The 410,000-nt window shown below is 44.4% G+C and overlaps 5 protein-coding genes across 20 annotated transcripts in view; all 5 read left to right on the top strand.

Moving 5' to 3' along the window:
* The window catches only part of LOC137351567 (CTD small phosphatase-like protein 2-B), a 42,255-nt gene extending 36,183 nt beyond the window's left edge, over positions 1-6,072 (top strand). For 5 of the 6 annotated variants that reach the window (XM_068016111.1, XM_068016106.1, XM_068016108.1 and 2 more), the window contains one exon: positions 56-377. In XM_068016111.1, coding sequence (XP_067872212.1) covers positions 56-106 — 51 coding nt within the window. In that variant the 3' untranslated portion in view covers positions 107-377. Of the gene's footprint in view, positions 1-55; positions 378-5,540 lie in introns of those variants that run through there. The other variant, XM_068016110.1, reaches the window with a different exon arrangement.
* cers1 (ceramide synthase 1) lies at positions 5,385-51,784 on the top strand. Of its 2 annotated transcripts, XM_068016113.1 has the most exons (8): positions 5,385-5,499; positions 6,106-6,367; positions 19,828-19,987; positions 29,510-29,690; positions 37,414-37,575; positions 40,291-40,438; positions 45,481-45,626; positions 47,532-51,784. In XM_068016113.1, the coding sequence occupies exons 2-8, from the start codon at positions 6,119-6,121 to the stop codon at positions 47,572-47,574; spliced, it is 1,089 nt and encodes a 362-aa protein (XP_067872214.1). In that variant the 5' UTR covers positions 5,385-5,499; positions 6,106-6,118; the 3' UTR covers positions 47,575-51,784. The 2 variants fall into 2 exon arrangements, with proteins under 2 accessions (XP_067872214.1, XP_067872213.1); XM_068016112.1 differs by lacking the exon at positions 5,385-5,499 and having other exon boundaries at positions 6,103-6,367.
* Positions 51,785-59,722: 7,938 nt separating this feature from the next.
* use1 (unconventional SNARE in the ER 1 homolog (S. cerevisiae)) lies at positions 59,723-82,872 on the top strand. 2 transcript variants are annotated; one of them, XM_068016104.1, is made up of 8 exons: positions 59,723-59,837; positions 64,993-65,042; positions 66,318-66,396; positions 67,139-67,291; positions 68,558-68,576; positions 73,725-73,755; positions 75,799-75,958; positions 77,772-82,872. In XM_068016104.1, the coding sequence occupies exons 1-8, from the start codon at positions 59,736-59,738 to the stop codon at positions 77,952-77,954; spliced, it is 777 nt and encodes a 258-aa protein (XP_067872205.1). In that variant the 5' UTR covers positions 59,723-59,735; the 3' UTR covers positions 77,955-82,872. The 2 variants fall into 2 exon arrangements, with proteins under 2 accessions (XP_067872205.1, XP_067872206.1); XM_068016105.1 differs by having other exon boundaries at positions 59,747-59,837; positions 64,948-65,042.
* A 27,237-nt stretch (positions 82,873-110,109) lies between these two features.
* LOC137351565 (insulin receptor-like) lies at positions 110,110-355,454 on the top strand. 2 transcript variants are annotated; one of them, XM_068016101.1, is made up of 22 exons: positions 110,110-111,436; positions 144,591-145,139; positions 265,233-265,554; positions 281,241-281,383; positions 286,846-286,990; positions 288,083-288,297; positions 295,998-296,124; positions 297,750-297,994; positions 299,390-299,557; positions 301,700-301,901; positions 304,956-304,991; positions 315,282-315,556; positions 317,719-317,858; positions 319,153-319,318; positions 331,239-331,335; positions 333,426-333,493; positions 338,587-338,816; positions 341,519-341,629; positions 345,465-345,624; positions 347,261-347,390; positions 348,637-348,771; positions 349,960-355,454. In XM_068016101.1, exons 1-22 carry the CDS (start codon positions 111,361-111,363, stop codon positions 350,318-350,320), a joined length of 4,101 nt encoding a protein of 1,366 aa, XP_067872202.1. In that variant the 5' UTR covers positions 110,110-111,360; the 3' UTR covers positions 350,321-355,454. The 2 variants fall into 2 exon arrangements, with proteins under 2 accessions (XP_067872202.1, XP_067872203.1); XM_068016102.1 differs by lacking the exon at positions 304,956-304,991.
* Positions 355,455-381,075: 25,621 nt separating this feature from the next.
* Positions 381,076-410,000, top strand: part of arhgef18b (rho/rac guanine nucleotide exchange factor (GEF) 18b) — a 232,652-nt gene continuing 203,727 nt past the window's right edge. For 6 of the 8 annotated variants that reach the window (XM_068016097.1, XM_068016096.1, XM_068016095.1 and 3 more), the window contains exon 1: positions 403,861-404,087. In XM_068016097.1, coding sequence (XP_067872198.1) covers positions 404,012-404,087 — 76 coding nt within the window. In that variant the 5' untranslated portion in view covers positions 403,861-404,011. Of the gene's footprint in view, positions 381,305-403,860; positions 404,088-410,000 lie in introns of those variants that run through there. The other 2 variants (XM_068016099.1, XM_068016098.1) reach the window with 2 other exon arrangements.

Here is a 410,000-nt window from a genome sequence, read left to right as displayed (position 1 = left end):
CACAGTCTTTTTTTTTCTCTGTGGTTGTGAAAAACATAAATTATCCTATTTGTAGGATGATGTCCGGCCTGCGATTCGGAGGACCTATCCATTGGACAGGCTGTGAATGGAGTCCCAAAGCTGTGTTATGAGTTGCTTGCCAAGGAGCCAGGATTGAATGGGAGGTGGTTTTCAATAACTTGCTCCCCTTCCCCACATCCCACAATTTATATAATGAATACCATCGATAATGTGTTGTTTTACGGCCCAAATATTTTATAGCTGTGTACAACATGTAACTAAACTACTCAGCTCCATTAGTTGAGTCATGATCACCTCTGTCTTGTTTTATTAACTTGTTAAATCATTTTATTCATTTACAAATAAAAGATACCACATTAATGGCCACTGTGATAGTGTTGATGTTTAGTAGATTTCTAAATGTTAGATTTAAATCTGAAAATGGGTTGGTTTAGATAATGGAATGTTTGAATAATTGAGGGCGCCTTCCTCTTGACCCATACCGTTGATTATAACCAAACCTCCAATTGCTATAGAACGTGAGGAGAATGTGTTTATCGATTAAGTTCCGGTTTCGAGTGGGGAGGTCAGATGTACAAAGAGCTAGTTTTGTGTCGGACTCTGAAACTGTTATTGTGCTTGAGCAGAATTTCTTGAACAGATTCCAACTCTCCATGATGGAATCTGTGCACCCAGGTTCCCTCTAGTCCTGATATAATAGATCCTTGATGGCAAGGACATTAAAGTCTATCGAATCAAGGCAATGTAGATGGAGCTAAGACGCAGCTCAGCCAAGATCTATCTGAATGTTGCAACAAGCTCAGTGGCTGAAGGGCCTACTCCAGTTCCTGTGAAACCACTGAGTGAGCTTGGGCTGGTATCCCTGACGACACACCACCATTTCCTTACACACCAAATATGCAGTGGTATAAATACTATTGTCACAGCAAATAACCAATCACACAGAAGCATAATATTTGCCACATCAAAACAATCCTTTGCATAGAATTATGACGCTCAATGCTGGACTGGGACATTGAAATTATTGGCATCAATCACTTGGAAGGAGCCCTGGGGAGGGCAGGGAAAGCAGCACCACAAGAACTGCCACTTAAAGGAAGGAGATGGCAGTCATTGGGTTTGCTTCTTATGTTATGCTACATTTCGGGTGGCAGGGCTGGTACTGACGTACTTAGACCTTGCCATATCTGTTTGCCAACCAGAGCCAACCTTCTCTCAGCCTTGCAACAAGCATTGACAATTAAAAGGGTTTGTCAATCCCATTCGAATGTAGATCAAAAAATGAAATCGGCCTCATTTGTTTGCAATGCTTCAATCTGTTTCTGCAAGCTCCTCGCTTGGTGTGTCATATACCCTTCGGACCTCCTCACCAGTGCTCAGATGACAAACAAGAATATTAAACCAATATAACATTGCTATATCTGTTTGGAGGAAAATAAAATTTTCATGGCTGTTTTTTTTGTTCAAAATGCTACAGGGGATTAAGGTTTGATAGCAAAGTAACACCACAGCATTTGGGAACATCACAAATGAAATAGTTAGTAATTTTAGATGAAGATTTTACACTATTAGCAAGTTTTAAATGCCTGCATTTTGTACCTCCACTTGAAATAACTCGTGGAATTATGGATCCTTACAGGACCGAGGGAGGCCATTTGGCCTGTCCTGCCTGTGTCAGCTCTTGGAGAAAATTGTCCAATTTAGTCCCACACCCCTGCCATAACCCTTCAAATTACAGTAAAAGCTTTGTTATCCAACATGTGCCGGATAATCAAAAATTATGGTTAATCAAGAGTTGTACTTACTAAGGCGGGCGGAGATCCAACACTTCGTTCTCAAATTATTGCCGGAAGACCAGGGTCCAGCATTGGGAAAGCCAAATTTTTAAATTTTCCCTTAATCCTTCAGGGTCGGAGTACCATTTTAACTGTAGTTTACGTGAGAGTCAGCCCTTTCCATCAAAGCCTGACTAACTAACGCTGAGAACAATCAACTGCACTTGGAAAAGCTTGGCCCACGAGAGCTTTGGGAGATTTTGGAAATTACACATAATAGAGCTTGGTAAAGTGCTGGAATACAAAGCTTTTACTGTAGTCCTTTTCCAATACATGCCCAATCTGATCCTGCCATATTTTCAGGCAGTGTGTTCCAGATCACAATTACCCTCTCTGAGGAAAAAAAGTGTCTCCTCATTTTCCCTCTAATTCTTTTGCCAATTGTTTTATACCGATGACCTTTAGTTACTGACTCACTTGCAATGGGAAACCATGAAAACCCCTCATAATTTTGACTTCAATTAGGTCTCCCCTTAACCTTCTCTGCTATAAAAACAATTGCAGCTTCTACAATCTCTCCAGATAACTGAAGACCCTCATCCCTGGTATTATCTTGGTTAACTCCTCTGTACCCTTTCCAAGGCTCTCGATCTTGTTTATACTCTGTGGCCAGTGCCCCTCTGAACATTCCTTTCTCATTCTCTTGAGATGCACACTGTATCTTACAAGCTGTTCCACCCTAGAAGGATATGGAGATGGGGTTTGACAAAATAAGGAGAGGAAGCTTGCGTGGAGCATAAATGTTGAAATGGAGACTCATTATACCACCAACTATTTTAATTTTCCTCCTCCCCCTTGACCTCTAAATGTTGCTTTCCTTCTGTGTTTCCTTGATTATGTAATCTTCAGGCTTTTGCAAGTCAACCTTGGCATCCCCTGAACAGTACTCCCTGATTTGATTTTTTTTTTTGCTCATTTTAACCTTGGTGCCAAATACTGAGAGCCAGTTCCTTACCTTTCTTAAAAAAAACGTTGTGTGCATGTTTGGAATTGTGTCTGTCCCCGGGTTTAATCACACCTTCTAATCCGGAACATCATTAACAGCAGAAGTCTCTGTAGAAACCCAATGGAGTACCTTAAGAACTTGCATTATATGTAGCACTTAGGTTGTCCTCCAGATGGCCAAAGTATTTTACAACAGATGGATTACTTCTGAAGTGCTGTCAGATGGCAGCCAATTTTTGAGCACAACAAATGAGGGAATGACTGGATAATCTTGCCAAGGTTTCTTTGACAGCACCTCCCAAACCTGTGACCTCGACCACCAGGAAGGACAGTAGGTGTATGGGAATACCACTACCTGCAAGTTCCCCTCCACGTCACACACCATCCTGACTTGGAACTATATCACCATTCCTTCATTGTTACTCAGTTCAACATCCTGGAACTCCCTTCCTAACAGTACTGTGGGAGTTATTTCACCACACGACCTGCAGTGGTTCAAGAAGACAGCTCACCAGCACTTTCTCGAGGGCAATTAGGGATGGGCAATAAATGCTGGCCTAGCCAGTGACACCCACATACTGTGACTGAACTAAAAACAAAATTAGCGTTATTTGAGGGATAAATGTTGGTCAGGACACTGGGAGACCCTCCAGCTCTTCACTGGGTACATTTGCTCTGCAACCAGACAATGCCTCAGTTTAACATCTCATCTGAAAGACAGCACCTCTGACAATGCAGCACTCCCACATGACTGTATTAAAGTATTAGCTAGATTACAGGCGTAGGTTCTATAGTGGAAATTGAACCTCATAATCTTCTCCTTTAGAGTTGAGAGTAAGCAACTGAGCCAAGCTTGCCCAAGGAGGGCAAATTAACTCTGTTAAAATAGTATCAGTGATTCTTAACAGTTCCTCAGAAATCCACACCATTGCATGGCCCATCATTTAACTTGGTAAAGTGACCTGGACGGTTGCTGTGGGAAATGACAGTAATGGATTTTCTTTTAAAAGGAGTAGATGCTTCAATTAAGAGTAGTTATTACAAAGGGTAACTTACAGTTTGATGATGTCCAGATGGCACCAATTCATGCTACACTGACAGAAAGATATGCAGTGAGGCCAAGACACTGCAACGCATGTGACCCATCAATGTACAGCCCTTACAAGTCACCCCGCAGTTCCAGTACAAAGGTTGCCCTGAATTGCAATGTAACTTACTAAATTTTTGTAACATGAGACTGTGTCACACCTCGTTTTCATCCCTCAAACAGGAATTTTGCAGCTTGATCCTGACCAATTCATAGAATTACATAGAAATTACAGCATAGATACAGGCCATTCGGCCCAATGTTTATGCCCCACATGAGCTTCTTCCCCTCTCCATATCCTTCTATTCCTTTCTCCCTAGTGTACTTATATGGTTTCCCCTTAAATGCATCTACACTATTCACCTCAACCACTCCCTGTGGTTGCAAGTTCCACATTCTCACCACTCTCTGGGTAAAGAAGTTTCTCTGGAATTCCCTGTTGGATTAATGAGTGACTATCCAGTTCTGGACTCCCCATATCTTCTCTACGTCTACTCTATCAAACCTCTCCATAATTTTAAAGACTTCTATCATGTCACCTTTCCGTCTTTTCCAGAAAAAGCCCCAGCCTGTTCAGTCTTTCCTGATAGCTGTACCCTCTCAGCCGGTATCATCCTTGTAAATCTTTTTCACTTCCTCCAGTGCTTCTGTATCTGTTTTGTAATATGGAGACCAGAACTGTGCACAGTACTCTAAGTGTGGTCTAAGTAAAGTTCTAAATAAATTGAATATTTTCTACTTTTAAATTATATTCCTCTGGAAATGCGCCCCTGTGCTTTGTTTATGGCTTTGTTAACCTACTTACAAGCATTTCTTTTCTCGTCCCACTCCAGAGATTTGAGTCCAAAAATCTAAGACAATGTCCAGTGCAGTATAAAGACAGCACTGCACTGTTGGAGGCACCATTATTTGATGTTAAACCAAGACCCCATCTACTCTCACAGTGTGGTAAAGATCCCACTACACTATTCTGAAGAGCAGTGGAGTTCGCTCTGGTGTCCTGGCCAATATTTTTCCCTCAATCAACATCACCAAAAACAGATTATCGGATCATTATCACATTGCTGTTTGTGGGAGCTTGCTGTGCGCAAACTGACTGCCATATTTCCTCCAACAGTGACTACATTTAAAATAGTACTTCATTGGCTGTGAAGCACTTTGGGACGTCTAGGGGTTGTGAAAGGCGCTGTCTAAACGCAAGTCTTTTATTTCAACATCCAAGCATTAGAGGTTTTCCTATCGCTTATAATCCCATCTCCTGACCTGCTCCAGGAAAGCAGCAAGTTGATAGAGAGCTCGGTGGGGGGGCAGTTGAAAATCCCCAAATACCGTGCACATCGCACAGTGCATATATAAATATTATATGGCTGTTTGCTTAAGTGATCGTAACTGTGGGAGTGGGCGGGGATAAAGAAGGGTCATGTGAAGGGAATGGTGAGAGATCTTTAAGGGCTGTCAATTGAACAGTCGTATGGCTTGTGCTGTCTTGGGGCTCGCTGTATATCTTTCCGTTTCTGTGGACGGGTCTTGGAGCCATCTGGACGAGACCAGACTGGAAAGGGGGAGTCATTCTGCTTCTTGTTTCTGTGTTGTGGGAGTGGTAAAAGAAACGTGAGTAGCCTGTCAAATCTGGAGCTTTGTTTGTATTTCAGATGTGCTGATACATTGCAGCAACCGGCAGAAAACAAGGAGCTGGAGGGAGAGGGGTTTAAACCCCGGGGCTTTGCAAGTGAAACTGACCCAGGAGCGGGTGAAATTGACGAGACAAGGGGGCGAGAATCCAAGCGCAGAACTAACTGGGCCTGGGAACCGAGCAACATCTGAACAGAAATCTTCTGTCTAAAAGACCAAGGCGATTACATTCATTCTTCATGAATAATTCATAAGCCAGGGATTTCTCAACCGTTGCACGTTATTTGAGTCGATTTCGTTTTGTAAAGCGGGCGAGTACGAGACTTCGAATGGTTTTGTATCGAGATGTAGACTTGATTCATTAAACAATTAACGCGGAGCAATAAATTGCAACATTCCTGGGAGATACTTTGTATCCAGTAAAAACATAAGCACATTGTTTAAAGCTGGAAGATCAGATACATTGTTTCCTTTCCAACCCAGGGGAAAGTATCTCCCTGCTTGACTCTGTTTTGTTTATTTAGGGTTTTACAGCGGAGTGTTTTTTTCTCTAATTTCTGGATTAATATTTTTTAATCGATTGAGGAATTGGCGTTAAATGGAGGCTGGCGATCGGAAGCCGGCTGTTGGAATGGTGCAGCCCATGCCTGGATATGGCGAGGTGCTGGTGAGGAGCTTCTCGTGTATGAACACTGCGATCTTGGAGTGCAGGGACTGCGGATTTGAGCTCTCTAAACGGACCCTGCTGGAAAACGCCTCCCTCACCGCTACCGAGGGGCTTTTGTTCCTGGTTTGCGCTGTGGGATGGACCCTGCTACGGAAAACTGCTTCACGCTACCTGTTCCAGGTCAGTCAGTGAGTGTTTGTGCCCCTTATTGTATTTGTTGAGCATGTGTGTTTTAACCTTTTAAAAAAAAAGGGCTGTCCTGAACATATATTAAAACGGAGTAACTATTAAAACACATTCTCATTTCTCTCCTCTCTCATCTTCCCACGCACCTCTCCTCACACCCCTCTAATCTATATATGGATATACAGTCTATTTAATTTCGTTATCTATATAAAATGTGATATATATGATGTATATCAGTTATTTTACCTACACTGTGAATCAATATATTTATAATGTATAATCTGACCGATAATGTAACAAACGGAGGCTTTATTTGACTGATGCTGGTGCGCTATTTATGTACAATGGAATACATTACCAGAGCAGGCACTGAATATATTGGGCGGATTTCAGTCTGTTGGGCTAAAATGGGCCTCTTGGATTGAGATTCTCTCATTACTTTGTTTCTGATGTGCTCTTGTGCATCTCATTCTTTGAAATAGAGCTCCATGTGTTAAAATGGGGTCTTCCATAATACAACTCTCCTCTGATGATTGGGACTCCCAGTTTCTGTACCTTCTAATATGCTGTGGCCAATTAGATCGGGTAATGGCTCATAATATTTAGTAGGTAGGTGATTGACCTTAAATGGCAGAGATTCCGGTCACGTCCACCTCAGGACATTTGCCCCAATGAGCACCCCTATGATCCCTTCAAACTGCAGAAGACAGGTTGTTGCAGACTGTGTCGGGTTCTGTATCCACAGTGGGCTTTGTAACTATACTTTACAATGAGCAGGGAAAAGAAGGTGGGACTGGCATATGCTGGATAGAATAGCAGAGAATTGGATTTGCAATGTTCACAAAGTGAACTTTTCTTTTTGTGTGGTTTATGATGCTTTTTGAACCTCTTGATCTATATAGTGCCATGACATATTGAAACATCTCCGAGCATGTCACACAATGTGCAGTGACTCTTGTTACATCAACAAATATGGCAGCCATTCTGCTCCAGCAACCACCCATAAACAGCGGTGAGATGAAAGGCCAGTTCAGCTTGTTTTTGTATATGATGCTTGAGCGAAGAATGTTGGCCAGGACACTGGGAGAGCTCTCGGCTCCTATTCACATAGTAGTCATGATAATGTTACCCTCCACCTGAAGCAAGAGAACAGGCAGATAGGGCCTGGATTTACTGTCTCGCCTGAAGGACAGCACCCCAACAAAAAGTAACCACTTCATTTTCTGATGAGTTTTCTCCACTCTTGGCCTGACAGCTATGAGTCACTGGTTGACTTGTAACAGCAGCCAACATCTTACCCAAGTGGCCCCTTCATGGCCCATGGTGAATGGAAGTAGGATATTAGACTGTGGAGGGCAACGTGATAAAACCCAATTTTGTTCCCAGCTAATGTCCATAATTGGCCAGTTACCAGCCAGTGGAATGGGAAGCTTGGATGATTCCCCCATATCACTAATATTCAAATGGATTGTCTGGTCATCGTCTATAGGCTGTGGGATCTTGCTGTGTGCATATTGGCTGCTGTATTTTCCAACATCACAACAGTGACTGCACTTCAATAATAATTTCATTGGCTGTAAAGTGCTTTGGGATGTCCAGAGATTGTGAAAGGCACTATATAAATGCAAATCTCTCACTCTTTTTTTTTCTTTCTTTTCTTTCACATGCACTCTCTCTCTCCTCCTTTTGCGCTCTCTTTCTCCCTTAACCTTCTCTGCTCCACTCAAAAAAAGCCTTAAATCCTCAAATCTATCATTCACTGCTGTGAGGCCCACCCACCACCAGTGCCTGGTGCTGTCCTAGTTTCTGTTTTTCTGTTCTAAAATCACGATAGCAGACACCACTCCAGGCTACAACATTTACACGATTCCCATGAGAGCTGTTGTCAGGCTGTAGAATAGCACTATGCTGGCATTGCGGGAGAATTAGAATATTAAGACAAAAAAGATTAAGAGGCAATCTGATAGAGGTATTCTAAATTTTGAAAGCTTTTGATCTGATAAGCTATTTCCACTGGTTGGTGAGTTGGTAACTAGCATTATATAGAATTTGTAACATACTACAACAACCACTTGTATTTATATAGCACCTTCATCATGATGAAACGCCCCAAACCCTAACCCAAAGTGGCATTATAAAACAAAATATGACACAAAGCCACATAAGGAGATATTGGGGCAGGTGATAAAAAGCTTGGTTAAAGAGGTAAGTTTTAAGGAGCATCTTAAAGGAGGAGAGAGAGGCGGAGAGTTGCAGGGAGGGAATTCCAGAATTCCAGAACCAGGCAGCTGAAGGCACAGCCGCCAATGGTGGAGCGATTAAAATCAGCGATGTTCAAGAGGCCAGAATTAGAGGAGCGCAGAGATCTCGGACGGTTATGGGGCTGGAGGAGATTAGAGATAGGGAGAGATGAAGCCATGGAGAGATTTGAAAACAAGGATGAAAGTTTTCAAATTGAAGCATTGTTTTGCTGGGTGCCAGTGTAGGTCAGCAAGTTGAGGGATTATGGGTGAACAGCATTTGGTGCGAGTTAAGACACGGGCAGCAGAGTTTTGGATGACCAAGTTTACAAAGGTTAGAATGTGGGAGACTGGCCAGGATTTTGTTAGAATAGTAAAGTCTGGAGGGTTTCAGCGGCAAATGTTCTGAGGCAGGGGCGGAGATGGGCGATGTTACAAAAGGTCGAAACAGGTGGTCTTAGTACGGATACGTGGTTGAAAGCTCATATTGAAGTCAAATATGACACTGAGATTGCTAACAGTCTGGTTCAGCCTCAGACAGTGGCCAAGGAGAGGGATGGAGATGATGGCTAGGGAGCGGAGTTTCCATTGGAGACCAAAGACAATGGCTTCAGTCTTCCCAATATTTAATTGGGAAGTACTGGATGTCAGATAAGCAGTCTGACAATTAGAGACAATGGAGGAGTTGAGTGTAGAAACAGGTCCTTCAGCCCAACTGGACCATGCTAGAGTTTATGCTCCACATGAGCCTTCCCCCACCATATTTCATTTTCCTACCTTATCCTTCTGTTCTTTTCTCCCTCATGTACTTACGTAGCTTCCCCTTAAATATGACGATGCAGATGTTTGACAGTCAGAGCATCCAATTAGAGGGAATAAATTTAAGGTCATCGTGAAATAAGCAAAGGGAAAGGTTACAAGATGATTTTTTTTTTAACCCTGAGCATTGTTGGAGTTTTGAACATGACCAGAAACAGTGATGGAAGCAGAATTGATAATAAGTGAAATTGAGAAATCTGTGAAAAAGAGGGCTATTTCAAAGATCCGGCACAGACACAATGGGCAGTAACCTTTTTCTAAGAAAAACAATTCCTCTTTGGGTAAGAAACCCCTTTTATTGAGTTGTTGACCATCAGCAGTAAGTCACTGAGGTTACATCAACAGCTCATCTCTCTCTCCTGAGACAGCTACCACCGGAAAGGACAGAGCAGCAATATTGTGGGAACACCGTTTCCTCTAAATTCCCCTCAATGTTACACGCCATACCAATTTGGGATTATGTTTGGTGACACCCCTTCATCTTTACTGGGTCAGTATCCTGGAATTATCTACCTAATTGTAATGATATGACTATGAAGACTGCAGAGGTTCAAGAAGATGGCCCACCACATTCTCCTGCTAGGGACAGGAATAAATATGGCCTCAGCAGTGTTACCCACATCCTGTGAAATAAAAGAGAGACTTGCATTAATATAACACCTTTCATGACCTCAAGACATCCCAAAGCGCTTTACAACCAATGAAGTACTTCTGAGGAGGTAGTTAGTGTTATAACATAGGAAACGTGACAGCCAAGTTGCAGCCCAAGCATGGACCATTTTAGTAAGAAATATAAATGCAAGTTCTCGTGCCTTTCACAACCTCTGCCAACGAAGCCCTTTTTAAAAAAAATGTAGTCACTTTTGTAATGTAGGAAAGCAGTCCATGTAGAAATGCAGCAAGACCTGGACAATATCCAGGCTTGGGCTGATAAGTGGCAAGTAAAATTTGCACCACACATGTGCCAGGCAATGACCATCTCCAACAAGAGAGAATCTAACCATCTCCCCTTGACATTCAACGGCATTTCGATCACTGAATCCCCCGCTATCAACATCCTGGTGATTACCATTGACCAGAAACTGAACTGGAGTTGCCATATAAATACCGTGGCTACAAGAGCAGGTCAGAGGCTAGGAATCCTGTGGCGAGTAACTCATCTCCTGACTCCCCAAAGCCTGTCCACCATCTACAAGGCACAAGTCAGCAGTGTGATGGAATACTCTCCACTTGCCTGGATGGGTGCAGCTCCGACAACACTCCAGAAGCTCGACACCATCCAGGACAAAGCAGCCCGCTTGATTGGCACCCCATCCTAAAACATTCACTCCCTCCACCACCGATGCACAGTGGCAGCAGTGTGTACCATCTACAAGATGCACTGCAGCAATGCACCAAGGCTCCTTTGACAGCACCTTCCAAACCCGCGACCTCTAGCAACTAGAAGGACAAGGGCAGCAAATACATGGAAACGGGACTTGGAACTGTATCGCCATTCCTTCACTGTCGCTGGGTCAAAATCCTGGAACTCCCTTCCTAACAGAACTGTGGGTGTACCTACCCCACATGGACTGTAGCGGTTCAAGTAGGCAGCTCACCACCATCTTCTCAAGGGCAATTAGAGATGGGCATTAAATGCTGGCCTAGCCAGGGATGCCCATATGCCATGAGTGAATTAAAAAAAATACAGCAGCCAATGTGCACACAGCAAGCTCCCACAAACAGCAGTGTGATAATGACCAGATAATCTATTTTAGTGATATCAATTGAGGGACAAAAACATTGGCCTGGTCACTGAGGCAAATGTCCCTGCACTTCTTTTGAATAGTGCTATGGAATCTTCTACACCCACCTGAGAGGGCAGGCAGGGCCTCTGTTTAACAGATCATTTGAGATATGGCACCTCAGACAGTGCAGCACTCCCTCAGTACTGCACCAGAGTGCCAGCCTAGATTTTGTGCTCTTGTGGGGCTTGAACCCACAACCTTTTGACTCCAAGGTGAGTTTTCTTCTTTGTTGATCACTGAGCTATGGCTAACATGATGAAACAATAAATAAAAAACTGGAAATGAAAGTAATGAGTCAACTTGCTGAATGCTGGTACAAAACAAATATCACAAATGGAAAAGAAAAGGCCAGGATTGAACAGGATGAAGGAGACAAACTGAAAATCACAGCAATGAAATGAAGAGAACTTTAGGGTTGGAGAGAATGAAACCAGCCAGATGGCCTGTTAATGTGAGTTATTTATCCTTCTATCGTCCAGCAAGCTGGGAATCTGTTATTGTCTGGCTGTGTGCAATAAACACGTGAGAAGCAAGTTTTCTGGGGTTATTCTGATCCTCTTTAGAAGTGGTTGCCTGGGCAAATTGTATGATTTGTGCTTAATCCATATTTGGTCATCGCTGGAAATTGCGGGACATTCTCACCGCGGTTAGGGATGGGCAATAAATACTGGCCTAGCCAGCAAAGCCCACATCCCATCAACAAATTAAAAAAAAGTTTATAGATGGTGTCAGTGTTTATTGTCCATCCTAAGTTGCCCCATGAGAAGATGGTGGTGAGCTGCCTTCTTGAACCACTGCAGTCCATGTGGTGTAGGGACGACCACAGTGCTATTAGGAAGGGAGTTCCAGGGTTTTGACCCAGCGACAGTGAAGGAACGGCGATATAGTTCCAAGTCAGGATGGTGTGTGGCTTGGAGGGGAACATTGGAGGTGGTGGTATTCCCATGCATTTGCTGCCCTTGTCCTTCTAAGTGGAAGGTGCTGTCAAAGAAACATAGGCAAGTTACTACAGCATATCCTGTAGATGGTACACACTGCAGCCACTGTGCGCTAGTGGTGGAGGGGTAGGGTGTTGAAGGTGGTGCTGAGCAAGTGGACTGCTTTGTTCTGGATGGTGTCAAGTTTCTTGAGTGTTGTTGCAGCAGTAAACTCTGGGACTGTAAAGAAATTCATTGAGCAAATGGCAGGATTAGAATACTGTTAAATACACAGAGGCAAACTTTCCTGCCCTCCGCTCCCATGTAACAGTGGAGATTTATCCAATCCAAGGGTTCCGATTACCACCCCCACTGAGATCTCAGACACCCTGAATTTTCTTGTCTTGTTCCTGATTTTGGCCAAATCTACTGCGTCCACACCCTATTCAGTTCTGTCCCTGACTCGAGGTTTTTGTGTTGGGTTTGGATCCACCTCAGCAGAAAGTGCCTTATGTCTGTGCCCATAACCTATGCCGAGCAAGTGTTTGGCTAGGGCAAGCAATAATGACAGGAGGAATCAATAGTTTACTCTATTCCCCTTAGAATTGAACAGCACAGAAGGAGGCTGTTGGGTCCATCATGCCTGTGCTGGCTCTTTGAAAGTGCAATCCAATTAGCCTCACTCCCCTGTTCTTGCCCCATAGCCGTACACACTTTTCCAAACCCCTTTTGAATGTCACAATTGAATCTGCTTCCACTTCCTTTACCAGGCAGTGCATTCCAGATTATAACAGCTTGCTGAGTTAAAAAAAAATTCTCCTCACCTCCGCTCTGATACTTTTGCCAATTACCTTAAATCTGTTTCCTCTGCTTGCTGATTGTAAATCCTTAAAACTGGATTTGTGATAGTTGGGCTGTACATTTTGAATTTAGTTTTTATATTCTACCAGTCAAGCTGCTGTAGTTTTGCACACAAGGAGTGAAGGTCAAGTGTAGTCTTCAGGTAAAAGTGGGTTAGACCGAAGGGGATAACTGGACCAGGGTTTGTCGATGTAATCTGTAAACAAGACCTCTGACTGGAAGCAAAGAAGTAGAGGTGTCTTTGCATTATAAGCTGAAGAGCTGGGAGATGCTCTACTCATGCTATAGTGCCACTACTGGTGGGAGGGTATAATTACAGCATGACAAGTTTACATAGGCATTTTACATTATAAATCCCTATGTCCACATTTATAATGATAATTAACCCAAAAGCATGACAAAAAAGTAGAAGTGCATGGAGACATAAGATTATTAATATATAATTGATATTTTCAATGTCTGCCTGTATGTTGAGTTCAAGTGTCTGGATTGGGGCTTAACCCATGTTCTTCTGACTTGAAGGTGAAAGTGCTCACCTGAGCCAAGGCTGACATCCAAGGTAGTATTTACATTGTTGCTACTCCTGTGGGCCATGGATAAAGCAAACTGTAGAGGTGGACGTTGGTACCCTTAGAGTAGCAGCATGTTTGAGGTTGGCTTTGTCAGGAGCACCTGAGGTAAAAGTGCCAAGAAGCTACAATAGAGGAACTCCTGCAATTTACAGTTCCCACTTGTAAGTATAAAACTGTAACATCGGATTATATTTGAGGTAAAGTTACCTGTATCCCTGTTCTCATTTATAATAAATACCAGATCATTAATTTTATTCCCTTTTTAAAATAGTTCTTTTTCCTGTAAAGCAGTCAGTGCCTTTCATGTAGAGACTTCTGATGGTGTTTCAAGTTGAAAGGGATACCTCATGGGATAGGATGAAAGGTATTCCAATCCGCTGATGGGGCCTGGAGATATGTTGGATCACATCACCGATCCGGCAGCGCTTTCTAGGTTCTGCAGTCTTGGTTACTCAAGTCTGTAAATAAAGGGTACTTTGTAGAGGTAGCAGGATAGTGTACAGTGAATGGAGAGGGTATTGCAAAGAGGAAGTGTATTACATTACATGTAGAATGGTGTATAATAGTTATAGGGGATCTGTTTAGCACAGAAAATGGCATATAATTGGACACAGGATATGCATAGAAGTGAATGGTGTATACTTTACTGCAGTATTGAGGAAGTGCTGCACTGTTGGAGGTGCCATCTTTTGGCTGAGATGTTAACCGAAGCACTGTCTGCTCTCTCAGGTGGACGTATAAGATCTCATGGCCACTATTTCAAAGATCAGCAGTGGAGTTCTTCCTGGTATCCAGGCCAATATTTAAGCCTCAATCAACATCACTGAAACAGATTATCTAGTCATTTAGCACAGTGCTGTTTGTGGGATCTTGCTGTGTGTAAATTGGCTGCTGCGTTTCCATCAAAAATAGTTCATTGACTGTAAAGCATTTTGGGAGGTCCTGAGAGATGCAATATAAATGCAAGTCTTTTTTCTTCTTAATGAGTTGAGTCAGCTCTTTAAAACACTAAAGATTTCAGTAAGGTTTACAGCTACTATCTCAGAAGGTTAGTAAGAAATGATTCCATTGCAAAGTGATTTTCCCATCTCTAGTTGCCCGGGGAAGGCAGTGGTGATGGGCCACCTTCTTGAACCTTTTGCAGTAATCATGGCGATGGTGCTTTGTCGGGAGTTCCAAGACTGGGACTCAGCACAAACGAAGGATGGGCCCTGCCATTATTTATCTTGTTATTGTGTTTGTAGCATAGGTCTTGCAACTGGGAGGCTTCTCAGGCAACCTCAGAGTCAGCTACATGCTGTGGAACTGCAGTCACATGTAGACCAGGCCAATTAGGGGGCCTTGGTTTAACGTCTCATCTGAACATTGGCACTTCTGCCACTACAGCACACCCTCGGCACTGCACAGAAGTGCCAACCTTGATTATGCGCTCAAGTCTCTGGAGTGGGGCTTGGACCCCTCAACCTTATGACTCACAGGCGAGAATGCTACCAAACAAACCAAGGTGAGAGGGTGACTGTTCAAAATATTTAGGCTAGTAATTATTTTTAATTTTAAACAATTCCGTGCTCACTCACTAATCCGGTCTTTACGGTGTGGTATAAAAAGATATGCAGTCACGGTGCTTGTATAATTTTTCCCACTTGCTGTCAGTGGTGACACATTACATTCCTTAACAGCACCCGGAATGGTACAATGGATGCACGTAACCTCTGAGCTATCATTACCAGCCAGTCAGGCCAGGCATAAGCAGGAATCTAGTCAGAGGAACCAGCAGCATATAGAATCGTACTGAGCCAGGGGAGTGTTGCAAGGCAGTTCAGATAACATCACAAGTCCTAATATGAGAAGGTTGGGCATTTAACTCCCAGTGCCCCCTCTCTTCCCCTTTCTTTCCACGCGTATACTTTCTCTCCTCAGGGCTCAGACTATTGCCGGGGGTGTAATTTCACAGGCATTGCCCATCCTCCAGAGCCTCAACAAAGTGAGCCAATGTGCATCCAGATGTTGGGTGTTGGCAGGCTATTCAACTGTGGGGGCCTTCAACTTTCCAGCAGGAGTTGGTATTCAGCTAGCAGATCCTTATTTTAATTTCACATGCTTTTCTCTCCCCTCTACATTTTTAAAAAAACCCGGAGACAGTGTGGGAAATCTAATACTTGCATTGGAGGCAGTACAGTGAAGGTTCACTAGATTGCTCCCTGGGATGCGAGGCTGAGTAACTTGGGTCTATATTCTCTGGAGTTTAGAAGTGAACTCATTGAAACTTACAGCATTGTGAAGGGGCTTGACAGGGTAAACAGGCAGGTGGTTTCCGCTGGCTGGGGAATCTAAAACATGGGGGCATAGTCTCAGGACAAGGGGCCAATCAATTAGGACTGAGATGAGGAGAAATTTCTTCACTCAATTCTGGGTACTGCCTGTGTGGAGTTTGCAAGTTCTCCCTGTGTCTGCGTGGGTTTTCTCCGGATGCTCCGGTTTCCTCCCACAGCCAAAGACTTGCAGGTTGATAGGTAAATTGGCCATTATAAATTGCCCCTAGTATAGGTAGGTGGTAGGGGAATATAGGAACAGGTGAGGATGCGGTAGGAATATGGGATTAGTGTAGGATTAGTATAAATGGGTGGTTAATGGTTGGCGCAGACTCGGTGGGCCGAAGGGCCTGTTTCAGTGCTGTATCTCTAATTCAAATCAAAATCAAAGGGTTGTGAATTTTGGAATTCTCTACCCCAGAGAGTTGTGGATGCTCCATCATTGAATATATTTAAGACTGGGATAGACAGATTTTTGATCTCTCAGGGAATCAAGGGATATGGGGAGTGGGAGGGAAAGTGGAGTTGAATCCCAAGATCAGCCATGATCGTATTGGATGGCAGGGAAGGCTCAATGGGCCATGTGGTCTACTCCTGCTCCTATATCTTATTTTCTTAATCAAAACCTCAACCCAAACAATAATGGGGGTTCTGTCTGTCTCTCAAGGCTGCCTTCTAGTGATGAAATGAGGAACAGCAACAATGGCAGCCTTAGGCTGCCCTGCACCCACCTTTCAATTGGAACAAGTGAAAAAGAAAGATTTGCATTTATATAGCACCTTTCACAACCACATCTCAAAGTACTTTATAGTTAATGAAGTACTTCTGAAGTGCAGTTACTTCTGTAATGTAGGAAACACAGCAGCCAATTTGTGCACAGCAAGCTCCCACAAACAGACTTGTGATAACCAGATAATCTGTTTCTGTGATGGTGGTTTGAGGGACACTGGGAATAACACCCCAAATCTTCTTTGAAATAGTGCCATCTAAGAGGGCCTCAGTTTAATGTCTTATCTGAAAGACAGCACCTCTGACAGTGCAGTACTCCCTCAGGGTATCAGCCTTGATTTTTTTTCCTTTTGTGTTCAAGTTCTGGAGTGGGACTTGAACCCACAATCGTCTGACTCAGAGGTGAGAGCATTACCCACTGAGCCACAGCTGACACTCTCTGGTAAACAGTGGGGAAATAGAAGAGTGAGGATAAAAATGATGGAGCTGTATAAAACTCTAGTTAGGAGTACTGTGTACAGTTCTGGTCGCCACACTATAGGAAGGATGTGATTGCACTGGAGAGGGTGCAGAGGAGATTCACCAGGATGTTGCCTGGGCTGGAGCATTTCAGCTATGAAGAGAGACTGAAAAGGCTATGGTTGTTTTCCTTAGAGCAGAGAAGGCTGAGGGGGGACCTGATTGAGGTAAACAAAATTATGAGGGGCATTGATAGGTTAGATAGGAAGAAACTTTTTCCCTTAGCGGAGGGGTCAATAACCAGGGGGCATAGATTTAAGGTAAGGGGCAGGAGGTTTAGAGTGGATTTGAGGGAAAAAATTTTCACTGAGGGTGGTTGGAATCTGGAACACACTGCCTGAAGGGTTGGTAGAGGCAGGAACCCTCACAACATTTAAGAAGTATTTAGATGAACACTTGAAATGCCATAACATACAAGACTATGGGCCAAGTGCTGGAAAATGGGATTAGAATAGATAGGTGCTTGATGGTCGGCACAGACATGATGGGCCGAAGGGCTTGTTTCTGTGCTGTATAATTCTATGACTCTAAGAAGTGGTCAGATGAAATAGACCCACAGCATCTGGACGCACATTGGTAAAATGACCACTTTGTCAAGCCACCGGAGGATGGACAATGGCTGTGAAACTACACTCCCAGCATGACTGAGTCTTCAGGAGAGAAAATACATGCTTGTACTGTTTAATTTTATCCTTGTCTTGCAAAAGGAAGGTAAAATTTGGATACAATTTATCATATAAAGTTTCCAAAATAAAGGTAAAACCTGGATATTATTCCTGGTAGATGTGCACCCAGGCCAGGCCAGGCTAGGCTGGGTCAGGAAGGTGCCCAGTTGGAACCCCAGATTGTGCTAAATTTGCTGATCTCAGTCGGGGCAGAGATAGTGGGACTTTGTTCCTCCTCAGTACTTGAAAGGCACTGAGGAGAATTAATCAACCAGTGTTCCCACTCCTGATCCAGTAGAGCCCTGCTGCTGTGGAATGTGCGCTCAGTTGTGATGCCCCCACAGTCGAATAGTCTGCTGGCATTTAACTGCCTATGGTCACCCATGAAGAATGGTAGTTGGGGGTGAAGTTAGGGTGTGGGAGGAGGTTTGGTGAGGTGGTGCAGTCACCCTTGGAACCCATTAGGACTTGACGTCCTCCAAGGAAGTGGGGAGAAAAATCCTCCAGTTTCTGTCGCGTTTTGTTGTGTGGGAGGACTGGATCTGCGTCAGCTCGATAAGAATTTCATTTATTCCCACTCCCCCTCACGCCCTGTTAAATGTTTCCTCCTCTGCATTTGTCACATGCTTTAAATATTTAATTTGACCTTTTATGAAACTGGGTTCAGTCTTTGATATCGTAAAAAAAAATTAAACCATTTACCAAACATTATATCCTCATCAAAATTGTCAGGATTTTACTGAATAAATCCACCCTGGAATACATAATTAATATTTCATCAGGATAAATACTTGAAAGGGGAAAAAAATTCTGGCCTGTGGAGACTGAGCTGGTGAGTGAAACTAATTGGACAGCTCTTTCAAAGAACCAGCACAGACATGAGGGGCTGAATGGCCTTCTGTTGTACTGTTACCTCTGGTGTCCCCCAAGGATATTTCCATGGCCCCGTCCTATTTCTTGTCTACATGCTACCCTTCAGCGCCATCGTTCAAAAGCACAGCATCAGTTTCCACACGTACGCTGACAACTGCCATATCTACCTCACCACCATCTCTCCCGACCCCGCCACTGTCTCCAAGTTGATGTGAGCAGAAATTTCCTCCTAAATAAATATTGGGAAGGACGAAGCCATTGTAGTTGATCCACATCACAAACTCCGTTCTTGAGCCATCAACTCCAATCCTCTCCCTGACAACTGTCTGTGGCTGAAACAGACTGTTTGCGATCTTGGTTTCATATTTGACCTCGAGATGAGCTTCTGACCACATATCCACACCTTCAATTAGACTTCCTATTTTCACCTCCCCAATTCTGCCCATACCTCAGTTCATTTACTGCTCTGCCTCTGTATACATTTTCAAGTGGGGAAGAGACTCCGCTTGACTTCACGATCCCAACATGCCCCTGGTCATCCTCTCCAGTTGTACACTTCGTAATCTTAAACTCATCCAAAACTCGGCTGCCTGTGTCCTAACTTGCAGCAAGGCCTGTTCATCCATCATCGCTGTGCTCGCTGACCCACATTGGCTCCTGGTTAAGCAATGCCTCTTTTTTTGTAAAACTCTCCTCCTAGTTTTCAAATCCCTCCGGGGCCTGACCCCTCCCTGGCTCTGTAATCTCCGCCAGCCCCACAGCACTCCCCAAGGCAACCACCTGCTCTTGCAAGCCTGTGAAGCAGGTTTTCTGCCTGAAAGGCCTCCAGCTTGTTAGTCAGGCTGCCTTTGGGTGGAAATGAGACAAAAAAATTAAAAGGAGCAAATTGCAAACTGCAAGACATTCGGGAAACCCTATTCTTCTGGGTTTCCCATCCTTGTAATGCTCGACCCCACCGCCCTCCAGGCTAAATCCTGGCTGATGTGTACATTTCAAGTGAGAGACTTGGGCTTGCCAGTGATGCCTCCCGTGGTCAATTAGCCCACCAATGCTCACTGTTGATGTTCACTAAGAAAGTATTACTATTTGACCAATGCCTGAAGTTAGCAATCTGCTCTGACCAGGGGTGGTGACGTTTGCCATTTCTCTCTCTCTTTCAGCCATTAGCCCATTGGTGTGACCTGCAGCCCAGGGATGCAGCCAAAATGCCGGAAAGTGCTTGGAAGCTGATGTTCTACGCGGCCTCCTGGTCCTACAGCACTTATCTGCTCTTCCTCACGGACTATCCTTTCTTCCATGACCCGCCATCTGTTTTTCACGGTACAGTAAGCAGTTAAACTGTCTTTAGTCGTATCATAACTAATGCACTAGTTTTTTTTTTTAACACATTCCGCTGCTTATGGTCAGGCTGGTCAGTCCCGGAGAATGGAATGATTTGAATATCCAGTGTCAGCGTCAAGAACTTCCAGGTCAAGTGTAGCCCAGTCAGAAGCACAGTAAAGTTTTCTCTCCACTCTGGCTCAACAATACTAATTAAAGCAGTTGAAATGAATATTAAAGAGCTGGAGAGTGAGATCTTTCCCCTGGTGGGGGAGTCTAGAACTAGGGGGCACAGTTTCAAAATAAGGGGTCTCCCATTTAAGATGGAGATGAGGAGGAATTTCTTTTCCTGAGGGTCATTAATCTTTGGAATTCTCTTCCCCAGAGAGCAGTGGAGGCTGTGTCATTGAATGTATTCAAGGCTGAGTTAGACAGAGTTTTGATCTACAAGGGAGGTGAGGGTTTTGGGGGGGGGCCATGAGGAAAGTGGAGTTAAGGCCGCAATCAGATCAGCTGTGAGCTTATTGAATGGCGGAGCTGACAGTATTTCTTTGCTGATGAGCGGTTGGGAAGTGTTGATGTCCAAAGGGACCTGGGCGTCTTTTTTCATGAGTCACTGAAAGCTAACATGCTGGTGCAGCGAGTAATTAGGAAGGCAAATGGTATGTTGGTCTTCATTTGCTAGGGGATTTGAGTACAAGAGTAAAGATGTATTGCTTCAATTGTATAGACCCTTGGTGAGACTACACCTGGAGTATTGTGTACAGTTTGGTCTCCTCATTTCGAAGAATGAGAGGTGATCTCATTGAAAATTACAAAATTCTGACGGGGCGTGACAGGGTAGATGTAGATAGGATGTTTCCCTTGGCTGGTGAGTCGAGAACCAGGAGACATAATCTCAGAATAAGGGCCAGGCCGTTTAAGACTGAGATTAGGAGGAAGTTCTTCACAGAGTTCGTCTAATCTTTGGATTTCTCTACCCCAGCGGGCTGTGGAAGCTCAATCATTGAGCACACTCAAGACAGAAATGGATAGATATCTGGAGACTAATGACATCAAATGATATGGGGATAGCACAGGAAAGTGGCGTTGAGGTAGAGGATGAGCCATGATCCAATTGAATGGTGGAGCAGGCTCGATGGGCTGAATGGCCTACTCCTGCTCCTATTTCTTCTGATTTTATGTCTTGAAGAGATAGCTGTTCCATCCCTACTACCGTCCAAGATCTCTGCGTTGCTCTGATTCCGGCTTCTTGCACACCCCTGATTTCCTTCACTCTGGTGGCTGTGCTTCCAGCTGTCTTGGCCCTAGAGTCTTGACTTGGCTCCCTAAGCCCCTCCGCCTCTCTACCTCTCTCTGCTCCTCCTCAAAACCTACCTCTTTGACCAAATGTTGCTCACCTGCCCTAATATCTCCTTATGTGGCTCAGTGTTAAATTGTTTTAATCATGCTCTTGTGAAGCACCTTTTGAGAAGTTTTTACTCCATTAAAAATGCTATATGAAGTTAAGCTGTTGCAGAATGCAAAGGATCAAACATGATGGGAAAGCACATATTGTTAGAAGAAAATATCTAGAGTAAGTATAAGCTTGCCATCAGTTGGTCGTTTTGGTAAGTTAGCTTGTCTCAGTTAGCAGAATTCTTCTCTCAGAGGCAGAAGGTTGTGAGGTTAAGCCCCAATCCTGGATGCGGGCAGATACATTAGGTTAATGCTCTCATGCAGATATAGGGGTAGTACTTCAGAAGAGACATCAAGCCATGAATGTGTGTGTTAAGGACCCCAATACACTACATAAAGAGCAGAAAGTTCTCCCCAGTGTCCTGGCCAAAATCCCTCCCTTAAGCAACACTACTCACAAAAATTAGATTAATTGGTCATTCATCTCACTGCGGTTTGTGGGATCTTGCTGTGTGCAAAGTGTCTGTCATGTTTGCCCACATTGTAAATCCCTGCACTTAAAAATAATTCATGATCTTTTGTGTGATATTAGTGATGTAAAGGTACTATATAAATACCAATATTTTAAATCGTTCAGTCTTGTAATATGCCTCCAATCCCTCCCCCTGTCCCCAGAGCTTGTTGGGAAGTCAAATGCTTTCAGCACCCAATTAATGAATCATTGTGTACTGCCAGTGAAGAGTTTTTCTCTTGTAGATCTGTTTGTTGCTAAAACAGATATTTATGTCTTATCAAATGAGCTGTTGCGGAGGGTTTAATTTTGTTAGTGTTGGCAGCATTGTAGGCAGAACTGAGTTCTATACAAGTCCTTGGAACAATGAACGTTGTATTGGCAAACCGTACAAGAGAGATGCAAACGTGACCCTGAAAGACCTTCACCAATCACAGACAGCGAGCTCTCCTCATCCCTTAACGCAAGAATCTGCTGGAAGAGCCACTCAGTGCCTGGAAACAATTCTCATGTGTACTGTTACACCATTTGATCAAAGTGCTGACTGGTCCAAGCTGGGGAGGGAAGAAATTAAAGGTACAATCGTCTTACAGGGAAACAGAGGGATGTGAAAGACTTTATATTCCTCTGACTGGTCCTGAAAACTAATGACCCAAAATCATCCATTCCCTCAAATATATATCCACGCACCCAGACCAATCAGTTTCACCTTCCCGAACCCACGACCTCCACTACCTAGAAGGATAAGGGGAACAGGTGTATGGGAACATCACCACCTCTAAGTCACACACCATCCTGACTTGGACATATCGCTGTACCTTCTTCGTCGCTGAGTCAAAATCCTTGAACTCCCTACCTAGTACTCACATAGTGCTGCTATCATACAGACTGCATCATCACAAGGGCAATTAGGGATGGGTAATAAATGCCAGCTTTCCCAGTGACGCCTGCATTCCTAGAATGACTTATTTAAAAACATGTTCAGTACTCTCTGTGTAACATCATTGAATGTATACTGTCTCTTTACAAATAATCTGGTCATTATCATATTGTGGGAGCTTGCTGTGCACAAATTGGCTGCTGCATTTCCTACATTACAACAGTGACTACACTTCAAAAGTACCTAATTGGCTGTGAAGCGCTTTGGGGCAGCCTGAGATCATCGAAGGCACTATATAAACGTAAGTCTTTCATTCACAATGCAGCGACGGATTTCCTATTGAAGAAGATCACTGTGTTGTGTATGCTTGACCAACGATTGCCAAGTTTCGTTTCAAGATGAAGGTGACACTTTAACTTTGTAATGGCTGAAGGATCTGCAGTGCGAGGAGTCCAGCAGTGTCGATTTCCTATAATCCGAGCTACAGCCTAATCTCGGTGCAGTGTCCCAACCCTGAAGTCTTCTATCTTTTAAAATGTGTGTTTGCCTGGGGACACAGTGCCTCAGTGTTTTGCATCGCCAGGGGTAAAATGTGGGGTTCGAGCCTCCAAGTCACCCTACAGTGAGTTCCTGATCTCTGGAGAGGGGTGAGGGCAGCGTTAGAGAGGGATTCTCTCACACATACATTTTTCAGGAGAGATCACTGCATAGCGACTGGGTGCAAGAATCTGGGAAGATTTTCCCTCCTGTGCCCAGACTAGTTGTGCTGAGGCGAATTTGAGCTAACTCAGCAGAGACAGGGGCTCAAACTTTCAAGGTCCCTGCTTTGAGGCTGAGCTGTAGCCAGATGAACCAATGGGGGGGAAGATGTTCTGACAATATAGAGCAAAGTAGGAGGCCATTCGGCCCAGCATGCCTGTGCCAGCGCTTTGAAAAGAGCTATCCAATTAGTCCCACTCTCCGCTTTCCCTAAAGCCCTGCAATTTTTTCCTTTTCAAGCATTTATCCAATTCTCTTTTGAAAGTTATTATTTAATTTGCGTCTGCCATCCTTTCAAGCCGTGTATTCTAGATCATAAAAGCAAAATACTGCAGATGCTGGAAATCTGAAATAAAAACAGAAGGTGCTGGAAATACTCAGCAGGTCAGGCAGCATCTATGGAGAGAGAAGCAGAGTTAATGTTTCAGGTCTGTGACCTTTCATCGCAACTGGCAAAAGTTAGAAAAGTATTAGGTTTTAAGCAAGTGAAGCGGGGTTGTGGGGAGGGTGGGTTTGGTGGGGAAGAGAACAAAAGGGAAGATGCGTGATAGGGCAGATGGCAGGAGAGATTAAATAACAAAATTGTCCTGGGACAAAGGCAAAGAGTGTGTTAATGCTTGTGGTGAAAGACAAAGCATTCGTCCAGAGAGAGTGTTAATGGCAGAATAATGAGCAGCTCTGTCCACATGAAAAACAGGCACATGGTTAAAAAAAAAGAAAAATATTTTTAAAAAGGCCAGTCATGCTCTGAAGTTATTGAACTCAATGTTCAGTCCACAAGGCTGTAGAGTGCCTAATCGAAAGATCAGGTGCTGTTCCTCGAGCTTGCGTTGATGTTCACAGGAACACTGCAACAGGCCAAGGACAGAAATGTGGACATGAGAGCAGGGTGAGGTGTTGAAATGGCAAGAAACTGGAAGCTCGCGGTCATGCTTGGGGAGTGAGCAGAGGTGTTCCGCAAAGTGATCACCCAATCTACGTTTGTAGATGTAGAGGAACCCGCATTGTGAGCAGTGAATACAGTATACTAAATTGAAGGAAATACAAGTAAAACACTGCTTCACCTGGAAGGAGTGTTTGGGGCTTTGGATGGTGAGGAGAGAGGAGGTAAAAGGGCAGGTATTACACCTCCTGCGGTTGCATGGGAATGGGACAAGTTGTCGGGGGTGAGAGAGTGGACCACTCGCGGAGGGAACGATCCCTTCGGAATGCTGACTGGGAGGGGAAGAGAAGATGTGTTTGTTGGTGGCATCACGCTGGAGGTGGCAGAAATGGCAGAGGATGATCCTTTGGATGTGGAGGCTGGTGGGGTGGAAAGTGAGGACAAGGGGAACCCTGTCGCGGTTCTGGGAGGGAGGGGAAGGGGTGAGGGCAGAAGTGCAGGAAATGGGTGGGACACGGTTGAGGGCCCAGTCAACTACACTGGGGGGAATCCTCGGTTGTGGAAAAAGGAAGACACTGGGCGGCACAGTGGCGCAGTGGTTAGCACCGCAGCCTCACAGCTCCAGGGACCCGGGTTCGATTCCAGGTACTGCCTGTGTGGAGTTTGCAAGTTCTCCCTGTGTCTGCGTGGGTTTTCTCCGGGTGCTCCGGTTTCCTCCCACAAGCCAAAAGACTTGCAGGTTGATAGGTAAATTGGCCATTATAAATTGTCACTAGTGTAGGTAGGTGGTAGGGAAATATTGGGACAGGTGGGGATGTTTGGTAGGAATATGGGATTAGCGTAGGGTTAGTATAAATGGGTGGTTGATGTTCGGCACAGACTCGGTGGGCCGAAGGGCCTGTTTCAGTGCTGTATCTCTAATCTAATCTAATCTAATATCAGAAGCGATGTTGAGGAAGGTTGCATCATCAGAGCAAATGCGTTGGAGACGGAGAAACAGAGATGGAATGGAGTCCTTACAGGAAACAGGGTGTAAGGAAGTGTAGTCAAGGTACCCCTGGGAGTCGATGGGCTTATAATGAATATTAGTAGACAGCCTATCCCCAGAGATGGAAACAGAGAAGTCGAGGAAGGGAAGGGAAGTGTCGGAGATGGACCATGTAAAGTGAGAGAAGGGTGGAAATTGGAAGCAAAGTTGATAAAGTTTTCCAGTTTGGGGTGAGAGAAGAAAATGGTACCGATGCAGTCATCAATGTACCGGAAAAAGAGGCGAGGAATGGGGCCTGAGTAGGACTGGAACAAGGAATGTTTGACATATCCCACAAAAAGACAGGCATAACTAGGACCCATGCGGGTACCCGTAACAACACCTTTTACTTGAAGGAAGTGTGTGGAGTTGAAGGAGAAGTTGTTCAATGTGAGAACAAGTTCAGCCAGGCGGAGGATGGGGACTGGTTGGGCTTCTGTTCAAGGAAGAAGTGGAGAGCCCTCAAACCATCCTGGTGGGGGATGGAGGTGTAGAGAGATTGGACGTCCATTGTGAAGAGGAGACGGTTAGGGCCAGGAAACTGGAAATTGTCAAAATGACATAGGGCGTCAGAAGAGTCACGAATGTAGGTGGGAAGAGGCTGGACCAGGGGAGAAAAGATAGAGTCAAGATAGGAAAAAATAAGTTCAGTGGAGCAGGAACAGGCATTCCAGATCATAACAACTTGCTACACTTAAAAAAAATTCTCCCCTCTGATTCTTTTATCAATTATCTTACATCTATGTCCTCTGATTACTGACCCTCCTGCCAGTGGAAACAGTTTCTCCCTATCTAGTCTTTATCAAAATAACTTTATATCTCTTGAAATATTAAAAATAAATACACAGGAAAAGTTCTGATAATGTCATGAGTGTATGCTTTCAAAGCATTAAGTAGAATATGTAATATGAAAACAAATCAATATAAATTGCAATTTGTGGCTTAAATATCAAATGATTGCATCTAAAAATAATTTAATCAAGTGAGCCTTTCAAGCCCTGAAACCTGAGCAATAGATTTGTACTGTATTTCAGATACTGCGGCAATGCTGCATCATTAGACTCGCCAAATATGAATGACTGTTATGGCAAGGAAGGATTCTCTGCTGGAAGGATCTGTGGTGGAGCCAAGTTGAGCAGTTTCTCTCTCTGCCAATTCCACCAGTCGTAGTTTAACTGAATTCGGCACGTGCAGCAGCAGATATCAGCAAAATCTTATGGAACATAAGACATAGGAACAGGAGTGGTCCATATGGCCCCTCGAACTTGCTGCTCCATTCAATAAGATCATGGCTGATCTACCTCAACTCTACTTTCCCGCTTTATTCCCCTATCCCTCAATGTCCAAAATTCTATCGATCTCCATCTTGAATGTACACAATGACTGAGCATTCACAAACCTCTGAGGGAAGAAATTTCTCCTAATCTCAGTCCTAAATGGCCGACCTCCTGTCCTGAGACTGTGACCCCCAGGTCTGGACTCTCCAGCCAGGGGGAAACAGCCTCTCAGCATCTACCCTGTAAAGCCCACTTAGGAATTTCTTATGTTTCAATGAGATAGACCCATTCTACTAAATCTCTCCTCATAAGACAGCCCTCTCATCCCAGGAATCAATCCCGTGAAACCTTGTTGTAGGTGCATTGTTCTTATGGTCAAGTCTTTATTTTCTCGTCACCCTCCACCCACCTCCACCACTCTCTCTTTCTCTAATATATTTGTGAAAACCTTTGCTGTTAGCTTTGATAGCCCTTGCAATTTTTTTCCATATTCTCGTTTTGCACCTCATCACTTTCTTCATATCCTTTTTTTTTTTTACAGCCCTCCCCAGTTCTCTGGATTTCCACTTTTCCTTCTCTTTGTGTAAGCCGTAAGGTTTTATCACAAGCATATCTCTCTGTCAGCTGTAGTTCGCTGGGTAGCACTTGCTCCTCTAAGTTAGAAAGTCATGGGTTCAAGCCCCACTCGAGAGGCTTTTGAGCACCGGGGTTGACACTCCAGTGCACTGCTGAGGGAGTGCTGCACTGTCAAAGGTGCCATTTATTGGATGAAATGTTAAACTGAGGCACTTTCTGTCCCTGCAGGTAGATATGAATGATCCCATATCAATCCTTTGAAGAAAAGCAGGGGAGTTATCCCTGCTGTCCTGGCCAATATTTATCCCTCAACCAACATCACGAAAACCGATTATCACACATTGCTGTTTGTGGGGCCTTGCTGTGCACAAATTGGCAGCCACGTTTCCTACATTACAGCAGTGACTACATTTTAGTAGTACTCCGTTGGCTACAAAATGCTTTGGGACATCGTGAGGTCATGAAAGGTGCTATAGAAATGCAACAGGGAGTGTGGAACACTTGAACTAACCTACAGGTTCCACAGAAAAAGACGAACCCATCGCAAAAGAATTGGCCCGAATTTAATTTAAATTTAGAGATACAGCATTGAAACAGGCCCTTCGGCCCACCGAGTCTGTGCCGACCATTAACCACCCATTTATACTAATCCTACACTAATCCCATATTCCTACCACATCCCCACCTGTCCCTATATTTCCCTACCACCTACCTATACTGGGGGCAATTTATAATGGCCAATTTACCTATCAACCTGCAAGTCTTTTGGCTGTGGGAGGAAACCGGAGCACGTGGAGGAAACCCACGCAGACACAGGGAGAACTTGCAAACTCCACACAGGCTGTACCCAGAATTGAACCCAGGTCGCTGGAGCTGTGAGGCTGCGGTGCTAACCACTGCGCCACTGTGCCGCCCTATTGAATTCCTCAATTAAATCTTTTTTTTTGGTCTATTTTCTCCACTGATCCTTTCTTGAAGGTGTAAGCTGTCACTGTGGTACAGAGGAAAAGGAAGGGGGAGAAAAGTTAAACATGAGATTAAATGTGAGTGAAATGATCTAAATTGTACTAAAAGGAAAAACAGGAGATGATGAGACATCGAGATGAAGCACAACAAAAGAAATGCAAATCATGAGAGAGAGGGAAGGGGTGTAAGTCAAATTGTAAATAGGAAGAGGAGAACTGGCAAAACATAACATGGTTCAGTGGTCCAAAAGATCAACACCAGGAGCACAGATTTCCCCCAAAGCACAGTGTTCAAAGGAGAGTTCTTTCAAAGACCATCCACCTTCCCTCACCAATACTGACCCCATCCTGAATTGTACAACAGTTTCTTATTGTATCTTCTCATCTATAGTAAGAATCAATCTGTGCCAGCGACCTGTGTGCATGTGGGTTGTGCACACACACGCACAGGTCATGTACTGTACATGTGGGTGTATGTGAGAATGTGCAGACGTGGGCATGTTTGTGGCTGTGCTTTTTCTTCTCTTTCCGCCTCCCCTCCCCTCACTTTGGTTCTGATCCTATTTAAATTCTTCATTTCTCACTTTTCCAGTCCTGTTAAAGGGTTACATCAGAAACCTTAACTCATCGCCCATTTTTGTCCACTGATGTTGTCTGACCTACTCTGTGTTTCCAGCATTTTCTGTTTTTGTTTCAGAATGTCACATGACGTTATATGAAATTGGGGAACAAGCTGTTAAACAGCAGTGAGCACCTCCTCTTGGTGTGGTCCTGTCTTGCACTGTAACGAAGGGTATATTTTACAATCAGTGAAATTCAAATACAAATATTTCATGCATTCATACTCAGAGTTTAGACAGACACTAACCCTCATAGAGGAATACAGGACAAGGATGATACCAGAGATTCAGTGGTAGAAATAGATGCCATAAGAACTTTCAAAAGGCAATTGGATATGTACCTGAAGATGACTAATTTACAGGGTTTTGGGGAAAAAGCTAGGGTGTGGTACAGCTCTTTCAAAAAAAGTTCAATGCCTTAAACGTACCTGAACTTTGGCAGTTGGAAAATATGCCCTTATGTGCCCTGAGCCATGGTATCATCCCAGTGAACCTTGTGTCATGATTATTACATAAACCCACTCTCTGGTGTGACAGATCAGTTGGAAATGAGAGAAAATGATTGTGCTTCTTCGGAAAGTACTCTGTACATGTCAAAGGAGTTAACTATCACGCTCGTCTTTCAGAGTGGAGAGCAACAATGGACGTCCCTGAAGACATAGCAATCGCTTACCTGGCTCAGTGCAGTTTCTATGGACACGCGATCTATGCCACTGTCTACATGGATGCCTGGAGGAAGGACTCTGTCGTGATGTTGGTCCATCATGTGATAACATTGGCTCTTATCGCCTTCTCCTATGCCTTCAGGTGAGTGAGTGACTGTGTGTGTGACTGTGTGTGTGACTGTGTGTGTGACTGTGTGTGTGACTGTGTGTGTGTGTGTGTGTGTGCGTGTGTGTGCGCGCATTATGGTTGTGAACTCTAGTTGGATGTAATCACATGACCAGCCTATGGTCAAATGCCCTTTTTCCTTCCATCTCCAACATTTTAATAACTGATAAACTGAAGTGTTTAAAGAAAATGGAAAAAACATACTTTTTCTTCAATTCTCGCCTGATTTTTCTCCCAGAGTTTGCTTGCAACAGTGTCCTGGAGGTTAATCTTCAATTCTTGGAGAGTCTAGGGCAATCCTGGAGTGTTGGCACCTCCTAGCGACTGTTAAAAGAGGGACTCAAATAATTACAGGACTCTTGAACCACCATCAAGAATGGGAGAGGCTTCATTGGAGAGAGCGGGGAGAGCAGGGAGAGGCTTCATTGGAGAGAGCAGGGAGAGCAGGGAGAGGCTTCATTGGAGAGAGCGGAGAGAGCAGGGAGAGGCTTCATTGGAGAGAGCAGGGAGAGCAGGCAGAGGCTTCATTGGAGAGAGCGGAGAGAGCAGGCAGAGGCTTCATTGGAGAGAGCGGAGAGAGCAGGGAGAGGCTTCATTGCAGAGAGCGGAGAGAGCAGGCAGAGGCTTCATTGGAGAGAGCAGGGAGAGCAGGGAGAGGCTTCATTGGAGAGAGCGGAGAGAGCAGGGAGAGGCTTCATTGGAGAGAGCGGGGAGAGCAGGGAGAGGCTTCATTGGAGAGAGCAGGGAGAGCTGGGAGAGGCTTCATTGGAGAGAGCGGGGAAGGCTTCATTGGAGATGGGGAGAGAGCAGGGAGAGCTGGGAGAGGCTTCATTGGAGAGAGCTGGGAGAGGCTTCATTGGAGAGAGCTGGGAGAGGCTTCATTGGAGAGAGCAGGGAAAGGCTTCATTGGAGAGAGCAGGGAGAGGCTTCATTGGAGAGAGCAGGGAGAGGCTTCATTGGAGAGAGCGGGGAGAGCAGGGAGAGGCTTCATTGGAGAGAGCGGGGAGAGCAGGGAGAGGCTTCATTGGAGAGAGCGGAGAGAGCAGGGAGAGGCTTCATTGGAGAGAGCAGGGAGAGGCTTCATTGGAGAGAGCGGAGAGAGCAGGGAGAGGCTTGATTGGAGAGAGCAGGGAGAGGCTTGATTGGAGAGAGCAGGGAGAGGCTTCATTGGAGAGAGCAGGGAGAGCAGAGAGAGCAGGGAGAGGCTTCATTGGAGAGAGCAGGGAGAGCAGAGAGAGCAGGGAGAGGCTTCATTGGAGAGAGTAGGGAGAGCAGGGAGATGCTTCATTGGAGAGAGCAGGAGAGCAGGGAGAGGCTTCACTGGAGAGAGCAGGGAGAGGCTTCACTGGAGAGAACAGGGAGAGGCTTCACTGGAGAGAGCAGGGAAAGGCTTCACTGGAGAGAGTGGGGAGAGCAGGGAGAGGCTTCACTGGAGAGAGTGGGAGAGCGCGGAGAGGCTTCATTGGAGAGAGCGGGGAGAGTAGGGAGAGGCTTCATTGGAGAGAGCGGGGAGAGCAGGGAGAGGCTTCACTGGAGAGAGCAGGGAGAGCAGGGAGAGGCTTCATTGGAGAGAGCGGAGAGAGCAGGGAGAGGCTTCATTGGAGAGAGTGGGGAGAGCAGGGAGAGGCTTCATTGGAGAGAGCGGGGAGAGGCTTCATTGGAGAGAGCGGAGAGAGCAGGCAGAGGCTTCATTGGAGAGAGCGGGGAGAGGCTTCACTGGAGAGAGCAGGGAGAGGCTTCACTGGAGAGAGCAGGGAGAGGCTTCACTGGAGAGAGCAGGGAAAGGCTTCACTGGAGAGAGTGGGGAGAGCAGGGAGAGGCTTCACTGGAGAGAGTGGGAGAGCGCGGAGAGGCTTCATTGAAGAGAGCAGGGGGAGGCTTCATTGGGGAGAGCGGGGAGAGGCTTCATTGGAGAGAGCGGGGAGAGTAGGGAGAGGCTTCATTGGAGAGAGCGGGGAGAGCAGGGAGAGGCTTCATTGGAGAGAGCAGGGAGAGCAGGGAGAGGCTTCATTGGAGAGAGCGGAGAGAGCAGGGAGAGGCTTCATTGGAGAGAGTGGGGAGAGCAGGGAGAGGCTTCATCGGAGAGAGCGGGGAGAGCAGGGAGAGGCTTCATTGGAGAGAGCGGGGAGAGCTGGGAGAAGCTTCATTGGAGAGAGCAGGGAGAGGCTTCATTGGAGAGAGCGGAGAGAGGCTTCATTGAAGAGAGCGGGGAGAGGCTTCATTGAAGAGAGCGGGGAGAGGCTTCATTGAAGAGAGCGGGGAGAGGCTTCATTGAAGAGAGCAGGGAGAGGCTTCATTGAAGAGAGCAGGGAGAGGCTTCATTGAAGAGACCGAGGGGAGGCTTCATTGAAGAGAGCGGGGAGAGGCTTCATTGAAGAGAGCGAGGAGAGGCTTCATTGAAGAGAGTGAGGAGAGGCTTCATTGAGGAGAGCAGGGAGAGACTTCATTGAGGAGAGCGGGGAGAGACTTCATTGATGAGAGCGGGGAGAGGCTTCATTGAAGAGAGTGAGGAGAGGCTTCATTGAAGAGAGCGGGGAGAGGCTTCATTGAAGAGAGCGGGGAGAGGCTTCATTGAAGAGAGCGGGGAGAGGCTTCATTGAAGAGAGCGGGGAGAGGCTTCATTGAGGAGAGCAGGGAGAGGCTTCATTGAAGAGAGTGAGGAGAGGCTTCATTGAAGAGAGTGAGGAGAGGTTTCATTGAAGAGAGCAGGAAGAGGCTAGCCTCCAGCCTATCCAATATCCGATCCAGTTCAGTGGAATGAGCCCTTCAAAGAAAATCCAGTGTGACATCACAGGCAAGCAGGTAGGTGATTGGCTTGGGAAGAAGCTACCCTGTTTGGTGAGTTTCTGGTGAATGATTAAGGTCCATTCTCATCCTAATGTTTAAAATAGTAAAGGAACTAGTGGTAAGCTTAATAAAATATATAAAAAATAAAAATAAAATTAGTAATTGAATAAAATAATTAAGTAGTTAATTAAAACACATTAAGGATGGCAGGACAGGTGATGTGTCACAGCTGCAGCATGTGGGAGCTCCTGGATCCCAATGTGATCCAGGGCAAACACGTCTGCAGTAAGTGTTTGCGGCTCGAAGAGCTTCGGCTCAGAGTCATTGAACTGGAGTCCGAGCTGCAGACACTGCGACACATCAGGGAGGGGGAAAGTTACCTGGACACTTTGTACCAGGAGGCGGTCACACCCCTTAGGATAGGATCTTCTGATTTGGTCAGTGATTAGGGACAGGAGAGTGTGGCTGCAACTGAGGCAGGTAAGGGGACCCAGAGGACAGGAGTGCAGGAGCCTCAGCCTTTGTGATTGTCCAACAGGTTTGAGGTTCTTTCAACTTGTTTGGATGAGAGTGGGGGCTGCAGAGTGGATGAGCAACCTGACCATGGCACCATGGTACAGGAAGCCATTCAAGTGGAGGGAGAAAAATGGAATGTCGTGGTAGTAGGGGACAGTATAGTTAAGGGGATTGACACTATTCTCTGCATCAAAGAGCGAGAGTCCAGACGGCTGTGTTGCCTGCCCAGTGCCAGGGTTCAGGACATCTGCTCAGGGCTGGACAGGAACCTACAGTGGGAGGGGGAGGATCCAGTCGTTGTGGTCCATGTAGGTACCAACGACATAGGCAGGACAAGGAAAGAGGTTCTGCATAGTCAATGTGAGGAACTAGGTGCCAAATTAAGAAGCAGAACCTCAAAGGTAATAATCTCTGGATTATTACCTGAGCCATGTGAAAATTAGCATAGGGCAAATAAGATTAGAGAAATTAATGCGTGGCTCCAAGACTGGTGTGGTAGAAGTGGGTTCCGGGTTGTGGGGCACTGGCATCCGTACTGGGGAAAGTGGTGGCTGTACCATTGGGACGGTCTACACCTGAATCGTGCTGGGGCCGGTGTTCTAGCAACCTGCATAACTAGGGAAATAGAGAGAGTTTTAAACTGAATAGTGGGGGCAAGGGATCAAATTTGGGAAGAGATGGTAAATCAAGGAGTAGAGACAAGACAAGAGAGAAAGGTACTAATATGGAAAATGGTAAACAGACTGTGACAGGAAGGGACAGAGTGTACAAATCTAAGAGTAAATCAACAGATAAGGCTAGAGGTTACAAAAATAATAAAAGGACAAAACTGAAGGCTCTGTAGCTGAATGCACGTAGCATTCAAAACAAATCAAATGAACTGAGAGTGCCAATAAAAATAAATAAGTACAAACTGATAGCCATTACAGAGACATGGTTGCAGGATGACGTAGATTGGGATCTGAATATTGAAGAGTATTTGGCATTTAGGAAGAATAGGAAGCTAGGAAAAGATGGAGGGGTAGCTCTGTTAATTAATGATGGTATTAGCGCATTAGAGAGGGATGACCCAAGTTCAGAAAATCAGGATGTAGAAGCAGTTTGGGTAGAGATGAGAAATCATAAAGACAAGAAGTCACTTGTGGGAGTGGTGTACAGGCCACCTAACATTAACCACACTGTAGGACAGGGTATAAAGGAAGAAATAATGGCAGCTTGTCAGAAAGGTACAGCAATAATTATGGGGGATTTTAACCTACATATAGACTGGAAAAATCAGATGGGCAGAGGTAGCCTAGATGAGGAGTACATAGAATGTTTTCAGGATAATTTCTTGGAACAGTACGTTCTGGAGCCAACCAGAGAGCAGGCTATACTAGACCTGGTATTGTGAAACGAGATAGATAATTAATGACCTCATAGTTAAGGCACCTCTAGACAGCAATCATAATATGATTGAATTTTACATTCAGTTTGAGGGTGAGAAGAGTGGGTCCAAGACCTGTATTTTAAACTTAAATAAGGGCAATTATGAGGGCATGAAAGCAGAGCTAGCTAAAGTGAACTGGCAAATTAGGTTAAGGGATAGGTCAATAGAGGTGCAGTGGCAAAAAATTGCAAAAGATAAAAGCTCATGGTGTAGGGGGTAACATATTGGCATGGAGAAAAGATTGGCTAGCTAACAGGAAACAGCGAGTAGGCATAAATGGGTCATTTTCTAGTTGGCAGGATGTAATGAGTGGTGTGCCACAGGAATCTGTGCTGGTGCCTCGACTTTTTACATTTTATGTAAATGACTTGGATGAAGGGACGGAAGGTATGATTGCTAAATTTGCTGATGACACAAAAATAGGTAGGAAAGAAGGTTGTGAAGAGGACATAAGGAGGCTCCAAAGGGATATAGACAGGTTAAGTGAGTGGGCAAAAATTTGGCAGATGGAGTATAATGTGGGAAAATGCAAAATTGTCCATTTTGGCAGGAAGAATGACAAAGAAGCATATTATCTAAATGGTGAGAGATTGTGGAGCTCTGTGATGCAGAGGGATCTGGGTGTCCTAGTGCATGAATCGCAAAAGGTTGGCATGCAGGTACTGCAAGTAATTAGGAAAGCTAATCGAATGCTATCATTTATCACGAGGGGAATTGAATACAAAAGTAGGGCGGCACAGTGGTTAGCACCGCAGCCTCACAGCTTCAGCGACCCGGGTTCGGTTCTGGGTGCTGCCTGTGTAGAGTTTGCAAGTTCTCGCTGTGACTGTGTGAGTTTCTGCTGGGTGCTCTGGTTTCCTCCCACAGCCAAAGACATGCAGGTTTATAGGTAAATTGCCCCCAGTGTAGGTAGGAGAATAGTGGGGATGTGGTAGGGAATATGGGATAAATGTAGGATTAGTATAAATGGGTGGTTGATGGTCAGCATAGACTCGGTGGGCTGAATGGCCTGTTTCAGTGCTGTATCTCTCTATGCTTCAGCTGTACAGGGCATTGGTGAGACCACATCTGGAGTATGGTATTGGTCTCCTTATTTTGGGAAGGATGTAAATGCGTTGGAAGCAGTTCAGAGAAGGTTTACTAAACTGATACCTGGAATGGGTGGGCTATCTTATGAGGAAAGATTGAACAGGCTAGGCTTGTATTCGCTGGAATTTAGCAGAGTAAGAGGCGACTTGATTGAAACATATAAGATCCTGAGCGGTCTTGACAAGGTGGAGGTGGAAAGGATGTTTCCCCTTGTGGGAGAATCTAGAACCAGGTGTCACTGTTTAAAAATAAGGGGTCACTCATTTAAGACAGTGATGAGGAGAAATTTTTTCTCTCAGAGGGTTGTAAGTCTTTGGAATTCTCTTCCTCAAAAGGCAGTGGAAGCAGAGTCTTTGAATATGTTTAAGGCAGCGATATATAGATTCTTGATAAACAAGGGGGTGGCAGGTTATCGGGGGTAGGTGGTAATGTGGAGAAATCAGTTCAGCCATGAACTTATTGAATGGCGGAGCAGGCTCGAGGGGCTGAGTGGCCTACTCCTGCTCCTAATTTGTATGTTCGTATATTGGAGTGTTTGCAGAAGACAACATGTTTATCTGTAAAGTGGGTGTTGTCCCGCACCCCCTAAAAACCTTCCCTCTGTTTACAAGTACAAAATATTTAAGAGTCGTCACCACACCTAATCCAGGATGAGAAAAGAGACTTAGGCCTCTTCCAATGGTGATATGGGTAAAGGTAAGGAGCAGGAATGGCCCGAACTGCCCCAGAGCCTAATCTGCCAATCAGTAAGGCCTTGGTTGATTTGATCTCAACTCCATATTCCCACCCAATCCCCATAACCCTTGATCCCCTTGAGTCCAAAAATCTATCAGTCTCAGTCCTGAATATTCTCTGGCTGAGCATCTCACAGCCCTCTTGAGTAAAGAATTATGAAGATTTATAACCCTCATCTTAATCTTAAATGATCAATCCCTTCTCCTGAGAATATGCCCCCCAATTTTAGACTCTCCAGCCAGAGGAAACAACCTCTTAGCATCTACCTAGTCAGGCCCCCTCAGAATCTTTTATGTTTCAATGAGATCGCCTCTCATTCTTTTCAATTCCAGAGAGAACAGGACTTGGCATCTTGTGGTTCGATAGGTACCAAGCTAAAGAGAACAGGGAAATCCCAACTGACTTCAGCCTAGACAAGGATGAGGAATGGCCCATTTACCCATCAAGTCTGTTCCTTTCACACACCATGTGCAATTTCTTCCACATCTCTCTTACGGGATCCTAGTGACATCAGGAGGTTCAAACCAGTGAGGGGGAAAAAAAGATTCTCATTTATAAAACGTCTTTCACAACCTCGGGATGTGGAAGAGGGACTGAAAAGAATGGTGGGTTTTGAAGTGTTCGATTTGCAATAATCTTCAGGTGTTTCCCCATCTTTTCAGATTCCCTTTTCAACCTGCGATTTGTTTCCTTCTTTATCCTTTTTACAAATCAAACACCCATTGTTATAACATCAGCATTTACGATTGTGCAATCTTAATAGAATTGGGGGTAGGGCATCTCTACAGCTCTGTTAATAAATATACTGCTCTGTTTGGAACTGAACCTTAGAGAACAGGATGGTTTCAGGATAACAGTTAGGAGCGCTGTTAACCTCAGTGAAACGTGATTAGACAGGGTTTCTACTCATTTATGGGATGTGAGCATCACTGGCAAGAACAGCATTAATGGCCCTTGAGGTGGTGAGGGTGCCCCACCTTCTTGAACTGCTGCAGTCTGTGATTACCTGGTGACTTCTGTTGGAAAAGGTGAGGACAGGATTGGGATTGACGCTGCTTGTAGTCCAGAATGTTTTACCATTGCTAATGACTAAATTGGCAAAGTACCACAGCAGCTGAACAGTTTTTTTTTATTCCTTTGCAGGTATCACAATGTCGGAATCTTGGTTCTTTTCCTGCATGACGTAAATGATATTTTGCTGGAATTCACCAAACTCAATGTTTACTTCAAAAACAGAGCTGGTGTGCGCCACAGACTAAACGATGTCGTTTCCAATCTTGGATGTTGCACCTTTGCTATAAGCTGGTAAGTGTCTGCGCTCACTTAATGCCTTATTAATGCAGCCCAGCAGATGCACAGTCCGATTGCGATTGGTCATTATCCATGATGAGTTGCCCTGTCTCTTCAGCAGTGCTTTGGACCAACACTCCCACCGCTGCTCAGTGTTCTTTTCTCCTTTATGAAGTATCTTGGGATGTTCACCCTGTTAGACGTGCTATATAAATGCAAGTTAGTGAGGGACTGTGTGTTGTGGAGGAGCAGAGGGAGTTAAGTGTCCATGTTCACAGATCTAGTGTGCAGGTACAAGAAATAATCAGAAAGACCAACAAAATGTTGGCTCTTATCTCAAGGGGTCTGGATTACAAAGGGGATGAAGTGATGCTTCAGTTGTATCTTGATCAGGCCCCATCTAGAGTAATGACTTCAGTTTTGGACACCATACCTCAGGAAGGATATATATTGGCCTTGGAGTGGGTGCAAGACAGTTTCGTCAGATGATACCAGGGCTTAAAGGGTTAAATTATGAGGCAAGGTTGCATCAACTTTTTGTATTTCCTTCAGTGTAGAAGATTGAGTAGTGATGTTATCGAGATGTTTAAAATGATCAAGATTTGATGGAGAAACTGTTCCTGCTGATTGTGGGGGCGGGGGAGAAGTCCAGAACAATAGGACATGATCTTCAAATGAGGTCATTTAGGAGTGAAATCGGGTGGCATTTTTTTCATGCAAAGGTTTCTGCCAATTGAAAGTTTCAATGCTGAGCTCGACAGATTGTCATTAGGTGAGGGTATCAAGGAAAGTGGAACAATGGCAGGTAAATGGAGTTGTGGTACAGAGTAGCTGTGATCTAATTGAATAGTGGAACAAGTGAAATGGCCTGCTCTTTGTTGCTAATGTAAGTTGTCCCAGTGTGGGAATCTCCCACAAAAAGGAGTTTGTCAGTAGTTAGTAAGTGGTCGATTGAATATCAATTGGGGATTATTTGTATTTAGGTGGTGGTCATTTAAAGGTGGGACTCACCTGTGCTCATTATTTTTAGATATATTTTAAAGAGGGGTTGTTCGTTGGAGATGCATGATATGCAATGTGTATCTCTGCCAATTAAAGCTTACAAATATAGAAAGGCTAAGCTCCAGGGTTCTATCCGACACCATCTGGCTATCTTGAGTTCTAACAATTTGGGTGCCCCTGTCCTTTAGGTAATCGAAATTCATTTCAGTTACTTTGAGGTGAAAATTAACATCAAATCACCACAGGAGTATTTTGTGCCTTTTGCATGCCAGGCAAGTCATCTAAGAAAAGTTCCAGCAAATGTGTAATCAACAACAACAACTTATATTTTTATATAGTGCCTTTAATATAATAAAACGTCCCAGGTTTTTCACAGGAGCATTAAAAACAAAATATGACACCGAGGCACAGGAGATATTAGGTCAGAAGACCAAAAACTTGGTCAAAGGGATAGATTTTAGGGAGTGTCTTAAAGGAGGAAAGCAAGGCGGAGAGGTGTAGGGAGGGTGTTCCAGAGCTTGGGGCCTAGACAAATGAAGGTGTAGCCAGCAACGCTGGAGCGATTTAAAATCAGGGATGCTCAAGAGGCCAGAATTAGAGGAGCGCTGATATTTCGGAGGGTTGAGGGGCTAGAGGAGATTACACAGATAGGGAGGGCAAATCTGCCTTTTTTCACTTGCTCCATCTGATCGATGAGCCCATTCTGTAAGTTCCACTACCAGCCCTCAGTACCTAACTTGCCTTTAGACAGCCCTTCTCACTGAACAGAAATATCTCACAACGTGGAAAGTGGACCTTGAGAAGGAAACAGAGGTTTGTTCACCACCTGGCCTCTACAACCTCTTACAGCCCTTACTAAGGTCATGCTCATTGGCCTTCCAACCCTGGCCTCCTATGCATCTCCCTCAGTTTCCCCCTTGTCCCTTGTTGAGGGCAGTGTTTCCTGCCTTCTCAATCCTATTCCCTCAAACATTTCCCCTTGTTATCTCTCAACACATACAAAGCCTCCTTAGGAGCTCTCTTCAGCTGTGCTTTCAGTCATCCCCTCATATTGCTCAGCGTCTGTTTCTATTCTGTTTTGTAGCTTGGGCCAGCTACTATATTTAAGGGCAATATGTAAATAAAAGTGCTTGGAAATAGCACATTAATGGGCATCTCAAAGGTCAATGGGAGAAAGAGAAAGAAATATTTGAAACGGTAAATATTGCTATGTAAGGAAGAAAGGATTTGCATTGATGTAGTATCTTTCACATCACAAAATGCTTCACAGTTAGTAATCTGTCTTTTGGATGAGATGTTAAACTGAGGCCCTGTCTGCCCTCTCCAGTGTACGTTAAAGATCCCAGGGCACTATTGGAGGATGAGCAGGACGGTTTTCCTTGGTGTCCTGGCCAATATTTATCCCTCAACCAACGCCATTAAAACTAATTATCTGGTTGTTATTTTTAATCACTGTGGGATCTTGCTGTGCTCAAATGGGCTGCTGCATTTCCTTCATTGCAACAGTGACTGCACTTCATAAAGCACCCCTTTGACTGTAAAGCACTTTGGGATGTCCTGAGGTTGTGAAAGGCAAACTCATCACGACATGAGCAAATTATGCATTTTCTCTGGTATTTGCTATTCTAGAGTTGAGCATCATGGCTCAGGATGTTGAGGGAGCCTCAAGATTATAATGAGTACCATGAATTTTCTTCTCTGCAATGGTCTCCCTCTTTTTTTTCATAGGTTCTGGTTCCGACTTTACTGGTTCCCCCTCAAGGTGCTGTATGCTACCTGTTATTCCAGTCTCCAGTCTGTTCCCAACATTCCTTTTTACTTTTTCTTCAACACTCTGCTGCTTACCCTCACTCTGATGAATATCTATTGGTTTCTGGTGAGTAATCCCAGTCAGGGGGCCTCTTCCCCATCTTCCTTTCATCGTTTTCCTTCAACCTCCCCCAGTACGATTGCGGTGTAGACTCAGGGTGGGGGGGATGTTCGGGGATGATGCATTTTGTTGGTGTGTGTTGGACCGAGAATGAGAGAGCACGGATTTAAAGTGATTGGCAAAAGAAGCAAAAGCGACACGAGGAAAAACATCTTCACGCAGCAAGTGGTTGGGATCTGGAATGCGCTGCCTGAGAGTGGGGTGGAGGCAGGTTCAATCGAGACATTCAGAAGGGAATTAGACTGTTATCTGAAAAGGAAGACTGAGCAGGGTTACGGGGAGAAGGTGGGGGAATGGCATAAGACGAATTGCTCATTCGGAGAGCCGGTGCAGACATGATGGGCCGAATGGCCTCCTTCTGCACTATAACGATTCTGTGTTGGTGGGGGGAGGAATGAGAGTGGAGAAAGAGTTGGTTTTTATAACTGTGGTAAGAATCTCCTGGAGATTCCATTGAACTTGCAGCACAGAAACAAGCCACGCTAGTGTTTATGCTGCACATGAGCATCTTCCCACTCTACTTCATCTCGCCCAATCAGCATAACCTTTTATTCCTTACTCCATATGTTTATCTAGCTTCCCCTTAAATGCATCTATTCTATGGCAATCCAAACTTACTGTTGCAGCTAGCTGTCTGAATTTGGTAGCTTGTCAAACATATATTTATTGTGGATTGCTTTTGGTCTCCATAATCCCTCCACAGATACAACTGGTGGTTTTAACATTTAACATGTTGAAATTCAGTTATCCAGTGGGCATCTTGTGGTTTAAAATAGGCAGCCTTTTTTTGGGGGGGGGGGCTGTTTCCTCCCAGTTTATGTTGACATCTTTCCCATGTATACATCCATGGTCAGCAGTCCATCGTCCGAGCAGCCATTAGTTGCGTGTGAGCCCTCACAATGAGGGTTGGCAGACTGTTCAATCACCGTATGCATCACATCCCAGCCTGGTCCTGTCCTCAGTGTGATTCACCCCCATCAACAGTGTTGAGGACAAGTGTAGCTCTGCCACTATCGCAACCACTGGAACCTGCTGTCATAGCAAGAGCTTGGGAATCAGCCCTTGGATCTTCCTGGTCTGCACAGCTCAGCTACACACTGGAGGAACTCACTGAGCTATTGGCGGTGGGGGGTCCTTTTTCCTTTCATTTTTCAGCAGTTTTACAGGTTCTTGACTTTTTTGGATGTGTAATGGGAAACAATTCCATTTAAAATTTTTTAAAATGATTTTTTCATGGGATCTGGACATCGCTGGCAAGGTCATCATTTATTGCCTATCCCTAATTGCCCTGGAGAAGGTGGTGGTGAGCTGACTTCTTGAACAGCTACAGTCCATCTGATGTAAAACATAGAAACATAGAAAATAGGAGCAGGAGTAGGCCATTCGGCCCTTTGGGCCTGCTCCGCCATTCAAAAAAGATCATAGCTGATCGTCTAATTCCGTACCCTATTCCCGCTTTCTCCCCATATCCTTGAACCTTTTGGCATTAAGAAATATATCTAGGTACACCAACAGTGCTGTTCGGAAGGGAGTTCCAGGTTTTTGACCCAGCAACAATGAAGGAATGGCGATGTAGGTCCAAGTCAGGATGGTGTGTGACTTGGAGGGGAACTTGCAGGTGGTGGTGTTCCCATGCATTTGCTGCCCTTGTCCTTCTAGTTGGTCGAGGTCGCGGGTTTGGAAGGTGCTGTCGAAGGAGGCTTGGTGAGTTGCTGCAGTGCATCTTGTAGATGGTACACACTGCTGCCACTGTGCATCGGTGGTGGAGGGAGTGAATGTTTTAGGATGGGGTGCCAATCAAGCGGGCTGCTTTGTCCTGGCTGGTGTCGAGCTTCCTGAGTATTGTTGGAGCTGCACTCATCCAGGCAAGTGGAGAGTATTCCATCACACTCCTGACTTGTGCCTTGTAGATGGTGGACAGGCTTTGGGCAGTCAGGAGGTGATATACCCGCTGCAGAATTCCCAGCCTCTGACCTGTTCTTGTAGTCACTGTATTTATATGGCTGGTCCTGTTAAGTTTCTGGTCAATGGTAATCCCCAGGATTCAGTGATGGTAATGCCGTTGAATGTCAAAGGGAAGATGGTTAGATTCTCTCTTGTTCGAGATGGTCCATTGCCTGGCACTTGTGTGTCCCTTGCATGTGTCATGTAACCCAGTGTTGTCTGATAGAAATTACTGACTAACCACAGGTGTTGCTACAGTGACACTGTTTTAACCTCACGCACTCAATTTAGTAGAACACACTTTACACATACACACAATACAGGTGAATATTTACTTAACACACCTACTGCCCCTCAGTAACCAAGGAGATAAAGCACTCGCAATGATCAAAAGACACTCGCGCACTTTGGTTTTTAGTCTTACCATTTTACTAACAAATGCACAAAATGATTAAAGTTTACTTGGGTATGCTGTGCAAATATCAGTATTGAGATTACATGACCAATGATGGTGTCCAATACTCAGCTTTCAGCTACATCTGGATTCCCAATTAAGCACACGTGGCCAACATATTGGACAGCACTGGTGCAACCGAGTTATTCCCCAAGACGCATAACCCAACTTATTGTCCCTCCACTTCACTCCAAGCTGACATGGCAATAGAACTACCTTCCGTGTCAGTCAGTGGAATCTCAGTTCAATTTTTGCCCTCACCCAATTTTTTGCTGGCTTCTCCCCATCTCTAATAAAGGAGTTGAAACTTGCCAAGGTTCGCTGTTAGTCCTCTGGTCCCTCACTCATTTGGGAAAAGTAGCAAGAGTGTTGGTGTCCATGAGACTAACCCAATGAAAGTCAATGTAGATAGTGGGATACATAGTATTTACAGCACAGAAACAGGCTAGTCAACCCAAATGGTCCATGCGAGCCTCCTCTCACTCTACTTCACCTCACCTTGTCAACATGTCCTTCTTTTCCTTTCTCTGTCATGTACTTATCTAGCTTCCCCTCAAACGCTTCTGTGCTAATTGCCTCATCTTCAGAGAGGAGGGGGAAGAAAGGAGATAAGTTTGCAGGAGTGTGATTTTGAGCTGAAATTAAATATAAATGCAAAGCTGAAGGATGGTCTATGATCCATTTAGTTGAGGGTCACACTCCCAACCAATGACTTGCCCAATGCTCACTCGTAAAATTGCTACAATACAAAGCGATGGGACGTAGACCTGCGAGTCCTCCACACGATCAACTACTGGTTCCTGTCACATCACATCCCATAACAAGAAACACAGAACTGTGGGACCTATCGTTACATTTTAATGGTGTCCTTTTACTTAGACTAGGAGTCACAGTCTCAGAATAAGAGGTTGGCCAAGTAAGACTGAGATGAGAAGAAATTTATTCACTCTAAAGGTCGTGAACCTTTGGAATTCTTTACCCCAGAGGGCTGTAGATGCTTAGTTGCTGAGGGTATTTAAGTCAGAGATCAATAGATTTTAGATACTTGGGAGTCCAGGCATAGGGGCAGCACAGTGGCGCAGTGGTTAGCACTGCAGCCTCACAGCTCCAGCAACCCACGTTCGGTTCTGAGTACTGCCTGTGCAGAGTTTGCAAGTTCTCCCTGTGACCGCGTGGGTTTCCTCCGGGTGCTCCGGTTTCTTCCCACAGCTAAAGACTTACAGGTTGATAGGTAAATTGGCCATTGTAAGTTGCCCCTCGTGTAGGTAGGTGGTAGGAGAATTGAAGGAAGGTGGGGATGTTGTAGGGAATATGGGATTAATGTAGGATTTAGTATAAATGGGTGGTTGATGGTCAGCACAGATGCGGTGTATCTCTATATGAGGAAAGATCAGCCAAGCTCTCATTGAGTGGTAGAGCAGGCTGAAGGGAAAATGGTCCACTCCTGCTCCTATTTCTTATGTTAAGCTGGGATGAAGGTGATGTAAGGTAAAGGCGACACAGTAACACTGAACTCCAGCTTGGTCAAAACCTTCACAGCTGAACAGACTGTGATCGGAAGCCAAAAGGCATATGGAGTCTTCCTGAAAGATCAGAGATGGCCCCTGTCTGTATGAGACGTGACACTGGTCTGCAGGACCAGCACTAGTGGAGTGCAGCTTGCTAATATCAGCTTGTCTGAACTCTCCCATTTAAAAATGGGAAGTAAGTTAAAATATTAGCTGTAATACATCAGAATTTAGGGACATAAGAAATAGGAGCAGGAGAAGGCCATTTGGCCTGTCGAGCCTGTTCCGCCATTCAAACAGATCATGACTGATCATCTAGATTTAGATTTAGAGATACAGCACTGAAACAGGCCCTTCGGCCCACCGAGTCTGTGCCGACCATTAACCACCCATTTATACTAATCCTATACTAATCCCATATTCCTACCACATCCTCACCTGTCCCTATATTCCCCTACCACCTACCTATACTAGGGGCAATTTATAATGGACAATTTACCTATCAACCTGCAAGTCTTTTGGAGGTGGGAGGAAACCGGAGCACCCGGAGGAAACCCATGCAGACACAGGCAGTACCCAGAATTGAACCCGGGTCGCTGGAGCTGTGAGGCTGCGGTGCTAACCACTGCGCCACTGTGCCGCCCCACCCCATTTTTCCCCACTATCCCCATATCCCTTGATGTCATTAGTATCCAGAAATCTATCGATTTCTGTCTTGAACATGCTCAATGATTGAACTTCCACAGCCCTCTGGGGTAGAGAATTCCACAGATTCACCACCCTCTGAGTAAAGAAATTCCTCCTCATCTCCGTCTTAAATGGCCTGCCCCTTATTCTGAGACTGTGTCCCCTGGTTCTAGACTCACCAGTCAGAGGAAAAATCCTATCTACATCTACTCTGTCACACCCTGTAAAAATGTTATAAGTTTCAGTTTGTTCTTTTTTTTTCCCATTTGGTGGCCCAGCCCTAGTTTCCAATGGGTTGGAGGGGAAATAGGGGAAAAGAAAACAAACAAGCTGAGAGTTCTAGTCCCTCTGAAACCCTGGCAACCAGCTGTGACCTGTGATTCCTTCTCTTCCAGTATATCATCCTACTTGTGGTGAAGGTCCTGACTGGTCAGGTTATGGAGGTGAATGATGTCCGAGAGTATGACATTGAGGACAGTTGCAGTCCGGTGGTGCGCAAGACATACCATCATCTTCATCTGAAGAACTCCTCCAAAGACAGGTATGAGATTCAATGAATTATTGGGTGGATGGAGCAGGAAAATTGCAGGGAAAATTGCAAAATACAATGGTAGAGGCATAGAGTATAAAAGCAAGGAAGTTATAAAACAGGCCCCAGCCAGTGTATTGTGTTCAATTCTGAGCGCCACACTTTAGGAAGGATGTCAAGGCCTTGGAGAGGGTGCGGAGGAGATTTACTAGAATGTTCCAGGGATGAGGAACTTCAGTTATGTGGAGATACTGGAGAAGCTGGGATGGTGCTCCTTCGTGCAGAGAAGGTTAAGAGGAGATTTGGCAGAGGTGTTTAAATTCATGAAGGGTTTAGATAGAGTAAATAAAGAGGAACTGTTTCCAGTGCCAGAGGACACAGATTTAAGGTGATTGGCGAAAGAAACCGAGATAAGATGAGGGGAAAATTGTTTACATAGCAAGTTGTTATGAACGGGAATGCTCTGCCTGAAAGCATGGTGGGAGCAGATTCAACTTTCCAAAGGAACTAATTAAATATGTGAAGGAGAAATTTTTTCAGGGCTATGGGGAAAGAGCAAGGAATTGGGACTAATTGGATAGCTCTTTCAAACAGCCAGCAACAAACACAATGGGCCGAATGGCCTCTTGTAAGATTTTATGATTCTAAGTAGCACTACAGATGTATTATTTTGGGGAGATTGAGAAGCTAAAGTGAAGGACCAAGGCCTATAAGATCAGGGATACACAACCAAGGCTGAAGGGAGCAGGAGATGATGTTAGGGGGCTGACCCTACATTTCACAAGGTCAGCCAGTTATAGGAGGAAGAGGAGACAGAAGGCAGGAAAGAGTTCAGCAGTACAGAGGTCCTGGGAAAGAATGGACTGGGACAAGAGATGGTGCGTTGAGTCTCATCAACACAGTGAGGGTTTCATGGAGATTCAATGGGGTTGGGGTGCAGCAGCTGTGGCTCAGTTGATAGCACTCTCGCCTCTGAGTCACAAGGTTTCGGGTTTAATCCCATTCCAGGACTTCAGTACAAAAAGCAAGACTGATGCTCTACTGCAGTACTGGGGGAGTGCTATTCTGTCAGAGGTGCTGTTTTTCAAATGAGACATTAAACCGAAGCCCTGTCTGCCCTCAGCACTATTTCAATAAAGAGCAGGGGAGTTATCCTCGGTGTCCTGACCAATATTTATCCCTCAATCAACATCACATTGCGGTTTGTGGGAGCTTGCTGTGCACTAATTGGACTGTGCTCCCACCTGGAGAATCACAACAGATGAGCAGTAGATGTAAAGCCAAAGAGCAAGGTGCCACGTTTCCTACATTACAACAGTGACTACATTTCAAAAGTACTTCATTCGTGGTAAAGCGCTTTGAGGCGTCTGGTGTTCATGAAAAGCGTTAAGTAAAAGCGAGTATTTCTTTTCAGATGAGCCATGATCGAACTGGATGGCAGAATAGGCTGGAGGGGCTGAACGGCCTGCTCCTGTTCCGATTTTCTGATTTATCAATGCAATTATAGCCCATCACTGTTAAACCGGGTCAGACGTACCCCACATCATGAGGTCCCGATCGTGAGCAGTCCGACAGTCAGCCAGTAATGGAGAGAAGGCACTTTTTCACAAGGATGGAAAAGGGGGAAATAAATGAGGCCTAGACAACTTGGGCTGCTCTTGTAATTCCACAAGCATTTAAAGTAGCCAACAAGCCTGTCCTCTTGATAGATTTCAGCCCCTCGGGCCTGCTCCGCCCTTCAACAAGATCATGGATCATCTTTACCTCAACTCCATTTACCCACCTTGGCTCCATATCGCTCAGTACAAAAAATCTACCAAACTCGATTCTGAAATCTCCGGACGTCCTATCCCTTGCTCCTCTTGTTAGAGTGTCTAGTCACCACTGATCTGTCTCCTGGTTTATTCTCATTTTCAGAGTGCGCCAGAGGAACGGAATCATTGTGCACAAATATCTATAATAGAGCATGAGGACGTCACGATACCACCGTGTTTACAAGGACCTTTGAATCTGGATTCAGTCTGAATTAAGGACTGACTCTGTGATTCTGACTTGTCTGGAACTTCCTCGATTTGGAATTGAAACCGCAAATGGGAAAAATTCTACTAGTAGAGCAGCTGTTGTTTCGATGTCTGATTTTGTTTTTTCTCCTCTCCCACCGCACCCCACCCACCTCACCCCCCTCCCCGGTCCCCCACCACCTCGGGGCCCCTTTGGAAGCTGCTGTGTTCACCTCTCCCTCTCTCTCTCTTTCATCATTTTTTTAGTGTGAACCGTTTCCTTGTGTTTTTGCAAGGCCTGCATGGTTAGCAGAATTCCCTCATCTAAACATATGCGTCGCTATGAAGGCCGCACTGAGCTCTTGGGCCTTGTACCTAGATTTCCATGTTACTCTTCCGGAGACCGCCTGCCTCCGATGGGATCAGGAGCTTCCCCAGTACTGTTTGTAATGTATCTGCTGCCATGGACGCTGATTAGTAAGAACCTGGGAATGGTCCTCCTGCCCTTGCATTGCTGACCCTGCACCTGAAGGGGATGGTCCCAGGTCCGTTCCCTGTCTTGAGATCAGCTCATCTTGGCCCAGATGTTGGCAAGCAGAGTGGGATTAGGAATTCTTAACAGGCGCTGGACACCAGAAATATTAGCAGGAATCACTGCACATCCTGCACAACCCTTTCCTCTACCCCTCCATTGACACAACCCTCTAGTAAAATGCATAAAGGCCTGTAATACACTGCATTAATAATACAGCAAATCCCATCACTATTTACTATGCTTAACTGAAAGTACCCTGCCCTCATCCTGGCCTGGGTGGGGGACCCATATTTGGCTGAGGCCTTCAAGTCACAAGGCCTATGGGCTCAAAGAGGTCATAGGGCCCTGGGCTAAAGAGAAGGGGCAAACTCATTGAGAGTTAATTCTTGGTAGTATCTCAAGTACTGGCAAAAGCTACAAGCAGCAAGCCTCGATCTCGGACGGGCCAATGACGGCATATTATGGGGGCACCTGCAAAAAAGAGAGCAACGAAAGCTACTTCCTAACCCTGACAAACTCTGATCTGAGATGGGTGTTGTATTATTTTGATGGGTAACGTTTTGCTCCATACACAGTGAGCTGTGATTCATTGCTTCCCCTTGACCCCCACCTTCTGATTGTCCGGTCTGCTTCATCTCAAAGCACAGGGCAAACTCAGTTTGGGTGACGTTTGGAATATAGGAATGGAACGAGGCCATTCAGCCCCTCAAGCCTGTTCCGCCATTCAGTGAGATCATAGCTGATCTGTATCTTAACTCCCACCTCGGTTTCATATCCCTTAATACCCTTGCCTAACAAAAATCTATCTGTCTCAGCTTATAAGTTTTCAACTGACCTCCACAATATTTTTTGGGGGGATGGAGGCAAGTAGATTAGAGTTCCAGATTTCTGCTTGCCTTTGAAGAAAATTAGGATTCTACAATTACTGTCCATGCCACGGGGCTAGAAAAGAGAACATCCAAGGTTCTGGCTTGCGATCACTATCCATTGACCCTATTGACGTGCGCATATATGTGTACGGATATCACCCAAAGATAGGATCAAGCTCAACTGTGATATCTCCACCACTGATTAACCTTCCAGAACCATCCACCACTCAGACTTCTGTAGGAACTATGGATATTTGAGTGAAGGACTGGAGGGTGACTCGTAACTTGTAAAGAAAGAAAAAAGGCAACATTTTCAGGAGAGGAAAAAGAGCATGAAATAGGAGCAGGAGTAGGCCATTCAGCCCATTGAGCCTGCTCCACTATTCAATAAGATCATTACTGATCTTCTACATCAAATCTCCGCTCAATCCTCGTATCGCTCGATTCCCTTAGTGCCCAAAAAATCCATCGACTTCTGTCTTGAATATACTCAAAAACTGAGCATCCACCACTCTTGGGGTAGAGAAAGGGGGAAATTAAATCCCATAAATCACAACCTCCCATTATCTAATTACCCATTGTCCTAATCAAACATTTGTTCAACAGAGGAGATCTGTTGAGGAGGAGGAGAGGTATCAGGCATCAAGTGGGGGTCTCTTGGAGAACAAAGACTAACTCCTTCTGCTTGAGTTTGACTGTCATGAAAATGAATCAATCCTCTCTGATGCTTGATGCTGTTAAACATAGTGAGGGAGGGAGCAAGATAGCAATGCCAGTACTTTCTGGTCAGATGAAATCAACGTGTGGTAAGTGTGAACCTTGGGAATCCCGCCACTTAAAAATATAGTTCCTGCTCGCCAACGTTAAACAGTTACTGCCAGCTCCCCCAATGGGTTTCATGGTAAAGGCACCACCCAGGATACCCATAAGCCATTAAAAAACAGAGGTTCTCTGGATCGGTCCCCGGTCTAAGTGGAAATGGTTGGTCTTAGCCAGCTGGGAGACTGAAATTGATCTCTTGGGCGAAGACTGGAAAAGTCAGTCGGTGATTCTGCTCATGATCATTGTGGAGGAAAGTGTGGGGAAAAAACCTTGCACATCCGTGGTTCTCTGATACACTGAGTTACATGGCTGCTAGTCTCTTATCCACATCTTCCAAACTGAGGAAACCTTTCTGAAGTTTTTTAAAAATTTGTTTGTGGAATGTGGGCATCGCTGCCTAGGCCAGCATTTGTTGCCCATCCCTAATTGCCCTTGAACTGAGTGGCTTGTTAGGCCATTTCAGAGGGCATTTAAGAGTCAACCACATTGTTTAAAAACATGGCCAGGTACTGAAGGGATAATGGCACCAAGTTGCCTGAGGATTTTGGCTGATCACAAACCCTTAGCTTTTTCCATTTGATGTAAAATTATAACAGTAAACCAAGTGATAATGAGGAATACAGCAGACTGTTCAGAAATAAGAGTGTCCTGCTTGAACTGGGGGTGAGGTGGGACATTTGCTGATCTCACCTGGGCTTGGGAGGAAGGTATCGCCGAAGAGGAGGAAGGAAAGAAAAGTTAATAGATGGATCGATTCTCTTGAGCATCTTCCAGAGTTGGATCAAGAACAGCATTGGCTGATGTCTGATGGCCTGTATTTTGAGCCAGCTGTGGTTGGGGCGGAGGCGATGAAACATTTTTTATTTCTTGCTCACAATTCAGGTTCAATTTTGCACAAGGTTAATTATCTCATCTTCCACTAAAGTTTCCCTGTTTCTTCTTTATTCGTTTTGAGGACAGGAATATTTTCTGCACTGACACTCTGAAAATGTTCTAGTGATTGTCCAATGTTTTAATGTTGGTCCCGACAGCGGCGTTTATCTTTTTAGGCAGTAGAATCTTCATTAATCATCCCTTCCCTTCCTCTCCATTGGATAATGAGACTAATAGTTTTCTTTTAATAAGCTCTAGTTGTCTTGAATCCCACTGTCTTTTCTGACTCAAAGCCCAATTTCTGTGAAATATTTGATGGATTCCCTTACGTATCCTATTTTTTGCTTATTCACAGGGAGGCTCCAAAGCAATTAAGCCACAAGTGACTTGCTTGTTACTGAGCCTATGTCACAACAAGTTGTTATATGATGGAATTGGGAGGTTTGGTCTTCCTTTCCTGTCCAATCTCTCCCCAAGGCATTGGCCCAATCTGGGTTATAGTACAAACGCTAGACAATCTCTGGGTCTTCTCTCCAACAACCACTTCACAAATGAACTGGAAAGAGACTGGGCAGCAATCAGGAATGAGAGGCTTGGCTGCTTCCGTCCTTCTGCCAAACCCATCCCTAAGGTGTCTTGAGGTCAATTGTAGCGCCCAGCCATCTGCCCGAGCTGAATTCATGCCAAGCCAACAAAGCAGGGTTTGAAGCTGAGTTCTTTCTTGTCCGTATAACTCAAGCTCCCTTATCAGGAGAGCTAGAAGGCATTCTATTTGAATTGGTTGATTGAGTTCAAAAATCAGACAGTAACTTGGAGACACATATGCACTGGATACATTTAGCATAATCTTCATGTTATGTGATCAGCTCCACTTTGAGGCAGCAGTTCATGTGATGCTCATGCCCTTCTGTGTGTATCCCCAATAGATAATCCTGCCCTGCCACCACATCACCGTGACTAGACATCAAGGTTTGATCTCAATGATTTGACTCTTGTCATTTTTGTGCCAACTGTCTTGCCTGTTTCTGCATGTCTTCCTGATCGACAGTAGACCACTGCAACCGTATGATACTGGGCCATAAATACTTTGTAAAAAAAAATAAAAATAAGAAATGTTAACAGCTGTGTTTTTTTTTCTTTTTTAAATTTGCAATCAATGTGCAGATACCTGACAAGTAGGTATTTAAAGGTAATGGTAGTTTTGTGGATAATGGAGAGGAAGTACTAAACCCTATAATTAATCTCGACTTATTTATTGCTAATTGTCTATTGCAAGCCAGAAAAAAGGTAATTACAGAAAAGTGCAAGTGTTAATGAACACTTACTAGTCCCAGCATGGAGCCATTTTGAAATAAAGGAAAATGTTTCAAGTATCTTTACCCTTTGTCATCCGCGAAAGGTCACTCTGGATGATAGATCTGTGTTTCCAATCCCTGCAGTGACTCATTGAAGGGCAGTTCTGCATTTTTTTGAAACTCTCTCAACCTTCATTGGAGATTGCAGTAAAACTGGGTCAAGCTGGAGACAAAGGCAGACTTCCAGTGGTAAGAATCATACCTGACCCAAGGGAAGATGGTCATGTCTGTCAGAGTCAATCATTGCAGCCAGAATTCCGCAGAGAAATAACCTCAGCCTGACAATCTTCAACTGCTTTATTGATGACCTTCCTTCCATTGTAAGGTCAAGGGGTTGACCTGCTCAATCTGTTCACCTTCACTTACAACTCTTCCAATAATGATACAGTCTAAACCAACCTACGTCAGGAGCTGAACAACATTCAGGCTTGGCAAGACAAGTGCCAGGTAACATTTGTGTCACAAAAACTATCACCAATAAGACACTAGCACTAATAGTTGCTCATCTCACTTGCTGTTTGTGGGATCTTGCTATGTGCAAATTGGCTGCTATTGTTTCCCACATAACAATAGTGACTGCACTTAAAAACAGTAATTTGTTGATAAAGTGCTTTTGGGATGTCTGAAGGATCCTAAACTGATGTCAAATTGTCGTTTGGGTAAAGCATTCATAAGATCATAAGAACTAGGAGCAGGAGTAGGCCGTCCGGCCCCTCGAGCCTGCTCCGCCATTCAATAAGATCATGGCTGATCTTTTCGTGGACTTAGATCCAGTTACCCGCGCTCTCACCGTATCCCTTAATTCCTTTATTGTTCAAAAAGATATCTACCTTAGCTTTAAAAACGTTTACTGAAGAAGCGTCAACTACTTCACTGGGCAAGGAATTCCATAGATTAACAACCCTCTGGGTGAAGAAGTTCCTTCTTAATTCAGTCCTAAATCTGCTCCCTCTAATCTTGAGGCTATGCCCTCTTGTCCTAGCTTCACCTGCCAGTGGAAACATCCTCTCTACTTGTATCTTATCTATTCCCTTCATGATTTTATATGTTTCTATAAGATCCCCCCTCATTCTTCTGAATTCCAATGAATATAATCCCAATCTACTCAGTCTCTCCTCATAAGCCAACCCCCTCAACTCCAGAATCAACCTAGTGAACCTCCTCTGCACCCTCTCCAGTGCCAGTACATCCTTTCTCAAGTAAGGAGATCAAAACTGCACACAGTACTCCAGGTGCGGCCTCACCAGTACCTTATACAGCTGCAACATAACCTCTCTGCTTTTAAACTCAATCCCTTTAGCAATGAAGGACAAAATTCCATTTGCCTTCCTAATTACTTGCTGTACCTGCAGACCAACCTTCTGCGATTCATGCACAAGGACACCCAGGTCCCTCTGCATAGCAGCATGCTGCAACTTTTTACCATTCAAGTAATAATCCTTTTTACTGTTACTCCTACCGAAATGAATGACTTCACATTTATTAACATTGTATTCCATCTGCCAGACCTTTGCCCACTCATTCAATGTATCTCTGTTCCTCTGCAAAGTTTCACAGTCATCTGCACACTTTGCTCTGCCACTCATCTTAGTGTCATCTGCAAACTTTGACACCCTACACGTGGTCCCCAACTCCAAATCATCTATATAAATTGTAAATAATTGCGGTCCCAACACCGATCCCTGAGGCACACCACTAGTGACTGATTGCCAACCAGAATAGCACTCATTTATCCCCACTCTCTGCCTCCTGTTAGTCAACCAATCCTCTATCCATGCTAATACTTTACCCCTAACGCCATGCATCCTTATCTTATGCAGCAGCCTCTTGTGCGGCACCTTGTCGAAGGCCTTTTGGAAATCTAGGTACACCACATCCACTGGGTCCCCATTGTCCACCTTGCTCGTAATGTCATCATAGAATTCCAAAAGATTTGTCAAGCATGACCTGCCCTTCATGAACCCATGCTGCGTCTGCCCAACGGGACAATTTCTATCGAGATGCCCTGCTATTTCTTCCTTGATAATAGACTCAAGCATCTTCCCCACTACAGAGGTTAAGCTAACTGGTCTATAATTCCCCATCTTTTGTCTACCTCCCTTTTTAAACAGTGGCGTCACATCTGCTGTTTTCCAATCTGCTGGGACTACCCCAGAGTCCAGCGAATTTTGGAAAATTACCGCCAGTGCACCTGCTATTTCTCCTGCCATCTCTTTTAGTACCCTGGGATGCATTCCATCAGGGCCAGGAGACTTATCAATCCTTAGCTCCATTAGCTTGCCCAACACTACCTCTTCCGTAATAATGATTGTTTCCAGGTCCTCACCTACGTTCGTCTCTTTGTCAATTACTGGCATGTTATTAATGTCCTCCACTGTGAAGACCGATACAAAATACCTGTTCAATGCCTCGGCCATTTCATCATATCCCATAACTAAATTCCCCTTCTCATCCTCTAAAGGACCAACGTTTACTTTAGCCACTCTTTTTCGTTTTATATATTTATAGAAACTTTTGCTATCAGTCTTTATATTCTGGGCTAGTTTTTTCTCATGTTCTATCTTACTTTTCTTTATAGCTCTTTTTGTGGCTTTCTGTTGACCTTTAAAGTTTTCCCAATCTTTTAGTTTCATGCTGTTTTTGGCCACTTTGTATGCCTTCTCTTTCAATTTGATAGCCTCCCTTATTTCCTTAGACACCCATGGCAGATTACCCCTTTTCTTCCAGTCCTTCCTTTTCACTGGAATATACTTTTGCTGAGCACTTTGAAAAATTGCTTTGAAAGTCCTCCACTGCTCGTCAACTGTCCCACCATAAAATCTTTGTTTCCAGTCTACTTTAGCCAAGGCCTCCCTCATTCTATTGTAGTCCCCCTTGTTCAAGCGCAGGACCCTGGTATTGGATTTTATCTTCACACTCTCCATCTGTATTTTAAATTCAACCATACTGTGATCACTCCTTCCAAGAGGATCCCTAACTATGAGGTCATTAATTATTCCTGTCTCATTACACAGGACTAGATCTAGGATAGCTTGCTCCCTCGTCGGTTCCATTACATACTGTTCAAGAAAACTATCACGGATACACTCAACTAACTCCTCCTCAAGGCTACCCTGACTGAGCTGGTTCGACCAATCTACATGTAGATTAAAATCCCCCATGATAATTGCCATACCATTTTTACAGGCATTAGTTATTTCTTTGTTTATTGCCCGCCCCAATGTGATATTATTTGGTGGCCTATAGACTACACCTATCAATGACTTTTTCTTCTTAGAGTTTCTAATTTCCACCCAAATGGATTCAACCTCATTCTCCATAGAACCTATATCATCTCTCAGCACCGCCCTGATGTCGTCCTTGAATATCAGAGCTACACCACCTCCCTTACCTTCCTGTCTGTCCTTCCGAATAGTCTGGTACCCCTGGATATTTAACTCCCAGTCGTGACCAACCTGTAACCATGTCTCCGTAATGGCTACCAAATCATATTCATTCGCGATGATTTGTGCCATTAACTCATCAACCTTGTTACGAATGCTACGAGCATTCAGGTAAAGTGCCTTTATGCTTTCTTACCCTCATGATTTCCAACATCTCTAATAATAACTCCTGAGTTATCCTTCCTTTCTGCTTCTTTCATAGTCTGCCTTGAACTTAAACCCTCCTGCACACATGTTAACCTGCTGCTTACCTTTTTATTTACCATCATACTCCCTGTCGTTTTCCCTTTCCCTTCCCCCCGAGTCACTAGTTTAAAGTCCTGGAGACCACCCTATTTATCCGTTTCGCTAGAACACTGGTACCAGATACGTTCAGGTGGAGACCGTCCCATCAGTACAGATCCCCCCGGTTCCAAAACTGATGCCAATGCCCCATGAAATTGAACCCCTCTTTCCCACTCCACTCCCTTAGCCACGTGTTTACTTCCCTAATATTCTTATCCCTAAGCCAATTTGCACGTGGCTCGGGCAGTAATCCGGAGATTATGACCCTCGAGGACCTGTTCCTTAATTTCGTTCCTAGTGCTTTATAATCCCCAAACAGGTCCTCCATCCTAGCCTTGACTATGTTGTTAGTCCCAACGTGGACCACAACAACTGGATCCTCCCGCTCCAATATCCTTTCAAGCCGGTCAGAGATGTCCTGCACCCTGGCACCGGGCAGGCAACACACCATGCGGGACTCCTGATCCAGCTTGCAAAGGATACTATCTATCCCCCTAATTATAGAATCCCCTATAACTACCACTTGTCTTTTTGCTCCCCCCTCTTGAATGGCCTTCTGCACCATGGTGCCATGGTCAGTTGGCTCATCCTCCCCGCAGCCCTTTTCCTCATCCACACAGGGAGCAAGTATCTCGTACCTGTTGGATAAGGTCAAAGGCTGAGGCTCCTCCACTCCTGAACTCAGGATCCCCCTACCTGCCTCACTTGCAATCACACCCTGTTGTCCCTGATCACTAACTGAATTTGAATTACTTAATCTACCAGGTGTGACTGCCTCCTGAAACAAAACGTCCAGGTAACTCTCCCCCTCCCGGATGTGCCACAGTTTTTGAAGCTCAGATTCCAGATCATCAACTCTGAGCCGGAGTTCTTCCAGCAACCAACACTTGCTGCAGATGTGGTCCCTGCCGTTCACAATGGGGTCAGCCAGCTCCCACATCATACAGCTACAGCACATCACCTGCCCAGCCATCTCTACTTAGTTAATTACTTTATTACTTTATATAAATTTATGAGTTAAATACTTTCTGATACTTCTCTGCTATGGTCTTTTTCAAATAACCAATTAATAGATAAATCAAAAAAAGAAAGTAAAAAAAAGAAAGTAAATTTTTAACCAATCACACGATACAGAAGAAATAAAAAAGCTTACCTTATCAACACACCAGAGTTCTTTTTTTTTGGTTAGAGGAGGAGGGCGGGTGGGAGACACTACATGTGTAGTGTCTCGGGTTCAGCCACTGCCCAAATATATAGGTTTTTACTTACCCAGCAGTCCCCTGGTCCGCCGAAACAAAAGGTAATTCATGGGTTTTGGCGCGTTTTTGTTTTGAAACCTCTGGTCCTGCTGCTCCTCGGGCTGCTCTGGCTCCTCTCTCTCTCTCTCTCTCTCACGGGTTTTGGTGAGTGAGGATGACGTTTTATGGCCAGTTTTCATTGCAGGTCTTCAGAGAAATAATGATTTTCTGGTTATTTAAGATTGCACAAGACAAGGACAACAATTGAACCAATATGACTCTTGTAGATACTGTCATTGCGATAGAGATCACACAATGTTCTTGAAGAAAACATTCACCTAGGAGGGAGTGCAGCATAGATTTAACAGAATGATACCTGGACTCCAAGGGTTAAATTATGAGGAGAAATTACACAAATTTAGGGTTGTATTCCCTGGAATTCAGAAGGTTAAAGGGTGACTTGATCAAAATTTACAAGATATAAAGGGGAACAGATTAGTTAGATAGAAACTATTTCTGCGGTTGGGGAGTCTAGGACTAAGGGGCGTGGCCTAAACATTAGAGCCAGACCTTTCAGGAGTGAAACTAGGTAACACTACGTGCAAAGTTTGGAACACTTCCAGAAATGGAAATTGATGCGAGGTAAATTGTTAACTTTACATCTAAGATTGATAGATTTTTGTTAACTAAAGTTATTAAGGGATATAGGGCAAAGGTGGGTATATGGAATTAGGTCACAGCTCAGCTATGATCTCATTGAATGGCAGAACAGGCTCGCGTGGTTAAATGGCCTTTTTTCAATTCAATTATGCACGAACTGTGACCATGTGACAAGGCTAGCGTTTATTACCCATCTGTAATTGCATTTGCGAAGGTGGTGGTGAGCTGCCTTCTTGAACCACTGCAGTTCATGTGGTGTTGATACATCCACAGTGCTACTCCTGTTCCTATAGTCCTATGACTCTTCTACTGTGCAGAGAAGAAGGAAAAGTCTGAAAATTTCTTAATTCTCAGCAGTTTTCTGTCATCCAGGGCCTTGCTCCTCCCTCTATATGTTCCTACAACCCTCTGAGATCTCTACGCTCTTCCAATTCTGGCAGTTTGCACATCCCCAATTGTCACTAGTCCACAATTGGTGGCCCTGGCTTCGGCTGCCTAGATCTTCAGCTCTGGAATTCCCTCCCTAAACCTCTTTGCCTCTCCACCTCTCCTTTAAGACCCTCCTTCAAATTTACCTCTTTGATTAAGCTTTTGGTCACCCACCCTAACATCTCCTTATGTGGCTTGGTGTTAAATTTTATTCAATAAAGTTCCTGTGAAGTGCTTTGGGAAGTTTTACTACATCAAAGGCTCTATATAAATGCATGCTGTTGACCTGTCCCTAAGCAATTCACTCTTTAATGGTCCAAGATCCTGTGGGCACCTGAGCATCTTAAGCCATGACTGTGAACATCAGCAGATGATTTGACCTCATGGGAGAATCTTAGTTGAGACTGATCCTGTTTTCATCTGGTGCCAATGTACATAATGACTAGTTGAGACAACCATGGCTCATTTGCCTCTCCCTAATTAGGGCTAGTTGTAGTGCCCCTCTTGTTGCCCTAGTAGAGGTCAGCATAATATAAGATATTCAGAGGGTTAGATAGGGTGGATAGTGAGCGTCTTTTTCATCGGATGGTGATGGCAAACACGAGGGGACATAGCTTTAAGTTGAGGGGTGATAGATATAGGACAGATGTCAGAGGTAGTTTCTTTACTCGGAGAGTAGTAGGGGCGTGGAACGCCCTGCCTGCAGCAGTAGTAGATTCGCCAACTTTAAGGGCATTTAAGTGGTCATTGGATAGACATAGGGATGAAAATGGAATAGTGTAGGTCAGATGGTTTCACAGGTCGGCGCAACATCGAGGGCCGAAGGGCCTGTACTGCGCTGTAATGTTCTAATTCTAATAATTCAGCACAGACTAGTAATGGAACTAGGAGCCCTTTCTGATCTGGGTCAGCTCCATTGTTGAACTAGGGTTGCAAACTTTGGTTGAATGTTTTCCTGGAGGTTTCATCGTGTGACTTTTAGTTTTTGATTACCCCACTCTCACTTTTCCACCACTGGTTACCCAACATGTTCATCCCCAGAGTGCACCGCCTTCCTATGCCAATTTGAAAACCGATTGGATGATTCTTGACTGCCCATCTTCAATATTTTTAATTACATACACAAAAGTGTGTGATGAAAATGAAAAAAAGACTTTAAAAAAAAAAATCATCCTAAACTTTCTGTCCTGGGTGGCTCACAGCAGTGCCCTGGAGAATAATCTTCAATTCCTGGAGATTCCAGGACAATCCTGGAGAATTGACAATCCCTATGCTGAACATTTTCCTGCTGTTAAGGAGCTCCCAGGAATATTTTTAACATGAAGAACAATTAATGATAATGTAGAACATTATTTTTGTGAACTTAATGAAATAGATGAGCGTTTTGATTTTCAAATGCACTTAAAAGTAAATATTCACAGATTTTAAGGTAACAGGCGCGCTTAGACCCTAGGTGGCGCTGTTTGCTTTATAGAGGTCTTACAGAGTGAGGCCCATCTTGCTGCTCCTCGGGCTCTCTTTGTTTTTTTTTTGTGCCCAGAGTAAAAATGGCGCCTGCAGCCTCCGGAAGTGACGTTGAGGAAGTTGCGTTCAGGAAGTTGCGGCCGCAAAGATGGCAACCTCCAGGCTGGAGAAGAATTTCTTGCGGCTCTTGGTGAGATGCGAGTCGATGGCGGCGGAAAAGAGGGAAGAGAAGGACTGGCGGCTGGATAAGGTATCCGGGAGAGGGAGATAGTGGGAGCGCTGAGGCTGGCTGGAGATGGAGGCCAAATATTGGGCCTGAAGCAGGGGCCACGTCACAGGGGGTTGTTATGGAGCTGCTGCAGAACACTTTCTACAGCTTCTCATCAGAAACACCCTGTAATAATATCGTTTCAAATGTTGCATTGAGTGGGCATTTTCTTTCCCCAAGCCTTTATCCTGTTGTCATTATATTCATATATGTCTCATTTCAATTTTGCTATGTCAACTGTCACAGTGTATTACAGGCTCTGGGCCACAAGATGGCTCTGTGGAGTGGGTATTAGAATTTCCTATCATGAATTGGGTTGCCGCCTCTTGTTCAGTGCAAACTCGGGCAGGTCAACAGGTTATTTTTAATTCATTCATGGGATACAAGCGTCACTGGCAAGGCCAGCATTTATTACTCACCTAATTGCCCTTAAGAAGGTGGTGGTGAGTCACCTTGAACTGCTTAAATCTGTCTGCTGTAGGTACACCTAGTGTGCTGTTTGGGAGGGAGTGCCAGGATTTTGACCCAGTGAATGGAAAGGAATGGCGATATCTTTCCAAGCCAAGATGGTGTGTGACTTGGAGGGGAACTTGCAGGTGGTGGTATTTCAATTCGTCTACTGCCTTTGTTCTTCCAGATGGTAGAGGTTGCGTGTTTGGAAGTTGTTGTCGAAGGAGCCTTGGTGAGTTGCTGCTGTACATCTTGTAGACTGTACACACTGCTGCCACTGTACGTCGGTGGTGGGGGTAGTGAATGTTGAAGGTAGTCGTTTAGTAGTACAGAACTTGAGTATTGCTGAAAATAGAGACATGTTATCAAAGCTTTTCGTTTTGCACTCATCAGGACAATCTGCAAGAATAACCAATGTAAGGGAAAACAACAACTTGTACTGCATGAGAAGAGAGTGCTGATTGGTTGGCAAGTGAACTCTGATTGGTAGAGGCTTTGCCATGGAGAATGCACCAGTTTACAGTGAACGCATTGTAGGTTGGTCCAAAAGGTTCGAACACAGGGGATCCAGGGTGAGCTAGCCAATTGGATACAAAATTGGCTTGGTGATAGGAGGAAGAGGGTGGTGGTGGAGGGTTGTTTTTCAGATTGGAGGCTGGTGACCAGTGGTGTGCCGCAGGGATCGGTGCTGGGCCCTCTGTTTGTCATATATATTGATGACTTGGATGAGAATGTAGGGGGCATGATTAGTAAGTTTGCCGATGACACCAAAATTGGTGGTATAGTGGACAGTGAAGAAGGTTGTCTAAGGTTACAACAGGATATAGATCAACTGGGAAAGTGGACAAGGGATTGGCAAATGGAATTTAATGCAGACAAGTGCAAAGTGATGCATTTTGGGAAGTTAAACCAGCGCAGGACATATGCAGTGAATGGCAGGGCCCTGGGGAGAGTTGAGCAGAGACACCTTGGGGTGCAAGTACATAGTTCCCTGAAAGTGGCAACACAGGTAGACAGGGTGGTGAAGAAGGCGTATGGCATGCTTGCCTTCATCAGCCGAGGCATTGAGTACAAGAGTTGGGATGTCATGTTACAGTTGTACATAATGTTGGTTAGGCCGCACTTGGAGTACTGTGTGCAGTTCTGGTTGCCATACGACAGGAAAGATGCGATTAAGCTAGAGAGGGTGCAGAAAAGATCCACAAGGATGTTACCTGATTTGGAGGGCTTGAGTTATAAAGAGAGATTGGATAGGCTGGGTCTGTTTTCCTTGGCACGAAGGAGGCTGAGATGGGACATGATAGAGGTATATAAAATTATGAGGCATTGATAGGGTAGATAGCCAGAGTCTGTTTCCCATGGTAGGGGTGACTAAAACTAGAGGGCATAGATTTAAGGTGAGAGGGAGGAGGTTTGAAGGGGATCAAAGGGGTAAATTTTTCACACAAAGAATAGTGGGTATCTGGAATGAGCTGCCAGAGGATGTGGTGGAGGCAGGGACAGTAGCAACATTTAAGAGGCATCTGGACAGGTACTTGAATGAGCAAGGCATAGAGGGATATGCAATTAATGCAGGCAGATGGGATTAGTATAGATAGGCATTATGGTCAGCATGGGTGCGGTGGGCCGAAGGGCCTGTTTCTATGCTGTATGACTCTGACAGTTAGCTGTCAAGCTTTGTTTGAAATTTAAACCAGGCAGCTTGACTCTGATTGCTCAAGGCATTGCTCTGAGGAATGAACCAGCGAATGGCTGTCCCTTATTTTGTTTAGCTGAAACGGACGCAATGTTTGTACGTGTTCTTTCTGTCTGCAAAGAACAGGGCCCTGTGTATTAATACCTGTAGCTTCCAGTACATGCAAATGTACCACACTGCGAGCTCTACTGACAATCTTAAATTGGTTGTCAGTGTAATTCTTAGCACACTGAGGATTATTTAGCAAATGTTGTCCAATCGCAGAATCACATCTAATGTTGGACACTGCATTTTACAAGCATGGGCTGGTTGGGTACGGCCTGTACCTCGCCTGTTGCGAACAGCAGAAGGGACATGTTGTTTGACACGATCCACCAGTCTTTGGGACGTACGGTCTATATACCTAGCATCATACTGGCATTGAAATTCATATATCGCATTACTCATTTGTGTGATAGGCAGGATGTCTTTTTGGCTTGACAGCAGAATCCTGTTAGTGGCGAACGCCACACGTGTTGCTACTGCATAGTAACAATGTGAAACAGCGAGCTTTACCTGTTGCTCAAAATTTTGAAATACTTTTACCCTTCCAGGGTAATTTGAGATAGACTGGGCACTTTCCAGGGCTGAAAATGACAACCTGAGGCCAGTTCATAAGTTTGCGAGATATACAGCGAGACATGATCTGATCAGGGTCTCCATTGTCATGCAGGATGCCTTTGATTTGCCCTGTTGCAGCATCAAGCTTGCAAGGTGAGCAAATGGCTCGGGCCTTATTTACGAGGTTGCCGATAAGGTCAATCTTATAGCGTGTGGAATGTGTAAGAATCCCAACACATGTATTGACCAGTGAAGGTAGGTATGCAGTAGACTGTAGTAGAGAACCTGTTAGCAGATTTCTCAACTAGTACGTCAAGGAAAGGGAGCTCATTTGACTGATCTATTTGAAAGGTGAATTTGAGTGCAGAATGGAGCCCATTAAGACGTCCAGGAAAATTATTGCATGCAGCTGCAGATTCAAATATAGCAAAAGTATCATCTACATATCGGAAATATGCAAGAGGTAGGAGGGGCCCCATCCTGCACTCAAATTCACCTTTGAAATGGAGCAGTCAAATGAGCACCTTTCCTTTGTGCTAGATGTGACAGCTTGGTTAGAGAGGTTTGTGGTTAGAGTTCCAAAGTTTGCTTTGTTGATGAAAATTCATTGAAGACCTTGCTAACTAATGTCCCACAGCACAAGAGATTGAAACATAGAAAAAGTTATGGCAGAGAAGGAGGCCATTCGGTCCATCATGTAAAAGAATTATCCAGCCTAATCCCACCTTCTAGCACTTGGCCCGTAGCCCGGTACGTTACGGCACCTCAAGTGCAAGTACAAGTAGTTTTTAAATACGATGAGGGTTTCTACTTCTAATCCCCTTTCAGGCAGTGAATTCCAGACCCCCACACCCTCTGGGTGAAAAAAATTACCCCTCAGTTCTTCTGTAATCATTCTACCAGTTACTTTAAATCTCTGCTCCCTGGTTATTGACTTTTCTGCAAACAGAAACTGGAAGTGGGAGAAACATGGATTTCCAACTTGGTAGGCTGCACTCGTTGAGACGTTATGTTCCACTGGTTAACAATGGTGGATGCCCTGATCCTTCAAGGATTTTGTGTACTCGTTCTCGAAATACTTCTTGTGCATAGCGTTTGGCTGCATATAAAGTAACATGACCACAAGCAGCCCTGGCTAGCTTCAAGAAGGAGAGAGTGTTCGGGGAATGTGGGGGAACTGTCTGCAGTGCCCGCAGATAATCAGTGTTGTCTACCCCATGTTGATTTTCAGTGGGTTGGGCCATCCTAGCTTGGCTGGGGAGCTGACCATTAAATTTAGAATTTTATTCAATGCTTTTTGACCAGGAACCTTGAATTCCTTAGCTGGTGGGGTAGTAACGTGATCTGACAGATGCAGGTTAGTAGCAAAAAAGGTATTGTTTCACCTCCACAACCTATCTGGGGCAGGTGTTAAATAGAATCTGAGGGGAACTTGCTGCGATTAATTGAAGTTAAGAAAGTAGCTTGTGCTAATGGAAAAAATGTGAGTCAACAGACACTCTGGGGCACTGGAATTGAGAGGAAGAGATTTTACACTGTGGAGTGACATTCCCCAACCACTCCCCATCCCCCCACAAAGTAGCTACTGAAGCCTTCCTGTCGTGCCCTGATGTATGGTCTTGCTGTAGGTTTTTCTCCTAGGTGATGGGGACAATTTGTATCTCCCTATTGAGCAGATTATCCAAGGTGAACATGCTGTAAATGTCAGTCCTGGCTCAGTGGTGCAGCTCTTGCCTCTGAATCAGGAGGTTCAAGTCCCATTCTAGCCTCTGGAGCATAAACTAGGCTGGTGCTTCGTGCATCATTGAAAGAGCATTACACTGTGAAGGTGTCTTTCGGATAAGACGTTAAAACCGAGGCCCTGTCTACCTGTCCAGGTGGGTGTAGAAGATCCCTGGTACTATTTGGCGAAGAACATGGAAGTTCTCTGTGTCCGAGTCAAGCAGCACCACCAACAATAGACTAGCTGGCCATTCATCTCATTTACTGTTGTGGGATCTTTCTTTGTCCAAATTGTTGCTGTGTTTCCTCCGTGCCAACAGTGATTGGACTTCAGCAGTAATTCATTGGTTGTGAAATGCCTTGGGGTGTCCTGAGGAAGTGATTATAATGCTGGATAAAGAGTCACCACTGGCATCCTTTACCCACTTGCTGCATAACATCAGTCACCCTGCAGCCAGGGGTCCTGTTCATCTATTGCCAGGATTTTTAATGCATCACTTGTTGTGACTCCATCTTGTTGCACGCTTATTGTTCCCCTGAAGACTAATTTCGTGAGAGTCTGTGTTGTGCTGAAAAGTAGAAGCAAAACCTTGAATGAAACCAGCTTAAAATGATGTTTTTCAGTGAAGTTGCATGCTGCTAATGGCTGCTCTTTGTGGTTTACTCCAGTACGTCGGAGCTCTTCAGGAAATGCTGGTTGAATTGAAGAAGCACATCAGGTAAGGGAATTCTTTGGCAATTTGTTTCATCTGCCTGCAGGTTAAAAAAATTGAAATAAGAAGTAAAAATTGATTGCATTCTCACCTCTTGGGTCGTAAGATTCCAGTTTCAAGTCCCGCTCCGGAATTTCAGCAAAAAATCCAAGGCTGACGTTCCAGTATGGCAGTGAGGGAGTGCTGCACTGTCGGAGAAGCTGTCTTTTGGATGAGACATTAAAGCGAGGTTCTGTCTGCCCCCTCGGGTGGATGTAAAAGAGTGCATGGCGCTCTTTCAAAGAAGAGCAGGGGCATTATCCCTGGTCCTGACCAATATTCATCCCTCAATCAACATCACTAAAACAGATTATCTGGTCATTATCACATTGCTGTTTGTGGGAGCTTACTGTGCGCAATTTAGTCGCTGCGTTTCCTACATTACAACAGTGACTACACTTCAGAAGTACTTAATTGACTGTAAAGCATTTTGAGACGTCTGGAGGTTGCGAAAGGCACTATATAAATGGAAGTCTGTCTTTTTATTTAATAAGACAGTTCTCCCTCCCTTAGATTGGACTGCAGTGAAACAGTACAGTAATCAGGTTGGCTCAGTACTTAGATCAGGAATTCTGCGTCACCAGAGTGAGTGGAAACTCACTCCCTGGAATCTTACACTAACTTTTGGAGTGATATTTGGGTGAACAGGTGCCCTCATCCATATCTGATTTTGTTATCTCTAGAATTAACGATTCCAACATACTCCTGGTCGGCCTCCCATCTTCCACCCTCTAAACCTGAGCTCATCAAAAATTGTACTGTCCATGTCCTAACTCGCATCAAATCCCATTCACCCATCACCCCTACGTTGGCCCTTGGTCTGGCAAAGCCTCAAATTTAAAATTGTCATCCCTGTTTCCAAATCTCTCCATGGTCTTGCCCTTCCCTATCTCTGTAACCTCCTCCAGCCCTACAACCCTCCAAGATCTCTGCACTCCCCCCAATTCTGGCCTGTTGCACATTCCTGATTTTAATTGCTCCACCAATGGCAGGCGTGCCTTCAGTTGCCTAAACCCAAATCCCTTGAATTACCTCCTCAACCTCTCCTCCTTTAAGACGCTGTTGAAAACTTATCTCTTTGATCAAGCTTTTAGTCATCTCCTTATGTCAATATCTCCTTATGTGGCTCGGTGTTATGCTTCTGTGAAGCACCTTGGGATGTTTTACTATGTTAAAGGCATTATATAAATGCAAGTTGTTGGGCTGTGACTCTAATGATGTTTCCTTTTCTTTTCCTTGCAGCAAACCTGCCCCTGAGCTTCTAAATGAATATACCCGCAAAGTTGAATTCATGAAAGGGCTTTTGGAGGCTGAGAAACTGGTAGGGGCGATCTGTTTGTCATTTCTAATTTATACTTCTGGTACTTTCTCCCCTGGGGTGCAATAAGTAGATGTCTCCTATCACCCTGTTTATTCAAAGGAAGAGATGGCTACACGTACAGGTTGTGAGAGAGCTATACACAATATTTTATATCTGGTATGACAGACTGAGTTCTTCTAGCGATTCTACTGCAGTGCCACTGGTTTCATGTCCTGGGAGTGGGGCCACCTGCTGAAAGTAGTATTTACAGAGAGGATAACGAGGGAAGAAGTGTACAGAGCTGCCTTCTGGCAAATTCAAATGGTTCTTAATCAAAAAAAAAGTTAGAGATGTTAAACTGAGGCTCCATGTTATATTCCAGAAAACCAGTTGGTGAAGGATAGTACTGGAGCCAATCTTTACTCAGTCTAACGTTTATTTACAGAGTGAAACATTTCAAGCATACCTCTCCTAACTCAACCACACCACAGTTTCATAAGTGTCTCTGAAATGAAACTCTTTGCTCTCCACCTGTATACAATTAAGCACAATTGATATACAATTAACAGTCCATCTGCCTTCTTGGGTGGATGTAAAGGATCCCCTAGCATTATTTCGAAGAAGGACAAAGGAATTCTCACTGGTGTCCTGGCCAGTAGTTATCCCTCCAAGAACGTACTGTACAATTTGCAATTCCTCACTCCTATTCCTGGTTAATGGGTGCTGGATTCTGTTGATTAACTTTTCACTCTTTGGTTTCCAGCCTAACCCTACAGAGAAGGCTCTGGCCAATCAGTTTTTGGCTCCTGGGAGGACATCAACAACTGGAAAGGAGAGGATCTCAGCCACTAAAACAGTCCACCTCCAGACAAAAGCCAGATACACACGGGAAATGAGGGGTGAGCTCCTCGGCATGGTGAGTGCTCCAGCTTTAATGTACCAGTGGTTTGATACAGCCATGTTTAGAGTTGTCAGTTTTGATTGGGATGCATTTCTAGAGGTTTGCATCACCATGGCCTCCTAACTGCCTGACTAACTAAAATAAGGCTCTTTTTAAAAAAAAAACTCATACTTTTAAAATTTGTAGTAAACAAATGTGTTGAAAAAATGTGTGCGCGTTTTACATTTTTTCATAGCCCTGTGATTATTCTCCCAGTACTGCTCATAGCAGTGTCCTGGAGATTAATCTTTAATTCCTGGAGACTCCAGGGCAATCCTAGAAAGTTGGTAACCCGAGTCACCTCCTTTTCCATGGGTCTTGTATCCAGTTAGCAACTCTGATATTTTTATTTGCAAACTTTCACTTGTCAAGACGAGGGATGTTAGTACTACACACTTTGAACTCTGTGGCGCTGAGCTCAATAAATCTGGGATCTGGAGCAAAGGCGAGTAAAAGGAATTATGAGACAGATCAGCAATGATCTAATTGAATAGTGGCACAAATTCAAGGCTCTGAACAGTCTGCTCCAGTTCCCAAGAGAGTTTGTTGCAGATGCAATGTGTCTGTCACAACACAGTTAGTTGCAGGGTAAATCTCCCTTTACTTTCTGCCAACCTCAGACTCTGACTGTATGTGCAACACTTTTCTGTTTCCAATACCAGCTGTCCTGGGGCATATTTGAGTGATGTTAATAACTTGGTGTCAATTGCAGCCCTATTGCTAAGTTTATATCTCGCTGCTTGTCCCAAGCTGCAGCCATTCATTTTTTTTTTTCATTCGTGTCATCGCAATCGACTGCTCTTCATCTGTGGGATTCTGTGTTAGCTGAGGAACCCTCTATCTTCACATGTGTGTCAGCCACCCACTCACTCGTGAGGAGGTAGTCAACCGAGACCAACCAGCCCTCTGCAGGGAGGAGGATTGAACTGTTCCCCACAGGGCAGGATGGCTAAGCATTTAGGGGGCAACGGACAGCAATATTAATCCAAGCCATTCTAATACATTGCTTGTTGACCAGTTCTACTTCATCCCTCAGTCAGGAAAAGCGCCTAGTGCAGTCTTTTTGAACACAGCAAGATCCCAACAATGGTAATGAGCCAGTAGCCAATGAATTTTTTTTGTGTTGGATATTGACTGTATATAGGTGTGATGTTTCCTGTTTCTGTTCTGTGCAGAAATGAGTCAACAAAATAGAATCGCAAATGCCACCCTTAATTTATTCCTTTTTTCCTTGTTTTCCAGCCATCCCTGTCTTCCGATGGTGAGTAAATGCCGAATCCAAATCCTTGCCTGCTTGCTGATCAGTTTAACCTTTTTAATTTCCTTCTGATCTCAAAGCATTGTCACTAGATTGGCAAATAAATGCTGGGTACTTTAGGGGATTTTTAAGTTTGACGAAAATGTTGCCTTCTTAATCCTCGTTGCCGTGGGGATACAGTGGTCTGGCAGCTATGTTAGTGGGATAGAAGTGGAGGGCCTGTGCAAACAATCCTCAAGAACATGAGTTCAAATCGGACCATGGTCACTTTTAGTTCAGATTGCAAAATATATATACAAAAATCTGGAAATAAAAGGCTGGGATCAGTAAATGTAATCATGAAGCTGTCAGATTGACATAAAAAAGGCAACTGGTTCACAAATGGCATTTTGTTTTAGGAAAGGAAATCTGCCATCTTTACTCGGAGTGGACTATTTGACTCCAGTCACACACCTGTGTGGATTCGACTCTTAGCTGCCCTGTAAAGTGACAGAGTGAGCATTGTGGAAGAGCAACTAGGGATGGGCAATAATGCCAACTGTGTCCACATCCTGGGAATGAACTTAAAAAAAAAAAATCAATCAGATCCTACCAGTGTGTTGGCAATTGAGTAAAGCCCATTGAAACCCAGTTTCCCCCACCTCCACTGCCCACGCTTCACTTGTGTTGACTCATTACAGTAGCTAATTTATTTTGTGGGGAGGGGGCAGAAGCAGAATGAAGGGGGAAGAGAAATTGGCACACAAGTGTCTAAGTCAAACTGATCACATTGGTAGAATAAGAAGCAGCAGTCATACCCTTAGTGCGATCCCCTCTCTTGTGTCATTCCTAAGACAGTATGAGTTAATTGAGAGTCTGGTGTTTATATAGCACCTTATGTCATTGCAAAAGTGCTTCATGTTGTAGTGAATTACTTTGCAGCACAGTGACTATAATGTAGGCAAGCATGGCAGCCATTTTGAGCATGGCAAGATCCCATCTATTTTAATGAGTTGTATGACCAATTAATCTCTTTTTTTGCTTGATCTTCATTGAGGGAGGGATATTGGCTCAGCCACCAGGAAGAGTTCCTGCTCTTGGTCAGACAGCACCCCTGAGATCTTTTAATGTTGACTTGAGCAGGCCTCCATTTAACATTTTTTTCTCATTCATGGGATGTGGGTGTTGCTGGCTAGGCCAACATTTATTGCCCATCCCTAATTGTCCTTGAGAAGGTGGTGGTGAGCTGCCGCCTTGAACCGCTGCAGTCCATGTGAGGTAGGTACACCCACAGTGCTGTTAGGAAGGGAGTTCCAGGATTTTGACCCAGTGACAGTGAAGGAACGGTGATATAGTTCCAAGTCAGGATGGTGTGTGACTTGGAGGTGTACCCATGCACCTGCTGCCCTTGTCCTTCTGGATGGTAGAGGTCGCGGGTTGGAAGGTGCTGTCAAAGTAGCCTTGTTGCGTTGCTGCAATGCATCTTGTAGATGGTGCACACTGCTGCCACTGTGTGCCGGTGGTGGAGGGAGTGAATGTGTAGATGGGGTGCCAATCAAATGGGCTGCTTTGTCCTAGATGGTGCCGAGCTTCCTGAGTGTTGTTGGAGCTGCATCCATCCAGGCAAGTGGAGAGGATTCCATCACACACCTTACTTGTGCCTTGTAAATGGTGGACAGGCACTGGGGAGTCAGGAGGTGAGTTACTCACCACAGAATTCCCAGCCTGACGTGTTGTTGTAGCCACAGTATTTATGTGGCTGGTGCAGTTCAGTTTCTGGTCAATGGCAACTCTCCAGGATGTTGATAATTGAGGATTCAGCAATGGTAATGCCATTGAACATTTAAGGAAAGATGGTTAGATTCTCTCTTGTTTGAGATGGTCATTGCCTGGCACTTGTATGGCACGAATGTTACTTGCCACTTACCAGCCTAAGCCTGGATATTGTCCAGGTCTTGCTGCGTCTGGACACAGACTGCTTCATTATCTGAGGAGTCGTGAATGGTGCTGAGCATTGTTGCAATGAACATGCAATCATCAGCGAACATCCCCATTTTTGACCTTATGATGGAGGGAAGGTCTTGATGAAGCAGCTGAAGATGGTTGGGCCTAGGACACTACCCTGAGGAACTCCTGGGACTGAGATGATTGACCTCCAACAACCACAACCATCTTGATCTTGTTCTGATGAAGGGTCGCTGACCTTAAACGTTGACGCTGCCAGACCTGCTGAGTATTTCCAGCATTTCTTGTTTTTTATTTCAGGTTGCCAGCATCTGCAGTATTTTGCTTTTATCATATAACCGCAACCATCTTCCTTTGTGCGAGGTATGACTCCACCAGCAAAGAGTTTTCCCCCTGATTCCCATTGACTCCAGTTTTTCTAGGGGTCCTTGATGCCATACTCTGTCAAATGCTGCCTTGATGTCAAGGGCAGTCACTCTCACCTCACCTCTGGAGTTCAGCTCTTTTGTCCCTGTTTGGACAAATGCTATAATGAGGTCAGGAGCTGAGTGGCCCTGGCAGAACCCAAACTGAGCGTCACTGAGCAGGTTATTGCTGAGCAAGTGCTGCTTGATTGCACTGTCGACGACCCATTCCATCACTTTGCTGATGATCAGGAGTAGACTGATGGGGCGGTAATTGGCCAGGTTGGATTTGTCCTGCTTTTTGTATGCAGGACATACCTGGGCCATTTTCCACATTGCCGGGTAGATGCCAGTGTTGTAGCTGTACTAGAACCGCTTGGATAGGGGCACAGCTAGTTCTGGAGCATAAGTCTTCAGTACTATTGCCAGAATGTCGTCAGGACCCATAGCCTTTGCAGTATCCAGTGCCATCAGTTGTTTCTTGATATCACATCACATGAAGTGAATCGGTTTGGCTGGGGACTTCAGGAGGAGGCCAAGGTGGATCTTCCACTCAGTAGTTCTTGCTGAAGATGGATGCGAATGCTAAAGCCTTGTCTTTTACACTGATGGGCTGGGCTTCCCCATCGTTGTGGATGGCAATATTTGTGGAGCCTCCTCCTGCTCCTGTTAGTTGTTCAATTGTCCACCCACATTCACGACTGGATGTGGCAGGACTGCAGAACTTAGATCTGATCTGTTGGTTGTGGGATCGCTTAGCACTGTCTATTGCATGCTGTTTCCTCTGTTTGTCATGCAAGTAGTCCTGTGTTGTAGCTTCAACAGGCTGACACATCATCTTTACGTGTGCCTGGTGCTCCTGGCATGCCCTGCTACACTCTTCTTTGAACCAGGCTTGGTCCCCCGACTTGATGGTAATGGTAGAGTGGGGGATATGCCGGGCCACGAGGTTACAGATTGTGGTTGAATACAATTCTGCTGCTGTTGATGACCCACCGCGCCTCGTGGATGCCCAGTTTTGAGTTGCTAGATCTGTTTGAAATCTATCCTGTTTAGCACAGTGGTAGTGCCACACAACACTATGTGGGTACCCTCAATGTGAAGACAAGAGTTTGTCTCCACAAGAACTACGCAGTGGTCACTCCTACCAATACTGTCATGGACAGATGCATCTGCGACAGGTAGATTGGTGAGGATGCAGGTTTTCCCCTCTTGTTGGTTCCCTCACCACCTGCCGCAGACCCAGTCTAGCAGCTCTGTCCTTTAGGACTCAGCCAGCTTGTTCAGTAGTGGTGCTACCGAACCACTCTTGGTGATGGACATTGAAGTTCCCCACCCAGAGTACATTCTGTGCCTTCACTACCCTTAGTGCTTCTTCCATGTTGGTTTTCATCATAAAGAAGCACTGATTCACCAGCTGGGGTGGCAGGTGGTAATCAGCAGGACGTTTCCTTGCCCATGTTTGACCTGATGCCACGAGACTTCATGGGATCCGGAGTCAATGTTGAGAACTCCCTCCCGACTGTGTAGCACTGTGCTGTCACCTCTGGTGGGTCTGTCCTGCCAGTGGGACAGGACATAGCCAGGAATGGTGATAGTGGAGTCTGGGACTTTGTAGGGTATGATTCTGTGAGTATGACTGTGTCAGGCAGTTGCTCGACTGGTCTTTGGGACAGCTCTCCTAATTTTGACACAAGCCCCCCCCGATGTTAGTAATGAGGACTTAGCAAGGTCGACAGGGCTTGGGTTTGCTGTTGTCGTTTCCAGTGCCTAGATCGATGCCGGGTAGTCCGTCTGGTTTCATTCCTTTTCTTACACTCTATAGCTCAACTAAGTGACTTGCTCGGCCATTTCAGAGAGTGTTTTCAGAGACAACCACATCGCTGTGGGTCTGGAATCACTTGTAGACCAGACCATGTAAGCTAGATCAGGTAAGGACGGCAGATTTCCTTCCCTAAAGGAACATTAGTGAACCAGATGGATTTTATAACAATTGACAATGGTTTCATGGTGACCATTTGACTAGCTTTTAATTGAATTCAAATTTCACCATCTGCCATGGTGGGATTCGAACCCCTGTCCTCAGAGCATTAGCCTGGGCCTCTGGATTACGCATCCAGTGATATTGCTACTATGCCACCGCCTCCCCATCTGACTTGAAAGGTGGCATCTTCAGCAATGCTTACAGTCCCTCCGTGTCCCGTCTCTTGTTTTTTGTCCCATTTCCATCTTCTTTTGCCTCACACCATCATCCCTTTTGTCATTTAATCATTTCTGCCTTCCACCCAATCAGACCTTCCCTTTTGTTCTTTTCCTCCCCTTCACCCTTTTCCTGCCTCTGTATTTTGTGTAAAAACCTGTTGCATCACTAACTTTTTCCAGTTCTGATGAAAGATCATTGACCTGAAATGTTAACTCTGTTTCTCTCTCCACAGATGCTGTCAGACCTGCTGAGTGTCTCCAGCATTATTGCCTTGCTCAGTACTAACTCGCTTGAGCAACGCAAATATATCCACTGATCGTTTGTCTCATTGTTCTTTTTTTATTGCGGGATCTTCCAATGTGCAAAATGACTTCTGCAATTTTCTTCCACAAATTCACCTTGAAGCAATTTTAGACATTTCTGAGCTTGATATGTTGAAATGGAAGTATTTGCTATCGATTAAAAACTTGATTCTTTTTCCCTTTTTAAGCAGTGGATGAGGGCACCTAATAAAATAACTGTTCTGTGTAAGAAAATTCATCAGTCAGGAGGCAAGGTGGATTTTTTAAAAAACAACTTTGTCTTAATTTGTTTTTTTAGGTTCTGAAATTATTGAATTGAGAAAACGAAGGTGAGGATGTTGTATTTTTTTGTAAGTTTATGAATATCCTTAACAGTCTGTCTTGCAGTCATGATGTTTCCTGGTTTCCCCAGCACGGCTAATTCCTGACTGGAATTTAAGCAGGAAATGTGGCCGCTGAGCTCCAGTGGATAGTAGTGCACTGTGTAGGAGGGTGGTGCAGTTATCCTCCTTCACTTTCACAAGCATACCTGAGCTGAGCTTCCAACTCCATATCCCTTCCACCTCCCGGGATGTCGAATGTCTTTACCCTGCCTCAGCCCATCTGCTGCTGAAAGCCTCATCCATGGCTTTATTACCTCCAGTTCCCCTGTCTGTCCCCCACCCCCACTGTAACCTTGAGCTCATCCGAAGCTCTGCTGCCAGTATCCTAGCTTACACCAAGTGCTGTTTGCCCATTGCCCCTGTGCTCACTGATCTACATTGGCTCCCATTCCAGCCATGCCTCCATTTTAAAATTCTCATCTTGGTGTTCAAATGCTTCTTGGGCCTTGCCCCTCCCTATCTCTGTAACCACCTACAGCCCTCCAATATCTCTGCACTCTCCAATTCTGACCTCTCGCTCATCCTGATTTTCATTGCTCCACCATTGGTGCCATGCCTTCAGTTGCCTGAGGCCTAAACTCTGGAATTCCCTCCTGTACCTCTCTTCCTTTTAAGACGCTCTTTAAAATCTACTTTTTGACCAAACTTTTGGTTACCTTTTGCTTCTATCTGTTTCGGTGGCTCAGTGTTGAATTTTGTCTAAATGCTTGTGTGAAGTATCTTGGGATATTTTGCTAGATTAAAGGTGCTACATAAATAAAAGTGTTATTGTAGCCTCCCCAACCCCCACCTTTATGCAAGGAAGTCCTGCCTAGCGCTAGCAGTGACACTGATGCTCTGGTTTGTAAAGCAAATGTATTAGAAGTGAGTGGAAGAGCCAACAAGCAGATGTCTGGTGCTGTCTGCCAGTAATGTGTCTCTTGTAAATATTAATGCAGAAAGATTAAAGTTTATGGAGCGGTAATTTGCAGCTAATCACGATGGAGGTATGTGGCCAATTTACGTTTTTAAAAAAAACACTAATGTTACTGCAGGGACGCTTATTACTTGCAAATTAAATGTCTTGTCTGCAGTTGTAATGGACACATTAATCTGTGAGCAGCCCCATTAAAATAGCAAGCACAGGAATTTCACATGAACATGTGTTTGCATTTTCACTGTGTAATGTTACTGTCAGCCATAGTTCAGTGGCTAGCAGTCTTACCTCTGAGTCAAAAGATTATGGGTTCAAGTCCTACTCCAGAGTCCTGAGCACACAATCTAGTTACAGTACTGAGGGAGTGCCGCACTGTCGGTGGTGCCATCTTTCAGATGCAGCATTAAGCAGAGGCCCCGTTTGCCCCCTCAGGTGCAAAAGAAAAAATCCCATGGCTGCAGTTTGAAGAACAGGGGCAGTTATCCTCAGTGTATTGGTCAACATTTACTCCTCAATGGACCTCGCTTTTTAAAATAAAATAATTATCTGGTCATCAACACATTGTTTGTGGGAGCTTGCTGTGCACAAATTGGCAGCTGTGTTTCCTACATTACAACAGTGACTACACTTCAAACAAGAAGTACTTCATTGGCAGTTAAGTGCTATTTGGAAGTCGTGAAAGGTGTTCGAGAACTTCCAAACCTGTTTGTGAAGAAGATACCGAGACCAGGCTGTTTAGGTAGCGATTGTTTATTGCTTGCCACTCCGAACAACACGCAGCCAGTGCTGGCTGGCCTTTGAATACAATTAACTAATCAACACCTGTTTACCCTATTACCTTGAACTACCAGATATTTATCATCCATTAACAGGACTTTAGACCCTAATAAAAGGCGCTATGTAAATGTAAGTCTGTCTTTTTTTCCTGTGTGCAGCAGCAATTAAAACTCTAAAGTTATTAGATAAACTGGAATGAATCTGACTACATTTTAATTGTAATGCTTTAGATCACATACGCATGCATTTTCTTTTTTTTTTGTAAATGTTATCCTCCTCCCCCCTTTTTTTCCCAGCGGACTGGCAGATGAGAAACAATCTGCCACCGAATTGGACGCCGTGCTTCACCGTCACCACAACATGCAGGAACGGCTTGCTGAGGAGATGCTGAGCCTGGCCCGTAACCTGAAGAACAACACGCTGGCAGCTCAGAGCGTCATCAAACAGGACAACCAGGTAGGGACCATGCCCCGGGGTGGGACAGTGGCACTGGATGAGGCGCTGGCTGCATCGTCACCACAGCTGAGGTTCCTCCAGTGGGGCAATACTGCATCAGAGATCCCTATCTCAATCCCCGCTGAGTTAGCAGATTTCAGCTGGGGCATTTAAGGGGAAACTAGGTAAGCATACAGTGATAAAAGAGTCGAAGGGTATCTTGAATACTCAGTGAGCTGGGAATTCCAAAGATTCACAACCTTCTGAAGAAATTTCTCCTCATTTCAATGCTGAATAATTAACCCCTTATCCTGAGACTATGCCCCCTAGTTCTAGACTCTGCAGCCAGGGAAAGAGCCTCTCTGCATCTACCCTGTCAAGACTTCTTAAATGTTATACATTTCAATGAAATCATATCTCATTCTTGTAAACTGCAGAGAATATAGGCCCATTCTACTCGATCTCTCTCTATATTTAAACTATAAAGACTTTTTTTTTAATGAATGTCGTTGGGAGTAAGCCACTTACTGCACTCCTTCTCCGTGTCCTTTTAACTTGGCTAAGATAAAGAAAAATAACACCAGGAACAACCAGTTATTGATGGGGTAAGAAAACAACAATTGGTCTTTTTTTGTACTGGAGCAGGGAAGATTTGGCAGGGCTGGTGGGAGGAATTTAATTGGTTTTAAAATTGAGGGAGTTAGTAGTGAAAGATCCTTTCCTCTGGCTGATGAATCAGTAGCAGTGGGTGCAGATTAAGGATTCTCAATAGAAGGATGAATGAAGGAAGTTAGAAGGAATAGTTCCACATGTTGGAATGTGAAATGCTTTACCTCAAGACCTATTGAGGCCGAGGCAATGTCATCATTTTAAAGGGAAACTGTATACATCCTTTGAAAGGAATGTAAAAGGATAAGAGGGGAAAAGGAAGGAAAATGGGATCTGAGTAGATGGTTCCAGTTTGAAGAGCTAGCACTGGAACATTGGGCCAAATGGTCTATACTGTAAATTCTATGATTTTAAAGAATTTAAACGTTATAGTTGGGCTGAAACATTAAAAAGAACTGCTGATTATTCAGTGCTGTATTCTTCACATAATAAAATACTAATCTGGTATTGAATCACTCCCCTCAAATTATTTTCTCAGGGATGGGACACTGAATTACTTTAAGTGGGATTATAAAATTGCTGTTGCTAAAAGAATTTGCACCAGAAATGAATTCTGCACCCTTTATGTTGGAGCTTGTTGCCTCTTTTTTTAAAAAGAAAATATTTTAATTCTCTTGCCCTCCCCCTCATGCTTGGCTGCTTGAGTCGTAAAGGGAGAGAGGGAGCCTCACAAGACGTGCACTATCTAAACAACTAGTTACCTCCCGAGCAGGGCTGCCCTCGTGACTCACTTAGTCATTGCATTGTCCCATGGATTGGAAAACAGGGGTGGAAATCCATCAACTGAGTCAGTCCAGTTGGTAGTCCCGGATGGGGGAAGCTGCAAGGGTCATATCGCACCCCTGGGTTGGGGACGTGAAAGTTCGTGGAACAGACTTGCCGGAGTTGGTGTGAGGGCATAATCAGACTCGGCTGTGAGGCCTCTTGCAGTTGAACAGCTGGCTGATGCTGATTGTTGCATGGGCATGCTGCTGCAAAGAATGGCTGGTAGCCATTGCCGCTGAGCCCCAGCGTGAACTAGCAGCATCATCAGGGTGTGGGGCGGGGGGGGGTTTGCGTTGAGGGGAGGGGAGGGTGAAGACTAGAGTGGTTGGGATGGGAGCGGAGGCGAAGAATTACTTTAACCAATAAAATTCACTGCCGCGCCTGTGTTGTTTGTGCGCAGACACTGACCCATTCACTGCGGATGGCGGATCAGAACTTTGAGAAGCTGAAGGTAGAGTCGGAGCGTCTAGAGCAACACACAAAGAAATCGGTCAACTGGCTGCTGTGGCTGATGCTGGTCGTGGTGTGTTTTACCTTCATCAGTATGATCCTCTTCATCCGTATCTTTCCCAAGCTGAGGTGACCGGAGAGTCACTGTTCCCCCACCAACCCCCCACATCCACCTCTGGACTGCACCATATATACACACACAACATTGAGGGGGGTTAGAATGGCTTTCAGCCCATGGAAGTTCCTCTCCTGTCTGGATTTAAAAAGGGCCGTGAACTCGTGTCGCTGCTGCATTGCAACAGGCTTGAGCGGAGAGGCAGAATGCAGGTAGCAGTGTGTGATCTCCTAAATCCGCTGGATGTAGGTGTCTCTCAACAAGAGAAGGATTTAGACCCAAAGGCTAACCAGTAATTTAAATGTACTGACATCTATTTACAAGATTCCCAAACTGCTAACTTTCCCCTTTGCCTGGCCTGATCTAGTGAATGATGGACCTTTATTTGATATTTGCTGCTAACTTTGCACTAATATGTTTTCAAAAATTATTAAAACATTTATGAATCTGCAACACAAATCCATGTAACAGCTGTTCAAATGGATGTGGTTAGTTTAAAGGTCTATTTTATGATTCAGAAGAACAACTTTCATTTCTGTAGCGCCTTTAACATAGTAAAGCATCCCTTGGTGCTTCACCGGAGCATCATCAAACAGGGTTTGCCACTGAGCCAAGTAAAGAAATGAGTCCAGGTGACCAAAGGCTTGGTCAAGGAGATAGGTTCTAAGGAGGGTTTTAAAGGAGGAGAGAGAGGTAGAGAAGGTTAGGGAGGGAATCCCAGAGCTTGGGGCCCAGGCAGCTGAAGGAGTAACTGAAAAATGGCAGAGCTATGCAAATAGGGGATGCATAAGATGCCAGAATTGGAGGAGTGCAGCGATCTCAGAAGAGATTGCAGAGTTGGGGAGGGGCAAGGCAATGGAGGGATTTGAACACAAGGATGGGTGTCACTTGTAGGCTATCCACAGGGAGGACAAGAGTTACCAAGCCAGTCTTTTCTGGGTGCAGGCACTACCATAGTTTGGAGACCTGGACAGCCCCAGGTTCAGCCTCTCGGCGTGGGGTTGGTTGTCTGGTAGCACCAGGAGCTGCTACAATTGGTACAAGTGGGTTAGAGCGAGGAAAATCGGCCAGGGTCCCTGCTCCTGATTGGTTTCTGGTGACCCATGCTGGAAAGTGTGTGTATGTGTTGCATGAGGACAGGATATGGTTTGGCTGTGACGACTGCCACAGTTGAATAGCCTGTTGCCACTCGGCTGTCTAGGCTGGCAGCTGAATAATGGCCACTCTGGTGCAATGCAGGAGGGCTGCTAGCCGTGAAGTTGTACCCCAGCGTGTAGCAGAACCTTTTGGAAAGAGGGGGAGAAAACTCTGAAAAAGGCCCAGTTACTAGTGTGGATGAAAAGTTATAAAACAATATGAATTATTTTAACTGTTCTCTGAATTTCCAATTTGCCTTGTGTGAAATATTTCAGCAGGTTGTAAATTCCATCTGGATGTCACTGTGGTATCATTCTCTGTCTGAATTTTTTTTTGCTCTTTAAAAGTTGCCTGCCCAGTTTGTTGTAACCTTTGCTCATCCTGCAATGTGCAGTCAATTGATGCCACAGTTTTTATCTGTGAGAACGTTGAAAATATACTCTTCAGAAAGTGTGACCTCCTTTGGTAATTAAACCTAATTGTGTAAACTCAGTCAATTAATGAGCCTGTTTTCTCCTGGCAGTTTTTAACCATTTAGCTTTCACTCAGCATTGAAGGTCTCTTCATCTCAACTAAATGCTGAAAAGTGGAATTAATTAGTATTTAGGACAGGTGGCACTTTTAAATTTCAGGATCTGAGGCAAGGTTTGAAAAAACAATTCTGTGCTTTAGAGCTGCAGTGCTGTAAATGTCCACCAGATGCCAGCAGTCAGCCAGCTGGTCAAGATGCAGCCAGAGCAGAAGATTAGTTTGATCAGCTGGAGAATGCTGGAGTCAAACATTTATCGTGATTTACTTTGCTCTTTCACAAAGCTGAGTGAGCTGCTGTGCACCCTCAGAAATTTGTGTTTATTTCACAATTTATCAAAGTTCTTTTGTATTTCTGTAATTTTAAATGAACTTCCATCAGTTTGGTTACACGTGAGAATCTACCACAGACTACTTCAGAGAGCATTAAGAGTTTTGTTGGCCGCATTTCTCTTCTAACTTTGAAAATGGAAGGCACTGAAGAGGTAATAGAGGTAGGATTGTCCCCCCCACCCACCTCTGGCATTGTCCTGGAGATTCCAGGAATTGAAGATTAATCTCCTGGACTCTGCCACGAGCAATTAGGGGAGAAAAATCAAAAGGGTGTTTTTGTTTAATTCATTTTCTTTGAGCAGTTTTGCTTACTAGTTGTATGAAGATAGTAGTTGGGAGAAAATGACTAAGCAGCACAGGAACAGGAGGAGGCCATATGGCCCCCTCGGGCCTGTTCCGCCATTCAATGAAATTGTGTCTGATCTGTGATCTAACAATATATATGCCCTTGCCACATATCCCTCAATACCTCTGGATAATGAAAATCTATTAATATTCGGTTTAAAATTAACAATTGATCCAGCAGCATTTGCCATTTGCAGAAGAGAGTTCCAAACTTTCACCAGCCTCCAATTGAGCTACCAACTGGCTCTCAGAAGGTGGTGACTCTCTGAGGATGGAGATGTTGGATGACCATTAGTGGGAGTGTTGGTGAGGCAGAACTTCAGTTCACGAAATGTCCAGGAATACATTCAACCTGTGTTGGGAACCCTAAATGGAGGAGTGGAGAAAACCTATGTGTTTGGGAGGGGGGGGAGGGGTGGTATTTGATTGGTAACCGTTCCGATATAATTGTAAAGTCACGTCTTTATTTTGCCTCCTTTCTTACAGGAATGCTGTCTTTAGGGTCCCTGAGAAACCTATGGGGTTGCTGATCCTGTATTCTTGTGTTGTTCATCAAAAGTGGGCCCCACGCATCAGTTTCTTTGTTAAAACTTACCTTTGCTCAAACATTGGGAATTGGCATTCCTTGCATTGCTGCAGCTGGCAAGTTTATAGTTGTGGTCTTTAAGCCAAGCCTCTACTCCTAGGGAGCTACGGGGTTTTGCAGAGTGGCCATATTGGTGGGTAGTTTTCATTTAAGTAAACCCTAAAACACTTGTCTCAGAAGCTAGTGAATTAAAACCATAAGTTTTTGTGTCTGTTTTATTTTCCACCCCACAGTTACCCTGTGGCAACTACTTGGTGTCAGCTGTGGCTCAGAGAGTAGCATTCTTGCCCCCAAATTGGAATGTTGTGGATTCAAGTCTCACTCCAGATATCTGACTCAAAAACTAAACTTGAATCTTCCAGCGCTCTCCTGTGTGAGTGCTGCACTCACACATCAAAGGTGTTGTCTTTCGGATAAGAGGTTAACCCGTGGCCCCATTTGCCTCCCCAGATGGACACGAAAGATCCAGTGGTGGTATTTTGAAGAGCAGGGAAGCTCACCTTCAGGAGAAAAACTGATTATCTGGTCATTTAATTCCAGAGATAGCAATGGCCACCTCAACCCCAGAAAAAACCACTACTTCCTTGGAACTGTTGCCCGTTCAACCAGTGAAGGCAAATTGATCAAAAATGAAAACCTGCATGAACCATGTGCATCAGTCTTTGATCTCATTGAATGAAGGAGCAGGCTTGAAGGGCCAAATGATCTGCTCCTGCTCCTATTTCTTATGTTCTTGTGTAATCACAAGGATGGGGATGGTTGAGAGAGGCTTTTTAGTTCCTGCAAAATTGTAAACTTTCTATGGTTTCCCCATCATAACCCCCAACTGGATCTTAAAATGTTTTACATCTACTACACTTTATAATGCTATTTCTTGGGTCAGTTGCCCTTTGTGTGAAATACTTGCTGAGGCCAGTCCCAAATTTGCCTTTCACCTGTTAGAACTTGTGCTGCTGTTGTAGATGAGTTTGGAGGAATGCAAGATTTTATGATTCTGCTCTTGCTTTGTCCCCACTGTTTTTTTTTTCCACTGTGCGCTTACTGTCCTAGTTCTTAGCCTCTCAGTCCTACTCTCAGCCTCTCCACCTTTCCCAATCGCTTGCTTTCTTTCAGATTGGCATCTGTCTTTTCTCAGCCTCTGTGGAGTGTTATTTAAATGCAAGTCTCTCACTCTCTGTAAACGTGAGCTCATCCAAAACTCTCCTGCCCTTATCCTAACTCGCACCAAGTCCTGATTACCCGTCACCCCTGTGCTCACTGGCTCCCAGTCTGGCAAGCCTCAATTTAAAAAAAAAAAATTTCCATGCTCATTTAAAAATCCCTTTATGGCCTGCTCCACCCCATCTCTGTTACCATCTTTATCCGTGCAACCCTGAGATCTCTGCGTTCCTCTAATTCCGGCCTCCTGCGCATCCCTGATTTTAATCGCTCCCCCATTGGTAGCCGTACCTTCAGCTGCCTTGGCCCTAAACACTGAATTCCCTCCCTAAACCTCTGCCTTTCTACCCCTCTCTCCTCCGCCAAGACACACCAAACTTTGTGTCACCTGCCTTAATATCTCCTTATGTGGCTCAGTGCCAAAATTTGATTTATGATGTTTTTGAGAAGCACCTGGGATGTTTTACTACGTTGAAGGGTATGTATAAATGTTTGTTATTGGGAGTTATAGCCCTCCTGAGGAGGCTTTCTCCTGTCTTTCCACACTGCTATTCTAGAATATTACATCTGCTGATGTGTTCCTGGTTCTTAATTGACAGTGAAAACTAGACTGACTGATTTCTTATTGAAGTCGTTGATATGCATTTGTGGCTGCGCCACCTTCAATGCATCGACCATGCTGTGCTGTCTGATATTATAGCCACAGGCCATTTGGCTAATTGCATTTCCAAGTAGTGAATAAAAAATGAGTAATGGACACAGGCGTTGGGCCTGCAACCCGAGTATTAGTATTTGCATGGCATATGCATGTGATCTTTAACCTGTTTTGTGCATTTGTTGATAAAATGGTCAGATGAAAAGCAGAGTGTGTGTGTTTTTTGATCCTTGTGAGTGCTGTACATTCCTTGGTTACTGACTGGCGTTAGATGTTCGTAGAATAGTAGAGCACAAAAAGAAGCCATTTGGCCCATCGGGTATGTGCCAGCTCTTACGAAGAGCAATTCATGTTAGTCCCAACCCTTTCTCCGGATCCCTGAAATTTTTCCTCCTTTTAAATATTTATCTAATTCCTCTTTTGAAAGCTAATATTGAATCTGTTTCTACCCTCTCAGGCAGTGCATTCCAAATCCTGACCGGTGAGAAGTAAATATACACTTGTGAAATGCGCTTACCTGTCGTGTGTAAGGCATTTTCTGCTAAAGTGAGTGCATCTGGCTGAAACAGTGTGGCTCAAAAGTTATTTCTGTTGGAGATTTAATATTGGCTTGTGATACCATAGATGGCCTTAGGATGGCGACAGAGCTTCAAGCCTGCAAGGCAATGCACTTGCTGGGCTGGATTTTAAAGCCCCCCCTGTCGGGACTGTTGGTGGTGGGGGGGGGGGAATGAAGATCGATGTGACAGAGGCCCGCCACCGACCCCGACAGCAGCGAGGCCTTGTGGCGGCCGTCCCACTGCTCGGCGACAGGACCCCCCCCCCCCCTCCCCCCCATTTCAATATGTAAACTAATTTACATGCCTGATTTAATGAAGGTCCCGTCACCTCCTTAACCACTGCACCGATCTTCATTCGGACGGCCAACAATGCTGTGCCTTCGAATCCCCGTTTGGGGAAACGTGGTGCGACACCTGTGGGGCGAGGGGAGGGGGATTTTTTTTCTCTATGCGGGAGCAGGGTAACAACAATGCGGATTGATCGGGGTCGGTGATGGGAAGGGGTAAAGGGCAAAGTTGCTGAACTTTGCGGGGGTGGAAAGTTCAAATTCGCAATATTTGAATGCGGGGTGGGGTGGTGGGAAGGGCACGAATGTTTGGAAATGCCATGGTGTTTGGGGGGGGGGGGGAGGAGAATGCAGTTAAAGATCATTTAATTCTGTTTTGTGGAAATTTAATTTACCTGGCCCTTTAAATTTTAAATGCCTATTGAGGGCTGTAAGTCCTTCCTACGATGGCTCACCTGCCCCCTCCATGTCATTGCGAGGGGGGGGGGGGTGGGTCAGGCGCCGTGGCCATGCAAACGACCGCTGCGTTTAAAATCGTGGCAGCTCCGTAACGCGGTGCCCGTGCGTGAAGGTCACTTTTTTTTTACGTCCGACGCTTCATCTCTTAACAATTTGTGTTTTCTTTCACGCTTTGCTATTGACGGTAAACATTTGATAATGTTCCCGATTAGGACCCTTTTAAAAAGGCAAACGCTCGCATATGATCCATGACAAATTAGCTGCTAAATACATTGAATCACATAACACAGGAGGGCATTCACCACATCGTAAAGGGGAGATTTAATTGAAGTGTTCAAAATTATGAAGGGTTTTGATGAGGGTAACCTCGGAAGAAACTGTTTTCACCAGCAGGAATGTCAGTAACTAGAGGAAACAGATTTAATACAACTAGCAAAAGAACCAGAAGAGAGAGGAGGAAAATTTTTTCGGGCAGCAAGTTATGGTGATCTGGAATACACCGATGAAAAGGCAGTGGGAACAGATTCAATAGTAATTTTCAAAGGGGAGTTGGATAAATAGTTGAAGAGGAGAATGTGCAGGGTTCCAGGGAAAGAGCAGTGGCAGTGGGACGAATTGGATTGCTCTTTCAAAGAGCCAGCACCAGCAGAATGGACTGAATGGGCTCCTGCTGTTCTGTATCATTCTCTCATTCTAAAAATGTTCTTCTGCTATCAGACTGTCTGAAGGTTTGTGAAGGGAGGGCTGCTTGGGAAACGAGAAAAACTTCCCAGTCCTTTTATCTTCTCGGAATTTTCCCCAGCATTTTTTTTTACTTTAGCCTCCCTGAGGAAATGAATTAAACCGCGGAGAGCTTGCAGCAGTGCAGACAGTATGGGAGCCATTGGCAAGCAGATGTTTCAAGGACCATACAGCTTCCTTCCTCTCTGATATCCCTCCTTCACCCGTGGTGACCTCTCCCGAATGAAGCAGCCAATTTATTGCCAACTAGTGTTTCAGTGCTGAATTATGGGCTCTTCTGCACAAACTTATATTTCTCTTTTGACCCTTAAAAGTGCTCAGAAGGAAAGAGGCTGCCGTTTTAGATAGGTGCAAACCGGGGGGTCGCACCCGCGTCAGACGGTTGTGGACTCGAGTCCTGCTCCAGAGACTGAAGTTCAAACTCTGAGCGAGTACTGTACTGCCGGAGAGACAACAAACCTAAGTCCCGCCTGCCTTCTCCGGTTGATGTAAAAGATTCCGTAGCACTATTTTGAAGAGGAGCAGGGGTGTTCGCCCCAGTATCCTGGCCACTATTTATCCCCTGACCAAAGTCAATAGAGGGTCTTCGCTGAATAATGACCGAGAGAATGGAATGGCTTCTACGGTGAGTGGTTCATCTCTACACCTGACTCCGTAAAGCCTTTCCACCACCTACAATCATAAATTAGGAGTCTCCACTTACGCTGAAAAAGCTCAACATCATCCAGGACAAAACAGCCTGCTTCATTGGCACCCCATCCACCAACGTAAACATTCACTCCCTCCACTACTGGCGCACCGTGGCTGCAGTATGTACCATCTACAGGATGCACTTCAACAACTTGCCAAATCTCCTTTGATTGTACCTCCTAAACCGTGACTTCTAACACCAAGAAAGACAAGGGTAGCAGGTACTGCCACCTTCAAGTTCTCCTCCAAGTTATGCACCATCCTGATTTGAAAATATCTTATTGTTCCTTTATCATCACTGGGTCAAACTCCTGAAGCTCACTCCCCAACAGCACTGTGGGTGTACATGCACCACATGGACTGCAGCGGTTCAAGATGGCGACTCACCACCTTCTCAAGGTCAACAAGGGATGGGCAATAAATGCCAGCCTTGCCAACGACACACATCCTAAGATAGAACTTTTAAGAAATGTAGGACCTCAAAAACTGTCACCGCTAAGATCAGATAACTCAGCACAGACCAGGATCTAACCGTGGACCTCTAGTCTAAATGGTCCAGTTGCACATCAGGTGGTGTATTTACCCATTAAGCCATTTCATTGAGTTAGAACCATTCTGACTGAATGTGGGAAAGGGTTTCACACAAGTCCGGCCCCCAGCTGAAAGATTGTGTCCAATTCTGGGCACCATTGCCTTAGGAAGGACGTGAAGGTTTTGGAGCGGGTACAGAGGAGATTTACTAGATGGGATGAGGATTACAGTTGTGTGGCGAGACTGGAGAAATTGGGATTGTTCTCTTTAGAGCAGAGACTAATTGGAGATTTTACAGAGGTATTTAAAATCATGAAAGGTTTAGGTAGAGTCAGTTAAGAGAAACTGTTTGGCAATGGCTGAAGGGTCAATACCCAGAGGACACAGATTCAAAGTGATTGGCAAAAGAACCAGAAGTGACATGGGAAATGATTTTTATGCAATGAGTGGGTAGGAGTTGGAATGCAACAACAACGTGCATTTATATTGCGCTCTTAATGTAGTAAAACATCCCAAGGCTCTTCACAGGAGCTTTATCAAAACAAATTTGACACCGAGTCACATGAGGAGATGTTAGGACAGGTGACCAAAAAGCTTGGTCAAGGAGGAAAGAGGGGTGGAGAGGTTTAGGGATGGAATTCCAGAGCTTAGTGCCTCAGCAACAGAAGGCACAGTCACCAACGGTGGAGCGATTAAAATCAGGGATGCTCAAGTGTCCAGAATTAGAGGAGCGCAGAGTTCTCAGAGGGTTGCGGGGCTGGAGGGTGTGTCTGATAGGGTGGTGGATACATATTCAAGAGTAGCCTTTGAAAAGGAATTGGATAAATACGTGAAGGAGAAAACAATTGCATGGATCTGGGGAAAGAGCCGGGGAGTGGGGCTGATGTTCAAAAGAGCAGGTGCTGTTTCAATGGCTGCCTCCTGTGTTGGACTATTCTCTGATTCTGAGATAAATGCTGGAGAAAGTTTTGGCCAGAACTATTTTTAATGAGAGCATTTTCTTGTTCCTTTTCATTACTGTGAAGTTAATGTCTCCGTACATTTCCTGCACTTCCCCAGAACAACACGTACAACACAGTTACAGGAAATCTAATCGCCTTTTGTGTACGTAAAGGATATGCGTTGAGGAGCAGCGGTTTATAGAAAATGGAGAGGCACGACACCATTAAGTCAGGAGTAATGCCAGTGGGATTCAGCAGCGGGTGGATACGATGAGGCATGGAGGGTGTGTGAGAGTTTCCGCTATCCATCAAGATGACATTTCCAGAGGATGGAGTATGTGTGCCAATAGCAGGAACTCTCCGGTCAGTTAGAGGAACATAGGAACAAGTGGGGATCGTTCAGTCACTGAGTCTGTTCCGCTGTTCAATTAGATCGTGCGTATCAACTCCATTTTACCCACCTTGGTTTTTTTTAATATTATTCATTCCTGGGATGTGGGTGTCACTGGCCAGGCCAGCATTTATTGCCCATCCCTAATTGCCCTTGAGAAGGTGGTGTTGAGCTGCGTTCTTGAACCGCTGCAGTCCATGTGGGGTAGGTACACCCACAGTGCTGTTAGGAAGGGAGTTCCAGGATTTTGACCCAGGGACAGTGAAGGAACGGCAATAATAGTTCCAAGTCAGGATGCTGTGTGACTTGGAGGGGAACTTGCAGGTGGTGGTGTTCACATGTATTTGCTGCCCTTGTCCTTCTAGGTGGTAACGGTCATGAGTTTGGAAGGTGCTGTCTAAGGAGCCTTGGTGCGTTTCTGCAGTGCATCTTGTAGATGATACACAATGCTGCCACTGTGCATCGGTGGCAGAGGGAGTGAATGTTTGTGGATGGGGTGCCAATCAAGTACGCTGCTTTGTCCTGGATGGTTTCGAGCTTCTTGAGTGTTGTTGGAGTTGCACCCATCCAGGCAAGTGGGGAGTATTCCATCACACTGCTGACTTGTGCCTTGTAGATGGTGGACAGGCTTTGGGGAGTCAGGAGGTGAGTTACTCACTGCAGGATTTCTAGCCTCTGACCTGCTCTTGTAGCCACGGTATTTATATGGCTACTCCTGTTCAGTTTCTGATCAATGGTAACCCCCAGGATATTGATAGCGGGGGATTCAGCGATGGTAATGCCATTGAATGTCAAGGGGAGATGGTTATATTCTCTCTTGTTGGAGATGGTTGTTGCCTGACACTTGTGTGGTGTGAATGTTACTTGCCACTTATCAGCCCAAGCCTGGATATTGTCCAGATCTTGCTGCATTTCTACATGGACTGCTTCAGTATCTGAGGAGTCGCAAATGGTGCTGAACGTTGTACAATTATTAGCAAACACATCCCTACTTCTGACCTTTTGATTGAAGGAAGGTCATTGATGAAGCAGCTGAAGATGGTTGGGCCTAGGACACTACCCTGAGGAACTCCTGCAGTGATGTCCTGGAGCTCAGATAATTGACCTCCAACAACACAACCATCTTCCTTTGTGCTAGGCATGACTCCAACCAGCGGAGAGTTTTCCCCCTGACTCCCGTTGACTCCAGTTTTGCTAGGGCTCCTTGATGCCATACTCAGTCAAATGCTGCCTTGATGTCAAGGGCAGTCACTCTCACCTGACCTCTAGAATTCAGCTCTTTTGGCCCTGTTTGGACCAAGGCTGTAATGAGGTCAGGAGCTGAGTGGCCCTGGCGAAACCCAAACTGAGCATCAGTAAGCAGGTTATTCCTCAGCAAGTGCTGTTTGATAGCACTGTCGACAACACCTTCCATCATTTTACTGATGATTGCGAGTAGACTGATGGGGCGGTAATTGGCCAGGTTGGATTTGTCCTGCTTTCTATGTACAAGACCTACCTGGGCAATTTTCCACATTGCCAGGTAGATGCCAGTGCTGTAGCTGTACTGGAACAGCTCGGATGGGGATGTGGCATGTTCGGGATCACAGGTTCAGTACTATCGCTGGAATATTGTCAGGGCACATAGCCTTTGCAGTATCCAGTCCCATCCGTCGTTTCTTGATATCACGTGGAGTGAATCGAATTGGCTGAAGACTGGCATGTGTGATGCTGGGGACTTCAGGAGGAGGCCAAGATGGATCGTCCACTCAGCACTTCTGGCTGAAGATTGTTGCAAATGCTTCAACCTTAGCTTATGCACTGATGTGCTGGGCTCCCCCATCATTGAGGACGGGAATATTTGTGGAGCCACCTCCTCCTGTTAGTTGTTTAATTGTCCACCACCATTCACGACTGGACGTGGCAGGACTGCAGAGCTTAGATCTGATCCGTTGGTTGTGGGATCGTTTAGCTCTGTCTATCGCATGCTGCTTACGCTGTTTGTCACGCAGATAGTCCCACATCTCAGGATAGTCTTACCCAACAGAAATTTATCAACCTCAGTTTTGACATTTTTGAATTGTCCCCCAGCATCAGCAGCTTTTTCAGGGAGAGGGTTCCTGATTACCATTACTTCTTGTGTGGTGAAGGTAAGAAACTAGCCATTGGATTGAATGACAAGCTTCACGTTCCCATAGAGAGAGCAAATCATTCTTAGAAATCTTATCAAACAGGAAGCCAACATGCCTGAGTTGGCTCTTTGATAGGGCTATCCAATTAATCCCACTACCCTACCCTTTCCCCTGCAATTTCTTCCTTTTCAAGTATCTATCCAATTCCCTTTTGAAAGTTACTATTGAATCTGTTTCCACCACCCTTTCAGACAGTGCATTCCAGATCACAACAACTCGCTGTGTTGGAAAATAATTCTCCTCATCTCCAATTTGCCAATTATCTGAAATCTGGGTCCTCTGGTTACTGACTCTTCTGCCTGTAGATAGAAAGACGTACATTTATATAGCACCTTTCAGAATGTCAGGATGTCTGCTTTACAGCCAATGAAGTGCTTTTTGAAGTGTAATCACTGCTGTAGTGTAGGAAACACAGAAGCCAATTTGCTCACAGCAAGCTCCCACAAAGAGCAATGGTTACAATGACCAGATACTCTATTGTAGTGATGTTGGTTGAGAGATAAATATTGGCCAGGACACCAGGAAGAAATCCCTCACTCTTCTTTGGAATAATGCCATTTTTTTTTTGTCCACCTGCAAGGGCAGATGGGGCCTCAGTTTAACGTCTCACCCAAAAGACAGCACCTCCAACAGTGCAGCATTCCATTGGGGGCGTCAACCTAGATTTTTGTTCTCAAGTCTTGGGAGTGGACTTAAACCTATAACTTTCTGACTCCGAGGTGACGGTGTTACCCCCCTGAGTCACAGCGGACACATCTCTCCCTCTTTACTCTATCACAGCCTTTCATTGCCTTGTCTTTACCTAACGGAAAAATGAGGGAGATCAGCATTCCTAATTCACCAACTGAGAGGCAGAAAGGAATCTCTGACAGAGGGGTCTCATCAACAGCAATTTGCAGAGCAAACGGAGCAGATGGGTCCCATAAATGGTTTTTAATCTTCCATTCTGAGATACCCCAAGGACATCTGCCTATTTTATAAATGTGTAATCTCACCACTACCTCTTTCCATCGCTTTGCCTGGTCCTTGTAGTTTTTGATTTGCAACTACAGCCTTGACCTGTGTGCTGTTCTTTTAATGAGCACAGCTCCTCATCTCATTGTCAATCTCCCTCTTGATGTTGCAGTCACTGCAGCTCTTCCTGCAGAACATACTTGACTTGCTGCCTGTAATCCCACAAGACCAGCCCCCCTCCCCACGTCATCCTCGCAACAGGCTCATCATTTCCAAAAGACACCCAGCTCCCCCACTGTCCTCCTGAACATCAACCTTTCAAGGTCCGTGGTCTACGTGCAGATTCTTTAGCCTCTGTTATTCTAGCAGGGAAGGTCGACTCTGCTCAATTCATGAAGATTTTTATTTAATCCCTGCTCCCGTTTTCTCCTCCACTGAAGGTGCTGACTCTTACTGGGATTTAATTCCGCAAACGCTGACTGAAGTTCAGTTCCACAGATGTTAGGGATTCTCCTGCAGCTGACAAAACCAACATCACTAAAAATAGATAATCTGGTCATTATCACATTGCTGTTTGTGGGAGCTTTCTGTGCACAAATTGGCTGCCGTGTTTCCTACATTACAACAGTGACTATACTTAAGAAAGTATATTTCATTGGCTGTAAAGCGCTTTGGGATGTCCTGAGGTTGTGAAAGGTGCAATATAAATGCAAGTACTTGCTTTAAACTAAAACTTGATTACTCTACAGAGAGCTGGCAAGGACTTGATGGGCCAAATGGCCTCCTTTAGTTCCATAATGACTCTAAAATGGAGATTGTGCTTGTCCATCCCATATGCACACTATAAGTGAGAACCAGCGACCCCCAAACAGTCAGTAAGAACAATATGGTCAGTTCACTATATCCTTTTGCATTGAGACGAGCTTAAGCAAATCAGTAGCTACACATTGTATACAATAAGCACATTGGCAGTAACGTATTCCCGAAAAAGTGAATCATGTTTTAGCCAGCGAACACCAATGTTGTGTGACATGCTTCTGGTGCGCTGTTCACCTCCAATACCCTTCAGAAATAATTCCCTAAATCCCATCCCTCTGGACACAGTCCAGTTTTGGATGAGAGGAGGGGGGTGAAATCTGTAATCGTATTTGCCAGCCATTTCTTCCACAGTTCAGTTGGGCATTGTACGAAAAGGCTTGCACGCTCCCAACATGACATAGAGCAAAAATACCTGTGACAGCACCGAGGAGTCTCTAAACCTTCCTACAGGTTGGTAGTTGCATGGGGCCTGGGTTACCGATGTGCTGTCAAGTCGTTCATTTCAAGACTTTCTGTCCAGGATTCCACTTGGATGGTTTTCCTAAACTCTGGCACAGGCCTGTGCACTGAAACTGGGATTGTGCATGTGAAACTTAGATAACAAGATATAAACTCGTCAAAAGATTAATGAGATCTGGTCCAAGTGGTTTAACAGTATTGGGGAGGCGGTGGTGTAGTGGTATTGTCACTGGGCTAGTAACCCAGAGACCCAGGGTATTGCTCTGGGGACATGGGTTCAAATCCCACCACAGTAGAAGGTGGAATTTGAATTCAATTAATAAATCTGGAATTAAAAAGCTAGTCTACTGGTGATTATGAAACCATTGTCGATTGTTGTAAAAACCCATCTGATTCACTCATGTCCTTTAGGGAAGGAAATCTGCTGTCCTCACTTGGTCTGGCCTACATGTGACTCCAGACCCACAGCAATGTGGTTGACTCTTACATGCCCTCTGAAATGGCCTAGCAAGCCACTCAGTTGTATCTAACTGCTAGCACTGTGGGTGTACCTACCCCACATGGACTACAGCGGTTCAAGAAGGCAGCTCACCACCACCTTCTCAAGGGCAATTAGGGATGGGCATAGGCGATGTCCACATCGAATGAATCAAAAAAAAATGTATCTGACACTCAAATCTACCCTTTGACTCAGCGGCAGAAGGTGTACGCTTAAAACCTCCCCCAGACAATCCTGGCAGATGGCAACCAGGGCTCCAGCTCAGAATTCTGGTTGATGTCCAACAAGATACTTGGGTCTGGTGGATTGTGGGAGCCCATAAAACTCTCCTGCCATACAGGGCTAACCATACACGGATGGAGTTTTACTTTTATTCATTCATGGGATGTGGGTGTTGCTGGCATAGCTGGCATTTATTGTCCATCCCTAATTGCCCTTGAGAAGGTGGGAGTGAGCTGCCTTCTTGAACCGCTGCTGTCCATTTGGGGTAGGTATACCCACAGTGCTGTTAGGAAGGGAGTTCCTGGATTTTGACCCAGCGACAGTGAAGGAACGGCGATATAGTTCCAAGTCAGGATGATGTGTGACTTGGAGAGGAACTTGGAGGTGGTGGTGTTCCCAGGAGCCTGCTGTCCTTCTAGTTGGTAGAGGTTGCAGGTTTGGAAGGTGCTGTCGAAGGAACCTTGGTGAGATTTGACATTGCGACCTGTTATACTTCCACTATTTCACACCGTTCTCCAAGGGAAAATATCTGGTGTCAACTTAGCTCCCACCTTCCCCTCTTCTCTCCTGAATCTTATGTGAGCTGAGCTGATGACTGTTGAGAAGCTATTTGACTGGATGAGCTATCACAGCTGAGCCTCATACTGCTGTCATTTGACTGAATGTGGAACTGAGCCACACAGGGAGGGTCCTATTCCCATCACCAGTCTGTGGGTAGTTACCCGAGTTCAGCCAGGGTGGCAGGTGGCCTCTGGGATTGGGAGGGGGTTTATGATACAAAGTCATCCCTACTGGAGAGAAAATGTATGCTGAGGAACAGGATTGAGGTTGGCAGGGCTTACATTTACACATGAAGAACGTAAGTCACAAGGTAGCGAGGCTACCTGGCACCTTCAGGAGAGAAAACCGGAGGAGGGAAAATAAAACTGTTTGTACTGTATTAAGTTCCTTTAGTATCTTGCCTTACTATCCAATGGTTTAATGCCAGTAAACACATCAGTTCTGGAATGGGTTGTTAAGTGAGATTCAAACATTTAGTGCTGGTTTCAATTAAATTCTCCAGCAGCTATTTTTAAAAACATCAATACTGCGTGAAAGGGGACAAGGAACTCCGTCTACATGAATTTTGGCGATAGAGAGTAGCTAACGTACACGTTGCAGCTATTGGCAGGTAAACAAGTGATGTCTCCTGCTACAGATTGACCAGTTCCAGTGCAGATATTTCGGTCTGTTAGTGATGAACTAATTGAAGAAATATTTAGACTGTTAAAAGTAAGGTATTTATTCAGCTCCTTTCATGAACATCCAAAAGCACTTTACAGCCAATGAAGTGCTTTTGAAGTGTAGTCACTGTTGTAATGTAGGAAACACAGCAGCCAATTTGTGCACAGCAAGCTCCCACAAAGAGCAACATGATAAATGATCGATCATCTGTTTCAGTGATGTTGCTTGAGCAATATATATTGGCCAGGACAATTGGAGGTCTCCCCAGCTCGACTTCAAATATTGGCATAGGAATTTTAAGAGCCCTGGGTTTAAAGTCTCATCCAAAAGTCAGCTCCTTCGGCAGTGCAGCACTCCCTCAGTATTGCACTAGGAGTGTCGGTCTAGATTTTCTGCTCAAATCTCGGGTGAGATTCAAATGAAGGACCTTATGTCTGAGAGGCCAGAGTGTTATCCATTGAGCCAAGGCTAACTCTTGGTTTTAAACACATGCAAGTGTTCCCTCATTGATAAACTAATGTGTGAGGAACACAGTATTCATATGTTTGAAAAATAATCAGTTTTCCAGTTGCGATGGTCTCCTGCCTCACATTCTCAGCTGGATCTTGGTTCTCCTCCCGGCGTCAGGTTCCATGGTGGGTGGGGCCGGAAAACTGGAGCAGCAGCGGCCCGCCATGGAACCTGACACTGGGATTGCTGGGACTGATCTTCCTGGTGGCGGGGAAGCTCCTTGCTGGCCTCACCGCCGGTGTGACGGGACCAGAGTTTGCATGTTTAACTTACATCTTTGCATCAATTAAAATGTAATCCACAGCGATCTTACCTTCTGTTCCTGATCTTCAACGGGATGTGCGGCACTCACACGCTCTCACTTTCCCATCCGGGGAAAAACTGGCGCCACCGAGGTGGGGAAGGGGTCAGCTCTGCACTATGTACTGTATGGAGGGGGGGGAAGGGGTCAGCTCTGCACTATGTACTGTATGGAGGGGGGGAGGGGGAAGGGGTCAGCTCTGCACTATGTACTGTATGGAGGGGGGACGGGGTCAGCTCTGCACTATGTACTGTATGGAGGGGGGACGGGGTCAGCTCTGCACTATGTACTGTATGGAGGAGGGGAAGGGGTCAGCTCTGCACTATGTACTGTATGGAGGGGGGGGAGGGGGAAGGGGTCAGCTCTGCACTATGTACTGTATGGAGGGGGGGAGGGGGAAGGGGTCAGCTCTGCACTATGTACTGTATGGAGGGGGGACGGGGTCAGCTCTGCACTATGTACTGTATGGAGGGGGGACGGGGTCAGCTCTGCACTATGTACTGTATGGAGGGGGAAAGGGGTCAGCTCTGCACTATGTACTGTATGGAGGGGGGAAGGGGTCAGCTCTGCACTATGTACTGTATGGAGGAGGGGAAGGGGTCAGCTCTGCACTATGTACTGTATGGAGGGGGGAAGGGGTCAGCTCTGCACTATGTACTGTATGGAGGGGGAAAGGGGTCAGCTCTGCACTATGTACTGTATGGAGGGGGGAAGGGGTCAGCTCTGCACTATGTACTGTATGGAGGGGGAGGGAAGGGGTCAGCTCTGCACTATGTACTGTATGGAGGGAGAAAGGGGTCAGCTCTGCACTATGTACTGTATGGAGGGGGGAAGGGGTCAGCTCTGCACTATGTACTGTATGGAGGGGGAAGGGGTCAGCTCTGCACTATGTACTGTATGGAGGGGGGGAAGAGGTCAGCTCTGCACTATGTACTGTATGGAAGGGGGAAGGGGTCAGCTCTACACTATGTACTGTATGGAGGGGGGGGAAGGGGTCAGCTCTGCACTATGTACTGTATGGAGGGGGGAAGGGGTCAGCTCTGTACTATGTACTATATGGAGGGGGGAAGGGGTCAGCTCTGCACTATGTACTGTATGGAGGGGGGAAGGGGTCAAGGGGTCAGCTCTGCACTATGTACTGTATGGAGGGGGGAAGGGGTCAGCTCTGCACTATGTACTGTTTGGAGGGGGGAAGGGGTCAGCTCTGCACTATGTACTGTACGGAGGGGGGAAGGGGTCTGCTCTGCACTATGTACTGTATGGAGGGGGGGGAAGGGGTCAGCTCTGCACTATGTACTGTATGGAGGGGGAAGGGGTCAGCTCTGCACTTCTCAAAAAGCCGTCCTTTTGATGAAGCTTTCAATCATCTCTCGCCGGCCCTTTTATCATTTATTTATTTTTTTATGTATTCATTTTTCTTCTTTTTCGCTATCTGTCCCAAGAAGCGCCTGTGGGCGTACTCTATGTTAAAGGTGTAATACAAATTCAAGTTATTGCTAACCCTGAGAAGTGTTATTTGTTACCCTTGATGTTTCTGCTGTATTTTGTACATTCGGACAGTCCAGTGAGTCAGTGCACGGATGGTATTGGGGGTCACTGTATTTTAAATTTGATGATATTCATGGTCACCCTGATCTAGCAACATAGCAACATCAGAGATCGGGAATCTAATTGGTAAATGGAAGGCTTGGAGAAATGTTGATTTTGACGCCTAAATATGGAAAGAACATGTATTAGTGTTCACTTCAAGAATTCCAACCACTTTTCTGTTGCACAGTAAGGCTCTCGTTCCTCTCTCATTCCCTCTCTCCCTCCGGCAAAATATGGACAAGACAATATACTGTACTGTTAATCAACACAAATCTTCAAATGGGCCATAAAAATAGTTTAACTTGACCCATTCCCCATCAACAACACTCAATGGTCCAACGTCCAAGGGTTATGAACACAGTCCTGGTGATGCATGGCCCATCCTTGTTAATTGAAACTCCATAATCAGTACACAACAAAACAGTTCAACTAGAAAAACTATTTAAAGTAAACTCGTTGTGTGTAATTATTAGCTTGTTTTGTTGTTTGAAATGTGGAACTATCTCCCCCCCTCCCCCCCCCCCCTCCCCCCCCCCCTCCCCCCCTCCCCCCCTCCCAAAAACTTTTGGTATAGGGAGGGACAATGGAGCTATCAAGACTGAAATTGCTTGATTTCTGTTCGGGAAGGGTATCGAGGAATATGACTGAATGGTCGTCTCCTGCTCCTTATGCAACAAGCTTGAGGGGCTAAATGGCCTCCTTTTGTTCCTATGCTTCTGGTTTTCATCGTAGGGGTGAAAATGACTGTTATTGATGCCAGGTATTCCTCTCTGCCATTTTAGTTATTTCTACCCTTCAATGTGTAAACGATGGAGTGAAAGAACCACCGATGGCTCAATTGGTGAGGATGCTTCGAAGTGTGTGAACTCAACGGACTGAAGATTACACGATTGATGCCTCGTTTGTGCTGAGTCCAACTGGGTTGGTGAAAGGGTCATTATATTTCGTGTCAATACCTCTGGGTGGGAGATATTGCGGGGAGGTGTTGGGGGGGAGGTGTTGCAGGGAGGGCGGGGCAGTAAATTGGTCAGGATTCCTATACTGGATCGCAATCTGTTCTGATGAAAGGCCATCAGCCCGAAACGTTAACTCTGTTCCACTCTCCACAGATGGTGCCTGTCCTGCTGAGTGTTTATCAGCATTTTTCTGTTTTTATTTCACCATCTCTTGACCTTGGTTAGAACGTGTACAAGTGAGGATGCACTTTGTGAGGGGAGGAAGGGGCTGGGCTGTGATTCTCTCCTTGGTCGAATAGCTTGCTGACACCGAAGCCTAGATTTTTCCGCTCCCAGTTCTACTGGTATAAATCAGGTGGAAAATGGCAGGGAAATGCATCCTGCTGGTATTCCACCCTCTTCGCTACATGGTATAATTTCTGGTCTGGCATTTGAAACACCTGCCTTAAACCACCAGCCACTTTGTTCACATATTAATATGGGGGCACTACAGGCCACTCCCGGATATTCTGGTGAACGAGGTATCAAATATAAATCACACCCACGTGTTTGTCAGCTATGGTTCAGTTGATAACACTTTCACCTCTGAGTCACAAAGTTCTAAGTTCAAGTTCCACTCCAGGACCTGAGCACAAAAATCTAGGCTGACATTCCAGTGCAGTACTGAGGGAGTGCTACACTATCAGAGATGCTGTCTTTCAGATGATATGTTAAATTGAGGCCCTGCCTGCCTGCTCAAGTGGATGTAAAAGATCCCATGGCACTATTTCAAAGAACAGTAGGGCTGGTATCCCGGCCAAAATGTATCCCTCAATCAACATCACAAAAACAGATTAGCTGGTCATTATCATGTTGCTGTTTGTGGGATCTTGCTGTGTGCAAATTGGCTGTGGTGTTTCCTACATTACAACAGTGACTGCACTCCAAATGTTCTTCATTGGCTGTAAAGCACTTTGAGATGTTCGGGTGGTTGTGAAAGGCGCTATAGAAATGCACGTCTTTTTACTGGGTGTCCAGGATTGCCAAACAATTGTAAATGTACAGAAGGTCACGGAAAAGACACGATTATATGAGAGGCATTTCAACAACTTCTTAATCATTCGTCTTAAGTTTTTATCAGCCTTTGTGCCAATCTTTGTAAATTAGATATTTTCGTTTTGCTTCCAGCAATATTATTGCTGTCGATGGGTTTCCCAATGGGAATTCCCCTATCTGAGGTGTTTAGAAGAAGATGGTAACCAACAAAGGGTTGGCATGCAGGTAAGGCTGCAGGACAAGTAGTCTGTGCCTACCCACTGGTAATGATACATGTGCATCTACAGACAGAGGTGGACATATCTCACCTTGCAATCATTAAGTGCACGTTGAGGCTTCTCTCCCCACAGGAAGCTGTGATGTATGTGACTGCCTGGTTAACCTTAAATTTGGAGGCTTCCTCAGAAGCGTACCAATCAGACTGTGTCCTGCTTTCAGTACAATGACATTGCATTCATGAGAGCATCCCATGGTGATCATCACCAGTACGCCCTGTACCCACCAACATGGTTCAGCCACATCCCAGGACCCTGCCACCGCTACTACCGAGAAGGCAAGAACAGCAGGACATGGGAACACCACCACCTCCATGTTCCCCTCCAACTCACGCACTAATCTGACTTGGAAATATATCACAGTTCCTTCATCGCCACTGGGTCAGAATCCTGAAACTCCCTACTTAAGAGCACTATGGGTGTACCTTCGCTGCACGGACTGTAGAGGTACAAGAAGGCAGCTCACCTCCACCTTCTCAACGGCAACTAGTTTTGGGCAATAAATGCTGGCCTTGCCAGCGATGCCCATCTCCAGCCCTTGGCACACCGAACTGGCAATGACCAGGGGGATCTGTCTTCACAGGATCCAATTCATCGGAGAGCAAGGTGCTAAGACATTCCATTTTCAGCAAGAACATCTGCAAACTACCACGCAAAATGGAGCAAGCATGTACTCTTTAACTGTAGCCTGAAACCTAGCTCCAACTTCTTGCAGACGTACTGCAATGTCAACGAGGGAGGATGAAGAACAACTTTTCTCACAATCGGCCTCATGCAGCACTTCAACAGCCATCAATGAGGCAGGGGGGCGGCGGGGGGGAGTGTTTGGCAGGGGCTGGGTTGCTGCGATGGTTTCCCTTGCCTTCAATTTTTCCTGTTGCTTCTTAGTCCACGCCCTGCTCCATATGGGTTGAGATGCCCTTTGAGCAAGTCCAAAGCCTTCCAGAATTTTTGACCCCCTACTCCCCTTTAATTGTCCTCATCCTTCAAATGTCCCACATGTTTCTCTACTCACATGCTCCTTGTCTCTGTCCAAATCTACACCTGAAGCTATGCAAATGAGCTAATCCTGGAAAATCGGGCACAGACAGTACTGTGCCATTTGTCTAAAACTAGCCATTTGGGTCCAAAAAATAAAGATTTTGCATTTCTATAGCGTCTTTAAAAAAACTCAGGATGTCCCAAAACACTTTACAGCCAATAAGGTCCTTTTTGAAGTGTTATCACTGTTGTAGGGGACGCAGCAGCCAATTTGTGTCAACGTGGAAATTCCAGGGTTCACTGTCTCTGGACGCAGGTGAAGGACTGTTATTTCGTGAAGCAGCAGAGGACACCTGAGGGACTGCAGTGTCGGGAGGAATCTGGATAAACGTCAGCAAATTCCGATTATTTTAATGTCACTACTCGGTAGTCTGTAGATGTCCTTGCCTACTGAGTGCTGTTGCCCTGACAGCAGGGCACAATGCACACAACCCAATAAGCATAATTGTCATTTTCTGACTGGAGAAGCACAGAACCTGACAGAAGGTTTTTTTCTGCATTAATGTAGGCACTCTCACTGGCTTGATGTGCATTATGTCAAAGGATCAGGTTCCTGGCTGCATACTGATTCGTAGGAGATTGGTGACACCTTATTTCCCAATCCCAAGGGTGCTCTAATATAATTCGAAAGTATTAATTGCAGGTGAGGTGAGGGATTTGTTGCAAGAGGTGAAGGACAGTGATAATTTCATTGTGTTAAATGTAACCCCAGACCTTATCTGAACTTAATATATTTGTATTATTGTGAAATCAAATTAGCATTCAGCATGAGAAGCAGAACTCATGTATACCAAAGTGCGTCCATTTTAATTTTTGCTTTGCTCCTATTAATTTGTTCTCCCTTTACTCTTCAAGGAAACGAATTAGATTTATCCAGCGTATTTCACAACATGACATCCCAAAACACTTTACAGCCAGTGGTTTGTAATGTGGGAAACCAATTTGTGCACCGCAAGACCCTACAAATAGCAATGAGATAAGTGATCAGATAGTCTGCGATTTTTTTTAGGTTTTGGTTGAGGGCTATAAATTGGCCAGGACACGTGGGAGAACTCCCCTGCTCTTCTTCGAAATAGTGCCATGGGATCTTCTGCGTCCACCTGAGAGGGTGACACGAGACAGGGCCTCGGTTTAACGTCTCATTTGAAAGACAGGACCTCTGTCAGTGCAGTGCTCCCTCAGTACTGCACTGGTGGTGTCAGCCTAGATTTTGTGCTCCTGTCTCTGGAATGGGGCTTGAGCCTTCTGTCTGAGAGCTGAGAGTGTGGCCCACTGAGCCATAGCTGGCACACTGAGTTATGCTGGGGCACCATTTGGGGGGTAGCTGCCCCAATACCTTGTCTAAATGTGTATTATTCAGTTGCAAACTTCTACAATGATGTTAGACAGAATATTTAACCATGGTGCATCCATTTGACATAAAAGATCCCACAGCACTATTTGAAGAAGAGCTGGGCAGTTCTCCCTGGTGTCCTGGCCAATATTTACTCTTCAATCAACGTCATAAAAACAGATTATCTGGTCATTATCACATTGCTGTTTGTGGGAGCTCGCTGTGCACAAATTGCCTGCAGTTTTTCCCACATTACAACAGTGACTACTCTTCAAAAGCACTTCATTGGCTGCAAAGCACTTTGGGACATTCTGAGGTTGTGAAAAGCATGATAGAAATGCAAGTCTTGCTTTTCTTTATGGTGGACACCATAGTCACGCCCAACCCTGGTCCTTACCTGACAGCCTAACACAGCCACTTTCTGGCAGGAACTACTGATAAACATGTAGCAGTAACTGCCTTGACTGATATTTTTAAATTTTACCCCCTCTCCCGTGTCCAGGAAGGCCCATGACGATTGTAGCACATCGATAGCCATCCTCGCTGAAACCAGCTAACTTAGCACAGACCACACGGCTCAATTGCGGCCTGCAAAGTGAGTCTATGAGCTGGAGCGATCGAGGGGCACTCTATTTCATCTTTTGCTTGAGAAGGGAAAAAAAATTCAAAGATTTTAAGAAATGCTTGAATGTAGGTGGGTCGATGTAAGAGAAATATTTTGGAAATTCTGAAGCATTTTCCATCATATCACCCTCCACTGCTGATTCCAGTCTTGTACTGTTGGTGCCAACCTTTCATACACCAAGCGGAAAGACAAAGTCTACTTGTACAATATCTCGATGCCACAATACCAGTGTTTGTTCCATGGATTTTCCCGATAAGCCCATTGGCTGTTCATGCTGGCGTCTAAAATGGTAGTCGGTAGATGATCGTGAAACTTGTGCCAACAAAATTTGTAGAGTAATTAATATCATCGCCTCATCAGACAACAACAACTTGCTTGTATACAGCATCCATAACACAGAAATAGGGCTTCACAGAGGTGGACATCAAACCAATGAAGAAAATCCGAGGGGGTACCATGGGCTGCATGATAACCATGATAACTCTTCAGATCATGTGTTAAACACCAGTAGTAAATGATCTGTTCTCCACTGCTTTTCTTTTTACTGGTTAATCCACAGACACATCTGGGGCCCTGTTTTCTGATGGAGGGTGCCAGCCCTTTATTACCTCATTCATTCTCTTCCCTATGGTGAGTCTAGCCAATGAGTGTCGGCAGGTTATCCAGTCACATGGTGTGGGCCATTTAGGACTGAGAGGAGTAGGAATTTCTTCACTCAGAGGGTTGTGAATCTTTGGAATTCTCTGCCCTCGAGGGCTGTGGAGGCTCAATCGTTGAGTATATTCCTGTAAGATGGATATATTTTTGGACAGTAAGAGAATCAAGGGCTATGGGATATGACAGGAAGGTGGAGTTGATGTAATACCAGTCATGAACTTATTGAATGACGAAGCAGGCTCCAAAGGCCGTGTGGCCTACTCCTACTCCCATTACTTATGTGACCGACCAGATTCTGTTCTACCCTTGGGGTCAGATGCAAGCATCCATTGATGGATTTTTCCCCACTCTGTAGTCCAGGGCACTGAGGCCAATTACAGTACCCTGACTACTGCCCTTACTGAGATCTACTAACTTAACACGAACTAACATTTGAACCTGAGTGCTTCGGTCTAAGTGGCTCCGGAGTACATTAGATGGTGCATTTACTCAGTGGGAAAAAAAGTCCTCAGCTGCTGATGATTAGCTGGTTCTGCTGCTTCTCTTGACACATAGGTCTCTAGCACTATAATTATATTTTTATTTATTTTTTTTATTTTATTTATTTTATTTATTTAGAGATACAGCACTGAAACAGGCCCTTCGGCCCACCGAGTCTGTGCCGACCAACGACCACCCCTTTATACTAACCCTACAGTAATCCCATATTCCCTATCACTGAGGGGCAATTTACAACGGCCAATTTACCTATCACCTGCAAGTCTTTTGGATGTGGGAGGAAACCGGAGCACCCGGACGTTTGGCAGTAGGGTGTGCTAGAAAAACCAATTTCACAAGAAATGTTCATAATCGTGTATATTACAAATGACAACAGATAAAGTACTAATCAAAAATAGGGTCTGCAGGGGAGATCTTCTGGTGTCTTGGCCAATATCTACCCTTCAATCAACACCTCAAACAGATTATCTGGTCATTATCTCCTTGCTGTTGTGGGATCTTGCTGTGCATAAGTTAGCTGCTGACTACACTTCAAAATAAAAGTACTTAATTGGCTGTAAAGCACTTTGAGACATCCTGAGGTTGTGAAAGGCTCTAAAGAAATGCAAGTCTTTCTTTCTAATTTATTTTTCTCTTTCTTCCTATTTTTCTTTCTTTATGAGGTTTGCTCTTCCCTTTTATTTGTGCCTCTGCAAAATTACCACCCCTCCGCCCCCCCCCCCCGCCCCCCCACCACCTTCCCTTATCCCTCACCCTCTTGTCCATGCTCTTGTTGTCCTCAGGGTCAACCTCACCGTCTTTCCCATCCTCCTGTTCTTCGCCTTCTATAAAGTACAAATTGTCCACAGATCTCCCACCCCTATCCTGTCCCTCACTCATCCCCGCTTGACCATTGTCTCTGTGTTCACCGACTCCCTGTGGTCTAAACGGATTGAAGTGAAAATCGTTCTCCACAAATTTCATTATTTTGGTCCATCCGAACACTGCAACCTTCTTCAGGACGACATCAGGTGAACTCAGCTTTCTGACTCTGGCCTCCTGTGCATCCCTCCTTCCCTCCACTTCACTTTCAGTGTCAGAGTCCTTAGTTGCCTTTGAATGCCCTCTCTGGAGTTCCCTCCCTCTTGTTAAAAACGTCAAAACCATCTCTTTGATCAAGTTTTTGGTCATTTTTCACAAACCTGCTGCAAAGGCTTGCTCCTTATCTCCTCTGTGAGATGCCTTGAGAGGTTTTCCTTTGTTACAGTATGGCTGTTGTATGGCTCCTGGACCCTTTAACTGGATTACAGTGATGTAATTTACTTACAGGGAGTTGCCCATCAGTCTTGGGCTGAAATGGACCATTTTTCTCTCTCCTCTCCCACTGTTAAAATCTCTCCTTTTACTCCCCGGTGGGTATTTTTTTGCTCCATAAGCTTTCAAATTCTGTCCGAAGCAGTTAAACTTACACTTGTTGACTTTCTATGAGCACAGCTTAGTGTCACCCTCATAACTGTTAATAGCTGAATTTGAGGCAAGCCCGCAAAAGTTTAGTTCCAGTTTCCCTGTTGCTCTCATGAAGATGCTGCCAGTTTCTGGAGGTACAGTTTCCTCAGTGACCCTGTGGTGCTTTGGTCAAGGGCCATTCTTCTAGCCTGAGAGTAGAAAATGAGTGTAGACTATTTGGCCATGTGGGGCATTACAGCCCATACGATCCTGTCTTCACCCAGCATTGACAAAGTGCTCATTCCAGCTGCGGCCACTAGGACAAATATTTCCCATCCCCAGAAGCCACTTGGAGCATGTCCATTGCTTTCCTAACTGAGACCAGCTATCGCCCAGCAGAGACCATAGTTTCGACCTGGAATCTTCCTGACCTGCACGGGACATCAGGCACCAGTGGAAAAGTGATTTTTTTTTTCTAACAAAACTTTGTTGAGGTCAATGATTCTAGAACCATCAGGAGGAAAACAAATATCTCCTCCAAGTTCAGAGCCTTTTTTCCCACACTCGGTAAATGAAAGAGTATTTCCTATTGGCTACATTGAAAGTAAATCCTTCTGCTTCCCTCCCCTCCCCATCGACTTATCCTAATTATAAATGTCTGTGTCTGAACACAACACTATTTCATCGGATTGCAAAATCCAGCAAAACCTTTCCTTTTAAGGGATTTTGTGCCAACTCGAAAATAGCCACAAGGTGAGGTATCAAATGAAAGTGTAAGAGCTGTGTGTTGCTAAGGATGCTCCAGACGAGTGGAGGTCATCACTTCATATTATGTTTTTGGATTTAAAGACTTGGCTTTGTACTGTCTCAGAGAATGAGCTGCTTTCAAACTAACATCTAGTAAGTTGGTGATTATGAAGCCATTAATCGACCAACAGTTGCTGAGGTTTCAAGTTAATGAGCAGTGACCTTCCATTGTTCCACATCCAACACGATTGTTTTTTAACCTACTTCAAAAAAATCCTTCCAGATTCCAGACCAAGTTTTTGTGACAGAGTGTAATCGACATCAGACACATCCCAGGGAACTACAACATTCGTAAAATAAGTAGAATAAAGCACATGACCCATGTGTAATGCACAATCAAATGAAGCATGCCTGGTCTAATCAGTTCAAGATTTGGAAAAGATACCCATACATGGGAAGGTTCTTCCGGTAGTGATTTACAATTTTTATTATTTCCCCTCAGGATGTGAGTGACACAGACTTTTATCCTTACTTGTCCTGAGAAGGTTCTGGTGGACCTTCTTTGTGAGTGATTGCTAGGCCGATCCAGCAGGCAAAAAGTGTCAAGCACGTAAGTTTCGGACTGGTCAAATTGGAAGAGTTGGCAAGTTCTCCTCACTGAATAGTTTTGAGGCACCCCATGTTCTGTATCGAAGGAATCTGATCTCCATTGTACTTTCCGAAATGTCAAATTTGATCTGTTTTGTTATGTACGTTTTGCAAATTTTTATGAATAAAGTATATTTTTGCAAAAAAACTTTTTAAAAGAAGGGCATTAATGAACTCGTTAGGTTTACTCTGGGACATGATGCAACATAAATCTGTCATCTAACAGGTGATCCTTTGCTTACCTTTTGCCTCTAACCTTTCAGCCTCTGTTGGAAGCTTTCTTGCTTTTTTTTCTATTTTATCAATAGCCAACACTTGTTCGAATTTTTTTCCTTGGTTTCTTCGAAAGCCCAAATAGACTCTCTTTCTCCTCTCTGCATCCCCACTGCACCTTCTACTATAACTTAATTTTCCCCTTAACCTTAAAACTGTGTGATTCATCTCCTTCTACAGTTGGTTGACTTTCAAGTCCCCCAAGTTTGGTGACACCTAGCCAGCATATTTTGACTTCCCTTTTCTCCCAATTTTTTACTTGTTTACTTTTATTCATTTCATAAGATGTGAGCATCGCTGGCCAGGCCAGCATTTATTGCCCATCTCTAATTGCCCTTGAGAAGGTGGTGGTGAGCTGCCTTCTTGAACCGCTGCAGTCCTTGGGGTGTAGGTACACCCACAGTGCTGTTAGGAAGGAAGTTCCAGGATTTTGATCTGGACTAACCTCTAGTCTGGAACACTTCATATCTTTGCCATTTACTGTGAGAAGTGGGGTGTAACATTGATTCAAATATAAATTACACAAGCACTTATCCGAAAACCCTCCAAGTATTTTAAAAAGGAAGTACATTACAATACCAGGATGTTCAATTCTTGGAAAATGCAGATAAATGTTTTATTATTCTCCAGTTGAAAGTCCCATTAGATCAACATTGTACAAAAATTCTCTTTGTGTATTGACACCACCTTCTATAGATATCAAATATCAGTCTCCACCTTAAGCTACTTAAACGTCTTGTGATGTAACTGACCTACAAAATGTTTGTATTACAGTTAGAATATCAAGTCCCCCAGAGGGGATTGCCAGCATCATCCAGTGAGTAACTGAGCCATACAAACCAGGTTCAGTTTTGCTGAAAGGTCAACGACCTGAAATATTAATGTGGTAATGCAGAAATGTGGCAGCCAATTTGTGCACAGCAAGCTCCCACAAACAGTAAGGTGATAATGAACAGATCAGCTGTTTTTTAGTGGTATTAGTTGAGTGATAAATATTGGCCAGGACACCGAGGAGAACTCCCCTGCTCTTCGAAACAGTGCTGTGACCTCTAATGAAAGGTCATTGACCTGAAACGTTAACTCTGCTTCTCTCTCCACAAATGCTGTCTGACCTGCTGAGTATTTCCTCGCTTGATGGTCATGGTAGAGTGGGGGTATGCCGGGCCATGAGGTTACAGATTGTGGTTGAGTACAATTCTGCTGCTGCTGATGGCCCACAGCACCTTATGGATGCCCAGTTTTGAGTTGCTAGATCTGTTCGAAATCTATCCAATTTAACACAACACAATGGAGAGTATCCTCAATGTGAAGACGGGCTGTTTGTACTGTGAACTCACCAAAAAAGGAGACAGTCACAAAGTAGACCATGGCACAGACTTCAAGAAAGCTAACAGGTTGACAGTAGAGGTAAGTATGTTCAAAGAAAAACAACATGAAAAGCGAGTAGGGGAGGGTAAATAATCATAAAGATAATGCAGCAAAAATAATTGCAGGCTTTGTCTCTAACTCTTCCAAACTTTGGCAATTGTTCACTCCAGGTAAGCTGTGTCTATGATCAGTTAAAGCAAGTGCATTCATACTGAATCAGACATGGTAAGTTAGCAATATACAGAAAGTATTTTTTGTTATGACTTCTTTTTCTCTACTCCTGAATATGCTGAGTCCTGTCCCAGGCCCTAGTTTTCCTCCACTGCCTCCATCAAGTTGCCATTCTTCATGTAGCTGCTGGCAGGCTGTTTGACCTGAGGGGGCATCGTAGCCCAGTGTGATGCTGTCCTCAGTTGATATCCGCATGCACACATTTTCCAACAGGGATCACTGGATAGCTATCGGGATGGGAACTTTCTAGCTCGCAGGATGTTGAGGCAAATTGTTCAGGCCCCCGCTGCAACTCCAGATAAGACTGGCAAATTTTGGGTCAAATGGGAGCTGAACCTGTGACCTTCCTTGTCTCTGCATCTTGGTAACCCACTATGCACTGATCCTTTAGGACAGCCAGAAGCATAAACAAAACTAAGCATGCTGCATTGCATACATGTGTGCACTGGTGAATCACTGTCTAAATACAGTCTGCACAAGTAATTTTTGTAAGCAGGGTAAAATGTGTGTGTACTATCTTGGTGTTAAAGCATTCACAAACATATCTGCCGTATTGAGACTCAAGATGCCAAGCCTGGAAAGGTTTGCTGCCAGCCAATTAAAAATTCCTCCCTGTGGAAATGTGCGTTTGGATTCGTCAGTGTTTTATTAATGTTCTGTTATAAAGATACCGCTTTATCACAGAATGTTAATGAGACAATTCTAGCATGAATGAGTTTTACCAAATTAACTACCCTTCCTAATATCTCCTTCATCGGCTCCACGTCGATTCTTGTCTGATGACGCTTTTGTGACATGCCTATGGTGCTATATGAATGTATGTTGTGTCTTAGTCTGTATCTTTAGGTTGGGTTCAGGATTTTCCAGTTCTCTCTCTGCATTTTACTACAGTGAGGGAGACCTTCATTATCGGTCTGCACTTCACTGATTATGGTGTCTTTATTGAGCTTGTGATATTTTTGGTTCGACTGGTAGCAAGGGTGCTACAGTGGCCCCAATGTGGCCTGGTTACAGAGTGTGAAGATTGATCAGTCTGGCTTCCCCAATCTAGTCACACAAGTCAATATCCTTAGTCTGTAATTTCCATGACACTATCTTTTTTTCTCACCTTTCCAGTCCAATAAAAATCATTTTTTTTTATACATTCATGGGATGCGGGCGTCGCTGGCCAGGCCAGCATTTATTGCCCGTCATTAATTGCCCTTGAGAAGGTGGTGGTGAACTGCCTTCTTGAACTGCTGCAGTCAGTGTGGTGAAGGTACACCCACAGTGCTGTCAGGTAGGGAATTTAACAACAACCTGCATTTATATAGCACCTTTAATGTATTAAAACATCCTAAGGTGCTTCACAGGAGCATTATCAAACAAAATTTGACCGTGAGGCACATAAGGAGATATTAGGACAGGTGATCAAAAGCTTGGTCAAAGAGGTAGGTTTTAAGAAGCATTTTAATGGACGGGAGAGAGGTGGAGAGGTGAAGAGGTTCGGGGAGAGAATTCCGGAGCTTCAAGCCTAGGCAGCTGAGGGCACGGCCCCTAATGGTGAAGCTGTAAAAATCAGAGATGCGCAAGAAGCAAGAATTGGAGGTGCGCTGAGATCTCAAAGGGTTGTAGGGCTGGAGGAGATTGCAGAGATAGGGAGGGGCAAGGCCATGGAGGGATTAGAACTCGAGGATGAGAATTTTAAAATTGAGGCATTGCCAGACCGGAGACCAATGTAGGTCAGCGAGCACAGGATTGATGAGTAACGGGATGGAAGTGAGTCAGGATACAGGCGGTAGAGTTTTGGATGAGCTCAGGATTACGGATGGAATTTAACACAAACTGTCACAAAATGTGGATGGTTGGTGTAAGATGTGAAAAAATACCACACAGGTCCAATAGGGGGCACTTTTCTGAGGTCGGTCTCTCGGCACATTGTTGGGTTGGAGCTTTTCCTGACAGCTTGATGCTCACAGGGGGTGCAAGAAATGTAAAAAACATACAGTTTCCCAGTGTGAAAATTCAGTGCTGAGTGACACAGGAAACAAGATTTTAAAAAGTTCTAGTATCACTGCATGATCATTTAACAAGTTTGAATTGGCTGCTGTGTTTCCTACATGACAACAGTAACTGCACTTCAAAAAGTACTTCATTGGCTATGAAGCACTTTGGGGTGTGTTGAGGTCGTGAAAGGCGCTATATAAATGCAAGTTCTTTCTTTGAACGTGATTCCTTTTCTCGCTAACTTATCAACAACAACAACTTTCATTTATGTATCACCTTTAATGTAGAAGAAGTCAGAAATGCAGGAGCGCAGCAATCTCGGAGGGTTGTGGGACTGCAGCAGGTTACAGAAATCGGGAGGCCGTGGAGGGATTTGAAAACATGGATGAGAATCTTCAAATCAAGGCGTTGCTGGGAGTCAATGTAGGTCAAAACACACGGGCGGGGGGGGGGGGATGGGTGAATGGGAGTAGTTGTGCATCAGGATAGGGACAGCAGAGTTTTGGATGACCTCAAATTCCTTTACAAAGGACTGGGAAGCCGCCCAGGGGAGCATCGGAACAGAATTAAAACAGGTTAACACATCCGTGAAGATGTTGGATTAAGGAAATGCACACATACGCATGAAACGATACCGTACTAATGCACACCATGCAACTTCAAAATGCAAATGACCTTCAATAAACATTATCTCCTCTCCGGATTGTTATTTTACCTCTAATCCAATCCAATCTGTCAGTGAATCAGACCAGGTTTTTCATGTCACCTTTGTCTCTGTAACACTCCCTTCCTGAAAAACCTGTTCTGTTTTTTTTCTTGTTGCGACCACAGTCCACATTTTGCATTTTTCTCTCTCTCTCTGGGTTTTATCAGCGAGTCCAGTCCATGAATCTCTAAACTCCTGGTTCAGATTTTTGCAGTTGTCGAGTCTCTCTTGCTCTCCCCTCCCTCTTCTCTCTCTCTCTCCCCCTGGGCTGGCCGTGCTTGTTTACTCGACACAGCCAGAAGAAGTTTGAGCTTGCTGTATTGGTTCGAGGCTCCTCTAAATTATATTTTTATTTTATTGCTTGTCCACCAGTTCTTCACCTCCTCAAAAACAAAACAACAATTACATTTGAATTCCTTTTAAAAGAAGAAACAGGAGAGAAAGAGGAAAAAAAATTGGGGAAAAAAAATCACTTTGGAATGTGTTGAAGCCAAAAAGAGGGGAAAAAAAACCCTTCAAGGATTTTCTGGTTGTTGTGCAGTTTGGCGCCTGGTGTTCTGATAATTTATTAAACATTTTTTTTTTTGTTTTGTTCCTTTGGTGAAATTAGCGATCTTTATATTTTCTTTGGGCGACTTTGCAATATATAAAAAAAAAAGAAGAGGAAGCCTAGGCAGCAAGCCAAAGGAAATCAAGTTGCTATCACTGAGGGAAAAATTGTCTTGGAGGATATTTTGGTTTGTGTTTGTCGTTTTCTCAACAGATTGTTTCCTGAAGGGATTTTTTTTTCTCTTTCTCCTCTCAGGATTGGTAATGTGGGGGGGAAAAAGCGAACAATTCCACCACCTTCCAGTGATATCATCGTGTTAAAAGGAAATATAAATATACAAAAAAAAAGGAGTTTGAAGATGATATAAAAGAGGAGGAAATGAGGGCTTTCTTGCATTGGGGAATTTGGCAGTGAAGCCACAACCTTTTCAATTCCAATGTGATTTCCAGAGAGAATTTTTACAGAAGAAAGATTGAGAAGGACTTCTTCAGCTGTGGTGGAAAAATTAATCCTCCAAACAGAAAAGGAGAAAAAAAAAGGAGTAAAAATTTTTTAACCTTCCTGCTGTCCCCCCCCCCCCCAACAAACTCATTAAAAAAAGACTTTGTGGAGAAAGGGGGTGAAAAAGGACAAATTAATTTTCCACCCCCCCCCCATGGATAAAATGAAGGATTTGTGCCAATTTAACTGCCAAGATCACTTTATTTAATCTTTGTTGAGAGAAAAATTCAAGAAAATTTTTATTGGTGGGGGTTCTTGAAATAGTTGTACTTCTTTGCTGGGAGATTTTTTTTTCTTGCCTTTTTTTTTACCCCCTCCCAGCCCTTAGTGCCCTCTCAAGAACAACTTTTATTGGGGTTGTCAGTCTTCCCTGTGTTTTATTTTAGTTTTTATTCAGTTATATCCAAGGCCTGTGTGTGTGGGGGGGGGGAGCCTGGGTGTTGATTTGGAGCTTCACCAGGAAGATTCCAGTTCCAAGATGAGGAGAAAGACTTTGATATTAGCCTTGGTGACCCTCTTCATTCTGGCCAACATTGGCCCAACAGAACCAAAAAGTAAGTGTTTAAAACTACCAGAGAAAAAAAAAAGCTTTATAAGTTCACATTCAGAAAGGTTTAAAGCTAATTATTTTGACATGGTGTGTTTTGTTTTACATTTTTTGTTGCTTTTATGTGGAAATTTAATGACCTATTCTGTCAACATTCTTACCCTGTATTGGTACAGTTTGCGGCCTAATGTGCACTCAAAAGCCTGGGGGTGGATTAGAGAGGGTAAAGGAGACAGCTCGCACTAGTCTGGGTGGAACTAAAACCGAGAGCCGGGGATTGAGCAAGGACAGGGCCCATTTCCTTTCAGGTGCAATTTAAAAGAAAACCTTTATTCTTGCAGTGTGAAGGCTTTTATTTTTTTTTAAACTTTGAGACTCGAGCTGATTTCGTTGGATTTGCTCAGACCTGCAACTAATTATTATTTTGAAATGTCCATTGTAATAATAATTCACATTGGTGAGAGGACAGGGCAGAGGCAAGTTATTTAGGGAGACGGAATAAATTTTAATTGCTTGGGTGCATTTGCAAAAAAGGCAGAAATTTTAAGGTTGCGTTTGTGTTATTGGAATAAATTGTACACAGGCTGACAGTTTGTTGGTTTGATTTAAAGATAGTATGAGATGTGTTGGTGAAAAGTCTCTATGTTTGCACCCAGAATACCAGAATTGTGAAAATATTGGCTTTAAAAAAAAAACATGTATTAAAATACTTCCATTTCCAGAATATTCCGTTTTATTTCAAGAATTCTAGTTCTCAGACTCTTTAATCAGTTAACGACTATGATGATTTCTTGGTTAAGTCTTGCGTCAGGGCATGGCCACTGATCCACAGTTTTCTTGGATTAAATCCCCCCAAAATACCAGTGAAAATCTCCTGTCATAAAAACGAGATTTGACATCCAGTCAGCAAGTCAAAGCAGAGCACTTAGTTGCAAATGGACATGAGTTGCTCATTGCAATCTGTACAGCACCAGGAGAAGCCCTGGATCCCATGAAATATAAAAGCTGAATTTCACACTTTCTCATGTCACCCTGGCTTTGGATGGAGGAGTTAGGTTTTTAAAGTGCTTCTTGTAAACTTGTGTTCTGGTAAAAGTTGTGTTTGTGGCCGTCTTTGCATTTGTTTTAATTCTACTTATTGGGATGTGATTTATCTCCTCCCCTTTGCTCGTGTTTCACCTTTTTAAATATCTTGCATCGGAAAAATTGCTTGTGAAATGTGCCCCATAATTCTGGGGAATGCAGTAATATCGAATTCAAGGTTGTCCCAACAATACAGGCAGAAATGTGCATTTAAAGTGTACTTTTTTTTTGCCTGTGTTACTCTTGTGGGTGAACATCTTCACCTGCGGAGCTATAAAGTTACAGTTTGGGCTAACCCGCAGTGGGTGAGAATATATCGTCATCTGCACAGGGTTCGTTGCCGCTGAATATGAGCTCACTCGTAATAAAAGTCTCTTTCATAACTACTCTGAGAGGATCGAAAGGATTTCACTGTACGCTTTTGATAATCCTTTAAAACCCAGTTTTCAATGCTGCTTGGTTTATTCAGCCTCATCCACTTCCAAAATATTGTGTGTTCTCCATTCTACTGGGACCCTACTTACCCTTGTAAATGTTTTTATTTTGTTTTTCTTTTTTTTAAAAAAAAAGTTCCATCTTCCTGTCACAAGTTTCATTCAGATGTGTGAACTGTTTCGCTGGAATTCTGGGGCAGCGTGTTTCATCCCAGGATGGTAACTGCTCTGTGAATGGACTGTTGCAGTGAGCTGAACGTCCTTTTACCAAGGCTTAACTCGTTGGGAATAAAACTAAAGCAGGAATCTTTTGAAAAGTGATTCAAAAGCCTACGTACCAGCAGGAGAATACCTAAAGTGGCAGTTTTAATTCTCTCTTATCCCCTGTCTCCTATGTCGCGCTCCCCCACCATATTAAAAGTGCCTGAGCTTTAATTAAAAGTTAATTTCTAGTATGCTGCTCCTGGTACAGTTGCTGGTAAGAGTGTCACAAGTAACTCTTTTGAGGGAGCTAGGTATACAGTTGGCCGAAATTCATGATTCTGACAACTAGCCAGTCACTCCACTCTCCCGTTGAAAGTGACCGTGTGTGAGCATTGGATGAAAAAAAACTCAGGATTGGTTTTGACTGCCTTGTGTTCCCTGCCAGCCCCCCACTCTCATTGTTAAATATATTTAACATAGGTGAGCCTGCACAAAAAGTTTTACCACCCAAAAGGTGCAAAACTGTCCATCTACCTTTGGGAGTGGAGGAGAAAAAATTGAGTGTGGGGGAAATGAAAGTTGGGGGAAATTAAAGTTTGAGAAATCACTTGCTGGTGATTAAGCATTCTGTTGTCCTCCTGGGCCACATTGTGCAAAGGGTAGAAGCACCTTTGTATAGTGCTGTGGGATCTTTTACATCCACCTGAGAGGGGAGACTGGGCCTCAGTTTAAGCCGGCACCTCCGACAGTGCAGTGTTCTCTCAGTGTCATCTTAGATTATGTGCTGAAGTCTTTGAAGTGGGACATGAACCCACAAAGTTTGTGGCGAGACCTCAGTATCTCATTGTTGTTTGTGGGACCTTGTGTGCAAAGTGTTTCATTAGTTGTGAAGCACTTTGGGATGTCCTGGCACACAGTAAGGTGCTATATAAATGCACATTGTTGTTTCTTCTTCCTGCCACATAAAAGTGACTGAGTGTGGAATGTTGGTCAAGACATTGGGAGCATTCTAGGTTTTGAATGACCAGCATGGTCTGGCAGGATTGTCATCTAACGTCGTGTCAAAAGATGGCACCTCTGACAGTGCAGCAATCCCCCAGTACTGCAGTGAAGTGTCGAGCCTAGATATGCTCAAATCTCTGGAGTGGGATTTGAACCCAAGCCTCAATATTCTGTCCGCTGGTTATATATTTACCATTTGCAACATTTCCACCTTCAAACAATGATATAGTTACTAAAAACTCTGGTAAGCAATTGTAATGGACTTTAACCTAAATCTCAGGAGTTTTCAAGGCAGTTTATAGGGTCACCCTCTTGCCTCTGAGTCAGAAAGTTGAGGTTTCACACCTGACCACAACTTAACAATGTAATTTCGGCTGATAGTGTCAATGCAGTACTGAGGGAGAGCTGCCTTGTCAGAAGTAATGTCCTTTTGCATTACTCATTTAAATTACATAGAAATTGCAAAGGAAAACAGGCTGTTCAGCCTAACCAGTTTGTTTTGGTCTTTTTTTTTTAGAACATTACAGCGCAGTACAGGCCCTTCGGCCCTCGATGTTGCGCCGACCTGTGAAACCATCTGACCTACACTATTCCATTTTCATCCATATGTCTATCCAATGACCACTTAAATGCCCTTAAAGTTGGCGAGTCTACTACTGTTGCAGGCAGGGCGTTCCACGGCCCTACTACTCTCTGAGTAAAGAAACTACCTCTGTCCTATATCTGTCACCCCTCAACTTAAAGCTATGTCCCCTCGTGTTTGCCATCACCATCCGAGGAAAAAGACTCTCACTATCCACCCTATCTAACCCTCTGATTATCTTATATGTCTCTATTAAGTCACCTCTCCTGCTCCTTCTCTCCAACGAAAACAACCTCAAGTCCCTCAGCCTTTCCTCGTAAGACCTTCCCTCCATACCAGGCAACATCCTAGTAAATCTCCTCTGCACCCTTTCCATAGCTTCCACATCCTTCCTATAATGCGGTGACCAGAACTGCACGCAATACTCCAGGTGCGGTCTCACCAGAGTTTTGTACAGCTGCAGCATGACCTCGTGGCTCCGAAACTCGATCCCCCTACTAATAAAAGCTAACACACCATATGCCTTCTTAACAGCCCTATTAACCTGGGTAGCAACCTTCAGGGATTTATGCACCTGGACACCAAGATCTCTCTGTTCATCTACACTACCAAGAATCTTCCCATTAGCCCAGTACTCTGCATTCCTGTTACTCCTTCCAAAGTGAATCACCTCGCACTTTTCTGCATTAAACTCCATTTGCCATCTCTCAGCCCAACTCTGCAGCCTATCTATGTCCCTCTGTACCCTACAACATCCTTCGGCACTATCCACAACTCCACCGACTTTAGTGTCATCTGCAAATTTACTAACCCACCCTTCTACACCCTCTTCCAGGTCATTTATAAAAATGACAAACAGCAGTGGCCCCAAAACAGATCCTTGCGGTACACCACTAGTAACTAAACTCCAGGATGAACATTTGCCATCAACCACCACCCTCTGTCTTCTTTCAGCTAGCCAATTTCTGATCCTTCTTTATCCTTCAAATGAGTAGATCTCCTAAACCCTTATGCTCGCTCTGTCCCCATATTCCTCTAATATTCCCCTTTCCCCTCAAACACCTATCCAAAAAATGTTGACATAGTCTGTGCAGCAATCACTTTAAACTGATGCCCAGTCTGCCTGTTTAGGCGGATGTTAAAAAGGTCCCATAGAACTTTGGAAGAAAAGCTGTCCCAGTACACTAGCTACAATTCCTTCTTCAATCGCCATTATATTCAAACAGATTGATCCTTCATCCAATTGCAGTTTGTGGGATCTCAGTGTGCGCAAAGTGGGTTTTGTGTTTCCTGAATAATAGAATTGTGGCATTTCAAAATGATTCATTGTATATTGAGTGCTTTTACATGTTCAGAAACAGATGTGAAATATTGCATTGCTGTATAAATGTACGTCTTTCCTTTATTTTACTCTCACATCTTGTGAAGCAATCCAGGTGATCTTTTTACTCCGAACATGCCAAATTCTGCAGCATGCTCTTTTAATGTAAAAAAAATTTCAAAATATTGTCAGTTGGAGCGTTGTGCTTGCATACCATAATATTCATTGAGACTTGCCTAATGTACATTCTTGTCAGATCATTTGTTAGGAAATTAGATCTTCGTGTATTGCAGTGCTGAGTTGAGAGCTGCATCGTTGGCAGAAGTCAGAAAGGCTTCAAGAGTTACATTTTCAGTGACCAGGAAATGAACACACATCAGTAATTGCACAGAGGTTGCTTTTTTATTTAAGATAGTTGATCATTGTTGCACTGTCTTGTGTAACACTCAGAAGTGGCTCAGCCTTGCTGACATGGGAGGAGTTGAATAGAAAGTGCTAGAGTGTTAGAATTGGCTGCTTGCCAGTTTTTCCTCCTTCAGTACTTAATTCCAGTTCTTCCCCAAACCTCCCCCCCCTCCCCACTTTCTTTCTGTCCCCTCCAACCCGGCACCTCCCCCCCCCCCCGCCCACCCCGAGGGCATTGTCGTCTTCTAAATACCCATTCTTTGCAGATATTGTAACTGAGTCCAGTCCTGTCCACGCATTTACTTTCCAGTGGAGGGGCTTATTGGGGTCATTAGTTAGAGATTAGGAGCTCTCGCTGTCCCATTGCTTCCCACCTCTTCCCTTTCCACTCTCTGTGGAACTCCTAGTGTAAACACCTTTGTGGAAAATAATTGCCGCGGTTCATTGCAAAATAACCTATATATTAAAATTCTTATGTTGGGAGCACCGTTCCTATCTATAAACTTTGCTTCCTCTTTCACAATTTTTCATCATGCTTTTTGTGTCAACATTTACCATTATGAATTGCTATGTCAACATTTTCCATTCAATTTTGCCATGCCAGATGTCACTGTAAAATGTTATACGCGGCCAATTTTTTTTCCAATGTGTGTTAGCTTTAAATTTCTTTGCCTGGCTGTGTGTGCACGGAATAAGGCCTGCGCGGTACCTAACAGGTTGCTGCGTGGCTGCACGTGTGCAGTTTAGCGGGAGCATTGGTCACCATATACTTGCAGGTTCTGACTACTGAGTGGCACTCTGGAGAGCCTTGGGGCTTTTTACTAAGTTAAGAACATTATATAAATGCAAATTGTTGATCCCAAATCTGTAGCAACTTGCACATCAAAGGACAGTGTCTGTGGTTGACATATAAGGTTTTTTTTTATTTGCTACCCTCAGGCATGGGCAATGCCGGTTCTGAGAAGCTGGTGACTTCTGTGTACCCGGTGGTGATGGTGCTCCCACAGAGTTGCTGGGTAGGGGATCACAGGAAACTGACCCAGTGACAATGAAAGAATGGCGGGCGATATGTGCCCGAGTCAGGATGGTGTGTGGCTTAGAAGGGAACATGGACGTGGCGGTGATATTGCTGGTGTTGTCCTGCTCAGTACAGAAGGTACAAGATTACAATTTCTCTACGTAAAGTTAATGTTGTCAACAACGACAACTCGCCTTTACAAAGCACCTTTGCTCTAGTAGCATAGTGCTAAGCTGCTTTGCAGAGTGAAGAAATAAGCACCGAGGAGTTTCAGGAGAAGACTTGCGGGAAGTTACCTAAGACATGGCTGAGGAAATGAGAGGCTCTTTTTGAAGGTGGGGAGAGATGTGGCACGTTTGGAAGGGTTTAGGGAGAGCCTTCACAGTGTGGAACCCAAAACAGCTAACGGCCCTGTCACTAGAGAGGAAGGGAGGAATGTAAAGGAGGCCAGAAAGTGAAGAGAACAGGCTGCCACTGAATTCTTTACTAAAGTGAAGGCTTATTTATCTATCTGTAAACAGATTGGGGGAGGAGGAGGAGGGCGTATAGAAGAGGTGTATTTTTTGAATGCTGAATAGACTGCAGTTTTAAAAACATTTCAGCTTTTCATCCAACGTTTGCGAACTGCTGCTTTGTGCGCTGCCACCCAAAATCCTCTTGACTTATTTTATGTAAAAAAAATTATAATTACTGCGGAGAGAATGTTTTAAATTTCTGTCTCTGCACGGGGCTGGTCAGGAATCTGCTGGGACATGAGCATGTTTATCAACTGTCGGGTTCCCTGCTGTCTTGAATAAAATTTATACTTTCTTGGCTTAAGACAAGGGTAGTTTGGAATGAAGTAAGTGTCAGTTTGCTTAATCTAAAGGCAGAAATAGAGCCATGATGCTAATATTTGGCCTTACAGAATATTATGTTTTTGCACTGCTTTCCTGTTTTGAAACTACATGGAGTCTTAAAATTCTTCTTATAAATTCTTAGCTGATTTACTCTGAGTCACTTCCATATTATTTAGTGCAAATTTCCAGCTTTCTCAGTCTCCCTCTGTTCTCCCTTCATCTTTTTCTTCTTTTCCCTGTGTTCGTTGTTGCTCCTCTGTTCTCCCTTCATCTTTTTCTTCTTTTCCCTGTGTTCGTTGTTGCTCCTCTGTTCTCCCTTCATCTTTTTCTTCTTTTCCCTGTGTTCGTTGTTGCTCCAAGTTGTCATGCATTGTCCTGTACATTCTTCTTTCCTGCATCCTTGCTGTACTCAAACCAAAACTCATTGCACCATCTTCTTTAACTCATCCTTTCCCGGACCCTCAAAACTATCATAGAATAGTACAACACAGAAGGAGGCCATTTGGCCCATTGAATCTGTGCCAGCTCTTTAGAAGAGCCATCTCACTCCCTTACTCTTTCCCCATATACCTGCAATTTTTTTCCCCTTCAAGTATTTATCCAATTCCCCTTTGAAGGCTACTATTGAATCTGTATCCACCGTCCTATCGATGCATTTCAAATCCTCACCACTCACTGTAAAAAAAAAAGTTTTTCCTTATGTCGCCTCTGGTGCTTTCACCAATCACCTTAAATCTGTCACAAAAACAAGAAATGCTGGATTCACTCAGCAGGTCTGGCAGCATCTGTGGAAAGAGAAGCAGAGTTAACGTTTCGGGTCAGTGACCCTTCTTCGGAACCTTAAATCTGTCCTCTGGTTATTGACTTTTCAGCCATAGGGACCCATTTCTCTTTATTCACTCTATCTAAAGCCTCCATGATTTTAAACACCTCTATCAAATCTCCTCTTAGTCTGCTTCAGTTTTTTCTTATTCCTAAGACTATAGTCTTTTAAAACTCAAGCTTGGGGTTGTCTAACTCCTATTTGCTGATTTATCTTTTATTTTACTCTCTTTTTAATCTTGGTGTCCTACATTAGGGGTCTTGATCCTTAAGGTCAGTTCTCTAATAATTTACATAATGTTAGCTGTTGCGTTCTTGTGTGGTGATGGTGTGGCAATTATCAACAAATCATACCTTGGTCTCTTCACCTATTCCTCTGGCACCTTCTCCCCTTTGAGCATGTCATCTTGACCATAAGATCAGCTCTACCTCCCCAACACCTCTCTTGCTGCTGCCTCTCAGCTCTCAGGGCTACTTGTACGCAATCCGGTCTTGGATGAGCCACAGTTTCCTCCAATCAAAGCATCGGGAAGGCTAAAGCTATTGTCTTTGTGTCTCACCATAAACTATAAACCTTGTACCCTTGCCACTGATTCCATTCCCTCTCCAGCCGTTGTTGCAAGTTGAACCAAACCATTTGCAGCCTTTGGCGTCCTATTCAAAGCCCTGAACTGATTTTCCAACCCTTATCTTCTCCATCACAAAGATCACCATCTTCCATCTCCATAATCGTTGGCCCCTGCCTTGACCCATCTGCTGCAGAAACCCTCATCCATGTCTTTGTCATTTGACTATTCTGCTACTTTCCTGGCTGACCTCTGCGAGCTTCAATTTATCCAAAACTCTGCCTGTTTCCTTACCTGTACCAAGATCCTCTTTCTCAGCTAACCCTGTGCTCGCTGACTTACATTGGCTCCCAGTTCTTCAATGACTCAAATTTAAAATTCTCATCCTCATTTTTAAATCCCTTTGTGGCCTTGCTCCTCCCCATCTATGTCGGCATACAATCCCCCATTAGTTCCTCTGACTCTGGCTTCTTGTGCATTTGCTCCCTTTCCTATCATTGGCCATCGAGGCTCCCTCTCTGGAATTCTTTTTCTAACCCCCACTGCCTCTCCACTTAGCTCTCATCTTTTTAGGACCTTCCTTAAATATGATGACTTTAACCAATCTTTTGGTCACCCATCCCTATTATCTCTAGTGCCTCCATGAAGTGCCTTGAGTACCTTTTTCCATCTCTTGGGTATTCCTCTTTTCTTTTTCCCATTGTCCTTTTTCAAAAGTTTTTCCACTCAGCTTCGTCCTTCCTAATGTCCTTGCTTTCCCAATGTTTGTGAGCGCCATCGGATGATTCTTTATTGCACTGGTACTATGCAAATGCAAGTTGTTGGTTGTTTGATGATTAAGCTGCACTTGAGAACTTGAGTACAATCTAGGCTGATGCTTCAGTGCAGGACTGCAGGGGTCGTCTTTCAGGTATGATGTTTGTGATTTAGGTAGATCGTAAAAATCCCATGACACTATTTGAAGAAGGTCAGAGAGCTCTGGTGTCTTGATATTCCTCCTCCAGTCGTCATCAGCAGCAGCAAACTTGCATTTATATAACACCCTTAACACAGTAAAACGTTCCAAGGTGCTTCACAGGATTATCAAATACACTGAGCCACGTAAGGAGATATAACAGGTGGCCAAAAGTGGTAGGTTTTAAGGAGTGTCTTAAAGAAGGAGAGAGAAGTAGAGTGGCAGAGAGGTTTAGTGAAGGAATTTTAGGGCTTGAGCAGCCGAAGGAACGGCTGCCGATGGTGGAACGATGAATATTTGGAGTACGCAAGAGGCCAGAACTGGAAGAGCGCAGAGATCTTGGAGGATCGTAGTGGTGGAAACTGCATTAACTGGCCACTGATCTCACTGTTTGTGGGACCTCCGACTGAGTGCGAAATTTGCACCTTGTTTTCCTGCCTAACAACAGCAATGAAATCTCGGGGGTAAAGTGTGCAGGAATGTTTGAATAGGTGCAACCTCTGTTGTTCTTCCTTCCCTTATCGATGTTGTTCCTGAGATATGTGATGTATGATTATAACTGCGGCGCAGTGGTTAGCACCGCAGCCTCACAGCTCCAGGGACCTGGGTTCGATTCTGGGTACTGCCTGTGCGGAGTTTGCAAGTTCTCCCTGTGACCGTGTGGGTTTTCGCCAGGTACTCCGGTTTCCTCCGACAGCCAAAAAAGACTTGCAGGTTGATAGGTAAATTGGCCATTGTAAATTGCCCCTAGTGTAGGTAGGTGATAGGGAATATGGGATTACTGCAGGGTTAGCATAAATGGGTGGTTGTTGGTCAGCACAGACTCGGTGGGCCGAAGGGCCTGTTTCAGTGCTGTATCTCTAAATAAAAAAAAATAAAACTGCAATATTCTTGCTTCTTAGGACAATGATTGTAGCTGGTAATACCTTTACCCAGTGAGTGACTATGCTCAACTGTGAAGGTCACTTGTGGAGATGTTCTGAGGGATGCAGATTCTTGCGAAACGGTACCCTAGAATGAGTTGGTGCCATCAGGAGAGGAGAATCTCTGTTTCCAGGCTTTTATTTCCAGCAATGCAGGGAAAAAAGAAAGCCTTGCATTCAGAAAGTGTTTATCACCGCTTCAGGAGATCCCAAAGCGCTTACAGCTGATGAAGTGCTTCAGAACTGTTGTAATGTAGGAAATTTGGCAGCTAATTTAAACACCATAAACTCTAAAAAAATAGCAATCTAATAATGACTAGATAATTTGTTTTGGTGATGTTGTTTGAGGGATAAATATTGGCCAGGACAACAGGGAGAGCTCCCCTGCTGTTCTCCGAAAAGTGCGGGGATGTTTTACATCCACTCGAGAGCAGATGATACCTCATCTTAACGTCTTAGCCAGAACACGACCCCTCTGACAGTTCAGCGCTCCCTCATCACTGTATTGGAGTGTCGGTCTTGATTCTGTGCTCACATCTCTGGAGTTGGACTTGATCCCGCGATGTTCTGACTCTGAGGTGAGAGTGTGAGCTACATCTGAGCCAAGGATTCGTGTTTGGGATGGACTTTGCCAGTTTTGAATTTGTGTATGTGTAGATCTAAAGAATTAAAAGGGAAATAATTGAAATGAGAAATAGGGTGAGATGATACAGAGATGGGGAAACTTGTTGGTGACGGGGAGTGTTAAGAAATTTTCTGTTTGTGTACTGTTCAATTTTAAGATGGCACCTCCCCCAACCCCCCCATGAGTCAGCTTATGTTAATGTGTAGCCGGGCTCCAATTCTGGTCGATTCAGCCCCATCTCGGCCTGTGACACACGTGGTGTTTTAAGTCAGTCTCTACTTTCTTTGAGTTTAGGGAGGCAATGGGAAAAGTAGCCAATTTAAATGCTGACGGACAAGAATTTTTTTGAACTTTCCTGAAGGTTGCAGTTTCTTGACTTTGAAATCAGTGCCATTTGTAGTTTTGAAGTTATATTGTAACGACCCTGGGTGTTTCAAGTTAGGGAATTTAGTTCATGTTGCTATACATATGAATAGTAAGTTGTGAGAAGGGAAATTAAGTTGACAGTGTCTCTATTTGTGCTAATATTTACTGGGGTAATTGGATCTCCTGTTACTGTTTTCTGTGCTTGTGGTAACGGTTTGTGTAATGGGGGTTGTGACTGTAGTTAGTGTTTAATGGGTTATATGGTATTGTCCCTGCCATTATTGTATTCTGTGTCATAGATTCATCATAAGAACTAGGAGCAGGAGTAGGCAATTCAGCCCCTCGAGGCCGCTCCACCATTCAATACGGTCATGGCTGATCTCATCATGGCCTCAACTCCACTTTCCTGCCCGTTCTCCATAACTCTTCAACCCTTTACTAATTAAAAATCTGTCTATCTCCTCAAATTTACTCAATGTCCCAGCAACCACCACACTCTGGGGTAGTGAATTCCACAGACTCACGACCCTTTGAGAGAAGTAATTTCTCCTCATCTCTATTTTAAATCTGCTACCCTTATCCAAAAACTATGACCTCTTGTTCTAGATTGCCCCACCAGAGGACACATCCTTTCTACGTCTACTTTGTCAAACCCCTTCATCATCTTATATACTTCCAATTAGATCTCCTCTCATCCTTCTAAACTCTAGAGAATTAAGGCCTAAACTGCTCAATCTCTCTTCATAAGACAAACCCCTCATCTCTGGAATCAATCTAGTAAACCTCCTCTGAACTGCCTCCAGTGCAACTACATCCCTCCTCAAGTAAGGGGACCAAAACTGTACGCAATACTCCAGGTGCGGTCTCACTAATGCCTTGTACAGTTGCAGTAACACTTCCCTACTTTTATACTCTATTCCTTTAGCAATAAATTCAAAAATTCCATTTGCCTTCCTTATTACCTGCTGCACCTGCATACTAGTTTTCTCTGATTCATGCACGAGGGCACCCAGATCCCTCTGCACCGAAGCACTCTGAAGTTTCTCTCCATTTAGATAATTTGCCTTTCTATTCTTCCGACCAAAATGGATAACCTCACACTGATCCCCGTTAAACTCCATCTGCCAAATTATGGCCCATTCGCCTACCCTATCCATTTGTAGATTTCTTATTTCTTTATTGCAACTTACTATCCCACCTATTTTAGTGTCATCTGCAAATTTGGCTATAGTACCTTCTATCCTTGCACCCAAGTCATTAATATAGATTGTAAATAGTTGGGGCCTGAGGACTGAACCCTGTGGCACCCCACTAGTTACATCTTGCCAACCAGAAAAGGACCCAGTTATCCCGACTCTCTGTTTTCTGTTGGTTAGCCAATCCTCTATCCAAGCTAATAAATTGCCCCAACCCCATGTGATCTTGCCTTGTGTATTAAACTTTTGTGCGGCACCTTATCAAATGCCTTCTGGAAGTCCAGATATAATACATCTACAGGATCCCCATTATCCACTTCACTTGTTACATCTTCGAAGAACTCTAGCAAATTAGTCAAACACTATTTACCCTTCATAAAACCATGCTGACTCTGATGGATTGCGTTTTGACTTTCTAAATGTCCTGTTATTACTTCCTTAATAATGGATTCTAACAATTTCCCAACGACAGATGTTAAACTAACTGGTCTATAGTTTCCTACTTTCTGCCTCCCTCCCTTTTTGAATAAGGGTGTTATATTAGCATTTTTCCAATCCACTGGAACCTTTTCCGCACCCAGGGAATTTTGGAATATTATAACCAATGGATCCATTATCTCCGTTGCCATTTCTTTTAAGACCCTAGGATGTAGGCCATCAGGCCCTGGGGGCTGGTCTGCCTTCAATCCCAATAGTTTGCTCAGTACTTTTTCCCTAGTGATGATTGTTCTAAGTTCCTCCCTTTCTATAACCTCTACAGTACCTGTTACTATTGGGATGGTACTGGTGTCCTCCACCGTGAAAACTGAGGCAAAATACTATTAACTCCCCAGTCTCATCCTCCAAGGGACCAACATTCACTTGGCACAGGAGGAGGCCATTCAGCCCATTGAGTCCATGCTGGCTCTCTGTAGAGCAATCCAGTCAGCCCCATTCTATCCGCTCTGCCCGTATTCCTGAAAGTTTATTTCCCTCAAGTGCCTATCCAATTTCCTTTTGAAATTGTTGATCGTCTCCGCTTCCACACCCTCGAGGGCAGCAAGTTGCAGGCCATTACCAGTGTTTTTGAAAATGTTCTTCCTCACATCCCTCATGGGATGTGCTTCTGCTTATTGGGGTATGTGGAACCTTTACCCTTCATTGCTCTGCGTGTTAATGGGGTAAGTGAGACATGTTTGGTCGATCTGTAACCTGTGCTTGATGTGTTAAAATTTGCTTCAGTGTTTTTCCATGGACTTCTTAAACAAGAGTTACACTGATAATGAGCAGTGATGTCCAATTTATTCAAAATGCCAGATTAATTGTATTCATCCAGCCAGTACAGTGGCATTTAACCAACAGCTGCTTTTATTCATTGTCTTATTCCCTAAGAACTCCAGCAGTGGAGGAGCCGTGAGCACTGCAGTTGGAATATGTTCCTACTCCGTCTTGGACAGACTACAGTCCTATATCTTATTATTTTCCCATTACTGTTTCCCCCATTCCTTTTTCTCAATAGCTAGTTTTCTGTCCTCTTTGAAGGGGCTGCTTACGTGCACAGGTGTAATTTCATAATTGTCTTCCAGTAGGTTGCTAGCTGTCTAGGCCATATAAGCTCTGGAATTCTCTCCCTAAACCACTCCGTCTGTCTGTCTCTCTCTCCTTTTAAGATGCATCTTAAAACGTACTCTTTGACCAAGCTATCAGTCACCCGCCCTAATATCATCTTGTTTGGCTGGGTGTCAGTTTGTATCTGATTTACGTTCCTGTGAAGCTACTTGGGACATTTTATTATCTTAAAGGTTCTATATAAATACAAGTTATTGTTGCACGTGGTGATTCTTTCATATGTGAGCTGGTTGCCAGCAGGGAAGTGATAACCATCACAGTTAAACCCTTGATCCTGTCCAGGTGCCCATTCCCAGCAGTAGTCAGCCACTGGATAGCGATCTGAACCATGGCTGTTTTTTTTATTCCCTCTTCTGTAACCCAGGGGGCAATGAACATTACTGCTATCCTCAATGAGATCTGCTAATTCAGTGGAGGCCAAGAATTGGACTATGCACCCTGTGTTTTGAGTGTTGCCTTTTACGAGCTGACTCATTGTGGAAGCTCAGTAGCACTTCTTTCTGACTCGTGTATCATGTGGCTCACTGGACAAAATTACAGAAGTAGGTGGGAAGAAATGGAACTGGAGCATCTATCGGGTACTAGACTCTGCTGGTTGCAGACTTCATTTGAGATGCTTTCTCACATTGAGGCTGGAAACGCTGTCAGTTGGCAGTGTACGTTCAGTTGCATTTACGTTTGACATCTTTCGCAGCACAAGATAAACACTAGATTGATCTGTGCCGTGTCGCTTTTGAGAGACATGGGGTGCCGGCTGTATTGAGACTTCTTCCTTTCCCTTGTGAAATAACTACTGTAATTGCTTGAAGGTGTTAGTGACGAGATGATGCCATTTTTCGAGTACAGCACGTGCTTAACTGAAGTACAGTTTTGGGATGTACTTAACAAGCCCGGGCTATATGGGATCTAATACGTATTGGTTTTTCCAATGCGGAAGGTCAGTCACTTGAAGCCTTGCTCACAAAGTATTTCCTCAAAGTATTTTTCCATTTGGGAAGGGGGGGCTGGGGGATTGCATGCACGGTTCCTTTAGCCAAGGGGCGCCATCTCTACTTGTAGTTCCCTAGCCTCGGAACGAGTTAAGATTCAAAAATGAAAACAGAAAATGCAGAACCCCATCAGTAGTTAAGATGCAACATGGCTCTGGGGAACGAACCTGAGACTTTGTTGGTCAGAGATGGGGACTCTCCCCTGCGGTGGCTGGTCTGAGCATTTCTATTTCAGAAATTCTCATTAAGTTCTCTCACAGACGGTGAGTGAGATTGTGGAATCTCTCTTCGTACCCCGAGGTCGGCTTGTTTATATGCTGTTACAGAGCCCTGACATGGTGCTTTTGTATCTGCTCTCTGTACCTTCATGTGAGCTGAGATGTCGCCTGTCGAGTCTTTGTTTTCTTTAAATGAAGAGTCAAAATTCAATAAACCCTGTAACGATGCAAAAGGAAAACTGATTAAAACCACCTGGTTCCACCCCTGCCCTCCCGCCTTCTCAAGAAAAATATCGATGAGAACTGATTGAGGAAACAGTGCAATTACCAGTCCAATGTTCACTCTTCCAGAAAGTAAACACTTCTTTCTGTTCAGTCAGCTGTCTTCCCTGTAACTTGTGCACAGTTCCTAGGGCAGACACACTTGGTTTGATCCTGAAGTGTTGTGTCCTGTTGGAGGGTTGCTTTGGAGGTTTGCAATGAGGCCGGGTACTCCAGTCATTTTATAATATGATTATACTGTCACTTTTTTGGTTGATGTGAAGTGATCTTTGGTTCTGCATTGATGCAGCGCTGGCAATGTAACTTGGCAGTAAGATTGCAATCTGACTTTGGATCGCACTGAAGCCAAGCATGCAAGATCCCGGAGGTGGGGCAGGAGGGAGGGCTGTCCCTCACCATTGGGGATTGTCTCTATGCTGGATAGAATTTGGGTCTGGTGTGAAGATGGGTTTAAGAAATGCTGAGGTAGTTTATTATATTTGCTGGGTAGTTTATAAACTAAGAAGAGTCTCTTTCTAATAGACACTCCTATCTATAGTCTGAAAATGTACTCATCACGGAGTGGCAGTCTGTGTGATTGTGCATGGGCAGAAGTCCCTCCTGATGGGGTGAGCATGATTGCAGCCCACTTGGTTGTTGCAGGATGATCTTTGCACTGTGTGAAATGTAACCACAGCTTTGGAATGTGACCCTTGAGAATATCTCTGGTAGACAACATGTTATGCACTCTGAATTTGAGTAGGTTACCCGCTGCCCTGTTGACAAAAGATGAGCGTGCAACTATTTTTAAGAACAAAAAGAAGGAACTTGTGTTTATGGAATGCCCATGCCCTCAAGCAATCACAACCTTTCATGTCCAGTAACTATTTTTTGAAGTGCATTTCCTGTTGTCATGTAGGCAAATGTGACAATTTCCACATAGCAAGATCCCACAAATGGCAAATCAGGTGAATGTAGTTGGTTGGGGGCAGAATCGTGATCTAAGACAGCAGCAAAGAGCTCCACGCTCATGAGCAGTGCCATGAGACTTTTTCTGCCCACCTGAATGAGAAGGTGGAGCCGTGATTTAATATCTTGTTCCACAAATGATGCACTTGTAGCCATTGAATCGGCAGGAACACAGCTTAAATTTTACATCTAATTTCTGACAATCTGTATGTGTGCCTGTGCACGTGTGTATACAGGAGGGAATGTCCTGCAACATAAACTAACTTTTTAGTAACTGCGACTATTGAAGATTTGCACTCTACTTTTAGTGGTTACATAGAATTACATAAATTTTAACAGGATGGAAATAAGTTCTCCGACTGGTCCTTGCTCATGTTTATACTCCACACGAGCCTTCTCCCAATCGACCTCATCTCCCTGTATCAGCATATCCTTCTATTACTTTCTCACTTATGCGTATCTAGCTTCCCCTTAAATGCAGCGATGCTGTTCGCCTCAATTTTCCATGTGGTAGCGAGTTCTACATTCTCATCACTCTTTGTTTCTCCTGAATTCCCTATTGAATTTATTAGTGACTCTCTGGTATTTATGGCCTCTAGTTCTGGACTCCCTCACAAGTAGAAAGTTTTCTCTACATCTACCCTATCAAACCTTTTCATTTTCTGAAATATTATTAGGTTCCCTTAGCTTTCTCTTTTCGAGAGGAAAACCAATTTGTTCCTTTCATTCCATTTAGTTATAACTTGCATTCCTATCACACTTTTTGGACGGAATGATATATCTGAGAATTTATATATTTTATTTAGATTTTCTAGAGTGTTTTAAGTTGACATATCATAAATATTCCGTACCTCTCCAATGGATTTCATAGCGTTTGACCTCGTAAGCTTGCAGCCCCTAAATGGACAAGCAGCTTGGACAAAATTCTGGTGAATCTCTCTCTGCCTGCGTTTACCCTGTGTGTGCACCTTTTACCTGAATTCCAGCCTCCTGCTTTGACTCTGCCAGACCTAATGCTGCAATGAGTTAGCAAGCTTCTGAAACATCAAGAACTTTCTTCATATGCCCACCTGAAAGAGGTCTATGCAGGTGTAATTTGAGGGGGCAAAGACCCCATGTCATGCAGGCCCCCACCTGTCAAGAATGAAGCATATTAATTTTCATATGGCCATTGTTATTAAACTGTTGCTGGGAAGAAGAGAAGGCCTGTTACAAGGGCTGCCAGACACTTAGCTGACAATCATTTGCATACTAACAGACAGTGCTTGTGGAGACAAAGGACACATACAACCCACAATGGATTTTGATCACCTGATATTGAAGGTGTAAGGAAGAGCATTCCAGAGACTGCTAAGGTGATACAATCCACAAAAGCCAAGACTGGTTAAACCAGCTGGTCACATGACTAATTGGCTGGTCCAGGGTTTTTTGAAATAGCCACAGTTTTTGAACTCAGAAAGACTGTTCGCTCCTGGAATGAGAAGACCTCTCCTGTCTGCTCCCATCTCTTCCTCACAAGCCTCTGGACCCACTGAGGACACATGAACTTTCAAGAGAGAAAAGTCTTCTACATCGAAGAAGATTTAAGAATAATGCTGGGCCCCAACGAAAAGCAAGACCTACCTACAATCAAGGACTTTACAGTGAGCTTGAAAAATTGTAACCAAAACCACTTCATATATTGCCTCAAACTTTTCCACTTTGTTTCTTCTCTTTTTCTGTCTTTATCTGCACGTGTGTATCGCGTATGAATGCTAGCGTGGGCGCGCCGCGTATCCGTAGGCATTAACCGAATTAGAGTTTAAGTTTCATAAAGTTCAACCTTTTTTCTTTAAAGCTAAGAAAACCTGGGATCTGTGACCGAGTTCTTTTTGAGCGTATAAGCTGAATGTTCTTTCTCATAACTATCGTTACAGTTTGAGTAATCCAACCACTTGTCAATGTGCAAGAGCTAACTCGAGGTTTCAAAAAGCTGCCTCCAATATCCACTCATTTCATTCCGACGAATGGTGGACTAAGATCGGAAGCTTGCCACAAACCCACATCCCTCTACTCGAGAAGCCGTTGGAAGTATGTGGTTTCGCTCATTGCGCTGGTGTGCTCGGCAGTAAACTGTTACATAACTTGTGGTTGCGAAGTTCGTAGAGAGGCAGCGAAATCCGTCTTCCTTGTTGGTTTGAACGAACGTGTTTTAACCAGTTAGTGTTTTTGGAGATTGCAGGTTTTTTTTTGTTCTTTGTTTATCCAGCTGCAGGTAAAAGCTAATGAGGCCACAGCTGTTGGCAGCATTAATAAGTGAGAGCTCCTATGTAGGGCAACAGGTAGCTGGGAAGGGAATTGTACAATTGGCGATTAATCAAAGACTATAAACATGTAGCTGTGTGGTTTGTAAACTTTAATCCAACTTTTGAAGTTGCATTCCAACTTTGCACTCTTTACATAGACATTACCTTCTATAAACTGCTTTTTTTTGTGGGTGTTTATTTCAATTTGTAAATTTATTATTTGACAATATCATCGATGGGAGTCACAGGACTGAGCTTGTTAGGTTGCAGACCAGCATTTGTGATGTGTTGCAAAGAAACAGTGTGACTCATTGTTGTCACTGCAGTGTGTACAAGTGGGTTGCGTCTTGTTTAGTGTTCACTAGATGATATTTCACTTACTGGTATCCACACACTGCAGACAAAAGGAATTGCACTCAAACCAATATGCTTTTGTGCTGTTACGTTTTGTCTCTATCCCTATTGTAGAAACCCTCATCCATGTCATTGTCACCCAATGACCTCACTTCTCCAATGCTCCCCCATCAGCTACCTGAGCTCCAATTTGCGTCAACTCTAAATCATAGGTTCTGTTGCCTACATTCTGTCCTGTGCTGCTTGCTTACCACCCTATCCTTGCTGACTTCCATTGGCTTCATATCCTCCCAAATACATTGAATTCAGTGTCTCGTTTCTTGTTTACAAATCCTTTCATGCTTTTGTCCTTCTGATGCATTTGCATCCTGGAGCCGAGTGTGCTATGTTGCAGCATAGCTGGTGTTCTCCTTCTGATTTCCAGTGCATTTCTCTCACTCCACTCCACTCTTGGTGGTGGAGCCTTCTGTCTTTATCAAGAGGTCCTTCCTTCAAAAGCTTCCTTTGAAACCTGTTTATTTTTGGATCATGTCTTTTGGTCAAGATATCGACTAGTGATCAGTGTGCTTTTCTTATACTCAGATGCCTTGGGATAATTAAACGTGCTATATAAAGACAAGTGACTGTAGTTCACTTAATTCATTACCTCATGTTTCTCCCACTGTAGCAATTGACGAGCCTCTAACTACCAGTACTTCAGACTTGTGTTATTTGGAATATCCAGATCCAGCAGCCAGTGAAATTTCACATACATCATTATAGTTGAAATCCTACTGGGGCGGTGAGAGAGAAGAACACTCATGATACGGCACCATGAATATTTGAATTTATATAACTCCTCTCTCAAATCTGAAAATGTGTCACAGATCGTGCGTTACATTGATTCTCGCTGTATACTTACTAGCACATATACTTACGGCCGTCCATGTCTCCGCTTTAAAGACGTCTGCAAACGCGACATGAAGTCCTGTAACATTGATCACAAGTCGTGGGAGTCAGTTGCCAGTGATCGCCAGAGCTGGCGGCCAGCCATAAAGGCAGGGCTAAAGTGTGGCGAGTCGAAGAGACTTAGCAGTTGGCAGGAAAAAAGACAGAAGCGCAAGGGGAGAGCCAACTGTGTAACAGCCCCGACAACCAATTTTTTCTGCAGCACCTGTGGAAGAGTCTGTCACTCTAGAATTGGCCTTTATAGCCACTCCAGGCGCTTCTCCACACACCACTGACCACCTCCAGGCGCTTACCCATTGTCTCCCGAGACAAGGAGGCCAAAGAAGACTTACTAGCACATGGAGTAGTTGAGGTGAATAGCACAGATGCATTTAAGGGGAAGCTAGATAATCACGAGGGAGAAAGGAACAGAAGGATATGAGGATAGGGTGAGATGAAGTAGAACAGGATAAAACAGCATAAAAACCAGCACAGAACAGTTGGTCGGAATAGCCTGAGTCTGTGCATAGTGAAACATGGCAGTTATTTTTCAGACAGCAAGTTCTGTCAAACAGCTTTATTGAAATCTTATGACACCAGTAGCAGATTATTAATATTTTATAAACTGAGAAGTTTTTTTTATGATCAAAACACACGTGCTTATCCTTAAACTACTTAATTGAAAGGAGGCAATAAAGTCTTGCATTTATATAGCACCTTATGCTTTTCATGAATTATTCAGGGCACTGCACGCAAATTATTTCCGGATTGCGGTGGTTGTTACATTGGAAAAATTCTCCAGCAGAGTTCAGAGATACTTGCACCTTTGGGATTGACAGGAAGGAGCCATAATCACTTTTTTGAAAACGGGAGAAAAGGATACTCCTGCCACAGTTTGATGCAGAATAATCCAGATGTTGAATTTTAAAACCCATAAACAATTAACATTTATGTCTGCATTTCTTAAATTCCATTAATATCAGATTTCAGAATTACAAATCCATTTTAAAATACTCGAGTTTTTTTGTTCAAAACTGTAAAGAAAAATTAGAAATAACAGCCCAATTTTGAATGATTGACTGTTGAGTGGATTAACAGCTGGCCAGCTAGCCTTGTTTTGGTTTGTTCCTAGAAATATGTACTTAAACTGGACACATTTCCTCCTCTCAATTCAAACTGAGTTATCTATCTGCTAATACATTATTTAATCATTATATATTCCTGTGGCCACATTTATAATTGAAACTTTTAATCTAAGTATGCCACATACAAACATATGAATTAGCAGAAGTAGGCTATTCGACCCCTCGAGCCTGCTCCGCCATTCAGTAAGATCTGTTTGTGTCTCGAGTTCCACACTTCCATCTACCTCTGATAATCTTTGATTCCCTTGCCTAACAAAAATCGATCTACCTCTGCCTTAAAAATATTCAATGACCCCGCCTCCACCACCTTCTGAGGCAGAGAGTTCCAAAGTCGCACAAGCCTCAGAGAAAAAATTTCTCCTCATCTCTGTCCTAAGAGACTGACCTGTAATTTTAAAACAGTGCCTCCTAGTTCTGGACTCGCCCACAAGAGGAAACATCCTTTCCACATCCACCTTGTCAAGACCGTTCAGGATCTTATAAACTTCAATCAAGTCTCCCCTCACTCTTCTAAACTCCAGTGAAAACAAGCCCAGTCTGTCCAACCTTTCCTCATAAGACAACCTGCTCATTCCAGGTATCAATCTAGTAAACCTCCTCTGAACTGCCTCCAACGCATTCACATCCTCCCTTAAATAAGGAGACCAAAACTGCAAACAGTATTCCAGATGTGGTCTCACCAATGCCGTGGAGCCATGGAGTCATAGAGAGATACAGCACCGAAACAGGCCCAACGAGTCCGTGCTGACCATCAACCACCCATTTATACTAATCCTACATTAATCCCATTGCCCTATATAACTGAAGCATGACATCCTCATTTTTATTTTCAATTCCTCGGGTAATAAAGGATAATATTCCATTTGCCATCTTTATTTCTTGCTGTACCTGCATGCTAACTTTTCGTGACTCATGCACTCGAACACCTAGATCCCTCTGCACCTCGGAATTCTGCAGTCGTTCTCCGTTTAAGTAATACTCTGCTTTTTTATTCTTCCTGCCAAAATGAACAACTTCACATTTTCCCACATCATACTCCATCTGCCAGATTTTTGCCCACTTTACAGTTACACTCCCCTAGCGAAATTGCTACAGTTTCACTGTTCATAATGAAGTGAAGTAATTTATAATGCAAATAAGTAAGAATATATGACTTTAAAATTCGTGTCTTGCTCTGTCACCCAACGTCTTCATAAAATTACATAGAAATTACAGCACAGAAACAGGCCATTTGGCCCAACTCATCCATGCTGGTGGTAATGTTGCACACGAGCCTCCTCCCATCCAACCTAATTCCTTTCTCCCTCATGTCTTTATCTACCGCCCCTTAAATGCATCAATACTATTTATCTCAAATACTCCACATGGTAGCGAGTTGCACATTCTAACCACTCTCTGGGTAAAGAGGTTTCTCCTGAATTCCTTATTGGATTTAGCTGTGACTATCTTATATTTATGGTCTCTAGTTTTGAACTCCCCCACAAGCGGAAACATTTTCTCAATATCAAACTCCTTCAAATATTTAAAGACCTCTATTAGGTCACCCCTCAGCTTTCTGATTTCTAGAGAAAAGAACCTCAGCCTAGTCAGCCTTTCCTGCTCGTTATAACCCCTCAGTTCTGGTTCTGAATCTCCTGTACCTTCTGCAGTGCCCCTGTGTCCTTTTTGTAATTACTTAGAAGACTAAATTTGATCTTGACTCCTCCTATGCAATATCATGGGAAGCTGGCAAGTAATAGTGATTAGGATCATTTCTCTCCCTCCTTAATTAAGGTGCATTGTGTTCAATTGCAGTATCTCGGTTGTAAACCCAGTTGAACTTCTGACCCCTTCTGCATTACAAAGAAAAATATTTCCATGTCCATAAAATCGTCTGCTTCTGCCCTTATGCTGTTGATATCCCCCCCCACCTTTGTCGGGTATGGGGAGAAAGCGGGAACAAGGTACTGAGTTTGGATGATCAGCCATGATCGTATTGAATGGTGTTGCAGGCTTGAAGGGCCGAATGGCCTACTCTTATTTTTCTGTTTCTGTGTTTGTCATCTCTTTACTTGATGAACAATGCATGATGCTACTCTGTTGCTGCACTGTTGGAGGTTCCGTCTTTCGGATCCCCTCTCGGGTGGACGTAAAAGGTTGCATAGCACTATTAGGGAGTGGGTTCTCACCGGTGTCCAGGCCTATATTTATCCCTCAATCAACATCACAAAAAGCAGATGACCTGATCATTATCACATTGTTGTTGTGGGAGCTTGCTGTGCACAAATTGGCTGCTGCGTTTCCTACATTAGGTAGTGACTGCAAACATCCTTCATCGGCTGTAAAGTACTTTGGGGCATCCTGAGGTGATGAAAGGTGCTGTCTAAATGTAATTTTTTTTTTATTTGGCTGTGAGAAGCATTCTGTGTGCAACTGGGAGCTGTACGTTGCCCCCATGAGCTGTCTTCCATCTTTTAAACTGGGCAGTCAGCATTGATGGACTGAGTGGCAGGAAGGAGATCCCAACCAAAGCTGATCCTAGCATTGCTCGATATCCACATTTTCCAGCATCATACTCCATCTGCCACTCAGGGCTAATGCCCCTCCTGATGTCCCAGATGAGATCCGCTAATTTAGTACCGACTGGGATTTGAACCAGGTCTCTGCCGTGGTGGAATATGAAAGAAAGAGAGATAGACCTTGCATTAATATAGCACCTTTCACACCCTCAGTACATCCCAAAGTGCTTTGCAGCCACTGAACCTTTTTTAAAAATGTAGTCACTGTTGTAGGGGAAACACAACAACAACTTGCATGTCTAATGTTGTAATGTAGGAAACATGGCTAAACCTAATGTTTGGGTGCGGAGGTCTTGGTAGCGAATGACGCATTCTTTTTAAGCAAAATTCTTTTCTTCCTTATCCCTGTAATTATTCACCCAGTCTTGAGCCAAAGGAGGTGCACTGATGGTGACCAGGTGCAAGGCTACTTGCCAGCTTGCTTGCAGTGCCGAAGCAGCTGAACGCCAAGTTAATCCAGGATGTACAATAAATGCAAATAAAGCTGTTTGTCTTTGATTGCGACAAACAAATGCGATTGTTGACAAAGTGCCATGTGTCCTTTTTTTGCCTTGTGTTCTCACCTGCTAAAGATGATGCCTGGAGGACCGACGTGACATTTCAATACAGTAACATAACCACTGCATTACCGTACCTGTAAGCACATTGATCCTATGACATTGTTGATGTACATGCCATTTTCGATTTTAAGACCTACAGACGTGTACTTGTGCTAATTGCACGGCTGTGGTTTACTTTTCTATGTGTAGTCTGCAAGTTTTAAAGGGAGGACAGCTTAGTGCTTACTATATTTAGACAGCACCTCACAAAGACTCTACAACTGGTGTGACTCTACATTTTTGCTTCCTGCTTTTCTGTCCACACCTGAAGAGTAGACCTGTGTGGTTCCTTGAGTGCCAGTAGCTCCATTGTAGCTTGCCCAAATCCCCAATCATCATGCCGATTCAACAGTGTGAGTCGTTGGTGAGAGAAATCACAGCCAAGCCTGATCCTGGTTGAGTATGCCTCAACTTTTAAAATTCTCTGTTATGTTTTCAAACAGCTCCATGGACTCGCCTCTCTCTCTCTGTAAACTCCTCCAGCCTCACAAGCCTCCAACATCTACACTCCTCTAATTCTGGCATCTTACACATTCCCGATTTTAATCACTCCGTTATTGGCGAATGTGCCTTCAGCTGCCTTGGCCCTAAGCTCTGGAATTCCGTCCCTAAACCTCTCCAACTCTCCTCCTTTAACATGCTCCTCAAAACCTACCTCTTTGATCAGGTTTTTGGTAACCTGTACTAATGTCTGCATGTGGCTGAATTCACATGTTTGATGACGCTTGTGTGAAGTGCATTGGAATGTTTTAGCATCTTTAAAGGCTCTGTATAAATGCAAACTGGTATTGCTGTAGATAATGATGATGGTGAGCACACGCGTACAGTAAGGATCACTGAATAGTGATTGGCAGCAGGAATCTCGTCTTGCTTCTTCCCTATCTTGTTCCAGGGGTCTGAGGAACTCAGTGATGCCATTGATTCTCTAGCCAGCGGAAAAGCCCCTGGGGAGGACAGCGTTACCCCTGAAATAATCAAGAGTGCCAAACCTGCTATACTCTCAGCACTACATGAACTGCTTTGCCTGTGCTGGGACGAGGGAGCAGTACCTCAGGACATGCGTGACGCCAATATCATCACCCTCTATAAAAACAAAGGTGACTGCGGTGACTGCTACAACTACCGTGGAATTTCCCTGCTCAGCATAGTGGGGAAAGTCTTTGCTCGAGCCGCTTTAAACAGGCTCCAGAAGCTGGCCGAGCGCGTCTACCCTGAGGCACAGTGTGGCATTCGAGCAGAGAAATCGACCATTGACATGCTGTTCTCCCTTCGTCAGATACGGGAGAAATGCCGCAAACAACAGATGCCCCTCTACATTGCTTTCATTGATCTCACCAAAGCCTTTGACCTCGTCAGCAGACGTGGTCTCTTCAGACTACTAGAAAAGATTGGATGTCCACCAAAGCTACTAAGTATCATCACCTCATTCCATGGCAATATGAAAGGCACAATTCAACATAGCGGCACCTCATCAGACTCCTTTCCAATCCTGAGTGGCATGAAACAGGGATGTGTTCTCGCACCCACACTTTTTGGGATTTTTTTCTCCCTGCTGCTCCTTCATTCGTTCAAGTCCTCAGAAGAAGGAATTTTCCTCCACACAAGATCAGGGGCAGGTTGTTCAACCTTGCACGTCTAAGAGCGAAGTCCAGAGTATGGAAAGTCCTCATCAGGGAACTCCTCTTTGCTGACGATGCTGCTTTAACATCTCACACTGAAGAGTGCCTGCAGAGTCTCATCGACAGGTTTGCGGCTGCCTGCAATGAATTTGGCCTAACCATCAGCCTCAAGAAAACGAACATCATGGGACAGGACGACAGAAATGCTCCATCCATCAATATTGGCGATCACGCTCTGGAAGTGGTTCAAGAGTTCACCTACCTAGGCTCAAACATCACCAGTAACCTGTCTCTAGATGCAGAAATCAACAAGTGCATGGGAAAGGCTTCCACTGCTATGTCCAGACTGGCCAAGAGAGTGTGGGAAAATGGCGCACTGACACGGAACGCAAGTCCGAGTGTATCAAGCCTGTGTCCTCAGTACCTTGCTCTATGGCAGCGAGGCCTGGACAACGTATGTCAGTCAAGAGTGACGTCTCAATTCATTCCATCTTCGCTACCTCCGGAGAGTACTTGGCATCAGGTGGCAGGACCATATCTCCAACACAGAAGTCCTCGAGGTGGCCAACATCCCCAACTTGTACACACTACTGAGTCAGCGGCGCTTGAGATGGCTTGGCCATGTGAGCCGCATGGAAGATGGCAGGATCCCCAAAGACACATTGTACAGCGAGCTCGCCACTGGTATCAGACCCACCAGCCGTCCATGTCTCCGCTATAAAGACGTCTGCAAACGCGACATGAAATCGTGTGACATTGATCACAAGTCGGGGGAGTCAGTTGCCAGCGTTCGCCAGAGCTGGCGGGCAGCCATAAAGGCGGGGCTAAAGTGTGGCAAGTCGAAAAGATGTAGCAGTTGGCAGGAAAAAAGACAGAAGCGCAAGGGGAGAGCCAACTGTGTAACAGCCCCGACAAACTAATTCTTCTGCAGCACCTGTGGTAGAGCCTGTCACTCTAGAATTGACCTTTATAGCCACTCCAGGCGCTGCTCCACAAACCACTGACCACCTCCAGGCGCGTATCCATTGTCTCTCGAGATAAGGTGGCCAAAGAAAGAAGAGCACACGTGTACAGTAAGGATCACTGAATAGTGATTGGCAGCAGGAATCTCGTCCTGCTTCTTCCCTATCTTGTTCCAGGGGTTGTTTGAGCCCAGTTGTGTCCCTGGCTGCTATTAGCTAACTCGGCACATAAAGAGGTACAAACCTGAAAATGCTCCTGGTTTGCATGGCTCCGTTATGCATTCTCCTCCTTCGACAGGAACAGATTAACTGGTCAATCATCTTCTGTGCTGTTGGTTTAGATCTTGGCTGTGTGCTAAATGTCTGACACATTTACTTTCATAAGAGTCCCTGTACTTCAGTGTAATTCGTGGTATGTGAAGCGTTTTGCCATGTCGCAAAGCGCTATATAAGTATAAACTAGCATGGAATTATTTATTTAAAATTCAACTCCTCCAGGTTATAATGTGTTGTTTTGCACATGTACTCAGATTATTATTTAAAAGCAATCATGGAGTTATATTCCTGAGCAAGCTGCTTGGAGGGAAAAATTGTATTGCATGCATAAATTGACCATTAAATTTAAACGCAGAACTCTCAACGTGACAAAGCCCCTTAATCACTCGGAGGGCTTGTTTTCAAATATGCATTAACATGCAGTACTTTCATTATTCCTTTTTAGTTATTGGAAATGTTGCGTGTACAAATTAATGAAAAAACCCTCTGCAGTGATCCAGCCCATTCTTAATGCACCTTACTTTCTGTCCTTTTGAACAGATCAAGTGTCCCATGCATACACCAAAAAGATTTGTAAATCCAGTAGTAATTCACTTTTATTTACACTGTGCATCACCAGGGCGCTGAAAGTACAGAATAAAGTAGAAATGCCTTGTCAGTGCTGTCGTGTCTACTGATGATAAAGCTTTATGTTGGCAGATTCTGAGAGATTTTATCTAAACTGGATTGGCTGACAAGCAGCTGAGCCAAAGTCTTACTGACTGTTACGCAGCGCATTTTACAAAGACTAATCCTAAGTGTATTTCATGCATTGCAAACTAAACACACAACTTAATTAGATCGCCCTTGTATTTTTAACGGTGTCTGTTAGTTTTTTTAAAAACAGCTATGACTGTGTGCTTTTTGCGTGAACTTTGTGCTTGTTAAGGGAGCGTTGGTGCTGAAGGATGAGCAGCTTTCATTTTCGGGACGCTTATGTCAGTATCCAGCGCTCTCTGGTCAGGTGTAGCTTGCTTAGGATTTTAAGATCAACCTCCTCCTTCTCTGCCCCCGATAATATACGCCAGTTCTGACCTCAAAGAACATCTCCCGTACCAGCAACCCCCCCCACTTTGCACCGCACTGGATAGACCATCTCATCTGTGCTGACCTCAGCCGTGGCTCGCCTCCAAGTCAGGAATTTGTGGCTTCAGTTCCTGCTTCAAAGACTTGAGCGTGTAAACTAGGTTGACTCCAGTGTAATACTGAGGGTATGCCTCACTGTCAGAGGTGCCGTCGTTCGGATAAGATGTGAAAGATCCCAAGACACTATTTTGTTGAAGAAAAGTGGCGTTTTCCTCTGTGTCCTGGCCAATGTGTATCCCTCAATCAACAAAGCAGATTATCTGCTCATTATCACATTGCTGTTTGTGGGAGCTTGCTGTGCACAAATTGGCTGCCACTTCAAAAATACCTTATTGACTGTAAAGTGTTTTGGAATGTCCTGAGGTTATGAAACGTGTTTATATAAATGCAGTCCTTGATCTTAGCCTGGTTGGAGTTTGGATCCTTCACTTGGGCTCAATATACTACTTAGGGGAGCAGGATAGGAAGAGAGTATAGAGATTTGATTAACTGGGGGAAGGGGGGGTGGGTGGTGGGGGGATTGTGTGTGTGCGTATTGGGTGGGGACCATGTCAGGCTAAAGAAAAAAATAAGTAACTTTAGCCAGTTTTGTAGTCTGTTTTTTTCCCTTGTTATTCCATAGCTCGCACTGTTCACAACTTTTATCAACAATAAAAATCTTCCCATTGTTTCCAAAATCAGTGCCTGGTTTCTACTGGATAGTGTATCTGTTGAAGTTATTTCTTGTATATCTCTTTATAATGATTTCTGAAGGGTGGAATGAAAGACAGATGTGTCTACTGAGCCATGACCGTGTAATCTTTAAGTAAACAAATTAAAAATGTAACAAATGCATAGACAAGTTTGCTCTGTGAAGCCTGGCCCTGCTCTGTGAGCTGTTGATGAGATCACTTATCAATTGGCATCTGCACCTTACTTTGACGCACATAGGTCTCTATGGATGACCTGAACACATCTGTGACATAAGCATGTTAATCATCACTGTCCTGGTTTTTGATTGACTTAACGAATAGTATTTGCATTACATTTGAACTACAGTAACCTGTTCAGTAGGCAAATACAGTAGCTATTCATTTAAAGCAAGGCGCCAGACTTGGCCACAAGATAAGTGACTAGTTAATCTGTTTTTCTTTAATTGAGCTGGCTAAAGCAGGAATGTTTGATAGGACACCGGAGAAGTCCCTGCTCCTCTTCAACTTTGATACGAGCATATGAAATTGATAGGCAGGAAAAGACCAAGTGGCCCATTCATCCTTCCCCACTCATGATAGCAGAGCATCATGACTCATAACACTCGTCGTTTAATGTGAAAAGTTATTTTCAGTTCTCCAGAGGTAAATTCTTCTTCCTAACAGGTTTGAGGGGCTTAATGGCCTTATCCTGTTCCTATGCCTACTTGAGGTTACATTTTTATTTTGTCGGATACTGGATGATCGTTCTGATAGAATGTTCTGGCTCCATCCAAGTTTCTCTCCACCCATTAATAATGTTGGGGCTTTACAGGGAAATGGGTTGAACATATGTTAAATGAAAATCAAGTGCAGGTCTTGAAAGCTGAGAGATTTCTGCAGTTGACAAGTTAGAATCTGTGGCACATGGGAGAAAGAGTTCAGGAAACTTCAAATCCGGTTGATGTAACTTCTCAAAAATGTAATCTAATCCCCACCTGACTCTTCCCACTAAGCACTGAGGAGCTCTGATTGATGTAGATATTCTGCAGTTTTTGTGATTGAGACAGTTTCTACACCCGACTCGGGGAGAAGCAGTGTGCTGCTCCTCAAAGAAAATGCCGTCACGCTCCTTGCATGTGGCATAGCGTGGTGTATCACTATGAGTTAGTTTAGTTAATACAGTTCATCTGTAACGTCTCCCCTGGTTATGACAAAAGCTCATTGACATGAAGCATTAACCCTACCTTTCTTCCTTTACCCATACTGAGTGTTTGCAGTTTCTGCTTTTCTTTTTGACCTCCAGCATCTCCTGAACTTCAGTTTTAGTTAAATATAAGAGGTTGTCGCTATAGCGGTGTGGAATAGATTAGAGATACAGCACTGAAACAGGCCCTTCGGCCCACCGAGTCTGTGCCGAACATCAACCACCCACTTATACTAATCCTACACTAATCCCATATTCCTACCAAACATCCCCACCTATCCCTATATTTCCCTACCACCTACCTATACTAGTGACAATTTATAATGGCCAATTTACCTATCAACCTGCAAGTCTTTTGGCTTGTGGGAGGAAACCGGAGCACCCGGAGAAAACCCACGCAGACACAGGGAGAACTTGCAAACTCCACACAGGCAGTACCCGGAATCGAACCCGGGTCCCTGGAGCTGTGAGGCTGCAGTGCTAACCACTGCGCCACTGTGCCGCCCAGAATAATTGCCATTGTACTTTATAATGCTCTTTGAGAAGTGTTTGGGGACGTTTTTCTGCTTAAAGATGTTTTAGAGAAGTGCAAGGAGTCACAGCAATGGTAGCAAAGACTAGTCTTTGGGGCGGGGGGCGGGGTATGGTGCGGGCGGGGAGGATAAACAACATTGTACCATTTACAGGGATAGAGCAGGGGAATGGAACTGGATTGCTCTACTGAGAGCTGGCATGGACCTAATGGGCTGAATGGCCTCCTTCTGTGCCATATTGATTCTGACTGTAATTGGGATGAAACGTACATCAGTGAGTACAGTATATAATTGTTTCTATATGGGCTAGATGGTTCAGTTAATTACATGCTGTGGAAATAAAATGTTTTGTAGTTTCAACCCCCTCGCCCAGCTGCAGATAATGGATTGGACAATCATGTTTAACGTGATACTTTTAACAGAGCATAAACTTGCATGCACTCCATTGAATTTTGATGGTGTTTTTCATGTCCTTGGGCATCCAAAAATACCTCAGTGGCAACGCATTACCTTTTGGAGTATAATTGTGTTTGTTTTGTGGCAGCTACTTTGCACAGCGCAAGGTCCTGTAAACAGTACTGAGATACTGGTTTTACTGGTTTTTATTTGAGCGATAAATGTTGATTGGGGCATTAGGAAAATTTTGTTCGCTTAGTGCCGTGGTTTTTTTTATGGCTTCCTGAATAAATAGATGGGCCTTGGGTTTAACCTCTCATCTGAAGGCAGCACTTCTGGCAGTGCAGCACTCCCTCAGCACTGCACTAAAGCATCAGCCTAGATTATCTGCTCAAATCTCTGGAATGGGACTTGAACGTACGACCGTCGGAGAAGAGTGAGGCTGCTATATCTGGGCCAAGCTGACACAGTGCTGTATAGTGGGCGCTAGCGTAGCAATGACATGCATTGATACAACAGCTCAACGTAGTCAATATTGCAGGTGCAACAGTAGCGCAGTGGTTAGCACCGCAGCCTCACAGCTCCAGCGACCCGGGTTCAATTCTGGGTACTGCCTGTGTGGAGTTTGCAAGTTCTCCCTGTGTCTGCATGGGTTTTCTCCGGGTGCTCCGGTTTCCTCCCACAAGCCAAAAGACTTGCAGGTTGGTAGGTAAATTGGCCATTATAAATTGTCCCTAGTATAGGTAGGTGGTAGGGAAATATAGGGTCGGTGGGGATGTGGTAGGAATATGGGATTAGTGTAGGATAAGTATAAATAGGTGGTTAATTGTCGGCACAGACTCGGTGGGCCGAAGGGCCTGTTTCAGTGCTGTATCTCTAAAAAAACTAAAATGATACCAGAGTGTTAGGGGGAGGGGAGAAACTAAAGGCACTGGCGCAAAGATGGGTTTTGAGGAAGCTTTTCAAGGTGGGGTGATAAGTAGAAAAAGGATTGGATTAAGGGAGAGAGTTCCATTGCTGTGCTGTGGCTCAGTTGGTAAAACACTCCTCTTTGAGTCACGAGGTCCAGGCTCAAGACCCACTCCAGGGCTTCAATACAAAAGTCAAGGCTGACACTGCAGTTCAATACTGAGAGCGTGCTGCACTGTCAGAGGTGTCATCTTTTGGATGAGACGTTAAAACGAGGCTTGATCTACTCCCGGCTTGATCTACTCCCTCAGGTGGGTAAAAGATCCCATGATACTATTGTAAGAAGAGTAAGGGAGTTATCCCTGGTGTCCTGACCAGAATTTATCCCTCAATCACCATCAAAAAAGTAGATTAGCTGGTCATTATCACATTGCTGTTTGTGGGAACTTGTTGTGCGCAAATTGGCTGCCGCGTTTCCTGCATTACAACAGTGACCACACTTCAACAGTAATTCATTATTATTTTTGTAACCTGGCCTTCCACCCTCCAAGATATCTGTCCTCCTCCAGTACTCAGTTTTAATCACTCCACCATTGGCAGCCATGCTTTCGGCTGCCTGGGCCTTAAGCTCTGGAATTCCCTCCCTAAATCTCTCTGTCTCGCTACCTCTCTTCCTTTTAAGATGCTTCTTAAAACTCTTTAACCAAACTTTTGGACATCTGTCCTGATATCTGCTTACGTGGCTCGATGTCAAATTTTATTTGACAGCGCTCTTGTGAAGTGCCTTGGGACATTTTTAGTATGTTAAAGGTGCTATATTAATGAAAATTGTTGGTGTTGAATGTGACTGTATTTTTAAAAAATGTTGTATTGGAATAACTCCTTTTGTATTACATCGTCGGTAATTAACCTTTCAAACATGTAGTTTATGGTTCACAACACAAGAGCAGGAGTAAGCCAGGTGCATCTAGCCTGTTCTGCTATCTGTTAGCTATTGCAGCTCTTTGCCACCTTAATTCCAATTCCCTTTATTTCCAAGTAAGGTTCTGTCGGAATATTTCCTGAAAGTTCTTGAATGGATTTGAACTTTGCAGATTTAATGTGAATTGTTGAAACTTTTTTTTAAACTATTGAGCAATGATCCTATGTTGTGAATCCTTTCATGATGCCATAATCAGCATTAACTTTCTCCCCTCTTTTCTCCTCCTCAGTTTGTCAAAGCATAGATATTCGAAACAACATCACACACTTGCAACAGTTGAGGAACTGCACTGTCATCGAAGGAAATCTGCAGATTCTGCTGATGTTTGGCACCAAACCTGAGGATTTCCGTGGTCTGAGCTTTCCGGAGCTCACTATGATCACTGATTACCTGCTTCTCTTTCGTGTCTACGGCCTGGAGAGCTTAAAAGATCTCTTCCCGAACTTGACTGTGATCCGTGGAACACGCCTCTTTTTCAACTATGCTCTGGTAATCTTCGAGATGCTGCACTTTAAAGAAATCGGCCTGTACAATCTGGTGAACGTCACCCGGGGCGCGGTGAGGATTGAGAAGAACCCAGAGCTCTGCTACCTGTCCACGCTCGACTGGTCAAAGATTCTGGACTCAGTGGAGGACAATTACATCAAGTCCAATAAAGACGACCGAGAGTGCGGCGATGTGTGCCCAGGCACCCTGAAAGGAAAAAGCAGCTGTGCCCAGACTGTGTTCAACGATCAGTTTAACCACCGATGTTGGACAAGTGAACACTGCCAAAGAGGTAGGATTGTATGACAATTTAGCGTTAATCAGTGGCTACAAAGGATGCTTAAAAGAGTTTACTTCCCTTTCTGCCTTCCTTTCTTAAAGGTGTTGATTATTGTTGGGGATGCACTATTCCAGACAGGACCTTCCATGTTTCTACCTTCATGTGTATGGGCATGTTATTTAACACTGTGTAACTCTTCTTGACTGAACTCACAGATTTCTTACCTGCATATAGTGAAACGTTCTAGACTAAAGTCGATAAATCTTTGTTGAGTAGGAGTATCGAGGGATGTGGGTCAAAAGCAGATCAATGAAGCACAAGTTAGCTGTGATCTAATTTAGTACTTTCAAATCCTGGAGATGGTGAAAAGGCTGGATTCTGAACCACTGCACTTGCTGCAAACATGTGCGGGGGCGGGGGCTAGGCAGCCTGTGTCAGCAAGTTGCTCAGCTGCAGAAGGCATCACAGCTGGGCTCAGTGGGCAGTGATCAAGATCTAGAGTCCTGAATATTTTTTTTTGTTTGTTTCCTGTCTCCTAAAACATTGAATGTCGAAAGCAGTGAAGCTAATATACTGTGACTGACACAGTTTGTTTAAATTTGCTCCTAATGTAACTGGTCCATCCACTGGGCTGGTAAAAGTAACAGCTGATATATATTTGTTGCTTTGCCGCACTGCGTCTGGGAAACTAGAGATGGGTCCAGTGGAGTTCCCCTCGCTTGTCCTCATTCAGAATAGCAGCTGGGATCAGGAAGAAGGAGTGTACACGGCTTCTAAAATATACTTTGTTTTGACAATGTTTTGGTAACTTCTTAGTGGTACAATTGAAATATTGGAGGTCTCTGCATTTTCAACGGCAAATCCAAATGTGACTCTGTCCCTTCTGATTGGTATTAGATTCATTGAGAGCAAAACAAATTAGCTGAATGGAACACTTCAAATTAGGTGCGACTGATGCTGGACTATCCTTTGTGGGTGTCAGTTTTACTCTACCCCTCTACTGTAGTGACTTAGACTCCTTACCAGCCATGGCTCAATGAGTCAAAAGGACGTGGGTTCAAGTCCCACTCTTAAAAACAAGCACAAAATCTGGGCTGACGCTCCAGTCTGGACTGAATCTGAAAGCTGTCTTTTGCAAGGCTCAGTACTCGGTCCCTTGCTTTTTGTATTTTTATATTAATGATTTGGACTCAAATGTAGGGGGCACAATAAAGAAGTTTACAGGTGATACAGAAATTGGCTGTGTGTTTGACAGTGAGGAGGAAGGCTTTAGACAACAGGAAGATATAGATGGTTTGGTCAGTTGGGCAAAAAGGTGGCAAATGGAAATCAATCTGAAGAAGTGTGGGGGAAATGCATTTTGGGAGGTGCAACAAGGCAATGGAATACACAATAAATGGGAGGATACTTAGTGGTGTGGAGGAACAGAGGGACGTTGGAGTGCATATCCATAGATCCTTAAAGGTAGCAGGGCAGGTCAATAAGGTGGTTAAGAAGGCATATGGCATGCTTTCCTTTATTAGCCGAGGCACTGAATATAAGAGCAGGAAGGTTATCTAGAACTAAGATAAAACAACTAGTTTGACCACAGCTTGGGTACTACGTCCAGTTCTGGTCACAACATTACAGGAAAGATGTGTTTGTGCTGGAGAGGGTACGGAGGAGATTTAAGAGGATGTTGCCAGGACTGGAAAGTTTTAGCTATGAGGAAAGATTGAATAGACTGTGGTTGTTTTCCTTGGGACACAGGAGGCTGAGGAGTGACTTAATTAAGGTGTATAAAATTATGAGGGGCCTTGATAGAGTAAATAGGAGCAACCTATTTACCTTAGCAGAGGGGTCAAAAATTAGGAGGCAAAGGTTTAAAGTAATTGGTTGAAGGAGTAGAGGGGAGATGAAGAAACATCTTTTCACCCAGAGTGTGATAGGGATCTGGCACTCACTGCCTGAAAGGGTGGTAGAGGCAGAAAGTCTCACCACATTTAAAAAGTACTTGGATGTCTACTTTTTAAAAAAAATTATTTTTGTAGGATGTGGGTGTCACTGACTTGGCCAGCATTTATTGCCCATCCCTAATTGCCCTTGAATTGAGTGGCTTGTTAGGCCATTTCAGAGGGCATTTAAGAGTCAACCACATTGTCTCAGAGTCACAGAGAGATACAGCACTGAAACAGGCACTTCGGCCCACCGAGTCTGTGCCGACCATCAACCACCCATTTATACTAATCCTACATTAATCCCATAATCCCTACCACATCCCCACCTTCCCTCAATTCTCCTACCACCTACCTACAATAGGGGCAATTTACAATGGCCAATTTACCGATCAATTTGCAAGTCTTTGGCTGTGGGAGGAAACCGGGGCAGCCGGAGGAAACCCACGCGGTCACAGGGAGAACTTGCAAACTCCACACAGGCAGCACCCAGAACTGATCCCGGGTCGCTGGAGCTGTGAGGCTGTGGTGCTAACTGCATTGCTGTGGGTCTGGAGTCACATGTTGGCCAGACCAGGTAAGGAAGACAGATCTCCTTCCCTAAAGGACATTAGTGAACCAGATGGGTTTGTACAACAATTGACAGTGGTTTCATGGTCACCATTAGACTTTAAAAAAAAAATTCCAGATATATTGAATTCAAATTTCACCATCTGCTGTGGTGGGATTCACCTGGGCTCTGGATTACTAGTTCAGTGACATTACCACTACACCACCCCCTCCCCTAAGAGCCATAGAGCAATACAGTCATAGAGTTATACAGCACAGAAACAGGCCCATCTGCCATGACCTGCAGGGCTATGGACCTAGTGTAGGAAAGCAGGATTAGGTGGGGTAGCTCTTTGCTGAATTGCACGAGCATGATGGACCGAGTGGCCTCCTGTGTCGTAAATTTCCTATGAATTTGGATGAGACCTTGAAGCGAGGTCCCATCTGTCCTCCCAGATAGACATAAAAGATACCCTGGCACTATTTTGAAGAGAAGGGATTTTTCCCCAGTCTCCTGCCCAATATTTATCCCTCATCCAACACCTAAGAACAGATAATCCGGTCATTATCTCATTGCTGTATGTGGGAGCTTGCTGTGCACAAATTGGCTGCTGTGTTTCTTACATTACAACTGACTACTGTCAAAAGGTATTTAATTGCCTGTAAAAGAGCTTTGGGAATTCCTGAGACCATGAAATAAGCCACATAAACAGACGTCTGCCTTTTCTTTTATATAGATGTGATTTTGTTTGAAAATGTAATGATCTGAATGCCTGTGCCAGAATGTGGATCTGTTACAAGATAGTGCATGTTGGTTTGGTGATTTAAGTGAAATAAACCTGAATACATCATGATTGACTGCAGGAGACAGGCTGTGTCGTGAGAGGGTAATTTTGCATAAACTATCTGTTGTTGACTTGCTCTTTTTTTTGTTTCAGCACCTGTATGTAAAGTGGAAGTTTTTTTTGCACTTCAGGTTTCAGTGGACCTTGCTTCATGCACATGTGCTTGGTTCACGTGTGTGCCACGCAGGCTTCTGATGCGGGTTTGTTCTCATTTGCAGTCTAGTAACCTTTGTTAAACACAAATTGGGCATTTACATCCCGTGTGTTTTACATTGGCAGCACAGGGATTTCAAATTGAAATAGAAGAATTAGAAAGTTAAGAGATACAGATTATTAGTTTGCTTCAAAGAAAGAAAGTTGTCATGTGTTTACTTCCTTCCACATTTTTAGAATATCCCAGAGCCAATAAATGACTTTTGAAGTGTAGTTACTGCTTTGTAGGAAATTGTGGTAAGTCACACACCAGGATCCCACAAAGGAAGTGAGCTAAATGACCAATTAACCTGTTTTTTGGCAATGGTGTTAAGAGATTAATGTTGGCTGACACTGGGAGAACTCTCCAGTTCTTCAAATAGTGCCATACGATCTTTAATGTTCATCTAAAAAAGTAGAAGGGGCTGTTCATAATGATTACAGAGTGTTCAGCCCCATTTGCAATTCCTCAGATAATGAAACCGTCCATGCCTGCATGCAGCAAGACCTGGGCTGATAAATGGCAAGTTACATTCATACCAGGCAATGAACATGTCCAACAAGAGGGAGCATTAGCACCTCCCCATGGCGATCAGTGGTGTTCCAATTGCTCTGATCCCTGTCTTCAACATCCAGGAGGCCACCAATCACCAGAAACTCAACTGGACCAACTGCATAAGTGTTGTGGCTACTAGAGCAGGTCAGAGACTGGGTATTCTGTCGCAACTGACTCACCACCTGACTACACAAAGCCTCTTCATGACTTACAAGACACAAGTCAGGAATAGGTGCTTCTCCAACAACGCTCAAGAAGCTCAGCGCCATCCAGAACAAAGCAGTCTGATTGACCATCACCCCATCAGCATAAGCATCTATTCCTCCATCACTGGTGCACTGTGGCTACAATGAATATGATATACAAAATGCTCTGCAGCAAGTTGCCAGGAGTTCTTCGACAGTACCTTCCAAACCCGTGACCTCTACCAACTAGAGGTACAAGGGTAGCAAATACATGGAAAAACTACCACCTCCAAGTTTCCCTCCAACTTGCACACCATCCCCATTTGGACATGTATGGTCATTTCTTTGCCATGGCTGGGTCAACATCCTGGAGAAGCTTGCGAACTAACAGCACTGAGAGCACTTTCACCACATAGACTGGAGCAGTTCAAGAAAGCCCACCACTACCTTTACAGAGCACCTTGGGCTGGGCAATAAATTCTGGTCTTGCCAGCGATGCTTGCAACCTGAGACTGTTCTTTTTTTTTTTAAAAAGGTCTAAAATCTCATCTGAAAGACCGAATCACCAACAGTGCAGCATTCTCTTGGATGACACTTCAGTGCTGTACTTGTGCTTCGTGCTCAAGTCCTGCAGTGGGGCTCGAAACCAACACCTTCGGACCCAGTGAGAGAGCTACCAACTGAGCTGAGCTGACGGTTGGCTGTAGTAGTTTTACAGAATCGCTTTTGATAAGTGTTCAACAGTGCTGTCAGTTTTGCTTCGCTGTGAAATTGTTTCCACGGCAGCACAAAAGTGTTAGTGCAACTCTGGATCCGTGGTGTGATCAGAGTCCAGATTACAGCAGTGTCAGTCCCGTGTGCTCTAGGGTGGCTGGCCCATGTCAGTTAGGCTGAGCACTAAACTGCAGTCTGGTGTAGCGAGGTTTATAAGTGCAGGGGGTCCATCACTGGGCCTCCTGGGCACTTGTAAACTTTAGCAGAGTTTTAAAAAGAAGCAATCACGTTTTGTGCCTGTGCTTACTCTGATGTTTTTAAAAAAAAATACCATCTCTTAGGGAGCAGAGTTCTTGGGAAGGTGGGGGGTGTGAAATCCTGCAAAAACTCCTGTAAATGTCGCTAGTGATTTACTGCTGTTGCTGTGCAGGCACCCACAACTTTTTTTAAACGCACTCAATGTAATATTTGAGGGGGTGGAGAACTGGCACTTGCTTCCCCTTGCGTAATATGTGGCATTTGCATTATTGTTTGCTGGGGGGGGGGAGGGCAAGAAAGTTGGAGGAGAACCCCCCCTCCCCAGCCTCTGGTAGGAACTTGGTGTGCAAGGCTCTAGCTGCGATAAAAACTGTTCTATCATCAGCCCACGTGATTTTAAGTGTGTTTTTCAGTCCGTGAGGTTTATGTAACCATATAATAATGTGTTCAACTGATGGGCTTGTTTTTTTTTGAAGCCACGTATATAGCTTGTTGAATAGCATATAATGAATAGACCCATGGAGGAGGGGAAGGCTGCCTCACAACAAAGGAAATTAAAGGCAGATTATCCATGTGCTGTCAATTAAAGCCATGTTGCTTTATTGGCTATTGATATTATTGAACTAGTTAAGTTCTTTTAATAATGCTACAGTAATAGTTATGTTTCAGAATATTTTTTGTTCTACTCTGGGTGGAGATGAAGCATGAAAAAAAAACCTACAATCTTTTTGTTGGAAATCACTGGAATTCCTAAAATGCCTGAGAGAATTGGGTCCCCCTTGAAATTGTGGTTTTGAGACTGGTGTTAGCTGCAGTTAGCGTTTTCTTGCAGCCTAAAAGCCCACTGCAATGCCAGAGGCTCGAGCCATAGCATGAGAGAACTGTACGCCTTGAATCTGCCTCCGCCGAGTGCCAGCCTGACTGACTGATTTTTGGTGGGCTTATTGAATGTTGGCAGGAGTCATTCTGCTCTCAAACACACTTTTTTTTGGTGGGGGTGAGGGTTGGCGTGGGGAAGGAGAGTCTGCAGGAGGGCCACAGGCACACTTAAAACCTGACAACGCTATGTTGGAGTTGTGCCCTACGCAGTGTGCGAGGGAGCAGAGCTGTCGTGTGTGCGGGAGAGAGATGAGGGCCTGCTTCCAGAGTTATATTTTCACTTACGTTGATACTTTGCAGGGTGCAGGAGTGACCATAGAACCACATCCATAATCAATTAAACACTCCAGTAAGCTGATACAGTGTGTAGGAGTAGGCCATTCAGCCACTCGAGCCTGTTCTGCTGGCAGGCAGAATATAGAACATCTCATCGCAGTTGAAATAAAAGGTTCAATCTATTAATCACATCAAATACTTCGGATGTAAATTATTCATTTCATGTGGAATATTAGTTCAAGTTGTGGTTAATGGAGAATACTTCTTACAGACAGTAAAAGTAATTAATAACGTGTGTCGCTGAATAGCTATCCGTGGTGTCTTGGTCGCGAATGAAGACCCTTTCTCCTGATGCGTAGGCAAAACTATGGCACTTAAACTGTACAGAAACAAAATGGAATAGTGCCAGACTTGATCTGGGGAACTAGCTGTCAGCATTTTTTTTTAAGCTGATAGTGCTGATGCAGAATGCCGTAATATTAGCCGACTAACTCCAGGAGTTATACAGTTAACTGTTCTTCAGAGCTACTCCTTCAGCCTGATTATCTCTCTGCTTTATTCCCCTTTGACCTTTGTGTGAGGTGGCTGACTGTTGAATAGATGGCCCAGTGTGATTCCTCCACTTACTGCTTCTATTTGACGCTCACTTATCGGTATATTTATTGTGTGCAGTAAGTTTTCCTTCATTGCAAACTTCTCATTTTTCAACTGGGTGGAAGATATGAAAGAAAGAAAGAAAAGACTTGGAATTCGATAATGCCTCTCAGCATTTCAAAATGCTTCATATGCAGCGATTTACTTAGAAGTTCACTGTTGTGTGGGCAGATATGGCAGCCATTTTGTGCAGGGCCACTTACCACAAACAGCAATGAGACAAATGATTTAATCTGTTCTTGGCGCTGTTGGCTGAGGACTGGGAAGACTGTTGTGGCCTGAGCTCCTGGAAATCCCCTCTTGCTCCTTTTTAAAAAAAATAATGCCAGTGGAATCATCAGCATTCACCTGAACCACCGGATTAGACAGATGGGGCCTTGGAGAGTAGCCTCTTGTCTGAAGGACGCCACGCAAGGCAAAGAAGAAATCCTTCAGTGTTGCACCGTGTTGATTGGTGTTTTTCACTTGATGTGTTCTTTGAGCCTAAGTGGGTACTCGTTTTACAGAATGAGCGGTTTACTATGCTGTGTGTAATGCGTTATTTATTGCTCGCTTAAAGTGGAGGTTATTGCTGATGAATGTCTGTTAGCCAGCCAACTTTTATGATTGGTATTCCATAAATCAAAACACCAGCAACAATTTTTTTCCTCTTAATTGTTGAACTGATGGCTGTTCCTGGGGAGATTCCAGATTCCCTGCGTGTCAGCTTTAAAAGAAAAAGCTCTCGATTCACACACTGAAACAAGCACAAATGTTGCAGTAGTAAAGCTCTTCCTACGTTTGAGTAGCATCGTATACTGAAATACTAACCATATGTGAGTAAAATATACAGTTAATTTCAGGTTATGACGGTGCTGTGACCTTATCAATAACCAAGGTTTGAGTGGCAGCTCATTTATAATTCATATCTGCAAAGCCACCTTTCCAGGAGATAGAGCTATATGTGTTTATGCTGGATAGCGGTCACTTACTGGACAGTAATTTTGTAAATTACAGAATGCATTAATTGTTTCTGGGTTGAGTTTTAGGAGCTCCCTACCTGACAACATTGCGAGTGGATCCTACAGAACATGGTCTGCAGGAGTTCAAGGAGAACCCACCTTCTCGAGAGCAACTAGGGATAAATATCAGTGATCCCCATATCCTAAGCATGAATGTTTAGAAAATAGTTGTAAGCAGGGGTATTTGATATTGCTAAAGTTTTTTTTTGAGTAAAACAAACTCTGTATTAGTAGTGCCGATCAAGTCCATATCGCCCACCTGAACACTCTGTCATAGTTTGATATCAGACTGGAGCCAGTGTGGTTCTCAAGCCACTTTGCCCCTTGGCCAGATCAGAAACTACTTTGCAGTGATGCAGATAGTGTTGGCTTGTTCAGCTACTGCTTGGATGGCCAGCAGTTGAGATCCAACCCAAAATGAGCCAGCACTTTGGGGAAAAAGAGAGAGATTTGGAGGGGAGGGCTTAACAGGTAAGGTACTAAAATAAAAATGGAAAGTTTGCAGAAATATTGAAAACCAAATGGATGAAGAGCCAGATCCGAGCAAATGGATAATTGTAAAGGAAAATGGTATGAATGGCATTTAGATGTGTGCAGATCAGGGCTGGAGGTTGTGGGGGAGATGAATAGAATAACTCTATTGAGAATTCCCACCTCATTGGTGAAATTTTTGTTATGAAACTGCTTCCATTATATTCTAAAGCTCATATAGGACCAGAACTGAAAATGGTTTAGGTATTTTGCTTGTAAAATCTTTGATAAACAGATATTGACATAAATCGCGAGTCTTAGACTGCTTCACTGTGCTGCAGGGTGTACTTTGAGCTGGTGTGAGTTGCCTGTTGGTTTGTAAATTTTACACTTTTCTGCATTTCCAGCACAAACCTTAAGAACAAATTACCAGACTCCACCCATTCTTAGCTTGCTTATCTCGGCAGTTTGGAAGCATTATGCAGTTAAATGGTGGTCATTCTGTCTTGCTCGAAGGTGCCCTGTATTAATGGTGGGTGAATGTTCCTCCTTGGCTCTGGCATGGTTTATTTTAGAAGTTTTGTGACAGACTATTCTTATAGATGCGGAAATTAAAAAAACAAATTGGGTTTCAGCAAGGAAAAGCTTCAGGAAGTTAAAATAATTGAAGGAAGGCTCATTCTCTGAAATGATTTAAATGCTAAACATCCAGCTTAAATGTTAGAACTTCAAGGTTGCAGATCATTTCAATTTGGCTGCCTCTGGTAGAGATTTTTTTCCCTGTCTGTCACTGAACTCCTTCACTGGTCTGGTTACGTTTTGGTGCTTTCACCGCAGTGGCTATTTTTGCTCCCATTTGCTGAGCATCGACTCCTTTTTCCATTTGGTCCTGGTATCTGCTGTAGCCGTTTCTGTGTTAGATGATGATCCACCGTGCAGAGAACAGGACTGGTTCCGAGCATTACTTTCCTTGAACAGGTGGTTTTAAACTGACTACAGGATTGCAGAGCAGCACTTTTGTATGCTTATGATTCTGTTGGTTGTCTGTCGTTGGGTGTACTGCTTAGTGTTAAAGTGCCTTTAAATGGAGCGCTGCATGGAAATGAAAGAAATGGCTTGCCCATCTAGTGCCCTATATCACTAGGCGCATCTTGTACAACAAATTAATTTGAAGTACAATGGCTGTTATGTAAACAGGGGTGTCAGGCGTTTTGTTTACAGCATTGTACCAAGTATATTTACTCCATCTGCCTGCATAGGGTAATTGTGCACACGACTGACGAGTAACCAATCAATCTGTTTTTGGTGATAGTTGAGTGAATAATATGGGTCAGTTCACTGGGAGAACTTCACCCTTCACCTTCCCCGCACTACACCACCGCCCCCCACCCCCACCCTCCCACCCCCCTTTACTCTTCGATTGTTACCATAGGATCTTTAATTTCCATGGACATTGGCATTGTGATCATCCGGATATCATTGGAGTGTCAGCCTAGGTGATGTACTCAAATCTTGGGAGTGAGGATTGGAGCACAGCCTTCTGACTCCCAGGTCCAATGACTCTCTATTTTCATTGAATGACCTCTTTACAATTCGTTTCATAATCACTGACCCCTCCCCATTTAAATTATAATACTGTATCATGCTCATAATTTGAAACTGTTGCATGTAAAGATTGTTTTGATAATGCTTTTAAGAAGATTGGTGTTTACTGCCAGATAACAGTGAGATGGGTGTGTTTGCTTTTCGCTGCAGAACCTGTCTATCCTTGTCAGGAGCCTGGAGAGAGCAGGAGCATGGGTGAAGCAGGTCACAGGCAATGCACTAAAGGAGTAGTGGGGAGAACAAGAGCGGGGAGGGTGGGGGGGTGTGGGGGGCAGTGGGTGGGTAAGCAGAGCATGCATGCGATTGCCGCTCACTTGCTTATACTTGACCACGGTGCTGTGGGCTGTCGCTACCTGTAAAGCTGGCCCTGCGTTGCGTAGCCCCTGAGAGTATTATAATGTGCAGATCCCAGTTTGAGAACCACTGTTGTAATCAAAAGTACTGCAAAAATACAACTGAGCAAGGAGGTTGACAGGTAAGTGGATTTGACCAATGTGGCACAGTTAACACCTATTTGTCCCAGATAAGCATAAGGGAGTCCAGAACATTACTGTGTTGACTTTAAAAAAACATTTTAGAGACCTTATCAAGCACAAAATTTCTGTAAGCTAATTGGTGCTTAAGTTGCTGGAAGCAAATTCATTTTTGAAAGTTTGTACTTTTGGTGCCAGTCACTCAAATCCTCTTGACGAGTAACTAAAATTAAGTCTGTGCACACTCTCCTCCTTTTAAATGCAGCTATTGACTCAGTTAGGGTAGTTCAGGCCAGTTAATTAAATCTGGTTGTGGTGAACCACAGTGTCTAAATAGCATGTCGGATTACATTAAACAAACACAGTGATTCAAGTTTCAATGTAGAAACAGTATTCCAGTGCAGTGCCAGCACAATGCAAGAATGCAATAGTTCTTTATAAAGAATTGCTTGTAATACCTTGTTTTGCGATATGCTGCACAAGTTAGCTTTAGCAAGTGATGACGTGTGTATTTCTCCCACTTGCAGGAGCTTACCTTTTAAAATAGAAACCCTGATGAGTTTGTTGCAGAATTTTAAAACTTAAATCTTGGTCGAGCTGAGGTACTGCACCTATAAGGGCCGCATAATTACATTTTATCCCACTCCGCTAGGCTAGGAGTTCATAAACATTGTTGATGTTTTGCCGTCACCTGTTACAGAATTCAAGGAGAGTCTAGTGGAGAGACTTCATGTTTCCAGGCTCCTTGTGATTTAAGAAAAATATAATTTCCCAAAAAAAAAGGTCATTATTTGTTCAATCATAATCTCTCCAACTGCGATGCCACTTAACTGGGAGGAGCATCCTTTGTTCAGGGATGCTCCATTGATATTGAGCTGTCTCAGGTGTGGCTCAGTGAGTAGCACTCTCTGCTCTGAATCAGAAGGTCACTGGTTTGAGTCCCATTTCAGAGACTAGAGCACATAATCCAGACCTACACTCCCAGTGCTGTACTGAAGGAGCGCTGAGGCGCCGTATTTTGGGTGAGACATTTAAACCGAGGCCCCGTCCGTACTCTCAGGTGGATATAAAAAATCCCGTGCCCACTGTTTCAATGAAGAGCAGGGAAATTCTCCCTGGTGTGCTGGCCAATATTTATGCCTCAACCAATGTCACTTTTTAAAAAAAAAATTCTGGTCATTATCACATTTAAGTTTGCAGGACCTTACTGTGCACAAATTGGCTGCTGTATTTCCTACATTACAACAGTGACTACACTTCAAAATATATTTCATTGGCTGTAAAGTGCTTTGGGATGTCCTGTGGACGTGTAAGGTGCTATATAAATGCAAATTTGTTTTTTTTTGTTTGGGGCTCATTTAATTCTGAGAAAATGTGATGCTGGTAATATCCAGGGAGGCGCTATGAACAATTGTTGCTCGGAATTTCCATGTGATGGCTCTAAGCTCTGTTTGAGCAAAATGGAACTATGATTTGATAAGAGTGGCCCCACCATCTTCATACAGATTGTTGATTATTTGATACCATCTGGCATGGATTGCTGCAACAGAAGAAACCAAGCCTCATCTGAAAAGGTTGCCTCTGTTGTGTGTGCCAGGGATTTATACAACCATCATCAGCTCTCTTATATCCCAGTATTGGATTCCTGATGAGCAACATAAAGTGGTGCAGTGGTTAGCACCACAGCCTCACAGCTCCAGCGACCCGGGTTCAGTTCTGGGTACTGCCTGTGTGGAGTTTGCACGTTCTCCTTGTCACCGCGTGGGTTTCCGCCAGGTGCTCCGGTTTCCTCCCACAGCCAAAGACTTGCAGGTTGATAGGTAAATTGGCCATTGTAAATTGCCCCTAGTGTAGGTAGGAGAATTGTGGGAATGTGGGATTAATGTAGGATTAGTATAAATGGGTGGTTGATGGTTGGCACAGACTTGGTGGGCCCAAGGGCCTGTTTCAGTGCTGTATCTCTCTATGATCTATGAACATAGCTCAGAACATTGTAGTGTTGAGATGGTGGCTGAATACCTATTGCTGAACACTTGAATTATTTTGAAGTTCTATGTTCTGGCTTTCCCTGCGCTGGTGCGACATGGGCCAGTTCCTGATTTGAGCCTTGGCCTGTTCTTATCTCTCCTTGAGGCGTGAGTTGTGTTGCGGCACTTCCTCTGCAGCTGCCAGAAATCGACAATCATGGGGTGTGAGTAACTGCTTGAGTGCTGTGCAATAATGGTGCGTTTCATGCTGAAATTGACTATGGATGGTCTCATTTCCTCTTTTCTCCCCCCACACCAATGTTCCCTCTAAGGTGCGTGATCATGCAGCAATTGGGAATGCGCCATGCAGGGAGCAAACAGCCCAGGCCTAGCAAAGCTCCTTTAAGATGCGTGTGTGCATGCATGGCCGTGCATCAATCTTAAAGGGACCATGCAGTGCAACAAACCAGCTGTGCACGGCAAACAGAAGTTAGAGGGTACATTGCCCCCCTCCCCCCCCCACCCACCCCGGCCCCTGTACTGCTGCCTCCCAATCTATTGAATTCTTTCCTGTTCACTTACTAAAGAAATTGAGAGGTAAGGTTTTTCTGGGCAATAATGAATTCTGAGTAGGAGATGAAATGAATAACCTTGATTTTGGCACAATAAGGATATAGGTGGGGGAAGACACTTTGGATTTAAGGACGAATGAGAGGAAATTTGACTGGAGCGATGAGCATTTTAGTACTGGGAGAGAGAGATGAGCAGGACTGTGATGGTGAAATTGGAAGAGAAGTTGGAGAGGACAAGAATGACCGTTTTCTGATTCTGTGTAGCAATTAAGTGTTTAATTGTATTCAGGTAATGGATATTAGTTGATTACTCACCTGTGCTCCTAAACACCGGAGCAGGCTTAAAGACGGGCTGTTGGTTGGAGATGCATGATATGCAATGTGTATCTCTCAATAAAAGTTAGCAAGTGTAATTCTCAGCCTTGTTTTCAAATTCCTCTATGGTCTTTCCCCTCCCTATCTCTAATCTCCTCCAGCGCCACAGGAACACAAGAAATAGGAGCAGAAGTAGACCATATGGCCTGTTGAGCTTGCTGTGCCATTCAATATGATCATGGCTGATCTTAGGCTTCAATTCCGCTTTCCCGCCGCTCCCTATATCCCTTGATTCCCTGCGAGACCAAAAATCTGTCTATCCCAGCCTTCAATGTATTCAACAATGGAACATCCACAACCCTCTGGGACAGAGAATTCCAAAGATTCACAACCCTTTGAGTGTAGTAGTTTCTCCTCATCTGAGTCCTGAATGATCGGCCCCTTATCCTGAGACTATGCATTCTAGATTCCCCGGCCAGCTAAACAATCTCTCCGCTTCTACCCTTTCAAGGCCTTTCAGAATCTTGTATGTCTCAATTAGATCTCCTCTCATTCTTCTAAACTCCAGAGAATATAGCCCCAATTTACTCAGCCTCTCATCATAGGACAACCCCCTCATCCCAGGGACCAATTTAGTAAGTCTTCACTGCACCGCCTCCAGTGCAAGTATATCCTTCCTTAAACGTGGAGACCAAAACTGCACTTCCAGGTGCAGTCTCACCAAAGTCCTGGACAATTTTAGTAAGACTTCTTTATTCCTCTACTCCAATCCCCTTGCAATAAACGCCAACGTGCCATTTGCCTTCCGAATAGCCTGCTGCACCTGCATGTCAACTTTGTGCGTTCCTTGTACGAGTACCCCCAAGTCTTTCTGAACATCGATATTAATAGTTTCATACCTTTTAAAAAATATTCTGCTTTTCTATTTTTATGACCAAAGTGAACAACTTCACACTTCCCTACATTATATTCCATTTGCCATCTTGTTGCCCACTCACTTAACCTGTCTATATCTCTTTGCAGCCCCTCTATGTCCTCCCCACAGCTTACCTTTCCACTGAGCTTTGTATCATCAGCAAACTTAGATGCATTACTCTCTGTCTCTTCATCCAAGTCACTGATATAGAGTGTAAATAGCTGAGGCCCCAGCACTGATCCTTGCGGCACCCCACTATTCACTGCCTGCCAACTTGAAAATGCCCCATTTATGCCCACTCTGTGCTTCCCATCTGTTAACCAATCCTCTATTAATGCTAATATATTGCCCCCAATACCATGAGCCCTTATCTTGCCTATGTGGCATCTTACCGAAAGCCTTTTGGAAATCCAGTTATACTACATCTATTGGTTCCCCTTTATCTACCCTACTAGTTATATCTTCAAAAAGTTCTAATAAATTTTTCAAACATTGAGTAAACAATCCTCAGATATCTGCACTCGTCTAACCCTGGCCTCTTGAGCACCCCTGGTTTTTAATTGCTCTGCCATTAGTGGCTGTTCCTTTAGTTGCCTAGGCCATAAGTTCTGGAATTCCCTCCCTACGCCTCTCTGCCTCTCTTACTTGCTTCCCTCCTTTAAGACCCTCCTTAAACTCTACCTCTTCGACCGAGCTTTTGATCATCTGACCTAATACCTCTTTATGTGGCTCAGTGTCATATTTTGTTTTATAAGACTTGCAGTCTCCTATTTTTATGTGCACTTTATAATAAGCCTGAGTCGAACAGCATGCTTGCCAAACCAGATGCTTGTTAACTCTTTTATCCAATCTTTTCAATTTCTTCAGTTTGGGAATCTTTATCCACAGGCTCCTTCTTAAGTAGAATTAGTAGGATGAGGAATAAAAATGTTAATAGGGCTCTTATATTGATCTTGTCAGTTGACTATGGGAGGGGGAGGGGGGTAATCAACAACTTTTCAAGTAGAAAAGGGGCATTTCTTGGTTGAACTTGGTTTATAAGTTATAGCAAATGGACAAGCTATATTCTGTGTGTTCTTATTAAAAAACTTTGTGCTTTTAATGTTTCTTTGATAGCACTTTCCAAACTTGGGATCTCCATCACCTAGAAGGACAAAGGCAGCAGGCGCATGGAAATGCCACCACTTGCAAGTTCCCCTTTAAGCCACACACCATCCTGACTTTGAAATATATCCTTCACTGTCACTGGGTCAAAATCTTGGAACTCCCTTCCTAACAGCACTGTGCGATCACCTTTGCATGGACTGCAGTGGTTTAAGAAGGTGGCTCATTACCACTTTCTCAAGGGCAATTAGGGATGGGCAATAAATACTGGCGTTGTCAGATGCCCACATCCCATGAAAGAGTAAAAAAAAATTATTTCTGCCCCACTTAACGATTGCTGGAAGACCACTGGCCCAGCATTCCTGGGTCTCACCCTGTGCAGCTAGGAATCTTGTAAGAGTACCTGGGATGACTTGGTTTTCTGCTCCCTTCTCCTCCCACGCCCAGCACCCTCCACTACCCTGCGCGCTCTTCCGGCCCCTTGGTCATGTCCTTGTGTTATAGGCTTTGCATTTGGAGAAGTGGGAAGGGGAAGTTGTCTGAATTCTTGTGCAGTCCAAATAGTGGCTTTTCAATCTGGAGTTCTTAAGGGAGGGGATCGCAGAGAGTCAGCATTAGATTTCTGTCTGTCTGAATAAAGCCTGGCTTGGGTATAAAATTAAAATCCAACCCTTCCTCTACCTGAACACAGCCAACCCGAATTCGACCTGCGCCCAAGCCCTTTAAAATTTTTCCGCGCCCGACCCCACCCAACCCGACACGGATCTCCTTCATCTGTTCCGGCAGCAGGCTATTCCTGCAGCTGGAGTTGTGGGGAATCATGGGTAGACCTGATCCCATGACTTCCCGGAAGCAGTGTCCAGCCTGACCCGACCCGAGCCCGAATGCTGGACTCGGAATTTCAACCCGACACATGTAGTTGGGTTCGGGTCGGGTAGCCAGGCTTTCTGTCTGGGCACTGTTTATATGTGTGTTGGTGCGTGCACTTGTTGCAGCAAAAACAGTTTCCCTTTGAGTGGCTGACACTGTTTTTCTAAAATTAAGAAAGGAGATTGCTAGGGGTGTATCCATATTTACAGTTGCTGTCATACAGAGAAGTTGAGAAAATCGAATCTCCAGTATTTTATTTCCTACTTATTGCAGTTTTAGTTGCTAGGCTTGTTGTTTGAATTCTGTGCACAAGGTTTCCATTACTCCTGAATTACCCCTATTTGCTTCAGTTTGATATATAGGTTGTTTATAAATCTCACCAGTCCAAAGAAGCAGACTTCAAACCTAAAACCAGGAGCCAGTTTCAGGGAGACTACGACGGTTGTTTTTATTTGACTAGCTATTCAGTGACGTGCCTGGCCAAATATGCAGTTCAACCACATAATGGTGTTATTAGCAATCTGACAAATTAGCTGGGCCAATGTTCAGGTTTGTACCTGCTCATGCACTGTGAAATGGGTCAGATTTGGAATTGATGATTAGTTTGAAAGAGAGGGTAATGCTAAATTAGGGGAAAATGGGAGTAAATCTCAGTCACTGGTTCACTTCAGTTATTATGTAGCATGGGATCCATTGACTCGTGCCAGAATTCGAGTGCATGACTCCCAGTCAATTATTTTGACTGAAGTTCTATTTAACTATCAAAATGACAGGTTTATTTTTGTTGTAGTACTTTACTTTAGAAAATCAGCTGCTTAGTCTGATCCATGGAGATAGGAAGAAATTAGAATGCACAGTCTCCACCCATATGTGTTTGTGTGTGTGTGTCCAAGCTCACGATTGTAGTTCAAAATGATTTAAATGATGCTGCCCTTTGTTATGATCTCACTCAACCTCCCTTTTCCAAATATGCTCAGTACTTTTACTGGAACTAACTGGAAAACGAATGTTGTGATTACAGTAAGACAAATTGTGGAGCCCTTCAGTTCTTGACCCTAGTGTTTGCACTAGAATTAAATGTGCAGGAGCATAAATGCACGCCAAACATTTTCGACAACAGTTTGTACCGTGTGGATGAGCAGTTTTGGGCTTGGAGCCGGGCAGGCAGATTGATTTGGTGTCTAGGTAATCTGAGCAGAGTCCAGTTTCCCAGTCGGGATGTTAACCTTTTAAGATTAAAATATATGGGTTGAAAAGATCGAGTCTTAATAACCTCATTACTGGAAACATAATGAGATTGCAGTGTTGTAAAATGGTTGGCCTGTTCAGAATGATTTTCTTTCAATTTTTGTTGCTCATCTCTTTTTGAAAAGAAATTCTTCCAACTGTTGTGATTTATCTGAACTTTGTCTGTTGTAACTTGGTGTCTTTTTTTTTTTGCATTTTGTGCCCTGAATTTGACTTTAATCTTTAACATTTCCAGCTGTGAAAACTCGCATTTTTGTTTCAATTGTCAACATTTCAAATTTAAGCATTTTTTTGAAGAAAGGCTTAATTTTGCAAACTATTGGGAAAATCTTCAGAGCTCACAAATGTTTGTTAACCACTTGAAAACGTTTCCTCCTTGTGAAAAAGATAATTCCTGAGCCATTTAAAAAAAAAAGAATGGGTAGAGACAGAGTGGCAGGGTGGTGGTTGGCTGGTGTGAAACTTGAAGTAAGAAGATTATCTTGTATAATTGGGAATTTTGCATGTGTGTCAATAGGGTTCATTCTCTGGATGTTTGTTATGGAGAAGGCCAAGGTCGTATAGTCAATCAGAAAGCACCCAAGGAAGAGAAACGCAGGGATTTTGGGAAGACAGCAGCAGCAGAATTTGATCAAATCCGGGTAAAATAAATGTAAACAAAAACAAATCTATTGGAGGATAATGGAATGTTAAACAAATGTGGAAAATTGAACAGCATGTGGAGTGACGATGCTTGAGAATGCAACCTTATCTGGTCCAGATGGTCGAGGGCGAGATGAGAGGAAATGTTTTCACTCTGAACGCTTGACCCGAAAAGGTGGTGGAAGCTGATTCCATAAATAATTTTAAGAGGGGGTTGTACAGGTACTTGAGGATTAGGAACCTACAGGGTGTGGGACTAGACAGGACTGCTTTTTCAAAGAGCCAGTACAGGCATGTTAGGCCGAATGGCCTTCTCCGGTGCTGTAAGTTTCTCTGATTCAATGAAATACTACACAAGAATATAAATTGGTTTTTTTCTAGCCCATCTAGTGTCTGGTCTTTTGCATCTTGTAAACATTGTACAGAAAATTGACCAGTGTACTGCAAGTTGCAAATATCACTGCGACAGAGAAGGTTTTAAGCTGGACAAAGCAACTGTATTTTTAATTAAACAGTTGTTTAGTGGTTCAGAACTTGAGTATTGCTGAAAATAGAGACATGTTGTCGAAGCTTTTCATCTTGCACTCATCAGGACACTCGCAAGAATAACCAATGTAAAGGAAAACAACAACTTATATTCGTTGGTTCATTCCTCAGGGCAATACCTTGACCAATCAAGCTGCCTGGTTTAAATTTCAAGCAAAGCTTGGTAGTTAACTGTCAGTCACCGTAAACTGGTGCATTCTCCATGGCAACGCCCCTACCAATCAGAGTTCACTTGCCAAGTAATCAGCACTCTTTTCTCATGCAATATAAGTTGTTGTTTTCCCTTACATTGGTTATTCTCGCAATTGTCCTGATGAGTGCAAGATGAAAAGCTTCTGCAACATGTTTTTATTTAATTAACCAATGAGCAAGATATAAGGCTGGGAGATGTATTGCTGGAAGAAATGAATCAGTAGGTTTAAAAAGCATAATATGTTTTATGACATGTGGCTGTGGGTTGCTATCTTGTGTGCATTTGCTGTATACAATGAATACGTAAAAATTACATCATTGAAATAGGCCATTCAGCCCAACCAGTCCATGTCGGCACGTGCCCTCCACATGAGCAGTGTTTTCATCACCTTTATCCACCCTCTTCCCATATCTGTTCAACTCCTTGTGCTTCGTTTACCTAAACAATCTAACCTTGAATGTTGAATAACTCTCTTTGTAAAGAAGCTACTCCTGCCCTCTATTCTAAATCTCATACATTTCATTTTGTATTTTTCGCCCCTCGTTCTTGATCCTTCGACTACTGGAAACAGTCAGCTTCTATATACCCGTCCCTTTGTTTCATGATTTTAGACATTTTTATCATATCGCTACTTAGTCTGTATTGTTCTGATGGAAAGAAAGGCCCCAATCTTAATACATAAACTAGTCAGAGCATCTGCATTGTACCTTCCCTAAAACCTCAATATCCTTGCTATAGTCTTCTTTGGCCTCCTTGTCTCGGGAGACAATGGGTAAGTGCCTGGAGGCGGTCAGTGATTTGTGGAGCAGCGCCTGGAGTGGCTTTAAAGGCCAATTCTAGAGTGACAGGCTCTTCCACAGGTGCTGCAGAAAAATTTGATTGTCGGGGCTGTTGCACAGTTGGCTCTCCCCTTGCGCTTTTGTCTTTTTTCCTGCCAACTGCTAAGTCTCTTCGACTTGCCACACTTTAGCCCCGCCTTAATGACTGCCCGCCAGCTCTGGCGAACGCTGGCAACTGACTCCCCCGACTTGTGATCAATGTCACAGGACTTGATGTCGCGTTTGCAGACGTCTTTGAAGCGGAGACATGGACGGCCGGTGGGTCTGATAGCAGTGGCGAGCTCGCTGTACAATGTATCTTTGGGGATCCTGCCATCTTCCATGCGGCTCACATGGCCAAGCCATCTCAAGCGCCGCTGACTCAGTAGTGTGTATAAGCTGGGGATGTTGGCCGCCTCGAGGACGTTTGTGTTGGAGATACGGTCCTGCCACCTGATGCCAAGTATTGTCCGGAGGCAGCGAAGATGGAATGAATTGAGACGTCGCTCTTGGCTGACATACGTTGTCCAGGCCTTGCTGCCGTAGAGCAAGGTACTGAGGACACAGGCTTGATACACTCGGACCTTTGTGTTCCGTGTCAGTGCGCCATTTCCCCATACTCTCTTGGCCAGTCTGGACATAGCAGTGGAAGCCTTTCCCAGGCGCTTGTTGATTTCTGTATCTAGAGACAGGTTACTGGTGATAGTTGAGCCTAGGTAGGTGAACTCTTGAATCACTTCCAGAGCGTGGTCACCAATATTGATGGATGGAGCATTTCTGACGTCCTGCCCCATGATGTTCGTTTTCTTGAGGCGGATGGTTAGGCCAAATTCATTGCAGGCAGCCGCAAGCCTGTCGATGAGACTCTGCAGGCACTCTTCAGTGTGAGATGTTAAAGCAGCGTCATCAGCAAAGAGGAGTTCACTGATGAGGACTTTCCGTACTTTGGACTTAGCTCTTAGACGTGCAAGGTTGAACAACCTGCCCCCTGATCTTGTGTGGAGGAAAACTCCTTCTTCAGAAGACTTGAACGCATGTGAGAGCAGCAGGGAGAAGAAAATCCCAAAAAGTGTGGGTGCGAGAACACAGCCCTGTTTCACGCCACTCAGGATTGGAAAGGGGTCTGATGAGGAGCTGCTATGTTGAATTGTGCCTTTCATATCGTCATGAAATGAGGTGATGATACTTAGTAGCTTTGGTGGACATCCAATCTTTTCTAGTAGTCTGAAGAGACCACGTCTGCTGACGAGGTCAAAGGCTTTGGTAAGATCAATGAAAGCAATGTAGAGGGGCATCTGTTGTTCGCGGCATTTCTCCTGTATCTGACGAAGGGAGAACAGCATGTCAACGGTCGATCTCTCTGCACGGAAGCCACACTGTGCCTCAGGGTAGACGCGCTCGGCAAGCTTCTGGAGCCTGTTTAGAGCGACTCGAGCAAAGACTTTCCCCGCTATGCTGAGCAGGGAGATTCCACGGTAGTTGTTGCAGTCACCGCGGTCACCTTTGTTTTTATAGAGGGTGATGATATTGGCATCGCGCATGTCCTGAGGTACTGCTCCCTCGTCCCAGCACAGGCATAGCAGTTCATGTAGTGCTGAGAGTATAGCAGGCTTGGCACTCTTGATTATTTCAGGGGTAATGCTGTCCTTCCCAGGGGCTTTTCCGCTGGCTAGAGAATCAATGGCATCACTGAGTTCTGATTTTGTTGGCTGTATGTCCAGCTCTTCCATGACTGGTAGAGGCTGGGCTGCATTGAGGGCAGTCTCAGTGACATCATTCTCCCTGGAGTACAGTTCTAGGTAGTGCTCAACCCAGCGGTCCATTTGTTTGCGTTGGTCAGTGATTATGTCCCCTGATTTAGATTTGAGGGGGGCGATCTTCTTGATGGTTGGCCCAAAAGCTCTCTTAATGCCATCATACATTCCTCTGATGTTTCCGGTGTCTGAGGCCAGCTGAATATGACTGCATAGGTGTTGCCAGTAGTCATTTGCGCAGCGCCTGGCTGTTCTTTGTGCAGTGCTTCTGGCTGCTTTAAGTGCTACGGGTGTTAACTCGCTGGGGGCTTTCTTGTAGTTCAACAGTGCAATGCGCTTAGCGGCTATGACAGGTTCTAGCTCTTCAAAGTGAGATTGAAACCAGTCTGCATTTCTCTTTGCACTTTTGCCGTAGGTGGTCAAAGCTGACTCATAGATGGCGTCTCTGATGTGGGCCCACTTGGTCTCAGCATCCCCTGTGGGAGTGTTTTGAAGGGCTGTTACAAGTGAATTTAGAAATTTTTGTAACAGCTGTGGATGAGAAATTCTGCTCGTGTTGATGCACGGGTGGCCCTTCTGCTTGGAATGATGCAATTTCTTTGGTCTGAGTCTGACCTTGCTGCACACCAGGGAGTGGTCGGTGTCGCAGTCCGCACTGTGGAAGCTGCGTGTGATTTGAACACTGTTTAAGGAGGCTCGCCTTGTGACGATGAGGTCTAGCTGGTGCCAATGACGCGATCTTGGGTGCCTCCATGAAACCTGGTGACAGGGTTTAGTGTGAAAGAACGAGTTGGTGATGCAGAGGTTATGATAGGTACACAACTCAAGCAGTCTCTGCCCGTTCTCATTCATCCTTCCAACGCCATAGCGTCCAAGGCAGGAGGGCCATGAGTCATGGTCGGCCCCAACCCTGGCATTAAAGTCCCCCAGCAGGAACAGGTGTTCGGAGTTGGGGATGCTGCTAATGATATGGAGTTCCTCGTAGAACTGGTCTTTAGCTTCAGGTGGGGAGCAGAGTGTTGGAGCATCGATGCTGAGTAGGTGTACTGGACCAGAGGTGGTGAGCAGTCGGATGGACAGTATGCGTTCCGAGCCATTTGAGGGAGGCTTTATCATGCTGAGCAAGGAGTTTCTGATGGCGAAGCCCACTCCATGCTGTCTTGGTTCTTCAGGATCCCTTCCCTGCCAGAAGAAGGTGTAGTCTTGCTCTGCTAGAGATCCACTCGCGGGGAGGCGTGTCTCCTGAAGTGCTGCAATGTCCACATTGAGTCTACTGAGCTCGTTGTTAATGATGGCGGTCTTCCGAGAATCGTTGATTTGTGTAAAGTCTTCCGACAGGCCAGGACACATAGTTCTGACGTTCCAGCTTGCAAAGCGAAGGGCTGGTACCTCCTTTCCTTTTTTCATGTTGTTTGGTGCGGTGTTGCCGTCCACCTTTCGGGCAATGACCCTGAGCTCCAAGCACCCATTGAAGCAGGTGGACTGTGGCGGGACAGAACCTTATTGACCGGGGGCTGCCCGGTTTGAGGCGGGCAGTAGCTGTCCAGTGAGGTGCGACGACCTCTCCCACCGACAAAGGCGACCTGTGGCGCCCAATCTCTACGCCAATTGAGCTGGACTTATAACCCGTAACTGCTGCCTTCCGTGTTGTTTCAGTCGCTGTGAGGCAACTATGGAGTGACCTCTCCATGGCGCATGCCTGGGCAAATGTATGGAGGTTGAGAGTTGCCCAATCGTCAAAACCCCCCCTCTCGGCCTTTCTGGTGGGGTCCAAAGGACTGCTATTGTATGGAGACTAATACTGCACAGTGTACTGTGAGGTCTTAGTTCTGGTTTTACATTGGGCCATCATTACCTCAATGCTTTTATATTCTATACTACTTGTGGTAAAACCTAGAATTCCATTTTTTTTCTTAAGGAGCCTAATCAACCTGATTTGCAGCCTTTAATGTCCTGTGAACTTGTACCCCTAAATCCCGAACACTGAGGCTACTTCCCTTTGGAGTATAATTATTGCTGTTGTATTTTTTTAACAAAACACAGTGCCTCCAACTACTACTTATTAGCCCATTCATTAGAGTGCCAATAATGGTGCTTTGTGCTGTTGTTTTTGCTTTGGGAACAACAATGATATCAGCTGGAGCTCTGGGAGTAACAAGGTTCTGAAATAAGTATTGCAAAATAAATATTGCAATTCAGCAAAGTAAAGGAATGATGCACGACATAAAATGTTTTCTTTACTTTTGTACATTTTTCGAGTTAGGGGTGAAATCTGCAAAGCTTCAATTGTCCCTTGAGGGCCTGAGTTCAAAATCTGTTTATAAGCTGGAATCCCAGTCTATGACCTATATTTCACTTCCCAAAGGAGTCATGCACCACTACCTTTACCCTAGTAAGCCTGAACTCTAAGGATTCACTGAGCTTTTTTTCTTTTTCGCACGCTTGTTCACTTGTACACAGAAGCAGAATCTTTGAATATTTTTAAGGCAGAGGTAGATATGCAAGGGGTGGCAGGTTATCGGGGGTAGGTGGAAATGTGGAGTAATCAGTTCAGCCATGAACTTATTGAATGGCAGAGCAGGCTCAAATGGCCGAGTGGCCTACTCCTCCTAATTTGTATGTTCATATGTACCTTCACTGTGTGTTGGCTGTGGCTCAGTGGGTAGCATTATCACCTCTGAGTCAGAAAGTTGTGAATTCCAGGCCTTTTCCAGAGATTTGAACACAAAAATCTAGGCTGACACCTCCGTGTCGTACTCTTGAGTGCAGTGCTGTTGAAGGTGCTGTCTTTTGGATGAAATGTTAAACCAAACGCCTGTCTGTCAACGTTCAGTTGAGCATAAAAGATTCCATAGCATTATTTTGAAGAAGAGCAGGGGAATTGTCCCTGTTGTCCTGGCCAATATTTATCCCTCAATCTTCTTCTTTGGCCACCTTATCTCGAGAGACAATGGATACGCGCCTGGAGGTGGTCAGTGGTTTGTGAAGCAGCGCCTGGAGTGGCTATAAAGGCCAATTCTAGAGTGACAGGCTCTTCCACAGGTGCTGCAGAGAAATTTGTTTGTCGGGACTGTTGCACAGTTGGCTCTCCCCTTGCGCCTCTGTCTTTTTTCCTGCCAACTACTAAGTCTCTTCGACTCGCCACATTTTAGCCCCATCTTTATGGCTGCCCGCCAGCTCTGGCGAACGCTGGCAACTGACTCCCACGACTTGTGATCCATGTCACAGGATTTCATGTCGTGTTTGCAAACGTCTTTGAAGCGGAGACATGGACGGCCGGTGGGTCTGATACCAGTGGCGAGCTCGCTGTACAATGTGTCCTTGGGGATCCTGCCATCTTCCATGCGGCTCACATGGCCAAGCCATTTCAAGCGCCGCTGACTCAGTAGTGTGTATAAGCTGGGGATGTTGGCTGCCTCGAGGACGTCTGTGTTGGAGATACGGTCCTGCCACCTGATGCCAAGTATTCTCCGGAGGCAGCGAAGATGGAATGAATTGAGACGTCGCTCTTGGCTGACATACGTTGTCCAGGCCTCGCTGCCATAGAGCAAGGTACTGAGGACACAGGCTTGATACACTCGGACTTTTGTGTTCCATGTCAGTGCGCCATTTTCCCACACTCTCTTGGCCAGTCTGGACATAGCAGTGGAAGCCTTTCCCAGGCGCTTGTTGATTTCTGTATCGAGAGACAGGTTACTGGTGATAGTTGAGCCTAGGTAGGTGAACTCTTGAACCACTTCCAGAGCGTGGTCGCCAATATTGATGGATGGAGCATTTCTGACGTCCTACCCCATGATGTTCGTTTTCTTGAGGCTGATGGTTAGGCCAAATTCATTGCAGGCAGCCGCAAACCTGTCGATGAGACTCTGCAGGCACTCTTCAGTGTGAGATGTTAAAGCAGCATCATCAGCAAAGAGGAGTTCCCTGATGAGGACATTCCATACTTTGGTCTTCGCTCTTAGACGGGCAAGGTTGAACAACCTGCCCCCTGATCTTGTGTGGAGGAAAATTCCTTCTTCAGAGGACTTGAACGCATGTGAAAGCAGCAGGGAGAAGAAAATCCCAAAAAGTGTGGGTGCGAGAACACAGCCCTGTTTCACGCCACTCAGGATAGGAAAGGGGTCTGATGAGGAGCCACCATGTTGAATTGTGCCTTTCATATTGTCATGAAATGAGGTGATGATACTTAGTAGCTTTGGTGGGCATCCAATCTTTTCTAGTAGTCTGAAGAGACCACGTCTGCTGACGAGGTCAAAGGCTTTGGTGAGATCAATGAAAGCAATGTAGAGGGGCATCTGTTGTTCACGGCATTTCTTCTGTATCTGACGAAGGAAGAACAGCATGTCAACGGTCGATCTCTCTGCACGAAAGCCACACTGTGCCTCGGTAGACGCGCTCAGCCAGCTTCTGGAGCCTGTTCAGAGCGACTCGAGGATGGGGAAAGTCTTTGCTCGATCCCTCAATCAACATCACTTAAATCAACTTTCTTGTCATTATTACATTGCTGTTTGTGGGAGCTTGCTGTGCACAAATTGGCTGTCGTGTTTCCTACATTACAACAGTGACTACATTTCAGAAGTACTTCATTGGCTATAAATCGCTTTGGGGAGCATCCTGAGGTCGTGAAAGGCACTATAGAAATGCAAGTCTACTTCCTTTGGCTGAAGTTTGAGGATTTCAATCACTCTCCAAGACTTGAGCACGAAATCTAGGTCAATACTCCAGTGCAGTGCGGTGGAAGTACTATCCAACAACCTGTGCTGAGACTTAGGATGTTTTTTTGAGGACAGGATCTAGCTCAGTGATGCTGCTGCAGTCGAATAGTTTGCTGCCACTTCCAGTGGACCCATGTAGCTGTACGCCAGCTCACAGTTGATGTCTTTAAGAGGAGAAATTTGGGAAGCATTTTTTTTTTAGATGCAGAGGCAGCAGTGTGTACCATATACAAAATGCATTGCAGCAACTCACTACACCTCCTTCGACAGGAACTCCCAAACCCATGACCTCTTCCACCTGGAAGGACAAGGGCAGCAGACGTGTGGGAACACCACCACCTCTCAGTTCCCCTCCAAGCCACACACCATCCTCACTTGGAACTATATTGCTGTTCCTTCACTGTTGCTGGGTCAAAATCCTGGAACTCCCTCCCTAACAGCACCGTGGGTGTACCCACACCAGGTGGATTGCAGCGGTTCATGAAGGGAGCTCGCCACCACCTCCTTGAGGGCAATTAGGGATGGGCAACAAATGCTGGCCTTACCGGCAATGCCCACATCCCATGAAACGAATAAAAAAAAATGTAAGTTTTCATAAAGCTGGAGTGGAATGGCTTCTGTATAGCGTGAAACTCTGTTCAAACTCCACTCCAATCTAGACTGTCTTTTTACAGTCTAGATTGCATCAGATAAAGTGGAGTTCTACAGTCCTGCACTGCTGACAGCTGTGTTTTGGGCAAAATTACTAACATTTACAGAATAATATTGGAAGATTCTGATTCTCCATGCGTGCGGGGGAATTAATTTTCAATAATGAGACACTTAATATTTTGATTCTGATGATGATGATGAGTGTGCTGGAGGATAGTATGGCTGCTAATGTCGAAATCATCGAGCTGTTCAGGATGTAACGTGATACTTTCTCATGTCCTATTTATCGCAGCAGTCCGATCTGGACTGTTCTGAATCTCCTGGGCAGTTTGTTTTCTAGTTGACAATGAAGATAATGCTGCACATGTTTGTGAAGGCTGTTCTAACGCCTCGGATACAAGAGGAGGCTTGCCTGGAAGGCTCGTCTCTAGCATCCAACATTTTTTTTCCTTTCGATCTTTCTCTCATTTTGGTCTTCCTTCTCTTTCTCTTTTCCCCATGTAGTTTTCTCTCTCTCTCTTCATTCCAACCCCCCCACCATCCTGTCGTGTAATAATTGTTCAGAAGGATTCGGTGCCTTAGCCTGCTGTGTTGTAGCTGGAGGAGCAGAAGGGAATTGACTGAGATGTGTGGTGCAGAGTGTATATCAACTGAAGTACAACAGACAATCTCTTGAAATAAAAACAAGAAATGCTGGAAATACTCAGCAGGTCAGGCAGCATCTGTGGAGGGAGAAACAGAGTTAACCTTTCAGGTCAGTGACCCTTCATCAGAACTTCAACAGAATCTCTTGATCTTTTCATCCTTTTTTGGTGCTGCTTTTGTGTTAGTATATATGCTCAGCATAGTGGGGAAAGTCTTTGCTTGAGTCGCTCTAAACAGGCTTCAGAAGCTGGCTGAGCGCCTCTACCCTGAGGCACAGTGTGGCTTCCGTGCAGAGAGATCGACCGTTGACATGCTGTTCTCCCTTCGTCAGATACAGGAGAAATGCCGCGAACAACAGATGCCCCTCTACATTGCTTTCATTGATCTTACCAAAGCCTTTGACCTCGTCAGCAGACGTGGTCTCTTCAGACTACTAGAAAAGATTGGATGCCCACCAAAGCTACTAAGTATCATCACCTCATTTCATGACGATATGAAAGGCACAATTCAACATAGCGGCACCTCATCAGACCCCTTTCCTATCCTGAGTGGCGTGAAAAAGGGCTGTGTTCTCGCACCCACACTTTTTGGGATTTTCTTCTCCCTGCTCCACACAAGATCAGTGGGCAGGTTGTTCAACCTTGCACGTCTAAGAGCGAATTCCAAAATATGGAAAGTCCTCATCAGGGAACTCCTCTTTGCTGACGATGCTGCTTTAACATCTCACACTGAAGAGTGCCTGCAGAGTCTCATCGACAGGTTTGCGGCTGCGTGCAATGAATTTGGCCTAACCATCAGCCTCAAGAAAACGAACATCATGGGGCAGGACGTCAGAAATGCTCCATCCATCAATATTGGTGACCACGCTCTGGAAGTGGTTCAAGAGTTCACCTACCTAGGCTCAACTATCACCAGTAACCTGTCTCTAGATACAGAAATCAACAAGCGCCTGGGAAAGGCTTCCACTGCTATGTCCGGACTGGCCAAGAGAGTGTGGGAAAATGGCGCACTGACACGGAACACAAAAGTCCGAGTGTATCAAGCCTGTGTCCTCAGCACCTTGCTCTATGGCAGCGAGGCCTGGACAATGTATGTCAGCCAAGAGCGACGTCTCAATTCATTCCATCTTCGCTGCCTCTGAAGAATACTTGGCATCAGGTGGCAGGACCGTATCTCCAACACAGAAGTCCTCGAGGCGGCCAACATCCCCAGCTTATACATCCTACTGAGTCAGCGGCGCTTGAGATGGCTTGGCCATGTGAGCCGCATGCAAAATGGCAGGATCCCCAAGGACACATTGTACAGTGAGCTCGCCACTGGTATCAGACCCACCGGCCGTCCATGTCTCCGCTTTAAAGACGTCTGCAAACGCGACGTGAAGTCCTGTGACATTGATCACAAGTCGTGGGAGTCAGTTGTCAGCGTTCGCCAGAGCTGGCGGGCAGTCATTAAGGCGGGGCTAAAGTGCGGTGAGTCGAAGAGACTTAGTAGTTGGCAGGAAAAAAGACAAAAGCGCAAGGGGAGAGCCAACTGTGTAACAGCCCCGACAATCAAATTCTTCAGCACCTGTGGAAGAGTGTGTCACTCTAGAATTGGCCTTTATAGCCACTCTAGGCGCTGCTCCACAAACCACTGACCACCTCCAGGCGCTTACCCATTGTCTCTCGAGATAAGGAGGCCAAAGAAGATATACATGTACAAGGATATACAACCATTGTTTGTTTTTTTTCATGGAATGAAGGAGGTAATCCTTAATGAAAGGTTCCATGGAAATATTAATCTCTTTCAGACGCTGACCACGTTTCAAGCATCTTCTGTTTCTACCTCTGGACTACCAATGATGGAGATTTTATTTTTCTTCTTTTATATTTCTGCATCAGAGTGTTGCTAGGTCGCAAACTAATTCATCTTGTAGCATCAAAAACTCATTGAAAGGTTCAATGGAGTGACTTGGGACTAGTTGACCTGTTTGCGTAGGAGTTGTGAGGCTAATTCTTGGTCCCCAACTGTTGCAATGGCTTCAGTCTGCTCGCTCTGCATAGACTGGCAATTGAACCTGGGCCTTCTGGTCTGCTTAGTTTATTGCTACACCAGGAATTGCTTTCATCCAAATTTCTGACAGTTTCAAAAACAAAAACAATGGACCAGAAATAAAGGTACTGAATTGGGGTAAGGCCGATTTTGATATGATAAAACAGGATCTGGCCAAAATGGACTGGGAGCAGCTACTTGTAGGAAAGTCTACATCAGACCAGTGGGAGTCATTCAAAGAGGAAATAGTGAGAGTTCAGAGCCAACATGTACCCGTTAAGGTGAAGGGTCGGGCCAACAAGTCCAGGGAACCCTGGATGTCAAGGGATATAGAGGATTGGATTGGGAAAAAAAAGGAGGCTTTTGGCAGATACAGAGTGCTGAAAACAGCGGAGGCCCTAGAGGAGTATAGCAAGTGTTGGGGGGTGGGGGTACTTAAAAAGTAATTAGGAGAGTGAAGAGGGGACATGAGAAAACACTGGTGGGCAAGATAAAGGAAAATCCTAAGGCGTTATATAAGTATATTAAGGGAAAGAGTAGGGCCCATTAGGGACTAAAGTGGCAATCTGTGTGTGGAGCCAGAGGACATAGGTGAGGTTTTAAATGATTGCTTTTCATCTGTGTTCACTATGGAGAAGGACGATGTAGGTGTGGAGATCAGGGAGGGGGATTGTGATACACCAACAAATTAGCATTGAAAGGGAGGAAGTATTAGCTTTAGCAGGCTTAAAAGTGGATAAATCCCCAGGCCCAGATGAGATGTATCCCAGGCTGTTATGTGAGGCAAGGGAGGAGAAAGCAGGGGCTCTGACACAAATTTTCAAATCCTCTAGCTACAGGAGAGGTACCAGAGGATTGGAGGACAGTGAATGTGGTACCATTATTCAAGAAGGGTCGCAGGGATAAACCAGGTAATTACAGGCCGGTGAGTCTAACATCAGTGGTAGGGAAGCTATTGGAAAAATCCTGAGGGACAGGATTAATCTCCACTTGGAGAGGCAGGGATTAATCAGGGATGGTCAGAATGGCTTGGCTAGATGTGTAGATGAGGGTAAAGCAGTTGATGTAGTCTACATGGACTTCAGTAAGGCTTTTGATAAGGTCCCGCATGGGAGATTAGTTAAGGAGGTAAGAGTCCTTGGGATCCAAGGCAATTTGGCAAATTGGATCCAAAATTGGCTTAATGACAGGCAGAGGGTGATGGTCGAGGGTTGTTTTTGCGAGTGGAAGCCTGTGACCAGTGGTGTGCCACAGGGATCGGTGCTGGAACCCTTGCTGTTTGTAGAGTACATTACTGATTTCGATGTGAATATGGAAGGTATGATCAGTAAGTTCGCAGATGACACAAGAATTGGTGGTGTCGTGAATAGTGAGGAGGAAAGCCTTAGATTACAGGACGATATAGATGGGCTGGTAAGATGGGTGGAGCAGTGGCAAATGGAATTTAATCCTGAGAAGTGTGAGCTGATGATTTTGGGAGGATTAACAAGGCAAGGGAATATACAATGGATGGTCGGACCCTAGGAAGTACAGCGGGTGAGAGGGTCCTTGGTGTACTTGTCCATAGATCACTGAAGGTAGTAGCACAGGTAGATAAGGTGGTTCGGAAGGCATATGGGATACTTGTCTTTATTAGCTGAGGCACAGAATGTAACAGCAGGGAGATTATGATGGAGCTGTACAAAGTGCTAGTTAGGCCACAGCTGGAGTACTGTGTACAGTTCTGGGCACGACACTATAGGAAGGATGTGACACTAAAATAAAAGCAAAATACTGTGGATGCTGGAAATCTGAAATAAAAACAAGAAATGCTGGAAATGCTCAGCAGGTCTGGTAGCATCTGTGGAGAGAGAAGCAGAATTAACGTTTCGGGTCAGTGACCCTTCTTCGGAACTGCTTCAGTTCCGAAGAAGGGTTACTGACCCGAAACGTTAACTCTGCTTCTCTCTCCACAGATGCTGCCAGACCTGCTGCGCACTTCCAGCATTTCTTGTTTTTATATTATATAGGAAGGATGTGATTGCACTGGAGAGGGTGCAGAAGCGATTCACCAGGATGTTGCCCGGGCTGGAGCATTTCAGCTGTGAAGAGAGACTGGATAGATTAGATTAGATTAGATTAGAGATACAGCACTGAAACAGGCCCTTCGGCCCACCGAGTCTGTGCCGAACATCAACCACCCATTTATACTAATCCTACACTAATCCCATATTCCTACCAAACATCCCCACCTGTTCCTATATTTCCCTACCACCTACCTATACTAGTGACAATTTATAATGGCCAATTTACCTATCAACCTGCAAGTCTTTTGGCTTGTGGGAGGAAACCGGAGCACCCGGAGAAAACCCACACAGACACAGGGAGAACTTGCAAACTCCACACAGGCAGTACCTGGAATCGAACCCGGGTCCCTGGAGCTGTGAGGCTGCGGTGCTAACCACTGCGCCACTGTGTGTGCAGGCTAGGGTTGTTTTCCTTAGAGCAGAGAAGGCTGAGGGGGGACATGATTGAGGTATACACAATTATGAGGGGCATTGATAGGTTAGATCGGAAGAAATTTTTTCCCTCAGCGGAGGGGTCGATAACCAGGGGCATAGATTTAACATAAGGGGCAGAAGGTTTAGAGGGGATTTGAGGAAAAATGTTTTCAGCCAGAGGGTGGTTGGAATCTGGAACGCACTGCCTGAAGGGGTGGTAGAGGCAGGAACCCTCACAACATTTAAGAAATATTTAGATGAGTACTTGAAATGCCATAACATACAAGGCCACGGGCCAAGTGCTGGAAAATGGGATTAGAATAGTTGGGTGCTGTATGGCCGGCACAGACACGATGGGCCGAAGGGCTTGTTTCTGTGCTGTATCACTCTATGACTCTAATCTATTATTTTTGCTGTGCAGGGAAAGTGTTTGGGTGGATATGATAGTCGCATGTAGAGATGAGAGCAAAGGTTAGAGTACAAAAAGGGATGAAGATAACATCAATGCGCAGGGAACAGAAAAGGTTATAGGAAGTAATAAATACCTGTTAAAAAAATAAACACGAGCTGGGATAGGCCATTCGGCCCCTCGAGCTTGCTGCGCCATTCAAAAAGATCATGGCTGATCTACCTCAACTCCACTTTCCCACACTGTCCCCATATCCTTTAATTCCCTTCGTGCTCAAAAATCTTATCAGTCTCAGTCTTGAATGTACTGAATGAGCAGGCACAGCCCTCTGGGGTAGAGAATTCCAAAGATTCACAACCTTCCGAGTGAAGAACTTTCTCCTCATTCCAGTTCTAAATGGCTGACCCCCTGATCCTGGGATTTTGACCCCCAGTTCGAGACACTCCAGCCAGGGAAAACAACCTTTCGGCATCTACCCCCTGTCAAGTCCTCTAAGAATTTTTGACATTTCAATGAGATCACCTAAAGCAGGAGTGATGAAAAATAAGAGTGTATTAAATTGCCTCTATAGCATTGTATATAGAATCAGCAAGGAAACAAGGGAATTGGAGGCAGTAATTAGAAGTGTAGTAATAGAATGGGATAATGGAAACATGGCTGCAGACTGGAAAGGATTGGCATCTAAATATTGCAGGTTATAATGTATTTAGATATGATAGGGAAGAAAGGAGGAGTGATGGAGTAGCTGTGTTAATCAAATATTACAATGGCAATAACACAATTAACAAAGTGATCAAAACAGAATCCTTATGGATTGAGATAAAGAATATTAAGGGATCGGTCTCACTATTAGGGGATCTAACTCGAGATTTGGGGCGGCACAGTGGCGCAGTGGTTAGCACCGCAGCCTCACAGCTCCAGGGACCCGGGTTCGATTCTGGGTACTGCCTGTGCGGAGTTTGCAAGTTCTCCCTGTGTCTGCGTGGGTTTCCTCCGGGTGCTCCGGTTTCCTCCCACATGCCAAAGACTTGCAGGTTGATAGGTTAATTGGCCATTATAAATTGCCCCTAGTATAGGTAGGTGGTAGGGAAATATATAGGGACAGGTGGGGATGTGATAGGAATATGGGATTAGTGTAGGATTAGTATAAATGGGTGGTTGATGGTCTGCACAGACTCGTTGGGCCGAAGGGCCTGTTTCAGTGCTGTATCTCTAAACTAAACTAAACTAAACATCATTAAGTAATGGAAAGGAAGTGTCGGCTAATACATGAAATAAGTATGATGTGAAAAGACAGAATCTTAATCTTAGGATTTAAGCTACTCCCAAATAGGCTGGCAGGGAGAAAGTATGATTGAGGACAGAGGGATGGAGTTTTTGCAATGTGTACATTGTACAGTTTCCAACCCAATATGTAAAGGGTGGGGTGGGGGGTGGGGGGCGGCGGTGGGAGGAGCACTGCTAGACCCAGGAATGGGAAATCAGCTGAAGCAGGTGAAAGAAGGAAGCACGGGTGAATATCTCGGGCGTGCTGATCACAATATAATACGGTTTAAGATAATTGAGAAGTATATGTAGTACAAAGATCAAATCGATTGGAAAAAAGGTCAACGATGAGGGAATGAAGATGGAGCTAAGGAAGTAAAACAGGAGAAAAATATTGACTGACAAAGAAATAAGAGTAACAATGAGCAATATTTAAAGGTGAGCTTGATAGAGTTCAAGAGAAATATATTCCATTGAAGAATGTGAAATGCACTGGACATATCGAGAGTTGAGAATCAAATTGAATCTAAAGGGAAAGGTACATGTAAAGAATAAAAAAGAATCATATCTAAGTGGTGAGAGATTGCAGAGCTCTGAGATGCAGAGGGATCTGGGTGTCCTAATGCATGAATCACAAAAGGTTAGTATGCAGGTACAGCAAGTAATTAGGAAAGCTAATAGAATGTTATTGTTTATCGCGAGGGGAATTGAATATAAAAGTTAGGGAGGTTATGCTTCAGCTCTACAGGGCATTGGTGAGACCACATCTGGAGTACTGTGTACAGTACTGGCCTCCTCCTTTAAGGAAGGATGTAAATGCGTTGGAGGAGGTACAGAGAAGGTTTACTTGACTAATACCTGGAAGGGGCAGGCTGTCTTATAAGGAAAGACTGGACAGGCTAGGCTTGTATCTGCTGGAATTTAGAAGAGTAAGAGACGACGTGATTGAAACATATAAGATCTATAGGGGTTTTGATGGTGGATGTGGAAAGGATGTTTCCCCTTGTGGGAGAATCTCGAACTAGGAGGTCGCTGTTTAAAAATAAGGGGTCACCCATTTAAGACAGAGATGAGAAATGTTTTCTCTCAGGGTCGGGAGTCTTTGGAATTCTCTTCCTCAAAAGGTGGTGGAAGCAGAGTCTTTGAATATTTTTAAGGCAGAGGTAGATAGATTCTTGATAAGTAAGGGGGTGGAAGGTTATCATGGGTAGGTGGAAATGTGGGGTAATCAGTTTAGCCATGAACTTATTGAATGGCGGAGCAGGCTCGAAGGGCCGAGTGGCCTACACCTCCTAATTCGTATGTTCGTATGAGATGATGGAAAGAAATATATTGGAGAAAAAAAAGAGTAAGTATTTATATAGTGCCTTTCATGACCACCAGACACCTCAGCGCTTTATGGACAATGAATTACATTTTTGAAGTGTCGTCACTGTTGTGATATAGGAAACATGAGAGCTAGTATGCACACAGCAAATCCACACAAACAGCAGTGTGATAATGAGATGTGGAAAGAGGTTAAAGTACAATTAGGAAGGCACAGAGGAAATATAAAATGAAAATGTCAAAGAGTATAAAGTAAAGTAAATATTGTAAAGTTTTCAGTAGGCATATGAGTAGTAGATTGGGGAATTTAAAAAAAGACAGCTGAGGGTGTTAAACTCCAGAAAGCTTGTTATGGAAGGATAATGCTAGAGCCTATCTCTACTCAGTTTCACATTTATTGCACAGGGTAAAAGGATTACAAACGTAGCTCCTCACTCAAAACCCTTCATCAATCTCAGTAAGTGTCTGCTTATAAGTGCTCAAGTAAGACCCAAATTAACACCCTCCACCTGCATATAATCAAACAATTGATACGCCATTAATAGATTAACAAAGGGATGAATGAGCGAACCTCTCAGGAGATGGTACTGAAGTAGCAGGAATACTGAATAGGTTCATTGCCTCAGTTTTCACTGCATAGACTAGCAAAGAGGAAATGATAATAGAATAAGTCAAGAGGTATATTACAGCAGTTAAAATGGAAAGATTGGAGTTACTGGATCAGGGTTGTCCAACAAACGGCCCGCAGGCCAGATCCGGCCCACCAAAGGTTTCCATCCATTCCATTCAGAGATGAGAAGTTTTCCATTGACTTCTTCTTTCAGACTGGTTTTTAAAAAAAATCACGCTGTCAGTTTCACAGCTGACGGGTGCTGGCACCGGAGGCAGAGTGTCCCCACTCTCTGCAACTATCGGGGGTGGGGGAGGGAGGACTGAGAGAGAGGGGGGGGAGGACAGTGAGAGAGAGAGGGGGGGGGAGGACAGTGAGAGAGAGGGGGGGGGAGGACAGTGAGAGAGAGGGGGGGGGAGGACAGTGAGAGAGAGGGGGGGGGAGGACAGTGAGAGAGAGGGGGGGGGAGGACAGTGAGAGAGGTGGGGGGGAGGACAGTGAGAGAGAGGGGGGGGGAGGACAGTGAGAGAGAGGGGGGGGGAGGACAGTGAGAGAGAGGGGGGGGGAGGACAGTGAGAGAGAGGGGGGGGGGAGGACAGTGAGAGAGAGGGGGGGGGGAGGACAGTGAGAGAGAGGGGGGGGGAGGACAGTGAGAGAGAGGGGGGGGAGGACAGTGAGAGAGAGGGGGGGGAGGACAGTGAGAGACAGAGGGAGGAAGGACGGAGAGAGAGGGGAAGGACGGAGAGAGAGGAGGCATAGACAGAGAGTGTGAGGGTCAGAGATCTCGGATGACGGTGGGGGGCGGGGAACACGGAGAGAGACAGACAGAGAGAGGGAGAGAGAGTGATCAAGATCACTCCTGACAGAATACATCTATCTGTCTCGCCACAAGAAGTGTGTGGGCAAACATTGACTACTTGTGCAAGCAATAAAATGCCAAGTATCTCACTAAATCAGTGTCCAACATAATGATGAGAAAATAAGCCAATAAATTAATCTTCTCATTTAAAGCTTTTTCACAAAAATGCACATTTGTTGTTTTGTTGGAGAGTAAGGTAAATTTTTAATGCCTTTATCTTTCTGACATTGTCTCACCAGCCCATTATGTAAGACAAAAATTGTAATGTGGTGCCCCGCCTCCCCACCCACGTGAAAAGGTGGACAACCCTGTACTAGATCAACTAACTTAAGGGGCACAAAATCCTAGGTCCGGATGGATTGCACCCATGCGATAATCACTCTGGAGGAGATAGCAGTGATACTGGTATTCACATAATAAATGCAATAAAAAAAGGAATTGTGTCAGCGGACTGATAATTCCTATCTTCAAAAAGGACGAACTAATCCAAGGAACTATAAATCAGTTAGCTCAATGTCAGTGGTAGGAAAAGCACTAGAATCTTAGCTAAAATCAGATCACCAAACATTGAAAGACAGAATATAAATAAAAAAATATAGCCAACAAGGATTTCTAAAAGGAAAATCATGTTTAGCCAATCTTACTGAATTCTTGGAAGAAGTAACAAAGTTTAAACAATGACAATGGATCGAGAATTACAGAATGATGCAGCACAGATGGAGGCTATTTGTATATCCCACGCCCCTCCTCTTCCCTAAGCCTTGTAATTTTTTTCCCTTCAAGTATTTATCCATTTGAATGTTACTGCTGAATAGGCTTCCACTGTCCTTTCAGGTATGATATGCATGGACTTTCAGAAGGCCTTTTAATAATGTTCCACATGAAAGACTCATAATAGGTTGGGGACCATGGAGTTGGTGACAGATGGCAGAATGGAGCGAAGGGTGGTTACAAGAGAAATAGGTAAAGGTTGGTGTTGAGGGAAGTGTCTGACGGGTAGAAAGTGGGTGGTGGTTCCACAGAGATCTAAGTTGGGACCACTGTACACAGATTATATATATATATATATATATATATATCTCTCTTCTATCTTTAGCCTCCTTATCTCGAGAGACAATGGGTAAGCACCTGGAGGTGGTCAGTGGTGTGTGGAGCAGCGCCTGGAGTGGCTATAAAGGCCAATTCTAGAGTGACAGGCTCTTCCACAGGTGCTGCAGAAAAATTTTGTCGGGGCTGTTACACAGTTGGCTCTCCCTTTGCGCCTCTGTCTTTTTTCCTGCCAACTGCTACATCTCTTCGACTTGCCACACTTTAGCCCCGCCTTTATGGCTGCCCGCCAGCTCTGGCGAACGCTGGCAACTGACTCCCACGACTTGTGATCAATGTCACAGGACTTCATGTCGCATTTGCAGATGTCTTTAAAGTGGAGACATGGACGGCCTGTGGGTCTGATACCAGTGGCGAGCTCGCTGTACAATGTGTCTTTGGGGATCCTGCCATCTTGCATGCGGCTCACATGGCCAAGCCATCTCAAGCGCCGCTGACTCAGTAGTGTGTATAAGCTGGGGATGTTGGCCGCCTCGAGGACTTCTGTGTTGGAGATACGGTCCTGCCACCTGATGCCAAGTATTCTCTGGAGGCAGCGAAGATGGAATGAATTGAGACGTCGCTCTTGGCTGACATACGTTGTCCAGGCCTCGGTGCCGTAGAGCAAGGTACTGAGGACACAGGCTTGATACACTCGGACTTTTGTGTTCCGTGTCAGTGCGCCATTTTCCCACACTCTCTTGGCCAGTCTGGACATAGCAGTGGAAGCCTTTCCCATGCGCTTGTTGATTTCTGTATCTAGAGACAGGTTACTGGTGATAGTTGAGCCTAGGTAGGTGAACTCTTGAACCACTTCCAGAGCGTGGTCGCCAATATTGATGGATGGAGCATTTCTGACATCCTGCCCCATGATGTTCGCTTTCTTGAGGCTGATGGTTAGCCAAATTCATTGCAGGCAGCCGCAAACCTGTCGATGAGACTCTGCAGGCACTCTTCTGTGTGAGATGTTAAAGCAGCATCGTCAGCAAAGAGGAGTTCCCTGATGAGGACTTTCCGTACTTTGGAATTCGCTCTTAGATGTGCAAGGTTGATCTTGTGTGGAGGAAAATTCCTTCAGAGGACTTGAACGCATGTGAGAGCAGCAGGGAGAAGAAAATCCCAAAAAGTGTGGGTGCGAGAACACAGCCCTGTTTCACGCCACTCAGGATAGGAAAGGGGTCTGATGAGGTGCCACCATGTTGAATTGTGCCTTTCATATTGTCATGGAATGAGGTGATGATACTTAGTAGCTTTGGTGGACATCCAATCTTTTCTAGTAGTCTGAAGAGACCATGTCTGCTGACGAGGTCAAAGGCTTTGGTGAGATCAATGAAAGCAACATAGAGGGGCATCTGTTGTTCGTGGCATTTCTCCTGTATCTGACGAAGGGAGAACAGCATGTCAACGGTCGATCTCTCTGCACGAAAGCCACACTGTGCCTCAGGGTAGACGTGCTCGGCCAGCTTCTGGAGCCTGTTTAGAGCGACTCAAGCAAAGACTTTCCCCTCTATGTTGAGCAGGGAGATTCCACGGTAGTTGTAGCAGTCACCGCGGTCACCTTTGTTTTTATAGAGGGTGATGATATTGGCATCGCGTATGTCCTGAGGTACTGCTCCCTCGTCCCAGCACAGGCATAGCAGTTCATGTAGTGCTGAGAGTATAGCAGGCTTGGCACTCTTGATTATTTCAGGAGTAATGCTGTCCTTCCCAGGGGCTTTTCCGCTGGCTAGAGAATCAATGGCATCACTGAGTTCCGATTTTGTTGGCTGTATGTCCAGCTCATCCATGACTGGTAGAGGCTGGGTTGTATTGATGGCAGTCTCAGTGACATCATTCTCCCGAGAGTACAGTTCTAGGTAGTGCTCAACCCAGCGGTCCATTTGTTTGCGTTGGTCAGTGATTTATAAATTATTATATATAAATAAATGATTTGGACTCGGATATTGGAGATATGGTGTTGAAATTTGCAGATAATACCAAATTGGAGTGGGGTGGGTGTGAAGTATGGTTAATTATGTGGAAGACAGCACCAAAATACATCAAGACTTGTAGAGTGGAGTGATGACAACTGAAATTCAGTCAAGCAAATTAAGCTGATTGATTTTGGTAGGAGAAATAAGGAGGTCATTTATTCTTTGGGAAGCAATAAATTAAATGAGGTGAAGGAGCAAAGAGATCCGGGAATACAGGTACATAAATTATTAAAAGTAGCAACATAAGTTGATAAGTCCATAAAGAGTGCAAACCAGGGAGGTAACATTAAATTTATACAGAGACTTGGTTAGACCACACTCGGAGCACTGTGTGCAGTTCTGGTTTCCATACTACTAAAAGGATATTGAAGCACCGGGCAGTTATGAGTTATATATAAGCTTGGTTTGGAAGAAGAGCTTATGGTGATGGAAGGAAAGCTGTACTAGAAGCCTACATTTCTAATGCTGCAGGTAGTCACAATAATTAGTTATTCAGTCTTTTATTGTTTGAGATAGGTACATGACAATTTATATAATTGTGTCATACTTATTCTTGTGTCATAGTCATTTATTAGGAAGCCATTTGGCCCATTGAGTCCATGCTGTTCCTCTTTGGAACATTGTTCTGAAACAAAGATTTTTTTGGAGGAATAATCCTTATACAGTTGAATACGTCAAAAAAGCAGTGAAAAATTATTGCAAATTTAGTGATCTGAGGGCTGGTACACAGTTCCTTTATCATCCGGGTAAGGCTTGAGCAGTTCAGAACTGAAGTGCTCCAATGCTGAATAAATTCCTTGGAAAAATGCCTAGTCTCTGCTGAGGTAGCCAATTTCAAATGTGGTATCAGTGATGGCGATATTCAAATTAGTCTTCACAACCCCATTTGGGTTAAGATTGCCCTTTCCAAATCTAATTATCCTCTGTCTTGAAGGCTCATACTCAATACAGGGTTACAACTGCATGGCAGTTGCTAGTCCTCAGGTAGCTGACTGGAGTGGCCACTCTTCCCATTGAAGTCTAACAAGTGAGTGCTAGTAAACTTATTTGACTGTGGCCTTCACAGGCAATCCCAGAAATGTTCTCATCTGCTGTTAACCTTTCAACGAAGGCTCATTGGATAGCGCTCCGGAGCAGATGCCCTGGCTGATTTTTCGCTTTTCTTTTGCTCCCCTCTCCTCCGGGGCGCTGAGGCGAGTGAATGCCCTCTTATTTTGAAGTGGGCCGCTATTTATGTTTTCAGTTAATAATTGCACTTGGATCCCTTGTTTCTGCTACTGCTTTGCAGTCCACTCCAGGCCGTTTTGCATTCATTGCAGACCCACCATTGTATGTGGTATTCTGTAGTTGAAGTGCATATTTAACAGATGCCATTTGAAGGGTATTGCGATTAGCTTATCCATAAAGGAACGGATGGAAGTGGAGTTCAAAGCGAGCCAAGCATGGGGCTTTACTTGGAGTTTTTACATCAAAGGCAGTTAGCTGTTGTTGTGATTGTAGCTTTCTCCTGAACAAAACATTGTGATATTGAGCACTTATTTAATGAAGAGCACTCTTTTTCTCTGTTGGGTAAGCTAGGTTATGGGGTATTAGGATAGCAAGGCTTAACCTAATTACAGTTCTGCAAAATAAATTAATTATGATTCAAGGTTATTAAATTTTAAAATGCTTTAGATTAAAATTTACAGTTCTAGCCTTTAACTGTTTTATAATCCGACCTCCCCTGAAAAACCTCTTCCTTGCTATTTCGCATATCCACCTGAATGGGTCGACTTCAGTTTGAAAGTAACGTGAGAGATTGAAAGGAAGAAGTTCTTATTAATCCATGCTATATCAGTGCAGAGAGCATGTCCCTTCTTTGTGTTAATTACTTTTTTCCCCCTTAAGTGTTAATTTTTTCCTAATACTATTCAAAGAACAGAAGAGTTCTCCTGGTGATTTTTGGTCAACATTTATCCTTCAACCAACACCGCAACAAAAAATTTATCTCTCTGCAGTTTGTGGATTCCTGCTGTGTTTATGTCAGCCGCTGCAATTTCCTGCATTTATAACTGTTGGCACTTCCAAAGTCATTCATTGGATATAAAGTGCTTTGGGACATCCTGCAGACATGAAAGGTGCTATTTTAATGCAAGTCTGTTCCTTCCTCCCTTCCCTTTGAACGAGAGATAGTTAAACACCTTTTTCCACAATCCTGCAAGCACCATGGAACTTTTCAAAACAAATGCATAAGTTGCTGTTAGAAGAATGCACAATGTCTGTGCAAGGATTGGGTTTGTTAACTTTGTACAGAATTTGTGGTTTCTTTCGCATATCAAAGTTGCTTTTTATACAGATCGCCAGGGTATTGGGAGAGCGACGATACAACTGTCTCTTGCTCTCTCGCTTTGTTATACCTATGCTTTTCTGGAGACCTGTTACAAAATATAGCATTAAAGCAGGTCATTCAGTCCATGTTGGTCCTTGCTGCGCATGAGCCTGCTACCACCCCTCTTCTATCCCCATCAACATTTCCCTCTGTTCCTTTCTCCCTCGTGTGCTTATCTAGCTTCCCTTATTGTGCATTGGTGCTATTTGCCTCAACTGCTCCATATGGTAAAGAGTTCCAGATTCTAATCACTGTCTGGGTAAAGGAACAATAACAGAAAATGTTGGAAATACTCAGCAGATCAGGCAGCATCTATGGAGAGGACAAACAGGTTATCTGACCTTTCATCAGATTTCCAGCATCGGCAGTATTTTGCTTTTGCCTCAGAGTGAAGAAGCTTCTCCTGAATTCGCAATTGGATTTATTAGTGACTATCTTATATTTGTGGCCCCTCGTTCTGGTCTCACCAGCAAGTGGGAACATCATCTCTATGTCCACCATATTGAACTCTTTTATAGGATGCTGATTTAGGAAACAGTCTAAGCTCTTCATTTTCTGAACAGACCTCCAGAAGAGTGATGGTGCAGGATAATCTAAGTCACTTGCTTGCCCTTCAATTTAAAAAGAAATTGGAGTGTGATGGTAGAACTTTATGTTGCCCCCAAATCTGTTGAGCCTGGCGTATTAACGGTTGTGGAGTCAAGGCAAGTAGATGGAGTTAGGATACAGATCAGCTATGATCTTACTGAATGGTGGAACAAGCTCAAGGGGCTGAATTGCTTACTCTTATGCAAGTAATAAGACTCGCTGTGTCGTCATGTTACAGCCATCACGATTATGGGACAGTCTTAATGGACCAGCTGCACTTTTCCTGCCTGTTAATTTTCATATGCTCATAACTGGCTGGTGCATTCAGATGGCCGTTGTGAAAAGTTCAAGTTATGGAATGATACAGCACAGAAAGAGACCGTTCAGTCCATCATACATGTGCTGGCTCTTTGGTAGAACTACCCAATTCGTACTTCTTCCCTGCTCTTTCCCCATAGCCCTTTAATTTTTTTCTGTTCGATTATTTATCAAATTGCCTTTTGGAAGTTGCTATTGGATCCGCTTCCACCACCCTTTCAGGCAGCGCGTTCCAGACCACAACTACTCACTTTTTCTTGAAAGAAAGTTTCCTCATGTCGCCTCCAGTTCAATTCTTTTGGCAATCTCTTTATATCTGGGTCCGAGAGATATGGAAAGATTTACAGCACTGAAGGAAAATATTCGGCCCATCATGTTTGTGCTAGCTGCAAAAAGCTAGCCAGCGTAATCCTACCTTCCAGCTCTTGGTCCGTAGCCCAATATGTTACAACACCTCAAGTGCATGTCCAAGTGTTTTTTTAAAATGTGATGAGTTTCCGCAGGGAGTGAGTCGCAGACCCCCGCCATCCTCAACTCCCCTCTAATCCTTCTACCAATTCCTTTAAATCTGTGCCCCCTGATTATTGACCTCTCTGCTAAGGGAAATAAGTCCTTTTTGTCTAGACTCTTTTATTAATTTTGTATAACTCAATTATGTGTGTCCTCTGGTTACCGATCCTTGTGCCACTGGAAATCGTTCTGCAGGAGCTCCGGAGACCTATGGTGATGGAGGGAGGGGCTGGGAGGAAGTGGCTCCCCACTGTTGTGGCTGAGCAGAGACTTTATATTTGCCGGTGGTGTTGTCTGCGTGAGACCTGTGCATCGGCAGTCAGAGGCACTGGAGCAAAATAAAAAACACTTCATACCCTTGGCATTTTTTTGTCTTTTTTAAATCTGTTAAATCAGAAACTAAATAGCCAACTGTTCGATTATCTGTCCACTAAGAATCAAAAAGCTTAGTAGTAGATTTTCATTTCACTCCCGCGTTCTATTGAAGGCTACAGGATCAGCTGGTGAAAGTTCCTTGTGTGGTATATTCATAGTGGGAAGAATAATCTATTTGCTGTCGCTTTTCATTTTAATAATTTTTTTCCCTCCCAAGTTCTGCTCATCCTGTAATGAAGATGTCGTTTTGTGGATGCTGTCAGCTCTCTGTCACTTCCCAAGTACCAATTTGTCCTGTCGAAGCTCAGCTAATAAGTGCTTGATGGGCTGTTCAACTGTAAAGGGCATCATTTCAAACCTGATTCTCTCTCTACTGATGTCCACACAGGCGCGCTATCAGGAGCAATCTTTGGGTAGCGATTAGGAAGAGGAACCAGTTTTGCGGCTTCTTGGAAATTTTGGAAGAGGGAATCTGCTTGCATCCAGGATCTTGGTGCAGTGAGGTGTGTTGCCTTCTGAATTTGTTCACTGCTTCATTGGAGTGACTTTACTATCACTGCTGTGTTGTGAGCACACTGGCCTCAGTCTTGCAGATCACAGTTAAGATCTACATATATCACAAGGGCCATGTCAGAAGGTTGTAGTTGACTTGAACAATCATCGTCGTCCTACAGTTCTGTTGCTTTCAATTCAACATAGCCAATGTGATGCTTAGGGACCAGTAATATGTCATTCTTGTTTGGAAATCTGTCCTGTTGCCTTAAGAGGGTCGGAAAGTGTGCTTGTCTCAGTAGTGAGTCAGTGATTTGGATTTGGTCACCGTGTTTAGCTTTGCTTGTATGCTAAGTATGTCATGCCATGTTTTCTTACCTGTTTATCATTAAATTATGCCACGCAAGTTTGTTTTTTTATCCTATGTCTGAAATGAAATTGAATCTTGAGCAGTGTCTGTTAAGGGCGTATGGGTTTTAGGAAGTGTGAGAACAAGATAACTGTGTTGGAAAAATGGTGCAATTTCATGCCAGCTGCTCCCAGTTGGTCAGATGACATGACTCAGTGATTTACAATGGCAGCACATGCGAGACCCAGAATAATTAAATATGATAGACAGGTGCTGATATTAGGAAAGTAGTGTTCCAAATAATATAGTGCTAACAGGGTAACTGGACTGTAAGCATATTGTAAGGGCGTATTAAAGGTTTGACCTAGACTGTCTAAATCCTGCATAGTGTCAGAACTACGTAAGGCTCTTGTTTGGCAAGTACAGCTTTTAAAAGCTCCGTCCTCACTTAACCTTTCACGCTTCGTAGCTATCAACGTGACTATTAATCGGAGAATGTGAATTGTTAAAGGAATAAAGATAAAACTTGGGGTAGGGAGGAAGTGCTAGTCAGTAAGCACTTCTGTATTGATATGAGAACGAACGGGAAGCATTTTCAGTGCCGTCCGCTGCCCTTGAGAGCCAGTGGTCCAGAATGCTACATATGCAGTCATTGCCACCTTGGTATTGGTGCTCTGTGCATCAGTGCTGGTATTTGTGCCCGCTTGCTACCGTCAGTCATAGCTCAGTGGGTCGTGCTCTAGCCTCTAAATTGGAAGGTTGTGGATTCAAGTTCCATTCCAGAAACTTGAGCACATAATCTAGGCTGGTATTCCTAGTGCGGTACTAAGAAAGTGCTGCACTGTCGGGGATGCTGTCTTTCGGATAAGATTTTAAACCGAGGTCCCATCTGCCCCCTCAGGTGGATGTATAAGATTTCATCCCATTCAAAAAAGAACAATGATCCTGCCCAACATTTATGCTTCAGCCAGAACTGTAAAATCAGATTATCTGGTTATTATCTCATTGCCGTTTATGTAACCTTGCTTTGCATAAGTTGGCTGCTGTGTTTCCCGATACACTGCTACAGTGACTACCATTCAAAATACTTAATTGACTGTGAATTAGCTGTGGGATGGCATGTGATTGTGAAAAGAGCTATATAAATGCAAATTCTTTTTTAGATGCATGATTTAGGATTATTGATGTATTTATTGTACCAATTTGAGTTTTTGAGTTGCGCCAGAATTGATGTAACCCTGGGTTGACACAACCTATGCTGTGAACTCTGCTTCTGAATCACCACCGAACCTCTTCCCCTTGTGTGCCTTAATTACTTTCACAGTGAAATAGGAAGTGATATTGGATGCAGATTTTAAAGTTGCATTTATTTGGGAGCTTTCCAGCAGCAGTTACAAGGATTTTTAAGGGTTTGAAAGCAATGAGAGAGTGAGTTTGATGCCAGATTGCTTTTAAGTCCTCACAAAGGCTGATTAAAAGTTCACTGAATGAGCTTCCTCTCTTTGTGTTGGAGTTCCTTTTGGAACAGGATGAATGAAGTTGTTGCGATGTGTAACGGACTACTAATGGCACAGTGCTGTGTGTGTCAAAGTAATTCAAGCAAGTATCAGAGGAGAGTGGGAATATTGCAGGTTGGTGCTATTGGGAGTTTATTGATACTGCTTTACAGTCAAATTAGTGTTCAAACCTTTGTCATCAGTCTGCAATAACTCAGAAAATTGCTTTTTAATATTTCACCCCTTTTAATTACTTATCTCCTGCCACCTTAACTATCCCCTGTCTGGCATTGTGTACAGTCTTGACTTGTTACTCATATCATCTCTAAACGAGCATCACTAAAACAGAGTATCTAGTGATTATTACAGTGCTGTTTGTGGGAGCTTGCTGTGCGCAAATTGGCTGCTGCGTTTCCTACAATGCAACAGTGACTACACTTCAAAAGCGCCTTTAGGACTTCCTGAGGTCGTGAAAGGCCCTATATGAATGCAATTCCCACAACCAACAATATAATCACAAAATATTTTTAGTGGTGTTGGTTGAGGGGCAAACATTGTCCAGGAAACAGGGGGGAACTCCCTTGTTCTCCTTTGTATAGTGCCCTGGGATCTTTTATGTTCACCTGAGAGAGTAGAGAGGGGGCCTCAGTTTAACATCTCATCTGAAAATGGCATCTCTGACAGTGCAGCACTCCCTCAGTACTTCACTGGGAGTGTCAGTCTAGATTTTATGCTAAAATCCCTGGAGTGGGACCTGAACTCACCACCTCTGACCCAGAGGTGAAAGTATAACCAACTGAGTCATGGCTGATACTTGGCATCTTGGGGCGGCACAGTGGCGCAGTGGTTAGCACCACAGCCTCGCAGCTCCAGCGACCCGGGTTCAATTCTGGGTACTGCCTGTGTGGAGTTTGCACATTCTCCCTGTTTCTGCGTGGGTTTCCTCCGGGTGCTCCGGTTTCCTCCCACATGCCAAAGACTTGTGGGTTGATAGGTAAATTGGCCATTAGCAATTGCCCCGAGTATAGGTAGGTGGTAAGGAAATATAGACAGGTGGGGATGTGGTAGGAATATGGAATTAGTGTAGGATTAGTATAAATGGGTGGTTGATGGTCGGCACAGACTCGGTGGGCCGAAGGGCTTGTTTCAGTGCTGTATCTCTAATCTAATCTAAATCATTAAGATAATGCAACTGCTAGTAGTTACTGTTGCGGTTGGAACAAAATTGGAATATCCAGTGGCATTAAGTGTTGATAGAGCTGTGTCTTCCTGCATCAGCACAGAGGAATCATCTGCTGAGCTGTGACAGCAGGTTAGGAGGGATGGGAGTGCATGAATGTGAAACAGGTAAGAGTTGGCTCACCAAGCAGTGGTGGCCCATTGTAGTGCAAGTGCGGAACCTGGCTCTTTTAATGGAAATTTGAGATTCTCAAGCAGAGCATTTTTTCACTGCCCTAACGCCTGTCTAAAAGATCACTTATTGTGTTGGCCCTAAACTGGAGTAGAGGTTAAACCCCTCTCCCACCACAAACTGGAATCTCTGCTTGTCGGTTGTGGCTCACTTGGTAGCAGTCTTGCCTTTGAGTTAGAAGGTTGTGGGTTCAATCCCACTCCAGGATATAAGCACAAAAATCAAGGCTGACATGCCCAGTGCAGTACTGTTGGAGGGGCAGTCTTTTGGTCCAGATGTTATACTGCGGCCCCTACTGCCCCCTCAGATGGGTGCAAAAGATCCCACGGCACTATTTTGAAGAGAGGCAGGGGAGCAAGTGGCCTGGCCAATAGTTATCCCTCACCCAACATCACTGAAACAGATTACCTGGTCAATAGAACATTGCTGTTTGTGGGAGTTTGCTGTGTGCAAATTGGCTGTCACATTTCCTACATTAGGCAGATGGAATACAATGTGAATAAGTGTGAAGTTGTCCACCTTAGTAGAAAAAAATGAAATAGAGTATTTCTTAAATGGCAAGGAGTTGGGAAATGTTGAATTCCAAAGGGACCTGGGAGTCCTTGTTCATGAGTCACTAAAAGCTAGCGTGCAGCAAGCAGTTAGGAAGGCGAATGGTATGTTGGTCTTCATTGCAAAGGGTTTTGGGTATAGGAATAAAGAAGTCTTGCTGCAATTGTATAGAGCCTTGGTGAGACTGCACCTGGAGTACTGTGTACAGTTTTGGTCTCTTCATCTAAGGGAGCATATAAGTGCCATAGAGGGAGTGCAACGTAGGTTCACCAAACTAATCCCTGGAATGGTGGGATTTTATGAGGAGGAATTGAGGAAACTGGGTCTATATTCTCTAATGTTGCAAAGAATGAGAGGTGATCTCATTGAAACTTATAAAATTCTTACAGGGCGTGACAGGTTGGATGTAGATAGGATGTTTCCTCTGGCTGGTGAGTATAGAACCAGGGGGGACAGTCTCAGAATAAGGGGTAAGCCATTTAAGACTGGCAAAGAGGAATTTCTTCACTCAGAGGCTGCTGAATCTTTGGAATTCTCGACCATAGAGGGCTGTAGAAGCTCAATCATTGAGCATATTCAAGACAGAAATTGGTAGATAGCTGGATGCTAATGACATCTAAGGATATGTGGATAGCGCGGGAAAGTGGCATTAGAGGTAGATGATCAGCCATGATCCAGTTGAATGGTGGAGCAGGCTCAACGGGCTGAACGGCCTACTCCTAGATTCCTATGACAACAGTGATTACACGTCAAAATTGCTTCATTGGCTATAAAGCTCATTGGGACGCCCTGAAATTGTGAAAAGTATATGCAAGTCTGTGCTTTTTTTCTCTCTCTCTTGGGGCAAAATAGGCAACTCGTTACCCAAATGTTTAGGTAGGTGGGTTGTGTGCTGACCATTTTAAAATGAAATATACCCCAGTTCCCTGTCTCGAGGTCTCTGGTATATTGTATGTTTGACGCTTTCAAATACCAAATATGCAGGCTTAATCTGGAGACTGTCCCTGCCTGGGTGGAGAGCTCTGCTGTTGCCAAGTACTTGTGACCTGGCGGGATACCGGTGGAACTTGCCCAGCAGAAGTCAACCATTTCAAAAGCCTGGAAATTGAGCTCTTGAGCTACCTGGATGGAGATCCCAACATTTTTTTGTCAGTATTTTTGGATGTTGCTTTTTAATTAACAGAAAGTAGGATAGTCGTTTGGTAGTACAGAACCTGAGTATTGCTGAAAATAGAGGCATGTTTTCGAAGCTTTTCGTCTTGCATTCATCAGGATAATCGCAAGAATAACCAATGCAAGGTAAAACAACAACTTATACTGCATGAGAATAGAGTGCTGATTGGTTGGCAAGTGATCTCTGATTGATAGAGGCAATGCTATGGAGAATGCACCAGTTTACGGTGACTGACAGCTTTAACGACACCATGTTTGCCCGTATAGATGGTGTTGCAGTGGGATCCCCTCTAGGCTCAGCTCTCGCAAACCGTGTCTTTGAGAGAATGACACCTAACCTCCGACATCTTGCATATTTCCGATATGTAGATGATACATTTGCTATATTTGAATCCGCAGCTGCATGCGGTAATTTCCTTGCACGTCTTAATGGGCTTCATCCTGCGCTCAAATTCACCTTTGAAATGGAGCAGTCAGATGAGCTCCCTTTCCTTGACGTACTAGTTGAGAAATCCCTTAAGGGGTTCTCTACCACAGTCTACTGCAAACTTACCTTCACTGGTCAATACACGCATTGGGATTCTTATAGTTAAACACGCTATAAGATTGGCCTTGTCGGCAACCTCGTAAATAGGGCCTGAGCTATTTGCTCGCCATGCAAGCTTGATGCTGAAATAGGGCAAATCAAAGGCATCCTGCGTGACAATGGAGACCCTGATCAGATCAATTTTGGCTGTATATCTTGCAAACTTATGAATGGGCCGAAGGCTGTCATTTTCGGCTCTGAAAAGTGCCCAGTCTACCTCAAATTACCTTGGAAGGGTAATGTATCCCAAAAATGCGAGCAACAGGTAAAGCTAGCTGTTTCACATTGCTACTATGCAATGTAGCAACACGTGTGGTGTTCGCCACTAGCAGGATGCTGCCATCAAGCCAAAAAGATGTCCTGCCTGTCGCACAAATGAGTAATGTGATGTACGAATTTCAGTGCCAGTGTGATGCTGGGTATATAGGCCGTACGTCCCAAAGACTGGTGAACGTATCAAATCACATGTCGCTTCCGCTGTTGGCACGGGCAAGGTACAGGCCGTACCCAACTAGCTCGTGCTTGCAAAACTCTAAAAGCTGTGTCCAACATTAGATGTGATTTCGAGATTGGATAACATTTGCTAAATAATCCTCAGTGTGCTAAGAATTACACTGACAACCAATTTGAGATTGTCAGTCGGGCTCACAGTGTGGAGCATTTGTGCTTACTGGAAGCTTCATATACACAGGGCCCTGTTCTTTGCAGACAGAAAGAACGTGTACAAACATTGCACCTGTTTCAGCTAAACAAAATAAGTGATAATCATTCGTTGGTTCATTCCTCAGGACAATGCCTTGACCAATCCGAGTCAAGCTGCCTGGTTTAAATTTCAAACAAAGCTTGGCACTGTCAGTCACCGTAAACTGGTGTATTCTCCATGGCAACGCCTCTACCAATCAGAGTTCACTTGCCAACCAATCAGCACTCTCTTGTCATGCAGTGTAAGTTGTTTTCCCTTACATTGGTTATTCATGCATATTGTCCTGATGAGTGCAAGACGAAAAGCTTCGACAACATGGAAGTGGAATAGCTTGTGTAACTAACCGGTATAGAATTCAGTGAATTTATTTGACTATTTTAAGAAATTCTGTTATACAAAGAGAGAGGAAGAAAACAAACCTCAAACTTCACTTTTGTGTATGGATCTTTAAGAAAATTTGGAGGTAGAATTTTCCCCTATCTAGTGGCCGATCATGTAGACAGTAGAATGCTGCTTTGCCGCTCCTATCAAAAAGCTATAATTGGTTTCAGAATGGCTTGTTTCCCCAGTCTCCCCTCCAAAGCATGTCCACACACAGTAATGGAATGTCAGGGGTACCTCATCCTCTCAGTGGCCATGCAGTGAAGTAATGCAATATTTGGATGCTGCTCGCATTACTCGTAAGTAACAGTAGCCTGTCATACAGGGGCTCTCATTTAAGATGGCCATTACTAGTCCAGCTACGTTGCAGAATGGAGCATGCTCATTTTACAGTGTTTTTTATTTTGACAGATTGTTCAGAGTACGAAGCAGGCTTTGGTCAACTGCCAGCAGCAGCCAGATGACCACATTCTTTTCAACAGCTTTGTTTGGCTGTATTTTCTTTCCACATTTGCCAAAAAAAAAATGCTAAGCGATTGGCTCAGGAGTTAATGTAGTTGTCAGTGTTGGCTCTAAAAGCAAAAGCTAAATTGAAGAAAAAGGACGCACCTTGACAGAGCCTCACAAATGTAAGCGAAAACATTAGTTATTCATGAAGTTCTTCAAAACAGTACTGAAGTCTTGGTAACTTGTAGATATGAGGGAAACCGTAATGCAGAACACAGCACTTCAGTGATATACTAGTACAGCCAATACATAATTCTGCTTTAGAGCGTATTGAATCATACAGTACAGAAGGTGGCTGTTGGGCCCATTGTCCCTGTGCTGGCTCTTTGAAAGAGATATCTAATTAGTCCTGCTCCTTTCCCATAGCCCTGCAATTTTTTTCCCCTTTCAACTATTTATCTAATGCCCTTTGACAGTGATTATTGAATGCTTCCATCACATTTACAAGTGATGCATTCCAGATCATCCTAACTCTCTGCGCATATATATATATATATAAAAATTCTTCCTCCCCCCTCTGGTTCTTTAATCAATTATTTTAGATCCGTGCCCTTTAGTTACCGGCCCTCCTGCCAGCGGAAACAGTCTATCCCTTCTTACTCTCAGAACCCCTCAATATTTTGGATATCTCTTTTAAATCTCCCCTTGACCTTCTCTGCTCTAAAGAGAGAACCATTGGCTTAGGCTTGTGCTTTTTGTTGTTTAAGTAACCAATGCTCCATTAAGTACAAGGCTCTCTTAGCTTTTTTGGACTCCTAATCGTCAGCGCGCTCCTAATATCGAAGCCAAATGCTCCCAGGCAAAAAATGAGTAATTTGGAATTACTAACATAGTTCTATTGTGTGCAAATTAGCTTGACTGATGTTGTCTAGCTCTGTGGTTCAGCTATGTTTTTAGCTCTTGGGATGTTTGTAATTGTTTCCTTTTTAAGCAGGAAGAAAAATATTCTCGAGTATTTTTCTTTCCTTGTGCGGGTAAACTTTTGCGCTATACTCCTGCCAACAAGAGAACACGGCCATCCTTTTTTTTTTACTTCTTTCAAAGCACATAAAACGCTGTATAAAACGCTAGTTAGGCAGCAGCTAGGGTACTGTCTACAGTTCTGGTCACCACGCTATAGGAAGGATGTGATTGCAATGGAGAGGGTGCAGAGGAGATTCACCAGGATGTTGCCTGGTCTGGAGCATTTCGGTTATGAAGAGAGACTGAAAAGGCTGGGGTTGTTTTCCTTGGAGCGGAGAAGGCTGAGGGGGGACCTGATTGAGGCATACAAAATTGTGAGGGGCATTGATAGGATAGATAGGAAGAAACTTTTTCCCTTAGCGGAGAGGTCAATAACTAGGGGGCGTTAGAGGGCAGTTGAGGAAAAAGTTTTTCACCCAGAGGGTGGTTGGAATCTGGAACACACTCCTGAAGGGGTGGTAGAGGCAGGAACACTCACGACATTCAAGAAGTATTTAGATGAGCACTTGAAACGCCATAACATACAAGGCGACGGGCCAAGTGTGGGGAAGTGGGATTAGTTTTGGACGTGTGCTTGATGGTTGGTGCAGGCGCCTTGGGCCACAGGGCCTGTTTCTGTGCTGTAAAACTATGACTCTATGACACATAGAGTATATACCTTGATACCTAAATTAAACAGTTGAAAAGAGCCATGGTGGTTGTTAATAGATTGGAGAAGCTGCAGTTGCTCTGCTTAAAGAGGAGACATTTGAGAGGAGAATTGATAGAGGTGTTCAGAATCATGAGGGTCTGGGCAGAGTAATAGAGAGAAACTGTTCCCATTGGTAGAAGGATCGAGAACCAGAGGACACTGATTTAAAGTGATTGGCAAAATAACCAAAGGCGACATGAGGAAAAACTTCATTATATAACGAGTGAATATGATCTGGAATGCACTGCCTGAGAGCGTGGTGGAGGCAGATTAAATCGTGGCTTTCAAAAGGGAATTGGATAAGCACCTGAATGGAAAAAATTTACAGGGCTACGGGGAAATAGGAGAGTGGGCTAGCTAAATTGTTCTTACGGAGTGCTGGAATGGGCTCGAGGGATCGAATGGCCGCCTTCTGCGCAGTAACCATTCCATGATTCTATAAAGAAGAATGTGAATATTAAAAGGGTAAGGTGTGTGCATTTTCTTCCTCCACCCACCCACCCCACTCCAGAAAAAAAAGTCAGTGGGGTGGAGGGGCGGGGGGAGCACTTTGCAAAAGTCCGGTGCAGATTACACTCTGAAATTTAAGTTTTACATACCAATTTTTTTTTTTGGTGAGGTGTTGCTGATTCTGTGGAGACGTGTCATACTTAAAGTCTTGTAGCAGGGAAGTCCAATATGTGGCCAATGAGTAGTCCACGAGACCTGGGAATCTGGCTATGGAAGCCCAGGCAACACGGTTCAGTTTTGTTTTTATTTTACTGACTTGATCTTTCTCCGACATTATGGGTTTGGAGAAGACCTGTTTGTCGTGCAAGTTGTCTCATTGGTGGGAAAATAAGAACACCAGGATCGAGCAAATAAATAGGAACATTCATTTCAACATCCTGCTTTGCAGTGTTCATACTCTCTCTGCAATAACCATCACTACTTATGCAAGACCAGAGATCTCGGGCACAGGTTAATCGTGGCTGGTCGGAAAACAAATTCTGATCAAGCTTGAATTCTAATTTTCAGATTCGAAGAGTGGGAGAAATGGCAGTTCACTGCTGGCTTATAAAAAAGGCTGTTTGCTCGCAATGCTGACATTGCTAACTGTGCATTTCTTTATTTTGTTCTTGAAAATTCATGAAGAATGTTATAATAGGTTTTTTTTTTGTTGAGTGACCCTTTTGGAATTAATACATTATTCCCTGTGCAGAGGAAGCAGCAGTATGTGCAAGCTTTGCTTGTCCTTAACAGTTACTGGAATATAAAACCCACTCCAGCTAGCTTTGCCAGTTTAAAATTGGATTCAATGTAATTGATTATTTAATGACATTTCAAGCAACTTATTAAACATAGCAATGTATACAAATTATGTATAGTTTTTCTCTCTCTCTCCTCCACAGGCCATGAGTATTCTTTATAAAGCAGCTCCTCTCAATGGGTTTTCCTTAAGTGCCTGATACTCCCTCTGTCTTAATTCTGACCCCTGAGGATTCGCAGTTGCCGTTGACTGATAAATCAAGGAAATTGGTGCAGGTGGAAGATTTAAGTAAAAACTGGTTTGTACGTTTCAGCAATGGCATTGACTAGTTTTTTACCAACAATTGCTACCAAGTTATTTGTTGTTGTTTCTTTTAGGGACTGGTATTTTGCACGCATTGGGAGGGGCCAGTTAAATCTTGACCTGTCGTGCCTGAGGGGGGAATGAAGTTTATAACAAAAGAGGAATCTTATTCCCTGTCTTCACGTCCCTCAGTAATGGAATGTGTTGATGTGTTGTGCATTGTCTTTAGACAAGTTATTGGCTGGCTCCGTTGCAGGTGTTCTGGCACTAGTGGCTATTATGCAATGCATGCTTTTGCTAAATACAGGAAGAATTGATCCATTTGCTTGGTAACCTGATTGCCACGTCAGGGAACTAGTTGATTTGATTGTCTCGGCCCAACCCACTTTGCGTGGTGATTGCCTTTGATGCGAGAGTGTTTCAAACCTTAATTTCCTGATGTGTTTAATTTCCTGACCTCGCTGTACAGTTTGGATGAAGTTTCTAGCTAAGTGCTTGTGTGCAAGGGGAGGCGGTGGCGTAGTGGTAATGTCACTAGATCAGCAATCCAGATGCCCAGGCTAATGCTGTGGGAACATGGGTTCGAAGCCCACCACGGCAGATGGTGAAATTTGAATTCAATTCATTTGCGATAGTCAGCACGGTTTTGTGAAAGGTAGGTCGTGCCTCACAAACCTTATTGAGTTTTTCGAGAAGGTGACCGAACAGGTGGATGAGGGTAAAGCCGTGGATGTGGTGTATATGGATTTCAGTAAGGCGTTTGATAAGGTTCCCCACGGTAGGCTATTGCAGAAAATACGCAAGTATGGGGTTGAAGGTGATTTAGAGCTTTGGATCAGAAATTGGCTAGCTGAAAGAAGACAGAGGGTGGTGGTTGATGGCAAATGTTCATCCTGGAGTTTAGTTACTAGTGGTGTACCGCAAGGTTCTGTTTTGGGGCCACTGCTGTTTGTCATTTTTATAAACGACCTGGATGAGGGTGTAGAAGGGTGGGTTAGTAAATTTGCGGATGACACGAAGGTCGGTGGAGTTGTGGATAGTGTCGAAGGGTGTTGTAGGGTACAGAGGGACATAGATAGGCTGCAGAGCTGGGCTGAGAGATGGCAAATGGAGTTTAATGCGGAGAAGTGTGAGGTGATTCACTTTGGAAGGAGTAACAGCAATGCAGAGTACTGGGCTAATGGGAAGATTCTTGGTAGTGTAGATGAGCAGAGAGATCTTGGTATCCAGGTACATAAATCCCTGAAAGTTGCTACCCAGGTTAATAGGGCTGTTAAGAAGGCATATGGTGTGTTAGCCTTTATTAGTAGGGGGATCGAGTTTCAGAGCCACGGGGTCATGATGCAGCTGTACAAAACTCTGGTGAGGCCGCACCTGGAGTATTGCGTGCAGTTCTGGTCACCGCATTATAGGAAGGATGTCGAAGCTTTGGAAAGGGTGCAGAGGAGATTTACTAGGATGTTGCCTGGTATGGAAGGAAGGTCTTACGAGGAAAGGCTGAGGGACTTGGGGTTGTTTTCGTTAGAGAGAAGGAGGAGGAGAGGTGACTTAATAGAGACATACAAGATAATCAGAGGGTTAGATAGGGTGGATAGTGAGAGTCTTTTTCCTCGGATGAGGATGGCAAACACGAGGGGACATAGCTTTAAGTTGAGGGGTGAAAGATATAGGACAGATGTCAGAGGTAGTTTCTTTACGCAGAGAGTAGTAGGGGCGTGGAACGCCCTGCCTGCAACAGTAGTAGACTCGCCAACTTTAAGGGCATTTAAGTGGTCATTGGATAGACATATGGATGTAAATGGAATAGTGTAGGTCAGATGATCGGCGCAACATCGAGGGCCGAAGGGCCTGTACTGCGCTGTAATATTCTAATTCTAATAAAAAAAAAAGTCTGGAATTAAAAGCTAGTCTAATGGTGACCATAAACCATTGTCGATTGAACCCATCTGGTTCACTAATGTCCTTTAGGACACCCTTATCTGGTCTGGCCTACATGTGACTCTTAAATGCCTTCATTGGGCAATTAGGGATGGACAATAAATGCTGGCCAGCAGCTCACATCACATGAATGAATAAAAAAAAAAGAGCAGGGCAAATTGAGCCCAAGTTGGCTTGGAATACTTGTGTGTGTTTTCTAATTGTATTTGGCTCCAGTCTAGGTGCTGGTTGCTTCATGACCACTTTGGTAGTGGAATGGTGTGTACAGCAGGGAGAAAGAATCCCTTGAATAGAGGGAAAATGCTTACTTGGCCCACCTTCTATTTGTTGTTTGGCGGTGCTGATTCAGTATTTTCTTTTGTTCATTCATGGGACGTGGGCGTCGTGGCTAGGCCAGCATTTATTGCGCAGTCCTAATTGCCCTTGAGAAGGTGGTGGTGAGCTGCCTTCGTGAACCGCTGCAGTCCATGTGAGGTAGGTATACCCACAGTGCTGTTAGGGAGGGAGTTCCAGGATTTTGACCCAGTGACAGTGAAGGAACGGCGATATAGTTCCAAGTCAGGATGGTGTGTGACTTGGAGGGGAACTTGCAGGTGGTGGTATTCCCATGCATTTGCTGCCCATGTCCCCTTCTAGTTGGTAGAGGTTGCAGGTTTGGATGGTGCTGTCTAAGGAGCCTTGGTGAGTTGCTGCAGTGCGTCTTGTAGATGGTACACACTGCTGCCACTGTGCATCGGTGGTGGAAGGAGTGAATGTTTGTGGATGGGGTGCCAATCAAGCGAGCTGTTTTGTCCTGGATGGTGTCGAACCTCTTGAGTGTTGTTGGAGCTGCACCCATCTAGGCAAGTGGAGAGTATTCCATCACTTGTGCCTTGTAGATGGTGGGCAGGCTTTGGGGAGTCAGGAGGTGAGTTACCCGCTGCAGGATTCCGAGCCTCTGACCTGCTCTTGTAGCCATGGTATTTATATGGCTACTCCAGTTCAGTTTCTGGTCAATGGTGACCCCTAGGATGTTGATTTAGTTGATATGAAGTGAAGCTTATAGAAGATATTAATTTGCTTGTGCAAACAGGTTTAAGACTGACCTTTCGCTGCTTCTTAAACCAGATGTACGAGTTAAGGATGTCAGAAGTCATAGCAAGATAGGTCTTGTGGCCCCTCAAACCTGCTCCATCATTCAGTAGGGTCATGGCTGATTATCTAACACAACTCCATTTTGCTGTCCTATCCCCATACCCCTTGATTCCTGAATAATGAGTTCTTCCGTTTAATTATATTGTATTTTTGGCCTAATGCTACTGACCACTTGTTTATTTGTCTTTTTTGGGTCGTTGGTTTGTTATTATAATTTGTTATTATAATTCTGGTTGCCACATTATAGGAAGGATGTGATTGCACTGGAGGGGGTGCAGAGGCGATTCACCAGGATGTTGCCTGGCATGGAACATTTAAGCTATGAAGAGAGGTTGGATAAGCTTGGGTTGTTTTCACTGGAGCAGAGAAGACTGAAGGGTGACCTGATCAAGGTGTACAAGATTGAGGGGCATGGACAGGGTGGATAGGGAGCAGCTGTTCCCCTTAGTTGTAGGGTCAGTTACGAGGGGACACAAGTTTAAGATGAGGGGCAGGAGGTTTAAGGGGGGTTTGAGGAAGAACTTTTTTACCCAGAGGGTCGTGATGGTCTGGAATGCCCTGCCTGGGAGGGCGGTAGAGGCGGGTTGCCTCACATCCTTTAAAAAGTACCTGGATGAGCACTTGGCACGTCGTAACATTCAAGGCTATGGGCCAAGTGCTGGCAAATGGGATTAGGTAGACAGGTCAGGTGTCTTCAATGCATCGGTGCAGACTCGATGGGCCAAAGGGCCTCTTCTGCACTGTATTATTCTGTGATTTGAAATTACAAGTTTTTGTTGAATTTGCATAGAGTCTAACCTTGGCACTTTGAGTGTCTGGAATATTGGGTGGCAGATGTGCTCACACTTAGGGTTTATAAGTTAACTGGCAATACTTGCAATGCCAGCAAACCCATTTAAAAAAAAAAGGAGATTCTTTCTCAGTGTGGGTGGGTTTGTGCCCTTTTGCTGTTTGGTCAGTCCTGCCAATGTGATAGCCTGAAGGTATTTTTCTTCCCCCAAATGGAACGGTAATAGTGGCAGTGTGACCTTTCTGTTGAATACTTGAACTTTGCAGTCACAGGACTCTGAGCACTACAGATTCCACTCCAGATTGGACTTAATATGATTTCTGTTGCATTATAAATGGGAGGTTTCATTATTTAGTTTTTCGTTGCTTGTTGCTTTATTCTGATTTGATGGCAGAGTGACAAGACATGATGAACTGTAAAAACACATTTGCTCTTTTATTTATCCTTTTTTGGGGTAAATCATAGGCCTATGGAGTCATAGAGTTAGACAGCACAGAAACAGGCCCTTCAGCCCATCGTGTCTGTGCTGGCCATCAAGCACCTAACTATTCTAACCCCCATTTCCTATATTTGGCATAAGATGAAACTTTACATAACTTATTAATTAAATCAACTTTGGCTACTTAATTTAGCTGTTCGCGTTCTTTCAGATTATGTTCAGATTTTTACATCAGGTTTGGTGACCAAAAACTCACTGAAAGCAGATTCTACAGAGCAGATTGATTTTAATTAAGTGAATGGATGGAAGAATGGGGAATTGCACTCCGTGCAGAGAAATGAAGATTGCAGGCCAATTAATAGTTGGTATTGCGAACTGGTGGTCTTGAGGTAGAGGGAAAAAGTGTTTGGTGTGAAGGGAAAGAGACAGTTTTGATGACACTGATGCATTTATAATTTTGGGTAGTACCGAGGTGTTTTGCTACAGCTATACAGAGCCCTGGCTAGACCACATCAGTTCTGCGCACCACACCTTCGGAAGGATGTATTGGTCTTGGAGAGAGTGCAGCATAGAATAGTACTTGGATTCCAAAGGTTAAATTATGAGGAGAGATATTTAAACTAGGGTTGAATTTCCTAGAATTTAGAAGGTTAAGGAGTGATTTGGTTGAAGCTTAAGATATTGAGGGGAACTGATGAGACAGATGGAGAGAAACTAATTCCGCTGGTTGGGAAAGCTAGGGCGAGGGGACACAGCCTAAAAATTAGAGCCAGGCCTTTCAGGAGTGAAGTGGGGAACCACTTCTACACACAAAGGGTAACAGAAGTTTGGAACTTTCTTCCACAGGCAGCAGTTAATGCTAGGCCAATTTTAGATCTCAGATTGATAGATTTTTGTTAACCTAAAGGGATATGGCGCGCAGGTGGGTATATGGCAGTGAGTCAGGGATCAGCCCTGATCTCATTGACTTGCAGAGCAGGCTTGAGAGGCTAAATGGCCGCCTCCTGATCGCATGATGAGATTTGATCCTTTGTGATGAGTTGGCTGATCTCAGCAATGTTAGGGGTACATTGGGAGGGGGAGGAAGGCAATTCTGCAGGTTCCTTTTTGTTCAATGCGATCTATTGACTCCTCTCCAACTCTGCAATCCCTGGCAGTATGGATAGTTGGAACATTGCTGAAACTGCTTGTGTAGATTTGTGTAAAGCACGAGCACTTTGGGTGAGGTGCCGGAGGACTACTGGCATTCAAGGAGCTTGATTCTAGCAAGAATTAGCAGCTTTGTAAAGGGAGAAAATTGGCAATTATATAACGAAAATTAAATCTGTAGTAAGGATAACTAAATTGTTTAAGATTTGCAATGACATTTTAAGGAAAGTCTGTTAATTATCAGCTAACTTTGACTGCACTTTCTCTAAATTGCCACATGCTGTTAGCTATTAGCAAATGGGGTAATTCTGAACACTGATGTATCTCCCTTCTCGCCCCTCACCACTCCGTCCAACCAATGCAAACCTTCTGTTCAGTTAAGATGCAATTTGGGCCTGTGTGGAGAGCCTTTGTCCATAGAGTTCTTGGATACAGAGCTGCAGAGGGCTATCTATGGCAGACTAGTGGTTATGGAATTGGACCCAGTAACCCAGTATTTAAGAGCTCAAATCTCGCCATAATAAGTTGTAAAAATTATTCCAATAAAACTGGTGATTCGTGGACTGCCAGCTGGTTGTAAAATCGTTCTCATTCCCAGTCTGTCCTACCCATATGTAACGCCAGTCCTGCGATAAATGGTTAACTCTTAATGCCCTAAGCTTGCCGGACGTTGATGGGCAATAAAATACTAACTTGCCAGCATCATTCACATCCTAAGAACAATTAAAGGTTTTGAAAAGTGTCAGGAAAAGGACGGGTTGGAGGCTGATTCTGTGTAATGTTTGTGAATGGCCTCGAGTAGTTTTTAAAACCAAGATCAAGGAAACAAGACAGGATGAAGATTTATCAATGACTTGCGATTATCTCTTCTTAGAATTATGGAGCAATTCAACTGATCCTAGTTTTCCCTTCAAACAACTGTAAGATTGCATAATTTCACATGACTGTGAAGAAGTATGGTCATGGTTGTTTTCTCCCGCCCCCACTTCTGTACCTTCCCTGATTCCATTTCTTGCTTCAACGAAGCTTTTTGAGATGAATGACCCTCAAAGGGATGTCTAGCCAGGAGTGTGGTTTTATAATTGGTTGGAATTATTTTGCATTGGCACACTGACTTTAAAAAAAAATGTTCATGCAGGCGTCGCTGTCAAGCCCATGCATTTGTTGCCCATCCCTAATTGCTGTTGAGAAGGTGGTGGTGAGTCACCTTCGTGAACCACTGCAGTCCATGTTGGTGTAGGGAGATCCAAAATTTTGATTCAGTGAAGAAACACAATTATAGTTCCAAGTCAGGATGGTGTGTGGCTTGGAGGGGAACTTGCAGGTGGTGTTCCAATGCGTCTGCTGCCCTTGTCCTTCTAGTTGGTAGAGGTCGTGGGTTTGGAAGGTGCTGTCTAAGGAGCCTTGGTGAATTGCTGCAGTGCATCTTGTAGATGGTACACACTGCTGCCACTGTGCACTGGAAGTGGACAGCGTGAATGTTTAAGGTGGTGGATGGGGTGCCAATCAAGCGAGCTGCTTTGACCTGGATAGTTTCGAGCTTCTTGTGTATTCTTGGAGCTGCACTCATCCAGGCAAGTGGGGAATATTCCATCACACTCTGAATTGTGCCTTGTAGATGGTGGATAGGCTTTGGGGAGTCAGTAGGCGAGTTACTCGCCTCAGAATTCCCAGCCTCTGACCTGTAGTATTCAAAAATCAGCTTGAGGTAGGAGAAGAAAAAGAATCCCTTATTTTGGCATCATGTGGACTTGCTGACGTGAGAATTTCAGGGGTTTTTTTGGACAGTAGGTTGGGTTACTGTTGCGCGTGTGTTTTTATTTTCGTCAGTCATGCAGGTGCACCAACAGGAATGGAATGGGCTTTGTCCAAATGGCTGCCATTTCACTGCTTCTGGTGTTGACTTGAAGAATCATAATATTTTAAACCCTTGCACTGTGACTCTGTTGCTGGAGGCAACAGTCTCACAAGCCTGTAAGTCCGAGCTTTGAGTTCACTGATTCGACTAGAATAGTTAGGATTCACACTGCTCCTGATCTAGGGAGGGGAAAGTCATCCAAGGGTCTTGCTCTTGATTATTGACCCCTGCTAGAAAGTGCAGAAGCATGGATGTTTGAGGACAGGATGAACTCAACTGTACTGCCTCTCAAGTTTGAAATGGCCTGCCTGCTGTGTTCAAATTTGCAGCATGGCCTTTTTCGGGTGCGGTCCGGAAGGATGCCTGGATCCAGTGGAATCGCAAATGTCTGGGAACTGAGGGAGGCGGGAAATTGGCAAGAAAACCCCTGATACTGGTTTAAACCTTTATTTAGATTGACTCGAGAGGATCTCCAAATGACCTAAGTCATTTGGCAATCTTATTTTTGTGTATAGTTTTAAAGGAATTCCATATCTGGGTGGTGTGTGTGGGAAGTGCATAGCATTGGGACAAAACTTGATTTATGATTTTGTTTACACTAAGAATATTTTTATTAAAACAAGTACAGAACCTTTTTTCCCTTTGCTTGCGCACATAGGCACATGTGTTCAAGTTCATACAGTTACTAACCTCTGCAGCTCTTAAATAATTGATGTGAAGAGGAAGAAATAGCTCTTGACAGCAGGAAACAAATGTTCAATCGCCCAGTGCTCGCTAAAAAATTTAGTATTTTGGTATTTGCCGTTCAATATTTTGTAGAGCGTACAGTTTCACCGCTTTCCAAGACTAACAAAGAAAGAAAAAGACTTGCATTTACATAGCGCCTTTCACAACCTCAGGACATCCCAAAGCACTTTACCACCAATGAAGTACTATTTAAGTGTTGTCACTGTCGTAATGTAGAAAACACGGCAGCCAATTTTCACACAGCAAGCTGCCACAAACAGCAGCAACTTAATGACTAGCTGAGCAGCAGTAATGTGTGATTTGGGGATTTGCCCATGTGGCCAGAGATGGGACATGCTAAAAGTTTTAATGGGAAATAAGTTAGTGCACCTTTGAACCCCTTCGAAATACGTGTGAGAGTAAGTTCACTGATCTCTCAATTTCAGTCGTGCTGAAAGTGAGAGTTGATCGGGGATTGCTGCTTGTCTTTTTACGTACAAGTGTGACTGCAACTGTTGAAAATATGGAATTTACTGTTTGGAGCCTCATGAGACAGTTAAACCCAATAATTAATGGCTCTTGTTCATAGGTTGGGTGAGTAAATGAGCCACCTAGCATAGAAACTTCGGTTATGCCTACATTAACAGAGAGCAATGACCTAACTGGGATCTTCCTTGTAGTTAAGCATCTTGGCCAAAAGACAACACTCTTAACAGTGTAATGCGTCTCCAAGTACTGCACTGAAGTGTCAGCCTAGATTACCTCCTAAAGTCCTGAAGTGAAGCTTGAACTCTCAACGTTCTGGCTCAGGTGAGACTGCTACCACTGAGCCAAGCTTAATATATACAGCATAAATTTTTTTTTTTAATGCAAATGCTGAGATTTGGAAGTGTATGTCAGGTCTGCACTTAAAATGCTGACAGATGCTGGCAGATTGCTGCTTATTTCCAGCATAGCCTGTTTTTATTACAGCTGCGAATTAGCTTTCCTTAATTTCCCAATCAGCCTCTCCATGGGATAAAGTGTAGCTAACTATTAACGCTTTGGAACTGGATTCAGACGGCCTGAACTCCCTTTAACATAAGAATCTTGCAGCAGTAGAGGGAGGAGACTTTCACTGTCCAGACTCTGCGTTTTGGACCTTATTTTTCGAGGTGAAAGGGGGGTTTCACATCTCCCTGTGCTATTCGGACCCTTGTGATTTTACTTTAAAGTATATTTTTAAACTTAATTTGCTGTGTTGTGTTATTTTGTCTAAGTAATTCCACTCTCATTTGTCAAGGCCAGTGGCATTATAGAAACTATCGCACAGAAGGAGACAATTTGCCTGTGCTGGCACTTTGAAAGAGCAGTTTTGCCTTTTGATCATGGCCTTCTCCCCAAGCGAGTTTCTCAGTGTCCTCCTCAGTTGCAGTTTAAATAACTTCAACAGAAATAAACAGGAAAACTTTGGTGCTTAAGTTGATCAGTCATTTTAAAATAGTTCAAACGGTGGGACTCTGTCTTGATATGTTTAGATGAGCCAAGGTGACCAGAAGACTCCCAGGTTCAGTCCCCAGTATATCTGATTTCAAATGAAATAAGGGGGAAATAGGGTTTAAACACTTCTAACTGACAAGCGAACAGAATGATTAATATAATAAAAGCAAAATACTGCAGACTCTGGAAACCTGAAATAAGAACAAGAAATGCTGGAAATACTCAGCAAGTCTGGCAGCATCTGTGGAGAGAGAAGCAGAGTTAACGTTTCAGGTCAGTGACCCGTCATCAGAATGATCAATGAAGCTGATTCAGGGAGGAACACTCTGGTTGCACACACGTTCGGTGCGGCTTGGAAACTTGTGTGGATCTGGCTGCTGCTGACTTTGTGACCTACATATAAATGTATTTTTAGTCTTTATTTATTAGCTGGGTAGTTAATAACATCATTAGCTAGAAAATACAATCTGCATGAATGAGGCTTCTTGGTTCTGTTTCTTAGTGACTGTGATCAGCTAATTACCCGTCAGTGGATTGCTGTCAGGCTGAATGAACCCAAGTTCTGATATATATTGATTTTAAAAATGAATTTTTTTTTAAAAAAAGCTGTACAACATTTAGTTACCGACATGAATGGGGCCAATGAGGGTCTTGACCCTTGCACACTGTTTTCACTGTGTCAAGGAAACAAGATATGCCAAATGAGAAATATTAATTAATCAGTTGGAAACTTACATTAAACTTTTAATGGAAAAAATCCGAGTTAACTTTTTAAAAAAAAAACTGGCAACCAAGATGGCCATCACAATTTGCATCTGAAATACCAGGAGATCGAATCAGAGACACGAGTCTAACAAGAAACCCGGCCAGGACAATGCTTTGGCTATCTGAGTAAATTATCCAGATCACCTTCGTTAGTGGGACATTCAAAGCCATCTTGAGGCATTCATGAGTGGAGACGTCCTTCCAGGGAGTAAATACTGACAGTACCACCTGAGAGAAGTTTTGGATTTTAGTATTTGGACCTCATTTAAAAACAAAGGGGGTTGAGAGAACCATGCAACCATCTCCGCAGGCTGTGTAAAACTGGGAGTTTTGTTACGCACAAAGAGACAAAGCAGTAACTGACTGCAGCAGCAGAGAAGGCTGTGTGCAGCCAGAGAAGCAACAACTGCTTGCTACTGGTTGGGGGATAGAGAGGGGCCAGAGTGTCCCCATCCATCCAAAACCAAGGACGACATTGATTGCAAGTCTGAGAGAGTCGTCACTAGGGTGATCAGGAGAGGATGAACAGCAGAGGAGAGACTGGATGCACTTTGGTTTGCAAGTGAGAACGCAGACCAAAACTGAAGACCTGCACTCTGGGGCTGCTTGCTTGACAAGAGAGGTATATGATAGAGGAAAGATTTTGAGTTCTAGTATCTCCTTATGTGGCTCGGTGTCAGATTTTGTTAAGACTCCTGTGAAGAGCCTTGGGACTATGTTTTACTATGTTAAAGGTGCTATATGAATACAAGTTATTAAGTTATTGGATTACAATGTGTACCTTTTTTAACTTTAAAATCAAAATCCCTCGCCCTCCATCCACTTGCCTCCTCTCCATCCTGAAGCTGGTAACTCCTGCAGGGATATGGTTCCTTCTCGCGTCTCACCCAAGTGTCTATACTTAAACTGAGATTGCTTCCAGGCTGTGCAGGCCACCACAGTCATACTTATAGGAATCGGAGGAGGCCATTTAGCCCCTCGAGCCTGTTTCACCATTCAGTGCAATCTGCGGCCTGACTGCACATAGTATGCTTGTAAGTACGTAGACCTGCTAACAGAAATCACAGGGAAGCGATCAGAAACGGGAGCCTTGGCTGACTTTGCTCATATATATTAATGACTTGGATGAGAATGTAGGGGCATGATTAGTAAGTTTGCAGACCACACAAAAATTGGTGGTATAGTGGACAGTGAAGAAGGTTGTCTAAGGTTACAACAGGATATAGATCAACTGGGAAAGTGGGCAAGGGATTGGCAAATGGAATTTAATGCAGATAAGTGCGAAGTGATGCATTTTGGGAAGTTAAACCAGGGCAGGACATATGCAGTGAATGGCAGGGCCCTGGGGAGTACTGTTGAGCAGAGAGACCTTGGGGTGCAAGTACATAGTTCCCTGAAAGTGGCAACACAGGTAGACAGGCTGGTGAAGAAGGCATATGGCATGCTTGCCTTCATCGGCCGAGGCATTGAGTACAAGAGTTGGGACGTCATGTTACAGTTGTACATAATGTTGGTTAGGCCGCACTTGGAGTACTTTGTGCAGTTCTGGTCGCCACAGTACAGGAAAGATGTGGTTAAGCTAGAGAGAGTGCAGAAAAGGTTCACAAGGATGTTGCCTGGTTTGGAGGGCTTGAGTTATAAAGAGAGATTGGATAGGCTGGGTCTGTTTTCCCTGGAGCGAAGGAGGCTGAGAGGGGACATGATAGAGGTACATAAAATTGAGAGGCATAGATAGGGTAGATAGCCAGAGTCTGTTTCCCATGGTAGGGGTGACTAAAGCTAGAGGGCATAGATTTAAGGTGAGAGGGAGGAGGTTTAAAGGGGATCAAAGGGGTAAATTTTTCACACAAAGAATAGTGGGTATTTGGAATGAGCTGCCGGAGGAGGTGGTGGAGGCAGGAACAGTAGCAACATTTAAGAGGCATCTGGACAGGTACTTGAATGAGAAGGCATAGAGGGATATGCAATTAATGCAGGCAGGTGGGATTAGTATAGATAGGCATTATGGTCGGCATGGACGCGGTGGGCCAAAGGGCCTGTTTCTATGCTGTGCGACTCTATTGCACTAATCACTTGGGTGGCCTCTACCTAGCAATAGCCAGTGGCCTGAATTAATTTGCACTGGCTATTTGCCCATGGCTGTAAAGAACTAATTGTTGATGACTGTCAACTGGTAACACCTAAATAATGTAGATCAATTGCTACAGCGATATCCAGTGCGAGTGTGCGTTATACTGAGCCATGATTTTGTCACTGGGACTTGCTGTAAGTATGGCTCTGGTTCAAGTACCCGACAGCTCAGTACTTCTTGGTTGGGGGTGTTTCCCAGGTCTGGAGTTAATCACAGCTGCTGGGGTCAGATATGTTCTGTGGTTTTACTTGGAATTGCTGAAATGTGTACTAGGAGAGATGATGACTAATCCCAGAAGGTTAATTTAGAGGGGCTGATATGTTTTGGTGTGGAGTTGCTTTTGTTTGCTATAGTTGATTAGATTAGCACCTCCTCTTTTCTCGTTTGCAGTATGTTTGAGGTTCTGGGTCACAAAGAAAAATTTTCCTCCTAAGTTAAATAAAATCTTGTCTGCTGAAAAGTCCATGATTTTCGTGAGGTAATGGTATTGAGGGATCTGGAATAAAAGTGGGTAAATGATGTGGAAGTACAGATCAGCCATAACCAAATTGAATGGTGGAATCGAGAAGCTGAACAGCCTACTCCTGTTCCTATCTGTGTACACATTGGGAGAGAAAGGGATTGAGATGGACTGCGATGCACTCTGAGGTTGAATAGTCCGCTGATACTGAAAGTGTTCCCATGTGAAGAATGGTTGATTGGGCAGGGCACGGAAGGGCTTCAAATGGGTACCAAATTCCAGAAAGCGTCGTTGCATTCAGGAGAAGGAGGTGGTGAGGGAAGAGGGGGTGCGAGATAGGGCACATCACATCTTATTAAAGTGCAAATGACGGCATTTGATCTGTGTATGGAGGAGGAGTCATTTCTTCTTCTATGTCTCTCAGTTTACACCATTTTTAATCCAAATCAGCTGCTGTTCAGTCAGAACCCGGCACATAAACGGGGACTTACTGTAGGTCATGTCTGCAACACTCTGGCATGTATTTTATTCTCCAAGTTTGGTGTCTTATTGCTATGCAGACGCCATTCAGGCTGCTGGTTCCACTTAGCAACGCCTCGATAGAAGTCCTCTTGTTTTCAAAACAAAACTATTTTCACACATAGAAAAGTACCAGCATGACTCTGCCGTAATCAGAAATGTATAAACACAGACCTCTGTTCTGCTTAAGCCATCTTAACCTGATCTTAATTGCTCCAGAAGTTTAGTTTAAAAAGCATAATATTTTCCTGTAAATACTGCTGAAAGCAGTTACGTGCGTCATTCGTCCTCTTCCTCTTGAGCCATGTTTCCAGTTCACTGAGTGAGGGAGGATTTGTGTTTGAGATGTACCAAAGTTTGATATTATGACTTTCTTTGACATTGATGTTGCACTAAGTATTGAATATTGGTTATAGAATCAGTTAGAATTCCTTCTCAAGAGTTTAAATTGCACCAGCCTTTAAATACAGGGATTTTTAAAAATACATTATTTAGTAATGTAGACTGAAACCTGGGGAAGATGGTTGCAGGGACAGCACCACTCCCCCCACCCCCCCTCTTTCCCCGGCCAGAGTGTGTAGATGTATGCATGTTGGGTTACAACAGGATGGGATTGAGCTCAGCTTTGATGGCTCTTGTGGTCCAGCAACATCCGTGCTCCGAGCTCTCGAGTGAAGAAGGGCAGCTTGGGCAAAATATTTGCCAGTTCCCCAACACTTGTAGTAATCTTCTACGTCCACCTGGGTGGGCAAATGGGGTCGAGGTTTAACGTCTCATCCAAGAGGAACAAAAACAGTACCTGCAACAATTCAGCACTCTGTCAGTACTGCACTGAAGTATTAACACAGATTGTGTGCTCTACTCTCTGGAGTGGAGCTTGATCTGAGCTACTTGAGTTCTAAAGGAGTTTTTGTTTGAACTTTGTCTGCAGTTTGTTAATGGGTAAAAGTGAGTGCTGACGTGAGCTTTTAATCTTCTGCCTGCCCACTCCTGGAGGCAGTGACTCATGTTGTTCTGTGGTTCCACATCTTTTGGACCTCAGTGCAGGTCATTCCTATGTGAATAATATGGTTAATATTAAGAGTGAGAGGGAAGATGGATTGTTTTCAGTGTGACACTGTGCCGAAGTGGAGCGACGTAATGTGGCATTGAGTCGTACAGACCAGAATGTCCCAGATTCAATCCCCGCCGATGTTCCCTTCACTTTGCGTGACCTGTTTGTTGCACTGCATGGTCTCTTTAAGATTGCTGTGCATGCGAGTATCTTAAAAGGACTGCTGCTTCTGCACAGACTGCTTGTTCGCCTACGCTGCACGTTCTTGATTGCTGCATAGCTTAGTGGAAACGGTGATCCCAACCGTGTGCCAAACTTGCAGATCACAGCCCGGGTGGCAATAAAGCCTTAGTGCCCTAAGGAGGGGAGAAATAATCAGCCAGGCTTTTCCTCTCCCGAGTTGGCTGGCCCTTAATTTCTGCTGGATGCATAGTGATCAATGTTGCATGAGAAGCGGATCGTGCAGCCGAATAACCCTGTCAATGCTCCATCTGTGAGTTGATGGATGAAAATATGTGTTCCTGGAGGAGGCACCCAGCACTCGTGTAGTTGTGTCCCTGTAGGAGTTGGCATCTTAGAACTACGTTGAAATTATGGCACTGAAAAGGCCATTTGGCCCAACTGGTTATGCTGGCCTTTATGCACCACACGAGTCTTCTCCCATCCCTCCTCATCAAACCCTACCAGCATAACCTGCTATTTCTTTCTCCCTCATTTTTAAATAGTTTACCTTAAATGCTTTGCCTCACCTACTCCCTGTGGGAATTTGTGGAAGAAAGCAGGCGCTTTCCAGAAACCAAGAAATTTAGAGGGGTTGGGGGGTGGAATTGGGAGAATTTCAGCTCAGCATAAAGTATATAATGTAAAAACAAAAGTAAATGGCTGATAGTTAAGATTGGGGGGCGAAGGAGTTGCTTTTGAAACTGGAGTAGAGCATCTGCTTGCGGCTGATGTGGAGGTTTTTGAGGAATTGGCTGATTAATGGTTTCTCTTTGCAAAAGTCGACGTTCCTAGAACTGTATCAAAATCCAACTGAGAGCCCAACCTATTTTTAGTGGTTAAAGGGGCTGGGCTACATGTGATTTTTTTTTTTGAAGTTGTTTATGCGAAAGTGGGTAGTTTGCATTAGTGTTAATATTTAACATTGAAATGTGCTACAGCGAATGTAAAAGGGAAGTACTGCAGCCGAGGCTTTATTTTTTTACTCCTGTCAATTTTCATTCTCCTTTCCTCTTGTGAAGATGATGAATCCTTGCTTGGGGTATGGATCACCTAAATGGTCATCCCTCTTGTGCTATTCTCGACAAAGCTATTTGACTGCAACTCAGGGTTGGAGGGAGAGTTTGTAACCCAGGCTGATCCTGAACCTGCCAGATAGAGACACTCTCTAACCCTCCCCACCATAGCCTTGAGAAACTGAGGCCAGTTGTAGTAACCCAGTTGTGATCTAGATTGAGTTGTAGCCCTTTTGTATAACTCAGCTAAACATTGGCTTTACCCACTGAACCATCTATGGCACTGAACACTGACTTTTTGTTCTGGTGTTGACAGTAGTTCTTTTGAGGCATTTACGTGGTTGAACACATTGACTTAATTTGTCTTTAGATATCTCAGGGGAGAGTGCTGAAAGACCTGAGGCAGTAAGTAGAAATTTAATTGGCCAATTTTTTTTTAATACACCAAAGAGCAGAATAAGTGGATGACCAACATTGCTGTGTGGGCTACAATGCAGTTTTCAAGAAAGACCTGCATTTAATTAGCACCTTATCATGTTATGTTTGCCTACATAACAGTGGTGATTGCACTTTAAAGGTAATTAATTGGACGTGAAGCCCTGTGGGACGTTCTGAGGGTGTGAAAGGTGCTACATAAATGTAAGCTCTTCCTTTACGATATTGAGTGCCACTACGATTCAGTGCCTGAATTTTGGAAGCAAATACAGTGCTGTAAATGGATTAATCATGGTGCAAGATTGGTAATATGCCGCCAACAAAATTATCTGAAATTAAACATGCTGCACTGATTTATTTTAGCACATCATTTGATCACAGTTTCATTGGTGCTAATTTTATATTGGAGGTGCAAGTTATGATCGTGATAATCTTAGTGTTCTTAATGCTAGATAACTTGTTGATTTTAAATCTGAGTTTTTTGATTTTTGATAACTGAAGGTATTAAGGGATATGGAGCAAAGGAGGGTATATGGTGTTTGGTCGCGGATCAGCCATGATCTCATTGAATGGCCTCCTCCTGTTTATATGACTATTTTACAGTGGTACGTTAGAAGCAGTCGGATTCTGTATTGGATTTTCAAGTATGGAAAATTGCCATTTGGGGGAGGGAGGAGAGAGTGAAGTGTGAATTGTGTATGGTGCATTTAACTGCATAGCATTACATCCAGACATTTACATTAAGTTAGCGGGTGGCTTTTATTGCTGAAGAATGGCTGGGGGGAGAATAGTTTTGTGGAACACTGGGCTGTTTTTGGTAAGGTACTTCACAACATCATCATTGGCATTTCGGAAAGTGGATTTGGCTGGCATGCAGGATGCCGAGGACTCTGTGTTCTAGCTTAATTGCAATTCTGCCAATTAATTTTCTGTACTTGTCTGGTGTGACCCCGGGGTACTGTGTGACTCCGTGACAAGGGGTTTAATCCTGAGCAGTAACTTAAATGATGGCTACTCTCAAAGACCTAGCATAAACCACTCCGTGGAGTTGTGATGATCTTGCTTTCACTTTTTTTTTTAACTCATTGCCCTCCAATAAAATTCTTTTAAGACAGATTCTGGCAATCCCGGTATCTGTGCATTCATCGGTCTGCTGGTCAATTGCCGGTAGCTGATTTAATGACATTTAAAGACTGGGAGCTGGCTCACAGTTACCAGATTCTCAGAAGCTAAATTAAAAGCAGCTATACTGTACTTGCATTCTGCCTCCATCCCCCCCCCCCCCCCCCCCCACCTCCAAATTATACCAGAGCTGGTAAGCTGTGAATTTAGACCCATTTGTACGTTGAGCAGCCGACACACAGTGAGCTGGAATTGGCTCTGGGTGGAATTGAGTGTACACGCTTCCTGACGTGTCCGTGCTTCACAATTGCATGGAATTTACTGCACAGATAAAGGCCATTCAGCCCAACAAGTCTATGCTGGTGTTATGCTTCACATGAGCTTCCTTCTGTCTTGTGCCATCTCACCCTATCAACGTAACAAAATGGAAAGATGCGAAAATTCAAGTTGCCATCAAAATTTTCAATAGTCTCATTTTTACAATGTCGCACATTTAGTCAGCGCAGTAATATTTCATCTTGCTGTGTGTGCCCGGGTATGGACTGTGCATAGTGTTTTTACGAGGGGATGTTCTTGAGATTCGAGTTCAAGTGCAGAGTTGAAATAACTTAGCTCTAAGCTAATGTTGCATTGTGTGCTTGTAAGTACTACTTCGCCAAGGTAGAAGATGGGGGATGGTGGGGGGCGGGGGGGTGGTTGAATCAGAATTTATACGTTTCAAAAGCTGGATAACCAGAAAATGGGACATGAAGCTGACCAACAGATGTAGCAACCGAAGTGCAGACCTATCTTGCTCCGCTTGCATTGCTTTTAGGTAGTCAAACTGAATTTGTTGATGTACAGTCCATGAGGATTCCCCAGGAGTATCTGAGGTTTGTCTTTCTGTCTCTTATCAAATTTCTGAATTTTTCTGCATTTTCTTTTAAATTACTAGTATGCTCCTGTAGCTGGATGCTAATAAAACTTATTTTCTGCAGCGATGCTGCTTTTTTCCTTCTAGTTTGCTCAAGACTTTTGGAAGTCAGGTCTTGCAGTTCCTCGGAGTGTGCGTGAGTTGACAGGAGAGTCCCGAGAGTGCATCAGTATTTTGCACTTTACGCGCAGTCTGAAATATACTGTCTCAGATTCACGAGCTGTGCCTCTTAATTTGGAGTCACCTCCTGATTTGCATTAACAATTTAAGATTACAGAACTATTCAGATGAATGCAGTGACCTTGCACCAAGGCTGCTGTCTGCTAATTGTCGCAATAATGGTAGTTTAAAGACATTTGAAAATTGTTATTAGTAATGTTTTGACATGCTGGATAGCTGGCCTAAATCCAGTACAACCACCAGTGATAACCATTAACATCCAGTCTGTGCCAGAGCCACAGCTGGTTCATTGAGAAGGAAGTTTCAATTCATTTGGGAGGTCAGATGTATGTTTTCAAGGGGGAAGTCATGGACACTTCAATATTCCTGTAGCCGCAGACTCCATACAAATATTTGGTGCATTTACTACATTGTCTCTCTGATCTGATGGAATGGGTTCAGTTCCCTTTTACATCTCACTGTAAATGTAAAGTTTCCTCGTTCGCACTTGTTAACTATAGAAACCCTTCGCACACCATTGCAGATGAGTGATTTTAAATCAGTACTGAGAAGATATCGCTACTTGTGTGAAGTGGTTCAGAACAAAGCTGCACGCTTAAAAGATTTACTTACCTGCTGAGTGCCTCCAGCATTTTTTTGTTTTTGTTTCTGTTTCTGATTTCTGCAGTTTTTGTTTGCAAGATAAATATGGATGAGGGAAGCCATTCAGCCAATCGCATCCTATCTCATTCATCCAGCACAGGGGAAAAGCCTCTTCCACAATTTTTAAATGATGCCGCTCCCCTTCCTCCACCGCCTCCCCCACCGACTGCTCCAAAGGGCAGTTGTGTGTTAATCACTTATTGAGTGGAGAAGAAATTTTTTTTATCTGCAACCCTCCCCCGCCCACATTGCCATCTCTGAACTTGCCTTTTACCACTTTAAACCTCTGTCCCCATCTCCCGACACAATCCAACTTGTAATGCTCTGGATTTATCTTTTCTATATTCTTATATCTTCTTTGAACTCCTCTTTGCTGACGATGCTGCTTTAACATCTCACACTGAAGAGTGCCTGCAGAGTCTCATTGACAGGTTTGCGGCTGCCTGCAATGAATTTGGCTAACCATCAGCCTCAAGAAAACGAACATCATGGGGCAGGACGTCAGAAATGCTCCATCCATCAATATTGGTGACCACGCTCTGGAAGTGGTTCAAGAGTTCACCTACCTAGGCTCAACTATCACCAGTAACCTGTCTCTAGATGCAGAAATCAACAAGCACATGGGAAAGGCTTCCACTGCTATGTCCAGACTGGCCAAGAGAGTGTGGTAAAATGGCGCACTGACACGGAACACAAAAGTCCGAGTGTATCAAGCCTGTGTCCTCAGTACCTTGCTCTATGGCAGCGAGGCCTGGACAACGTATGTCAGCCAACGCGTCGTCTCAATTCATTCCATCTTCGCTGCCTCCGGACAATACTTGGCATCAGGTGGCAGGACCGTATCTCCAACGCAGAAGTCCTCGAGGCGGCCAACATCCCCAGCTTATACACACTACTGTGTCAGCGGCACTTGAGATGGCTTGGCCATGTGAGCCGCATGGAAGATGGCAGGATCCCCAAAGACACATTGTACAGCGAGCTCGCCACTGGTATCAGACCCACCGGCCGTCCATGTCGCCACTTTAAAGACGTCTGCAAATGCGACATGAAGTCCTGTGACATTGATCACAAGTCGTGGGAGTCAGTTGCCAGCGTTCGTCAGAGCTTGCGGGCAGCCATAAAGGCGGGGCTAAAGTGTGGCGAGTCGAAGAGACTTAGCAGTCTCAGAGGCGCAAGGGGAGAGCCAACTGTGCAACAGCCCCGACAAATTTTTCTGCAGCATCTGTGGAAGAGCCTGTCACTCTAGAATTGGCCTTTATAGCCACTCCAGGCGCTGCTCCACAAACCACTGACCACCTCCAGGCGCTTACCCATTGTCTCTCGAGATAAGGAGGCCAAAGAAGATATCTTCTGTACAGGAGTCCAGTCTCTGAATGCTCCTTCCAAGGATGAAAGGCCTCACATCATAACTCAGCCATCTGACATCAGAGATCAGGCTTGTGTTTGCATTACCCCCCAATGTACTTCCATAGTGGAGCGGACCTGTCACAAACAGTTTTTATTTTCTCCTCCATTATATGTCAAAAGTTCTTTGGTAACCTGTTGAAGTGACAGCACTACATTCTTAAAGTTAAAATTTGGCCATTAGTAAGGTTTATTAATAATATGGTTTATTAGTATTGGTAAAGGTTTATTAGCAGTAGCAAGGTTATTAACTAATAAATAAAGGGATGGCAAGGCTGCTCCAACCTCTAGACTGCACATCCTGTGCTATGTGTAACTCCAGGAAACTTCACGTATCCTGGATAACCATATGTGCAGGAAGTATTGTCAGTTGCGGAGGCCTGAACTTTGGGTTTCGGAACTTGAGCAGCAGCTGGCAACACTGCGGTACATCCGTGATGATGAGAGCTTCATGGATAGCACATTTATAGATGTGGTCACCCCACAACTTAAGTGTATGCAGGCAGAGAGGGAATGGGTGACCGCCAGTCAAGAAGAAACAGGCAGGTGGTTTAGGAAACCCGTGACTGCATCTCACTCTCCAACAGGTATTCAGTTCTGAATACTGAGGAAGGTGACGGTTCATCTGGGGAGTGCAGCCAGAGCCAAGGCCATGGCACCATGGATGGCTTAGCTGCACAGGTAGGCACAAGGAAGAATGATAGTGGTAGGAGATTCAATAGTCGGGAACAGGCAGGTGTTTCTGTGGTCGCAGACGTGACTCCAGGATGGTGTGTTGCCTCCCTGGTACCAGGATCAAGGATGTCACTGAGTAGCTGCAGAGCATCCTGAAGGGGAAGGGTGAACAGCCAGCAGTCATGGTCCACATTGGTACCAACGATGTAGGTTGAAAGAGGGATGTGGTCCTGCGGAAAGAGTTTACTGAGCTAGGTAAGAAATTAGCTAGCAGGACCGCAAAAGTAGGCATCTCTGGATTACTCCCAGTGCCACACGCAAGTGAGTATAGGAATAGAAGGATAAGACAGATGAATGTGTGGCTGGAAAGTTGGTGCAGGAGGGAGGGCTTCAGATTCTTGGGACACTGGGACCAGCTCTGGGGGAGATGAGACCTGTACAGGCCGGACAGGTTGCACCTGAACAGAGCCGGGACTGAGTTCCTTGCAGGATGTTTTGCTGGTGCTGTTGGGGAGGGTTTAAACAAGTTTGGCAGGGGAATGGGGACCTAAGGGTAGACTCAAGTGGGACAAAATCAGAAATGAAAAGGGAAGGCAGAAAATTAATAGATGAGTCTGGAAGGCAGAGGTTAGAAAAAAAAAAGAGTTTGGCAGTGCTCAAAAGTATCTATTTCAATGCAAGGAGTATAGCAAATAAAGCAGATGAGCTGGGGGCGCAGATAGACACGTGGCAGTATGATATAACTATTACAGAAACATGGCTGAAGGAGGGACTGGAATGGCAGCTCAACATTCCTGGTTACAGGGTTTTCATATGCGAAAGGGAGGAGGATAAGAAAGGAGGGGGAATGGCAATTTTGGTCAGAGAAACAATTACAGTTGTGAGGAGGGATGATATGTTGGAAGGTTCATCAAATGAGGCCATATGGAGTGTGCTAAGGAACAAAAAAGGGGCAATCACACTGCTGGGAGTGTGACCCCCAAACAGTTAGAGGGAGATAGAAGAGCAGATATGTCGGCAAATCTCTGAGAAGTGCAAGAACAATAGGGCAGTAATAGGGGATTTTAACTACCCCAATGTTAACTGGGATAGTTTTAGTGTGAAACAAATTGAGGGAGCAGAATTCAGGAGGTGCGTTGAGGAAGATGTTTTTGGCCAGTATGTAGCAAGTCCAACAAGAGAGGGTGCAGTTTTAGACTTAGCTTTAGGAAATGAAGATGGGCAGGTGGAAGGAGTGGCAGTGGGAGAGCATTTTGGTGGTAGTGATCATAATTCAGTCAGTTTTAACATAATTATGAAAAAAGACCAGGATAGAACAGGAGTTAGTTCTCAACTGGGGCAAAGCCAATTTTTAAAGCTGAGGTTTGATTTAGCGAAAGTGGACTGGAAACAGCTACTTGAAGGTAAATCAGTGTCAGAGCAGTGGGAGACATTCAAATGAGAGATTAAAGGGGTTCAGAGTAAACATGTTCCACAAAGAAAAAGGGTGGGGCGACCAAATCGAGAGCCCCATGGATGTCAAGAAGCTGACAGGGTAAGATAAGGTGAAAAAGGAAAGCTTATGTCTGACACTGAGAACTCAATACTACAGAAAGCCGAGAGGAGTATGGAAAGTGGAGGGGTGAAATCAAAAGGGAAATTAGGAAAGATAAGAGAGAGCATGAAAGAATATTGGCAAGCAAAATCAAGGTGAACCCAAAGATGTTTTATCAATACATTAAGAGTAAGAGGATAACTAAAGAAAGAGTAGGGCCCATAAAGGTGACCAATGCTTAGGGGTGGAAGATGTTGGTATTGTTCTTAATGAATACTTTGTGTCTGTCTTTGCAAAAGGGGGACAATGCAGATATTGTAGTTAAGGAAGAGGGGTATGAAGTATTGGATGTGATAAACATAGGGAGAGAGGAGTTATTAATGGGATTAGCATCCTTGAAAGTTGATAAATCACCAGGGCCGAATGAAATGTACCCCAGGCTGTTAAAAGAAGCAAGAGAGGAAATAGCAGAAGATCTGACCATCACTTTCCAGTCCTCACTGGATACAGGTGTGGTGCCGGAGGATTGGAGAATTGCTAACGTTGAACCTCTGTTTAAAAATGGAGCGAAGGATAGACTGAATAATTACAGGCCAGTCAGTCTAACCTCAGTAGTGGGCAAATTATTGGAATCTATTCTGAGAGACAGGATAAGCTGTCACTTAGAAAGGCACAGGTTAATCAAGGATAGTCAGCATGGATTTGTTAAGGAAGATCTTGTTTGACCAACTTGTTAGAATTTTTTGAAGAATTAACAAGGAAAATAGATGAGGGTAGTGCATTTGATGTGGCCTACATGGATTTTAGAAAGGCTTTTGACAAGGTCCCACATGACAGGCTGGTTAAAAAAATAAAATCCAGTGAGATCCAGGGAAATGCAGCAAGGTGGATACAAAATTGGCTCAGTGGCAGGAAACAAAGTGTAATTGTTGATGGCTGTTTTAGCAACTGGAGGGCTGTTTCCAGTGGCGTTCCGCAGGGCTCAGTACTGGGTCCCCTGCTTTTTGTGGCTTTTCTTAACAATTTGGACGTAAATGTAGGGGGCATGATCAAGAAGTTTGCAAACGACACAAAGATTGGTCGTGTGGTAGATAGTGAGGAGGATAGCTGTAGGCTGCAGGAAGATATTGATGGTGTGGTCAGATGGGCAGAAAAGTGGCAAATGGAATTCAACCCTGAGAAGTGTGGGGTGATGCATTTGGGGAGGTCAAACTAGGCAAAGGAATACACGATTAATGAGAAAATACTGCGAAGTGTAGAGGAAATGAGGGACCTTGGAGTGAATGTCCACAGATCCCTGAAGGTAGCAGAACAGGTCAATAAGGTGATTTAGAAGGCATATGGAATCCTTTCCTTTATTAGCTGAATTATAGAATATAAGAAATAAAAACAAGAAATGCTGGAACCACTCAGCAGGTCTGGCAGCATCTGTGGAAAGAGAAGCAGAGTTAACGTTTCGGGTCAGTGACCCTTCATCGGAACTGACAAATATTAGAAAAGTCACAGGTTATAAGCAAGTGAGGTGGGGATGGGGCAAGAGATAACAAAGGAGGTCTCGATTGGACCAGGCCACATAGCTGACCAAAAGGTCATGGAGCAAAGGCAAACAATATGTTAATGTTGTGTTGAAAGACAAAGCATTAGTACAGATTAGGTGTTAATACATTGAATATTGAACAGCAGCATGTGCAAACCTGAAAAAAACAGTGGGTAAGCAAACTGAACAAACTAAGATGAAATGAAATAAATGCAAAAAAAGATTGTAAAAAGGAATGTAAAAAAAAAAGGAAGAAAAAATAACTAAAAATGAAAGTAAAGTGGGGGGCTGTCATGCTCTGAAATTATTGAACTCAATGTTCAATCCGGCAGGCTGTAGTGTGCCTAATTGGTAGGTGAGATGCTGTTCCTCGAGCTTGCATTGATGTTCACTGGAACACTGCAGCAATCCCAGGACAGAGATGTGAGCATGAGAGCAGGGGGGAGTGTTGAAATGGCAAGCAACTGGAAGCTCAGGGTCCTGCTTGCGGACTGAGCAGAGATGTTCCGCAAAGCGGTCACCCAGTCTGCGCTTGGTCTCCCCAATGTAGAGGAGACCACACTGTGAGCAGCGAATACAGTATACTATATTGAAAGAAGTACAAGTAAATCGCTGCTTCACCTGAAAGGAGTGTTTGGGGCCTGGGATAGTGAGGAGAGAGGAGGTAAATGGGCAGGTATTACACCTCCTGCAATTGCAGGAGAAGGTGCCACGGGACGGGGACGAGGTGGTGGGGGTAATGGAGGACTGGACCAGGGTGTCGCGGAAGGAACGATCCCTTCGGAATGCTGACAGGGGAAGGGAGGGGAAGATGCGACTGGTAGTGGCATCACGTTTGAGGTGGCGCAAATGGCGGAGGATGATCCTTTGGATATGGAGGCTGGTGGGGTGAAAAGTGAGGACAAGGGGAACCCTGTCACGGTTCTGGGAGGGAGGGGAAGGGGTGAGGGTAGAGGTGCGGGGAATGGGCCGGACACGGTTGAGGGCCCTGTCAACCACAGTGGGGGGAAATCCTCGGTTGAGGAAAAAGGAGGTCATATCAGAAGCACCGTCATGGAAGGTAGCATCATCAGAGCAGATGCGTCGGAGACGGAGAAACTGGGAGAATGGAATGGAGTCCTTACAGGAGGTAGGGTGTGAAGAAGTGTAGTCGAGGTAGCTGTGGGAGTCGGTGGGCTTATAATGGATATTAGTAGACAACCTATCCCCAGAGATGGAGACAGAGAAGTCGGGGAAGGGAAGTGTCAGAGATGGACCATGTAAAGGTGAGAGAAGGGTGGAAATTGGAAGCAAAGTTGATAAAGTTTTCCAGTTCGGGGCGGGAGCCGGAAACGGCACCGATACAGTCATCAATGTACCGGAAAAAGAGTTGGGGGAGGGGGTCTGAGTAGGACTGGAACAAAGATTGCTCGACATATCCCACAAAAAGACAGGCATAACTAGGAGCCATGCGGGTACCCATAGCAACACCTTTTACTTGAAGGAAGTGCGTGGAGTTGAAGGAGAAGTTGTTCAATGTGAGAACAAGTTCAGCCAGGCGGAGGAGGGTGTTGGTGGATGGGGACTGGTTTGGCCTGTGTTCCAGGAAGAAGCGGAGAGCCCTCAAACCATCCTGGTGGGGGATGGAGGTGTAGAGAGATTGGACGTCCATAGTGAAGAGGAGGCAGTCGGGTCCAGGAAACTGGAAATTGTCAAAATGACGTAGGGCGTCAGAAGAGTCACGGATGTAGGTGGGAAGAGACTGGACCAGCGGAGAAAAGATATTGTCTAGATAGGAAGAAATAAGTTCAGTGGGGCAGGAGCAGGCTGACACAATGGGTCCGCCGGGACAGTCCCGTTTGTGGATTTTGGGAAGGAGGTAGAAGCGGGCTGTCCGGGGTTGTGGGACTATGAGGTTGGATGCTGTAGAGGGAAGATCTCCAGAGGAGATGAGGTCAGTGACAGTCCTATAGAATATAAGAGCAGGGAGGTTATGCTGCAACTGTATAACTCATTGCTTAGGCCACAACTTGAGTACTGTGTGCAGTTCTGGTCACCTCATTACAGAAAGGATGTAATTGCACTAGATAGAGTACAGAGGAGATTTACAAGGATGTTGCCAGGACTGGAAAAATGCAGCTATGAGGAAAGATCAGATAGGCTGGGGTTGTTCTCCTTGGAACAGAGAAGGCTGGGGGGACAATCTGATTGAAATGTGCAAAATTTTGAGGGGCCTGGATAGAGTGGAGGTGAAGGGTCTATTCGCCTTAGCAGAGAGGTCAGTGATAAGGGGGGCATCGATTTAAAGTGATTGGTAGAAAATTAGAGGGGAGATGAGGAAAAACGTTTTCGCCGAGAGGGTGGTGATGGTCTGGAATTCACTGCCTGAAAGGGTAGTTGAGGCAGAAACCCTCAACTCATTCAAAAGGAGTCTGGATATGGACCTGAAGTGCCGTAATCTGCAGGCTACGGGCCAAATGCTGGAAGGTGGGATTAGAATAGGTGGATCATTTTTCAGCAGGCACAGACATGATGGGTCAAGTGGCCTCTTTCTGTGCCTTAAACTTTCTATGAATTCTATGATTCTATGACATCGCCAACCACAATACAGAAAATTAAGTGCTTCTGAAGTGATGTTGATTTGAGAGAGAAATATCCTGCTCTTCTCAAATAGTGCCGTGGAGCCTTTGACATCCACCTGAGGCAAAGCAGAAGGGGCCTCAGTTTATTGTCTCATCTAGAAAGAGGGCGACACACTCTCATTACTGCACTGGAGTCTCCGCCTAGGTTTTTGTGCTCGAGTCCCTTGAGTGGGATTTGAACCCCAACCTTCTGACTCAGAGGTGAGAGTAATACCAACTGAGCCATGGCTAAGAGGAAAAATAACTCTTAAAAAATTTGTCTCCAACTCCCTTGGCAATTAAAACCAGTCAGGGATTTCACATTGACTGTGCGTGTGTTAACTTTAAATTCGCTTACATTTTATATGATCCAATCTCTGCATTTCCGCAAGTTATACATTGAGTGACATAAGGAGTTTTTGCATTGAGTCGCTGAGATATGCACGCCAGTAAGTCCTCTGGTTTAATCTCTGTTCTGAACTGCGTGAGCCATAGAGTTGTTGTAGTTAATCACCTCTGGCGAAGAGAGGAAAGATCAACTAATGTTCTTGCTCTGGATGAGCCCACCAGTGGATGGGCACTTGTGGAGATTGAGTGAGGAGGAAATCAGGCTTGCCAGGGAATCTAAACCCATCCTTATTTGTTGAATAACTTGTTGGCACTCATCATCCAGATTCACTGATGCATTTTGACCACTTGGGTGAAGAACCTGTGTTAGCCTGATGTCTGTAGATCTGTTACATGGCAAAGAGGAATTGCACCTTCAAGAGGAGAGGGGAAAGCACTGTTGAGAAAGCTCTCTTTGGATATCTATTTTCCAGATGTGAAGTTAAACTGAGACCCTGTCTGCTACCTTGGGTGAACATGAAAGATCCCCTGGCACTATTTTGAAGGAAGAGCAGGGGGGTTCTCCCCGGTGCCCTGGCCAGTATTTATCCTTCAACTCTCATTACCAAAAACAGATTATCTGATCATTATCACGTTGCTGTTCATGGGATCTTGCTGTCTGCAAATTGGCTGTGGTACTTCCTACATTACAACAGTGACTACACTTCATAAGTACATCATTGGCTGTAAAGTGCCCTGAGATTATGAAAGCTGTAATAAAAACAAGAAATGCTGGAAATACTCAGCAGGTCTGGCAGCATCTGTGGAGAGAGAAGCAGAGTTAACGTTTCAGGTGAGTGACCCTCCGAAGTGTGTATTTTCAGCGTTTCTTGTTTTTATTTTATTTCAGATTTCCAGCATCCGCAGTATTTTGCTTTTATTATTATTTTTATTATTATGAGTTTATTTATTTTTATTTATTTAGAGATACAACACTGAAACAGGCCCTTCGGCCCACCGAGTCTGTGCCGACCAAGAACCACCCTTGTATACTAACCCTGCAGTAATCCCATATTCCCTACCACCTACCTACACTAGGGGCAATTTACAATGGCCAATTTACCTATCACCTGTACGTCTTTGGCTGTGGGAGGAAACCGGAGCACCCGGCGCAAACCCACGCGGTCACAGGGAGAACTTGCAAACTCCGCACAGGCAGTACCCAGAATTGAACCCGGGTCCCTGGAGCTGTGAGGCTGCGGTGCTAACCGCTGTGCCACCCAATTAGTTGAGGCTTCTGCAGTGTTCATTTCATCAGTGAAGTAGCTGCTTTACTCGGGGTTGGGTTGAGGATATCTCTCCCGTGTAAGTTCGGTACTTTTCATGGGGTTGAATTTGCCAGGTGGCAGCATAATGGAAAAATTCACTCGATTCTTCATTTGCCATTTCAAAGTAAAATGAGCCAAGTGTTCAGTTTAAATTTTACAGCAAAAAAGGCACTTGGGGTAAAAAACCTCTGCTACCCTGAACGTAATGGTCCTTGTTGCAATTTGGCAAGCCTGCATGATTTTGAATCTGTGAAATTTTCATACTTTGCCCCCTTGAACTGTGGAAAGATCCAGGCATTCAGTTTTATAGCATCACATGGAGAATTTGCCCTTCAGGATTTGAGTTGTCGACTGAGAACCTTTTGTAGTTGTTTAACAGCATTGCGATGTTACTGATGACCTATTTAGGACAGTATTAAGTTGCGTTTATGCTGTTATCAGCTGCCATCTCCCGGCCCAAGGATCTTTAATGACTATGGCAGTACTATGGATGAATCTTGCAAGGATGGATCTGGTTTTAAATAAAAGATAGGTGGTCTTCGCCCTCAGCGAACCTCGAAAGGTTGTTTGTCTTCAGTATTGCTGCTGCCTTTGTAAGATCCAAGTGCATGGACTTGGAGTCATGAGTACAGTGCAGATGTTCCTTCATACCAGAAGAACTGATGGGAGCAACTTGAGAGTGATGAACTCAGTGTATCGTGCTAGAATAAGGCACACAACATTAGAAGTGCGATGGCTTAAACAGGGGTTATGTTTTTATCCTATAACCTAGCAACCACAATAGAACCTTTCCTATCGGTAGAATAGGATAGGGATGGAAGTATTCTGAATGACTCTCAGTTTCCTGTTATTGTGGTGATAGAGGAAGCTTTTATGTTTTGTTTTGCTGGAAGTAAGCTGCCAGTTTGAGTGCTAAATGAAGGAAGGCAAAGTGCTGCATTTGTTTAATTTTAGATTCCCCAATGTAAACTAGCAACCAGTGCTGTTCCCAGCCTGAAGTAGCGGAGGGTTGAGTCATGGCACAGAGCCCATCCTCATAATGGTCACCTTTTTTCAGATCCCTCTTTTGTGTGGCAGGAAATGTCATGATCTCCCAAATGTTTTCCCACATGGGGGTCATTGCAAGAGCTGCAAGACACCACACACTGTGGGTCATGTGCTGTTCTTATATTGGGAAACGTGATCTCATGTTGTAACGAGTGTTTTTCAAAACACAACTCTGCACTGTTGCTAGGTACGCTGGGCTTAGTCTTTTGTTACAGGAAATTTGGTATCAAAGTGCTATTTCATCTGGAATTGAGCATGAATAAAAGGGCAGGCTGGCTGATAATAGAACAAAACCCAAAGGTCATTCATTGCTGACAGTTCTCTGTTTGAAAAGGCGGAACACGCAAAGTCTGTTGGATTGGTCTCGAGCCATTTCTGAAAGATTTTAACATATTTTATTGCTCTATTTGCCCGCTTTGTTTAATGTTGCCTAAGTGTATTTAAAGTAATCTAGTTTTGTTACTGGATAAGAGAATTTGGGATTGCATAAAATGAGTTCTATCTTTCAATGGCAGCCTCACTTTTTTGGGAGGGTGGGTGTTATTGAACTATTGAATACAATAGCAACCCCACTCAGGAGTAATGAAGGACAATCTCCTTCCAGCCCTGTGCGATTCACTCATCGTACCATCTCTGCATTTAGTCTATTACAGGAGAGTCCAGGCTTTTTGTCTTTGTAGTCCATTTGTGCGCATTTGATGCAACTGAACGAGCTGCACATAGAGACTTTAAACGACTATTCCCATTGCTTTGCATGTAAACCATGCCGTGACCAGGTCTTGGTTCTCGGTGTTCTGATTGACGATTTATCCACCAATATTGGAACCACATTAAGAACAGATCTTCCAAACCATCAGGCCAAGGGCTGTAGTTAATTGTCAGTCATGGTTCAGTTAGTAGCACTCTTGCCTCTGAGTCAGAAGGTTGTGGGTTCAAGCCCCACTTCAGGTGAGCACAAAATTCAAGGCTGACATTCCAGTGCAGTACTGAAGTGGAGGGAGTGCTCCACATGTTGGAGCTGCTGTCTTTCTGATGAGGTGTTACATTGATGCTCTGTCTGTGCTCTCAGGTGGCATTAAATGAAAAGCAGAGGAGTTCTCCCTGTGTCTTGACCTAGATGTAATCCTCAATGGATATCACAAGGACAGATGATCTGGTCGTTATCACATTGCTGTCTGTGGGATCTTGCTGAGTGCAAATTGGTTGCTGCATTTCCTACATGGCTGCACTTCTAATACTTGATTGGCTGTTTTAGACGCCTTGTCTTCTTGAAAGGCGCTATATAAATGCAAGTCTTATTTTTTGGTTCCCCACCCTTCCACTGAACTAGTGCATACCCAAGTTGCTGCACTTTGAAAGTAATTAATTTTGTGAAGTGCATTGCGATGTCTCAAACGTAGAGTGCACTATAAATGCAGTATATATTATAGTATAAATTAATAATTCACTTCAGTTGTACTTATGAGTTTTCTTTAAGTGGAGAAGTGAAAAAAAACTTGATATTTCACTTCTCTGTTACTGTGATAACCTGGAATGTTTTTTGTACCAGATTCAAGTTAAGTTTGGGGTTACTTTGGTCTTGAGATTTCACTTTAGGTGAACTTTGATATTGGGTTGGATCCAATGCTGCCTTTGTGCTGTTCAATTAATTTTCCCTCCCCTCAATTCTCCTCTCCTGAAGACACTGACTTCTGTTGGCGCGAACTACCCTTCAGTGAGTGCATTGGCAGGTTTTCAAAATTTTGGGTGGGGGAGGAAGAGATGGGAAAGGAAATCGCAGACAAGGCTGATCCTGTCCTTAAATGATGTCCGTACGCGTACATCCTAATGGTAGGTAGCAGGCACTGTGGATGACTCACGCCTTTCCCATGCCCACCCATCCAGCCCGGAGCACCAGTGCCATTTATAAGCTTTATACTAATGCTGCACTGATCAGGGATTTGAGTATTATTGGTATAGAAGCATGATTTCAAGTTCTTTGCCCCTGGGACTTTTGTTTAACTAGGCCAGTTTTCTCCCTGGCAAAAGAGAATTGGATTATATACTTGAAAAGGAAGAAAAATTGCAACGCTTTGGGGAATGATCAGGGAAGGGGGACTAACTGGGATAGCTCTTTCAAAGAGCCAGCACAGGCTTGATGGCCTGAATGGCCTGCTGTGCTGTATGACTCCAGTTTTGATGGGATGAATAGGGAAGAACAGTTTCCACTGACTGGTCAGTGATGAGCGATAATCAACTTAAGATTGTTACTGGGGCATGCGGAGAGAGGTTAGGAGAAATTTCTACACTTGAGGTTGTTTGTGCATGGACTGCTTTGCCACAGGGAGCGGTTGAGACATTTTTGTGTGGGTAGATTGGATAAATATTTTGAAACGGAGGAAGATACAATGGGGAGAGAGCAATGTTGTTGGATTGCTTACAGACAGGGTGGGCAGAATGGCCTCCTCTAATTCAGTGGAAAATTGAGACCAGATTGCGGGGAAAGGAAGTGAGAAAGAAACACTTACATAATTGTTGTGAAACCAGTTTAAACGAATTAAAGGATCAACTGGTAATGTTATAGCAGATGTCAAGCTCATGCATTCATGTGGCTGTTCACAAGACTGGCACCCGATCTTTTAATACCTGGACTGACTGGAAATAACCACTGTGCTTTCATGGTGCATTTATGGCTGTAAGCAAGGAAGAATTTAGATCTCTAACTGGCTGCATTACGATACAAAAACAAAAGCAACCTGATTAGCTGGGAGATGCCGAGAGAGTCCAAACTTACTGTTTTGGTGGCTTGCTTATGTGCGTACAGTGAAGGTTGCGGGTAGCAACAGATTTGGTATTCTCATTTAGATCTATCTGCCAATAGCAGTCCCTTCCGAACTTTCAGCCCCTCAAAATTGTAGCAGGACAAAGCAACTAGTAAGGAACATAAGCGGAAACAAATCTGGAGTTACCGAGGTTTTATGGGTCACATAGATGCAGAAAAAATGTTTTCATTTCCCCACCATCTGATGTTCAACAGCATTGCCATCACTAAATCCCCCACTATCAACATCCTAGGGGTTACCATTGACCAGAAACTGAACTGGACCAGCCACATAAATACTGTGGCTATAAGAGCAAGTCAGAGGCTAGGAACTCTGTGGCGAGTAACTCACCTCCTCAAGCCTGTCCACCATCAACAAGGCACAAGTCAGGAGTGTGATGGAATACTCTCCACTTGGCTTGGATGGATGCAGCTCCAACAACACTCAAGAAGCTCAACACCATCCAGGACAAACCAGCCCGCTTGATCACCCCATCCACCACCTTCAACATTCACTCCTTTCACCACCGACGCACAGTGGCAGCAATGTGTGCCATCCACAAGATGCACTGCAGCAACTCACCAAGGCTCCTTAGCACCTTCCAAACTCATGACCTCTACCACCTAGAAGGACAAGGGCAGCAGATGCATGGGAACACCACCACCTGCAAGTTCCCCTCCAAGTCACACACCATCCTGACTTGGAACTATATCGCCGTTCCTTCATTGTTGCTGGGTCAAAATCGTGGAACTCCCTTCCTAACAGCACTGTGGGTGTACCTACCTCACATGGACTGCAGCGGTTTAAGAAGGCAGCACACCACCACCTTCTCGAGGGAAATTAGGACTGGGCAATAAATGCTGGTCTAGCCAGTGACACCCACATCCGACATCCCAATATAAAAAAAAATGTACTTGTAGAAATGCTATAGTCCAGTCTTGATGATTCAAATTTGTTTACTGTGTGAAACGATAATTTTAATTAAGCAATGTAAGTAACAAAGAAAAATGGGATATTGGTGTTTAAATAAATCCAGTTATCTGGTAATGTTAAGCTGTCGGCCTTGCTTCAGTGGTTAGCACTCTTGTCTCTTAGTTAGCAGGTTGTAGGTTTAAGCATCACTCCAGAACATGAGCATCTTATCTGGGCTGGCATTCCAGTGTAGTACTGAGGGAGTGCTGCACTATGGGAGGTGCCAACATTCTGGTGGAACATTAAAGTGAGGCTCTGATTGCCCTCCCATGTAAACATAAATGATCCCACGGTCACTATTTGAAGAAGAGTTGGGGGGGGTTCTCCCCAGTGTTGGCTATCTAGAGGAAAGGTTTTGGCTCAAATTGCAGCATGTATAAAAGAATTTAAGATGTTTATGCATGAAGAAGAATGTGAACCTGGTGAATTAACAGATCCTGATTGATTACAGACGTTTTATTTCATGGTTGACATCACCGACTATTTAAATATCCTGAACAGGTGACTATGGTTCCCTGTCCTTGTAGCTAGAAGTGCTCTTTTTCAAGTGAAAATTGGAATTATTTGCAAAAAATAAAGGGGAGGTTGTTTTTCCACATTTTACCACTGCTTGAAGAATTTTTAAAAACGCAAATGTATCAATTAAAAAGATTTTTAAAAATGCAATACGTAAAATGAAAGTAGCCTTTGCTAGTTGATTTCAAGAATTTAGAAAGCTAAAAGAAACACATTTTATATTAAACCTCGAGTCAGATAAGTCATTGAACTTTTCAGCCTTTGCGTATTATATTATAGGTGCCAGAAAAAGTCGGGTAGTTGTCTGTTTACAGCATCAGATAACTGCATAATGTTCATTAGATTCTTGATAAACAATTTTATCAGCTTAATTTGTGCTTATTCCTTTACTCCATCTTTTAAAATTTTATCTTTTTTTGTCTTGCGGCTCCGAACAGTTTGTATTTTAGGCAAATTTCTTTTTAAAAAACGCTCTTCAGGTTTAAAAAAAAAAGATTTCCGATCTCTGATCTAGTCATTTATCTCATTTCTGTTGTGGAAACTTGCTGTAAGTTAGCTGCTGCATTTCCTACATTATAACAGCTGAATACACTTCAAAAGCACTTCATTGGTTGCAAAACACTTTGGGGACATGCTGAGGTGATGAAAGGTGCTATAAGTTTGTTCTCTGTTTTAAGGGCATTAAACAGTAAATGTAAAATCCTTATTCTCACTTAGGCAAAGTATCAGAAAATATTAAACTTCTGGGGCTAGTTTAAAGGTTCAGAATTGTGACTCACTGGAGTTGTAAATATTACAGCTGTTTATTTTAGCTAAGTCCTTTTTGTGCCTTTTCCATCTCCCATTCCAAACCCTCACCTTGAGTCAATGCTGTATGTTCTGTTTTCTGGCTGTGTTGTGAGCAACATACTGTTGCACTCTGTTGTGTAGTGTCCCGCCAAAGACTTGCCTATTTTAACACATACATAAATTTGCTTTCTCCTCTCTCTGTCTGGAGCAATGCACTCTAATCTATATTGTGTCTATTTGCCTGTTTTTCCTCCTACCCCTGCCCAATCTAACTGTTTGTAGTTTGTTTCTGAAGTTAAAGCTGTGCTTGAATTTTTGCCTGGAGCTGAATTTTTAAACTTTGAAAAAATCAAGTGACAGTGTACAGAAAAAATAAGAACCTGCATTTTATACAATGTGTTAAGACATGCTAACAACAACTTATATAAATATAGCGCCTTTAATTTAATAAAACGTCCCAAGACGCTTCACAGGAGCATTATAAAGCAAAGTATGACACTGAGCCACATAAGAGATATTAGGTCAGATGACCAAAAGCTTGGTTTTAGGGAGGAAAGCGAGGCAGAGAGATTTAGGGAGGGCATTCCAAAACTTGGGACCTAGGCAGCTGAAGGCACAGCAACCAATGGTGGAGCAATTAAAATTGGGGATGCTCAAGAGGCCAGAATTGGATGTGCGTAGATATTGCAGAGAGTTCCGAGGCTGGAGAATATTACAGAGATAGGGAGGGGTGAGGCCGTGGAGGGAATTGAAAACAGGGATGCGAATTTTAAAATCAAGACGTTGCTAGAACAGGAGCCAATGTTGGTCAGCGACGCAAAAGATACTAAAAACCCCATTAGCCATTTACCAGTCGGCTAGCATTGCACCCTAATCTTCTCAGCAGAATTAACAACCTCATTGCAACTGGTCAGCATGTCTAGTGGAATTAAGAGGCCTGCAGCTCTCTTGTCACTAACCGGGCTGACTAACAAGTGAAGGGGTGACTCATGGCGTAGCATGTATGGCACCAACGTCCTCTGACAGTACACCATTCTTTTACACTGGGTTGGATTTAGAGGCTGCACTTAGGTTGTTAATTCTGCTCAGAAGATTCTCTGGAGTTTAAACGAATGAGTGGTGTGATCTCATTGAAGCATTATACAATTCTTAAATTTATTTTTTCTAAATAAAATTCTTAGAGGGCTTGACCGTGTCAATGCTGAGAAGCCAGTTTACCTGGCAGGAGAACCTAGAACTAGGGCTCATGGTCTCAGAATAAGGGGACGGCCATTTAGACTGAGATGAGAATTTCTTCACTGAAAGAATTTCTCCACCCCTAGAGGGCTGCAGATGCTCAATCGTTGAGTATATTCAAGACGGAGATCGATTAGATTTTTGGTCGTTCCAGAGCATCAAGGGAACTGGGAATAAGGTGGGGAAGAGGAATTTGGGTAGAAGATCACCCATGGTCTTATTGAATGGCGGAGCAGGACCGAGAGACCGTATGGCCTACTCCTTCTATTTCTTATGTTCTTCCGTGATATCTTCGTCATGTAAGTACAGTCGGGTCCACGCCTAGCTCTTGATTTAGTGCGTGAGGCTGAAGCTCTTACATTTGATCCCCTGGTCTGTGCTGAGTTGGGACAGTTTATACCACCACAGGAGCTTAAGCTAGTCCCAGCCTCTCCTGGGCTTTAAAAGGCGAAAATTGACCACGGTTCCTGGTCCTTTCTGCTTTCCATTGATTCCCATAGGATCTGCAGACAGGAAATAAATGTTGAGCTGGGCTGTGATGGACCCTTGCAATTGAATAGCCTGTGAATAGTCCATACATGCTTACTGCCTAGGTGCACACATGTGCAATGGCAGTTGGGTGTGGTAGCAGTGCGTCTGCTTTTGGCTCTGTGTTCTGGCATGAACTGCTCTTGTCGAGAGCTAAAGGTGGTGAGGTGGGGGCAAGTTTTATTTTATCCCCTTACCCAACCTCTTCAAAAACATACATCAATTTGTCACAACACTGATTAGATACAAATCCAGGTTTGAGAATTGGGAGTCGAGCCATTACACGTTATTATTTTATAAAGGATAAAAATATTTTTGGATTTGTTTCAGGAATGAGCCCAATGAGTGCAGGACCAAGGGAAGTGTTGATAAATTAATCAATGTTTTTAAGGAAAAATAAAAATGTGTGCGCGCGCGCTGGGAAACAGAAAACGACTGGTTCCCAACACACCATTAACCAGCTAACCCCTCATTGTGTATGTCGCTTGCCTGCTTTCAGCACGTCGACAAGTATTCCAAGTCTGTGCTTGACTGGTTCACACGTAGAAGCCCATTCACAGAGACAACAATATGCCCGCTGAAATCAGGCCATGAATAGAAGGAAGTGACAAATGATGTGAGTCACCACAAAGATAAACAAAATTAATAAATGAATCAGCTGATCCATTTGAAATTAGTCAGGAGGAAACGCCATTCACCTCCTCTCCGTTTTACTGCCATTCCCATGGAGACGCTAATATTGTGATGGCTGCATTAAAATATTACTGGGAAAGAATCACTTGGCCTGCAGCAGGATCTGGCTGATTCAATAGCACCGGTCTCCAGAGCACCCTTACACTTTTATTTAAAAAAAGACAGTGTTATCAGCAGTTCTCCAGGATTCCTGTATAACAAAAAACTGGCTAGTTTTGGGGGAAATCGTAAATATTAACAGATATCCGTGTGTGCCGCGATTCTGTATTTGTTTTTAAATCATCTGGAAGGAACGTTTTTCACATTCCAAGTTTTTCTATGGCAAGATTATGGGATTTCCTACTTTTATGCATAGTCTTTTTTCTTACATCTTTCAACGATTTTCTTTTTATTACCCTCTAATCTTAACCAGGCTACAAGCTCAGGGAAGGTATGAAGGAGATCTTGCTCTCTTGTATTTGTACACACATGTGCATACATAAACCCGTGTGTGTGCACACCACCTGGCTTTCCACCCCAATGCCCTTCATTATCCCCAAGTCATTTGGAGATCCCCTATTAGTTAACTTGACACAGCTTATATGTTAAACTTAACGAAATGTTTCAATATACAAGCCCACTTAAAGTTGCTGCAACACATTAATTTATTTTCAGATTTTTGGATTTGCAATGTGAAAGCTTTTTGTACTCTGCTTTTAGAATTTCATATAGTTTGTTGATGTATTATGATTTAGAAAGAACTTTTTGTGAGCATTGAAATGGTAGAGCACGCTAACGGGCGTGCTAATTAAAAATGAACCAAAAGTCACGCACAAAACTGAACCTGTGTGTATTTAATTCTTGGCACTGTGGCGTCGAGGCTGCAATTTAGTGGAGTTCATTTAAGGATAACGTTTGATTTAGACTGAAAAAAAAAATCCCACTAAATCCTGGAAATCTGAGCAAGAAACCAAAGAATGCTGGAAGTACACAGCAGGCTCTGTCAGTATCTGGAAATAGAAAAATGCAGTTTAATTTTTCAGATAAAAACCCTTTAAGGGAACTGGGGAAAAGAAATGCCCTTCATAGCCCTGCTCAGAGTAGGTAACAAAAATGGGCAAAATATGAATGCGGTGGAACATATCCAGAGCTTGCTTCAGTCAGGCTGTGGGAAGATATTGAGACAAAGTGGCCTCAAAGTTGAAGAGTGAAGAATTTTATGAGAATGAGAGAAGCTGCAGGAAAGAGAAAAAGGCAGCTCAGCTCAGACATCGCAGCTGTAAAGTCAGACTAGATGGGGCTGCAGAGTGCATAGGAGAAAGGTGAGAATATGTCATTCCCAGAGAGTTGATCTGACAAGATAGTAAATGGCATGCAAAAGATAAAGGTGAAAAATGGCTTAATGGAATGACAGAGAAAGACAAATTTAAGAACAATATCTGGATGTTCTTCTGGCAAAACATGATCAACACTTCCTACAGCAAGCTATGGTCTGAATACTGCAACAGAGCTGGGCAGATAAAGCACTATAAAACCCACCATGAAAGCTTGCAATATTGACCTCAGTGCCTGTGAAGGCACAGCCACCGACAGACTGTGATGCCAGGATGCTTTGAATTAATTTGATGTTGCTAGGTCTGGCTACCAAACAAGCGCCTGCCATGCAAGGCCAACTCATCTAACCTCCTCATCAGGCTTTCACTGCGATTAAGTGCAGCTGTTATTGTACATCCAGGATCAGGTTCATCTCCCATTTTGCCAATCCATAACAACAGATGCTTATCGACCATACTTGGTCTAGCCTGCATATGACTCCATCCCTACAAAAAGCATTGTGGAAACGACCGCTACACAAAAAAAGAAGCATGATGAGTGTGAGCACACCATTACCACAAGAACTGCAACGGTTCAAAGAGAAGGCCCATCAATGTGTGGTCTCGAACGTGTTTCTCATATCCTGAAAAATTAAAAAAAAATTATATTGTGGCATTTACTGAGCTTGCTTGACCCAAAGAGGGAAGACGAGAACAAACTTGCATTTATAGAGCACCTTTTCATAATTTCAGGACATCCCATAGTGCTGTGCCTAGCCGATGAGGTACTTTTTTTTGAAGTGTAGACACTGTTGTGAAATAGGGAAACGTGGCAGCAAATTTGAACGCAGCAAGCTCCCGCAAGCATCGGTGAGATAAATGATCACATAATCTGTTGGTTGAGAGATAAATGTTGGCCAGCACACTGGGGAGAATCCCCTTGCCCATCTTCAATACAGTGCCGTGGGATATTTTACGTGTGTGCCTGACAGGGCTTTGGTTTAAAGGAAAATCTGAAAGTTGGCAGCTCTGATAGTGCAGCACTCCCTCTGTACTGCACTGGGAGTGTCAACCTCGATTATGTGCTCAAGTCTCTGGAATGGGACTGTGAACCCACAACCTCCTTCTGATTGAGGCAAGAGAGCTACCCACTGAGCCACGGGAAGCGGAGGTTGAAGTGCAGGGTTTTTGAGATCTTGTTTGTGGAGAGAATGGAGGCATTTTACAAAGCAGCCACTCGATCAGTCTATGACCTGATGAATATGGAAGTAACTGCTCCATGAGTGTTGGATGTGGTATACCAGATTGTGGATGTTTATATTATTTGCTGTCTACCTAAAATGTGTCAGGAGTCTTGGACTGGGAATGAATGGATAAGTGCTGCATCCGATTTAGATTGCTGCTTCCTAAATGATCTTTGATTTCCTTTTAGGGGCCTTGTACCACTCTGAGAGTTTGATGCTTAGTTAGCAGACAAAGTTACACTGTTGGCTTCATGTCATACTGTCTTCCTGGTGATTAATGGAACCTTTTAAACTTAGCTCTGCAAGGGATGGCAATTCTACTATGGCTAGTGTGAAACCCAAGACTGACTTTAAGGTGATCTCACATCTCTCGGTTCCCGTGCGTTTGGAAGCAAATTCACCTGCTTCACTTGTCAGTTTTGCATTGGTGAAAACCGCTTCACACAAATTAAGGTCCCCCCCCCCCCCCCCACCAAGCTGAACTGAGGGGCTGGATCCATGGAAAACCCCTCGAACTGTATCAGGAAAATATTTGTTTGCTGTAAAATTAATATGGCATGAAAAATGAAATGGAAGGGTGGTGAGGCAACTCACTCCAGTGTTGAAGGAAACTGACCTTTGCACTGTTTGTATTTTTTGACTTGGTGCTGTTTGGAATTGTTTTGTCATGTATTTTTTACAGATTTTTATGAATAAAGTATATTTTGGAAATAAAAAAAAGTGCTTCACACAAATAACTAAAGAGAGAAACACTTCTATTTATATAGCGCCTTTCATGACCATGGGATGTCCCAAAGAAATTGGCAGCAAATTAAGCACTTTTGAAGTGTAGGAAATGCAGCAGCCAATTTATGCACAGCAAGCTCTCACAAACAGCAGTGTGATAATGACCAGATAATCTGTTTTTAATGTTGTTGATTGAGTGATAAATATTGGTCAGGGCACAGGGGAAGAACGCGTCTGCTCCTGGAAATCGAGCCATGGGATCTTATATCCACCTGCAAGGGCAGACAACGCCTTGGCTTTTCTGTCTCATCTGAAATATGGCATCTCTGACAGCGCAGCACCCCCTCCATGGCTTATGTGTTCAATTCTGGAATTGTGCTACCAGCTTGGATGCAGAGCTATATCCAGAGGTCCCTTGGAAGTGAGTTCGAGAGCTTATTTCCCTCTTTATTCTCTTGGAAGTGTCTGTAATCGTTTACCATCCACGGACAATGTTCCTAAATGCATCCAATCAAATGGCGGGGGCTGTTTACATGAAAATTGAGGACAAGCACAATTTTGAAGGGCACCATGAAAGATTTCTGATGCAGGCACATAAAATTTACATGAAATTTAGACTAAAATGTGAGAGCATGTGTCTCATTTTCTTGTCACGTTTAAGAAACAGGTGCTAAATATGGGGGCGTCAGTTTCTTGTGCAAAGAAAACAATCTTGAAACTGCTCGTTTAGGAATTTCAGAATATTCATCAAGGATTGCAGTCCCTGGAACTTAGAAGGTTAAGGGGTGATTTGATCGAAATTTTCAAGATATTAAGGGGAATAGATAGGGTCAATAGAAACGATTTCTCTGTGTTGGGGAGTCTGGGACTAGGGGATGTTGATCATTCCGAAGTGAACGCCGAGGGTGTTAAGAGATTTGGAACTCACTTCTGCAAATGGCAATTGATTGGTCAACTGTTAATTTTAAATCTGAGATTGATAGATTTTTGCTAACCAAAGGGATATGGGCAAAGGCGCTTATAAAAAAAAAAGTAGATCACAGATCAGCCATGTTCCCACGTTCACTCCAGAATGACCTGACACTAATTCTTAGACTATGTTCCTTAGTCCTTAATTCTCCAACCAGTGGAAGTAGGGTTGATAAAGAAAAACTATCAGTTCCCTTTAATACCTTAAACGTCGATTAAATCACCCTTAATCTTCTAACTGTTACCAAATTCCTAAATTTCTAGGATTGGGCTAATATATTTTGGGGGCAAAAAACAATTGCACTCTCCAGGGTACAGGATGTAATTTCCTTTAGACTAGTTGCTCTTGATACCTGTCGCAAGTGGCTAGATCTTCCTATGTCAGGATATGCATGCACTGTCTCGTGGGAATGTATTTTTTGTACGCTTTCTATTTCCTTGTTGGCCCATTGGGTGTTAAATCAGGATGTACTACAGTAGCAGCTCTCCAAGGCATTTCCAACAGCATCACCACCACTGAGAAGGATAAAGGCAGCAGCCGCTTGGAAACAGTGTACCTTCAAGTTCCTCCACATCACATGCCAACCCAACTTGAATGTATATTGACTGTTCCTACATTGTCGCTGGATCAAAAGCCTAGAGCTCCCTACCTAACAACAGCACTGTGGGAGTCCCTTCACTGCAGCAGCTCAAGAAGGCGGCTCACCACCACCTTCTCGGCTGCAACTAAGAATGGGCAATAAAATGCTGGCCTTAGCAGCGAAGCCCCATCCCCTAAGAATGAACTTTAAAAATAAATTTCTAATTGCTCCCCATCTGTTGCATTTGACTGAAGTAAACTACCTCACCAGAACCTGGGGATTGAATCCATAACTACTTTTTGGGTTAATTCTCAGTAAACTAGATATAAGTTTAAACTTTGTTTTCGAATATAGGCATACGTGGTTACTTGTTCCCATGTAAAGTATTGCTGAATCTTGGGTCCAATAAGATCAAGTAATTGATACAGTTGTGAATTCAAAAGACAAACTGCATTGGCAGGGGGTGGGGATGGAGAAAAATTGTTAGTGCATTGTGGTATTTGTGAATAAGGTCTGTATTGTATTCAGGAAGAATAGTTTGACCATGTCGACTGTTGCAGATGCTTGTGGTTAGGAAGCATTGAGCTGTTTGATACTTATCTACCTAACTGAGGTGGTTGGTTGACATTCCCCAATCTTACACTTGGGACCTGTGTGTAACGCTGCAACTTAATATACATTCCACGCACATGAACACACACCTGTATTTTTTTCTCTAGTCAGTCAACATTTTATTCGAATTATTTACAGTTTCCTTTTTCTCGCTCATCCCATTTAGGTTTGCTGCAACAGTCTAATCATTCTGCTCGTTGCCCCTGCCTTCAGGCACATAATAGACACCTGTGCGTACATGTTTACTTTCTTCATTCCTGGGATAAATACTTGAAGGGAGGAAAATTGCAGGGCTATATGGAAAGAGCAGTAGAGTGGGACTAATTGGTTAACACTTTCAAATTTTCAGACGTTTCCACAAAATTAAACGTTAGTCTTTAGCTAATAGGTCATGATGTTGGGTGGTTTATCAAAAGCACTGGAGTGGGGGGAAAATAGTCAGAAATACACAGCAGGTCTCTCAGCCTCTGAATAAAATTGAGACATTTAAAATGTCACAGAATCTCAGAACTGTTACAGTGCAGAAGGAGGCCACATGGCCCATCGTGTCTGCATCAGCTCTCGTAAAGAGCAATTCACTTAGTGCCATTCCCCTGCCTTCTCCCCGTAACCCTGCACTAATTCCTTTTTGAGTGCTTCATTGAACCTGCCTTCACCGCACTCTCAGCGCATTCTAGACCTTAACCACTTGCTGCATAAATGTTTTCCCCATGTCTTTTTGCTTCTTTCAACAATTACTTTAAATCTGTGCCCTCCCTTCTGGATTTATTTTTATTTCAAAAACCTTATTTTAAATCTCTCTCACTCTCGTGTGTAAAAATGTATATGTATTGTAGGTTGTGTCTATTTCCTGTTAGTGTTGTGCACTTCACCATATCCTCCAACTCACTATGAGCCGCTCTATCCACTGTTGTCAATATGTTAAATCTTGCAAATAGCATTCACTTGTTTCCTGCTACACTATCACTGCCAAGCACTATTGATAACTTCTCCTACTTTTTTGTTAAAACCGAGCATCCTCTGTCTCACCTTGAGAAATGCTGCAGGCAATTTGCCAATAAATAATTAAATATGTAAAATGTGATTTGCAATAGTTTCATGCTCCCAGGCAAGTACGTTCAGGTCTGCATGTTTCAGCTCCAAACAGATTACACAGGATATATCTTCTTTGGCCTCCTTATCTCGAGAGACAATGGATACGCGCCTGGAGGTGGTCAGTGGTGTGTGGAGCAGCGCCTGGAGTGGCTATAAAGGCCAATTCTAGAGTGACAGGCTCTTCCACAGGTGCTGCAGAAAAATTTGTTTGTCGGGGCTGTTACACAGTTGGCTCTCCCCTTGCGCTTTTGTCTTTTTTCCTGCCAACTGCTAAGTCTCTCCGACTCGCCACACTTTAGCCCCGCCTTTATGACTGCCCGCCAGCTCTGGCGAACGCTGATATATGATTACACAGGATATACGCCACAGAAGCAGGCCATTCAGCCCAACCAGTTCATGCTGGCATTTATGCTTCACTTGAGCCTCCTCCCATCTTTCCTCATCTGAACTTATCATAACCCTCTATTCCCTCTCCCTCATATGCTTGTCTAGCTTCCCCTTAAATTCATCTGTACTATTCGCCTCAACCACTCCCTGTGGTAGCAAGTTCCAAATTCTCAGCACTCTTTGGGTAAAGAAGTTTCTTGTGAATTCCCTGTTGGATTTCTTGGTGACTGTCTTATATTGATGACCTCTAGTTCTGCTCTTTGCCACAAGTGGAAATATTCTCTCTGTATCCATTCTATCAAAACATTTCATAATTTTAAAGACCTTTATTAAAACACCCCTCAGCCTTTTTTCAAGAGAAAAGAGACCCAACCTGTTCATCCCTTCCTGATATGTATACCCATGCATTTCTGGTATCATCCTTGTAAATTTTCTCTGCACACTCTCCACTGCCTCTATCCTTTTTATAATTTGGCAACCAGAACTGCAGGCAGTACCATTATCCTGTATGGCATGAATTTGCACCTACCGCAGTGCAAGGACTGTAACTTGAGGCAACCTAGTTATCCTGTTGTGAAATTACTCTGTCTTGCAACGTCATTGAATTTGTTTGAGTAAATTCAGGATTTGTTTTTAGTGCTGGCTTTGGGACGAGGAAGTTTATTTTTCCAGTACTCTTCAACAAATATTCTACGGCAATATTTACTCAGCACAATAAAGTTTAATTGTGAGATGTAAACTTATTCTAGTAGAACCTGTTATTCTAAAGGGTGTTGTCATCACCCTGAAAGGTTTATTGACATTCTGAAGGTAAGGTATTGGGAACACTGCGTCATTGAAGTTTAAAAATATAAACAAACAGTTGCCTTTGTGCTTAACTTTTTCTCCCGTATCTTGAAGGTGCCCATTGCTGTTGGCCTGTGGTTTCACGGGCAACCTCCTGTACTTCACCCAAGTGACTATTCTTTATGTGCGAGCCGAGAGGCTGAATGTCGTCAGTCTGTTCGTCCGTAGAGAGTGGGGGTGGTGAGGGCATTACTCAATATCCATTACCTGCCCCATTTTCACACATCGTCAAATAAGGGAGGCGATGGCGTAGTGGTAATGTTATTGGACTAGTAATCTAGAGGCCCAGGCTAGTGCTCTGGGGGAATGTGTTCGAATCCCACCATGGCTGATGGTGAAATTTGAATTCAATTAATAAATCTGGAATTAAAAAGCTAGTTTAATGGTCACCATGAAACCGTTGTCAGTTGTAATAAAAACCCATCTGATAATGTCCTTTAGGGAAGGAAATCTGCTCTCCTTACCTGGTCTGGCCTACATGTGACTCCAGACCCACAGCAATGTGGTTGACTCTTCAATGCCCTTTGAGCTGCTCAGTTCAAGGGCAATTAGGGATGGGCAATAAATGCTGGCCAAGCCAGCGACGCCCACATCCCATGAACGAATAAAAAAAAAAGTGATCAGGACCTACTGGTTACTACTTTCCCTGCTCCCCAGCTCGGGGCACTGAGGCCAATTGTAGCACGTCCAACTGCACCCTGAGGATGGCTAACTCGGTGCAGGTCTTTGGGGGTGGCGGTTAGAGTAACAATAAAACTCTTAGTGCAAAAAGTCTGTAACTCAACTATTTTGAATGTTTCAACTTTTACTAGTGAGCTCACGCCAAACCACTACCCACCATCTTAAACCAGAAAGAAAAAAAAATTGATTCCAATTTACTTTTTCTGTGCTGTTTGCTATCTTGGGTATCCCAGTGAGATCGGCCTCTATTACCTTCTGTCAGACTTGTTAGATGAAGGTTTTATTTCAGTTTTCCCAATGGGGGAAGAGAACAAAATGCCAGTGGTACAAAGAAACCTATAAATAAATCACAAGAACGAACTTGGTGGATTTAATACATGTTTTTTGAAAAAGTTAATAGAGAAAATAATGAGACATAAAATAGACAAATCTTCAGGATTTAATGGTTTTCACTCCTGAATATTGAGAGACAGGTAAGGAAATTACAGATGCATTAAACATAGTTTTGCAAAGCGCTCTCAGTTTAAAGCTGGTCACTGAAAGTGAGGGAGATTTGAGTCATAGAGAGATGCAGCACCGAAACAGGCCCTTTGGCCCAACGAGTCTGCGCCAACCATCAACCACCCATTTATACTAATCCTACATTAATCCCATTTTTTCCTCTCACATCCCCACCTTCCCTCAATTCTCCTACCACCTACCTACACTAGGGGCAATTTTTTACAATAGCCAATTTACCTATCAACCCGCAAGTCTTTGGCATGTGGGAGGAAACTGGAGCACCCGGAAGAAACCCGCGTGGTCACAGGGAGAACTTGCAAACTCTGCACAGGCAGTACCCAGAACTGAACCCGGGTCGCTGGAGCTGTGAGGCTGCAGTGCTAGCCACTGTACCGCCCTTTGTGCAGAGTTTTGTTGGAGAATGGGCATTGGTTGTGGCAGAAACCTCTGCATCTTCAAAACAAAATGGTTCAATATTGATTGCAGAAGAAGATCCAAGGCTACAAGGATTGCTGTAGCAAAGATGGACAGAGTGGTCTCCTTGGTTCTCTTATGGTTGCGGCAGGAGGTTAATTGTGGCTATGTAAGCAATACTCATTTTCGTTATACGAAATCCCTGGAATTTTACCGTTCTTTTGTGATTGGATTCTGTCCATTTCTGCCCCCATGAATAATACGAACCAGTGACCTTGCATTGTACTTTGCAGGTCAGCATTGTCACTTCCTCATCCATGTCACTCTGCTTCTGTTACTCTGGATTGCATGGGCATCATTTAAAAAAAATTGCGTAGGTTATCTATGCTATGAAGAATCACAGTGAGCTGGTGTGAGTTATTTAATCGTAGTTTGCCTGAAGTTTCGCAACTTTCTTAAGTTTCCCTATTTACGTTTACGGCTTCCTCCAAACCACTCGATTCAATTACTGCCTTGTAACTCCACAGCCAGCCCTCTATTATCCTGCATGAAAGCTGCAAAAACAGAACTGTAATTTCCATGCGTTAATGTCTGTAATTATTTTATCACGCCCAGTATCTTTTAACAGCATGTACTGTCTTCGGCCATAAAACATCAAATACTGCAGCTGGCAGTTTTCTTGTATAAAGCACCTGCTATAACATCAGTGTTTTGTTAAAAAAAAAATTCATTCTCTGGATGTGGGTGTTGCCCATCTCTAGTTGCCCTGAGAAGGTTGTGGCGGGTCTTACTTTTGTGTTTGATATACACGAGTGACTTGCTGGGCCACTTTGAAGGGCAGTTATGTTCATCCATATTGGTGTGGGACCAGACTGGGTAGGGACAGGTTTCCTTCCCCAAAAGGCATTAGTGAATCAGTTGGGTTTTTATGTCAGTCCAACAGTCGTGGCCACTTTTATTATTGATGATTCGTCCAGCCTTTGGAGGAGTAGACTCTTGGCATTAATGCAATGCTTACTGTATGCCGGTAATCCATTTAATTCGTGTAATCCCTTTCCTATTTCTCTTCACTCTTGGTAGCCAGAAATGTGAATTTTTGAACTGCTAAGCCAGTTCACATAGAATCTCAGCAAAACAGCTACTGTACCATTTGTACTGAGATCAGTTTGCTGTTGTGTGGATTCCAGCCAGGCAACATTTTGGAGAGGGTACATGGGGATTTACCAAAATGATACCTGGAATGAGGGACTTCAGTTATATGTAGAGACTGGAGAAATTGGGATTGTTGTTGTTTAGAGCAGAAAAGGTTAGGGGAAGATAAAATTATGAATGGTTGTGTGGTGTCAAATAATCCTAGACTGCTCCCCCACCCTCCCCCTTCCAAGGGGTCCTGCAGTGCGTGGCATTGATGCTGAGGTTGCAATATAACCACAGCCTTAGACTGAATGAGACAGTATGTGGTAAGAAACATGTCCTTTTTATAAGGTCTTTGAGCTAAAGGTCTGCTTGGGTCTGCAGTTGAAACCCGACCTGAGCCCGACAGAGCCACATCCGGCCCGAGTCCTTTGATTTTTTTCCTGCACCCGACCCGACCACTGGAATGAAGTTGATTATATTGAAGAGGTTGTGCTCTACCTTGGATGGAATTGCTCACTGCAGACTAGTGCGGAGTCGGGATGCACGTTTTCAACCTTGACGTCCTGGCTGTCACTGTGTCCGACCCGGAAGAGCGACCCAACCCGACCCGAACCTGACGCATGTCGTTGGGCCCGGTCGGGTAGCCATGCTCTACTTTGAGCTCCAGCTTTCATCAGAGTTGCTGGATCCTTTGGATTAACAAAAGCTTCAGCAGGTTCTGAAAACTGACTCCTGTAGATTTTGACAACTGTTGTCTGTTTTCTCATTGAAAACATGTGGAGTGGTGCAATGAATCATTTGGCGTAGTTCAGAATGCCCTAAAGGTTCCTTTAAGGGGTATAGGTCCACAAGCAACCCCCACTCTCTTTTAACTGACAATAAGTGGCCTTTGTAAATTTGTGTACTTAGACAGTGAATATTAGCAGGCCATTTGATTACAGGCAACAAGGATGAGACTGATTCTGTTACTCCTCCTCGACACCCACAGAAGGGGGCACTGGATAGCAACCAGAAGCCTGATGAATTACTCCCCTGCTTTTCTTTGGAGTAGTGCCATGGTATCTTTTATGTCCACCTAAGAGAGCAGTCAGACCTGCCAATTAATGTCTCATCCGGAAGTCTGACTGTGCAGCATTCCCTCAGTACTGCACTGGAGTGTCAGTGTTGATTTTTGTGCTGAAGTCCTGTACTGGGACTTGAACCCAGAGCCTTCTGACTCGGAGGCAAGAGCGCTACCAACTGAGCCACGGCTGACACCACAAACATCCAAAGGTGGCACCTCTGACAGTGCAACACTGCAATAATCCTGGGGTCGCGTTGCCGTCTGAGACTCGCTGTCCCAGATTCTTGAAGAATGGTCACTTAGCTGTGGTACTGAAGAGGTGCAGGCATCTGCAGAGCTGCATCTCGCCACGAGCCACCGCCTTCAGAGCAGGAAGGGAATTGAAAGATGTACAAATGGTGTGAGGAAAATAAACGGCTTCACATTCACCGAAGTTGTACAACTGGAGCACAGCAATAGTAGAGGGCTCTCTTTGAGGTACTCTCGCTACAGGTGCCAACATTCTAACTTCTTGGCAATTAGTGACATTGCACAGTGCCTTTGTCATCGATGGGGGTGCAGGGGTTTATGCCGCAGTAATGTAATATGAGCAGAATTAAAGCTTTTTTGTATTAACTGTTCGATTGAGCAACAGTGGTTTTGATGGAGGACATGGGGAGAAATTGTTTCCGGCGGCAGATGGGTCGTCACCAGCTAGCGAGCGCAGATTTAAGGTAATTGGAAAATGATCCAGAGACGCGATGAGGAATCTTTTTTTCTTCATGTGGCCAGTTGTTGTGGTCTGAAATTCACTGCCTGAAAGGGTGGGGAAGGCAGGCTCATTAAGAACTTACAAAAGGGAGTTGGATAAATACTTGAAAAGGAAAAAAAAAGTTGCAGGGCTGTGAGATGGAGCAGAGGGGAGTGAGACTAATTTTGGATAGCTCTTTCAAAGAACTGGCACAGGCATGATGGGCTGAATGACCTCCGTCTGTATCTTTTATGGTTCTGTAAGACAAAAATTTGGTCTCTTTAATTAATCCACCTATCCCGGGTTCACTTCAAATGCTTAGCTGCGGCTGTTAGGTCACACTGTGCTGTGTTTCCGAGGAAGTTGATCTTGGGACCCTATTTGTGTTTTCCCTCTATACGCACCTCCTTTCAGCGGGCTGGATAATTTGTAGGATTGCGAGGGCCATCCACGAGTCTAACTCTCGTGCGTTCCTTGCTTTGCGCTTGTGCTGGGCTCAGGCCAACATCCCTTGAGCCCGCTGAGCATTCCTTGACTGGCTGGTGTAGCCTTCACTTTCGAAACCAATCTTGAATGCTGTGTCCTCCAGCAGTATGATCAAATTAAATGTGAAGAATGTATCTGAAAATCATGTGCAGTAAGCCCCAGCCCTCAGACACAACGGTCATCATTCTTCAGATATTTCATTCTTAACTGAGCGCGTAACTGCAGTGAATAGCCTGATTTGTTTAGAAGTTGCATAAGTCCCAAGTTATCATGAAATATCTTCTATGAATGAAACACATTTTAATTTTTTACTTTGTATTTTGCAATGAATAACTGTTAAAAGACAATCAAATGCATCACGCCTGCCCCCAGCCCCCCCCCCCCAATCCTTTCTTCTAAAAGGCAATGATTCACAGCCAGTATGGATTCACGACCTCCTTCACCCAGGCTGTTTGACCCTAGAGGGGTCAACAATCAAGTATCCTAGCCTTGTTGAGGTCCCCAAGCAGGAGGAGTCCAGCCGGGAAATCATACAGGATACCAATCAGAGGAGGCAAAAACTCGAGTGGCACTCAAGTGTCAATCTGTCATTATAGTGGTGAAGAGGCTGGGGCGTAGAATTGTAGGTCTCTGTGGAGCTGGATGGACTAAATGACCTCCCTTTGCTACTTGTCTTTGCGATTGGGTCTAGAAATGCTTGCTGTGCCATGCAGCAGTAGGGTGTGGGTTTGCCATTATGATTTTGGTGCTGTTGAGTTTTTGCATCTAGGTGATGCCAATGGCGACTCGCTGAGTTGAGGCCCTCCACTCCAACTGTGCATGTTCTCAAAGGTTCTTTTATTTAAGTAGCTTTGTTGTCTGCAGACCCACAGTCGAGGACAAGCACTTGTCTTGCAGTTAATTGCAGGCGCGGGAGCAGTTGTTTCTCCGGCAGTCACTTGGAAGGCTGTGGTTCAAGAAGGTGGCTGAGCACCATCATCTCAAGGGCAATTAGAGATGGAAATAAATGCTGACATTGCCCACGCCCCACGAATTAATAAAAAAAATTCCAGCAGTGCACGTGCGGGTCTCTGCCAGTTGAGGGTGGTTCTAAAACTGTTGAGGGTTGGTGCATATTTACTATTTTTGCGATGGCACTCAACCATATAAAGCTGAGAGGTGCATTCTTGTAGTTCCCAAAGCTCTGCTGTGTCTCCAATAAAACTTCTTTCTTAGTTGCTTGTTTTCCAGCAAACGGGCAGCAGGCATAGAGGTCAGGCTCCCATTTCAGTGCCTCTTTTCTTGGAATTAATGCATTTAATCTAAAGACCACTTCTGGTGGCTCGGTAAAGATCCTTGTTATTGGCAGAGGCCCATGAGCAGGCTGCCTGTCTGCCGTTTCAGTCTGGGAATTGAACGGGAGGATCAAACGAGGGAAGAGAGAGCTAGGGGGATATTTTAAGGGGGTGGGTTTATTTTAAAAGTAATTTTTTTTTTAGTGAATTAAAGTTCATGAGCAGTTTTTTTTTGCTAAGCATATTCAAATTTGTTTATCATACTTCAGACTTTAGATAGATAGATTTTTGATTCTGTCTGGTAACCTTTTCCACACACTGCACAGGGCTGACAGCTGCTGAAGGGTTAATTGCTATTGGGTACACACAGCGATAGGAGAAGCCCTTTGAGGGCTCCTACCTCAGGCTCTGAAAGCATTGGTTAAGGTTGAGGGCGGTTCTCTTGTTGAGCCTGTTTCCTGTTCTGGATTAGTAAGGATCGGAGTACTCTCGGCAAGCAGCTTTAATCGCCTTTCCCTGCGGCGTAAACAGGTCAGAAAGGACTTGGTTTGAATGAAAAGGATGGAGCATGACTGCTCCACGCCTCCTTGCGTTAAAGAATAAGAAAAGAAAACACTTGCAGACAGGCATTTTAACAGTCGCCTGGGCTGGTTGGAAAGGGGTCCACGTTGTTTGTGCTACAGCCAGGCTGACCCAGCATCACATGACGGGAGTTTTTTCCTGATACGATGACATGGAGTGTGTATCATTCAACTACTGCCTTCTCAAAGAGCAAATAGATCTTAATAGTTCCATCAGTTTGTGCATATTTTTCTCCCATTCCATTTTATTGGTAAAAATATAAACATTGAGTATGGATTTTCGATAACATTTTAACTCCTTTTCATTCTAACCCTTTTCAGCATCGGGAGTTAAATCTGTTTGAGGAGAAAGGTGAAAACTTCAAATTCCTACTGCCCCTAAAATATTTATTTTCAAGACGCTTGCTCAGCCAGTTGGTATTGGTATGACAGTTGTGCAAAGATGTCTGGCTGCCTCTTGAATGACTCCAGAAACTCAGTTTGTTGTTTTACTCAGGATTTAACTGGCTACGTGCCTATACCTGGCTTGTTGTAAATTCCGTCCACCTCATAAATCTCCAAGGCCCAATTTATGAGTTTAATTTGTTTGAATATGTGTCAGTCATCACTCACGGACACTCATTGCTTAGGCCAAGTAGGATTTGGGTTTTCCGTTGACACCGTCACAACCACTGATCACTGCTTGACCAATCAGAAAAGCAATACTTGCATTTATATAGCGCCTTTCACAACCTCAGAATGACCCAAAGAGCTTTACCGCATTACAGTCGTGAAAGGCGTTATATAAATGCAAAATAAAAGCAAAATACTGCAGATGCTGGAAATCTGAAACAAAAACAAGAAATGCTGGAATCACTCAGCAGGTCTGGCAGCATCTGTGGAAAGAGAAGCAGAGTTAACGTTTCGGAAGTTCCGAAGAAGGGTCACTGACCCGAAACGTTAACTCTGCTTCTCTTTCCACAGATGCTGCCAGACCTGCTGAGTGATTCCAGCATTTCTTCTTTTTGTTATATAAATGCAAATTCTTTTTCTTTCTTCCTGGTCAGTATTACTCAGTTCCATCATATAATTTTTAAAAATTACATATGTATGAATTAACAGAATTCCTCTTTGTTTTCTACTGTGGCTCGGTGGGTAACACTCTCACCTCTGAGTCAGAAGGCTGTGGGTTTAAATCCCAATCCAGAAACTTGAGCACGAATCTCTAGGCTGACACACCAATGCAATACTGAGGGAGTGCTGGACTGTCAGAGGTACCGTCTTTAAAATGAGACATGAAACCGAGGCGCCATCTGCTCTTTCGGGTGGATGTAGCGGGTCCCAGAGCATTATATTGAAGATGATCGGGGGAGTTCTCCCTCGTGTCCTGGTCAATATTTATCCATCCATAAGAAGAATCTGGAATTTATTTCATTGCTATTTGTGGGAGATTGCAAGCAATATGATGATTACCAGATAATCTGTTTGTGATGTTGGTTGAGTGATAAGTATTGGCCAGGAGGCTCTGCTGTTCTTCGAATAGTGCCATGGGATTGACCTGAAACCCTGTTTCTCTTGCCGCAGCAGCTGCCTGACTTGCTGAGTATTTCTGGCACTTTCTGTCCTAATGGCAAATTACAGTTGTTGGTAGTAAATTTACTTGAATGTCTTCAAAGCACCTAGTTTTAATTGGATTACAGATAAAAATGAATGAGGTAGTACAAAGCACAAATGACACACAAAGGGCAGGGCGTCTGTACCTTTAGACTTGCTCTAATACTGCATTCTTAAGCTATTATTAAACCAGGCAGTGCAGAAAATGATTCAATTACAACAAAGCTATTATACTTTGGGAAAGTTTAATCAGTTTAATCAGCTTAAGCACTTGTGTACAAAAAAAACTTCTTTAACAATACAGTGCGTTATGCAGCAGAGTGATGCAGACACTTTCTAGTAATTGCCTCCCCTCCCCAGGCACATTCCTGATCTTGGCTGCACCATCCAGGTTAGTGGAAGTGGGATAAAGGTAGGTGATAGACTGCAGGGCACTTGTGACTATCTTGGCGACTAGTTACTGAGTACCAGTGACTAAAGAGAACATTTCTCTCTCGCTGAAGAATAACGTGCAGCATTACTGGATCGGCGGAGGGCGACTAAAATATGAGAAACAAAAAATGTTCAGAATTCTAAAAATGAATCAAGGAAGAGCTTCAGCAAACTTAATCTGTGGCATCTGCAGAGTCAGTGTCAGCTGCAAACATTCTCCTCAAAAAAAAAAGGTAACCAGAAGCAGAAAAATGTCCCTTCCCCGACAATCAGCAATCATTAACTTGATAAACGTTGACAGAGCAACAAGAGGAACTGTCTGAGCAATAAAACAACTCCTCTTTCCCAACAGCTCAAGAAAATGTTGTAATCAAAACCGTGGGGGCAGTAACTTTTGAAACTTTTAACCCATTTGATGATAGAATTTCATAGTAAGGCTGGTGTGCATATCAGAAAGAAACTGCAGTGGTTGCACAGGATTACTTGGTGTTGTCACAAGAATTTTGGTGAAATGTGATGCGAAGTGTATGAAAATCACCTGAAGTGAAAATACCAAGCAGGAAAATTACCTGTGTTTCTGGAGGAGCTGATTCCTGGTGCCATGCACGCTGGCACATTGCCCAAGTGCCTGTTCTGTACATTTGTAAACCCAAGTGGTGTCAGTCGCCAGCCTATTTGCTCATGGTGGGGTGCATCGCAGCTTGGACCTGATTCTGTCATCCTCCTTTGTCCACACGGCCAGCAGGAATCACTGGGTTGCATATGGAAGCAGGAATTTGCATGCCTTCCTTTCCCCTTCTCTTTCCCCAACCCCAGCTCCTCACTGTAACAACTGATTACAGTAGACCTGCTAAAGCCTGGCTACCCGACCATAACCCGACTGCATTTGTCGGGTTCGGGTCGGGTCGAAATTCCGAGTCCAGGATTCGGGCTTGGGTCGGGTTGGGCTGGACAGTCCTGCTTCCGGGAAGTCACAGGATCAGGCTTACCCACGATTCCCCACAACTCCAGCCGCAGGAATAGCCTGCTGCCAGAATGGATGAAGAAGATTCACGTTGGGCGCAAAAAAAAAATTTCAAGGGGTTGGGTTCGGGTTGGCTGTGATTGGGTGTGGCCCAGGTCGGGTTTTAATTTTATACCCGAGCCAGGCTTTAATCCCTGCTACGATCTTAACTGAGATCGATGCCTTCAGTGCAGACTGGGGTTTGAGCTGTGGCTCATTGGTAGCACTCTTGTCATTCAGCCTGAAGGTTGTGGGTTCAAGTTCCACGCCAAAGCGCTCAATTTATGCTGACACCCCTGTTGGAGATGCTGCCTTTCAGACGGGATGTTAAACTGATACCTCGTCCACTCTCTCGGGTAGATGTAAAACATCCCACGACGCTGTTTTGAAGAAGAGCAGGGGAGTTCTCTCCGGTGTCCTGGCCAATATTTATCCCTCAACCAATGTTATCTGGTCATTATCACATTGCTGTTTGTGGGATCTTGCTGTGTGCATATTGACTACTGTGTTCCATGCAACTACAAGTGACCACACTTTAAAAATACATAATTGTCTGGAAAGCACTTTGGGGCGTCTTGAAAGGTGCTATATAAATTCAGGTTCTTTTTCACTCTTCCGGGCCAGCATGTTTCCGTTACATACCAGAAAGTGAGTTCACCAGCTGAACCATTGATTTGTGATTTTATAGTCCTTTGTGCCGCAAGTGGAAACAGCAGAGTAAATTATCTTGACTTACTAAGGTCAGCACAAAATGGTGGAGCTGCACTGATTTTTTTTTTTCAAAAAGCAGCAGCCCTAGACTGGATGTTGGGGAGACAAAATAGCAATCCACAATGTAACGGAAACCAGTCTTCCTCTCATATTATACTCATCTTTTCCGGAGGTTGCATCGATGATGTATTTGTGTTCATTGATGTTCAGGTTATGTTATATTTGGTTCTAGTAGTTGAAACTACAGTTGAACTGAGCTGAGGATACCTTCTTAACTTGTGAATGCGTGGCAGCCAATCAGTCCTCCAAACATACTATTACAATCAGGTGAGAAGGGGTATAGGGTAAAGGCCTGCTATCCGATCCGAACCCGACGGGACCCAACGACATGTGTCGGGTTCGGGTCGGGTTGCTCCTCCGGGCCTGGCTTTCTGGCTCGGGCTGGGTCCGGGCCAGAGACACACAGGAAGTCTCGCATTTTGCTCTGCTGGAGTGGAGAGTGTAAAAGTTGAAAAACTTACCTGAGCTGGAGTCCGGGACATCAATGAGGGAAATTCTGAGTCTGCGCAGTGAGTGTCTCAATGATGTCATCACACTCATGCTGCAGCTTTCTTAATCCAAAAGTGGTACAGTGAGTGAGTGCAGTATGGAATCAAGGTAGGTAACCATTCCGGTGGTCGGGTCGAGCGCGGGAAAAAGTGGAGGGATTCGAGCTCAGGTCCGATGTGCTTCGGTCGGGTTTTTATTTCCCGACCTGAGCAGGCCTTTAGTATAGGGGGTTCCCTCTCAGCCTTTGCCTGGTTTAACCATAACAGGGTTTAATTTTTAAACACCATGTTTTTAGCTCCTCCTCAGTGAATTCTTGTTCATTGCTCCAATTGTAAGGCAAAGAAATCAAACAGGTTTCCTTAGATATAAACAAGAAAGGTAGAGGTTTATTAATCTTAAACTCAAATCCGGTTAATGACTACGAATATGCATACGCTATAAACACACACAGATAGAGACAGAAAAAGTAAAAGGATTAAAGGGGAAAAGTTTGAGGCAATATCTGGTAGTTACAGTCCTTTAAGTTCAATGTGAAGTCTTTGGTTGCCGGTAAGTCTTGCAATTCATTGGGGCCCAGTTCACGCTTCAACTTGTTCTGATGTAGGAGTCTTTTCTCTCTCTCGAGGTTTACGTGGGTCCGGTGGCTTTGGAGAGAGCGAGAGAGAGAGAGACAGGCTTCCTTGTTCCAGCCTCAGTTGCACACAGCCTTCTGAATTCAAACTGTCCTGTGGCTAGTTCAAAAAAAACCTGGACCAACCAGTTAGTCATGTGACTAGCTGGTTTAACCAGTCCTGGCTCTGTGGATTCTATCACCTTAGCAGGGCCTGCAATGCGCTTCCTTACACCTTCGATGTCTGGTGATCAAAATCCATTTGGGGTAATTGGAGCAGGGAATGGTCCTTTGTCTTCACAAGCAGCGTCTCTTAGACATGCAAATGGGCTTCCAGCCCAGTGTCTGGTGATCTTCAAACAAGTAATTTCTTCACTCCAGTAGCAGTTTAAAATCAATGTTCAATATGACAAAATTAACATGCCTCATTCTTGGCAGGTGGGGGGGTCTGCATGACAATACCAGCTACAGCAAATGGAACGTGCCCCACAGCTGACCTGGCTACAATACCGTTTCCAAAGTCTTCCAGGGCAGTTTAGCTGTCGGCTTAAGCTTTGCGCAAAGCAGCAGTTCAGTGGTTTTTGTTGAGGTTCATCCCAAGCAGCTCTGTAACACAGGAGTCTGTGCTCTACAGGCTGTTCCCAGGGACGCACACCAAGAATAAACATCAACTGCTGCTGGAGGACTATCAATTCGGTGAAAGACGTCCTTTGGTCTGCCCGAAACTTGCTGGTCTTCCAGCGCAAAGAGTTGTCCACAGATTTTATGAATAAAGTTCTCCCAGAGTCCTGGCCAAATTTTATCTCTCAACCAATATCACTTAAAAACAGATTATCTGGCCATTATGTCATTGCTATTTTTGGGATCTTGTTGTTTAGCTGCTGTGCTTCATTATATTACAACTGTATTTGAAATAAAATACATAATTAGGTGTAAAATAAACTTTGGGATGACCTGAGGTCATGAAAGGTGCTATATAAATGCATGTTCTTTTCTTTCAATTCTCTTTTCTCTTTCCCTGCCATAACAGATAATCTTTCTTTGTCCTCCCCTGAACATGCTGATCTTTGTTGGGGTGCAGTATCCCAATTGGCTATTCTACATTTGTACATGCCAGTATGATTAGTACAGTGATGGCAGAGTGGAGTGGAGATACATTGCACACTATTCTTAACCCTCCATTTAGATCTGGGTCAGTTAAGCTCCTCAATGCTGCTCTGTTGAGGTATTTGCTGCAGTTTACAATATACTATCTCATCAGCTAACATGTTTACTCCCTTCCTCTTCCCTCATTGCGTCCCTTAATCTAATGCCAGGCGTGTAAGCCTTCATTCTGTTTGAGGCATAGTATATCCAGATACCTAGTCATTCATGACTAGGAGAAGTGCATAAGGCAGTCTCCAATTTATTGCTTTCCCTGGGGCAGGTACATTAGGTCTGCCTTACTCCACTTAGATCTGCCCTATAAAGAAGAAAACTAAGGTCACTGTAACTGAGGTCAGCATGGTCATGACTTGAGAAAGTAACAGCTTATAGCATGTGTTGTGATCTACACACAACCCAAGCTGCATCTGAGACAGGTAAGATTTTACTAGGATGGCTAGTTCTGTCTGCTTCTCTCCTTTCTAAATTTTCCTCTCCTCTTTCTCTTAGTCTTTGGACACAGTTTTTCTCCCTCCTGTCTTTCTCTTTCTATGCTCTCTTTCCTCCTTTTCTTCCTGTTTCTCTCTCTCCCTCCCTCACTATCTCCCTTCCTCTTTCTCTCCTTTCTCCTCTGACTCTGACTCACACTTTCTCTTCCTCTTTCCATGTGTATTTTCTTTGTTTCTTCTACCCCACTCCAGCATTCTCCACCCCCCCCCCCCCAACCCCTTTTATTCCCCATTTCTTTCCCTGTCTGAGATAGAAGTGACAGTAAGGAATGCAACATAAATGTATGACTCTGTAATTTACTGCTGCTTCATAATTTCCTTTATGACTAATATCAGATTAAGTACCATTGGTGGGGTAGCAGCTGTTAATATCAGGTCACGGTAGTAACAGAGATTGAGTTAATCCTTGTCCATCTGGTGATCTGATATATGTAGAACGCGCGCTCATTTTTTGGCCTACAGACCTAAGTTGAAGGGGCATGCTGATTGCAATTGCATACAGCATGATGGAATGCACTTAGAACTGCTGTAGTGTGGAATGCCAGAGAGAGCAGGGGGACGAGAGAAATGGACAATAATAACAGTATTGAGAGACTAGACGGGTACAGATCTAACCTGTGCTCAATAATACACTAGTGCCATCAAAGTTTCAGACTGTTTCCACCAAATGTATCTCCAATATCATTACTTGACCATGTTACTGATGCACGTTCCTTTTCATCTGCATCAGTGGTCTTCTTCCTTGGTTCCATTCTTTTTCATTATAACTGCATTCAAGAAAGTGAATGTGATGTCTTCCATCTTTTTTTAAAAAAACATTAAATTTCATTTTTGCCCCCTATTGAGTGAGAGCGAGTGTGCCTTTTATTGTGGTCAAGGCCAAAACCCATTATGTTGGGGCATTGGGAAGTTATGGGACTCCAGTGTAGTACTGAGGGTGTGCTGCATTGCTGGAGGTGCTGTTTCTTGGATAAGACATTAAACTAAGGCCCTGTCTTTGGATATAAAAGCTCTCATGGCACTAGTTTTGAAAACTGCTGTAGAAATGCAAGTTTTTTTTCTTCAAAAATCCTTATCCCTGTTTACAGATCATAATGCATTCTTGCTCCATTCTCTTGCTGCAGCCTCAACTCGCAGTTGGCAATGAAGGTTCAACAACTTGCCTTTGCCTACTAGAACTCTCTTCCTAGACCCCTCCTATTTCCTCAGCTTCTCCCAACCCCACTTCAAAAGCCACCTGAAAACCCATTTCTTACATCATGCTTCTGGCTACCTCCCAATTACTTTTAGGTGCCCAATATGCTGCCCCACAATGAACCATCTTGGGTATATTTTCTAAGTTAAAGGTGTGATAAATGCAAGTGCGGTTATTGTGCAGCTTAGCAATGTTGGCGAGGATGGGATAGGCTAAGTCTCAGTGGTTAGGTGATGGCAAACATGGATTTTAAAAACCTTTTTAGATTGCAGAAGGAGCCCAAAACTGAAGGAAGTACTGAGTTTGAGATCCTGAGACCGATCAAAGTTGAAGTGGAAAATGTTGCTCATGAATTTGGCATTTCTATTTTTTCCCCTATGATTGAAATAAAATATATAGTACTCGTGTAAATTTTCTATTTCTATCCTTCCTAGTGACATCTGTTTGATATTTGAAATACCTTTCGACACAGCCCACTGCAAGTGGGGGTAGGAAAAAACCCCCAAAAAAATTAATGATGGGTTTTGAAATAAGCCACCTCTCTGTTTGCGCGAGGCGGACAAAAATAATCACCAAATAAAGCATTGTTCACCTCAGTACGATATATTTTATTTCAATCATAAGGGAAACGAGCAAGGCTGATCTCTTGTTAAGATCCGATTATCATAACTCAAGTATCGCTATTGTGTAACTTTGTGAATACGTGACATCATGTCTGTTTGCGTGAGATAGGAAGAAATTTTAACTGTCCCCCTGCACCCCCCCCCCCCCCCCATTTGCTCCAGTGAGTGCTTGAGAGGGGTTAAAATTAGCCTGAGTCTACATGCTGGCCTGTCGCTTCATTCCCGCTCAGCATCATATCTCCAGATGCGCAGTGGTTAGCACTGCAGCCTCACAGCTCCAGCGACCCGGGTTCGGTTCTGGGTACTGCCTGTGCGGAGTTTGCAAGTTCTCCCTGTGACCGCATGGGTTTCTGCCGGGTACTCCGGTTTCCTCCCACAGCCAAAGACTTGCAGGTTTATAAGTAAATTGGCCATTGTAAATTACCCCTAGTGTAGGTAGGTGGTAGGAGAATAGTGGGGATGTGGTAGGGAATATGGGATTAATGTATAAATGGGTGTTTGATGGTCGGCACAGACTCGGTGGGCTGAACGGCCTGTTTCAGTGCTGTATCTCTTTGACTTTAAACTCGCCCAAGGCTCTCGCTGCAGACATGCAAGGTATTTTGCAATCAAATGTTAGAGGTGAAAATTTTTTTTCCCTGAGGGTTGTGCAACTTTGGAACTCTCTGCCTTAGAAGTTGATAGAGGCGGGGTGATTGAATATTTTTAAGGCGGAGGTAGATACATTCTTGTTAGGCAAGGGAATCAAAGGTTATTGGGGGTAGATGGGAGTGTGGAATTCGAGACAAACAGATCAGCCATGATCTTATTGAATGGCAGAGCAGGCTCGAGGGGCCGAATGGCCTACTTCTGCTCCTACTTCTTATGTTCATATGTCCCATGATGTCATTGGCACTGTGATGTGATTTTAAGTTAAGGGACAGTCTCGCACTGTCTGCAGCCCTGCCCCAGAACCAAGGCAGGAGTTGTCAACGGGCCAGAAGAAGCTGTTGCAAGTCTTCAGAAAGAACTTTCATTTATGTAGCACCTTTCCCAACCACTGGATGTCTCAAAGAGCTTTACAGCCAATGAAACACTTTTGAAGTGTGGTCACTGTTGTAACGTGGAAAAAGTGGCAGCCAATTTGCACACAGCAATATCCCACAAACAGCAATGTGATAATGACCAGATAATCAGTCGGTTGAGGGATAAATATTGGCCAGGACACTGGGGTAACTCCCCTGCTGTTCTTTGAAATAGAGCCATGGGATCTTTTAAGTCCATCTAAAAGGATAAATGAGGCCTCGGTTTAATGTCTGAAGACGGTCCTTCTGACAGTGCAGCACTCCCTCAGTACTGCTCTGAAGTGTCGATCTAGATTTTTGTGCTGAAGGTTCTGAAGTGGGACTTGAACCCTCAGCCTTCTGACTCAGAGGCAACTGAGCATGGCTGACCTGGCTTGTAATGAGACGGGAAAGGGGGAATGTATTTATTGTCAAATAATTCACTCGCCCGTACTTGTTCACTTTCAGTTCGTGCTGACATATATATTTAATTGGCAAAAAAGAGTTAAGGTTATATAATCACTTGACTTGTAAGATCCATTGCTGACTGACAGTGCCAGTGTGTTGTAGCTAGCCACTTCCCTATCAGTAGAATATTTAAAAGGAACTTGTTCTGTGGTGCCTTATCGTGACACTTGGGATGTCCCAAACCGCTTCACATGAAATAGGTCACTTTTTCCAATTCATTGTTGATGTGTTGATGAGCACAGCAGTCATTTTGCAATATAAACAGAAAATGCTGGAAACACTCAGCCGGTCTGGCAGAATCTGTGGATAGAGAAACAGAGTTATCGTTTCAGGTCTGTGACCTTTCGTCAGAATTTGCATGCAGTTAAGATTATACAAACCACAACGAGATAATTGAGAAGGTAGTCATTTTCAGTGGTGCTATTTGAGGGAAGAATAATGACCAGGGCACCAGGAGAGCTCCCTCCTCTTTAAATTGTGCAGTGGGTTCTTTGACATGTTGCTGAACAGACAGACTGGAGCCTTATTTAGGCAGGAAACCAGGGTTTGGTGTTTACTCAGTTTGCCTTAACCAGTTTGACATTTGATTAAATACTTGGTATTGTGCCTCTATAAATTAATATCAAAACTTCTGGTTCACATTAAAAGGCTCACTGCATTTCTCGTGTGCTTTGAAGCCGTCAGACCAGGAAAGCCCCCGGGTCCGATCCCTGTTCGATTTTGTTCCCAACTTAGCAGTTGGTTGTCATCCTTGCATCTACGAAAGATGATGAACACTTAACAAACAATCCATTTAAGTGGGATGTCTTCTCTTGATGCACCTTTGCTGATGACTGTGAAGGCCAATCCCTGAGAGGGAGGTTCTGTCACAAATACCGTACATGAAGCTGCCAGGTGAAGCTGTGAGTTGTTTTTGACGTTGGTGCCTGTTGCCAAGCTGCTGTAGCAGCTGGTCATCGTGGTAGTGCACACCAGTCCACAGGATGTGTCACCATTTCCCTCTTTGACCAGCTAGTGACTCCCAGGTGCAATAGTTGACATTTGAGGCCTTTATATCACGCTTGCAAGCATCCTTGAAGTGGAGCTTTGGGCCCCGGCTGCCTCACCATACGGCAGGTCCTTGGGTATGCAACCGTTTTCCATCCTGCGGAGGTGTCCGATCCATTGAAGCCACCTCTGTTTGATTAGTGCCAACATGCTTGGGAGCTCTGCCTTTGAGAGGACTGTCGCATTTGTGATTTTTGTCCTGCCAAGATATACCAATAATGTGCCGCAGACAGTGAAGATGGTAATTATTGAGCTTCTTTTCTTGGTGACTATAAGTCACCTGTGATTCATAGCTCTTCAGCAAGGTGTATCCTGTATCTCCTTGCTCAGGAGATGACTATATATTGTCAGCTGCTAGAAAGACTTTTATGTACAAAAAAAAAGTTGTTAAAATGAATTGGTTGATAGCCAGTGGCTGTGGAATCAAAATGGGTTCGGATTTGGAGTTTCTGTTTCCTATCCGGTGGTTAGTGTAAAATTTGCGGTGTGAGTCGCGCTTAAACAGGTTTTTATAGTTTGCGAACTTGTCAGGTGCATGTCATACTTTGCCGTTTGTGCTGGAGTTGGTTGCACCCTGGATTTCAGGGTGCTGAAGTCCTGAGGCTTTCCTGAAGATGCTATTGTTAAATACCACCCTTCAAGTTATGCTGAAAAATCTCTTGTTTCTCTTCCTCTCTCCACCCTGGTTCAATCTTCTCCCCTCTTGGAAGGTGCTAACCATTTCTTGCAGAGATGGTGCTGATGGTGCCTCAACGGTAGTTGCTGTTCTTCATGTGAGAGCTCAGACAATAGGCGGGCTATATGACCAAGGATGGCATCACTGCCAATCCTGCTGCTGTTCTCTCTCACTGCCTGTGCACTCTCGCTTTCTCCTCTCGAAAAGTGGGTAGCAATTTGAGAATGGAACCCTGGCTGATTTGACCCTCCCCTTCCCCCCACCCCCCCACCCCCTTCCCTGTCCCAGCAGCAGAATGTCACTCCCCTGCACTGCCATTGCCATCACTGTGGCTTTCTTTTAAGTCGGCTGCTGGGAACTCTCTGCTGCTGGCTGTGAATTGTCAAGCAGACTTTGTGGCTTGTCTAAACCAAACAATCTTCTTGGGACAGAAATTGGCGAGATCTGGAAGTGCAGGCTAATAAAAAGCATAACCCAGCGAAACCGCAAAGAGGAACCCGCCTCTGTTGTATTTTCAAAAAGGTCAAAAATCCCTTAATTGCAGTATAGCTCTTACTGAACAGATTGGTGTTATATGATACATGTAGTGTACAGTTAAATCTCTCGATTGGGTTACAAGTCATTATACCCTGAGGCAGTCAGTGTTTTAACAAAGAACTTATTATTGTAAGTACCGCAGATATATTTAGATGCTCGCTGCAGTGTACGCGTGTGCTATGTGCATCCGTTTGTGTTCTTTGTTCACATAGATGCCATTTGGCAACGGGCTAGACTGTCACATAAATGTGTCACAATTGGGGCATTCTGAGCTGGAAGCCTGTTTTTATCACTGCTATTGCCAGACTTTGTATACACATGATGCTGTGTGCGCTACAGTTTCACTTCATGTGCCTTTTTTCTCAAACAATCCTTAACTGGGACACTGACCAGTGTCGTCATCAAAGAAAACAAATTTACACATACCTCACTTTTTTTTCAAGGGGCACAACTCGTACAGGAACTCAAATATAAAATGTACTTTTTAACAAAAGGAAACACATAATTCAATCATATTACCTGTGTCCATAAAACACTGCAGTCCTTAATGGTGCCCACCAGTCACGCAAGTTCCCAAGGTTACAGGTGGGGCACTGCACGCTCTCCATCCAGGGCCACCCAGATGGAGACAAGACCAGCAGCTAAAGTTACTTCCCTCGCTGCCTCTATGAAGCTGTTGCAGCGTGTGTCTTTTTAAAAAAAAAAGGTCTCTCCCTGTGCTGACGGTGCTAACTCTCAGCAGGAGTGTAACTTCACAGGTACCTGCAACCTTTCAAGTATTTCATGCAGCTGGGTGTTCCTCTGAAGTAGCTCCTGGGCCTGGAGTGGGGGCAGTCTATTTGGCTAAGGAAATGTAAGCCTATTGCAGCTCGAGTGCTTTTCAAAGACCATATGCTTCATCAGTAGTCAGAGGGAGGCAGTAAAGAAATTCGTGCATTTATATAGCGCCTTGCATGACCTCAGGAAATTCCAAGGTGTTTTACAGCCGTTGAAGTACTTTTTGAAGTGCAGACACTGTTGTAACGTAGGAAATGTGGCAGCCAGATTGTGCAAAGCAAGCTCCCACAAACGGCAAAGTAATAATGACCAGTTAGTCTGTTCTAGTGATGTTGGTGGAGGGATATACAGCAAAGCAGTTGCCCTGGGACGTTGAACTAAGTTCCTGCCTGCCTACTTGGGTGAGTGTTAAAGGTCCCATGGAACTACTTGAAGCGTAGGGCATTTTCTCGGTGTACAAGCCAAGATTTTTCGACATGTCTCCTATCTGTAATTTCCTCCAGCTCGACAATGCTTTGAGAATTCGGTGTTCCTCCAATTCTGGACTCTTGTGCATCCCTGATTTTCTTCGCTCCTCCACCCATTGCTTTCAGCTGCCTTCAGCTCTGGGATTTCCTCGCTAAACCTCTCCACCCCTCTACTTCGCCCTACTCATTTAAGATGCTCCTTAAATCATACCCTTTTAACTACTATCAGTCACCTTTCCCAACATCATTTTCTGTGGCCCAGTGTCAAATTTTATCTGATTGTGCTCCTGCGGAAATGTCTTGGAACGTTTAACTGTGTTACGGATGTATAAATGCAAGTTGTTGACAAGTACCACTAAAAGCAAATTAGTTTGTTGTTATCTCTACTGTTCGTGGGATGTTGCTGACTCAGAACAGCTGCTTCGTATGCCTCCATAACAAAATGGTTCATTGTATAAAATACTGTGACAATATGAGGCTCCAAGTAAAAGCAAGTTGTTTTAAAAAAAATTTGTTTTCCTTTTTTTTTTGTCCTGTTTTGCAGTCTGTTCCTCAGAGTGCCGTCGGAAAGCCTGCACCCCCAGTGGCCGCTGCTGTCACGACGAATGCCTGGGCAGCTGCACAGAACCTGGCAGTGCAGCAAAGTGCGTGGCATGTCGGCACTACTACTATAACGGCGTGTGCATCCCCGACTGCCCTGCCGGCACCTACAGGTTTGAGGGATGGCGCTGTGTGACCTTCTCCTTCTGTCAGATGCTGCACAGTGAATGCAAACCTTCCAAGGAAACCGATTGCACCCGATATGTCATCCACAATGGAGAGTGCATGCCCGAGTGTCCCTCGGGTTACATAGTGAACGCTACCAGGTAAGATGCTAAGTCATGTAACCAGACTGAGTTGGGTGAGGTGGTTGCTTGTGGTCCCTGATAATTTTTTTTATTTATTTATACAGCACTGAAACAGGCCCTTCGGCCCATCGAGTCTATGCCGACCATCAACCACCCATTTTATACTAATCCTACATTAATCCCATATCCCCTACCACATCCCCACAATTCTCCTACCACCTACCTACACTAGGGGCAATTTACAATGGCCAATTTACCCATCAACCTGCAAGTCTTTTGGCTGTGGGAGGAAACCAGAGCACCCGGCGAAAACCCACGCGGTCACAGGGAGAACTTGCAAGCTCCACACAGGCAGTACCCAGAATTGAACCCGGGTCGCTGGAGCTGTGAGGCTGCGGTGCTCGCCACTGTGCCGCCCTCACATTTGTAATGCTAGCCAAACAGTAGAAATAGCTACGTGTTCTGCAAACGTTTTTTTAAATCTGCTTTTCGTGAGAGAGATTGTGAGCAGCAGAATAAGTAACTATTTCCACAGTTGTCGTGTAGAAGAAAGAACTTGCATTTCTATAGCGCCTTTCACAATCTCCATAGGTTCCAAGATAGTTCATTGTTTAAAGTGCTGAGGCTCCATATGAAGGCTCCATCCTCAGAACATCCCCAGAACATTCCCAAGCCGTTTCGAGCCAATGAAGTATTTTTGAAGTGTAGTCACTGTTGTAATGTAGGACGGGTTCTCAACGGGGGGGCGGTGGTGTCCGCGAGAAGTTTTCAAGGGGTCCGCCAAAAATAACCAGAGAAGGTGTAGCATGCGGGCCTTGTGCAATGTACCTGTGCCACGCTCTTGAATTTTTAAACTGTCCTTGAGCCGCACGACCATGCAGTTCAACCAACAGCCAGTAACTCAGCTTCCCTGCTTACACGTGCACAACATGTCCCTCCGTCCCTCACCCTAGGCTCAATCTGACGCCCATTCCCCTTAACTGAGCAGACAGAAAAAATACTTCTGTTGTGTTACAAGGGGTCATGGAATTTTTATAACACTGGAAAGGGCCTCAGAAGCATAGAGCTTGAGAACCCATGATGTAGGAAATTGCTGTAGTGCACCATAACTCTATTTAGACTTAGACAAAGCGAGAGATTATGCATCTGAGTTTGCTAACAATACAAAGTTAGGTGGAAATGTAACCTTTGAGGAGGACACAAAGAGGCTGCAAAGAGATATAGTCAGGTTAAGTGCGTGGGCAGCAAAATGGCAGATAGAGCATAATATGGGGAAGTCTGACGTTATTCACTTTGGTAGTAAGAATAGAAAAGCAGAATATTTTTGAAAAGGTGTGAAACTTCTAAATGTTGGTGTTCAGAGAGTCTTGGGTGTACTCGTACAAGGAACGCAGAAAGTTTAGCATGCAGGAACAGCGAGCAATTTGGAAGTCAAATGGCATGTCAGCCTTTATGGCAAGAGGATTAGAGCACGAGAATAAGTAAGTCTTGCTACAATTGTACAGGGCTTTGGTAAGACCACATCTGGAGTACCCTGCATAGTTTTCGTCTCCATATTTAAGGCATTGGAGGTGGCACAGCAAAGGTTCACTAGATTGGTTCCTTGGATGAGTGGGTTGCCCTATGATGATATCCTTCCCTGAAGGACAATAGTGAACCAGATGGGTTTTTACAACAATCCAGTAGATTCACAATCATCATTACTGAGACTTTTTTTGTGCCATTGAATTTAAATTTCCCCCATCTACCGTGGTGTCCCTGGAGCAATAGTCCATGCCTCTAGATTACTAGTCCAGTAATATTGCCACTATGCCACTGTCCCCCTTTGGTTCCTTTTCTTCCTTCCCCTCCTGAGCGAGCTATATTTGTACTGAAAGGTGACACTTTGCCCAAGTGACATTTCCTTAATGTGACTGCAAATTCAGCAGGATATTTGTCCAAGGATATGCGGGAGGGGGAGGAAATCACAGACTAATCCCACCCCCTACTTGCCCGACCTTGCAGCATGCACAGGTTTGACCAGGAGTCGCTGGATGGTGATCTGGAGAATGAATCCCGTCTAGTTTTCCTTGCGCTAGTACTGAGGCCAAAGAGAGCATTCCTCCCATTTCTCACTAGCTGACACTCACTAAATCAGTACAGACTGGGAATTGGAGCTGAGTTATGTGGCTTGGTTACACAGTGGACTGTGGAGTTCCCACCACTGCCTTCGAGGGAGTATACTCAAAAATTTAATTGTTAGTACATTTTTAAAAATAACCTGGAACAAAATTTCCATGACTTATACAAAACAAGCCCCAAATTTTATTAATGTCTCTGTTGCTGAAACGCTCATCTATGCTTATGACTTCCAGGCCCGATCATCCAATGCTGTCCTGGCCACTCTCCCAGCCTTCACATTCTCCAAACTTAAGCTCATCCAAATCTCTACTGACCATATCCAATCACATATCACTCCTATGCTTGCTGACCTACATTGGCTCTGGGTCCTCCGATGTCTGCAATTTAAATTTCTCATCCGTGTGTTTAAATCCCTTCATAAGTTCTCCCCTTCCTATGTGTAATCTTCTCGACTACAACTCCTTCTCCTCCCACAACGCCCACATTCCTCTGACTGTAGCCAACGATACACAACATCTTCCTTTGCTCCCGCCACTCCCCCACCTCCCCACACCCAGATACCCCACCATTGCAGGTTCCGCCTTCAGCTGTTCCGGCTCCATGCTCTGGAATTGTGTTGCTAAGCCTCTGTGTCTCCGCTTGCCTTGTTTTGCTTTCTCCCACCTACCGAATATTGCTTTCAGTGCCTCACCATCTAGTTTTATCTGATTACGTGTCTTAGGGCATTTTCTCCACATTAAGGAGTTATATAAAGGAAAACTGCTATCCTTGTAGATTCTAAACATTTTGCATTTCATGATGTATAGTGTGTTTCTTTTTCCCCTTTTAATTTTTGTTTCATGTGAATGCTCTTGACAATCTGAAATGAGCTCATGTCTGTATTCAGAACTGGACAATAGCTGTTTACAAACTGGGACAGTGTGAAGTGGTGATGAAATGAAAGGGCTGGCCTCTTCATGTGTGGCAGTTCATCATTGACTCATAAATGGCAAATTAGTTCTGTAGGACAGAGATGAAGCTGTCAGACTATTACAGGAGAGAAACAATCACAGCCTTTGTTCAGCTAAAACCATCCTTTGTATTCTGTGTGATGAAGAGGTGAAGCAACCTCACTGCAGTTGATGGTGTTTTTTCCACCACGGAGGCAAGGTAGACATTATTTTGAACCTTTTGTGTAGTCCTAGTCCTTCACACTTCACAAAACATATTTGTCCAGCCACAGAATCTAACCATTTCCCCTTGATATTCAGTGGCATTACCGTAGCTGAATCTCCCATCAGCAACATCCTGGGGGGTTACCATTGACCAGAAAATGAACTGGACCAGCGATATAAATACTCTGCCTACAAGAGTAGGTCAGAGGCTGGAAATTCTGCAGCAAGTGACCCATTTCCTGACTCCCCAAAGCCTGTCCACCATCTACAATGCACAAGGCAGGAGTGTGATAGAATGCTCTCCACTTGCTTGGGCAAGTGCAGCTCCAAGAGCACTCAAGAAGCTCGACGTCATCCAGGACAAAGCAGCCCGCTTGATCGGCACCCCATCCAGCACTTTAAATATTCACTTCCTTCACCACTGGCGCACAATGGCAGCAGTGTGTAACATCTAAAAGATGTACTGCAGCGACTCAACAAGGCTTCGTCAACAGCACCTTCCAAACCCACGACCTCTACTACCTAGAAAGACGAGGGCAGCAGACGCATGGGAACACCACCACCTGCAAGTTTTCCTCCAAGCCGCACACCATCCTGACTTGGAACTTTGTTGGCGTTCCTTCGCTGTCGCTGTGTCAAAATATTGGAACTCTCTCCGTAATAGTACTTTGGGTGCACCTACGTCAGATGGGCTGCAGCGGTTCAAAAAGGCAGCTCACCACCACTTTCTCAAGGACAATTAGGGATGGGCATGAATGTTGGCCTTGCCAGTGACACTCACATCCCATGAACGAATAAACAAAACTTAATTCCTGCCCTTCTCTCCATGAATAAAGCGCTAAACGAGGATTCCTCCTTGGGTACAGTTCCACTGGTGCCAACAGTTCCTCTACCCAAGTCGTGAAAATTAGGGTTTTTGACGAAATGGGGAAACAGACTTCACACCTAAGCCTAGTCATATTGTCTCCCAACATCCACATAAGCTTCCTTCCCAGTAGGAGTAGGACGCCTGGCTGATTTTTTTTTTCTTTCCTCTCTACTGGTTCAGAGCTGCTGAGATGCTAACTACAATAGCTGAGATTACAAACTCAGCATGGACTTGTAACCTTGTGTGTATAACTCAGTCACACGTTCCGTATCTGTTGACTAGCTGGTGGAGCTCTGTTGGGAATAAATGAGTGTTCTATGGCATCTTCTAATACATGGAATATAGGTCCAAAAGTGGGTGGTATGGTCATGATTAAATTTAAAGTAAAACTTTGTTGCACTCTGTTGTGGAACTTAGATGATGAGTATCTATCCGTCAGATCACGCAACCAATTATTGCCCAGCACTCTGGAGAGGAGGGGAAAGATGGGGTGGGAGTGCTGGAAGAGTGACATTGTTTGGTTCACTTGAGTTCCTCTTCCTGCCAACTGTTTGGAGATCTGCATCAATGATTGTGGAGAAGATTACCAAGACCATTCTTGGTATTAAGTACATAGGATATACGGCACAGAAACAGGCCATTCAGCCCAACCAGTCCATGCCTGCATTTATGCTGCACTCGAGCCTCCTCCCATCTTTCCTAATCTAAATCTATCACCGTAACCCTCTATTCCCTCTCCCTCATATGCTTGTCTAGCTTCCCCTTAAATGCATTATACTGTTCACTTCAGTCACTCCCTAAGGTTGCAAATTCCACATTCTCATCATTCTTTGGGTATGAAGTTTCTTCTGAATTCCCTATTGGATTTCTTGGTGACTCTCTTATATTGATGGCCTCTAGTTATGCTCTTCCCCACAAGTGGAAACATTCTCTTTGTTTCCACTCAGTCAAAACATTTCATAATTTTAAATATCTCTATTAGGTCACCCCTCAGCTGCCTTTTTGATCTCCCTGTCCTTCCTTGGAGAATTGCTTCTTAACATGAGTCCTGTACTTGTCAATTAACAGTTTGTATCTCTGTCCCATTATTTTGCAAACATGGTTTAATTTGGAATAATGTTTGGGATTAACTTTTTAATGGCAAAACCTCCCGCATGGTTAGAGAGGGATTCTTGATGTGGAGGGTTATTGTGAGGGAAGGAGAAGACCATAGAGGGAAATTGGAAGTATTGGAGCAGACTGCAGCAGTTGAAGAGCCGTCTGTTGCTGCCTTCCTTCTGTGCTGCAATTTCCATGATTCTAAGAGAAAAGAATGCTGTTATTTGAACGTAGAAGAATCTAGTTTATTTGCCCATCCCACCTGAAGGGAGAATGCTTGCAGATGAAACATTCAAGAATATTCAATGATAGCTTTCCAAAATAAAATTATTGCATTTTAATGAAATAAAGTAAAAGCTTTTGATCCAGCAGTAATAATATCAGCGAGCTGCACATCAGACCATTCCTTTCCGGATTCTGTTTTAAAAGCAACTTGACGGCTTTTTGATTAAACTTTGTCGACCATTATTCATGAGGAGCTGCAGAAGCCAGAGATGTCTTGCTGACCCAGATGTTGTTCTATTTCTAGATTATGGGAGTGACCGGTTCAACATGGATCATCATATCAAGCAGTCAACCCCATTAACTTTCATTTATTCCAGACAAATATTTGAAGCCATGTCATCCTGAAATTTCCAAAAGCTAGTTCCTTTAACCCTTTCCTGCCCAGGGCTGCCAACTCCATTTCTGTTCTCAGTTCATGAGGGAGCCTTTTTTTTTTTACATTGTGATGATGGTGACAGAAATAGGGTACTTCTACTGTCAATGGCACAAGTTGATGTAATGGGGGTGGCATGCCACATATTCCACATGCTGCAAGGTCTGATTTTTTTTCCAAGGTTATTGGAGTAGCTGTCGGAGCCATTGGAAGAGGTAGGCCTCCTGCTCTATGGTTCTCTCAAAGGTCTGATGAGGTACTGGCAGTATGTTGGGAGAGTGTGCAGTACCTGCAGCTCACAAGTTTCCATTTCACCTTGCTCATTGCTGATCTTGCGCCAATATAAAATTAGCTGATTTCTGCCTTGTGTGAGTTCCAGTGCTATTCTGTATGCGCCGACCAAGAGTTTCTGCCTCAGATTGATTCGCGACTGAGAACGACCGCCGTGTTTGCCATCAGTTGTTGAACAAAGCAAGGCATCCATTAAATTATGAGGGAGAGGGTGGACATGTGGCTCGTTGTTAGTGCGTGCCCAAGTACAATTTTTATTTTTTTAAGTTATTTCTGCAAACATGAGCTCAAATTTGTGACCCCAACCCCCCCCCCCCCCCCCACAAATGTCCAAATGCGCCTCATTTTATCATTTGATATAGCAAACCAAATGAATGTTTACCTTGTACTGAGACTGATTTGGATCAGTGAAACAGCACCATCTGTGACTTGGTCAGCTGGGGATGGAGTGTTTTTTTATTTGGCAGGCTTCGATGCTCTGCTTCAACCTCCAGCTGGCAATATCCATCTAAATAGGTGCCTCATCAGTGAGGGTTACTTAACTACGCGATAGACAGCTCCTGCTGGCTGATCAGAGTGGTGTTGGCAGCGATTGTGTGTAATGTCTATGACCTTAATTGCACTGCTGAAGGAGATCTGCAGCTATGCAGCTCCTACATAACCACGTTCAGAGTCTGTAGTGACATTGAATTTTGCTTTTTTTTTTAAAAAAGGAAAAATAGTTTCTTGGGTGCTTTTTTTTAAAAAACGTTACACGCTGCCTTTTAAACTTAGTACTTCCAGCTCAACCTTGTGTTACCCTGGTCAGTAATGTTAAAATCAAGTCATCCAGGACCATAGATGTCCCACATCCAATCCTTAATCTGTGTAAGGTTACTGTGGCCCAGCTGGAGTGGGGGGTGGTGAGGAGGTATATCAATATTTTTGTTGTTGCGACCCTTTGGAGCTACGGAGTGAGAATATCGTCCAGAGCTCCCATTTGGTACTGGAACTGATGAGAATCCTGCAGGTTTATGGATGTCTACTGAATGCAGAATCGGATGTGGCTGTGACGTCGTCCTACGGCTAGATGAGTTGTAAAGCTGGCGGACTGAGCTTGCACAAGAAGACTTGGGTGTTGGTAGATGAGCCAGAAGGGAGTTGGAGCCTGGATCCCAGCATGAGTGGAAGGCAAACGGGAAGTTTTTATTTCCCTTTGCACAGATGTCATGGTGGTGTTTACACCTGTGTTGCGCCCTAGTTTGGTTGCAGATTTACTACTGGTTTTATTTCCCACTGGTACTGTCCTGATTTGATTAAAGTTGCCTCTTGCTGTCCAATTAAAGCAGATTTATGCTGTCGGCTTCTGTACATAAGGTTCTGAGTTAATGCTGCAGTATCTGTGCAGCAGGCAAAAGGAGCCAATTTTTATCCTTACAGCCAGTGTCAGATTCTCAACTTAGTGCTGTAGTTGATCACCGGGTACATTTATTGTTAAGTTTTCTTCACTCCCATCTATTTCCAAAATCAGAAATTAGTTGACCTTTTACAACTTGACTATATTTTATCCAGTCTCTGCTCACAGCTCATTAGTGGAATCATTGATCCCATTTAATTTTGGGGGTGGGGGTGGGGGTGGGTGCAGCAAAGTAATGGTGATTCCTTTCATGTCTTCCAGAAAACAATTACAAGGTCGGCTGGTAGGTCAGTGGGGAATCAGTGCCTGCTGTGGTTCTGACCCATGAAGCCCAAAAGTTTCACTTCCTCATCTGTGCTGAGTTACCTGATGATGCTGCAGCCTGCTTTGGGGTAGAGAGGGGACAAATTGGCTGTGGTTCTTTTTTCTGGTTGTCAGTGAGAGATGTTTGCATTTCAAAAAACCAACCAATTTAGAACCATTGATTTCATAACACCCACCTCACCCCCCGCCCCCCCCCCCCCCCACCGTATCATTTGCTTTGTCGTTCGCTTAAATCCAGTGTTAAAGAGGCACGTGTAGGGTATTTGGGGATGATGGGATTGGACTCTGTTTGAAGAGTCTCCTCCCAGTCAAGGAAGAAGGAACAATTTGCATTTATATAGCTCCTTTCACAGCCTTGAGAGATTCCAAAGGGCTTTACAGCCGGTAAAGTACTTTTTAAGTGTACTCACTGTTGTAATGTAGGAAACATGCAGCCAATTTCCACACAGCAATTTCCACTCCTCTCCTAAACAACAAGGTGATAATGACCAGATTTTTTAAAATGCTCTTGGTTGAGGGGTAACTGTTGGCCAACACACTGAAGAGAATTTTCCTCTTCGTCTTCAAAATAGTGCCATGAGATCTTTTATGCTCACCTAACGGGGCAGACAGGGCCTCAGTTGAACGTATAATCTTAAAGATGGCACCTCCGGCAGTGCAGAATTCCTTCAGTACTGCACTGCAGTTTGTGCTCTAGTCTCTGGAGTGGGGCCTGAACCTGTAACCTTGTGACTCGGAGGCAAGAGTGCTACCTGCTAAGGCATGGCTGACACATTAGCCTGCTTGCTCGTTAAGTATGGCCACTTGGGCGAGGCACTGGAGGGTAGCTTGTGTTTCTACAGCTGTATCCCGACCAGAGTCAGCACAATAAGGAGAGTACAAATTTGGGAGGGGGGGGGGGGGGGGTGGGGGGTGGAATTGAATCCAAAGAATTAGGAAGGTAATCTGAGTGGAGCAGCCTGGTATGGCTGGAAACAGCAGCTCCTCTTATCAGTGAAGACTGTGTGGTTTTTATTGGAAGGAATTTTCATAACTTGTCAGGTTTTGATATAATTAGAATGTATATTTTTAAATTCAGAAGGAAAGGAGTTTGGTTACAGCTTTCTCTCTTTCCAAGATTTCGATGTCTTGTAGGCAAGGCTATTCTTTTGGGACTGATGTGTGTTTGGTGGTAGGGGAAGTGGGATGGCGGGGCTGTAACAGATACCTGTCAAAGGGCAGTTAAGAGCCAACCACATTGCTATGGATCTGCAGTCACATGTCAGCCAGACCAGGTAAGGACGGTAGATTTCTTTCCCTAAAGGACATTAGTGAACCAGATGGGTTTTTATGACAATTGATAGTTTCATGGCACCATTACTGAGACTAGCTTTCAATTACACATTTTTTATTAATTAATTGATTTATTAATTGAATTTGAATTCCACCAGCTGCCGTGGTGGGATTTAAACCTGTGTCCCTATGGCATTAGCCTGGGCCTCTGGATTGCTAGTTCAGTGACATTACCACTCCACCACTGTCTCTTTTATGTCCATTTGAGCAGGTGGACCAGGCCTCAACTAAGGATTGCCTCTAAAAGATAGCACCTCCACCAAAACTCCATCAATATTGCACTGAACAGTCTTCAAAGTAATTTGTTGCATGCAAAGCGCTTCAAGACGTTTGAGACTTGATGAATCGCTTTGTAAATCCAAGCATGGCCACCATTACTTGATGAGATCTAAAGATGTACTTGCTTGGGCAGGATTATTTAAAACAGAATATTTCTGTCTTTATGAGACTGCCTTCACTGTATAAAACATGATTGGATGATAACTGTAATACCTTTTCTAAACTGTAACAGTTGAGCGTATTTGGGGAAGGGTTGAGGGATTTTTCTTGTATTATATTTTGTTTAGATCTCCTGAAACTGGGTTTATTACACATTTTTTCAGACAAAAAGCTCTTGAGTGGATTATTAATTACCTGACATTTTGCAAACTTGTCCAGTTTGGAAAAAGTATTTTTCCTAGAAAGAAATCTAACCGAGCTGTGCTTGGTGGATCTGAAGTTGGCCGGGTACTGGACTGAGGTGATGTTTAACATTTAGTTTCCTTCTTGGGGGTGTGTCTGGCTTCTGCCTGGCAGTTCCCCACTGAGATCAGTAACTATCTCAATGAGGAATCACAGTGCAACCGCCTTGCGGTGAGGTGCATTGTGTTGTGACTCCCAGCGCGTGCTGTATTTAACCCCGTTCACAGTCTCTTTCTGAGCACTCTTCTGTCTCTGTTCTTGGTTAAAAGCTCATTGTGTTATTTTCATTTACTTCTACTCCGTTCCCACATCTATGGAAAAGATTCCATCTGCCCATAACTGCGTCCATCTCCTCCTGTGAGCATTGTTGCTTCTGAAACGTTCCGCTAATTTGTGGTTTGTGACTAACCAGTCTTAATTTAAGTCAGGTCCTGGTTTTGACATTTGTGTAAACTGTAAAACAAGGAATTAAATCCCCATTAAGACTGGGATTGTGTGGATCTCTATCCCCTCCTTTTTTTGGGGTGGGGGTGGGCACTTTTGAGGGAAAGCAAAGTGGGGTTTTCATGACTCCAAGATAACATGCCTCCTGCTGGAATTTGGTAGCCATGTCCAGCTGACTTGTGGCAGACTCACTATGCTGATATAAGAATATAAGAGGAGGCTTTTACAGCCCTTTGAGTGCTCCACCATTCACTAAGATCATGGTTGATCTTCTACCTCAATTTCCCTTTCCTGCCCTATCCCCATATTCCTTGATTCCCTTAGTATCCAAAAATCTGTTGATCTCAGTCTTGAATCTACTTGCTGACTGAGGCTCCACAGCCCTCTGGGGTGGCGAATTCCAAAGTTTCACAATCCTCTGAGTGAAGAAATTTCTCCTCATCTCAATCCTAAATGGCCGACCCCTTATCCTAAGACTATGACCTTCTAGTTCTAGACTCTCCAACCAAGCGAAACAGCCTCTCAGCATCTACCCTGTCAAATCCTCTCAGAATTTTATACATTTCAATGAGATCCCCTTTCATCTAAACTCCAGAGACGGGCAGTTCTTCAGGACACTGCGGGTGATTGATTTGCCAGCCTGGCTCACAAATGGAGGAGTAGATTGAACTCTTCCTAGTTTGCAAGCCAGTATCCGAATGGGTTAGGTGGTCTTGGCTGGCCAAGCACTGAGATGCACAGTGCTGTTCGTCTGCAGTTTTAGTCAGTAGGTTGCGTTATTTTAGCTGGTTTTTCTCACAACCCTGCATGTTTCTCAACAGCTCCCCCCTCCCTCCCACTCCACAACCTGATAAAGAAGGAATAAAAAGGATGTGAATTAGTGATGGCACCATCAACTTAACAGGCATTTCTAAATCTGTGATTTGTTGCTGCCTTCATTCATTTGATTACTCCCTTTTTTTGATTGGTTCTCATCTACAAAAGCCTGCTGAAAACTATCCTGATGGCCCTTGTCCTCATTACAGTCTGAAGACCAGAAGAAACCAACAGCTTAAATTTGTACAGTGCTTTTAATGTAGCTAGATGTCCCCAAACTTTGCAAACATGTGAGAAAAATAGGCACCGAGGTGAAGGAGGAGAGAATTAGGAGGGCTGTGTGAGTAAAAAGCTTGGTTGAAGAGGAGGTTTTGAGGGAGCTCTTAAAGGAGGAACCCAGTTTGTAAATTTCCACTCATTTTGAGAACGATGCTGGCTGCAGTCCAGGTTTTGTGACCAGCCCCGTCCTCTGCGTGTTTAAGACCTCGGGTTTGCAAAGCTGCCGATTTGCATCAATCCATTTGGAGCCGTTCCAGTCGTATTACTATAGAACAGTTTGATCTGCTTTTGTGAATGTCAGACAGGAACATCTCCTTCTTAGCAACAGGTCTGATCTGTTAAACAAGCTTGCTTACCGACATAATCAAGTTTTTTTAAAGAATTTTTTTATTGGCTGCAGCACATACAGTGACTTGTTGATTAGTTGGTGACTTTGATTGCTAGTTAATGTCTTTGCTGTTGTTTCTAAAATAAACTGCTGATACTGGTGAGATGGGAGGTTCTTTTTGCAGTCTTGTCATTATTAAGGTTTTCAGTTCATTTTCAGCAGTAGCAAAGCAAACATCAGAATTGGAGCAGTAATTTAATTCTCACTCTGCCTGCCACAGCAGACTTAAAGCAATCAGCAGGCCTGCTATCCCAACAGCAGTTAAAAACCTAATGTCAAGCTCCAACCCCCATCCCGTTTTACTTGTCCTGAACATACTCTCACATTGACTTTGGCCTCTTATGCAATCTCTCTACCTTCACTTCACCATTGGTAGCTGTGCCTTCAGCCAGCAAGGCTCCGAGCACTGGAATTCCCTCCCTAAATGCCTCTGCCTCTAGTTTCTTGTCCTCCTTAAAGACCCAACTCTTTAACCTAGCTTTTAATCACTCTTCCTAATATCTACTCCTTTGGCTCAACATTGTTCTTTGTTCCTTACTCCTCAGCCATAGTTCAGTCAGTAGCACGCTTGTGTCTCAGTCACAAGATTATGGATTCAAGCCCCACTCCAGGACTTGAGCACAAAAATCAAGACTGGCATTCCATTGCAGTACTGAGGGAGTGCTGCATTGTTAGAGGTGCTGTCTTTTGGATGAGATGTTAAACTGAGGCCCTGTCTACACTCTGCTGGACATAAAAGATCCCATGGCACATTTTTAAAGAAGCGCAGGAGAGTTATCACCGGTATCCTGGCCAATATTTACCCCTCAATCAACTCTTATGAAAGCAAATTCTCTGAGATTAACATATTGCAGTTTGTGGGAGCTTGCTGTGTGCAAATTGGTTGTTGTGTTTCCTATGTTAGAACAGTGCCAAAACCTCAAAAGAACGTTAGTGGCTGTAAAATGCTTTGGAACATCCTGTGGTTATGAAAGGCGCTCTATAAATGCAAGCCTTTTTTCTCTCTCTTTGAAGCAACTTGGGACATTTTTTGACTTTAAGGCACTCTATGTAATTAGGGAAGGAAATCTGTCATCCTTACCTGGTCTGGCCTACGTGTGACTCCAGACCCACAGCAATGTGGTTGACTCTTACATGCCCTCTGAAATGGCTTAGCAAGCCAGTTGATGGGCAATAAATGCTAGGCTGGGCTAGCCAGAGATGCCCACATCCCACAGACAATTATATAAAAAAAAATGCATCCTCAGATATCTCTGTTTCTGCACCCCCATTAAAATTGTACCATTTAGTTTATATTGACTTTCCTCATTCTTCCTACGCTTTTCTGCATTAAACTTGTTTGCCCATTTTACCAGTCCGTTCATGGTCATTTATGTCACAGAAGGAGGCCATTTGGCCCATTGAGTCTATGCTGGCTCTCCATGAAGCTATGCAGTCAGTCCCACTCCCCAGCTCAATCCCCTGCAAGTCTATTTCCAACCTCCTCTTGAAGTCATTGATCATCTCCACTTCCACCATCCATGTGGGCAGAGAGTTCCAGGTCATTAACACCTGCTGCATAATAAAAAAGCGCTTCCTCATATTCCCCCTGCATCTTTTGCCCCAGATTTTCGATCTGTGTCCCCTAGTCCTCGTACCATTTGTTAATGGGAATAGTTATACCCTACTGAAGTTTGTTACCATCCTCCTCATTGTTTATTGCACGTCCAAGTTTCGTATCATCTTCAGACTTTGAAATTATGCCCTGTATACCCAAGTCCAGGTCATCACTGTATATCAAAAGAGCAGTGGTCCTAAAACTGATCCCTGGAACTTTCCTCCAGTCTGAAAAACCACCATTCACCTCAAAACTCTGCTTTTTGTGCATTATCCAATTTTGTATCCATGCTGCCACTGTCCCTTTAATGCCATGGGCTTTAAAACAAGTCTGTTATGTGGTACTTAACCAAACACCTTTGGTAAGTCCATATGCACAATATCACCTGCACTACCCTTATCAACCCTCTCCCTTACTTCTTCAAGGAACTTGATCAAGTTGCACTTGTGTTAGTTTTAAAATTTTGCCAGTCAACGTTCCAACCTTAATTAAAAAAAAAAAGTTACTGGTAACTTTATGCCTCACATTTATTTATTCAGTTGAACTGGATATGGAGCATTCTCAAAGCTATGCTCCAAGTCTGTTCAAGAAGGAACCTAACCCAGTTCCTGAGGAAAGAGGATACTGGATTGTAACTGTGGGCCTGTGCAGGTTTGCTTGATGTGCCTACTAACGCTGCTGAGTAACATGTGGCTCCTTGTTGTTTGCCTGATTGAGGTCCAGAGTTGGGGAGTTTTTCTTAAAATTGGCCTCCAAATTATTTCTCCTGCCTCCACCTGGATTGTAATTCCAAGCTGTTAAGAATGGTGCGGAAGGTTGCACTGTATATTAGGCAAGATAAGTGAAGGCTTTTAATATGTTTGCATAAGAAGAGTTGAGGGAGGCCATTCGATCCATCTAGTTCATCCTTCCATAGCAACCCAGGGTCACCCACTTAGCATCAGCTTACTGCCACTCAAACGATTCCAGAGTTTAAAAAAAAAATCTCTACTGATCTACCTCAGGCCGTTTCACATATTGACTCTTTATTTATTTAGAGATACAGCACTGAAACAGGCCCTTCGGCCCACCGAGTCTCTGCCGACCATCAACCACCCATTTATACTAATCCTACACTAATCCCACCTTCCCTATATTCCCCTACCTATACTAGGGGCAATTTATAATGGCCAATTTACCTATCAACCTGCAAGTCTTTGGCTGTGGGAGGAAACCGGAGTACCTGGCGAAAACCCACACGATCACAGGGAGAACTTGCAAACTCCACACAGGCAGTACCCAGAATTGAACCCGGGTCGCTGGAGCTGCGAGGCTGCGGTGCTAACCACTGCACCACTGTGCCGTCCCTGTGTGAATTGGCACAGTCCTGAACATGCCTTTTAGCAGTTTATTTCCATATTTATTCCCACGTATTGTGGTTTAACTTAAAATGCTGGCAAGGCCAGCATTTTTGCCCATCCTTAATTGCCCTTGAGAAGGTGGTAGTGAACTGCCTTCTTGAACTGCTGCGGTCCATCTGGTGTAGGTACACCCACGGTGCTGTTAGGAAGAGAGTTCTAGATTTTTGACCCAAATTTCTATCAAGTCTCTCCATGTCCATCCCCTTTTAACTCTTGAGTTAAGGTTTCTCTAGCCTATTAACGAAAGACTTGCATTTACAAGGAACCTTTCGCAACCTCAATGTCCCAAAGCACTTTACAGCCAATTAGTTACTTTTGAAATGTAGCCATTGTTGTAATGTAGGAAACATAGCAACTAATTTGTGCACAGCAAACCCTTACAAACAGGAAAGTGATAATGAACAGATGCTCATTTAAAAACAAAAGTGATGTTAATTGAGGGTACTGTGGAGAACGCCCTGCTGTTCAAAACAGCACCATTGAGTCTTTTACGACCACCTGAGGGAGCAATGGGCCTCAGTTTAACGTGGTATTCGAAATATGACACTTCTGACAATATCAGCACTCTCTTGTACAACGTTGTTGGTCATATTATGTCTTGGGAATGGGGCTTAAATCTGCAACCTTCTGATGCGGAAGGTGAGGGTGCAACCACTGAGCCAAGCTAACACTTGGATTTGGCCGCGCAATCTAGCGGGAGCAGTTGTTTCCCTTGCGACCAGACCTGAATGCAGTGCTTAACGTGCACTGACCAGGCTGTACAATCCCGGAATAATGGCCTCAAACTTGTCCTGGTTGCACTTGCCACTTGTGCAACTCCTATTAACCATTTTTTTCTTTACTCTTTTCTTTGCCAGTCTCCTTTGTGTACCTTGCACTGGTCTTTGCCCAAAGATTTGCTTGGTGAATTTAAAGACCATCGAATCTGTGACAGCTGCTCAGGAGCTGCGAGGCTGCACCATCATCAAAGGCAGCTTGGTCATCAACATCCGCGGAGGAAGTAAGTACCAGAAACCTATGTTACTGTCTCGGAATGTTACTCACCCACAGGTATCCCAACACAAAAGAACCTACAAACCAGTTTCTGAAGAAAACCATTTTTGCACACTTATTAGACTACAGTTAGAGATTGTGAGAGAATATAAGGAACAGAGATGGCACATTATTTGTCTTAACAGAGGGAAGGAAAATGTAAGAAACAAATGTTTTCCCACAGAAATAGTTCCATAATTTGTGCTTTTAATTAAAAACAGTAATTACCTTTATCATTTAATTTGATGACATAATGTTCCGATGGTGATGTGTATTCCGTGATGCTTTTCCCATTGATGGCTGGATTAATGGCTATGATTATCAGGTTTTTGTAGCGTTTCGATAGGTGATTCCCACAATTCCATTGCATTAGGCGGAAAAGCCTTGCACTTGCTTCTGCTCCTTCCAGGAACTTTCACCACCATCAAATTATGGCAGCTGTTGGCGATAGGAACAGGATTAGGCCATTCAGACCCTCGAGACTGTTCTGCCATTCAGCGAGACTGTGGCTGATTGGTTCCTCCACTTCATTTACCTACCTTGATGCCATTACCTAACAAAAATCTGTCGATCACAGTCTTCAAAGCTCCAATTGGTCCAGAATACAAATATTTTAAGTTTTGTAAGATTTCTTTTTAATTAAAGGTATTGAAAGACAGGGCATTAAAGAGTCATAAGAATCAAGACTTGGATGCTGAGTGACGCTTCAGTTTTGAGTTGTGTCCTCCTAGGGGTTAGTGATTGAAGCCTTGAGGTTTGGAGGGTGAAGGGTCAGCCTTGTGCTTTGGACTAGTTGGCTAGTGCAGCCTTGCGCCTAGGCGGTGACCTATCTGTGAAAGAGCTCCAGTCCCTTTGTGTGAGGGAGAGCGTGAGGTAGCGAGAGAGCTGGGCAGATGTGGCTCGCAGACTAAGAGGAGTTAGGGCAGAGCTGGCACAGAGTGAAGGGGAAACAACAGATGCATTGGCAGGAAGGAAGCCAGAGGGAATGTAGAGACAGCCTGGTAGGCAGAGGAGCTAGGTCAGCTTGACTAAGAAAGGATAATTTAAGGATCAAAAAGGATGTTTTTAGTGCAGCACATCATGGAAGCTTTAGATGGGAGCTACCTTAAGATGTTTAAAAGGCAATTGAAGTTTATAAAGGCGTTTTTATGTTGTTAAAGAATAACTTAGGTTGCTTAAAAGGATGTATTAAGGTTGTGAGAAGTTTTTAATGACAGTAAACAAAGGCCTCACCTGCACTAGGAAAGGGAAGATGAAAATCAGCAATACTCTGTTACATGGAGTCCAGAGTTTGTACTTGCTGCTGTTGCTGATCTACAGTAATTGCCTGCCATACCTTTTAAAGTTTAAAAATAAAACATATTTTCCTTTGCGAAACAAATTGATAACTTGTCACCAGGATCCTGCCATTGAATTATCCTTTCAAAACCTTAAATTGCCTTTAAACATTATTTAATTTGATCACGGCATGGTGATGATACATCACCATGGAGAGCTGGCATGGACTCGACTGGTTAAATGGGTTGCAGTTAAATTGGGGAGAGTAGTAGAGAGAGGGGGTACAGTAAAGATTTGCAGAGGATTTAGATTGACCATGCAGCTAGATAGGCAAATAGCAAATTAGCATAAAGGTTTCTCATCAAGTTTAATAAGTATTGTAAGTTTGTTGGAAAAAGTGTGCATCTTCAAAATGTATAATAAATGAATTGGCAGAGCAAGACTTAAAGGACCCAGGAAAGAGGGTAAACTCTGTGCCTTTAATGACCTGTCAATATGGTCAAGCTAATGGACTTTTAGGGTATGCAACCTGACAGTGAAGAGATTAGTTGAGGCTTTATTGTGCATTGGTTCTGTGTTCAATTCCTGTCACCTCACCACGATAAAAGGGGGATGATCCGCAAGGGAATGGGTGGCGGTTAAAGGGGGAAACCTCATTTAAGGGTTATAAAATATCAAATGGGATAAAAAGGGCGATGTGGTATGGCTTCAAAATAAACTAGGAGAGGAGAACAGGAAGAAGTAGTTTACACATAGTGATGAATGTTTGGAATAACCTGCCAAGCAGGTTAGTAATAAAACAACTGGGGGACATTCCAAGTACATTTGGATGCTCCAATGAGTAAGATCGGGTACTAGAGGGATGAACTTTGAAGGGCAAACGGTTGTTTCTCGTCCTTGGCTGTTGTACAAAGGGACATTTATGTGACGAAGTCCCAATTGCGAAACACTTTTGCTTCACTTAAACAGCTGGAGAGTTTGCAATCTGAAAGCATCCTCTGGTGTCTGATTGTGAAATTGCAGCTGGTTTGTGCAGACCGAAGAGTCTGGAGAGAACTGTCTACCCACTTCAGACATTCGTTATTCTGCATTAACAAGTTCTTCTTAATATCCATTTTAAATGTACTTACCAAGTTCTGCTCCCTGGTTTATTTTGAAGTAGTATTCTGTGTTTACCTTTCTAACGCACTTAATATTTTATATCCCTTAACAAGGGCCCCCCTTTAACTTCCACCTTATAAAAAGACTTGTATTCATGTAGCGCCTTTCATGACCACTGGACATCCCAAAGTGCTTTACAGCCAGTGAAGTACTTTTGAAGTGTAGTCACTATTGTAATGTAGGAAACGTGGCAGTTAATTTGCAGACAGCAAGCTCCCACAAACAGCAATATGACAATGATCAGATAATGATTTTTGTGATGTTGATTGAGGGGTAAATATGGCCAGGACACCTGGGATAACTCTCCTGCTCCTCTTCAAAATAGTATGCTCACCTGAGAGGGCAGACCGAGCCTTGGTTTAACGTCTCATCCGAAAGATGGCACCTCCCACAGTGCAATGCTCCCTCAGTACTGCACTGAAGCGTCAGCCTCGATTTTTGTGCTCAAGCCCTGGAGTGGGTCTTAAACTGACAACCTTCTGACTCAGAGGCGAGAGTGCTACTCACTCAGCCATGGCTGACACACACCTCTATAACCTGAGGTGCGCCTCCCTTTTCCAGGTGGCTCTTTCCTTTTTTTTAAATGATGAAGTGATCGGGAATCAAGCACAAAGGTTGAATTAAAGCCTGACTAATGCATAATAAAGCCTCAAATCTATAATAATAATTATATTATAGTTTTTGTGTGTCCGGATTGTTTTGATTGATCAGTTTGAGGGGTGCATCTGTTGGTGGGTTTATTTTGTGGGTGGTGCCTGGGTATGCTCAGTACCCGAATCTTAGAATAAAGTTGTAATTAACCAACTGTCATTGCACAGGTGCAGAACAACAGAGTTATGTTTTGATGAACGGTGCCTGATGTATGCAGAGGCTAATGAAAAATATAAATGATTTATTTAGGCAGGAGAAAATTAGCCAGAGTTCCCTCTCCTGTGGGTAGATTTTAATTCTCGAGGGGCTGCCTTGTAGTACCAAGGTAGGCCATTTTGAGGGTCAGACTTCATTAGCATCAGGCTATAGTTTGTGTTTGGAAATCAAGGCCCCATTGTAGCCCGTTGGTTCTGGGCTGCCTTAATATCATCTACCCCTGATAACCTTTGATTCCCTTGCCTAACAAAAAGCTATCTACCTCTGCCTTAAAAATATTCAATGACCCCACCTCCACCACCTTCTGAGGCAGAGAGTTCCAAAGTCGCACAACCCTCAGAAGAAATTTCTCTTCATCTCTGTCCTAAAAGGGCAACCTCTAATTTTAAAACAATGCCCCTTAGTTCTGGACTCACCCACAAGAGGAAACATCCTTTCCACATCCACCTTGTCAAGACTGTTTAGGATCTTATATACTTCCATCAAGTCTCCCCTCACTCTTCTAACCTCCACTGAAAATAAGCCCTGTCTGTCCAACCTTTCCTCATGAGACAACCTGCTCATTCCAGGTATCAATTAATCTGTGGGCTTCTCTTCAACTGAACCAGTAAAACATGTTTCTGCAATTAGCCCATTCTAAGGTAAGAATTAAATAGAGAGGATGCGTTACATGCAGTTGCCAGCAGTTGGTGGAGGGAAGAAACAGCGAAAGGTAAGGGGAGCCCAACAACAAAGTTATCCTGGCTGGAGGGATTGGGTGGGGTGAACTGCATCGGTTGGGTGGGGGCAGCAGGGGAATGGCATTGGGTAGGTGTGGGGAAACATCATGGGACGGCAGGGGTGACAGAAGGGGGGATGACATGGATGGGAGGGGTGGGGAATGCATGGGAGGCATGGGACGGGAATGATATGAGAGGGATGGATATGGCATGATGAGGATCGCATGGGATGAGGATTTAAAGTTGTACTGATGCAATAAAGGTACTAATTTCAGCACAAATGTTTTGAGGGTCTCTGCTAGTAATAGCTAATCTACTCAGTGTTTTAGGGGGAAAAAGTTGCATGTAATTTTTAAAGATTCAAATTTTGTTTGTCCAGAACCCACTTTCCACACCCTTTTTTCTCAGTTATCCTGCTCTATTGGCTTTGAGCCAGCCTACTGAAGAGGTGTGGAGAACAGCTTATCTGCTATCTATTCTCTATCCATAGCATCTGTTTCTGTCTGCTACAACTGTTAAGACCAGGAACTGCTGTATATAGTAGCCTTAGGTGTGAACCCACTTCTGCATGGGAGCATGCTGACCTTAGATCATCTATTTTGATTAAAAATAAACATACTTTCCTGGTGACCAGTAAGTAGCTGAGTCCTACAGACCAAGTTCAGTCACTGGTCTTTACCGAGTTAACTGATCTCTGTAGACTAGCGGTAGAACGAGGCAAGCTACCAAACAAATGCTGTTAAGAGCGCCAGAGGCCCATCCGCGCATATGCCTGTGCCCTGCCTACACGCCCTACACTCTCACTCACACACACACCCTGCCCATACTGTGCTCCTTCCACGTGCATGTTCTCTCTACTTGTATGGTCCACATACATGAACGTTTCACCCAGATAATGTCCTGCAAAACTATATAATATAATGGTTCTCAAACTTTTTTGGCCTGCAAACCACCAAACACTTATCAGCTACTGTAGCTAAGAATACTAGTAGTGATAAGTCTGCAAAATCAAATCTCTCTCTCTCTCTCGCTCACTTTCTCCATCCCTTCACTGTCTTCACATTGCCTTTTTTCTGTCTCGTTTCTCCATCCCTCCTTCCTTCATTCTCTTTCCTATCTGCACCCTGCATCTCACACTCTATACCACTGCTGTTTGTGTCTCTCACTGTCCTCCCTCACTGTGCGTCTCATTCCTCACTCTCTTCTCTCTCTATTTTGTCTACCATCAGGAGGAACTATTTACAGTATGGATGAAGTGAATTTAGGAGACCCTACTCTGCTTTATTTATTTGAAGTCCTGCAGACTTAGTCCTGTATAAAGATTGCCATCTCCAGTTCCTACTGTGTGTGTGGTGGTAGTGCTGTGAAGTTGAGAAAATTATAATTTTCTTACTTACCCTTTCAGCTAACATTGCAGCGGAGTTGGAAGCAAACCTGGGCCTGATTGAGGTGATTACCGGTTACCTGAAGATCCGCAGCTCCTACGCTTTGGTGTCACTGTCTTTCTTCCGCAGCCTGAGATTGATCCAAGGTGAAACTCTGGAACCTGGGTAAGTTGTGGAAACAACAACTTCACAGCCATTTACGTTCGTATACATGTATATTTTAAAATGACAAATATAACATTGTTCTTCTCTTCCTTCAATCTCTTTTGTTACTGCACATTTTTCTTTTTGGTTAATGGACCTGCCAACTCTGGATGCCATCACACAGCTCACCGTTTGAAAGCTAATGAGCAAACAATAATCAGTGCTATTTCAGCTCCGTTCGTACCTGCTCACTGATGCACCATATGCTGTGGATGTTGGACTTGAGATGAACACTTAACCCCCTCCCACACACCCTGTCCCCCACCCCCCCCCCCCACCCCCAGAATGGGTATTTGCATATACTTGCTCGTGTGTTAGACATTTTTGTGAAGTGCAGCAGATTCATGTTCTTGTTAATGCAACTGTTTTCCTTCAAGAATTTATAGCAGTCACTTGATGTATAAAGATTTTCAGCACACGATTCTTGACAACAATGCAGTTAGCACTTGTATTGCCTGTATTTGCATCAGATTCAAAACATGAGGATAGATTGCACAAGCAGCCCTGATTCACCAAATTATTCAAGCGAATTAATTCCTCCCTTATTGGATAGAACAAATACATGAAAATCTGTTCCTCCCTGGCTGAAACTGCCCAACCCAACGACAGCTTGCATTCTATATAGCACCTTAGCAAAGAATAGAGTCCCAAGGTGCTTCACAGAAGTGTTCACAGCCACTGATCCACAGCAGGAGATAATAGGAGGGGTGCCCAATAACTTGGGTGATTGCAATGGATTTTTATTTATTTAAGGAGGGTCTTAAAGGAGGAGAGGGAGGTGGAGAGGCTGAGTGGTATGGGGAGGTTTTGGTTCCACAAAATGAGGATTGAACTAGGGGACATTCCTTGTTTGTGTGGCTCAGTACTACATCAGACTCATCATTTGTTCACTAAGCTGCTGGGGAAACTATATCCATCTTTAATTCATCTCTTCTGGTTTTAATTTCATTCCTTCAAACTTTAACCTAATTCACATTATGAACTTACTCTGATTTTTAAATTTTATGAGAGTTTAAACTTGCCTTCAATTCGTCTTTTTAATTTGACATCCAGGAATTACTCCTTCTATGTACTGGACAATCAGAACCTGCAACAACTGTGGGACTGGAAAAAGCACAACCTGACCATCTCCCAGGGCAAGATGTTTTTTCACTTCAACCCCAAGCTGTGCCTGTCTGAAATATACAAAATGGAGGAGGCCACAGGGACCAAGGGGCGACAGGAGAAAACGGACATTGCTCAGAAAACTAATGGAGACCAGGCATCATGTAAGATTTCAAAACCATAAGATAAGATCAGGTCACGAGTGGTAGTATTTGTTAATGAGAATTTATTCGGAACATTGGAACAGAAGGAGGCCATTCAACCCGTCAAGCCTCTTACGTCATTCAGTGAGATTGAGGCTGATCTATATCGTAATTCCATCCACCTATCTTGGCTCTTTATCCTTTTATACCCTTGCCTAGCTGAAATCTATTGATTTCACATTTAAAACCATTAATTGAGCTAGCTTCTACTGATTTTTATTGTGGGGGAGAGTTCCATATGCTAAGTGTTTCCTATCTTGACTCCTGAATGGTCTGGCTTCGATTTTAAGGTTAAGGCTCCGAGTTCTAGATTCCCCCACCAGTGGAAAAAGTTTCTCTCTATCAACCCAATCAATTCCTTTCAAAAACCCAAAAACCTCAATTAAATCACTCCTTGATCGTCTATATTCAGGGAATACAAGCCGGGTTTATGTAATCTCTCCTTGTGATCTAACCCTTGAAGCCCGTGGCAACATTTTGGTGAATCTGCACTGCACTCCTTCCAAGGCCAGTATATCTTTTCTAAGATATGGTGCTGAGAACTGTACTCCGTTATCCAAATGTGGTCTAACCAGAGCTTTGTATTGCTGTAGCTAAACTTCCTCTTCTATATATTCTACTCTGTTTCAAGATCCACATTCCATTATTATTTTTGACTATGTTTTGTATCTGACCACTATAATTTAGTGATCTGCGTACATGGACCCCTAAATCTCTTTGGGCTTCCACTGGTCCGAGCTTTTCACCAATTAAATAATATTTGGATCTATTCTCTTATAGTCCAAAATAGATGACCTTACAATTACCTGCTTTGAAATCCATCTGCCAGTTTCACTCACTTAGAATCTATGGATGTCTCTTTGTAATTTTACGTGCCACACAACGCTACTTAGTATGCGATCAATCTTTGTGTCATTGGCAAACCTGGATATATGTCTCTCTATTAAGTTATCTAAGTCATTAATAAACATAGTGAATGGTTGAGGCCGGAGCCAGATCCTTGTGGGACAAAACTCGTCACTTCCAATTCAAGCATGTACCCATTGTCCCTACTCTCTGTCTTCTACCACCTAACCAGTCTAATAGCAAATGCCTTCTGGAAGCCCATAGAAACTACATCTATAGGCATTCCCCTGTCTACTGCTTCAGTTACTTTCTCAAAAAATTCAATTATGTTCATTTGACAAACACTACCCTTTACAAATTTATGTTTGTTCTTTAATCAGATTTCTCTTGATACTCTTTCACTCTGTTCTGAACAGGTCTAAAATTCCCTGGTTTTTCTCTCTCGCCTTTCTTAAATAATGGAGTATGTTTGCAACTTTCCAATCTAAATAGACAATTCCTGAATCAAGAGAACTTTGGAAGATTATGGCTAAAGCAATAGCCACACCTTTCTTTAAAACCCTTACTAGCAACAAAATTGGGCTTGTGATGGCAGAAGCAAAAACTTCCATTAAATAGTGCCTTTAAAGTGGCAGAAGATACAAGGTGCTTCGCAGAGATGAGGAAAAGCAGACGCCAAGTTAAAGGAAGAGAGCTAAAGAGAAATGACCAAAGGCTTGGCTGATGAGCTAGGCATCATGGAGGGTGTTGAAGGATCTGGACTGAGAGTAGACAACTGAAGACACGGTTGACTGTGGTTTGGCAGAGAGAAGGAAGGGTATGCTCATGAGGCTAGAATCTGAGGAGTGGGGAGTTTGAGGGGCAGATGTTGGTGAGATAAATGTGGTTAAAGAGATATAAGGAGGGGATGATTTTTATCACAAGATCACCAGGCAACCTGCCGGTGTCCGGTTTCGCGTTTTATCTCCACCAAGACCTCCCCTTGGTGGCCGGAGAGTGACTGAGGTACACAGACCAGGAAAGTCCCAGATTCAAACCTCATTCTGTGCTGTGTTTTCTGAGATGCATTTGTGTGGACTGAGTGCGCTGAAGTATTTTACTTGGCGATTGCTGCTTCTCTTCCAATCTGCATTGGCTCCTTACCTTGTAATCGTCTGCCACTTTCTGTATGTGACTTGGCACCCAGGTTATTTTTTCTAAAATGTTCTTTCAATTTAAGGTTTTGGCCGAATGCTTTAACTTTGAGTGCCTGATGGTAGTAGTTCCTGAAGTTTACATTTTAGAAAAACAAAACTCGTCAGGGCGCCTGTCAAAATCCTATCGATGTCTGGGTTTACAGCCAGGATTACCATTTTATGTCTCCCCTTGAATATAAACTATGTTTAATTATTCCTGGTCAAACCAACTACTATTTTGAGCAATTGGATGATGGAAAATATCTTGAATTTCCCCCTCGCTGCCATGCCTGAGTGGCTCAATTGTTCTCAAATTGTCCATTTAGGAGTTGAGCCCTTACAGCCAAGGGCAATCCGGCATCCATCAAAATTCGGCTGGAGTGACGGTAAGGGTGTTACCATTGGCTTTGTGTCTCTGAAACGTGGAGAGGGAAAATAGGCTGCCTTAATACCTCTGGACTGCTGCTGGGAAGTGCTTGTATGTGGACTTTCGGTAAGGGAAAGATGGGAATAGGCAACGATGCCCCATTCCGTGTTCCTACAAACCCTTTAGACTCTCACGCATGGCGAGTAGCCATGTGGGTACTTGATGTTGGCAGTTGCCCTGTAACCATAGCCCAGCAGAATTCAGCACTTTGGAAGACAGAGGGGAATATTAAATAATGGAGTTGACTGAAATCCAACATCTGAACGATGGTGTATGCACTACGTACTGTGCCCCATTAAATACTGATATGGCTGAGCCTTTTACTGGATAGATTTGCTGAGAATTCTCCAGACCATGACTGTGTGGTTGCTTATAACATCCTGATTCAGAACGCAATTCAACACATGAGGAAGAAACACTGAAATTCATCTTCCCGGCTGACCCAAAGGATGTAATTACTGTATACGGAGAAAATGGGTTCAATATGGCAATGTAAATTCAAGCAGTAATGCGAGTTATTGAGGCAGAGTATGTAGTACTGGACCACCTTGCCAAGCTAGTTTTATTCCCTGGGGACGAGGGCGTGGGATGATGAATTTTAAATTGTACCCACTGCGGTGGCTTGCGTCAGGTTTGCCGTTCAGTTCTGTCCGCTGAGCTCTTGGCAGGTTTAGTACGAGCCAGCAATAGGATTTTAAAATTGCTAGATTATATCGTCCTTCCCCCGGGACACTGGGAAATGTCTGCAGCCAGAATGCGAAGACTACAAGTGTGAATTCAGAGCAGCTGCACATGCAGAGTTTTCCCCACCAATCCCTTGAGTCCACTTTGAAGTATTGATGGTGCAAATCGGGAGCTACAACACCCAGATCGTATGGGGACCTGTTTTCATTTGTGCAGGAGCGCAAATGCCATCTGAAAGGGACATAAAGAACTAGCGCCTTTCACGATTATGGGACATCCCAAAGCGTATTATTCTGAACGCATGTTTATTCTGAATCAATATGCTGTTCCGACTAAAATTAAGCGTCTGTAAAGATTTGAACTAGGTGAGGCGGTGGGGGGATGGTGGAGTGGGGGGGTTGAGGAGAGGGGGCAAGAGTTAGAATCTTATGACTGTTCCTGCAAAACAAGGGCAAAAAACAAAATTGTGTTAAGTAGAGAACGAACTGTTGCTTATATGAAGATGTGTAAGTGGTTAAAAGTATGAGTAAAGGTTGTGTTGATATGTCAAATTGCCAAAGAATAACTAGCAGTGACTAACCGGTGAAACTAACTTCAGGATGGCTAAAGTTAGATCGCGGGAATCACAGCCTGATCTTGTTGTCCAAATATGATGATTAAGTCATGGAGCTGTTCCAGGTAAGTGAGTAATAAGCAGCCCATGGAGGATAGGTGAATTACTGCTGTCAGACAAGTGGAGCCTGCGGTAGACCAGGAACTCTCAAACAGGTTAATCAGGAGAGGGAATGGAAGCTGTTCGGCTGTAAGGATCCAGGCACACTCAGAGGTCATGTGTAACGTTACACTCAAATATTAAATGATTAGGTGTAAACATATAAATTAGATGCATTAAAACCTTGTGACTCAGGAACAGAGGGAGTCAATCAAAACTAAATAAATGCCCCGGTCGAGTCTGTCACTGACTTGGCTGATGAAATATATGTAAACTGTCACAGATGGGTCAGTTGTCGTCTTCTTTGGCCTCCTTGTCTCGAGAGACAATGGGTAAGCGCCTGGAGGTGGTCAGTGGTTTGTGGAGCAGCCTGGAGTGGCGATAAAGGCCAATTCCAGAGTGACTGATTCTTCCACAGGTGCTGCAGATAAAATTGGTTGTTGGGGCTGTTACACAGTTGGCTCTCCCCTTGCGCTTTTGTCTTTTTTCCTGCCAACAGCTTAGTCTCTTCGACTCGCCACTCTTTAGCCCCACCTTTATGGCTGTCCGCCAGCTCTGGCGATCACTGGGAACTGACTCCCACGACTTGTGATCAATGTCACAGGACTTCATGTTGCGTTTGCAGACGTCTTTAAAGCGGAGACATGGACGGCCGATGGGTCTGATACCAGTGACGGGCTCGCTGTGCAATGTGTCCTTGGGGATCCTGCCATCTTCCATGCCAGTCACATGACCAAGCCATCTCAAGCGCCACTGGCTCAGTCGGGTATATATGCTGGGGATGTTGGCCGCCTCGCGGACTTCTGCGTTGGAGATACAGTCCTGCCACCTGATGCCAAGGATTGTCCGGAGGCAGCGAAGATGGATTGAATTGAGATGACGCTCTTGGCTGACGTGCATTGTCCAGGCCTCGCTGCCGTAGAGCAAGGTACTGAGGACACAGGCTTGATTCACTCAAACTTTTGTGTTCCGTGTCAGTGCGCCATTTTCCCACACTCTCTTGGCCAGTCTGGACAAAGCAGCGGACACCTTTCCCATGCACTTGTTGATTTCTGCATCGAGAGACAGGTTACTGGTGATAGTTGAGCCTAGGTAGGTGAACTCTTGAACCACTTCCAGAGCATGGTCGCCAATATTGATGGATGGAGCATTTCTGATCTCCTGTCCCATGATGTTCGTTTTCTTCAGGCTGATGGTTCGGCCAAATTCATTGCAGGCAGCCGCAATCCTGTCGATGAGACTCTGCAGACACTGTTCAGTGTGGGATGTTAATATAGCATCAGCAAAGAGGAGTTCCCTGATGAGGACTTTCCGTACTTTGGTCTTTGCTCTTAGACGGGCAAGGTTGAATAACCTGCCATCTGATCTTATGTGGAGGAAAATTCCTTCTTCTGAAAACTTGAACGCATGTGAGAGCAGCAGTGAGAAGAAGATCCCAAACAGTGTAGGTGCGAGAACACAGCCCTGTTTCACGCCACTCAGGATAGGAAAGGGGTCTGATGAGGCACAGCTATGCTGAATTGTGCCTTTCATATCCTCATGGAATGAGGTGATGATATTTAGTAACTTTGGTGGACATCCGATCTTTGCTAGTAGTCTGAAGAGACCATGTCTGCTGATGAGGTCAAAGGCTTTGGTGAGATCTATGAAAGCAACGTAGAGGGGCATCTGTGTTGTTCACGACATTTCTCCTGTAGCTGGCGAAGGGAGAACAGCATGTCAATGGTGGATCTCTCTGCTCGAAAGCCACACTGTGCCTCAGGGTAGACATGCTCAGCCAGCTTTTGGAGCCTGTTTAAAAGGACTTGAGCGAAGACTTTCCCCACTATGCTGAGCAGGGAGATTACACGGTAGGTGTTGCAGTCACCGCAGTCACCCTTGTTCTTATACAGGGTGATGATATTGGCATCGCGCATGTCCTGTGTTACTGCTGTCTCATCCCAGCACAGGGAAAGCAGTTCGTACAATGCTGAGAGTATAGCAGGCTTGGCACTCTTGATTATTTCAGGGGTAATGCCGTCCTTCCCAGGGGCTTTTCCACTGGCTAGAGAATCAATGGCATCACTGAGTTCCAATATTGTTGGCTGTTCGTCCAGCTCATCCATGACTGGCACAGACTGTGCTGCATTGACGGCGGTCTCAGTGACAACATTTTCCCGGGAGTACAGTTCTAGGTAGTGCTGCACCCAGTGTTCCATTTGCTTGCGTTGGTCAGTGATCGTGTTCCCTGATTTAGATTTGAGGGGGGTGATCTTCTTGATGGTTGGTCCAAAAGCTCTCTTAATGCATTCATTCCTCTGATGTTTCCGGTGTTGGAGGCCTGCTGAATACGACTGCCTGGGTGTTGCCAATAGTCATTTGCACAGCGCCTGGCTGTTCTTTCTGCAGTTCTTCTGACTACTTTAAGTGCTACGGATGTTAATTCGCTGGGGGCCGCCTTGTAGTTCAACAGTGCAGTGCGCTTAGCAGCTATAACAGGTTCCAGCTCTTCAAAGTAAGATTGAAACCAGTCTGCATTCTGCTTCTCACGTTTGACAAAAGTGGTCATTGCTGAGTCATAGATGGTGTCTCTGATGTGGGCCCACTTGGTGTCTGCATCCCCTGCAGGAGTGTTTTGAAGGGCTTTTTCAAGTGAATTTAGAAACTTATGTAGCAGCTGTGGATAAGAACACAACTGTGTCAGTTGTGCCAGTACGGTAATTACGTAACAGAACTGTGGTCACTGTTGTCGCGAAATGTGGCAGCCAATTTGGGCACAGCATAGCCCCTTTAACCGCAGTGAGATACATAACCAGGTAATCTGTTGTTGGTTGCGGGATAGATTTTGGCCAGGACACAGGGAGAACTTCTCTGATCCTCTTCTACTGGGGCCTTTTACATTCTCCCGAGAGAGAAAATGGGGTGTCAGTTTAATCAGCCTCATCCGAAAGATGAAACCTCTGACAGTGCCGCATCATCGTCAATACTGAAGTGTTGGTCTGGGTTACGTGCTCAAGTCTCTGGAGTGGGACATGAAACCACGACCTTTTGACTCTGAGGTGAGAGAGTGTTAACAACTGAGCCAAGGATGACGCCTGAGTTCAGATTACAGCTTCGACTAGCGCTTCAGCTGATGTCTGATTATAAGAGGCTCATATTTTGAAAGCAACTAGTGATTTTCACTGCTCAAATGATTTGTCAATTTTTCAAATTCATGTTTGTGACATACCTAACTCAAGTACACCTCCAAATCTTTTATAATTGCCCCTGCCACAGACTTAACTCATGCAGATACATGCGAGCTGCTTTGTGAGGCTCATAACACACAGCCTTATTTGCAGCAAGCACTGTAACCCTTTATCACTGATTCTTTACCTGTACCAATATATGTGTAGAACTTCGCACAATTGCCGTTCTGACCTTAATACTGCCTCCCTTGAGAATCAGTGGTCCTGTGATTAGATCCAAATGATATTAACAAGTAAATAGAACTCACCTTTGAGTTAATTTCTCATTCTCTCATTGTTAAGCATTTCAAGCAGTGTATCTTTTTATTCCACCTTTTTCAAAAAAATTGTTGTAAATGATTTTCTTAATGTCGATTTTCTGCCTCAACCCCTCTTTGCTGAGTTACAGTTCCACAGGAACCCTCTAGAACTCTCTAGTCCCTCATCCAAGTGGCTATTCAGTATCTGGAGTCTGCTCAATTAGGGGAGGCCTGACAATCCATATTGGGGTGGGACAGAAAGTTGATGGCTACATCATTCTCAATGCAATTTGACAAAGTGCAAGAGAGAAAGGAAGTTCATGGGTGTTTTCTCTCCTTACCCTTACCTAGGTGAAAGTCAGCTCCTGAAGTTTGTTTCCAATAAAACAGCGACTGATAAGATTATGTTGAAATGGGAGCCATACTGGCCACCGGACTTCAGAGATCTCCTGGGTTTTATGGTCTTCTTCAAGGAAGCGTGAGTATTTTTTTGGGCTGTCTAAACTGAATGCATGCAGCTTAAGGTTAGAAGTGGCTACAATGTACTAAGGGTATGCAGTGGTCACTTCTTTGCATCAATACACTAACACTTTTGGGTGATTCTGCAAGCAAGAACTCCCAGTAAGGGGGGAAATCATCTCTTGGGGAGCATGTTGCATGTAATCACAGCTCTGTCTCCATGTTCTGATGATGCATTCTCTGCTATAAGTGATAAAACACCAAATCACTAAACATATAACTTGCCTTTGATGCTACAAGTGGGCATTTAGATATTGAGTAAAGGAATTGATGAGAGCAGCGGGTGGGATTAAGATCACCCGAAATGAGTTTAATGACCTTTACCTATTCCTGAAAATTATTTTGTACTTGTTCTTTTCTACCCATTCTTTGCATAGATATATGTGGGTGTGAACTGTTCGCTACAGAAATGTGCGTTGTCTCCTCCCATGTGCTATGGTTCAGTTCATGGCATTGGCTAGTGGGTGAGTGTAGAGGTTGGAGTGCAGGTTAAAGTACATTCACCGTCCCATGGCTGCAGTATCTACCGGGTACAGGGTGCAATGCAGCAACTTGACCAGGTTTCTTCAGCAGCACCTCTAAACCCTGCAACCTCTGCTGCTTAGTAGGACATGAGCTGAAGTATATGGGAACAGCATCACCTCCAAGTTCCTCCCAAACATTAACCCAACAAAAAAAATTGCTTAAACGTTTTAATAAGTTTTTTAAGTAAAGACCTCAAGCACAAGGAAGGTGTCTGATGAAGATTTCACAAGGTCAAACCTCCCTGAGAGCGTCATGGCTGGGACATTGGTCAGCAGTAGCTGACCAGATACTGAACTAGACGAGTCACATAAATGTGGCTGTTCAAGTAAGCTGGGTATTCTGTGGCGAGTGGCTTACCTCCTGACTCCCCAAAGTCTTCTACAAGGCACAGAAATAGTGTGATGGAATACACTCCACTTGTCTGGATAAGTGCAGCTCCACAGCACTCAGGAAGCTCAACACTATCCAGAACAAAGCAGCCTGCTTGATCAGCAGCCCGTCTATCTCCTTAAACATCCAACCCCAACTACCACCACCCCCCTCCCCCCCCCCCCCCCTTAAACATCCATGTCTCCACCTTTGACGCACCGTGGCAGCAGGTGTATCCTGTCTACAAGATGCACTGCAGCAACTTGCCAAGGCTGCTTCAACAGCAACTTAAAAAATAAATGCAACCTCCACCACCAAGAAGGGCAAAGGGCATCAGGCGCATGGGAATGCTACCAACTACAAGTACCTCTCCAGGTCACACATCATCTTGGAAATATAATGCAGTTCCTTCATTGTCTCTGGGTCAAAATCCTGGAACTCCCTCCCTAACACCACTGTAGGAGCAGCTTTGCCAAATGGACTGCAGCAGTTCAAGAAGCTGGCTCACCTCAATAGCAACAAGGGATGGGCAACAAATGCTGGCCTTGCCAGTGACATCCACATCCTGAGAATTTTTTTTTTTAAGTAGGGTGACATTCAGGTTATCTTGTCAAGAGCAGGTGATGCAGTGAATCGATTCTCATCAATAGGGTGATGGGTCTGTCTTTATTTTTCTGTTCCATGAAATAGCCCTTATCAGAACGTGACCGAGTTTGATGGGCAGGATGCCTGTGGCTCAAACAGCTGGAAGGTGATAGATGTGGAACCCCCTGGACGATCAGAAGGGAAGCTCCATAACCCAGGGACTCTGCTCCGTGGCCTCAAACCTTGGACACAGTATGCAATCTTCGTCAAGACCCTGCTTACGATAAGTGATGAACGGCACAATCATGGAGCGAAAAGTGAGATTGTCTACATCCGCACCACAGCAGGCAGTAAGTTTTTAAAACTACGTGTAATTAATTTGCACAGTTATATCTCACATTCACCTGCACACAATTGCCATCACATGATATTTTCACCCTCCCACCACTGATGGCACTGCAGCACCACAGTTTGGCATCTTCCCGGTTCTCTCCCTGCTCTACAGGGCAAGTCCCATATCCGACCAACTTTGCTTTCCAAATTGCTGTACACTTTGTTGTTTACCTATAAGTAGTATACGGTTAAAGTTATATGAAACTAGAGCCAGAATGAATGACTCTGCTGATAGAATTACATCTGCATGCCTAATTAACCTCAGCCTTCTCACCCAAGTTCACCTTAATGTTAAATTTGGTCTGGGCTGTCTCTGTGCAATGCCAGTAAAAGATTGACGCGTATTTATTTTAGAAAGTGGATTATTTAATCATCCAGTTTTGCCATTCTCAATATACAAACACGTTTTGTTGTTGCTGCTCTATGTAGTGCTGCTTTCAGGTTACCTTTCCCATCCCAGCAGCATCACTATTTCTGAATATTTGCAGAAAATTTGTCTCGCCTCTCCTTGTCGATGTACGATCCCATAAGTAACAGCAACTCCCCAGCACCTTATGTTCACGTGTGAGCGTTGGGGGTTACATCCCAGTAGAGCCCAATCTTGATGCCCTAGCCCCATTTTTCATCAGGAGACACTGAATAGCAATCGGGAGACCTGCATAAGCAATGCAAATTTGAACAAAATAAGGAAAATATTAGTGTTTAAGTGTATAACAAAGCCCACTTATAGCAAGGGAGAGGATGTTAACTATCAGGCTTGTGAAGATGTCGGCACTGTCAAATTGGTTAGTTTTAATGGCTGCCATTTCCTACCCCTTCCCCCCCCCACCCCCCCACCCTGGTTGCATCATGCATCTCCAGTCAGATGTGTGTTTGTATGAGTTAGGTGCAAAGCTCCCTCCATTCTATCCCAACAATGTGTTTCTGTTTTGTTCATACTTTTGGTGCTGTTTCAATAACACAGTTACTTGGAGCAGGAGAACACAAACTACAACTTGTGGACGATACCACCCCACCCCAAATCCATGCAATCCAGTCCATGTGGCCAGACAAATCTGTTTTATTCCAAATTTCCTCAATGCATTTTCAAGATTAATTCTGCACTTATTTCATGAGGCCTCTGCACTTAAATTTCGTACTGGCTGGTTTGCCCCCTTTGAATTTCCTGGGCCAGGAGGTTTGCGTGGTATTGTTGCCTCCTTGATGGGTAACTCAGAAGAATTATGCAGTTCTGTGGGGTAGGCTGGATGGACCAGAGGGACGTTTCCTGTCCGTCATTGTACATATGTTCTTCAACCTGCAAAAATAAAATGACTCATGGAGATTCTGCATTGTTCTTGTTCTCTGTTCAGTTCCTTCAGTCCCACTGGATCCGATATCCGTGTCCAACTCCTCTTCCCAGATCATCCTGAAGTGGAAGCCTCCGACAGATCGCAATGGGAACATTACCCACTATCTGGTGTTCTGGCAGCAGCAGCCGGAGGACAGTGAGCTGTACGAGTTTGATTACTGCCAGAAGGGTAAGTGGCAACTTGCTTTGAATTGTTAATGAGCATCGGGTGAGCAGATCTGACAGTGTTCCAATAGATGGGCTTGGTTCCTGTTGACATGATACGTCTCAAAGATGTAAGATATTCCTGCCCACTTGTCCATGCTTCTGCCTTTGGTGTGCAAACGGTCTTCTTTGAGGTTTCCACAGGAATATGGATGAAAACTTGTAATCCCACATAATAAAAGCTGAACTTTACTTATTCAATCATGAAAAACGACTGGTTGACATACCACATTTACCATGATCTACGCCTTGCCTCAGTGTTGGTACCCTCAAATCTGGGTCAGAAAGTCATGGGTTCCAGACCCACTTCAGAGACTGGAGCCACATAATCGAGGTTGGCAATTCAGTGCAATACCGAGCGAGTGCTGCATTGCTGGATGTGCGGTTTCTTGGATGAAGCATTGGACTGTTACCCAGCTTTCCCTCTAAAGTGGGCATGAAAGATCTCATGACACTGACGAAGATCAGGGATGTTATCCCTGGTGTCCTGGCCAATATTTTATCTGTCAACCAACACACAAAATAGACAATGTGGTCATTTATTTCATTGCCTTTTGTGGGAGCTTGCTGTGCACAAATTGGCAGCTGCATTTTCTACATCACGACAGTGACTACAGTTCAAAAGTACTTCATTGGCTTGTAAAATGCTTTGAGACATCCTCAATGGTGCTAAGTAAATGCAAGCTCATCTTTTCTTTCAATAATTGTGGAAGTTTTCAGTGATTGGTGGGCACCTATCCTGTAGATAATATCTTTCCATCTGATCTGAGTGATAATTGCTTTTTTAATTGTTGTGTGGCTCATTTTCACTTTCAAATATCCTTCCAGATAGAGGCTAGGCTTTTTGATTTTTCAGAAGCTGTGTCAGCCCTCTTGGGCTTCCCTGTGTGGCTTTGTGAACTGCTGCAAAGATTTATGGCGTGGGGCAGGCAGATGCTGCCGTGACTGCTCAGAGTGGACGTGTTACTGAGGCCCACCTGAAGGTTATGCCACTGACAAAATCCTTCTGCTTTCTTCGGAGCTGTTGCACATATTTGCCACCTTGTAGCATCGCACAGCATGGAAGGAGGCCATTCGGCCCACCGTGCCTATGCAGGCTCTTTGAACAAGCTATCCAATTAGTCCCACTTCCAGGAAGAGATGCTTTTGAAGAGGAAATGAATGAATTTGCATTTATTCAGTGCCTTTTGCATCCTGAGGATCCAAAGTACATTATGACCAGAGAATTTGGAGTGTAGTTGTCATTACTTCATAATCAAACGCAGGCAGATATTTTGTACAGCCAGGTCCAGTGACGCTCAGTAAGATAAACGAACAGTTAATCTGTTTTTAGTGGTATTGGTTGAAGGAGGAATGTTGGCCAGGACCCTGGATGAATCCCCTGCCTTTCTCTGAAAAGTACTGTTGTATTTTTACATCTGCCTAAGAATAGCAGATGGGACCTTAGTTTACCATCTCATTCCCTCAGTGCTGCACTGAAATGTTGGCCTGGATTATGTGCTCAAGTTCATATCTAATCAAGGCATAATCTTCAGCCATTTGACTCCACGATGAGAGTGCTACCATTGATCCAGGGAAGTTCCTGTAGTTGGGTGAGACTCCCCAGCTCCCTCAGTGGCTTGGTAGATGACCGGAAGGTCCCGGTTCAATCCCTGATCAGTGATGGGGTAACCAAGCCAGCAGTTGAGAACCTACATTTGACTTTAGAGCCCCAAAGTGCCAGGGAACGGGAAAAAAAAAGTCGTCTGCTCCTGAACGCTATTCTGGGATGAAATGTGCATCAACATCAGGTGAGGACAGGGCTCAGCGGTGATTCCCTGCCGTTAACTAACCTACTAAAGCTCTATGTCTGGGTTCTACAATGAAAAATGACTTGGGCGAGTTACTGTTACCAGAGTGCATCAGGAACCCTGCCCTCTGTCCCTCTGTTATTCAGGAGATGAGGGGGAATGAAAAAAGGCACCATCATAGTCGTTGCTGCATTGACTGGGATCCACTGCTACAAGAATTATAGTCCAGTACTTCAGCTGAGTTTTCAGCTCATTACAGCCTGAGGTAGTTAGTCAAGTGGAGCAGCGGAACTCTTTATTAATCCCTCTGTTTTCAGGATTAAAGTTGCCGTCACGAGCATCTACAACTCATGCTGAGCCAGAGGATAACCAGAAGCGAAACCAGACTGACACTGGTCACATCTCCGGCGAATGCTGTGCGTGCCCGAAAACTGAGTCACAGCTTAAGCGGGATGCAGAGGAGGCTGCCTTTCAGAAGACGTTTGAAAACTATCTGCACAACGAGGTTTTTATGATCAGGTAATGGAAAACAGAAAAACAGTTCTTTATACCTCAAATCATGTTATAAGTCCAAGGGGTAGGACGTCATCGGCAGCGCACAACAAGCAGTATCGCAATAGCCGCTTGCTGGAGGCAATGCCCTATACTCAGCTCTGTTGTGGTGTTATGCAACTGAATATCGGGCAGGGCGTATAATGGGCGTCCCAAGCGGTACTGCTTGTTTTACGTTGCCGTCTAAGGCAAATTACTACTCTGCAATCTCTATGACAGACTGATATGCCCACGGTCAGACGCCTCAGATCAGTGGGCAAAGCCTCCCATGATGATGCGAAGGATTTTTGATGTAGGACCTGGCACCCTGGCCAGGCTACTATCATTGTTTTTTTTGGCTAATCCTCAATATCTTGAGGTTTAGTTGGAATGTCACTGTTGCAGTGCTCCTGCTCTGCCTATTTTTCTGAATTTGTTTGTTTCTGGTGTTAGTGTTCCCTCTTGTGTCAATAGGCAAATACTGCAGCAATTCTGCAAACTTCAGTTTCAACAAGCATTCCTGCCAGCAATTATTTTTTAAAAGCTCTTGTTTTCTGTGTTCCAGACTTAAAAGCATTTTTACCTCTGAGCTCAGGTGGTTAGATGCCCAGTTACAGCAGGAAAAGTTACTGGACGAGAAAGTAAAGTTTGGATTCACATAAATGTGTGTTAATTCAAGTGCAAAGTAATTCCTGGTATAAACACACACACTATTTTTTAACCACTTTACAATTTGGTCCACAGGATAGCCAGACAGGTTACTTACCAGCCAGACTCCATACCACCCACTTACTTGCTTTCCCCATTCCGTAGCACTAAACATTCAGAATGGTTCGGACCCGCAAAACCAAAGTCGAGAAAGTGAGAGTAAAAGAAAGGTTTGGGATGGCTCGGAGCTATCACAGACCGAGGGGAAGCAAGCAACACGGATGGGATTGTTCTGACTTAAGCTTCTATAGACCCAGTAGGGCAATGTAGAAAATATACAGATGTGATGCAAAAAGTACATTACCAGGTGGTTGCTGATGTCCACATAGCACAATTCCATAAAGCGGGAAGCTGCCTGCATCTTTCCACAAATTCCAAAGTGCACCATTAATGCATAAAGGGGAAAAAATACAGGGAAATTGTCCCCTGCGCCACACTGTTCCATTAAATATTTGTCTAAATAATCACTGCCCTTTGAATGTAAGTGAAGTGCTTTGGTATCTAGATATGTCTGTTTGTGTAAACAACTGGGGGCATCTAGGTAACAGCAGAATTCAAGCTCTGAACAATTAACTGGTGAACTCATCCCTATTCTACCGCTGGAACCCTAACATTTGTGTGGAAAGTTCAGGCGATTGCAGACGAAAAGAATCTCTGAGTTTTAGTGGCATGTGATTCAATATTTTGAATGTTTTTGTGTTTTCCGCCTATAACCTGACCACGGCAATTATTCCTTTGACCAGAAGAGTAGAGCACAACATAGTGGTGAGTTATTGTCTGGGGGGAAGGGGTTAGGTAGTGGAAGGAGGGAGACTGCCCTTTTTGCAATGGAATTTTCTGAATGGAACAGTTGAGTGAAGCAGCATAAACCTGGTGGCAGAGCATGGCAAACATAAGAACAGGAGTGAGCCATTCAGCACCTATACCGCCATTCTTAACTTGATTTACCCATCATTCACCATCCCTTGATACCCTTACAAAATGTCCATCTCAGTCTTGAAAATTTCAACTGATCCACAGCGTTTTGGGTAGGGGGGAGCGGGCATAGCACTGGTGGAATAGTCAGAGCTTCATTGCACCGACCGACAGAGCACTCAGGCATAGGTTTACACCTTGCTGTGATTTCCCAAGTTTCAGCCACACTGTGAGTAGGAACTGAGTAGAGTCCATGTGCTTCCTTCAAGGTGTGGAGGGAATGTGGAGCTTCAGAAACCCTGATCCTTTCTAACGTAATTCAGGTCAACTAGATACAGTCTAACCTGAACTTTAGACAGTCACCTGCATGACAGCCACATGGACAAAGACCCCCTAAAACCCTCACATTATCACTTGATCACATTCCTTATGCAGATGTGCCCTTGGAGGAGTTAATAACCAATGATATAATTCTGTCGGGCAGTTGAATGTTAGTTACCTGCAGATGTATCTCTCATCAGCTAAAGTATGTCTCTATTTGGTATTTCTTTTTAATTAAGTCCACTGTCTGGACTGAAATAATGCACTGTATATTAGAACACTCATCTATCCAAAATGAAACAATCCTCTCTTATGATTACACTTCCATTCTTCGAACAGAAACTCACTTAACAACTAAAAGTTAAGATTAATACAATATAAAGAGACTGAAAGACAGTTTAATTAACCCTTTCCATACAACTTGGCTGAATGTGAGGAGCAGGTTCAACTTTAGAAGCACTGGTGACGGCTCTAGGACAGTTCTCCTGCCAGCTTGTGCTGGTGGACGCATCAGTCTCTCTAAATGGGCTAAAAATATGCTTAATTTTATAAAATGCTCATTTGTTCAGGAATTTTGAGATGACAGGATTAACGAGTGACCACACTTGTTTTTCACAATTTTCAGCAGACTGCCCTCTAACTCAGAGATTCACTTTACAAGATGGCAGCTGGCAATTTCTTGGGTTTTAGTTCGTTAACTTTCCTCGTCAAAGGATATCCTTTTATACTGTGTCACAGTTCCGCCCACCTTGACGAGTGATGATTAGGATGTTTGGTTTGCCAGGGTGCAGCATCCTATGACACGTCTCCACACTTAGCTTGTGTTGTTGCGGGGAAAGGGTAGTGCGATTTTATACTTTTAAAAAATTCTGGAAGCAGTAAAAATGCCAGTTTCTGAGAATGTAGGAGTGATAAACAAATCACTCGCCATGATACTAACGCAAGTAATTGAGGCTAATTTCCCTTACACTTACCCTGAATTACATTTTTAAAAAATGAATACAACAAAATCAGAGACTTCAGTCATCCAGGAATCAAACCCGAACACAAAAGTTTTTCAAACAAAATTCGTTTAAAGTGGATGTTTTACTTTTGCAGACCTACACCTCAAGAGAGTGATACTAAGGACAGTAGGTAAGGGAGTGTCTGAGTTCTGTGCTTCTGAAATCATGCTGGGTGGTGTGCAGGTGGCCGTGTTTTTAATTGTTAATAATTTTTAAAAGAGTGGGAGGGAATCAAAAGAATTTTTGAAAAATTGAATTAAAATTGTTCCGACAGCCCTCTGTTTGAAAATCCTTTAATTCCGCTTTTGCTTTCATTCTGTGAATAATCAGTGTTCTATACAAATATAACCAGAGAACGGTGTTTTTTGGCCACAGATATTTACACAATTAACTGCATTTTTAAAGAAAACTTTAGGCTCCAGTTATCTGTACATCAGAGCTTCTAGTATTCACAAGTGGCAAATACCTCAACACGCAGCAGCTCCCCCTTAAAAGATAGGTTGGTGTTTCAGGACCTGTTAGTCAGTCGTGGGTCTATAGTCAAAAGGCTGACCGTCTTTTCCCTTCCCAGATGCTGCTAATCTGTGTATTTCCAACATGTTTTTACTTCAGTTAGAGAAGAAAACCTCCTCCTCCACTCGCCCCCCTCTCTCCCCTTTTCCCACTCTCCCCTCTTCCCACTCTCCCGCCTTTCTCCCCCCCTCCCGCCTTTCTCCCCCCCTCCCGCCTTTCTCCCCCCTCCCGCCTTTCTCCCCCCCTCCCGCCTTTCTCCCCCCCCTCCCGCCTTTCTCCCCCCCCTCCCGCCTTTCTCCCCCCCTCCCGCCTTTCTCCCCCCCCCCTCCCGCCCCTGACATTCCCTCCACACACCAATTTCCCTCCTCACCTGAAGTTGCGGGCTCTTGCTGGGGTATAGTTTTTTTGGCATACGATGCCCTCCCGTATCATGCCTAAGTGGCTACTTGTCATCTTTGATCCTGGATGGTCTTTGCATATCAGCAGGCTGTTCACCCCATAGGGAGCATGATATCGAACTGGATTGCATTTTCACCAGGTAATCCTCCCGTGCTGACTTTGCAACAGGACTCACTGGTTAGCGACCAGGAACTGGAGCCCTGGCTGACTTCCCCAAAATCCAGGTGCTGACGCCAGTTCTGAATTTCTAAGTGTTATTGAACAATCCCACCAACTTGAATATGGAAATCGGCAGACTTCTTTGCTCGCTACGTCTGCAAGATTTTTTGTCTTGTTCAGACAAATGGAAGGGTGAAGAGGAGAGCAGTAATTTGGAAACTTCTCTACAGCGAGTGATGCTGGATTTTCTTGTAAATATATCATCCCATATTTTTATGGCTTTTTTCTAATTATGTATTTTAAGGCAGGGCAGAGTGAAACACCTGCACAATTATTGCACCTCTCGGTCTGTCTTGTGTTTTTCTATGATTTAAGACTGCTGGTTAGGAATAACCTTTAAGGAGAGCTTTTGTGTGTCATTGGACTTGTTGCTTACAGTCCTCCAGCCCATTCAGGCTGGCAATACACAGCAGCAGTCACAGCTTAGATGGTCAGGCACTACATAAATGTAAATTTTCTTTTTCGACCAAAGAGGGGATTTTGTATGGGCTGACTGCTCTCAGTTTGTCTTTGACCATTTTTGGGTTAGCGTTGATTGGAGGTGCACGGTTCAACCTAAACTGGTGGGTCGCATGGTAAGTTAGTAGTGCACTCTTTTATAATATAATGTTACAGTAATGGCAAATGTGTAATTCTGCTGCTAAAGTGGAGCTGTGTTTAAGGTGGCCTGTCCCTTTAAGAAATAGTCTTAATTACTGTAAATTGGTGAGAGTTTAATTATTTGGTGAGCGAAGTTTGCAGATTGGAAGGTGCTTGTAAATTCCTAGCTCCAGGTCCAAAGAAAAAATACTAAAATAATTGTTTTAATATACTTTGTTTTAAACCTCTTTTGATCCAACCAGAAGGTTGCCAATAAAGAGGAACTATGTGTCCCCTTTCGAAAGGGGCGAGACTAGTAGACTGTAACAAAATGGCCTCGCAAGCCACTCAGTTGTATCAAATTGCTACAAAGTGTAAGAAAAGAAATGAAACTGGACGGACCACCCCGCATCGGCCTAGGCACTGGAAACGACAATGGCAAACCCAGCCCTGTCGATCCTGCAAAGTCCACCTTACTAACATCGGGGGGCTTGTGCCAAATTTGGGAGAGCTGTTCCACAGACCAGTCAAGCAACAGCCTGACATAGTCATACTCACGGGATCATTCCTTACGGACAATGCTCCTAACATGACCACCACCATCCCTGGGTGTATCCTGTCCCACCGGCAGGACAGACCTACCAGACGTGATGGCACAGTGGACAGTGGTATATAATCGGGAGGAACTTTACCTGGGAGTCCTCAACATTGACTCCTGACCCCATAAAGTCACATGGCATCAGGTCAAACATTGGCAAGGAAACCTGCTGTTGATTACCACTGACCACCACCCCCCTTCACCCCGGCTGCTGAACCAGTGTCTTTCCATGTTGAACATCAACTGGAAGAAGTACTAAGGGTAACAAGGACACAGAATTTACTCTGAGTGGGGGACTTCAATGTCCATCACCAAGAGTGGCTCGGTAGCACCACTACTGAATGAACTGGCCGAGTCCTAAAGGGCGTAGCTGCTAGACTGGCTCTGCGGCAGGTGGTGAGGGAAAAACCTACTTGACCTTGTCCTGGCCAACCTACCTGCTGCAGACGCATCTGTCCATGACAGTATTAGTAGGACTGACTGCCGCGCAGACCTAGCGGATTCGAAGTCCCGTCTTCACATTGAGCGTACCCACCATTGTGTCGTGTGGCACTATCACTGTGCTAAATGGGATAGATTTCGAACAGATGTAGCAACTCAAAACTGGGCATCCATGAGGCGCTGTGGGCCATCAGCTGCAGCAGAATTGTGTTCAACCGCAATCTGTAACCTCATGGCCCGGCATATCCTCCACTTTACCATTACCATCAAGCTGGGGGACCAAATCTGGTTCAATGAAGAGTGCAGGAGAGCATGCCAGGAGCAGCACCAGGCATACCTAAAAATACGGTGTCAGCCTGATGAAGCTACAACACAGAACTACTTGCATGTCAAATAGCGGAAGCAGCATGCGATAGATAGAGCTAAGCGATCCCATAACCAACAGATTAAATCTAAACTTTGCAGTCCTGCCACATCCAGTCGTGAATGGTGGTGGACAATTAACCAGATAATTGGAGGAGGAGGCTCCACAAATATTCCCATCCTCAACAATGGGGGAACTCAGCACATCAGTGCAAAAGACAGGGCTGAAACATTTGCATCCGTCTTCAGCCAGAAGTGCGGAGTGGATGATCCATCTCAGCCTCCTCTTGAGGTTCCCAGCATCACAGATATCAGTCTTCAGCCAATCTGATTCACTCCATGTGATATCAAGAAATATCTGATGGCACTGGATACTGCAAAGGCTATGGGCCTTGACAAAGTTCCGACAATAGTACTGAAGACTTGTTCTCCAGAATTAGCCGTACCTCTAGCCAAGCTGTTCCAGTACAGCGACAACACTGGCATCTACCCGGCAATGTGAAAATTGCCCAGGTATGTCCTGTACACAAAAAGCAGGACAAACCCAACCCAGCCAATTATTGCCCCATCAGTCTACTTTCGACAGTGCTATCAAGTGGCATGTGCTCAGCAATAACCTACTCACTGACACTCAGTTTGGGTTCCGGCAGGGCCACTCAGCTCCTGACCTCATTACAGCCTTTGTCCAAATATGGACAAAAGAGCTGAAGTCCAAAGGTGAGGTGAGAGTGACTGCCCTTGATATCAAGGCAGTATTTGACCAAGTATGGCATCAAGGAGCCCTAGCAAAACTGGAGTCAGTGGGAATCGGGGGAAAAACTTTCCGCTGGTTGGAGTCATACCTAACACAAATTAGATGGTTGTAGTTGTTGGAGGTCAATCATCTCAGTCCCAGGATATCGCTGCGGGAGTTCCTCAGGGCAGTATACTAGGCCCAACCATCTTCAGCTGCTTTATCAATGATCTTCCCTCCATCATAAGGTCAGAAGTGGGGATGGTCGCTGATAATTGCACAGTGTTCAGCACCATTCACGCCTCCTCAGGTACTGAAGCAATCCGTGTAGAAATGCAGGAAGACCTGGACAATATCCAGGCTTGGGCTAATAAGTGGCAAGTAACATTCGTGCCACACAAGTGCCAGGCAATGACCATTTGAAACAAGAGAGAATCTAACCACCTCCCCTTAATGTTTGATGTCATTACCATCTAAATCCTGGGGGTTACCATTGACCAGAAACTGAACTTGACCAACCACATAAGTCCTGTAGCTACAAGAGCAGGTCAGAGGCTGCAATCCTGCGGCGACTAAGTCACATGCTGACTCCCCAAAGCCTGTCCACCATCTACACGGCAAAAGTCAGGCGTGTGATGCAATACTCTCCACTTTCCTGGATGGGTGCAGCTCCAACAACACTCAAGAAGTTGGACACCATCCAGGACAAAGCAGCCCACTTGATTGACATCCCATCCACCACCTGCAATATTCGCTCCCTTCACCACTAATGCACAGTGGCAGCAGTGTGTACCATCTACAAGATGCACTGCAGCAACTCCCCAAGGCTTCTTCGACGGCACCTTCCAAACTCGTGACCTCTATCATCTAGAAGGACAAGGCCAGCAGATGCATGGGAACACCACCACCTGCAAGATCCCCTCCAAGCCACATACCATCCTGACTTGGAACTATATCGCCGTTCCTTCCCTGTCGCTGGGTCAAAATCCTGGAACTCCCTTCCCAACAGCACTGAGGGTGTACCTACTCTCCAAGGACTGCAGCAGTTCAAGAAGGAAGCTCGCCACCACCTTCTCAAGGGCAATTAGGGTTGGCAATAAATGCTGACCTAGCCAATGACACCCACATCCCATGAGCAAATAAAAAAAACTTTCAAGATAACTTAGCTAATCAAATTAAGGTGACTCTTCTGGGGCTGATAATGCACTCCCGTCCCCCGGTGCCTACCGATTATGGAATGTGCTCAAGCGTACCAGCAGACACTGCATGCTCCCTCTGCAGGGACATCGGATGTGGGCATAGCTGCTGAGGAGAAGCAGGTAGTCGGGCCGAATGACCCCCTTCACCGCACACTGCCTGGAACTGTTAATGCCCACCTTGGCCAGGCTCAGGAGCAGAAACACAAGGAGGTCCTCCGTTCTGCCCACTCCCCGCTGTACCGGGTGACGAGAGATCAGGAGCATGGGACTGAAGTGCACCCAGAAATTGAGCTCCCTCAGGCAATGAAAGAGGGGCTGCAACCTTTCGCATCCTACACATAGATGCAAAACACTGGACTCCTGCAGGCCGCAGAAATTACAGGCAGCCTGGGAGTGCGTGAATCGACTTTACAGTCAATTGCATGGTGCCGCATGCAATACCCTCCACGTCAAATCCCCAATGGATAAAGAGAGGAGTTCTGCGTAGAGCGCCTCCCATGGGGGACCCCTGCCTCCTCAATATCTGAAATACAATAAGTGCTCTCAAATCTTAAACTGGAGACCTGCCACATTCTGTTCCTCCTAATTTTAGGCTAGACTAGAAACAGGGATGGGAACACAAGTAAACAGGGAACAGAGGATGCAAATCCCCATTAATTCAGTTCAAACTGTGGCAAAATTATATTCTCAAAGTTTGATCTTTATAGTCACACATGTGCCATGCGAAGTAGTGAAAATTAACTTAAGATTTTAAAAAATAGCAAGTTACTTACCACCAATGTTCTCTTTTTTTTTTGTTCATTTCAATGCACTGTACCTTTATACACACGTTATCGTAAATGGGACAACTTGTGAGAAGCTTGCAGAGTATCTTCCCAGTTGCTACACATCTGTGCACATGTGCACCTTAGAGGGAATGTTTCTCACCACAAAGACAAAAGCATGCTGATGTTGTGGGCAGGATGCTTCATCAAAAGACAAATTAAAGACAGCAGACTACAGCAGCAGGGAGGCTCGAGATGGGGTCGGAATTGTCAGAGCACTTACTGGTTGAAGAAGCAAGTTTGGAGATGAAGATGGCGGAGATTAAACCCAATAAAGTGAAGGGAAACGGGCTTTTTGGAAGGAGGCCACTGAAAGGAAGGTTATAGTAATGGTAGATAAAACTAGTTGACCTCCTGTGGCATTGCGCATTTGAGAATCGAGACTAAATGTAGGGCTCAGGTGGAACATGATTAGAGAACAGGGGGTAATTGGACCACGACACACAGACATAAGTAAAGTCATATATTCTGTCCTTTTTACGTACTGTACTTAAATTTATTTTTTATGATTTATTTACAGTGAAATAGTAAAAATGTGTTTGGAAGTAGAATTTATTGGAGGATAGAAGTATTTCTGAAAACTGAAGACCTGGGAGATGCAAAACTGAGGTGTAACTGCACCACCATTGGTGGGATGGTGTAATTACAGTGTGACAAGTTTACATAGGAAGTTACCAGTATAAATGTAGAAACAGGAATTTATATTAGCAAAAAAATTGACACAAAATGTGACAATGGAAACTAAGAGTTTGTGTATACGAAGTTCATACAGGCACAATGTTAACCATAACAGCAGTTGTACAAAGAGTGATTTTCTATATTACAAGAGTGACTACCCTTCAAAAAGTACTTAATTGGCTGTAAAATGCTTGGGATGTTGCAAGGTCACAAAAGGTGCTATGTTTCAAGTGCTTTTGTTTAATGTTTGGAATGCACATGTCGGAGGTGAACATTTTGGGATTATTTAAAGAACACTTGGATGCTGTGGTGAGAGGACTAGGTTTTTTTTTGATGGATGAGCTAGTTTGAGCCAGTCAGCATTCCTAGCCTATCTTGCGATATTTTCAGAGTGGTCTGACTTGTCTCTGAAGCAGATCTAACTACTCTGTATGTTTGTCCTTTTGCCTAGTTGGATCTAAGCCAGTAATGTAGCTTTTAAAATACGTAATTTATATTTCAAGGCATTACCTCAAGCCACAGTAGTCTGTTTGCTTCCAGGGCTGCCATGGTGATCTGACTGATGAACAGACTTGGGTCAGTGTTATTCATTGTGACAGGGGCATATGGAACCAGCTTGGAAATTATTTTGCAGCCATTCAGCCTTGGAAAGCACCGTGCTAAGCTTGGCACATTGTACCTACATAAAATTCAATACAGTTTTTGTAAAAATGTAGACCCAGTTTTGTTAATTCCCTTTCAATTATGTCAAAATTCAAGATGGGTATTTCCTGTTTTCTCTCTCTGTGTTGGGTTTTGACTTAATTGGTAGCGCTCAGGCCTTTGAGCCGGAGGATCATGGGTTTGATTCCCATTCTAGCCCCTTGAGAGCTCACATTCTAGTACAGTATTGGAGAAGTGCTACGTTGTCAGAGGTGCTGTCTTTCAGATGAAACTTTAAACTGAGGCCTTGTCTACCTGTTGAGGTGGATGTCAAAGAAAAATAGAAATTTACAGCACGGAAGGAGGGCCATTCAGCCCATGCGTCCCTGCCAGCTGACAAGTAGCCATCCAGCCTAACCCCACTTTCTAGCTCTTAGTCCGTAGCCTTGTTGTTATGACACTTCAAGTGCAAAGGTCAAAGTCACTCTCCAGAGAAGACTGGAAAGTTCTCCTGATGTCTTGGACAGCATCAGTGCCCTCGACCAGCACCAAGAACAGATGAACTGGCCATTTGTTCATTTGGTGTTTGTGGTATCTTGCTTTGTGAAAATTGACTCTCACATTTGCCTGAATAACACTTCAAAAGCAATTCATTAATAATGCAGGGTATTGGGAAGTCCTGGGGATGTGATGACACTAATTAAATGCATGGTCTTGAACCTTGATAATCAAAAAAAAAAGTTTGTTAGTTGCTATCACTAGAATGCCAAGCTTATCATTTTTTTACATTATGATGGCTACTGTTACTATAACTAAGCAGTCCCCCAAGTGGTTCCAATTGAGTTTCAACAAACTGTTTTTAGTCAGCGTGAGGGCCAGGTCTGATCGTGCCCTTGTCCCATGTCCACTCATGCGCTTTCCAGCAGAAGCCTCTGAACAGTGATCAGGATCCTTACTGATCTTATTCTCTTCACCACATTGCACCGTCAGCATGGAGAACTGAGACAGTGCTCTTCTACTGAAACTGAAATCAGCCAACTCAGTACAGGCCAGTGATGAAAACTAAGACCTTCCCAGTCAGTACTGTGGGATATTGCTGCCTGAACCATTGGAAAAAAAAAGCTGAACCTAAATTTTTATTAGCTATTGTTGCTGTCTTTTCTTTTTAAAGAATTGCTTCTCATCAGCTCTGGTTGCTGTTGATGATGGCCAGTTTTGCACTTGTGACACCTTCAGGTAGCTTTGCTCAGTAGAGGCAGGTGTTATGAATGATATTCGGTATAGGATTGAAATAAGCACATCCAGAACAGGCTCTTGAGATGCCTCATTGTACTAAATGTATTACAGGGAATGTCATTGTGGTTTAGACCTGTGATGCTAAGTATTAAATATAGTGTTGCACAAGGGAACAGTTTTCACTATTGCTCGTCTAATTGATGTCAGTGGATTTGCTCAGTGTTGCTGTCTGTGCTTCAGTTTACCATGCATGCATTTCAGAGAGGAAAATCAATGACAGTGGAATCCCATCCCCGCCATAATGAAGGGAGCTATTTGCCCACAGCGACCTGGTCTTTTCCCTGCCCGATGTAAATACTTACGGACTTGTCAGTAAGGGCCACTGGTTACCAATTGGGAGCAAACCTGGCAGATTCATTTCCCCTCTGCAAACCAGGTCACTGAAGGTATTTGAAGTACCGAAAATGCCTCAGATGAGACCTGTGAATCTAAATGATTGAATGTGGGACTCCCGGCATCTGCTGCCCAGTTTCAAATCAAGCTATATGCAATTGGCCATCGAGCCTTTGGTGGAGCCTCATCTATCTCTAAAGTGAAGGTTACACGCTGCCTTGTTTAATACAATATGCCAGTAATTTGAGAGACAGTAACACGTACTAGAGTACCTGCATTTCTCAGTTCAAAATTCCAGTAAAGTCTGGACGTCCAGGTAGTTCCTGTTTCAAGGACACACTGCATCAGTGAAAGTAACTTTGCAACGCATTGTCATGAGCTGGTTTTATCTATACCCTATAGCACTTTAACATGGGAGTTTAAAACTGCGCTTAAACGTTATAAATATCCAGACAGCTGTGCTTTTGGTTCTGAGTTCCTTGATTTTTGTATCTAGTTTATCCAATTGGATTACCTGATTATTACCACTCTTGCCAGGTTAAGTTGTTGCAGGGTATAAAGGCTTCAATGTGCCGCTTTTTCCACTCATGCACTTGCACCCTTGCTATTGTGTTCTCACTTGCTGGAAGCTCCTCATTCACTTGGCACAGCTGCAGTAATGGCGCTGCCTGGCATTCTGAAAGGAGCAAGTTAACTGCACTAAGAATGAACCGGAGTGGCTCGTTGGTCTGTAGTGAATTCATGCAAGCCGGTTCACTGGCAAAATAATTTAATCCTGTGTTGTTTTAAAAGAAAATTTTTGTGGGGAAGGACGGAGGGAGAGTGAGGGGCTGCAAGCCAAGATTCCCGTGCTCCCTGTTTTCCAGTTGCAATGCACTCCTCTTCCTTGGTGGACCTGGAGGAGACTTGGTGGTGCCTTGGAAGCCTGCATTTTTGCATTGCTTCTGCTCAGCAGATCCTAATATAATTGGGCCCTGGGTGCTGTTGGAGGCAGGAGTTCACATTCTTCATGTTGTCCAGTGCCAACTGCAAGGAATACCATTGGATGCCACATGTTAGTACCCACAAATATCCTCTTCCCTCCCAACAATAAATTATAAAGTTTCTTACCTTTTCCTGGGTACGGTAGTATAATGTTAATGTAACTGGGCTAGTAATCCAGAGAACGTGAGTTCAAATTCCACCATGGCATTTTGAGCAACTGAATTCAGTTGGAAAAAAAAACAAGCTACTATTTGTAAAAGTGACCACGAGGGTGTTGTAAAGAACCCAACTGGTTCACTGTTTTTCTTTGGGAAGAAACCTGTCCTCATCCAGCCTGCTCTGTATATGACTTGAGTCCTTCACCAATGTGGTTGAATCTTGACTGCCCTCTGAATTGGCCTAGTAAGCCACACAGTTGTATCATACCGCAGGGAATGTGGCGATGAACAATAAATGCTGGCCTTTCCAGCGATGCCCACATCCCAAGAATGAATTTTTTAAACTTTAAAAAAAAAAAATTCTGGAGATCATGTTGCCCCTCCTCTCTCCAGCTGTCACTATGTGCACTTTTAACATTAACACAGTTTTAAAACTGCCTGTTTGTCGCCGTTGGTTTTAGACCTTCGCGGAAACGTAGGGAACTGGGAATCTTTTCGAACAGCAGTGTTCTGGAAGTGACCACGCCCACCTCCATGAGTAACATGTCTGCAACAAAATCGCCAGAGGAGGAGTATCCGAAATTATCGGAGAAGGTCTGGATGAAGGAGTCTCTGGTGATCTCCAACCTGCGCCATTTCTCGGGGTATCGAATTGAAATCCATGCGTGCAACCATGATGTGGAAACTGTGGGATGCAGTGTTGCAGCCTATGTCAGTGCAAGGACCATGCCTGAAGGTAGGGGAGAACGTAATGTTTAATTTCCTGTCATTTCTATTCAATTGCTAGTAAAAGGAGTTGCCAGCAGTCAATTGGCATACAAGTGTTTGTTTACATATCTAAGGTGGCAGCGGAGTTAGGGGAAGAAAAAGAGATGTCAGGAAGTCACAACACTGAGCCACCTAGTGGGGAGAGACTACAACTACCTTGTGATTATTGACATAGCAGAATTGAATAGAGGATGTTGAAATAGCAGTTTGGAATGATAAATGTTCACAGCAAACTCTAACCAAAAGTTTTGACAATAAAAATTAAGGTTTGTGGACAGGACATGTCTGTCCCTTGCAAAATTTAAAATGGCCAAAGGTTTGTACTGGTTGGATAAATCAAACAGCATTGTAATTATCAGACAAGTTATTGACGACTCATCCATTTGGGTCACTTGCTTTTGACATTTACAGACTTCCTCTGGCATTCCCTGGGCTGACCTCCAGGCATGTCCAGAATGTTAGCAATGTGGAATGCTTAAAAGTTTTGAAGTTAATTGAATGTCTTTGTGGCATTTTTGTTAAATTTTGTTTAATTTGGCCCACTAGAAATTGGATCGGCACTGCACAAGCTAGTTTTTCTTTCTGTGGAAAGAATAAATTAACTTGTGTTTATAGAGAGCCATTTGTACTCTCACAGCCAATGAAATACTTTTGAAATGAGGGCAAATGTGGCAGTCAATTTTCACACTGCTAGGTTCCAGAAACAGCAATGAGGTAAATGATTTTGGTTGAAGTTGGCCAAGTCACCAGGGCCACTCCCCTGCTCCTCTTCCAATAGTGCCATGGGATTTTTAATTGTTAATCTGAGAGGGCATCTCTGGGAGTGCAGCACTCCCTCAGTACTGCACTGGGAATGTCAGTCAAGTCTCTGGAGTGGGGTTTGAAGTCATGACCTTCTGTTGCTAAGATGAGAGTGTTCCCCACTGAGCCATATCTCCCAGCCACCTGACAGCTAGTAGAGAAAGGAGGCTTGCAAGTCATCAGCTCAGGCCATGTTTGAACCAGGTCCCAAATGTGGAAGGTCATTGTCGAAATCACTGTAGCACTCTGTTCCCATGTTTAACAGGTTTTTGAAGTGTAAATCCAAGTTAAGTTTGCTCTTTCTGTAGGGTGATAAAACTTGGGTTAGCTGCGGTGCATTGGGATAAAAGTTCATGGTATGTTATCCACACAGAAAGTTCTGTTCCCAGTTATACAGTCGTGCGGAAGTGTTGAGCAGGCCTCCTCACAGGGACTGGCCTCCTGGGACCACGTTCTGAGTGATCTGTTAGAGTTGATCCCTGTTAACAGTGCAATCTGCTCTCTGTGAGGTGTTGTGTGCAGTGTGCAAACAGACTCCCTGAATAGTTATGAATTTGCACCAAGCGTACTGAAATGTTTAGCCATAACAATGACGCTGACTCCGCTTCATTCATTCCTTTCTTAAAACCACAAACTTAGAGTTCTTCATCTCCCTCAGTCTTCTGGGTTTAAGTCCCACTCCAGGACTTGAGCACAAAAATCAAGGCTGACACTCTAGTGCAGTTGGGAGGGACTGCTGCACTGTCAGAGGTGTGGTCTTTCAGATGAGATGTTAAATGGAGGTCCTGTCTGCCCTCCGAGGTGGGCGTAAAAGATCCCATGGCACTATTTTGAGTGGGGGAGTTATCCCCGGTGTTCTGACCAATATTTATCCCTCAATCGACAACACAAAAACAGATTATCTGGTCATTATCATGTTGCTGTTTGTGGGAGCTTGCTGTGCACAGATTGGTTGTTGCATTTCCTGCATTACTGCAGTGACTACACTTCAAAAAGTACGTCATTGGCTGTAAAGCGCTTTGAGATATTGGTGGTTGTGGTAAGCTCTATTAAGTGCAAGCCTTTCTTTCTACTTTCCTATATTCCACAAGGTTTTAATGCTCAAGCTGTCCATGACTACTTGAGTTAGCTAGTCATTTCTCCCACTCGTGGTGCCCTGTACTGTGCGATATGGTTGTTCATCTAGGTCGCCCAATAAGTCAGAATTTGCATCGAGACACTTGAGAATGCAAGAGTCACCTGATTTGCTACATAAAATGCAGTTTGTACTGTGTCATGTGTTATTGGGGCTATTCATTTGAATTAATTTTTCTTTGTTTTGTTTTACAGCAAAGGCTGATGACATTGTGGGTTCAGTCACACATGAGGTAATCGACAAAGTGGTTCATATTAAATGGGAGGAACCGAAGAATCCTAACGGTCTCATTGTGTTGTATGAAGTGCATTACAAGCGCCTTATGGACTCTGAGGTGAGTGAGAAGCATTTTGAACATAATTATTGTGTAATAACTAGTAAATTAACTGGACCAGCCACGTAAATATTATGTCAGAGGCTGGGAATTCTGCAGCAAGTTGTTCACCACCTGACTGTCCAAAGCCTGACCACCATCCACGAGACACAATTCAGGAGTGTAATGGACTACTCTCCATTTGCCAACAACGCTCAAGAAGCTCGACATCATCTAGCGCAATCCCACTTGATTGGCACCCCATCCACCACCTTAAACATTCACTCCCTCCACCACCAATGCAGGGTGGCAGCAGCGTGTACCATTGACAAGATGCCTGCAGCAACTCCTCAAGGCTCCTTCAACAACACCTTCGAAGCCATGACCTAACCACCTAGAAGAACAAGGGCAGCAGACGCATGGGAACACCACCACCTGCAAGTTCCCCTCCAAGTCACTCACCATTCTCACTTGAAAATATATCACTGTTCATTTACTGTCACAGGGTCAAAATCCTGGAACACTGTCCCTAACAGTACTAGGGCATACCTACGTCATGTGTGACTATATTGAAAATGCTGGTCCCTTTAATTAACAAGGACTTAATTCATTGTTTAATAGAGTGCAGGTGATGCTCATTTCAGTTTGTATTTAAGGGTTCGGTTTTTCCCCAGTCAGTGAGTTAGTCCAGAAGGGAAGAGTGGGAACTGGTATTTGTACTGAACTGTGGATTGAGAATAGAACAGTTGTGGATCAAAGACTGTCTCACCACCACCTTCTCAAAGGCATTTAGGATGGGCATTAAATGCTGCAGCGGCACCCACATCCCATGAGCAAATAAAAAGAAATTGTCCACGTGGTCAGTTTTTTTCCCCCCTATAAGGATGCCAGTGGAGTTGGCAAGACACTTTAGAAACTCATCTCCACAGCATCCTTACTGGCCAGAGCCTGCAATTGCAGTGTTACACAGTTACACAACTGTTTACATACTGTGTTTCCATTTTCAATCTTTACATGGGCAGTTTCAATGTCAAATATTGACATAAGATTGTGACCAAAAATTGTGACAGTAGGAAATTGAACATGAATTGTGTGCATGTATGATTTTTGATGAAGTATAGATTATAGTCAAATAAGACTTCTTATGTCTGAAACAATTGATGTTGTTGTATATTTTTACTTTCCCATTAAATGCAGATGATAAGTTGCTCCTAGTTACTGAACCTGCTTTAATTAAGCATGAAGTAAAAACACTTGCTTTCTTATATCTTTGAGAATTGACACTCGAGATGCCTTTCTTTGGTCTTTGCTGCAGGAGATGCAACAGTGTGTGTCTCGTAAAAGGTACCTCAATGAGCAAGGGTGCAAACTGAAAGTGCACCATCCTGGGAACTATACTGTGAAAGTACGAGCGACGTCGTTGGCCGGGAATGGCTCCTGGACAGAGCCGATCTCCTTCTGCATTCAAGACTCAAACACCAGTAAGTTTTCTCAGAAAAGCCAAGTGGGTCTATACTTAATGCAAAAGCAAAATTCTGCAGATGCTGGAAATGAAATAAAAACAGAAAATGCTGGAAATGCTCAGTAGGTCAGGCAGCATCTATGGAGAGAGAAACAGAGTTACTGTTTCAGGTCGATGATGAAGAGGTCATAGACCTGAAACGTTAACTCTGTTTCTCTCTCCACAGATGCTGCCCGACCTACTGCGTATTTCCAGCATTTTTTGTTTTCACTTTTGGGTCTGTATTTAATCCTGGCTCGATCTCCACTTTGGAGTGTGCAGAAATGAGCATTCACAACTTTCTAATAGCTCTTGAAGGTTCCCAGTGAAATCCGTGGGGTAGCAAGTCCCAAAACCCTGAACCTGCATTCTATTCAGCTAAAGTTGCCTGCTTTGCAGTATAAAGGCAGATTGGAATCATGGAACAGCCAAATTAATGTTGTACATCATGTTTATTTCTCAACAGTGGTCTGTGATAAATGATGCATCATGGGTCTCTTGTTGATTGCCTTATAGAATCAGAAGGCATTTCCCAAGAATTTTTCCTGGGAATTTTGCAAGTGTTTCTTTCCAGGCAATTCTTTTTGGTCTGTCCTTATTTGGGTTGCAGAGACAGTGCATGAGGTTGAGCCTTTTGATAGGATAAGGATTAATTGGTCTGCTGGTTTTTACGATAATTTCTGTCTCAGTCTGTGATCTATACTTACCTACTGATGTGACCGGAAGCTGGATCGTGTCTATTAGTGGATCTCCTGTGACCGGGATCATTGTGAACCAGAATGCATACTCTTTCCTATCACATTTAAACGTGGTGAGAGGAAATTTGCTTGGATACAGTGAAGTAACTAGTAAAACAGTTTCTCTTGGGATGAAAGTTCCCTGGAGTAGACCAAAATAACTCTTAAGCATTTAGTTCATTGTAACGTAGCACATCTTGATTGTCTGAAATTTGCTAGGAGCCAAAACGTGCTTGGAAACAATGATTAAGTGTTTTGTGATTGGTTCTGAAGATTTTGAACCAATGATAGTTTTTACATGATGGGGATGTTGCATTTACAACTGATGGACTTCAAAACTTCAGTAAGTCAAAAATTACAGATCCATTTTGTTGTTGCTTCTGGTTAATCTGGGGTCTGCGGCACGTTTAGGAATTGAGCTGATAACCTTGTCTCTCCCCTTTAGACCACTGCTGCAGTATTTACTGAGGAAATCCCAGATAGTTCTAGCTGCCTGTGGATTGTTAAGGTCAACAAATTGCGTGTAAATTTCAAGCTCTTGGTCAGAAGAACCCAGGATGATATATCTGGCTTTCTCCTCCCCAACTCCCCCACCCTAATTTTTAAAATTATATACTAGCAGATTTTCCATAGAATTGCTTACAGTGAGTTGAATAAAATGCGGTGGAGCAGACATCCTCTTCTTCTTTGGCCTCCTTATCTCGAGAGACAATGGGTAAGTGCCTGGAGGTGGTCAGTGGTGTGTGGAGCAGCGCCTGGAGTGGCTATAAAGGTCAATTCTAGAGTGACAGGCTCTTCCACAGGTGCTGCAGAAAAATTTGTTTGTCGGGGCTGTTACACAGTTGGCTCTCCCCTTGCGCTTCTGTCTTTTTTCCTGTCAACTGCTAAGTCTCTTCGACTCGCCACACTTTAGCCCCGCCTTTATGACTGCCCGCCAGCTCTGGCGAACGCTGGCAACTGACTCCCATGACTTGTGATCAATGACAGGACTTCATGTCGCGTTTGCAGACGTCTTTAAAGCGGAGACATGGACGGCCGGTGTGTCTGATACCAGTGGCGAGCTCGCTGTACAATGTGTCCTTGGGGATCCTGCCATCTTCCATGCGACTCACATGGCCGAGCCATCTCAAGCGCCGCTGACTCAGTAGTGTGTATAAGCTGGGGATGTTGGCCGTCTCGAGGAATTCTGTGTTGGAGATACGGTCCTGCCACCTGATGCCAAGTATTCTCCGGAGGCAGCGAAGATAGAATGAATTGAGACGTCGCTCTTGGCTGACATACATTGTCCAGGCCTCGCTGCCATAGAGCAAGGTACTGAGGACACAGGCCTGATACACTCGGACTTTTGTGTTCCGTGTCAGTGCGCCATTTTCCCACACTCTCTTGGCCAGTCTGGACATAGCAGTGGAAGCCTTTCCCATGCGCTCGTTGATTTCTGTATCGAGAGACAGGTTACTGGTGATAGTTGAGCCTCGGTAGGTGAACTCTTGAACCACTTCCAGAGCGTGGTCGCCAATATTGATGGATGGAGCATTTCTGACGTCCTGTCCCATGATCATTTTCTTGAGGCTGATGGTTAGGCCAAATTCGTTGCAGGCAGCCGCAAACCTGTCGATGAGACTCTGCAGACACTCTTCTGTGTGAGATGTTAAAGCAGCATCATCAGCAAAGAAGAGTTCCCTGATGAGGACTTTCCGTACTTTGGACTTCGCTCTTAGACGGGCAAGGTTGAACAACCTGCCCCCTGATCTTGTGCGGAGGAAAATTCCTTCTTCTGAAGACTTGAATGCATGAGAGAGCAGCAGGGAGAAAAAAATCCCAAAAAGTGTGGGTGTGAGAACACATCCCTGTTTCACGCCACTCAGGATAGGAAAGGGGTCTGATGAGGTGCCGCTATGTTGAATTGTGCCTTTCATATCGTCATGAAATGAGCTGATGATACTTAGTAGCTTTGGTGGACATCCAATCTTTTCTAGTAGTCTGAAGAGACCACATCTGCTGACGAGGTCAAAGGCTTTGGTGAGATCAATGAAAGCAATGTAGAGGGGCATCTGTTGTTCGCGGCATTTCTCCTGTATCGGACGAAGGGAGAACAGCATGTCAATGGTCGATCTCTCTGCACGAAAGCCACACTGTGCCTCAGGGTAGACGCGCTCGGCCAGCTTCTGGAGCCTGTTTAAAGCGACTCGAGCAAAGACTTTCCCCACTATGCTGAGCAGGGAGATTCTATCAGTGATCTCTAATCCTGATCTCACTAGAGTGCACGGGGTCAGGGCAGTGTCAATTGATTGAAATGCTTTTAATAGGTTCCCCCATGCCAATATAACTACATTTTGGTCACTCACTAGAAGTAAGTAACTGTCGTGCCATGAACCAGTTGGGAAGGGGACAGATCTGACAGGTCCTCCTGCCTGATTGTCCTCAGCCTCTGCTGCAATCCTGGCCATTTTACACTGGATGCGTGTGCCTCTTGCCCTAAGGAGATTGAAGGGCTGTGCCTCTTTAAAAAGATGGGACTAGACTAGCGTACCGTGGAATACACAATGCTTTGCTCTGCTGCACTCAGCCTGTGCCACTTTAAAACCACTATGTCTCATTGATCACATTGTCAATTTACTTCAGAATTTAATTGTTTGATCAGGCAACTTTGCATTTTGAAATGTCAGTTTCAGGTGGTAGCTCGGAAGCATCGAAAGTTTTTAGGTTGTTTTCCATCTGTAACGAAATGTGACATCTGGAAGCATTAGACAAGCCATTGTTAACATAGTTTAAGACATCTTTTATTTGTGTACTTACGGTGTGCACTTTATCTAAATATCGCATCTGAGCCATTTGATTAGTTCAATGTCCAGCAACAGGAAATCAGAACTGAATTCAAATAACTGGTCTGTGCTGATGTTTATGCTCCACACAGCCTCCTCCCCCTCTATTTCATCTCACTCTATCAACATATCCTCTCATTCCTTTCTCCCTCATGTGCTTATCTAGCTTCCCATTCAATCTATCTATGCTATTCACCTCAAGTACTCCCTGTGGTAGGGAATTCCACATTCTCACTACTCCCTGGGTAGAAGAGTTTCTCCTGAATTCCCTATCGGATTTCTTAGGGACAATTGTATATTTATGGCCCCTAGTTTTGGTCTCCCCTATAGGTGGAAACATCTCTATGACTAGCCTATTAAACCTTTCATTATTTTAAATACCTCTAATCGGGTCACGTCTCACTCTTTTTTTCTAGAGAAAAGAGGCCCAGTCTGCTCAGTCTTGCCTGATAGCTATAACCTCTCAGTTCTGGTATCAGCTGTGTAAATGGAATTGGATATCTGCTGAAGAACATAAGAAATAGGAACAGGAGTAGACCATATGGCCGCTCAAGCCTATTCCGCCATTCAGTACGATCATGGCTGTTCTTCTGCCTCAACTCCACTTTCCCGTCTGCTCCCCATAACCCTTGATTCCTCGAGAGACTAAAAATCTGTCTTATCTCGGCCTTAAATATAAGCAATGATGGAGCATCTGCAGCTGTCTGGGGTAGATAATTCCAAAGGCTTGCAGCCCTCCGAGTGAAGAAATTTCTCATCTCGGTCCTAACTGATCAACCCCTTATCTTGAGACTGCTCCCCCGTGTTCTAGATTCTCCAGCCAGGGGAAACAACTTCAGTGTCTACCCTGTCAATCCCCTTCAGAATCTTGTATATTTCAATGAGATCATCTCTCATTCTTCTAAAGTCTAGACAGTATATGCCCAATTTTACTCAGCCTGTAATCATAGGACAACCCTCTCATCCCAGGAAACAATCTAATGAACCTTCGCAGTACTGCCTCCAATGCAAGTGTATCCTTCCTTAAATATGGAAACCAGAACTGCACATTGTCCAGGTGTGGTCTCACCAAAGCCCTGTACAATTGCAGCAAAACTTCTTTTTTCTTGTACTCCAATCCCCTTGCAATAGAAGCCATTTGCCTTCCTAATTGCTTGCTGTGCCTGCATGCTAACTTTGTGTTCTTAGTAAGAGTCTCTCAAAATCAACATTTAGAAGTTTCACACCTTTTCAAAAATATTCTACTTTTCTATTCTTACTACCAAAGTGAATAACCTCACACTTCTGCACATTATACTCCATCTGCTACCTTGTTGCCTACTCGCTTAACCTGTCTAGATCTCTTTGCAGCCTCTTTGCATCTTCCTTACAGCTTATATTCCCACCTCACCATGTATTGTCAGAAAACGTAGATATTTTCAGTCTCCTCGTTGAAGTCATTCATACAGGTTGTAAATAGCTGAGACACCAGTACTGATCCTTGTGGCACTCCACTAGTTACAGCCTGCCAACCTGAAAATGCCCCATTTGTGCCCACTCCCTGCTTTGTCTGTGCACCAGTCCTCCCACCTATGCTAATATATTATCTCCAACTCCATGAGCCCTTCTCTTGCGTATTAACCTTTTGTGTGGCACCTTATTGAATGCCTTTTGGAAATCCAAGTATACTACATCTACTGGTTCCCCTTTATCTATTCTATTAGATTCATCCTCAAAAACTCTAATAAATTAGTCAAACGCAATTTCCCTATTATAAAACCGTGCTGACTTTGTTTAATCATGCTAGGATTTTTTGTGACCACCACACAATCCTCGTGGAGACTAAGTCCTGTCTTCACATTGTGGATACCTGCCATCGTGTTGTGTGGCACTACCACCATGCTAAATGGGATAGATTTCGAACCGATCCAGCCACTCAAAACTGGGCATCCATGAAGCACTGTGGGCCATCAGTAGCCGTAGAATTGTATTCAACCACAATCTGTAACCTAATGGCCCGGCATATCCCGCACTCTACCATTACCATCAAGCCGGGAAATCAACCCTGGCTCAATGAAGAGTGTAGGAGAGCATGCCAGGGGCAGCACCATGAGGTGTCAATCAGCAACCTGATGAAGCTACAACACAGAAGGACTTGCATGCCAAATCACGGAAGCAGCATGCGAAAGACAGGGCTAAGCGATCCCACAACCAACGGATCAGATCCAAGCTCTGCAGTCCTGCCAAATCAAGTCGTGAATGGTGGTGGACAATTAACAGGAGGAGGAGGCTCCACAAATATCCCCAGCCTCAATGATGGGGGAACTCAGCCCATCATTGCAAAAGACAAGTCTGAAGCGCCAAGTGGATGATCCATCTTGGCCTCCTCCTGAGGCCCCCAGCATCACAGATGCCAGTCTTCAGCCAGTTCGATTCAATCCACATGATATCAAGAAATAGCTGAAGGCACTGGATACTGCAAAGGCTATGGGACCAGACAGCATACCGGCAATAGTACTGAAGACTTGTGCTCCAGAACTGGCCATGCCCCTAGCCAAGCTGTTCCAGTTCAGCTACAACACTGGAATCTACCCGGCAATGTGGAAATTTGCCCAGGTATGACCTGTGCACAAAAAGCAGGACAAATCCAACCTGGCCAATTATTGCCCCATCAGTCCACTCTGGATCATCAGCAAAGTGATGGGAGGGGTCATCGACAGTGTTATCAAGCAGCACTTGCTCAGCAATAACCTGCTCACTGACGCTCAGTTTAGGTTCCGCCAAGGCCCCTCAGCTCCTGACCTCATTACAGCCTTGGTCCAAATATGGACAAATGATCTGAACTCGAAATGAGGTGAGAGTGATTGCTCTTGACATCAAAGGTCGGCGCAACATCGAGGGCCGAAGGGCCTGTACTGCGCTGTAATGTTCTAATTCTAAAGCAGCTTTTGATCGAGTGTGGCATCAGGGAGCCCTAGCAAAACTAGAGTCAATGGGAATCGGGGAAAACTCTCCGCTGGTGGAGTCATAACTTTTTTTTTCTTTATTCATTCACGGGATGTGGGTGATGCTGGCCAGGCCAGCATTTATTGCCCATCCCTAATTGCCCTTGAGAAGGTGGTGGTGAGCTGCCTTCTTGAACCGCTGCAGTCCATGTGGGGTAGGTACACCCACAGTGCTGTTAGGAAGGGAGTTCCAGGATTTTGACCCAGCGACAGTGAAGGAATGGTGATATAGTTCCAAGTCAGGATGGTGTGTGACTTGGAGGGGAACTTGCAGGTGGTGGTGTTCCCATGTATTTGCTGCCCTTGTCCTTCTAGTTGGTAGAGGTTGCGGGTTTGGAAGGTGCTGTCTAAGGAGCCTTGGTGCATTGCTGCAGTGCATCTTGTAGATGGTACACACTGCTGCCACTGTGCGTTGGTGGTGGAGGGAGTGAATGTTTGTAGATGGGGTGCCAATCAAGCGGGCCGCTTTGTCCTGGATGGTGTCGAGCTTCTTCAGTGTTGTTGGAGCTGCACCCATCCAGGCAAGTGGAGAGTATTCCATCACACTCCTGACTTGTGCCTTGTAGATGGTGGACAGGCTTTGGGGAGTCAGGAGGTGAGTTACTCGCCTCAGGATTCCTCGCCTCTGACCTGCTCTTGTAGCCACGGTATTTATATGGCTACACCAGTTCAGCTTTCTGGTCAATGGTAGCCCCTAGGATGTTGATAGTGGGGGATTCAGCGATGGTAATGCCGTTGAATGTCAAGGGGAGATGGTTAGATTCTCTTTTGTTGGAGATGGTCATTGCCTGGCACTTGTGTGGCGCGAATGTTACTTGCCACTTATCAGCCCAAGCCTGGATATTGTCCAGGTCTTGCTACATTTCTGCACAGACTGCTTCAGTATCTGAGAAGTTGCGAATGGTGCTGAACATTGTGCAATCATCAGCGAACATCCCCACTTCTGACCTTATGATTGAAGGAAGGTCATTGATGAAGCAGCTGAAGATGGGTGGGCTGAGGACACTACCCTGAGGTACTCCTGCAGTGATGTCCTGGAGCTCAGATGATTGACCTCCAACAACCACAACCATCTTCCTTTGCGCTAGGTATGACTCCAGCCAGCGGAGGGTTTTCCCCCTGATTCCCATTGACCTCAGTTTTGCTAGGGCTCCTTGATGCCATACTCGGTCAAATGCTGCCTTGATGTCAAGGGCAGTCACTCTCACCTCACCCCTTGAGTTCAGCTCTTTTGTCCATGTTTGAACCAAGGCTGTAATGAGGTCAGGAGCTGAGTGGCCCTGGCGGAACCCAAACTGAGCATCACTGAGCAGGTTGTTGCTAAGCAAGTGCCGCTTGATGGCACTGTTGACACCTTCCATCACTTTACTGATGATTGAGAGTAGACTAATGGGGCGGTAGTTGGCCGGGTTGGATTTGTCCTGCTTTTTGTGTACAGGACATACCTGGGCAATTTTCCACATTGCAGGGTAGATGCCAGTGTTGTAGCTGTACTGGAACAGCTTGGCTAGGGGCGCGGCAAGTTCTGGAGCACAGGTCTTCAGTACTATTGCCGGAATATTGTCAGGGCCCATAGCTTTTGCAGTATCCAGTGCCTTCTTTCGTTTCTTGATATCACGTGGAGTGAATTGAATTGGCTGAAGTTTGGCATCTGTGATGCTGGGGACTTCAGGAGGAGGCCGAGATGGATCATCAACTCGGCACTTCTGGCTGAAGATTGTTGCAAATACTTCAGCCTTATCTTTCGCACTGATGTGCTGGGCTGCCCCATCATTGAGGATGGTGATATTTGTGGAGCCACCTCCTCCAGTTAGTTGTTTAATTGTCCACCACCATTCACGGCTGGATGTGGCAGGACTGCAGAGCTTAGATCTGATCCGTTGGTTATGGGATCGCTTAGCTCTATCTATCGCATGCTGCTTACGCAGTTTGGCATGCAAGTAGTCCTGTGTTGTAGCTTCACCAGGTTGACACCTCATTTTGAGGTATGTCTGGTGCTGCTCCTGGCATGCCCTCCTGCACTCTTCATTGAACCAGGGTTGGTCTCCTGGCTTGATGGTAATGGTAGAGTGGGGGATATGCCGGGCCATGAGGTTACAGATTGTGGTTGAGTACAATTCTGCTGCTGCTGATGGCCCACAGCGCCTCATGGATGCCCAATTTTGCATTGCTAGATCCATTCGAAATCTCTCCCATTCAGCACGGTGATAGTGCCACACAACACGATGGACGGTGTCCTCAATGTGAAGGTGGGACTTTGTCTGCACAAGGACTGTGCGGTGGTCACTCCTACCAATACTGTCATGGACAGATGCATCCGCGGCAGGCAGATTGGTGAGGACGAGGTCGAGTATGTTCTTCCCTCGTGTTGGTTCCACTGCCGCAGACCCAGTCTAGCAGCCATGTCCTTTAGGACTCGGCCAGCTCGGTCAGTAGTGGTGCTACCGAGCCACTCATGGTGATGGACATTGAAGTCCCCCACCCAGAGTACATTTTGTGCCCTTGCCACCCTCAGTGCTTCCTCCAAGTGGTGTTCAACATGGAGGAGTACTGAGTCATCAGCTGAGGGAGGGCGGTAGGTGGTAATCAGTGGGAGGTTACCTTGCCCATATTTAACCTGATGCCATGGGACTTCATGAGCTCCGGAGTCGATGTTGAGGACTCACAGGGCAACTCCCTCCCTACTGTAGACCACTTTCCTGCCACCTCTGCTGGGTCTGTCCTGCCGGTGGGACAGGACATACCCGGGGGTGGTGATGGCAGTGTCTGGGACATTGTCTGTTAGGTATGATTCCGTGAGTATGACTATGTCAGGCTGTTGCTTGACTAGTCTGTGGGACAGCTCTCCCAACTTTGGCACAAGCTCCCAGATGTTAGTAAGGAGGACTTTGCAGGGTTGACAGGGCTGGGTTTGCCGTTGTCGTTTCCGGTGCCTACGTCGATGCCGGGTGGTCCGTCCGGTTTCATTCCTTTTTATAGACTTCGTAGCGGTTAGGTACAACTGAGTGGCTTGCTAGGCCATTTCAGAGGGCGTGTAAGAGTTAATCACATTGCTGTGGGTCTGGAGTCGCTTGTAGGCCAGACCAGGTAAGGACAGCAGATTTACTTCCCTAAAGGACATTAGTGAACCAGATGGGTTTTTACAACAATCGGCAATGGTTTCATGGCCATCATTAGACTAGTTTTTAATTCCAGATTTTTATTAAGTTCAAATTCCACCTTCTGCTGTGGTGGGATTCGAACCCATGTCCCCAGAAGGGTACCCTGGGTCTCTGGGTTACTAGTCCAGTGATAATACCACTACGCCACCGCCTACCCTAGCACAAAGGAGGCGGTTGTGGTTTTTGGAGGTCAATTATCAGTCCCAGGACATCACTGCAGGTGTTTCTCAGTCTAGTGTCCTATGCCCAACCATCTTCAGCTGCTTCATCAATGACCTTCCCTCCTTCATAAGGTCTGTAATGAGGATGTACGCTGATGATTGCGCAATGTTCACCATTCGTGACAACTCAGATACTGAAGCAGTCTGTGTACATATCCAGCAAGACCTGGACAACATTCTAGGTTAGGGCTGATAGGTGGCAAGTTTGTTTCATGCCACACAAGTGCCAGGCAATGACCATCTCCAACAGGAGATAATCCAACCATCTCACCTTGACATTTAATGGCACTACCCTTGCTGAATCCCCCACTATCAACATATTGGGGGCTACCATTAACCAGAAACTGAACTGGACCAGCCATATAAGTTCTGTGGCTACAAAAGCAGTTCAGAAGCTGGGAATTTTGCGGCGAGTAATTCACCTCCTGACTCCTCAAAGCCTGTCCACCATCTACAAGGCACAAGTCAGGAATGTGATGGAATACTCTCCACTTGCCTGGAGGGTGCAGCTCCAGAAACACTCAAGAAGCTCGACACCATCCAGGACAAATCAGTCCACCACAGTGGCAGCAGTGTGTACCATCTGCAAGATGCACTACAGCAACTCACCAAGGCTCCTTCAACAGCACCTTCCAAACCCACAGCCTCTACTGCCTCGAAGGATAAGGGCAGCAGATGCATGGGAACAACACCACCTGCAAGTTCCCCTCCAAGCCACACACCATCGTGACTTGGAACTATATCGCCATTCCTTCACTGTTGCTGGGTCAAAATCCTCGAACTCAGTTCCTAATAGCACTGTGGGTGTACCTACCCCACATGGACTGCAACAATTCAAGAAGGCGGCTCAACACCTTCTCAAGGGCCGTTAGGGATGGGCAACCAATGCTGGCCTAGCCAATGTTGCCCACATCCTGTGAAAGAATAATAAAACAGACGTGCATTGTTAAGACTTCCTTAATGATAGATTCTAACATTTTCCCAACAACTGATGTCAGGCTAGCTGGCCTAGTAGTTCCCTGATTTCTTTCTCCCTCCTTTGTGAATAGCAATGTTACACTTGCTAACTTCTAATCCACTGGGCCTCTTCTAGAGTCTCGGAAATTTTGTAAAATCGTAGCCAGTGCATTCACTGTCTTTGCAGCTATCTGTTTTCGAACCATGGGATGTGGGCCATCAGGTCCTGGCGATTTGTCAGCTTTTAGTCCCTTAAGTTTCTCCAATACTTTGTCTCTGCTCATGTTAATTACCTTAAGTCCCTCACTCTTATTCGCCCTTTGGTTACCATCTATTGCTGATATGTAATTTGAGTCTTCAACTGTGCAGATAGACACAAAATATTTGTTCAACGTCTGTCATTTCCTCATTCCCCATGAATTCTCTTGTTTCTGCCTCTGCGGGACTAATGTTTACTTTAGCTCTTTTTATATTCTTGTGAACGCTCTTGCAATCTGTTTTTATATTCCTGGATAGTTTACTCTCATTCAATTTCTTCCCTTTTTATCAACTTCTTGGTTGACCTATACTGGTTTCAAAAACACGCCCAATCCTCAGGCTACTGTTCTTTGCATCATTCTGAGCCTCTTTTTAAAATTCTAATGCTATCCTTAACTTCTGTGATAAGCCTCGGATGGATCTTGCTGAGTTTTTATTTCTTAATGGAATGTATTTTTGTTGAACATTTTGAATTGTTTCTTTAAATATTTCTCATTGTTTATTTCCCGCCATACCTTTTAGTCTATTTACCCAATCAACCTTAGCCAGCTCTTACTAGCACACTGCACCAGCTCTGTGTTCACTTTTCTGAAGCAGGCTCCCTTAACTCGGTGGATGGAAGTCATTTTTAAAACAATTGAACCCGCAACAAAGTCGTTAGGTCTCCTCCTGTCCTGCAACGTTACACAACATCTTTCACCAAATCAAGTTCTGACCCCTTTAGACTGAACACTTTTTTTCTTCTCGTGCTTATCCACAGATCATGGCAGTGACTTTTACAAGATAATTGGGCCAATAATCTTCATTGCTCTGCTCGTCATCCTGGTTCCAGTCATCTTTTTGGTGATGAAGAAGAGGTAAGGACAATTGTGTGGCTATTCGGAACACAGTTTTCTCAGTGACATCTTGAAATTTATTGTCTTCCTCCTCCTCCCTTTGCTCCAGGTCTCACATCCAGCTAAATGTTCGTGTGTGTGACCGGGTCTCACCAGGTTAGACACTGGCCTCTGAGATGTGCCAGTACAGCAGGGGATCCCCAGCTCAGTACGGTGTTTTGAAGCACCATTGTGCTGTTGCATAGCATCACCTTGAATACGAACTTTGCTCCAGAGTAGTGAATGCAGAAAATGCACAGCAAACTGATAGGAATAAAGCATAATGTTTCAGCTGTACCCTGACATCCAATTGATCTGTAGGCTGGAGTAGTCCCTTTTTATGAGAGTGACAGGAACAATTCAGCATTTGCCAGAACTATGCATTAATACACTTATAAATGTAAGGAATTTAGATTTTTTAATAGTGAAATTTCCCATGCCAAAAATGTGCTTGGTTTCTGCTGAACTCTGTCCAACATGCTATCTTTCAGAACCCTTGTTATATTATTTTATATAAAATCAAGCTTGCAAGTTGCATCTTTGTGCAGGTTATTATGTCCTGGAAGTGTGATTTCGTCACCAGAATGGCAGAGTGAGCTATCACCATCAGTGGGCATAAAAGTTGCTGATAGAATTTACGTGATGCAATTTTTTGCTAGTTTCCTGCTCAGGTGTGCCTCTAGTAAATGTCAAACTGCTTCACACAGAGGTTGGTGAATGTGTGGAACAGATTGGACAGGAAGAGAGTGAGAGCTGAGTAGCATTGAAAAAACTCATGAGAGAGCTGGTTAGTTTCTCGTCCAGGCAAATAAAAGCTGATTGAGGAGTATGAGAGTACAGCATGGTGGGAACGGCGATTGAACTGCAGGGGTCTTTTTTCCTCCTATATGGTCTATGTTGCTAAATACTATTCATTGGCCCTATTTTTTTTTTAAAAAAGATTGATAGCCTGGTGAAACTTGCCCCTCTTGATTATTTTGGGGGCTTTTTTTTTAAATGGAACATACTTTTTTAACTAAATAGCTGAAGTAATAAAGTCAATCAAATGTTACGACCAGTTGAGAAAGGTCTTTCTCAGCCTTCACCTGGTCTTATTATAACAGGGTTTAATTTTAAACAGTGTTTAGTTCCCCTTGGTGAATCCTTGTTCACCGCTTTCCAAATATAAGGCAAAGAAATGAGCATAAACAGTCTTTCTTAGGTTTAAAGAAGAAAAGTGAAATTTATTAAAACTTAAACTCTAATTCGGTTAACCCCTACGGACACGCGCCGTGCCCCGCTAGCATGCATACGCGATACATACATGCAAATAGAGACAGAAAAGAGCAGAAGAAAAATAAAGTGAAAATGTTTGAGGCGGTGAGTTTCATCTGTTGACTTTTTTTTATTAAAATAAAACCACCCAGTTTGTATTTTTTGAAGGGGGTTTGTTATTATGCTTCGAGCTCTCTGTAGTGTCCTTGCTTTTAGGTAATTCTTGCTTTTCATTGGGGCCCTGTATTCTTCTTAAACCTTGTTCACTGTAGGAGACTTTTCTCTCTTGGGGTTCATATGTATTCAATGGTTTCTGAAACTGGTGAGAGAGATGAGAGCAGACAGGAGAGAGGCTGCGGCAAGCCAGTCACGAGAGGTCTCTTCCAGTCCAGGAGCAAACAACTTTCTGTCTTCAAACAACAGTTTCTCCAATTTAAAACTCCCCTAGTTGGCTAGCAGGTGGTCACGTGACTGACTGGTTTGACCAGGTTTCTTCTGTGTATTGGGGCAGGGACTGGTTCCTTTGTTCCAACACTGTCTGCTGGTATGACAAAAATGCCTTTCCAGCCAGGGGCTTGGCAAAACCTTGTAATAAGCCACCTTTGCTTCTCAGTAACAATTTTAAAATTTAATGACCGTGTTGCGAAATATATGTGCCTCATTCTTGGAAGGTGGGGGCCTGCATGACACAAACATATTTGAGAAAATTGAGTAGGTAAGTTATCTATCATAAAATGTAAGTGTGCTTTTCTCATTGTGAAATTCTGTTACTTTAAGTTATCGCTGCAGTTAGTTTACTGAGTTTTTATTGCTTTCAGACGAACCGAAGGACCCACAGGAATTTTTTACACTTCTTCGAATCCAGAGTACATCAGTGCCAGCGATGGTAAGTGCCTGAACTCTCAGAAATCTGTTTCTCTCTCCCTCTCTCTCTCCTGCCTGTAATGGTTCACTTGCTTCAGTGCTCTCCTTTCCACCATCCTGACCTCTCTTCTACCCAAATTCCCAACTTGTCCAAATGCTCAAGTTTTATGTGCAGCTCATCTGTCCTTGTCAACCTGCACCAATTCCTCCACTCCAGCATAATACCTTTAAAATATTCATTTCCTCTTCCCTCCTGGGTCTCCATCTGCTCTCTCCCTGCACCCTTCTCCAGCCCTGCATTCAGCATGCACTTTACTCTCATCTGAGACCGACCCTCTTTCCTTCCATAAGGGATAGAGCCGCAGACAATTTTTTAAAAAATTCATTCATGGGATGTAGGCATCACTGGCCTGGCCAGCATTTATTGTCCATCCCTAATTGCCCTTGAGAAGGTGGTGGTGAGCTGCCTTCTTGAACCGCTGCAGTCCATTTGGGGTAGGTATACCCACAGTGCTGTTAGGAAGGGAGTTCCAGGATTTTGACCCAGTGACAGTGAAGGAACGGCGATATAGTTCCAAGTCAGGATGGTGTGTGACTTGGAGAGGAACTTGCAGGTGGTGGTGTTCCCATGTATTTGCTGCCCTTGTCCTTCTAGTTGGTAGAGGTCGCGGGTTTGGAAGGTGCTGTCTAAAGAGCCTTGGTGCATTGCTGCAGTGCATCTTGTAGATGGTACACACTGCTGCCACTGTGCGTCGGTGGTGGAGGGAGTGAATGTTTGTAGATGGGGTGCCAATCAAGCGGGCCGCTTTGTCCTGGATGGTGTCGAGCTTCTTCAGTGTTGTTGGAGCTGCACCCATCCAGGCAAGTGGAGAGTATTCCATCACACTCCTGACTTGTGCCTTGTGGGTGGTGGACAGGCTTTGGGGAGTCAGGAGGTGAGTTACTCACCTCAGGATTCCTAGCCCCTGACCGGTTTTTGTAGCCACGGTATTTATATGACTACTCCAGTTCAGTTACTGATCAATGGTAGCCCCTAGGATGTTGATAGTGGGGGATTCAGCGATGGTAATGCTGTTGAATGTCAAGGGGAGATAGTTAGATTCTCTCTTGTTGGAGATGGTCATTGCCTGGCACTTGTGTGGCACGAATGTTACTTGCCACTTATCAGCCCAAGCCTGGATATTGTCCAGGTCTTGCTGCATTTCTACACTGACTGCTTCAGTATCTGAGGCATCACGAATGGTGCTGAACATTGTGCAATCATCAGCGAGCATCCCCACTTCTGACCTTATGATTGAATTGCAACCCAGCGCTCTGAAATTCTCTGCTCAATCCCCGCTCTGTCTTACCACATTTCATTCCCACCTTCAAAAGCCTGCTTAAAATAGCTTTGGAAATAACAGAGAGGAATACCAAGATACACAGAACACTGGGTGAGATAGATAGCAGTGGAGTGGAAAATAGTAAGTTATTAGGTGGGCTCAGCGTAAGGGAGAAAGTAATAAAGTCTAAATCAGGCTAAATGTGCATGTATGTGAACGCACGGAGTGTGGTTTATAAGATTGGTGAGTTACAGGTGCAGATTGCCATGTGGAAATATGATGATGTTGCTGTAACAGAGACCTGGCTCAAAGAAGAGCAAGACTGGGTATTGAATATTCCTGGATACAAGGTGTTCAGGAAAGGGAAAAAAATGGGAGGGATGGTGGTATTGATTAAGGAGAGCATTGCAGTGCGGGAGAGAAAGGATGTCCCAGAGGGATCGAGGACAGAATCAATTTGCCCGAGCTAAAGGACAAAAAAGGTGCAGTTGCATTGCTCAGTGTTGTCTATAGTCCACCAACTAGTGGGAAGGACGTGGAGGAATAAATGTGCAAGGAAATTACCGAGAGGTGCAAAAATTATAGGGTAGTTATAATGAGGGACTTTAATTATCCAAACATAGAGTGGGATAGTAGTAATGTAAAGGGCAGTGAGGGGCAAGAGTTCCTGGAGTGTGTTCAGGAACATTTTCTACAGCAGTATGTTGCTGGTCCAATGAGAAAGGAGGCACTGCTAGACCTGGTTCTTGGGAATGAGGTGGGCCAAGTGGATCAGTTATCAGTAGGAGATCATTTAAGGGACAGTGATCATTGTGTCATAAGGTTTAGGCTGACTATGGAAAAGGACAAAGAACAAACCAGAGTAAGAATAATTAACTGGGGGAAAGCCAACTTCAAAAGGGGTAAGAACGGAGCTGGGGCGAATAAATTGGAATCAAAGGTTGGCAGGAAAAATGGTAGTTGAACAACCTTCAAAGAAGAGATCTTTCAGGCACAGTCAAAATATGTTCCTCGAAGGGGAAAGGTAGGGTAAACACATCCAGAGCCCCCTGGATGACAAAAGAGGTAGAGATTAAGATAAAGAAGAAGATGTGTGCTGATGACAGATGCCATGTAGAAAATACTATTGAGAACCAGGCAGAATATAGAAGGTCCAGAGGGGAAGTGAAAAAGCAAATAAGAGAAGCAAAGAGAGAACATGAGCAGAGACTGGCATCTAACACTAAAGGGAATCCCAAAGTTTTCTTTAGGCATATAAATAGTAAAAGGGTGGTAAAAGGAGGAATGGGGCTGATTAGGGACCATAAAGGGGATTTACATGTGGAGGCAGAGGGCATAGCTGAGGTATTAAATTCAATACTTTGCATCTGTCTTTACCAAGGAAAAAGATGCAACCCAGGCAATGGTGAAAGAGGAGGTAATTCAGACATGAGAGGGGTTTAAAATTGATAAAGAGGATGTATTAGATAGGCTGTGGATAAAGCACCAACACTGGATGAGATGCATCCAAGGATACTGAGGGAAGTGAGGGTAGAAATCGCAGAGGCACTGGCCATAATTTTTCAGTCCTCCTTAGACTCGGGGTGGTGCTGGAGGACTGGAGAATTTCAAATGTTGCACCGATGTTCAAAAAGGGTGTAAAGATAAGGCCTGTCAGTTTAACTTCAGTGGTGGGGAAACTTGTAGAAAGAATAATTTGGGACAAAATTAATAGTCACATGGACATATATGGGTTAATTAAGGAAAGCCAGCATGGATTTCTTAAGGGAAAATCATGTTTAACTAACTTGCTGGAGTTTTTTGAGGAGGTTACAGAGAGGGTTGATGAGGGCAATGCAGTTGATGTGGTATACATGGATTTTCAAAAGGCGCTTGATACAGTGCCACACGACAGACTTGTGAGCAAAGTTATAGCTCATGGAATAAAAGAGATGGTAGCAACATGGATATGGAATTGGCTGAGTGAACGGGAAACAAAAAGTAGTGGTTAATGGATGTTTTTCGGGCTGGAGGAAGGTTTGTAGTGGAGTTTCCCAGGGGTCAATGTTGGGACCTTTGCTTTTCCTGATATATATTAATGACCTACACCTTGGTGTACAGGGCACAATTTCAAAGTTTGCCGATGATATGAAACTTGGAAGCATTGTGAACTATGAGGAGGATAGTGTAGAACTTCAAAAGGGTATAGAGAGGTTGGTGGAATGGGCAGAGAAATGTGAAGTGATTCATTTTGGTAGGAAGAACATGGAGAGACAATATAGAATAAAGGATACAATTCTAAAGAGGGTACAGGAACAAAGGAACCTGGGTGTATATGTGCATAAGTCATTGAAAGTGGCAGGAGAGATTGAGAGAGTGGTAAGTAAAGCATACAGTATCCTTGGCTTTATTAATAGGGGCATAGAGTACAAGAGCAAGGAAGTTATGTTGAACTTATTTAAGACACTAGTTTGGCCTCAGCTGGAGTATTGCGTTTAATTCTGGGCGCCGCACTTTAGTTAAGACGTGAGGGCATTGGAGAGAGTACAGAAAAGATTCACATGAATGATTTCAGTTATGAAGATAGATTCGAGAAGTTGGGACTGTTTTCCTTGGAGAAGAGAAGGCTGAGAAGTGATTTGATAGAGGTACTCAAAATCATGAGGGGTCTGGACAGAGTAGATAGAGAGAAACTGTTCCCACTCGTGTGAGGATCAAGAACGAGAAGGCACAGATTTAAAATAATGGGTAAGAGAAGCAACAGCGACATGAGGAAAAACTTTTTCACACAGCGAGTAGTTAAGGTTTAGAATGTGCGGCCTGGGAGTGTGGTGGAGGCAGGTTCAATCAAAGCATTCAAAAGGGAATTATACTGTTAGATGAAAAGCAAGAATGTGCAGGGTTAACGGGAGAAGGTGGGGGAATGGCACTAGGGGATTTGCTCTTTGGTGCAGACACGATGGGCCGAATGGTCTCCTTTTGCACTCTAACAATTCTGAGATTCTGGTAATTTGTGTGAACTCGTGTTTGATGCCCAATTTCCCCTCCTTCCACCCATTGTGAATCATCTTTGTGATTTAAGTACTACATAAGTTCAGATTGTTGGTTCTAAAGTAGGATAAAAGTTGACAACTAGAAAGAAGGAGGAAGGCCACTCTTCCCATCCAGCTCGCTCTGTCGTTCAAGGTCTGATTCTAGATGCACGTCCTTGTCCCTTTTCTTGCTGAACCAGAAATTGGTCCAGTTTCCTTCTTGATTCTCTGTAACCCCCTCCAGCTGTACAGCTGAATGAGATCTCTGAGCTCTTCCAATTCTGGCCTCTTGCGCATCCTTGGCATTCATCACTCCACCATTTGCAGCCATGCCTTCAGCTCCTTAGGCCCTAAGCTCTGGAATTCCCTCCCTAAACCTCTTCGCCTCACTACCTCTCTTTCCTTCTTTAAGAAGTTCTTAAAGCCTGCTTCTGTAACCAAGCTTTTAGCTCTAATATCTCCTGATGTGGCTCAGTGTCAAATATCGTTCAATAAAGCTCCTTAGAATGTTTTACTATCATAAAGGCGCTATGTAAATGCAAGTTGATGATGTAGATTCCGTGCAGCACTAGGTATTGCTTTGCTCTGTAAATCAGTGACTTAAGTATGAATAACTTATTTCCAAGCTAAGCTTAGCTTCAGTTTGGTCAATTCTCATTCTAGCTTTTCTTCAAAGACTATGTAAGATAAATAAAAATAGCTAGCATTCTCACAGATTGTGTTTATTGTGAATGTTCATTTACTGCAATGCCACTCAATGTTTGTGACTTTATTTTTCCTAGTCTACGTTCCAGATGATTGGGAGGTTTCACGTGATAAGATAGAGCTTCTGAGAGAGCTGGGGCAAGGTTCCTTTGGTATGGTCTATGAAGGGAATGCGAAGGATGTTGTGAAGGGATGCCCGGATACTCGTGTGGCAGTGAAAACTGTGAATGAGTCAGCCAGTCTGCGGGAGCGTATAGAATTCTTGAACGAGGCATCTGTAATGAAGGCATTCAGCTGTCACCACGTGGTATGATCTTAATGCTCACTCCCTTTCTGTAAAATATCCTTGTGATTATTACCTTTGTCTCCCCTCCACTGCCAAAGAAAACCAACTTATCCCATATAGGCAAACGTTGAAGTGTTGGAAGCGATGAGTAAAGGGCTACTATATTTATTCATTCTTAGGATGTGGGTGTCACTGGCAAGGCCAGCATTTGTTGCCCATCCCTAATTGTCCTTGTTATGACTGACCGCTCTAGTCAAAGCCCCCAATCGAAATATACGATTCTGATTGTGGTGCGGGAAACGCACTGTTAATTCAATCCCATCCCTCCACAGATCGCCTAACATATAATTTTAAACTTTCCAAATTAAAGTTGGACCCAGCCAAATTGTACCATCTATTAACCCCCGAATGAGGCTAACCAAACCAGGTGTCTTTAAATCAACAAATTAACTGTTTAATTAAAAAAACTAAGTTCTTAAACACTATGAAGATATAAACAACATTTAAAATAGAAAAAATTAGAGTCCTTGCAAATTTACAGTTCAAGGTTGCTTGAAGTCCTCACAGCCGTCCGATGGGGGAGAAAGGTTCTTCCACAGTAGAACAGTCCGTAGTCTAATTCCAGCAGTAAGTGATGCTTTCCGTCTCCAGTGATATATTTCAACAATTAACAACTTGCGAACGAAGAACAGTACAGCACAGGAACAGGCCATTCGGCCCTCCAAGCCTGCGCCGATCTTGATGCCTGTCTAAACTAAAACCTTCTGCACTTCCGGGGACCGTATCCCTCAATTCCCATCCTATTCATGTATTTGTCAAGATGCCTCTTAAACATCTCTATCGTACCTGCTTCCACCACCTCCCCCGGCAGCAAGTTCCAGGCACTCACCACCCTCTGTAAAGAACTTGCCTCGCACATCCCCTCTAAACTTTGCCCCTCGCACCTTAAACCTATGTCCCCTAGTAACACTTTCAATGGAATCAATCTGGCTTTAGAGTTTTTGAGGGATAAAAGATTGTCACAGTCTAACTTCCCTTCCTTCAGTTTAAATTATCAGAGATCTGTGTTTTGGCTTGACTTTTTTTAGAATTTTGAGAGATAATAATGAAACAGACTAAATTCTCTTCCTTCAGTTTAAATGGCTGAGAACTCTTCTTTCAGGTGCGAACATCAGCTGTCTGTCTGTGTTCTCTCTGTTCGAACAGACTGTCTCAACTAAAAAGCCAGTTCAGAAGAATTGTAACAAATGTATCTCTTGATGCTCAGTCCCAGTGGCTATATCCAAGGCAACAAGAATGCACCCTTTGACTCAGTCTTTAGAGCTTGCTGCCTTAAAGCAGTACAGCTCTTTTCCAGCCTTAAAGGCACACCGTGTATTTCCCAGAGAGAAAAAAAACAGGATCATGACACCCTTGACAACAGCTTGCTAGGCTCTTTCAGAGGGCAGTTAAGAGTCAACCATACTTGGAGTCACAGCAGAGTTCCTTTCCTAAAGGACATTAGTGACAGTTTTTACAACAATAGATAGTTTCATGGCACTATTACTGAGACTAGCTTTCAATTCCAGAATTTTATTAATTAATTGAATTAATTGATTTTAAATTCCACCACTCGCAGTGGTGGGATTTGAACCCGTATCCCTAGGGTAGTAGCCTGAGGCTCTGGGTTACAAGTCCAGTGACGTTACTGCTGCACCAGTGGCTCCTCCTAGTTTCTGAGACAAAGAGAGAAAATGATGAAAATACTCAGGTCAAATCAGTTTGTGTGGAGAGGGAAAAGCAGACAAGCCAGTGTTTCAGGTTTGGCCCTTTATCAGAATTGGAAAAAGAAACAATGAACAGCGTCTGAAGGAACAGAATATAGAGAAGGGGAAAATAGAATGCAGATACGCACTCGCTCGCTCACTGACACTCACTCAATTGATCTCACTCACTCTTAACACTTGCTCACTCTACTTCATTCACATGCTCACTCTATTACGCACACACAGACAGGAACGCAGGTTCATGTTCCATGTTCTCAGCATCTGTTTCCTGTGCTGAGGCATTTCACAAGCATAATCAGGTGAAAATGAACAGCAAGAGAAAGATATTAGGAGGGGTGGCCAGACAGTTGGTCAAAGAGATGGATTTTACAGAGGGCCTTTAAAGGTGGCAAGATAGAGGGGCTTAGGCAGGGAATTCCAGAATGTGGGCCGAGATGGCTGAAGGCAGGGTTGCCGGTGGTGAAGTGAATGGTTGGATGAGATAAGCTAACCAATAGCTTAAATGACTGAGCACCTGTACTTAAATCCAGCATAATTTAAACTGAGACTTGAACCTTTCTCCCTGCGTTATTCACCACCGTGCACTCTACTGAATTGTTAATTGTATATTAATTGAGTATTTAATTGTATGCAGGTGGTGGGCATTAACTGGTGATTCACTTGTGCTCCTACAAATAAACACAGACTGAAACTGTGGTTGTTGGTTAGTAAGTGTATGCTTATAATTTGTAACTGTAAATAAATACTTAGAAAGTGTGTAAAGATTGACACCAGTTCTATCCTTCACCACCTGGCTTTCAGGAGTATAATGTGGATCGTCTCCCTACCCACTCACTGAAAGGTTTCATTATTAAAGGTGAGATTGTTGTGTGTTGGAGTTCAGGCTGCACGGAGCAGCTTCTGAACATGTTTCTGATTGAGTATGGGTTGTGCTGAAACCTGCGTCTGTCTTTGTAGGTGCGTTTGCTCGGCGTTGTATCAAAGGGGCAACCAACTCTGGTTGTCATGGAGCTGATGACTCATGGGGATCTGAAGAGCTACTTGCGATCATTACGGCCGGATGCTGAGGTAAGGTCCCAGTTACGTCCTCGCAACCCTTTAAAAAAATATTAAAGTGTTCCTGAAACTACAAAAATTAACTGGTGGCTTGAGGTAGATGTTCTGGTTTTCTTGCCATATAATGTTCGGAGATATTATATTTACCTGTTGAAGGCTGGTCTCAGACATCAGGACAACAGATCTGTGTTACACTTCACTGCCCACTGATGTTGGAGTTCACCAGCATTTGACCAGGTTTGGGAATTGAATATCCAAGGGTACTCAGTATTTCGGAAAGATGGGCAGGAAGGAAAAGGAGGTGGTGTGGCTTTGTTAGTAAAGGAAGAGATCAGCGCTGAAGTGACAAACGATATGGACACTGGAGGTCAAGACGTAGAATCAGTCTGGGTAGAAATAACAAAAAGCAAGGGAAAGAAGTCCCTGGTGGGAGTAATCTATAAGTCCCCAAATAGTAGTTCCGCAGTTGGGCACAGTATAAACCAGAAAATACTGGGGGCTTGTAAGAAAGGTACGGCAATGATCATGGGTGATTTTAATATGCATCTAAACTGGATTAATCAAATTGGCAAGGGTGGCCTCAAGGGAGAGTTCATTGAATGTATTAGAGATTGTTTTTTGGAGCAATATGTTGTGGAACCAACCAGGGAACAGGCTATTCTAGATTTGTTATTGTGTAATGAGGTGGAATTAATTAATGAAGTTAAGGATCCTCTAGGGAAAATTGATCATTGCATACTAGAATTTCAAATTCAGTTTGAGGGCGAGAAACTGGAGTCCCACACTAGCATTCTGAAGTTAAACAAAGGTAATTACATAGGCATGAGGACAGGTTTGGCCCTAGTGGATTGGGCAGGAAGACTGAACGGTAGGACAGTTGATGAGCAGTGGCAGATGTTTAAGGAGATATTCAGTTACTCCCAACTAAAATATATTCCAGAGAGGAAGAAAGATTCGAAGAGGGAGAAAAACATCCATGGCTAGGCAAGAAAGTTAAGGATAACATAAAGACAAAAACTAAGGCACACCATATTGCGAAGGCCAGTGGCAGGCTGGAAGATTGGGAAACTTTTAAAGATCAACAAAGGGTTACTAAAAAGTAATAAAAAGAGCAAAGGTAAATTATGAAAGAAAACTAGCGCAAAATATAAAAATGTATAGCTAAAGCTTCTATAAGTATATAAAAGGGAAGAAAGTAGCTAAAGTGAATGTTGGTCCCTTGGAGGATGAGACTGGGGAGTTAATAGAGGGGAACACAGAAATGGCGGAGACACTAAATCAGTATTTTGCCTCAGTTTTCACAGTGGAGGACACGAGTACCATTCCAATAGTAACAGGTAAATGCAGAGGTTATAGAAAGGGAGGAACTTAGAACAATCATCATCACTAGGGAAAAAGTACTGAGCAAATTATTGGGGTTGAAGGCAGACAAGTCCCCAGGGCCTGATGGCCTACATCCTAGGGTCTTAAAGGAAGTGGCAGTGGAGATAGTGGATCCATTGGTTGTAATATTCCAAAATTCCCTGGATGCAGAAAAGTGGATTGGAAAAAGCTAATATTGGGAAAATGGAGGGAGGCAGAAAGTAGGAAACTATAGACCAGTTAGTTTAATATCTGTTGTTGGGAAATTATGAAGGAAGTAATAGCAGGACATTTAGAAAGTCAAAACGCAATCCATCAGAGCCAGCATGGTTTTATGAAGAGTAAATCATGTTTGACTAATTTGCTGGAGTTCTTCGAAGATGTAACAAGTAAAGTGGATAATGGGGATCCTGTAGATGTAGTATATCTGGACTTCCAGAGGAATTTGATAAGGTGCCACACAAAAGGTTAATACACAAGGTAAGATCACATGGAGTTGGGGCAATTTATTAGCTTGGATAGAGGATTGGCTAACCAACAGATAACAGAGAGTTAGGATAAATGGGTCTTTTTCTGGTTGGCAAGATGTAACTAGTGCGGTGCCACAGAGTTCGGGCCTCGGGCCCCAACTATTTACAATCTATATTAATGACTTGGAACAAAAACAAGAAATGCTGGAATCACTCAGCAGGTCTGGCAGCATCTGTGGAAAGAGAAGCAGAGTTAACGTTTCGGGTCAGTGACCCTTCTTGGATGCAGGGACAGAAGGTACTATAGTCAAAATTGTAGGTGACATTAAAATAGGTGGGATAGTAAGTTGCAATAAAGAAAGAAATTTACAAATGGGTATGGATAGGTTAGGTGAATGGGCCAAAATTTGGCAGATGGAGTTTAACGTGGATAAGTGTGAGGTTATCCATTTTGGTCGGAAGAATAGAAAGGCAAATTATTATCTAAATGGAGAGAAACTTCAGAGTGCTTTGGTGCAGAGGAATCTGGGTGTCCTCGTGCATGAATCGCAGCAAACTAGTATGCAGGTGCAGCAGGTAATGAGGGAGGCAAATGGAATTTTTGAATTTATTGCTAAAGGAATAGAGTATAAAAGTAGGGAAGTGTTACTGCAACTGTACAAGGCATTGGTGAGACCGCACCTGGAGTATTGCATACAGTTTTGGTCCCCTTACTTGAGGAGGGATATAGTTGCATTGGAGGCAATTCAGAGGAGGTTCACTAGATTGATTCCAGGGATGAGGGGTTTGTCTTATGAAGAGAGATTGAGCAGTTTAGGCCTTTGCTCTCTAGAGTTTAGAAGAATGAGAGGAGATCTAATTGAGGTATATAAGATGATTAAGGGGATTGACAAAGTAGACATAGAGAGGATGGTTCCTCTTGTGGGGCAATCTCAGTCATAGTTTTAGGATAAGGGGCAGCAGATTTATAACAGAGGTGAGGAGAAATTACTTCTCTCAAAGGGTCGCGAGTCTGTGGAATTCAGTACCCCAGAGTTCGGTAGATGCCGGGACGTTGAGTAAATTTAAGGAGGAGATAGACAGATTTTTAATTAGTAATGGATTGAAGAGTTATGGAGAACAGGCAGGAAAGTGGAGTTGAGGCTGAGATGAGATCAGCCATGATCGTATTGAATGGCGGAGCAGGCTCGAGGGGCTGAATTGCCTACTCCTGCTTCTAGTTCTTATGTTCTTAAATACAGGCTGCTGGATAGTGTTGGATTCTCTGATAGCACTGCATACTTTTAAAAAATGAAGTTTATAAAGTTCTGTGTAATCTGGGAGTTTAAACTTTTACATTTGGTTATGGTTTTACTGGAGCAGCTGCATAGCCCATGGACCAAAACCTCTTGTCTAAGTATGGTAAATACGATATGTACTTGAGTATAGAATGACACAAATATAACTCGACCCCTCTGGAGGTTTAAAAAAAATGGATCTGTGATGCTAATCATGTGGTGGCTCAGAGAACAGGGAATTTGATTTCACTGTGAGCTGACTGTTCAGTGCACTGCCACCACTGCACAAAGGCAGGAGCGAGAGAGAAGGGGTTATCACCCAGAAAAGCAGAAGGGAATGGCGTGAGGGAGCAGATGAGAGGGGTGTGGAGGATGATTGGAGGGAGAGGCAGGCTGGGTATAGGACAGAGAGGAGTAACATGGAGAGCAGCAGGGGAAGTGGGAAATCACACTAGGGACTAGGAGAGAGGGGAATGATGCAAGACCCTTGCATTCACGGCAAGGTGGGACCAAGCCTGTGCAGATGAGTTCACTATTTTCCACCGCAATGACTGATGTGTAAGATCACTTTTAGCCCCCAGGCAGTGCCATAAAGTCTTCTACGCAAGTATAATGTATGCTCTTAATAAAACATTTTTGTACACCTTGTCAACAAGGCTTTTGGAGCCTTAATGGTCTGTTGCACATGTAAATGAGCAAACTAATCAGTTGAACATTGTCCATTTTTTGCCCTCTCAGAATAACCCAGGCCGTCCTCCACCTACCCTAAAGGAGATGATACGGATGGCTGCTGAGATTTCAGATGGAATGGCCTACCTGAATGCAAAGAAATTTGTCCACAGAGACCTGGCAGCTCGTAATTGCATGGTGGGAGAGGATTATACAGTGAAAATTGGAGGTAGGAATTGGGTTGGAAGTGGGAGACAGATCATGCAGTGCAAACTTACGGAATGGGGAGGAATTGAAGGAACAACACTTTACTGTCAAAGGTTACCTGATAAGAGAAACAAAATGTCGGTTATTTATTTAAGTTCACAGAAACTGCGATTGAGGCAAATGAAAAGAGCCAAGCACCGATAAAAATCTGCCAATTGGGCACGTGTGTGGTGGTCTGGGTAGGGTTGCCGAGGAACGAACCTTAGACCCATTCAAGAATCAGTTAGGTGATGAGAAGGGAGAAAGTAGGCTCCTTATTCTGGGTGGATGAGCCAAGGTGGGCAGAATATCCTCTATTTAACCTGTGATCTGGTCGGGTTATGCAGAAAATAAGAGTGTTGGGCTGATTACTTCAATGTGATGCAGTATTTACTTTCTGTTGCTAGTGTGAGCTTTAATGTTCTATGTTGCTCACTGTCTTATCAGCAGGAATGCACCCCTGCAGGGTCCTCTTACTCCAAAGTTGTTGACTTTTGCTGGGATATGGCGCCACTGGAGCCCAGGATTTACCATTACCTGGCCTAAAATGGCCAATTCTCACTTGAGGTTCTAGGAATTGAGTGTTGGCAGCTATTTTGGGGAGCATCTCGTCGGAAGCAGATTCTGTGTCTACCAGTGTCTGTCCACATGCTCACAATTTCATTTTCTGGCACAGAGTTTCCACTTGCATTCTTTAACCCAGGTGCATCTATGTGAAAAATCGCACATAAAAACAAACACTTAGCTGATCAAACAGCATCTGTAAAGAGAAAAGCAGAGTTAACTTTTCAGGTCTGTGACTTTTCGTCAGGACTGGGAGAAGTTGGACCTTTAACTGTTTTTAAACAAGCACAGAGCCAAGGAAAGTGGAGTTTAAGGCAGGAGAGATTAAATGACAAAAGGGTTGATGGTGCAAGGCAAAAGGGGGTGATAATGGGAAAAGTGAAGAAACAGAAGATGGGGGAATGTTAACAGCAGAACCATTACCAGCACCTGCTGTCTGGGAAAAAATGGAGCAATGGTTATGATCTGAAATTCTTGAACTCGAGTCCAGGAGGTTGTAAAGTGCCTAATTGAAAGATGAGATGCTGTTCCTCGAGCTTCCATTGAGCTTCATTGGAACAGTGTAGGAGGTCAAGGACGGAGGAGTGGGACGGAGAATTAAAATGGCAAGCTATCATATAGGATAGAGAACACCCGGGCTAAGATGAATTAACGAGCATAGACTGAGGATCAAAGAAGGGATCTCTTTATGGACTGGTGCAGTGCTGGGTGGTACCTTTATTGACTAACCCACGAACCTGTCATACACTCTCAAAGCCAGATGGTCTGCTTGTTTACATATAATTAGGACTCTGGCGCTGCATATGGGATAAATCTTGGGCTTTGGAAGCAATATTCAGGGACTTATTGGCATCATGTTCAGTTCAAGATGTGTTCCACTCTTGAAATGTTGTCTAACCTTGTTCTTACAGAGGTGAAAGTGGTTCTATTATGTTGAAAGTATATCATTTAATTTGGCGCGATTACATTTTATGGGAACTTCCTGCCTTGTATAAATTGTGTGTTCTTAACAGCTTGCAGGTCAGAATTATTTTTCTGTGTTTTTTTTAAAATAGACTTTGGAATGACCAGAGACATCTATGAAACGGACTACTATCGTAAAGGTGGGAAAGGGTTGCTACCTGTGCGATGGATGGCTCCGGAGTCCCTGAAGGACGGAGTGTTTACTACATACTCCGACGTTTGGTGAGTCAGTCCTACTATACTTAACGTGTCTGCACTGTGATGTAAAAGCTTTTGATTTTCCCAGGATTTCACAGGATGTTTATCTTTGACGCATAAAATTCAAATTGAACTGTCTCCCTGCACCTGCAAGGCAGTGTATTTAAAAAAAAAGACACAATTATACACTCTCTTATCATGCCTCACTTCTTAGACAGTGAATAGCATTAAAGTGTAGTGACTAGTGTTTTGTGGGCAAACATGACAGTCAATTTGCACACAGAAAGGTATCTCAAACAATAGTGACACAAAAGACCACTTAATTGTTTTTTGAAGAGGTGAAAGGTGGAGTAGGAGTAGGCCATTCAACTCATCGAACACATTCTGCCATATTCAGTAAGATCGTGGCTGATCTGTATCTTCATCCACCTCTCTTGCTTCCATTTATAAAAGCAAGTTCTTTTTAAGAGCATCACTAGTTGTTGTGGAAGTCATGCTGAACCTTCGGAAATCATTGCTTGCACCCCAGCTGTAAAGGCAATAGAGACTAAATGGTACAATTTTAAGGGGAATGCAGGAACACAGAACTGGGGCTGTATGCATACCAAACTTTGAAGGTGGCAAGATAAGTTAAGAAGGTTGTTAAAAAAGCATATGGGATCCTTGGCTTCTTTAGCCAAGGAATAGAGAACAAAAGCAAGGATGTCATGCAAAAACCTTTATAAAACACTGGTTAGGCCTCAGCTGGAGTATTGTGTACAATTTTGGAGACTACACTTTAGGAAGGGTGTCAGGGTCCTGGAGAGGGTGTAAAGGAGGTTTACCAGAGTGATACCAGGGATGAGGGAACTTCAGTTATATTGCGAGATTGGCGAAACTGGAATTATTATTCTTCGTGTAGAGAAGGTTAAGGGGACACCAAATCAGCGTATGCAAAATTATGGTGGGTTTTGATAGAGCAAGTAGGGTGAAACCGTTTCCTCTGTCAAGTGGATCAGTAACCAGAGGTTATAGATTTAATATAATTGGCAAAAGACCAAGAGGCGAAATGAGGAGAATTTTGTTCATACACAGGCTTGTTGTGATCTGGAATGCGCTACCGGAAAGGTTAGTAGTATCAGCTTCCATAGGAACTTTCCAAGAGCTAGCACAGGCAGGATAGAGTGAATGGCCTCCTCTGATAATTCTAATGAAGGTAGTACGGAGGCTGGAAGGCTTTTTCTTTAAGTCCATTTTGACCTTTTTTTAAACTGCACTTCTCTCTTGTCAGGTCTTTTGGAGTTGTGCTTTGGGAGGTCAGCACACTAGCAGAACAGCCGTACCAGGGACTGTCAAATGAACAGGTTCTTAAATTTGTTATGGATGGAGGCTTTTTGGATCGGCCAGAGAACTGTGCAGATAGATTGTGAGTATGATTTTTTTTTTCCCTTCACCAACTTTCTTCTCTGCCCATCTTCTCCTGCAGGAATTAACTTCTGGCTTAGTGTGCTCGTAATGCCAGTTATGGCACCCTTCCCATTGCCCTGGCTGAGATGAGCAGACTTGTCTCACGGTGTGGATCGAACCTGGGACCTTTCTGATTAGGATGTCTCAGCGATTCACGCATTCAAGACTCTGCTTTTCATGTGATCCAAATAATTTGCAACCCCAAACCTGCAACTTTTCTCCCCCACACTCTGCCCCACTAATGTATCTTCCCTCAAGCCCTACCCTCCTCTCCTCCCCGCCTCCTCCCTATAACTCCGCCTTTCCTTTCCTTTGCTTTGCTCTCCCCTCCCTGACCTCGCTGTCCCCTCTTCGCTCCCCTTTTCTGCTGGAGAAGGTCACTGAGCTAGGGTGAATTGAGACAATGGAGGAAATTGCAAGAAAGAGAGACTTTTATGCAGCACCATTCATGACCTCAGGACGTCTCAAATCAATTTAGCCAATGAAGTACTTTTGAAGTGTAGTCACTACTGTAATGTAGGAAGTGCAGCAGCCAGTTTCCACAAAGCAAGCTCCCATAACATGATAGTGACCACTTAATCTAGAGGCCATTTTTTATGATGTTGGTCGAGGGATAAATATTGGCCATGACACCAGGGAGAAGTCCCCTGCTCTTCGAAAATGCTGTGGGACCTTTTACATTCACCTTAGAAGGCAAATGGAACCTCTGTTTAATGTCTCATCCAAAAGACAGCACTCAGGCAATGCAGCACTCCCTCAGTACTGCACTGAAGTGTCAGCCTAGTTTCTGTGTTCGGGTCTCCAGAGTGGGTCTTGAATTGTACTGACCCACAACCTTCTGACTCGGAGGCGGAAGTGTTACTAACTGAGCCAACATTGATTGATGTGACTGAAAGTGAAAAACTTCATCTTAAACCAAGCACTGGGTTGAGGGCAGGGAATTGGAATTACTTTTGGATTGTTGTAGCATAGACATAATGGGCCAAAATGGTTCTTCCTTTGCACTGTAAACTTCTGTATATTGCTGCCATTATATTTCAGACTTCAATTTCTTCATCTAAGTGATAATTTTGTTTTGCTTTTAACTCTTTCTGTATTATCTCCAGTGCTCCATTAACCGTTTCTTGTGTTCCTTTTGTTATTCTAGACATACCCTGATGCAGATGTGTTGGCAGTACAATCCGAAAGCAAGACCCACTTTTCTGGAGATCATTGAGATGCTCAAGGATGATCTCCACCCAAGTTTTCAAGATGTTTCCTTCTACTATAGCGAGGATAACAAGCCCCCCGACACGGAGGAGTATGACATGGATTTTGAGAACATGGAAAGCATTCCGCTTGACCCCTCTTCTTACTCACAGACAGAGACTCCTCTAAGTCACAGCCGGGACAATGGGCCCACCATGGGCCTAAGAGGCAACTATGACGAACACATACCGTACACACACATGAACGGAGGGAAGAAGAACGGACGAATATTGTCCTTGCCAAGGTCAAGCCCTTCATAACGTTTCTTCTACCTCCCATTTCTTTCTCATTTTCATTTATTGGGCCCTTAGAATCTCAGGACTCGATTATGGCTGCCACAGTTTGCTACAAAAGGAAAGGACCTTTGCCTTTGTTTAAAAAAAAATATATTTTTTTCTGCCAGATGGCTGGTTATAAGTGAATCAAACTGTGAAGAAACAAAGAAAACAGACACATTCTATTACAGTAGAAATTTGTGCACATACATACTGTGCCTACGTATACAAATATTACATCATGCAAACATACATGCACACCCGAACAATACATATGTATACAGTTATATATATTCTGATACACAAGCATGTATACACGCACACACACACACACACACACACACAATCATATCAGTAATGCATTTCCAAGGCTGCTATCAACATAGCTGTGGTTCTCAGCCAGGAAGTGACCTTTGAACTTTCATCTGTGGCGTGCTTGAGGCTGAGATGTTTAGGCCCAATTTTGGGGAAAACATTTTTTTTTAAAAGGTTAAACACAAAAAGCATCTACAGTTTAAGAAGGCAAAAGTCCAATTTCATTTTCCTGATGCGTGAACTTTTTAACGGTGGGAATCTCGCGGAACACGAAAGAAAGTAAACCTAAATCTTCTGCCAAATTCCAAAACCCTAATACTAATGTATACTTCAAAAAAAGAAATCACAGCTAGAAGTCATTTTAGATACAATAATTGAATAACTGTTCCTCAGACCAATAGCTGCTGCTTTCTCTCTTCAGTGGGTTTTAAAAGACAAATCCTGTACTTTTAATGTTTTTTTTGTACATAATTGATGTTTGTTGTATTCTCTTTTCACCAAGGACAGCTTTGCAATAATCGGAAGTGTGTTTCTGAGGACCAGTAGTCCTAGAGGCATGATTTACTTTTGTAAAGTTTGGACTAGCATACGTGACTTTTTTTTTCTTCCCTGGCGTTTGAGGGATATTGTGTCAGGGAACGAAATATTTATAAAAACAAAACTCTGGGTTTCAGATTCTGCTTTATTGTTACGCCTTTTGAGACGGTGCTAAGCAAGAGGGTGAGCTCAGCAGCAAGGCTAGTGGCAATTGATCTGGTCTTAAGATCGCCTTTGGGCCTAACCAAGCTCATTGAGCGTAACTGAGCAGGAGGAAAGGGTGAACGCTCCAAACGAATTCTGCCTCAATTTGGGTTGGTAAGCAATGTGTTGGATAGCAAGGAGAGAAAGGTGCAAAAAACTGGAAGAGAAGTTAAATTTGTGGCTATTGCGCTATTAATTCAGATGTCTTCAAGGGTCACAGTGAAGCCTACGGTTCTCCTAGGATTGAAAACGTGAGCTCAGGGGCAGTTGATGTCCCATATTTTAATGAGAGTTTGGCACATCCCAGTTGGTTGCTTTTTAAGCTCCTTTTGTCATTTGTTTTAAGACTATAAAATGACAATTCAAGCTAGAGCTTGAGGTAGGAGGAGGGTTGGGTCAGTGTGGAGGTAGCTTGTAATTAAAATTTTGATGCCAGCATATTTTCCAAATAGGCCAGGAATACAATAATTGCCTGCTCGAGGAAAGCTGTTTGCCAGCACTTTGCTTGCCATTTATTTGAGACTTGAGTTTGATTGGAAATGGAGGGCAAGGTGAAGAGGGAGGAACAAATATAGTCTTGCTTGTGAGAGGGGGAGTTTGGCTAATCAGCCCCTTCATTAATGGAGAAGGGTTGATCATTGTTCCAGATGTGTGTGTAAATTGCTTGGCTAAAATCTGAAACCCGGAGAATTAATTGGTAATTGGCTCTGCCTAATCTTTACACAACCTCATGGCCTGAAAAGCTTTTGTTGCTCAATAAATCTACCATCCCAACAGACATCAGAGGAGAAAAAAAACGTGGTCAAGCACATTGTACGCTCAGTGGCTCCTAAGCTGTTAGCCCAAGGCCTGCTCTGATTTGCCTCAATCTTATCCAAAGTCCTCGCACTAAAATTGAATTTTTTTTGCCTGCACTCTATGCCTGGTTTGGGGGCAGGGGCATTCCGCTTCTGTACTCACCAAACCCAAGCTCTCTTTTCCCCCTCCCCATTAAGTGAAGCGGTCTGGGAGAAACCAAAACAGAAAACCTCCTGGCTTGTGTGGCCCATGGGAGATGAAACTTAACCCAGTGATAGGCACGAACCAGTTGGTCAACAGCTCCCTTTTGGGTTTAGGCTAGTGGGGTGGGGGGCAAGAAATAACATCACACAGATAACTAACTGAGGCTCAGAAAAACCACTGTAGCATGTACATGCATTGGATACAAAGACCTCAAACAAGGCATCGCAACTGCATAGGCAGGACAGGGGGTGGAATAGAAGGCAAGGTGAAAATTTTTCATGTAAATAAGACTGATGGAAGTGCCATAAGCTTCTCGTATCGGTATTATGCTTTACCTAATGTCTAAGCTCCACTGGTAGCTTGTGAGATTGTTGCGTTATGACTGTGCCTCCTGCTGTTTATCGGCACAGAGCCTATCCCAGGAATTATACGATTAATGTCCATGCCCAACCAAATGCAGGGATAGGATAAAGTGAAAGAAGAAAGTCTTGTGAAAGAGCGAGTGTTGATTTGGGGGTGGTGTGTTGTACACACTGCCCTGCGCCAGGGTGACTGGCTCACATCGGGGGTTGAAAAATCTGACTGGATAATTCCAACCCGAATAACTAGTCCACGTCCGATCAATGAGACTTTTGGTTCCTTTACACAGTCAGGTTAAGCTTTTTTTGCAAGTGCAGGGTTACATTTCCCAGAGCTCCAGATTCTGTAGATTTGAAGTAGGTTTTATCTCGGCTTTTTAAAATGTAAGCTTCAGTGAGATCTGCCTTTAGTGGAATAACCTTCCTTAATTTATAAGTACAGCAGTCACCAGTTGTTTGCTGTTTGTTTCCACCAGGAGCTGAGATTCACGTAGAGCAAAAATGGCATGTGTTGTTCAGATGTCCTTATTCCACAGCCTACCCCGAACACCCAAGTAGAGGTTTAATATTTTTGCACAGCTGTGGTTGGACTCCAACCCAAATCCAATGGTAGGAGGAGAGGGTGCAGAGGGTGTGAAGCAGTCGCTTTGGTAATCAGGCTGTTCCTATTTGTCCTGTAGCAGTAGAATGGATTCTAGGAGAGCAGTCTTGTACTTTGCACACTGCTTCCTGTCTTCTTAATCAATGATCTGGCAGGGTTTAATCACCTTCCTTATCGATCTGCAGTAGCGATATATGTGTTTTAGACAAAAAATATTGACCGCATTCGTAATCTTTGGAATAATACCTTGCCTCTGTCAATATATAATATATATAAATGCAAGCCACACATTATAGTCAACCAGGTGGGAATTTCAAGAATTTGGGGTGGGGGTGCGGTGGTAGCAGGGTCTGAGTGTAGCTAAGACAAGTGAACTGGTGCTGTAAAAATTGAAGAGCAAATGGCAAAATTGTGGCTAGTTGCAAGGGGGTGTTTGATCCCCTTCCCATGATGGGTCAGTGTGCAGTCATTTTCTCCCATCTCTGCAGTTGGTTTAAAGTACTTGGTGTACTCTTTCTCTCCGCCTACCTATTCATGCTAAAAGTAACCCAGCGAGCTGGTCAGTTCTGCCTGGCTGACCAGTGACTAGCTGGGAAACTTGCATATTGGGTAATGGGGATGGGCACTCTAAAACAAGACCTTCAAGGCCTCTTGTTTATGACCCATCCCTATTTGCCCCTTGAGCAGGTGGTGGTGGACTGCCCTCTTGAACTGCTTCAGTCTGTGTGGTGCTGGTGTTTTCACAGTGCTGTCAGGTGGAGAGTTCCAGGATTTGGAGGAGGGGTGGTGTTTGGGGAGGTGTTATGCCATCAGACGCAAGGTAATCCTCAACAAACTGCATGCCCTCAAAAAGCCGACAGGAAATTGATAGCTGTCCAATACCTATTGCGAGCCATTAAATTAACAGAACAGAAGCTGGTAAGTAGAGGCACTGCTTGCATCTCCCTGTTCTGGTCTAGATTTAAAGCCAAAATCTCAGAGGGTTGTAGTGGAGGGAGGGAGAGGGCAATTAATGCAGGTAGCAGATGGGAGAAAGTGACTCATGGCCAGGGATCAGGGTTGGTCTTTCAAATGTATAATTTTACTGCCTTTGGGTGGGTTTGTGGGCGGGGGGGAGGTCTACGGTTAATAGTGAGTCAGGGAGGGAATAATGTGCTTATTAACAGAATTTGCTTTGTTGTATATAGTGTGAAGTTGTTCGTTCTAAGGTGCCTAGATCTCCTGTGTAGCATAAAAATACCTAGCAGAAACCAAGACAGCCCCTCACTCTAATATACTTCAATGGCTGTTTCACACTACAATAACCAGAGAGAAAATTCACACATTTTTGTAATTCTGAAGATTTTCTTATATTCAAAAAATTAATATTTTATTTATTTTTATTAATGTTATAGAGATCACTGTACAGAATCCCAATTTACAGTCTACACAAAACAAAAACAACAAAAAAAAAGTTTGGGGTATGAAAATGTATTGTTGCTGATGAGAAAATGGAGAGAAAGATGTGCGGTGTAATTTTTCTGGGACAATCTACCTCAGTGTTTCTTTCAGATATTAGTATATGTGCAACTCTGCATTTCACAGTATTCTGTTCTGGATCTAAATACATTTTCAGTTTTTTTTTCCTGGGTGTACAGGGTTGCCTGATCACCGTTAATCGGAAAGTGCAATGTTTGTCGTTGCGTTTGGAGAGTTAAAAATAATTTTGTCTGCGTGTTGGAACTGGAAATTGGGCGAGGGAGGGAGGGGATAAAGTCTTCCTACTCAGGAATGCAGAGGTTATAGTAAGGGGCTGAACGGTAATTTAAAACCCTTGTTTTTCTATTTAATAAAATACATAATTTTTAATTGGCGGAAATTTCTGGCGCATGTATCAGGGATTGCCGTGATTAAATCAAAAACCGGCCCAAGTGGGATTTAGTCCTGGGGGTTGTTTTGCTCTTTAAAAACTTTTGATAGGAGGGACAGGGTACATCTGTTTTTAAAAACAAAATCAGGGTCTTGGTTGCATTTTATAAATTTGCAGAGACAGCATTCAGAATTTCTGTTATCTGGTCCGAAATTGGGGAGGCGGCAGCCCTGAATGGGTTTGCGGGGGGGGGGGGGGGGCGGGATTTGGAAGGAGTTACCTATGCTCCGATGGAGGGCAAACAAAACGTTTTGCAGTTGTCCGACTGCCAAAGGGTTTTAAAAAAAAAAATTATTTCCTCAAATGGGTGATGCAGGGAAATTATTAGTTAGCAAAAAGCAAAAGCGAAACTTGTTTTGCGATGATGTAGCACGGGGAAAGTGGGGTGATCAGTCGGCCCTCGATACTCCAGCATCTGCTGTGATCTCCCACAGCTCCAATAGTGAAGGAGAGTGGAAGCATTCTAGTGAACTCTGAAACACAGTCCATGCACAGTGTGTGTCAGTCAATATAGACACACGCGCCTACAATTGAACCAGTTGTTGCAACATTGTTCTTTTGCAAATAAAATGATACTCTTAAGTGTGTGTTGAGACTTGCTCCAAAAATCCTTTTTTTTTTCATTGCTGCTATTCACCCTTGCTCCAGTTATACAGCCCCACTAACAGGACTTGTTCAGATCCAACTTCCTCTGCTTACGAAATAACGTACAATTAGTGAGAGATTCCTGAACTTTTTTAAATTGTGTGCCATATAATTAGGATGCTAAATCGGATCATCATAAAACTCTCCATTATTTTAACATGCTGTTTAAGTCCTTGTTGGTGAAGGATATCCTGAAACTCTACCTTATTAGATGTCAGTGATCAGGAGCTGAACTGAGCCCATTCATATTGTTAAAAGTTAAAATAAGAACACTACTTCGTTTTTTTTTAAAAGCAATAGCCACCATTAAGTATCTGAAGATTCAATTCGGTCAGTTTTTAATATACTGTAAGCATTGGACTGGGGAAGGCTGGTGTGATATAAAATCTGTATTTACACTTCCCTTCAGAAAGCAGCAAGATCCTGCAAACTCGTCAAATTACGTGGGAGAAGGATAAATATCGGTTGGTCTTGTCCCACTTTAAGTTGAATTTAATTTCTGGGTATGTTGTAGTGTTTTAGTTCTCGCTAGTTTGGACTGTGCAAGGGAGATAGAAACACCTTCAATTTGCGACGAAACTATCCATTCAGACCTAGCCAATCCAAATCAACTCGTGTTTATGTGAAGGAATAGTGGGATTTCCCTGTGCTTGTAAAGTTCACTTGGTGCATTTAAGTCAGGATAGCAGGACCAGAGGTTATCAATATAAAGCTTTAGAAAAAAAAAGAGCCGATATCAGGAGTTTCTAACAGGGCATGGATGATGAAGTCTTGATTGATTCGCCAGGCACTGTTACAAACTTTAAGGCATTCGAAACTCAATGTAATGCTGAGGCTGGGAAATGTTAAACACGGAAGGGACAAGTTTCAGGGGCTGAACTGCTTTTTAATCCTTTTTTTTTTCTCTCCCGAGGCTGCACATTGGTTGGTAATAAAATCGTGGCCAAGCTTGTTCCTACGATATTTATCTCAGATTGCTGGAATTCCAGTAAAAGGGAAGAAAATCCATCATGACCACATCTAGTGTTCTGCTAACTTTACAGAAATCTTTCAACCACCTTTGGAAGACTCTTTTCTATCCACAAAGCCCCTCCACAAATCTGAACAAGTCCTATCGGTATTCTCTGGAGCACGGGTGGGCTCAGTTATCAGGGGTGTTTTATATGCAAACCAAGCAGGGCCATGAAATCAGATTCCTCTCCTTTTTTAATTATGAAACAAGTCGGACTTTTATGGATTTTTTGGGCAAGAATTTAAATGAAGTGATTTAATATATGTGATTCAGAACTGAAGGGTGGGCGGTGTGCAGCAACTCTTTTGTGCGAATATACTTGTCTTTTGCAAAGTACTTTTATTTCTCGTGCAGGAAGGAAAACAAAAATACAAAGTATCCGTAAGCGTACAGATTGTGCGCAGTTTATTTTTGCATTTTGAAACAGACCGGGAAGAGAGTGTACTTAAAAATCACCGCTTTTCAAAGCGGTTACTTCTGCCTGATCTGAAATTATGGCAGTTAGCACAAACACAATGTATTGAAGAAGAAAAAAAAGTGTATTGGCTTTACAGTATGTAAATATACGTCTGGTGTAAAATAGAGAAGAAAGTGTGTTTCATTAGAAAATGGGGTATTAGCAGGGCAACTGTGTGTTACTCTGAAACAGGTTACAATTGCAATCTTGTAACTGTGTGGCTTACAGTGTTACAAGAACTCGGTGACGCTCACGTATTTCTCCATCTCCGGCAATATTTCGTGTTTTATTTTGGAAAACTGGAACTATGTTCATATCAGATTGTCTATATGGAACTGAAAAGGCAAATCCCTGTGCGCCCGGGCAGTTGAAGGCATCTAAATGCGTAGACAATACTGACACTGAGTGAAGCCAAACGTGAGAACTGAAGACTTTTTACACGAAAATGGAATTGTCCTAAGCTTGGAACTTCCCAGTTTTATGGTTCCTTGGCTAGCCAGCTCATAGCTCTAACTCTTGCCTTAATGTCAGTTCAGTAGTGTAACATGGAATGTTTCTCCATCGCCAAAAGTGTCATTTGGAAGAGAGGAAATTGACACTGTCACAAAGTGTGGGCACAGAACGGGGAGGCCGTCCCGGACGCTGTGCAATGCTGGCCTCACCCATCACTCTCTCATCCACTCGACACACACGAGAGGCTTGGCGAGGGGATGAAGAGACTGGGAAGGATGCTGCACCCGAACTTTTGAACAACTTTGACGGACTGAAAGCTGGGACCTTTTTGAGTGCTTGGAGAATCACTTCTTGAAAATTTCAGTAAACGGGAGATGATTTTAATCCTTTGTGTATTTTTCCCAAAGAAAAAGCAAAAGTTTTAAGTCGGTTGTTAATTACTGTGCTTGGCTTGTTACAGTAGTAAAACGCAAAACTGATTTTTTGAGAGGGAAATGTGGTCTGAAACTGGCTTAGGCCTGGTTTGTTTTGTGACAGAGGATGCTTGCATTGTCTCAATTACAACATCTGCGTTTTCCATCAAAAACACGCTGTGTTGTCTTGCTACTAATGATGGTAGGACGATTTAAAAATCCACCCGTTTGCCCCATCATGCTGAGGGGGAGAGGGCAGTATCTTATTCATTGTCAGGCACAGTTTAGTGGCTAGCACTCTGGCTTCTAACTCAGAAAGTTTTGGGTTCAAATCTCACTCCAGAGACTTGAGGATGTCGGCTAACTCTCTAGTGCCAGTACTGAGGGAATATTGCACTGTCCTAGGTGCCATCTTTTGGATGAGACATTAAACTGAGGCCCGCTGCCCTCTCGCATGGGCCTATAAGATCCCATGGCACTATTTTGAATAAAAGTAAGGCGTTCACCCAGGCCGGTGTTTATCCCTGGACCAACTAAAGCAGATTACAGCCATTATCACATAGCTGTCTGTGGGAGCTTGCTGTCCACAAATTGGTGGCCACATATCCTGCATGACAACAGTGACTACACTTCAAAAAGTACTTAATTGGTTGGTAAAGCACTTTGGGACATCCCGAGGTTGTAAAAAGTGCTATAGAAATGTAAATCTTTTATTGTCTCACATTATGGTACTTGTTTGCAACATGCATTGACTGTTGGTGTAACCCTCTCCAGGGCCTGCAGCAGAGTTGCTGCTCTGTGTACTTGCACCTTTATATCCTGAGGGTTGCCGGAACTTGCTGGGGTTCATTATGAATTTCCTTCCTGACCCTGTTCTCCACTGTGAGAAGGGTGAGGGGATGCTATCATTAGACATTGCTGTCAAAGCACAAAGTGCCAGAACTACATAACAGTCTTTTAATCAATAGTTCCCCCTGTGAGCAAACTTTGGTGCAGGCCTGAGTCTCAGAACATCAATGTGTACCTAAGTGTGGCCTTTCGATTATTCCACAGTTTAGGAATGTGGCCCGCAACAGAGAATTAGTGAGCAGCACTAATCAACCATCGAGTTAGATCGAGTCTGTAGCACAGAAGCGGGGCCCATAAAGTTCATGTCAGCATTAATGCTCCACATGAGTCCTCTCTTAACCCTATCAGCATTAATCCCCTATTTCTCTCTCATTCGCTCATACAACTTCCTCTTAAATGCATCTGTGCTCTTTGGCTCAATTACTCCTTGCAGTAAGCAAGTTCCATATTCTCACCTCTCCCTGGGTAAAGGCGTTTCTCCTGAATTCCCTATTAGATTTATTAGTGACTTATATTTATGGCCCCTGACTCTGGTCCCTCACAAGTGGGAACATCTTTATGTCTACCCTATCAAACGCTTTCAGAATTTTAAAGACCTGTATTGGGTCACCTCTCAGCCTACTACCATTTTCTAGAGAAAAGAGCTGCGGCTTGTTCAGCCTTTCCTGATAAGTGTATCCTCTCAGCTCTGGTATCAAACTTGTGAATCTTTTTTGCACCTTCACCAGTTCTTCTATGTCCTTCTCATAATACAGAGACCAGAGCTGTGCACAGTACTCCCAAGTGTCGTCTAACCAAGTTTAACATAAGTTCTCTGCTTTTCACTTCTATCTCCAGAAATGAACCCCATTGCTTGGTTGTGTTTGTTATGGGCTTATTAATCTGTGTTGTTACTTTTGATGATTTGTGAATGTGGACCCCCACATCCCTTTGCTCCTGTACTCCATTTGAGATTCTTAGTATCCAAGAACTATGTGGCCTCAATGCAGCACCTCACACTTAGCTATATTGAAGTTCGTTTGCCAATTACACGCCCACTCTGCAAGTTTATTAATGTCGTCGTGTACTTTGTTGCATTTTTCTGTCATCTGCAAATTATGAAATTTTACTTCCGATTCCCAAGTCCAAGCCATTTGTATAAATGGTGAACAATAGTGGTTCCAGCACTAATTCCTTCAGCATCACTTCCCACCTTTTGCCAGTTTGAGTAGCTATGTTAACCCCTACTTTCTGTTTTCTATTTTGTAGCTAGCTTACTATCCTGCCACGTGTCCTCTGACTCCACATGTCCTGACCTTCGTCTTGAGTCTACTGTGTGGTAACTTATCCAAAGCCTTTACAAAATCCAAATTTATCACAACTACTGCATTTTGTTTTCTGTTATTTCAAAGATTTTGATAAGGTTGATCGAGCATAAACTTCCTTACTGAAATATGTGCTGACCACTCTTAGGTTTCTTGGTTTCTAGATGTATTTCAGTTACGTCTTTGAGTAAAGATTCTATCATCTTTCCTACCACCGGTTTTAGGTTAACTGCTTTATGGTTTCCTTGACTTATTTTGCCTCCCCTTTTAAATGTAGGAATCACGTTAGTCGTCTGCCAGTCCTCTGGCACTGTTCCCTCTTCTAATGAATTGCTATATATATGTAATAGTGCCTCTGCTATCTCTACCATATTCTCTTTTAATATGTGTGGATGCAATCCATCACGAGGTTTTATCCTCACAAAGTTTAATTAGTCTACCAATTATTTCCCCTCTTTGTATCTTAATTGTCTTTTAAAGTAAATGTTCAGGTCAGAAATTCTGGAGATTAGAATACAAGCCCAGTCAGGGGAGGCCTTTAGACCATGCTTCCCTTCCCGGTCCTACACTGATAACCTCTGTTATCCCACAAGGATCTACCTTTCACCCCCTCCTATTTCTCATTGGCATGCTACCCCACGGCAACATCCTCCAAAAATATATCACCATATGCATGCTGACGACACCCAGCTCTACCTCACCACCGCCTCTCTCACCCCTCCATATTATTCTTGGGATTTGGTAAGTGTTGACAAGGCTAGCGACACCCACATCCCATGAATGCATTAAAAAAAATGGGAGGGAGGTGCTGTCAAAGTAACGTTGATGTCTTGATGGCCAATATTGCAGACCAAATTAAACATTGTATGGAAAAGCTCGATAACTACACACACTTATACATTGCAGTGGCAAAGTTATAAAAAGAAAAGGACAAAGTTTTGTTTCGATGACACAGATCAGAATGTTACCGGAATGCATAGCTAGATTAATTCCAGCCAGAATGCCAAAAGCAACATTAACCACCAACTGAGAAAATGGCTTTTAAAAAATTTATTCTTAAGCTGTGAGCATCGCTGGCAATATCAGCATTTATTGACCATCCCTAATTGCCCTGAGTTTGATATGTGGCTTGCGAATTCACTTCAGAGGGCAGTTTAGAGTGTGGGACTGGAGTCACATATAGTCAGATTGGGTAAGTACAGCAGGTTTCCTCCCTAATGAGAGATGTTAGTGAACTGGATTGGTTTCCAACAACAGCTTCATAATCACGACTGATGCTAGCTTTTTATTTCCATACATTTAAAACAATAATTCTCAAGCCAACATGGTGGGATTGAAACTCATGTTCTCTGGATTACTAGCCCAGGAACAGAAACAGTCCTCTATACATACCTCGATACTAATTTATTTCCAAACTGTGTTTTGGATGCAATAATTTTTTTAAAAATTGATCTTTTAGCTAATTATAAATTTAAATAAAGTAACTTGTCTTCTCTGTCTCAAAAACACCAAGTGGTGGAAATTTGCCTCGGGCAGTAGCACAAAACAGATGATATTGAATTGGCCACCTGTCATACACAGATACTTAATTCTATTGACTGAAGTTTATGGAGAGTGAGCAGGGAATGGGATTGGAGTAGGTAGTTCATAGAGAAATGTACCAGCACAGATTTAATGGGCAGAATGGCCTGTCCCTATTGCTGATGTTCTATAAGATGGAAGAGAAGACAATGGGAAAAGATTTAAATTTTGGTGAAGACTTTTGAAAGTGGGCAGAAAGATTACAGGAAGTGAATTCCAGAAGCAGGTTATGCCAGCGATGGTGCTACGTACTAAGAAAGTGATTGAATGTAGGGTAGACCATCTGGAAGAGTTGATATAAGATGGGGGTTTAGTGGGGAGGGAAGGGTGCGGCGTGGGGTGGCAGGTACAGGGCTGGAGGGAAGGGTGTCCAGGTTGGCTGGGCTGAAGCTGTCAAGAAGTTGGAGAAGATTTTCACGTGAAGGCACCAATGGGCAGGAAACTGGTGGAAAGTCAATGAAGGACAAAATTCATGGTTGTGTCTCCACCACCGGCGAAAGACATGCAAGAGTACTCTTTGCTAGAGCCGGCTTTCCTGAGTTTCCTTCTCTGCTGCCACAGCCATCACCAACCACTACCACCGCTTTCTTCCCCCCACCGCGCCCCAATCCACCGGCTCCCACTACAAAGGAGTGCTGAGCTCAGGTCAGGCCGTGCTTAGAGGCAAGGATGTTTGTAACTGTGTTTCTCTTGTGGGCCTCAGGATAGCGGCGTTGTGCCTGGGAGATCTCCAACTCTTTATAACACATGCATCTCGGGTTGCCAACCCTCCCCTATTGTCCTGGAACTTCCAGGAATTAAAGATTAACCCCTAACCACTCTTGTGAACAACGTTGGGTGAAATATCAGATGTGTTTAGAAAAATGTGTTAATGTGCTGCCTGCTCTGACTGTTTGACTGTCAAGGATCATCCAATCAAGGACGCTGAAAGGATGAGCATGTCGTGTGACCAATGACAGGACAGTTGGCGGCTGGAGGTCATGTGATTAAAACCTCCCAAAATATATGCAACCAGAGATGGCAACATTTGAGAAGTATTTAGATGAGCACTTGAAATGCCATAGCATACAAGGCTACGGGCCAAGTGCTGGAAAATGGGATTATAGGTGCTTGATAGCTGGCACAGACACGATGGGCCGAAGGGCTTGTTTCTGTGCTGTTTGACTCTAAGACACCTAAACTGTCAAGAAAGTAACTTGACGAAAGTGCTGTTGACTCCACCTTTCCTGAAACCACCGACTCTCGCACGGGGTAGGATCTTATGATGTTAAGACTTACAGAGGTGAGTAAATAGCAATCAGGAGTGCTTTTCCTAGTTGCTTGCTGTTTGTGTTTTGAATGAAGGGCTTCTGCTGGCATAATAGCTCCTGAAAGGGTGTTTTTGTATCCTGTCCACTGTTGTCCTGTAAAATACTTCACCTCGCCTCTTGCTTTATTTTTAATTCATTCTTGAAATTTGAGCATCGCTGGCAATTATTGCTGACCCATAATTACCCTTGAGAAGATGGTGAGCCTGCTTCTTGACTCATTGCAGTCCAGGGAGTTCCAGGATTCTGACCCAGTGACCATGAAGGAATAGCGATATAGTTCCAAGTCAGGACGATGTGAGACTTGGAGGGGGTCTTGGTGGTGGAAGTTCCCATGCTCCTGCTGCCCATGTCCTCCTTGATGGAGGTTGCAGGTTTTGGAGGTCTCTTCTTACACTGAACTCGCACGGAAAAGGCTCGACACTGTACTTTAAGGGGTGAGAGTCAGCAGGAGCCAGATCTGCTATTTTTAGAACTGTGTGTAAGGGAGTAGCAGGTGTGCAGAGGCTCTTTCTATATATAGTTAGCCAGATCTAGATTCCTCATGGACTGCTTCTGGTCCCCTTTTTGTCGAATATGTGATTTTTTATTTTAAACTGACTGTTTTCTGCTTCTGGATTCAGCAGTGTGAAATTACTCAAGACTTCAGAGATACTTGAGCATTGCTGAAATGTTGTCGAAGCTTTTCTTCTTGCACTCATCCGAACAAAAGAACATACAAATTAGGAGCAGGAGTAGGCCACTCAGCCCTTCGAGCCTGCTCCGCCATTCAATAAGTTCATGGCTGAACTGATCACTCCACATTTTCACCTACCCACGATAACCTTCCACCCCCTTACTTATCCCCTCTGAGAAAAAATTTCTCCTCATCCCTGTCTTAAATGGGCGACCCCTTATTTTTAAACAGTGACCCCAAGTTCTAGATTCTCCCACAAGGGGAAACATCCTTTCCACATCCACCCTGTCAAGACCCCTCAGAATCTTACTTGTTTCAATCAAGTTGCCTTACTCTTCTAAATTTCAGCGGATACGTTTTTTTTTTAGAGATACAGCACTGAAACAGGCCCTTCGGCCCACCGAGTCTGTGCTGACCAACAACCACCCATTTATACTAATCCTACATTAATCCCATATTCCCTACCACATCCCCACCATTCTCCTACCACTTACCTACACTAGGGGCAATTTATAATTTGCCTATCAACCTACAAGTCTTCGGCTGTGGGAGGAAACCCACGTGGTCACAGGGAGAACTTGCAAACTCCACGCAGGAAGTACCCAGAACTGAACCCGGGTTGCTGGTGCTGTGATACATGCCTAGCTTGTCCAATATTTCCTCGTAAGACAGCCCACCTGTTCCAGGTATTAGTCTAGTAAACTTTCTCTGTACTGCCTCCAATGCATTTACATCCTTCCTTAAATAAGGAGACCAGTACTGTACACAGTATTCCAGTTGTGATCTCAGCAATGTCCTGTAAAGCTGAAGCATAACCTCCCTACTCTTGTATTCAATTCCCCTTGCGATAAATGATAACATTCTATTAGCTTTCCTAATTACGTGCTGTACCTGCATACTAACCTTTTGCGATTCATGCACTAGGACACCCAGATCCCTCTGCATCTCAGAGCTCTGCAATCTCTCACCATTTAGATAATAAGCTTTTTTATTCTTCCTGCCAAAATGGACAATTTCACACTTTCCCACATTATACTCCATTTGCCAGGTCTTTGCCCACTCACTTAACCTATCTATATCCCTTTGTAGCCCCCTTTTGTGCTCTTCACAAGTTAGTTTCCTACCTATCTTTGTGTCATCAGCAAAGTTAGCAACCATACTTTCGGTCCCTTCATCTAATTCATTTATATAAATTGTAAAAAGTTGAAACCCCAGCACAGATCCCTGTGGCACACTACTCGTTACATCTTGCCAACCAGGAAATTACCCATTTATGTCTACTCTGTTTCTTGTTAGCTAGCCAATTTTTTATCCATGCCAATATGTTACCCCCTACACCATGAGCTTTTATTTTTGCAATAACCTTTGATGTGGCACCTTATCAAGTCCCTTCTGGAAATCTAAGTACAATACATCCACCGATTCCCCTTTATCCACAGCACATGTAACTCCCTCAAAGAACTCCAATAAATTGGTTAAACATGATTTCCCTTTCATAAAACCATGTTGGCTCTGCCTGATTACCTTGAATTTTTCTAAATGCCCTGCTATAACATCTTTAATAATAGCTTCTAACGTTTTCCCTAGGACAGATGTGAAGCTAACTGGCCTGTAGTTTCCTGCTTTCTGTCTCCCTCCCTTTTTGAATAAAGGAGTTACCATTGCTATTTTCCAATCTAACGGAACCTTCCCTGAATCTAGGGAATTTTGGAAAATGAAAACCAATGCATCAACTATCTCACTAGCCACTTCTTTTAACACCCGAGGATGAATTTCATCAGGACCCGGGGACTTGTCAGCCCGCAGCTCCAACAATTTGTTCAGTACCACTTCGCTGGTGATTGTAATTTCTTGAGTTCCTCCCTTCCTTCCGTTTCCTGACATACAGCTAATTCTGGGGTTTTACTTGCATCGGTCTTCACTATAGAGGATACAAAATATCTGTTCAGTTCATCTGCCATCTTCTTAGTATCCATTATTCCCCAGACTCACTTTGTGTAGGATCAACGTTCACTTTTGTTAACTTTTCTTTTTATAATATCTATAGAAACTCTTACCATCTGTCTTTATATTTCCAGCTAGCTTTCTCTAGTACTCTAATTTTACCTTCCTTATCAATATTTTAGACATTCTTTGCTGTTTTTAATATTCTGTCCAATCTTCTGACCCGCCTCCCATCTTTGCGCAATTTTAGGCATTTTCTTTAAGTTTGATACTGTCTTTAACTGTTTTAGTTAACCACGGATGGCGGGTCCCACCCTTGGAATTTTTCTTTCTCGTTGAAATGTATCTATTCTGTGTATTCTGAAATATCTGCTTAAATATCTGCCACAGCATTTCTATTGACCTATCCCTTAACCTCATTTGCCAGTTCACTTTAGCTAGCTCTGTTTTCATACCATCATAATTGCCCCCCTGCTGGCTTCGTGCGGAGGATCCTTGGTCAGATCCCAGGAGGGAGGCTCTGCATTGTGGCCGGCCGTGGCGCTGACCCCCCCCCCACCACTTTTTCCCCCCCCCTCCCCCTTGCACCACCCCCCCCCCTCCTCGCACCCCCTCCCTCCATGAAATCGTACAATTTACTTGTTAGGGCCCCTGCTCAGGGATAGGAGCTAACAACCCCACTGCCTAGTGGGCGTCTCGGGAGAGCCCAAGGCTAAGGGAGTAAACCCTAACATAGAATCCGGTGTGTCACCTTTGGCATGTTTCCAGCAGTTCCTGCAGCCATACCGGTGCCAAGCGTCGTGCTCTGCACTCCTTTGGGCCCCACTAGGAAGGCCGAGAGGGGGGTTTTGACGCTTGGGCAACTCACAACCTCCATACATCCGCCCAGGCTTGCGCCATGGAGAGGTCACTCCATAGTCGCCTCACAGCAACCCAAAACAACACAGAAGGCAGCAGTTATGGGTTATAAGTCCAGCTCAGTTGGCGTAGATATAGGGCACCACGGGTTGCCTTTGACGGTAGGAGAGGTCATCACATTGGGCCGCACCGTGGTTAGCAGCGCAGCCTCACAGCTCCAGCGACCCGGGTTCAGTTCTGGATACTGCCTGTGCGGAGTTTGCAAGTTCTCCCTGTGTCTGCGTGGGTTTCCGCCGGGTGCTCCGGTTTCCTCCCACAGCCAAAGACTTGCAGGTTGATAGGTAAATTGGCCATTGTAAATTGCCCCTAGTGTAGGTAGGTGGTAGAGAATACAGGGTTAATGTAGGATTAGTATAAATGGGTGGTTGTTGGTCGGCACAGACTCGGTGGGCTGAAGGGCCTGTTTCAGTGCTGTATCTCTAAAAATAAATAAACATCTCACTGGACAGCTACCACCCACCTGAAACCGGGCAGCCCCCGGTCAGAAAGGTTCTGTCCCGCCACAGTCCACCTGCTTCAATGGGTGCTTGGAGCTGAGGGTCATTGCCCAACAAGTGAACTGTAACACAGCACCAAACAGCACGACAAAAAAAAGGAAAGAAGGTACCAGCCCTACGTTTTGCAAGTTGGAACGTCAGAACTATGTGTCCTGGCCTGTCGGAAGACCTTACACAAATCAACGACTCTCGGAAGACCGCCATCATTAACAACGAGCTCAGTAGACTCAATGTGGACATTGCAGCACTTAAGGAGACACGCCTCCCTGCGAGCGGATCTCTAGCAGAGCAAGACTACACTTTCTTCTGGCAGGGTAGGGATCCTGAAGAGCCAAGACAGCATGGAGTGGGCTTCGCCATCAGAAACCATTTGCTCCGCATGATAGAACCACCTTCAAAAGGCTCGGAACGCATACTCTCCATCCGACTGCTCGCTGCTTCTGGCCCAGTACACCTACTCAGCATCTATGCTCCAACACTCTGCTCCCCACCTGAAGCTAAAGACCAGTTCTACGAGGAACTCCAGAATATCATTAGTAGCATTCCCAATACTGAACACCTGTTCCTGCTGGGGGACTTTAATGCCAGGGTTGGGGCCGACCATGACTCATGGCCCTCCTGCCTTGGGTACTATGGCACTGGAAGGATGAATGAGAATGGTCAGAGACTGCTGGAGTTGTGTACCTATCACAACCCCTGCATCACCAAGTCGTCCTTTCATGCCAAACCCTGTCACCAGGTTTCATGGAGACACCCAAGATCACATCGTTGGCACCAGCTGGATCTCATCGTCACAAAGCGAGCCTCTATAAACAAACAGTGTCCAAATCACACGCAGCTTCCACAGTGTGGACTGCGACATTGACCACTCCCTGGTGTGCAGCAAAGTTAGACTCAAACCAAAGAAGCTGCATCACTCCAAGCAGAAGGGCCGCTCGTGCATCAACACTAACAGAATTTCTTATCCACAGCTGTTAGATATGTTTCTAAGTTCACTTAAAAAGCCCTTCAAAACACTCCTGCAGGGGATGCAGAGATCAAGTGGGCCCACATCAGAGACGCCATCTATGACTCAGCAATGACCACCTTTGTCAAACGTGAGAAGCAGAATGCAGACTGGTTTCAATCTCACTTTGAACAGCTGGAACCTGTAATAGCCGCTAAATGGACTGCACTGTTGAACTACAAGAAAGCCCCCAGTGAGTTAACATCCGTAGCACTTAAAGTAGCCAGAAGCGCTGCACAAAGAACAGCCAGGCACTGTTCAAATGACTACTGGCAACACCTATGCAGTCGTATTCAGCTGGCCTCCGACACCGGGAACATCAGAGGAATGTATGATGGCATTAAGAGCGTTTGGACCAACCATCAAGAAGATCGCCCCCCTCGAGTCTAAATCAGGGGAAACGATCACTGACCAAAGCAAACAAATGGACCGCTGGGTGCAGCACTACCAAGAACTGTATTCCAGGGAAAATGTTGTCACTGAGACCGCCCTCAATGCGCAGCCCAGTCTCTGCCAGTCATGGATGAGCTGGATGAACAGCCAACAAAATCAGAATTCAGTGATGCCATTGATTCTCTAGCCAGTGGAAAAGCCCCTGGGAAGGACGGCATTACCCCTGAAATAATCAAGAGTGCCAAGCCTGCTATACTCTCAGCACTCCATGACTGCTTTGCCTGTGCTGGGATGAGGGAGCAGTACCACAGGACATGCGCCATGCCAATATCATCACCCTGTATAAGAACAAGGGTGACCGCGGTGACTGCAACAACTACCGTGGAATCTCCCTGCTCAGCATAGTGGGGAAAGTCTTTGCTCGAGTCGTTTTAAACAGACTCCAGAAGCTGCCTGAGCGTGTCTACTCTGAGGCACAGTGCGGCCTTCGAGCAGAGAGATCCACCATTGACATGCTGTTCTCCCTTCGCCAGCTACAGGAGAAATGCCGCGAACAACAGATGCCCCTCTACGTTGCTTTCATTGATCGCACCAAAGCCTTTGACCTCGTCAGCAGACGTGGTCTGTTCAGACTACTAGCAAAGATCAGATGTCCTCCAAAGCTACTAAGTATCATCACCTCATTCCATGACAATATGAAAGACACAATTCAGCATAGCGGTGCCTCATCAGACCCCTTTCCTATCCTGAGTGCTGTGAAACAGGGCTGTGTTCTCGCACCCACACTGTTTGGGATCATCTTCTCACTGCTGCTCTCACATGCGTTCAAGTCTTCAGAAGAAGGAATCTTCCTGCCCACAAGATCGGATGGCAGGTTGTTCAACCTTGCCCGTCTTAGAGCAAAGACCAAAGTACGGAAAGTCCTCATCAGGGAACTCCTCTTTGCTGACGATGCTGCATTAACATCCTACACAGAAGAGTGTTTGCAAAGACTCATCGACAGGATTGCGGCTGCCTGCAACGAATTTGGCCTAACCAGCAGCCTCAAGAAAACAAATATCATGGGACAGGATGTCAGAAATGCTCCATCCATCAATATCGCCGACCACAGTCTGGAAGTGGTTCAAGAGGTCACCTACCTAGGCTCAACTATCACCAGTAACCTGTCTCTCGATGCAGAATCAACAAGTGCATGGGAAAGGCTTCCACTGCTATGTCCAGACTGGCCAAGAAGGTGTGGGAAAATGGCGCACTGACACGGAACACGATAGTCCAAATGTTTCAAGCCTGTGTCCTCCGAACCTTGCTCTACGGCAGCGAGGCCTGGACAAGGTATGTCAGCCAAGAGCGATGTCTCAACTCATTCCATCTTCGCTGCCTCTGGAGAATCCTTGGCATTATGTGGCAGGACCGTACCTCCAACGCAGAAGTCCTCCAGGCGGCCAACATCCCCAGCAGATACGCCCTACTGAGCCAGCGGCACTTGAGATGGCTTGGCCATGTGAGCCACATGGAAGATGGCAGGATCCCCAAGGACGCATTGTACAGCGAGCCTGTCACTGGTATCAGACCCACCGGCCGTCCATGTCTCTGCTTTAAAGACATCTGCAAACGCGACATGAAGTCCTGTGACATTGATCACAAGTCATGGGAGTCAATTGCCAGTGATCGCCAGAGCTGGCGGACAACCATAAACACTGGGTTAAAGAGTGGCGAGTTGAAGAGACTTAGCATTTGGCAGGAAAAAAGACAGAAGTGCAAGGAGAGAACCAATTGTGTAACAGGCCCGACAACCAATTTTATCTGCAGTGCCCGTGGAAGAATCTGTCACTCTAGAATTGGCCTTTATAGCCACTCCAGGCGCTGCTCCACAAACCACTGACCACCTCCAGGCGCTTACCCATTGTCTCTCGAGATAAGGAGGCCAAGGAAGAAGAACAACTAATCTTGGACCGACTCTTCTCTCCCTCAAACTGAATGTAAAATTCAATCGTATTATGATCGCTGCTACCTAGGAGTGCCTCAACTATGAGGTCATTAATTAATCCTATCTTGTTGCACAATGCCAAGTCTAGTATAGCCTGCTCTCTGGTTGGCTCCAGAACCTATTGTTCCAAGAAATTATCCCGAAATCATTCTATGTACTCCTCATCTAGGCTACCTCTGCCCATCTGATTTTTCCAGTCTATATGTAGGTTAAAATCCCCCATAATTATTTCTGTACCTTTCTGACAAGCTGCCATTATTTCTTCCTTTATACCCCATCCTACAGTGTGGTTAATGTTAGGTGGCCTGTACACCACTCCCCCAAATGACTTCTTGTCTTTATGATTTCTCATCTTTAGCAAACTGCTTCTACATCCTGGTGTCCTGACTTGGGTCATCCCTCTCTATTGCCCTAATACCATCATTAATTAACAGAGCCACCCCTCCACCTTTTCCTAGCTTCCTGTCATTCCTAAATGCCATGTACCCTACAATATTTAGATCCCAATCTATGTCATCCTGCAGCCATGTCTTTGTAATGGCTATCAGATTGTACTTATTTATTTCTATTTCTGCTCTCAGTTCATCTGTTTTGTTTCGAATGCTACGTGGATTCAGATAGAGAGCATTTAGTTTTGTCCTTTTATTATTTTTGTAACCTCTAGCATTATCTGTTGATTTACTATTAGATTTGTACGCTCACAGTCTGTTTATCATTTCCCCTATTAATACCTTTCTCTCTTGCCTTGTCTGTACTCCTTGATTTACCGTATCTTCCCAAATGTGATCCCTTGCCCCCACTATTCAGTTTAAAACTCTTCTTCACTAGTTATGTGGCTCGCTAGAACACCAGCCCCTGCACGGTTCAGGTGTAGACTGTCCCAATGGTACAGCCACCACTTTCCCCAGTACTGGTGCCAGTGCCCCATGAACTGGAACCCACTTCTGCCTCACCAGTCTTGGAGACACACTTTACTTTCTCTAAACTTATTTGCCCTATGCCAATTTGCATGTGGCTCAGGTAATAATCCAGAGATTATTACCTTTGAGGTTCTGCTTAATTTGGCGCCTAGTTCCTCATACTGACTATGCAGAACCTCTTGCCTTGTCCTGCCTATGTCGTTGGTACCTAAATGGACCACGACAACTGGATCCTCCCCCACCCACTGTAAGTTCCTCTCCGGCCCTCAGCAGATGTCTCGAACCCTGGCACTGGGCAGGCAACACAGGTGTCTGGACTCTCACTCTTTGCTGCAGAGAACAGTGCCAATCTCCCTAACTATACTGTCCCCTACTACCATTACATTCCTTTTTTCTCCCACTTGAATGGCTTCATGTATCATGGTCCCATGGTCAGGTTGTTCATCCACCCTGCAGTCCCCATTCTCATCCAACAAGCTGAAAGAACCTCAAACCTGTTGGACAATCGCAAAGGCTGAGAATCCTGCACTCCTGTCCTCTGGGTCCCCTTACTTGCCTCAGCTGTAGCCACACTCTCCTGTCCCTAATCACTGACCAAATCAGAAGACCCTATCCTAAGGGGTGTGTCTGCCTCCTGGTACAAAGTGTCCAGCTAACTTTCCCCCTCCCTGATGTGTCGCAGTGTCTGCAGCTCAGACTCCAGTTCAATGACTCTGAGCCGAAGCTCTTTGAGCCGCAAACACTTACTGCTGACGTGCTTGCCCTGGATCACACTGGGATCCAGGAGCTCCCACATGCTGCAGCCGTGACACATCAACTGTCCTGCCATCCTTAATGTGTTTTAATTTACTACTCATCAGGACAATCTGCAAGAATACCAATGTAAGGGGAAAAAATTACTTTATACTGTAGGAGAAGAGAGTGCTGTTTGGTTGGCTAGTGAACTCGGTTGCCAACCAATCAGCACTCTCTTCTCATACAGTATAGAGTCGTTGTTTTCCCTTACATTGATATTCTTGTGGATTGTCTTGATGAGTGCAAGATGAAAAGCTTTGACAATATGTTTCTATTTTCAGCAATACTCAAGTTCTGTCCTACCAAAACGACTGCTTCAGAGATATCTAGAACTGGAACTTACAGACGCTTACAAACATTAAAAAAACAACGCCGGAGCAACCATAACTGGAAATGTCATCCCCACCACTTACACAATCTGTGCTTATCACAAACTGCCACTCTTATCAGGCAAAAAAAAAGTCTTGCATTTATTCAGTGCCGTTCACGACCACCAGACATCACAAAACACATTACACCTAATGAAGTGCTTTTGAAGTGTAGTCACTGATATAATGGAGGAAACATGGCAGCCAATTTGAAAACCCCCACAAACAGCACTGTGAGAATGACCAAATAATCTGTTTTGTGATGTTGTTTGAGGGATAAATATTGGTCAGGACACAGCGGATGTACTCCCCAGCTCCTCTACAAAAATAGTGCCATGGGATCTTTTATATTTGCCTGAGAGGGCAGGCAGGGCCTTGGTTTAACACCACCTCTGACAGTGCAGCACTCCCTCAGTACTAGGAGTAGTACCACACTGGCATGTTAGTTTTGGTTTTTGTTCTCAAATCCTAGAGTGGGATTTGAACTCAAAACCTTCTGACTCAGGTGAGAGTGCTGCCAGCTGAGCTATGGCTGACATGTTGGCACTAGCTGTTTGTCATTATCGTGGCTATCAATGACTAAGGTGCAGCACACACTGTGCAGAGCGCCCTGGTTGTTTCATACAGTTATGCGCAGTTACTCAGCAAATTAAAAGCTCTGATTCCAGGCAAGGTCAGGTCTTCAATCAGCATAACTGTGTAATACGGGCAAATTATGTTAGCACCAACCCGACTGCTGTATGCGGTGGGGACTTTAATAACGTGCTGTCCATTACAGTCCGGCTGCGAACCACTCCAGAGACTTCAGCACAAAATCTAGAGCCACCACTCCAGTGTAGTACTGAGGGAGTGCTGCACTGTTGGAGGTGCTGTCTTCTGGTGACATTAATATGAGGCCATGTTTGCCCTCTCGGGTTGATGTAAAAGACCCTGTGGCACTGTTTCGAAGAAGAGTGCTGGAGTTCTCACTAGTACACAGCCCTCAACCAACAGATGATCTAGTCATGACCACATTGCTGGTTTTGGGAGCTTGCTGTGTGCAAATTGGCTGCCACATTTCCTACATTACAACAGTGACATCAAGTTCATTGGTTGCAAAACACTTTGGGGTGTCGTGCAAGGCACTACATAAATGAAAGCCTTTCCTTTTTTTCTGAAAACCAGCCCATGGAACTATACCGAGTGGGAGTCAGCAAACTTCAGGAAATGAGAGGCTAAAACTGAGGAGGTAGCAGTGGGAGAGTGGCAATGAGCTATTGCCTCACAGCTACAAATTGTGCTGAAATACTGAAGCAGAACTCATCAGTTATAAGTTGCTAAGGTGACAGTGACTTGCGCTGTGCACACTTTTGACAGGAAGTGGTGCTTGTGCTTTGTGCAATAACACTGGCACAGAGAAGGCCCAAACTTATCTGCAGCTCCTCAAGACTTCCTCAAACTGCGCCCATCAATCGCCTTCGCCCCAGCAATGCTGAAACGCCAGGAACTGAGCTACACTGGCACTGTTTGGGTGCAGGGGTTGGGGAGAAGCACTGGCAGCGTGTGCACGATTTTGCATGTACCAAGTGCAGGATCACATGTCCTTGCGGTACAAAATGTCTTCATACAGCTGTTATTACCACTCAAAGTTATTGTCATAATTCATTGTACCAGGTCAAATCAGCTTGAAACTTATTTCTCAGTCTTATTGGTGCAATATTCAGTTTGGGGATTTTTTTGTTTCCTCTTTTATTTTCCATTCAGCCTTTCCCTCTTCTGCTCCTTCAAGAAAGAACTTGCATTTATATAAGGCGCCGCTCACAATCTCGGGACGTCCCAAACTGCTTTACAGCCAATGAAGTACTTTTGAAGTGTTGTAATGTAGGAAAAGCGACAGCCAGTTTGTGCACAGCAAGCTCACACAGACTACAGCGTGATAATGACCGGTTAACCTGTTTTGGTGATGTTGGTTAGGTAGGCGGGGAGAACTCCCCTGCTCATCTTGGAAATAGTGCTATGGGATCTTTTACATCTTTGTGAGGGGGCCTTGGTTTAAATGCCTCATCCAAAAGGTGGCAGCTCCAACAGTGCAGCACTCCCTCAGTCCTGCACTGGGCACACCAGCCTGGATCTAGTGCTCAAGCCTCTGGAGTGGAACTTGAACCCACAACCTTCTGGCCTCCAGTGCAAGATTGTGAGCAACAGATAACACTGACTCCTTCCTCTGGTATGGCCCATGAGGCCAGCTACCTCTTCTCTGTTGCTATGGCAAGATACTGATTGTCAGCAAACTATATGATGGTGAGGAAGCTTCAGAGCTGAGCTGCATTCCTAGTCTCGCCTGAGTTACACACACATGCTTATTCTAGTAGGATCACTGGTGATGAAGAGCTGATATTCCTGCTCATCTACACTCCTCAGCTTACATCTGGCCAGTTGTAATGTCCCTTATTGCCACCTCGACCTTGGTTTAGGCACCAGATGCTGTGAGATTTACCCTTGTTTAACCTGCTAGGGCAGCTTCTACTATCTCAAAGCAAGAAGTATGCGAGATAGTTGGTGGAAAGTTGCTTTTGCACCGTGTTAAGCAGGACTGCCTCCTGACTTCCAGGTCTTGACAACTGGCTTTATTTCGAATGTTAATCCTCTAAAAGCAACAATTTACATTTGTATAGCACCTTTAATGCATTAAAACATCCTAAGGCTCTTCACACATGTGTTATTGGACAACATTTGACACCGAGCCACATGAGATGTGGGGACAGGTGATCAAAAGCTTGATCAAAGAAGTTTAGAAAGCAGGAGAGAGAGGGAGCGAGTCTGTGAGCTTTGGGGGGCGGGGAACGGGGGAATTCCAGAACTTGGGGCCCAGGCAACGAAAGCCGCTACCACCAGAATTGGAGTACAGAGATCCCAGAGGGTTGTAGGGCTGGAGTTGGTTACAGAAATAGGGTGGGTGGTGGGGTGGGAGGTGAAGCCATGGAGGGATTTGAAAACAAGGATGAGAAATTTAAAGTTTGGGTGTTGCCAGGCTAGGAGCCAATGTAGTTCAGCGAGCAGGATTACTGGCAACCCAGCCACCAGGAGACCAGTATGGGTGTTAACTCGGAATGAAAGCAGTTTAAGAAGCTGTCTGTCCCCATTCACCGAGGATTCAGGACACCCTATCGAGTATCTTGCATTGTGCTCGAGGGGAAGGCCATGATTGTGAAACTTAACTTGCTTTCTCCTGCAAGATTTGCCAATAGATGGAATGATTAGAAACAGCACTGGTGCTTCTTCAAAATCTCAGCCATAAACCAGACTTAGTCACAGTGTCTGTGTCTCTATATTACTGACTAAGATCAGTGTAACCAGTTCCTCGTTAATGTATTTGCCAACGAAACGTTCCAGAACTGATGGGAAATGGGAAGAAACACTCACTTTGTGTTAAACAGGAGTATGAAGCACAACTTGTGTGAACTAAACTCTGCTGATGAGCTAATTTGTTCAAATAGATTACATGCTTCCTTCCTCTTTTAAATCCTCGGATTTCCAACAGATCTAAAGGAGAGGGATGATGCAGACATTGTATTAAAAGAGGAGCAGTGTGAAATATTAGATACAATAAACATAACGAGAGGAAGCGCTAGAACTCTGACATCCTTGAAAGTGGATAAATGACCAGGGCCAGATGGATTGTATCCCAGGCTGTTAAAGGAAGCCAGCGAGGAAATAGCAGATGCTCTGAGGATCATCTTTAAATCCTTACTAGATACAGGCGAGGTACCAGAGGATTGCAGGTCTGCAAACATTGTACTATTGTTTAAAAAGGGTGTGAGGGATAGGCCAAATAATTATAGGCCGGTCAGTCTGACCTTGGTGGTGGGTAAATTATTATGATCAATTCTGAAAGATAGGATAAACTGCCACTTAGAAAAGCACGGATTAATCAGGGATAGTCAGCATGGATTTGTTAAGGGAAGGTTGTGTCTTACTAACTTAATTGAATTTTCTGAGGAAGTGACAAGGCGGATTGATGAGGGTAGTGCAGTGGATGTGGTGTACATGGATTTTAGTAAGGCATTTGACAAGGTCTCATATGGCAGACTGGTCAGAAAAGTAAAAGCCTATAGGATACAGGGGAATGTGATGAGTTGGATCCAAAATTGGCTCAGTGACAGGAAACAAAGGGTAATGGTCGACAGATGTTTTTGCGAATGGAAGGCGGTTTCCACTGGCGTTCACAGTGTTGGGTCTCTTGCTGTTTGTGGTATATATTAATGGTTTGGACTTGGTTTGGGAGGCATGATTGGGAAATTTGCAGATGACACACAAATTGGCCGTGTAGTTGATAGTGAAGAGGATAGCTGTAGACTCCAGAATGATATCAACGGATTGGTTGAGTGGGTGAAAAAGTGGTAAATGGAATTCAATCTGGAGAAGTGTGAGGTAATGCATTTGGGGAGGGCAAATAAAGCAAAGGAATATACAATAAACGGGAGGATATTGAGAGGGGTAGAGGAAGTGAGAGACCTTGGAGTGAGACCTGCATGTCCACAGGTCCCTGAAGGTGACAGGAAGGGTAGATAGAGTGGTGAAGAAGACATATGGAATGCTTTCCTTTATTGGCCAAGGTATCGAATACAAGAGCAGGGATGTAATCCTGGAACTGTATAAAACGCTGGTTAGGCCACAGCTGGAGTATTGTGTACAGTTCTGGTCACCACATTACAGGAAGGACATAATTGCTCTGGAGAGAGTACAGAGGAGATTTACAATGTTTTTTTTTATTCATTCATGGGATTTGGGCGTCACTGGCCAGGCCAGCATTTATTGCCCATCCCTAATTGCCCTTGAGAAGGTGGTGGTGAGCTGCCTTCTTGAACTGCTGCAGTCCATTTGGGGTAGGTACACCCACAGTGCTGTTAGGAAGGGAGTTCCCCTTCGACAGTGAAGGAACAGCGATATAGTTCCAAGTCAGGATGGTGTGTGACTTGGAGGGGAACTTGCAGGTGGTGGTGTTCCCATGCATTTGCTGCCCTTGTCCTTCTAGTTGGTAGAGGTCGCGGGTTTGGAAAGTGCTGTCTAAGGAGCCTTGGTGCATTGCTGCAGTGCCAGGGCTTTAAACTTACAGCTAGGAGGAAAGATTGGATTGGCTAGGGTTGTTTTCCTTAGAACAAAGGAGGCTAAGGGGCGACTTAATTGAGGTGTACAAAATTATGAGGGGCCTAGATAGAGTAGACAGGAAGGACCCGTTTCTCCTAGCGGAGAGGTCAATTAGCGGGGGCACAGATTTAAGGTGATTGGTAGAAGGATTAGAGGAGAAATGAGGACAAACCTTTTCACCCGGAGGGTGGTGGGTGTCTGGAATTCACTGCCCGGATCAGTGATGGAGGCAGAAACCCTCAACCCTGGACCTGCACCTGAAGTGCTGTAACCTGCAAGGCTACTGACCAGTTGCTGGAAGGTGGGATTAGATTGGGCGGCTAGTTTTTTCAGCCGGTGCAGACACAAAGCCTCTTTCTGTGCCGTAACTTTTCTATGGTTCTATTCTGAACTCTGAGGACAGACCAATTATTGTAACAACAACAGCTTGCATTTATATGGTGCCTTTAACATAATAAAGCGTCCCAAGGTGCTTCATAGGAGAATTATAAATCATAATCTGATACGGAGCCACAAAATGCAATATTAAGGCAGGTGGCCAAAAGCTAACATGAATATTCCAGTTACAAAACAACTGAAATTTAGTAACTTTAATGCTCAAACTGAATTCTAAATATTAAAACACAGACTTAAACACTTTGGGTGGAGTTTCTGCTCTGTTACGCTAGTAATATCAGCGCAAAAACAGGCAGAATCGACTGAGCCAGCGCAAAAGATTGGGAATTTAAAAACCTGAGTTACACATGAAAACAGTTACGCTCGAGTTTCTGTGATCTTTTACACTGGTTCAAGAATCAAATTGCCCAGATCAACCCCCCCCCCCCCCACCCACAAAACTAGCCCCTAGATCGACATTGCGAGATTCAGCTGGTTCAGGAATCTTCTTCAAACTTTTCTTGCGTGCACAGGCACTAGAGTAGGCAGTTTAAAAGTTTTTGCACATCAAAAAAGTACTTGATTTATTAGGACACTGGCTAGCACGCACCAATGAAACTAGTAAATGATTCAGTATAGTTTTTTTCTAAGTCATTTTCAGTGATTCTGAATCCGGTTACTCACAGGTGAAGGATTGGACACTTATTAAAAATGCTTCCTTTTTGTGATAGATCCATTTTTAGCTGGGTTAATAAAGCTGTATCCAGTTACCACTCAAATACATCAAGGAATAGTTCTTAATGGAAAATGATAAATAATTTCATTCTATTATTTTGCCTGATTGTGCGACTTCACGGGAGGTTTTTAGTTTGTAATTATGCAATCAAGTTTTAGCAGAAACTGGATTGTAACCTACCCAGTGCAAATTTCAGGAACATTTTGGGCACAATTTCTCGATTGTGATTCCTTGGATTGTCAGCTGAAGTTACAGAGGACAATTGGGGAAATCTCCCCCCACCCACCAATACAGAAATCTACCCGACCTGCGGAAGCCGACCTCTTGCCACCCCCATAGAAACCCACCCGCCCCCATAGAAACCCACCCACTCCCATGGAATTTCACCTCCCCTTCTTACAGAACCCACCCACCACGCAAATCCACCAGTCTCCCAACATGGAAATTCACCTCCCTCACCACCAATGACCCCCACCAATATTTAAATTCTTGGGAGTCCATTCAACCAACTGTCTGTTGAAGTCTCCATCCCTGAGCTCTACAGACCAGCCAAGTCCCTGGTTCAATCCTTACTCTATACCACATCTCAGCACCTCCCTGTTCACTGTCCATTTTGCTGTTTGGGGGCAACTTTGAGGACACTGTCATTACGATGTGTGGTCCATAGTCAGCCTAAAATCAGAAGTCTCACCATTGGCTGATCATTGACAAGAAGGAGCTGCCTAAAAATACATTGGCCCTGTGCTAATCCTGAGCACCTCCAGGTGGGTGAAGTTATGGCGTGTGCTTAAGGTTAGTTATTGTGGTGGATTCTCACCAGTCTGTTAATCCATGGGTAGCATTGCTTGCCCCCAAATCAAGCCCCATTTCAGATCTTCTCAGTGCAGTACTGAGGGAGTGCTGCACTGTCGGAGGCACAGTCTTTCGGATGAGATGCAGTACTGAGGTCAGGTCTGCCCTGTCAGGTGGACATAACAGATCCCATGGTATTATTTCAAAGAGCAGGGGAGCTCGCATCTGTGTCCTTTCCAATATTTATCCCTCAATCAACATCAATAAAAAACAATTGGACATGGAGGCTTTGGAGAGGGTACAGAGAGGTTTACCAGGATGTTGCCTGGTCTGGAGGGCATTAGCTATGAGAAGAGGTTGGATAAACTCAGATTGTTTTCGCTGGAACGACGGAGGTGGAGAGGCGACATGATAGAGGTTTACAAAGTTATGAGTGGCATGGACAGAGTGGATAGTCAGAAGCTTTTTCCCAGGGTGGAAGAGTCAGTTACTAGGGGACATAGGGTTAAGGTGCGAGGGGCAAAGTTTAGAGGTGATGTGCGAGGCAAGTTCTTTACACAGAGGAGGTGGTGAGTGCCTGGAACTTGCTGCCAGGGGAGGTGGTGGAAGCAGGTACGATAGCGACGTTTAAGAGGCATCTTGACAAATACATGAATAGGATGGGAACAGAGGGATATGGACCCCGGAAGTGCAGAAGGTTTTAGTTTCGACAGGCATCAAGATCGGCGCAGGCTTGGAGGGCCGAATGGCCTGTTCCTGTGCTGTCCTGTTCTTTGTTCTCTTTATCACATTTCTGTTTGCCAATCTTGCTGTGTGAAAATTGGCTCCCATTTTTCCTATATTAGAACAGTGACTATATTTCAAACGTACTTCATTGGCTGTAAAGCCCCTTGGGAAGGCCTGAGGTCATGAAAGGCACTATAGAAATGCAAGTTCTTTTTTTCTTTTCACTCACTGAGACTATGAAGGAGCGGGTCCGGTGAGAACATGTGTAGATGTAGCGTTTGGAGGTGAGTATTTGTTTGTTTCCTGCGTAAAGCCCTGCAGAAAAACTGAGAGAGCTCAGGCTAGGAAAGCTCAGGCAAGGCCTCGGCAGAGTCAGTCAGGGTACTGGTTGACTGTTGACCTTGGTGAGAACTGTTGCACTGCAGGTCACCAACAGAGCAGGGGTTGAAGCGCTGCCTGGGGTGAAAGCGCTGTCGGAAATGCTGAAGGTGACAGCTCGTGAGCCCAGGAAGCCACAATGTGCTTGTCAGTCACAAGCCTTTGCTTCTCACCAGCTTCTGTTTGAGAGTCTGATGCAAAACCATAAAACATCGACGAACCACAAGCTTCCTCTGGGCTTTGTTTCAACAGAAGGGACACACACACGGGTCACGTGAGGAGACTCTAGTTTTTCCTGTCACTGAAAAAAAAAAACTCTCATCAGTCAACCGATAGCACCGGCAGGACGTTATAAACAGATTGACTGAACTCCGACAATGTAGGTAAGTTATGTCTTAACATTCAGCAATTGCACGGCTGTTGTGTGTGCGTGTTTTGTATAATGCTGAGCCCAGAAGTGATGGAGGTTAGATGGCGTTGTACATGAGTGAATATGTTCACCTCGGGGTTCTGGACTTTATCATCCATCTCACTTTTGTCGACTTGAATTTTAACAAATTCAGAAGTACGTTCATCAATGTCATCACTCGCCTTTCTTTCAAGTCGAATCATCAGTAACTCTGATTGTAGCATCAGCTGCCTTAATTTCCAAGGGGTCAGGAACATTTATATTTGATGCTGATGACACCATTTCTCGGGGAAGCCACTGAGACTGACAGTTGGGGGAACTTGGGAGTCATCACGAAGGCTGGTGATTGTACATTTCAGAGCTGTGTTGGTTCTCTCTCACCACTGGGCTCAGTTCTTGCCCCAACCTTTTCTACCGTTGGGTTGCCAATTTGACCAGTTTAAATAACAATATTAAAATAAAATAGATCCGAGGATATTACAGTAACAATGCAATGCAAATTCAGAATTCAAGAAGGCCTTTGGGATTTAACAGATATCTGGGAGTGAGTTGCAGATTGGAATCTAATTGAGGAGCTTGCATGGTTTATATACAGAGTAACAGATATCCGGGAGTGAGCTACAGGCTGGGGGTGGTTTGGTTTTAAAAATTGGTTGGCAGAACAGTAATTGAACGATGGGAGGCCTTCAAGGAGATTATTCAGATTCAGAGAGTAGACACGTTCCTACCAGGGAAAGGAAGGGCATCAAAAACTAGAGCTCCCTAGATGACTAAAGATATAGAAATGAAACAGTAAAAGGAAGCTTATGACAAATGTAAGATTCACAATACAATCGAGAACCAAGCTGAATATAAAAAGTACAGAGCAGATCTAAAAAATAGAATAAGAGGAGCAAAGAGAGTGAGTAGCAGAAAACATAAAAAGGAACACAAAAGTATTTTGAAAACACCTAAATATTAAAAGGGCGGAGCCAATTAGGGACCAAAAAAGAGTCGATCTTATGTCTAAGATACTACATGTGTACTTTGCATCTGTCTTCACTAGATAAGAGGAAGCTGCAAATGTGATAGTAAAGGAGGAGGTAGTAGTGATAATGGATAAGATAAAAATAAAGAGGTACTTAAAAGGTCGTCAGTACTCCGAGTAGAAATGCATCCTAGATTGCGGAGGGAAGTATGGGTGGAAATTGTGAAGGCCTTGGGCACAATCTTACAATCTGCCTTAGATATGGGGGTGATGCCAGAGGACTGAAGGTTTGCAAATGTTACACCCCTTCTCAAAAAATGGGAGACGGATAAACCTCACAACTACAGGCCGGCCAGCCAGTGGTGGAGCAACTTTGAGAGACAATGAATCTGGGACAAAATTAATTGTCATTGGGAAAAGTCTGGGCTCATAAATGAAAGTCAGCATGGATTTAATAAAGGCAAATCGTGTTTCACTAAGTTGATTGAGTTCTTTGATGATGGAACTGAGGATTGACCAGAGTAGGAAGATTGATGTTGTGTATATGGACTTACAAAAGATGTTTGAAAAATATCACTTAATAGATTTGTTAGCAAAATTAAATCCCATGAGATTAACGAATCAGTGGCAGCATGGACATAAAATTGGCGAAGGGACAGATTGCAGAGATAGAGGTGAACGGTTGTTTTTCAGACTGGAGGGAAATATACAGTGATGTATCCCAGGGGTCTGTATTTGGACCCTTTTTAATACATATTTAGGAGCTGGACTTGGGTATACAGGAAGTAATTTTAAAGTCTGCAGATGACATGAAACTCAAATGTATAAACAGTGAGAAAAATAGTAACAGAGACTGGTAAAATGGGCAGACACATGGCAGATGAAATTTAATGTAGAGATATGCGAAGTGATACATTTTAGAGGAAAAATGAGGAGAGGCAATATAAACAAAATGGTACAATTTTAAAGGGAATGCAGTAACAGGGGTTGTTTGTACACAAAACTTTGAAGGTGGCAGAGCAAGTAGAGAATGTTGTTAAAAAGCATACGGGGTCCTTGGCTTTGTTAATAGAAGAATAGAGTACAAAACAAAGGAAGTTATGCCAAACCTTTATAAAACACTGGTTAGGCCTCAGCTAGAGTGTTGAGTTCAATTCTGAGCACCACATTTTATGAAGGATGTCAAGGTCTTGGAGAGGGTGCAGAGGAGATTTACTGGAATGGTCCCAGGTATGAGGGACTTCAGTTATGTGGAGAGACTGGAGAAGCTGGGATTGTTCTCCTTGGATCAGTGAGGGGTAAGAGGGGATTTGATAGAGGTATTCAAAATCATCAAGGGTTTAGACAGAGTAAATAAGGAGAAACCGTTTCCAGTGGCAGGAGGGTCAGTAACCAGAGGGCTCAGGTTTAAGGTGATTGACAAAAGAATCAGAGGAGACATGAAGAAACATTTTATTCAGTAGTGAGTTGTTGTGATCTGGAATCCACTGCCTGACAGGGTGGCGGAAACAGATTCAATAGTAACTTTTGAAAGGGAATTGGATAAATACTTAAAGGAAGAAGATTTGCAGGGCTGTGGGGAAAGAGCTGGGGTGTGAGACTAATTGGATAGATCTTTCAAAGTGTTGACACAGGCATGATGGGCTGAATGGCTCTGATTTGTCGAATTGCCAGCATGTAGTTTGTATTCTTGATCACCAATAAAAACTCTTTGCGATGACGGTCACGGTTTCTCTTTAGGGTTGCCGACACTGTCTTTTGGAGCTTGAATGGGTAGGAGCCCAGAATGTGTCAGTACCTGTCTCCAGCAGTATTTTAACAATTCTACATATTCTGTATATAGAATAATGGATACTTGGGAGTGAGTTAAAGGCTGGAATCTAATAGAGGCATTTGGATGGTTTATATATAGAATAACGGATAATGGAAGTGAGCTACTTTACTGGAATCTAATCAATGGCTTCTTACATAAGATCCAGGAGATATCACTGGGCTTAATCTAACTGAATAATTTTGATATGATCATACACTATGGGTATGTTTCTTGAGTGATTTCTAACCATTGTCTGATATCAGATCACTGCCTTGAAATCAGTTTGAGGTTTCAGTTACTTACTGGACATATTGGCTTAGTTTTGTGCAGTACCAGAATGCTACCTGGACTCCAAGGGTTAAATTACAAGGAGAGATTACACAAAGTAGGGTTGTATTCCCTGGAATTCAGAAGATTAAGGGAAGATTTGATCAAAGTTTTCAAGATATTAAGGGGAACAGATAGGCTAGATAAAGAGAAACTATTTCCACTGGTTGGGAAGTCTAGGACTTGGGGGCAGAGTCTAAAACTTTGAGCCAGACCTTTCAGGAGAGAAATTAGGAAACATTTCTACACACCAAGGGTGTTAGAAGTTTGGAACTCTCTTTCGCAAATGGCAACTGATGCTCAAGCAACTGTTAATTTTAAATCTGAGATGGAAGGATTTTTGTTACTCAAAAGTATTAAGGGATATGGGACAAAGGCGTATAGATGGAGTTAGGATGCCGATCAGCCATAACGCATGGACTCGATGGGCTGAATGGCCTCCTCCTCTTCCTATGGTAATGGGAAATGAAGCTGGCAGCCCACCACAGGGTCAAGAGGTCCTTGTTAAGGAGGTCAGATAGGTGCCAGAACATAATCAGATCTGAGCTTCAGTCAAGTCATAGTCAATGAACATCCTTAATTATCTGCCATTGCATTATCATACACTCAGTCTGTTCTCTTCATGTAATATTTGGAAGCTTTGTAGAGCAGAAGATGCCAGCTTTGGTCCCAGTTTGTGGTGAGTTAGTATATCCCAGCTGGGGACAAACTAGCTTCTTCATTTAGCTCCTTGTTTCTTCTACTCTTGAAACCCTGTCACCTCTGAGGCAAAAGATCTTGGGTCCAAGCCCCACTCCAGAGACTTGAGCACATCATCTAGGTGGACACTTCAGTGCCTGCACTGAGGGAGTCATTTGGATGAAGTGTTAAACCAAAGCCCCATCTGTCCTCTGGGCAATATTTACCCCTCAACCAACAGGCTATCTGACCATTTACATCATTTCTGTTTGTGGGAGCTTGCTGTGCACAAATTGGCTGCTGTGTTTGCCTACAAAAAGAGTGACTATGCTTCAAATGTATTTGGCTGTGAATCACTTTAGGATGTCCTGACGATGTGAAAAGCGCTATTGTAAATTCAAGTTTTCTTTCTTTCGGTCTTCCTATCTTTCACCTTTTCTCTCTGTCTCTTTTCTCTCTTTGTCTCTATCTTTTTTCCCTTTATCTCGCTTTTCCCTTTCTCTCTTTCTCTCCCTCTCCTTTTTTTTTCTTATTTCTCTCCATCATCTTCTCTCCTTCCTACTCTTTTCAGGCTTGGCCTTGCAGTGATTTATGTCACCTGGGTTACTTATTTGATGAAAACTAAATCAGTGATCACTGAGGGCCTGCCCGAGGTCCAGTGTTTGAAATTATTCTGTATGGTTGAAGTGCAAAAGTCTGGTTGTGGATCCATCACATGCTGGAATGGTTTGTCTTCCTCTTTCGCCTCTGACCTCAAACAGTTGTGGGTGAGATTATTTTTAGCCAATTGTTTAGTGTGAATTTAGGAACTTTTTTTTGGAGAAGTCATCACAGAAACCTGTGCCCAATTCATGAACACCAGCAACTGTAATCGAGGGAATAGAAAAGAGTTTGTGTCATAGTGTGTGTGAGAATTGCCCTCCTCCTTATACAGTGCGGAGACTGTGCCTGCTGGCAACAACTCTGACACCCAGCTGAAGCCCAGAGGGGTAATCTAGTCATCATTCATCGATGCTGGCACATCATCGACCTATACCCAGATTCCAGCAAATGCTCCCAGATTTACTTTTCAGTTGGGAGCAGCTGTATGTGGTCTGAGCTGGGGGTTGCCTCTATCGTGAGCTCAGCTTAACACAATGTTGTCTCAAAGGTGCATTTTAAACTTTAGAGTTCACCCTTCAATAGACTGGACCTCGCCCCATTTCCCCACCCCACGTTCCCACTCAGCTAATCTTGTCCTTCCCAATTGCACCCCAAGCTGCCCCAATCCCCAAGAACATTTGGAGCTCAAATCTTTTCCTATCTCCATACCTCCATTTCCTTCCCAGAATAACAACTGTTCAGGAAGCCCTCACTTCATCAATCTTCTGAGCAGTGGTGCTGTTCGTTTTGAGTCATGAGAGGTCGCGGTAAGGGTTTCGGTTGCAGCGAATCCCGATGACAATGCGCCTTTTTAAAGGTCACCCACTGTGCTGAACCTGAGCCCAGTTCTTCAACAGACTGGAACTTCAAGGCTTGAGCTCTTCCTGTCGGTGAGAAACCACGTGCGCTCGGTGAATGAGCACAAGCAAGGTTGAGCCTCACTCAATTTTGAGGGCAGAGGTCAGCCTTTCCCATTTTGCGCCCAATCAGGTGTGTTGACCTCTCGAGCCTATGGTTTGATTTGTCCTGTTGATTGTGGTCATTGCCATCTCTGAAGAGGCCTCACAAGCCGTTCAGTTGGAAAACACAATCCTCAACAGGAAACCACATGACTGTTAGAGATTGGTGAAAAATGTGGACTTGCTGGTGTTATCCAAAACACTGGTGCCCAGATGCTAACGTGTACCCAGTCTGATTCACCATGACCCCCTTGTGCCTGCTGACCTACATTGGCTGCTAGTTCAACAATGACTCAATTTTAAGACTCTCATCCTTGTTTAAAATCCCTCCCTGACCTTGCCACTCCCTATCTCTGTAATCTTCTCCAGCTCTACAACTACCCCGATCGCTGCCTCCTCCAATTCTGGCCTCCCTGATTGTGTTTGCTCCACCTTTGTTAGCATTGCCTTCAGCTACGGGATCCCCTCCCTAAATCTCTGATTCTCTATCACTCTCTCCTCTCCTTTAAGACACTCCCTAAAACCTACCTCTTTGACCAAGCTTTTGGTCATCTGACTTAATATCTCCTTATGTTGCTTGGTTTCAAATTTTGTTTGATAATGCTCCTGTGAAGCACCTTGGGACATTTTATTACATCAAAGGTGCTATGTAAATGCAACTTGTTGTTATCCACATCTTTGGAATTACCAATTTCTCCCACTATTCCCCATTAGAGGCTCTGTAGTCTGCACAACGTAAGAGCCAGAGGGCTGAGCAGAAAATCCAGGCTGACACTCCATGCAGTACTGAGGGAGTGCTGCACTGTCGGAGGGTCAGTACTGAGGGAGTGCTGCACTGTCGGAGGGGAAGTACTGAGGGAGTGCTGCACTGTCGGAGGGTCAGTACTGAGGGAGTGCTGCACTGTCGGAGAGGAAGTACTGAGGGCGTACTGCACTGTTGAAGGGGCCTTCTTTTGGATGAGACGTTGAACCAAGGCCCAGTCTGTCCTCTCAGGTGGATGTAAAAGATCTGATGGCCACTATTTTGAAGAAGAGCAGGGGTGTTCTCCCCGGTGTCCTAGCCATTATTTATCCCTCAATTGACATCACAAAAACAGATTGCCTGGTCATTATTACATTGCTGTTTGTGGGATCTTGCTGTGTGCAAATTGGCTGCTGCATTACAACAGTGACTGCACTTCGAAAGTAAAGTGCTTTGGGGCGTCCTGAGGTCGTGAAAGGTGCTAAATAAATGCAAGCCTTTCTTTCTTACAGGCAACAGTCAGCTGAAATGTTTATTTCGATCCGCTTGCACTGCTGTATCTTATTGAGAGTCACTGGGGTAGGAAGGAAGAGGCCATGTCATCTCAGTGCTGAGTTTTAATCTTCAAACTAAGAGTTACTAGCAACGCGTTCCCAAACTATCAACTCCACAAATCATTTACTAACACAGTAGCTACACAAGTGAAATGACTCAATCTTGTGGTTTAGCAGCAGTATCAACCCGGTTAGCTGTTTACATTTTAGTAATGGCAGTTTACGGGCATTTAGCCAACTGTGCAACAGCCCCAACAAACAAATTTCTCTGCAGCACCTGTGGAAGAGCCTGTCACTCCAGAATTGGCCTTTATAGCCACTCCAGGCGCTGCTTCACAAACCACTGACCACCTCCAGGCGCGTATCCATTGTCTCTCGAGATAAGGAGGCCCAAAAGAAAGAAAGAAAAAGAAGAAGTCACCCTGACAACTGTAATCTTTAGAAAAGGGAAATGGAGCAGGTTGGGGAAAGGTAAAAATAAGTTACTTCAATTCAGATTTCTTACAGAACAATTTTGAGGGGTTTGGATGATGCAATAGATCCAAAGACTTCATGGCTATTTTACATCCACTTAAATAAAGGTCTCAACTGAAAGGTGGCACCTCCAACAGTGCAGCCCTCCCTCAGTACTGCCCCTCCGACAGTGCAGCACTCCTTCAGCACTGCCCCTCCGACAGTGCAGCACTTCCGCAGTGCTGCCCCTCCGACAGTGCAGCACTCTCTCAGTGCTGCCCCTCCGACAGTGCAGCACTCTCTCAGTGCTGCCCCTCCGACAGTGCAGCACTCTCTCAGTGCTGCCCCTCCGACAGTGCAGCACTCTCTCAGTGCTGCCCCTCCGACAGTGCAGCACTCTCTCAGTGCTGCCCCTCCGACAGTGCAGCACTCTCTCAGTGCTGCCCCTCCGACAGTGCAGCACTCTCTCAGTGCTGCCCCTCCGACAGTGCAGCACTCTCTCAGTGCTGCCCCTCCGACAGTGCAGCACTCTCTCAGTGCTGCCCCTCCGACAGTGCAGCACTCTCTCAGTGCTGCCCCTCTGACAGTGCAGCACTCTCTCAGTGCTGCCCCTCCGACAGTGCAGCACTCTCTCAGTGCTGCCCCTCCGACAGTGCAGCACTCTCTCAGTACTGCCCCTCCGACAGTGCAGCACTCTCTCAGTGCTGCCCCTCCGACAGTGCAGCACTCCCTCAGTGCTGCCCCTCCGACAGTGCAGCACTCCCGCAGTGCTGCCCCTCCGACAGTACAGCACTTCCGCAGTGCTGCCCCTCCGACAGTGCAGCACTTCCGCAGTGCTGCCCCTCCGACAGTGCAGCACTCCCTCAGTGCTGCCCCTCCGACAGTGCAGCACTCCCTCAGTGCTGCCCCTCCGACAGTGCAGCACTCCCTCAGTGCTGCCCCTCCGACAGTGCAGCACTCTCTCAGTGCTGCCCCTCTGACAGTGCAGCACTCTCTCAGTGCTGCCCCTCCGACAGTGGAGCACTCTCTCAGTGCTGCCCCTCCGACAGTGCAGCACTCCCTCAGTGCTGCCCCTCCGACAGTGCAGCACTCCCGCAGTGCTGCCCCTCCGACAGTACAGCACTTCCGCAGTGCTGCCCCTCCGACAGTGCAGCACTTCCGCAGTGCTGCCCCTCCGACAGTGCAGCACTCTCTCAGTGCTGCCCCTCCGACAGTGCAGCACTCTCTCAGTGCTGCCCCTCCGACAGTGCAGCACTCTCTCAGTGCTGCCCCTCCGACAGTGCAGCACTCTCTCAGTGCTGCCCCTCCGACAGTGCAGCACTCCCTCAGTGCTGCCCCTCCGACAGTGCAGCACTCCCTCAGTGCTGCCCCTCCGACAGTGCAGCACTCCCTCAGTGCTGCCCCTCCGACAGTGCAGCACTCCCTCAGTGCTGCCCCTCCGACAGTGCAGCACTCCCTCAGTGCTGCCCCTCCGACAGTGCAGCACTCCCTCAGTGCTGCCCCTCCGACAGTGCAGCACTCCCTCAGTGCTGCCCCTCCGACAGTGCAGCACTCTCTCAGTGCTGCCCCTCCGACAGTGGAGCACTCTCTCAGTGCTGCCCCTCCAACAGTGCAACACTCCCTCAATACCGCACCTCAGACAGTTCGGCGCTCCCTCAATACCGCACCTCCGACAGTGCAGCGCTCTCTCAGTACTGCACATCCCTCCCTCAGAATTACACTGGGGTGTCAGCTCGATTATGTGCTCAAGGTTCTGGGGTGTGGCCAATTGTAATGGTCCCAATAGGATTGACTGACTGAACATAAAGTACCAGGCTGGATGGTATGTTAAGTCCCTGAGTTTTCTTCATACCCTTGTGTGAATGCGTGGTTTCTGGGCAGTCTCAATATGTTTAAATAGATTCTGGGGCTGTGCATTGTATCCTTCAGTAAACCAGATCAAATCGCCAATCTATAACCAGAGGAGATAGAAATCGCGAAGAAATGATTTGTTGATAACTCGGGTCCATTGAATTGAGTATAATCGGCACTGTGTGTAATGTTTAACAGTGACAGAGATGGGGTACCCGAACTGGAGGGAGGGCGAATTCCAGAAGAGAGGGTGCAGGAAATTGTTGTCATCCTACTCCAGAAATCAGATTGAATGTGGTTTTATCAAACACAACTGGAGCTGCTCCTGATGATTTGAGATCCCAGTCTGATGGAGTGCTGATCCAGCCCAGCTACCTCGCAGGCTTGGCCCCTGATCTGTGCCAAGTTACCTGATATCACTGAGAGCAGGTGGGGTGGGATGCAGGGAGGTGTTTTGGGGGGGGGGGGGGCGTGGCGTGGCGGGAGAAGGGCAGGGAACATGGTAAGCCGGGCAATAATTCTGCATTGTTGCTCCTGGGTTTAGGTTCCTGCTCCTGATATCTACCTAGTCACTGTAGGAAACCTGTGTGTAATTCTCTGTGACTCTCTCCAGCAGTCAACCAGACTGATTTACAATGAGATTTCTCCATAGAACCACTTGGTGTTTATTGATCACCTACATAAGTAGCTTCTTCCCCTCCACATGCACCTGTACCAGAGTAAGCCTCAAGATGCCTCGCAGGAGCAATTATCAAACAAAATTTGACTGAGCCACATCAGGAGATATTCAGACAGGTGACTGAAATCTTGGTCAAAGAGATAGATTTTGAGGAGCGTCTTTAAAGGAGAGAGAGGTGGAGAGGGTAGAGAGGTTTAGGGAGGGAATTCCAGAGCTTAGGGCCCAGGCAGCTGAAGGGACGGCCGCCAATGATGGAGTGATTAAAATCAGCGATACACAAGAGGCCAGAATTGGAGAAGCACAGAGATCTCGGAGGGTTGTAGGGCTGAAGGAGGTTACAGAGATCGGGAGGGGCCAGGCCTTGCAGTAATCTTAAAGGGCAGTGCAACAAGTCGGCTGTGCACAGCAAACAGAAATTAGAGGGAACATTGGGCAGGACAATAGAGGGATTTGAAAACAACGATCAGAATTTTAAAATCGAGGGGCTACTGGGTTGGCAACATACCACAGCTGTACCAATCCTGTTCATACTCTGTGTCCACGCACACATTCACATACCGTGTAGAGAATGGGAGCTTCAATGGAACAGACAATCAGAACGACTGCACATATGGGCTGTCAATTCTCTATTGCCTGTTTGGTGCTAATGTCCAAGATGAATTTCACCTCCCCACCTCCTACCTTTAACAGGGACACTGTCACCTCTTCTGCCTGAGTGGAGTTTGGGGCATTTTGAATCTAAGAAATGCGACACCTCTTTGCGATCTCTCCAAAAATGGGAGGCAGTGACACTGACCGGCCCAATGTTGCTACCTCTCACTATAGTTCTCCTCCACCTCAAACTGCCATCCCTATGAGTGCTAGGATGCCTGGAACCTGAAGACTAGTGTGGGTTTAGTCTGTACTTGTACTGGGTTCCGATTTCTGGTCAGAGGAAGTAATTTTCTGATAATGTTTCATTGGCACAGTTGGCAGAGACTGTGGGTTCAAATCCCACCCCAGGTCTTGAGACATGAAGTGTCAACTGACCACTCCACATATGACGTCAACAATCCTTTTCTCTTTTGGTTCCTGACAGACTTGCTGTATAGTGAAAGCATTTTCTGCTTGTCATTTCAGATTTCTAATAGTTTTTCTTTTTAACTCTTGTTATTTTGCTAACTGTGACTCGGAGGTTTGCAGTCTCACTTCACGGTAGAATGTTGAGGGAGTGCTGCATTGTCAGAGGTGCCGTTTTTTTGAATAAATGGTTAGATTCTGAGAAGAATAGAGGAATCTTGGAGTATATCTTTGTGGATCCCTGAAGGTAGCAGGACAGCTAGAATAGGTGGTCAAGAAAGCACACAGAACACTTTTCTTATTAGCCGAGGCCTCGAGTATAGAGCAGGGAGGTTATGTTAGTACTGTATAAAATGCTAGTTCGGCCACAGCTAGAGTACTGCATATCGTGCTGATCACCACATTACGGATGTGATCGCACCAGAAAGGGTGCAGAGGAGATTTACGAAGATCTTGTCAAGACTGGAGAACTTTAGCTGTGAGGGAAGATTCGATAGGCCTGGGGGTATTTTCTTTGGAATAGAGGAGATTTAATTGAGGCCTATAAAATTGAGAGGGGCCTGGATAGAGTGGATGTGAAGGGCCTATTTACCTCAGCAGAGGGCTCAGTGACAAGGGGGCATAGCTTTAAAGAAATTGGCAGAAGGATTAGAGGGGAGTCGAGGAGAAATTTTTTCACCCAGAGGCTGGTGAGGGTCTGGAACTCACTGCCTGAAAGGGTGGTTGAGGCAGAAACTCTTTAAAAAAAAAACACTTGGGTATGCACTTTAGGTGCTGTAACCTACAGGGCTATGGACCAAGAGCTGAAAAGTAGGATTAGGCTGGATAGCTCTTTTTTGACTGGTACAGGCATGAGGGACTGAATGGGCTCCCTTTGTGCCATAAATGTGTGTTTCTACGCGAGACTGCAACCTGAGATTGTGAAGTGTGGGTGATGGTATTAACTGGCCTCCTGCTGTGTCAGGCTAAAGTCTGCATTTCGAATGAACATTTTCTACAGTTTTGTAAACTCAGAGTTTCAGAACCGCTTTAAGGCCCAAACCAGGTTCTCCTTTGGGAGGTCGACTGGGCCTGTCCCTCTGAAACAAGGCTAAACAGGGCCTTGTTATTTTTGGGTCGCATTATTGCAACTCCTTTATCAAAACCAAACAACTGAAACAAATGATGGTTTGAGCTTCTACTGGGGCAAGTACACCATTGAGTACAGACTTAAAGTAGCTCTCTCACCTCTCAGTCACAAGATTTTAGATTCGAGTCCCACTGCAGGGCTTGAGCACAAAAATCTAAGCTAATACTCCAGTCCTGCACTGAGGAGGTGCCAACCTTCAGATGGGACGTTAAATCGAGGCCACTTCTCCCTGCTTGGATGGATGCAAAAAGATCCCTTGGTGCTATTTTGAAGAAGAGCGGGGGAGGTCTCCCCAGTGTCCTGTCCAATATTTATCTCACATTCAACATCACAAAAAAAAAACAGATTATCTGGCCAGTATCACATTGCTGTTTGTGGGAGCTTGCTGTGCGCAAATTAACTGCCACATTTCCTACATGACAGCAATGACTGCACTTCAGAGTACTTCATTGGTTGTAAAGTGCTTTGAGACATCCGATGGTTGTGAAAAGCGCGATATAAATGCAAATTTTTAAAGTTTTTTTTTAAACCGAGAAAATGAAGGAGGCCAGCACGGCGCAGTTTTAGCTGAATTAATGTATAGTTGGATGACCCAGTCCTCCGTCCCGTTCTATCACACTCCTGACTTGTGCCTTGTAGATGGTGGACAGGCTTTGGGGAGTCGGGAGGTGAGTTACTCTGACCTGCTGTTGTAGCCACGGTATTTATGTGGCTGGTCCAGTTCAGTTTCTGGTCAATGGTAACCCCGCAGGATGTTGTTAGGGGATGTTGATACATTAAGGATGCTATATAAATGCAAGTTGTGATAGTGGTCGAAAATACTGTAAATTCATGCCGTTTTTCTGGTCCCCGTCGCAAACTCCGTTCCCTAGCTACCGACTCCATCCCTCACGCTGGCAACTGTTTAAAGCTGAAGCATATTGTTCATAACCTTGGTGTCATATTTGAGTCAGATCCGTGCCATCACTAAGACGGCCTCTTTCCACCTCCGGAACATCGCCTGACTTCACCCCCTGTCTCAGCTCACCTACTGCTGAAACCCTTTAGACTTGACAATTCTAACGCGCTCCTGGCCGGTCTCCCACCTTCTACCCTCCGTAAATTTGAGTTCATCCAAAACTCTGCTGCCTGTGTCCTAACTCTCACCAAGTCCCATTCACCCATCACTCCTGTGCTCGCTGACCTATATTGGCAGCAGTGCTTTTATTGTAAAATTGTCACCCTTGTTTTTAAATGCCTCCATGGCCTCACTCCTCCCTATTTCTGTAATCTCCTCCAGCCCCACAACCCTCCAAAATCTCTGCACTCCTCCAATTCTGTCCTCTTTAGCATCCCCTGATTTTAATTGCTTCACCATTGGCTGCCGTGCCTTCAGCTTACTGCAGCCTAAGCTCGGGACTCCCCTCCCTGAACCCCTCCTCCTCTCTACCTCTCTCTCCTCCCTTAAGGCATTCCTTAAAACCTCCCTCTTTGACCAAGCTTTTGGTCACCTGTCCCTAATATTTCCTTATGTGGCTCAGGGTCAAATTCTGTCGATTAACACTCCAGTGAAATACCTTGGAAAGTTTTACAATATTCAAGGTGCTATCGAAATCCAGGTTACTGTTGTTGTTGTTGCAGTACTGGTGTGTGGACACTGGATGTCACTGCTGCTCATACAAAGCTCACTTGAGACACCGAGTGAAAATAAAGGCACACCCACTGACACAGCTCTGTCTGTACCTGCAGTGAGACAGCAGATCCTGGGTTATAAATCTGTAAATGAATTCTTGGAGTTTCCAGTCATCCTGCACTGTTGCTGTTTTGCAACACCATCAAAACAGATCATCCATCTTATTGAACCGTACAAGATTCTGAGGGGGCTTGACAGGGTAGATGTTGAGAAGATGTTTCCACTAGTGGGGGAATCTCAAACTAGGGGACATAGTTACAGAATAAGGGGACACTCATTTAAAACTGAGATGCAAAGGCATTTCTTCTCTCAGAGGGTAGTGAATGTCTGGAATACTCTACCCAGAGAGTTGTGGAGGCTAGATCCCAAAGTATTTAAAGAGGAGGTAGACAGATTTTTGAATTACCGGGGAGTTGAGGGCTGTGAGGAGCTGGCACGAAAGAGGAGTTGAGGTTTGGGGCAGATCAGCCATGATCTTATTGAATGACGGAGCAGGTTCAAAGGAGCAAATGGTCAATTCCAGCTCCTATTTCTTATGGTCCTTATGTATTCATCCCTCATCCCAGGCTGGGCATTGGCCTCTGGGACGGTTTGTCCAACCGGCAGTGTTTAATTTGGCACGTTTTTTTCTATTCTGTCAGAAAATACCCCAGCCTCCTCACACAGCACATCCTGTCAGCAGCTACACAGCTGAGATGAGTAACCGACATCCCTGGGGGCACGATTCCTGCGTTTAAAATCCCATTTTACCAGACAAGCTGTGCCAACACTCCGGGATTGTCCTGGGATCTCTAGGTTTTAAAGCCACTGCTACGAGCAAATCCAGGAGAAATATCATCAAAAAAGACAATTTATTTTCTTTGAACACTTCTGTTTACTAATTATAAAACTATCAGACGTCAGACTGCAGGTTTGTTTGACTGACGGGGAGGAATCATCCAATCAGGTAATGAGGCGTCAACTCAATTTCCAATTGGTTCTCGAAGGTGGGGTCTATGAGGATGGACATATTGGGCGACCAATGGTGGAAGTGAGGGGGTGGGGGAGGGTGGGAGGCAGGAGATCATGTGACATAACCTCCAGGAATAGGTCCAACCCTTGTGGGAAACAATGAGTTATATTTTTGCTCAGTGGGTTAGCGGTGACCATGGCGACCTCCTTTCATAAGGCATCCCCTGTCTGTCGTGCTTTGTTGTTTGATTGTTGACCATGTCTACCCCAGTCCTGGAGCTAGGTCACTCTCTGTAGCATTTCTTTCTAGGAGTCTGCAAAATTGGTGATTATTCTCCCAAAAAGCCACAATTTTGGTCTCTTATCTCCTCCCTCCGCCCCTTTCTGCTCGAACCAGAAAAACTGACCCCTTATAAACAGAATGTGAATCTAACCCTGTCTCTGTCCCCACTTCCCTCAGACCTCCTCCTCTCCCAGTCGTGAATTGTGATGGACAATTAAACAACTGACAGGAGGAGGAGGCTGCACAAATATCCACATCCTCAATGATGGGGGAGCCCAGCACATCAGTGCAAAAGATAAGGCTGAAGCATTTGCAACAATCTTCGGCCAGAAGTGCCGAGTTGATGATCCATCTCAGTCTCCTTCTGAAGTCCCCAGCATCACAGATGCCAGACTTCAGCCAATTCGATTCACTCCACTGCAAAGGCTATGGGTCCTGACAACATTCCAGCAATAGTACTGAAGACCTGTGCTCCAGAACTAGCCATGTTCCTAGCCAAGCTGTTCCAGTTCAGCTACAACACTGGCATCTACCCGGCAATGTGGAAAATTGCCCAGGTATGTCCTGTACACAAAAAGCAGGACAAGTCCAATCTGGCCAATTACCGCCCCATCAGTCTACTCTCAATCATCAGCAAAGTGATGGAAGGTATTGTCGACAGTGCTATCAAGCGGCACTTGCTTAGCAATAACCTGCTCACTGCTCGCTTTGGGTTCCACCAGGGCCAGGCAGCTGCTGACCTCATTACAACTTTGGTTCAAACCTGGACAAAAGAGCTGAAGTTCAGAGGTGAGGTGAGAGTGACTGCCCTTGATATCAAGGCAGCATTTGACCAAGTATGGCATCAAGGAACCCTAGCAAAACTGGAGTCAGTGGGAATCAGAGGAAAAACTCTCTGATGGTTGGAGTCATACCTAGCGCAAAGGAAGATGGTTGTGGTTGTTGGAGGTCAATCATCTCAGTCCCAGGACTTCACTGCAGGGGTTCCTCAGGGTAGTGTCCAAGGCCCAACCATCTTCAGTTGCTTCATCAATGAACATCCCCCCCATCATAAGGTCAGAAGTGGGGATGTTCGCTGATGATTGCACAATGTTCAGCACCATTCGCGACTCCTCAGATACTGGAGCAGCCTGTGTCCATATGCAGCAAGACCTGGACTGCATGCAGGCTTGGGCTGATAAGTGACAAGTAACATTCGCACCACACAAGTGCCAGGCAATGATCATCTCAAACAGGAGAGAATCTAACCATCTCCCCTTGATGCTCAATGGCATTACCATCACTGAATCCCCCACTATCAAAATCCTGGGGGTTACCATTGACCAGAAACTGAACTGGACCAGCCAATAAATACTGTGGCTACAAGAGCAGGTCAGAGGTTGGGAATTCTGCGGTGAGTAACTCACCACCTGACTCCCCAAAGCCTGTCCACCATCTACAAGGCACAAGTCAGGAGTGTGATGGAATACTCTCCACTTGCCTCGATGGGTGCAGCTCCAACAACACTCAAGAATCTCAACACCATCTAGGACAAAGCAGCCCGCTTGATTGGCACCCCATCTACAAACATTCACTCCCTCCACCACCGACGTACAGTGGCAGCAATGTGTACCATCTACAAGATGCACTGCAGAAACGCACCAAGGCTCCTTAGACAGCACCTTCCAAACCTGCCACCTCTACCACCTAGAAGGACAAGGGCAGCAGATGCACGGGAAGACCACCACCTGCAAGTTCCCCTCCAAGTCACACACCATCCTGACTTGGAACTGTATCGCCGTTCCTTCACTGTCGCTGGGTCAAAATCCTGGAACTCCCTTCCTAACAGCACTGTGGGTGTACCTACCTCACATAGACTGCAGCAGTTGAAGAAGGCAGCTCACCACCACCTTCGCAAGGGCAATTAGGGATGGACAATAAATGCTGGCCTGGCCAGTGACGCCCACATCCCACAAACGAATACAAACAAAATGAACTGTAGAGTGCCACAGCACGTGTGCTAGTTAATGTAAAAGAAAGCCTTGCATTTATATAGCACCTTTCTCAACCTCAGTACATCCCAAAACACTTTACAGGCAATGAAATGTTATCATTGTTGTAATGTAGGAAATGCAGCAGTCAATTTGCACGCAGCAAGCTCCTACAAGCAGCAGTGTGATAATGAACAGGTAATCTGTTTGAGTGATGTTGGATGCATGAGGGATAAATATTGGCCCAGGATACCAGGACAAACTACCCTGCTCTTCAAAATAGTAGGGTCTTTTACATCCACCTGAGAGGGCAGATAGGGCCTTGGTTTAATGCCTCATCTAAAAGATGGTACCTCTAACAGTGCAGCACTCCCTCAGTACTGCACTGGGAATGTCAGCTTGGATTATGTGCTCAAAGCTCTGGAGGGGGATTTGAACCCACAATGTTATAGAGCCATAGGGCTGAATTTTATTCTGGTGACGTAGTCCCAGTGGAGGGCCAGAGGGTAGGGGGAAGACTCTGCTTCAGCTGTCCATCAGACCCCCCCCCCCCCCCCCCGTTGCAATTCCATGACAGGCAGGCAATTTACTGCCTGCCATTGGACCCCGTCTCTTTAAGGGACAAGCTCCCGCCTCCAAGAGCTGCTGGCCAATCGGAAGTCAGGCAGCTCTGCAGTACCGGCAGCGTCACTGGGAGCAGTGGTCACTATTGGTACTGCAGGAGACTCTGCAGTATTGAGGATATCGGAGACCCCAGGACAGCTGAATGGGGTTGCTGGGGCCATCAAATAGGCCCTGACAATGGGGTAGGGGTGGTGGGCATTGCTGCTGGGTGAGGGAGGGGGAACCCTCTGAGGGCCCTGGATTGTCCCCAAAGGAGGGACACCCCACCCCCCCCCCCCAACCCCCCCAGAAGGCACCAGGTTTTACCTGGTGGTGGTCCCCTCCATCTGCCATTAAATTAAGGTGGAGGTGGGAAGAGGCACTTAATTGGCTTCTGTGATTTCCTCCTCTGTCTCTCCCTCACTATTTGGAGGTCTGTAGAGTACCCCCAGTACAATGATCGTCCACATTTTGTTTCCTCAACTCTGAGCAAATGGATTCTGTCTTTGCCCCATCAAGGGCATCTTCTCTTTCCAACACTACAGTGTCTTCCCTGATCAGTACTGCCATCCCACCTTTTTTATTTTTTGCTTCCCTAGTTTTTCTGAACACTTGGCATCCTTCAATTTTAAGCTCCAGTCCTCACCATTTTTAGGCCACATTTCCACTATTGCTATTACTCAGATTCTCACAGGGCTGTTTGTATTTGTAGCTCACCAACCTCGTTCGAAGGAAAGATTTCATCTGAAAGAGAGCACTTCCGACAGTACAGCACTCCCTCAGTACTGCACTGGAGTGTCAACCTTGCTATTTGTGCCCAGGTCCTGGAGTGGGATTTGAACCCAGAGGTACAAGTGCTGCCAACTGAGCTGGAACTGAAACCTAGGTGTTTCAGTCTGACGAGCAAAATCCATTCCTTCCTGCTCTATCCTACCGCGTTCTCAATATGAAGTTGATTTTGCTGAGTTGTTGTGGGTGGCGTGTTAGGCTCAGATATTCCAAGAAACATCACTGCCCGTAACTGTTAATCATCAACATTAATTTACAGAGAATTTCCACAGGGCGAAGCTGTCAGCTGAGTTGTCACCTTTCCCGACTGTTACAACCTCAGTATAGACCACTAGTGTTAAAATTAGAGATATGAACTTCCCAGTGACCAATTGAAGAATCACATGACAAGATTTCAAGTTTTAAGACTTTTACTATAACTAAACTAAAAATCAATATTACCTAAACAGTACCTAACAAGTAACTAATACACTAAATTACAGAGAAAGGTATTTCCCATTAACACACTCAAAAACCCCACACCACATTGATACATTACACTGTGTTCTTATTGTAAAGGTATCCTTGCCCTTAAAAATCCCAAACTCTTCCTATCTGCAATAGGTTGGATTTCCCAGTTTCCTTCTCAAAGTTAATGTCCTCCTCGTTCACTCCGCCCAAGAACATTTGACTGGACTTTCGTTAATAAGGCAAGGAAGTCTTGTTGGTCTTTTCTCCTCTGCAAAACTCGAGTCTTCGAACCGGGTTCAAATCTTAGCAGCTTTTTGCTGTATCAGTGATTTAACAGCTCTTTCCCCAGAACCAGCCAACTGGACTCATTCTCTCTCTCTGGGCTGCGCACCTGTCTGCTGGCCTTCGTTTCTTCCTTTCAGCCCCAAGACCTAGGAAAGCCTGTTGAATTTATCCAGATCAAAGATGAATAGTCGTTTGCCTTTTGACAATTTTCAGGTGCTGTTAGGCCTGACCTTAGCAAAGCCACCTAGACCCTGCTTTGTTTCCGGGTGTTAAAAATTGCAACTCAAATCTACATTTCAGAGCCCCTGGCTTCCTCTTTACAATCTGAGAGTCTGGGAGAGCAAAACTCACTGTTCTTTAGGTATTACAACTTTGCACCCTGCTTTCAAAAGAGTCTTTGATTTGGGTTCCTTGTTCTCATGGTAACCAAGACCCCTGGTTTGTCTCTGGGCAGATTTTGTATGAGTTCACATGTTTCCTCTGAATGTCCCATTTTACACTGCATTAAAGATCACAGTATTTTAAAACATAACCATATTACAAAGTCCAGTGTTCATAACACTACAGACCCCATATAATTAATCAAACAGCATCTTGCATTAATGATAAGCTGCTAAGGAGCCTAACCCACTAGCTGCCCCGATAGCTGAGTGGGTAAAGACACTTGGAGCCTCAATCTTCTGGCTGAGAGATGAGAATTCTACCAACTGAGCCAAACTGGCAGCTGATTTAACAACACCTGGTGCAGCACTGAGCTACACAGAGCTTGATCTGACCCAGGTAATCCCACACTTCCTGTCTGCCTGACAACAACAAGGTACTCCATTCGCACATCAGATTATTAGAGCTTTACTCTGTATCTAACCCTGTGCTGTACCTGTCCTGGGAGTGTTTGACGGGACAGTGTGGAGGGAGCTTTACTCTGTATCTAACCCCGTGCTGTACCTGTCCAGGGAATGTTTGATGGGGGACAGTGTGGAGGGAGCTTTACTCTGTATCTAACCCTGTGCTGTACCTGCCCTGGGAGTGTTTGATGGGGACAGTGTAGAGGGAGCTTTACTCTGTATCTAACCCTGTGCTGTACCTGTCCTGGGAGTGTTTGATGGGGACAGTGTAGAGGGAGCTTTACTCTGTATCTAACCCCGTGCTGTACCTGCCCTGGGAGTGTTTGATGGGGACAGTGTAGAGGGAGCTTTACTCTATCTAACCCCGTGCTGTACCTGCCCTGGGAGTGTTTGATGGGGACAGTGTAGAGGGAGCTTTACTCTATCTAACCCCGTGCTGTACCTGCCCTGGGAGTGTTTGATGGGGACAGTGTAGAGGGAGCTTTACTCTGTATCTAACCCTGTGCTGTACCTGCCCTGGGAGTGTTTGATGGGGACAGTGTAGAGGGAGCTTTACTCTATCTAACCCCGTGCTGTACCTGCCCTGGGAGTGTTTGATGGGGACAGTGTAGAGGGAGCTTTACTCTGTATCTAACCCTGTGCTGTACCTGCCCTGGGAGTGTTTGATGGGGACAGTGTAGAGGGAGCTTTACTCTGTATCTAACCCCGTGCTGTACCTGTCCTGGGAGTGTTTGATGGGGACAGTGTAGAGGGAGCTTTACTCTGTATCTAACCCCGTGCTGTACCTTCCCTGGGAGTGTTTGATAGGGCTCGGTGCCTAAAGTGGGAAAGTGTTCCATTTCCAATAGTAACATCACTCACCTCTCTTTCTGTCTGACTGTTGTGCCTCTCTCTCTATGTCTCCTAGTATCTCAGTTTCTGTTTCTGCCTCTATATCATTCTCCCTCCCTGTCTCCCCACGTTCTCTGTCCCCATCTCGTGTGATCTATCCTTCTTTATTATTTTCACCGCTCCCTTCTTTCCCTCTATCCTTTCTCCAATTTTCCTTCTCTGTCTCCTTCCCACCCTAGCTTTCCCCCTTTCTAGCCTTCCTTATTCATACCTTCGCTCAATCCTCTTTATCTCTCTCTCCCTCTCTCTATCTCCCCTTTCCATGATTCTATCTTGTCCTTCATCTCTTTCCCTATGAACTCCCTGCATTCTCTATTGCTAGTATCCTCCCTCTCTCCATTTATCTCCTTCCTGTCTTTCTCCTCTGCTGTCCTACTTCTCCCCTCTCTCTTCTCTTCCTCTTTCTCTGTCTCTCCCCTCTTTCCTTTGCCCTGTCACTATCTTTCTCACTTTTATTTACGCTTCCCCTTTTTCCTCCTCTTTCTCTCTCACCCTTCTACATACGAACATACAAATTAGGAGCAGGAGTAGGCCACTCGGCCCCTCGAGCCTGCTCTGTCATTCAATAAGTTCATGGCTGAACTGATTACTCCACATTCCCGCCTACCCCCCATAACCTTTCACCCCCTTGCTCATCAAGAATCTATCTACCTCTACCATAAAAATATTCAAAGACTCTGCTTCCACAGCCTTTTGAGGAAGAGAATTCCAAAGACTCACGACCCTCAGAGAGAAAAATTTCTCCTCATCTCTGTCTTAAATGGGCGACCCCTAATTTTTAAACAGTGACCCCTAGTTCTAGATTCTCCCACAAGGGGAAACACCCTTTCCACATCCACCCTGTCAAGACCCCTCAGGATCTTATATGTTTCAATCAAGTCGCCTCTTACTCTTCTAAACTCCAAAATTCTTCTAAATTCTTTTCTCTTTTTTTCTCTCTCACTCCTTCTTTGCCCTCCCCTCCCCTCTCTTCCCCTCTCTCCCATTCCTTTGTTTTCCCTTGCCTCTGTTCCCCTCTCTGCTCTCTATGCCCCTCCCCTTTCAGTTTACCCTCTCCTCCTCTGTTGCCCTTTCTCCCCCCCATTGTTTCCCCTCTGTCCTCTCTGTTTTACCCCTCTCTCTTTCTCTGTTTCCCCTCTGTCTTCTCTCTCTCCCCCCGTCTCTGTTTCCCCCTTTCTCTCTCTCTCACTGTTTCCCCTCTGTCTTCTCTCTCTCCCTCCTCTCTGTTTCCCCCTTTCTCTCTCTTTCTCTGTTTCCCCTCTGTCTTCTCTCTCTCCCCCCGTCTCTGTTTCCCCCTTTCTCTCTCTTTCACTGTTTCCCCTCTGTCTTCTCTCTCTCTCCCCGTCTCTGTTTCCCCCTTTCTCTCTCTCTCACTGTTTCCCCTCTGTCTTCTCTCTCTCTCCCCCTCTCTGTTTCCTCCTTTCTCTCTCTCTCACTGTTTCCCCTCTGTCTTCCCTCTCTCCCCCTCTCTGTTTCCCCCTTTCTCTCTCTCTCCCCCGTCTCTGTTTCCCCCTTTCTCTCTCTCTCTCTCTCTGTTTCCCCTCTGTCTTCTCTCTCTCTCCTCCCTCTCTGTTTCCCCCTTTCTCTTTCTCTGTTTCCCCTCTGTCTTCTCTCTCTCTCCCCCCTCTCTGTTTCCCCCTTTCTCTATCTCTCTCACTGTTTCCCCTCTGTCTTCTCTCTCTCTCCCCCGTCTCTGTTTCCCCCTTTCTCTCTCTCTCACTGTTTCCCCTCTGTCTTCTCTCTCTTCCCCCCCCCCCCCCCCTCTCTGTTTACCCCTTTCTCCCTCTTTCCCCTCTGTCTCCACCTCTCCCCTGGCTGCTCTTCCTCTCTTTCCCCTTTCTCTCTGTTTCTGTCCTCTCACTGCCCAGCCCTGTTTCACAAACTGAAACCACAACCCTTGTAGCCTGGCCTCAGATCCTGGCACACAGCACGAGTATCAGAACATGCTGCAACTCCCCACCCCCTCACAGCACCAGAGCTGTTGACACTGTTTGGATATCGGGCTCTGTTTCTCGGTTCACTCTGCCTCTCTCTGCCCAAACCTTCCCAGTAGCACCGTTCCTGGGGCTTTTTGAAAGTAACTTGCTAAATGGCTGACTCTCCATTGAATAATTCCTGGCCTTCATTCTCTAAGTTCTGGATGAAGCGATGGTCATTTAAAAAAGGTACTGTTTTTCCCTTCTTAATTTCCTGAGCTGTCTGTCAAAACTTCGCTTAAGCCTCTTGTTATTTGTGATACATTCTGTCAAAAATACTCTCAAAGTTTGGTTCAAATCTCATTGCTTGTTGTTTGTCTTAGTTCATGAATCATTTGTCTCTGAGAGAAAGACTTTTAATGGTAATTCTTACCCTGAACGGTACTCGTGCTGTAGTTCTTGGGTTTAACCCAGCGAGTTATTACCAAAAATTTTCATTCTACATGTTGGTTTCGAGAATCTGTACAGATTTGATGGTGTGTCTGAGACTTTCGAGTCCCTGTTTGAATCGGACACTCTGACAGCCCCTCCCAGATCGAGACAAGTTTCTGACTGGCTTGTGTCAGGCAGTGAGGATTGAAGTCACTTCACAGAACTCAGGACAGCAACTGACAGGTTTTGTTTGCCAGTTTGGGGACCTCTTGGTGTCGTCTTCATGTGAAAGGCATTCTGTGGCACTTTGTGTTGCGATTGCTGGTATATGTGTTTACATATAGGTATGCATGTGTCAATCAGTGTATGTGAGCATGTACATCTCTTTGTGCGTCTGTATGTGTGTGCATGTGTGCGTGTCTGTGTGTATTTGCATATGTTGCCTGTGTGTAAGAGTTTCTGTGTCTGTCTATGTGTAAGTGTGTATTTGTGTGCATGTGTGTCTAAAGTGTGTGTATGTAGAGTGTATCTGTGTGTAAGTGTGTGTGTCTGTTTAAGTGTGTAGAGTCTTTGTGTGTGTGCATGCGCACGTGTGCCTACGTGGGTGTGTCTGCGTATGTTGCGAGTGTGTAAGAGTTTCTTTGTGTCTAAGTGTGTGTGGAACTTCTGTATGTGCAATTGTGTGTGTGTGTCGAGTTTCTGTGTGTCTGTGTCTTTGTCTGTCTGTGTCTGTTTGTGAGTGTGTGAGTGTGTGTGTCGAGTTTCTGTGTGTCTGTGTCTTTGTCTGTCTGTGTCTGTTTGTGAGTGTGTGAGTGTGTGTGTCGAGTTTCTGTGTGTCTGTGTCTTTGTCTGTCTGTGTCTGTTTGTGAGTGTGTGAGTGTGTGTGTCGAGTTTCTGTGTGTCTGTGTGTCAGTTTCTGTATGTCTGAAAGACTTACACGTACGACCACAACAGGATACAAACTCATTTCAGGAAAGACAGATACTTGTGCTAGCTTCTATCTGAGGACAACATCCAACATCCCATAATCGGGATTTCAGAATCTAACCGTTAACCCAGTTTCTTTGGTCTTACTCTCTAAGTTTTCTTTTATGTCCTTCAATTCAGTGAATGAAGAAATGCAGTCAGGATGTTCTGTGCCATTTACCATTTGAGCCCTTGGTCTTGTGCTTGGGGGTGTTGTCTGGGTCCAGAGATGTCTGGGTGCCAGCCTTACCTCTCAGTCAGAAGGGCATGGGTTCAAGTCCCAGTCTTTGACACTTGAGCACATAATCTAGGCTGACACTCCAGTGCAGCACTGAGGGAGTGCTGCATTGTTGGAGGTGCTGTCTTTTGAACGAGGCTCTGTCTGCCCTCGTGGGCAGACATAAAAAATCCCACGGCCACTATTTCAGTAAAGCGCAGTTGAATTCTCCAGACGCTTTCCCCTGAAGGTGTGTTTGCTGTAACAGTGACTACTGTTTTTTGCTGTGTGTATATTGGCTGCCGCGTTTCCTGCATTACACCAGTGACTACACTTCAAAAGTACTTTATTGGCTGTAAAGAGCTTTGAGACGACCAGTGTTCGTGAAAGGCGCTATATAAATGCAAAACTTTATTTTGGTGTCCTTGCAAATACTTATCCCTCACACAATATCAATTTTAAAGAAAAATGGATGGGGTTGAATTTTTACCCTGGAGGCCTGGAAGCAGGAGCAGGATTGCTTTTGTGTCAGAAATCTGAGTCCGATGGGGAAACTGATGAAATCTAAGATTTTCACGTGGGGAAGCCCTTAATTGACATGGAGATGGATGTTCCTGTCTGTTTAGTGCTGGTGGGTCAGATGAATTGTGGGACTCATTGAGACCCCCAGGGCAGCAACCACTGAGGCTGCTGGTTGTCCTAAGGGTGAAATCTACATTTTAGGAACATAGGAGCAGGAGTAGGCCATTCAGCCCATCGCCTGCTCCACCATTCAATTAGATCATGGCTGGTCATATACCTCAACGCCACTTTCCAGCGGTATCCCCAAATCCCTTGATGTCTATCGATTTCTGTCTTGAACATACTCAATGATTGAGCTTCCACAGCCCTCTGGGGTAGAGAATTCCAAAGATTCACCACCCTCTGAGTGAAGAAATTCCTCCTCATCTCAGTCTTAAATGGCCTGCCCATAATTCTGAGACTGTATCCCCTGGTTCTAGACTCACCAGCCAGAAGAAACATCCTATCCACATCTACCCTGTCACATCCTGCAAGAATTTTGTAAGTTTCAATGAGATCACCTCATTCTTCGAAACTCTAGAGAATACAGGTCTTTGTACCAAAGCCTTTCACAGCTCCAAGCAAGATGTCACAAGACAGTCGGAGGTCTGGCACCTGGGGCAGGGCTACCCTTCACTTTATCGATGCCAACCTGGATCTAGTGCTGGAGGCCATGAGGGAGAGGAGGGAGGCCCTCTTCCTGGAGGGTGGAAGGAGGAGGCCAGCTTGTTGTGCAGCGGGGCATAGTGCCATCGCTCTCCGTCTTCTCTTTCTCCTCCCCTCTCACCTCCTGCTGCTCCACTGTTGACCTGTCTCCTTTCAGAAGCCCAATAGCCTGCTCAATGGTTGTCCTACTGAGCAGCTGGTATTGGTTGTATCGCCTCTGTGCCTCCTGGGGAAGGGTCAGTAGCCATCTCTTCGAGGGATATCCCTTATCCCCTAGGATCCATCCATGCACTTTGTGGGTTAGAGTGAAGAACTGAGGCAGCCTGGACTGGCAGAGGATGAAGGAGTCATAGCAGCTTCCAGGAAAGCGAGCGTACACATGGAGGAAGGTCTTGTTGTGGTTACAGACCAGTTAGACATTGAGAGAGTGGAAGTCTTTCCTGTTGATGAATCTGACTGGCCAGTCGCCTTGATGGCTACATGGGTACAATCAGTGATGCCCTGCACCCAGCAGAATCCAGTGATAGAGGCAAAACCCAATGCCTTCTGTCCCTGTGAGGCCCTGTCTGTCATTAAATGAATGTACTGTCCAGCTGTAGCGGTGACCAGTGAGATGCAGTGGAATGCAGCCATTAGCGAGATACCACTAAGGTTCTCAGCTGATTCTTGGAAGGAGCCAGAAGCGAAGAAGTTCAAGGCCACAGTGACTTTGATGGCTACTGGCAGGACATGGCGAGTAGTGCTGTGAGGTCTTCGGTCTTCAATGATGAAGACACAGATGTCTGTGACCATTTGCCTGGAGAGTCGCAGTTTCCTGCGGTGCTGGTTTTCTGTCGTCTCCAGGTTGATCCATCTTCGGCAGTAGATCCTGTGTTGAGGGTTTGACCTCCATTACCTTCCTGCCCCTCTTTCCTCTCCCGTGTCCTCCTGATGCCCGAGGTTCCACTCCTCCTGCATAGGGTGATGCCCCTCATTGTCACTGCGCCCACAATCAGGAGCATTCCTTCTGTCCTTGGCAGCCTTGTCCCCTGCTGTTCTGCTGCCGCAATACCAGGAGGGTGCTGACTCTATTCAAAGCCCGGGCACTGAGATCCCAGTCTCCCTGCCACCTGTGCAGTGCCAAGGGTGCCCCCTTACCAAGTGCCAAGTTCCTGTTTGTTCTGCTGACCCTCTTTAAGGACTGGGGTGATGCCCTTGGGCAGCAATGTCTGGCTCCCCACTCTGTACCCGCCTTCCTTCAGCTGAAGGTGGCGGTAACCTGACCGTCCCTTTAAAAAATTCAACTTCAAACATTGACAAATTCTTAACAAGCTTTTAAACAGCTTTAATTGCCCTCAATTGGAAGGACAGTGGGCTTCCTGTTAGTCCCCGCCCCTGCCCTGGTGATTATTGCTGGCGCTGGGAATGGTGTCTTGAAATTGACAGAACGCCTGGCACCCGTATTTTTGGGATCCCCTCGATCTCCGTTCCCGGGTGGGGGGGTTGAGGGGGGGGTGGGCCCTGAAATTTCATCCCATCGTCTGGTCATCTATCTCATCGCTGTTTGTGGGATCATGCTGTATGTAAATTAGCAACAGCTGTTTCCTGCATCACAATAGTGACTGCAGTTCAAAAGTACTTGCATTTACACAGCACTTTTCAATTGGAGAAATGTCATTTCCAAAAAGTTTCCTACAATTCTAAGCATCTAAACTGAAGTCCCAGGAATCTGATCAGTAATAATCCCGTGACCTCATCCATGAAGGTAGATATCTCCGTGTCTCAGCAAACGTCTCTCCTTTAAATCCCCGCCCTCAACATAAAACAGAATAACAGACCATGCACTTCATTGCTGTCATGGGATCTTGCTATGGACTAAATACCTGCTGAGTTTCCCTACATTACAACAGTGACTACACTTCAAAAGTACCTCTTTGGCTGTAAAACATCACACCCTCCCGTCAATTCTTGTTTCTAGTGACTGATGTTCCTCATGAATGACACTCTCTGTGAGTAGTTCTCGCCTGTGCAATGTTCTGTGTGACCCGCGCTCCCTGTGAGTGACACTCAGTGTGAGTGATGTTCCCTGTCAGTGGCCCTCTGTCTGGATCATGGAATCAGCCCTTTATCGTTAATTATGTAACTCTTTCTGTTGATTTCTGCTTGGTTTATTTCTGTCGTCTTGTCGATTGCTGATGACACTGTTGGTGATATTGGATTGCGGGAGTTTCCCAGCCTGACAGTGTGAAGGAACTGAAGATAACTCTAGGAGGCCTTGAATCATCCTCCTAGGATTGGAGCTTTCTACATTTGCACGCATCTTCCGTCATGCGGCCGCACGGTCAAGTTCCGTTCAGTGCAGCCATTGGAGTGAAATATTTCAAAAAGATGAAAATGGTAAAATTCACGCCATGGCAACACAGTGTTGCTGCATCTATTAATGTTGCCAGAGCTCCTCATGGCAATTTCAGGCTCCAAATCCAGTTGGAGGAAGCTATTCCTTTTCCCCCAAAGGGCTGAACTCCTGCACACACTGCCTGCCATTGCTGGACCTTGGGTTACTGACCAGTCCTCTCAGCCTGGTGTGTGACAACACAGCAGACCCAAGAAAGGGAGAAGAGAAGCAGCTTCAGCAAAGGGTGTTCCCAACCTAAATGATGTTCCTTTTCAATTTCTGACCCCCTCGGCCCAGAACCTTGGCTGGCACATTAATGTAGCACTGAGAGAGCACAACAATGTCAGAGGTGCTGTCTTTCAGAAGGACGATTCTGGCATCGTGAGTTTGGGGCAGGCTGGGTGGACCAGCAGATCTTTTCCTGCCTGTCATTTTCACAGTTTACACACACTCATACACTTTCTCACACAAACCCACACACATACTCACATTCTCTCACACACACACTCACACACACACTCACACACACACTCACACACACACTCACACACACACTCACACACACACTCACACACACACTCACTCACTCACACACTCACTCACTCACACACTCACTCACACACTCACTCACTCACTCACTCACTCACTCACACACTCACTCACACACTCACTCACTCACACACACACTCACACACTCATTCTCTCTCTCACACACACACATTCTCTCTCACACACACACATTCTCTCTCACACACACATTCTCACACACACACACACACACACACACATTCTCACACACACACACACATTCTCACACACACACACACATTCTCACACACACACACACATTCTCACACACACACATTCTCACACACACACACACACATTCTCACACACACACACACACACATTCTCTCACACACACACACATTCTCTCACACACACA

Source organism: Heterodontus francisci, chromosome 36 (assembly GCF_036365525.1).
Source record: "Heterodontus francisci isolate sHetFra1 chromosome 36, sHetFra1.hap1, whole genome shotgun sequence".
In the NCBI taxonomy this organism is placed as follows: domain Eukaryota; kingdom Metazoa; phylum Chordata; class Chondrichthyes; order Heterodontiformes; family Heterodontidae; genus Heterodontus; species Heterodontus francisci.
This window is presented reverse-complemented; position numbering and strand designations above follow the sequence as displayed.

Coding starts and splice junctions, on each gene's coding strand:
- cers1 (XM_068016113.1), top strand. CDS start 6,119: ATGGAGGCTGGCGATCGGAAGCCGGCTGTTGGAATGGTGCAGCCCATG. Junction 40,439..45,480: donor TGAATATCTATTGGTTTCTG/GTGAGTAATCCC, acceptor CTTCTCTTCCAG/TATATCATCCTACTTGTGGT. Junction 45,627..47,531: donor AAGAACTCCTCCAAAGACAG/GTATGAGATTCA, acceptor TCTCATTTTCAG/AGTGCGCCAGAGGAACGGAA.
- use1 (XM_068016104.1), top strand. CDS start 59,736: ATGGCAACCTCCAGGCTGGAGAAGAATTTCTTGCGGCTCTTGGTGAGA. Junction 59,838..64,992: donor AGGACTGGCGGCTGGATAAG/GTATCCGGGAGA, acceptor GGTTTACTCCAG/TACGTCGGAGCTCTTCAGGA. Junction 75,959..77,771: donor TCATCAAACAGGACAACCAG/GTAGGGACCATG, acceptor GTTTGTGCGCAG/ACACTGACCCATTCACTGCG.
- LOC137351565 (XM_068016101.1), top strand. CDS start 111,361: ATGAGGAGAAAGACTTTGATATTAGCCTTGGTGACCCTCTTCATTCTG. Junction 286,991..288,082: donor GGTGAAACTCTGGAACCTGG/GTAAGTTGTGGA, acceptor TTTGACATCCAG/GAATTACTCCTTCTATGTAC. Junction 299,558..301,699: donor GTTTGATTACTGCCAGAAGG/GTAAGTGGCAAC, acceptor CTCTGTTTTCAG/GATTAAAGTTGCCGTCACGA.